Source organism: Sphaerodactylus townsendi, linkage group LG01, assembly GCF_021028975.2.
Source record: "Sphaerodactylus townsendi isolate TG3544 linkage group LG01, MPM_Stown_v2.3, whole genome shotgun sequence".
NCBI classification, from domain to species: domain Eukaryota; kingdom Metazoa; phylum Chordata; class Lepidosauria; order Squamata; family Sphaerodactylidae; genus Sphaerodactylus; species Sphaerodactylus townsendi.
The window spans coordinates 136,830,304-137,407,019 of record NC_059425.1 but is presented as its reverse complement, the minus strand read 5'-3'; the positions used below and the strand labels follow the sequence as shown (position 1 = coordinate 137,407,019).

General features: G+C 43.5%; 7 protein-coding genes and 1 long non-coding RNA gene across 19 annotated transcripts; 4 read left to right on the top strand and 4 right to left on the bottom strand.

Moving 5' to 3' along the window:
• Window positions 1–6,049: 6,049 nt before the first annotated feature.
• On the bottom strand, window positions 6,050–8,757 carry LOC125432064. The gene is made up of 2 exons (XR_007244389.1): window positions 8,596–8,757; window positions 6,050–6,494 (listed from the first exon to the last, which is right to left on the bottom strand). It is a non-coding gene; the product is annotated as an uncharacterized LOC125432064 (long non-coding RNA).
• On the top strand, window positions 8,753–17,522 carry TPBG (trophoblast glycoprotein). Of its 3 annotated transcripts, none has more exons than XM_048495393.1 (3): window positions 8,753–8,941; window positions 10,041–11,454; window positions 17,395–17,522. In XM_048495393.1, exons 2-3 carry the CDS (start codon window positions 10,331–10,333, stop codon window positions 17,396–17,398), a joined length of 1,128 nt encoding a protein of 375 aa, XP_048351350.1. In that variant the 5' UTR covers window positions 8,753–8,941; window positions 10,041–10,330; the 3' UTR covers window positions 17,399–17,522. The 3 variants fall into 3 exon arrangements, with proteins under 3 accessions (XP_048351350.1, XP_048351344.1, XP_048351335.1); XM_048495387.1 differs by having other exon boundaries at window positions 17,392–17,507; XM_048495378.1 differs by lacking the exon at window positions 17,395–17,522 and having other exon boundaries at window positions 8,785–8,941; window positions 10,041–11,894.
• Window positions 17,523–201,131: 183,609 nt separating this feature from the next.
• Window positions 201,132–271,630, bottom strand: UBE3D (ubiquitin protein ligase E3D). 4 transcript variants are annotated; one of them, XR_007244383.1, is made up of 12 exons: window positions 271,435–271,629; window positions 264,654–264,850; window positions 262,607–262,697; window positions 259,543–259,777; window positions 256,932–257,001; window positions 256,259–256,328; window positions 252,810–252,918; window positions 251,858–252,027; window positions 234,412–234,550; window positions 214,169–214,312; window positions 213,957–214,068; window positions 201,132–201,831 (listed from the first exon to the last, which is right to left on the bottom strand). XR_007244383.1 is itself a non-coding variant. In XM_048495355.1 (10 exons), exons 1-10 carry the CDS (start codon window positions 271,557–271,559, stop codon window positions 201,811–201,813), a joined length of 1,227 nt encoding a protein of 408 aa, XP_048351312.1. In that variant the 5' UTR covers window positions 271,560–271,627; the 3' UTR covers window positions 201,132–201,810. The 4 variants fall into 4 exon arrangements, 2 of the variants coding, with proteins under 2 accessions (XP_048351312.1, XP_048351304.1); XR_007244384.1 differs by lacking the exon at window positions 213,957–214,068; XM_048495355.1 differs by lacking the exons at window positions 213,957–214,068; window positions 214,169–214,312 and having other exon boundaries at window positions 271,435–271,627.
• Window positions 271,631–272,462: 832 nt separating this feature from the next.
• On the top strand, window positions 272,463–344,557 carry DOP1A (DOP1 leucine zipper like protein A). Of its 5 annotated transcripts, none has more exons than XM_048495309.1 (38): window positions 272,463–272,550; window positions 285,341–285,529; window positions 288,507–288,688; window positions 290,723–290,893; window positions 293,421–293,610; window positions 294,890–294,988; window positions 297,241–297,340; window positions 299,246–299,355; window positions 301,400–301,508; window positions 303,502–303,622; window positions 304,369–304,488; window positions 307,773–307,884; window positions 308,330–308,359; window positions 309,566–309,796; window positions 314,961–315,594; window positions 317,520–317,794; window positions 318,238–318,390; window positions 319,007–319,107; window positions 320,141–320,400; window positions 321,597–323,604; window positions 323,699–323,810; window positions 325,887–326,069; window positions 326,744–326,869; window positions 328,733–328,867; window positions 329,881–329,936; window positions 330,303–330,407; window positions 331,225–331,291; window positions 332,265–332,409; window positions 334,765–334,844; window positions 336,268–336,377; window positions 336,826–336,975; window positions 337,821–337,882; window positions 338,327–338,479; window positions 339,761–339,897; window positions 340,887–340,942; window positions 342,626–342,790; window positions 343,319–343,448; window positions 343,962–344,557. In XM_048495309.1, exons 2-38 carry the CDS (start codon window positions 285,392–285,394, stop codon window positions 344,265–344,267), a joined length of 7,422 nt encoding a protein of 2,473 aa, XP_048351266.1. In that variant the 5' UTR covers window positions 272,463–272,550; window positions 285,341–285,391; the 3' UTR covers window positions 344,268–344,557. The 5 variants fall into 5 exon arrangements, with proteins under 5 accessions (XP_048351266.1, XP_048351258.1, XP_048351284.1 ...); XM_048495301.1 differs by lacking the exon at window positions 272,463–272,550 and adding an exon at window positions 272,596–272,742; XM_048495318.1 differs by lacking the exon at window positions 272,463–272,550 and adding an exon at window positions 272,891–272,907.
• Window positions 344,558–345,627: 1,070 nt separating this feature from the next.
• On the bottom strand, window positions 345,628–358,579 carry PGM3 (phosphoglucomutase 3). The gene is made up of 12 exons (XM_048495290.1): window positions 358,352–358,579; window positions 357,002–357,186; window positions 354,647–354,714; window positions 354,378–354,511; window positions 353,341–353,536; window positions 353,071–353,228; window positions 351,533–351,616; window positions 350,227–350,325; window positions 349,673–349,789; window positions 348,404–348,526; window positions 346,720–346,893; window positions 345,628–345,828 (listed from the first exon to the last, which is right to left on the bottom strand). Exons 1-12 carry the CDS (start codon window positions 358,553–358,555, stop codon window positions 345,739–345,741), a joined length of 1,632 nt encoding a protein of 543 aa, XP_048351247.1. The 5' UTR covers window positions 358,556–358,579; the 3' UTR covers window positions 345,628–345,738.
• A 1,388-nt stretch (window positions 358,580–359,967) lies between these two features.
• On the top strand, window positions 359,968–365,179 carry RWDD2A (RWD domain containing 2A). 2 transcript variants are annotated; one of them, XM_048495268.1, is made up of 3 exons: window positions 360,195–360,230; window positions 362,663–362,889; window positions 364,485–365,179. In XM_048495268.1, exons 2-3 carry the CDS (start codon window positions 362,689–362,691, stop codon window positions 365,160–365,162), a joined length of 879 nt encoding a protein of 292 aa, XP_048351225.1. In that variant the 5' UTR covers window positions 360,195–360,230; window positions 362,663–362,688; the 3' UTR covers window positions 365,163–365,179. The 2 variants fall into 2 exon arrangements, with proteins under 2 accessions (XP_048351233.1, XP_048351225.1); XM_048495276.1 differs by lacking the exon at window positions 362,663–362,889 and having other exon boundaries at window positions 359,968–360,230.
• A 1,839-nt stretch (window positions 365,180–367,018) lies between these two features.
• On the bottom strand, window positions 367,019–507,718 carry ME1 (malic enzyme 1). 2 transcript variants are annotated; one of them, XM_048495245.1, is made up of 14 exons: window positions 507,514–507,718; window positions 482,776–482,909; window positions 476,700–476,849; window positions 459,085–459,160; window positions 452,441–452,602; window positions 433,224–433,327; window positions 413,006–413,115; window positions 407,558–407,655; window positions 402,976–403,089; window positions 390,368–390,473; window positions 380,132–380,274; window positions 375,611–375,784; window positions 370,121–370,219; window positions 367,019–367,652 (listed from the first exon to the last, which is right to left on the bottom strand). In XM_048495245.1, the coding sequence occupies exons 1-14, from the start codon at window positions 507,613–507,615 to the stop codon at window positions 367,485–367,487; spliced, it is 1,740 nt and encodes a 579-aa protein (XP_048351202.1). In that variant the 5' UTR covers window positions 507,616–507,718; the 3' UTR covers window positions 367,019–367,484. The 2 variants fall into 2 exon arrangements, with proteins under 2 accessions (XP_048351202.1, XP_048351212.1); XM_048495255.1 differs by lacking the exons at window positions 482,776–482,909; window positions 507,514–507,718 and adding an exon at window positions 480,327–480,426.
• Window positions 507,719–558,407: 50,689 nt separating this feature from the next.
• Window positions 558,408–572,853, top strand: PRSS35 (serine protease 35). Its single transcript, XM_048495235.1, has 2 exons — window positions 558,408–558,643; window positions 569,442–572,853. Exon 2 carries the CDS (start codon window positions 569,458–569,460, stop codon window positions 570,700–570,702), a length of 1,245 nt encoding a protein of 414 aa, XP_048351192.1. The 5' UTR covers window positions 558,408–558,643; window positions 569,442–569,457; the 3' UTR covers window positions 570,703–572,853.
• The last annotated feature ends 3,863 nt before the right edge of the window (window positions 572,854–576,716 follow it).

Genomic DNA, 576,716 nt, shown 5'->3' with positions numbered 1-576,716 from the left:
ACTCCAGAATATTCATTCAACAATTGAACATTCTAGGCTACCTCATCAGCACAGCCAGTATCAGAGGCTTCTGCACAGCCAGCACAATCCAAAATAGATAGTGCTCAAAGTTATTGCATAAAGAGAGATATGGAATGTTTTAAAGAATTGTAAATGTCTCCCAGTCTTGTTTGGTACTCCATGAATTCATTCTCAGTGAGACACTTCTTGTGTCAATATCAGAGGTGTAGCTAGGGAAAATGGAGGCCGAGACAGACTCCCAGTTTTCCACCCCTGCACCTCCTCCCGCACCCCACTTATCTTGGCCGGCAGTGTGGAGAGAGAAAAATGGAGACCCTCTCTAGCTTTCCTTGGCCCGCCCCTTGGACAGCAGCCAAGCCGGACGATGGGCCGAGGCCTGCCTGGACGGCACCTGGCTGCACTGCCGCACCTGTGCACACTGTGCTGCAGCTGCCCTGCCCCCTCTGGCTCACCTCAGCCCGCCCCTCGGGCAGCAGCTGTGCTGGCCAAAGCCTGTCCGGGCAGCATCTGGCTCAGCTCTGCGCTGTGCCTGGCTGGCTGGGTGGCTGGCAGTAGTGTGGGGCTGGAAAACTTGGAGGTTCTCCCTGGATGTCCCTGTTACAGCTACGCCTATGGTCAATATTCAAAACATAAAATTAGTTGCAATTTTAGCATTTTACGTGGATAAGATGAAAATAAAAGGAGTTACAATGGTTAAATGAACAAAAAAATCCTCACTTTTCAGTAAAGGAAGACTGGATAGGCTATTACAAAATTCTGAAATCTCACTGCTTTAACTGTTCTTAACAACAGCTGTGAAAACTTTTCTACCTTCAAAAATCAATAGTAAATAGTAGGTTGCTTGTTTGTTGTTCTGAGAGCTAGCATGGTATAGTAATTAAGAGCAGGTGGACTCTAATCTGGAGAACCAGGTTTGACTCCCCACTCCTTCACATGAGAAGCAGAATCTTATCTGATTAAACAGATTTGTTTCCCTGCTGTACATTCCTGCTGGGTGATCTTGCACTACCAAAAAAAAGGGGGGGGAGGGGGGGAACCAAAACCAACCTGAAAAACAGATAGGAATAAAAAAGGTAGAGAAGTCTAAAAACTGTCCCTTTATATATACAGGAGGTGCCCCCATCCCCCATTGTTTCTAATGGGAGCTAATAGATGGAAGCTATACCTTTGAGGGTCCATAACTTTGGACCCCCTGAACCAAACTTTACCAAACCTGGGTGGTATCATCATGAGAGTCTCCTAAAGATACCCTGAAATTTTGGTGCTGCTAGCCTAAAAGGTGCACCCACAGCAGGCAAACAACTGAAAAAACACTAAACATACAAAAAACACAAACATGGGGGGGCGCAAAACTCAGAATTTTGCACCAGGCTCCATTTCCCCTAGCTATGCCTCTGCATCACATCCAGTTGTGATCCTCTCACTGGTCTTCTTTAGCCACACCCCCAGCTCTGTCCCTACAAGATGCTGTAGAAATGTTCCATATAATCCCAGAATCATTGTGAGCCCAGGTTGCGAAAGCATATGCAGAACAATCAGGAAATTCTTTAGCAATCCTAGACATTTTTCAGTTCAGACTGCAAACTGAAATAAGACCTATGCTTAGCTGAAATGATAGAACTGTCTGTACTTCCATGAGTATTATTTTTGGGTAAACAAAATTTTAAAAAATGAGTACAAAGCAATGAAGAGCTGGAGACCAGAACACCCTTCTCACCCAGGCAAACAGCCACAGCAGAGAGATCCAGGGAGGCGGGGGGGAGGGAAACTTTGAACATTGCACTCCCTTCTCAAACAGTAGTCTGTTGCAGGAGATTGGCTGTCAAGGCCCTATACTTTAGTCACTGCTGTCTTCTGTCACTGTCATTAAAATTAATAGCAGAGGTAAAACTGGCAGAAGTCTCTACACGACTCCACCCCCACCCCCTGTCGGCAGCTAGTCCATAGAAGCTGCATCAATTTCACAGAACATCTGATAACTGCAGAAGTAGGAAAGAAGCAAATCAGTCCCGGAGCTTACAGTAGATAAAGCCTTGGTGAAATTCAAGGCTTTTTCTCCCGCCTGTCAGAGTCTGAAAAGCCCCAACAAAAGTGACAAAACTTGCCAGTTTTCTCCAGGCTTCTCTCTCTACTCATACTGAGGTGGATGATAAACCTTTGACAGTTTCATGACTTGTACATAATGCCAGTGGCAAGAAACAGGGAGGTACCACTAGGTCCTCTCTTCACGAACTACTGAATTTACAATGAGCACTTAAACAGGGCTGGTATTAACAAAGCCTTAGTTCTGTTTCTTCTTTTAAAAAACGGATACTGCTGTCTCTAGTATGAGACGTTTACAAGAGTTTTTTTGAAGTCTTTTTGTCCTCTTCAGGCACAAGGGTATTTCTTCCATGAAGTCAATCCTTTTTATAGGCTCTGTGCTTGAAACAAGAAAGCCTCAGAACTGAGATAAAAGAAATCTGGCAGTTTAATGGTAAGAAATTAACACAGAATTCTCTCTTCAAGGAACTAACAGATGAGATAACTGCTGTGCAAAAATAACCCTGTCAGGCACCTGTCCTGTCATCTAGGAGTTGCTCACTGTGCTAAGTTTATAAGACACAACGGAGGATGGCCAGACACTTGCAAAGTTATCACTGCAGACTTTCAACCAAAGGGAGCTCAAAACAATGACAAAATATTTTTAAGACATCTGGATTATGGATAAAATAAGCATACTAATTAATAATATTTACTGCCATCCTACAGTTCCCTTCTGCTCTCTGTGTGTGTGTACCATCAAATCACAGCTGACTTATGGTAACTCCAGGGTTTTCAAGGAAAGATTTCAGAGATGGTTTGCCATTGCTTGCCTCTGTGTCGGTTGGGAGAGTTCTGAGAGAACTGTGATTGGCCCCAGCAGGTTTCATGTGGAGGAATGGGGAATTGAACCCACTTTACCAGATTAGAGTACGCAGCCCTTAACCGCAGTACCATACTGGCTCTCTTCTGCTAAAATGCTATATATTTATATCAGTTAGTTGATTCGATTCAGCTATTTGTGAGTTTTAACTGGTGTAGGTTTACCAACATGGTCATGACAACCAGCTCTAATCCCTCAGATGAAATAATGGATAGAATCTGCTGGAATCGGTCTCTGGAGGTAGTTATATACTGTTTGTTGCTCAGTCAAAGTAAGTCAGAGATGATCATGATGATGGGAAATCCTACCCGGGTTCTGGATAAGGGTGCATGCTCCCTGAACGACTAGTTATGTGGCTTGGGGCTTTGCTGATGGAATGCCTTTTGTCAACTACAGCTAATTCATCAGCTGATGTCACTAATGTAGCAGAAATACCTCCAGTTTAAGGATGATTTTGCACACCGAAATTATCCCTCTGTTGGCACAGGGAATGCCCCAATGAAATCGAGAGTTTTGCACAGTCCCTGGTGCTGCAGCATGGCTGCCATGTTTCTGCTTCGAGGCCGCCCCGCAGCAATGGCTTTGCTCCGTGAATTTCCTGAATTTCAAAGGCTGAGGTCCCTTATTGCCCCTTTGTTGCCCCGGAGGCTTCCACCAGCATGCAAAACTCCTCAGAAGTATAAAAGGGCCCAGTTTTTCCGCCTCACCACTATGGCCCACCCCACCAATGGACAGGCGCTGAGAAGCAGCGCCCTTCCCCCCTTTGCAGTGAAAAAAAGGAGGGAGAAAACTTGGTTTTTATAAAGGAGGGAGAAACCTTGGGCAGAAAAGCGGCATATGCAGGTGCTGCGAAAAGGAGGGTGGTGAATCGCTCGCACACGCAAGGATTTTAGACAGGGGGGCTGAGGGCACCAATTCTCAGTACCTGATTTGTCTTGTAAAACCAACATAGTGAACATGAGGGGAGAATGGGTCAAGAATCAGCCAATCTGAACGCAGGAAACAGAGGTTGCCTGCGCCTGCATGAAAGAGACTACGGAAGAGCTCGAGGTGCTTAAGCGGTGCTTATGGGAAAGCCCCGGGCTTGTGGGGAACCATTCGGGGCTTCCTGCACAGGCCCTGACTCAAGCGAAGGAAAGAGCCAGGCAGCAGTGGGGAACTATAAACAAAGTGAGAAGCCCCGCAGCAGGTATGCTCCCCGGCTCAACCACAGAGCATTTAGAAAGTGCAAAATCATGGTATGTTCTATGCAACTGTGCCACTGAAGACTGTCCACAACCTACCACTGGTCCAAAGCGTTGCCACCCATTTTTCAAATACAGAAGCAAAATCAGAAACTCCTCCCCAGACAAAATATGTGAAGAATTTCAAGGGAAACAAAAGGAATTTGGGTAAGAGTAGCAAAATTGTTATGGGAGGTTTCAAGTTCTTTCAGGATGGAGTAAAACATTAGCAATGGAAGTAGCTTTTTAGTAAGAACACAGTAAGATTTCAACCGAAAGGGAATTAAATGTTTAACTTTGACTGGATCATGTCCATTCGAATAAATCAGATAGAAAACCAAGTCCGCTGGTCTCTCGGTCTTGTTTTGCTGAAAGTAAACATGAGAGATTCAAGTCTAGTAAACGTAATCCAGTTGTAACTCTTTTTCATGATTTGGCTGAAGAAGACAAAGCAACCAGCAGTACAATTACATTGCATTCCAAAGATCCCTTTTCACATTTAGTCTGAAATCTATTTTTACACAGCACCATTTCTGGTAGTAAACACTCTGACTCACACAGATTGTATAAAGTAGCTGATGGTTGTATGAGCTGTCCCTGGTACTCCAGGGTATCCACACATTCCTGCAGTGAGAAAAAAAAATCAGTAGATATTTACTGTGTGCAGTAAAATTAAGTTATTCATAATGAACACTGCAAGGCCCACTAAAATTCTTGTAAATTGTTTTCTGTTTGAACACCATATGCTGACATTTGTTGAATGAATTTAGATACCTACTAAACAACTTTCCATTTGCTCATTAGCTGCCTGAGAAGAAAAATATGCAAGGCCATCAATGTCCAGAGGACAACAAAATACATCCTCGGAACAGACAGAGATCTATGCAAAAACATATAACACAGACACACACACAAAACAAATGGATAGCCATAATAAACGTAGACACCAAATCATTAACGTATTGAAACAGAGCTGGGCCATACCTTTAGTTTACCAGTTCTGAAGACTCCGCATCACATAGACTAGATGATTCTGTCTGTGGTTTAAATTTTATGTCTCAAATACGCAATTCAATAGGTGTGACTTTGCTGACTCTAAATATGTTGGTTGTTTAAATTTCACTCTCAACAAACACAAAGGAAAGACAGGCAGGTAGTTCTTACATGAAGACGCCCTCCTTAAACAGTAAAAAGTTAATAGCTGTCAGATCCTGAAACATTTACATGGGGAACCATCACAAGAGTAAACTAGTTTAAATTCACAACATTATGAAGCATCCTGCACAGTGAACTGATTTGTTGTGTTTAGAGTTCATATTTGTTTGGGCCACAATATAAGATTTGGAAACATTTTAAGGCATTTGCATGAAAACTAAGCCCCAGTTTGCTGTTTGTCTTCTTACTCTTATCCATATACTAGTGGTCAACATACAAGCAGTCCTAAGCTGAACTGAACCCTTCCAACCAGCATTGAAGTTAATGGGTTTAAAAGGGTTTGTTGAGCATCACACTGGTAGTCATAGATACAGTATTCCAACTAGCCAATCTTCTAAAGAAGCAACACTTAGCAGGTTTCCTTTGTGGGGCAATAGTCATGTTTAGAAGGGGCATACCTGCCAAAGGGTCAGGGGATATCCCCTGTTCCTTGGCACCGCCATCAGGTCACGTTGGGGATGCAAAATAGCCTCCCACACACTGAATCCTGCCACGGGCCTACCTGGCAGCAGGGATGTGGGGACGCTTGGAGCAAGTGTTGCCCCTGGGCACAATTTCCCTTCCGATACTTCTCTGATGCTTAGTGCTCAGGGGCTTCAGGTTGAAAAAATGTTTCAACAGGAGCACTTTGTCAAATACAAATACCTTTGCTGGCATGTTAAAAAAATAAGTTAAGATCAACATATAATAGTAGTAGTATTTTATTACAGTCAAAGACCAGAACAAAAACGTATACAAGATTGACATATACTAAAATTACAAGGTTAAAAAAGAAAAAAACTGGTCAACCAATTCCAAGTTCTTAATAGGCCTTCATTTCAGTATCAGTGACAAAAAAATTAGCAACAGAGCCAGTAAGTACTGAGTCTGACAGAAGAAAAGAAAGCTGCTTCTTTTTACTTAAAGATGTTTTGGCTTGTGTTGCTGGGGTGATTAATTTCTCTCACAGGTCATTTTAAAGCTAACTATCACAGAGTACTTTGTCATGCTGCAGAGCCACAGGGAAGAACGTTGCGGAATTTCCTCTTATGCACAAGTCACAGATATCCTGTACTGTAAATTGCCTCTGGCCACCCTTTTCAGGAGTGCTGGTGCAGCTCATACTAGGTTGTTCTCTATTCCTTTGGGTCCTGCAAGAAGAATGATATATTGCATAAAGGCCATGCCCCCAATCTGCCAGCGCAGATGTTCTCTGGCGTCAGTTCTGCATCGGCTACAAAGGCCCTTAGTACGGCACGGTATTCTCAATGGGCCAGAATCCTGACAGAACACCACTAATGGGCTTCTGTGCAACTGGAAATCCAGCCTGTGATTACAGATGGGCAGCCCCCAAATTAGAGATCAGCCCACACTATTGTGTCCCTGCTGGATTCCTCAGAGCGATTCCTTTCCCAGTTGCAAGGCATTACACAGAACTTTCTTGACACTGCTGCCTTGTGACACTACTAAAAAACAACACAATTAGTTTGCTATAAATCTGCAGACAAACCATTTCCAGAAAGTTTCCAGGCAGCAAAAACAATTATATTTAAAATATACAGATGTATTTACAGGGAAGTCCACAGGGCAGACATGTGTATCCAGTGCAGAAATATTTACTTTCCACTCACTCACTATCTATCAAGCCCTTATTCTTATACTTGGATGGGACTGAACTCATGATGGGATATACTCTCTGCTATAACTCTCCCCCCCTCCCCCTTTGTAACCTGCCACTCAAGGATAGTCAGTTTGATTTCTATGCATATCTGAAGAAGTGAGTGGTGACTTATGAAAGCTCATGTTGAAATAAATGTTGTTAGTCTTTAAGATGCCACTGGAATTTTGCTTTATTTTGCTACAACAGACGAACACAGCCATCCCTTTGCAATCATAACAAAGCACAGGATGTCCCTTAACTTTCTTGTAATTTGAGTGTAAAGAGAACTAAGGAATATATCGTGGCTCTTCTTGAAGATTCTGGAAAACCATTCACTGGATCATGAATTGCTTGATTGTCAATAAAGTTTAGAAAGGAGTAGCCACAGAGTTTGCGGTGTGGGGGTGGCACATTTTACTTGACACAAGTACTTTATTCTGATTTCACTACTTCCTTAGTGAAAGCATGATGACTATGAGATCAATGCAAGAGACCTCTATAAGCCTCATCTCCTTCCTGTTTTGTATAGGAATAATCTCTACCTGTCGTCTCTATGCTCACACTTGGGGCTGCCTCATACTAAAACAGACCATTGGTCCATCAGGAACTATTCAGACTGGAGGCTGCTCTCCAGGGACTCAGACAAAAGTGTTTCAAATCACCCATTGTCTGAACCTTTTAACTGGAGGTGACAAGGATTGAACCTGAGTCCTTCTACACGCAAAGCACAGGATCTTCCAATGAGCCACAGTCCCCTTCCCTAACAAACAATGCACATGAAGCTGCCTAACACTGAATCAGATCACCAGTCCATCAGACGAGTAGTACCTCTGCAGTGTCTCAGGTTGTAGCCCCCAAACCACCTACTGACTGGTCCTTTTAAATGGAGACGTCAGGAACTGAACCTGAGACTTTCAGGATGAGAAGCAGAGGTCTTCCACTTCAGTGGACGGAAAAGGGCCTATCTCTGCTTAGGAATATACTGTTGGACCCTCAGCTCATAGGACTGCTTGAAAACAGATGACAATGGAACTAGCAGAAGGCTTAAATAAAACAGGTGTGACACCTTAAAAATGAATTCCAGCATAAACCTGCAAAAGTCAGAATCCACTTCTTCAGACATATAGGGAGGGGTTCGTCAAAGAAAGCATTCACAAAGTTTAAGGAGAGGGCAGTCTTCATGGAAACAGACTTGTTGTGACATCTGATTTTGGATACTGGAGCCACCTCATCACATCCAGAGCAATGTTTCCTTCAGCTAGCAAACAATATAAAAACATACAGTGCAAAGCAGAAGAATCCCAAGGATGCAGGTAGCAGTCTTGACTAACATTTCTATTCAGGGCTCAGCTGTATAGCAGACCATTCCCCATGGCCAACAAGACCCCTTCCCCCCGTTTCCTTATCCAGATCCATCCAGCACCTTAGCGAAGGAGGAAACTTCGGTCCGGATTACGCCCCGAAAGAACAGCATCAGCTGTTACCAATACATGCTAAGGAAGCTATTTCAGACTATCATATGTAGCTCCCATTAACTTGCCAGGCGTTAGGGGAGGGCAGGGCTCAGAGGTCATAAAGTAAAGGGTACCTACGGGCGTACGCAGAGTGCAGGGGGGCTTCCTTTTGCCCAGCGCATTCCCCCTCCGGGGCCAGGACTCTCCGCCGCTCCTCCAAAACTGCTCTCGCCTCCCAAGGCGAGGATGCCACAAACTCTGGGCCGAAGAAGCAAAGCGAGCCGCCTCCGGCTGCCGGGGAGGGCGTGGCGGCTGGATTGGGCGGCTCCCCCAGAGCTGCGGCTGCCATTGGTTTCTCCGGGCCGCGGAGGCTGGGCCAGGCACGGCTGGAGAGCGCGCAGCGGAGAAAGTTGCCGCCCGCCCCGCGGAGTTGTTACTCGGCGTTGGAGTTTGCGCCGGGCTGGTTGCAGCAAGGTGCCGGCAGGTAAGGAGCGGGGGCTGGGCTGGGTTCGGGCGGCACGGCTGCTCTGGATCCCCCCCGATGCAAAGAGAGGGCGGGTTTGCACGCACGTGGCGGGATCTGCAAGTCTGTGCCCAGGAGCACGGGCCAGGCGCTGTGGATGTCTCCTCGGGTGTAAGCCGCACGCGACGGGATTTGGGAGAATCCTAACGGGAGAACTGAAAAGTTGGAAGGGAGGGAAAGAAGAGATTAAGCGAAGGCTTCCCACTTTGGAGCCGGGGGGAGGGGGGGCGCAGCTTTAAAAAGAGACCATAAAAGACCCTTGAACCCTGTCCCCAGACAAGGGGATCGCGGCGTGGTGCCTGGTGCGCCTCAGCTGGGACGGGCGGCAGTCTCGCCTTTGGACTTCAGATTGATGTGCAGTAGAAGCCTATTTCAGGCTGACTAGGAGGATGGTTGAAGTCCTGGGAAGCTGCCTCGGACAGGGATCCTGCTGGCGATGCACTGCTTGAGAGGGATAAGTTGGGGGCTGGGAGATGTCCAATGGGTGTGAGGCAGGAGTGGGGATCTTCTGAGCACAGTAGGTTGTCATGAAAACTCAGATACCAGATATACATTCAGTAATCCTAACTTTTTAAAAAACCCTCCTGTCCATAACCTTTTCAGGGGGCTCGTCTTACATTCAGAGTCGTCCTCCTTTTAGGTAAATTCAGGCACCTGATCCAATATTCTGTTTCTAGTAGGGGCTAGTTCACTGGTGGACTCCCCTCTGTTCCTCCTCCGCATCTGAAATTCAGGTCTGGGCGTGGAAGCTTTTTAAAGCAACGCAAATAAGTAAAAGGAAGGTTTCCTTCAATACCATTTTTGTGAAATGTTGCTTAGGCAGATGGAAACGGTTCTAATAAAACAACTTTTAATTTAATAGTTAATGGGAAGCAAGGTGTGCCTAAACTGCCTGCTACCATCAGGTACCCAGCTGACTTTAAGTGAGCGGATGGGCTTGTTTTGGTGACTTTGCTGGCAGAGAGGTGAGGGGCGGGAGGTGCATGTTGCTCAAGGCTCTGAGAATGGTTCTGTTGAGGCTTTGTTGCTTTCATCTCCTCTCTTTTGCTGCTGCTTTCAGGGGTGGCTGTGCCCGCAAAGGAGGACACTGGAGGACTTGAGTAGCAGCCACAGAAATACAGGAGGGGTGTCCCTGGAACTTGGTGCAGGTCCCCATCTGCACCCAACACTGTTGACACACTAGCAAGCGTACTGACAAGGGGCCAGGGTTGTGTTGTTTGCCAATACCCAGGAGGCTTGTCTTCTCCGGTCCTTGGCTTGCAGCAAGTCCAAGAGGCAAGGTATATACAGCAACGGCGGCAACCAAACAGTGAGAGTGCCGCAAAGGAGCAGCCCCTAGCAGAGGCGGTGATGCTGGGGTGCTCTCTTTGGGGCTCTGCACCCCCCACGCCCGTTGGGGAGAGAAGGAGGAGAGCTGTGTTGCTTGAAGGGCTGCTGCTGGTGGTGGTCTTTCCAATCCAGGTCTCGACTCAGCAGCTCACCCGTTGTCCTGAAGCCTGTAATTGTTCTGAGGTGACCAGGACAGTGACCTGCATCAACCAGAGCCTGACTGAAGTGCCGCGGGACTTGCCCCATTATGTGCGGGACCTCCTCCTTGCAGGCAACTGCATCACCGGGCTCCAGCCTGGCACGTTCTTCTCTGAACCTCCTCTGCAGCTCAGTCACCTCAGCCTAAGCAGCAACTGCTTGGAGTGGGTGGGGGACGATGCTTTGGCTGGCTTGCCTAGCTTGAAGCAGGTGGACCTCAGCCACAATCGTCTTTCGTCGTTCAGCGCAGTGGCCTTTGGCAACAGCAGCAGCCTCATCGAAGAGGTGAACTTGAGTAACTCCCTCTCAAATACAAGCAACGGAACCCTCCTCGCTGAGCTGCTCCCTCCAAGGGCTTTCCCCAACTTGAAGTTCCTGGATCTGTCTGACAACCGTCTGCTTCGCTTGCCTGTGGATATGTTCTCCTCGCTGTTCAACCTGCAGCACCTGAACCTGCAAAACAGCTCCCTGTCAGATTTGTATAAAGTGGACTTCTCAAATCTCCATCAGCTGCAGAGCCTCGACCTCAGTGACAATGCCCTCAAGTGCCTGATGAACAGCACCATCTTTCAGCTCCGCAGCCTTCCCCGCCTCAGTAGTCTTGACCTCAGCCACAACAGTTGGGTCTGTGACTGCCAGATTGAGGTCTTGGTGAACTGGCTTAAGGAAAGTGACCTCGTGGTGGCCAAAGAGACTCTCAAATGCTCTGACTCAAATGAGATGGGGGGCAGGCCCTTGGTGACCCTCGACTTCGCAGACTTGGACTGTCCTGTGCCGACTGATGACCAAACTCAGTTACAGACATCTTACGTCTTCCTTGGGATAGTCTTGGCTCTCATTGGAGCTGTTTTCCTGCTTGTTTTGTACTTGAACCGCAAAGGGATCAAAAAGTGGATGTACAATATCAGGGATGCCTGTAGAGACCACATGGAAGGATATCACTACAGGTATGAGATCAACGCAGATCCCAGACTCACAAACCTCAGCTCCAATTCTGATGTCTGAAGAAGCCTTGTGGGGGAAGCAGGCCGAGCGCACCAATAGCTATGCATGATGGGTAGACTTTAGCTTTATTCCCCTTCCCCATCCTTGCTGCCCCTTTGCACACTCCCTTAGGACTTCACAGACTCAATTGTGCCAAGCAGAGAATGATGCCTACATATATCCACAGTTCCTAACTTTTGTTATTGTTGCTAGTATTGCCCACAGTCAGTTGTGCATGGATTGGGCTGTATGTAGGGACCATGCCTCTCTCTACTGCCTGTTTTGCTTTGCAACTCACAATGTGTTATTGCTTGCCAAGATCTCTTAGCATCTAAACAGAAAAGAGACACTTTGTGTGTTGGGGGGGGGGGAGGTGTTCTTGTGAGAGTATTTTTTTAAACAAGTACCATTTAACAAAGTCTGCCGCAACTTTTGGGAGAAATGTTTTGTCCATTGGTACTTTTTAATGCATCTGACCTGTACATAATTCAATAGACTATATATGCTTAGTTAGAACACTGCTTTCAAAAAAAGGTATCTGTACAAATAAGCAAATAAAACAGTTTAGCATGCATAAACATGATTATTTTACATAGCGGGAAAAACATGAAAACTTTGGTAAGGCTATTGCCGTTTGTTAAGGTACAGGGCTTTTTTAACAGGAAAAAGAATTGGCTATAAACTTTGCATGGAGCTGAGTTGAACTGCTAAATGATTCAATAAATGTTCCTAGAAATAATTTGTTGGGCTGAAGTTTGCTGTTTAATGTTCCAGTCTACAAATGTAGCACAATGTAGAATAAACATAGTTCCTTTGATGGTAAACGTATATTGCCGGTACAAAACAGGGCAAATACTGATTCCTTCAGTTACCATTAAGCTAATTTATGTTTCCTTGGAAGTATCTTCTTCAATGTAGTTTACCTTTTGATGAGATGAGGAATATACAAAGCGATGCTAATTTGCACTTGTTTATTAAAGTCCGCATAAACTATAATATCTTTCATAATATCATGTAATTTTTCATCTCGTGTTTTTAAAAACAATCATGAGGGTGCAGATGTTGGTCTATTAGACTGTCATGGCATTTCTCATTGCTTTGCTTGTGGCAGTCTTTGAAATTAGAAAGCCTGACTTCTGAGGAATGAGTGATCCAGCCAAAGTTTGAAGCACTTGTGTAATCCAGTCCTAGGTTTGCGAACACAAAATCTGTTCCAGTATGTTAAATAGAGCTTATTTCTGAATAAATGAACATAGGATGGGAAACTGAAACTCTCATGAATTTCAGTGGTAGAGAGTTCAAACAAGTGCTTGTATGTGTGTAAAGTGCCATCAAGTCGTAGCCCGACTTATGACTGCCCCTAATTGGTTTTCAGAGCAAGAGACTGAAAAGTGGTTTGCCATCTCCTGCCTCTGCACAGTAACCCTGAATTTTCTAGGTGATTGCCCATGCAAATACTAACCAAGGCTGACCCTGCTTAGCATCTGGGATCTGACAAGATCAGGCTGGGTGATCAGGACCAAACAAGTGCCTTAGTCCCTTCTAAATGAAATCAGTGAAATTTAGAAAATGTGCTTAACTCTAATGCCCAGTGTGTCTAGGTTTGGGGCAGCAATCAGCACAGGTACATTTAACTCCTATGCACATTTACAGAAAATCATGCCAGTTTCAATGGAGCTCATAGGGTTGCATCTTAGGAGGTTAGATCTGTTGAAAGAAGAAGAAGAAGAGTTTGGATTTATATCCCCCCTTTCTCTCCTGCAGGAGACTCAAAGGGGCTTACAATCTCCTTGCCCTTCCCCCCTCACAACAAACACCCTGTGAGGTAGGTGGGGCTGAGAGAGCTCTGAGAAGCTGTGACTAGCCCAAGGTCACCCAGCTGGTGTGTGTGGGAGTGCCCAGGCTAATCTGAATTCCCCAGATAAGCCTCCACAGCTCAGGCGGCAGAGCTGGGGATCAAACCTGGTTCCTCCAGATTAGATACACGAGCTCTTAACCTCCTACGCCACTGCAGTGTAAGCTTTCACAAACAGCAGATAAAATAGTAAATAGTCTGTGATTGAGCTGTATCGCTTCAGACAGTGTTCGAGAGCTGACATAACGGAGTTCTTGTCCCTACAACAAAATTCCCTGCACTTAAAAAACCGGGACATTAGGGCAAGAGGTTCTTAGCTACCTCTGCCCCTGATATCCAGTTTTCTATATGCGAGGATTTTTTAAAAAAATGTCTGCTATGGAGGTGCATTCAGGTAAACATTCCGAAGCAAGAAGTTAGTAAATGAAATGTCAGTTTGAAGGCAATATTGGAGAAAATCAGAAAAATTACCTGGGCCTTGCTTATCTATCCATATTTGCATTTCATGCTTTTGACCTGCACGTGGCTCCAAAACTGTATGTGACTGTTTTATGCATGTTTTTAATGGTAAGATGTCATGGAAATCACATCCAGATTTATTTTGAATATTGTGGACATTGCAGAGCTTCAGGAAACGGGGTGAACAAGGACTTAGGCAGACCAGCTGGCATTGCATTCTGAATGTTCCAGTCCACATATCCAGTGTTAACAGGCTTAGATTGAGCTGAACTACTTATCCATTCTGGATGTTTGAAACTTATGCTGTCAAATTAGACAAATAGGTGCTTGCTTGTAAAGTGAAATTATTTTGATAAGATCTGATGCAATGTGAGTAGCTTGCTGGAGCCACTACCAATAAGATCCTATGCATGTTTGCTCAGAAATAAATATCCATGGCTTCAGTGGCACTTATTCTGAAGTGTGTGCATAGGATATTACCTTATATTCAAAATGCCACAGAACTTAGTTTTACATCAAGATGACTGAACATATGCACAGACTGTAAAACTAAGTTCTGTGGCATTTTGAATATAAGGTAATATTCTATGCACACACTTCAGAATAAGTGCCACTGAAGCCATGGATATTTATTTCTGAGCAAACATATATAGGATCTTATTGGTAGTGGCTTGCTTCAGAATATGAACTTCAGAATATGGACTTGCTTCAGAAAAAGTGCCACTGAATTTATGCATATTTATACAACCCTCTTACTTTTATTGACTTCCAAATTCCCATTTTAAAGACACCACTGCATTGTAGGGATTGAGGGATATTATTATTAATTATTATTTATTATTATTATTTATTATTATTTATTATTATTATATTTATAAACCGCCCTCCCCCGAAGGGCTCAGGGCAGTGAACAAAACATACAGATAGAGCACACAGTAAAAACAATAATTGGGATCCGTGGCATGGGTTTTCCTTTAAAGAAAATCAGCAAAGCTTTTTTTTTACTAATTGTAACTCGCGTGTCATTGGTACAGAATAGAAGTTGCATTTTTACGTACAGCAGGTACTGATTAAAATCATTGTAAGAATAAATACTGAACTCATCAGAAGGGCTATAGAATTTCCAAGTTTGCAATACTTTCTAATAACAAAAGTTGTCTGCTGATTTCAGAAATGCCCTTTCTGTTCTGGCGAGCATATGGTGCTATTGGCCTGAGTGCAGCTGTTTTCTCTCAATTGATATTCCAGTGTAAATTTTTGATTGTCATATGTAAAATGTGGATCAGCCATACAAATGTATGTGTGAGAGGAAGTTAAAAATAAATACAGTAAAATATTAGCTTGTTAAATGAAAGCTTTGAAAACCTATTTATGCCTTAACACTCATACATGGCTTGGGTTGATTTGAATGAAATAGTATTTCATTAAAATTCTAGGCAAATATACACTTTATATTGAATAAAAAATTCTTGTATTGATCTGTCGGACTGAAATAAGAATAGCCATCTGAAATGGGCAGAAATGAATTGTAGTGTTAGTTTAATTAAATAGTTGTTCACATCTGTTTCAAAAGTTCGATCATTTGCTTTCCTATTTGTTAATGTATGACAGCTTAGCTTTTAAAAATATTTTGAAAAGAATATACACCTGGAATTGATTTGCAAATAATAGTGTTAATTCATCAGACTTAGTATCTTTGATATGAAGCAACGGGTCAATCATCTGACTTTAAAACAGGTGAATTCCACATGGGCCAAAAACAGCGGTGTGAAAACAGTGCAAACCTTTTTATAACGTTTTCAACCATTTTACACTGTTTTCACACCACTGTTTTTGACCCATGCGGAATCCGCCATGAGCCCTTTCCGCACATGCAGAATAATGCATTTTCAATCCACTTTAAATGCAATTTGCAGCTGGATTTTACTGTGTGGAATAGCAAAATCCACTTGCAAACAGTTGTGAAAGTGGATTGGAAGTGTATTATTCTGCATGTGCATAAGGGGCCAAACAGTCTAAGGAAGTGATTTTTACAGGAGCAGTTTGGAGAAGTGCTTGTAGTTTTCCCTCTCAAGTACAGTTTGAAGAGATGTATTTATATCTTTTCTGAGAGCTTGTGTGCTTCAGTGCAGTGGCTATTCTACATGTTATAACCTACTGTTTGTGTAATTTAGATGAGAGGGCTTAAAAGGTGTGTAACATCAAATTTTCAAAGGAAGGGCTTTTAAAAAAATAAACTCTTTGAAAATTATTTATTCCTGATGAAGACTCTAACAAAATTCAAACTGCATTTTCCACAATGCTCACAGAAATAAGAGCTATTTGTTTGAAATGGCAAATGCACCCCCTGTCTCTATTGCCCTAGTTGCATTGTGTGAACACAGATTTTCCAATCCCTCTTCTCACATTCTCAGCTTTATTTAGAATCTGCAGTTCCTTGCGGCAACTGGTCCTGGTACCAAATAATTATTTACAGATTTCCAAGTTACATCTGCTCTGTTGTGACCTGACTGCTATCACTCTGGCTTCTGCTACCACAGCAGCTCAAGGGTCATCCTAAATTTTGCAAGGGAGATAAAACTACCTCTCTGTGCCCCAGGTGTCATAAAAATATTGTTACTACCCAAACCCAACAGCACAGAGCTATTCCCTGACAGGGTCCCTTAGTCTTTCTGCTGTGTAAAGAGCCCTGAACTGCTAACCTTCCCAGTCCTGTTTTCAGGGCTTCTGGTATAAAATAAATACCTGAGGAAAAGGGTGTAGATTATCTTCTGTTATCTTGGGTCTTCTTGTTCTAGCAAAGGGAAAAAAAGCTTTCTTGTCCTCCACAAAGCACCCTAGTAGCCACTTGAAAACAGCCTCATTAATTTTCTTTAAACTAAACTTGTCTGGTTCTCTTGGCTCTTCCTTGTGTGGCCTTTGTTTCCAACATTTTCTTATTTTGCTTCCTTGTGATTCTTCTGTGATGTGTTGATTTCCTAAAGAGTATCCAGTTTCATTTGAGTGCTTTTTGAACCCACCTAATTTCTAACTAGATTAGTAGGCTATAGATGCCCAAATTAATACATAATATAATAAATCCAGAAAAAGGCCCATTAAGTACATTCAGAAGTAGTGTGCTCAAACGAATTTCACTTATGAAATCTATTCTACTTAGAAGTTTCCATTAGGAAACTATTTAACGCATTGAAGGAACGCACTTTTATTTCAACCTGGATTTCCCACATTAATTTGCCTCTTAGAAATATAGGAATGGATTCTGTACTCAATTCCAGAGAATTTCTGGGATTTAAAGAGAGTTCTGCTGATCAATCACTGCTTTGTGTGCTGCTGACTTTTGACACCTGCCAAATGTTTCATTGCCACAATAGCAGAGTGCAGGATCCAATCCAAAGCCTTCATGACAGTGCTCCCTCTGAACACTCTTGATTATTTGTTAATACCCACCTCCCAAATTTAGTGGCTTCCTATTGCTAATTACCTGTATGAGCAACTGTCTGCCGTCAGATAAAGCTTGATATTTAAAAAAAAAAACCTCAGCAAAAGCTGGTGGGTTCAAATGCTAACTTACTTTTTTTTTCTTCAGCAGCTGAACAATCACAGGTTGCAACAATAACCCTGTGCATGTGATGAAGGAAGATAAGATTTGGTAAGAGAATGTTTTCAGACCCAAGCTTCCAAGTTAACTTGCATATACCACAAAAGAAAGACTGAGATTTCTTCTTCTTTTTCTTTCTTTCTTTCTTTCTTTCTTTCTTTCTTTCTTTCTTTCTTTCTTTCTTTCTTTCTTTCTTTCTTTCTTTTTGGTTGCTGTGAAGAAGTGTTTGACCATGTCTTTGTCTGCACTGAAGATTACAACAAGCTTGACAGAAACCTTTGTGATTTGCTTGAGACCATATATGTTCTGACATGATAATGGACTTGGCCTACTGAATAGTGGATTAAAGACCTCACGGATGGACTTCTAGTAATATAACCCTGGGCTTTACTAACATGAGTGGAACTGTGGGCTTATCAGTTTCTCTTTCAAGTGGAGACCTGAAAATATTTGTTTAAAGCAAAGGAGGATAACAAAGTACACGCTCCAAGCTGCAATTGGATCAGTGCTGAGGTTGTAGGAAAAGTCAAGTCCCTTTTCCCTGAGAACTGCAGTATTCTCAACATGTAAAATCCAGTCCCTCACTTCAAAGCTCCAGTGCAAACTCAGAGGTGTGACTGTTTGCATGCAATAATGCCTAACCAGCATTCACACATGATAGGCATCAGGCAGTGTGCTAGACCCCATCATTGGTTTAGACTATAGACCCAGAGTCTTCAACTTTTTGAGCCTATGAGCACCTTTGGAATTCTGATATAGCATGGTGGGTACAGCAATAAAATGGCTGCCATAGAATGTCTGACACAGAAGAGGGAGCCAGCCACAAAATGATTGCTACAGCTTAACGTCAGTAACATTGTGTAAATTCTTGTGCTGTGGTAGCAGTAGCTGCCAAAGGAACAGCTAAAAAAACCCCCTGTGCCACCAATTAGAAACCTTTCAGGGCAAAAGTCCTACCTGACCCCACCCACTTCCCAAAAACACTTGATCGGCACCAGAAAAGGTACTGGCGAGTGCCATGGTACCCACATTGGGTACCACATTGGTAATCCCTGCTATAGACCGTTTAAATCAACTGTTCAAATCAACTATAGGCTGCTCAAAAACAGCACTTTTTTTTCATAGCCCTGCAGACTACCGGGAGCCAGGGAGACTATGTAAACCATGCTAATGTCAATTAAGCGAAAGTCTAAGAGAGCATGAATACTATAGTTCCATCAGTTAGTGACCTTCCCCAGTTCTGTCCACTTACCTGAACTTGGCTACTCTTGCTATCTATCGTACAATTTCATGTCTAAATCTAAATGGTCTTTCTTTCTTCCTCCACTGAGAACATTTTTGCTTAATGGAGGTATGTCAGTGGCGTAGCTATAATGGGGACATCTGGGGTCAAATTCCATGGAAAATTGCCCCCCACACCCTCCCCCCACCAAGCCCTGCAGAAGCTTTTCAGTTGAACTAAAGTAAGTGGGCGGGACAGGGCACCACAGGGGGGTGCCCCCCGCACCCTCCCCCTTTGCTCTGCCAGGCCTGGCAGAACCTTTTCAGCCAATTAAAGGTAAGTGGGTGGGGGAGTGGGGCGTCATTTTGTCCCAGCCGCCATTTCCCCCATCTCCTCTGAGATATGCACTATATTTATGTCATGGTTCTATTTTTCTGTGCTGCTTTTTGACCAATTCATTTGTTGCTCTGTATGTTGTGTATGTTGATTTCCACCATTTCCCAGTTCTGGGGTAAACATTAGGAATATATTCAGTAACAGCACCAACGATTCAGTCATCTCTAGTACCACAGTTTTACAGATATTTCTTTTTCCCAGTCAAAAACTTTATCCAAAATGCCACCAGAACTAATTTATTCATTCTTCTTCTTTAGCTTAGTTTAAAATTAAAAAGTAGCTGACTGGTGTGCTACAGAACATTGGTGGTTTCCCTTTTTCACCTGTACAAAGGGTTCTGGGAGTCAAAAAGTAACTAACCAAGGACTGGATAGTTCCAACCCTTCTCCTGGACTACTGGGCAAAAGGTGTGGCCAAGGTAGCTTTTGCATGTCATGCATTTGTTACTGAACTGAATTGTTATATTTTTATATTTTGTATGATTGCACTTTATGGTGCGTGTATTTTACAATTTATACCACTGAGGAAGCCTTGTTGCCTGAAATACACTTGGTTTTAAGAATATTGTTTTAAGAATATTGTTATGATTTATCATGTACTAAAGCTTTGTCTATTTTTTGTATGTAACCCATTGTTATTCTGTCTATTACTAGGACTTTTGTCAACCTATTGTTTCTAAGTTGAAATTTTGTCCTTCAAATATGTGATTTCATGATAGAGAAAGGTTCATTTCTCCATTGTCATTTAAAAGACCATATCTATTTCCTTTGTTACACTTTTCATTTCCTACATTTCTGTGGGGACCTAGCCAATTTTCTCCTACTTGTGACTTTAATGTGTTCTAGCCAATTTAGTATTCCTTCAAGAATCAGACTTGCCAAATTTAAGAGTTAGGTTAAGGTTGCCCATGTTAAAGGCATTGTCTCATTGGCTACAATGAGACGGTCCCTCTTTCTTTTCCTGGCCTGTGATTGTGTTAGAGATGTTGGTTGTTGACTATAACTTTCCGGTTTGTCAATTGCAATATTTTCAGTCCCACCCATACCCAACCCCCATAAATGTTGGGATGGATCCAGTTATCCTCTGAAAAGTGTTTCTCCAACTGAAGAAATGTCCCTTCAATTTAACTGTAAGAGGAAGGTTCATTAGGCTGGAGGAAGTCTTCAAAAAAATTTCTTACCACAGTGGAGTGGTAAGATGTTGAGCATTTCAGCCAATGCATCTTATGTAAAGTGCCTCTATTGCGTTGCTTTGCATTGCTCACACAAAGCAGTAGGAAAATGAAGGGGGAAATTAGATTTTTCATTAGATTCTCATTCATCTTCTGTTTTACAGTTTGTTTCTGTTGTAATGTGGATCATTTGATTCCTTTTCCATTCATGTTTAAAATGAATGCAAACTACTAATTCATGGTGCAGGACTGACTCGGGTCTTTGGGTGTTTCTTTCCATCCACATCCCCCTTTGAGACCAACATTCTGGTATTCCCTTGTTGATGAGTTAGAAGCTGCTCCTTTGGAGAACATGATTCTGTAATGATGCACAAGCATCAGAGTTTCTTGCACTTCCATGGCCAAATGCAGTGAAACAGGTTTTTATAACATCATCTAGTTTAAGTGCAAACCCTGCAAAAGGTCCTTTTGTGGAATTTTCTATAATACCCTAGGTTAGATTCAGATAAAAGTTTCAGCTAGCAGAAGGAAATGTTCTTCCAATTTCTCCTGTTGCAGACCTCCTATTATAAATGTATTGTAAATGTGCAGTCAAATGTATTTCTGAGTTCCCTTGTCTCCAAGGAGCAGCAATTCAGGGAGACCAGTGGGCTTAACTGGGTTGGGAGGGGGGGTGCTCTGTTCTCTTGCCAAATACCTTTCTTCAGCAGAAAGTATGGTCTGGATCCAGCCCTTAAGTTTAATCCAGTAGAACACTTCACCAGTTTTAAAGTTTGGATGCTAATAAATTTACTTGTATAGATAATAGACTGTCCAATATGTTCAGAATTCATGCTTGTATGTTGTACAGTTCAACACAATTCATGCATAATGTATTCAGTGGGCTAATTCCCAGGTAAGAGTGGAAAAAATTGCAGCCTCAGTGTTGAAGGCTAAAATACAAAACATTAATGCACCATTCTTTCCCCCTCCTCCTAACTGTAATGTGATTTACCCCAGCTCTGCCCATCTAATTCTATAGGATAGGACTTGAATGGCATTGGACTCAAGTCCTTTATCTGTGTTCACCTAAGTGTATTCTCCAGACAAATATAAAATCATTTTAATGGATTGGTTTATTATTGGGTGAACAAGGCACAACACATCAGTGATATTTCTTGCACAAGCCATTTTGAAATGGATAACAGTTGTGTGGTGCCAAGTGTGACTGCTGTCGTGGGGTGGGCAGCTGGCAGAACAGGGAACTTACAGTAGACTCAGGAGAGGACAGGCTTCCATGGCCACCACAGAAATGCTCCAGACAAAGGTTGCCAACAAATGCTCCTTTATTGCCCCGTGCCAATACAATGTAGTTGCACCACCCCACAGAAAAATTTCAGCCTCACTTTCCTGTCTTCTTTGCATGTTGGCCATCTCATACCTTCTTCTCCACAAGCTGGCCCATTTGTTCCTCTTCCAGCCACTTCTCTCCCCTCCCCAGCTTCTGTACACTACCTCTTCTGCCCCAATAAATTAGCCTGACCCACCACTCTGGTCTCATGACTCCTTCCACACAAGCCCAGGGCATGCCCTTTCTTCCCTACACCCCTAAGCAGCTGCACCTAATGCTGTGAGTGCCCTGCTATACCTGGCCTCTGGATCTGTCTTCTGAGATGAGCTGTCTTCTGTGTCATTCATCAGTGCTAGACCTGCTCAGGTGAGGCTGCCCTGTCTGCTACCTCACAGTCAGGAGCCTTGCCCCCAAAGAGGGCCCTGCCGCAAATTGCCCAAGAGCATTGATATGCTTGCATGCTGCTTAAATTCATTTCTGTGGCAGATTTCCTGATAGACTATGAGTTCAGTAGGGGTGTATACCATTTTGGGGGTGTATTTTTCGGATTTGGGTTTAATAGACCTGAATCTTTTTTTTTGGAAAATCAGAAAAAAACCAATTCTATGCTAGTATGAAGGTTTGTCGAGTTTTTTTTCCAGATATTCAAAGTTTTTCAATCTATTATACTTTAAGGGGAATTTCTGGGGGGCCTGATTTGAAGGAGAGGCACCAATTTTTCATTGTAGCTGCAGGTGACTTTGCTTAGAAAAGCTTGAGTTTGGTAGAGATTGGGCCAGGGGGTCCAATTTTATGGGTCCTTAAAGAGGGTCCCCATAAAATTGGGCTGCTGACCCAAACTTAATTAAACTGGGAAGTTATTTTAAGGAGAAGTACTCGCAGACAAATGTGTATTTCTAGCTTTAAAAACAGCCCCTTCCCCAGAGGCCCAGACAGATTTCCCAAGACTAACATGGAGCCACTGTCTTTAAAAGTTAACAGAAACAGCTTCATAAGGCGGGGACAGGGAGCCCCAAAAAGCTAAAATTATTTAACTTTTTCCCGCTTTTGGCTTTGTTTCAATGGCAACATTTTCAGTTGAGCACATTGGTAAGTACACCCCTAGAACATAGTCCTTCTTGCATTTCACTAATATGTGGTTGGTTGATTGATGAAGTAGTGAAACAGAGTTTTACATTTGCACTCTTTTAGAAATGATGCATGAAAATTTACATCAACTGTCTGAAAATGCCAAATGCTTAGTGCCTATGTAGTGTGATAAAAAGATTTTAAAGGTTTAAACATGTTCAAGTTTGCATAGCTTTAACTGAGAAAATGTGCATGCCAGGTTCAGTAATAATATTTATTAGGATATTTGGACATGCAGAACAAGAAGCTAATATTTGTGAGAGTAGTCATGATATAAAACATTTTCAGCGAGCTCGCTAATTGCTGTTGTGGTTGACCTTCTTGGTTGAAGCAAGGTAGTTTGTTACACTGGATTGCAGCTTGGAATGAAATGTATTTTCTTTTATCAGTACAATTGTCATCACTACAGTGCATGTTTAAATGTTGCTGACTGTATACAGATCATTGCATGAATTTTTCGAAGTAAATTGGCAAAGGGCCTAATAAATATGGCTTAATTTTTGTTTGTTTTTCTGACTGAGCTTATTTGTTTATGGTGCTTTAAGTCTGAGTCGCTTTTTTGAATCACAGTAACTGAATACGAGCTTCAGTTCTCTAATATCACAGTGCAGCACAGAACGTCTTCCTGCCTGCTGCAAGAGGTCTCTCATAAGTGGCCGTTCCTGTTCACCTCAGTGGTCCTACAGTTCTGCAGATGCCCTCAAGCTCCTGTGCCTTCAAGGAACTGTCAGATTTGAGTAACTAACTGCAGCCCAATAGGGGAGGGGCTATGGTTTACTGCCACAATTTCATTTCCACTTTAAAAGGTAATGTGGAAATCCTCTACCTGAATGCCTGCAGAGCTATTGCCAGTCAACAGCAACGAAACGAAACTTTTAAAAATTGACTTTATATTAAAAAGGATAACAGAATGCAAAACTAAATATAAGAATAGACCTTTTCAGATAGAAATAGTTAAACATTACATCTATATAAAATGAATCTTTCTATTTATTACATTCTAAGTTTTAGAAAGCCTTTCTCATCAATCATCCATTAAACTAATATTGTCTTTTAACCTCCTTTAAAAATACCTACTAATCATTAAATATGACTGCAATGCATACACCATCAAATAATGGAATACTGTAAATTATACTAATTAAAATCTATTACCATCAATATTGGTATAAAATGCTATACCCCACATATTATAGCTATTTTTCTAGTTTACAAAAACATTATTAAGACACATCAGCACAATACATAAACTATAACTTCCACTTCTCATGAAACTCCTGTTTCAGCCAACTGTTTGCAAGGCTTATGTAAGTTCTGCTGTTGAAGTGTGTTCTCTTATCCTCCTTTCCCAATCTGAACAGATTTCTGCTTTCCATCTGTACTCTACTGCAAAGCTGGCTGCTGTTAATAAATACAGGAATAGTTCTTGCAATTTTATTGGTAAGTCTTTGGTGGACTTCCCAATAGCATAGTCTTTGCATCCATTTAAAATTTAATTTTTAATTTTTTTTGTGAGTGTGTATTTCTTTCCAGAATTGAAACTGAATTTGATTGTATAAGGCAACTTTATATGTAAAGGTAAAGCACTGGGTCATTACTGATCCATAGTGTGACATGACATCACAATGTTTAATGTGTAGACTGTTTCCCAGGTTGTTTGCCATTGCCGTTCCTCTACACTTTACCCCCTGCAGAGACGTAGCAAGGGGGGAAAGCACCTGGTGCACTGATACGTCCTCTGCCCCTGCCATGCCTTGGAATGCTCCCGCCACGCCCCAGAACGCCCTCGCCACACCTCCACAGGGGCACGTATCCAGTGTGTCCTGCCCCCCACTCACCCTTGAAGCTACGCCTCTGACCCCCTTTAAGCTGGGTACTCATTTTGCTGACCTCAGAAGGCTACCTGAAACCAAGTTCTGTCAGGATCAAATTCAAGTCATGAGCAGAGCTTGGACTGCAGTACTGCAACTTACCACTGTGCACTGAAGAATATGTATTCATGTATTCATATGTATTCATAAAAAAATACAAAGTGGGTTTTGTACATTCTGCAGAGGTTTCAACAAATATTAGCTACTCATTCCTATACTGCAAACGATTTAGATGTTTAATTCTCTGAGTTGTGTGGGGAGAATCCCCACAGTGTGTTTGCCAGCAGTAAGTTTGCATTCATGCAGGGACAAATTAGATTGCAGCCATTACATAAAGGCATGTATTTTTTTTACATCAGTATTTAATATTGTGGTGCCAGATTTACAATTGAAATTCTGATTCTTTTGTTTAGCTGCTTGTAATTAGTTCTTTCATTTATCCAAAATTTTGAATCCCCAGGGATTAATTTCTACTGGTCTATATACAACATGAAAGGAACTTGCCGCTAGCTCATTGATAAATTCTTCATCTGTAACCAATTTAATTCAGCAATTTTTTTCTCAACCGAATGAATCAAGATGTGAAGTGTAATATATATGCCTAGGTTCATTGTTCTGCCTATACTGAAGACCCCTGCAGCTCTTCGGTTATTTCCTGAATATCAGTTTAGTTGGGATATGCAAATCATTTTAATGATGGCCACAGCTGAGACTCTTACAAATCAGAATATCATTACAGTCATTTATAATGTCTTTACTGAACATTAAAAAAAAACCCAGGAGGTAGTCGATCAACTTTATTACAATGGCTGATTCAGCACAGGGCAAATATAATGGGTGTAGGACGCTATGTAAACCATTTTTTTGCTGGGGACTTCACAGAGATCCCAGTCCCAAAACGAGTCTGCCCTGTTTTATTTCTCTCAACCCGGGATTTTTAAAAATCGCTAAATCAGCAATCCTTTTGAAAAATCCAGGGTTGCAGCCACTCCTGTGTGAATAGCAGGCAGGAGGTGCTTTATTTCCCTCCCTTCCACCACACCATCCATGGTCAGGGAGAATACGCCTGCCAGTGCCATGCCATTCCAGAGAGGCTCCCTTTTTCTTTTCTTTTGCGTGTTGCACCTGTGTGGATATGCAAGTGCAGCTGATCTCATTGGGGGATGATTGACATGGCTGTGGGGGTTCATTCCTGCATGCCTGCTTAGCTACCCATGTGTAGCAGGATTTTTTTTAAAAGAAAAATGTCTCCGTGCAAAGGCGCGAAAGCAACCTAGATTGTAACTATGGGCTCCAGTTGCTGTCTGCACAGCACACATGTGAACTGGAAAAAGGGAAATGGGTTCCTTTATAACTACTGTAACCCAGTAACTGGGTGCGCAGAATTGACCAATGACTTGCAGATGGAATTCAATTCTTAGGTTGCACTACTCATTCCTCTGGATCTGTAGAGTGTTAACTTTGACCTCTATGGGAGCCTTTGTTCATGAATGTACAGAGAGTTACCTGTCCTTGTCCTCCTTCCCTGCTTTCTGCTGCACACAGCATGATTGATAGCACTGACTCATTATGCTAGCTAGATTCCTGAATTCAATTGCCTTTTGGGGGGGACTGCATGTGCGATTGGTAAGCTTGCTTACTTATTACCAACTGCAAGAGTCCCACCCTCCTCAGTTGATCTGGCCTGCAATTGAGGGAATTACTTGTTTTTTTTACAGGCCCAAATTGAGGAAAGACCTGCAGTACAGCAGCTAAATCAGATGCAGAAGGCCAGATGAGAGAAAGAATCCCTGCTTTATTAACAGTTTGGACTTTCTTTCTATTCATTAATTATTGGGCACTGTTAGTGATGGTAACTGTTCTGAGTGCTTTTTTCTTTAAAAAAAAGCACTGAAGATTTTGTACAATTGAGTTGTGCTGTATGTATATACTCACTGTTTGTTCACTATTATTTATCCTTAAACAATAGAAAGTTTTGTTAAGATTAAAGGTTTGTTAATTTGTTCAAACAATTTCATATTTGTTTGTTACGCCACAGGGTGCTGTCATGTATTATTTCCTAGGTCTCCGATGGAGATTGATGTGGCCAAGGATTAGTAGGTTATACCAGCACTGATAAATCTCAAGCAGTGGCTACCACCATTTTCTCCCTAAGTAATGGCCAGGTTTGGGGCCAGTGGTGGGATCCAAAAATTTTAGTAACAGGTTCCCATGGTGGTGGGATTCAAACTGTGGCGTAGCACCAATGGGGCTGGATGGGGCATGATGGGGGCGTGGCTGGGCATTCTGGGGCGGGGCATTTCTGGGTGGGGCTGTGGCAAGGACGCAGCCACTGCGCCGGTCCTTGGGCGGGAAACGAATGCACGCAGGCGCAGGCTGCCATGCACGCCGGTGCACCTCCTGCTAGACTGCTTCAAGTTCTGCACGCTACTGCTGGGAGGAGGGGCGTAACTGAGGCAAAAATCACGTGGCAAAATCACCAATTAGTAACCCCCTCTCGGCACACACAAATAATTAGTAACCTACTCTCGGGAACCTGTGAGAACCTGCTGGATCCCACCTCTGTTTGGGGCCCCAGGAGACTGCTGTTCAACTCCCTGTTTTTAACCAGCAGCAACTACTCTCCCTGTTTTCTCATCAGCCACCTTACAGTAAAGGGCATCTTCTGCTTCTGAAGGTCTGCTGGGTTTAGCTACTGTTTCCTGTCCCCTCTGACCATCCCCAGGACATCCAGGAGCAGCAGATGTGACACAGCTAGTAGCCTGCGGTATCATTCCCAAGGCTTGAAGCTTGCACTGCTTCATTTCATCCTCCAAAGGTATTATTACTTTTATGAGGGTAGTCCAGTTCAAGGTCAGTCACCTTTGTTAGCATTGTCCAGAGATTTCTTCATTAACAAACACAGCATTTTAACATAAGACGGAGGCCAGAGTATCCATTGAACATCTGAAGGAATTCAAGTGGCAGTTTAATAATGTTTTATGTTTTTAAAACTTTGTGAAAATGTGATGTCTCTTGTTTGACACTTAATTGCCCTGCGGTGTTTACAGTTTTTCATGGAAGTTGTGCCTGTAAACTTGACAATGCATTACAAAGAAGAATAAAGCAGTGGGTTGGATCAGGAAATATGTGTATGTACATTAACTTCGAGGATCCCCAGAAATGATTTATTATCTGTATGCTTATAAAGAAACAGAAGGGTGAGCAATTGTAACTAACAAAATGGGTCCCAAAAGTGAAATTTGACTGAAATAATCTTTTCCTGTGCAAATATATGAATATTTCCCAGGGTGATACTAAGCAAGACAAGCAAGTATGATTATTTGAAATAATATAGTGAAATAGAATACTCTGAAATTAAAGGACAGCATAGAACTCTTTATTTCTCCTGTATCTTCTTTAGTCTAGTTTGCTAATCACCTGTATTCATGATAAACCATTAGGCTGGGAGTCTTAGGACCCTTACTAGGTCACCATCTTCTGTATTTGAGATCATCTTAGGATTAACTTACATTTTATTGAATTTTAATATTCTTAACATTTATGTAAGCTACCCTGAGCCCAGCCTTGGCCTGGAATGGTAGGGTACAAATAAAATAAATGGCTTGACCACCTCTTTTGTACCAACCTTACATGCTTTGTCCGGTTTTATGTCCTGTTTTAACACCCACTCTGTCCTGTATTTTGTTTTATTGCTATGCCGAATAAAGTTCTGTTTAAGTTGAATAAAATAAATGAATATTGAACTAGTTACCTCTGGTGCAAGATCTCCCTGCTAAGTAGTCTCTTGCTTTTTCTTGCTCTATGTTATTTGTACCTTTTAATATCATATAAGGACAAGTGAGAAATCTGCACCTTATTTCCCTCCATATCCCCTTGCCACCTTATTTCCCTTCTCCTCACAGCCCCCATATACACTCCCCTTTTCCTGCTTCCTTCTTCCCAGTCATCAACCTTTATTACCCCTATTTTTCAGCTTTGTTTTTAATTTAATTCATTTATACCCTGCCTTAGTCCCCAATGGGGAACTAAAGCAGTTTGTATCATTCTCTTTCCTTCAATTTTATTCTCACAATAACCCAGTGAGTTAAAAAAAAAAGAAGTGCCCAAGCCAACAGTCCTTCAGGGAGGAAGATAGTTGAGCAGCAGGGTGGGCAGTACACCAGCAAATCCCTATTTTGTCTTGAGGTCTCAGCCTCTGGTACATCAAAATTGGGGCTCTGGGTAACAAAATACCTAGAGCTAGAGAGGCTCAACAGACCACACCCACTCCCCCTTTCCAACCACCAAACTATATTTGCATATATCCAGGCTAGCATTTTTGTTGTTAGGTACCCAGAATCTATGAAATAGAACGGGCTATAGATGTCAAATACATGTATATTTATTGTCTGATTAAACTAATGTTATGTTTTAATAAAAGCATTTACCAGCTGGTGGGAAATAGGGAAAGAATTCCATGACTATAGCAACACCTCTGAGGTGACCCGTCCTTCTGAGACACAGAATGTTGCCTTCAGCAATCATGGTACCTGGCAAGGTTCCTCCTCCTCTTAAAGAAAATAGAGGAATTGATAAGAAGTGGTGCTCCCCCAGGTGTAAAGCCATGTAGGAATCAAAAGTAATGAATACCTGAAGTTTGTGCCTTGGCTTGGGAGGACATAACAGAGATTAGTAATACTATGCATGGGGTGGAGACAATGGATAAATTCATTTTTCTTCTCTCCCAGGGCATCATCAAGTAGATGCAAAAAAAGTTACAAGGCCGGTAAAAGGAAATACTTCTTTCCTCAGTGAGTCATTAGATCATGGAATTCACTGCCAGTGGAGGTACTGAAGGCCACAAGCATACATGTATAAGGTATAAATTTATACAGGTATAAAAGGTTACACAGATTGTGGAAGTGGGATTTATCAATGACTACTAGCCTGGGAGAGTAAAAAGCACCTCCATATTTAGAGGCTGTAAATATCTGAAGCCAAGTGCTGCCAGGAGGCAGCATCAGGCCTCTCTGCCCCATTTGTTTGCCCTCTAGGCCAACACTGCTTAGCAACCTTGTGAAAACAGAATACTGAACAAGATGGACCACTAATTTGACCAGCAGGACTTTCCCAGTGGTGGGATTCAGCAGGTTTGCACCACTTCGGCAGAACCGGTTGTTAAAATGGTGCTTGTAAACAACCAGTTGTTAAATTATTTAAATCCCACCACTGGAACCAGTTGTTAAATTATTTGAATTCCACCACTGGACTTTCCTTATGTTCCCCTATCAATGGCACTAAGTATTCATACTTTGTACTAGCCAGTCACTTGTCTTTCATGCCAGTCCCATTGTATTGTTAACTTTCTGTGAAAACATATATAGTTTATGTTTATGAAACATATATATTGTTTCAAGCAATATTGATTTTAGAGGTTATTGCTCAGTGCACGCTCATTTCACTATGAAATCAACTTTCTCAATACTGCTTTGGTTAGTCTGTGAACATTAAAACAATGTATTTCGAATAAGAACATGGAAGGAAGCGATCCTGACTGCAAAGATTTCCTGTTTAATTCAGTGTACTGGCAAACTGTTTGTAAACAGAGGAATGAAAAGTGTCTTCTACAAAAAATAAGACCCCACATATCCCAACCACCATTCATCAGTAGTGAGCTCTTTGGTTGAAGCACTGGTGTGCTTCAGTAGTGTGCTCAGTAGTGAGCTCCAAGAGTTGAAGCACTGGTGTGAAAAAGAAGTTGAGTGATCTTCAGGATTAGCTCTCCATGCGTGTGTGTGAGGTAAAGGCATTTACTAGTAAAGACTTTTTAAAAGAAATAAATGAAAGGTGTGTATGTCTCTGGGCAATTCACGATCACCAGAGACTCAACTGAAAAGGTTAAGGATTGGAAAAAAGGCAGGGGGAGCCATTTCTTACAGAAGTTGTTTATCCTCCAGTGCTTAATTTTGTTCAAGCTGCAGATAGAGGCCAATTAGATATTTAATTCAGCTCACTTGAAAATATCAATATCAATCTGTTATACCTCTACAATTTATCCCCCAATTCACTCCATGGGGAAAATAACAGCGAGCTCTTTGTAGTTTCACCTCAGGCAGCTGCTGACAATGTTTAACAGTGCGTTTCTCTTTCTCCCTCTTCCCCTGTTCCCTCCCCTTTAACACTAATGCATCCTTCATATAGTCACTATTAGATGTTAGCCTTTTCAAAGATTACTCAGTAGCATTTAAAGGGAGCCCTGTAACCTCTGTCAGGAAGAAATCCTGCATGAAATCTTCTGATGCTCCGAGTTCACAAGGCTATTTCTGTAAGGCAGTTTTATGAGCAAATACATTCCTGCGCAATACCTATGAGGCATTCCTGCATAGGCTGACTGTTTTCTAAGTGAACTCTATCCACACCTACTTTACGGCGATTTAGTTAATGAGAGATGCAAGAATTGCCCAGGGATTCATAACTGACTGCTGAACAGTGTAGAGACTCATTGTGGTAGTATCCAGCTAAAATGTGAAAAAAGAACCCTCTTGAAGTATATTTTTTTTCAGAAGTTGATTAATTCACAGAGGCCACGTACCATCCATGGCAAAGGAATGTCCCTTCTGGTATTGTTTATCTGTCTTTCCAGAAGACTAAATGAGATTAATAAGACTCACTGACACACAATAGGAATTCATCTCAAAGGCTGCGTAGTAGCTGTGCTAATGGCTTTTCTCTTTGGAGCCAGTCTTTTATCCACCGGTGTTGTATTTGGCTATATACTAAAGTGTTAAAAATAAAGGCAAATTTTGCAATGAAGAACTTATTTAATCAAATGCATGAAGAAAAAAAGATGTTTGAAATCTTGGATGCCAGAGGTGAGGGAAGATCTACAAACAATGTGAGATCAAATTATAAAAGAACTCATTGTGGAAGCAAACATGAAAGATGTTTCTAATCCTCTCCTTTCCAGTGAAAATGGCACTGAGGCTTCGGCACAAACTGTAATTTATTACATATCAGAAAAGTCAGCTTTAAGCTACAGGCTCTTACAAAGCAGCAGAGGTATTTTAGAAAAATGACTGTGTGTGATCTTGCTTTTGCTATTTGCGTTACAGGCTAGATAGGAAGTCCTTGACAGCCATACTGAGTTCGGAGACCACCATTTTCCTACCCAGCAACTAAGGCCTTTCTTGCAAGTCAGGCTTCTCCCAAGTACAAATCCAAAGAAATGAATAACAACTTGGTGACTTTTTCATTACCAGCAGAATATCTTGAATCCTACCACCAAGCCTCAGTCTCTGTATCAGCATCTATAACTTGTTAGTATCAGAAACATATAAGCTGGATAAATTGTAAAAAAATTCAGGAATCCTCGTAATTGTCAAAAGTTAGTGCTTAATGGTGACAGTTTGGTCAAGAACAAGTCTTCAAAATGCTGGAATGCAGGGGCATATCTACCATGGGGACATAGGGAGTCAAATGTCCCCGGGCACCCCCCATTTGGTCACGTGAGAACTTTGGACCCCTAAACCAAACTTCACCAAACCTGGGTGGTATCATCAGGAGAGTCTCCTAAAGATACCCTGAAATTTTGGTGCTGCTAGCTTAACAATTGCATCCCTGACAGCAGGCACCCCCCAAATTTCCTCAGATTCTCCTTTTAAATCCACCCCCTTCAGCATGGATTTAAAGGGAGAATCTGAGGTCCCCAGTTTAAACATTGAAAGTTTTCAGGGTGGGGGAGAATTCATCCTCAAACAGCATCACTTTCAATGGTGTTTAAACTAGGGACCCCAGATTCTCCCTTTAAGGTGGGCGCCACAGGTCGAGGGAGGGCACTGACATTCCAGAGCCAGAGCCCATGCCAGCATGCCGACTCAACCCCTTCGGGCCTGCCAGCAGTAGACCTGGGCCCCTTCCAGCCTTCCCAAGCAGTAGACCTGGGCCCCTTGCTGCCTGCCCAGCGGTAGACCTGGGCACTCCTCCATGAGATTGGCAGATGGCTTGATTTCTCTCCCCCCCCCTCCCCTGTATCTAGGGAAAATGGAGCAGGGGGGCAGTGGAAAACTCAGATTATGCCCCAGGCTCCACTTTCCCTAGATATGCTTCTGCTCCACCCTACCCAGATCCATGCAGTCAGGCTTCTGCCCTCCCCAGGCCCTGGGGAGAGCAGGAGCTGGCAGCAGGGATGCACAGGGGGCGGGACTACACGACCCGCAGGGGGCGCCCAGAGGACGTTTTGTCCCCGGGCTCCACTTCCCCCCTGCCCCATATGCCTCTGCATAAGATTGTTCTGGGGGAATGGGAACCATGTCTGCTGGACTGTATTAAGAGTGATGTGTAAGGTTGCTGCTAAGCTGAAGTCCAACAGTGTGTTGGTCTTTTCCTGTTTTGTAAGCAGTTTGGTAAGAATAGTCAAGGGAGCAGGGCATTACTTTTCTGGACAGAAATTGATCTCAACCAGCATTGTACAAACAATAATTGCTAATTGGGTATCCACTGTAGGTGATGAGGACTGCAGCCAGCAGAAAACACTAGCCATACAACATTTTTGCATGGTGGCAACTGAAATTTCCTCTGTTCCCATTGCTTGTTTCAACTGGTCTCTGATAAAGATGGGAATTCCTTTCATGTCTTGGTTAGTGCCAGCTAGTGCTTTCTAATACTGAACTGTTTCACTATCTGAAGTGTTTTGTCATTTAGCCTAATCCTGAATCCCTCCTAAATAATGCAATGAAACAGTGTGAAGAAATCATTATTAAGGCGGGTGATTAAGGCATTCCCCCCCTTTTTTGGACAATTAAGCACACTCAAACAAGCATTACATCTCAGTGCTTAACCCTGTTTCTATATAGCAACTGTAGACTATGAACTGATGCCATTTACCATGTTTCTCCGAAAATAAGACAGTGTCTTATATTAATTTTTGCTCCCAAAGATGCGCTATGCCTTATTTTCAAGGGATGTCTTATTTTTCCGCTCCACAGCTGCATGTTCTGGTGTTCTGTTCGACGGACATGCTTCCAAACAAAACGTTTGCTACATCTTACTTTCAGGGGATTTTATATTTATATTTTATATTTAGCACTTCAGCAAAACCTCTACTATGTCTTATTCTCAGGGGATGTCTTATTTTCGGGGAAACGGGGTATACTGAGGTAAAAGCAAACACTTTTCCAGTATGCAGTTCTATTGTATGTACACACTAGAGGCACATACTGCTGTCATCTGGTTATCCTTCATGTATTGTATTTGCATAAAAACAAAGAATGGTTCAGTCCTGATCTCAGTGATAAACTTGTCCAAAGTGAATGAGATCCAATTAAACCATAGTATATTTGGATATCACTCGCTTTTAAAATGTGACAGTTGCACACAAAAAATAGGAATCTGAGTAACCAACTGAGCAGGTCTTCTATGGACATTGGTCAAATTGCTATGATGTCACAAGATCTTGAAAGTACCAGAGCTCTTTTTTGAAAATGGGGCGAAACGAAACAAACATAATGAGTCTGAGGGTTAGGAATGGGTAATGAAAAATTGTGGATAATGGGAAAATCAAAAGGAGAATGAAGTTAAATGGTCCTTAGAAGAGGGGCCAGGGGAAGCAATTGGAAGAAGGGGAAACACAGAAAATCTCCAAACAATGGTGGAAAAGCATTCTATACACTGGCGTTCCTGCCTAGGGACATGGGGTACCCCTTGTCCCCGGGTGCATCGATTGAGGTCATGTGGGGGGCGCCAAAACATCTTCCTACACAGGGAGGGATTGAGCAAGCCCTAGAAAGCAGGCACTGAAGCAGCCGACTGCTCCCAGTGCCTGTCGTAGCCCCGCCCACTCTGTACGGTGGCCTGGAGTGTCCAGGGGGCGGGGGAGAAGTCCCACTGGGCTCCCAGGAGCAGGACTGGGGAGCTCCGCTTCCCCTCCCTCTAACCCAGCATGCCGGCAGCCAGGCGCCGGCAGGCACAGGAAAAGGCAAGCTGAGCAGGGAGCCCAGAAGCAGCAGCAGAACTGAAGATGATGCTGACATTTGCTTGGTAAACCTTCAGATGGGGGGTGACTTGTGAGAGATTTACATGCTTAAAAGTTAATTCCCCTTGCACTGGCTTGGAGCTGTTTCTCAGGCTAGCAGCCTACCTCACAGGGTTGGTGTGAGGACACAATTAGAAAAGTGGTGGGGAGAGAGTCATGCCTGTTTTGCTGGGGGTAGGAGGTGATTTGTGAGAGAGGATGCTGATGTTTGCTTGGTAAACCTTCAGATGGGGGGTGACTTGTGAGAGATTTACATGCTTAAAAGTTAATTCCCCTTGCACTGGTTTGGAGCTGTTTCTCAGGCTAGCAGCCTATCTCACAGGGTTGGTGTGAGGACACAATTAGGAAAGTGGTGGGGAGAGAGTCATGCCTGTTTTGCTGGGGGTAGGAGGTGATTTGTGAGAGAGGATGCTGATGTTTGCTTGGTAAACCTTCAGATAGGGGGTGACTTGTGAGAGATTTACATGCTTAAAAGTTAATTCCCACTTGCACTGGTTTGGAGCTGTTTCTCAGGCTAACAACCTACCTCATAGGGTTGGTGTGAGGACACAATTAGGAAAGAGAGTTGGTGGGGAGAAAGCCATGTATGTTTTGCTGGTGGTGGGAGGTGTTTTGTGAGCTGGTGCAAAAAATCATTGTTTGGTCATTGTGGGGGAGGGTGGTCGTCCATACCTGGGGTGGTGGGGTGGTGGTGGGGGGGCACCAAACTCAGATTTTGTCCCCGGGCTCCAGTTTGCCTAGATTCGCCCCTGATTCTATACAACAATCATTATTAGGCATCTGGCTTTCTGGAAGTGGCAATGGGAAGAAGCAATAATAGATGGTGTTAGCAAAACAAAGCTGGTAAACAGAAGCTGGTGCACATCCAGTTTGGGACTGGGGTTGACAGAGAACTGGAAGAAGGAGCACACCAGGCAGCAGACCGTAAAATGGGAGACGATGCCAGATACTCTGTCTCCAGTGAGGCAATTTGTTGCCAGAGGACCTTGGGACAGGAAAGTGAGACTTTTTATAGCCTAGAACTGAGACAGTGTATGTACCTTCTAGCCACTTAAAACAGCAACTGATGCTTAGCAACAGACACAGTGGCCCTCTCATTATGCAACTCCTACTGGTCCTGTGCTGGCTTATATTTACACGAGCAGGGAGCATAGAACCAGAGGTGTATTAGGGGGAAATGGTGCATGGGGTAACTCCTTCTCCGGGTGCCTCACCCCTGCCCCCTGCCCAGGGGGGCGTGGCTTGGGGGCATGGCTCAGAGGTGCTGAGCCACACCCACTCCACCCAATTTTGAAAGCTGTCCTGAAAGCAGGGCATTCAAAGTTTGGCTCAACCACCCTGACTTTGAAGTGGGGAGACCATTTCTCTTTCCACTTAGGACCTCTAAGCCTTAGATGAGGCAGGGAGCAGGAAGTGGCTGCCCCCGAGAAACTTCTGACAGGTCAGTGGCGCCTTTCCTCCCCACCAGCACAACCCTGTCCCCCCCACCACTCCCCTGGGGGAGAAGAGGAGCCTGCCAAGCCATGCATGGAGTCTTGAGGGTGGAAGGGGCTCCTTCCTCCACAGCACCTCACCCACCTGCTGCATCCCGCTGGCACTTTGCTGGCATCCAGCTCCTGGCTGCTGCAGTGGCTCCAGCCAGAGAGGCCAGAGGCATGGGAGGCCATGCCCCATTGGCACTCCACTTGGCATCCAGCTCCTGGTGCCAGCTGCTCCAGCCAGAGAGGCCAGAGGCGCAGGGGGCACGTCGGTGTGTGATGGAGAGCTACTGCTTGGCCCGCACCACAATTCTGGTGCCCTCGACTTGCTTTGCTGACTGGGGGTGGTGCCAACATGCCTCTTCCGGTAAGCCTCGGCCTCTTCCTCTGGCAGCAAGATGATGTGGACAGGGCCAAGGGTGGCCAAAGATGAGGCAGTAGAACGATGTGGGCTGGGTTGAGGGAGGCCGAAGATGAGGCAGCATGAGGCAGTCAGCCACCAGCACCAATGGAGGCTGAGTGGTGTGTGGAAGGCTTCAGTCTGGGGGTGCAATTTTGCACCCCCACGTGACCAGATTAGTTGCTCCCAGGGACATGGGTGACCCCATGTCCCCAGGCAGTTACGCCACTGCATAGAACTTCACATTGTGCTTGCTTCTGAATGAACATTCAGATGAATATGCTCTTTCCTTAAATACTACATTTTTTCCCATGATGGTATACCAATCCATTGCCAAGCAGATTGGGAGCAGAGGCAGGGTTGGTGAGTGCAAAAGTGATACATAAATATATGAAATAATACGATATATTCATGGCTGAGGAAAATGACCAGAAAAGTGATCTCTTATTCTTCTTATTCAAATACATATTCACATACAATTAATTTCCTATTAGAACCATTGTTTTAAAATATTTGAATGAGGCTCAGGTATCCATGCATTATAAAAGGACTTTTCCCATAATTCATCTTGAGATTGTAGTATAAGACCAATTATAATTATTAGAAATTTATCTCTTTCAAAGAAGGCCTGTATCATTGTCAAATTTGAGCACTGACCATGCTGCTGGGGTTATAAAATGCCCCGCATTGGTCTTGCAAAACCCATTTAAAAGAAGTTCTCAGTGTGCATCGCCTGGCTTTCCAGCTCCGCATGGTCAACAAATACTATTTTATTATATTCTTTCTCTTTAGGTTGATTTTTTATGATTAAATTGTTTTCAACTTGTTACTTTTTATTTTCAGTAGTATATTTTTGAAGTTCATTATTGTACAGTGTTCTACTTTGATGAGTCCCTGAAAAAATCTGTTAAATAAATGAACCTGTGTTGCTTGAGAAGAGATTAACAGTAGCTGACCACAGTGGGGGATCACAGACTTGCATACTGAAATGAAAAATCCAGGTCTCTGTGTTATGCATTGCTTCATGAATGTGCTGGCATTGTAACTGTACTTACCAGACACATCTTTTAAATGTACAAACCTTCTCTAGAGGTTAGAGATGGATTGGCCACAGTGTGACAAACAAGCTGTGCAGAATGAAAGGAGAGCTTAACTGTTACTTTATCTGGAACTTGTCAATGCCTCTGCTTAGATTACCCAGAGAGGATTCTTAGAGGGGAACATGCATAAACCTTATGCCTTCACTCTTTCCACCAACAGCCCTTAATTTTGAGACAGGCTTGAGCAAACTTCCCATTTATTTACCTTTTACTTCTGAAAAAGGGTTACAGTAGCAATCCTGACCTATTAACCAGTAATAACAGGATATTTAAGGATTCATTTCCTAGTTTCGCATAGGATATATTTCATCAGGGCATCTGTTAAAAGAAACCTCAGAGGTGCAATATATTATTACATGTGAAGTATATGGATTCAGGAGTAATCACTTGAGTTGTTAAACTGCAAAACGATTAGAAAACTTTCAAAAAGAAATATTATGCACTTCTTCACATTATCCATTCTTAGCAAAAGAATGGATAAAACCGCCAGAAAAATATTGGTTCTAGAAAAATAAGCATAGGTACTGGAGGACCTGTTCCATATTAAGTGTCTCTATTACTTTTATTGATAGCATGAAGAATGTTTAGTGAATGAAGGTGAAACAACAAATAAGTAACACAGGACACTTTGAAAATCAGGTACTGCATCAGGTTTTAAGAACATAAGAACATAAGAACAAGCCAGCTGGATCAGACCAGAGTCCATCTAGTCCAGCTCTCTGCTACTCGCAGTGGCCCACCAGGTGCCTTTGGGAGTTCACATGTAGGATGTGAAAGCAATGGCCTTCTGTGGCTGTTGCTCCCGAGCACCTGGACTGTTAAGGCATTTGCAATCTCAGATCAAAGAGGATCAAGATTGGTAGCCATAAATCGACTTCTCCTCCATAAATCTGTCCAAGCCCCTTTTAAAGCTATCCAGCTAGTGGCCATCACCACCTCCCTGTGGCAGCATATTCCAAACACCAATCACACGTTGCGTGAAGAAGTGTTTCCTTTTATTAGTTCTAATTCTTCCCCCCAGCATTTTCAATGAATGCCCTGGTTCTAGTATTGTGAGAAAGAGAGAAAAATGTCTCTCTGTCAACATTTTCTACCCCATGCATAATTTTATAGACTTCAATCATATCCCCTCAGACGTCTCCTCTCCAAACTAAAGAGTCCCAAACGCTGTGGTGCCTTGCCTCATAAGGAAGGTGCTGCAGTCCCTCAATCATCTCCTCGTCAGCCTTCTCTCTGCACTTTTCTATCTCTCTTCAATATCCTTTTGAGATGTAGCTACCAGAACTGAACATTAGTACTCCAAGTGGTCGCACCACAGCTTTATATAAGGGCATGACAATCCTTGCAAGTTTTATTCTCAATTCCTTTCCTACTTATCCCCAGCATAGAGTTTGCCTTTTTCACAGCTGCCATGCATTGAGTTGACATTCCCATGGAACTAGCAACTAAGACACCCAAATCCCCTTCCTGGTCTGTGACTGATAGCAATTGACCCCCACTGTAGCATGTTAATGTGAAGTTTGGATTTTTTTGGCTCTATGTGCCAATCACTTTTGCATTTTGCTACATTGAACTGTGCTTCTGCCATTTCTTAGCTCCACTCACCTAATTTATCAAAGGTCCGCTTTGAGTTCTTTCACAGAATCCTGTGTGGTTCTCCTCACCACCCTACATAATTTGGTATCATCTGCAAACTTGGCCACTGCACGCTACCCACCCCTACTTCCAGGTCATTTTATGAATAGGTTAAAGAGCACTGGTCCCAATAATGAGGATCCTTAAGGGGACACCACTCCCTACATCTCTCCATTGTGAGAATTCTCCTATTTTACACCCACTCTTTGCTTCCCGTTTCTCAACCAGTTTTTTAATCCATGGGAGGACTTCCCTCTTATTCCTTCATTGCTGAGTTTTTCTCAATATTAGTCTCTGGTGAGGAACTTTGTCAAAGCCTTTTAGGGAAATCCAAGTAGACAATGTCCACTGGTTTCCCTTCTTATCCACACATGGTTGTTTACATCCTCAAAGAACTCCTAAAGTAAGTTTGTAAGACAGGATTTGCCTCTGCAAAAAAGCCATGTTGACTCTTCTTTCTCAGCAGGTCTTGCTTTTCTACATGTTTTATAATTTTTTATCTTTAATGACAGATTCTACCACTTGGCTAGGAACAGATGTCAAACTGACTATTCTGTAATTTCCGAGTCCCCTAGATCCTTTCTTAAAAGATTGGTGTGACATTGGCCATCTTCCAGTCTTCAGGGATGGAGCCTGATTTCAAGGATAAAGTTGCATATTAAAAGGTAGAAGGAAGATCAGCAATTTCATTAGCTTGAGCTCTTTAAGAACTCTTGGAGTGAATGCAATCTGGGCCAGGGGATTTGGCAATTGTAGGATTTATCAATGGCTGCCAAGAACTTCTTCCTTTGTCTACCACTATCTCTTTGTTAGTTCCCTGATTCAGCCTCCTAAGAAGCTTCTAATTCAGGAGTGCAGGGAATTTTCCTCCACCTCCTCTTAGGCGAAGACAGATGCAAAGAATTCATTCAGCTTTTCTGCAATCTCCCTGTCATCTTTTTAGCACACCCTTTGTTCCTTTGTCATCCTAACTGGCTCACAGCTTTCCCTTGCTGGTTTTCCTGCTTTTTTGATGTACTTGAAGGAACTGTTTGTTGTTGGTTTTGATGTTCACAGCCATGTGTCCCTCATATAACCTTTTTTTGCCTCCCTTACAGCTAACTTGCTTCTCTTTTGCCACCATTTGTGTTCTCTCTGGTATTCTTTATCAGTTAAGTTGGACTTCCATTTTCTAAAAGACATCTTTTTTTTCCTAATAATTTCCTCAACGTCCCTTGTTAACCATGGTGGCTTTCTTTTGGATTAAGAAACAAATTGTGTGACCACAAGCCAGCATTGGTGAAGAACAGTTGCTTCCTGCTGTACCATCTTCGTTGTCGCAATGGTGAGTTAGAGATGTAGATTCTAATTGGCAGTTTCCTATGGAGCGAAAATTCTTGCCAGGGACAGTCCTTTACAGCAGGCTGGGCAGTGGATCATGGACCAATTTCCAGTGGACAATTCTACACTTGCTGGTTGTGTGGGATTTGTACATAAAATTACAGACAGGGTTAAGCACAATTTGATTTGTCAAGGCACATCTTATTGAACACAGTAAAAATTAGTCTTCCCAAGAAGTAAATTGCAAAAAAGTAAAACTTACATTTATTCAAGTAGATTCTGTTCACACTTTTGTTGCAGTTGAAAAAAGATAGACATCCTAATCTAAATAATACACTTTCCTATACAAGTGGCCAGCTATTCCGGCATCATGTGAGTGTTGAATGCGAGTATGGAATATTTGCTTCTACAGCAAAGACCCAAATAAGCATCTGACTCCATAGAGGTGTATGTGGAAAGTGAAACAAAAAAAAATGGCTACTGAGAAAGGAGGAGAAGGGGTTAGAAGGCAGCTCCCAGGTACAGACAAAGAGAAACATCCCACCAAGAGATTACATACACGTAGTATCCCCTAATGTCTAGGCATGCTGAGTTGCTCTCACTCCAGCAGTAATGTCTGTCTTGCAACAGTTTTCCAGCATCTCAGACAGGAAAAGGTCATTTTCAACAGTTGCTACTTGAGATTCTGCTCCCAAGGAAGACTTGAACTTATGAAGGTACTTAATACCGTTGATGTTATGCAGCAAAGTGAGAGGGAACCTGTACAGTGGTGGGATTCAGCAGGTTCTTACCACTTCAGCAGAACCGGTTGTTAAAATGGTGCTTGTAAATAACCATTTGTTAAATTATTTGAATCCCACCACCAGAACCAGTTGTTAAATTATTTCAATCCCACCACTGATCCTGTACTTTTAACTTTCCCCACTCACCTTTGCCCGAGGTTTGCTGCGGGCAATTCCCGGCGCGCGCAATTCACCTGCAAAGCCCTTGCGCCCTGGCTTCCCCACAACCCCACGCTCTGTGCGGGGTCGTCAAAAGGCGCCATTTCAAAAGGCACCAGGAATTCCGCGCGTCGAGGGGGCGGGAGAGAGGCAGCGTCGGGGCGGCTGCGTTCTCGCTGCCCCTGAAGTGGGGAAGGGAGCTGGACCCCGCGCTACTTGAGGAGAGTAGCGCGGGGCTTAAGGAAAGTGGGGAAAGGGCCAGGGTTATACTTAAGGTGTTTCAACAGGTTCTTTTTTCAATTCCTAGCCCTGCCCATCTGCGCGCATCAAAAGCCACTGCTTTACATCTAGACACTCTATTATGCAAAAAGCTATGGAAATTAATAAATAATGAAACTATTTTCAGTTGACTGCAACGTAGTGATTCCACAGCATGGAGCAGAATAACCTTTCATCTTTTTGTACATAAACAGTCAGTATTATTAATTTGATTAACCAGCAGACACAGAATTGATTTCCTTGTCAGCCAGAAGAGAATCTGACTGTGAAATTTCACTTGTGACTAATGAAACTGGGGAAGGCTGGTTCAGGCACGTTATCATTACCCACAATTCCACACCTGCCACCAGTTTACCTGCAACCTCCCTGGTGACCGAATGTTCATCATTCTCAAGTGCATCTGGGCTTCCTGAGGTTACAGCAAGGAGAAGCTAAACCACAAGTTGTCTTAAGTCTCTTCCCAGAAATCATTTTTAATGAGCACATCCATTCCTTTCAGGGCAATCCTTGCACATTTACTTTGCTCCGAGCAAGAACACCTGGGATTCTTCACTGAGGCTGTGTGCTGAAAGCACACCAAAAATAGGGCTGCAAAGGAACCCATGATGAATTGCTAGTTTGTGTGAGTCACCTTTGAAGCATCAACTGGTGCACATGGTGATCTTGCCTACATCTTTAGGGATGAGAAAGCGCAGCAAATGGAACCACAAATGTTTGCAACGTTCGAATGTGACAGACTAAAAAGGGATCATTCATCTTTCTTTCTCTAAAATACAGCCAAGTGTACAGGGAAAAATAGGGTCATTACCACAGTAAACATGCATATAGTGGCTTTTGAATACAACTTGGTTTGCATCAGTATTTTTTTTAATATTGCTAGTCAGAAGTGGCTTGAAAGAAGAAGAGTTGAGATTTATATTCCCCCTTTCTCTCCTGTAAGGAGACTCAAGGGGCTTACAATCTCCTTCCTCCACCCCTCACCAAACAGCCTGAAAGGAGACACTGGACAAAAAACTGTTATAGTAGGTACAGTGTGCTGCTGGAGACTACCATGCCAACACCACTTTAGATCCAAAATAGCAGAATATGAGCAAATTGCACCATTTAGGGATGGCTGGATGAGTAAAGTGTCCCACAGATGTCAACATGCAAGGAGGAACAAACTACACATTATGATTTGAGTACACTTGCAATCCCTAGTGCAGGGGTCTGCAACCTGCAACTCCAGAGCCGCATGCGGCTCTTTCAGCCTTATACTGTGGCTTCATGTGGCCTGGAGGTTGGAGAGCAGCGCTGGAAGGAAAGGTGAGTGGAGGAGCCAAACCGGAGGTGGTTCTGTGCATGAGGGCGCCGCTTTTCAAGTCCCCTCCACTCACCTCTCCTTCCAGCATTGCTCTGAAGGGCTGGAGGAACACGCCCATGCTGCCGTCCGACCACTGGAGGTTGAAGGATACCGTGGGCGCGTCCCTCCAGAGCAGCTGCCATCCCCCCCTCTGCCATCCCCGCAGCCATCATTCCCCCCTGCCCCACGGAGCAGGTGGCTGCCTGCTCCATTGGGCAGAGGGGATTTCCCTGCCCAGCGGCGCTGCCTCCCACATTGCAAGAGGGGGTGGCACCGGGCAGGCCGTAGCCGCCATCCCCCCTCTGCCCCATGGAGCAAGCAGGCAGAGGGGGTTTCCCTGCCTGGCACCGCTGCCTCTTGCAGCATGAGAGGCAGTGGCACCAGGCAGGCCGCAGACTCCATCCCCCCCTCTGCCCCACGGAGCAGGCAGCTGCCTGCTCTGAAGGGGAGAGGGGGTTTCCCTGTCGGGCGCCTCTGCCTCCCAGCGCTGGAAGGAAAGATGAGTGGAGGGGCCGAACCGGAGGCGGCTCCGTAGATCTTCAGGGCCATGGAAAATGGGTCCAAATGGCTCTTTGGGTGGTAAAGGTTGCCGACCCCTGCCCTAGTGGGACCAATAGCAGCCCTGAAGCCATTTGAAGAGGGAAAATGGTGCAGCAAGAAGGAGAAACCACTTATCCCTCAATGCTACAGCCCCAATCTCAGTCAGGACCCCTTGTGCTTGGGAAATGTGTTCCCTTTCACTTGAGAGCCAGTATGGTGTACTGGTTAGGAGTGGCAGACTCTAATCTGGAGAACCAGGTTTGATTCCCCACTCCTCCACATGAGCAGCAGACTCTAATCTGGTGAACTGGATTTGTTTCCCTCCTCCTTCACATGAAGCCTGCTGGGTGAGGAGAAATGCCAATGGGCAGCTAGGGCTTCCATTGAAACTGTTCTTAATGGTTGCTGTCTCACGGGACTGAGTTACATTGGAATCCAGTTGATCTGAAATGGAGCCAGCAGAACTACATTGTTTTTTACACAGAAACAACCACAAAAAAATTGAGGGTGGAGGGCAATCTGAGTCAAAGGCAATCTGAGCCATCCATAACGTTTCCCATTCATGGAATAATGTGCATAATGGTAAATATGAATACAGCATTAGCAGAAAATGTGGGCAAAGCTTGGAGAGTATGGAGAGTTCGACAGAAAGCTGGCTGCAAACTTGAAGATCAACCACAGGCATAATCAAAAGCAAAGGCAGCATGCACAACAGGCATCAAATGTACCTTGAGCAAGGTAATTGAGTGAGTGGTTACTGGCCAACTTCAGAGGTTTCTGCCTGAAGAGGACTATTGGGTTCCATTCTAATTGATTTTCAAGCCTGGTCATGGAATGTAAATAGCCTTGGTCACCCTGGTGAATTACTTGTGCCAGAAGATGGATGGAGAGATTCTCCTTGACCTGGGCAGCTTTTGATACCATTGATCATGACTTCCCTCTGGACTGCTTCTTGTAGTTGGGATTGAAAGGCACTGTTCCATGATGGTCTTGAAATGTAATCCTGGGAGATCATTGCTCCATGCCATGGTTTCTGGTCCTTGAAATCCCACCAGTTTCTATCTTCTCCTCCATGTTTTCGCTATCTACATAAAGCTGCTGGCTGAAGTCATCCAAAGGTTAGACATGAGTTGCCATCAATATACGGATGGCACTCTATGTTATCTCATCATCAGGGCAGCTGTGTAAACCATGAGCAGGTAACTGGAGCCAACATGGGATGGAAAAGGACTAACAAGCTGAAACTTTATCCCCCCAAAAAACAGAAAGTTGACCCAGAACTTGGGATATATATCTCCTTTTCTGAATGGGGTTGCACTCCTCCTAAAGAAAGAGAGCTTGTAGCTTGAGATTTGGACCTTCCTGGTAGATAAACAGGTGACAGTGGTGGCCACAGGTGTCTTTCAATGTTGGGGTGTGTCAGCGGACCCAGTAGAGCCTCAGAAAGTGCACAGGAATGCCTGCGCCATCTGTCCCCTCCTGGGCTCACACGCACACCCATCACAAGACCCCTCTGACTCACGGGTCACAAGATGCCCCAGACAAAGGGTCACAAGACCCCCAAGTGTGGATTCGACCCAGATAGGAACGTTTCCTCCGGCACGTACGCAGCCCCCAATGAGTCATGAATTGCTCAACCTTCTCCCGCTCTCCCGCCTTCCCAAACCCTTAATAAAAGGTGCCAGGGACTCCAGCTCGGCAGATTAGCCAGATCCATGGATCACGCTAGATCGCCACTGGCTTCTCTCCACCGGATCCTGATATCACTGCGTCTCATCTCTTCATTGTGTCGTCCGTAACGACTTCATTTCACTAAGTTCAGTTGGTGAGCCAGCTGCTGCCCTTTGTGGGTGGGAAAGATCCTGAAACTTTGGAACATACTCTAGTAATATCTAGATTAGAGTATTGCAATTTGGTCTACATAGTTATGCCCATAGCGAGTGACTGGATGCTGCAGTTGGTACTGAACAATGTAGCCAGAATGTTGACTGGAGTAGATCGTAGGGACCATATCATTTCAGTCTTGTTCTACTTGCACTGGGTTTCAGTTTGCTTCCTGTTTCAATTCAGGATGCAGCTACTGACTTTAAAGCCTTATATATCTTGGAGCCAGCATACCTGAAGGACCACTTTCTCCCATATGAACCTACCCATCCACTCAGATCATCTTCAGAGGTCTTGGTTCAGGCACCCTGCCTTCTGAGGCTAGATGGACAGCAACCTAAGAAAGGGCCTCCTAGGTTGAGGTGCTGAAATTCTGAAATTCTTCTCCATGGGAATTCATCTTTCTCTATCATTGTCTTATGCTATTTAAGTGAAATCTGTTTTGTTTTGTTTAGCATACCACTTCAATAATTTATTGGCTCCCTTCCATGGTTGTGCTGTTATGTGTGTTGATTTAAGTTTATTGAATTAAGTATTTAATATATTTTCTTTCAAATGCTGCTTTAATTTGTTGAAACATTTTAATGTTTTGATGTTCACTATTTTGGGTATCCTAACTGGATGGAAAGGTGGCATAGAAATCTTTTAATTGATTGATTGATTGATTGATTGATTGATTGATTGATTGATTGATTGATTGATTGATTAAAACAGGTGGGAATAGTCACTGGTGCCTTGTATTCTATTTTGTTGATGCACAGTTTCTTGGTTGTAATCTGGCAAACACTGGGCTGACAGGCACTGAAGGTACAAAACTGTAGGAGTACTCTGTAAGACATCTTATGGAAAACTGCAAGGCTCTTCTCCCTGAAACAGCAACAAGTAAGGATTGGTGGTGTTGGGAAGGGCCACAGAACTACAGCTTGACATATGGTGACCCTGAAGGGTTTTCAAGGCAAGAGGCATTAGGTGTGGTTTGCCCTTGTTGGCTTTTGTGTTGGAACCTAGACCTCCTTTGTAGTCTCCCATCCAAATACTAATCAGGTCTGACCTTGCTTAGCTTCTGAGATTTGATGAGATAACGCTTCCCTGGTCCATCCAGGGCAGAGCCAAATAAGGGTTTCACAGATACAACATGGCACTAGGGAATATCCCTGGCAAAAGAGATAACATACAGGATTTATCCTTATGCATATTTAACGGAGGGGGGCAGGGAGGAAATAGAGAAGAGCACACACTTTCTAGCACAATTGGCCATACTGAACCCAATTCCATCTCTTCTTCTGCGCTTTTAGGAAAGGAGAAATAGTTATCCGTAAGCATTTAAGAGTGCCACATCTGAAACAACCTACATAACCTGAATGATCTCCAAGAAGAACTGAACAGACTAAGGCATAGGTTTCTGAAAAGTCAGGCTAATCCCCAGGTTTCAAGAAAAATATGCAAAGTTAAGAAAGGAAGGATTTAAAAAGAGCAGCTCAACATGGAAGTCGGGGTCTCACAAGGTAGCTTTGCAAGATCGAGGCAGTTGGAGACTTTATCAGGGGATTCTAACAGAATGGTTTGCTCCATCTCACTTGAGATTGGTGGTTACATGTTGCTCCAGAGGTTGAAATTTACACTTACTCATTCTGCAGTATAGTATATGTTATAATGTATCAACATCACCTGTCTGTACATAGGACAAATTGATCAGTCCCTATTTAAAAGACAAGTTCAACAAAAATCTGACATTAAAAGTGACATTGTTGAAAAATTCAAAGAGAATTTCCAGAATGTTGAATGAGTATTTATCTCCCAAGGGTTTAACAAGGACTTAGGACTTATCAGGCATTACAGGTGTTTTCTTGATTACGTTTGAACTTTTTATAATATCAACTCATCTTTTTTTCCTGGCATTCCATGAACCCTTTTTTCTGATGCTGGCAACCTTTTTTGTTCATAAATATGCATGTATTATACATCTAATTCTAAACTTGGCCTTACTATAGGGCCACCTAGGCATTTGATATTTGTGTGGGGGTATATTCAGGGGGTTAAAACCCTGGACAGCAATAGTAACATCTGAACACATAAAAAGCTATGAAAAAAATGGGGATAGGAACTCGGTGATGGGAGAGGAAAAGACCTGAGAGGACAGATGGGAATCCCATGATGGGATGGTCCAGAGAAGGGAAATTTGGAGGGAAATTTCACAATGAGAAATTTGGGCAGAGGACATAGCAAGAGAAAGGAAGCAGAGGTGATCTTCACTCCTACACAACCCTTTGTGATACACACACTTGTGTGTGCCTGTGTGTGTGTGAGGGAGGACAACTATATGATGAAATAGAATCTGATCCAAAGTTTATGCTAGAATAAAACCTTGTTGGCCTTTAAGGTGACACAGGACTTTAATAATATTATTGTTTTACATGACAAATACAGGCATCAAAATCAGCATTCCAGACAGCAAGGCTTATTTACAGCAGTTATTTTGGCAACGCTTACATCAGCAGTGGGGTGTGTCAGTTCTATTGCTGTTTTTCCCAGTGGAAGAAGGCAAGATGAGAAAATACATGCTCAGGAACAATAAAACACAGATGAGATACTGGCAGAACTGCACAGCTGAAGGATAATATTCTTCAAGCTCTTTTCAGTTTGGGAAATAATTGCCTTTGTAGTTTGTTTGTTTTTAAAGAAAATGGAGAATCCAAGAACACTTAGGCAGATGCTATCACAAAGAAAGAAACTCACTGTAGTCTGATGTATTATTTTAATAAAACACAAAAACAGTGAGAACATTATGAGAGTCCACAGAGGAGAGCCACAACAGGGTACTAAATGTGCTAACTCAGGGTTTCTCTTGTTGAAAGAAAGGGAAGGATATATTCACAAAACCGCTCTCTAAAGCAATTACAGACACTTGACCTCCAGTGAGGGACTATGCAAAAAAATCCGTAGTGCTATAGAAGTAACATGGCTTTACTTTGCTGTTAATATGCACTCATTAAGCTTTGGAATTGATAAGAGATATGAAACAGTGAAGAAACTGCTTGATTCTCTGGCCTGAATTTTATTCTGCCTTAAAATAAACAGAGTCTGAGCATGCCACTGCTTTCTTTGGTTTTCAGTTAGAGATCTATGCTTGGCTTGTAGTTGGGCACTCCGTTGCCTGGTCTTGTATTTCTGATCAGAGCCATCTTCTCCTCTGCTCTAGTGGCTTTGGTGAGCCCTCCAGAGATGCTAATTTGTGGCTGGGCTTCAGGCATAGCTGGATCCCCAAGCTGCAGACACGGTGAGGCCTCCTCTGCCTGTGGCTGCTCCTGTTTTCTCACACTGACTTCTGCCTCTTCATCTGAGGACGTCTCAGCAAACTAACCCATGGTAGGTATCAGTGACTAAGCCCCAAACATGCAAAAAATGAAAAACGTGGAAATGTGCTAAATGTAAAATGTAATCAAGTTGTGCCAGATTATTGTATCCTTTTGCCAATAAATGTTGAGCTAAAAGAAAGATGAGTGATCTTGAGTGAGTGTGAGGTGTTTATGGGATGGGCATATCTGCAGGATATTCTCAGGTCACCAATTTCCTCGTTGTGGTCACAGGCATGCAGGAAGTCAACGATGCAGCAATCTGAAAACCTTTGACAGTAATGTTCTTTTTGATCATAAACATAATGATCCAATAAATAATGCTTGCCATGTAAATTTGAATTTATTGAAGGTCTATACTTTCCTCCCCCACCAAGACAGGCTTAGAGCAGTTTACAGGGTCATGTAACAATGCACAGATCATATGTTAATTAATAAGACCTTAATATATATCAAAATACAACACAATACAATAAAATCAATACAAAATAAAGTATCCAGACAACACACTATAATTGTCCCCCATGACTGTACTATGAACTCTTAGAAGTGATAATATTACATGAAAAATTTATCCGTGTGTTGCCAAGCTTCAAGGTGCTCTGACTAAGATTCCTCTCTTGTGCAGTTTTCAGACTGTAGAAGCCCTTCTTCCATGCACAATATGCTCAAAGTGTGTCAGTAAAGGTCAATACAATATTTTAAAATTAGAATAAACTACTGGGCATGAGATGAATATGTCCCAAATGGCTTCTCAAGTTCTTTAACAATGACAGATACCCTTTGTAGATAATTCTAGAGTTATAGGATAAACATTAATGAAGATGCTGCTCTGCACCATTATCAAGCTAAGCAGGATTTATTTGGGACATTGGTTATTGAGGCTGTGAGACTGGGCAATTTATTTCTTCCTTGAATTGTTCCTGGAAGTTAACTGACAGCCCCTGCAGTGTTATGTATCTTTGCCTTAACAGGAAGTGACTAGCAGCACCCAGTGCGAAGTGCAGCTTCTGCACAATTGTAAAGGGTATTCCCAAAACAGAGCACTTTGCCATAGTCGCCCAGCACAAGACACTGTCATTTTCTGCCCTATATGTGACCAATCTTATGTTACAAGACTGAAGAGAATGGAACAGTCTATTTGTGTTCTTTCTTTACCAGCAGATGGAATAATAAATAATTAGGGTGAATCTTTGGGAAACCTTGTTTCTCACTATGTTCTATGAATGACTGCCATGAGGAGGTTATCTTTGACCTGGAGCCAGTGGCAATATAATTTAGCAGAGGACCTCTCTCATCCAAGAGTGCCGTTCCATAGAGAGCTGTTTGATATTTCTCAGCTAGTGCCTGTTTCACGGGACAGGGATGCTGTCCTCTGAGGAGCTTTCAACCGCCTCTCAAGGGAAGGATGGGTTTACCTTTGCACTGCAGCAGCAGCCTCACTTTCCAGTCTCTTGGGAACAAGGAGTTCTCATGTGATTCTTGCCTGCAGCTCAACTACAGAGAGGATGTGAGTGACACACTTATTACCACGTTAATGCTCCAAACCTCTGGAAAAGAGCCACAGAAACTCTTGGAAATGACAAATGAGGTACTCTGCAGAGCAAAATGGAAAAAATGATCAATCATATACTCTGTCAGGGTTCTGTACACAGTGGAAATCATGCCTGCCTGTCCATTTTAACATGATCAATTCCACTTTGTTTTGTTTTTTTAAAATAAATTCTACAGACTGGAGTTTTCTTTTCCTTGCTTTGGTCCCAATCCAGAGATCTCTACAAGCAGCACAGCACTTGGTATTTCACACAAGGACCTCTCTCTCTGTGAAATAGACTACACCTGCTCTCTGTTTTGACCCTGTCAATAAGCTATTTGAAGGAAAGGGGAATGGAGATGCTTAGAATTATCCTCTGGGTCATAGGAAGGAGTTGCTTATCCTGACCCCCAAATTTAGGAAACTGGAACTGATCGACCCACCAGGATGAACAAAGCAGCAAATAGGACTTTGGAGACCTTGTATACCATTCAACCAGGGGAATACAAATCTAGCTGTGGTTTCAAAATGTTATGAGAACCTTTGTGAGCTATGGACACTCACAATAAGTTAACTTCTATTGCTCTCTATTCCTTGGAATGTGAACCCTCTTGTTCGGCAGTGTATGTGACTTCACAACCACAGTGCACATAACCTTAACTTGTGATCATATAGAAATCTGCTTCTGTTTCTTGTCTGGATTGGCTTCATGTGCATGTCTTAATATGTAATACGATTTCTCTTAGCAATCTGTAAATAAAACTCTAAGGAAAAAGATATTAGGTAGAGGCTAAATACTGCTGTGAATCATAGGAAGAACAGAAGCAGAATAGTTTTTAATGGTATACCAGTTTCATTAGGTTATTACTGAAAAACAGATCAATTTTTCCTTTTCAGAAGTCTTATTTGTAACTATCAGGCTGCCACACTGTAGTATTCACAATTGGTGATCTGCCCTATCTAGGGATATTCCATCACATCTGCAAATATTTCATAATGCTTGCACTTAGAGACTCTACTCCTCAAGGCTATTTTGGAGTACACAGTTGTTAGTGTCATGTAGGGAAGTTTGCAAGGTACCCATGTAGCTTTTTAAAAAAAACTACAACAATCCATATTGTTAATTTACTATATAGTTAGACTTTTGACTTTTTAAGCAATGTTACTTTGATCTGTGCTCAAGTTTCAATCTTGAGTTGTACCAGCTGGGATAGAACATAAGAACATAAGAACTAGCCTGCTGGATCAGACCAGAGTCCATCTAGTCCAGCACTCTGCTACTCGCAGTGGCCCACCAGGTGCCTTTGGGAGCTCATGAGCAGGATGTGAAAGCAATGGCCTTCTGCTGCTGCTGCTCCTGAGCACCTGGTCTGCTAAGGCATTTGCAATCTGAGATCAAGGAGGATCAAGATTGGTAGCCATAGATCGACTTTTCCTCCATAAATCTGTCCAAGCCCTTTTTAAAGCTATCCAGGTTAGTGGCCATCACCACCTCCTGTGGCAGCATATTCCAAACACCAATCACACCGTTGTGTGAAGAAGTGTTTCCTTTTATTAGTCCTAATTCTTCCCCCCAGCATTTTCAATGAATGCCCCCTGGTTCTAGTATTGTGAGAATGAGAGAAAAACACATTAACCACCATGTCAGTGTTGCATCATCATGTCCTAATTTTGCATTAACATTGTGAATATATTCATTAAAACAATGTGATGAGGGGTCCACAATAGAATAAGCAGCTATTGTTATCAAATTCAGCATCATGCAAGGCTGTTGTGCAGTGCAGAGATGCCAATGGTTTATTTAGGAAGCTAGATCCTCATAATGAAAATGATCAGTTTCTCCTATTGCTTATACCAACATCAGATATTCAAAGGTATTTTTTTTGCAATACAGAATGTCCATTAAGGTATTAACAACAGCCCTCGGATAGGTCCATCCTCCCTGAATATTACTAAGCATTTAAGGTATTGCCTCTAACAGCACAAAGTTACATGACTTATAAACTGTATCATTTGTAAAGCCCTGCTCAGTTTGCTAAGTCCTTGATTGTTTGCTCCCACACAAACCTGCCAATGAACTCAGCTCTTCCGAATGACTCCATCATTATAAATAAGGTGAGCAGCTACTTGTGGTGTTTTCTTTGGAAAGCTCTCCTTTGTGTTGAATACCTGGCATGTTTTTTTTTTTCATTTTAGGCACCTGGCTCTAACCTTTTTGTATACTATATGATTTTTCTTTGGGAGGGGAGTTTCTCATTGTGATAATGTGGCTGGATTTTATAATGTAACACTAAAGTGAGCACACAATACTAACTACATGAAATCCCAGTTTGTTTCCAGTTAAAGTGCTGAGTTTGATCTTTAAAGCCCTCAGCAGCTGGTCTAAAGTACTACCTCTCCCTGTACAAAACAGCCTGAGTTCTATTATCAGCTGGAACTAGGAGGCATTGATAGAGGGGCTCTTGCTTTTGGAGATCCAGTTAGCAGGTATCTGTGGGATATAACTATCTAGTAATAATTGTCAAATCAGTTGGTATAATATTAATAAAGGTATGATGGTGATATTTATAGGACAATGTGTTCAGGAATACATTTTTATTATTGAACTGGAGCATTCCAATTATTGAATTGGAATGCTGCAGATGCTTTGCCAATTCTACAATTCACATCAGCTTCATCATCTCCATCACAGGCCAGTGTGGTACCATGGTTAAGTAAATCATTTTACTTCTGCAATATGTTGTTGACTGACCAAAAGAGGTATGTTCATGGAGGCATTTCCAATCTGTATAACCTTTGTCTTGTCACCAATGATCCTGAGACCAGCCTTCTCAGCCTCCCTTTTCAGGTTAGTAGCCATTCTGGAGGCATTCCTTGGTGTCAGCCAGCAGGGCGATGTCATTGGTGAAGTCCAGGTCAGTGAGCAGAGATTGATCTTTCCACTGAAGGCCAGAGTTCATTCAATTCATTGCTTTCTTCATGACAAAGTCCACAACGAGAAGGAACAAAAATGATGAGAGGATGCAACCTTGTCTTAATCCAGTCTCAATGTGGAAAAAAATCAGTGGTGCCATTGTCAGTCCTCATGCAGCAGCTGGAGTTAAGGTATAGGTTTTAGAAAATGTTGATGTAGTGATGGGGGATGCCATACCTTCTTGCAATGTTCCACAGTAATTCCCTGTGCACACTGTCAAATGCCTTCTTGAAATCAATGAAGTTAATAGACAGTGGTTGTTGAAATTCACGGTTCTGTTCAATTATGTTGCACAGGGTGAAGATACTTGCCCGGTTCTTCCTACAGTGGATGTATATTATGTAAGAAAAAATTATCACGTAAGAATAAATAATCTTCCAGTAGAGCATGTAAAGCACATGAGATGTTATACAATAAGATGTAGCCTATATAATGAAATATTGGTTTTCAACATTTTAGGTTTTAATTACAATGTACAATATCACTACAAAAATTAAAAGGGGTCCTGGTCCATCTACCTCTATGACAAAGCCCCATTAAACAGTAACTCCTCCAACTAATTGCAGCTGAATCAGGGATGAATCAATGCTCAGCTGGTATAGAATTCCTTCCAGTAGTACCTTTCTGCTAATGTATGAGTTTCAGGAGTATTTCTGACTCACTGTAGTAAGTATGGTTATCATTAGAATTTAATAATGAGATTCAGTTCATGACTTAGTTTGTCATGGTATGCATATAAGGCAAAACATTTTTTTAAAAAAATGGGAACAGATAATATTTTTGACAGCATCCAAGCTGCAGAGCTGTTACAAAAAGAAAATGAGGAGAAACAAAACCTTTTTTCCAGTGTTTTGGTTCTGCGAGTAATGAGGCATCATTTTCATTACTCGTCTCCGGTTATCTAGCTAAAGACACTGTATTACTGATCTACTGGGAATTAACAAGCAAATTCCAAGTTTAGACTGAAACTCAGCTCAGTTTTCAGATTTCCCCTCAAGGGCTGCTTGTCATTTATTACAGAGTACAATATATTTAAAATTACAAGTTTTGAATTGTTGGGAAATGATCTCAGCTGTCTGAAATCTGCATTGTGTGCAGCACTTGACCATAGAATGTGCTAACAGTACTGGGAAACACATCCCCAAGGATTGGCTCCAATGGGCTGCACAATTCAAAGGGGGCAGCTGCATACGACAAGGGATGGCTCAGCAATGGCATAGCTGAACTGCCTCTTAAGCAGTTCGCTGCACGGTAGTTAGATCCCAAATGACAGAGAAAAAAAACAGCCCATGGACCTGGAATAGAGGTGCAGCAGTTCCAGTGTGGAGGGAGCGGAACAGGGGCCCTGATGCTGCCATCATCAGGGGGAAGAGGAATGGGGGAAGAGGGAGGCAGCGAAGTCAGCCCAGGTGCAAGAGTAGGTAGATGAGCCCCACACTCTTTGCTGAAGGCTCCCACCCTCCCAGATGATGTGGGCATGCCCACACCAAAGAAACATGGGGCATTCCAGCATTCACATGTGAAGGGGTTCCCCAAAAAGGGGAAGGTGCAGCAGTGCTTTCTAAGTTTTGAATTCCTGCTTCTCATGAGAATATTTCGGGTCATCACTACATCATCATATATAGTCCAATGCACCTATCTCAAACATTGCAAAGAAACCAGCCATCCAGGTTGGTCCTGGGAATTACACATCTGATCAGATGGCGATTTTCTCGACCGTGCAGGTCCCAGGTCCCATTTCCTGATAGTGGGACTTCCAAGCTCAGATGACATGTGCAGCCCAAGCACGCCCTGAGCCTCTAGCCTGGTGCATTCCCACACAAAGCTGGTCCGAACAATGTCCTGGATGGTTCTTCCAGTCAGGGTGGCTAGACTGATGAGGATGTTAGCATAGGTCGTCACATGCCACCATGGCAATACTGGCCACCTTTAGCCATTCTGACCACCTCAGCCCTTCCTTGGTAGTCCATCAGCATATGTCAAGAGGCACACAAGGGAGGATTCTACCTGGTAGGGGCCCACCCTTGGCAGTCATTCCATCTGTTGGCCCCTGGCATGGAAATGCAGCCACTGCAGTGGAGTGTAGGCTTGTCCATGGAACTATCTTGTCTAGAGGACTGTACCACCGCCATAGGTGTAGCTATAACGTGGACATCTGGGGACAACTGCCCTAGGTGGCCCCAATTGAGTCCCAAGGGGCAGACCAAGGTGAGCCAGAGGGAGCGAGGTGCCCACCGCGCAGTTTGCACAGATGCGGCGCAGCCAGGTGCCGTCCAGGCAGGCCTCGGCCCATCGTCCAGCTTGGCTACTGCCTGAGGGGCGGGCTGAGGCAAGCCAGACATGGCCTCCACTTTTTTTCTCCCCACCACTGGCCAAGATAAGTGGGGCGCGGGGGGCAGGGCGGGGCACGGGGGTGGCACAGGGGCCCATGGGGGGGGCAAAAAACTGGGAGTCCGCCCTGAGCTCCATTTTTCCTAGCTACGCCACTGACCACTGATCTCCCCAAATGCTGGCATTTGCCTATTGATATTTTAAACCACTCACACGATACTTCTAGCAACCTCTCCTTGTGCCACTATCATATTCTTTTAAAAACAAATATGCCTTCTAAATAAAAATTTTAAAGGGATATCTTGACTGGTGGCATGTTTCAGTGCAGGATAATATTTCAGAGTTGTTGGTATACGTAAGCCTATCGGCTTAGTCACGGAGCATGGTCTGAAGGCCTTTGATACTGGCAACAGAGCCTGAAGGTTCAGGGGGCAGGGCCCTGGCTCAGTAGTTGATGAGCAGCTTTGCGTGCAGAAAGTAAAGTAGGCAGTAAATGGAGAGTAAGTAAGAGATGTGGAATTTCTCTTGCTGAAGTCCTGGAGAGCTTCTGTCAGTCAGAGCAGACAATACTGGACTGGAAAGGCTTCAGATCTTATTTAGTATAGGGCAGTTCCATTGGTAATGTGCTTTGTGTTATCCTGAAAGCCCAGGATACACATTTCAGAAATAAGACAAAATGCTTCATTTTATGATCTGTGACATTGTGTGAAAGAGGTATGATCAGCAGGGGCAAAGGGGTTGTGCCATTCCCAGAAAACTTCCGTTTGAGGTTGTATCTTCCTCTATTATTTGTTTGTATATTTGTAATATTAGTATTTCTTCCATTGTTCCATTTATGACAGAATATTCCCTGGGTATTTTCCCCCTGCACAAAGGTGTCATCTCAGGGTGTTTCTGTTCGTTCGTTCGTTCTTTCTTTCTTTCTTTCTTTCTTTCTTTCTTTCTTTCTTTCTTTCTTTCTTTCTTTCTTTCTTTCTTTCTTTCTTTCTTTCTTTCTTTCTTTCATTTATACCCCACCTTTCTTCCTAGTGGGGACCTAAAGTGCCTTACCTCATTTCCTCTCCCCCAGTTTATGCTCACAACAATCCTGTGAGGTAGTCTAGGCTGAGAGATTATAACTGGATCGGGGGGGTGTATGAGTGAATGCTGTCAAGTCATTTCTGACTTATGGCAGCTTTATGAATTAATGTATTGTCAAAGGCTTTCACGGCCGGATTCAACTAGTTGTTGTGGGTTTTCCAGGCTGTGTGGCTGTGGTCTGGTGGATCTTGTTCCTAACGTTTTGCCTGCATCTGTGGCTGGCATATTCAGAGGTGTATCACAGAGGGAAGTCTGTTACACATTGTGTCCCTCTGTGATACACACTTCCTTCTGTGATACACCTCTGAAGATGCCAGCCACAGATGCAGGTGAAACGTTAGGAACAAGATTCACCAGACCACAGCCCGGAAAACCCACCACAACCAGTTTATGAATTAACTTTATCTTGTTTCATTTTGGATTGTCTCTTTAGATTGCAAGGGGGATGGCCAAAAACATAGTGTATTTTAGGTACATTGTGATGACTTCTTAATCATAAAACCAGAAATATAGAGATGTCCCTTTGGAATATGACTTGTGTTTTGGAAGACAATAAGAGAGGGAAGACATAACTGAAGCTGCCCCTGCCTATGCTAGATGGCGCACTTGCCCAGGACTGTTGAGGGCTTTCTTTTTTTCCTGCTCTGCTCCTTTCACGTCTGGGAGCCAGTACGGGCCACAGGAATGGTTCCTTATTTATTTATTTATTTATTTATTTATTTATTTATTTATTTATTTATTTATTTATTTATTTTGAAGCAGTGGCAAGCAGGGAGAAGTTTGGCAGGCACATCTTTGCCAGGCTTGTCTGGGGGAACCACCTACCAATTTCTTTATGTGGTGCTGTTAGGTAAACATAGGGCCTTTCCCCACTTACCGTAAGCCCCGCGCTACTTGAGGAGAGTAGCGCGGGGTTCCTCCTCCGTCCCCACGGCAGGGGCGGACCACCAAGCGCAGCCAGCAACCCGGCAGCTGCGGCTGTAGGTGCCCCCTTGGCCCAGCGGCATCCCAGGCTCTCTTCTGAGCGAAGCCTTTTGGCGGTACGCACAGGCTGAAGTGCATTAAGGAGTTCCTGGTAGCGCACCTGGGATGCCGTGGCGGCTGGGCTTTAACAGCAGCGACATGGGGCATAGGGGGGATGGAAGGGAGTGGGGGAAGGCCCATAGAGATGCCTGATGTACATTAGAGTCTTATCTATTCTATTAGTATTTTATCTACTGTACCTATATGCTCCATCCCTGCGATATTCTGCTAGGAGGACTCAAAGAAGCTTTCATAGTTCTACTCTCCTCTGTTTTTATCTTCACAACAAGCCTGCCAGGTGTTTTTGGCAGAGAGTATGTTACTGGACCACATTCACCCAGCAGCTGTAGCAGCTTGTAGATTTGAACAGGAGTCTCTCAGATCTTCTTCTAACACTATACCACGCTGGTTGTCTTACACCTTTATCAAAACATAATTCCCCTGGCAGTCACTTTCCATCTAACAGTCATTCTTTTACACTTTGATCACACTGTATATTTTGTATATACATTTTAGAAACTTTAGTTGTACACCTGATATCATAATGTGTGAAATACCCTAATGCTGTTGCCGTGATTCTGCAAAATAGAATTTTTTTCACTGAATTCTGAGTGTATTCTAATGTTTCTGATATATCTGTTTGACCTTACAGCTACACTCTTGTCCATACTTATTTGGATTTGGATTTAAGACCCATTGAAGGGTGACTTACTTCCTCACAAATGCATACAGGCTGCATATGTGCCCATACCAGGCATGATACAGGGTAAAATCCTGGTAAGCCCTCCTCCATCATTTTTACAGTTTCTTTCAGTTAATGTATCACAGCTCCTTTCATCAGATGGCCAGTAGTCTATTATTTCAAAGAAACATTAAATCAACAGCAATGAAACTCTTATCCCAAGAGATACTCATCAGATCATTAGTTTTTCCTTGAATTTGCTGGACTGAGCCTGTAAATGCATGCGAGATTGTTCGACTGTGCTCATCAGGACAGAAATATTTTGATTAAAAATATTCACCTTATTAAATATTTCCAGCATAATATGGCTTTTCAGAATCAAGCATCAAAAGAAGATAATACAATAGTTTGCTGCTGATCAAACATTGCCATAGCGTGGCTTCCTGGGCTCAGGGGTGAATTGATATTTTTGCTTAATTCTATATCAAAGTCATTCCAACATTTCAAAGAAACAACATCCAGATGACTTCAACAGAACAGATTTATTTTTTAAAAATTGTGAATAACATATTAATGATAATCATATTGACATACTTTGCCTAGTCCCTGATGATTACCATGAAGTTTTAATATACTCAATTTACAGGCAGCGTTTCCCAGACACAGAGAGCCCGGGCTAGCCTAATCTTGTCAGACTCAGAAGCTAAACTGGATTGGTCTTGATTAGAATTTAGATGGCAGGTTGCCGAGGGAGAGCAGTGTTGCCAAGCAAAGGAAAAGGAAGGTATTGGCAAACCACCTCCGAATTTCTCTTGTCTTGAAAATTCTGTGGTCTTTCAAGTGTAAATTCTCTAAATAAAAAAGGAAGGAGCTGAGGTAAAAAAATGCGAATTCTACTATAAATCTTCCAAATGTAAATTCTCTATGCAACTGGCTAGGACACAGTTAGCAGTTAGCAGGACTGAGCCTGGAGAGTGTCTTAAGATGTCCTTATCCTTTCCTAATTTTTCTAATCCTAGATCTATTGCATTGCTTATTAGATACCTTGTGCTGTTCCATTACATTGCTTTATACTATGTGTGCACCTTGTGTCTTAAGTACAAAATTGGTAAACAACAAAGCAGAAATAAATAAATAAAATAATTATGGGTTGACCACCACTGTATTCATTTGCCCTGCCCCCCTCCCCCTGCCCAATGAAAATTTTCTGGCTAAGGACCTGGGCCCCAGGATCTTCAAGACTGCCCCTAGTTTCATCACCAGTTATCTAAACATACTCCAAGTATGCGATCAAAATTCAGCATTCTGTCTTGCTTTAATCATTAACTCTTTTTGACTGCTGTGCAATCATCAAAAGAGAAGAAAAGGTACGAATGAGTGAGTGAGAAGCTACTCTAGAGGGCATGCATTAAATTATTCTTTCTGCTTCAAATAGCAATTCCAAAATACTTCCTGATTCACTGAGAGAAGGTGGGCTGTATGAGCAATAGCATATGTTTCTTACACTGTACTTAGATGTGTCAGTCTAAATGTTCCTGAGTAAGATCACTTAATTATTGGGAACTTTAGTTACAAAAAGAAAAAAAGGAAAGGCACATTTTGGAGTCAGAATGAGCCAGTGAACCTGATTTGGAATGGAAAGTTTCCCAAACAATTGTTGTATGTATCACCTAGCAATCTTATATACACAGTATAAAAATAGCTGAATAAGCAATGTGTTGTATTTTATGGACAGAAAAACCAGCAGGTTTATGGTTTAGACTCAATATCTTGCATCCTGTAACACTGAAAAGCAAAACTGAAGAATCAATATCTATTGCATATGAGATGACAATTTTGAATTTACGGAATGGAACGGATGGAGTTTACGGAATGGGACGGATGGAGCAATTTTAAAAGTACCATAAAATAAACTCACATTGGAAAAAATGGCTCAACATGGGTTCCACAGATATTGGTTTAATTATGGGCAAATCACGACAACATAGTAATGTGAAACATCTACCAGTTGAATTGTTGGGCTTTTGAGTCTCAAGATGAAACCAGGTAGGGTAGCACAGCCAGGAGAATTTGGAGGGATTGGAGCATGGGGGCGGGGGGGAGGGGGGCAGGGGTGGGGAGAGACAGAGACAGAAAGTAGTGGCTGGCAGAAATGATGGCATGCAACATCATGATGCCACCCAGAAGTGAAGCACCCAGAAGTGAAGTCTCAGCATTGTGAGCAGTCAAATCCAACCACTCCCCTTATTCCTGCTGCTCCATTGAGGAAGGGCAGGGGCCAGAGTTTGGGGGGGGGAGAGGTTTTTTCTATTTTGAGAGCCACTTACAATCTTATCTGCCCCTGTCCCTTCAGTTTCTACCCCAAAATATTTCCTTGGAGCTAATAAAGAACTGGTGCCAACCACACATCATTCCCTGCTTTTTGATTTTGCATGCCTCCTATGCTGTTATTCCAACTTCCTTTCTGTCACCAGAAAGACCATTAGTACAAGTGCCCATTTTATGTCTTCTAAGTAGGTCAGTACCGCTATTAATGTCATACTGGCCTATTGATAAACCCTTTGTGTGGGCAAGAAGGAACTGTCCGGGTGTTACTGTTTCAAAATCTGTTCTTCAGTGATAACATGAATTTAGCTTGTGTTAAAATAGTGGCCTGTTTTAATTAATCATGTTAATTAATTCTCAGTGAGGAAAACATAAAAGCTGCCTAAAGGACAAGGTCCTTTGGAAGTGCAACCTGCTTTCACCCACACAAAACTTTCCAAAATGCCCTGCTTAAAACAAATGCAGTTTCTTCATTTACAGTCTTTGCTCTGCACATCATTTACTTTAGAGTAGTTCTAACTAACTTAATTGAAGGATTCTGAGAAAGAAATGGTTTGTGGTTTGCAGCTTAAGCCCAGTAAATGTAGTTAGGTCATTAATTTTTAATGAAGTTTCAACTAGTACATCCAGCCAGTGGTGGGATTCAGCTGGTTCGCACCACTTCAGCAGAACTGGTTGTTAAAATAGTGCTTGTAAACAACCAGGTGTTAAATTATTTGAATTCCACCACTGGAATCAGTTGTTAAATTATTTGAACCCCACCACTGCATCTAGCCAAATTAAATGGTAAAGCTTTTTCTGGATTGCATGACTTCAAACTTGAGTCAAGGACAACAGTGCAATTTAATGATTAGAATGTCAGATTAGGGTATGGGGGATCTAGTCTCAAATCCACACTTTGCCATGGAAGCTCACTGGTGTCACCGGGCCAATCACACATTCTCAGGCTAAGCTACATCACAGGTTGTTTCAGAGTTGGCAGAGGAAAGTGTATGCAAGTATCTGGCAATAGGTTCAGTACATCAGTGCACCTGGCACACTTGCTATTCTTTATTGTAGAGTGCATATGGGAGACTGAGGTTATGTCTGCATTGTAGACAAAATATATCAACCCAAGAAGTAAAATAAAGTTTCCAGAAATCAAATTAGAAATATTTCCAGATGATGTATTCTGTAACAACATTGTCTCTCCAAAATGATTTCATTGGTACACTGTAATGTGTAAAAACATGTTAAGGTATCTTATTATCTCAGTAATGTGTTATACATATGTTTAAAAAACAATTGAGGTGTAGATTCTTACAAACTGGGGTCTGCATGAAAATATAGGGGGAGGAATCCCATTGTAGTCTCCAAAATCTCACCCTCAGCTCTCAGGGAGTTGAGCAGCATGGTTTCTCTTCTTTTCCCCTTTCTCTTATTTATTTGCTGCATGCAACATTTTGTCTCTTCTGGAGCATTTTCAACTCTCATAAAGCTGGGGGTTTTTTGCAAGTTTCTTTTTCCTCTTGGTTAATTAACAAAGCCATATTTTCCTACATATCAGGGGAGTTGGCCAATCAGGAGAAACTACTGCCTTGTCTGTGGGTGGCCCTGTTGTACAGTGTTCATTATCCAAATAGAAGTCAGCCAGTTTGCTATTAGATATAGGGATAATGAGCTACACTAAAATTTCCAGAGAATCACTGTGGAGCCAGTGGAACAGTGTGTAATATATTATGTAAAAATTACTTATATAGATATAGACAATCAGACCAGTACTTCACGAGTTCCAGGTATTTAGATTTGTTTCTCAAAGACGGGCATGACAACCTCACCAATTCTAGTGATAAATTGCTAGGATGTCCATAGTGACACAATGCATCTCATTGGCTATAAACTTCTTTGATTTATGTATTAAGACATGTACATTAGGTCAAATTGTGCTTATGTGCCCTAGTATATGTGAACAACTCAAGTATCTCCCCATTTTTGTTAAATTCACATTCAAAATACACTGAGTAAAAGCTCTGTTCATAAACTCAAGGGTGATATATTCTTATTCATTTATTAGTTCAATTTATATCTTGCTGTTGTCACCAGGAGCATTCCAAGTATGCTGAGCTTAGAATGTTAAAACAAAGAAACTCTAGAAGGTTGATGACTCTTTGATGGCTTGACAGGAAGTTTAAGCTTAAATTAACATTTGGGTGAAAGGGTTCAGGTGATCTAGCCATTCTGATGATAGAATCAGGGTGTGGGCATTTACAAGCTCCTTGTGAGGTTGGAGACCGGTGTGCCTTTTCAAGGCTACACTGTTGTTATCCAGATTCAAGTGACTGAGCCTTCAGGGAAGGCATTGCGTGCTGCTGTGAATGCTTGGGTTGGGAGAGGGAAAGCATGTGCCATACAAGCTCTCTTGATATCAAAGCTCTTGAATTAAGATTGATGTCCATCTTAGTCTGGGCTTGCTATGATACCAATAAATGACAGGCAGAGCATTGTAAATGGCTCCCCATCCGGAATGCCTACAACCTCACAAGGTATCTGTCTTGGGAAGGGAAAGAGAAGGCGACTATAAGCTGCTTTGAGACTCCATAAAGTTAGAGAAAAACAGGGCATAAAAGTCACCTCTTCTTATTCAAGAGGCTGCAAAATTGCAAGCTAGGCTTCAGCAACCAGTTGAAGTGGGGGGGATGGGACAATGAAATAGGCATCCCACCAGTGCCATAACATACCTTCTGGTAACATAAACCTGGAAGAGATGTCACGGCATTAGTGAAGTGCTGTATATTTCACCTGATCAGCAGTGATAGTGGAAGAGCCCAAGGGTGGGAGTTCTCCCACTGGCCTCCCTAGAAGGGGATGAAATCACCCATTTTCTCAGTAATACAACATATGACATATTGTACTTTCGAAGCTAACAGGGAATGATGTTTCTTATTTGTTTTTCAGAATCAGCAGCACTCATGGCAGAATGATTTCTGCTAAAACTTATGAGCCCCACCAGCTTTACAGTGGCACTGTGAGTCAGTAGAATTCACACTCCATTCAGGTAGAACAATTCAAGGACTCAGAAGGAAAACTGAAATAAGATAATTTATTTTATTGAACACGGATAGATCTTATTCTGGTTCTCATCTTCCAGATAGTTTTTTATATAGAACATGGTTAAAAACATCAAGATACCAGCTTGTGTCTGTTGTTCCCTCAACACAAAAGGGAAATCACAGGAAATCAGTTCCTTGGAATCTATTGAAACAATGGATTAATCAGGATCTAGCACAGGTCACCTTATTCTTTGATGTAAGTGTTACCCACTGCCAGGGGTAACTAGAAAGTGATTTCAGAGTGATTTCAGCTTTGTCAGCAATGAGCGATAGTGATTTCAGAGTGATTTCAGCTTTGGCAGCAGTGAGTGGATGCAGAGGCAGGCTGCCTTCAGAGCAGAGGTTCTTTATTGTGATTTCAAGCTCTTTCCAGGCCAGACTGCCCAGTACAGAACGAAACACAGCCCTTTTAATGCAGTTTTTCACCCAATCAGAGGAGGAAGGGGGCAGGCCCCTGCCACATAATACAGACAATTTAAAACAAAGAGGAGGAAGACAGTCTTTTGTTTTTGCTGATGGGATTAAGTCCCAGAAGAAAAGGCTGCCAATGAATCTTGAGATCCTAGAAGTGGAAACTTCAATAGTCCAATGGGTCTTGAGATCCTAAAAGTGAAAATTCAAATAGTCCAATGGGAAGTAGGGTGATGTCCTCCAAACGGCCAAGGCACTCCTTGTAAGTCCAAAAAGGTCTTTTGTTGAGGTTGACAAACTTATCAGATTGTAAGAAGTTGTCCTTACTTTGCATTTTCTGACCTACTTCCTTGTACTACTAAACTACTAAAATCCTAAGAGGCACAACCTATTAATACCAATAAAGTAAAGGAAGAATGTTTCTAATCCAGAACATGGCTACTTGTCTATGGCTTAATGTAACTCTATAGGGAATGTAAACCTTATAACAAAGAATCCTCAATACAGTACCAGCCCATATAAACTGCTATATAAGCAGAAGAGATGCCTAAATTAACAGTAACAAAACCCATGACAACTGGAGGAGCTAAGCTAAAGTACCGTCCTAAACATTTGTGGAAATAATAAAATCCCAACACTGAGGGGCTTACATTAAACCTTAAAGGGGAAAAAGGCAAGAAGGAAACCATGTGAAATATCAGCACATTTGTATATACATGTTCTTTCCAGGACTTGTGGAGGCTTTTGGACAACACTGGTCTCTTTGCTCTGATCCTTAGCCAGTGTAGTTCGGTGGCAGGCTCAGGAAAATATTTTTCCTATTTTCCTGCTGGTAACATAAGTGGACATAGCAAGTCCTAATATTTCAAAACTCCTAGATGTATAAATGTAAATAGTGTATTGGATCCACTCAGCTTTTTCATCACCTCATCTAGTTCCCTAGTTCCCATCCCATCTGGCTTTTCTCCATCCAGATCCCTGATCAGGAGCACAACCTTTTTGGTGGAAAATGGATCCCTTTATTCCTTGTTCACCAATGGAAAAAGTTGTTTGGATCCAAAGCCATATCTTGCTGGGAAGTTGAATAGATCAAAAAGCACTGTATTCGTTTTTAATTTTTAAAAGGTTGGAGCTTGTGACAAAATATAAGATAACATGTTGAAACCTGCAAAGAACTTGCAGGAAGGGGGCACCTTTTCCCTGTCAATGTCCTCCACTCTCTCTTTATGCCCCCACCCCTTATCAATTAGTTTTTCATCACTCACTTTCTATCCTCAACTCTTTACCCTTTTTCTTCCCCATCCCTTCTCTGGGAATCTTCTCTCTCCTCTCCTTTCTCTCTTCACCCCTTGTATATCAATCTCCCTCTTCTTTCCCCCCACCCTTCTCAATCTCCCCGTCTTTCTCCCCCAACCCCTTCTCAGATAGTTCCCCCTGCTTTCTTCCCACTGAAAGAGCCATAGTGGCTGTGGCAAAGCCCCTGCAAGCTTCTGTACTGATTGCAAGGACTCTGGAGCAGCATGTAGAGTATTCTGAACTCGTGTCAGCCCAAAATTATGTAAATAATTCCGTGTCTGGGCTACTTCACCAGCTGGAGCTGTTTCACCTTCTGAAAATGGGAGTGGGAGGAAGTGGTCCTTGCTCCACATTGCAGTTCCAAGTTGAAAAGGATTCTCTGATCTTTTCAAGGACATTCCCCTCAGTTGCTGTGTGGCTGCAGGGAAAGCACTCTCAACTCACCAAAAAACATAATCTCTAGTTTGATCCTTAAAAGTCCTACCATATTAGAACTGTGTCTACCATCGACATATGGTACATTTAAAAAAAAGTTCTATGTTGGAATGTAGCACTAGTTTCTGGCTTCTGTTGATTTACGGGGACATATGGGGTCATATGTCCCTGGACGGCCGCCAATTGGTCATGTGAGGGGGTGGAAAATTGCCCCTCCCCACTCCCCAGGAAGTGCCTTCTGCTCCTCTGCCCCAATCCAGCCAGCTAGGCGTGGCAGCCTTGCTCTTCCCTTCCTTGCCTGTTGGGGTGGGGGGATCGCTGTGCTGGTCCAGTCCCCCGAGGGCCAGGTCTGCCTGGGGAATTGCCTGCCCCATTGGAGCCTGGGTGCTGAAGCAGCTGGCAGTGCAGGCGGAGGAGGTGGTGAGCCAAGCCCAGAGCCCCTGATGGATGGGGTGAGTGGGCAGGCCGACAGGTTGGTCAAATGGAGGGCAGGCCGAGCAGCAAGTGAGCCAGATGGGTGGGTAGAGGCTGGAGGGTGGGGGTGGGTCAAGAGAAAGAGAAGTGTTTGGAGACACAATGGGTGGATGGGGGGAATGGCTGGTCTCCCAGTTGTCCAGAGGAGGGTGAGGGAATGGCCTGCGGTGGTCCCATGATGGTGTGCAGTAGCCCTGTCGTGAGCAGGAGAGCCGAGTCCCGCCCTCCAATGCTGGCAACCTCCATGAACTACAAGCCTGTGGGGGGGGGGGAAGCAGAGGGGCCGGCAATGGAGCCCCAATGGAGCTGCACCTAAGTGAGCGGTGAGAAGCAGGGCAACTCAGCCTGGGCCATCCCCACGAATGTAGGAGGGGGTGGGGCACAGATTGAGTTGAGGGGATGAGGCAGCTAAAGAGGAAGCAGGAGGAGGATTTAAGGGAAGGAAGGAATGGCACTCAGGCAGATGTGGGATCCAACAGGTTCTCACCACTTCTCTAGAAGTGGTTACTAATTTTTTCTGAGTGCTGAGAAGGGGTTACTAAAGCAACCTCCCTGCCCAATAGGGACTGGAGGTGCGCGTGTGCAGCGGCGCCACTGTTTGAATCCCACCACCATCGGAACCTGTTATTAAAATTTTTGGATCCCACCACTGCCCTGGTCTTAATTTCATCAACACAGCCCAAAACTCTTCAAGAGGCTTTTTCCACAGCATGGTCTGAGCCTAAGAAGGGAATTTTGCTTGACCTTAGAAAGACTGCCTTTCTTATCATTGCCAGGGGGTCAGTTTTGTCTATAAATAGACCCCATAAAATCCATGGTAAATTGCACTTGGATGTCCTCCTTGAGCCCATGAGCAGAGCTGGCACTGTCTCTCATTCCCCTAGGACCTCTTCATTTCTGGAATGGTAAATACTGTCCTTCCCTCAACACACTGTTCTATTCCATGTTTCAATCACATCTCTTTATATCCTAGACTTCTCAAAATGCTGTGCATGTGTATTTGCAACTTGCATGTGTATATTTATCATTCAATAAATCCTTCAATAAAATTGTAACCCTTCTCCTCAATTCTGTTTTTTGTGCGAATTTCTAAGGGAAGTGACCTCTGTATAAAGAAGTGTAGCTCTCATTACGCAGCCTCTTGCATTGCAGGTCTGTTCCCAACTAATTCTCCAACAAGAACAGAACAGACAAGACTAATTCAGGTAACAAGGTAGGAGTTTATTATGAGTCCAAAGTAGTTGTGGATGCACATATTCTCCATAAGTATTGCACATACCTTCTCACTTCCTAAAAATCTGTCAATGGCAGCGTCCTCTGAACGGCTTTACAGAAAGGCTCCAGACTGGTAGCTACTACGAACAAGGCTTTCTCTCTGATTTCCTAGCAAGAGCTTCCTTCCCTGGAGTCCTTGCTACACTCAGCTCAACACAAAGAATGAAGTGCGGTCCTGCGTCCTTAGGCAGCAGTGCAGCAGCTTTTCCCCCTGCTGCAAATACTGCCAGTTCTCTGTTCAAGTCAGAGAATCGTATTTAAATGCTGCTTGTGTCAAACCATTATTGCCAGCACTGGTAAATATTCATGTTTGTTAAAAAGAGCTCCCCTTTTTGTAAAGTTGTGCCCGCCATTTTGTTTTCCACACCATTTTGTTTCTGACGCGAAGAGAGAATCGGAAGGGGGGACAGTGGGCACTAGGACCTGGCAAAACATTCAACATAAAGAAGATCCAGGAAGATTGGGGGTGGGGTTATCCACACATGTCCTTTGTTCTTTATGTCATTTGTCAGTTTTAAGAGTCACATCAACCCTTTATGTATTCTGCTAGGCTTTTATGTTACACCTCAAGGTCCTTGTTTATCCCAGACTTCTTGATTTATGCCCCCCCCCCTTTTGATAGTTTTGCCACATGGCTTTCAACCTGCGTGTTTTACTTTATTATTTTATGAAGTCAAGTTCACAATACTATTACTAAAATTGTTTTATACTATTTCATAGATTTTAATGGTGAATTTCTTTTAATGCTTGTTGTATACCTATTTAAGTATTCTATATACAATTCAACACTTTTTAATGCCAGTAAATTCCATTAAACATGCTGCAGAAAGTATTCTGGGGATCAGGAGTCAGGTGATAAAGTCACAGGAATCAAATTAGTCTTATTGCCCATCCTTATTTTAAATGTTACGGGGGGGGGGGGAGGTGGATTGTTAAGTGTCTCTTCATCACCTGTGTTCTGACAATGTTTTGATGCAGAAAAAAAACAAAATTTGCTCTGAAATGAAGGAATGAAGCATGCCAGGTAATCTAAAATATTTGACAGCTCTAAGCCTCAATTTGATATATTTTCATAAATATATTCCTTTAAAAATGTTAACAGCAGATAAGTACAGGTTATGAAAAAATGCTTCAGTTCAGAGTTTGACAATACTGAAATAACTTCATTGGATAAATTTTTTATCCTTTGAATAAAGGGTATCTAATGAAAAGAGACGATTTACATTTTATATGATGCTGCTGCTTAATGAAGAAATTCTAAAAATAAGGGGAAAAGATTAATCAAATTCACAGTACTTTAATTGTCTGCTGTTACCCTCATTTAGAATCTTTCCTCTTTTCTAGCACACCTCACTTTGAATCCAAAGGTGAACATTCTGCACTGCTCATCCATTATTTTAATAGCCTATTTTTCAAATGCACACTTAAAATATAACAAGACCTGGTTTCTCTGGTAATAAGCTTACTATTCCCAAGTGGTCGAATGATGGATAGAACTTCTTGATGGACTTAACAATATCCTGTTGAGTACAATCATCAACAATTACGCTTTCACGTATAAGAAGAATTGATAAAGAAATGCTGTAGGTGGCTGAGATACAGGTAAAGAAGAACATCCCATAAATCTAACCTGTAGGCAAAATTCAGTGCAGCAATTAAATTATTTCCCAAGCGTGTTGGAAATGATCGCTCAGTCTGATGCACTAATGAATCACAGTCTCCAAATGAATGCCATCTCAGGATTTATGGATTGATTGTGAGTCCTGATTTAAAAAGATATTTGTAAAGGGGAATAAAAGGGTGGGGCTTCATTGGGAAAAGCTACGTTTCTAAATGTGTCTTTCCACTAACAGTTTTAATATAATCTGTCCCATTTATACATGAAAGAAGCTAGCCATTTTGCCATTCTCCTTTTGTTTCTGTGAATATTGCTGGCTTGAACAGTCATCTGATATTGGAGGGGGGGGGGAGTTTTTGCAGCATATTGAGTAAAATGAAAGTTCTCTGCATTAGTATCCAGTGAGGATTGAACTATGACAATTGGATATTCCCCCCGCCCCTTTATTATACTTTACTTTCAGTTGGAGCCTTACAGGGCCTCAATTCGGATAAGAAGAAGGTTAACTTGCCCCTCACAATAATTTTTTCCCAATCTGAATTCTGAAGCTATTTGCTTTGAAGAGGGAAATATACAAATATTAGATATTGTGATTAAGAGGCTGCAGAGGATGGATGGAGGGTTTTATTTGAGGGTGATGAAAGATATGACACAAAGAAGGAGTTGACAGGGGCTTCTCATCTGTTGGCCATATTGCATTATGAGAACAACACAAACATTTCTGGGAATTAGCAAGTATTTATTTACCCCATCCACCCAAGAAAACAATCTGGAAGATCGGGGGGTGGTAGTTTACCGTGTGCAAACAACTGTAAAACTGTGGAACTGGCTCTCTTGAGGGAAGCAGGCTTTGTCTTTGATGGAAGGAAAAAAGAGTTAGCATGCTAGGGAGAAATAGAGAAAACCTGAGGAGAAAGTGATTCGTTCTGTGCAATGAACAACAGAGCTAATTGAGGAACGTATGAGAAATCTCCAGAGATCTACAGCATCACCACAAAAGGCCAGACAACCTTCTGAACAGACTATGGCCTATTCAACACAAAAAAACCAATTTTACACAGCTTTTCCCTCAAAATGTTTGGAAGACATTTTATTTTCCTTCAAAACGCTAAATATCATCCCCCCCCCCCCCCGATGTTTTCAAAACATTTTCTGCTGGCTGTGCAGAAGGTAGGAAAAAATTTATTTTTCCCACCTGACTTACCAGCTTCCACTTTCATTTTCTCCACAGCTCGTTCCTGCCATTTTGTGCTGCTGCACAGACTCTCCATGCCACCAGCAATTTGCTGAAGGTTTCTCAAAGAGGTTTCTACTGCTTCCAGCTCATCCGCCAACAATTTCACTGTGTAAAGTACATTAATAAAGTTAGTTTGGATTGGTGATCCTGCGCACATGACATTTTTGTTTATTTTTGTTTTTAATTAGACATCTTTGAAGCTATGACATTTCGAAATATGTACACATTGCAGATTCTAATACTGAGTTTCATTGGAAAAAAAGGAATAATGACACATACATGGGACCACCTGTCCAAATTAATTTTATTCATGTACTTTATACAGTGACATTGTGGGTGGATGACCTGCAAGCAGGGGAAACCTCCTTAGGAAACCTTCAACAAAAGAGCGGCTGGGAATCATCATGGCTGCAGTTGCTGCCCGGGAAGGGCAGGAGGAAGTCCCTGGCATCCGCCCTAGTAAGGGTGGATGGGGGCCTCCCCACCATGCCCCTTAAGGGCAAGTGTGGCATCACCCAGGGGAGACCGACCAGAGCACACAAAAGGCTGGGCCAGCCTTTGTGCTGACCATGTGCTCCAGTCAGCCAGCCAGCAGCTTGCCCACCCACCTCTCACCTTTATGCTTTGATGCTGTGTTAATGCATGCTTCTTTGTCTTAGCCATTCAGCGGTTTGGTGTATGGGAATTGATCTGAGGTGCTGGGGTGCTCCCCCCTCCCCCGTTTTGGTATGGAATGCTATAGCAAGAGGCCAACCGCCCAGCTGAGCATCACAGCGAAGCTCCAGTAAGAGGCCAACCGCCTGCTGGAACCCTGTGGCAGTGGCAAGGGCATCTGCTCAGCCACCAGAGCGGCGGGAAGAGCAGCTTGCCCGGGAGGCACCCCTGAGGAGGGGTTGCCCAGTGATACAAATCAGATCAAAATCCTATGCTGCGCCTCACGCCTCTTACTGCGCAATAAACAGTTGGCTATGGCCAAGTAATTTACCTCAACCATGAGTGTGATGTGGTTATTGGGTCAAGGGGCTCCAGGAAGGAGTGGTCCCATCCTCAGGCGGCAAATGACTAGCAGCACAGAGAATCTCTGCAGCAGCACAAAATGGCAGGTGCAACAAAATGAAACTGAGAAGTTTTGTCAGGAGACGGGAAGGGAAAAAGAACTGTTTTGGCCTGAAATTCTTTATTTTCCCATGCTGCGCAGGAGAAAAAAGCCAAAAGTTCTTTTTAAACTGTCTGCAAGATCTTTTAAATGTTCTATACGGAATGAACCTATGAGAGGCTTTCAAACAGCACAATAGTCACCCCCACACAGAGAGAGACAGAGAAAGAGGGAAGGTGTGTAAACCTGTTTCTATCTTTGAGTCTTCTTCCATCTTTAATCCTGTAGCCCGAGTTGAAGTGTTTATATATGGATTTTCTGAATTTCATTTCTCATCCTTCTTTATTGAATAAACCCGCTTTTATTTTAGGTCGTACTTGTGAAGGTTAAACTTTATAGAAGAGTCTGTGGGTTTGCTTTAATTTTTTTTTCTTTTACCTACTGGTAATTTTCACCTCTGGCTAGGAGAAGTGGAAGCCGGTGAACTGGAGGCACTGCCATTTCTCATTTTCATCCCTCCTTCCTTTAAACAACCTAAACTATAATTTCTTCCCGCAGCTGGGGCTGGCATGAAGATTAACCAATCACAATACTACAGCTCCTTAAAAAAAACCCCAGTAATATAGAATAGGCTCAGGGTTTGCAGCTGAAGTAATGAACATGACATACCAATAAACCAAATGCTGACTTGACTGACAGTCTTGCCCTCCCCCATCACAGACATATTGTTCTGAAGAAGAAGAAGAGGAGTAGTAGTTTGGAAATATACCCTACTTTTCTCAACAGTAAGGAGTCTCAAAGCAGTTTTCAAATTCCTTCTCTTGCTCTCTCCACAACAGGTGGGGCTGAGAGAATTCTGAGAAAACTGTAATGAGTCCAAGGTCACCCAGCAGGCTTCATGCAGAGTAGTGGGGAAACAAACCTAGTTCACCAGATTAGAATCTACCAATCTTCACCACTATACCACGCTGATTCTCTGGTAGGCAATCTCCTTTATATTATGTCCACTGGAGTAGGAAAAGTTCTCTTTATGAGCAGGAAGTAACTGGGACCACAGGCTGGTTATATGTCAGGTAAGAGCCAATGCTCAGGAGCCAGTTTGTTGAAGCAACTGAACCAGCAAGAATACTAACTGCTGAGCTTCAGCCAAGTGCTACGGTTCCCCCAATCTTAGCCTGACCAACTTCCTAGGGGCGTAGCTGTGTGCGATGACGCCCCCTCCCACAACTGCACCCTGTCTTTGACCTCCCTATCATGAAATCAACAATAGAGTTTGGGATGGGGGAGCAGTTGAACACTAGCCAGTGGGGCTCACTATGGCCTCGAATTCCATATGGGGTCCAGGAGTGCTGCAGACCTGTTTGATGCTGGCCTCAGGTCACTTGGGTCAAGCATTAAACTGCAGGCTGCAGTTTAAAGCTTGACTCAGGCCTCACTGAGACCAGGATCAAACTGAGCAGCTGGGGCTGACTGGTTCCAGCTTTATACTGTTGGCTCCACCCCCAGGCTCCACCTGACCAGAGGTACATTTGTGGGTTCTCCTCAGTTCCCATTTGCATGAAACTTGATTCATATAGCAGCTGTGGCATACATGGAGAAGTGGTTTTAGTCTTCCCACACCAGTTTATTTTTCCCACCCAGTCGCCTGACATTCATTCACGCTGCCACTCAAAAACAACAGCCAATCAGAACGTGGGACACCAGGCATGCTCAGATATTCTTCCAAAGTAAATACAGAAGTCCTAGGCTCGTGCAAAAGAAATTGGAGTATTTCCTTCCGGTTTTCAATGGATTCCTTCAAAAAGTGGGCAGCCGTGTGAATGGATACCCTGGAATAAAATAGACCCAACGTCTCAAAAACACGTATAATTTTGCCATGCGGAAACGACCTGTGTTTCAATTTCCCATTCTGAAATTTCCCATTCAGTTCTCAAGGAAACTGACACATTTTTATGAGAATATCTGAGAGAATCTGTTCCTCTACAAGTCAGAAATATGACTGTGAAAAAAATATTTTTTCAGGGAATAACTGTTACCACACCAAGTGCTTCAGAGAGATGTTTGCTTGTTGTGTCCTGTGAGCCAGCTAAAAACATCCTATTCTTGAAGTTTTCTCAAGGAATTAATTTATTCAGCTTCCCCATTCCAGTTCTACGTTTGGACTAGCAATAAAGCTGTAGAAAACTGTTGTTGCAAAGTTGGGGGAAAGAGCCAGCAGGGTGCCTGAGAAGATGGAGAGTTTTCCCCATCTCCACAGGAACACTCCCCCATTTGCAAAGCTGGATTCCATCTGCAAAGCTGGGACAAGCCAGTAGGGTTCCTGTGGCCTTTGTGAAGATGCCTTTGCAGTATGCCTGACCCTAACCCTCACCCTCACCCCCCCCCCCACATTAGGAAAGCACCTATGAAGGCTGCACATGCAGCTGCTTTCCAAAGAGGAGAGGGAGCCATTCCCACTGACAACAGCACCCCCTCCTCTTTGGAAAGTGCCTGCACGAAGGCAGCAGTGTTCCCTACAGTGGTAGCTTTTGCAATGGTGCTGGGAAGTGTAGTCTTGCCCCCCAAAGAAGATCAGGAATCTGGGCTCTCCATGGTTGAGGACTACACTTCCCAACAGCCCTTGCTTTTTCTGGTCCATCATTGGGGAACATTTTGCTCAATTATATAGTAAGATAGCAAGCTGGAGAATTTCCCCCTTCCTCACCACTGAGCATTTGAAGGTTGGTTAAATCCTCTTCAAACTAACCGTCTCAAAGAAGAAAGTGAATCAAAATTAATTCTGGCAAACCCAGCTGTCACCAAGCAATAGACATATGTATCTGTCTATCAGGGAAAGTACTGAAATACAATCTTTTTATTTCAGTTTGCTGAATCCTAATAAATCAGGCTGTCCTTTACATTCGCTAAGAAGAGTCCAACATGTTGAGCATATATAATTACAATAACAATAACTAAATCAGCTGTTTGTGCAAAAAAAATCAGTGGCAAAAGTCTGGATTTTGCAGCAATTTAACAGCCACAACAGTTGCCACAGGATAAATTCTTCAGCACAGATACAACTGTGGCCATTTCTTTTCCTTGCTTGTTTGACTGACAGTACTGCCAGAGACACCTCACAACTCTGCAGTCTATCTACTGGTCTAGGACTTGAATTCCAACTAAAAAAATGGAACAATACTTTTGCCCAAGAGAATTGTATGACAAACTGCCTATAAGTCCTGAGGTTGGGTGGGTTGTACCTGTTTGAAGACTTCCAAAGCCAATCAGACATCTCTCAAGAAATAAGAAACAACTTATTTTCTCTCACAAGTTACTCATGCACAAATATCTGTGAGAACAACAGAATTAATGGGCACATACTTGTTGGTGAGGTTGACATCACAGTTAAGAACACCTTCCTGATATTTAACCTAAATCCACCTCATGGTAGTCTAAAGCAATCACTTCTTGTTGTAGTGTAATTGGTCATCGCTCATTGTCAGCCTAGGTGTGTCACTATTGTTATTTATTGCTGGGAGGTCTCTTTAGACAACCCTAAAATGCTGCTTAACTAACCCTATGTCTTCCCATAACAAGAATAACCACTCACCTATGTCCGGTTATTTTTGAAGACCAACACTTGATGTACTTTGTCAAGGTTTATGCTCTGTCCTAATGCATAGTTGCACAGACATACAAAAATGAACCCCCACAGTCATGCCGACCATCCCACAATACAATCGGCTGCACCTGTGTAGCTGCGCATGTGCAACACAAAAAAAATAGAAAGAAAAGGAAAAAGGGACCTAAAGAAAAAAGTAGGACAAAAGGTTTTAAACTGGATATGAGGAAGAGAGAAAAAGGCAAACTCTATGCTGGGGATCATTAGAAAAGGAATTGATAATAAAACTGCAAAGATTGTCATGCCCTTATATAAAGCAGTGGTGCGACCGCACTTGGAGTACTGTGTCCAGTTCTGGTCGCCGCATCTCAAAAAGGATATTGAGGAGATAGAAAAAGTGCAGAGAAGGGCAACAAGGATGATTGAGGGACTGGAGCACCTTCCCTATGAGGAGAGGCTGCAGCGTTTGGGACTCTTTAGTTTGGAGAGGAGGCGGCTGAGGGGAGATATGATTGAAGTCTACAAAATTATGCATGGGGTAGAAAATGTTGACAGAGAGAAATTTTTCTCTCTTTCTCACAATACTAGAACCAGGGGGCATTCATTGAAAATGCTGGGGCGAAGAATTAGGACTAATAAAAGGAAACACTTCTTCACGCAATGTGTGATTGGTGTTTGGAATATGCTGCCACAGGAGGTGGTGATGGCCACTAACCTGGATAGCTTTAAAAGGGACTTGGACAGATTTATGGAGGAGAAGTCGATTTATGGCTACCAATCTTGATCCTCTTTGATCTGAGATTGCAAATGCCTTAACAGACCAGGTGATCGGGAGCAACAGCCGCAGAAGGCCATTGCGTTCACATCCTACATGTGAGCTCCCAAAGGCACCTGGTGGGCCACTGCGAGTAGCAGAGAGCTGGACTAGATGGACTTTGGTCTGATCCAGCTGGCTTGTTCTTATGTTCTTATGTTCTTAGATTAGAGTTATTAACAGAATATTGTAAGACAACAAATTGGTTAAATATTTACTCTTTTGCTAATTTGCCATAGATCCAATTACAAACATGCCCATATAGTAAACAGGCAGATCTGTAGGGAGGATAGAGGTTGAGGTGCAGGTCTAGTTCCATCCTTGGTAACAGGCAGTTATCTTATCCTATGGAATGAGAGGGTATAGAGTGGAGGAGACTTGTCTCTGTGTGACAGTAAAAAGAAGCATTCTCTTAAACGACTGCTAGTAGTGATTACAAAGGGGCAGGTCATATTTATTTATTTGTTTTGTTCCATTTATGAGACACTTTTCATCTAAGAGCTCAGGGCATCATACAACATAAATAATTACATTAAGATACAATAAAATCCAGTCAAATCCTTAGTCAATATTATAATAGTGCCTGTAAATCCTACTGAGGGAGGATAACAAAAATTTAAACTCATCCTAATTGAACTCTTTCATACTGAAAGGTAAGAAAGGGAAAAGGAAGGGGGAAAGGGGAAAGAGGAGGCCAGCAGATGGAAACCCATCACTGTCTTCAACCATAAGCCTCCCTCAACCCTATGGCAGAGAACTGCTGATTTCATGATCTGAAATGTCTTCGATATCTTCATTGTATTTAAAATCAGACATAAGGGAGCCTACCTCTTGTGTCTGAATTGGGTGGGGATGTTGTTGTTTTTAAAGCATACTGGAGTACACGGGAAGGGACAGCTAACTCTGCTTTCCATTCTACCCTTTCTCACTGTTTTCTTCTGTTTGAACTTTATTCCCATTAATATTCCATATAATGTTCCAGCAAGTCTCGAAGAAACAAGTTCAAAGAAACAATATCTAGCAATGCTAGATATAAGAGAGGGCAGAGTTTAGTTCCCCTCAGTTATGCATTCCATTTTGATTAAAAATAATAACCTGGCACACACACACACCCCACACACACTTACAGACCAGTCTGGATTGTTTCATATTTTTTAGTTTCATGTATCCTATTCGTATTTACTCTGTTTTGATGTGTATTGTTTTGCTATGTTGTTAGCTGCCCTGAGCCCTGAGGGGATAGGGCAGGGTATAAATCAAAATACAAATACAAAAATTGGTGGAAGTGGGAGATAATGGGCTCTTGGAGCCAGGGTGGGATTGCACTGGCATGTTTGCCCATTCCACCTGGAGGTTGGCACCCCTAATTTGAATGTCTCAGTACATGAGAAATGTATTCAAGTCTTTTCAAGCCCAGACACCTTCAATGGTGCTGCACATGCCATGAAACGAGAAGGAGCAATACAGACATGGCATTGAGCTGTATTCATGCCCATCAAGGACGAAGTTCTGTTTGTTATGATGAGATCTGCATGCAGCCTTAGGTTCAGCTCCCTGCTCAACTGTAAGGCCAATGACAGCCTTTCTGTTTTGCCTGGCAATTTCTAACTTACCCTCCTTTCTCTTTACGTTTTTTAAATAACCTTTGTAGTTATCTATGTATGGTTTAAGGGTTTTTTTTAACTGTTCACTGCCTCAGAGTAGAAAAGTGGTGTAAAACTGTTCAAAATAAAATAATGATGAATAAAATCTGGCTCTACCTTTTGGCTTAATCTATCATTTCTACTGCAAGGTGCAGTGGGGCACCAAGTCCTAAGCCTATGGCTGATGTGAGAGTTGAATCCATCATTTCCTGGTCATAAGCCAACCCTTTGGCTGCTGGACTACACTGGCACATATTACGGAAACTCTTGCCTGTCTCTGATTTCTTGGACACTGTTTACGTTACCTGTGGTAATAACACAGCCCTGTTAAGGGAAAAAGTTGTGAATATAATGCTCTGGGGAACACAAGCCCCAGCTATATGCTTATTTTGTGACCCTTATGTAGAGCTGCACTAGATCCAGTAATTGTACCTTTCCATAGCTGCCATAGAGGGTTCAATCCATTTCCAAACAACAGCTGGCTTGCAGCAGGTTTCTGTTATCGAATCACTTCTTCTCTTTCAACATCATTGATAATTGACCTAATAAGGAAACAAATCCCTTGAAGTCCTTTATAACTCTATCCAGATTTTGTAGCTTGGGTGGCACTGATATATTCCACCAGGCTCAGCATTTCAGAAGCCTGCCAGCACATTTCATGTTGGATAACTTGAGGCCACTTAAGCTGGCCTCATCTAGGACTGTATTCTGAAGAGAATTTCAGACACAGAAAGCAGCATGAGTGCTGGGTCGTGACTGGAGACAACTGAACTGAAACACCCATAGAGTCATAGAGTTCACTCGGTGACATTAGGGCCGCCACTCTATCTCAGCCTAACCTACACCACAGAACCACTGAGAGGATGCAACTGTCTTGAGCTCCTTGGAGAAAGGGAGAAATAAAAATTTAACATTAAAGCATGAAAGGATTTTAGGAAATCAGCTGTTCTAATACAAATTATGCTTATTCTCATTGCATTGCATTATTTGGTTAAGTTATCAAACCATAACCTCAGAGAAGCTTTCATGTACTTGTGCTTCAATACAAAGCCATCGGCGTATTGGTTGGTCACTATAATCATATACCAAAGGACAAACATTTCTGTATTTGCAGTTTGCCAGTCCTGGAGAATTTTCTCCATTATGTTTTTGACTGCATGCTTTGTGTGCAACCCAGGGCTAAATTTCTTGCCAGAGTGTTAGCTGGTTTAAATTTACATTCTGTCATAGATGTTTCTGATAATTTTATATCTTCCAGAATGTCAGTGTATGCCCCAACAGCAAGAAAGATAGGGGGCAATTTAGTGCCTATGAAACCAGTTTCCCAAAAGTGATTTTATTGGTTGTTTGGTCACCCTGACTGTTTTATTGTTCTTTGTCATTTGAAGACTGTTTATACTGCTGCAATTCTAATTTTAATATTTGTATGTATTTTATAAAGTGTTAAATTAGTTTACAATGTTTTGTAAAGGCCTATGGCCATATGCAAATAAACACCATTCATTACATTGCATTGCATGATCGGTTACACAACTATGCTGACAAACATGACTATGAAAACACAGAAGAAATCATAGAAATGCCAGTGTTCAGAATGAGTATGAGTATCATATAAGTATCATTCCATATTTCAGGAAGGATGAGCAATTTCATTGGAAAGAGGCAAGATTTTCATCAAGGTCTTAAAATATATTTAATGTTAACATTTTAAAAGAATATATTGTAAGAATATTTGTTATATTCACTGTTTTTTGTACGTTCAATGATAAAAACTGTGTTAACAACACAGGTCAGAAAGCCACTCTCTTTTCAATCAAAAGAGCTTTATGCTTCCAGCATGCATACTTTTGTAGTGCACAAGCCCATTTAATTGTTTATTGTCAGTCACTGAGTACTAGTGGAATACCAGGGGACAAAACAAACATGATGCTGGGGGATTTACACATGGAATTGCCTGACATTTTTTAAGTTGCAGCCAAGGAGGAACTTAAGTTTGAACTAAGTTTCAGTTTTTCCTGCTGAGCAGTTTTGCCAACTAAAACCACCTCTGGGGTGCTATGATGAACTCTGGATAGGAGAAAATACAGGCAAAGAGATACTCAGCCCCATCCAAGCAGCCAGGTGCCTGGACACAGCACCACAGCCATGCCGCCCAGCTGTTTCCAAGGGGGCTTTCTGGCGGCAGGGGGAGGCCAAAAATGCAAAAAAGTCTCCCCGCTGCCAGAGGCCTCCATTGACCTTAATGGACTTACGCCAAAAAGGTGGCATAAATCCAAAGCCTCGGTTGCCGGTGTTAACGGGGGCAGTGGTTGTGTGGAAGCTGATTAGTGTCGGCTGGTCTCCTGGCCACACCTCCGGATTGCCACCACCACCAGCAGCAGCGGTGGAACAGGGTCACTGGAGCGCCTTCAGCACCATGGAGGGCTGCAATGGCTGCCCATCAGTAGATCTGCCCCTCTGCCAGGGCAAGTGCCCCAGGGAGGGCAAATCTGCTGGCACAGCCCTGCACTGCATCCAATGGCAAATTTGCCCCTCTTCCTTTGGATGGGGCTAGCTGCCTTTTTTTTCTTGTTTAACCTTTCCAGGGCTAATAGGCCCAGGGTAGGCATAGGTAAGGTCTAAGTCTACAAGAGAGTTTAAACCCTGACCTTTCTATGATCTGCAGTGAGGATCCCCATGACTATACATTTCTGTAGGTGAGCAGATTCATTCATGGATCTCCTACTGTCTTAATTTAACTGAACCATTTTATGTCACCTGAAATGCAGAGGATTTGATGGCTTTATTTTCTCTCTCTCTAAATGGTACCCCTGGCAGCAACCACACAGGTTCAAAGTATACATGATGGGTTCTCATGTCCACCATGGAGAACCACTGTCATTAAAAAAAATTATTTCAAAATGCTCCAAGGACCTGATCCTCTCTTCTACTTTCCTTTCCCCACTGAGCATCGAGGCATGCCAAGACTTCCAGGTCAAGGCTCCCCCCTGCAGCCTCGCAGCCCCATGCATTCCCTTCTTTTCCTTCCATGGCCCCTCCCCCCTTGCTTCAAGATCTCCCAGAATGACAACTTATTTTTAGACTGCAGAGATGAGTTCCCTTCGTTCAGAGCTTGTTTCCTGGTTGATGCTTGCAGAGATACAATGGCCAGCCTTTCAAAGGAAATGTATTTTACTCCAGGTCTACATCGACTGTGGGTTGAGGATGGGAACTTTGTGGGGTTGGAGTTGCATCTTAACACTACATAATTTCAAGCAAAAACCTGGTAGTGATGAACAGTAATTCTACCAATTTCTAGAAACACTTTCCTGAGTTTCCTAGAGCTACCCTAAATCATTTCCATGGGGAAAGGGAAGTTGGTGCTATTTTTTTTAAATGTCCTTTTTCCATTGATAGAAGGAGTGGCAGGCAGCTAGGGCTTCTGGCAGTTACCCATAGCTCTATACCAGGAGTGATTGAATGTTGTGATCATGATACTTTCGAAGTTGCAGCAAAATTACTCCTAAAAGAAGAGTGTGAGGCCAGTACCCTGACTCATTCAGGAGCACAGGGGCCTTTGTCATTGGATCATCTGGGCTCACAGGAGCCGTTACTTTGTCCTCAGAGTGCATTAACTTGACCTGGCAGTGTGGGGCAATTGGGAAGTTTCTAGAAATTTCTCCCTATTGTCATTTAGCAGTCATGATACTTCTATCTCATTCTCCCCTGGCCAAACCAGAGATTTAGCACGGCATCTTGGGCAAAGGGTTGACTAGCTTTTAAATTCATCCTGCGGCCTGGCAAAATGGAATCCAAAAGCATCTACAGTTTTGGAAACAGTTTTGGCCTTCAACTTTTCTACTTTCATTCAGAATTGGAGGATGGTATATTATTAGCATCTTTAGAGAGATAAATCATGTAATATATACCTGCCCTCATCTGCTCACCAGCCTGCAGCTTCTTTATGAATTAGGCATAAAAAGAAATCCTGCAACATAAGGCAAATCTTGCACATTTTATTACCATCTGTCGAACACATGTCTTTTGCAAAGCAGGAGTTTCTTTTTTAAATTCTCAGGCTAGCAGGGCACATTTTCATCTCTCAAATTATTTACATTTCAAAACAAAAAGAAGACTATCCATCACTGACATATCCAGTTACCATTAGAAGGAACTGTGGAAGGAAGATTAGATATAGATTTTCAGTCAAACTGCAAGAAGAAAATAAACAAAAAAGAAGAGAAACAAAAGTATTCTAAAGGGGGTCCACCTAAAACAAATTGTAAGCATAACTACAATCACAAACAAATCACATCCAGCAATCATAATTTCAATTCATTGAATGTCTTCACTTATAACATTTTTCATTTTCAATAACCTTTCAGTTTCCTTCCACAAATATAAGAATCATTTCCCTCAAGCATTAGCTAACAAGTTATCTTCAGGATCATGTTCCCAGCCATTAAGATTCAGTGAATTTTGCCACAGGGTTTTGTCAGTACTGTGTAAGAATTTCAGCGGAATTTCAATAAAATAGTATTATTGTCATTTGCAAATTTAAAAAACCCAACTCTTTCAAATTCATAAACAAATGGCAATGTTGGTATTTCCCCATCATTATTTATTTTATTAACTCCTTTTCTCCAAAAAAATAATCCAACTGCATACAATCAGCAAATTTAACATGGACAAACTCTATATGCAGAGACTAGGCTTCATTTAAACTTCCATTTCTAAGATGTATTCATATGTGGAATTCCTGCTTATTTCTTTATGTATTTACATTTCAAAATACAAAACAATTGGTAGGAGACTGTGGGTCAAACTGGACATGATGGTATCCTTGTCACCCCATGGGACACCGCCATCTTAAAGTGGTTTAAGAACAGCACGCGTGCCCAACTGGGCATGCAGTGCAGCGGGCTGAGGGGCTCTTGTTCCGCCACATGACTGAAATGGCCACCCCCACTGCTGTTTCAGTCCTTGGGAAAATGCTGAGGTAAGGAGTGTATTGTCCGGACAGCCCCGCGTGTCGGACAGCCCCAGCGTCGGACAGCTCCCCGCGTGTCGGACATCCCCTTTCGAACAGCCCCCCCCGCGTGTCGGTTGGCAGCGTATCTGAAACGGCCTGTGACCCGGACAGCCTCTGCGTGTCCGGACCTTCCGTGTGTCGGAGAAGGCCCCGTGTGACCCGGACATCGGCGTGTCCAGACAGTCCCCGGCGATGTCCGAGGAAAGGCCCGTATATGGGTTACCCCCTGCATGTCTGGACGGCCCCCCTGCGTGACCGGACAGCCCCTCTGCGTGTCCGGACATCCCCCTGCGTATCTGGACAGCCCCTCGCATATCTGGATGGCCCACCTGCGTGACCGGACAGCCCCTCTGCGTGTCCGGACGGCCCCCCTGCATGTCCGGAGAGCCCCCCTGCATGTCCGGACGGCCCCCCTGGGTGACCGGACAGCCCCTCTGCGTGTCTGGACGCCCCCCCATGCGTGTCGGGACACCCCCTGCATTTCTGCACGGCCCCCTGCGTGTCCTGAAGCCCCCTTCATATCCAGATGCCCTCTGCATGTCTGGACAGCCCCCCCGCATGTCCGGACAGCCCCTCTGCGTGTCCAGACGCCCCCATGCATGTCAGGACACCCTCCCGCATGTCTGGAGGGGCCCCCCGCATGTCCGGATTGCCCCTCCGCAGGTCCGGACAGCCCCCCGCATGTCTGGACGGCCCCCCTGCGTGACCGGACAACCGCTCTGCGTGTCCAGACGCCCCCATGCAAGTCAGGGCACCCTCCCGCACGTCTGGACGCCCCCCGCATGTACGGACAGCCCCTCCGCATGTCCGCACAGCCCCTCTGCGTGTCCAGATGCCCCCCATGCATGTCAGGACACCCTCCCGCATGTCTGGACGCCCCCCGCATGTCTGGACACCCCCCGCATATCCGGACAGCCCCCCACGTGTCCGGACAGCACCCCGCGTGTCCGGGCGGCCCCCCGCGTGTTGGGACACCCCCTGCATGTCTGGACAGCCCCCCGCGTGTCCGGACGGCCCCTCCGCGTGTCCGGACACCCCCTGCATGTCTGGACAGCCCCCGCGTGTCCGGACGGCCCCTCCGCGTGTCTGGACATCCCCCCGCGTGTCTGGACAGCCCCCCAAGTGTCCGGACGGCCCCTCCGCGTGTCCGGGCAACCCCCCTGCGTGTCGGGAAATCCCCTGCATTTCTGCACGCCCCCCGCGTGTCTGGACAGCCCCCACATGTCCGGACAGCCCCCCGCGTGTCCGGGCGGCCCCCCGCACGTCCGGACATCCCCTGGGGGGGGGGGGGGGTGGGGGTGGGGGGGGGTGGGGGGGGGATCTCCGGGGCTGTTGGGGGGGGGGGGGGGGGGGGGGGGGGTGGGGTGGGGGGGGGGGGGGGTGGGGGGGGGGGGGGGTGGGGGGGGGGGGGGGTGGGGGGGGGGGGGGGTGGGGGGGGGGGGGGGTGGGGGGGGGGGGGGGTGGGGGGGGGGGGGGGTGGGGGGGGGGGGGGGTGGGGGGGGGGGGGGGTGGGGGGGGGGGGGGGTGGGGGGGGGGGGGGGTGGGGGGGGGGGGGGGTGGGGGGGGGGGGGGGTGGGGGGGGGGGGGGGTGGGGGGGGGGGGGGGTGGGGGGGGGGGGGGGTGGGGGGGGGGGGGGGTGGGGGGGGGGGGGGGTGGGGGGGGGGGGGGGTGGGGGGGGGGGGGGGTGGGGGGGGGGGGGGGTGGGGGGGGGGGGGGGTGGGGGGGGGGGGGGGTGGGGGGGGGGGGGGGTGGGGGGGGGGGGGGGTGGGGGGGGGGGGGGGTGGGGGGGGGGGGGGGTGGGGGGGGGGGGGGGTGGGGGGGGGGGGGGGTGGGGGGGGGGGGGGGTGGGGGGGGGGGGGGGTGGGGGGGGGGGGGGGTGGGGGGGGGGGGGGGTGGGGGGGGGGGGGGGTGGGGGGGGGGGGGGGTGGGGGGGGGGGGGGGTGGGGGGGGGGGGGGGTGGGGGGGGGGGGGGGTGGGGGGGGGGGGGGGTGGGGGGGGGGGGGGGTGGGGGGGGGGGGGGGTGGGGGGGGGGGGGGGTGGGGGGGGGGGGGGGTGGGGGGGGGGGGGGGTGGGGGGGGGGGGGGGTGGGGGGGGGGGGGGGTGGGGGGGGGGGGGGGTGGGGGGGGGGGGGGGTGGGGGGGGGGGGGGGTGGGGGGGGGGGGGGGTGGGGGGGGGGGGGGGTGGGGGGGGGGGGGGGTGGGGGGGGGGGGGGGTGGGGGGGGGGGGGGGTGGGGGGGGGGGGGGGTGGGGGGGGGGGGGGGTGGGGGGGGGGGGGGGTGGGGGGGGGGGGGGGTGGGGGGGGGGGGGGGTGGGGGGGGGGGGGGGTGGGGGGGGGGGGGGGTGGGGGGGGGGGGGGGTGGGGGGGGGGGGGGGTGGGGGGGGGGGGGGGTGGGGGGGGGGGGGGGTGGGGGGGGGGGGGGGTGGGGGGGGGGGGGGGTGGGGGGGGGGGGGGGTGGGGGGGGGGGGGGGTGGGGGGGGGGGGGGGTGGGGGGGGGGGGGGGTGGGGGGGGGGGGGGGTGGGGGGGGGGGGGGGTGGGGGGGGGGGGGGGTGGGGGGGGGGGGGGGTGGGGGGGGGGGGGGGTGGGGGGGGGGGGGGGTGGGGGGGGGGGGGGGTGGGGGGGGGGGGGGGTGGGGGGGGGGGGGGGTGGGGGGGGGGGGGGGTGGGGGGGGGGGGGGGTGGGGGGGGGGGGGGGTGGGGGGGGGGGGGGGTGGGGGGGGGGGGGGGTGGGGGGGGGGGGGGGTGGGGGGGGGGGGGGGTGGGGGGGGGGGGGGGTGGGGGGGGGGGGGGGTGGGGGGGGGGGGGGGTGGGGGGGGGGGGGGGTGGGGGGGGGGGGGGGTGGGGGGGGGGGGGGGTGGGGGGGGGGGGGGGTGGGGGGGGGGGGGGGTGGGGGGGGGGGGGGGTGGGGGGGGGGGGGGGTGGGGGGGGGGGGGGGTGGGGGGGGGGGGGGGTGGGGGGGGGGGGGGGTGGGGGGGGGGGGGGGTGGGGGGGGGGGGGGGTGGGGGGGGGGGGGGGTGGGGGGGGGGGGGGGTGGGGGGGGGGGGGGGTGGGGGGGGGGGGGGGTGGGGGGGGGGGGGGGTGGGGGGGGGGGGGGGTGGGGGGGGGGGGGGGTGGGGGGGGGGGGGGGTGGGGGGGGGGGGGGGTGGGGGGGGGGGGGGGTGGGGGGGGGGGGGGGTGGGGGGGGGGGGGGGTGGGGGGGGGGGGGGGTGGGGGGGGGGGGGGGTGGGGGGGGGGGGGGGTGGGGGGGGGGGGGGGTGGGGGGGGGGGGGGGTGGGGGGGGGGGGGGGTGGGGGGGGGGGGGGGTGGGGGGGGGGGGGGGTGGGGGGGGGGGGGGGTGGGGGGGGGGGGGGGTGGGGGGGGGGGGGGGTGGGGGGGGGGGGGGGTGGGGGGGGGGGGGGGTGGGGGGGGGGGGGGGTGGGGGGGGGGGGGGGTGGGGGGGGGGGGGGGTGGGGGGGGGGGGGGGTGGGGGGGGGGGGGGGTGGGGGGGGGGGGGGGTGGGGGGGGGGGGGGGTGGGGGGGGGGGGGGGTGGGGGGGGGGGGGGGTGGGGGGGGGGGGGGGTGGGGGGGGGGGGGGGTGGGGGGGGGGGGGGGTGGGGGGGGGGGGGGGTGGGGGGGGGGGGGGGTGGGGGGGGGGGGGGGTGGGGGGGGGGGGGGGTGGGGGGGGGGGGGGGTGGGGGGGGGGGGGGGTGGGGGGGGGGGGGGGTGGGGGGGGGGGGGGGTGGGGGGGGGGGGGGGTGGGGGGGGGGGGGGGTGGGGGGGGGGGGGGGTGGGGGGGGGGGGGGGTGGGGGGGGGGGGGGGTGGGGGGGGGGGGGGGTGGGGGGGGGGGGGGGTGGGGGGGGGGGGGGGTGGGGGGGGGGGGGGGTGGGGGGGGGGGGGGGTGGGGGGGGGGGGGGGTGGGGGGGGGGGGGGGTGGGGGGGGGGGGGGGTGGGGGGGGGGGGGGGTGGGGGGGGGGGGGGGTGGGGGGGGGGGGGGGTGGGGGGGGGGGGGGGTGGGGGGGGGGGGGGGTGGGGGGGGGGGGGGGTGGGGGGGGGGGGGGGTGGGGGGGGGGGGGGGTGGGGGGGGGGGGGGGTGGGGGGGGGGGGGGGTGGGGGGGGGGGGGGGTGGGGGGGGGGGGGGGTGGGGGGGGGGGGGGGTGGGGGGGGGGGGGGGTGGGGGGGGGGGGGGGTGGGGGGGGGGGGGGGTGGGGGGGGGGGGGGGTGGGGGGGGGGGGGGGTGGGGGGGGGGGGGGGTGGGGGGGGGGGGGGGTGGGGGGGGGGGGGGGTGGGGGGGGGGGGGGGTGGGGGGGGGGGGGGGTGGGGGGGGGGGGGGGTGGGGGGGGGGGGGGGTGGGGGGGGGGGGGGGTGGGGGGGGGGGGGGGTGGGGGGGGGGGGGGGTGGGGGGGGGGGGGGGTGGGGGGGGGGGGGGGTGGGGGGGGGGGGGGGTGGGGGGGGGGGGGGGTGGGGGGGGGGGGGGGTGGGGGGGGGGGGGGGTGGGGGGGGGGGGGGGTGGGGGGGGGGGGGGGTGGGGGGGGGGGGGGGTGGGGGGGGGGGGGGGTGGGGGGGGGGGGGGGTGGGGGGGGGGGGGGGTGGGGGGGGGGGGGGGTGGGGGGGGGGGGGGGTGGGGGGGGGGGGGGGTGGGGGGGGGGGGGGGTGGGGGGGGGGGGGGGTGGGGGGGGGGGGGGGTGGGGGGGGGGGGGGGTGGGGGGGGGGGGGGGTGGGGGGGGGGGGGGGTGGGGGGGGGGGGGGGTGGGGGGGGGGGGGGGTGGGGGGGGGGGGGGGTGGGGGGGGGGGGGGGTGGGGGGGGGGGGGGGTGGGGGGGGGGGGGGGTGGGGGGGGGGGGGGGTGGGGGGGGGGGGGGGTGGGGGGGGGGGGGGGTGGGGGGGGGGGGGGGTGGGGGGGGGGGGGGGTGGGGGGGGGGGGGGGTGGGGGGGGGGGGGGGTGGGGGGGGGGGGGGGTGGGGGGGGGGGGGGGTGGGGGGGGGGGGGGGTGGGGGGGGGGGGGGGTGGGGGGGGGGGGGGGTGGGGGGGGGGGGGGGTGGGGGGGGGGGGGGGTGGGGGGGGGGGGGGGTGGGGGGGGGGGGGGGTGGGGGGGGGGGGGGGTGGGGGGGGGGGGGGGTGGGGGGGGGGGGGGGTGGGGGGGGGGGGGGGTGGGGGGGGGGGGGGGTGGGGGGGGGGGGGGGTGGGGGGGGGGGGGGGTGGGGGGGGGGGGGGGTGGGGGGGGGGGGGGGTGGGGGGGGGGGGGGGTGGGGGGGGGGGGGGGTGGGGGGGGGGGGGGGTGGGGGGGGGGGGGGGTGGGGGGGGGGGGGGGTGGGGGGGGGGGGGGGTGGGGGGGGGGGGGGGTGGGGGGGGGGGGGGGTGGGGGGGGGGGGGGGTGGGGGGGGGGGGGGGTGGGGGGGGGGGGGGGTGGGGGGGGGGGGGGGTGGGGGGGGGGGGGGGTGGGGGGGGGGGGGGGTGGGGGGGGGGGGGGGTGGGGGGGGGGGGGGGTGGGGGGGGGGGGGGGTGGGGGGGGGGGGGGGTGGGGGGGGGGGGGGGTGGGGGGGGGGGGGGGTGGGGGGGGGGGGGGGTGGGGGGGGGGGGGGGTGGGGGGGGGGGGGGGTGGGGGGGGGGGGGGGTGGGGGGGGGGGGGGGTGGGGGGGGGGGGGGGTGGGGGGGGGGGGGGGTGGGGGGGGGGGGGGGTGGGGGGGGGGGGGGGTGGGGGGGGGGGGGGGTGGGGGGGGGGGGGGGTGGGGGGGGGGGGGGGTGGGGGGGGGGGGGGGTGGGGGGGGGGGGGGGTGGGGGGGGGGGGGGGTGGGGGGGGGGGGGGGTGGGGGGGGGGGGGGGTGGGGGGGGGGGGGGGTGGGGGGGGGGGGGGGTGGGGGGGGGGGGGGGTGGGGGGGGGGGGGGGTGGGGGGGGGGGGGGGTGGGGGGGGGGGGGGGTGGGGGGGGGGGGGGGTGGGGGGGGGGGGGGGTGGGGGGGGGGGGGGGTGGGGGGGGGGGGGGGTGGGGGGGGGGGGGGGTGGGGGGGGGGGGGGGTGGGGGGGGGGGGGGGTGGGGGGGGGGGGGGGTGGGGGGGGGGGGGGGTGGGGGGGGGGGGGGGTGGGGGGGGGGGGGGGTGGGGGGGGGGGGGGGTGGGGGGGGGGGGGGGTGGGGGGGGGGGGGGGTGGGGGGGGGGGGGGGTGGGGGGGGGGGGGGGTGGGGGGGGGGGGGGGTGGGGGGGGGGGGGGGTGGGGGGGGGGGGGGGTGGGGGGGGGGGGGGGTGGGGGGGGGGGGGGGTGGGGGGGGGGGGGGGTGGGGGGGGGGGGGGGTGGGGGGGGGGGGGGGTGGGGGGGGGGGGGGGTGGGGGGGGGGGGGGGTGGGGGGGGGGGGGGGTGGGGGGGGGGGGGGGTGGGGGGGGGGGGGGGTGGGGGGGGGGGGGGGTGGGGGGGGGGGGGGGTGGGGGGGGGGGGGGGTGGGGGGGGGGGGGGGTGGGGGGGGGGGGGGGTGGGGGGGGGGGGGGGTGGGGGGGGGGGGGGGTGGGGGGGGGGGGGGGTGGGGGGGGGGGGGGGTGGGGGGGGGGGGGGGTGGGGGGGGGGGGGGGTGGGGGGGGGGGGGGGTGGGGGGGGGGGGGGGTGGGGGGGGGGGGGGGTGGGGGGGGGGGGGGGTGGGGGGGGGGGGGGGTGGGGGGGGGGGGGGGTGGGGGGGGGGGGGGGTGGGGGGGGGGGGGGGTGGGGGGGGGGGGGGGTGGGGGGGGGGGGGGGTGGGGGGGGGGGGGGGTGGGGGGGGGGGGGGGTGGGGGGGGGGGGGGGTGGGGGGGGGGGGGGGTGGGGGGGGGGGGGGGTGGGGGGGGGGGGGGGTGGGGGGGGGGGGGGGTGGGGGGGGGGGGGGGTGGGGGGGGGGGGGGGTGGGGGGGGGGGGGGGTGGGGGGGGGGGGGGGTGGGGGGGGGGGGGGGTGGGGGGGGGGGGGGGTGGGGGGGGGGGGGGGTGGGGGGGGGGGGGGGTGGGGGGGGGGGGGGGTGGGGGGGGGGGGGGGTGGGGGGGGGGGGGGGTGGGGGGGGGGGGGGGTGGGGGGGGGGGGGGGTGGGGGGGGGGGGGGGTGGGGGGGGGGGGGGGTGGGGGGGGGGGGGGGTGGGGGGGGGGGGGGGTGGGGGGGGGGGGGGGTGGGGGGGGGGGGGGGTGGGGGGGGGGGGGGGTGGGGGGGGGGGGGGGTGGGGGGGGGGGGGGGTGGGGGGGGGGGGGGGTGGGGGGGGGGGGGGGTGGGGGGGGGGGGGGGTGGGGGGGGGGGGGGGTGGGGGGGGGGGGGGGTGGGGGGGGGGGGGGGTGGGGGGGGGGGGGGGTGGGGGGGGGGGGGGGTGGGGGGGGGGGGGGGTGGGGGGGGGGGGGGGTGGGGGGGGGGGGGGGTGGGGGGGGGGGGGGGTGGGGGGGGGGGGGGGTGGGGGGGGGGGGGGGTGGGGGGGGGGGGGGGTGGGGGGGGGGGGGGGTGGGGGGGGGGGGGGGTGGGGGGGGGGGGGGGTGGGGGGGGGGGGGGGTGGGGGGGGGGGGGGGTGGGGGGGGGGGGGGGTGGGGGGGGGGGGGGGTGGGGGGGGGGGGGGGTGGGGGGGGGGGGGGGTGGGGGGGGGGGGGGGTGGGGGGGGGGGGGGGTGGGGGGGGGGGGGGGTGGGGGGGGGGGGGGGTGGGGGGGGGGGGGGGTGGGGGGGGGGGGGGGTGGGGGGGGGGGGGGGTGGGGGGGGGGGGGGGTGGGGGGGGGGGGGGGTGGGGGGGGGGGGGGGTGGGGGGGGGGGGGGGTGGGGGGGGGGGGGGGTGGGGGGGGGGGGGGGTGGGGGGGGGGGGGGGTGGGGGGGGGGGGGGGTGGGGGGGGGGGGGGGTGGGGGGGGGGGGGGGTGGGGGGGGGGGGGGGTGGGGGGGGGGGGGGGTGGGGGGGGGGGGGGGTGGGGGGGGGGGGGGGTGGGGGGGGGGGGGGGTGGGGGGGGGGGGGGGTGGGGGGGGGGGGGGGTGGGGGGGGGGGGGGGTGGGGGGGGGGGGGGGTGGGGGGGGGGGGGGGTGGGGGGGGGGGGGGGTGGGGGGGGGGGGGGGTGGGGGGGGGGGGGGGTGGGGGGGGGGGGGGGTGGGGGGGGGGGGGGGTGGGGGGGGGGGGGGGTGGGGGGGGGGGGGGGTGGGGGGGGGGGGGGGTGGGGGGGGGGGGGGGTGGGGGGGGGGGGGGGTGGGGGGGGGGGGGGGTGGGGGGGGGGGGGGGTGGGGGGGGGGGGGGGTGGGGGGGGGGGGGGGTGGGGGGGGGGGGGGGTGGGGGGGGGGGGGGGTGGGGGGGGGGGGGGGTGGGGGGGGGGGGGGGTGGGGGGGGGGGGGGGTGGGGGGGGGGGGGGGTGGGGGGGGGGGGGGGTGGGGGGGGGGGGGGGTGGGGGGGGGGGGGGGTGGGGGGGGGGGGGGGTGGGGGGGGGGGGGGGTGGGGGGGGGGGGGGGTGGGGGGGGGGGGGGGTGGGGGGGGGGGGGGGTGGGGGGGGGGGGGGGTGGGGGGGGGGGGGGGTGGGGGGGGGGGGGGGTGGGGGGGGGGGGGGGTGGGGGGGGGGGGGGGTGGGGGGGGGGGGGGGTGGGGGGGGGGGGGGGTGGGGGGGGGGGGGGGTGGGGGGGGGGGGGGGTGGGGGGGGGGGGGGGTGGGGGGGGGGGGGGGTGGGGGGGGGGGGGGGTGGGGGGGGGGGGGGGTGGGGGGGGGGGGGGGTGGGGGGGGGGGGGGGTGGGGGGGGGGGGGGGTGGGGGGGGGGGGGGGTGGGGGGGGGGGGGGGTGGGGGGGGGGGGGGGTGGGGGGGGGGGGGGGTGGGGGGGGGGGGGGGTGGGGGGGGGGGGGGGTGGGGGGGGGGGGGGGTGGGGGGGGGGGGGGGTGGGGGGGGGGGGGGGTGGGGGGGGGGGGGGGTGGGGGGGGGGGGGGGTGGGGGGGGGGGGGGGTGGGGGGGGGGGGGGGTGGGGGGGGGGGGGGGTGGGGGGGGGGGGGGGTGGGGGGGGGGGGGGGTGGGGGGGGGGGGGGGTGGGGGGGGGGGGGGGTGGGGGGGGGGGGGGGTGGGGGGGGGGGGGGGTGGGGGGGGGGGGGGGTGGGGGGGGGGGGGGGTGGGGGGGGGGGGGGGTGGGGGGGGGGGGGGGTGGGGGGGGGGGGGGGTGGGGGGGGGGGGGGGTGGGGGGGGGGGGGGGTGGGGGGGGGGGGGGGTGGGGGGGGGGGGGGGTGGGGGGGGGGGGGGGTGGGGGGGGGGGGGGGTGGGGGGGGGGGGGGGTGGGGGGGGGGGGGGGTGGGGGGGGGGGGGGGTGGGGGGGGGGGGGGGTGGGGGGGGGGGGGGGTGGGGGGGGGGGGGGGTGGGGGGGGGGGGGGGTGGGGGGGGGGGGGGGTGGGGGGGGGGGGGGGTGGGGGGGGGGGGGGGTGGGGGGGGGGGGGGGTGGGGGGGGGGGGGGGTGGGGGGGGGGGGGGGTGGGGGGGGGGGGGGGTGGGGGGGGGGGGGGGTGGGGGGGGGGGGGGGTGGGGGGGGGGGGGGGTGGGGGGGGGGGGGGGTGGGGGGGGGGGGGGGTGGGGGGGGGGGGGGGTGGGGGGGGGGGGGGGTGGGGGGGGGGGGGGGTGGGGGGGGGGGGGGGTGGGGGGGGGGGGGGGTGGGGGGGGGGGGGGGTGGGGGGGGGGGGGGGTGGGGGGGGGGGGGGGTGGGGGGGGGGGGGGGTGGGGGGGGGGGGGGGTGGGGGGGGGGGGGGGTGGGGGGGGGGGGGGGTGGGGGGGGGGGGGGGTGGGGGGGGGGGGGGGTGGGGGGGGGGGGGGGTGGGGGGGGGGGGGGGTGGGGGGGGGGGGGGGTGGGGGGGGGGGGGGGTGGGGGGGGGGGGGGGTGGGGGGGGGGGGGGGTGGGGGGGGGGGGGGGTGGGGGGGGGGGGGGGTGGGGGGGGGGGGGGGTGGGGGGGGGGGGGGGTGGGGGGGGGGGGGGGTGGGGGGGGGGGGGGGTGGGGGGGGGGGGGGGTGGGGGGGGGGGGGGGTGGGGGGGGGGGGGGGTGGGGGGGGGGGGGGGTGGGGGGGGGGGGGGGTGGGGGGGGGGGGGGGTGGGGGGGGGGGGGGGTGGGGGGGGGGGGGGGTGGGGGGGGGGGGGGGTGGGGGGGGGGGGGGGTGGGGGGGGGGGGGGGTGGGGGGGGGGGGGGGTGGGGGGGGGGGGGGGTGGGGGGGGGGGGGGGTGGGGGGGGGGGGGGGTGGGGGGGGGGGGGGGTGGGGGGGGGGGGGGGTGGGGGGGGGGGGGGGTGGGGGGGGGGGGGGGTGGGGGGGGGGGGGGGTGGGGGGGGGGGGGGGTGGGGGGGGGGGGGGGTGGGGGGGGGGGGGGGTGGGGGGGGGGGGGGGTGGGGGGGGGGGGGGGTGGGGGGGGGGGGGGGTGGGGGGGGGGGGGGGTGGGGGGGGGGGGGGGTGGGGGGGGGGGGGGGTGGGGGGGGGGGGGGGTGGGGGGGGGGGGGGGTGGGGGGGGGGGGGGGTGGGGGGGGGGGGGGGTGGGGGGGGGGGGGGGTGGGGGGGGGGGGGGGTGGGGGGGGGGGGGGGTGGGGGGGGGGGGGGGTGGGGGGGGGGGGGGGTGGGGGGGGGGGGGGGTGGGGGGGGGGGGGGGTGGGGGGGGGGGGGGGTGGGGGGGGGGGGGGGTGGGGGGGGGGGGGGGTGGGGGGGGGGGGGGGTGGGGGGGGGGGGGGGTGGGGGGGGGGGGGGGTGGGGGGGGGGGGGGGTGGGGGGGGGGGGGGGTGGGGGGGGGGGGGGGTGGGGGGGGGGGGGGGTGGGGGGGGGGGGGGGTGGGGGGGGGGGGGGGTGGGGGGGGGGGGGGGTGGGGGGGGGGGGGGGTGGGGGGGGGGGGGGGTGGGGGGGGGGGGGGGTGGGGGGGGGGGGGGGTGGGGGGGGGGGGGGGTGGGGGGGGGGGGGGGTGGGGGGGGGGGGGGGTGGGGGGGGGGGGGGGTGGGGGGGGGGGGGGGTGGGGGGGGGGGGGGGTGGGGGGGGGGGGGGGTGGGGGGGGGGGGGGGTGGGGGGGGGGGGGGGTGGGGGGGGGGGGGGGTGGGGGGGGGGGGGGGTGGGGGGGGGGGGGGGTGGGGGGGGGGGGGGGGGGGGGGGGGGGGGGGTGGGGGGGGGGGGGGGTGGGGGGGGGGGGGGGGGGGGGGGGGGGGGGGTGGGGGGGGAGGGGGGCGGGGGGGGGGGGGGGCCAGGGGGGGGGGGGGCGGGGGGGGGGGGCGGGGTGTGGGGGGGGGGGGGCGGGGGGGGGGGGGGGGGCCGGGGGGGGGGGGGGGCGGGGGGCGGGGGGGGCCGGGGGGGGGGGGGGGGGGGGGTGGGGTGGTTGGGGGGGGGGGGGGGTGGGGGGGGGGGGGGGGGGGGGGGGGGCCCCCCCCGTGTGTCCGGATGCACCCTGAGTGTCTGAACTGCCCCCTGCATATACGGACACCCCCCTGCGTGTCCTGAAGCCCCCTTCATATCCAGATGCCCTCTGCATGTCCGGACGGCTCCTCTGCATGTCCGGACGCCCCCCCCATGTGTCCGGATGCACCCTGAGTGTCTGAACTGCCTCCCTCCATATCCGGACACCCCCCTACATGTCCAGACGGCTCCCTTGCCTGTCCGGACACCCTCCTGCGTGTCCTGACGGGCCCCCTGCGTGTCTGGATGGCCACCCTGCGTGTCCGGATGCCCCCCTGCATGTCCAGACGCCCCCCATGCGTGTCCTGACGGCCCCCCCTGCATGTCCGGACACCCTCCTGCATGTCTGGATGGCCCCCATGCGTGTTCAGATGCCCCCCATTCATGTCCGGATGCCCCCCTTCATGACCAGATGCCTCCTGCGTGTAATAGGATTGTAACCGATTACTGAAACCTTCGATTATTACAGATTTTTACCAACTACTGAAACCGATTATTACCGATTACTGAAACCTACTATTACCAATTACCAAACCTACTATTACTTTTATCAATTACTGGAACTGATTATTACCGATTACTGGAACCGATTACTACACGCCCCCATGCATGTCAGGACACCCTCCTGCGTGTCAGGACGGGCCCCCTGCGTGTCTGGAAGCCCCCTGCATATCCTGATGCCCCCTGCATGTCCAGACAGCTCCTCGGTGTGTCAGGACGGCCCCCCTGCATGTTCGGAAGCCCCCCATGCATGTCCGGACACTGTGGCTGAGGGCTTGAGGTGTGCTGTGATGGTGGTTTGGGGTGGCTTGGTGCAGAAATCACGGGACCCCTTAAATATCCCTGATTTTAAACATGTTTTTGCGCCACTGATGCGCCAGGAAGCATGTGATGCGTGATTGTTTTAGTGCTGCCTGTAAAGTAGGACATGCTTTATAGATTCATGGTTATTTCATTTCAATTCAATTCAAAAATCATATGAAATCAGGAGAATCCCTGTGGATCCTCATTTTACCCAGGCCCGAGATTGATGTGGCCAAGGATAAGTAGGTTACACATACACATACATTCTGTGTACAGAGTACTCTTCATTTTCTCTCTGTGTGTTCAGTAATTCTCATGTTAAGTTCAACACATGAAAGTGTGATTGAAATGCAAGTTTGTCCAGGTACTGAAGAGATAACATGGGCTGGCTGCTTCATAGCTTCTTGAGTAAAGACAATATTTAGCTGGTATATAAGCTCAGTACTTGTAAAGTGTTTGTATTTGTAAAGTATTTGTCAGTATTTGTAAAGTGAACACATGTTGACTTTTTCTTTCAAAGAGATGTATTTATATTCTTGCAGCATGTACCTGTGATGCTATAAATTGTGAACAGGTGTACAGAGATAGTTGAATGTGGAATGGGTTCCAGATCAAAACACCCTTTCCCTCCAAACTGGCTCTAGATTCAAAATGTACTAGTTTTGTCGCCCTTCGGGGGAGGGCGGTTTATAAATATAATAAATAATAATAATAATAATCACCAAATCAGGAGTGAACAAATCTGGATATGAGGCTTTTTTGGCTGGAAGTTGAGTATGGCAGAAATGGTACTTCCATCACCGCAGAACCACTAATGACCTCCCAGTTGAGGGGTACAAGCCACAATGGGAGGAATCACCCACCAACATAATATGAAAAGTATCTTATACCACATCCTAACCTGCTGAGTGTTTCCTTTAAAAACTGAGGGGGGACATTAATAGTCAGCAGGTTATGGCCAAAATATTCTTTTTGCTGGATGATCCTAGATAGCCTCTTTGAAACTCAAAAGTACCTTCCAGTTTGCAACATGATTACAGCTTAAAATGGAACCTCTGTTTCCATAGCTAAAAACAATCCTTTTCTCCTGTCCCCAAAGCCCCTTTCTTCCTTTTTTTTCACATGCAGCTTCTACTTTAGAGAAATTACCCCCGTGTTTTTGTGTCCCTTTAGAGAGAACAAGATGCTACCAACTTAAAGAAACGGGCTGTACTGTGGTAATACTTTTTCAAAATATCTTCTGATATGTTCCTTTTCAAAAGTACTTGTATACGTAGAAGTAGCATAGTCTCATCTTCATAATTACATAGCAAAGAAGTGTAGGTGAAAATGTCCAAGTGAACATAGTTCCCTCCTTTCCAAACACAACAAAACTGGCATATAAAGCCTCAGAGTAAGGTCTTCTGAGAATTTTATCTATTACAACAATGGCTTAGTTCTGCTGCTATGTTTCCAAAAACCTCAGGAGGCTATTCTCTGATAACATTATGCATACCCTAAACTAATTACAGAGAGAGCAACAATTAAATTTATGTCAAGGAAATTTCATGGATACCATATACAAATATAAAACTAAGCCTGCTGCTGCGGAATAGCTGCCTTTTTCAGTGTACTCTGAAATACAGTTTTGAAAAGCATATCCTTATATCTTTCTCATGGCATAATTTACCTCTACCATGAAAATAGTTAGGATAGCATTGTGCCCCATTTGTGTATGAATTCTTTCTCTTCTTTACAGAAATCTCTTGGTATTCTGTGAGCCTCTGGGCCAAACCAGAAATTCAATACAATAAAGAGACCTGACATCAGGAAAATGTAATATATATGGTGCAATCCTAAGTAGAGTTTTAATCTTTTAAGTCCACTGAGTATAACTCTGGTTAGGACTGCACTGTTAGATCCAGATCATGTCACTGGAGTTAGTAACCTTTCAAAGTTAGCTTGGGAATCAATATGTGTACTGGACTAGGATAGGGGAGGCCAATATTAAAATCCATGCTCAGCAGTAAAGCTCATTAGATGACCCAGGGCTAGTCATAGGTCATTATTCAAGAGATGCTTTAAAAACAATGTATTGGATTTAATACCCTGCCCTCCCCAGTCAAAGCCAGGCTCTGGGTGGCTTACATATATTTCAAGCACAGTCACAAAACAATTCCCAATCTATCAATTAAACATTAAAAACATTACAATTTTAAAAACATTCACAGATGGCGATTAAGATGTCAATAGCCCCCAAGGCAATATCCTTTGAAAAAAGGTTTCCCTGCCTCTTCATATGCAGAGCTGAAAAGCGTCCATCCGAACCACCATCCACCAATCTTTTTCTGTCCCTGCAGGTTTCCACAAAACGACTTCAAAAAAGTAACAACAAGGTTCTGGGGTATGGGAAGAAGGGAAGACAGCAGAAGTGTTGAGGGGGTTGCCTGTTTTGGTGTTCATTAGTTCTAGTGCTGCAGAGTTTGAGGAGGTACTGTGGTGTTGACTGGGGCAGAGGTGTATTGGGGTGGGGAATGACGCCTGGGGACAACACTTGCTCTGGGCGCCCCCTGAGCCCCCTTCAAGCTTAGGGGCAAGGCTCAGGAGGGGGGCTTGTGGGGACAGCAGTGCCCATCTGAGGACCCCCTGCCTCCCTGCCGTGGCGTGCCCAGCCTCTCCCACGTCACACGAGGCCTCTTCCCCATTGGGGGATCATACTGCCCTGACATTTTGTGTGCAGCTTAAGCGTGCCCTGACATTTTGTGTGCAGCTTAAGGGATTCTCCCTGCTGCTATTTGCTGAAGGTTGCCCCAGGATGTTTGCTCTACAGCACAGGTGTCAAACTCACGGCCCTCCAGATGATGGGAACTGTAGTCCATAACATCTGGAGGACCGAGAGTTTGACACCCATGCTCTGCTCCTGGGCCCTTTTCAGAAGCTCTGGGCCTTTTCAGAAGCTCTGATCCGGGGCCCTTTTCAGAAGCTCTCTTCAAAGATACCCAGGCACACATAAGAGGATCTTAGCTGCTTGAACGACTCTCATTAAAAAACATTGGGACAGCAGAGAGCAGGTCTACGGCCCATTGAGAAGCAATAGGAGTCCTTCGAGCAGTGAAGATTCTCTTATGCATGTCTGCGTATCTTCAAACATAGGTCCTCCAAAATTAAAAAAAGAAAGGAAAACTACATATTGGCAGAATTGGCAGGACCAGCTGAGTACAACTATGTACTTTTCAGGATGAAATAACCCCTAAATGTTTTCAGCACAAAAATGGGCTGAAAAACTCGACTTATACACGAGTATATACGGTAGTCACATTGATCTTCATGAGACAATAGTCAAAGATGGACTACTATTTGCATTTCCAGATGTACAGATGACATTCCATATTTTTCTAACACTGATAACTAGTAACTTGCCATGTTGAATGTTCTTTTTCTCAGCTGAAAATAATTTTTTAAAACTCTCAAAGGGCAACAGTTTGTTGGGACAGATTGGATTCAGTATACCTGCTGTGTATGGAAGCCGACATACTTCGCTGAATCATCTTCAATGAACTTTTCCAAAATTTTGCAATCAGAAACTCTTGAAAGAGGCTATTTTAATTTCAACATACATGTAAGTTTTGAGTATTTTTTTGCAAAATAAAACTTTATTTTATGGTTTACAATTGTTTTTATTGTTAATTGCGTATGGGCAATCAGCATAATTTTTTCCGTTATCCAGCTCTTGTTCTTTCCAATAACGCAAGAGAAATTTGCATAACTGAAAGCGTTTAACTGAAGGAACATGTAGATAGCTGACAGAACAAAATCATGTGATGAAACCCAACGTGTATAGATTTTAACTACAATACCAAATTAACACTGTTTGGTAGTTGTACAAATTATCACACATCCCCCCTCTACTTATTCTGCATATCCAAGCTGGTATTTTTTGTTAGCATGTAGTAATGTTGGTTGTTGTGTGCCTAGGGTTCATTCAGCTGAATATGGAAAGAAAAACTGGCATAAGAATATTAAATGAATTTTTATACATTAAAAAGAGGAGAAAAAAGGGGAAGGAAGATATTGTTCAAATTTTGCTCCTGGAGCTCTGGCTTATGTACAAGTCTAGAAATTTGGCAACTGCATCATTTACATTGCTGCTAGGATTGTCTCATAAAAAGATAATCTTTTGTAAATTAGGTACTTGCCTTTTTTTAATTAGCAGGGTTGATAAATATTTGGTTCTGGGTACGGTGTAAAGGGGGCAGTAGAGTGGGATATAGTCTATGGCAGTGGTTCTCAACCTTCCTAATGCCACGGCCCTTTAATACAGTTCCTCATGTTGTGGTGACCCCCAACCCTAACATTTATCCATTTTACAGATGGAGAACACTGATGCAGAGAGTCTTAGGCAACCCCTGTGAAAGGGTCGTTCGACCCCCAAAGGGGTCTCGACCCCCAGGTTGAGAACCACTGGTCTATGGAGTCTACACAATTTCCATTGCATGTACATAACCTTTGATGATAGGGAGTTTTGGTGAATCTCCCTGTTAATACAGCTGACAGAAGAGCATTGCAACGGGCCAACATCATTGCTCTTTGTAATCTGGGCACAATTAGTTGATGAAGGTATTGGGCCCCCTTATTTTCAATATAAGAAATGCCCAAGGCAAGAGGACAGCAAGACCTGGAGGCCAGTAACGTTGGTATATAATCATTATGCAATGTCAAAGACACAATAATATCTCTAGAGCAATAATTTCCAAAAGATACATTGGTATTCCTGTGTGGATCCCATGAGTTCTGTTTGTGAGTCACCATGATCCTAGTAGTTCATGGTGTTGTTGACAAAATAATACAAGGGTCTCAAAATAGGGTTTCCATGTGCTATAATAACAGCCTTGTCTGCAACTCTATAAAAGCTGTAATCTTAAATTACGGTGGGCTGTACAAGTATGGGTGCCTAGTATGACATTCAAGGTCTTTCAGACTAGAAATCTCTTTTCCACATTTAGTTATTAGGGTGGTCTGATGTGACAATAATGTACTATTGCCGGCTTCTCATTCCATTTAGTAACTTATTTTCATTACCTGGCTATGAGCAAAAGTACTGAAGAGTGACTCCTCCCATATACTAAAATATCACTCAAGAGGGGAAGAGGAAGGAATTTTCATACATCAAATTCCTGAATCATGTAGAAAAGTAGGATATGATGGATATCTTAACTAGAAGTCCCAATCTAAAAATTTTTTAAAATCACTCTGAATGTAATTATATAGAGCATGTCTCAGACTTCAGGAAGCCAGTTGAAAACTGATACAAAGAAATTATTTTCTGATTTCTAAATTTAGCAGAACAAAGCACGGTTTCAGTAGCCTGTCTCAACCCCTCGCTATCAGGTATGCTAATTTCCCACTTAATGCAGTCTCTGCCAACCCTCTGATTTACACAGGGATTTGCAGTTAGGCTTCCTGGAGGAGGCTGGGAAAATTCGCCCTGAAAAATCTTTCCGCTCCACAAATGGAAATTACTCATCCATTCCTGTGGGAGGAAGTCAGTCCTTCAGTAGGAATCTCAAACTCCTGCTGTTGAAACCAAGGTCACTTTACACACATTCTCTAAACATTAGAAGGGTATGAACCTTTCCGCATGAAATGCAAGCTACACAATGGAAACAGTCTATAACTGTCACTGGAGAAAGCGAACACGCTTTCTCCCTCAGACTTTATGCAGCAACAAAAATTACCTTGGCTGGACACTGAAGTACCCATGGGATTTACAGGCCTTATGCCACAACATTCAAGTTGAAAATGCAGTTAACTGGCCTTGGGAATGTGGGAAGCCTTCAGATGACAATACAGTTCGATCTGCAGTATTACAGCATTACAATGGCATCCTAAACCAGGATTGCCAGCTCCAAACTGGGAAATTCCTGGAGATTTGGGTGTGGAAACTGCGGATGGCAGGATTTGGGGAAGGGTGGGAGCTCAGCAGGAATTTGATGCCATAGAATCCACCTTCCAATGGAGCCATTTTCTCCAGCAGAACTGAGTTATGTTGTCTGGGGATCAGTAGTGATTCTTTTTTTTTTTAATATCTTTATTGAGTATAAATTAAAAAAATAGTTGTACATTTACGTTTATCAGTTGATTGTAAACAATCACACATTGTCAATCGTTAAGTACATGTACAGCTTAAAAAGGAGCAATTAAATAGCTTCTCCACTTCAGCTTAATAAGAAATATAACCAGTTGCTCCTTCCCCCCCTTATCCCACCCCATCTTACCCCACCCTCCCCCTATCTTTATCCCCTTGACTTCCCCTCAGTTTCTTAGTTATCTATCAGTAACTTGACGACTCTGATTCCATTTTATATATATCAACTTAAACAAACTTCAGAAGGAAAAGAAAACTTAACCAATAACTTTTCACTATAGACCTGATTTCCTTCAAATTTAAAAAAGAAGAGATACAGATACAATCAATATTCTATTGGGGAGAATTTGATGTTATGGTTCTTTGACTGATACAGCGTCCATGGTATCCAGGTTTGTAGGTAATCCTCCGCAGGTCAGCATCCTTTTATCTGAAAAGGGAAAGTCTGTCCATTACATATAATGTTTGCACCTTCTCCCTCCATTCCTCCGATCTTGGGTAACTGTTCTGATTTCCAGTGCCTCAAGCTATTACTAACTCCTCTCTGCTGCAAATAGAATTGAAGAATAACAGATGTTTATATTGTACAGAAATTCTTTCATTCATGAACGATGGGCCCAACAGGTAAGTAATTGGATCTTTTTTTTATATTCATCTTTAAGATTTTTCTTATTTCTCTATGTATTGCATTCCAAATTTTTTTTATTTTTTTGCAGGTCCACCAGGCGTGAAAAGAATGTACCAACCTCTTTTTTTTACATTTCCAACATCTGGAAGAGTTGATGCTTATTCATTTTAGCTAGCTAGCGGATGGTGTAAGGTAAGTTCTGTAATACATTTTAATTGAATTCCTCCCCATAGATCAGCACCATTGGAGTAGAATTCTATAAATTTCCTTATAAAAAAATTTTTTCCCATTTTTCTAGAGTTAGTTACCTTCTGTGATTTTTCGCCCATTTAATCATATTATTTTTACTATTTCCGTCTTCTGTTTTTGTTGCAATAGAAGCTTATAAAATTCACTAATATTCCTTGCGTCTGGGTTAATAAATATCTTATCCATTTCGTTATATTCCCTTTTGTATCCCCAGTTTTTTTATTATCTGTTTTAAAATTACTAAGTAATTGGGCATACGTAAACCATTGGCACCTGCCTTCTTCCCAGTTTATTCCATCTCTCTGCTTCATAATTGGGACATTTTGGTTCCAGAGTAAGATATCTTTATATCTCGATAATTATCTTTCTCATTAATATCCCTAATTTGTTGTGCCCCCATTCTTGAAATCCACTGTGGGATCTTAGTATAGAGATATTCTTCTTCTGTATTTTTGACCATATCTTTTAATGTAAATTATTCCTTATCAGGTGATTTTTTAAGAATTTTTTATCTATGTATTGTTTTTTTCCTCCTGGATCGGCCATAAGTAGGCATGCCCACCCTTTTTGTAAAGTTATAATCCTTCTAAATTTAATAATGACTTGTCCATTAAAGTAACCCATTCTTTAATCCATGCAAGGGCCCCGGCGTCATGGTATGTTCGTAATTCCGGAAGTGCCATACCTCCCTCAGTTTTATTTTGTGTTAAGTGTTTATATCTTACTCTAGGCTTCCTTCCTTCCCATATAAACTTTGTTATTGCTTTTTTCCACTCATCAAAAATTTTATTGGCTGTTATTATTGGGATAGTTTGGAAGAGGTGCATAACTTGGGGAGGGTTGTAATTTTTATTGCACCCTTAATCTTCCTAATAGTGATATTAGGTTTTTTATTGGACCAATTCTTGAAGTCTCTCCCTGAATTTTAATTCCCATTTTTTCATATAATTATTTTTTATTAAGGTTCTTGTTGCATTGTCTTCTAATAATATGCCCAAATATTTTACTCTTTTTTTTCGATTGTTTAATACATTGAAGTCATCTATAATTCTCTCTTTTTCCTGTTTTGTCATATTCCACAAAAACATTTTGGTTTTATTGTAGTTTATTTTTAGCCCTGCCACTTTCCTTCGTAATTAGTTATTATTTCTTTTGTAAATGTTCAAATTTAGTTTGTTGGTTCAGATCCAAAAAAAATAACTACATCATCAGCATATGCCATTAGCTTATACTGAGTATCCTTTACTTTAACACCTTTAATCTTTTGATCTTCTATTACATGTTTTTTTTAGGGTAATGTTTCAATTACTAAAATGAAAAGGAGGGGCGATAGAGGACACCCTTGCCTAGTTCCTTTGGTTATTGAAAATCGTTCAGAATACTCATTGTTTGTTATTTTTTGATTTTTTTGTGTTTTGGAGTCGGTATAAGTTTTTTTTTGATTGCATTATAGCAAGTTCCCATTTATATACCCACGATTCTACACAAAACTCCTTAAAAGCATAAACTCCCAGTTTACCCTATCAAACTGCTTGCTTGTCTGCGTCCAAGAAAATTGCTGCCAGCTGTGGTAAATCTGGTTTGTCCATTGATATATTCAATTATATTTATAACTATTCTAATGAAATTTGCGTTTTTAATTGTCTTCCTGGAAGGAAACCAGATTGTTCTTCCTGAATAATATATCTAATTAAAGATTTTTTTAAGCCTTTGTGCCAATATTGTTGTGAAAATTTTGTAATCGACATTGAGTAAGGATATCGGCCGAAATTCATTTACTTCTGGTATTTCTGTTTTAGTTTTAGGAATCAATGAAATCGTTGCCTGTTTCCAGGAATCCGGTAAGTTTCCATCTGTAAATACTTTGTTTATTAGTGATACTAATTGATTGATGACCTCTTCTTTAAAAATCTTATAGTATGTTGCTGGTAGGGTTATCCTCGCCTGGTGTTTTATTTTTTAATCCTCTAATTATTTTATCCACCTCCTCCAAAAGTTCACGGGTTTTATTCAATTCCTCTCTTTTTCTTTCTCACTTATTTTTTAATATTTTCTGATTGTCCAAATACTTGTTGTATACTTTTTGTGAAGTCGGAATTGGGTCAGCTTGCTTATATATAAATGACTATAAAACTTCTTGAAAAGCTTTTTTTTAATTTGGATTATTATCAGTTATTATTTTTGAGCCCACCTTAATTTTGTTAATTTTATTTAAATTCTGCTGTTTCCTTAGTTTATTTTGCTAACCACTTTCCGTTTTATTATCTAAGGTATAGTATTTGTTTCATATGGAGAATATTCCTGGCTATTTGATCTGTTTTGTAGTGCATCTAATTTGTTCCTTCAATATCTTAATTTGGTTTTTTATCTGTTTGCAAATTATGGTTATCCAATAATAATTTCTTTTCCAGATTTTTTTTAACTGTGTCTCTAACTCCCCTAAATTTGGCTTTTTTTTTTTCCCTTTTCAGATTTATTTCTGCCATCTTCAAATAACCACGCCACTGCTCTTATGTGCATCCCACAAAGATTGCCTCCTCACTTCACCCGATCCTGTATTTGAAATTCCCAAATATTCCAATAAATTTTTCGCAATGAATATTCTGTTTTGACAGTTTTGTTATTTAAAACCCAATCTTTTATTTTCCAGATTTGATTTCAGAGTTTTTTTTAATGGTGTCAATAACTCCACATATATTGGGTTATGGTCCGATAAAAATTCTCCGGTTTTGTTTCCAATTTTTTTAATTTCTTGCACATTAAAGACACTCGAGGCCCACACCATATGTCCCTGATTCTAGATAAGGGTATTGTGCCTATGTTGAGTGGTAGGTAAAGCTTTTTTCATTACCTCTTTTTAGCCGCCAGACATCCTGCAAACATGAATTCATTTTACAAGTTCAAAAAACACCTTAGGCAATTCTATTGTCTTTTCTCAACTTATTCTTTTCCTTTTAATACCGGTCTTGTAAATCCAATTTATCTTAGGGAGTGGCTTCCAATCACCCCGTTATAGGTCCCCCATTATTATCCATTTCTCATTTGGATATTCTGTTAGTTTTTTCCCTTTAACTGACTGTAAAAATCAGTTCTTTTCTCATTTTGGGCCATAAATCCCTATTATCAGAATTTTGAATTATTTATCGATTACTTCCACTTCTACAGATATCTTTTCCATCTTTATCTACTAATATCTGTTTGGGTTGCAAGTCACTTTTAATGTATAATGCCACCCCTCTTTTTTTCTTTTTACACCCTCGCGTGGAAAAGGATCCCCAATTTTGGATAATTAATATGTTTCTCATCCCCTTTTTTGATGATGGAGTCTCTTTGCAGACAAAATTACTGCCAAAGATTTTCTTTTGGTAAAGTTGAGAGAAGACAATGCCTCCCTTTTTCTGGGGTTGTTTAAGCCCATTTATGTTGCACGTTACAAATTTATTTTTTATCCATGTCCCGTCCCATCCAAGAACCCTTTACCCTTTTTTTTTTTTTTTCTTACTCTCTTCCTCCTTTTTCTTGGATGGCTTTTTCTCAAGCTTTTTTGGAGTGGTAATCTCCCATGCTCTTTGTAAATCCCGTAACAATGTTCAGTCTTTTCCCATTCCAGGCGAAGGGATATTCCCTTCGGGAATAATCCAGCGGTATATGATGCTGTTTTTTTTCTGAGAGGGTGTCCGTCAGGCATTTGAGTAGTCCTTTTCGCCCGTCTCTGAATGCGACTGTGGGATTTCTTTCATAATGATCAGTGTTTTCCCATCCACTTTAAAGGGGTTGTCTTGAAATTGATACCTTAAGATTTCATCTTTTTAAAAGGCTTTTTTTCTTACGCCCAGTGCATAATTATGTCTCTTGGCAGGTTTCCTGTCAAAGGCAGCTCTTGAATTTACCCTATAGAGTTGGATCGATTTCCTGATCAAGGGCGTCCTCTTCTTCTAAAGGTCCCCAGGACTTCTTTGGACGCATCGGGCATACCAGAATTAAGCTTGGATAATATTTCTCACCTTTCAAGTTCTGCATAGTCCTCTTGTTTATTCTCAAGAGTGTTTTCCTTCTGAGAAGGCGTACTCCAATAATGCCACCGCGTCTTCTTGCCTCAAAATAATTATCTTTTAAATTTTCCATTGAGTCCCTCAATGTCCGAAATTCGGTTTTCATGATCTTTTTAATCCGTCGCTTTTAATAAGTTATATTTTAGCGTCTTTCCGTCGATTTTCTTTAAAGTTGGCTCCATTTCTTTTTTGATGTTGAGCAACTCTAACTCCAGCCTGGCCATCCTCTCCTTTGATTCCTGCTGAAAAGCGGCCGTATCTTTTAGTGAGTTTGTAGTAATTTCAATCAGATGTTCCAGTCTGCAAAGCCCCATATTCGGGGTATCTCTCTGGTGTGGCCGGGTCTCTGATTAAGGGCCTTTTACTGCACTTTCTGCGTTCGCTACATAAAGGTCCCCTTCTGAGTCGCCATGTTCGTTTTAGTACCGATAACAGTTAGAGTTGCGTTGGTACCCTCTTTTCTTTTAACTTAGCAGCGTTAGATCTGGGTTTGCTTTCTTTAAGCCAGCTTTCCTTGCCAGCCTGCTGTCAGCCTGCCGCCCGGCTGTTTTCTAGTTTCGAATATGTTGATATGCTGCTCTAGTGTCGAAATTTGAATTTAAGGTACGGCTCCTTTCACACCAATGTAAATTTTAAAGACCCCTCAAGTTTGCTGTTCTTTTTTGTTGGCTTTCTCTTCCTGTTTTAAGTCCGTCCAATGAGCTTCCGGGTTGCAGCATAAAGGGATTGTGGGTCGATTTTTTACATCACCATGTCCCTTACACCGGAAGCCATTCTTTGTTTGTTTACAGCCGGCTGTATTTCCTTTTCCGCTTCTAGCAGCTTATTCTTCTTAAAGCTATCGTCTAAAACTGGCTTCCACCGCCAGCCTGGACCACCTAGTCCAGGAAGGGAGTTTTTTTTAAGAAATGATTTTTCCGTACTCACTTTATTGCGAGCCTGTGGATACCACGGCAACAGTTTCCCGCGATGTTTTATCGGAGCGCGGAGCCGTTCGGGGCGATCAAGCGCCTCCTTCCGTCGTTCTCCACTCGCTACTCCGTTCTCCCTCTTCTCCTCCTCTCCCCGATTATTATTATTTGGTCTACCGTCTCGGCTAGATGCGTAATTTCAGTCACTCACTGAGGTCGTTAAATACCAGCTCTCTTATTTTTTTTTCAATGCGTATATTTTGGGGCTGTTAGGGGGTGGCATCGCCTCCTTCCTCTGGGTTCGTCGTTTTGCCCCTCTCGTGCCCTTCCTGGCCGTTGTTCAAGCCAGCGGTCTGTCTGCTGTCTGCGTGCTTATGCTTTCGAAGTCGCTTTCGTGCAGCATCCTCAGACTCTATCCGTACTTCTTCTCTAGGCAAATCCCCTCTTTCCAATAATAAGAGTGGGATACCCGATGATTCTCGAGGGATTAAAAGGGATTTTTCGTGCAGATGTCTCTCCCTCAGTAGCAGGTTTGAAGTGACCCCCTTCCGGAGCGGCCATTTCCCTAACCGGAAGTCTCAGTAGTGATTCTTGGGGAACTTCAGATCTCACCTGGTGGTTGGTAACCCTATGTTAAGCAGAGGATATTTGCTTTACTCAAAGACTAATTAAATTGTGGAATTAACTGCTGGTGTACGTACTGATGACTGCTAGCAAAAATGGCTTTAAGGGCAGATTAGAAAGATGCAAAGAAAGGTCCATCAATGGCTGCTACTCATGGTAAGTGAAGGGAACCTCCATGCAGTGGCGTACCTGCCTATGGACAGGGGGTACCCTATGTCCCCGGGCGCCCCCCCATTTGGTCACGTGGCCAACATTTCAGGGTCGTTTGTGTGTTTTGAAAATTATTTAGTGTTTTTTACGTTTCGGCCTGCAGGGGCGCATTTTTAAGGCTAGTGGCACCAAAATGTCAGGGTACCATCCAGATACTGTTCTGATGACACCACCCAAATTTGGTGATGTTTGGTTCAGGGACAACAAAGTTATGGACCCCCAAAGGGGGTGCCCCATCCCCATTATTTTCAATGGGAGCTAACAGGAGATGGGGGCTACCCATTTGAGGGATCATAACATTGGTCCCCCTGAACATAACTTCATCAAACTTGGGTGGCATCATAAGAATAGTTACCAGATGATACCCTGAAATTTTGGTGTCACAAGCTTTCCAGGCACCCCAAGATTCTTTGTTTTGCAGTGACTTTGCTCCATTGTAGCCAATGGGGAATTTCTGAGTGTGAAGGCAGGCTGCACATTTTTGGAGACACCAGACTTTCAGGGTGGCTCCAGGAGGGACTCCTGGTACTAGCATCCAGGTTTGGAGACCTTTGCTTCTGGGGGTTCAATTTTATGGGTCACCCAAAGGCTTATTTTGTTTCCTCGCTCCTGCACATGAAGCCTGATGGCTAGGAGCCGGGAGCAAGGGGGGCAGCAGCGGGGGGCGGCAGCCAGGTGCTTTCCACCCTGCCCATGTCGATGACAACTGGGGGGGTCAAGGGCGCCTGAAGATGACAACCATCTTCCTGGGCATGTGGGGGGGGGGCGATTTTGTGCCCCCCACATGACCAGATTAGTGGTGCCTTGTCCTTAGGCAAATACACCACTGCCTGTTGATATTGTCCTCAGTGACTTGTTCTTCTTCTCCCAGAGCCTAGTGAGGGTTACTAGACTCTGTTCATTGGACCATTCTGTTCAAAGATAAGGTAGTATAACCCTTCCCCCACAAATCCCTCCAGTTTTCCAAACTTATCCACACAACTCTCTCTCTCTCTCTCTCTCTCCCCCCCCCCAGGACTGTCTCTCTCCTAGGACTGTGTGTGAGTTCTGCTGCTTTGATCATTGTGTGCTTGTATGCTTATTATTTTTATCTTTTTAAATAAAATCGATAAACTTAATTTTGCTTTCCTGCGAAATTCTTGCAAAAGCAAGAAAAAAAAACTCCATAAACTTTAGCAACCAAGATTCTGAACTAGCCCAACCTCTCATTAAACAAGGTCTGCCTTTTGCTAATTCCCCACCCCAAAAGGGGCAGAGCCCAGCATTTTGGGTAACAATGGGTATAACACTACTGAGTCTACCTTCCAAAGCAGCTGTCACCTGGAGATCAGTTGTAATAGCAGGAGATCTCCAGCCACTACCTGGATGTTAGCATGAAAGCATTAAAAACTCTACCAAAAATAAATCTAATAACCAGCTCTTCTCTTGAGTCTTATTATTATAAAATCAATAAATTTATATGTACATAATCATCATAATTAATGTTTTATAATAGCTCAACTCAACCTGCTTTATCGAACAATAGCTGAATGCAGATATTATCCACAGATCCACTTAAATGTTAACAGTCAGTGTATTGCCTATAGAGCAGGGGTAGGGAACCTTTAACACTCAAAGAGCCATTTGGACCCGTTTTCCACGGGAAAAGAAAACACTTGGAGCCACAAATAATTTTTGACATTTAAAATAAAGATAACACTGTATATATTGGGGGTTTTTTTACCTTTTACTCCGCTCATTCTGAGAAGCTTTGCACATGGATAAGCGTCCTCACCTGCTACTACTGCAGGGCGGGCAAAGAATAAGGGGCCAGCAGCTCAGCCTCGCTGTAGCGGCCGCCGGAAAGCACCAGCCCAGCTCCAACGGTAGGCGGGCGAGAAGCTCCAGCGGTTGTGGCCAGCCGGCCGTGGGCAATTGGTGTGCCCGCCCTGCTTCCTGCAGGGCAGGCAAGGATGAAGCTGGTGGCTCGGCCTCGCCAGCCTCCGGGAAAGCGCCTGCCCCGCTTCAACAGGGCGACGGGGCGAGGAGTGGGAAGCTCGACGGCGCCAGCCTTCCAGCCCGGCCCGGATGTAAGGCAGTTGAGTCGCGCCCTGCCCTTGCTGCCTGCAGGAAGCTGAGGCAAGGATGGGAGGCCAGTGGTTCGCTTGTGAAGCCGCAGTGCAAAGAGCAGGAAAAGGCAGCGCGCATCGCGTGCTCTGCGAGTCGCCAGGAGTTCCACTACCCCCAGAGCTATAGAGGCTACAAAAATGGAAAGTCAAGGTATAAACAGTATATCACAATGATAACACTTCCATATTAAAGATTATCTATCTACTCACTTCCATATGATCTTACAATGATAACACTTCCATATGACTCATGCCATTAAAGATTACCTATCTACCCACTTCCATATGATCTTATATTACAATGATAAAACTTACTCGTGACCTAACAAGCTCATCAGTCTCTATCCAATTTCTCTTTGCAGCTCCCACATAGCCCTTCATCATACATTATTTCTGTTTCATTGGCCACATCACAGAGGAACTCAAGAGACAAAGAACTCAAAAGCATTGGACAGCAAGCCTTGCCTCTTAGTAAGGGGTTGCAAAATATTTTTTGAAGTCTCGGAATACATCCTTCTCCTGTCATCAAGTTCCACGTGTCTAATTGACATGGTGTGAAAAAGGAAATGCACATATAATTAGAACTGCTATCACAGGATTGATCCACAACACCAAAATGCAAACAAGATTGGTGTAGAATTTGTATTGGGAACAGCAGCGACAGGTCAAATTTAGCCCTGCCAGTCACCAACCATGAAAAAGGAGCAGGGAAAAAGCTGCATCTGTAGCATCAGGACTTGCCAGCTAACCAATCAGGAGGGTTCAGACTGAGGTCTAACCTCACTTTCCCTGCCTCTTTTAAACATGGTTTCCAGCCTAGCTATCTGCTCACCAAGAAGCACACTTTGTATGCAGAAAAGTAAACAGGGCACAAAGGGGCATCAAGCACTGTGGATGATAGGGTTGCTCCATCTGCCTTTAATCCTCAGTACTATGGCCACAAGGTAAGTGCAAGCACTAAGCACTCAAAACATTTCTCTCTAAATCCAGTCTAAGCAGGCTGCCTAGTGCCTTCCTGCTCTGTTGACACCAGCCTTTCAGACGCTGGGGATTGCTGCTGTTATTTACATGCATGGTAGGCAGGGCCTAAAGGTCTTGATCAGACTCACTGGGCTGGTCCTTCTGAATGCCTGGAACAAAAATACAGTTTCTGCTTCACAGGCTTCAATGCTTAGGCTCAGTGATCCCAAATATTAATTTCAAATTGGCTGAGAACATCCATGATTGTGTACGCTGTAGCTGTAAGCAAAGAAAATGTGATTGGAGAGGGGAAAAAAAAGACAGCTGCCCACTTAAACAGCAAAAGGGCTAGTTAAACAAATCATCACTGCTTTTTCGGTTTACATTATCCTTTCACCAGCTTTAAATGAATTCTTCCCTTTAACCGTGCATGTATTTTATCATCACATATGTGTAGCAAAAAGTACTTTCACAAATTCCCAGGGCTGATTTTGCCATCCTAAGCTTAGCATATATATGCTAAGGATATACATGTATAACTCTTCTTAGGATGTAATGTAGTTTTCTCTAAAGTCATCCAGTAAACCCATAGCAGAAATTTGAACTGGAATATTCCATGATTACAGCTCAGTTTCTTAGGCACTATGGCACACTAAACTTTAGACTTTCTTACCATCACTTGTGACAGTATCCTGAATTCCACAATTTATATCCAAATATTTTAGTCAATATCCCTTTTCTGTTTTACCTTACATATGGGAACAACGTAGTGCATGCAACTTGCCCAGTACGCAAGATCAATATTTTGTTTGCAAAGGACAAAATGCATATTTTCATCTTATCGAGCATGTTTAAGGGCCTTTCCCCACTTACCTTAAGCCCCGCGCTACTCTCCTCAAGTAGCGTGGGATCCTGGGGCACTCCCCACGACACTGGCGGCGATAGTGCAGCTGCCCCGACACTGACGCTGACGCGCCCCCTCAGCGTGCAGCATCCCTGCCACTCTTGTAAAGGACGCCTGGGCGCACGCCAGGGATGCCGTGCACCGAGAGCTGCGCGCGGCATAGGGGGGATCGGGGTGAGTGAGGAAACGCCCTAAGTTGAAAAAACATGTTGCCCCTTTCAGACAAATGCTGATTGTGTGTACTGGGAGAATAACATGTAGCACATTCTTTTCATATGCATGGTAAAATGTAACCACACCAACCCCCACAATAGTCTTTTATTTTCCACTTAACCATCACTTTGGCAATCAGCATGTTAATATTTGTTCAGCAAATTTTACTTTAAAAGTAAACAATTGGGGTTATTGGTTTAAGTAGTTTGCGATGAAATTTATGCTGCTTAATGGGCTGTTAAAAATGGTATAATGAGTAATATGTTTGCTATAACTCTTTAGAAATTGTCTGGCTAAAAACAAATAATATGTGGCTTATTTAAGTTCTTAGTGGCATATGATTGAAATAAACTTAATGGGCAGCATCGATCATTCAAGCTTGGCTCTCATTTATCAAAAAATGAAGAAAATGGGGTGCTGTGTAGTTTCCAGGCTGTATGTAGCAGCATTCTCTCCTAACGTTTCGCCAGCCACAGATGCAGGCGAAACGTCAGGAGAGAATGCTGCTAGAACACGGCCATACAGCCCGGAAACCACACAGCACCCCAGTGATTCCGGCCATGAAAGCCTTCGACAATACAATGAAGATAATGTTGAATGAGCAAAGGGGAAAATTTAGGCACATCTGAATTGCTCAGGAGTATGACATACAGAGAGAAAGAGGAGAAGCAAATAGACTTTGCTGGAAAAGTTATTTTATTATGTTGGAATTAATAAACTAACTTGGTATTTGTGAACACATTTTTCAATTGCAGTCTTGAACAGAAGTTTCTGCAATGAGAGATCATAGCAATATGGAGTATTAATTCTCTGCCAACATGATTTGCTGAAGGTATGTTTGTATGGTCACATTTTCCTCACTTGTAAGTTCCTGTTTGTAAGTTCCTCTGGGAGGAAGGTGTCTGCTCCACATCTTTTTGCTCCCTCTAGTGGTCAATTAGATATTACACAGATGTATGTCTGAAATAAGAACCTGCAGTTTAAATCTACAGGGAGATATATTAGAAATAAACCTGTGTAATATTGACCATTAGGTGGAGTAAAACACATGAGGAAGAGACCCCCCCTCCATGCCAAGAAACAGGAACTTACAAGTGAGGAAAATAAGAATGCAGGAAAGTCCATATCCTAATGATAGCGCATCACTTGCACCACTGTGGTAATATGAGAAGCAATGTACTCATGTTATTTGGAAATATCTATGCTAGTTATCATGGAAGTTTAATACCTATCCCATTTCTCCACCTGCAGAAGAATAGGAGAGCCACACACTAGGAGATGTCACCAGTCTGTAAGAGATAAAGTTCACTAGGATAGATCACAAGCAAAGCATCAAGTATGACATGATAGCAAATGCAAACAGGAAGAGTGCTACAACAGGTATCAGTCCAGGTGCCAGGTTACAGGTAGGCGAGGTCACAGGTAGGCACAGGTAGATGAATAAAAGCCCAGTGATAAAGAAGCAGAAGTTTGATTGTGCCAATTTAAGTACCAATGAGTCAGCAAAAAACCCTTATCTTTGTTTCTTTCTTTCCTTGTGAGATATTGCTTCATATTAAAAACCAAGGGGAGACTGCTGCTCAGTTGCTTTGGTAATTATGTGAGGTTCCAGTTTGGTGCCTTATTGATCTTGCAGTTCAGCAGGGAGGTGGGAGGAGAATGAGTTAGGACACTGGGGAAAGATGCGAGGCACGATTAGGAAAATACCCTGCTTCTGTGCAGGGGCTGATTAAATTGACAGGTGAAGAGTCTGGACTACTAGGTGTGGAACTAGGATGATGCTTTGGCTTGGGGAAGAATCCCTGGAAATCCCCACTGTGGAATTGGGATCTATACAAATTCAAACATCTGCCTTATTGTAGGCACTTGCTAGCTGGTCATATTTTAACACGAGAGGCCCAGAATCAGAACTGCTCCTTTAGAACAGTCCCCTTCCTTTCCAGAGACTTATACCTGGTCTTGCAGCTCTTAAGAGCACTGTTGGTCTCCTCAGTTCAGTTCTCCAGAGTCATTTGTCATTACCTACTTTCCTCAAGTTCCTCCATGAGAGCTTCAGTCATTTGTTGAGGTTTAACATTCCCAGCCTTACCAAGAGATAAACATGGATTCCAATAACAATGATTAAAACACATGTTTCCCATCACAATCACATCATTGTCCTAAGTTTACAATTCTTTCGAGAGCTTACTAATGAAGTGATAGTGGTTATTCTCCAAACAAATTATAGTCCTTAGCAGACAAATTAGAGCCTCTCAACTGGCACACTATGTAAAATGGACCCTCCAAAATTATACACAAATGTAAGGTATCCCTTATTTTTCTTGATAGCTCACCTGGGGGGAAAAACACTCTTCCTTTTGGGTAAATACAGTAAATTGGATTTTGTTGAGGAGATTGTTTTCCCCCAGGAAGATACTAGAACACAAAGGTTGGAAGGCCATATCTTGTGGACATTTACTTTGTTATTGAAACTGTCGAGGTGTTTGGTTGCAGCTGGTTTTCAGGAAGGAGATATCATCAGTGAGGACAAAATGAGTTTGTTCTTTTACCACATGTCTGGATTGCTGCCTGGAAATAAAAAACTCAAACTTCCTCCCAGTGAAATATACTGTGCAAGGTGTTTACTGAATGTAGTGGGGAAATGGGGCGGCAGGGTAATCACACTTACAGTCTATTAGCACATTTCAAGTGCATGCTTACCTTACTTTGGTAATACTTAAAGCAACCCTGAAAATGTGTTCCCCCCTGTACAATGCAGGTGCTGTGATAATGATGGCTACCCAAAGGTCAAGCAAAACATTCTGAGAGATTGCTGCCTTACGGATTCTCTGATTCAGCAGGGTGAAAAATGCATAGAGATCGTAAGTGATAAATTAAAAAAAAATTCCCACTACACCATTCTCTGCTGTGACTAATCAAAGGCGAGGTGAGATTTGAACTAGGGATTTTAAGTTCACACAGTTTGTCTGTACTGGAGGTGCAGCAAACTTCACAGCAAACATCTTCAGCAAGCGAGCATACTATTTTCAAAAGCTGCAATCATTCCTGAGCTTCATTTTGGTTAGCCTTCCCTCATTGTTGCAAATACAACACAGTAGCTGTGGTGTTTGTTTCATTTCCTTTTGCCTTTAAACAGTTTTTGCACTGCTACGGAAGGTGAACTCAGTGATTGCTGGGGACATGGATGCACAGGTTAAGTAATTAAATGCCGCGGGGATTACAGTTCCCATAAAGCTTTGAGAAAATACACCTGAGTGAAATAGAATTGATAAAATGGACCTATGAGTATGTGCAAAGTGCCATCAAGTTGCAGGTAACTTATGGTGATCCTGCAAGGTTTTCAAGGCAAGAGACCCAAAGGTGGTTTCCCATTGCCTTTCCCTTCAATAGCAACCCTGGTATTCCTTGATGGTCACCAATCCAAATACTAACCCTGTTTAGCTTCCAAGATCTGAAAGATCAGGCTAGCTCAAGCCATTCAAATCAGGGCAACGTAAAACTGAATGACTATAAAAAGCACAAGGAGAGAGATTATTACTATTTGGCTGACTTGTGTACTCATTCTTTGTTTAAGCAAGCTGCTGGCTGGTGGCATGAGGAGACTAGACTGGGCTGTGTGAGAATCTGCCCACATGAACTGCTTGCCAATTGCACTTCACTGTACTGAATGACAAGAGAGATAAAAAACCTGCTGAACAGACTCAAGTTGCTCACAAACAGTCAAATGAAAAAATGGCTCCCTGCTCCCAACCAGTGAGCAGAATGTCAGCCAAACCAGCAGGTGTTCATGCATCCCTGATCTCTATATAATAACATCTCTGTGTGACAAACAATAGTTTCTCCCTAAAAAGAGGTTTCAGGCAGCAGATGTGAATGTGAATAAAAGAAATTACTAAAAAGCACCTTCCTTTGATTAGAAAAAAACACTTTGTTTATTAAAGCCTGTACTCATCCTTCTCTTTGTTTCATCAAGACTCTGAATTTAACAACCTTGATCAGGGCCTGTGTGGGGTGGGTGGATCTGCTGGGTTTTATTTCTGAGCTGTATCCCTTGGGTGTTATTTGGGGAAGGTTTTTTCATCCCTTCTTTCTTCTTTCTTAAAAAACACTTGTCTCCTGGTGTGGGATGGGAAGAAGGCAAGCCCAAAATCCTTGTGAGTCCTGGAAACTGGTTGGTTGCATGGTTCTTGTGTCTTCACAGTTCAGTTAGTTGTTTGCAGCAGGGCGGGGGTGGGTGGGTGGGTGGGTTGTGTGTATATTTTCTTGCCCTTGTTTGGGAGGCTCTGGTATTTGCAGAGATCATTCATTTGGCTTTGTGTGTGTGCTGTTTTTTTGGTGTGGGGGGGGGACTTTTTGTGGATTTCTTTCTCTGGGTTTGGGGGTTTGGGCAGGAAGGAGGGAGGGAGGGAAAATCATTCAGGGGGGGGTTAGTTGATTGATTCTCCCACTGCTCCATTTCAGTTTTTGGTGCTTGCTTCTCTGTGGCCGTTTCCGCACGAAGGCGGAAGCGGCCGGGTCGGCGTTTACGACGCCGACCCGACGACGCTGGGACCGTCCGCACGGACGGTCCTGGAAACAGCTGGGCAGCCAGCGCCGCAGAGCGCCGGCGCCCGGCCAACCTGGCATGTCCCCGGGCCTCCAGCGTGTCGCCGAGGCCTGGGGACATGCCCCCCTGGCCCTGCGCGCCTGCTCCTGCTTCCAAGCGCTCTGGGGAAACGCCGGGTTTGCGAAGGGCGGGCGGCATGAGGGCGGCGCGGCTGCGATGCAGCTGCGCCCCCTGTGCGAATGGCGGCCTGGAGACGGCGTTTTTACCGTCTCCAGGCCGCCATTAATTGCCCGTGCGGAAACGGCCTGTGTGAGGTATTTTGGTAGGCCAGGCTTCTTTTTCCTTCATTTGTTTAGAGGTGTGGGGTGGGGGTCTGTTCATTGTTGCTCTGTTGGGTTCCAGAAAGGGATAATGCAAGATCTTGTAGTCTGTGTATGCCAGAGAAGTTCTTGATAATGATACCCCAAACTAAAATTACAAGGAGATCAAGAGAAAGTGATTGTAAACACACACAAATGATGTTACAAGCAGCGGTGGGATTCAAATAAATTAACAACCGGTTCTGGTTGTGGGATTCAAATAATTTAACAACTGGTTGTTTACAAGCACCATTTTAACAACCGGTTCTGCCGAAGTGGTGCGAACCTGCTGAATCCCATCACTGCTTATATGTAGATGAGAGATGTCTACATTGGTCCAGAATAGAATCTGAAGCCAGCCAAGGATCTCCAGACCTCTAGCCACATCTAAATTGGCGGGGAGGTCCCGGGGAAGTGACAAAATCTTATTCATAAGGAAGTTTGCTAATGCCTCACAGCTAAGGTCCATATTTCTAGTAATGAGACTTCCCAAGTTTCAGATTGCCTGGCACTTAGACTGGAGAAGGGGGTGCCTATTAAAACAACTAAATCCAAAATAAAAAGGGGACCCTACTATCTTCTAAGGTGTCTCAGCTGAAGGAGGGAGTGGGGTCCTTACACAGTCCTTACACAACATTTGATTATTGACATGAACAACCAAATTCAAATGAAAAACCATTCCTAAACAGGGCAAATTATCTTCCTTTTCCATTCCATGTTGTCCCAGGATCTTAAACACATTTTCTCCACTGGGAACAGCATTGGAAAACGTTATTAACAAGTCAGAGAGCTTTTGACAACAGAGTGTTTCTTTTGTTTGGCTCAAATATGACAGAGAATTAGTCTTTTAAAAAAAAGATTATATTGTCCAGCTATGTGTGATTTATTACTTCCTTGCCTTGGTTGGAAAATGAACTTACAAAAGTAAGAGTGTAATGATTTAAATACTTTCAAGACTATCATAGAATTGACAAATAATGGTGGTCAAGTCCTTCTGGGGTTGTTGCCGTATTCCATATAAACTGGGGTTGTTGCCGTATTTCACATAATAGAGTCTTTGAGGTTCAACACACCCTCAGGCCCCATAGTCGAGACAGCTGCATCTTTTCTGGTTTCCATATTTATTTGCTTGTTCATTTTATCACACATGTATCACACACCCTTTTTATCCCACATGTATCACACATTTTATCACACATGTATCACACACCCTTTCTTCAAGGAGCTCAGAAAGAAACCCATGGATTTTCCCATTTTGTCATCATAATATTCCTATGAGGTTGAAAGATATAGTGCTGACTGGGTGGAAAGGTAGCTTTAAAATGTTTTAAATAAACAAATAAGTTCTGGAGCACCATGCTAAATATTCACATATAGTATACACTAGATTTCATTCCCAGCACTCTAACACTTTTCAGTTTATACACAGATGTGAACTGGGAGTTTAGCAACTACATATATCAGGACTGCATGCTTTTCATATTGCTCCCAATATGTGTGATATGCATTATCTTGGCATTATCAATAGACTGTAAATATAAGGACTTGGAATTGAATTGAAACTTGAACAGGACCTTGAAGTGTTATATTAACTGTTAATGTTTAATAAGTGTCACATGTTAAGGAAAAGTAAACCATTTTGTTTTAAAATTAGTTGTTGCAAACCCCTTTTAAGTTCTGCCCCACAGAACCCACAAACAGAGATTACATGTGCATATTTGGAGGATCTATATGTGGTAGGAGTAGGGATATTGTATTTGGATAATCCTCAGCAGCAGTAACAATTGCGCATTACTGCAGCTCTAATTTGACCAAAAATGCTGCACAGGGCCCACCCCACCTTGATTTTCCACCCCCCATGGCTTATGCTTGGGACATGTGACCCCCACATGTCCCTGTGGGGGCTATGCCTCTGCCTCTACCAGGTGTTCCCAGCTTCTCCTGGAAGGGGCTTTCTCCCTCTCTAGGGTAACTGCTGCCACCACCTGATTTTTGCAGGAATTTCCGACTGGGGAGGGTCAGGGCCCCCCAGCTTCCTTTCCAACTCTGAGGCCTAGCCTCTGTATCTCCTAGTTCCCCTCTCCTGGGTACCACAGAGATGGCTTATGGCCTGTTGCGCCTCTGGACAAACAGCTGCTTGCCAACTGCCAGCCTTCCTCCTGCTGTCCTCCTTTTAAAATAGCATGTCTGAGACACTGGAGGTCTGTGTGGTACAGAGAACTGCTACCAGCATCCAACATTAAAAGCTATTTATGAAAAAGAAAATGTTTACAAGCATGCTTTTAGCACAGCACCAGATTGAGCAAGGGGTTCAAAAGAAATCAGGCTAAATGCAATTCCTCTGTCTCTTTCTCTGGCTTGGGTTCACTGGAGCATTACCAGACCAAAGGATTTTCCCCATGGAGCATTCCTCCATCATCTGCCGCCCAAAATTGCCCCAGAAAGACTTCTCCCAGGAGACAGTTTCAGCAGCATTTGTCGATATCCAGCTGCATGGCAGTTCCAGGATCAGTTTTTTCCTCTTATAGCACTTAATACCTATCTTCCATTTTCATTGGGTGGTTTGAAAATAACCTTAGCAGCCAATAATTTTTCCTTACAGTCACAACTGCTGTGCCTTGACTTTAAAAAATAGTTCTCCATTTTGTCGTTTTTAAAAATTAAAATAATTGGATTGCGGGTTTGATGTTCTGGATTAAAAATTCTGTGGAATTAATTGTATAATAGATCATCTAATATGTGCAACTGAGAGTGTGATTTTTTATAAATTTGATTATAAGAAAAGGATTAGTTTTCCTGAAGCAACAAAGAACATTAAATCCCTTTCTGGCAATGAATCTTAAACAAAAGAGGAAGGACAGGAAGAATAATTATTAGCCTTATTTCTTTATGATTAGAAAAATTCCAATATCTCAGCCATACTAACATTAATTAGAAAAGAATTAGTAACAGAAAAATGCGACAACTTTTTAGTTATCTGATCATTGCTATAGCTTGGAATCATGCCAAGGAGAAAGACAGAATCTTGAAATCATGGGAAGGAAGGGGAAGGAAGGAAGGAAGGAAGGAAGGAAGGAAGGAAGGAAGGAAGGAAGGAAGGAAGGAAGGAAGGAAGGAAGGAAGGAAGGAAGGAAGGAAGGAAGGAAGGAAGGAAGGAAGGAAGGAAGGAAGGAAGGAAGGAAGGTAGGTTTTTAATCACAATTAAAACATGTATTTTATAATCAAATTTAAATTATTTGATTTTTATTCTTTTTTACTACAAGTAGAAAAAAGAGAGAACTGAAGTCAACATAGCAGGAAACTACTTAAGTTATCTACTGTGTCGCTTGGTTAGGCAAGGAGACAACAAAAGGCAAGATTCTCAATAGAAGGCTTTATTTTTCTGTCCTCCTTTATTTTTCTGTCCTCCCTTTGCTCTACTTTCCCCCTCATCTTTCTTTCCCCTTCCTACTCTGCTCTTTACCATTCAGTATTGAGGGGTTTGGTGTGCCCAACAACAGACTACTGTCTCTCCAATGGGACAAACTTCTAACCATCGACAGTGAAACAGGCTACCACTATTAAACAATAGCACTATTGTTATTAAATATTTGCCACAATCAGGGTTGCCAACTCTGGGTTAGAGAATTCCTGGACATTTGGGGGCAAAACTTCAGAACAGCAGGCTTTGAGAAGGGGAGAGACCTCAGCAGGGTATACCACCATAGAGACCATCCTCCACAGCATCTATGTTCTCCAGGCATGCTGATGTCTGTATTCTGGCAATGAGCTATAATTCCAGAGAATCCTCAGGCTCCACCTAGAGGCTGTTATCCCTGTCAGTCCTTGACATTTTGTGGTTTGCTTCCTGTGGCAGTCACTTTGAAGTTGTGCTCACCTGTGTCAGAATTCCAAATGTGCCTGCACACATGAAAAAGCTGGAGGCTCCTGCCATAAGCTAACATTTTAAAATATTTATTATTCAGTGCAACTCCTGTGAAGTAAGAGGCTTGATAGCTGCCTTATATTGACTCAAACAGTTGCTCCCTCTGTCTTTAGCACTATCTTCTATGACTGGCAGCCATTCCCCAGCATCTCAGGCAGGTACTTCTCAGCAGCTGCTGAGCTTCTTTGAGCTTCTTTAACTAGAAATGCCAGAGACTGGCCCTGTGGAAGTTCTGTTTGCACTGTGGAAGTCCTGTTTGCACTGGAAAAGTGCCTCAAAAATTACATGCATCAGCAGTAGTCCAGTTGTAGGATGGTGGCTGATTTAATGCCTTAGATGTCCTGCAAACCCATCACAGGTTCCCATATTTGAAGAGCCTATTTACAATTTCCGTCGTGAACTAAAAGCTCAAGAGTTTAACTGGCAAAATATTTGCATAGCATCATATGTTGTGAGTAGTTTACAGGCATTGGTTTGAATTTCCAGAAACGATATGTCAGTGCAATCAAGAGGGAGTGGTGATGATCTGCTTGCATGTCTTATGACAAAGCCCACTATACAAGCAAATACATGTACAGCACACTATTACCACTATGGTTGCACAACGAGTGCATTTGGTCCATTTTAAGCCTAGTCCTTTTTGTACTAATTGGAAAAGACAAATCTGAATCAGCTTTATTTTTTCCTGTTTCAGTGCAGAGTTGCAAGCAGCTTTAGGCTGTCTTGAGAGTTTAGGGGTAGGCAGCATGGCTATGTTGTATGCTCTTCAACGGCCTTTAGTTAGCAAGGTGATTTTTAAAAACCTGACATTTAAATGACACTGGAGTGAGCAGGACTGGCCTCCCCTCTTTAGCTGCTGTTTCTGGGCAGGAAATCAACAAACAATCAGACAAAAGGAGGGAAGGAGATTTTGGTTTCACGTTGCTGCTCGAGGAGAGGAGAGAAAGGCTGAGAGCCCACAGGAAGACACAGGACAACAATTTTGTGGAAGAAAACTGGCCACAGCCTGTTAATTGATTTTGCTGGCCGAGGAAGCAGAGTCTTATCATAGGGGATGGATCCAATCACTGGGCAGCACCCTTGCAGCCCCTCATGACACTCTTCCCCCAGGCCCAAGTGCTGGGGGAACCAGGAACAGCAAGACAATGGGAGCCATCTGGGCACTGACCTCTAAATTAAACTTCCCTTGGTGTCTGGGGATGAAAGCCACCACCCGGGCATGTGGTACGCTCCACCCCCAAGGGCCCTAATGGGGGTCCCCATAAATGGGGAGGGCCAGCATGCAGTCTCCTTCTCCCCGAGATGGATCAGTGACCATTGCCAACTTGCCAACCAGCAAAAAAATAAGCCCTAACAATAAAAATAGATAACAAGCAGAAAAAAGAGGGTGGGTGGGTGGGTGGGTGGGTGGGAAGTGCTGGCAAGCTACAGAGCCTCTTCTGCCCAGCCTTAAATGGCCAGGCCACCATAGCTCTGTCCCTGGTCAGCTCACCCACCTGTACTGGCATAACCTCTAGTGACCGGTTTGGAGGCTGACCTTCGACACAACCTCCCTGCTCCTGGGCAGCAACTGTGGCCCCCAGTAAGTACCAGACTGCCCTTTTCTAATGGCTAGTTCAATGTTCTGAATTTATTTTTATTCCCATCCCAGTAATATGCTTTGAATATCAACCGACTTTAAACCTTTTAGAAGAAACAAAGTTAGTAGTTGCTAGTTTTTGCTTTGTTTCCCCTTCCTGGCCCCCCCCCCCCCCCCCCCCCCCAAGCTGGCTCATTTTGTCAGGATCTCATTTATCATCCCAATAATACTAGCCTTGTTTTTGAATTTACAGTCTGGGAGGGGGGAACTTAAGCGAATGTCTGCCAGCATAAAGAGAACTGAAGGTCAGCACATGCCATCTTTTTGGTGGACACCTTTCCTCCTCCTCTGATCTTTACTGCTGTTGTCAGCAGCTCTTGCATCATAAAGACGACAGCTTTGAAGACTGTACTGCAAGGACTTGCAGGTCAACCCAACCGGTATAGAAGCAAAAACTGCATGAGGAAAAGAACTGTCTTTCATTGATTTGAAAGCCCCACAAAAGAGGACTCGTTCCAGATGGGTGGCGGTGTTTCACTGCAAAAGCAAAACAAAAAAGAAATCCAATGGTACCTTAAAAGAACTTGTTCCAGAAGAAGTTTCCATGAGTCAGAGATCATGTTCCGTTAGCACTGATGATGATCCGGTCCTGTAATTTCCCATTTATGGTAATTAATAGCAATATATTAGCTATATGTTTTCTGTACATTTCGGAGAGCTTTCTTAAGCTATATCACATATGAACAATAATGGCTGATAATCCATAATAAAGAACTTGTACATCTCCCATTTATGATAGCCCAGACTAGCCCAATCATGTCAGATCTTGGTCAGCCCTGGGTAGTACTTGGATGTTAGCTCCCAGCAGACCTTTATAAATTAGGTGAGTGGGCTAAGAAATGGCAAATTCAGTTCAGTGTAGCAAAATGTAAAGTGATGCACATAGGGGCAAAAAAACCAAACTTCACATACACGCTACAGGGGTCAGTGCTATCAGTCACAGACCAGGAAAGGGATTTAGGCGTCTTAGTTGATAGTTCTATGGGAATGTCAACTCAATGCATGGCATTAACAAGGAGTTAAGTCAGAACTGCTTGTGATTGGCTGGCTGCAAAAGGCAGAATTCTTAAGGTTGTGTGAGGAGCTTTTGTAGGGGGAATTCTGAACAGAGAGCCAGAGTGAATGGTCTCTGTCCTAAATTGGTTAAGCTACTCTGTTTGAAGGAGCGGAGGGTCAGATTAAAAGGAGAATCTGTACTACGTCCCTGGAGTTAACAAAAACAGTGCCCAAAATAAATGCACGGGTTGCTGGTTCATTTTAACTCTGAGGAAAACCCCACTCAGATATAAAGCAGGGAAGTGTATGAGAGTGGAGATAGAGATAAAGAGAGGAATTGGCTTCTTGAGAGTTAGCTGGAAATTCCTGCTCTGTTAATCAATGTGTGGGGACTTGACATATCTAGTAGAAAGGATTGTCTAGAATATAGTGCTCTTAAGGGATTGTTTTTTAAATACTTAACTGAGAGTAAAAGAAAAGTCTTTCCAAACGAACAGTAAGAACAACTGAATATAGTGTCACCTAAATAGATGTATTTATATATGTTGAAATACAATCGAATATAACATTTGAAGGCAGTGAGCTAATTACCTGAGTCAAACTTGTAGCATTTATGATGGGTGATACTGTAACATCTTGCATATAGTAATCATTCAATACCTGCTTCTTGTTTATTAATATCTTGTTCCAATCAGTTTTCTTGTTCCATTGTTTTTATTTTAAATAGTTTCTGGTGCCTGCTTTTCTTTGTTGTTGTTGTTGTTGTTGTAAATTTCACAGCTGCCAGATCTTTAGCTGGTTGTTGGCCTTCATTACAATTTCAGCCTCACCCAGAGGCCTAGGAAGTTGTAATATATCAGCGTAGTATTCATGCGGATCCCAGCAGGGATGCCTTCTGAATTTGACATATGTTAATTTTGTCAATTCGAAGATGTTTCAAGTGCTGCCCTAGTGTTTTTGGGATGGCACCCAGCGTGCTGATTGCCACTGGGACGACCTCAGCTGGTTTGTGCCATAGACGCTGAAGCTCGATTTTCAAATCGCGGTATCTAGTGACCTTCTCGTGTTTTTTTTCAATTACCCTGCTGTCACCGGGGACTGCTATGTCAATGATGGTCACTTTCTTGTCCTCGATCACGGTGATGTCTGGTGTATTGTGTTTCAACACTTTGTCCGTTTGGATTTGAAAGTCCCACAGGATCTTGACCTTCTCATTTTCCATTACTTTCTCTGGACAATGTTCCCACCAGTTCTTAGCTGTTCTTATGTTGTTGTTGTTGTTGTTGTTGTTGTTGTTGTTGTTGTTACTACGACTACTTTTTGACAGAAGGAAAAGCGGTTATTTTTGTGTTCCCTCAGAGTGGTTTCTCTGCCGGACTTCAAGGTGCCTAGCAGAGCAGCTGAAGAACATTTTAACTGTTTATTATAAATATAAAGGTGGGATAAACACAAAGTGAAAAGAAATAAAGTAAAACCACCATATTCACACTACTGCATCAGAATATCTTAACAGACCACAGGTCTGCTCAGGCAAAGCAGAGTGACAGTTGAAACTTTTGGAGGGGAAATCTCTTCAGGGCACTACTGAGCAGAGGGAAGCCAGTTGGGGGTGTGCTACATCCTGCATAGTGTTCTTCCCTATATATTGGCAGCTGCAAGAATTGTATCTAGCTTGATTGAAATAAATGGGTCATAACTAATGGTGTTTTGAAATTACGTGTATAGATCTCAGTTGAAACTGAAATATGAATGAATCGTATATCTTGTTTGTATTAAATATCATTTCTGTACCCATTGGCTGATGTTATAAATGTACAGCAATGTGATTTCCCATGTACATTTTAAATGAGATTTTAAAACAGCAAACTAAACCAAAACATGTCAAAATGTATACAACAAATGAAACTTCAATAGTAAACAATCAGGAAAGAAGAGAGGGTGGGAGAAAGGAAATTAATATATATGTTCTGAAGTAATTAACCAACAAGGTGAATTCAGAAGGAGGAATCTTAACTGTTTTTATTCAGAGTAAATTTGAAAGAGATACAGTCAACCTAATAAAAAGATTGTCAGTGATCAGGAAACGATATTAGGATGACTTTGTAACTTATGAACCTAACTCAGTACTGTATCCTGCAAACCACAACAAAATTCACATAATGGGATTGTGTGGCATTTTAACTGAATTTACTAAACTTTGATGTTTCCTTTTCCCTAAAATATATATAGTCCAAATGTTGGTTAAGTCCTAAGTGTCAAATGAGACAGGAACACATATAACTTAAAAAAGTCAGCCATAAATGAGTGAACACCATCAAGGGCAGAGTGGTATAAATCATCTAGATAAGAATTTGACTCAGCATAATTCATGCTGGTGGAGCCACGGGACCATTTGCACGGGACTCTGTGGGCGGCCCCGAAGCCACTCCGGTCTGTGTTGTTTGCTTACCTTTTCTTCCCTCCAAGGCTCTGGAGGAAGGGACATGCTCACACTGCCTTCTGACCCCCGGGGGTCGGAGGGCAGTGTGGGCGTGTCTCTTCTCCCTCCGGAGCCTTGGAGGGAAGAAAAGCTAAGCAAACTACACGAACAGGCAGCGCCTAAAAGCAGCGCCCTCACACTGGTGCCCTTCGCATGGCACTGGCTGGAAGACGCTGCTTTCCAAATAACTCGCTCATTGAGCAAGTTAGGAAAGGAGCATTTTCCCGCCATTTTATGGGGGGAGCACAGCCCAGGGATGGTGTTTTTACTGTCCCTAGGGCACTGTTTTCGGCCCATGCAGAAATGGCCTCAGTCACAAGTGCTGCTTCAATGAACCTGTGGTTGCCTCTTGCAAAAGGAACAAGAACTGGAAGCTACTTGTTCTATTTTTGCAGTTAAAAGGTATGTGATCAATCTCTAGTATCCTGTAAAACAGTGGTTCTCAACCTGGGGGTCGGGACCCCTTTGGGGGTCGAATGACCCTTTCACAGGGGTCGCCTAAGACTCTCTGCATCTGTGTTCTCCATCTGTAAAATGGATAAATGTTAGGGTTGGGGGTCACCACAACATGGGAAACTGTATTAAAGGATCACAGCATTAGGAAGGTTGAGAACCACTGCTGTAAAACATCAATGCAACTCTCAAATACTTGGCAGGGACTTGGTAGTCCCCTGGACTGGCTCTGTGTTTAGTGCATATTCCATGACTTTTTATCACATGGATCCTTTAGCTCTAATCCAGCCCCCTTAAGATATTGAGGAGCGGAATAAAAAATGCCTAGGAAAATGGCCTCTGTAGAGTGTAACCCATGGGTTACAACAAATCCTCCCCAAACACCATCCTCAAACTCTCCCAGTATTTGCCGAGGCAGTTCTAGCAACCCCATGAGTCTCCTGTTCCTCAGTACAACCCTTTTTGAAACTCTTAAGTGGCTGGCAGGGGACAGGGAGTGGTGGGAATATTTGCCCTGCTTTGCTGTTGTCCCACACAAAGAACTTACACAATTTATTTTGTTGGCTGTTGTGAGTTTTCCGGGCTTCATGGTCATGGTCTGGTAGTTGTAGTTCCTAATGTTTCACCTGCATCTATGGCTGGCATCTTCAGAGGCAGGTCATGATGTGGTTCACAGGGTACTATGGAGAGAAATACATCTTACCATGACATGCCGCTGAAGATGCCAGGCATAGATGCAAGCAAAACATTAGGAGCGAAAGCTACCAGACCACGGCCATATAGTCTGGAAAACCCACAATAGCCAGTAGATTCTAGCTGTGAAAGCCTTTAACAATACAATGTTTGTGTGTCAAGACTTTGTAATTAGATACAGTGATTTAGCATTTTTACAAACCTGCATAAGCAGAAAAATTACAGATCAATGCAATTATAAGATAAATTAAAGAACGAGAGAAATGAATTCCCAAGTCATTATAGCATAACCCAATAACAGCTTTCAAATAGAGGGAAATTGAAAGTGATATAAATAGCAATAGCAAGTGGTATAAATAGCAATATTATTAAAAATTAGTTATCAATGAACACAAATCAAGGAGTGACCTACTTCCCTCTTCAGCTTCTCTTCCTGCTTCTCCTTTTGTTCCTTTATAATTCTGAGTTACAATTAGACATGCAGGAGTTTTGTGTATACTGGGGGTAACCCCTCCATATGCAGAACCTAGCCTTCCCTTTCTACCCAACAGTTTTTGCTAACATGGAGGTCATGATTTTGCAATTAAACATAGGTCATTTCTGCATGGCAAAATTACACCTGTGTATCACCATTTTTTTTCACCTGGGTCTATTTTATCCTGGGGTGTCCATCCACAGAGCTGCCCATTTTTTGAAGAAATCCAGTGAAGACTGGGAGGAAATACTCCAGCTCGTTTTGTATGAGCCCAGGACTTCTGTATTTACTTTGGAAGCATATCTGAGCATGCCCGGTGTCCCGAGTTCTGAATGCTTGTTTTTGAGTGGCAGCTTGAATGAATGTCAGGTGGGGAGATCAGGCGGCTGGGTGGGGAAAATAAACCGGTCCCAGTCCTGATTGGTTTTTGCTCGGTAGCAGGCTCACCCCGGTGTTTTTTTTTTAAGAACATCCAATTTGGCAGTTTGTTATCTATATGGTTTAGCAATGAGCTAAATTTTCAAAGCAACAAGAGAATTGTAAACCAAGGAGCAATAAATGGACATTCTTCCCACCGAAAGGATGAAAAGGTGCCACGAGATGCCGCAGAGGTCACCTCGAGGACCAGTTGTATTCAAATATTCACTGACAGCCTAGATGTTGGAGTAAACACATTACTGAAATTTGCAGATAGCATTGTGTGGAAGAAGATAAAAAGCAGCTAGGGCTGAATGGTAATGCAAAGAGCTGTACTGAGATCAGAAACATGAGCAAAAAGTAATAAAATGAGATCAGCTTGGAAAACACTATAGGCTCCATGAAAGCAGTTGTATTTTTGAGGTTCCAGAAACCAGTGGCACGAGATGAACAACCATGGGTAATACTTGGTAAAATGTTCTAAATGCTGTTGGAAGTAGTTGGCAGACTCTATTAAATGTGCATAACTAATTCAGGCCAGCTGACAGGTACTCCTGTGAACGATCTGTTAGCATGTTGGATACTATCAGTCATTGGCTGTAAATGCAAAGCTACTGGATGACAAAAATGCAAAGGCTGAGTAACAAACGTTCAAGGCTGAGTAACAAACAAAAAACTGTACAATACATAGATTTTTTGCCATGTAAACTCATAGATGAAAATTTGGAGTGCTGAATATATTTTGTTTCTAGTGCAATACAAAATGAGAAAGACAGCCATTTTTGGATATATGCAACTGATGTGGTATATATTGGAGGGGGTGTTGTGGCTCAGCAGTAGATCATCTGCTTGGCATGCAGCAGATGCCAAGTTCAATCCTTACCATCTCCAGTTAAAGGATCCAGTTAAAGGGGTTGTGAAAAACCTTCACCCATGACCCTGGATAGCTACTGGCAATCTGAACAGATAGTACTCTGATGGTCCTCTAGTATATGAAAGTTTCATATGTTCATATTTATTACATTTAAGGAAATACATTTCAGTCCAACAACAGAGTTGCACATATGGAAGTACTCTTCCATGTGTATCACTAATACGACATCCATGTGTCCCATTCTGGATGTACCACCCCATTTTTCAGCTGACCTTGAACAAGGTGGTAAACCATCCTAAATAGGTCCCATTTGATTCAATGGGGCTTGCTCTGCCACATGAGTAGAAACTGTGAACGGTTTTTTCAGTCGTTTTAAAATATTTTGTAGAGTTGGATAATTATTGATCAGCTGTCAGCAGCTAACACCAAAATCTGAAGGGAGTATGATATGCAACACGAATCTGCAAACTCACAGCATCCCAGCTATGCCCAGGAATTGGAGTTGTAAGGCTATCTTCATGCCTGTAGTCCAAGTCAGCTTAAATCACCTACTTTGTGGGAGGGTAGAGCTGACAACAAGGTGATTAACCACAAATTTTAGGAATCACTAATAATATAACAGTCTTTCCACTGAAATATATTTGTTCAAGAACATTCAGAGTACTGAAACAATGAATAATGCTACAAACTTCAAACATGCACTTAGTGCACTGGCAGCCATAAATTTTGGGATGCATTGTGTTTCCCAGCATTAATGAACGTTTGGAATAGTTGTGCGGTTTAATATACAATCCAAAAGTTAATTCACCAGTGTTTAAAAAGTAAAGCCTCATTCTCTCTTCACAGCAAATGGCACAGCCCTGGAAATCTATAGAAAGTCTCTGACACCTTTATTTCTTCCTCGACATCTTTCAAAACTGTGTCAGGCAGTTCAAATATCAAGAGCAGGATAATATACAACAATTACATTCCTTGCCAGTGCTGTAATAATTAAGTGATCTACCCTGTGATTTATATGAAAGGATTTTTGAGTTTTCAGTTAGTAAACACTGGGTTTACGACAGAAGCCTTTGAAGTTTTATGGATAGGGAAAAATTACACCACACTCACCTAACAGCACAGCATCTTAAAAGGGTAATAGACTTTTATAGAACTGCCCATGAGAAAAGATAAGAGCTGACAGATTTAATTGGCAGATGAATCTACCCAAACATTTGGTGATTAAGGAGTAAGGCCCAGTTTTAACATACGAGAACTGAGCTGACATTGCACATTTATTCTGTAGGCTATTTTGTTTTCAATGTGTGCTACATGACTGTATAGAACAGGTAGGCATAGGCTGGAGAGAGCAGAGGCACTCAGCAGGCTGGGCACTAGGCATGGTTCCATTCCCCCCAGAAGCACTCAGATTAATCTCCTACCAGTTCTACACCCCATTAACAATTGCATCAGAATGATTACACACATTGTTGCCCAGGCCATTGTAGAGTTACTTCATTCTATATTCTTGTTCCACCACCTCAGGCTCCTGAGTTCTCTTCACTCCCCTGAGTTCCATCATCTCCAGCTGCCTGCCAACTGATCTGCACCACAAGCTTAGGTGCTCTCCTAAGTAACTGGCCTTGCTCCTTGTCCCCAGGTGTTCCAACTGTGACCTTGGCTCTCCTCAGTCCCTTCTCCTGTAACCATTATCACATGGATCAGCCATCCTTTTCCAGCTGTTGGCAGCCCTGATATCATGCGCCCAGAGAAGCTCTTATTGTTTTCTTATTACGTCTAAGTTTCCCTATAGCTTGTATGGGTTTAGTTCCTTGTATAGTGTTCTAAGGGAGGGACCTATACTGACAGAAAGGAGATTTTAGGGGGGAAAGTTCTTACAAAATGATAGTGTGTGTGTGAAGTGCCCTCACATTGCAGCTAAGTTATGGCAACCCAGAAGGGTTTTCAAAGCAAGGGACTTACAGGCATAATTTGCCATTGCTGTCCTGTTCCTAACAATTGTGGTACTGGTAAAAAAAAAACACACCCTTCCTTGTTCGCCACTGATTTGCTGTTAATGAAGAGAGTGGGGAATGTGTGAGTGTATTTTCCCTTGGCTTTGGTGACAGCTTAGCATCCATCACCATAAAGTAATAAAGTTGCCATTCTCCTTTTTACTGCGGAATGAAGTTTGTAGTGTGAAACAAAAAAAACCCCCACAATTATTTCACAGCAGTGGTGGGCCTCATCATGTGCCCCAACCCACTCACTGCTGACACTTGTGCTGCCCCTAAATAATAAAAACAGCATCTTTAGCTTTTACGAAATTAATGCTCCCAGTAGCCATTGTTAGACAACCACAATGGAACTGTCAACCTATCAGTCTTGGTTTCTGTCAGCGAAGGTACTGGGAACTGGCAGGGACTTTTCCAGGGCTATTTTGGACTTTGAGGGAGGACTTGTTAGGGTTAGGCCCAGCAGCAACCAGTGGCAAGTCCAGTTGCTTACTGTTATTTAACACCAGCCATCACACAAATGCCAGTGGAGTACAGTGGTTAGAATTTCACACTAGAATCCAGGAGACCTAGGTTCAAATCCACACTCTGCCATGGAAGCTCACTATGTGGCTGTGAGCTAGTCAAAGACTCCCTACTAAACTACCTCAGAGGTTGATTTAAAGTAAAATGGAGAATGATTTAAATATATCAGTGCACCTATTTCGTTCTTTCAGATACTTTGAGGGAGAAAGAGGAGGTCATGCAAGTCTGCTATTTTCAGCAGCAGCTACATGCAGTGGTGGGATTCAAACATTTTAACAACAGGTTCCGATGGTGGTGGGATTCAAATAATGACTGTTTAAAAGTATTTTAAAATATTTTTAATATCACTTTTTTATTTTAAGTATTAAAAATATTAATACTTAATAAAATATTTTAAGTATTAAAAAAGTGATATTTTAAATTTTAACAACAGGTTCTACAGAACCTTCGGAACCCCCTGAATCCCACCTCTGGCTACATAAGAACATAAGATCTAGCCTGCTGGATCAGACCAGAGTCCATCTAGTCCAGCACTCTGCTACTCGCAGTGGCCCACCAGGTGCCTTTGGGAGCTCACGTGCAGGATGTGAAAGCAATGACCTGCTGCTGCTGCTCCTGAGCACCTGGTCAGGAGTACATGTTCCCCATGATGCCTAAACAAGCCTACACTGGCATGCCACTCAAGCACCAGTTACATTTCTGAAGTCGACAACTTTCACTTCTGAAGTCAAGATCTGTCTATCAGATTTTAATCCCACACTTTCTCCAAGGAGTTCACATTAAAAACATTTCCTTCTAGGTACTACAGTAGAAATATAAATCAAAACCATTCATATTTTTAAAAAATAATGAAGCTACAATATATTATGCTAACTTTTCTCCAGCCATTACCAGGTCCATTTTTCCATCATAAAAAATGATCAGGACACTGTGCACACTTTCAGTGTAAGTACATTAATATTAAAAATGCTACTGTCAGCAAGACAAATGCCATTTCCAAATATAAGGCTCTTGCCTTTAATCTACAGTCACATGAAGAATAAATTTCATATTTGACAAATTTTATTGCTGGGTTTGTGGTTCAACAGAGGCATGTTATCAGAAAGTAGACTGCATCTGTCTCCAGCAAAAAAACCCTGCAGACTTTTTGCTTTCCTTACACAAAAGTGATACTTTCTTGACCCCCTCCCAAATAAGGTCATTTCCAGATGGCTGCTTTCCCAGTGACAGCAGCAATAAAGTAGGTGGAGGTGGACGTATCAAACAGGAGCACATGGCCAGAGGATTTACTATGGTCCACTTTGCAGTACCATTGCTGTGCAATGTATATCGATTCTGAGCACATATTTACATATTTCCTGGTTTACAGTATAGTGCTATGCATCTTCACGTAGAAATAAGTTCCACTTCATTCAACAGGACATAGTGCCATGGAAAAGTCCATGTGATTGCAATTTTACACTGCAGTTCTATGCAGTTGCTAAGGTCTTAAACCATAATGAATCTGCATATAATTGACAGTTTTGTTCAACAGTCTCCTTTGGATGCTCTGTAATACTGGTGCATGCTACTATAGGGCTATGAAAGCGATTGTCACCTTGCTGTTTCACTAAACTATGATACCTTACAAGACTCCAAGACAGTTTTAATTATTCACTCAATTATTTAAGGCTGAATTGGATCAAAGCATTTATACCAAAAAAAATTATTTAAGGCTGAGTACAGCCTGAAGCACAAGAGCAGATCAAGCCACACCCACAGTAGGAAGGCTTGTGTAAGTATTTATTTATTTGTCTTATTGTATTTGTACCCTGCCCATTCCCAACCACAGTCACGCTCAGATAGCAGATACAGGTAGCAGCATCACAAGGCATCCTTTTCCCCCACCCCTTCTTTCAGTCACTTCCTCCACCTCTTGTTCTGTCGCTCCCTCGTTCTCTCTCTCTTGCTTCCTCCTCATTCCTTTCTTTCTCACTTTTTCTTCTCCATCCCCATCTCAGTCCTTCTTCCCCACCCCTTTTCTGTCATCCCTCCTCTGTCATTCTTTTTGTCTCTTTTCCCCCTACCTAGGGTTGCCACCTCTAGGTTGGGAAACTCCTGGACATCTGGCGATGGAGCTGGTGATTGCAGGGCTTGGAGAGGGGAGGAACCTCAGTGAGATATAATGCCATGGACTCCACTCTTCAAGGCAGCCATTTTCTCAAAGGAAATGGATCTCTGTAGTTTGAGTATCAGTTGTAGGTGATCTCCAAGCCCTACAGGGAGGCTGACAACTCTATGCCCACCCCTAACCCCTACCGCATCCTTCCTCTGTCACTCTTTCTACGCCACATCTTCTATATCACTCTGTTTCCTCCAGCTTCTGCTGTGCTCTTTCGTTCTCTTTCTCTAGCAGCTCTTTTCTCTCAACCTTTTTCTATCACTCCATATTTCCCCGTTCTCATCCCTGTCCCTCTTTCTGCCCCCATCCCATTGCTGTCATCCCTTCTCTGTCACTGTTTCTCTCCTTTTTTATCACTCTTTCTTCCTCCCCATGAGGCTTGTGGAATGTGGTGTGTTCACCTGCCCTGTCCCTGGTGCTGTACCTGCTTGTTTGCTTTTCCATCCTCTCCCATACACTGCTTGATTGTCTCTCACACTGTTCTACTTAGCAGCCCAGTCATCTGGCTCATACTGAAGGGTGGCAGCCAAGGTGGGAAACATTGGGTAAGATGGTCCTGCTCCTACTAACCCACCTACTGAGGCTCAATCATCCCCTCCCTCCTTGTTTCACTCTCTGCCCTGCTGTTCCCCTCTCCACTGCCCTGACCACCTAAGTTATGGAGGTGGCACCACCTACCAAGGCAGTAGGCTGGCAATGAAGGGGCACCGTGGGAGGCTCAGCAGAAGTTCCCAGTCCTTCTCACGCATTGTCCAAGGTGGCAGTGGAGGTAGATGAGTTATCAGAGGGTTTGGACACGGGTGGGGTGGTAGCAGAGGTTCCTGGTTCTCTTCACCCGCCCACCACATTGTTAGTTTGGAGGCAATTGTTTGTATGAGCACAAAAAACTGCTTCTGCGGCGGGGGGGGGGGAAGGTATGGCTTGAGGGTTTTCTTATAGTTGCCAAAAATTTGATTTTCAGTAAACCACTTCTAGCCCAATCATATGAATATGAGAAAAGGTTCATTCAGGTCATAGCAGTGGTGATTTTTGTAAACAATGTGCTCATGCACAGAAACATATATTTGGAGAAGGGTTGGTCCCATAAATAAAACAGTGGCAAAAAGCACACTATAAAGAATACATAACACTATTATTGCTATTTTATCGCAGCAGCATGCCATCTATTGTCATTTTAACAAGCTAGCTATAACTTTTCTTATTTTGCTTCCCGTCCTGAAGGCAAAAGTGCAGTTATAAGCACTTGGGCCTTGGGCCTGAGGGAAGGTTGTCACTGTGGGGCAGCAAGGGTATTGCACAGTGTCCGGATCTGTCCTCTATGCTGTGCCTCTGCTTTCTCTGCCAGCAAATCAATAAACAAGCTGTGGCCAGTTTCTATTCCACAAAACAGTTGTCCTGAATATTCTTGTGGGCCCTCAAACTTTATCTCCCCTCCTCAGGCAGCAAAGCCAGATATTGAACCTGAGATCTTTACATGAAAAGCAGATGATCCACTACTGATCCATGGCCCCAGCAATAAATACCATTGATTTAAATGGATTTAGAGTGCAGCGACTGCATAGGATAGCATTGCAACTCTGGCATGTCCTCTGTATTACTTTAATGGAAAAATGCATTAGGGCTAATCTCATAATTACTGATTTACTACTGCCTGCTAATGACAGTCTCAGGAGAATAAAGGCCATTCAAAAGTTCTTTTTCACATGGATTTGCTTCAAAGTTTTCTGCATCTAGTTTGATGCATCTAGTGCATTTAGTTTAGTGCAGCTGGTTTATTCCCAGTAGGCACATTTTCTTGCTTTGCTTTGTGTCTCCCCAAAACCTTAAGGCACACGATCAGTTAACACTTTCAAAAGATCTTTCTCTGTTTTGTAACCACACTAGCATTTGCTTCTCAGATTCCAAGAGCAACAGTTAAGATTTATTGAGTACCATCTGGTTAATTAAATGTCTATTTCCTCCAGTGTGTGTAAAGAGATCATAATGTAGAAAGTCAACATTGAGGAGAGTAATTAAAGTGCACCTAAAGAACAGAACTAACCTTGTAGTTAGCTGTAATTAGAAACAGAATGGGGAAAATATGTCCAGAGATTTGCCTTCTTTATTAGGTTGCCATCCACAGAAACCTGCCTGTGCATTTGTAAGCTCATTTGCCAGGTCTCTAACTTATCATTACCCGTCTGTGCACAGTGTGGGCTATTCCCTTTGGAGTAAGAAATAATCAGTTCAGTCTTCTGGACATATGTCAGTTCAGATGATCTAGGTCTGCTCAGGATTACAGAATATGTTGGCAAGGACCAAATCAGCCTCAGGACCCACAGATCAGGAAAACTGGAAAATTAATATTTGCCTGGCTTCTTTTGATTAGACCCCTTTCAAAACTCATTGAAAAACAATGCAACATCTTTTAAATATAGTAGCTGGGTTCAGTCCTAATCAGTGTTTTTTGGCTGATGGATCACAGGCTCTAGGTTTACAATTTCTGCTTAGAGACACACATGAAGTTGCCTTATAGTGAATCAGACCTGTAGTATATCAAGATCAGTATCGCCTGCTCTGGCTTGCAGCAGTTCTCCAGTAAAAGCCTCCGTATCACCTACAAGGTCAGTATTGTCTGCTCTGGTTAGCAGAAGCTCTCCAGTAAAAGACTCGATATCACCTACACTGGAGACGCTAGGGCTTTGGCAGAAACAGGATAACTTCCTCCTGCCTCAACATAGCCCAAGACTGAATGAATTCCAAGAGAAAGGCCAGTGAAGGTTCAGGAGGCTTCCTGCCCACACTTCAGTTTTAAATGAATCCCAGGAGGGATGCTGGCAAACTGATGCTCCTGTTGTAAATGGCTGGGTGGGGTGGGGTGGGGGTGTTGCCAGCAAGAGTTGCAGTGAATCCCACGTGGCAGACAGAAAAACGGGTGTTTCATTGCAGCTTCCTAACTGGTCATAGGAATTTATGTCATTGGTAGCAGCCAAAAGATATTAAAAACAATCAAAGAAATAGCTTTTAACTTTAAATGCACACTGAGGTAACAAGCTTTGTTAACAGCTAAACAAAAGACAGGAGAAAAGGATGTCTCATCGGTTAATGACAAGATCTCAGTGGTAATTGCAATTTTTCACTGGGAAGAACAGCCCAGCTATAAAAAAAAAAATACTGCTCTTTCCAACAGCTTTTCACTGACAGGGACCTGACCTATAAAACTTGAAATTGCACTCCTTAGATATGGTATATTGATAGTGCTAGCTGAAAGGATAGTGCTAGCTAGATATGGTATATTGATAGCTACAAAATGAACATTTAACCTATTGTATTTATTTTTCAAAGTGAAACCATGCTATACATATTCACTAACATTAGCAAATTCTTCCTAATATTTCACTTAAATCTGTTTTTCTGGTTTATGTTCATCATTTCTTGGTCTGGCATGGTGTTTACTAGTTTGCCATACAAGGAGAATATGAACTCCAACTGTTCCTATTTAACTAAGGGGAGTCCCTGCTTTCTGGTTCCTGTCCATAGTAAGGTGATATTCCTATTTTTGTCTTCAGATATTACCATATAAAAAGTTTGTCAGGATTGCTTTCGAGTCTTAACATTGAGCTGCTTTGCTTTAAAAAAAAATTCCTGCAACACATGCATAGCTGTGCAGGCATACAAAAACGAACGCTCGCAGCCATGCTGGTTGTCCCACAATCCAATCAGCTGCACCTGCATATCTGCAAATGTGCAACACACACACACAAAGCAAAAGAAACCTCCCTGTAATGGCCAGGCAATAATGAATGAGTTGCTGCAGATCTATATGGCAGGCATACTCACTGCCAAGAGGAGAAAACGTGGTTGGGGGACTTTGTACACTATCAGGCATTCAGAGAATCTGCCCACAAGATGCTGGGCAATGCGCACAGAATGGTGGGCTGGTGGATTCTCCCTGACAGTGGATGGCATGGAACCTATAGTGAACAGGTGAAAGGGAGGGGAATAAATCGTCTCATGCCTGTTGTGTTCGCATGGGAGCGCCTCCAACCCAGGATTCTGCAAAAGGACTGCTGGTTTAGTGATTTTTGAAAATCTTGGGTTGAGAGGAATAAAATGGGCCAAACTCATTTTGGGAACAGGACAAGTGTGAAGTCCCCTCCCCCCAAAACGATTTATATACAATCCTACACCCATTATATTTGGCCTGTGTGGAATCCACCACAGTTTATTTGCTCTGTGTTTTAAAGGCCACTTCGAAGATGCTCCTAAATTTGGGAGGTATCAGATATTGTAATGGATTACGCTGCAAATTATTTTGGTTTGGGAGGAATTCGGTATTGTAATTTATTGCCTAAAACTCATTTCAAATCATTTGGTTTGGGATCAAAGTGCCCTTATATTATTTCAAGTGATCATTTACAATTAAGTGTCTTGGCAAATGAATGTGTATAACTATGCTGGCAATATAAGACGTACATGTTGTATTTATCTATATATATATATAAATCTATCAGTGTGTTTTTCTGCTGACAGGTAATCTCCCAAACTACTGGACCGATTGCTTTGAAATTTTCACACACCGTCGCATTCGCTTGCGGCCAGATTTCCATACTGTTTCCACACCTCCTGTTGTGTACATGTCACAACTGTGGCAGTTATTGTGTGCATGCCACACCTGTGACAGTTGGAACCATAGTTCTGTTCCACAACAGCGCCATCTGCTGGCCGTCAAAGCAACACCCTCTGATACAAGGGAACTAACCATGCCTTCCTTGAAAACCACTGCCTTATAGAGTGAAAGGGATGGGGCGGGCCATCTCCCCATGGCCCACCCACCCTAGTGGAGGAAGGGGAAGGTGAAGGGGGTCCAGGGGTTTGCTGGACCAAACGCTCTGAAATTTGAACACAAATTTGAACTCATGCCTCCCAGCGTGTTTTACGCTAGATAATTCGCCTGCAAGGGAAGGGAGTGAAAGGGACAGGACCAGCCACCCTAGCAGAGGAAGGGGAACGTTAGGGAGGGACCAGCCGGGTTGCCATGCAAGGGAATGGGAGAGAGGGAGGAGAGCGAGGGGCCCCTTGCCCCTCCCCTCCCTTGCAATCATTGTGCAATGACACATGTTTGAACCATTTGCTTCCCCTTTTCTTTCTTTTCCACTTCACCAGACTCAGCCACAGCAACACGTGGCCGGGCCTGCTAGATCTATTATAATTGTTGTATTTGTAGGTTAGGCTTCTGTACAAACCATCACTCTTTAAACTTGCCAGAATAGTTTGCTCCCAGGGGATTTGCTTGTGATGAAGCACTTCTCTTGGAAAGGTGAGACATTTTCCATTTACTCAAATCAAACAAAGGTGAAAAAAAGCAGAGTACATCAAGAAGAAGGTATGTAGCTGGTGCTTGTAGATAATGAAGGATACCAAGAGGCAATTTTCCATCTGCCAAAACAGGATAGTGGAAAATCCTGTCTGTGGAATGGCAATCTTTTGCAAATCTGTTTTACAAAATGCATTTCATCACTTTTTGTCTTTCCTTGTAAAGGCACACACCAAGTGCTTTGTGTGAGGAGGTCCTACTTACAGTTATGCTGCTTCTTGCAAGAGTGAAGTTTTTATAAGTGGCACCCGACATCAATCAATCTTCATTACAGTCATAGACGAGCATAAGGCCCTGACTTCAGTCCTTAAAAAGAAAAACAAACATATTAACTATGTTCAGATCCTCTGAAGATGCCAGCCACAGATGCAGGCGAAATGTCAGGAGAGAATGCTGCTAGAACACGGCCATACAGCCCGGAAACCACACAGCACCCCAAACGTATTAACTATTAACTGACTTTCCAAGATTTTCTTATCAGTTATACATACAATGTTGTATTTTGCATGAACTTGGACAACATATTAAAAATCTTGGATTTTTATAGCACCTTTTATGTTATTATCCTATAAAAATCTCATAGCATCTTTTTATGATGAAATCTTTATGCTTTAGAGATATTCCTGTTTGTGCTATGCAAGAGTAAAACTCATTATTATAATCCATAAATTTGAGCCTTTGTGTGCATTAAAAAGACACTGCAAAATATATGCACAGCACAACATGCTTCCAGTGATTCTGACTTCTTGTCATACCCTCTATGTAGTTATGTCAGGTCTGCATAAATCTGGATTTAGCCCATGCAGTTTGACCTGTGCCTATTTACTCATTTTGTTCTCATGCCAGACATTAAATGGTCCCTTTGTACATTACATGTGGGGACGCTCCAGAAAGACTCTGTTAAAAGCTACACCGTGAAGCCTAGTAATTTTGGCTTGGCTTGGTAACAGGATTTTCATAACAAGAGAATGTCCAGCAATTCCCCTTGTTCCCCACCAGTGAGTAATAGGCTGGCAGGGGGTAAATGGAAGGAAATGGGGTTATTATGTCACTTTGAAGCGGGGAACTTGTGTCATTACACCAGGCAATGCTCTACGATTCACCCACAACTTCATGGTTTTACTGTAGTGAAAGATTTATAATGCAAAATGGTTAAGTTCTACTAGCTTGTTGGTGTCACAGTTAAATCAAGTCATGTTGTGCAGAATAATTCAGCTACCTATATATAGTGACAGCTAGCTATATACAGATTGCTGCTACAGATGGGCTGTATCTGATTGACCTTTCTGTGTGCCTTGCTCATGACATAACTTGAGCTGAGTTCATAGGAGCATGATCTTCACTTCTCTTCCAATCTTTAGGGCTGATTTTTTTAAAAAAATCTGTGACTTCAATTGACATTGCATTTGAAATTACTTTTCTCTGAACCTCAGGGGAAAATAAAAATTAAAGCCAACTTCCCAGGAGCACCAAATCTTACACTGCCAGTGAAATTGCTGTTCTCTTGTACAGCAAGGTTAATATTGATTCTTTTCCTTTCCTCTTTTCAATCAGAAGACAGTTTCCATATGCTAACAAGAAGAACCCTAGACAAGGCAGTTTGTTGGGAATGCTGAACCCAAAATTCTGGACTGCCAGAGAAAGCTGGTTTGATTTTAGCTAGACCCTACAAAGACATACTAAAGGAACTATACAAATGACATCAAAAATGGTAATGTTCAGAAAATCATGGGACAAGTTTTCAACTTACCAAAATGTAGGTCCATTATATTATAAAATGTAAGCCCCTTCAATCAGCCTTTTGCTTCAGATCAGATTTTTAATTATGCAGAAGCATACCATTTTGCAGTGGTATGCCACTTCTTCTGGCCCTTTCGCTCTCTATTAGTTGCTCTCTGTCTATCCGTGTTTTCTCCTCTCTCCCTCCTTCCTCCCCCTGTAGCTCAGTCCCCTTTTCCTTTTTCTCTCCTCTCCCTTTTCTTCCTGACCCCAGGGATTCCCACCCCAACACATATTGGACTTCAGGATGTCGGTCAGGCTCTGCCATGGTTCTGGATGACCATCTGACATGTGGCACCGTCCTGCCTTTTAAGGATGGGGAAGTTGGTCACACCTTGCTCCAGCAGACAGAACTGCTGAGTGGTGGCCGGGCATGCAACTGCAGGGAGGGAGGCTGGCCTGGATGGGGAAGGCCTCTACATCACTGCCCACAGTATGTCTGGGTGCCACCTGCTCTTGCCAGCCACTCGGCCAAATATGGAGTGCTTCCTCCCCCAGCCACATGCCTGAGCTGGCCACTTTCCCTGCCCAGGACATGTGACTAGGGAGGAGGGGTGAACTTTGTCCCTCCTGCAAAGAGCAGGAGTGAATTTGGCTTCTCTGATAGCTGAGCTTTGTTGAGGCCTACAGAGCTGTCTGCGAACAGCTTTGGCTAGTTTTTCTAGTTTTTTCTTTGTTTTTCTTTCCTTCAATTAGTAAAGGATTACTTACTGAGGGTGTGCCACTTCATGTTAGAAATGAAACAAGATGACACCTGTTAGAAAATGCCTCTCTTGCAGCCCATCACTGGCAGTGAATGACAGCCACACCAAGTGTGTGCTCTTTTGGGGGTAGAGCTACGTTCTGAGTTCCTGCTTAGCATGCTTGAAACTCTCCAACAAGGCATACAAACAGCTAGCAGACCAACTGAAGGCTGCTCTCTGTGCCACTTCACTGCACCTGGAAATCCAGAAGGACCTCCTGACCAAGGGCGAAGGTTATTCCACTTCTACAGTGTCCCAGTAGCCTGGGTCCCCCAAGAAGGCAAAATGCAAGACTATGCACATGGAACCAGCAGCCACTACTGAAAGCATATCCCTGTTACTTGCATGATGACATTTTCCTCCAAGGACCTGGGACTCCCCCAAGAGTCAGCTGGCCTCATCCACCCTTCTGTTTCCTCCTCACCGGTAGGTGTCTCCCCAAAGAAAGATTCTCCTATCGGTTACTCTCCCCAGAGAAAACTCAACCAGCATGGGCTAAAAGGGGGCACATGCCAGGGCAGCAAAACCATTATTCCTCTCTGTGCACAGTGTGTGATGCTTCCCCTCCCAGGAGAAGGAGCGCCGATGTTCACCACTCTCCGACTCCATCTCTGTGGTATATAGGGAGAGGGAAGCACTCCATATTAGGCAAAAGCTCTTAATTTGCTATCATAATTCTTCACAGTTGGCCTTGCGCAAGCTCAGTCCCACATGGGGCTGTACAGAGGCCATGTCCCCATTATTCAATTCATGGAAAAGCATTTATTCAAATTATCTGAGCAAATGACAGGCCTATTTAAAAAATGAGTATACACATGCAGAGGAAGTGGGGGAGTAGAGGTACCCTGACAAGAAAAGTCATTCTCACACTAGGTTAGAAATGAATGATAATTCTAAAGAAATATTTGTTAGAATGTCATTATTACTTTTAAATCCACACCAAAATAATGTGATTTATTCTACTTTGTGGAAACTTTTTCTTTTCCTTTTGAAAACCCTATATAATACAACTCTGAGGATATGAAATATTTGTACAACAAAGAAATGCTGACAACAGAAGGTGATGTAAATCATATTTTGGAATAACAGTGGCTTAAGGAATATCCTGCATATTAAACAATATAACTGTAGGATATGATGCATTTTGTTTATTTCGATGTTTTAGCTTCCTCCATCTCACAATCTTTTTTTACGGTTTTCAATACATTTCACTTCATATATTATTCATCTATTCAAACTGCAATCCTCTCTTTGACCTACAGATCCCCATCCAGTGACTGGAATGGTTTCTGGTTATATATGCAGCATTTATTCATTTGGCTTACTCATTCAGTTGCATTTCTGCCCTATCCCTGGATGAAAACAAGTGCAATTAAATTGCTTGCTTGCTTAAAGCAGGATGACAGCACAAAGAAGAAAGTTCTACATCAGTTCTAGAAAGTTTAAAGACACTGTTGGAGTTGTGCAGTTAGGGGGAGGCCCAAGTAGCATTTACAAGCCCATGCTGTTTGAGCATGACACACACCTAATGGAGCCAAGGAAGCTGACCTTAATGGTTATGACGGTGCAGTGGTCTCTGACATTTGCTCTATGTTTGTTGAACATGCTTTATCATGAAAACAACATTTTGCTTGATGCCCAGAAGATAATGTGGAAATGTGGGATTATTGCTGCAATGCATTTTAGCCAGGAGCTTGTCTATGCATTTTTCAAAGAATAAAAGGTTGGAGACAGTGCTCTTGGGATCATAGAGCACACTAATAATCTAACCCTGAGGTTTCAAAAATATGAATGACTGTTGATTGAATAGGAAGGGCTGCAGTTTCTGAAAGGCACACACAGCCATCATTGGATGTTAAGCATGTAGACTGTGCTGTGGAAACTGGAGCTGCAAGAGAGGCAGAGAGACCAAGAAAGACTGAGAACTCATTTTGATGTATGAATCTTCACAAAGCACCTGCATGATAGTTGTGTGTCTCTTCTAAGTTGATGCTGTTATTAATTTCATTTATAGCCTACATTCCTTTAATCATGAGTTACAGGAAGTTATACACATGATTTCCATTACGTTTTTCTTTAGATACTGGCTCTGACCTATAATTTCTGCAAACAGAAGTATTTCCATCCATAGAAGCACAATTTCCCTGCTTTTCTTTTTTCATAGCAGCCCACAATACCCGTATTATACATGTAAGCGGTATTATGATTTTTGCCTTTAAAAACAATAAAAATCCTTACATGGATAACCAATTCTGCACCCAGCTTTAGTTTACACTAGGCTGGTAAACAGTCTAGGCTATAAATATATCTGCCAAGTACTTTTCTCCCCAGCTTTGAGGAATTCCACCGTGAAGAAAAGGTGTGTTTTGCAGAACTATTTACAGGATTTGCTTGCTCACCAGGCCAAAACATGTTTTCAGTTCTGTTTCTATTAGATGGATTTGTACTGGAGCTACCATTGTCACTCATCATCAAATTCAACAGCTGACATGTCCAATATCAATGCAAAGCTGGAGTTTCTAGTATATAATTCTCCAGAGGATGTACAGCAGTAGCATACTCACATATTAGGTACATCTCCCTCTGACACCGAATGGGTTCTCTGATAAGTGGTCATTTCTAAAATCTTCTTATCTGGCATTGTTGCTATTGCAGTAATTATTTGGATTCTTCATTTCCGGATTATTCTTAAAGAAGCATAGCTGTCACTGAAAGGCTCTCTAAAGACCTTGGGAGAAATGGGTATCCATGAGAGTAAAAAAAAAAAATTCTTCTCAAAGTTCTTGGGAAGGCTGCCTTTCAATTTCTCTGTTTCAGCCTTTTCTTCTGTTGTGGTCACCTCCTCCATAGATCTTTCTATAATGAGGAGCATCAAATCGTGGGAGCACTCATTAAGCACTGTTAACCAACAATCCCTGAATTAATCTTCTTCCATAAATAAAGCAGGGGCTTTCTGAATTTGTAAGTCTGTGGGAATCCTACTGTTAGAAATATACTAATTGCGAGTAACTGCATATAGGTGATAGTGGTGATGTTCCTCTTAAGAGAGATGACTGTAGACCAATCACCATCCGTGTCTCCAAGGGTTTTATGATTCTTTGAAACACTTCTCAAAATCTGTCAAATGAAAAATAGAGCACACTTGCTAAAGCGGGATTTTCACAAGCACAGGAGATCAAGAGGCAAAAACAAAATCTAGTAATTAATAAATATTCTAAAACACTCCTGATCAAATCAGGGTACTTTATTGATACTATTGTTGATTTTCCTTATGTATGATTACTGTGAGAAAGGGTGGAACTTAGCCCCTATTTTAGACTGGTGGTTGTAACAGAAGATCAGCTGCAGGGTGTGTGTTTTTGTCTTGTTTTGTGTGTCGTCCCCCCTCCCTGCTTCCGCTGATCTTGTGTTTCCATGCTGCAGAAAGGGCTGGGAAAGGAGGGCTTCATGCAGGTTGCTGCTTGTTGTGATAGGCATTATTTACATGCACAAATCACTGTGCTTGGAACCTGATCTCCTACAATCCAGGCTGGAGGTTTGCAACCATCCAGGGCTGGAGTGCCAAGGAAGAGAGGGGGAGAGGTCAGGTTGGCATGAGTCTGAGCGCCCGGAGCTGTGTGTGGCTGAGAAGGCTGGAGGTGCTGGCTGCAGAGGGTTCCTCCGGCAAGCCCCGTCCCATCTTGCCCATGTGATGGTTGCGAGTGCTTTACTCCATCATTCCGCATACAACCCTCCATGTAACTTCCAGAGATGGCTCGGGAAGGGGGGAACTCCTCAAGAGTGTAGTGACTTTAATTTGATAGGAGGTAAGAAGCGTTTTTGGTCCTTCCACAGCAAGTCAGTATGCTGTTAGCAAAGTATATTATGGGGGAGGGAGTAAGAGAGAGACTTTTTGCAGCTCTGCTCCTCTTTTCAAAAATGGATTTAACCTTTATCCAGGAAGACAACTGTTTTTGTTGCTGTGGAATACCATTTGACAGTTCTGTGTGGATCTCCATGTGTGGTTTAGTGCACAGTCATGGAGATGTTGCGGCAGAGGCTATTTATAGGCATTGGCTGTGTGCGCGCGTGCGCTTGTATGCAACACACTCCAAACATGGTTTACAGTGAGTTGTGCAATACTGTGCTTATTGCCCCCTCCCTCCCTGCCAGTTCAGGGAATCTGTGACTAGGGCTTATTTTTGGAGTAGGGCTTATTCTTTAAGCATACTCCAACAAAATCATTCTAGGACTTATTTTTGGGGTAGGACTTATTTTTGGGGAAACACGGTAGAATACCTACTGCAACAAAGGTATCCCTTCCAGGGCAGAGGCAAAATGACAGAAAAGGTGTTGTCTATATAGGATTTTCACTAGATTGGTTGCATCAGTGATTACATTTCAAAGCATTCCTAAGCTGGTCAGAAGTGTGCAATAAGTAGTTATTTACAGCAAGGTTGGTCCTGTCTCTCACCATGTGCAGATGCTCTTGGGGTGTTACACTCTGCACATCACAGGGACACAGTATTTGGATACCAGAGGCTGAGTGATATGTGGCCAGAGTCTTTGAACAAGGAGTTAACAGATACCATCTTTATTGTAGATAACAGGAATGGGAGACTCATTCACACCGTCCCAGGGAGTGAACCTTAATTTCAGTATGCAAATGGTCTGTTATGAGTTCTGTTGTGTTAACATGAGAGGCCTCTTGTTATCATAAGGCCAAACCAGTCAGGCAGGAAGGGCAGGGCAGGAAGAAAGTGTCACAAACTTCTGGCTCAGGCAGACCTTTCTAATATAAAGCAGAATAAAAAACTCCTAATACCGTAACACACGTGACAGATACAATATATTGAGGACAGAGAGTATATAAGTCATAGCCTAGTCTAATATATAAGAAACTAACAAGCATAATACTTTGTGGTACAAAGATGTGTAAACTCATGCAAAACTTGGAATACAAGGAAGCTTAAAATCTAATCATGGGGTGACACTAGACTTTGGGTGCAATTTTTGTTTGTTTGGGGTTACCTGTTGCATCTACCCACTTATCTACTATGCTGGTGCAAAATGTAGCAGTGAGCTTGTCCATTATCTGGGTGTAGCCAACAGAACTGTATCATGTCATTTCTACTCTGAGGTCCTTTCACTGACTGATGATTAGTTTCTGGGTCCAATTCAACATCTTGGTGTTCATTTTTAAAGCCTTTAATGACCTCGGGTTCACATATGTAAAGGATTATGTTTCCCTGCATGTTCCATGTGTCAGCTCCACTATTCCCACCAAGCTCTATTAGCAGTTCCTTTGTTTTCTAAGGCTCATTCTGCCATAGTGTGGGGTCAGGCTTTTTTAGTAGCTATTTAACGTCTCAGGAAAATTCTCCCAGAAGAGGCCAGGGTGGCTCCTACCTTCTGTTCCTTCTAGCAAATTTGTAAACACAAGCTGATCTGGAGAACTTTTGGGGCACCTTGAAGCAGGCCAAAGGGGAAATACCCTATCCTTTGGGGGTTTATGTTTTTTGGTCTTATTTTTAACATTTTGTTTTAGTGTTTGTTTTATTAAATTGTTATGTATTCTTTTCATATTGTTGTTACCAGGCTTTGGTCTTAGGATGCATGGGGGAAAGCTAGGTAAATAAAAAGGATAAATGCAATCCCCAGTGCAAGCACCAGCTCGATACTGACCCATGAGGTGACATCATATCACAACATTTGCTAGGCAGGCTTTGTTATTTATGGGGTGGGTTGCCACTTCCTTCCCCAGTCATTTACCTCAGCAAGCTGGATCAATACATATTAAGATAAAAACAGTAAAAAAAATTAAAGCATTAAACAGTAACAAGCAGGGGACCCGCAATGTGGGGCATCTCATATTTTTCCTTCCAATGGTATTTCTTCTTTCCTTTTCCTGGCAGTCCCCACAGTCTCTCCCCTTTTTCTGCCACTTCCACTCCAGCCACCCTCCCTTTTTCTGCCCCCTGTTTTCAGTTTTCCTTTTTGCACTTCCCCTAGCAGTCTGTACCCAGGAGCTATGGCCCAGTTGCACAACACTTGCCACCAGTCAGGTCCAGCTGAGTAACATGAAATTTGTGAGGGGCATATCGTTTGTCTCTGTATCCCTTTCCTCACACTATTTCCTCTTTCTCTACCTACATGCCATATCTGTTTCCTCCTTTTGTTCCCACCACCCATGGGGACGGGGGGGGGGGGTGTCAAATGACCCTGAGCGCAACAGCAGGGGCGCAAAATTGCCCTCACCTCCCTCCTCCCCCATGCTGACCCAGCACAAAGGGAGGCGCCTAAAGAAAGAGCCGCCTTGCAGTGAGGCAGGGGGGTGGGGTTGGCAGCATGCAGCCCTGGAGCCAGACTGCTGCTGTGGTGCCCATCCAAACTGCCTCTGCCCCCAAGCCATGCTCCCGAGTGGGGGGGGGGCACCTGGAGAAGGTGTTGTTCCCAGGCACCATTTCCTCCTGATACGCCTCTGCCACCCACTTCCTGTTTTCTGCCCCCAGCTTCAACTGCATTATTTACTTTATTTATACAACACCCTGATCCATGAAATAGATCCACAACAGCTTACATCTGTCCTCCATTTTATCTTCACAACAATCGTGTGAGGTAAGCTTGGCCGAGAATGTGTAATTAGCCCAAGGCCACACAGTGAGCTTTTCCATGGCAGAGTGGGCATTTGAGTCTTGGTCTTCCACATCATAGTCTGAAATTCTAACCACTGCACCACTCACTTTCATGTTCAAGCAATAGCAAGCAGCCAATCCTGAGTAAGTCATGCAAGCTGAATATTTTCAAAATGCCTGGTAGTTGCTGGCAGAACTGGTCCTGGTATGCCTTCCCTCAAATGTCAAAATAAGGGCCCTTCCAATTCCCCCTGACTGGCAATTTTGAATCTGTTTTATAGAACTTGATGATTATATTAAAATCCTCCACGCTTTCCATGAAGGCATAACACTCTGAACAAATAGTTTTTCACATTTGTATTGAGAAGCATTGTATCTTCTTCCATTTTCCTTGTGAAAATTGAGTCTTGTAATCTCACCATTTTTCATTTTAAGTCTCTATTTATTTACAATATTTATAGCCTTGCCTTTCTCTTGAGCTTTTCAGTATGATCTACTCTGGAAAATGCACATGGAAAAATAAGGCGTTTATGAAGGTCTAAGCCTTGGGCCAAAAACCATACTGTAATATGAAATGTGTTTATAAATACACATACAAATGAATCCATGCTGCTTTGCACAAATTAACAGACATCTCAGATACCATTTTAATGTTTTCTGCAGTATCAAGCTTTTCTTACATCTTTCCTCTGTTAGATCTATGAATGCACTATTCTTTATTGTATCATCACTGTGATTAAAAAGTACATTCAGATACTCAGATATCTGCAGATAAATTCCTGTGGGAACACATGGTCTTACAAACATATCCACCATTCCTAAGTATTTTTGCTTAGGACAGAGCAGTCTTTGATTCCTCAAAACAGTTATACACTGCTCAAATTCTGAAGAGCAGATTTGTTAGTTCTCTTAATCAAGCACTATTCCTGCAATATTCCCATTCTCACAGACCACAAGATGCTTGTCTGATACTTTTATTGACACATTGGTGTGTTTAGGAATTCAAGCTACTTCCAGTCAGGATCACTTCTTATCTGTTCTTCCTTTAATCAAGAGACTTTTCTTTAACTTTTAAACAGATGAATTTCTGCTCATTCCTGGTATTGTAAAGCCAGAGATCTACAAAATCAAATATGCATATCCACACACATATGATTTATTAAGGCCCTGAAATTTTAAGGATGTCCTCCTGTATCTCTGATCTTGTAAGTATAAAGTGCAATCAAATCTCAACCAACTTATGGTGACCCCAGCAAGGGACTTGCAAAACACTTGAAAAGCAGAGGTGGTTTTGCCTACTTTTGCAAAGCCTTTCTTGTTAGTCTCCTTTCCAAGTACTTACCCTGCTTAGCTTCCATGATCTGATCAGATCAGGCTATATCATGCATGCTACCAGTGGTGGGATCCAAAAATTTTAATAACAGGTTCCCATGGTGGCGTAGCGCCAATGGGGCTGGGTGGAGCACGACAGGGGTGTGACCAGGCATTCCGGGGGCGGGGCATTGCTGGGCAGGGCTGTGGCAAGGACGCAGTCGCTGCGCTGGTCCTTGGGCGGGAAACGAATGCACGCAGGCGCAGGCTGCCATTCACGCCGGTGCACCTCCTGCTAGACTGCTTCAAGTTCTGCGCACTACTGCTGAGGAGCAGAGGAGGGGCATAACTAAGGCAAAAATCACGTGGCAAAATCACCAATTAGTAACCTACTCTTGGGAACCTGTGAGAACCTGCTGGATCCCACCTCTGCATGCTACCTTCCCTCCCACCTCTGGTCTTAGCAAAAACCAAAGGTTCTTGTGGGTGCACTCCTTTACTGGCCTCATTGGGGCTAGAAAGTTGTACAACAGGCTGCAAGAGCTGACCAGGGCTCTTGGCAGTCCCTATCTATGATATTCTTTTGATTTTTTGGATGTTGATCTTGCATCCTCCCCCCACCCCTTTGACCAGTACAAGAATATATCCAGAATCTTTAGAGCAGCACTAGGAAGTTCTGTGCACTCTGGGTTAATTGGTTTCCTTGTTAAAAAGCAGATTATGCTCAAAAATAAAGACTCCTAAAATATTAGACAGGTGGTTCATACTTATTAATAAATGTGCTGAAAAAAAAATAAAGCATCATCTGGGTTTCATGTGTCATTTTTCCACTCTACAGATCTAATTTAGATTTAGAAGAAAAATGGAAAAGGTATAAAGAATATGACATTGTCTTCAGAATAAAGATCACCACAGGAAAAAACATCACTTTTCATCTCACAATTTTTATTCTGTGACAAAACAATGGAATATCGTGTCCTTTAACTAATTGAATAAGTCCCCCAGATTAGTTTACATGTAGAAAAGTTAGAACAAACTTTATGTAAAATAAAGGTCATACCCAGGAATTTGTATTTTTGAGACTGCTGCACAACTACAAATGCAATTTCCCGTGTCTTTAGGTCTCAGAAGGACAAACCTCTGTTTAGTGCTATAACAGAACTCTTAAGGATAGGTTCTTTATAGGGTCCAGTATGGACACTATTGCTTCTCCAATAGTAAAGCACAGCTAGAGAATTGTCAGGATAATCTTAAATCTGTGTATTGTCGAAGGCTTTCATAGACGTATTCAACTGGTGGGTTTTCCGGGCTGTGTGGCCGTGGTCTGGTGGATCTTGTTCCTAACATTTCGCCTGCATCTGTGGTTGGCATCTTCAGAGGTTTATCACAGAGGGAAGTCTGTTACACACTGTGTCCAGAGAGAAGGAAATGTTTGGGATATATATTGTCCATGTCCCAGGGTAAGGAACCAATCAGTAAGTGTTTGGGTGGAACTTGTTATGCAATGATGTGGTTGATAGTATTGTATTGCGGGTGGGGCTTATCAGTCTAGGGAGTGATTCACATTTTCATACCCTGCAGCAGCAGTAGTATTGGTGAATGCAAATCCTGTGTTTGGGTGGAGTCCATTGTTATGAATTTAGCATGCCCTTGGGGTTTGCTTTTGGTGTTTTTAAGTACTGGTAGGCAAGCTTTGCTAATTTTCAAAGTCTCTTCTTTCCTGTTGAAATTGTCTTGGTGTTTGTGAATTTCAATGGCCTCCCTGTGCAGTCTGACATAGTAATCTTCTGAATTGTCCAGAATCTCAGTGTTTTCAAATAAAATGTTATGTCCAGTTTTGTTTAAGACATGTTCTGCAACTGCAGATTTTTCAGGATGGTTAAGCCAACAGTGTCTTTCGTGCTCCTTAATACGAGTTTGAATGCTGCGTTTTGTGGTTCCTATATAGACCTTTCCACAGCTGCAGGGTATGCGATAGACTCCTGCAGAAGTGAGGGGGGTCTCTCTTGTCCTTTGCTGAGCGTAGCATCTGCTGTATTTTCCTGGTAGGTTTGAAGATAGTTTGTAGGTTATGTTTCTTCATCAGAAGGCAAGAAAAATGGTGCTGATGTGAGCAGGAGTTGCAAAAATATGGATTTTTCCATCCACACAATGTACGAAGGCTGTGAACTTTCCCAAAATATTACACCAAACAAGGCTGGAGAAAGATAGCATCATTCAGGAAAAACATGGGAAGTGGATGATAGAGGATGACATCTGGACATCTGGATGATAGAAGATGACATCTGAAAAATCCAAAAATGCCTGCTTCAGTTAAGGAATGAAAACAGAGCAACACTTCTGAGTGGCAGCAGACTTGCTCATGTAATTCATCTCCACATTATTACTTGTATCCCCCTGGGAGGGGTAAATTTAGATTGAGAAAGTGGCACAGGGCAAAAGGATTGAACGCATCCACTCACCTTTCCCAGTGGCTTTTCCCTGATCAAATAACCAGCCTTCCTGAATATAAGTGAAGCTACAGTGGGCTGGTCTGCTACTGTGATTAGCTAAAATCTAAGCTCCCTGGTTTCCAATTACAGTTTTTCCTTGGATTTCTTACTTGGGAACTACTGCTCTTTGCTATGGATTTCCTTTAACCAAGTAAGCTATAAATGCCTACCTATTGTGTCATCTAGGAGGGCAAGAATGAAAATAGAAATAACATTTTGCCTTTTTATTGCTTTGACTACATTTTATGTTCCTTCCATGATAATAAACCAGACTTCCTGGTTTGGTAACCTGCATGTTCTGACCTGACAGGATACTATTTAGCTCATCTCCCTCCCTATTTAATGTGTTGCTCTTTTCAAGACAACTTGCTAAGAAAACATATGGTAACTCTTTGAAAGAGCTGGGTAGTCAGAGATTGGTCGATTAACCATGTTTGACGTCTTAACTGAAGAACTTCCTCTTGATAGTGAGAGTTTTTAGTGCTCATTTGATGGATGGTGGGAACCACTGATATATAGTTCTTTAGAGTGAATTCAAAACAGCACTAAAGTTGAACTAAAAAGCTATCTATTCCAGTCTGCTGACTGCCAAGTAAGAAGAGTAAAAGCCCTCCGAAAAGTTCCAGGGATGTCGCAGTTGTACTTTGCTAAGAACCTAAGAGGAACCCTGTGGGATCCTATCCAAGGTTTGTCTAGTTCAGAGTCACAGTTTCCAACAGGAACCATCCAAATTCCTGGCAGTGGGGAGATAGAGATCAACACTTCTAAGCAAATGACATTCAGACGTATGCTGTCTCTGAACATGGAAGTTCACCCTAATCCTAATGCGTCCCCTAAAATGCAATGAAATGCTTACCCGAATCTGAACCTCTACCCCACCCTTAACCCTAACCCTAACTTTGTTTTTTTATAAAATTATTCCGTGATAAATTGTGACACTAAAACTTTCCCAAAATCTGAAACTCACCATAGCCCTAGTCCTAGTACTTGCCCCAGAGCTCAGCCTAACCCGAACTGGAGCCCGAGTTCCTGCCCTAGTCTTCACCCTAACTTATGTTTTTGGGAAAAAATTCAGTCAAAAATTGCCACCTGAACCCTAACTCTGATCCAAAACCTTAAACAGACAATAGCCCTAGTCCTAGTACATCCCCTAGAACACAATGAGACCCTAATCTGATACCCTGTCCTAATCTTAACCCTAACCCTAACTTATGTTTTTGGAAAAAAAATATTCAGTCATAAATTGTCACCCAAACCCTAACTCTGACCCAAAACCTAACAATGACTGTGGCCCTAATCCAAGTCTGCACCCTAGAACTCAATGTAACTCTAATCCAAATCTGAGCCCCTGCCACATGCTTAACCCTAACCTTAACTTGGTTTTTAAAAAGAATTTATTCAGTCATAAATTGTCACCCGAACCTTAACTTTGACCCAAAACCTGGCTATGGTCCATGTCAGGTTTTTGGTCAGAGTTAGGGTTTAGGTGGCAGTTTATGACTGAATAAATTCTTTGTAAAAACAAAGTTAGGGTTAGGGTTAAGGCTAGGGAAGGAACTCGGGCTACGGTGCTGGGACTAGGGCTATGGTCAGATCCAAATTTCAGGTTAGTGTTAGTGTCACAATTTATCAAGGAATGCTTTTAAAAAATTAAGTTAGGGTTAGGGTTAAGCCTACAGGAGGGGATTGGATTCAGTTTAGGGTCACATTGCATTCTAGGGCAAGGTTATGGTCCTAACGAACTCAGGCTACTTTAAGTGGGCAGGATGCAGGGATCTTATGAACTCAACCCAGTGCTGAAAGATCTGCCCTGACTGCCACTCTTTTACCAAACACAATCCCCTTTAAAGTCCTAAATGACTTTGGACTAGGATATCTGAAGGACTCCTTCCTTCCGTGTCATCCAGCCTGCTAGTTAATGTTCTCACATCAAGCATTATTCCTGTTATCTCTACCCAGAGGTGAGACAGGTGGGGAACTAGTCATGGGGCCTTCTTGGACCCCTGTAGTGAAAATGAGGGTATGTGAAAATCTCCCCCTTTTCCACTAGCCAGATAGTCCTTTTGTCAACCTTGGAGCCAGCCAACCATTCCTGGGTTGGCTGCTGAACTTCTGGAAAACAAACCCAAGTTAAAAACAAACCGAAACCACCTTAGCTTGTCAAAACAAGGTATAAGAAGGCCAGTTCTGCTAACATACAAAGGCCTGGCCTCTGGCAAATGTCTAGAGAAAGACAATCGCATGGTGGTGAGTCAGCAATCAAGAATACCTCTTTAGTTTCTAGCCCACAGTACATAACCACTCCATGCATTGTTGACTGATCTCATGGGGTGGGAAAACAGGGTTATTTGCACAGTGTAAATGAGTGGAGGAAAACTTTGTATATATGCTCCTACCCTGTGGTAAGAGATGATGTTTTCCAAATATCACAAGGACGGAGTATATGTATCAATACTTCCTCCATAGACAGACACTGTGCTCATGAGCTGGGGATCATGTGGCGGCAGGGAGCAAAGCCAGCATGCTCATGCCCCTCTCCCTCTCTATGTTATCAGTTGACAAGTAGAGTTTTGTATATCCTGGGTTTCAGTCTGGAAAGGATTCATAAGAGGCATGATTAGGAAGACACTCTTAGTTGACCACAATGGTCTGCCAAGCAGGATATAGAAGGGATGGTACTTTAAACACTGAAACATCACCTTGCATTGCATCCTGAAGACATCTGGAACACTTTACAGTCAATAAAAAGTGACATCACATTATTTCAGTGAAATACATATAAACTCAACATCAAGAAGCAGCCCAATACTTTCTATATTGTTCAACTTTATGAACAATCAGAAGGAAAATCCTGTGGAGAACACTTTTATCTAGCCTTGAGGTGACAGTACATGATAAGTCTGAATTTAGTAGGTATATTCTTAGACTTTATTCTGTATAGAATAGATGAAAAGGTCTCTGGAAAATCAGAAAAATACCTTAAAGTAACCAATATGCCTTTAGCAGCAGGTTGTGTAAGGGGAAACACATTTTGGAACATCCTAAGAATCTCAAAAAGCAGATCACAAGTGATTCTCCCATGCATGTCACATAATTCCTATACCAATGTAAATAAATGCTTTAAAAAAGGAGGAAGTATGGGTAACAAACCCAGGAATACGGCATGAAATACTGCATCATCATTGGGTTATTTATTCACTCATTAAATGTATAGCAATATTCTATCAAATTGGGATACAGTAATTTTTACAAGCACACATATTTGTATTCCCAAAGGGCCCCTAGACTAGGCAATTCAAAGAAAGATAATGGATTTTTAAATGGTATTTTAATAGCAGTGCTCAAACACCCACCCATTCAGCTCACATCCTGATCACCAGTTGTGAACAAGGAGGTCATTTTTCATTTACTCAGTTGTTCGTTGACCCATTCCTGGCTCTTTCGCAAGTTGCTTCACTGAATTACTTCCTAACCACATAGTACGCCTCTACCGGCTTTTCACACACGCATATTCTCACACAACCCACTTGAGCTCAACTTCCACCATATTCTTGCTTTTTAATTTCATCAGTCAGCCAGCAATTGTTTAAATTGATAGTTACATCAATCACAGGTCATATAAATCAGTCATTAATAAACATCCAGTGCAGTCCTTCTGCCTTCTGCCATCGTGTCCCCACCTGGCTGGGTTTCCCCAAGCCTCAGAAAAGGGCAGGAAGGACAAGGATTGCAGCAGCCCAGGTCCACTCTCCTGTCTTCACACTAGACTCACCTTCTCTCTTCCTCAGCCAGATTATGGAGCCCTCTTTAATACTTCTCCCAAAACTCTGGTTCTGCCACTTTGGTTCTACCTGGACTGATTCCCACCCACCCACCCCCCCACCCCTGAAGTGGAACATTTTAATGCATAGGGGGCCTCAGCTAATGTTGGTGAGAAGTTATGCATGCTACACAGGACACCTGGGCCCCCCTTGGTAGGCTCAGATCTAATAGACCTGCAAACTATAAGAGTACAGGTCATTCAGAACAGAACTTCATTCATGTTAGAATTAATTCCCTCATCTCTTCATTCTCAGCTTTTAACCATTCTCAAGCACCAGTTCAGAACATTTTGACAATATGGACTAAAAATTAAATTCAGGGAAGGGAAAAAAACCTCTCTATTCACAGGTGACAAAAATTATAAACTGACTTTCTTGAATGGCCAGCAGTAATTTGAAAAATTTAATACATGCTCTTAAAACAGCACATAGTGACAGTGGGAGAGAGACTTCCACTGAGAGAAATGAGTCAAAGGTGCTTTAAATAGCAAGTGTGAAACCTGTCTCAATGAAACATTTCCAGGGTTCCCTTCTGAGTAGAACTACTCACCCCTTTTGGCTGAGAACAACCCTAGTCTCTAGGCTTGCTGCATAGCACAACACAGGGTGAAAACTTTCCCTTCCGGTTCTTTTTGACCACCAATTTATTGTTGGTCTGAGTGCAAGCCCTCAGGTTTGTGAACAACTTCTGTTGTTCTTGTTTAGTTCATGTTTTCATCCCTACTATCCTTGAAGGCAGAGAATCTGTCAGACCAGTTCAAGAGTACAGCTGTTTGTTATTTATCTATCACAGGTATTTATAGATCTGCAGTCACTTTAATGTTTAGGTTCTATATCTCCCAGCAAATGGGAGAGGGGGGATAACAGTGCCACCCTAAGCAGAGTTACAGCCTTCTAAGCCTATTGGCTTCAACAGACTCAGAAAGGTATAATTCTGTTTAGGATGGCACTGTAAACCTTTTAGCCAGTAGCAGATTAAGTATTCATTATCTGCAGTTGTGGTGGGTTTGGATTCCATGCAGCCATTTTTAAAGTTTAATTGTCAGTAGAATGATCAGAATGAACCACTGAGCAGTGGGTGAGATTTTATGAGCTCAATTCAGAAGAGGTTTGCCTAACATTAGCCAATTTGGATTCAGCTATGATTTGGTTTGAAGTAGTTCATAACAAACCTGGTCCCCCTTCTGTTTTCCAGATCACATCGCATTCCCATCTGGATAACAACATGTTCTGGGGGTCCTCCTTTCCTGCCTCCATTACTTTGCAAGACCCTCCCCCAACTAGAAAGGACAATAAGGCATGGAGACCTCACCAGAAACTGTACTACCCCTTTTCTTTCTCCAAAAAAAACTTGCCCATCAACAGTGGCAACAGTGAGGAGGGCTGGTGCTGTAATAATCTTCATTGGGCTGCAGCAGCCATATGGGTGTCATGATTGAGAAATGCTAACACCTCTGTCCAGTTACTTGGTCTATATTTGTTTTCTGTAATTTCCAAATAGTGTCTCTTGCTTTCCACATTCACTATCTCAACTTTGTGGCTTCCCAACAAACTTCCTTAATTTTATTATTTTTCTTCACTATCTTCTTTTTTGTTATAGCTGGTAGTTGTTTGGTTTGCTTTTTGTACAATAGTATAACAGTTCCTGTGGAAAGGGGGCACTGTTCCTTGATACAGTACACAAGTTATTTTAAAAGTCCAGTGATATTTAGAAGGTCTGATGCATCTCTGACTATCTTCTGTTATTTTCACCAAAACAGTGTAGTTTATGAAAATCATACATTACTTCCAAGCAGTTTAATATAGATATTAAAAGATATTGGAAATAAAATGCAGCAGTCTGCAAGAAATCCCCATGAAGTCAACAGCATGTAGGGACAATTTTGTATAACCTAACAAAATGCAAATATATGAGTAGGTATTATTCTCAAACCAAGCTGCTGACAATGTAGATTAAAATTATCTAGTTTTAGTAGTTCTAAATCAATGTGTATTTTTAAAACTTTCACATTCTGCACTAATCTTAAGTCCCCATATATGTTTTTTTCTGTGCAGCACAAATAAAACGTCTTGCAAACATTATAAAAAGAACCATTTTGGCTTTTTTGCCCACCTAGTGTGGGAAAATAAAGCGTTTCCACAAACAACAGTTTTTTCCTCTTTTTTATTATCTGTAAGGTATCTATGAAGGTATGAAGGCACAAAATCTGTGCATATTGCTGATTTTCACGTCTCCATGGCTTCAAAGATAGCTCACTAGTGTAACTAGCAGGCTACACTAAGCTTATTCATGTGGTTAAATCACAGAAATGACAGGCAGCCATGATGCCAACTGAGGAAATGTTCATGAGAAACATTCAGCAAATGGTGGACAGCATGGAGAATCCTGAAGCAGCAGAAAATGAATGGTGGACAGCATGGAGAATCCTGAAGCAGCAGGCACAAGCAGTGGAGAAAACAAAAGTGAGAACTGTAAACTCAAGTGGGAAAAGTAAAACATTTCCTGCTCTCCACACAGCAAGCAAAGAACGTCTTGAAACTGTCTGGGCGAAAAATCTCACTAGTTTAGTGTTTTAAAAAAACAAGTCTTGGTCTGAAATAGACCATTTTCAAAACATTTTGGTTGAAAAGCTGTGCATAGTTCATCCCCAAAATGCTTTTTTTACATCCTGAAAACATTTTATTTGTGCTGTGCAGAAAAAAAGCCTATCTCAAGGCAAGAGAGATTCAGAGGTGGTTTGCCATTACCTGCCTCTATGTCATGACCCTGGTATTCCTTGACAGTCTCCCATTCAAGTATTAGTCATGGTCAGGGCTGAGAATGTGTGACTGACCCAAGGTCACCTAGCAACCTTCCTAGGCACGTATGTAGAGATTTCAACCTGGTTTTCCTAGAACCTTGTCCAACACTTCAACCACTATTCCACGATGGGTCCCATCTCCATATTATACTGAACAGTGAGATGGTAAAAAGGTATAGAAGAGAATTTTTATTTCAAAACAACATATACATTTTTATCCCAGCCTTCCTCCAAGAAGTACATGCCTCTTATTTCCCTTTTTGTCCTCAAATAAGCTTGAGAGGTAGGTTCACTTGAGAGTGTGTGAATGGCTCAAGATCACTACAACAGATGGGCAAAGATGGGCAACAGATGGGCAAAGGTGCTGCCCCTTTAACTTAGTCATAAATCCCCTGTAGAACTATCTGGTGTGATGCAGAACAGTCAACAACCAATCACAGCCCTTGGAAACGGAAGGACCAGATGTGGGGGTAGGGTGAAAGAGAATAATCTATTACAGTATCAGATAGGATCTGATCCTTCAGAGAGACCAAAGAGCCTGGCTTATATTTGTATGTAGTTTCAGGCTTTTTTCACTGAATAGTCTTATTCCATCCAAGAAAGTTATTAAAGATTTTGTTTTTTCCTGTTCACTTCAAGTCTGATCTGAAATAATAACTACATTTAGAAGCCAGTGGGGTTCAGTTTGTCAGGGGGAAGCTGGGTAGAAACTGGGTAGAAGGTTAAACTTCACATCAAGCTATTTATTCTTAAATGTCATTTAAGACCCCAATCATCAGCAAGTGAGCTTTAGGGATCTGAAATCCTCATCCATTCAAACCACTATGCTACGCTGGTCCTCAATGCACTAGTAAGCTCTCTTAGCAAGTAATTCTCAAAGGCGGTTTCATACGCATCGTTGCCGTCGATCGTACCTCCACGCCCGGCAAGAATTCTGGGCCGTGGGTGTGTGGAGCCGAGGAGGGCGTATCGACGCGCATACCCAGACGTGAAGGCCGGCTCTCAGGAGAGGCCGGACGGACGGCAGCATGGCTCCGCGATGTGGAGCAGCCTCTGCCCCCCCTTCCCTGTCCTGACTCAGCATGTCCCGTCGTGGGCCTGCTGGCCGTCGAGAAGCCCATCGCCCAGCGCTGCCCATCCGACCTCCACGGTGGAGTCCGGATCGGGGAAGAAACAGCGTGATTCCACCGGCGGGTGCTGTTTGCACCTGGCGCTGCGGGAACACGCTTGTTATGGAGAAAACAAACCCTTTAAAGGCGTTGTTTTTCAGGGCGACCTCGGACGCTGCCCCTGGAGGGAGGGGGAGCGGCGCCAGGTCGGGCGCTTGCTGCTTGAAGCAGCAGCGCCGCCTTGGTCTGTCGGCTCCCCTGGGAGCGAAGGCGTTTTACCGTTCCCAGGGCGCCATAAAAAGGCCGTGCGGAAACGGCCTAACAGAAGGATAGAAAATCACAAATTACAAAAATCACACATAGTTTCATCTCTGGTTCAAAAAAATTAAGTAAGCATGACATCCAAATAAATGCTCTCAAATATGCACTGAGGAAGAATAAACAATGCTGCCTTTATTTCAGAGAATAGTTGACAAGGTGAGCAACCTGCCTGTCAAATTTTTGAGGTGTTGGCCTTGGGCTTCTTCCAGAAGGAGCCAGAGGCTAGCCTTCAGGAGATATACTGAAACTAGGACAGCTGCTACAAGAATAAAATGTATTTCCATGTACCCTCACATGTCAGCCCTTTGTTTGAAACCAACCCAGTCACAGATTTTTTTAAGGAAGGAAGGAAGGAAGGAAGGAAGGAAGGAAGGAAGGAAGGAAGGAAGGAAGGAAGGAAGGAAGGAAGGAAGGAAGGAAGGAAGGAAGGAAGGAAAATCAAAGAAAATGTGGCAGTTAATTCAAATCTATCTCTCTTGTGAAACAATCCAAAACTTCTTTACAGTAAGTATGTTCTAGCCAATCATTAAACAGCTTTATATCACATTAAGTAAAACAGCATAGTTAGCTTTAAAGGCTGAAATTCATCTTGGCCTTTAGTAATGACCCAGCTCTGCAGGATAATAAGCAAAGATCTCAGAATCTAGCTGACAATGTAAACTACCCTGAAATTCAATCAAAAGCCCAGGAAGAGCCACTATTCCCTTTACTGGCCTTTGTCAGCAGGTTTGAGTCATGCCCACACTGTTGGGATTCAAATAATTTAACAACTGGTTCTGATAGTGGGATTTAAATAATTTAACAAGCGGTTGTTTACAGGCACCATTTTAACAACCCGTTCTGCCGAAGTGGTGCGAACCTGCTGAATCCCACCACTGCACGCCCACCACCCAAGTTAATCAGCTGCTCCCTTCCCCATACCATTCTACCATAGAAAGTGAGGACTGTGAGAACTTGGATTTTGATCCTTGCACCAGTGGTGCTTGGCAGGACAACCCACATTTCAACAATGGGAGCCAAATCCCAAAGCTTTGGCCCAGTGCCATCACAGATCCTTGTTCTGCACTAAATTCAGCTAGCAGTTCTCTTCCCCTATCCATATCAAAATAAATCCAGGGACCGAAGAAGGCAATGTCAAGTCCGCCATTCTTTTAGTTGTTTTTGCTCAATTTCATTGTCTTGATTACCACCATTGCTTCCTTCCTTTCTTTCTATTTTGCACCCTTATTAAAATAATAATATTTGCCTTTCTTTTTCTTTGGGAGAATTATTGCAGCAAACTGGCAGCTACAGATACAACGAATAAAGGGTCCCTAACCCAGGAACTCATGTTGTAATTAATTCTACATACGTAGAATTATACACTAGTTTTCACTAGCCTCCTCTGACACAGGGATCAACTTTGTGATGCTACAGTCCCTAAGATATATTGTGACCATATTTCTTCATGTGGCCTGATGACATGGAACCATGCTGATAACTGAGGATCAAAAATCCGACATACAGAATTACTGCAGTAGAAACATGGCAGATACTGAATTCTAATTTACTTCTGCTTGCTTTACCCATCGCAGTCCTGATTTTGATACATATCTTCATGTGAATCAGAACTGTATACGTTCAAGTGAATTAGAACTGTAAGCCTAAATCATGGTACGCTAGTCCAACATACATAATTATTGCTGTAGAAACAAGGCAGATACTGAATTCTAATTTACTTTTGCTTGCTTTAGCCATTGCAGTCCTGATTTTGATATTTAGAAATATGCATTCATGTGAATTAGAACTGTAAACCTAAATCATGGTACACTAGTGAGCTGTACTCACAAATGATTTGTACCAACAGTGGCCCAATTACCCTACTGGGTAAATACTGGATAATTAAACAGATATTTAATACATTGGGGGGAAGGAAAGATAGCTAGGGATACTGGAGTACTTTTGTGAAACTAAAGCACAAACACAGATAGCACCAGCACCCACCTAAAGATTAATTTTCATTGATGTTAATGAGGAGGATGCCTCACAGAGGAGTTAAATATGTATGTACCCAGAGTGCATAAACTGTAATTTACTGAAAAATAAATCAGAATCCAACCTTATTTGTTTTTCACTAGCTATTGGGCCCCATTTTATACTGAGTGAATTTTATCAGCACTAAGGCTCTTGAGATCTCCTGGCCATATAAATGCATGCAAAGTATTTGCTTTTTTACTTCTGTGTGAGGTAATAACTGAATACATCAATACAATAAAACTGATAAGACCTCTTCAGTGAGTAAAATGATCCACCCCTGGGATAGTTTATGTTTTAGTTCTTGAATTATTTATGTTGTTTCTAAACTTCAGAGTCCAAAGAATAGTTTTTCCCCTACATATTTTGTTCATGTGGCCTTGCAAAAATACTACTTCTGTATATTCTCTAATTTGTTTAAAAACATTTTATTCATATCTGTGAAAGTAAACAATAGGTCAGTTTTGTTCCTGGCAGCCCGCAGAACTGTAACCAACACTATAGAGGTCAAAGTAGAAAGCCCACAATGCTATGAGGAAATCAACAGAAATTGCCGCTGTCTTTTCTGCAGACAGAAATGCCTTTCCATCAGAGAAACTATTTGATTAGAAACATGCCACTATCACTATGTATAGGTAAACAACATGCAATTCCTGTCAAAAAATATACTGCACCAGCCAATTGTTACCAGATTTTTTATTTTAAAAAGTTATATAAACCTATAAGCAGCACAAACAAGTCAGCCTTGAGTCTAACCATTATATTCCAGAATGCCCTCAAATAAGATCTAAGTTACTGTACTAATATGGAGATCAGCAAAAAGCATCTACTATTTCATGTAAGAAAAACATGTGTCTGTTTCATTAAACCATGTGCCAAACAGTCTCTTGTTTTTAACCTCTAGAAAGGATAGTGACTCTCTATGGTGTCTCACAAGCCTATTTTCATATCCTCACAAGTGACAAGCAAGCATATTTGTGGTCCACGGGAGGTAAGAGAGGGGACTGTTGCTGAATAGATCTTGGCAGGAGGAGAAAGATATGAAAAATATCTTGCTTTTCCAGAGGTGTTAAAAGCAACAGGCATAGTCCACAGGTTTTAAATTAGCAAGCCTAATTTAATTCGATTTCATTCAGCACATGGAACAATGCATTCATCAAACAGAATGCACAAATGTGATACACTACTGTGGACTTCGTTGACTTTAATCGCTACAAACCATGAAGCAATAAAGAATCTACAAACTATGCAACCACCTGTGGTTTACATGCAAGTATAAGCACATAGGCCAATTTTACAGTATATTTGGGGGCATTTTCATTAATAAAATGGTGTGTTTTAATAGTTCATTTGCATTATCTTTGGATTAAAGGCATTTTACCCAATTATCATCTCTTTTAAAACTAACTACAATAATTGCATATTATTGTATAATTCTTTTAAATCTTTTCAGTGTAAGTACTTTATTTAGCATATAATTCCATTTGCAGCTGCTAATTAAAATGTTGCATCAAATACACTCCCTGATGATTTCAGCTCTTTTAAAAAAAGAATTTCAATTTACTATTTCCAATATATCTGCATCAAAAACTGATTTGCTTATTTTGCACGATAGTGCATCATTAATAGCCACAATGAATGTTCTTGATATATTTTCACAATTAACTGCTGCCATCTGTTGAACAGCATCATAATTTCTCAGCCATCTAACACGTTCTTCTGCATCTTTCCAGATTTATTCAGTTTTCTATGTATTGTTAATGGGAGGGATATATCGTCTTTCAACACAACCTACAAGGGGGGGGGGGTGCTGAGGAGGTGGTGTGACCCTAAAGCCAGGGTAAATGCCACTTGCACAAGCATAAGGGACATCGACAACAGCACCAGGGCCCTTACAGAGATGCTGGGAAGTGGCACAACAGCACCATGCTTGGGTGTCAGTGCAGCTATGGTGGCCACATATGCTGGCACACCTCTGGCGCAGGGGCTCATGACAATGCCAAAGAAGGTTGCCTGAGAGCAGGGCTGGCATGTCATCTTCCTGAGCTCTTTTGGTATGGGAATGCCTACATTTGCACATGCAAACTTATGCTGACAAAAACATAGGTACAGCCAGTGGTAGGATACAAATAATTTAACAATCGGTCCGGTGGTGGGATTCAAATAATGTAACAACTGGTTGATTACAAGCACCATTTTAACAACCGGTTCTGCCGAAGTGGTGCGAACTGCTGAATCCCACCACTGGGTACAGCCCATGAAGTTGTATACAGCAGTTTAATGGGAGTTGAGGGAGCATTGCTGTCGGGTTATTGGCTACAATGCAGTAGGGCAGCTTGGCTGCACTTGGCAGTCCCAGCCACAGCACAGCACAGCCACACACACACCCACACCCAGATTGCGCTGCCCATTTCTAAAATAATTTGTTTTTGTTTTTATGGAACAGATCAAATTATCAGCCACATATGAAATGTGGCATTAAATAATCCATACAGCACCAGTTTCAAACCTAAAACTTTAGTAATAAGGCCCTCCTAAGAACATTATCAAGGAAGTGAGGGTCATTTAATAGACATGAGTGAGATTTTGTTTAGGATTGCTAGCGCAATGTTGAATTTTTGGGTTAGCTCAAGACATGATATTAAAACATAGTACATAACAGACAGTACTTGACCCAGCCAAAGTAAAGCTTGTTTAGATAAGGGTGGTATGCATTCAATTAACTCGATCCTACTGAAGTCAGTGAGATGGAAAAGTATAACCAATTGTGGGATTTAAATAATTTAACAACCGGTTCCGATGGTGGGATTAAAATAATTTAACAACTGGTTGTTTACAAACACCATTTTAACAACCGTTTCTGCCGAAGTGGTGCAAACCTGCTAAATCCTACCACTGAGTGTAACCATTTACACCTAGATAGCCATGAGATGGAAAAGTATAAGCATTTGACTGAATCATGTCCATAATTCACAAAAACACAATTTAACAGAGCCCTTCGGGGATAGGGCGGTATATAAGACTAAACAATAAATAAATAAATAAATAAATAAATAAATAACATAAAGTCAACAGTCATCCGATTCGACTTCAATATAGTATTAATGCATACAATTTAGTGTACATTGGCTATATTTATGTATCACAACAACCCATTGTTTGTTTACAATGGGACAAAACACAGGTTTCTGTCACATTTACACCCTCTCCCTTCCCGCCTGCACGAAATTCAACTGAAACCTTCATGGTTTGGAAAGTTTTCAAACAAACTCCAATTTTCTGTGACATCAGAATTCCTGGGCATACTGGAGTCTGCTTCCTGAACATTACCAGAATGCTAAACGAGGATGAAGTCATGGTTTGGAAACAAGCTGTGAATCATGCCCTTCATGGACAGTGGTGATGTTTGAGAGTGGTCAATGTATACACCCTACACATCTAGTAAATTGAAGGGCTACTTCAGACCTTTGAGAGCTTTTATTTATTTGCACAATACTGGACCACAAGGACCAAAGCTGTAATTCATTGTAAGGAAGATTCATTGTATACCTTCCTTAATAGAATGGAGTCACTTGCAATAAACCAATAGATATCATGAGCTGAAGCAAAATATAAAGGAAGAAATATCGTATTCCCCAAGAAATGTACAATCTGGAAAGTTATACTGCAAATAAATGTGGTCCTTTATGCCAAGCTACCAGGCATTGTTATATTGCATTACATTTCTCAAAGTTGAGCCTATTTTTATAAGAACTGTACATCACTAACAGTGATTCTGTCATTTAGACTTTGCATCCTAATTATACAGTTATCTAGGGAGATGACCAGGTACAAGCAAAGTGGGCCTGGAGGAAGGTCCAATCTGTCATACTGTCCTTCGAGATATTCTACTTATAGCTTTGAACTGGGATTGAAGATCAGGTACAAACACATACAAGAAGTTCACCTTTGGTGATTTCATAATTAGCCACTGAACAGATATTAATATGAAACTTAGACTAAATGGTTTATATCTTCTGATTATGAGCAAGGTATCGAGCTGATAAATAGTAAATGTGTTATTGTCAGAACCACCATGAACCAAACAATTGAAACTGCCGTGATGAACAATGATTTCTTTATTGTAGGTCGGACGAATCCTGAACACGGTCCAAGACGTTACTGGCTTGTTCAGCCAGAATGCCCGGATCATACACTCAAACAGTACCCCCTCCCCGCCCCCCAACCAGATTTCCAGCGGCATTACTAAGACCCAAACCGTTAGATTGTTTGGCCTTCACTAGGAGCGAGAAGAGATAAGCAGAGAGAGACTGAGAGTAGCAGGAACATAGTTTCACACAGGAAAAGCACAGCAGACAGAAATACCACTCCCCACAAATCAGCCAACCTGACACTTATGAATCACCAAGGAAGAAGAAATGGTCACTTGAAAAATACCTTTATGCTTCAAAAAAATTCAAAGGTATCTTCAGTATAGTAAGAAAACAGATCATATTATAATTTATAATGATCTCACTAGCATTAGCAAAGAACAAGTCCCCAGCATGCTATGCAAAGGCTAAATTAAATGAAATAGTTCACTTACCTAATCCCACAACGAGATGGGTACAAGGACTAAGAATGCAACACTGTTTTCTCTGATTATTAAATGAAAGCAGAGGACTTTTTAAAATGTTGCTACAAGGATTTTTATAACGAATGTGTTGATAGTACTAATACTCAAACTTAAAGTGGCATTTTTAAATGGTAGTTCTTCAAGGTTATTTGTTCTGGTCCGGAGATTTGGAGCACTGCCTCACCTACCATTGTTGTACTGCAAAGCGCAAGCTTTTTTTCCATATCTCTGGGAGATAGGCATAGCGTACATAATGTTAAGTTTTTGTTTTGAAGACTTTGTGAAAGGATGACAAGCCACAACTGAACATTATCTTAAGAACTGTAACATTTTACATATGTTATAGTACATCTCCACAACTTGGTAAACATTGATATGAAGTCTGACAATACCAGATGAATTTCATTAATATTTGAATAGATATTTCCACACCTTTTGAGCATGCAATTGTGAATGATGACAGTTACAATCAGGTGATTGTCAGTATCCACTGGTATAGCTTTGAGTTTTTTTGGCTTCACCAGCTGAATCTGAAACCACTGGAACATTGCGATCAAAAATGCTTATACCATAGCCTCAGTAAGGGGTCAAATACATCTGAGATCATCTAGAACAGAGGTGGTGAACCTATGATACTTCTGTCAAAGGTGACATGCAACAACATTTTGGGTGACATACCAGCATTCACCAACACCCAGTGGGCCCAGCAAGATTCTTGTTGAATCAGTGTGCTTCTACACTGAGATGTTAAGGGGGAAGTAGACTGGGAGAGGTGGTGCCATCAGTTTGTGGTCCAGGCAGAGGCGGAGCTCCCAGGGGGCCAGGGAGTGCACATTGCACTGGGCGTGTGCCTGGGGGGGCGAAAAATCGTCCCCGCACCTTGCTGCACCTCCCCCATTTTCCCCCCACACTTACCTTTGTGAAACAGTGCAGGCTGGAGAAGCAGCCTGTTCCCTTCAGGCTGAAATCAGCCTTGTGGGAACTACACTTCCCAGGAGACCTTGCGAGCCCCAGGTTCTCATGGGAAGTATAGTTCCCACCAGGCCATTTTCAGCCTGAAGGGAACAGGCCGCTTCTCCAGCCTTCACTAAGGTAGGGGGACGGGGCCCCCCAGAAAACACAGAGTGCGCACTGGGTGCACTCTGACCTAGCTGCACCTCTGGGTCCAGGGATGCCATCCCAGCATACCTCGACTCTGATAACTTCTGCCAGGTCAGAAGTGCCATTTGTGCTCCCATGCAGAACCAATCAAGGCCTGGAATTCATTTTGTTTAAAATAGCAGGCCAAACTGAAAATATTTTAGATTTTTCGAAGCAGAACTCCTTCAAATAAAAGGGTTGCATTAACAGGAAGGATTGCAGAAGGAAGGAAGCCAACATAAATGTGGGAAGCTGGGAAACTGCTGAGTGCGAAAAGGCTGCGGAGCCAGGATGAAGGATCAGAGAAGGCAGTGTACACAGTGGCCTTAGAAGTAGGAAGCTGTGAGGAAGACAGAGAAAGAATAGATAAAAGCTGGCAGTTCGTGAATGTTGGGCCTGGTGAGAAAGGGGGCGCTGAAAAAAAGAGCACACAGTACTGGGTGACACTGGAGTGAAGACATGAAACAAGATAAGAAATTCAGGACAGCAAGTGGGTGGACTGTTTAGTTTCTAATACCGGTTTGATATAAGAATCAAAATAACTGGAAGCAGGTCACTGGTGACTTCTCTCTGAACTTCCAGAGGAGTAGCAATGTTGTTCCCAAAAGAACCAAAATCCTTGTGGAACTATCACCTTAAAGCCTGATTAATGTACTGGGATATGAACATTCATAAGTCAGAGAATTTCATGAGGATTATACTAACGGTTTGAACAGAATAGATTTCAGGTCAACAAATGAGATGTTAATGTTTTTTCTTCTCCAAGGGGTAATGATCAAAAAATTATTTTCTAACCATAACAACCTATGCTTGGCAATAAATGTCACTGCCTCCAACGAAATGTACTTTTAAGAACCACGCTGATGATTGCAGTTATAATATGTAGAGTGAAACGTTTGGAAACCCTGTATTAGAAGGCCATCACAAGGTTTCAAGTTTCACCATGACCCTGTTTTCATGGGTGAATTTCACCCTTATTTAGTTGTTGATAGGAAGAGCCTAGAAAACATTTCATCCTCAGTTAGCTGTGACAAAAGTCAGTTCTTTGAACTGTGCTCCGAGTCCTTTTTTGGATAGGTTTCTCTTGCCCCAGGGAAAACAATAGATCTATAAAGCAAAGCTAAAATTAAACATTTCTTCCAAACAGGCCAGCATATCTCCAGAAGACTGTTCATATGGGTTGCCCTCTAACTTCCTGAGGAGACTGGATAAAAGCAGAAGACATGAACATACACTGAGCAAAGTCCAGAGAAAGTTTGTGTTTTTTTAACTAGCCCAATTAGTAAAACTCCTATTTGGAGAAGAGAACAGGTGGAAATTACCCTCCTCTCCTGTGCCAGTAGAAATCTCCTTCCATGAATAAAAAGCAGCCACTATATATAAGAATGGGGAACGGAGAGAAGGAAAAGTATGCGGTTCATATTTCTTTCAGCAGGATTTTCCGGGTTTTGTGCTTTCTCTTTCTCTTGTCTGGCTAGTTTATTCCTTCTGTGCATTTTTCATCAAAGCCAAATGTTGAATCTTTCTGAAGTACCCAATCAGTTTTCTGAGATCTGCAGAAAGAGGGACAGTCTTGTTTTTCTACATGATGGAAGAAGTTTCACCAAATACTGCAGCATCTCTTAGTATCTGAAAGAATGCAGAAAAGTGGTATTGTCAGTTGTTGGAAATCATTGTGGCGAGAAAAGCTTAGATGTTGGACTCTCGTTGGCTTCATCTGACTGCAGCCAGTTCTTAACTTATGGATTCTATGACATCCCTGATCAATAATAAAGGCTTGCCAACAGAAAAAGGGTCAAAAACTTAATCTCAATACCAGAGGAAAGAACCAAAGGGTTAGGAAAAAGTTGGGCCTTTTAAATTGCTATGTAGCAAAAATACAAATATATTTATTCAAATGAAAATGAAAATATCATAGTAAAAGGGCCCAAATAGGCTCCCAAACATACACCAGTGAAAATCACAACATGATAACACATAAAGTCTTATGCTATACTTTTAGACCCAAATGTGTTTTGGCCCATTGGCCTTCTTCAGTGGTCAAAAATAATGTTACAAAATATTACTATCTGACAAAATGTTACAATATTGAGAAATAGTGCCTTATACATTACTGAAGTTAAGTATTGAAAAGTTTAGCACCATTTAAACCCAAGTCTTCAATATGGAACCATTATTCATTCAGAAGGTATGAAATGGTGTGCCAGTATTTTTGATCAGGCTCAATTCTGGTAGAATGGTGTCTTATACTGCCTCAGTCATGTAGAGTTTCAAGTCAAAAGTAATAAATGTAGGTCAATTATTATGGGGAGAGAATTAAATAGTGCTAAACTCAGAATTATAAATTTAACAGAGTTGTCACATGCTCATGCTGGTTTAAAGGGTTTAAAGCATTCACTCATTTTCCTTCAAACTGTTGTACATGTTTAATTTGAATAGTTCCATCAACAGTGTCTGGACATAAACCCTCTTCTTTGTAGGCTTTTGACGAATAAGAACATCAGCAGTGGAATGAAAATGAAGTTGCTTCCATAACATATCATGTGTACTTGGAGAATGACTATATTGTAAAAGGTATGACAGGCCTGGCACTTATTTATGCTAACGGTGTACTTGAAGATAGAAGGGAGATTTCTGAAAGCAGAAAAGCCATAAATAAAGTTAGGGTCTATTTTTATTCTACTTCTGGGTAAGCTGCTGCTTGTTTGTGCTCTCAGTGACATATGTGAAAGCAGCTTTGAGAGCACATGCAACCTCTACACGTATTATTCGTATTGTGCCTTTAAACTCACAATGGCATGACTAGTTGAAGGATTAGTGCTTTCTGAGAATGTGTAGGAAGCTGAGAGAGCTTTAATTCTTTAATATTGTGTCTCATACAGATGCTTGACTTGCACTATACATGGCGCCTTTCTGGGGTAACCAGTTTTTGCTGAAGTCACATTGGCTTGGGTTTGTGAGAAGGCTGTTTCAGCCTCCACCAAGGGCCAGATCTAGCACTGGTGATGGGGGCAGATGCCTTGGGTGGCAGGCAGAGAGGGAGCAGTGACAAGGAGGGGGAGGCTCAATTGCTCGGCAGAGATAGTTTGTTCTGCAGCGCACGTGCCCATTCTCCCAATTAGGCTGCCACTAGGAGGAGGGTTGACTGCCCAGCAAAGATGGCTGTTTCTACAGCACACACACACACACCTCATTCCCCAATTAGGTCTGGTGTAACACCTTGGACAAGGGAGGGGGACAAGAATGGAGGTCCTGTTCACATGTGTTATATGCCATCAAGTCATTTCTGACTTATTAATCAATGACCTCCAAAATATCATCTCATTAACAGCCTGGTTCAGGTCATGCAAACTGAGTGCTGTGGATTCCTTTATCAAGTCAATCTATCTCATTATGGGGCTTCCTGTTATCCTACTATCTTTAGTTTCCTAGCATTACTGTCTTTTCCCGTAAGTCTTTCCTGTGACTAAAGTATAGTAGCTTCAATTTAGTAATTTTAGCTTCTGGCACTATAATTATAAGATAAAGCTTTTCTTGGACTGTATTTTATCAGGCTGCGAAGGAGTATGAGGTGTTTGGTTTGAGCAGAAGTGGAGCTACCAGGGGGAGAGGGGATGTGTGTTGCACCGGGCGCATGTCTGGGACAGAAAATCGCCCCCCACCCCCTATGGCACCCCCCTCCTGCCTCCCTGCAGCACCCCCACACACATTTACCTTAGTGAAATAGTGCAGGCTGTAGAAGCGGCCTGTTCCCTTCAGGCTGAAAATGGCCAGGTGGGAACTACACTTCTCAGGAGACCTTGCGAGCCCCAGGGTATCATGGGAAGTGTAGTTCCCACCAGGCAGTTTTCAGCCTGAAGGAAACAGGCCGCTTTTCCAGGTTGAACTAAGGTAGAGGGGGTGGGGGCGGCAGGGCACCGGGGATATGTGCGGAAAACATAAAGTGTGCACCGGGTGCACTCTGGCCCAGCTACGCCTCTGGGTTTGAGGTTGAAATTACAGTTTCTGCATTTTTACAGATGTCTGGTGAAAAACTAGGCTAAAAAAGGTCCCCTTGGGTTCGGTTTTTATGTGTGCATTTTATGTGGGTTGAGGAAATATTCAGACATTATAGAGAAAACAATGTAAAAGTGCAGTTATTCATTCACACTTCATAGAGATCAACATATTGTATCATTTTAAAGAACTGTTGGTTATATATGTTAATTATACAGGTGAAAAGCTCTAGGAAAAAATGTAAAAGGTTTGTCTCATTTAGCAGGCTTACATGCTTAACTTTCAGGATTTCCATGCAACAAATCTCAGTGGAATTGGCTTTATGTAATATCTTGTTTTACAAGAGATATCTTGCAATTACTGTGAACCTTTTGTGAGAAACACTGGAAATGTTACACTCTCAATGAACCATTAACATCTGTGACGTCCTGTGGAGTTCTGAGGTTAAAATCTATTAGTGGTAACCAGGACTCCTTGCAGTGGCCTTTCACGCAGAATAAATGTGCTAGAATTTGATATGAAAAAATTGATATATTTGGGAAAGCATCCATAATGCATTCCTTCCCCTCTCCCCAGCACCATTATCTTGAATTAGGCCTGTACTGCTAACTAATCAATTCACCAAGGCATCCGTTCTTAGTCAAATCTGTACGTGTTGTTTTTACACAAATTTTTGAAACCTACATGATTAACTGAATAATTTACTGTTATGGTTCCTGTTTCCCAATGTCCATGCACCACTAGAATCACCTGAGCTTTAAGCAATACAAATCAAAGAGGATGCAGCTGTTTTTGTGCGGGAGAGAAATCTGTCATATATATTAAAATAATAACTCCTATTCAGAAGTGTAGTATTTTGTGTTTATCAAGGTGCAGTAAAATTACTGTATGGCATCACAGTGGAAGTACAGTAGGGTGGATACAATGAAGTGCCAGCCCAAGATGTTTTTGAAGGTGGGTCCTTCCTGTCTATTGTTTCCCTAAACAGTTCCACTCATGATTTCCAAAAAGGCCCTATGGGCTAAAATTTGGCTTGGTGTGGGGAAAGGACTGCTGAGAGAAAGTGGGAAATCAGCTCTCAGCTAATACAAAGAGAAAGGCTCTCTGTGGTAGGCAAAAAAAACCCTCTGGCAATAGCAAGATCCACACATCTAGGATGTGAATGATTACAATTGTACAGCATCCAACAATCCATGGGGTGTGTCTCAGCTGGTGTGGAAGGAACTTACTGTGTTGGGAAGATCTTAATGGCCAGGCTGAGCACTAGTTTCCTGATTCCATCTATCATATTTTTTATCTCCTGGCATTCAAGGTGGCATGTATAATTCTCCTTTCCTCCATTTTATCCTCACAACAATGGAATGAAGTAGATCAGGCTAAAACTGAGAGAGACTAGCACAATGTCATTCAGCGGACAGGAATTTCAACATGGGCAGAATTTTCACCATGGGTCTCCACATAATTTGTTAATAATTTGGCCAATAGCCGTGAGGTATTTTTGAGCTCCTTCATAGATAAAATCTTGTTACTCTGCCACAATCTCCCTGCTACTTGTGATACAATTAGTGCACTAGATTTCATTTCATTTGATTTATTCAACTTTTAGGCCACCCTTCCCCAATGGGCTCAGGGAGATTTACAATAAACAAAATTAAAACAATAATACGGTGCAATATTCTCTGGCCCCATATATTCCCTCTGGGGGATAAAATATTTCTAATAAAATATCATTCCCTCAGCCAGGACTATCATACATTCAGAAGGGGGCAGAAAGAAAGGGGGGGGGGAGGAAACAGGGGAAGCAGCCAGACTGCTTAAGACCTGTTGTTGACCTATGCCATAGGCCTGGCAGAACAGCTCTGTCTTACAGGCCCTGCAAAATTGTAATAGATCCTGCAGGACCCAGATCTCTCTTGACAGAGTGTTCCACCATGCCTAGTTGAGGACAGCTGGACTGTCTTCAGGCCAGGGATCACCAGAAAGTTGTCATTTGCCAAACATAGGGCTCTCTGAGGGACATACTAGGAGAGACTGTCCCAAAGGTACTTTGAACCTGAACTGGTGCTCTACCCAGAGCCAATGCAACTGGTGAAGTGCTGGTTGGATGTGTGCTCACCAGGGAGTCCCTTTTAGGGCTTGCGCAGCTGCATTCTGCAGCTGGAGCTTCCAGACCAGCTCAAGGGCAGCCTTGCATATAGCTGTTAGATTTCGTTTAGAGTCATGGAAATGCCCAGTAGTGTGTGTGTGACTGCAGTTTATAGAAACTTCTCCAGAGACATAAATGTAAAAGGTAAAACTTACATTTATTCAATCATCTTCAGTTCACAACTTTGTTCCAAGAAAAGGTAGATAGAAAGAACCCTAGTCTAAAGAGATTACTTTCCCTACAACAAGTGGGCACAACTAACGCGCCATCACGTGTGTGGAGGTGAGAGGATGCTGCAGTGGCAAAGGCCCCACTGAGCAGGCTGCCATTGACCATGCGCTCGGTTCAAAGGCTAGAGCAGAAGTGAAGCTAGCATGGGGAAGAAAGGAAGTTAGTGGGTGGTCTCCTGGCCCAGACAAGGAGGGCAAACAAGAGAGGCAACATCACAGAGTGAGATACACAGCACCCCCCAGTGTCCAGGCATGCAGAAGTCGCTTATTCCAACAATAGCAAGTTGCAGTAATCCAATCTGAAGTTGACCACTGCATGGATTGCTGTGGCTATGTCAGACTGAGACAGGTAAGGCACCAATTGCCTCACCTGGCATGTATGGTAAAATACTCGGCAGACAGTATTCATAACCTGGGCCTCCATGCATAAGGAGGTATCCAGGATAACTTCCATGCTTTTGACGGTCAGCGCAGGTGTAAACTGCACCTTGTCAAGAGCCAGGAGCTGGACTTCCCCCCTGTCCCCAGTCTGCCTCAGCCACAGGATGTTCCTCTTTGATGGATTTAACTTAAGTCAGCTCTGTTAGAACCATTTCACCACAGCTCCTAAACAACTGGCCAATATATCTGGGGTGCTATCTGTCTCGCTGTCCATTAACAGAGACAGCTGGGTGACATCAGCATACTGGTGAACAGCCAGCCCAAAATTCCTGGTCAAGTTGGTGAGGAGTTGCATGTAGATGTTAAACAACATCAGAGAGAGAATTGCCCCTTGTGAGACCTTTACCCCAAAGAATGGAGGTTCTGTAACTGGATCAGGAAGGCTTGGGTCAGGAGGTTCAGCTAGAGCCAGTTTCCTCTTCAAAGAGCTTGATTCTGGATGCCTCACTTTCTTTGGAGTCCCAGGTCATGCAGACAGCCAGGTCAGCATTTTAAATCTCTGACAGGTTCCACAGCTGACCCCCTGTCTAGCCCATTCCAGCCTAGCCATAGTGATCCATTTAATGGTCACTTCTAAATTAGGCTACTGCAACTCATGCTATGCAGGGCTACCCCTGAGACTGCTATGGAAACTGTGGGGGAGGGGTGCCTTTCCATTCCCCCCCCCCCAAGGAATGCGGGCACACACATCACTGACATCGCACAGTATCAGGCTGCGTCTTTGCATGAGCACGCACTGCTGGCCTCTGCAATTGATTTGCTGCTACTGTTCCTTTCCCATTTCACCACAATAAGCCACAGCAAAGCGTGGCTGGGCCCCACTAGTTTTAAATAAAATGTTTAACTGAAGGTTATCAAAAACATTTTGACACTGTAGTATAAAGGTGTGGATTGGTTGGTCGGTTGGTTGGTTCAGTGATTAAACAAACACTTGGGTGCTGTTTTGTGCACAAACCATTGTGTGCAACCTTAGTGAGAGCAGAATTAATAGGCTCAAACTAGAAGCATACCAGAGTCCTTTTCATAGTGAGTGACATTGGAACGCATAAAACTATCACCAGAAACATCTAAAAGATGACATGATTGATATAAGTATATTACAAAGACTAGCCAAGGACTTTCCCACTTGTGTAATTTCTAAGTAAGAAAGTATCACTCTTGTTATGACAGCAGTCACAGGCAAGCACTTAAAAGACATAAGTGGGCAATCATTTAAGTTTGCTGTTTAAGAGACATTCCTCTAGTGTTTCCATCAAAAATGTTTGTCACAGCTTAGAGGTTACTAGTTATCCAACATTATATAATTTATCTTGCAGAAAAATAACTAAACAATGTCAGGCTGTCGCTAGAGAGACAGTTACAAAATGGCTGCAGATAGTGCTTTCTACTAGTTTTGGGCAGCATTATGAAGCCTTATTGACTATTTATTAACCTTATTAACTATTTATTTTATGTCTATTGATAAACTTCCCACCACTGAGAACAACTATACTGATAACAGTTTTGCTAACAAAATTAAATTGTTAGTAAAAATTAAATATATATATTAGCAGAATGGAACAGAAGAGACAGATTCTCAGTTGCTTTTTATAAATGAGGGAGGGTTACATGGAGATAAAATAAGAAATCCTTTCCTGTTATACATCTACATTACTGTATGTTTTGTTACATCTTGTTACCTTTCTGCTGTTTCATGCTTGTGGTGGTGGTGGTGGTGTCGTGTCTGCTCAAACAAAGAAACAGAGTTAACTTTGTAAATTCAGATGCATGTTCTCACTAACATGTATGCAATGGCTATCTGACTGACCAATAGCTAATCAATAGATTAGGTCATAAACAGTGACTTCAGAGACTTGTTTACATACAAATAGTTAACCCTTTTATAACTGAGTTGTGAATGACACTTGCAAAATCCCAACACCCCTCCCTCTAGGGTGGATGTGCCACGACCAAATTACAGACCCCTTCCGCCTCCCTCCCCCACCACCCTTCCCCCCAGGGTGGGTGGGCTTTAAGCAGATGACAGATCCACTCCCCCCCCCTCTCTCTCCCCCTAGGATGGCTGAGCCATGACCAGATGCCGGACCCCCTTCCCCCAGGATGTCTGGGCCACAACCAGATGCCGGACCCCCTTCACCACCCTAACCCCTTCACCTCCCCCAGAATTGGTGGACCATGATCAGATGATGGGACCCCTCCACTTCCTCCCCAGGGTAGGTGGGCTATGAGTTCTTTGCTGAAACTGAATCAGAGACTTATTGATAAAAGAAAGTTTAAATTTCATATAAAAGCATAACAACAGCAGTGAAGGTAATAAGGAATGGTGCAGGCAAAGCAGCCAGAGAACATTACGCTCCTAGCATTTAAAAAAACAATGATAGAGGCAAGAGAAAAAATCTGGTTACCACCATAGTGCAAGGTGGGAGCCATCAACTCAAAGAAGGATAAGTTGTCTTTCAGGCCCTGTGGAACTGAGGATGCTCCCACAGAGCCCTGGTGCCTTTGGTTAGAGTTCTCCCAGAGGCCGCAGCTGAAAAGACTTTGGCCCTCATTGTGAACAAATGGACTGAATTAGAGCCAAGAATCATCAAGAGATTTTGAGTACTAGATTGTAATGCTCTCAGGGGGGTGTATTGGGTGAGGGTTGCTAGGTACCTGTTTGCAGTGAGCAAACTTCTACATCCACCCTCTGCTGTCCTTGCATGACCCAGAGATCTGTGGGTAGGGGAGTGAAGAGAAAACAACATTGCTGATGCTATGACATCACTTCTGGGGCAGAATTAGCAATGTTTCCCCAAAGCTCCTGTATTGTGAGCATAGGCCTGGCAGCCCTAATAAAACATGGGGCTTAACAAATTTATATTTTAGAAAGCAGAAAATTCAAAGCACACAGCATTCAACATTCCAGTGAAATAAAAGTATAAATGGAATGTGCAAGATTCTGCTGGATTTCTGTTGTAACATATTATTAGAAATAAATAACAAATCCACAATGGTGTAGTGCCAGGCTAGGGCTGAGGAGTCTTCGAAACAAATTCCCATTCAGTGGGAGAGAGAAGCCATGTATACAGCTCTGAGCTTCTTTGACAAAGGGTAGAACAATCATTAAATAGATAGAATGTATATTGAATGAACTCAAGTGTTTTTGAAGAAAGCCTGTTCACTGTACTGAGTGTATTTTAAATATTGGAAGCTGTCCTGAGCCCTCAGGGGGAAGCATAGCATATAAAATAAACAAATAAATTAATATATTGAAAATCATAATTAATAATAATTTATGTTATCTGTAAAACAGAGGTGTGAATCCATACACTAGATGTGTTCTTCACAGCAGTCCTTGCTTCCCATTCTGTCTTCAAATAGCATATTCTCGAGCTTCTGCTATCATGGTTACAGCCTGACAGATTTATGTTCTCACACTCAATCCAATCTATGTTTCAAATGGCCTTGAAACGGTTCAGCTTTTTTAGTTTCTTGGACATTCTTTATATGTTACCAAAAGAGGGCTGGTCGATAAATCTTTCCAACAAAGTAGACCAATATGCATTTATTGATAGCATGCAGCAGAACAACTGTTGAAGAGGACAATGTAAATCATTTGTTGTATCTGATCTGCAGTTATTTTGAAATGTGAGTTCAGTATTATGAACAGAACTGGTTGAGATAAATTCATTGTAATATATATTTTAATTCAGTATTTTTTTTGTACTGCTATCTTGCATTTTGACTTGGACTTGAAATAAGTTGAAAACTAGAGGTAAAAATACACAGATCACATAAGCATTCAGTAGAATCCCTGTAAACCTCTTACTCTATACGCTTATTTGCTTTCTCTGCAACTGCAGTTTGTAATAGTTAGTGATAACAACCTAGAAGTGACAAAGGAAAGCTTTAGAAATCACCAGAAACTTTATTCTTGGACCTTTTGTCACTTCTGACTTGTATCCGGAAGTGATGTAGCAACGTCAGTGATGTTGCTGTTTTTTTAAAATTATTATTATTTAATTTCTCCCACAACCTCTCAGAGTTGCAGTGGGCAATGAGCTTGCCAGAAATGCCTACATACAGCACACGTTTCAGGCTAAATTAGATTAGATGGTTCTGGTTTTTAATTGGGCTAACAAAATTGTCTACAATCTGTGCCTGAGGTTAGGTTTGTTAATTTTTAAATGAAACCTGAGCTTTACCCGTCTTTCCAGCCACAGATATGATAATTTTAATTTTAGATACTCTCATTAAAAAAAGTTCTAATCGTTATGCTCAATTTACTTTGCACCCAAATTCAGATAAAGTCCACTTTAGTATTTAAAAGTGTGTGCCCTTGGAATGCTCCATTTCCTGTGTTTCCTTCAAAGCTTAGTTCTACGTTTCTGATGCAGACAATGTGAAACTGACAGTAGAGCTGACAGTTCTATTAGCGGTAGAAACAGGACAGGTCAATAAAGGGATCTTGCACCTATGGATAATGAGCTCAGCTTCTCCACACTGCCCTGATTCTGGTAGGAGAAGCAGTGACATGACAGGGTAGTTGTGGCTGACGAAACTCTATAGCCTGACAAATATTCATTAGAAGTATCAGGCTGACACTTGCAGCCCTACTTATTTCTGACTAAGCCTCCACGGGATCATAATGCATTCCTACTGGCCTTCCGGATTTAAAAAAAATAAGTTTGTTTATGATAAATGCTTACATCCTTTTGAAATCTGCTTCAATATCTATTTTCATTTCTCTTTTCCCCCTAGATGTCTGTCTGCTTTTTGCAAGTTCATCTCAACTTCAGGGCTGAGAGGTGGACAATATTAATTTCACCCATATTTCAATGCATGAATACGTTTATTGGAAGAAGAGTTTGGACTTATACCCCACTTTTCTCAACCTTAAGGAGTCATAAAGTGGCTTACAATCTCCTTCCTTTCCTCTCCCCGCAACAGGCACCTTGTGAGGTAGGTGAGGCTGAGAGAATTCTGAGAGAACTGTAACTGTCCCAGGGGCAGAGCAAGGGGGAACTGTGCCCCTGCCGTGGCACCACCTGCCCCTGCCCCAGAATACCCCCGCCAGGCCCCTGCCACAGCGCCACCCATGGCATTGCATTGGCGCTATGCCACTGACCTGTCCCAAGGTCACCCAGCAGGCTCAATGTAGAGGAGTGGGGAAACAAACCTGGTTCACCAGGTTAGTCTGCTGCTCATGTGGAAGAGTGAGGAATCAAACCCAGTTCTCCAGATTAGAATTTACCTGCTATTAACCACTACACTACTTAGCAACCTCCCTTAGTAGCTACCGAAGCAGCTCATGAAAATGTAGAAAGACTGTTAGGATATTTTAGATATCCTGTGGCAGACTTTTTTTTTTTGCAGATCTTACTTAAACTTATGACACTTCCTTTCTGGTTTGTGAGATGCGTTATTTACAGCGTAGTCTTGTGCAAATATACCAGACTCTAAACGTTTTCAGCTTTCCTGTAAACCTCAGGCTTCCTTTATGTTGAAAAAAAAAATCTCCCCTGACTTTCCTTGGCTTCTCTGTGTGAAATTTGTTTTTATCCAGACTCTAGGGCCCCATTCAGAATTAGATATAAGATTGTTCTAATAGCCATGTCAGCTCTGATATATTTCAAAGGCAGTTCCCATCTGCACTTATAGACAACTGTCATCATGACTGGTCATTTGCAGAATCCACTGCAAATGAACAAATAAAACATAGGCAGTTATGCTATATGGATTATGCTATATGGCTGTAAGATGTAACCCAGTACCAACTTCTCTGCAAAAATCTGATCAGTGTTACAGCTGACACTCACAAGACTGGAAAACATATAGGCTGATTCCGCATGGGCCAAAAACAGTGGTGTGAAAATGGTGTGAAAACAGTATAAACCCTTTTACACCATTTTAAACCCTTTTATACCATTTTCACACCGTTTTCACACTGCTTGTTTTTGGCCCATGCGGAATCAGCCATAGATTTTCTTTGTCAGCCTGAGTTGCACCACAACATTTGGGAGTTATCTGGGAAGATTAACAAACCTCTTACTCTTCCTTGGGATGTTACAACTTATTAAGCAGTGATACAACTGCAGTACATTTGTACATTAGCACTGAGATACTATCAGTGGAATCCTCATAGTGAAATCCTGATCAATCCAGGATATAACTGTGTTTGGGATTGCACTATAAATAACTTAGTGCTATAGTAATCAAATCAGGGGAAGTTGAATGCAGTGTTTTATAATCCTTAAATCAAAAACACAGCATAGTTTTACTTCTGCAGTTTAATCTGAAGAATGATTATACCTCAACCAGATAACCTTCACATCAGATAAACTATGAAAATATCCTCTGTGTGCTAGGTGGGAAAGATCAAGGTATGCTCACAAATTTGAAATTTGTCTTTCAGTGAGACAGGAATGTATACATGAGTTAAGTTAGTCAGTGACATGTGCAATGGACTATGAGTAAGATGTTATGGCAAAGGTAGGCATCGTTTTGTTTGGCAATCCCAGCCAGTTCTCTGTGCCAGGGACTAAGGCAATCCCTAAAAGGTTGACAGAGTTCAGTTTGTTCCCCATTTGTCTGACCAGGCACACCCTAATCTCTTTTTCCCCCAGTTGTTTGCTGGCACTTCAGCATCTTCATAGATAGATATTGCCAGTTCTTTAGATCTTGTCTACTTCATTTTAGGTTCCAGACAATTATGCTACCACAGTCACCATCAGAAAATTTTCCCCCTCTTCTGCAAACAGAAATGTCATTCAGTTGTAGGAACTGCTATTACACTGACAGAACAGCAGCTTAAGACCCAAGCTACTGTACTGAATAAAAGTTAAGAAGTGATTAAATCCAAGAGCTTTTCCAACTGTTGGAGTAGCTAAACACTGCAGATAAACCTTTAAAAACTAGCATTTGAAGGTCACAGCACTATATAGCTATACTATAGGACTAAAACTACACTGAACTGCACCTATACTAAATTAGACCTTTTCCGCATGAATTGAGATAAGGTATGCATGTAGTTTCCACAGAGTTTAAGGGCCAATGTTTAGAAGTTTTATGTACATAATACACACTGTGTACACATTAGTGGATCAGTTTACCTCAGTGTCTTGATGTCACTGAATTAGGTTCAGGATGATTCAGTTTACGGGGATTATGTTGTAAATGTTTTGGTCAATGTTATTGTTAGAGTAGATTCTGATCTGTCTTTATCCTTATATTCATATATTCCAAGTGTGTTCAAAGTAGTTTGAACACCCACTGTCTGCTCTGACAAGAACTGAATTCAAATGCAATATTCTGACCATTTAAATTAACTTTTAAAATGCTTGCCTTCACTGAAAGCAGTTGTGCCAATCTGAATGTATTTCGCTCTGGCAATACTGGCATATAATCTCTCTCTTGAAGAAATGTTGCTATATAATCACTCCCTTGAACAGCCTGGAATGGATTGAGATTCTGAATGTTTTCTTGGATCAATCTATCCCCTCTTCAATTTCTGTTTGCCTATGCAACTTTCAAAGACCTTGTCTCATTTTAGGAAAAAAAATTATGTTCGCTGAACTCTTGATTAAGAAAATGTTGATGTATAATATATACAAATACAATCTATCTGCTATATCAATATACAAAAATATAATAAATGTTAAATAATCTATCCAACTGCTAGAAAAAATATCAACATTTGATTGAATTTGTTTTATTTAGTTTCTGTTCTATTTAAAAAAAATTATATACATTATTTTGGTGTATATTACCGGGTAAACCTTTTATAAGTACAGTACTAGTTTTGGGGTGGTATCTTTTCTTTAAGGGCTGTCTGTTGAATTTTCTTTTCATTCTTTCATATATGGATACCTCAAAGTTCTCTGTCAATTCTATTTTACTTCAGCATTAATAACCAACAAGTTCAGGGAAATGAATATGGCATGGAGAGTGGGATAAAGTTAATTAAATAAATAACATAGTTCTTTCCTCTTCTGTTTCTTCCTCATGACAATGCTGTGAACTAGGCCAGTGGTGGCGAACCTTTGGCACTCCAGATTTTATAACATCTGGAGTGCCAAAGGTTCGCCACCATGGAACTAGGCCAAGCTGAGAGATAAATGACGGGCCCAAGGTTACCTTTAATCTCTACAGCTTCATCTCTACAAGTCTTCCTTCGGTTCCTACATCACTGGCCATTTCCGCACAAAACACTTAAAACATTTGAGAGACGTTTTTAAAATAACCTTTTTAAAAATCTGCATAGAACAGAAAATAAAGCATTTCAAAAGAAAATGGTTCTTTCTTCCTGCCTACCACCCGACTTTAAAACTGTCAGTTTCGTTTTGTTGCACCTGCCGTTCTGTGCTGCTTGTGATTTTCTGTGCTACCCCCATTTTGCAGATGCCTCACTGAAATGTTTTTTTAAAGGGAAAGCGACACACTCCTGAAATTCACTCCGGGAACTTAGACGTCTAGAGCGAGTGTGGAGGAAAACTCGTGACGAAGCTGCGCGAACATCTTATAGGACGCTTATGAAAGCCTATGAGGTGGCGACGAAGGAAGTGAAGAGGGCTTTCTTCTCCTCCTCCCTCGCATCCGCTAGCTCCCGCCCAGCACAATTGTTTCGCATAATTCGGTCATTGACCTCCTTATCGGAGAGATCTTCAAATTCCCAATTGAGCATCAGCTGTGAGGCATTTATGAGCTTTTTTGCGGATAAGATTGCATCGCTCCGCCACGACCTTCCGTCCACATTGGCTACAATTAGTGAACTGGAGACTCCCTTGCCGTCTTCAGGCCCTCGTTTGGCCCAGTTTTCCCTGCTCTCTGAAGCCGCTGTCGACAGAGCCTTAGCTACTGTTAGACCTACTACCTGTCCTCTGGATCCGTGCCCGTCCTGGCTTGTGAAAACCTGCCGGGCGGAGCTACGACCCCATCTGTTGAGCATAATCAATGGTTCCCTTGAGCAAGGAACCTTCCCGGATGGGTTGAAGGAGGCAGTGGTCCACCCACTCTTAAAAAGACCATCGTTAGATCCGAGTGATCTGGCCAATTACCGCCCCGTCTCGAATCTTTCGTTTCTGGGGAAGGTAATTGAGAGAGTGGTGTTGGAGCAGCTTCAAGGTTTTCTGGATGATGCATCGGCTTTCGACCCTTTCCAGTCTGGCTTCCCTGCTGGGCATGGGACGGAGACTGTTCTTGTCGCCATCACAGACACACTCCGTATTCAGCTAGACCGAGGCGGATTGGCGCTGCTGGTGTTGTTAGATCTCACCGCAGCGTTTGACGTAGTCGACCACGACCTTTTGACCCACCGCCTGGCTGCCTCTGGAGTGCGAGGCATTGTCCTTCAATGGATTGTCTCGTTTCTCCGGGGCCGGAGTCAGCAAGTGAGGTGCAGGGATCAAGCCTCCCGGAAGTGCCCGCTTCAATGCGGTGTACCCCAGGGGGCACTATTATCCCCGCTGGTATTTAATATCTATATGCGACCCCTTGCTCAGCTGGTACGGAGTTTCGGGCTGATCTGTCATCAGTATGCAGATGACACACAGCTCGTTCTGTTGATGGAGGGGGGAGCAACCGCCGCCCCTGTGGCTCTACAGCACTGTTTGGAGGCGGTCGCTGGTTGGTTGCGGCAGAGCAGGTTAAAACTGAATCCATCGAAGACGGAGATCCTCTGGCTCGGCCGTGAAGGGGGGGGTCTTTCCAGCTGGATATGTGCCCAGGGGGTCACTTTGGCGTCGACCCCCTCCGTTCGCAGCCTGGGGGTCCACCTGGATTTGTCTCTGTCAATGGAGACCCAGGTGGCCCATACAACCCGGGCTGCTTTTTTCCACCTTCGTCAGGCCCGATGGCTGGCGCCCTTCCTCTCCCAAGCGGACCTAGCCACTGTGATCCATGCAACGGTCATCTCCAGATTAGACTATTGTAACTCGCTCTACGTGGGCCTTCCCTTGCGTTTGATCCGGAGACTAAAACTGGTCCAGCATGCAGCGGCGCGCTTGCTTGCAGGTAGCGCCACCTGGGCACATATCCAGCCTATATTGCGCCAGCTGCACTGGCTTCCGGTGGAATTCCGGATCATCTTCAAGGTGCTGGTACTGACCTTTAAGGCCTTATGCGGCCTGGGACCATCGTATCTTTGAGACCGCATCACCCCATACGTCCCTGTACGGCCTCTTCGATCAGTTGAGGCCAATCTACTGGTGGTCCCTGGCTCCTCGGTGATACGGCTGGCCTCCACACGGGCCAGAGCCTTTATGGCTCTGGCCCCGGCCTGGTGGAACGCTCTTCCTCCAACTGTCCGGGCCCTGCGAGACCTCGGTGAGTTCCGCAGGGCCTGTAAGACGGAGCTGTTCCGCCGGGCCTTTGGAGGAACCGGCCGTTGATGGTGCCCCCTTCCCCCGCCCTGACACCGGGGCCAGCTGTCATCTCAGACTCGCCACTCCTCCCTTTTGGAAGGGGGAGGGAATTTTTAGATTGGAACATGGGATGCTGAACGCCATCTATTTTACTGTAACTTATTATAGTTATTGGAAATATTTTTACGGTTGTCGCTGCTTTTAAATGTTTTAATTGCTATATTGTTTCCTTTTATGTTGTACACCGCCCAGAGCCCCTCGGGGATGGGGCGGTATAAAAGCTCAAAAAATAAATAAATAAAAATAAATTGACAGGCAAAGCTGTGTTGATTCATGTGCTTAGATCAATGAGATGTCACCCAGCAGCAATGCCAGCATTGGAAAAACTGGGAAAAACTCTGCAAATGGTGGGTGGCATGGAAAATCATAAGCAGCACAAAATGGTGGGTGCAACAAAATGAAACGGACAGCTTTAAAGTCAGACAGGAAGATTAAAATGTTTGCTGCTCTCTGCAGAGTGAGCAGGAAATGTTTTCAAAATGTTGTCGGGGGAAAGTCACTAGTTTAGCATTTTTGGAATAAAACATTTTGTGGAAAAATAAACCATTTCCCAAATGTTTTGAACAAAAATCTGTGCAGAATTCCTGCAGGAAACATTTTATTTCATGACCAGAAAACATTTATTTGTACTGTGCCGAAAGAGCTACTGACTTTCTAGATTTTTTTCCACAGCATTATTTTTACAACTAAATTTCTTTCTTTAGAAAATGTATGCATTACCTCTGTTTGAACTAAAACAAAACAAAAACAGCCGAGGCAATTAAAAAATTAATAAAAGCAAATAATGCCAATAAAAACAATTTTTAAAAGCCTAACTAGTGGGCCAAACAGCAAAGAAATTACAGTGATAATGATCAGCCGTGCATTCTGAGTGTTACCTTCATTGTGTATATGTCATTTTAGCATTCCTAAAGACTTAGGAGAGTTGTTTTTTATACCCTGCTTTTCTCTCCCGTAAGGAGGCCTAATTGCCTTCCCCCACAACAGGCACCTAGTGAAGTAGGCAGAATTGAGAGAATTCTAGGAGAATTGTGACTAGCCCAAGATTTTCCAGCAGGCTTCATGTGGAACAGTGGGGAATCAAACCTGGTTCTCCAGTTTACAGCGTGCCTTTCATGTGGCAGAACGGGGAATCAAACCTGGTTCTCCAGATTATAACCCATTGCTCTTAACCACTACACTTATGTCACTCTTAGAGCTAAATGTAAGTTGTTGATAGTCATAATGAACATAAGTCGCTGCAATGGTCTGCAATAGGAAGGGGATATTATAAGAAAACCTTGTTTAAGTGGAAGAACATATTGCATGAATGGAAGAAATCTAATAATGTGGATCTAATTTAATGTGTTCTTGCAGGCAAATAGCCACTCTGGGGCTGCATCTGAATTTGCGATGAGAGGCACCGAGGAAAAGAGTAAGCCTCTCACTCCAAGTGAAACCAGTCAGTGCTCTTTACCAAAAAACAGTGTGGGTTCACACTTAGATCTTCTAACGCCTTATCTATCTCATGTTTGTTTAGAGATAAAGGTAGCAAAACTGATCCATCAGCTATGATTGCATTTGTAGCTATACACTGATATGACTTTTCTTTCTTTTCTTTTAAAAAGAACAGGGCAGGGGGAGAACAAAGGGAGGGGAAATTCAAAAATATTACAGGAGTGGCATATTTACACATAAGTAAGTACATGTGTACATAAGTACACATAAAAGGTTCCAATATCTAAAAATAAATCCATAAGCAGTTGTTGTCTTTATGCCAAGCATCCAAATACTGATAAAGTCCTAAGATCCTCAGTCTATCGATTTACCTGTAGTGGGCATATATCTTTCCAATCCTGTTGTTGTAAGGGCACAGAAGACCATGGAACATGAAACTGGAAAACTAAGCTGGCCTTCCAAATCTTTTAGCTGTCAGTACCATACTCAAAGCTTCACCCAATCAGTTGTCTTCCATTCTTCTCTCTAGTTAAACCAATGTCCCCTCTACTAGTGAATGAGTGCTATAGTATTCTTCAGTTCAAAACAAGCAAAAATAAAGGAACATACGTTATAAACAAGCTTCTCACATTTAGTATTATTAAATTAAATGTTAATAAAACAGATTGTTTGAGTTGTTATTTAATCACCAGACTTTTGATAGCATTAAACATCAAATCTTCATGATAAACAAACAAATCTGGATAGGTTTGCAGCTCCCATTTGCTTTGAATACCAGATGGTTCCCTTGTGATCAGAAACAGAAGAAACTGTTATCGATCCTCCTAAAGGTCACACAAAAAAGCTCAGAGTGAGCTGCTGAACAGCTGCCTATTTTGTCAAAGAATTTAGATACATCAGTGTAGTCGTGCCCGCGGAGTCACCGTAAGGACGAGACGAGACGCGGAGATATCATCTGGTGGAGAGAGCCAGCAGCGGGAGCGCGGGGTCCGTGATCCTGGCAACTCTGCCGCGTGCTAGTTCCTGGCACCTTTTATTAGGGTTTCTCTGGGGGCGGGCAAAGGGGTGGATCGGCAGGAGGCTGGGAGAGCGGGAGAACGAGAGACCGGGAGATCATCAGGTGATGCATGATCTCATCAGGCTGGTACGTGCAGGAGGAAGCGTCTGTGTCTGGGCCTAATCCACACCTGGGGGCAAGGGCCCCATTATCCCTTTGTCTGGGACACCTGGTGGCTGTGAGCCAGGTAGTTCATGACCTGTGACTCACCGGGGGGTGGGGGATGGGGGAGCGGGTGCGACCAGAAGGCCGTAGTTGGGCCGGCATGCCAAGCACTCTGCCTACGGTTCTGCTGGGTCAGCGGCTCATCCCTACATCTCCTCCTTTTTTACGTTTTAGGAAGGAAGCCGAATTGGTTGGGATGACACAAGGGGACGCTCACCTCCTCAGCACTCTGCCCAAGCTGGTCGAGCTGCTTGTGCAACATGAGAACTTGGTTGCGACGTAAGGGGAAGTCAAAGGGTTTCTTACACACATTACAGGCAATACTAGAAATACATTGAATAAGGCAAGATCCGACGATAAGGCACACAATCAAACCAATGCAGAACTGTACAATAATACTTAACCATCCCCCTGGCAGCCAACTCCAAAGGGCTGACCACCAGTGGGGCAATATATCATATTTCAGATTAGACACAACGTCTTGCAACTCACGCACTTTCATATGAATTAAATGGGAATTATCAGAGAGATTAAAACAACACATATTATGTACATTCTCACAACCTTGGTGATGCAGTAACAGCAAATAATCAATAGCGGCACGATTATCTAAAGTCGCTTGGCGAAGTTCCTGTTGCTCGGAGGCCAGGGCATCCAGAGCGGTGGAGGTGGAATTAATGGACTTCGCAAGGGCGCAGGCCAGTCGGCCAATAGTCTTAGCGTTATAAGAAGCAAGTCCAGGGACTGCCACTAGGGAAGCCGCGAGGGAGACGAACTCTGCCTCGGAGAGGGCGACCGCGTCGCTCTGGCAAGAGGGGTCGAAGGAGAGAGCGGAGCGGCGGCGGCGCCTGGGCTCCCGGGGTGGAGCCTGAGGCAGGACGATGGTGAGACGGCTGAGACAGCAAAGGGTTCCGGCAGAGAGTCGAGAAGGGATGTAGTTGAAGGTTCTTTCCCCGCAAGTCCAGAACCAGCCTTGGGGGAGCAGGATGTTCCCGTACACGGGGGGAATGTCCTCCACATACGTGCAGTTCCAGCCAGCCGAGCCGGTGAATGGGCTCGGGCCGACCTCTCGTCCCGCCACGCCGGCAATGCGGGCACAGGTGTTGGACTTGTGGTTGGCGACCGTCTTGGTGAGGAGGGAGAGAGCGCCGGCCGAGAGGGTTTGAACGATGGGTCCCCAGTCAGCGCTCATGGAGTACTTGATGGACGAGGTGTTCATAAAGGGGCTCAGGCCAGATTCCTCTAGGAAATCTCCAGGGGCTTTGCAAACGGGGAGCAGGCAGGAGCTTAGCAAACTTCCTACTCCTAGGTACTGGCCCAGGCAGAAGGTTGAGACGTTGGCAGCGGCAGCGAATCGTTCCCAGATGTTGGTCTGACCAAGGCTCGTCAGGGGGTGACCGATTGTCACCGGCAGGAGGCAGTAGAACAGGCAGAGGATGGTGACTGCAGAATTGGCAGTGATGATCGCAAAGATGGCAGCACAGAGATCCTCGGGTGTCTCGGGGGTAGCCTCGCTGTTGTAGCAACTCTCGAGCTTGGCTGGTGGTCACCTTGACATCCCCCCAGGTCATCTGGGTCTTTGGACCGTCCAGGCGCTGGCGGCGGTTCCGTCGAGGCCGCAGGACAGGATCCTCCAAAGAGATCCGCTCCATCTCCGGGATAGGGTTGGTTTCTTCCTGGCGCCATTCCATGGGCTGGCCGGACATGGCGAGTCGAAATCCACAAGGGACCTGTAGGAAGAGGGACTGAAGAACACCCCCTTCCCCAGGTTATGGGAGGGGCCGGGTCCCGCCAGGCTCGGTCTTGGAGCTGGCGGCGAGGGGCCTGAGCATGTGGGTGAGGTCTCGCCCGCTTGATGGGCGGCCAAGTTCAGGTTTGATTGATCAAATTTAAGTGATTGTTAATATCAAGTTTGCTCAAGTTTTGCCGCCTGCGTGAATGGCGCAGGGGGCCACCTACTCCTCTTTCTTTAATTTTTTTTGACAGGGAGGGCAAGGGGTAGGTGATCCTGATGGGAGGTCGGCCTCAAAATGTCATCAGGGCACGTCAAGGTGAAGGTCCGAGCCCCGGAGGAGGGGGGGGCGAGCAGACCATTAGGGAATTGTGGGTATGCATACTTAATTTGCAGTACAAAAGGACTTTGAGAGCGCTGTTGGAGTACGGAATGCATCAGGGGGATGAAACGATCAGGCACTTAGGAGTAAAATTTCAGCACAAAGGGGAGGGGGGATTTCCTTGCAAGGGGGAATGCACTTACCGTGACCTTGGTGGTTGGCTTACAAGGGCTGTAGGGGTGCTAGATTGTGATTAGTTTACCTTGGGGAAATGCCGCCCGCCGAAACCACTCCTTAAGGGGCGGTTTCGGCTAAGCGCCTGGCCTTTAACATGGTATTGGTAGAGTTGCCAGGCGCTGAATAAGACGCCATGCACCGGGCGATCACAACCCAAACGGGTTGTGAGTAGGTGCAGACGGCGGCGGCCTCCCCTTAACCTGGGGCCTGTCCTGGCAGTGCTGCGGTACCAGGATGGGCCCAGATTTTAATCCAGGGAGGGCCAGTCAGTCAATTGGCCCTCCCGCCTTTGCTGGTTGAAAATTAGAAGGAGTAGGGGGGGAGAGAAACAGCTCCTGGGCAGAAGTCAGGAGACGGAGTTAGGAAACACAGTCGGGACCAATGATCTACATGATGGGGAAAGGCGGCGGGGGTGGATTTATCCATCCCAGACCAAGGTTGTCTTGACCTGGCTCATGAGGTCTCTTCCCCAAAGGTTAATGTGGATGTCCAAGACGATGGGGCGGACTGTGAGCTGTCGCTCGAGTCCCGGGCTGCAAACCGTGAGCGGGCGGATGCTCCGTCTCGCGGTTTGTTTTCCCCCCACCCCCCAGATGCGCGGGCAAGCTTCTGTTGGCCACTGATCAGGCCACTCGGCTGCTCTGATGACGGTTACGTCAGCGCCAGTGTCCACCAGTCCCTTGAACGGGCACCCTTCTATGGTGAGCTCCAGGTATGGGCGGGAGCTTCCGATGGGTGTTTCCACCGCTGCTATGGTGGTGTTGGCTGTGCCCTGGTAGCTGCTTGGGCTCGTGGCCTTTATTGAATCGATGGCGGGCAGCGCATGGGGCAGGAGGATCAGCTGTGCGCAGCTGGTTCCGCTGGGCAACTCTTGCGGGATGTTTGTCCATACCAGGATGTGGATGGATCCCTGGTGCGTGGAGTCTATGACCCCTGGGATGATGAACAATCCCTGCTCAGCGGCGGACGCCTTTGGCAACACCAGCCCAATGGTCCCCGTGGGGATGGGATCGCTATACTGGGTCAGGGCAACGAGAATCTCGTGGGGGAACTTAAAGGAGATAGGCTGGGTGCAGGCGAGCGAGATGCCACGAGAAGGAGGTGGTTTGGATGTGGACTTCGGTGTTTGGGGCTGTCCTAGTAATCTCCTCCTTGGTCCTGGGCTGGGGAGATGCCCGGGCGCGAGTTTCCCGACGGGCATTCGCTTCTCCAGTGGAAGCCTCTCTGGCACAGGGGGCATTTGGTTCTAGGCTGTCTTGGGGGTCTTCGCCTCCTGGGGGGAGACCCCCCTCCGTCGGGGTTGTAGGCCCCCCCGCCGGGCAGCCTACATTCCCTCCGGAAGTGCCCTGGCTTGCCGCAATTGAAGCACTCATCCTGGGGCTGTCCCCTGGTAGTAGAGAGTGCTGCGGCTAGGAGGCTGGCTTGGTGGGCGGAGGACCCAATGTCCTGGCAAGCCTTAAGCATGTCTGCCAGTTCGGGGTCCCTCCCTAGGCCTGTGATCGCTCTGCGGCACTCAGTGGAGGCGTTCTCTTTGGCGAGGCGTAAGAGGAGCTCGTTCTGGGCCACCTCGCTATCTACCTGCCTCTTGAGGGCCTCTTGGAGCCTGTTCACAAATTCAGCATAGGGCTCTTGAGGTTTTTGTTGGATGCTAGAGAAACTTTGGGTTGGCTGTCCGGCATTGGGGACCTTCACAAAAGCCTTATAGGCGCATTCAGAGGCGATCGTAAGGGTGGCCTCCGGCAGGACGATCTGATCATTGGGGTTGGCGAAAGCTTCGCAGCCGTAAAGCTGCGCGGCGGTGTAGGCGCCGCCAGAGGCTGCTCCTCTGCTTATGCACTGCTGGCGGTACTCGCTTTCCCAGACCACATACTGTGCGGGGTTAAAGAGCATCGCGAAAGGTGGTTTTCCAGTTCCTCGGAACCATTAGGTGATTCCTCGCGACTGCTTCCAACATGCCTCTCACATAGGGGCTGGTGATTCCCTACGTCCTGCATTGCTTTGGCGGAGTTCAGTGAGAATGTTGTAACCTAGGGGCGGTACTCGACAACTCGCCCGAACGATGCCATCTTTCCCTTCATGATCAGTGTAATGGGCCGGGGCACACGGCGGAATGTCGGCATCGTCTTCCGTCCAGGGTTTCCTTTTTTGCAGATCGTGGCTATCGGCTCTGCTAGGGTTTTGAAACCAGCGCCATTACGTGGGCGCTGACGGAGTCGCGGTGGCTTCAGAAAATGAAGGCGGGCGAAGGGAGGAGGCGGCCGAGCCACGGGAGGATTTGAAGGAGGCGGGGAAGCAAGGGAGGCAGAAGGAGGACAGGCGTCCAATTTAGCGGATAGAGAAAGTTCCGGGGGTGAAATTGAAGCTGAAGGGTCAAAAGGAGGGCGATCTATGGCAAGAGAGCCATAGACCTGCAGGCTGATGGCGACATAGCATTGCCTCCACGTCAGTAGCAGTGACATCGGGCGCTGAGGCTCTCTGTGCAGAGTGCGCCCGATGTTTTCCCAATCCTTAAGATTCAATGTCCCCCTTTCTGGGTACCATGGACATTGAGCTTCAATCTCCTCAACCAATTTGCGCAGCTCCCCTCTCTTTACGGAGACCCTGCCGCTTTTCGCTAGCGCTTTCAATTCGCTAACGTGCTTGTCATAAGCCCTGCTTTTGCAAGCCCCCATACTTACCATTGTTTCGTCGGACGAGAGAGTGTCCTAGAACTCGGGTCCCTGGATGCGCCAATCCAGCGGACGGGCGGTACCGAGGAGTGGGTCCCTGGATGCGCCGATCCAGCGGGATCGTCGGGTACCGCGGCCCTTTCCCAGGCGCACGGTAAGCAGGGTGGAGGTTCGAGGATTCCCGGGTTTCGGCACCAGTTGTAGTCGTGCCCGCGGAGTCACCGTAAGGACGAGACGAGACGCGGAGATATCATCTGGTGGAGAGAGCCAGCAGCGGGAGCGCGGGGTCCGTGATCCTGGCAACTCTGCCGCGTGCTAGTTCCTGGCACCTTTTATTAGGGTTTCTCTGGGGGCGGGCAAAGGGGTGGATCGGCGGGAGGCCGGGAGAGCGGGAGAGCGGGAGATCATCAGGTGATGCATGATCTCATCGGGCTGGTACGTGCAGGAGGAAGCGTCTGTGTCTGGGCCTAATCCACACCTGGGGGCAAGGGCCCCATTATCCCTTTGTCTGGGACACCTGGTGGCTGTGAGCCAGGTAATTCATGACCTGTGACTCACCGGGGGGTGGGGGATGGGGGAGTGGGTGCGACCAGAAGGCCGTAGTTGGGCCGGCATGCCAAGCACTCTGCCTACGGTTCTGCTGGGTCAGCGGCTCATCCCTACACATCAGAATAATTAATTAATCCACACACCCATGGATTGCTAAAGTATCTTCTTTTTAAAAACTTGCCAAGGGCTACAAAATGGAAGAATGAACTACAGAGCAGCAGGCCTGATGAACAAAACTCCTGAGAAAGAGGCCATGGCACAGCAAAAGAGTTGTCGTCTGGCAGTGCCACCTGCCACCTCAGTAAGGCAGTGAGGAGAGCCAGCCTTGCCTATTTTTGAATGACCAATGCCCACCATCTCCTGCCTGCCACAAAAATAGGCAAGGCAAGGAGGATGCAGGCCTGTGGTGTGGGAGCCAGGATGGCAGCAGCACTGGAAGCCAGAGTAGCAGCCTCACAGCAGGCAGGCCCAACAGCACCTCCAGATACATGGTCTGGAGCAACTGCCCCAGTTGCCTCATACTTAGGACCACCCACATGCCTCTCCAAATGGGTCAACTGCTTTAAACATCCTGTTTTGGGGGGGGGGGGAGGAGAATAAAATATGGGGAAAATAAAATTTGCTACGATTCAATGGGTTATATAAGGCACAAGAAGAACAACCAAAAAAACCAAAGCTGCAGTTGTAATGGATGAGGAGAAAAACATGTTTGGATATAATCTGACAGGAAACAAGTGTTCATGGATGAGAATTAGGGATGTTCGTGGCAAGTAACACTCCCTGAGTGTACAGGGCACACCTGAATGTAGGTGACTGCTGACTGCCGGTGCAATGCGAACTATCCTGCCCATATTTAATGATGCCAAATCAGTTTTCAGCTGACAGCGATCATTTTTCACTACAGCTCTGTTTTCTGCAAGCCCTTGCCAAACAGCTTTAACTTTTTCAATGCAGTTGGGAACATTTTCTGAAACAGCTTTTTGATAGACAGAGGGAGCTGAGGGGAGGTAATTCTAAAAAATATATTTTTTTTCTTTTAAAAAAATAAAGAAGTAACCAGCTAGTGCAGATGGTCTTAATTTTTCTAATAAAGCACCCCAGTGTACTGCTTTATGCCTAAGTTCCATACATGTCACGCTAAAATGAAACAATTAATGAGCTTTGTGCCGTGCGCATTTATTTCTGAGCTGCATAATAAATACAAAGAATGTAGAATTTTGTTTTGTTAGCAACAAATAACTTTTTAATAACTACAGGACAGTTAATCAGGTCAAAAAATTTTTCCTTCCTTATGAATCATGAAAGAAATCAAGTATGGCAGCAACTGTGGAACAGAAGGTTGAAATACCACTTTAAATGGGTCAGCTGGGTTTTTAAATAGCTGCTGAAAGTAAACTAAACTGCAGCACAGACTGGGTACAGATGAAGCCTCCCTACTCGCCAAGATCATCCCTGGATATACACTGAAAGTGAATACTTGATTGCTACCCAGTGGTGGGATCCAAAAATGTTAGTAATAGGTTCCCATGGTGGTGGGATTCAAACAGTGGCGTAGCGCAAATGGGAATGGGCGGGGCACGACCAGGGCGTGGCTGGGCATTCCGGGGGCGGGGCATTAAAAACTCTTACTGTAAAAAAAAGTTCCTAATTTCCAGCTGGTATCTTTCTGTCCATAATTTAAACTCATTATAGCAAGTCCTATCGTCTACTGCCAACAGAAACAACTACTTCTTCTCTAATTGACTGCCTGTCAAATACTTAATACTTTCAAATACTTAATTTTGTTTCTAGAAATCAAAAGAAGGATACTTTCCTTAAACAAGGAACTTTACCATATTTCTAAAACATGTTTTTAAAACAGCCCAACAGGGAGAATTATCCCGTTTTCGACCTTCGCTAACCAGCCACATAGGAAACAACAGGACTTTATGATGTTTGGACCTAATGGAATTTCTAACGGAAAAACAGACCCAATTAGTAACTCCCTCTCGGCACACACAAATAATTAGTAACCCACTCTCGGGAACTGGTGAGAACCTGCTGGATCCCACCTCTGTTGCTACCACTTGTTAAGGGGAAGCAGTAACGGTAAAACACAGAGTCTTCATGCAGACAATCCCCAGTTCATTGCCTGCAATCTCAATGTACAGCAACTCAGGCTCGTTGATTGAGAGTCTACAGCATAGGTGTCACACTCGCGGCCCTCCAGATGTTATGGTCTACAGTTCCCATCATCCCCTGCCAGCATCATGCATCATGCTGGCAGGAGATGATGGGAACAGTAGTCCATAACATCTGGAGGGCCGCAAGTGTGACACCTGTGCTCTACAGGATCTGACTCAGTTACAAAAGACAATACTGAGCTTGATGAACCAAAGATCTAATTCAGTATGAGTAAGTCACCTTCATACATTCATCTAATTATGCTCTTTCTCATGCAAGAACATAGGAAGGTCCTATGTACAAATGCATGCCAGACTAGAGGAGATATTCTTCTTCTCCACCAACTGTAGTCCCAATTTCCCAAATATGGGGTATCTAATATAATACAAGCTTCATTCTTTGCTTGGACAAAAATATTGAACCTCTTAGCCACAGGCATGAAGAATGGATAAAAGATCCATAATGAAAATCACAGCAACAAGAGGAATATGTCGGGACCATCTTACCCCATATGTCCCTAATAGACCGCTACGTTACACGTCAGCAGAGCTGCTGGAAGTCCCCGGCCCTTCGATGATGCAGCTGGCCTTTACAGCCCTGGCCTTTGCCTGGTGGAACGCTCTTCCTCCAACTATCCGGGCCCTGCAGGAACTTGGCGTGTTCCGCAGGGCCTGTAAGACCGAGCTGTTCCACCGGGCTTTTGGTGAGGCCAGCCGTGGATTGGCTGTCCCCTTGTGAGGCTCTGTCAAAGTGTCATCTCTGGCAGTGCCCTATATTAGTTCCATCTGGGGCACTGCCAGTCCCTCCCAGCCTTAAGATCGGGTGCTGCTAATATGGGTTGCTATGCTGCATACTGATTTTAATATTTTTAGAGGAATTTAAGTAATTTATTGGTCGTTATTTTGTCTTTGTGTTGTGAACTGCCTAGAGCCCTCTGGGGATGAGGCGGTCTATGAAATGAATGAATGAATGAATGAATGAATGAATGAATGAATGAATGAATGAATGAATGAATGAATGTATTGTCGCAGGCTTTCATGGTTGGATTCAACTGGTTCTGGTAGGCTTTCCAGGCAGTGCGGCCATGGTCTGGTGGATATTGTTCCTAATGTTTCGCCTGCATCTGTGACTGGCATCTTCAGAAGTGTATCACACAGTATATCACACGGTGTGTAACAGGCCACAAGAGGAATATGCTTACTTGAATGGAAGCACTTATAATTCTTGGAGAAATCAATGAGAGATTTGTCCAAGAAATATCCATTAGCAGAGGTACATCTTTATGGATCATTTTCTTATATATTTTCTTCGAAGTAAGCGTTGTTGTCGGTACTGTCCCAACACTATGGACTCAGTTCCTCATATCCTGCTTTACTGTTCAAGGTATAAGGATATTGGAACCGATCTGGGAGCTTTACTACCTCTAGAATTTATGTTTTTCTCAGACAAACTAAAAATGTCTAAGCTATTGAACAGCCCTAATGTAGAAATTTCTGAAGCAGTTGCCATATTTTTAAGCTGTGTTCTATGTGTAACAATGATCCTGTTATTGTACTTGGAATGTATGGTAATTCTGGTTTTATGCCTAATAAAGGTTTTTGGATTGAATTGGATATATTTTCTTATATATACACAAATACATTCACATTCAATCAGATGGAGTGAACAGAAAACATTAGGATACAACTGTTCTTCTTCCTAGAGCAGTGGTTCTCAACCTTCCTAGTGCTGTGACCCTTTAGTACAGTTCCTCATGTTGTGGTGATCCCCAACCTTAACATTTATCCATTATCCAAATGGAGAACACTGATGCAGAGAGTTCTAGGCGACCCCTGTGAAAGGGTCGTTTGACCCCCAAAGGGGTCCTGACCCCCAGGTTGAGAACCACTGTCCTAGAGCATCATGGTGCTCTAGGTGCTTTCAATCACCTTCTGGGGATTTCCTGGGGTTTCACTGGTTGTCTCAAACTTGAGTTTTATTTTTAATCAGTCCTAGAATATTGATACACAGATATAACAATATATGTACCAGGTTCTTTGAATTCCTACCTTTCATTTTTTTTAAAAGTAAGGTTCTATCTTCCATTGCAAAGAGATAACAGGAAAGGTGTCTCTGCAATGAAAGGAGCTAGATAATTACTTTTTAAAAAACCCAGAAAGCTGGGAATTCAGAGAACTTGGTGTACATATTATATCTCTATAACAATATTTTAGGGACTTTTTTTAAAATTGCAAAAGCCCTGGTGGTCCAAGGGACGGTTGTTGCTGGGGGACTGGAACAGGGAAATGTGGGGAAACCTGCATGTGGAAGCTACTGTGCTTTATCAGCCGCCACAACAGCAACAGGGGAACCATGCTACTCACCAATGCAGTGCAATGCTGAATTACTCCCATTGAATGGACTTGAGCAGGATTCTGTCAATGTATATTCCATACTACTTTTTTGTTTGGCTTGGTTTTCTAACTGTATCAGTTCCACCACCACCCTTCCTCCATGCAAGCGTCCACATATTCACACTGTTGCCAGTGGGAGGAATGCATTTCTTGTGCAGAGGTTCCCCCAGTCTTTGCACTTCCCTGTGGTATATGGCATGGTCATGCTAGAACCAGAGGGTAGCGATGCTCACTGCCATCCACAACAAACACCCTGTGAAGTGGGTGAGGCTGAGACAGCTCCGAAAAGCTGTGACTAGCCCAAGGTCACCCAGCTGGCGTGTGTGGGGGTGCACAGGCTAATCTGAATTCCCCAGATAAGCCTCCACAGCTCAAGCGGCAGAGCGGGGAATCAAACCCGGTTCCTCTGGATTAGAATATGATTCCACTCCTCCTTTTGGAATTCAACATGGGTGTTGGACTCTCCCTCTTTGGACCTTATCTTTTTCTGGAAAGCTAACTATCACCCTTCGTGCAACAATCTACATTATTCCAAATCTATCCTTCCCCTCTTTTAAAATTTTAGATCTCTTGCAAATTCTCTTTCTCTGTGTATTTGCTACTTGTGTATGAAACTTTATTGTTTTGCTTTTTCAACAAATTGTTAAAAACTCTTAATTCTCGTCTCCTGCAGTTTCTTAGGGAAGAAAGGCCCCTGTAAACTTTGGTGGGAAGGATTCCAGTTAGCCCACTCTAGAAGTACAAGGTTTGTCCCCTGCTTATTCCCCCAACTAAATGGGAACAGACCCCTCCAGCTTGGGTAATACAGGCAGTGATGGAAGTGCTTGGTGTTTAGGCTATGCTGCGTATGATTCCACCCATCATAACCTTGAAACTGGATTATAATCACTAATTAAGAAAGGAGCTATAACAACAGCATGAGTAACCCTTTTCAGATGCCCTTTTTTTTGGTGAACTATGAATTTTATTGCAATTTTACCAGAGCCATATTTCCTCAGCCATTTGGCAAAAGACCTTCTTTACAGCTTAGCATGGGCTATAAATTGTTCCATATCTGCTTTCTCTTCAACACTTAAATAAAGGCTGTTGCCTGCTCTGCTCTCATTAAGACTACATAAATCAAAGTCTGTTAAAGGGCAAGTCTGGTAATCGGAGAAAACAGACAGCATTGACTGTGCAGTAGAACTGCTGTGTGTTCCCTTTGTGCTGGACTCAATAAAGCCCAACTTTGGGAGGGAAAAATCCATGGAATTTTCTGCCAAGCGCTAAGACACAGTTTTGTACATTCAAACTGCCATCTTACTTGAACGTTACACTCTGTACACGTTTACAAGCAACCGGTGGAATGATTTATATAACTAATCGCATACTTCTTCCATTTCTGTAAATGCACTGGCACATCTGCCTGGTTGAGTTGCAGTTGGCTGGGCAGCTTGATTGCACAGTAGCGTCAAAACACAACTGATACGAAAGACCCATACACTTCCTTATCAGATATGGTGGTGCTTCTAGTGCCTACATGTTTCCAGGACTTGTGTTGCCATTGAATTGTGCAACAATACACCCACTAGACATAGTCAAATGCCTTGCAATTCTTTGTCAGACATGGCTTCAATTTTTTTGTTTGTACAACAGGTGTGGGTGAATGGGTGTTAATAGTGGCTTGTAACCAAAGTGCTCCAAACAGAAGTGTTCACAGAAAGATCTTTCCCCTGCTTTCTCCAAACACTCTTTAAGGTTGGGAGACTATCCATCACAGTATGAGATGTGCCATGGAGGTTTATGGGGGGGGGGACCACACACCTCCCCACTATGGAAGTGGGGGGGGGGGCACTGATGACCTACACATCCGCATCACATTTCTAAGAGTGTTTGGGGGAACAAAGAGTGTTTGGGGGAACAAATATCAAAGTGTTTGGGGGAACAAATATTGGAGAAAGAAGGGAATGGCAACCCTTCTTTTGCTGGCTCTGAGGAGGACAGGGTTACTCGTCCATGAATAAATATGCTGCACAACATTCTTGTGGTATGAAATTTGGCCACACCTTGGTTTTTATTGATTATTGGTATAGGAAACTGAGGCACAGCATGGGGTGGATCCTACTGAACCCAACACACATCATTCCCCAAGCCTGGTGTGGGGGGAATTAGAGCAGCAATCTGCTGGAAGCTGGCTGCTAGATGGATCTCCCCTTGCGGCCTACGGGTGTGGACCCACCAGCAGCCAACCCCCTGGCCATGCAGCATTGAGGTATGCCTCACCCCCAAGGCACCCCCAAGTAATGGGAGGCCAGCACGCAGGCTCAATCTCTCCCAATGTGCCATGTGCCAAAGAGCAAGGGGCACCCTCCTGACCCTGCTTCCACCAAAGCTTCCTAAGCCCACAACCAAACACACAGTGCTTGCTGCATATTGTAAAACCAAGTGTCCATGCCCCCATATGGAGAGGTGTACTCCATCAGGCCAATAAGAGGCCGCCACCTGGAACAACATATCAAGATGCTGTATCATTAAGCCACTCAGCACCTGAGATGACTCCTGATCACTGGGCAGCATGCAAGCTGAGTCCAGCCAGAATGAGATGAGGAAAGCCAAGCTGAACGGACACGAGACAAGCCAAGCAGCAACGCAGGCAGCCGAAGACCATTGGGGTGAGACCCAGAGAGAGGTTAGAAGCCCTATAGGACCATGCATCTCCTGGCCCTGCTCACTCCACATAGCTCCAATGGGGCGGGGGCATTTTCCCCCTTGCTACACCTCTGCCTATGTTGACCTGGAAAAACATAGCCCGGCCCACATGGAGCCCAGCTACAGGCACAGGAGGACAGACCAGTCTCCCACCTCCCCAAGACAGCAAAGACAACCCAGGGTGAGTCCTGTCCTGTTCTTTCTGCTGCTTTTTGAAAAAAAACCTGCTGCTAGTTTGCATGTTTTGAGAGCAAGAGGGTGATATCTTCTGCCTCTCTTTACATGCAAGAGAAGCAGAAGGTTGGCAAGGCAAGGTCACTCAGCGGTGGAAGAGAGTCTTTCATAGCGTTGGCCCCTTGATTGTTCCTCATGATGGTACACTTCCTATTGCTTGACTTGTGTTTTCTGTCTCCAGCTGTCCTCTCTGCTACCCACTGTCCAAGTCTTAACACTGTGAGGTCATAACTCTTTCTACCATGTGACTCTAATGTCACAACCTGCAACTTGGCATGGCCCTATGCTGACTCCCATGGTTTAAAGATGGGTCTCAAGTATGAGAAGGTTAGAGAACACTCTTCTAAAGTGCTCAAGGTGGTTTACAGCCATCCCACCCTCCAACTTCTCACAGCAAACTTGTGAGGTTAGTAAACTAGCCCAAGGATACCTAATCCAGGATATTAATCCAGGTATATTAATGGTATATTAATCCATGATATTAATCCAGATCTAAAATTTTATCTTATATCCTGTGTCTCAACTAAAGCTATGACATTTACAGAGTCAGAAGTTACACTGAACTTATGAAATCTATAATAACTGGCATTAAAATCTTCCACTCTTTTCAGTTTGCTCTTGCAAGGCAAAGACGGAGAAGCCCTGGCAGGCAGAGCTTGTACAAACAGTACCACATAAAATTAATTGCATCTGGAGTGATAATTTGTTTCAGTATGTTTGTGAAAAAGAAAAGTGCTAAAATATGGAAAATTCAGACTCTTTTAGAAAAATATTTTTATTTTATTTCTGCCTATATTGTAAGCAACTGATGGAATATAATAGCTTCGTGCGCAGCCATGCAGCTGCAGTATATATTATAAAAATACACATGTAGGTGGACCTGTGTATAATTCACATAATAAATCTTCCCTCTGGAAAGAAAAACAATACACTCTAATGCAAAACCATAGTAAAAATTAAAGCTAAAACATACAAGATTCTTCTATGCATTGGAGTTCACAGTCCAAGAATATATTTCACTTCAAACTGCAGTATCGAATGCTCATTCTTGATTGCCTGCTTATTTCCCAGAAAGGACAAACTGGCTGCTATCTGCTCCTTCTTTGTAAAGCTGAAGTTGCTGTGGAAGATAACTGACCTCTCAGGAGAATTAGTAGGGCATTATTTACAATGAGCTCAGCCCAAATTAAGTCACTCTCTGAACAGCTTTGCAACATTAACCTCTTGGCTTGACTAACTGGCCTCTGTCACTTTTCTTGTGCTTTTTAAACCTCCAAAGTCAACAAACATCAACTTAAAAATACAGTTAATCTCGTCTTTTGTTTTGGAGTCTCAGCATCATTTCTGGAACGCAGCCTTACTGGAGATGTTATCCCTGCAACCCTCCACAACTGAAGGTTAACTTGAGAAGCACTGGAAAAAATCAGGCTAGAATTCTTTACATCTTCAAAAACGCAACCTGTGAAGGAAACAAAATGTTAACAGAATGTTAGCCTCAGCACAGCAGGTTCTAAACAAACCCCGCCCCCCCCCCCCCGACCAACACACTAAATAAAAAAATACCAACACTGCATTTCCCTAAGCTTATGGGAAAGCAAATAGTTCGCAAAAACTCTCTTATCACACACAAGGAGAAAATGACCCCAACTGATCTATGACCTTCAGAAATTAGTCTTTCCTCCCTTTATCTACTTTGACTATTCCAGTGAATCATAAAGCCAGTAAACTTCAATGTAAAATGCTCTAAAAATAAATCGGATTGAGACATTTTCATTTCATATACAACCCCTATAAACTGAGCGAAGATAGACTCTACACATTTAGCAAGATGCATTTGCCACCAAATTGACACTCAACAGAGAGTAGCCAATCATGACTCTCCAATTATATTTGTTTGATATATGGTCCCAGTATCCATTACAAATAGTACCTTGTTTTGATCTAGCAAAAGTTGTACCTTAATAAGAACAAAAGTTGGTTCTTAATGAGAACCAAAGGAGCTAAGAAACTGAAATATCTGCTATTTGATCTTACCAATGTAATAAAAAGCAAATTTTGGGTATATACAGCCCCAATTTTGGGTATATACAGCAAAGAGGTTTTTAAGGGGTGGGTTTTCACAGGTTGTTAATTATAATGATTTCATGGTGTTTTTATGTTTCTGTTTGAGAGCTGTCTCGAGTAGGTCTTTGGAAAAGTGGCACAAAAACATTCTGAGAAATAGATGTGTGTGTTAAATGCAATCAAGTCACTTCCTATCCTATGAACTGACGTCCTCCGAAATATCAGGCAGCTAACAATCACAATCACAATAACCTTTATTGGCATAGAGTATAAAAATGTGGTTATACAGTTGTTAAAGTTAAAAGAGATCATATATGCCATCTATGGGTTTTACATTCCAGTGTGATAGTTGGTTTGTAAAAAATATAAAATAGATTATTAGGCTTTAACTGTTCGGTTATAAGATATATTTATAAAACAGTTGCGATACAGCTATGTTTAAAATCCAAAATCAGGTTATATCTAGCTCTTCTCTATTCGGTGATGTTTACTACAAGATATATCCTTTCCCCATGGTCTATAGAATGATATTTACTAATTAAAACTCCAGGATAATTAGATTTCCATCATATTAGAATAGATAACAATAAGCATTTTACGTACACATTTTATAATAAACACATTTTATAATAAACCAGGAGTGCCAAGGATTAAGAATCTTACACCTTTCAATATTAGCATAATAACTGGTTTCATTCAACTTTGCATTCAGTATCTTTTGGCAGGAATAGATTACATCGTCATTGACTTCGGTACAGAAAATTTCATCAATAATGTTACATGACTCTTATAGACATAACCTTCAACAAATAGTTGGCTATTCTCCCAAGAATGTCAGGATCATTACTATTTAGTGATTTTACCATTGTTGTTTTCCACAGTATTTTAACCATTGTCGAAGGTAGTAAGGCTTCCCTATGTAAATTGTATTTTGGGCAATAATATAAAATGTACTCCAATGATTCCACAATGGTGGGACAGAATGGACAAACTCTATGTAATAGGGGCCGCTTCTTGATCCTGCCTTGCAAGAGAGCAGGTGAAAAAACGTTACATCTGGCTCGGGTCAATATCCATCGTTGTGTGGAATTTGTAATTTGTAATAAATAGCTGGCCATCTTACCGGCTTCAGGATTTATACCAAAATATAGTGGGGAGCATGTAGTTGTTGCATGATTGATTAAGTGTTGAAACTCCTGATCATCTATATCAGGGGTCAGGAACCTTTTACACTCAAAGAGCCATTTGGACCCATTTTACCCGGAAAAGAAAACTCATGGAGCCGCAGATACTTTTTGACATTTTAAATGAAGATAGCACTGTGTATTTTGGTTTTTTTTAAAAAAACCTGTCATCCTACGAAGAAGGAAGGGGCAGCCACAACTAGAGCAGTCCCCCCCGCCCCGCCTGCTCGGCCCCAAGCCGGGAGCAGTCTCCCACTTTGCACGCTGGCCTCCCGGGCGCTTCCAAGGCCACGGGAGGAGGCAGCCAGGGGCGCCCCGTTCGCTCGCCCCCCCCCCCCCACCTCACCGGGCCAAAAGCAGGGAGCAGGGTCTCCCTCCCGCCGGCTTGTTTGGCTGCACGCTGGCCTCCCGGGCGCTTCCAAGGCCACGGGAGGAGGCAGCCAGCGCCTTCCCCCCCACCTCACCGGGCCAAAAGCAGGGAGCAGGGTCTCCCTCCCGCCGGCTTGTTTGGCTGCACGCTGGCCTCCCGGGCGCTTCCAAGGCCACGGGAGGAGCCAGCCAGGCGCCCCATTCGCCTCCCATCTCACGCCTCCCAACACGGCCTCACGGCCAAAGCAGGGAGGAGCAGGGTTCTCCCCCCCGCCAGCTGCACGCTGGCTCCCTCCCGCCGTTGCTGGGCGCTTCAAGGCCACGGGAGGCGGCAGCCAGGCGCCCCATTCGCCCACCCCCCCCACCTCACCGGGCCAAAAGCAGGGAGCAGGGTCTCCCTCCCGGCCCGGCTGCACGCTGGCCTCCCGGGCGCTTCCCAAGGCCACGGGAGGAGCCAGCCAGGCCCCATTCGGCCCCCCCCACCTCACCGGGCCAAAAGCAGGAGCAGGGGTCTCCCTCCCGCCGGCTTGTTTGGCTGCACGCTGGCCTCCCGGCGCTCTAAGGCCACGGGAGGAGGCAGCCAGGCTCTATCTCAGCCCACCCTCCCCCACCTCACCGGGCCAAAAGCAGGGGAGCAGGGTCTCCCTCCCGCTGCCGGCTGGCCTCCCGCTGGCGCTTCCAAGGCCACGGGAGGAGAGGCAGCCAGGCGCCCCCATTACCCACCCCCCCCAACCTCACCTGGCCAAAAGCAGGGAGCAGGGTCTCCCTCCCGCCGGCTTGTTTGGCTGCACGCTGGCCTCCCGGGCGCTTCCAAGGCCACGGGAGGAGGCAGCCAGGCGCCCCATTCGCCCCCCCCCCCCCACCTCACCTGGCCAAAAGCAGGGAGCAGGGTCTCCCTCCCGCCGGCTTGTTTGGCTGCACGCTGGCCTCCGGGCGCTTCCAAGGCCACGGGAGGAGGCAGCCAGGCGCCACCCAGCCCCCAACCTCACCTGGCCAAAAGTAGGAGCAGGGTCTCCCTCCCTTGCCTTGTTTGCACGCTGGCCTCCCGGCGCCTAAGGCCACGGGAGGGAGGCAGCCAGGCACCCCATTCGCCCCCCAACCTCACCGGGCCAAAAGCAGGGAGCAGGGTCTCCCTCCCACCCGGCTTGTTTGGCTGCTGGCACGCTGGCCTCCCGAGGCGCTTCCAAGGCCACGGGAGGCAGGCAGCCAGGCTCGGCCTCAGCTGACCTCACCGAGCTTCCAAAGCAGGAGGAGGGTCTCCCCTCCCGCCCGGGCTTTGTTTGGCTGCATGCTGGCCTCCCCGGCGCTTCTGAGCTCACCCTTCCCGTCAAGCTCACTCACTCACCTCGTCTTGGCTGAAAGTTCCTCTCTGCTTTAGTTTAAATTGGCGCCGCTCATTCCGGGGCGGGGACTTCCGGCTGCTCCCAGACAAGCCAATGGGAGCTGGAAAGCCACACCAGGAGCCATCTCCCCGCCCACCGCCTTGCCTTGCCTCTGTTTACATTGCCTCCCCGGCGGCCCGGCTTTGCTGTTAACTCCCGGCCGCCCCGGCAAGCCAACGGGAGCTCGCAAAGCTCCAGGAAGGGACAGCCACGTGGGGAGCCGCACAACGGGCAGGGGAGAGCCGCATGCGGCTCGGGAGCCGCGGGTTCCCGACCCCTGATCTATATATATAAAATCTATCAGTGCATTTTTCTGCTGACAGGTAATCTCCCAAACTACTGGACTGACTGCTTTGAAATTTTCACACAACGTCGCATTCGCGTGCGGCCAGGTTTCCATACTGTTTCCACAGCTCCTGTTGTGTACATGTCACAACTGTGCCAGTTATTGTGTACATGCCACACCTGTGACAGATGGAACCACAGTTCTGTTCCGCAACAGCGCCATCTGCTGGCCGTCAAAGCAACACCCTCTGATACAAGGGGAACAACCATGCCTTCCTTGAAAACCACTGCCATCTGGAGTGAAAGGGATGGGGCAGGCCATATGCACATGGCCCACCCACCCTAGCAGAGGAAGGGGAAGGTGAGGCAGGGTCCAGGGGTTTTCTGGACCAAACGCTCTGAAATTTGAACACAACGTAGCTCATGCCTCCCAGCGTGTTTTAAGCTAGATAATTTGCCTGCAAGGGAAGGGAGTGAAAGGGACAGCACCAGCCATCTGCCCATGGCCCACCCACCCTAGCAGAGGAAGGGGAACGTTAGGGAGGGACCAGCCGGGTTGCCATGCAAGGGAATGGGAGAGAGGGGAGAGTGAGGGGCCCCTTGCCCCTCCCCTCCTTTGCAAGCATTGTGCAATGACACATGTTCAAACCATTCGCTTCCCCTTTTCTTTCTTTTCCACTTCACCAGACTCAGTCACAGCAATATGTGGCCGGGCCAGCTAGTATAATCTAAGTTTGATTAGACTGTATATTTGTTGAGGGTCCTTCATTGCCAACTCCTCTAAAGAGAAAGAGAAACCCAACAGGATAAGGAACAGGCTTGCTGAGGTTTTGCAGACTGAGAGCCGTGGCTTCCTTTACAGAGTTAATCTGTCTCATGTTGGGTCTTCCTCTTTTCTGGATGCTTCAATTTATTGTTAGATAGAAAGCATTTAATTCTCCAAACACTGTAAGATTTTGCCCACTGGCACCCCCTCACCCCCAACACACACTTTTACTAACCCTGGAAAGAAAAACATCCATAAACACTGTCATAACTGCTGATCCAGGCCTTTCACTTTTTAATATTTATTTTATATTACCTTACTTTGTATTACCTTATAATCTTACCTCCCCCACACAGTGGTGGGATTCAAATAATTTAGCAACTGGTTGTTTACAAGAATCATTTTAACAACCGGTTCTGCCAAAGTGGTGCGAACCTGCTGAATCCCACCACTCCCCACACACCTTTATATACCAGAATGTCTACCTTCCACTACAACTGTATAAAGCAAAATGGATTTCTCCTTATTTCTGTTTTAATCCTTAAATTGGGAGAAAATGATATCAATTAGGACCCCTTTTCTCTAGATGCTATAGTTTGCCCTGGGCAATATAGGCTGATGAAAAAACAGGAGTCAACTTTAAGTTTGCTTTAGGCTGATCCTGCACTGAATAAGGGCTTGGACTAGATGGCCTGTATGGCTCCTTCCAACTCTATTTTTCTATGATTATAACTAACACACACAATTTTATTAAACTAATGTGACTATTACTGCCTTTCCGCTTCATAAGAAAGATGCCACAAGTTACCAGAGCTGGGTGCTTTAAGCTTAATGGTTACAAAGTATTTGCTATCAGATTCTCATATTTAGAAACAATAATAAGACATGCTTCAACACTCCACCATTCGTTATAGTAACAATGCCAAAACCCTGCTTGGACTTTTCCCTTCCAAAATTTAAATCTCTCTCTCTTTCCGCCCCCGCCCCCTGCCCCAATTTGTTCTTGGTTGTTTTTCCCCACACATCAGTATTCCATTCAAATGTGATTGGACTAAATTGAATGAAGGGCAGAATTTTCTCCTGCTCATCACAGACATGTGCGTGCCTTTCCCCATGTCGAGGGCTAATAGGAAAAAATCATACAGGGATAGAAGGGATTAAACTCCCTTTCTCTCCCTGGTGGCCCCAATCCAAGCATTTGCAACCTGAGATATTGATTTTAAAAGAGTATAGACTAATTCTGATTTCTATCTCGTCCGGTTTGAATCTGCCATGGAGAAGGTGAACTGCTATATTGAAGTAAACAGTGCAGAAGAAGCCTCCTTAAGTAAACCGAGGAGACAATTTAACCATCATATAGAAAGCATGGTAACATGAAGAATTTTCATATTTTGGCTTTTAAAACAAATTGAAGATTATTAACTGAGTAACTGCAAATCTTTGTCCAATTTTCCAAGCAGGGCAATCCATTCCAAGTGCATACATACTGAGCCGGGCCACAAACCCCTTGAAAATTGTTCATTTGGTGCAAAAGGAGGCCGTGTGCCCAACAAGAAGACTGGGCTCCTTTCAAAAGTATCAGAAGATCTGGGTTGGTTTTAAGAGCTTAATCCAGGAGTATCCAGCTATGGCACTTCAGATGTTCATGGACTACAATTCCCATCATGCCAGAAGGGGCTGATGGGAATTGTAGTCCATGAACATCTGAAGCACCAGAGTTGGACACCCCTGGCTTAATCTAATAAAGGAAGGGAAAATTGTAAAATATTTTAATGGGATAGACTTTCATTCTGGTTCAGTACAGGGTTTATGCAGGGGTTTAGGAATCTTCTGAATAGGATGAACAATAAATCTACATAGATAAATAATGGCAGATAAGGGCTACATCATGCTTATTTTAAGGTGACTAAAAGTATAGGGAAAAAATAGTTCTAGGACTGAAGCAGCACAGCAGGAAAGCCCTCATTACATGGAGCCTGACCTTCATGATCTTTAGAACAGTGATGTGTCATCTACATAAGCAATTACAGCACTCTTACTGCCCTGCATTGCTGAAAGTTTATAGCACCTATGCCAATGTTATTCTAATTGCCATAGAGGCATGCTGGGAAGCTTCACACATCCCTGGCTTTATTAAGTGGCTCCATAAATCGTGCAAAACAGCAAAGATAGGTCACATACAGAGAAGTCCAGAAAGTTTGTCTAGTTGATGGTATTACTGGCAAATTACTGAAATAACCGGCTCTCAACAGTCATCTGTGAGATCGCTCCCCGCTGCCTTCTTTGCACCCATATCAAACTAGCCCTCTGGTATAACCCTGAGCTAAGACAACCAGAGCAAAGTTGGTGACAGACTCGTGTCAAAATGGTAGGAATATTTTATACGATGCTCATGAAAGCCTATGAAATGGCGGTGAAAGATGCAAAAAAAGATTATTTCACAGCAAACGTCATATTTGCAAAGTCTCACCCAGCGCAATTATTCAGGGTGATTTGGCAACTGACAGTCCTACCGGAGGGGGTTCAAAATGGCCCTTGGCTGTGAGGCATTTCGGAGTTTTTTTGTGGATAAGGTCCTATCGCTTCACCAAGACCTTGCTGCCAAATTTGATGCAGTTAATGGACAAGAGGCCGCTTGGCCATCTTCAGGTCCTACATTGAACCATTTTGATCCTCTCTCCCAGGATGAAGTTGACAGGGCCCTGAGTGCTGTGAAACCCACTGAACTTTTCAGAAAATGGGGGAAGAAATTGCAAGGCAGTATTTGTTATTTGGTGCCCTCATTCAAACAGAAGAGTTTTCCATGGCTTCCACAGCAGCTGCAGCCGCTGAATGGTCAGGAGGACTGGCAAGCCTTCCTTAGCGTGTGGTTTCATTTTCCCTCAGACTTTCCTTCTTTTTATTCACCTTTCTCTTTCTCTCATCCTTTTGGTCCCCACCCCAGCTGTTCTGTGCTGCTGCTTCTTCTTTTGCAAAGGGAGGAGGGAGGCATTGCATTTGGCTCTGCCTCCTGCAATGGTCATTTTGGGTTTGGGTTTTGGGTTTCTCAAAGCAGCCATGTTGGGATGATGCTCACCATTCACTGTCAAAATTCCAAAGATGGCCACAGGCGCAAAAGGGTTGGGAACCCCTGTCATAGGGCTAAAGCATTGGGTTAGAAATAGGAAAAAGGAGTCTCACTTTTCTTACTTTTACCTTTTGAATTTTAAGTTATAACACATTCACAACAACAGGCTGTCTGAAATAAAGAAACAGGGCCTACTATAAGAAGACAGGGATCTTTTGGGAAATACTAACCAAAAGGCTAGAAGTAGTGAACAGGTCACACAAGTTAAATTTTTAGAGGATACAGAGATTACTTCCAATAAAAATGCAGTTCTGAAAATATCTTCATACTTTTTTCTCATTTATTGTGCTTTTCTCTCTTTCAGGCTTATATTTTGTAGTTGTGCGATAAGATCATTTACTATGGATTGTTTTTCTGCAGGATTCATTACATGTTGCTGATTCTTAATGATTGCAGTGGGTATAATGTGTAGCCTAAACACATATGAATGAAGAAAGCTGCTTAACGTGAGTCAAATCACTGTTCTGTCTAACTCAATATTATCTGCCAGAGAGTGAATCTGGAAATTTTAACTGGAAATGCTAGGGACTGAACGTGGAGTTTTCAGCATGCAAAGTATATGCTCTATCACTTCTTTCTTAATCTGAATTTTTAAATAAATCTATAGGCCTCAGTTGCTGGCTGCTTCCATCATTGGTGTTCACTGCTCCGTAGCTCTTGGGATGTTTGGCACTGCTATCACATGTGATGCAAAATAGGTACGGAAGTCATTAAGAGAGTATCTCTGGTTGGGCTTCCCATAAGAGTTACAGTATTGGATTTATGGTCTCCAGGTTCAGAATACTGATCATCCAGCAAGAACCATTCATAACCTGTTTGATCAATAAGAGAAATACACATATATTTAAATGCTGCTGGATAATGGCAGTTATTAGCCATTTTTTCAGCAAACCACATTATGCAGAGACTTGGGGAGAACAAAGGACATTTCTAAAAAGAAATTGGTTTTAATCCCAACCAGCAGGACTTTGCAAACTGAAAGCCATTGTAGCTTACATGGCAGAAAAAAAACAGAAAACAAATGTTTACATTCAACAGGCAATGTGTTTTAAGGAAAGAAATGACTCTAGTTGAACATATAAAAACTATGTTGTTGAGTTGGCAATAGAGATTCTTAGATATACAGAATGAATGAGATGAAGAGAAAGGCACAAAATCAAAAAAGAAAGGGCAAAGTTTTGGTGGCAAATAGAACATCTGACTTGAACAAGATAAAAGAAATGGATTTATTTTTTAACAGAACCTTCTTGCCTAGCAATTCAGAATGGGAACTATTCTTGAAAACCCAATCCCCTCCCCCCATGTGGAATGAAAACAATCATGTTTACAAGGCAGCATATGAATAGTTAGCTACAAAAGTCACTTTTGAACAGCAGCCAAATATATCCTTACTTCCAAGTGAGACTAGCTTGGTTCATTGTTAGACACTCATATTACTATTTTTTTCTACAAATACAGAAATGTATTCTCTCATGAAATGTATTCAACAGCATTACCTGAGGCAGCTGACATGAAATAGAAGCAAATGTAAAACTGAAAAAGGTATTCCTTTAAAAGATCAATGGCTTTACAAGTTTAACTTTAAACTGCCTTTTTATCTCTTACAAAAATAAACCCCCAAGATCCAATCAAGCTTTAGAAGAGCAAGTAGGGATACTATCCAAATACAAATTGTTGTTGTCTTTAATTCTCAAACTGGATGGCAGAAATTCTTCAACATATTTTGAAAGGAATTCCTAAAACTATGTATGATCTGCTCTATTATTTCCATAGAGTAGTCTTCTCTATGGCCTCATATATCCATAGGAACTCCACCAAATTAGACACCCCTATATTTTAAACTCGGGTAAAACTTGATGTGCATTCAAATGAGCATTCAAATGCAGATGTTGACTTCTTACTTCATTGATTTCAACAGAATGGATATTTGAATGAATGCACAGATTCTTAACAAGATGAGGCTGTGAATCCTACTGATCTTGCAAGTTTCAATCCTTGTGTGGTTTAAATCTGAATTTTTACAATAATAATGTGTGTATTTTAATCCATTTTGATTTTATTAATGGGACTATTATTTATATGCTAGCAACTCGGCTGAAATATTATCCTCCACTTTTAGTTAGATGGGATAAAAAGATTTTAAATAAATACTGTTACTTTTCTCAAATTAAATTGTGCAAGAATCTTGCTCATCTGACCACTGATAAGCTTTGTCCCAATAGACACAAATCCCACAGAATCAGACATAAAAGGGCTCAGGATAATTAACAATGGTAGGCTCACAAATCAAACCCAGTGGATTCCTTCAGAATACCTAATTTAAAGCTTGTGTATTTTATGGGAAAGGGTTATTGTTAATGACTGTGTGTGTTTCTCGCTCTTATGGTCAACTCACAAGCTTTTCCTCTTTTTCTTGGAGCACAAGCGAGAAAGACTCACAAGGAGTACATACAAGCCTACCTCAAGCCAGTCTTACCCATTCAATTAGAGTGAAGAAAGGGGCATATTCCCACCTCCATTTTCCATCTCTGTGTAGCTTTCTTTAAATGAGCAGCAGAGTGCAATTTTTTATTTTTCATCTCAGATGCCAAAATGTCTAAGGCTTATCACCTAGGACTGGCTCTTGACAGACACCACAGCTAGACAGGCCAATCTTAGTATCAGTATTTATAGTGATTGATTATTCCTTTTAAAAGCAGACTTCAAAAGTCCCCTACAGAATCCCTAGTCAATACCAGCTGCTGTTTGCTTTTCACTATGGCTATTACCACAAATAACTGCAAGCCTCAGCTAATGAAGCAAAAGTAGCAGCACATATTTTCTATGTGAAGCTATGCAAACAGCAGTCAACCAGCAGAAAAGCCCGCCATATGAATGTGAGCAGTATGGGAAAAACATTACAGTGATCTATAAACTGTTGTTCATTGAGTGGTCTTCTGTGCAAGCACACATGGAACTGTGCATGTACAGCTCTGCCATGGAGAAGAGTATCAAGCTTTTCATCAGGCATTCCTGTAGCCACAGAGTACTCCCTCCCCCTCAGAGCTGTAGGCAGGAAGATTTCCCACTGAAATGGTCATAAGGTCAGACGGGGAAGGAGCAATCCTGTCCATTCTCCAATCACTGCAATTGACATGTTACCTTGAGAGATAAGTGAACCCCTACAGGTAAATGTTAAGAGTGGTGAAGGAACAGTGAGGAAGGAGAAAGTCATGTATGCCTGCACAAAAGACCACTTGATGAACTACAGTTACGGGGAACTGCAACATTGTTTTTCATCTTGGTGGTCTTATGTACGGTCCCAGAAGGGAGAGTAGCAAGCTAACCGTCTTGAAGGTGGGGTGAGACTGTAAAAGAAGCCACTCTCATTGTAAACACAGAACCTGTGCTGGTATAACAATCAACAAGAACTTCCACAGACTCTGCACTACTGCTCTCCCAGTTAAACAGATCGAGCAAGAAAAAAGAGGGTGAACTGAACCTCACTCAACTGAACACATACCACGTAGCATGTCAAGAAACAACAATAGTTTATTACCCTATTTGTTTCAACAGGATTTGTAGCACTGCTCTTCCAACAGTTGCATGACCTCTGGAGTCAACATCATGTCAGATTAACATTAATGGAGTGGGCCATGGCACTGCTCGGCAGATATCTCCGTTATCAACATGTGAAGTGAACACAGCTGAGGATGCACACCCCACATGGAGTGTGCACACACAACAATTGGGCAGTCAACTTGAGCTACAGCATACGCCTTGCAGATAGCCTTGGATACCCATTTTGATAATGACTGGGTAGAGACAGTGTGGTCCTTATGGGGTCCAATGAAGCAAACAAATAAATGTTGAGCTACACAAAAGTCTTTGGTCCTTTCTAAGTAAAAGAAGGAGGACTCATATTTCTGGCACTGCAGGGTGTGTTCTGCATTTGAGGAGAGATGGGGAAAAAACACTGGGAGGACAATGTCCTGGTTTAGATGGAAAGCTGAAACCACCTTGGGCAGATGCTCCATGCTTGGACAAAGCACCATCCTATCTCAGTAGATTTTATTAAAGGCACTCAAAGACACTCAAATTCCCAACCCTCCTAGCTGACGTGATGGCTACTAGAAAGGCCACCTTGTACGAGTGGTCAGCCAGCTCACAGGATGACATTGGTTTGAAAGACTTACTGGTCAAATAGGGGAGTACTAGAGAAAATCTTCATTGGGCCACTAGGTGTCTTTGGGGAGGGTAGAGATTAGTGAGGCCCTTGAGAAACCTCTTGCAATAAGGGTAGTAAAGAAACGCAGACTCTGATCCAAATGAAAGGCAGAAATGGCTGCTAGATGCACTTTTATGTAGGTATTAGTAAGCTAGCTTCTTTTAATATTACTAAATAATTAAAAATCAAAGGCAGCTTACATGAATGAAGGTCAACATCTTCCCACCTACAGCTGTTGCCTTAAGAATGCTTGAAGGAAAGCTTCATGCTCTTCTCCATGGCAGGCCTGCATCCGCACAGTCTCATGGAGAACTGCACAGAAGACCACAAAGATGAAGATACAATTAACTAATGCTCCTTTGAATCCCCTCCCCCCATTACCACCTTGCCTGCTTTTTCACTCATATGTTACCTTCTGTTCTGGCTGCCTTAGGAGAGGATGACAAAGCAGAAAGGCTTTTCTGAGGCCCTTTTCCAACCTGACATGTTGATATACAGAGCTCAGAGCCGTGGAACAACACGTGCAGAAAGGGGAAGGAGTGGAAGTCTAAAGAAACTGATTTACAGAAAGAGATGAGATGTAGGACCATCATTCCCAAAATCAAACAAAACAGGCAGTAAATTTATTCTTCAGCCCTGGAAGGCATTATTTTGTCAGCTGAGATGAACACATCAACAATTTTTTTTAAAGAACTCCTTTAAAATTTTCCACATGTTCTCTTAAGCAATGACTTGGGAAAGCCAAATTCACAGGCATAGAAAATTCAGCTCCTCCACATTGGCCTAGCCCAAAAGAGACCCCTTACCTTGATATGATTGATCTGGCCATCAGGATCCATATCATAGTAGCATCAAGACTTGACTACTGTAACGCACTGTACATTGGTCTTCTGTCAACATACAGAAACTCCAATTGAACATCACAGCTTGACTATTATCAGTAGCTAGATGGAGCATACATATCACTCCCTTACTACACTCACTCCATTGGCTGCACATCTGTTACAAGACGCAATTTAAGATATTGGTCTTTGGAAATGTCAAATCATGTCTCCAGCAATTAAAACACTGCGACTTTCACACCTACAGTTTTACATTTGTAAAAGCTCAACTGATCAAGAACATACGGTATGAATAGACAAGTACACATCTGGAGAGAGAGAGAAATTAAGATAAACAGACAGACAATTTTGATCGTTTTGTTAATATAACAAAAAAAAATAAGCCTTTTCGGAGCCCATAAAATTGAATTTCCAGAAGCAAAGTTCACCAAGGCTGGATGCTATTACCAGGAGGGCCACCTTGCAAGTCTGGTCTAATCCTCTTCAAAAATGTGCAGCCTGCTTACCCTTGTTAAGGGTATCTCACAGGGAAATGCTTAAGAATCGAAGCAGTTTTTTACAAGGTCCATGTCGCAGATATGGCCAGAAGTTAAAAAATAATTAGCCAAGAATGTGTGCCCTTATCAAGTGGGACAGCTAGCTATTGTTAAGAGATTATTTTAAAAACCTATAAATTTGCAAGCTGAATTAATTGGGAGCTCCTTAAAAGAGGGCCCTTGCTTGTGACTTCTTTATCTTTGGATAAGATTTTTTTTGGACTCATGAAATTGCTCTCCTATTTCTCTATGTAGTAGAAATAGATGACATCTTTCTGCTGTAAGTCAATATTATATAAGCAGAATAATTAATCTGTTCTAAAATATTAAAATAGAAGCAAAGATTCTCAAATAGTATCACTTCTGTACTATACCCAACATAAAACTAAAATGTTATAAAGGTGTCCCTCTTGCTAGGAGTTAAATGATCTAATATAAGAAAACTTAACTAGGCACCCATGACTTCTTATGTATAAGCTTATATTTGAATCAGCTTGACCAAAGTCATTCAGAATACCTAAAGAAAATTGATGCTAGTATAATGTTTTTGCGAGTTATGACTGTGCTCTGCTGGTTAATGATTTACTGTTTAATTAATTAGGTTTACTACAATCATTAACTCTGATGGTAAATTAAAAATGTCTATAGCTCAAGTCAAAGAGAAAAGACAATTTTAACATAAAATCTTAACAGATTTATATCCACTCTAGCCATGGAAGCTGGCTGGTGACCTTGTGCCAGTTATACACTCTCAGTCCTGACACTGACTAGTATTTGGATGGGAGACCTTCAAGGAATACCAGGAACGTGATGCAGAGACAGGTAATAACAAACCACCTCTGAAGGTCTCATTTCCTGAAAACCCTGCGGGGCTGCCATATGTCAGCAGTGACTTGGTAGGAAAAAAAATGGGCAATAGTACTGGCTCTGAGTTTTCGTGTGGATTTAAGAATTAAGTTTTAAGAATTAAGTTTTTATTTTTAACGTGGAAAACTGAAATGAACAGTCCACAGAAGGGTTAGATGCAAATTTTAAAAAGCAAATAAAGTCAGTGTTGATGTACAGCCACCATTCAGTAAGTGCTTAAAATTTCCTTCAAACTCATTCCAAGGCCTCCAAGCCAATATTGCATGTCACTGGCTGTGTATTTTAATCCACATGCCAGTCTGATCAGAATGGAGGCTACAAGGTGATCAGATGGAAAAAATGCAACTAGGGAAAAGTTTTTGTGGTTCATTTTATCATTAGGTCACTGATTATGAGCAATATCAGGAAATGCTAAAATGAGATATTTTTTAATTGATATTGCTAAATAACTTTTTGCGTATACACATTAAGAACATAAGAACATAAGAACTAGCCTGCTGGATCAGACCAGAGTCCATCTAGTCCAGCATTCTGCTACTTGCAGTTGCAATTGCTCACCAGATACCTTTGGGAACTCACATGCAGGATGTGAAAGCAATGGCCTTCTGCTGCTGCTCCTGAGCACCTAGTCTGCTAAGGCATTTGCAATCTCAGATCAAGGAGAATCAAGATTGGTAGCCATAGATCGACTTCTCCTCCATAAATCTATCCAAGCCCCTTTTAAAGCTATCCAGGTTAGCGGCCATCACCACCTCCTGTGGCAACATATTCCAAACACCAATCCCGCGTTGCGTGAAGAAATGTTTTCTTTTATTAGTCCTAATTCTTCACCCCAGCATTTTCAATGTATGTCCCCTGGTTCTAGTATTGTGAGAAACAGAGAAAAATGTCTCTCTGTTAGCATTTTCTACCCCATGCATAATTTTATAGACTTCAGTCATATCCCCCCTCAGACGTCTCCTCTCCAAACTAAAGAGTCCCAAACGCTGCAGCCTCTCCTCATAAGGAAGGTGCTCCAATCCCTCAATCATCCTCATTGCCCTTCTCTGCACTTTTTCTATCTCTTCGATATCCTTTTTGAGATGTGGTGACCAGAACTGAACACAGTACTCCAAGTACGGTCGCACCACTGCTTTATATAAGGGCATGACAATCTTTGCAGTTTTATTATTAGTTCCTTTCCTAATTATCCCCAGCATAGAGTTTGCCTTTTTCACAGATGCCATGCATTGAGTTGACATTCCCATGGAACTGAACTAAGACGCCCAAATCCCTTTCCTGGTCTGTGACTGATAGCACTGACCCCTGTAGCATGTATGTGAAGTTTGGATTTTTTGCCCCTATGTGCATCACTTTACATTTTGCTACATTGAATAGCATTTGCCATTTCTTAGCCCACTCACCTAATTTATCAAGGTCTGCTTGCAGCTCTTCGCAGTCCTTTGCGCTTCTAGCCACCCTACATAATTTCGTATCATCTGCAAACTTGGCCATCACGCTACCCACACCTACTTCTAGGTCATTTTGCACATGTGGTTTCTTGATATGGGGAGATGCAGTCAGTTTGAGGCAACCAAATGATTCTCCTCCTTCACTCTGTGTACAGTGAGCATCATTGAATCCTTGTGCCATGATTGGCTGCTTGCATGAGCTCCATATTTCCAAGTACGAGTCACCTTGTGGAACTTCAGCAGCATGGACAACTGCATTTATAATAAGCTAATGTCAATTTCAATCAGAACAATTTCACTAAGACTAAGTAAAGAGTTAAAGTAATCATCTTGCTTAGTCTGATGAATGCTGATCATGCAGAAGCAAAAACAGCACACAAGCTTGAAGTACATCTCATTTTTAATTGCAAACAGAATCACAACATCAGGGGACTCACTTATGAAAGGATATTACAAGCAGGGCGAAACCATACTTTGAAACTTAGCAGCAAGCAATCTCTAGCCCACAATGGTGTCTCATGGGATCAAAACCATTACTAAAATTATTTTGCTATTAGAAATGTTCCAGTTTCTACAAGCTAAATCTTAGTACACTGTGATTCCACCACTATTCTGACTCAGAGTACTGTGTGGCTCTCCAGAGGCTGGTTATTGATGTCTCACCATAGCCAAGTGAATGGGAAGGTGAAGCCTACGCCTCCAATACAACAAATGAGTTGTGTCTCCACCAGCTCTATAAAAGGCAATCTGGCTTGGCTCAAGGTGAGGGGTGGAAGAACAACCTTCTGGGGGATGGAGTGCTCTGAACAGTAAATTTTAGAGATTTCTGCAAGTGAACCTACTGGAAGAGAGTCAGAGATACTGGAGGAGGCCCTCTCCTAACTAATGGAGGATTAGACATTATACTTCCATTGCTCTCTACTGAAGGGCAAGTCCAAGATAAACCTTCTAAGCAGTGGGTAATTGGTAGGTGTGATAATAAATATCCGATGCTTTAATCCTAGGGAACGTGAGGGTTAGGCTGCTGAGCTGACAACATTCTGTAAACTCTGAGGCCTTTGTTGTTAAAAAAAGAAGTGAGGACTCCCACTGAAAAGCATTGGGATGGTTCCAATGCTTTCCAATGGGAGTCCACCGAGCGGCTAAGAGGCGTGTCTGTGTATCTTCAAAGACAGCTCCTCAAAAATTAAAAAAGGAAACTATATCTTGTCGGAATTGGCAGGACTAGCTGAGTTCAACTATGTAATTTTCAGACTGAAAAGGTGCCCAGGATCAGAGCCTGGCAAGAAAACATCCTGGGGCAACCACCAGCAAATGAAAGCAGGCAGAAGTTTGGTTCAGGGGGTCCAAAGTTATGGACCCTCAAAGGGGTAGCCCCAATCTCCTGTTAGCTCCCATTGGAAACAATGGGGGATGGAGTACCCCCTTTGGGGGTCTATAACTTCCCTCCAAAACCAAATCTCACCAAACTCAGGTGGTATCATCAGGACAGTCTCCAGATGATACCCTGAAATGTTGGTGCCTGTAGCTTTAAAACTGTGCCCTCTCCAGGCTGAAATGCAAAACCACCGAAAAATACCCTCCAAAAGCCCGAATACCTTGCGTTCGGATTCGTTCATATTTGAGCAGGACACATTCCGCAGATTTTGGCCCAAATATGCCCGAATTCACCCAGAGTTAGGCCGAATCTGGCATTTGTTGCACCCAAATCTCAAAGTCAAGAACTGATCAGTCAAGAAGTGATCTAGAGAAGAGACACCTTCCCTGAAGCCTGCTTGTTTTATTCCAGTTAACTTTTCCTGTTTGAACCAAATAGAAAATTTATCCAAAAGATGTTTAGCATACAATTTACTAGAAATATTTAGCAGACTAATTGGCCTATTGTTTGAGGGCTCATCTCTACTTCCTTTTTTTTTTTTTTAAAGTGACTATAATAGCTGTCTCCCAGCTCTTGACGGTCTGTCCAGTTGAATCTATTAAAGTAAATAAGCAAGCTAGGAATGGTGTCTACCACTTAGAATTGTTCTTTACAAAATTTAGAGGGATGCCATCAAGTCTGGAGGTTTTAGAATTTCTTGGTTGGTTAATAGGTAACCTTAGCAAGGCAGACAGGGGGCCACTCTGTCAAGTCCTTAGTTGATATTATATTAGGAGACCTTTAGGGGTCTTCATAAAGCCGTTGGAAATGCAAAACTCATTAATGTAGAGATATACAGGAGTCCAAAGCAGATCTATTACTGGATAGTTTCCTGGAAAGGGAGGTATTTTTTAATCAATAATTGAATAAGAGTCCTCCCAAGGTCTCTCCTATGTTGTTTGTTTTTGTTAGTTTTAAGATGTCTGTAAGTTTTCTTGAGACTTGCAAGTAGCGTGAAGGCTGTCTGTCTTTCTTCTGTATCAGCTGCAATGTACACATTGTAGGCAGAGGTCATGGCAATCTAAGCTTGGAGGCACTCCTTCCCAACCCAAGGCTTACTAAATTTGCCCGCCTTATGGCCTCTAAGATTGGACATGTGAAATAGAATTGGTTTTGAACTATGTACAAAAGCATCATACACAGTTAACAATTCTTGTATAGAATCAGGTTCTAGGAGAGCTATGCAATAGCTAGGAATGTCATTATTTTATCATATCATTTCTTCACACAAAAACTGCATGCTGAGATTCTCTTTACCCTCAAATAGAATTCGTTCAACCACTTCCTGGTTGCATATGAAAAGACTTATCTGGTTTTTAAGAGGGAAATGGTTATTTTAAAAGAGACCTATAATTAGCAAGAATTAAAGCAGCCCAGAGAGAAATATACAGACATTGTTGAGATTAATTAATACTCATTCCATTAGGGCTTCTACACCAAGACACTTCCCCAAATCTGCTCTGTCACAAAGGGATGGCCAAATCATTTTTCATGCCTGGTGAAGTAGGTCACAGGAAGCATCCCCCCACACCCCGCAAAAAGGAAAAGAGATGGATTTGGAGGACATATTCTCCTTTTCTATAGCACCATAATTGCTCTCAATATTTTTGTATCATTTCCTCTCATAACTCAAAACAAGGCTGATATCTCTAATGGTTAACGGATTCACACTCACAGTAGCAAATTCTAGAGCACTGTTCTTCAGCAAAAACAGAAAGAGGTCTCTTTGTGGCAATGGGGGTCAAAGAGCACTGAAATGCAAGAAATGCATCTGCTTGCAAAGCCTAAATACACACAAGATGAGCACAGCGCCCATTCCCAGCAACAATAATCAGTGACAGCACTACTGCTGTGGGGTCATCTTGTTAGAGATATCATTGTCTGCATGTCTTCACGGCTTACAATTATTTTTCCTATGTCAATGTAGATATAGCCGCCCATGAAGACACAATGCTTATAGTACAATAAATCTGCCAGTCTTTAAAAGGCCACGGGGTTGTTCATTGTTTTTGCAAGGTTGCTTTTATTCCTCATTTCAGGACAACGAACAGAGGTTTGTGAGACATCTCATGACTATTCAATAATTCAATTACACTAAGCGGCACTGGACACAAGGCCCTCTAACACAGGTTCAACTCCTTTGTTTTCATTGTCTGCATTTGTCCCTTCTCATTCTGTGAGAGAAGATATGGAAAACTAGGAAAAAGTAGAACACAAACGTTGCCATAGAAAATAAAGCTTAGGCCAGCCCACATTCACTGCATTTATCATTAAGGTAATCAAGGAACAGTACTACACTTCAATGGACTTAGAAAAGTGTGACTGCTTGGAATGGTACTGTCACTTGGCTAAGGCCACACAAAGTTGAACTGGCAAAGAAGAAACTGGAGCTTTGCTTCATCACTTCTTCCTTTACTACTGACAGATATGAGAATCAACTAATTTCAATAGGAGGGTTAATGTTAATTCTTCCTCAGTTGAAATCAACAGAACTATAAATGCATGCCCTCGTAGTGTGTTTAGGAAACAACTGATGAGACAGCAATAGATCTGAGATATTAGGGAAGTGGGGAAAACTAAACTATCAACGGCATTCAGTATGGTCAATCATGACCTGTTGCCCTTGGAATTTAGGGGGTTGCTTTATAATGGCTCTCCTCCTTTCTCCAAGGCCAGGGATAAAAGGTGGAGTTAGCTGAAAAGGTATCAGCCAGAAACACTCTTGAATGTAGCATACCGCAGGGAGCGATCCATTCTCCAGTGTTATTTAATGTTTATATGTGTTCCCTTGCTCAACTGGTCAGGAGTTTTGGGTTGGATTGTCACCAATATGCAGATGACACCCAGCTCTACAAATGCCATCTGGGGCCAAAATCATGGTCTGTTGTCTGGAGGTCAGCTGAAATTAAATCCATCTAAGAGGTCCTGTGGCTTGGCTGTTCCAGAAAAGTGTAGGGGTCTAAACCCCCAGCTCTTGATGGGACACAATTAATACCAACCTCATCCATCAAGAGTCTGGGTGTTGTCCTAGAAGACACCCTCACTATAGAAAGGCAAGTATCCAACGTGATTAGGAAAGCATTTTATCATCTATGCCAGATTAGGCAACTGACTCCTTACCTGTCCCGCTCTAACCTAGCTACAGTGATTTACATAACAGTTGCCTTCAAACTAGATTACTGCAACTAGTTCTATATAGGGTTGCCCTTGAAGTTGCTTCGGAGGCTTCAACTGGCACTAGATGCAGTTGTGCATGTCCTAACAGGGACACCTTGGAGGATTGTTAAATTAAGATCCAATGGAGAAAAGTGAAACTGTTTTCACTTTTGATGCTAAAGGTTTCGTTTCATTTTGATGCTTAATGGCCAAATGCTGACACTGTAGGGATTAAGAGTTAATATTTGATGCGGAAGAAACTGGAAGTCTATATGAAATAAGTACATTAAAATTTGGTCAATTTCTATCTCTGTAAATGTTTTTTACTTTGATTTTGGAGTAAAAATTTTGAAACCGAGAATGCGTATCTAGTCAGTCCCCTGCCAGCTGCATCAGCTCCAAATCAGCTTCTGAATCAAATTCAAGGTGCCGATGCTACCCTTTACAACCCTTAATGGTCTGGGGCTTCATTCCTGTGGGACCACCTCCTCTGATATATCCCCATGAGATCTTTGGTACAATCCAACGTTTGAAGAGCTGATCTTTTAAATGTGGCAGCATCTGCACCATTAGAAGACTTAAGATTTATTAGGGTTTTAGATTTATATTATTATATTATTTAAGCTGCTGTCTTTTATATTTGCTGGTAGCCATCCTGAGTCCCACTATGGTGGTGGCGGGGATATAAATCAAAAGAATAAATAAATTTTAAAAACTGGAGTAGTGGACAACCGAGCAAACCTAAGCAGAGTTACATTCTAACAACATGGGGAGTAGTTTAGGACTGCACCACAAATGAGGCAGGGATGCAATTGACTAAGCATCTGAGCAAAGAGATTGGAAGTTAAATGGAAGAGGGGAGGTTGGCAAATGGATTCTTGATCATTATACTTGAGGCCTTTTTCATGTTCAGGCATTTTTAATGAACTTAAGAAGGACAGCGATGACCAAATTTTTAAGAACCACAACTGAGCTTGCTTAGCCTTTGTTTTTCCTAAGTTGACTAAAATATATTCCTCACTCTGCTGTGCACATTGTCACCAAGAAGTACTTAGCTCAACAGTATATATACAGATACTTAGAGATGCATAATTTCCTTCATGTTTATTGAGAATGTTGATCAGTGGTAGTATAAAAACCGGGGAAGGGGGAAGAAAGGCTCTCACAGACCTTGAGCAGCAGGAGTGAAATTAAATTAGTTCATTGCTGGAAGCATGAAGCATTAATGAAATGCAACTGGAGAATTTTCTCCAACATTTATTCAGTGTAATTAAATTCTTTTACTCAAAATCTATACTTAGCCAAGCATGAAATATTGCACCATCATAATAACTGCAGAGGGTAATCAAGAACTGAACTATAAGCATCTTATTCCTTTTCATAGCAGGCTGAAGGTGTTAAATCACTTACGCGGTTTGAAGTGTATTCAAAGGACACATGAAAAAGGGCCCGCTTTTACCAGCGACTACAGTTCCTGATACGTTTTTCTTTCTCTCTTTTATGAAAGCCACCAGAGACCAGTTCTCACTGAGCTTGCAAAGTCAGAAAGCTCTCATTTGATGCCTTTAAGTTAGTCTGTTAACTATCATCTTAGTACTGTCTCACATTGACAGGAGACCTAAGATTTTATATGGCCACTGTCAAATGAAACAGGTGCTACTACATTTCAGGAAATAACCGTAGCTCAAAAGGTGGACAATAACAAATTCTGCATGTATAGAAGACCCAGGCCCCCTCCTCTGACCCTTCCAATTAAAAGGTGTTCCAGTTAAAAGGGGTGATAGATCCCAAACGCTGAAAAGCTGCTGGCACTTTTATAAAGGCAGTAGGGCTGTGAAAGTAACAGAATGTGTCAGGAAAGTGCTTGTATAAAGGGAATCAGGACTGCAGTTCCACTGTTTATAGTATGTATTATCTGTATATTATGTGCTATCCTTCTCTTAATATGTTGTTTTACTTCAGTAATTCAATGCTTTGCTTTGTTGAACATATGGTTTTATTGTATATATGCTGAAATTGTTTTAATTGTTTATATTGTTATTATGTTTACAGTTTTGTTTTCTTCTGTTGTTCACCGCCTTGAGCCCTTAGGGGGAGGGCGGGTTATAAATTTAACAACAACAACAACAACAACAACATGTCTGAAACTTTTTTACATTCTTTCTAATTTTACAATCCTAATCCTGTTGTGCTGCTTATTAGATTCCTCATACTATTTAATAGAAATATTTTAAGCTGTGTAATCGAGTTTCAGTGAGAAAGAAGGGCATAAACAAAGAAACAAACAGTGCAGCTCTACACTGACATAAATCCTTATAGAACTTCAGGCTCAACCAGCCTAGTCCACACATGCAACTGCTTAACATTATATGTAACTTCAGATGGGGGTTTTAACTGGTGGTTCCACTGCCCTGGACTATAAGTGCATTTGAAAGACTATTCCCTTAAATCAGCATGTCTGGGATCTTGGAACATGATGCTGACTTAAACTATGCCCAATTCAAATATGAAAAAATATGATATATCCACACTAATTTACTTTCAACATTATGGCATGCCTTAAATTTTTTCTGTTTGCAGTTTTTCTGTTTGCATCGTTCTCTGATTCTATAATCCTATTGTGTTGCATTGGATATCTTCTGCTGTCTGACTGAATTGTTCTTTACATTTTGAAACCTGCCTTCAGTTCTTAGTGAGGAAGGTGGGTGACAAATGAATTTTTTTAAAGATTCCCCCAATTCTGTGAAACACAACCAAAATAACCTGCTAATGACAAAGACATGTACATATGAAACTGCGTCAGCACAATCTGTATGCCATGAATGAAGTCAGAAAGTCAGGAAATGCCATATGCCACAGGAATCTGCGCAAATCTAGTAACTAACATTCAATTACCAGCAGGTGTAAGCACATGGAGACACAGAAGAGCGCACACACATACATAAGCTATTTTATCAGAAAAGGAGGAAACTCCTTCCCATCCACCCACATCGCTAATCCTGCAGAAAGGTCCCCTCCCTTTTAATTGCTCTGTATTTGTAAATATACAGCCAATACATGCCAATGCCTCCACGGTATTCACAATCATGTGTTTGCATCACGCTTGATGGGCACCAACTGGTGCAATCATCAGAGTGTTGCAGGCAAGCACACAGGCTGTACTGGACCCAATTCAGTACTTTATGTCTTACAAACACCAGTTTCCACTCCTTATTCCTTTCCATATTTTATACAAATGAATTTTATGACATAGAACAGGACCCATTACTAAGAAATTAACAAAAAAATGTAATTTCTGTAATTGATATACACACATATACATATGTCTGTGGCTTCAGAGGCAGACACCTAGATCTGCAAATCAGGGCCATACTTACCCCAAACATAATCGCCAGTGGTGGATTTGGGAGATGCAGCGAGCCCAGTAGATGAGGCTGGGAGCTGTGTGGGGCTCACTGGAGCTGCACTAGGCTTGTCAGCAGAGTAGGTCATGTGGGGGGTGGGGAGGGGAGAGACATAGCTGGTCTGGTGGCAAAGGCTGGATGCTGCACTGGGCTTGCTGGGGGGAGCGGGAGCTGCAGTGGGCTGATTGGCACTAGAAGGATAAGGGGAACAGAAAATGTGGCGAGCATAGCAGTGGAAATACAGAGCCACGCCAGGCTCACTGGGGGCAGAGGCCATGGGGGGGGGGGGTAATGGGAGCTCTGGCAAGATCTCTGGGAACACCAGCAAAGGTGGTGAGGACTACTGAGAAGGAACCCCCCTCCCCGCTCCTGAGTATCACTGGTTCCCACTTGTGTGTGTGTGTGAGTGTGTGTGTGCGCGTGCATAAAAACAGGAGAAATAACTCCCAAGATAATATATCCCCAGGACACCCAGAAGGAGTAGGAAACTGTGATTAATTTAAGCAGTCACTATGTAATGCTTTGGGAAAAATACAGCTGATGGTGCATTTACTAACTGTGACAATAAAAAATGTGACTTAGAGCAAAAGTTTTGTTTTAGTGTGTTCAGCAGGTCTCTTTAACTTAACTTTCTGAATGCATCATTGATTTCAGTTATACAGAAAAGGAACCACATTCTTATTGTTACTTATGTTAGCCACGATTTAGAAGGAAAAAGCAAGATCTTCACCCCTGACCCACATGAGTAATTGGAGTATAATCAAAGTCGGGCAGCTCCATCCAGATTGGAGGGGGGTGTCAGGGAATGTTATCTGTGTGATTAAGATGCGTTCCCAATTCTATGTAACTGCCTAAAATAACAAACAATGCTGCTCAAAAGATATATGTAACTAGTCTGTATATGTAATCACTGCCATCTGTGCATTCTTTCCTTGATCCCTACTTCATGGCTTCACATGCTTTGTAGGAAACCATGCTTCCCCTGGCACCTCTGTCCCATGTGGAAAGAATTACATCTGTTGTCCCACGGGGCAGGAAGCCAGGTGGCTCCCTCACTATTGGCCGCCGACCTTGGGGCGCCTCAGCTCCAAAAACTGTTTTTCACAAATTCTTGGGAAACCGGGAAGGGGACTTTCAGCAGGGAATAAACGGAACTGTGAATGCCAGGTTTGTCAGAAATGGTGCTTCAATATCTCATCAAGTATGGTGCTTCAATATCTCATCAACAAATGTGGCTGCTGATCAATTCCTGAGTCCGTTTATTGGCTTAAGGTTCTGAGACCTAACAGGATGACACACTCATAGGGAGCGGAAGAGTGCCATGCTGACGTTTTTTCCTGCTTCCACCATGTAAAGAGCAATCCTGCTGGAGAAGGGAGCAAACATGTCAACAGTTGGCCGCCCCTCAGCTCCACAGTGGACGAAACTGGAAGTCCAGTCGCCACAGAGCTACGCTGGCATCCGTATTGGGTGCCAGCATGGGGAGGAGAGTTACAGACTGGGGCGTTCCCAGGGGTGGAGTTGATATTAGCTGGCTTCCACCCTGGGTTTGTGGCAGTTGCACTATGTCCCTGGCCCTTGGACGTACGCCACCCTTTTGGTTGGCATTAGGCCTTGTGGAGGGCTTTCCAGTGGTGGATTTTTTTTTCATTGTTCTCCCACCCCTTTCTGCAGAAAAGCCCTTTGAAAACGGTGTGGCACCACCTTTGCTGCACTGCCTCCAGCCACCGCAATGCAGCCCGAGGATCTGAACTGCAATGTTAGTAAGATCCTTTCCTGAGTTCTTTGGCTATGATGACAAATTATATATTAAGCTTGCCTTGTTCCAGCTTCTATTTTTTAAACAATTTTATTCATTGCCATTTTTTCTGCAATTCGTTTCATTGGTTATTTGGAATGGAAACCATCCTGGTCACCCTGACTGACAAGCCGCACTAGAATGACAGGGAATCGCATCTTTGTTGATTCTCAAGGACTCTTAGCAGTTTTTGACACAGTTGACCATGGTATTCTTCCAGAAAGGCTGGCTGCGTTGTGAGTGGCTTTCCAATGTTCTGATGGTTTTGCTCTGACTCAGCTGACCAATTCCAGAAGGTGATGATGGGAGAGTGTTGCTCAGCCTAGTGGCATTAACGCTAGGGAGTTCTTTAGGGAGCCATTTTGCTTCCCGTTCACTCCCCCTGAGGGAGCAAGATCATCGGATGGGGTGCTGCTGATTCCTGGCCTACAGTTGGAGGATCAGGTTTCTTCTGTGGCAGTAGCACTTTTGATAAGCTTTAGCAGATAACATCAGCTATAGCCCTTCTTTAAACAGCATGGTTTGGCCACAGAGATCCATGCTTTGATTATATTCAGGTTGGATTACTGTAATGCACTTTAAGTGGAGCTGTCCTTGAAAATTGTTCAAAAACCTCAGCTGGTCCATTGTTCAAAATGCTGCAGCTAGGCTATTGTCAGGGTGGGATCTCACCCATTCTGAAAGACCTGCTCATATCGTTCCGGGCACAATTCAATGTTGGTTCTTATCTTTAAATCCCTAAATGGTTTGGGGCCAGAGAATGTGAAGGATGGCCTCCACCTGTACTGTTCAGTCTGCCAGTTTAGAAACCCCGCTTTCTGCGTCCCTGCCTTCAGAGCTGAGGTAGGTAGCAACTAGAGAGGGGCCTTTTTCAGTAGTGACCCCTTCTCCTTGGGATGCCCTTTCCCATGAAACTTCCCTGGTGGTTATCTTGGTTTAGTTTAGAAGTCAAGCAAAACATTCCTTTTTACCTTTTAACAAATGGTGTTTTTTCCCCTCTTAAATGTTTTCTGGTTCGCTTCTGGCCCGAGGATCTTTTTCTCTAAACATTTTAGGCTGATCAGTGTGTATGCTGTTATGACATAGATTGCTTCAATGGTGTCACCTCATTCTTAGCAGTTTCTATAGCCGTTTTGTTTTGAATGGCTGTGTTTGACTAGTGCTGTTTTATATACAATTTCTAAATAAATAAAATTTAACTACAAAGGGAAACCAAAATGGACTGTGGAGACGCATAAAGGAGGCAGCAACAAGCCACCTTCTTCCTTCTCTGCCAGCTTTCTCTGAATACCGTTTGGGAAGCTGATAAAGGCACAATTCAGACATCACATAAAATTATGACATTTTCCTTTTAAGGTGGAATCTAGCAATAAATTCTACCAAAGGAAGGGAAAAAGCCAAATTCGACCACTTCTGCGGTCTCTTTACAAGCCCCTCTTCTTTTCTTTATGGCCCTTCACAGGTGTCACTCGCGCCCCTCCAGATGTTATGGATGATGCTGGCAGGGGATGATGGGAACTGTAGCCCATAACATCTGGAGGGCCACGAATTTGACACCTGTGCACAGGAGCATTCTGGCATGCATCAGGATGGGGGTGGGGGAGGAGTCCCATTCACTTGGTAGAAATTCATTCTGCTTACAGAAAATATTGCTGGATCCAGGCCATCATTAGTCTGTGAAACCAGAATTCCACTAGTAGATGATCATACAAAATACTGGTTTGCCTCAACAAATTGACTTCATCCTTTTCTCTAAGAACAAAGACTAATTTGGTATCCCAGCTTGTACGGGGATGAGAGCAGGGCCAGAGAACAAAATGGGTCCTGATTCTATTCAGTAGTGTGGCCCTTGTTTGGACAATCACGCTAACCACATTAAATAAGCCATGGTCTCCTGTGATCCTAGACAGCTCTGTATATATGATAACCCCGCAATCTCCTTAATCTCATGTGTGTAAAGGATTCAGTGGTGTTGATGGTGAAGTAACCTTGAGTGCATTCCACAGCCCGGGCGATGGGCCAGATGCATCGGCGGAGACTTTATCTTTGCGCGGGAGATGAAGACTCCGTTCCCATGGGAAGCAGGAAGGGGGGATGGGGTGAATGGTGTTATAACCTGTGCTTCTGGCGGGAAGCGCCATTCCTGCCACTGCGTGTACTTGAGCTTTCTAAGATGTCTTAATAAATGGACTTTTACTCCCAAAAGCCTTTTATTTCTGCTTCTATGGAATTCCTTACAATGTGAGAGCCTCAGGGAGAGTTGATGGGAGTTTGACTCCTCTCCCTCCCCAAACACCAGCTCCACAAAATCTGTCTGATCTCTAGCAGCACACAGAATGCATTTCATCCTCAGATGCTGCAGCAGGACTATTTTCAGTTATTTCGTCTTGGGATGTAATCAACCTCCACCCTGACTCAAGCGATAATTAGTTAAAATGTGGGGGTCTGCCAGGAACATCATATTTGCTGGAGACACAGTGAAATGAAGGCCCTAATTTCACGGAGCACAGTCAATTTATATTGCAGCTGACTAGAGACATCACTTTGAGAAGCTGAAGAAAAGGCCATGGCACACTCAAACACACCTCTCGGACAAGCTTAATAAAACTCTCTTCTCTACCGTAGTACACTTCATCACATACAAATTGCTTTTCTGTTTCACAACTACATCTTGTAAAGTGCTCTGAGCTTGGTTTGATTTTGTACTTTTCCTCTTTTCAGGGATGTCAGTGCCACTTGGCGTCCCTGAAACCAGATCTTCCTTTGACCTTGCTTTGAGTGGGCTGTCAAGCAAGGCTGGTGATAAACTAAAGTAGCTTCATCTGTTAACAAAACAGTTCTGAGAGGGAGAGTCATGCCCCCTCTTACAAAATCCTTAAGAACTTTCAAGAGTATCTGTCCAACTGTGACATACTGTTACAGTCCAATAAAACTGTAAATGACTACGTCTCATGCATGGATATAGAAGATGCAGCTCTTTACAGAACCTCTCTTGTTTCAGACTCTTGCCAAATAATAATATATATTGGGTTGGATACTACAAAAATGCAAGAGTAAAGAACAAGTAAAGGCCAGCCTCAAGAATAAATGTCCTTCAAGGCCTTGCATGGCAAAACTACTGAGGAATTTTGCAACACCCAGAAAAAGAATACAAGATGGCTCTCGAGACTTCAGTGTATAATAATGTCATCCATGGTCAGAATACCATGTTTGGTCCTAGCAAAGTGCAAGCAGACACAGCCTGTGGAAACAGGTCTTGTTATGCCTTCCCTTATGCACCTAAAAAATAGTTTACTGAGGGCCGGGAGATCCTCATAAACAAAACCACAGAATGAGAGTTGTGAAGAGGGGGAATTAGGCAAAAATCATGCCCCCCTCCACTGGCCAAAGAAGCTAAGCCAAGAGCATCTCCTGAGCTGCTGCTTTTCAAGGCGGACCAGGACACTGCAGCTGAGGGTGCACAGAAATCTTTCTGTCTATGGAAATTATAGTTGGAATCATTTACTTTTAAAATGTTTGCATATCCATGTGTACAAACATTCTAAAACAAAACATTCTAGAAACAATTCACCAGTCACATGAGACATACTTATCAAACCACTCAGTTTTTCATCACAAGAAGGTGGTTCCAAAACAGCTGAGTTTTTGGGTTTACAGCACAATGTTGTTAATAAAAAGGGATGCTTTAAAGTGACATGCAATCTCCACTAGTGTGTCACTAACCTTATCTTGACTTCTTTATATCTAGCAACATAGAAGGCAAGAAAAAACTCTACAAAACATCTTAGTTATGGAAGCTTTACGATTATAGTTTAGACAATTTAGCACATTTCTCTCTGTAGTTCTGGTATGGAAAAAGCAAGCATGTCGTTGTAATGTCTTTTAGCCACAAACTTTTAAGGTTTCTAAGTGAAACAGGGGTTACGAAGTTAAGTGGACCGTAATTATTTTCTTTTACAGGTGCATCAGATTGAGGTGGGGGAAGGGGAGAAAGCTTGGTTCTCAAGGCTATCATTTTCCTTTTTGTTTAAGTCAGTATCACCGTGAACGTACATGCATGTCAGCGCCTTCAGGCAAGAAATAGGAAGTTCAGGCAGTTGAAGGGGAACTCTAATCTATATTAGATTATAGCCAACAGTGTTGCTGCCAGAGCAACTAGTGAGTCAAAAGTACATTGTACTGCTTTCTATCTTTAAGGTATGCAACTCAAGGTAATAGAAGTGGGGGAGAAGGCAAAAAGCTGTGGACCTATTTATTTACTTAGACGGCGCATAAGCTATTCAAGCCAGTTTATAAATTATAACTCAGTAAAAACATAAACACCATAAATTTTGCAACAATTGACAAACTATTGAAAACCCAGGAAAGCATAAAACAGGCTAAAGACATATCTCACATTAAAACAAGTCTCATAAAACACTTCTCAATGTAGAAGTAGATTATACAAACAAGTGTAAGAGATTCAGAAGGTAAAAGTAGTCTCCTGTGCAAGCACCAGATCATTATTGACCCATGGGGTGATGTCACATCATGACGTCTACTAGGCAGATTATGTTTACAGGGTGCCTTCTCCTATTGCCTTCCCCCGTTGTCTAAACTTTACCCCCAGAGACCTGGACACTCATTTTAATGACTTTGGAAGGATGGAACGCTGAGTCAACCTTAAGTCAGTTACCTGAAACCAACTTCCATTGGGACTGAATCCAGGTTGTGAGCAGAGCTTTGATTATAGTCTGCAGCTTACCACTCTGTGCCATGGGGCTCCCCTCAAGAGATTAAACCTTTCATTAAAAGCCTGGATTGAAATGCTCAAACAAATAATAGGGTAAGATGCCAGGTGAGTCCTCAATGGAAAAGACATTCCACAAGTAAGGTGCCACCACTGGAAAAAACCTGTCTCTGTTTGCCACCCATCTCATCTCTGAAGGCAGGGACACAGGAGGTTGGACTTATACGGAGGATCTTAAATGATTACTGGTTCTCTTTCTCCTTCTTGCCAGTCAGTGCTCCAAACATTGGAGGTGACCTAAAAGCTTTATCTGCACTAACAAAGATGTATCTGGGGACAGTAGAGAACAAACACCTCTGCATAGCTAAGTGATTGCTTACAACTTTCTGTATTTAACAAAAAATGGCACAAGATGTGTAGTTCCACAACACACAGTGCCCATGCCTACTAACTTGATTACTAGCAACTAGAAATGTAACAGCCCAGGAGAGTGGGGTGCGGTGGGAAGCACAATAAAATTGGGAATTTTTTTCACTGGTGCACTGGCCAAAACATATTAATTAAAAAATAATAATAAAAGCACAACACCAAAACTAGAAGACTGAAGATTATCCACTAAAAATAACTTAGCAGTAGATAGCATCAGGAAGAAAAGTTCTCTTGGGTCACATCAGTCTACTGGTTTAAGTTCTTTCTAATATCCTTCTTTATATTCAGATAAGGCCAAAAGAAATGGACTTTTACCAAGCGCTATTGCATACACAAGTCAGATTTTATTCACACAGTTTCTTCATTCCCAACAGATTAGGGAGTTATTATCTTTTGCTTGTAATATTAAACACATTCATCCCATATCAAATAATCAGAATGTTCCTCATCATCATTTTTTGTTGCAAGTAGAACACAGAGCAGGTCCTGGCTATGTTATAAGGTGATCTTATTTGCTAGCAAGCAATTTTTGTCTCAGACTCATTATTCAGAAAAGTACAGTCCAGAAACAATCATTTTTATATCTATGTCCACATCAAACAACTTTGCTTAAAGACAGAACAAAGACTGCTACCTGCTTGAAAACATCCAGTGGTGTACAGGTGGGCAAGAGTGCAATTGAAAGAGGTCACTTTTTGAGACTACTCTTAGCTTTTCAAATCATGAAGGAAAGCCTCCTGAAAACCACGATCAGAAAGAGCACTGCAGGACTACTGAGAGTTACACCAGCATCTCTGGAGCTCTGAGTAATCCAACCAAACTACGGAGGTAATCTGACTCCAGGAAAGTGTGCTGCACCAAAGGTAAAGAGGAAGGGCAAATGGAGGCAACCACTCAAATTTGCCCTGCATGTAAGGAACAGGGATGTTTATAATGCTAATACATTAGGTCTTTTAAATTTCAGAGGCACTCTATCTCTTCTGAGCTCCACCACTTCATTATAGATGCTTCCCAATCACAAGCAGAACAAATAATTTTACTACTGATTGTGGATATATGAACCTCTGTAATCCCAGTGCATTTACCTTTTGTATTTCTAGCAATGCTTTGTAAAACATTTTAAATCACATTAAAGAAAATTTTCTCTTTATTTCTGCTTCAGTTTGGATATCAAAGTTCTTTTAAAAATCTGCTTGAGTAACTGTCATTTGTAGGAATATGTCAATAAAATGTTCATTAAATCATTCGTCTTTTTGATCATACTACATCTTTCTCTTAAAACCTCAATTTGTTTTCAGCTTCACTTTAAGGTGGTGCTTCTTACCTTAAAACTGCCTCAGATCACACATACCCAAAGGATCATCTTTCTCAATAAGACCATGTGGTGGACACTAATCTGGAGAACTGGGTTTGATTTCCCCCATCCGTCCACATGAGTGGCAGGCTCTTATCTGGTGAACCAGTTTGTTTCCCCACTCTTGCATTCCTGCTGGGTGACCCTGGGCTAGTCACAGTTCACTGAGAACTCTCTCAGTCCCACCTACCTCTCAAGATGTCTCTTCTGGGGAAAGGAGTCAGTAAGTGCTTTTGAGTCTCCTTACAGGAGAGAAAGGAGAGGTATAAATCCAAACTCCTCCTCCTATAAGGAAGTGGGAAATGTGGGAGGGAACTATTTAAATCAATCAGTCAGTATTTCACACAGAGCTTTACTTTTTTTTCTTTCAGATGCTTTCTAAAGTCTATTCTTATATTACTCTGATTTCTAATATATACATTATTACAAAAAAGGTTGCATTGTTTATTGTTAACAAAGCCAACTAAGATTTACAAGCACAGAGTGAAACAATGATTTGGTTTCTTATTATCATCATGTCATACAGTGCGCTGTTCCAGTGTTTTGGTAATATTTTGTATTTTCATTCATTTTGAAACTTCTCATAATTTTAAATTTTGGACAATAAACTGGTTTTTAAAACCACCCCTTTTACAGTTACCTGCATTATGTGAAAGATGCTAATTTCTTTACCTCAAAAGAGTTCATGCAACGAAGGGAAGGTGGTAGAGCAGCATTACTCTGAGCCATTATCAGCAGCAGTTCCAAACAGGTTTTGGTTGGAAATGTTAGAGGATGTACTCCAAAGTCATTTTCCCATGCGTCAACAAGCCTGTGGAAAAAAGTGCTGTTATTTAATTATTACATACAGGAAGTTCAATGTTTCCAATAAACAAAGTACTGTAATTTGTATATCGTTAATTTGTCTGGCACGAATGAAATTTATATAAGTTATATCACTGAATATCTCCTAATAGTTGCCCTGCTGGAACAGATCAAAAGTCTACCTAGTCCAGCATTGTTTTTTCTAACAGTGGCTAATCTAGACAGATGCCTCTTGTAAACCCAGAAGCATTGTCACTTCCTAATATCTGTCCATTTCACTCCAGGATAGAACTGAACAGGCCACTGTACCAGGAAAGTTGAAAATCTAGAGTTCAAACTTGTATGAAATTTACTATCTGCCAGTTTATTCCAATTCAAACAATTTTGGAAAGGATAACCTTACATACAGTACCTTGAAGCAAGATACTGAAGTGATAACTATCAGTGTGTGTGTGTGTGTGTGTGCGTGTGCGTGCGTGCGCACACGCACGTGCATATGAGTAGAGAGCCATGAAGTCACAGCTGACTGATGGTGACCCCAGCAAGGAGCTTTCAAGGGAAGTTAGAAGCAGAGGTGGTTTCCCATTGCCTTCCTTTGCAGAGCGGTCTTTCTTTCAAATACTGACCTTCCTTAGCTTCCAAGATCTTCCAAGATTAGATCAGGTTATCCCATGCTGCCTTCCCTCCCTGTCAATACCCCCAGGCTTGTCTTGAGTGTGTTGCCTAAGAGGTTCATTGTAATGCACTTCTACTAGGATAATGGTTGTGGTTTGCAAATGGCAGTAACAGTTTTTATTATCATCGCTTTGTTTATGGTTTTTTGCTTATAAGTAGTCCCAAGGGTGGTCAGACACTGGACATAGATTTTAAATAAAATTATGATACAGAGACATTTTCCTTGTTAATACTGAATCAAGATGTTAATACTGAATCAAAATCGCCATTATCCCCCTCCCCTTAGTCTTGAGAGTGCCATTCTGTTTGTTCCTGCAATGGTTTTAGGGGGAAGAGATCAACAAAAGAAAAATTCAACCAAAAAGCAACTGAAAAGCCCAAGAAGTTGAGGTAAACACAACAAAAAATAGAAAATAATAGGAATATATTCAGTATGCATTGACTGAGGATTAAAAACAGAGAGCCTGAGAAATAGGTTTCATTAAAATTATTACAGACCTCAGTCCTGCTGAGATAAAAACCCATATCATGCAAAGTTGGTGAAACACAAACCTCACAATAAACTATAAAAAACCAAATGTGTTTTGGTCCCTTAGACCACATCCCAGTAGCATAAATTATAACGCATTTCAGAAATTCTGACCAGGTGGTTGTTTACTTCCTATTATGTGCAGCTTAATATGGATTTCAAAAAGAAACTCTGGGTCTTGTATTTCAGTATTGTCACACGAATAGTGCAATGTTGTATACAGCTTGGCACAGGTTTTACAATTCTTGTAGGATGTGGTATCATCAACCAGAAATGTTTCTAGGAAGAAGAGAATATTATTGCTCATATTTTACAAAGGGACAACACAGTCACATAAGTCAACTTCCCCAAGAACTCAACTCAACTTTACCTTATTGGCATTGAGACAAATAATATAAGGTGTTCAGGTAAAAACATCAAAAGAGATTTAAAAACTGTGTGCCTAGGCCAGATAATCAGGAAATGCTACATTTTGCTGTAAGTTAGAGCAATGTGGCTGCTAAAATTTTTGCCACAATATCAGTTGTAAATGAGTCTGTCTCTCAGAAGACGTTTTATTAATTTATCTTCTTTCAGACTTTTGAGGCCCTTCTCATTTATATATTGTTACAGTGGCAAATGTTCACATAAAAACTGTTTGCAATTGAGCAATAAATGTAATAAGGAATATGAAGTATTGCAGCCAAATAAGCATAATCGCTGCAGGAATGATATCTGTATCTTCCACTTGTAGTATTTAATGGAAAAACATTGAGTTGGGCTAGCAGAAATACTCATTGATGGAGTGGGTTGTCTAGAGAAGCTAGGTAAGGAATTGAGCGCTTGTATGAATAGGTTAGACCAAAAAAGTGGGGAGCACTGATTTTTAGTAGAGCCTGTGGAAGTTTGTCTCTTATGGTCTGAAGAAGTTCTTCAAGACAAATTTATGCCATCAAGAAGTACACGAGTCACTCAATAAGCTGAACAAGAGGCTTATTGGTTGAAAATGAAAATGAGTTCTTAACTCCCTTCGGGGGAAGGCGGAAAATAAATCTAAAGTATAAATAAATACATAAATAAAATGTTGAGGTCTGTGTCTTCATCTCTAACCTTTGTTGACTCTAACCTGAACAGATTGCGGTGTTTCTTACTTTATTAGGTATACCCAAGAGATTTCGAAATAGATCAAGATTGTAGATTTTCCATCTCTATTGAATTAATTTTGAGCACAGCTGGTATCTATTGGTTTCCTCTGAGGTGGTAAAAGTGATTCAGAGAGGGAAGAGTGGCTTTTGATGATTTTATGGTTTTAACACAGGTATTATTAAGTGAGCAACCCAGCTTTTATTAAAGCTGAAGGTGATTCCTAAGTATTTATGCCAAGTTTTGGCAAAAACTATAACGTTGGTCTTCTCGGTATTGATGGTTAAATGGTTCTTAATGCAATAATGATGAAAGGCATTGATGTAACACTGAAGACCATTTCTTGTTCCAGATAGAATTACTGTGTCATCAGCAAAAAGTAGAAGTGGAATAGGGGAAGCTGTAAGCCTTGGAGGAGGACCATCCACTAAGTTTGAAGTAAATGTAAGATCATGCAAAAAGAGGTTAAATAAATGTGGAGCTAGGGTGTAGCCTTGTTTGACTCCCTTTGAAATAGGAAATTTTTGTTGTTAAGTTGCCTTTTTGAAAACATTTTATTTAACATATGTTCTTAGTATGTAATTTTACAAGCAAATATAACAGCCTATGTTCAATTCCTGGGTCATAAAGTTTTTTTCCATAAAAGATCACATTCAATAGCATCAAAGGCTGCTTTTAGATTGAAAAAGGCCACAAATAGCTTACTCCTTGGCAGTTTAGTGATTTTTTCACTTAAAAATAAGACTGCACAAGATGATGAACCTGTTTTAAAGCCAATCTGCTCAGGTCTAGAATATTATTTGCTGCAGTCCAGTTGATAAGTCTAATGGCAAGGTGTTTTGCATACAATTTACCAACAACTGGTAGTTAGTTTATGGGTCAATAATTACACAGCAGGTCAATATTGCCTTATTTTGTAAATGGGAGTTAACATAATTTTTAACCAAGTTGTAGAAAGGTTCCCTGTTTGGTCTATGAAAGTGAAAAGGTTTGCCTGTATATCCACATGCCAGCCTTGTCAACTCTTGGCCAGTTAGGAAGATTGTTTAGTGATAATCTGGCGTTAAATGAATTTATGTAATGATTGGCTGCAAATAGCTGGGAAAAATAATTTTCCCATGTGGAAGGGAAGGTGTGATCCGCAAAAGCTTAGAAGACTGGTTTTCATGAAAAGTATTTGCAATTATATTCCAAAAAGACGTTGAGTTTGGAAGTTTCAGAGCCCCGAATAGTGATATTCCCATCTCTTTAAGTAAAAGTTCATTTTTAAAACCTTTACCAGTTCGTGGGAGTCTTTTTTCCCATTTATACAATTTTTGTAATCATTATTTGAATTTGATCTTGCGCGACTGTAGGAATTTCGCAGAGTAGCCTTGAATAGTCTATAATCTTTATCAAACCATGAGGTGTCAGTTCGATTTGAAGACAGGTCGGTTTTGCCAAGGGAAGAAAAAAGTCTATCAGAGTTTGATCGTTGTTTAGAATGTTTGAAGATGTTTGGTTTATTAAATCTGAAGTCAACTGTTGAATTTGTGGTAAGGTCAGAACTTTTCCTTGAACTGAGGTTGTCCAGTTTTTTTTGTAAACATGAATTTGGCTTAATTGTTGTGAGAGTAAATAAGGATTGGTCTTTAATTTCTCTAGTTGCAGCTGAAGTTTGAATGAGAGGGGCAGATGATCACTTTCTGAGCAAGATACGACAGAAAAGTTTTCAGTATAGTTATAAAGGTCAGCCAAAATATTAATATAATCAATGACACTATTGCCCTGGGAAGAGATACAAGTGTAATCTCCTGGGTGTAATGGGGCTGACCATTTAAAACGATTAAATTAAATATACTACAGACTTCTATGAAGTGTGAATTCCTTAAGAACATCCTGCAAGTACTGGGTGAACAAACATTTCAGCCTTCGCACATACAAATCATGCATTCAGCTGAAGAACTGCACCCCACCACCCCAACAAAAACACGAAAATAAAAAGACCACTTTCAAACAATAGCCGCACAATTTTTAACACACAAATAAGATACAATTTTTAAATCTTTTACTCATAAAAGTGATTCCCACAAAAGGGATGGAGTGCTTTTAATGTTTTTAAATGGTATTTGATAGGCTTTTAAAATACTGTGACAAACTAAAACAGTTACTAATACTATACATATCAACGAATATCTCTCCCTTCTTTTAGCTGCATGGTTCCAGTCTCTTCCTCCTCTCAATCCTTGCTTGTACCAGTAAGAGCATCCTCTTCATCCTTTTCTAGAATCTTGCAGCACCTGACAATGCTTAGCCCACAAGCAACTTCTGCCAGTACCATCCCAGCATGGCAGGTGATAGGCACTCCCACAGTGATCACTGGAGAAGGCTAAGAAGAATGGAGGAAGTAGAAACCACCACCTGCTCCCTCTCTGTGATGCTGGTGCTAGAAAGCTAAGGGAAGACCAGCAGCAGCTACAGGAGGGAGAGGTGGTGGCGGCTACAGCAGCAGCAGGGTTTACTTCCGGACCAGGAGGGCACATATCTTCTACAAGATGTGGCACAGGATCCCACCCAAGTACTACACAGTACAGAAGGTATTTCTTCTTTCTTTTGAGCTTAGAGCTCAAAAGGAACATGGTCGATTGTCCCTGATTTTGAACTGTACTTCAGCTTCACTTACAGCTAAAATTCAGGATGATTTCACAGAAACGAGGAGATATTTTATGCCAAGGCCAGACGAAAACTGCAGGTCCCTTATGTAGCACGTGGGTGAAGAATAGGCACCTATTTCATTAAAAATTTATCCCAAGGTTAAGGAAGCAGTGACGTAGGTATAGATTTTTAAAGGGGTGGGTTCAAGGGGCCACCCATCCCTGGGGGCGTAACCATGCCTCCCCAAGTCCCGCCCCGGCCTCAGTGCTTATAAAAGCAGCTCTCCGAGGCCAGGGACAGCAGACTCCCCTGCCCTGCTTGCCCCTCCCCCCCAATGTCTGGGCTCCTAGCTGGCAGCCCCTTCTGCCCTCCCCTCTGAGCAGAGGCGTTGCTGGGGGAAATGGAGCTCGGTGCAAAATCTGAGTTTTGCGCCCCCCCCCCAGTGGACACCTGCTGTGTTGCTGGAATCCACCCCAAACAGCATCACTTTCAATGGTGTTTAAACAAGGGAGCCCAGATTCTTCTTTTAAATCCACCTTAAAGGGAGAATCTGTGTCTCCAGTTAAAATAACATTGAAAGTGATGCTGTTTTGGGGTGGATTATCCCCCACCCTGAAACAGCATCACTTTCAATGTTTAAACTGGGGACCTCACATTCTCCCTTTAAATCCATGCTGAAGGGGGTGGATTTAAAAGGAGAATCTGGGGAAATTTGGAGGTGCCTGCTGTCATGGGTGTAATTTTTAAGCTAGCAGCACCAAACTTTCAGGGTATCTTTAGGAGACTCTCCTAACAATACCACCCAGGTTTGGTGAAGTTTGGTTCAGGGGGTCCAAAGTTATGGACCGTCAAAGGTGTAGCCCCCATCTTCTATTAGCTCCCATTGGAAACAATGGGAGATGAGGGCACCCCCTTTGGGAGTCCATAACTTTGGACCCCCTGAACCAGTCCTCACCAAACCTGGATGATATCACCAGAGTGGATGATATCATCAGAGTCTCCAAACAAATCCCTGAAATTGTGGTGCTGCTAATCTAAAAACTGCGCCCCCTGCAGGCCAAAAACTGGGGAAAAAACACAAATGGGGCGAAGCTTCGGACATGTAATGGGGGGTTGAACCTGGGAACCCCCCCTTACGTACGTCCTTGTAAAGGAAGGGTCTTAACTCAGCTCACTCAAACCCAGTGGTTCATGCAGACTCCCAAAGAAAGAATTCATTATCAACCCCAACGCCATCTGCCATTTGCCAAAATAGCCTAGGATGACTCAGTATTCTATATGCAGATAGAAGATACAAAGAAAATCAGTTTGAGATATGAGGAAACAAGGAAGAGCACTGTCTTTAATCACCTCTGAGCAATGCAAGCTAAAAAAAATCACAATGACCAAGTAAAGATGGAGCTGTTTTCAGAGTCATCCATTCAAGTCTGTCCATGCAAAGCTTTAAGGGGCTAGCCTTAAGGAATGTATCTATTCATAATTCTGCATCCCTTGCTTTCTCTCCCCCTCCGCCTCACACCTGCCCATTTAGATATAATATTACATTTTGTTCTCTCTCCTATATGGATTCTTTAGGGAAAGAAAGTGCAGAGGTACCTCACCCGCTGAGATCTGCCTTAACTGGTTGTGCTCGCTCATTAATTCCATGCGATAGTTACTTATACAGATCCAGAACACAATGTAATCTACCACATTCTTAGCAGTGAGTCAGAATGCCTCTCATTAGACAAGACCCAAATAGCTCCATGAAAAATGGCTTGCATGGCGCTTTCAAATTGTTTTCTTTCACTCTAATTGCTCTGTTCATTGAACAAAGGCCAGGGCTGTTGCATTTAAACTCCAGATTTCCGGAACTTATGTTTTAAGGAGAGGCTGGAGGACGGCAAAGAGTGATTATTGTACATTACTGGAAATTAAGCACTGGAAAATAATGAAAGAACAAGTAGAAAGCTTTTCATCAATTGCTACTTGAGCAGTGGCAGGTGAGCTCGAAGTGCCGCTCAGTTTATTAAAGCAGCCTATGTGACAGTAGTGGAGGGTGTTTGGCAACAGTTTGTAACCCTTACAACTTCCACTTTACCAGACATCACATATATCACTAAAGCACTACTATAACCATTTAGATAAGATGGACATAACACTGCAGTTAATTACCACCCTAGTGACTACTATATTATGAGCCTAGAACTCTCTCAATATAAGCTCATTCAATTCGTAGTTTCTAGCAAGACACTGGCTTGTATTTGATAAACTGCCAATGGAAGGGGGAATTTCCCCTGTATTTCCCTCTCCCCATCCCACGCACATTACCTTTTAACCCCCAGAAAGACTATTCTTTGGTTCATGGCATCAGCACGTGGGCTGAAAAAGTTGCAGTGAAGAGGGCAAAGGGGTTGAAATCACCTCCCCCTCCCACAAAAATCACCTCCCCACCCTGCGTATGTTTCATGTATTTCTGCCCACTCCCCAACGCACATAGCTGTTCATCCATACAGATCCTGCAACTTTAGGAATAATCTTTCCAGAGATTGAAAGAAAATGCTGGGGCAGGGAGGGGTTGGGGGGACTGCAGGGAAAATGTGAATTCTAATGACCATTTGTTGTCTATATGCCACTATTTGCCAACCTTAGCTCTTAACAGTAATGCACAAAAACACTAGCTTTCCCTACAGGGCTGATTCAAGGAAGCCACCTATGCAATTGTAAAGTGCCTGACCACACAGGAATACTGCTACGTAAACACTCAACAACCAACTATCCCTAACTGTTCTAGTAAGTGCTGGGTGACAGTAACTTCAAACACAGGATCAAACTTCAAATTTCAAACCGCCATGGCAGGCCCAACTAACACATACATACCACAGTCTTGCAGGATGATGAACAGGGTTGCATAAGTTAAAATGGTAATTGGCTAGTGACCATGCTGCTACACATCTCTTCCTGTCTATAAAAATGGCCATAAAGAGATGCTGCTATCGCTGCTGCATGGATACTTTACCTTACAGTCTCTGGGATTAAGCAACCTTTCAGCAGGATCCTTCTGTGACAGCTGGCTTTTTGGAGAAAATGGCAACAATTCTCATGCAGTGATGTAACTTTATAAAAGGAAAGAGGCTTTCATGGATTTCTAAGCCACTTGTGCTTCAATAAAATCTAGAAGGTTGTATGGGGTTATGTGTCACAATATCTATCTATCTATCTGTCTATATATATCTATACTTCTACTCCTCCTATTCTGACAGTGTGTGCTTCTGACCTGCATATATAGTCCCTACAGAGAGATCTATGATGAAGAATAGCCTTTCTTTCAACACAAGCTCATTATATAGCCTTTTGGAGCATGAGACATGGAAATTCTGACAAATGGAGATCCATTACAGTTGAGATACTGAAAAAAGAACACACCAGCACAGGTTGAAAATAAGCTAACGCTGACTTTATAAAATTCAGCTCTTTTGGAGAAAATTATAACCCAAACAGATTTCTACCAATAGTACAGATTTATGGATTTTTTTTATTTTTCCTGCTAAGCAGAAAATTTCAGCTATAGATCAAAGCAATTATTTACCAATGTATGCTCTCGCAAATGAAATCTATCCACTTAAGCAAATGGCAATATCAGAGGTTTAAAAAAAATAAGTACATCATTTTTTTGAAGTCCCAGAAACTGTGAATGATGGTTTGGTGAAGGAAAATTTTATGTTAGCTTGAAAATATTCTGAGGGGACAATGACCCTATTATCCTCAGATAGGCAGAAAAAGCAGTGTAAGGTGCGAATATAATATAGTTTGAACACACAGTGAAAATTCTGACTGACAAATACCAACATATCACAATGATAATGCTACATATCACAATGCTACAAATGCAACAGAACAGAAAGCACAGCCAAATGATACTAAACCAAACTGTGTTGGTGTTGGTCTCACAGTACAATCTCACGTAGAGCTGATCCAGCCTGCATTGCAAAAGAATGGACTACCAAGATAGATGTCTGGAACTCACATATGTTTTACATGGGGCCTGAATTAAGCAAACTTCAAGGGAGCATTTCCTCATACACATCTAACCTGCACTTTCTAAAATCTTCCAGCAAAACCTTTATCTGGGTTCTATCTAAGCATAAGATGAGAAATAAAAGGAGTGGAGTAAGGGCTTCTTAGAGTTTCATCCCAAAGAATACCCACTTGAGCCTAACAAACAGCTTTCAAAAAATGAAGATTTTAGCAAGTTTTCAAGAGGTAACATGGTACAAGTTTTTCACCTCTGGGGTTTTTTAAATGTTTGTGGTAGGTTTTATAATGTGTTATTATGCGGCAAATAGGGAGTAACTTTACATTTTGTTCTTTGTTCAGTTTAGATATTCTTACTATTTTATGTAAGCCACAAATCTTGTGACAGAAGGTTAAACAAATAAATGTGTTTCTGCAGTGGACAATCCATCTATCAGGACTATATTGAAATCAACAATATGTCATATTAGGAAAGAGATGAAATTATGAGGCTAATTCAAGAGACTCAAAGGTTACAATTGCCTTGCACAAATCAAAAGAGAAGAAGAAACATTTGGATTTATACCCCTCCTTTCTCTCCTATAAGGAGACTCAAGGTGACTTACAAGCTCCTTTTCTTTCCTCTCGCAACAACAGACACCATATGAGGTAGGTGGGGCTGAGAGAGTTCAAAGAACCGTGACTAGCTCAAGGTCACCCAGCAGGAATGTAGGAGTGCGGAAACACATCTGGTTCACCAGATAAGCCTCTGCCACTCAGGTGGAGGAGTGGGGAATCAAACCCGGTTCTCCAGATTAGAATCTACCTTCTCTTAACCACTACATCATGCTGGCTCTCAAGTGTCTAGAGACAACACAGGTATAGCAGGATTGCAATCACTAACTCTATTCTATTTAGACATCCAACTGACTAGTCCCACCCCTCGCCTTTTTGAGTGCAGCCCCATCTTGGTATAAAGCCTACATGTATATATTCTCCCACTTTCTTATTTCATGAACTTACAATGAATTAAATACTCTGAGTTTTGGCAAACTAAATCACAAAATTTTGGTTTATGTTTGCTGTGGTTTGTAACCTTTATTCAAAGGGCAACTATAGCAGATTATGATTTCCAAAGCCCACAAATGAACTTGGGGTCACAAAGGTAGAAGGGAATGCAGAATTCTAAGGCTCTCCTTGTTGGGCCTGATGGCTAAGACAAACTTGATCTCTTGGACGTCTACCCATCCTTGAGAATCCTTACAGCATTTTCCTTGTACATTTGTAAGTTTTACTATATCCTTTCTGATATGGCATGATCTGAATTGAACCCAGAACTCAATGACAATAGCTTTATATGCTGAGTTTAGTATAATTTCTTTATCTCTTTCACTCCTCTTGTTGAAGAAAATATAATTTTTAATATACATACATACATACATACATACATACATGTGTGTGTGTGTGTGTGTGTGTGTGTGTGTGTGTGTGTGTGTGTATGTGACTCTGTGTGTGTGTGTATGTATTCCAGCAGCATTGTGACATGACTTTTTCAGGACAACTATCATGGCTTGACCATTATTTTCCTGAGTGGTAGCAACTGCTTCAAAACCCAATATTGCAGGAGCTTAATGGAGATCATTTTTCCTCAAAGAGCATCACTTTTCTTTCACTAGAATATGCTACTTTTTGGAAGGAAAAAATAACAGTTGGCTGTCCTAAACTTCTTTAATCTAGAGAAATGGCCTCAGAATTCTGGGATATGTTGTGCCCATTAGTGCTTATCTTGGCAAAATACACTCAGCAGAGAAAAAGGAAAAAAAATAGTCCTCTTGATTCCCTTGATAGGAAAAAATAGTCCTCTTGATACTCCTGAACTAGTTACAGTCTCTGAAAAATAAGCTTTATTTTACTTGGATAAACATTGGGGGAGGGGGGTTGCTTTGTGTCTTTAATAAGAGCTAAATATAAATAATTCCAAATCCCAGTGGGTCTTGTTAAAGTCGCCTCATAAAATTTTTACCCTTGCATGTGAGTTTGAAGGGAAGAAAAATGTCGACCTGGCAATTTGAGCTCATACTGACTAATGTAGCCTGAGGGAAGAGACTGTCAAAATTCATGTGCTTAGATATTTGAAATGGGTGAAAAGCATACCATTAGGATAAATCACTATAGAATATGGCTAATGATAGATTGTTTTCAGACACAATAATCTCATTTTTAAGTAAACAAATTTATGAATGCAATAGCCTACAATCAGGGAATTTTCCTTAGGTGAATTGCAACCATATCTCTATGGCCCCTTCCACACATGCAGAATAATGCACGTTCAATCCACTTTCACAATTGTTTGAAAGTGGATTTTGCTATTCCGCACAGTAAAATCCAGCTTCAAAGTGGATTGAAAGTGTATTATTCTGCATGTGCAGAAGGGGACTAAGTAATTAAACCCTAATACACTTTTATAATCTGGGGGGTATAAATGTAGACCTCCCATTTTGAAGCACTGAGTCTGATGACCATGTGCCAGAAGATGATTTATTTATTTATTTATTTATTATTGCATTTTTATACCGCCCTCCCCCGGTGCGCATTCTAAAATGCAACAGTTTAAGCTGCAGGTGAGGGAATTTTTCCACCACCAAATCCTTGCATGAAGAAAACCAGCACATCATGGATATGCATTCAGCTTAGTTTTCTATTTCTTTGCTGCTACTTTTTAATGCTGTGAAATGTCATCTATGACCTTTCAAAAGTGTACCTGCTCCTTTCACTGCAAGTAAGAAAATATTTGCTTCTGACTACATGACTAAAGAGCACACTATATAATTGAGCAGTGTGTTCCTGACATTGAACCAGAAAAAGCAAAGGACTCTGGGAGATGCAGTCCAGAGGGTGCCATTTCTCACGTACAGAGGGGCTGATGAGACTACAATTCCCAGACTTTTTTCACTCAGTTGGTAACATTTCTTAAAGCTCTGGGGTCCTTGCACAGCTGTCCTATTCCTGCCTGAGCCAACTCTTGAGTAAAGTGAGCCTGGTGCCAGCAGCCAGGACTGAACAGACCACCTGGACCCTAGCTGGGGTTTTTTTGGAGGGGGGAGGGGAGCATTGCTGCAGCCAGAACGGCTCCTATTGAGGTGGTGAGAGCGGGGCTGTGGTGGGAGACACCGCACCATGCCCACCCAGAGCACTCCAGGCAAACTACCAAGAATTGGGAGGGAGGGGGGTAGAGAGAAAGAAAGAGTTTGAGTAGGGTCAGAAAGAAAGAGAAAGGGTAGATGACCAGAAGAGAGAATGGAAGCTGGGGAAGGGTGGCAGAAACATAGAGATGGTGTAGGATTTGAGATCTGGAATAAGTGAACAAGACAGAGCTGGGGCAGCAGGGAAAAAAGCAAGAGAAAGAGAGAGCTGGTGTAGCAGGGCAGAAAGAGAAACATGGGGTAAGAGGCTAGAAAGAAAGTTGGAGTAGTGGGGAGGGGGGAAGAGTGATTAAGAGAAGGGGTGATAGGATGGATAGTAAGAAGAAGAAAGGGGAGAACAGAAGAAAAATGTGGTGGTCATGTCCTCTCGAGTCCCTGCTTGCAAGCTGCCACTTCCTAGACCCTGTTGTATTTTTTCACACAATAGGTTCTCCATCTTCACAGCCACTCTGCTGTCTTTCCCCTTTGCAAAGCCAGGAGCCAGTTTTGCAAATGGGGAGGGAGTGCCTTTGAAGATGGGGAGAACTCTGCCCATCTTCACAGGGACCCTGTAGCCCCTCCTTGGTGAAGATGGGATGTTTGCAGTGGGGGTGATTTTCAGTGTTTGTGATGCACCATTTCCTGTATTGCCTCATCCACATCTCTTGCCCTGGAATGATGAGTTTTCTAGAGCCCATTGTATTTTTTTCACACAACGGGCTTTATTGCTAGTAGTGTTAATAGATCCAAAATGGCACTGGAGAAAAATGCTTGATGATACTTACATCAACTCAGAAAAAAAAAAGAATGTTATACTGAGCATGGACTAAAGTGAAAACTTGCTCAGACTTCATAGGCTCTGCAATTAATCCCTAACACTGGTCACTGAACTCCTGTTCAGCTTACTGTCCATTGTTACAAATCTCCTTCCCACCAACCTAAATGTCCTGCTATTCCTTTTATGCTTCGCTTCCCAGAAACATTTGGGTGATCAAAGCCACAAACAGAAGGGTGAATTGATGGGCCTGTGATCTGAACTAGGTAGGCATTTTAGGGGCTGATATCATTAAAAAAAAAGAGTTTATACTCCAGATATACACTACACCATTTCTTAAACAGTCAGATAACTCAGGCTAATAGCCATAGCCACTCTGGCTTTCTACTGCTGCTTCTGGATAGGGAAGCTCAGGTGTGTGCATGACTGTGGAGAATTCAGCATGGGAGGAAGCAATAGTGGGAAGAAAGAAGCAAATAAGGATGCATGCAAGGAGAAGCAGGACTGGCAGGCTGTAATACTTGACAGACAGTTCCACTGTAAAGGCTCAGAGAGCCCTGTTTTTGGATGATGTCAGCTGTCAACCTTATGTTCTCAAGTACTGGAGGACCAGCCAACAACCCCTGACAAGATTAGCTGCTTTTCCTCACTACCTTTCCTTGCCAAGGTGAGAAGAAGAGTTTGGATTTATATCCCCCCTTTCTCTTCTGTAGGAGATTCAAAAGAATTTACAATCTCCTTGCCCTTCCCCCCTAACAACAAACACCCTGTGAAGTGGGTGGGGCTGAGAGAGCTCCAAAAAGCTGTGACTAGCCCAAGGTCACTCAGCTGACTTGTGTTGGAGTGCACAGGCTAATCTGAATTCCCCAGATAAGCCTCCACAGCTCAAGCAGCAGAGTGGGGAATCAAGCCCGGTTCCTCCAGATTAGAGTGCACTTGCTCTTAACCACTACGCCACTGCTGCTCCTAAGCGGGATCACAACAAGGGAGTAATTTCTGGAGAGTCGAGTTTACAGTTCCAGATAGACTTACAATTGACCTGACTCAGCCAGAAGTGAGCAGATGGATAAGAAAGGAAGGAAATGACTGAAATACCCTTGAATCCTTCATTCATTTAGGTTGGTGTTATTGTTACACAATAACCGTGAATAGACATTGAATTCTGATAGTATAAAAAAGCCTGAGACATTTGAGTCATTTTAAAACTATTCTTGTACGCAGGATCAATTTTTTTTAGTAATTTATCATTTTGCAAAAACACTTTAGAATTATTTTTAAAGATAGTTGATTGCCCAACTTAATTGATAATTTTTGAAAACACACAGTGAAAAGTGTTGTCTAGTTGCAACCAACTTACGATAATCCTGTAGGGTTTCCAAGGCAAGAAACAACTCAGGTGATTTAACATTTCCTGCCTCTGAGTAGCAAATCTGGACTTCCTTGGTAGTGTCTCATCCAAAGTACTAACCAGGGCAGACCCAACTTAGCTTCTGAGATCAGGCTAGCCCGGGCTATCTACATCAGGCCTTCGGGAGATGGTAGCGGTGGGTGGGTTGAATTTGTTCAAGGGCTAGCTTTCAGCTGTATTGAAATAACTAGTCTCCTAACTGCAATACCACTGGACAGCTGCATGCGTATCAAACTCTGACAGCCAACTTAACTTCTAATTGTCCTTGTATACTCAAACAGCATGCTCATCCAATCATTATATCCTAAGTCTGTCTTTGCTGGCACAACATTTGCAAAGGAAATTGAAATGATTTTGATTTCTGGCTGCTCCATTATTGAGGGATTTATTATTCCACTGATACTCAAGAGACATCCTGTCATGCTGTTCCTTCTGCAGGAGCCTTTCTGACAATATGAAAAGTGTAATTTGACAACACTGAACTGTACTGCAGAAGCAAGCAGAATGTGAAGCATCACAACTCCCATTAGAGAATCTAATACGGTCTTTTGAATAGATAGTGTTTTGGGAGATCAGTAATGCCTTTCAGTGGATTAATGAACTTGATATCGAAATCCACATAATATCTTTTTATATTACAAAAATACTTTCTAATTGCTGAGAGATTTACAAACACCAAGAAAACAATCCCTTCTTAATTAAAAATATGCAGTTAATGTGACATTTGTCATTAAGTTTCATGGTAGTGCAAAAATAGCTCTGTGGAAGAACCATTATTATGGGCAAAAACTGGTTTAGTGAAAAAATTAACTCTGCTTCAATTAGCAGGCCTTGTTTCCTTCTTTATGCAGATATACCCTGCTTCTATGCCAGAGATCTTATCAACTATACACGCGCAGAGTGTGAGCACTGAAAGTCGTTTGTGTACTACCGTAAGAGGTTAACTAGACACAAGCATAAGGGTACTGCTTTTCTGTACATTTCATAGATTGCTCTCACAAGATAAGCAAGAGAAGGAAGGAATGTTCAGGGTTTGAATTGCCTAGGGGAAAAATGGCAGCGAAGATGGGGTCAACGTGATTTCTTACACTGCAATTATATAAGCAGGACCACAGACTTAGTAGTACTACAGTGGGGTAGCCGTGTAGTCATGTTAGTTGGTCTGTAGCAGCAGAAAAGAGCAAGAGTCTAATAGCACCTTAAAAGACTAAACATTTTGGGCAGGGTTTGAGCTTTTGAGTCACATCTCGCTTCTTCAGATCTAGCTAGAATGTGAGTTCATCTATCACATACAGCTCACAACTCAAACTAGTCTTGACATATTATTAATGACCTATAACCAATGCTGAATTATGACACTCTACTTGCTAAGGCACTGGCAGGGGGACTTTCTTACAGAAAGTCAGCTAACTTAAACAACAACTCACAGATTTATGGAGGAAAAGTCAATCTATGGCTACCAATCTTGATCCTCCTTGATCTGAGATTGCAAATGCCTTAGCAGACCAGGTGCTCAGGAGCAGCAGCAGTAGAAAACCATTGCTTTCGCATCCTGCATGTGAGCTCCCAAAGGCACCTGGTTGGCCACTGCGAGTAGCAGAGTGCTGGACTAGATGGACTCTGGTCTGATCCAGCAGGCTCTTTCTTATGTTCTTATTGGTGGCAAATGTTATTTACACAGAAGAAGTAGCAAGAAACCTTAAGAGCTTGCTACAAATAAGCAGTCCCAAATGGGCTTACACCTTGCTTTAAGGTAAGATTATTTACCGATCACAGTAAAATCTGCCTGGGGAAGTCAAAGAACAAAGAAAGAACAAAAACACAGGTAAATTCTCTCTCACTCACCTATGCAAATACATTCTATGTATGATTGAAAGAAACAGTGTTCTAAAAGATTCTTGAGAGATACAGAACAGGCTGAAGATTAATTTGAGCTTTTCGTCTAGGCGACAAGGTCACAAACCAATTGAGAACCAACTGACAATTCAAGTTCACTGACTGTACCTGAGGACTAACATACATTTTTTTCTGCTTAGATTTGAGTATTTCCCAAAGCAGCTGACAGCAATGGCATCAAGACACCAAAGGAAAAGCTTCTAAAAAGCATCAGAAAGTAGTGGTTGGTTAAATTTTGTGCTATTTGTACTCTGAGTCTTGTTCAAATAAAAGTAAAAAAAGTAAATGTTGAAAACTGTATTTATTACACATTTTCCTAAAGAGTTAATGACCTTGAAGCTGAATAATGAGATTTATTACCCTCACGGTGACACTATGAGGTAGACCACAATAGATTTCTGTGTGAATGTCATGATTTAACCACTCTGATGAACCAAAAATACCCGTACACTGTTAATGCAGCAAGAAAAACATGAATTATTTTCAAAAATGCAAAAAAGCAAAGTTTAAGGAAAACAACATTTTCCACATCAAATATATGTTGGAGATGTGAAGGTCAAGGGGGCTCATTTATTCATATCTGGCCGCAGTGCACAATGAAATAAGTCTTTTGGAATAAGGTATTTAAATCATTGAGAGAAACTGTACATACATAAATACAAAAAGACTCTGGTGTAAATCTTTTAAACATTATGCCCAGAAGAATTTCAACTAATAAGATACATTTAAAAGGAAATGCATTCACCACAGTCACAATGTTAATAGCTGAGACATGGAGATGGAAAAGCACCAGATATTGAGAAATGGATAAGAAAAGTATATTGTATTATACTAATGGGGAAAATATGTGTAAATAGAAAGTTCTACATGGAGATGGATATGTACAAAATAGATTTGTACAAGTTTGGTGTCCCTCCATTGTTTTTTCAGAACAGAAGTAAGTTTAAAGTATCAATCAAAAAGAGATACTGAGCCTTGTTTAGATTGTTACACCTTATCTCATGGACATAGTGTTATATGTGCTATATTATGTAGTGGCAATATAGAATAAAGCCCACTATTTAAAAATATGTGTATTAAAAAAGATGGCAAATACTTACTCCTTATTTCTGCTTTTAAGGCAGGGATGATAAAGAACTTTGATGGCATTCCTAATATCTGAAGACTTTAAATTGGATGCCACACCGTCTTCAAAGAATGTAAAATTATTACTGGAGGCTGAGTTTCCAGAAGTTTCCACCAATAATGTGTCAGAATTAAGAAGCCACACCTGTGGATAAAAGACAACTGTACAAGTTACATTTTCAAAGAATACAGTCCACTTTATATAAGTCCTCTTTAGCAGCGAAAATCAGAGAACGTTTAACTGATGTTCAAAACATATAAGCTAAATTGTAATAAAGGTGGTTAGAAAACCTTTATAATTACAATCAGATTCTGCTATGAGTAAATATATGATACTTGCTTCGGTAACTTAACACTATTAGAACTGTAATGCTTCTACACTCTAATACTTGAAAAAATCCTCACAATGTGTTTTATATTTTTGTAAACTTTGGGGAGTAGGGCTTTGGTTGAAGTATCTGTTTATGTGTGTATGGCCTATGGCTAATAAACACTGAATTGAATAGAATATAAGTCCTCTCTCTATGCACCGACATGTTAATACATGCAGACATGCTCCCACAGTTTAAGAGACCCCCACTTTATGGGGTCTATCTAAAGCATAATCCCCCTGATTATGCTTTGGATAGACCCCACAAAATGGTCTGCAATTTCATGCAAGATAATCCAGAGCAAAATAATAGAAAACCATGACTTCACTTGCCATTAGGAGCATGAGGATGGTTTCAAGAACATTTTGAAATGTAACAAATCTAAATACTGTTTCATCTTTTTAATCCTAGTTACTGGGGTAGAGGACTACAGCTATCCATCAGAGTAGAGGGTATGGAATTTAGGTCACTAGCAAGCAGGGAACATATTTCATAGTACGTGGGCATAGGATTGTAGTCTGGATACCTTTGAACAAAAGTGGGAATCAAATCTTACCAAGATATAGACAGTGCCCTCAGTTCCTTGTATGCTGAACCTAAATGTGCTTCTGGACGAAGAAAGCTCTACAAGGCATTGGGCTATAATGCTCTGTATGAAGAGAGATCTGTAAAAAGAGAAGAGACATTTTTATAAAAGGTATCTGCACGTGCCACTGATTGTATAATGGATGAGTACAAACAAGAAAATCCCAGAACAAACCCTTGTTGGGAGAAGACATTTGCATTTCCTAGTCTCTCCCTGCCCTTCACCTCCAAGCCAGTAAAGCTATTTAATAAGGCAACAGTGAAAGAAAGCAAAAAAGTCAGAGAGAGGGGAAAACAAAGGCCCTTTCCGCACGGGCCAATAACGACGCCCTGGGGACGGCAAAAACACCGTCCCCAGGGAGCCGTTCACACAGGTGGCGCTGCCAAAACGCAGCAGCACCGACCTGGCTCCCTTCCCCCTCCTCCAGGGCGGCCTCAGGCCGCCTCCAAAAACCTCCCTCCTGGAGGGAGGTTTTATAATAACTAGCCGCGATTCCCAGCTGACACTTGGTGCGCTTAACGGCACCACCACAGGAATGCGCTTGTTTTTCCCGATGGCCCTCCTCCCACTCACCTCGTCTCCTCCATTGCCCTGCTGGCCTCCGAAGGCCCTCCCTTGCTGTCCTCCGACCCCTGGAGGTTGGAGGGCAGCGTGGGCGGGTCTACGGAGGCCAGCAGGGCCCCAACCGGAGGCGACGGGAGAGGGACAGGGAAGAGGCGGAGTCGGCAGGGCGACCAGCGCTGCTGCGGCGCTGTTGTCCCAGTGCCGGTTCTGGAGACCGCGTCCCAGTGCGGACGTGTCCCAGCATCGAGATCGGGCTGGCCAGCCGTGATTACGCTGGATTCTCCAACCCCTTCCGCCTCCGTGCAGAAGGGGCCAGTGTGAGGTACATAGCAGCAGCAGCAGCAGCTCTGTGTAGCAGTTAGAATGTAAAGATGAGGTCTGTGGACAGTCCAGTTACTGCCTCTCTCTTCTGTCTAACTTAACTAACAGGGTCGTTGTGAGGGTAAAACTTCAGGGGGCCAGTTTGACCTCTGTGGATGAACTAGAAAATGAACAAATTATGTAGTGCCCGTGGTTCCTGAAGGAGACACACATACAAAGATGTGCCCCCAAGGCAGGTTAGTCAGGAAAAACAGTCCTGTGGAAATAATTCATTCTACCTTAATACAACACTATTACTATGCTATTACTATAGAAATAGCTGTGTCTCAAGACAAATGCTTCCAATCAACAAAAACAAAACTGGTAACCATATTATGGTATCCAGGTGCGCGTGAGCAAGCATTTATGTGCATGTGCATGCATACCAGGCCCATAATCTACAGTGTTTGTGCTCCCCATTCAGCAAAAACTTTGCCAGATGTCTTAAATATAAATATTAAGAATGAACTTTCAGTGTACCCTTATTCTATCTCAAAACTGATAGTGACATGATTGGCAGAGTTACACCTAATGGGCTTAGAACACTGTGACTCAGTCTAGGATGGTACTGCAAATTTCCTTAGTCTATGAACAACAAAATCTGTTCACTTCCATAAAAGAAAAAAATAATTTGTTGCACAATAGTGACACAAGGTGTTCACAGCAGGCTGTATGCCATGGTAATCACAACATATGTACATTTTCAAACTAGACTGTCCAAAACGTTTTATTGTAGAACAGGGGTAGGGAACCTTTAACACTCAAAGAGCCATTTGGACCCGTTTTCCACGGGAAAAGAAAACACTTGGAGCCGCAAATAATTTTTGGCATTTAAAATAAAGATAACACTATATATATAGGGTTTTTTTAACCTTTTACTCCGCTCATTCTGAGAAGCCGCGATGGATGCGCGCCGTCTGGCCACACTTTGCAGGGCGCAGCAACGGAATGAAGCCGGTAGCTTGGCCTCTCCGGCCGCCCGGGAAAGCCGCTTCCTCGGCCCCGCCCAACGGGGCGGGCGAGAGGGAGAAAGCAAGCGGCGCGGCTCCAGCCGCACTCATATGGGCAGTTAGTGCGCCTCTCGCCCTCGCTGCCTGCAGAGGCGGAGCAAGCGATGGGGACCAGTGGCTCGGCTCATTGGAGCCACAGTGCAAGGCGGCAGAAAGAGCCGCTATCGCGACTCTCTCTGCAAGCCTGTTTAGGTTCCCTACCCCTGTTGTAGAACCACCTTTCAATTAAAAAGAAATAGAAAATTTTAACTGAGTCTGAGACTGTACATGCTAAAAAAAAAGATAACCGTTTGTAATTGGCAATTATATTATTCATCACAGAAATTAATTAAAGCAACATTGGGTTTTGCATAATTTGCCACTGATTAACCCTAAGACTTGCTACAACAGCAAATGAACATTCAAGTTGGGGATTATGAACACTGTTGTCAGCAAATCACCAACACTGAACTTAGAAGGACATTACAAGGGTGATAAAGTGGCTTTCAAGGACAGGGGTATCTGAGAGGCTGCTCCGGAAACAAAGCAGGATTGGTTCAAATAAGACTGGGGAAAAATTGCCTTGCAAATTGAATAATGTGAAGGAATGACTGCCAAAGGATGGCTGTGGGATAAAATGCTACCGGGTTCCATTCCCACAGTGATTAATCACCTGGATAAAGCAGGAGAAAGTATGCACAAAAGAATGTTGTATGGATCTTCCTGTGAGCCAAAAGGCCTGTCTGAGCGGCAGGGTACTTTTTTCATGCTGTTCGGAATATATGCAATATCACCTATTCTGGAACTTCAACAACATAAGAGCTCTGCCAGGTGAGGCCAGACCTAGTTCAGCATCCCGCTTCACATATTGGTCAACAAATTAACTTGGAGGGGCAACAAACACAGCATGTAAGCCATGCCCTTCCCCACCACTGATATTCAGAGATTTCAAAGTCGTGTATGTTTGTAGCCTTTGGACACCACAGAAAATGCGTCCCTTCATCACACATATGCGTCATCTAATTTACAGTTCAAAGTGACCTTTTGAGTTCAGAAATTCTATTCACTAATGTTATGGTCAAATTGCATAAATATGATGGAGATCACACAGAGCAACACACACTAAACAGTCAGGTATGGCCAGTGTCGTGTGGCCGTCAGAGGAGTGTCAAGCTAGGATCTTGGGAGAACCAGGGGGAGAGGCCAGAGGGGCAGCCTTGGGCCAGTCACTCTTGCTCAGCCAAACTTACTTCACAGGCTTGTTATAAGAATAAATGGGGTTGGTGGGAGAACAGTGAATCCCACCCTGAGCTCCTTGGATGGGGCCGGCAAAAATGCATTTAATAATAAATAACTAATTAAAATGGATTAATAAACACATTCAAATCAGGCTTAACATATAATGTTTATGTCCTGAAACTGGTAGAGGAAAAAAGCAACAAGGATTGAGGTATCGAGCGGCACCATTGCAGTACTCAAAACGTTATACAGTTTTAGCTTTCACACCTTGGTATTGCCTCGAACTGCTTTTCAGATGGCCGAACAAGCAATTCAGTGAAGTAATATTTTGTAACACCTACAAGTTAAAAAAAAAAGAAAAACAATTTCAGACTCTCCATACTACATTCAATAAATGCATACTAAAGCAGATAAAGCTTGATAGTGCCATATAAATGGGTCAGGGGACCAATCATAAACAAGAACTGGACTTAAAGGACCCCCTTTTCTTTTGCCTACATGCCAGTAACTGGAAGGTGAAACAGTAGATTTCAGATGCTGGACATCCATGGCCCAAAAGAGCAGTTGTGGATCCCCTAGCTTTCCTCATCTCTCCCTGTAACAAAATGCAGACTGTGATGCTCCAAGGACGAGGGCTTTGATGCCTTTCTCTCACCTTCTGGTGGGGAAACACCCAATGATATGACATCACAACATGCACTTTGTTTTAATAAACACTGACGAAAAATAGTAAATGCTTATTTGCCCCATCCTTGTCTAAAGAAATCAATTGTGCCTTTTCAAGCAGGTAAGTGGAGGAGAAAATCGTCAGCTACAACATTTCTGTTGAAGACGATTTTGAAGGCACAAGAACAGCTCAATAACAAAAAGATGGGAAACTGTTTAACTTATGTGAGTACCTAAGTAAGCCTCAGAAAGGTTTTGTTTGTATATTCCATACCTGTGGACAGAGCCTCTCCCAACAGTGTCTTGCAGCGCTTGCAAATTACCCTGCTATTTGCCTTTGAATTCTGTAGGGCAAAGAAATGTCATTGAAATGCCTCATCTCTGCAGAAAAGTCATGCAAAACTTCACTTTGCTACTTTAAATAACTCAGGCCATTGTCTAAATAGGGAATCAAATCCTATGGACAATTTTATTAACACTTCGCTCCCAGCTCACTTCCTTAACTCAGAACAAATGGCTTTGTCCCTATTTCCAACTATACAATTTCCACATCAAAGATGATTACCCATTGCCAAATCAGTCATACCAGTCAGACTTTAGAAATTACTGTACTTGGTCCTGGCCATTATAATTTGTGACAGATAATTCACAAATACAGAACATTAGTGTTTTATTGTGAAATGAATGGCATCAGATACAAGATTATTCACAGGAAAAAAATAATCAACAGATGAGAAGGGTCCCCTCTGTGTTCAAGACCAATGATATCAAATTCATCATGACAGCCAAATATGGACAAGTTCTTGCTACTGGAAAAATAATACCCTGGGATTCTTAACCAGGATTAACTTGTGGCTAAAGGTCAGAACCACATTTCTATCATCAATCTGGGCGCGCTGTCCAAAGGGAGGAGAGTATGAACTTGGCAATTGATCTGGGTCATGCACATCATGAATAAACTCTGGTTTGCTTGCAATCATTAAATCAAGCTTTATGGCAGAACTGTAAGGCAGACTAACATCTTTATTCCCGCACTGCAGATAGAGAGAGAAAGGAGTGGAATCTATAACTTGCCCAGAAGTTTGTCATCATGGTGAGATATGAACCTGAAACTTTCTGGGATACAAAAAGGTTAAGAAAAGGTGCTGCAGTATCGCACAGCTCCACAGCATGACAGCATCAGAATTGTGTAAGTATTCATTTTTCTTTGCACAAGCAAAATGATATGGCAAGGAAATTAAAACGAGTCTTTAAGTAGGGCAGAGATGGACAGTGGCAGCATGCTTGCTTTTTGCTTTACATGAAGAAGAGCTTTTCGCTTTTGTAGTGCACCAGGTAAAGTGCTACATAGGATTGGTCTTCCCCACTTTCCTACAAGGTAACCCTGCAAGGTTTTATGGTGGAAGGGAGATCTTATCTGGATCACACAGATCTTAGATCAGCACTCTAACCGCCATACCACAATGGCTCGCATCACAACCTACATTCAATGAGCTTCATTGAAATGAAATTTGCTCCTGCTGAGAACCATATTGAAGACTGTTTGCTTTATTTGGAACGTTAGTTTCTAACAAACCAATATCTGGAGCCTATACATGCATCTGTTTCCATTCCTTATAAAGCACTGCAGTGAAAACTGCTACCTAAATACATTTTGCCCATATTTCAGTGTACAAGTAATGGCAAAAGAGTCAGTATTTTCACAAGTTTGAACAAAAATGGCAATACTTTTTGGCTACACAAATTAAATCAATGTATCTTATGTGACAACTTTTAGCTGCTGGCAGTCTGGCACTGTTCCTATCTTTTTGTGCTTCTACCACAAAAGGTCAACAATATTGTCTTGAGCAAAATATTTACCCCTAGAGAAAACTGCTAGAATGCTGTAGGACTTTGGGTCATTTGAACATTGTGTTGTGTGTTGATTCGGAGTGCAGTTGCCATTGTTGGTACCAGACACATGAAGTAATATCAATGACCTGAGGGGTAAATTCACTACAAATAGAACAATGTCACTCAATAGCTCAAGATTCAGTGACTTATCACTCAACAGTTCTCAGCAAAATGCGTAAACTTTGATTACAAAGCACTGTTTAAGACAATATGGAAGAATTGCTCTTCCACACATCAAGTTGTAACCTAATGTTGTAATTCCCAAGCAATGAAAATATTTGTCAGTTCCTCTTAAGAGTACTGAAGGTAAAAATGTCACCATCTAAGAAGAAGACGAGTTTGGATTTATATCCCCCCTTCTCTCCTGTAAAAAGACTTGGAGGGGCTTACAAACTCCTTTCCCTCCCCCCTCACAACAAACACCCTGTGAGCTGGGTGGGGCTGAGAGAGCTCCGTAGAGCTGTGACTAGCCCAAGGTCACCCAGCTGGCATGTGTGGGAGTGAACAGGCTAATCTGAATTCCCCAGATAAGCCTCCACAGCTCAAGCGGCAGAGTGGGGAATCAAACCTCCAGATTACAATGCACCTGCTCTTAACCACTACACCACTGCTAAGTTAGAAATAGATATAAAATCAGACTTATTCTTGGCTGACCTTGTTTCTCTTGCCTTTCCCATATTTTCATGTCCTCTATCAGGCTTCCTCTAGATTGTTTTAGTCTGATTTTAGTTCAGATCTACATCCAATCTTAACATTCCGCATCAACCAAACAAACATAGATCCACTCAAAAGATCCACTCAGGGGTCAAAGCATGGTATTACCAACTACTTTTGCACACAGGCATATATATATAAAGCTACCTTATATTGAAAGCCAGACGAATGGCCCCACAAAAGGCCAGCATTGATTGCCAGTGACTTTTCAGAAACACAAACAGAAGTTTTTCTCGTTCTTTTCATTGTTCCTGCTCATTCACATCCAGCAGACTCACCAAGGTAGAACCGCTGTTTCCAGAAACTGCCCCCTGAGACTGTGAAGGAAGCAGTTCAGGTGATGACACAGTTGACTCACTCCCTAAATTCACTAGGAAATAATTGTGTCCTAGAAAACAATCATCAGTTCGAGGCTGAAGCAAGCTGCTGTTGAAAGGGTTCGGATGGCAGCACCAGTCCTCCACCAAATCGCTCCAGTTTTCCCCAGGAAGGGAAAGAACTCTCAGAAACGTCCTAAGGAAGATGGAAAATAATGTTGGTTGCTACATTACTCACGTTTGCAATCACTTCCACCAACCAACCTCATTCTTGACACTGCCATGGTACTAACCAGGATCTTTTACAGAGCTGACAATTGTACAGTTATGGGGGTGGGGCAGGTGGAATGAGATCCCTTTTTCTTGTTTCCCACTTCCAATCAAAGCTCCAGTAAATCAGAAGAGTGGCAAGAGAAATAAATGACTTTTTGTCAAGTCCAATTCACTGCTAAGACAATTTTGAAAAGAAAAGGAAGAGGTTGTACTGATCATGCTGGGGTAGGAGAACACTCTGTCCAGGAAGACTCACAGATGCTGCAAACTAAGAAGGAGTTCGACAATACATTAAGAAGGAGTTCTTGAGATGGCAGGATACTGGGGGAGGCAGAAGATTTGCATTTTTTTTCTTTTTGAGGGAGCCATATAATACCTCACCCTGACCTGGATGGCCCAGATCAGCCTGATCTTGTCAGATCTCAGATGCTAACCAGGGTCAGCTACAAAGCATGTGAGCACTGAGAGGCAGTAACCACTTTCACACCTTAAAGGTGAAAATACTAAAAGACTCAACATGACCTCCAGCAGCACTAGAGCAAATTCTTAGCTGCATTATTTAGGGAGAAAGGAAGGCTTATCTAAGCTATACTTTGAATTAATAAGGAGTCACCAGAAGGACATACCTCAGGGGAGCTCTTACCATGATTTCATTTGGTCAAGAATTAAATGGCCTCAGAACATCTAATCCAGTGGTTCTCAACCTTCCTAATGCCGCGACCCTTTAATACAGTTCCTCATGTTTTGGTGACCCCCAACCCTAACATTTATCCATGTTACAGATGGAGAACACTGATGCAGAGAGTCTTAGGCGACCCCTGTGAAAGGGCCGTTCGACCCCCAAAGGGGTCCCAACCCACAGGTTGAGAACCACTGATCTAATATCTCTGCCAGCTCCAGAACATCCCCCCCAAGTTCTGTTCTCCTGGTCATGGCTGTGGGTGGAGGGGGGGGGGAGGGGGAGGAACCAAAAGCTTCTTAGCCGATAGCTCAAAACTTTAGCTTTGAATGAGGGAGCCCGCTGGATCCAGGACTGGCCAACAAGCTATTCCTTATTTTGTTTGTCTACATTGTATGTTTGATGGTTGTAAATTAATAGCTGCCAACAGCTTGGAGAAAAAAGTATCCTGCCCCATAAATAAAGGCTTATGTGGCATTTTAAGCATTTTTAAAGGGAGGTAAACAACATCATTTGGTTAAAAAAAGTCCCATTAACCTTTCTATTAGAAGGGCAGGCCTTTTCCCCCTTCAAATAGTTAACCACCAGACATAAGCCACTCCGGGTCCCCGTCAAGGAGACAAGTAGGGTATAAATACCTAATAAATAACATGATGAACTCACAGCAGTTAATGCATTAATATTACAAATTCATAACATTTGTTTTAAAAGCTGGCATTTATACCTGGAAATTATTTAGCTTACTGTAATTGCCCCAGTACTCTACTTTTATGCCCACCCTCCACATTGTTATATATAGGACATACATAAATCAGTTTTCATGCTAATACGAAAAAAATATCTTTAGTTCTGCTAACATCTGGTGTTTTTAATTGGTCACAGAGTCTTCTGTTTATGCTAGGAAAGTAACACTTAACCCAAATTGTAATGCCTAAGCACAAAAACTGAAGCCTAAACCAACAACGACGTCTGCGTTTTCATTTTCAATGTACCTAGAAAGCAAATGTGCAGTGATATTTTGGATTAATGGGAAGGGTCACTGCCAGAAAACTTAGTAAAGGAAAATTAATTTAAATGCCACTCTGCTCAGGTTTCTGAAAGCTACTGAATGGCAAGAGCAACACCGTGAAAAAGCTTTCCACACGTGCTGGACGTTAAAGAAGCTGGTGCAGCAAACCAGGCATTATAAGCCAGATATGACCAGTGTCTCAAGTGCTCAATAACCACACTGACTTTGCAACCCAATGCTAGCACTGAGAGAGGGCTTGTCAACCCCCTGGTCAGCTGCCAAACCACTAGAAAGTCTGCAGCTTCAAATACTACAGTAATCAGACCCAAAAATATAGAAGAAGGATGGATACAGGCCTTCTGTCCTACCAAAAAACCAGAAAATCCATGAAAATACGCAGGGAGCAAACAAGCAGTAGAAACATCCTTGTTTGTCCTTTTGGAGAGAAAAAAGGGGGAAACAGGAAAAGGATTGTAATATTTGTATGTGTGTCTTCAAATCACAGCTGACTCATGGTGATACTGTAGGGTTATTCAAGGCAACAAAAATGTTCAGAGGTGGCTTGTGGTTGCTGGCCTCCACATGGGCTTAGGGAGTTCTGATGAGAGACTATGGCTGGCCCAAGGTCACCAGCAAGCTTCATGTGGAGGAGTGGGGAAACAAACCTAGTTCTCCAATTAGAGTCTGCCACTCTTAACCACACTCTTAACCTCTTAACCACTATACCACACTGTCTCATATATTATTATTATTATTATCATCATCATCATCATCATCATCATCATCATTATTATCATTATCATTATTATTATTATTATTATGAACAAATAAAAATAAAATTGAGCTAGTTTTTTTGAACCACAAAACGAATTCATGGTTGAACAGGTAAAAAAATCTCTAATGCTCCACCAGAAAGTATAATGCCATCATCCAATACTGTATATGATTATTACTGCTACTTATGAGGCCTTTTGCTAACATCCTGGGGAGCTTATTCTTCCCACTTAGAGCAACAGGCAAATATATTCATCCACAGAGATGATGTACCAGGATGTAACACTTACCGGTCTTTTATGATAATCTCGCCACAAGTTTGGCAATAAAACGTACAACTTTTTTTGGATTTAAGGCTGTCTTCCAGAGCTGAAATTGATTCTGAAAGGATATTACAAGAATAAACTCAAAAACAGAGCCCACAAACCCGTAAACATTATAAAACAAGCAATACTTTCATCACCTTTTCACCAAAAGATATTCTACATACATGGGAAAAAATGATAAATTACATACGTAAAGCTTACACTGTTTCAGGGATGACACAACGGTCTTGTAAAGTAGGCTGCAATTATTTTGTCCAGTATATGCAGGTTAAGCTGAGATGAACAGAAGTGTAATTTACATAACAATTTACAGCGTAATCCTAAACATAGTTAAACCCTTCTAACCCCACTTAAATAAATGGGCTTAGAAGTGTGCAACTCAATTTAGAATTGTACTAATGATGAGTTCACAGCTGCTGTGAGATTTGAGACAGTGACATTCTGGCATGCAGCTCACACGCGTAGCCACTACCCTATCCCAGCTCACATTGGAAAAGGATGGTGCATGGGACACTATCAAACCTTTAGAAGGAAATCTACCAGTATGTGTGTGGGGGCGGGGGTATCTGAAAGAATTGTGGGGACAGTGTAAGGATGTCATGAGTATCCTGCATGCTGGCACAAGGGGCAAATATGCTGGTGGAGGGGCACCAACAAGGAAGCAGCTGCTGTGTTGGCACCGTTCTGTTACAGGAGCCCATGCTAATACTGGTGGGGGTGTCCCAGGGGCATTCCTGGGGAGTGGTCAACTTTAGTCAGTTTGCTATGGCCTTTTGCCCTGGGAACTCCCCTCTAGCTGGCATACACTTATGCCAGCTAAAAGTGTGGCACACTGGATTCAAGTCATCTTGTTAAAACACAATCCTGTTAAAATCCATTCACTTAATATACAACTGAGAACAATAGCTCCAGAAATAACCCATTACAACAATATACACATATAGACATAATACTGGAGTTAGAAACCACGTTATTATGTAACAAAATCATATTTGCTGGAAAAGTATCATGAGTTCAACTCACCAGTGCACCACAGATATAGAAGATACACACACACACACACACACACACACACACACACACACGTGGCCAGGTATCACATGACCCCTGGCACACGCCATTTGCTCATATGCGCTCGCCCTCTCCTGTGGCCCGGCGACCTGGCCAGCGCCTGGTGGCTCCCTCCAAGCTGGCGTGCTGCTCATCAGCCGAGCCACCTGCCACAGCCACAGGCTAGCTCCTGCCCTCCCCGGCTTCCCTGCTGACAGGGAGGCTGGCCGGAGAGGGCACGAACGGGCCTGCGGCCGTGGCACCTACCTAAGCCACTGAGCCTGGGTGGGAGCCTGCCGTGGGCCCACTGGGCACCCCTTGGCCCAGGCCCACCAGGCCCGGCCCCGCCAGGCTGCCTGGGATTGCCACAACCCTCCCCCACCAGCTGAGGTAAGTGGGGCATGGAGGGGAGCACGGTGGAGGGGTGCCCTGAGCAGGTGTTGCCCCGGGTGCCATTTTCCCCTGGTACGCCTCTGCATGTGGCTGACCCATGTAACCCTGGACACTATTTCATGCGAAATTTGCTAATGTGGAATAAAATGATGGGCATTCTTGTAAACTGACAAACTGAATACCACTGTTTCAAAAACTTTTAAGACAACCACACAATAAGTTGCAAATTAAATATCAACAACTAAGCAAACTATTATGGATCTCCTGTTTTTTCTGCATCATGGTACTAATTGCCTTGTGCTCATTTTGATTTTCAAGAAACATAACAACTTTTGTTTTCAAATAGATAGAATGCAGGATGCAAATCTGAATGAATCCAAGATGGATTAAGTGAAGCTTTAGAGTTAGGGAAGGAAGGAACTTTACCACAACTGGAGGTTCATTTAGTTAAACCCTCCACAAGTCTACACATTTGGGTTAAACTGCTAAAACATATACACATCACTTGGTCTGCATTCTTTCCATGCAGCTAACTTATGGTACATAGTTAACAAAGATTTACTCTTACTTGTACTTAAACCTGCCTGAACTAGCAGCCTCACATGTAAGCCATCTCCAGGCACGTACTGCAGTCCCCGACAGGAGGAAGGAACAATCCTGACCTCTGGTGGAAGGCTGAGCGTCCGACAGTCATCACCCTTTTTTACTTCGACTGAGGATGGATTCACTGTAATATCCATGGTCCAGTTTTTGGGTTTTGATGCACTAAGATATTTTAAAAATAGATTTTTACCTTTCTTTTCTTTTATAATTTTTTAAAAAAACTTTATTGAAAATGTAAGAAAGTACATAAATTAATATAACAGGAAAATAGAAAGGGTTTACAAACATATAAGAGTATCTCTCAAGACAAATTAAATGCAAATCTTAACATCAAAAATCTAATTATCTAATAAACCACCTCTATTCTCATATGGCTCATGTGGAAGAAGAAGAATTTAAAAAGTGATATTTAAAATAAGAGTTTTTCACCTTTCACTGGACAAAACAGCCTTACAGATATAACATTAAGAACGGGGACAGTCTGACAGTAACAAAGGACAAAGCAACCACTTACAGCTAAGTTATAGAAATCTCAACACCCTCTTGCAATTGTGCTATATGCAGAAGTGTGATACACATTCAGTTTCAGAAATGGTTACAAACTAATCATCAACTCTACACTATTTCCCAAGGAGACCCCCCCCCCTCATCTGCAGATATCTAAATCCATGGATTGAGGTCACAACTACACTAAACAGGTGTTCCTGACAAGCTTGGGGGACCTCCTAGGTTTGCAGAAATAACTGACAATGGGGAGTTAAATCCCCCCCAAAAAGTATTTGATGCGCAATTGCATATATTGCACCCAGCTCACACAGCACAGAGCAACAGCCACGCTGCATCCGGCGAAGGGGAGGGGTAGGATTCCCTCTTCTGCAAACCATGCAGCAGCACCACCCCACACACACACTGGAGAAGCAGGTTTGATTCCCCACTCCTCCACCTGAGTGGTGAGGCTTATCTGGTGAACCAGATGTGTTTCCACCCTCCTGGGTGACCTTGGACTAGTCACAGTTTTTTGGAACACTCTCAGCTCCACCTGCCTCTCAAAGTGTCTGTTGTGGGGAGAGGAAAGGAAAGGAGTTTGAAAGCCACCTTGAGTCTCCTTACAGGACAGAAAGGTGGGGTATAAATCCAAACTCTTTTTCTTCTTCTAAAAAACCCACTGTCCATCTGCTGGATGATAAGGGAAAGCAGCAAGGGTGGGAGGTGAATGGAGTATCAAGAGTAGAGGGGTAGGTAGGGAGAGTTGCAAACGTGGGGGTGAGTGAAGTGCTAAGGATGTCAGGTAGATGGGAAGAACTGCAAGGGTAAGTTAGATTCATGGAGAAAAGGTAGGGAAGCAAAAGAGATTGGATGCAGGTTGACAGATAAGGGGGTTGGAAGAAAGAGGGGAAATCTGGGGTAGATTGATGGTGAAGAGGTTGGGACAAAAGAGATGGTGGTAGACTGACAGATAAGGGGAGGGGAGAAAGATGAGGAAGACTGCTACAAAAGGGGAAAGAGTGAAAGAAGCAAAAGGAAGGGGAAAGGATACATCATCTCCTCAAGTTTCTTGTGGGTCCCCACTAGTCTGTATACTAATAGTAAAGTTGGGCTAATGTAAAGATACTTAAATCCAGTGACTGGAGCTGCAAATGCACAAGATAAATGTTTCTACAAACCAGAAGAGGAACCCAGGTTGTGGGGTAACGTGAAATCTCCCCACCCCCCACAAAAGAAATAACACTGAGAAGGGAGTTAAAAACACAAAAATTGTGGTTATAGGCATTTTCAAGAAAGGAGAAGAAGAAATAGCAGAAGAGGAAGTAATGAGATGCCTCTTGCAAGTTCTTGCGGGTTCCCACTTTTATATTCTCATAATAGCCGAATCTGAAAATACTTAAATCAGTGACTGGTGTTGTAAATGGACAAAACACATCTCTCCTCAAACCTAAAAGACAACCCAGGTTTGCAGAAAAATCTAAAACAAAAAAAATTAAAAAACACTCAACTAACAAAAGGAACATCTGTACCTTTAAAAAATGAAGGACCTTAGTGGCAGTTGCTAGGCAACCACAGCATTCTGGGCTTCATTTCTGTCAGCAAAAGGCAGGGGAAGAGGCAAGACCCTTTCCAGGGCTTCTTTTCTCCTTTGAGGAACAACTCATTGGGGCCGGGACTTGAAGCAACCACTGGATTCCTTGATACCAACAAACTGCAGTGACTGTATGACTGTCACAACCACTGTATGACTGCAGTGACAAAGCTGCAATGGGGCGGGAGCAGAGGTGGGATCCAGCAGGTTCTCACAGGTTCCTGAGAGTAGGTTACTAATTATTTGTGTGTGCCAAGAGGGGGTTACTAATTGGTGATTTTGCCATGTGATTTTTGCCTTAGTTACGCCCCTCCTCTCAGCAGTAGTACACAGAACTTGAAGCAGTCTAGCAGGAGGTGCACTGGCGTGCGTGGCAGCCTGCGCTTGTGTGCATTCGTTTCCTGCCCAAGGACCGGTACAGCAGCTGCATCCTTGCCACAGCCTCGCCCAGGAATGCTCCGCCCAGGAATGCCCAGCCATGCCCCCGTCGTGCCCCACCCAACCCCACTGGCGCTACGCCATAGGTTGAATCCCACAACCATGGGAACCTGTTACTAAAATTTTTGGATCCCACCACTGGGCGGGAGGACACACCCTGGGCACATGCCATTGGCATCATGTGGGGGCGGAAAATCATCCCCCAGATCCCACTCCGCAGGGAGGGGGTGAAGCAGGGTGGGGACGATCGAGGTGGGGTGTGGGCAGGGGGCATGCAGGGAGGTCATGCCCCGGGTGCAGTTCCCTCTCCCTCTGTCCCTGCATGACTGACCTAAGCCTCACTGCCTGCTACTCTTCAACAGCAGCCACCATACTAAAGCATGTGAGCTTTAGTGGTTAGAGCTTCAGAACAGGGCCTGGGACTTCCAGGTTCAAATCATCACTCTGCCATGGAAGCTTACTAGGCAATGTTGTGCCAGTCACATACTTTCAGACAAACCTACCTAGCGGGGTCATCGTAAAGATAAAAAGGTGATAACGGACATGATGCAAGCTGCTTTGGTCCCTACTGTGGAGAAAAAAGGGCATAACTTATGTAAATAAATAATAAATATAATTGATGATGGGAATAATTTGATTGTTTCCTAGGCAGAGGCTGCTGGGGCTGGGAAAAGTTGAAGACAGAGGGGCAAATAAAGATAGGTTGGCAGCTCGCTGGGAAGGAGAGAAGGAAACAGAAGAGGCTATAGGAGCTTTCAGGAAAGGAAAAGATTAATTGGGGGGGGGAGTTCCCCCACAGGTCTCTGCGGGTTCCTGTTTGCCCTATTATATTTCTATTCTGCTTTTCCTACATAGTAATCAAGGTAATATTTCCCTGTTTCCGCTGATCATGGCAGTGGTTTGTGTTATAACAGTGTCAATATGGTTTAGCATTTTAAAAGCAAAACGAGCAGCATGAAAAGATAAATCCTCTCAAATAGTGATCAACCCTTCCAAGATATTTAATTTATTTTTTAACTAGCAGGAAGCCCAACTTCAGATTGCAATTAAATGGGTTCTAGCTAGGGGTTCTAGCCTTCCCTGCCCTCCACCCCAACCACTCTCCTTCCAGCGGCAATGGCCATGGCACATCTAGAGCAGTGGTGGTGAATCTATGGCACGGAACCTAGGGCTCTCTCTGTGGGCACGCGCAAACAGAGTTTGTCGTGTGTGGGGGGATTGCCCACCCCCCCATAAACACACATCTAGGCTGGCCTGGGCAGCTGGGCTCGATTATTAGCATTAAACCTAAGACCTAGCTTTGGGGAAGCCGTGTAGGTAACCCTGTTAAATACTGTTAAACCCCACTGATTTTCATGCAAAGAACTAAAGCACGATCCTTTACCTGAGAATAAGCTTGGTTGCTGGAAATGGGGCTTGCTTCTGTGTAAACCCTCCTAGGGTCGTGATCCACACCCGTTCAAAGAGTTGCATGGTTGCTTCAAAGCAAAGCCACCAAGCTTTCTCCCGAGTAACGCATGCCTCGCAGCCAACCATTTTTTCTAACCTAAAACCTCAGTATTCAGGTTAAATTGCCATGTTGGCACCCTGCGATAAATAAGTGGGTTTTGGGTTGCAATTTGGGCACTCGGTCTCAAAAAGGTTCACCATCACTGATCTAGCGTGAGAGGGATGCAGCTCTCCTTTCAGCCACACTGCCCTGAAGGGAAGCAATCATTCTTCCCCTGCTTGGTTTGTGTTAATTGAGAAAGAGAGGGAGGGAGCTGCACTGGTCTCTTTCTGATGCAGAAGGAGATCCCAGGGCATGGAGAAGGGAGGGGGAAGGGGAAGACAAACCCTCAACAATGGGAGTACAGGATAGTTGCGTGCACCCATTGGCTGAGGGTTCATACACCGTGAGTGCCTATTTGTTGAGTGTTCGTACACTTTGCATGTTAGTCAATTATATAGGGTATAGGAAAGGTAAGAGGAAGATAAGATATGTGTTTGCCACAGGTTCCCAATAACATCAAAACCACTCTGATAATATATGAAAAAGCATTAATGCCAATTAAACACGAAAAAAAGCAGCATATAAAAATGGGGGCACAAACAGAAAAGGAATTAAGAGTATGATTCTGCTATTATAAAGGGCTTCACCAGACATGGATGAGTAACAAGCCAAGAACCACTGAACCATTGTAGAACCAGCATTCCACAATTAAGGCCCCAATCCTCTTAACTCAGAAGGTACAGGACACATAGAAGAAGACCTCCGACACTTAATCCAGTGCCAGGCAGGCTCTTATAGGATACTAAACAGAGACAATCTCAAAGTAAACATCTGTGCTGCCAATGCCGCTTTTACATATGTAATATATTACCATCTACAGTATTAGCTAGCATGTTAGAACGGGGTCAGAAAGATCAAGTTTCAAATTCCTGCCTGCCAAGAAATGTTGAGCCAGTTACTCTTTGGGACCTTATCCTACTTCACAGGATTGTTATGAAGAAAAAGCTGAGGAAGAGGAGCCACATATGCCACCCTTAGCCCCTGGGTGAAAGAACAGGTTAAGAATGAACCAGATACGTAACCAGAGACTTGATATGTCCAAACACATTTACACGTTTTATTAAATTTATATTACACCTTGATATAAGTCCAAACGCAAGAAGTTGAGCTGATGTTAAATGCAGACATAAAATGAACGAACTACTGATTAATAATTTTGTTATAAATTTGTACAGCTGCATATTTATGAAAAGGGAGGCTCACACAGACCAATGTGGACAAAAGGCATATGGATGGGGGTTGTAGTAATAAGCAAACCAAGTGAGACTGAATGAAAAAGTTGGCCAGATTCAACCTACAGCATGAAAAGCAACAGCAGTTGAGTGCACCATGGAATAGCAACCAAAGAATAGAGTTCTTTAAAAGACTCTACACTACCAAGCTATACAAGTAGATTACAAACATTCCAGATAACCATTTCCAGAAGTTTACAACTTGATTTTTCTTACAAGCGCATGAGAAATTCCATAGCAGCTGCTGAGATACAGTGTCATTCTAAACAGAGTAAGACAAGGCTATTGCACATAAAAGGCTATAATGCTGCATAAAATGGCATGGTAAATTTCTCGCAGATTAATGTGACTAGTCTTTTTGACCAGAATGACTTTTTTCCTTAGGTACAGGAAACAAGAAAAAATGTTAAGAGAGGAGAATAACTCTAATGGGATACTTGGAAGGAGGATTTATTCATTGTTGAGGTGCGCTGCTTATTATTAGTATTTTCCATAAATAATGTTCAGGTTGAAACTTCAAATGTTGCTGGCTTACCTGAGTGAACATAACAATGGCGTTTGTGATAAATTTTAAGCTAGTTTGTTATAGTAACTCAACACAATCCTAATTATGTAGAACAAAAAGAAAACACTGTGGTCTGTGCAGAGTGCTTTCTTCATATTACCTGATATCTGGCAATAGAGAGAACATATATTAAATCCAAGGGCTTACACCTTCCAATTTTAGAAACTATATTTTTAAGAAAATTATTTTCTTGACTGAGAAAAAACTCAGCTCTTTTCTCCCCTCCATTACATTTCCATTTCTGACGGCTTTCTAGGCAGAGTAAAAGGTTTAATGTCCCCTTTATTGACTCCACGCATTCTCCCTCGGTGTGCCGAAGAGTGCAGTTCCGCACGTCATCTCCTGCCCTACAGATCCGTCTGAAAAAACTACTTTTCTGGCTTTTTAAAATCCCCACTCCCATCTCTAACCAAAACAAATTGCGTCGTTCCCTGTCCTTCTCTCGTCTTTCTCTTCCTTTCCTCGATATCATGCGCAATACGGCCTCTTTCGCACATGCAGAATAATACACTTTCAACGCATTTTCACAATTGTTTGTGATTTTGCTATTCCGGACAGTAAAATTCAGCTGCAAAGGGCACTGAAAGTGGGTTGAAAGTGCATTATTCTGCATGTGCAGAAGGGGGCTATGCTTCTTGGAAGCAGGATCATATAATTCCGGATACTTCCTAACGCTATAACAACAAGCAGTTAATAATTCGGATTCCTGGTATGCTTTCATCGCAGATTTCCCTCCTGCCAACCGAAATCCACGCCACGGATCCTCAGACAATCCCTTGCGTTCTGGTAGCCCAGATGGGATCTTGCAGGAAGCTGAGAAAGAGAAAACTCTGGCCACTGGCCAGTCTACCCAGACGGGGAAAAAGAGTTGCAAATCAATACCGGATTATCAACAGCCCGCTCTGCATCCTCTGCCTAATCTCCAGGAAGATGGCCGTGGCCATTGAAGCTGCGCCCAGAAGGTTGATCCCTCCTGGAGCAAAAAACGGAGCGATCGCAGGACACATTCAGATCTGCCCGGGGAATGAACGCACGTGAGAAGGAGCCAGGCTAAGCTCAGCCCCGGAAGTCTTGAACCCGCTGGTATTTGTCGATCCAAGGAGAAGTCCCTGCTGCTTCGCCGCCTCTGTCACAGCGCCCTTGTTATCAAGCGTTCGTGGTTGTAAATTAGCTCGCGGGTTTAACTATAGTTTTTAGTTTTTATAGTTTAGTCCAAACTGACAGAAGTGTTGGCAACTTCTGCTGTATGTTTTAAAAATCACATTTCACTCAATCGCATCTCATCCGCAAGTGCCTGGATTTGTAACCTGTGGATTCTACCGTTGAGAACTCTTTGGCTTTATAATCTCATATGCACCTAACGAAGACCAGGACGTTTCTTTGAGGCAATGAGATCTCGTCTACGAAAGATCCCAACTTGTTTTCTTGCAGCACACTGGCAGGTGGCAAGACAATCCTGCGCAGAGTCACTTCTGTCTAATTCCACAGACCGTGTTTAGGATTTCACTGTGATACAGACTTCTCTAGAATCAGGGCTCTGCCTAGGCGAAATAATGCAGCGTCTTTAAAAACCAACAACGGCTCATTCCGCACAGCAGGTGTATAACGAGTTGCAACTCGTTATACATCTGTTGTGTGGAATCCACCAACCTTTTACTAAGCTTCCGTGGGCAGCCCGCTTCTTAAATAAAAATAAAACATCTCCATCGTTCAGACATTTTATATACCGTGTTCCTCGAAAATAGGAAAAAATGGGCAGGTCGAGGGGACTTGAAAAGCAAATACCGGATAAATGTACGTACACTTCGAAACAAAAAAGCAAACCCATGGCCGGAAGAAACTGCGTTATTCGACCACGGCCCAGCAGGGGTCGCTGCAGCGCCTAACGAGACTCGCTCCGCCAGAAGGAAGGACGCGAGCCGCGGTGCAGGCCGGGAGCTGTCAGTGCCCTGTCCGGGGTGTTTAGGTGGCGGGGCTCTTCCGGCTCGGGAGGCCAAGGTAACCCCGTTTCCTCTGCGCCCCCCTCCTCCTCCCTCGTCCCTGTTCCTCCGAGCCTTGGTTCTTGGCTTTGGCTGGGGGAGGGTATAACCCCTGCAAGGAGATCTCTCCCTCCTCCAAGGAGATAGCCTCCTTCGGGGGCGAGAGGAAGAGGGAGAGCCTCTTAACATTTATGCATCCGAAGTGGCTCAGGTATCATCCCTCTTTCTGCTCTCTGTGCTTTCTCTTTCTCATTTACCTTTGAGACTGTTTTCCTTCTTCCCCGTCAGACATGCTGATAGACTGGAAGTGTTAGGAGTGCGAAGCAGGAAAGCTTTGGGGTTGTTGTGTGGTGCCCCCTCTCTCTTCCCTCACCTGGTACTTTTTCAAGATGTACCTAGTAATTAATTGTTGGTTTATTTTATTCGTAGCCATTCTTTTTTCATAAATAGTGCAGTCCCTCCATTTCTGTTTATGAAATGTTGTTGTGGGAAGATATAGTGAGAAGTTAAAATTGTCTGAGGCATCTAAAATATTATGCTTCTGCTCTGTACCCTAGTTGATTTTTAATAACTTCTAGCTTTGGTTTTGGATGTACAAGCCCAGAAGCACATCCTGAAAGGGTTAATAAAGCTGTCCTTATAGCAAAGTTCTGATTAGTTGAGAGTACCATGCAATGGTTAAATGCTTTTCTGGGTTTACTAATCCAGCCTATGAAATTTTGACAGTGCACTTTATAAATATTTTTCAAATCCTTGTCTTTGTTCCATGTTGTTTTGTCTCACTTCTAATTATGCAGTGTTGTTAAGTGCCATTTTGCATTCTGTTTACAGTTGCTCATTCACATGTCTCTTCTTTCGTGATCTCTGTGATCTTTTTCAAATTTCAGTCTTCTCCAATAAAGTGCCGTTTGCTTCACTAACTTTATTCTTGACAACCCAGTCATGACAACCCAGTCATGATTAGAGTGTCACATTAGGATCTGGGAGAACAGGATCAAATTCCTATAAAGCCTGCTGGATGATCTTGGGCCAATCATTCTCTCTCACTGTAACCTGCCTTACAGGATTGTTATGAGGCTAAAACAGGATAGGAAGAATGATATATACCAACCTGAGCTGTTTGGAGGAAGGCCAAGATAAAAATTTGTGGGTTTTCTGTTTTTGTTTTGCATGTTTTTCTGGATTGTTTATTAGTAATTATGCCTTTTGAAACAGGTTTCAGTTATTGTTTACATGTTAACTTGCCAATACTGTGATGTAGGTGCTTGAAATGAGACAGTCCTAGTTCTGGTTGTTGTCTTACTATATAGTCCGTGTGTTTCTGTGCTGAAATTGGAGGAAAACTTTTATATCTCTTTTGTAGACCCTTCCTAAATGTAAACCTGCTATGTCCTTATTCCCACATGTGCTTGGAATTGCAGCTTTTGTTTGTGCTTATGCATAACTTGGCTTTTCCAGAAGGGAGGATCTTAAAAAGAACACCCTCTTTGCCAAATTTCCAGTTGTTAAGCAGCACTTTCTCCTTGGATCATATAGTATAGTGAAACGTTTGTTTGTGGTGGGTCTTTTCCTGCATATGGTGGTGGTTCTTCTTGTTGTTTTGTGAGGAGGGGAACAGTGAGGTTCTTTCTTAATTTAGTCAATTCAGTTGAAACTATTGGGCAATAATAATGAACTTTGAGCTTAGTGGAGTGCTTAATAAATAAAGCAGTAGGATTCATTAGAGGAAAGCCAATACAGGAAACACCCTAGTTGGAGAGGAAATAATTCTGCATCTTCTAGATTTTTTTAAACTATAGAAATATTAAGGTTAAAGAGTCATTCTCCAGGGAGAAGGTTAAAGAGTCATTCTCCAGGGAGACTGGAAAGTTCACTGTCTGATTGTTGTGAACTGCTATTTAAAGGCTGCTAATCTGGTGCATACTTATCTTGGCAAAAGTACCACTGAGCTCCATGGAGATGTCTTCTAAATAAAGTTCTTTAGGATAACATCCCATGTCGGATTTCTTTCATGTATGTAAAGACAATCCTGCTTGGGTCTTGAAAAATATTTAAATTGTTGGCAAGTGATATCGGCTGATTTTTCACCCATTTCAAAAAGCTGGGGGAAACATACTTTGTGATGGGTTTGTATACTTTTGTGAATGACCAGCTGACAGATTTCTCGGTATCATTCCAAAAATAGGAATAAATTACTGTCAGGGAAGTGGGATAAGGATTTCAAGCTTCTCTACACATTAAAAGTACTAGGTAAGTTTACTGTAGAGACAGCGCGGTACCACCAAACTGCATGACAGTCACAGTGCACTCAGGCAAGCCACCTCTGAACATCACTTCTCTTGAAATCCCCATGAGGTTGCTATAAGTCAGCTGTGACTTGATGATATTTTCCACCGCCAAGTTAACTGTAGTAATTCTTATCGCTGGTTAGAATTCAGAATAGATAAACTATTTCTTAGAAGCTGAAGAGATGATATAACTATGATAGTCAGTAATCAGAGTTATGGTGCAACTCACTTGTGAATAATTATTCCTCAAAGTTATGTGTATCTTTGGCTTTCCTTTGTACATGAAGAAATTTGCCTCCAATCCCATGTTCACTCAGAATTAAGTCCTGCTGAGTTTAATAGGACTTTCTGTTATTATAGATCAGCGCCAACACATTTATGAGCAAGTATAATGTGTTGCTAGTTATGTCTGAGCTAAGTTGTAATCCTCTGCACATTAATTTAGGAATAAATCCCACCAGTGAAATATGCAGTGCAGTTCTGTCATGTTTACGCAGAAGCCACTCGTGTTGGTTTCAGGGGCTCTTACTCTCAAGTAAGAATGCTTAGGATTGCAATGTAAAATATAATGTGCTTTCCATTTAAGCATATCATGTAAATTCATATTAGAATTTTTCTAGTTATCTTTCACAAAACCTGTGAATCAGTGCTCTTGGCTTTTCATATCAGCTACTGTGAAAACTGATAACTTATGAAGAGCTGGCAGGCTCCCTTCTCATAGCAGTTGTTTGCAGGTATGCCAGTCAAAAAGTTTTATCTATATCACTTTTACTGATTATTCTACCACTATTAATTTTTTTATTTGTTTGTTTATTTAAAGAGAGAATATATTCAGCCTAGTTCTGCTTTCTGCTAAGTAAATATATTGAGGCTTGAGGGTTTGCTTTGGGCTTGTGGGGTCCCGCGCCCGAAATCAAAGAGGCAAAGCAGTTCCCTGGACCACACTCATGTAATACACACAAACATTCAGTGATGTTCCTGACTAATTAACAGTTAGAGAGAATGTGGTTTTAGTTAATAATATTAGTTAACCTAATAATAGTTTCAATAGTTACTGTAGAAAAGGTATCGAAGACATAGAAAAAGTGCAGAGAAAGGCAACGAGGATGATTGAAGGATTGGAGCACCTTCCTTATGAGGAGAGGCTGCAGCGTTTGGGACTCTTTATTTTGGAAGGAGACGGCTGAGGGGGGATATGATTGAAGTCTATAAAATTATGCATGGAGTAGAAAATGTTGACAGAGAGATTTTTTTCTCTCTTTCTCACAATACTAGAACCAGGGGGCATTCATTGAAAATGCTGGGGGGAAGAATTAGGACTAATAAAAGGAAACACTTCTTCACACAACGTGTGATTGGTGTTTGGAATATGCTGCCACAGGAGGTGGTGATGGCCACTAACCTGGATAGCTTTAAAAAGGGCTTGGACAGATTTATGGAGGAGAAGTCAATCTCTGGCTACCAATCTTGATCCTCTTTGATCTGAGATTGCAAATGCCTTAGCAGACCAGGTGATCAGGAGCAGCAGAAGCAGAAGGCCATTGCTTTCACATCCTGCACGTGAGCTCCCAAAGGCACCTGGTGGGCCACTGTGAGTAGCAGAGTGCTGGACTAGATGGACTCTGGTCTGATCCAGCAGGCTAGTTCTTATGTTCTTATGTATGTAATATTAGTAATGAGTCCATGAAATGACCCGCTATAAATCACGGGCACAACATAAGAATAACAGTACATTCTGTACATCTTGATAGTGCAAGTGGTTTGTAGGTCAATATGCAAAGGATCTCATCAACAACGTATTAAATTATGCTTCAATATTTTCTTCTGTAATCAGTAGTGGAGGTTGTTTTCTCCCTACTATGTAAAAAAAAGCCTGTTGTGAATAAATAATGGTTGGGTTGTAAGTGGTAAACAGTGGATATAGGAAACATTGTGGCATTTTTTTCACAATCTTTGCTTAAGTGTGAATGGAGGTTACACAACACTCATGGCACTTACTAGACATCAAAGAGAAGGCACAAGCTGGCTACAAAAGAGCAATGTTGTGGGATATAGTGCAAAATTAGAGTTTTGAGTCTGTTATGAAAATTCCACCCCGTCAAAGTTCTTTGTTGCTAAGCAAAACCAGAAAAAAGGAAAATTAGAGAAAAAAATGCGACTTGTTCTTCATGTTGCTTGTCAGTTGTAGTAAATATGTGATATATGAGGAACTTCCAAACTGCTGAAGAGACCAAACAATCTGAACCAAATACTAAAAGGTTCTTACTGTAGCAGGATGCCTGGAAAAGGGAAAGCAAAGAAAGGGAGTGGCTTCCAAAAAACCCCATGTTTATTGTTGAATCGCTTCTTCTGGTTTAATGATCCAATTCTGATAGTATTGAAAAGGGAGGTCATGTTGAGAGCCAGTGTAAAGTTAATGCACCACTGATGGTGTCCTTGTCTGAACTGAGTAAAGGCTGCATGGCCAGCCATACAGGGGCTCTTTCAGCAGCTCTTCCCCTTGGCTCCGGCCTAGGACGTAGGTAAGGGGGGGTGTTTCTCGGGTTCAACCCCCCCCATTCATGTCCGAAGCTCCGCCCCTCCGTTTGTGGGTTTTTAAAACATTTTAGTGTTTTTTCTGTTTTTGGCCTGCAGGGGGCGCATTGTTTGGGCTAGCAGCACCAAACTTTCAGGGGTTGTTTGGGGGACTCTCCTGATGATAATACCTGGGTTTGGTGAGGTTTGGTTCAGGGGGTCCAAAGTTATGGACTCCCAAAGGGGGTGCCCCATCCTCCATTGTTTCCAATGGGAGCTAATAGAAGATGGGGGCTGCACCTTTGAGGGTCCATAACTGTCATGCCCTGAACCAAACTTCACCAAACCTGGGAGGTATCATCAGGAGAGTCTCTTACTGATACCACCCAGGTTTTGTGACGTTTGGTCCAGGGGGTCCAATGCTATGGACTCCCAAAGGGCTACACATGAACCAAACTTCACCAAACCCGGGTGGTATTATTAGGAGAGTCTCCTAAAGATACCCTGAAAGTTTGGTGCTTCTAGCTTGATAATTGCACCCCTGACAGCAGGCACTCACCAAATTTCCCCAGATTCTCCTTTCAAATCCACCCCTTCGGCTTGGATTTAAAGGGAGAATCTGAGGTCCTCAGTTCAGAAGAAGAAGAAGAGTTTGGATCTTTATCCCCCCCCCCCCTTTCTCTCCAGTAGGAGATCAAAGGAGTTTACAATCTCCTTGCCCTTCCCCCCTCACAACAAACACCCTGTGAGGTGGGTGGGACTGAGAGAGCATTGAAAAGCTGTGACTAGCCCAAGGTCACCCAGCTGGCATGTGTAGGAGTGCACAGGCTAATCTGAATTCCCCAGATAAGCCTCCACAGCTCAAGTGGCAGAGCAGGGAATCAAACCCGGTTCCTCCAGATTAGAATGCGGCTGCCCGGGGGGTGGGGGGACTCAGATTTTGCACCAGGCTCCATTTTCCCTCTATGCCTCTGCACAGAGGGGAGGGCAGAAGGAACTGCCGGCTGCTGGCTGGGAGCCCAGCTGGTGCGGGGCAGGGGAGGACAGGGCAGGGCAGGAGAGTCTGCCATCCCCAGCCTCGGAGACCTGCTTTTATAAGCGCTAGGCCAGGGGCGGGGCTTGTGGAGGCGTGGCCATGCCTTAGAGGTGGGTGGGGGCATGGCTCCTCCCCTAAGCCCCCCTCATAAAAATCTATACCTACTTCCCTGACTCCAGCCTAATCCTTCCTACATGCATTTCACCTTCTTTTCTTTGCCTTATCTTCGGCTCCATCACAGGGAATGAACAGACACTCTCTGCCTTGCTGATGGCTCTTTTGTGGCAGAGGATACTGGAGTCTTTCTTTGCTAGAAACCAGAATTTAATGTTGGGCCTGACTGTTTACTTGATTGATTGATTGATTGATTGATTGATTGATTGATTGATTGATTGATTGGGCTTGATATACCACCCACCTCCAGAGGCCTTGAAACTGATGTGCCCTGATCTTGTACTACTGGTCGCTGACTGTAAATAAAATGACTTATGAACTTATGAACATCCCCAGAGGGCTCTGGGCAGTGTACAAAATAAATTACCATAAAACACTGTAAACCCCCAACAAATATCAATATATAAATTTAAAATAGAATTTTTAGTACAGAATTTGCTCTTGCAGATTTTTTTTTCAAAGGATACAAAAAGCAGTGTTTACTGAAGGTGGTAATATTCTTCAAAATGATACTGTAACAAAGGTCTTTGTCTTGGTTCTTCACTATGTATTGCTTTTTGGCAAAAGTGTTTTTAAAGCAGTTTCTTTACACTGAGAAAAAATAAACCATTCTAAAACATAAAAGGTATTTTTGAATATAGGTGGTTACAGTGCAATGGAGGAGTGCTTGGTTTCTTTCTCTCTTTCAGATTGGTAGCGGGAAACTGGACAGGGAGTTGAGGAGAGCTTATGATAAACGGTGCCTGTCTTCTGCCTTCCCCTCCCTCTCAAGGGATCAGCTGTGACAACTGGAAGTTGGAGGGAGGAGTCCTTCACTGCAGCTACGTCCACCCATGATAGAGGAGAGACTGATTCCTCACAGTCCCTCTGCTCTCAGGAAAGGCAAGCTGTACTTGTAGTCCTGATAAACACTAGCACAATAGCAGTCAGAATAGTCCTTAAGATGTAAGTGTAAGAAAACATGCATCATTTCTGTTATGAATCATGAGTTCTCACAATCTGCAAGTGTGAATATTTCCAGACTTGCAGAAATAGCTGCATTTCTGCAGGCCACAAGAAGGTTTGGGAAAATTAATTACACAGACCACCATTACTCTATTATTATTATTATTATTATTATTATTATTATTATTATTATTATTATTATTTATTTATTTATTTATTTATTTATTTATTTATTTATTTATTTAATTTGTATACCGCCCGATCCCCGAAGGGCTCCGGGTGGTGAACAACATTCACTACAACATCAACAGGAGCGGTCGTACAAATATAAACACATAGGCTCCATCCCATAAAATAGCTTAAAACTCATAAAACAGCAAAAAACCATAATACATAATAAAAGGCGTCCGACCCCAATTTAAAACCTACCCCCATGGGGGGGGATGGCAGGACCCCTCAATATGAGGGGACCCTGATGTAACTGCCCTAGGGGCAGGGCAGTAATTATTGGTGGTTAGAATAAGTGAGTGGTGAGTGGAATAAGTGAGTGGTATCATTATTGGTGGTTAGAATAAGTGAGTATATTTAAAAGCTGCAAGTTTCAATGGTTTCAAACAGTCAGCCGCAAAGCAAACAGGCATTCTTGTCTGTAGAGGTTAATGTAATGTGATTTTGTCTATTTTTATGCAGAGTTCAGAGAAAAAAGGTTGTGGCATAGAAGGTGCATTGTTTGGAATAATTTCCTTTTGTCTGCGTAATTGTCCTATATGTATTCTTTTAAAGACTATGCCATTGATGAAAGTAAGAAGAGTGGTGACCACACCATTGTTTTGGTCAAGAATCAGAACTTCCTGCTGTAGAATAGAATTTGAGCAAATGGACATTCTAAATGGCTAGTAATGGCTCACTGAACTGAAGTATTTCACTGGAAGAGAGCTCTATTGAATTTAGTGGGACTTAACATAGAGTTGTATCGTACTAAAAAATTGAATCTTCAAATCTAATGCTGACTTAGGCAGTCTCTCTCATCCTTTCTTCTGTAACAGGGGAAGTGTAATTGTACATCATTGTGTAATTGTGTAATTGTGTAATTGTGTAATTGTGTAATTGTGCATCATTGTAAGGATTATTGTAATGATTTATGTGAAATACTTTGAATGCTCAAAGGATACTATTCCGAGCCTTCTTATTTTACTGCAAGTCCACTACTTGTAGACAATACTGATGTCACAAAGTCTTTTGGAAGTCCGGATCAGCCAGATACTTTGAAGTTCACTTCTTGGCTGACTTTTCTGTATCATGTTTGTCAGAACAAAGGGTTAAGTGGCATTCTAGTGTATTTGATACCGAAGAAGTTCATGGCTTTATAGAAGACTGCCATGACCTATGGAAAAAGAATTAGAAAGTGAAACCCATAGTATTAGGCAGTGGGAGTTTGTACATAGGCAGAATAGCAGAGATAGCATCTTCTCTGAAGTCTGAACCTTCTTGGTGCTTTCTTGCAGAATTTGGTATGGGTATATATATTTTATCAGGAGTAATTCCATCAGCTGTAGTCTGAGCCTGATAACACTTTGATCACAAGCAGAAGAGTTCCAAAACTAGAGTTAATCTGACAGGAGACTTTTTTGCCAGAATGATGGGGGTGTAGGAGGTGCCCAAAGATCAAAACCAATTGGCCATGGTGGCAGTGGCTGATGGGAATTGTAGTCCATGAACATCTGGAGAGCTGCAGGTTTCAGACCCCTGCAAGCAGAGTGACCCTTTCTGAGGCTTAGAAGGAGGTTACTCTGCATAGGATTCCACTGAATGGGACTTCTAAGACGTACTCTGTTCACCAAGAGAAGATTGTGTTGGATGCTCTTTCTGTTTGAAAACTTCATGCAGGGAAGCAAACTGCTTTCAAGCTGATTGATCAGTCCTAGGCCTTGAGGACACTGCAATGTGCTTTACAGAAAGAAAACTGGATTTTTAGTCTAGCATTGAAGCAACAGGCAGAAAAATTAATTTTCCAATGCCTTTGATAAGGCAACAGTGAAAACATTTTCCTGCTGACAGCCTGTGAAGAGTACTGTGAAGTTTATCTTCCATACTCAAAATGTGAAGAACGGTACAGGGACATTATTATTTTTTAATCCTCTAAAGGAGCTTTCTTCTTCTGTTGGAAGTTTTTTTCTGTAAATACTGAGAGGAAATCTGGAAGAACAGCTTCTGTCTGAGAGGATTTTGGTTCCAGGGTATGGTACATGCTACTTTTTAAAAAGCTGTGCTTTTAGAATCATAGAGACCCCAAAGACCATCAAGTCCAACCCCCTGCAATGCAGGAACACACAATCAAAGCATCCTGACAGATGGCCATCAAGCCTATCCTTAAAAACCTCCAAAGAAGGATACTGGTAGTTCATTCCACTGTTGAACAGCCGTTACTGTCAGGAAGTTTTTCCTGATGTTTAGGTGGAATCTCTTTTCCTTCACCTTGAACCCATTACTCCTGGTCCTAGTCTCTGGAGCAGCAGAAAACAAGCTTGCTCCCTCACCTACATAACATCCCTTCAAATATCTAAACATGGCTATCATGCCACCTCTTAACCTTCTCTTCACCAAACTGAAGAGAAACATGCCACCTCTTAACCTTCTCTTCACCATACCCAGCTCCCCAAGTCTCTCACTCTAGAATCAGGAATCATTTTGGCACTCCAGAAGAATGCCTTCCCATTTTGGCACTCCTGAAGAATGCCTTTGCTTTCTCCCTTATGAGTGAGTTATATAATTTTTTCTTACTATAAAGCATTGCACCCAAGGCAGGCATGACTATTAAGATTTAGATTAGATATTTAATTTATACGCCGCCCTCCCCCGGAGGGCTCAGGGAAGTGCACAACATAATAAATAAACAATAACATAATAATACAATAGGATTAATAATACAATAGGACTAAGCAAAATAACAGAACCAATTACACTAGCCCCACAATGGGCCAACAATTCAACAAATACTTAACAATTCTATATCAGGTTAACAGACTAATAGGTTAATGAGCCACAACTACATCAGCAGACAAAGACGTAATATTTCATAACAACAATAAGGTAGCACAGTAGCACAATGGTATAGCATTCCAGTAATACCATAGCAATATCCAGCATAGCACAAAATTTCATAGCAACAATAACATAGCATAATAGCATAACATTCCATAACAATATAACAATACAATAATAGTCAGTATAATATCCTAGCAGCAAATATTGCAGCAATCTAAATCCACAATAAACACCATTTCATAGCAGATAAATCATAACCAACCAAAACTAAATAGGCTCTTATTTAACCTGATATAATATAGAAAGACTTCCTAACAATGGCTTAGTCCAAGAAACAACTTAACTATAACAATGCTACCTACCTACCCACATTACTAAAAATCCAATTTAGTGCACAAATATTAACTGTATTTTAAGAGTTTTAGCATTTAAGGGTATTGGAGCCTATATTATTTTTCTATAATTTGTATTTTGTTTATGTTCTCCATTGGATTTATTGTCATGTTCTGTTGTACACCTCCCAGAGCCCTTCAGGGGAAGGGCGGTATATAAAATTAATAATTAATAAACAAACTCAGTCTACAGCAACTCAGTTCTCATTACACAATAAAAAATTCATCCACTAACTAAACTCTATTTTCCAACAACCCACAATTTACCTGTAAACGTAATCTCCATATTGTCTTAAATTATTTTTATTTAATTTCAGCCACTTGCCCATGGCTTCTAGATACAGGTGTAGGGGAATTATGATCCCAGTTGCCTAAATGAAGAAATACAGAGCTAGATATGATCAGCATGTTGATGACGTCCAACTAGGAAGTTCCAGACACTCTCTCTCAGTGACTTCATGCAGATGTAACAGTATCAGGGACAGGACATTTTTCTTCAGGCCATTTGGCAACCGTAGTCCAGACATGACTCATCCAGTGAGCTGGAACACAGAATGAAAATGGTCCAGAGTCAATGCATCATCTAGAAATGACGGGAGTTTCTCTGTCACTATACATTCAATCAGCTTTCCTAAATAGGAAATATTGGTCTAAAATCAGGTAGCTTATTTACATAATAATAGCCTTTAAAATGAGTGCTGCTGCTTAAGCAGCATTTTTAAAAACCTGCACATCTCTAAAGCCAATTGGAAGCCTTGCTCAGCAAAAGCCCTCTTGGCCCTGCCCATGTTCTAAGAACACTTGGTGAGTGCCAAGTAAGGGGTTGGCAGGCAGGCACCTTAGCACCCATATGTACCATACTGGGGTCCCTTAGGTTTGGGGTTTTTTTCCGCTTGAACCATCTTTGTGTTCTTGCTGGTGTCCTGCTGCAGAAAACTAAGAGATAACACTTGGAGTTATCACAGTGAATTATTTAGGCATCTAGTTCTTCCTGGCCATTCACACCCATCGATTTCCACTTCATACATGTTGGAACAGGCCTGCAATCCCTTCTTCTTCCTCTAGCCTTTCTGTCACTTTATAAAGAAAATGAATAAAACGAAGTGTGTGTGAGGAGGGAAGAACATGGCACCGAAGCTGATACAGCTGCCACATTCTGATGCCTCCACCCACAGTGAAAAGCACATTTGTAAACGCATGAATTGGGCCATAGGAGCTATGCTGAAAGTTTTTTAATTAATGCTCCTTCTCTGCCTCCTTGCTTGTTAGGAAAATGTTGGGGGAACATGTGTAGCACAGAGAAAGAGTCAGACAAATCAGCTTCTTTGCTTTCAGGGGAATAGTTTGTCCAGTTTTAGGTTTAGTAAGTAACATGGAAATGATCATTTTATGAATCTCTAGTGTCCTTGCTCTCATTAGAAGGCTCCATGCTCTATTGGTTAAAAGCATTTTCAGCTTTAGTTTTTCCCCTGAAATGAATCTAGTAATCATCTGTTGTGTGGCACATTGAAGGCTTTTTCAGACAAGGTTATTCTCAAAATGCGTAGTATGAGTTTTTAAAAAAATGTAAGACAGTCTACAGCAGTAGATAATAATTGCTCTGTATACTGTTGAGATGTTCAGCATATTTTCAAGAAAATGTTTATTGTTTAAATGGTAGTTTTGGTAATAGTTAATATGTTATATGTTTAATGATAATACATTATCGGAGAATTCAGTGTTACAGGATTTAACTTAATATCCAAACATGTGGGCAGTCCAAAGTATATTTTCCAACTTGTCTGAAGCCAAAATTAAGAGGCATGTGATAGAGTAACATAGGTGCAGTAGTCTGTATCTCTCTGTCAAAAACTGGGTATATATCTGCATTATTTCTTATAGAAAACAAATACATTTATGCCATTTGAATCCATAACTGTTAGAAATATGACAATTATATATTCACTAAATTACAAATGATGCATTTTATGTTGTTACATCAGTAAAATGAAGTTAGGTTTGATAGAAAAGAGGTATTGCTTATATATCAATTTTTCCTCAAATTTATGTTTGTTTCATTTATTCCTCATGCCTTGAAAATGTCCAGAAATATTTTGTATGAAGGCAAGCTACAGTTCCTGGCTGGAAGGTATTGTTTACCTTAGTGAGTACCAATGTAGATATAACATTTTACGAAATGATAATATTGTCAAGGAAATTCAGTCTTTTGCATTGTACTATTTAATATCCAACAAGATGTTGCAAGAGCTTTTCCACAGCAAAATGAAGGTTCTTTCCAGAAATAGTAATCTGATCAAAGATTTCCAGACTTCCAGCTTCTTGTGTGTACTGTCACTGTAATCTCTTGACTTGGCATTATAAAGCTAGGAGATTGTGATTTTGGGGAAATTCAAACCACTGTTCCCTCTTTTTCAGCTCATGACTACATGAAATGTAATCTGGTCTGTAGTGGAACTCTGCGGGAGAATGAATGCAGAGGAGCTGGAGCTATTGGGTGACTCCAAGTACAGAAACTACGTGGCAGCTGTTGACAAAGCCCTGAAAAGCTTTGAGTACTCCAGTGAGTGGGCTGATTTAATCTCATCACTTGGAAAGCTAAACAAGGTATAACGGAGATGCCCTCAGAAGTATAAGAAAGACTGGGTGAAATACATCTAAAACTTTGAGAAGAGATCAAAAAATGATTTAATTATAAAAGTTTATAAGGTCTGGATATTTTCCCCAGAATTATTTGAAGAGTGGTCTGGCAACTTAGTTAAAGGTCCAGTTCTTGCTTAGCACAGTCATGGTCAAAATTCTGAGGGGTTCATTTTTTATGTTAAAGAAAAGAATATTCATGAAGCTGCCTTAGGAGTCGGGTCATTGGTCTATCAAGGTCAGTATTGTGTAGTCCGACTGCCCTTGGCTCTCCAGAGTCTCAAAAAAAGATTTTGTCACTATTTTGTCTTAAGTCACTATTGATCCTTTAAACTAGAGATGCCGAAGTTACAACCAGGACCTTCTGCATGCCAAGGGCCGTTTCTGCACGGCCACCTCTATGCGCTACGCCTTGGCGAGAGTTTAAGCCCGGCGATGGGGGTGGGAGCTCTGCTCGCCTGGAAGTGTCGCGAAAGCAGGCAACGAAAGACGGCAGAAGGCAGGCGGCTCCTTACCGCAGAACCGCCTCTACCTCCCAGCCCCGCGATGTCCTCCTGCGTCATTAGCCTGCGAGGCGTGTAGCCCGCCCATGCGCTGCCCTCCGACCCCTGGAGGTGAGGAGGGACGAATATTAGGCGAACTCTGGCGACTACCCAGGCGGCAGGCGGTAAAGATGAAATGGCGAGGCGTCTTCCCTGCGGCGGTTCGCACCCGGTTAGCGCAGCACAGGAAGGCGATCCCTCTAACAACAACCCACTTTAAAGGGTTACATGTTGTTTGCAGAAGCTTGACAGCGCCCGCCCTGGGGAGGGAAGGAGCCTGCCTCGGAGTGCGCCGCTGCTGCATTGCAGCAGCGGCATTATGCTGAAGCGGCGGCCTGGGAGAGCCTTTTTTGGCGCCCCCAGGCGTTAGTTAAAAGCGGCCCGATGTCAGAATGCGGCCAAGGAGACACTCTACTACTGAGCCAAAACCTAGGATGGCCAACTTCCAGGTGCTGTTTGAAGATTTCCTGCCATTACAACTGATCCACAGACAACAGAGAGCAGTTCTGGGGTGGGTGGGGGGTGCTGCTGCTTTGGAGGGTGGACTCTATGGCATTATATACTAGTGAGGTCCCTTCCCCAGGCTCCATCCTGGACACAACACCAAGTAATTACAAAAAAAATGCCAAAACTACATAGCAGACAAGCAAAACAGAATAACAGAACTGTTTCCCATACTTAACAATTTACAGTTGCAAAGGAGACGAACAGCCCAATCACAAGCCCCTGGCGGCTGGGGATGATTCCCCTGCCACACCACCTATAGAGAGCTTTCAGTAGGTGTGGGGGGAGGGGAGCACTGAAACACACACCCCAGTCCTCCATAGGGCTAAAATGGAGTAACACCACCCTTTTAGGTGGCGTAAGTCCCATGCCCTGGCTGTGGCATACCTGGCTTGAAAGTCTAGGTGGAAGCCAAGTACAGTCAGCTCTACCCCCAGGAAACCCTGGTCTGCTCTCTCCTTCAGTGGCATTTGCTTGGATGCCAGCGTAGCTCTGCAGTGGCACACACATTCAGGTTTCACTGCTGCAGAGCTGTGTGGTGCCCAGGCACTGACATTCTTGCCTCTTCTGCCGGTGGGGGTGCCCCTAACACTGGTGGAGGGGGCAGATGTTCTGGCGTGGCCCCATGTTGCATCCAAGTGGTAATCTCCCCTGGATTGGACCATAAGGAAATTTTCAAACGTAACTTTTTTGAAAAACATGTATCTTAGATGTTGTGAATGCAAACAAGTGTTTGAAAACTTATTCAGTAGAGAGCCGCTGCTGGCAAGAACCTCCCATTCAGTGTAGACTCAACAACAAGTGCCGGGTTCTGGGATGTGGGTGAAATGGATTCCAGTCCAAAGGAGTTCTTTCTCTACTGCCTTTCCTCCAAGGCATGAAAGTATGAAAGCTCATGTGCACATTATATAATTTGCTGACCAATTTTCTTTATAATCATTAAAAATAACGTGCGTGAATGTTTAATAAAGTCAAATGTGTAGTTGAGAGAGGTGAGTGAGACTGTGGTAGGACTGCCAACTCTGGTTTGGGAAATACCTGGAGATTTTGGAGTCAGGTGGCTTCTACTGACAATCTGTTATTCTGCCCTGTGACCAGGCAGCTTCTTTAAGCCCACCTAATTAAGGGGAAATGGTACACGTATATTTTACATGAATGAATATGTTCAGAAGACTGTTTCTCCTATGAGAAAGTTACAGGTAAGATTGCCAGCTTCCCTCTGGGGGCGGCGGATGATTGTTGTCCACCATCGCTCAACTGGATGGCAGGAGGAAATGCCTGGACAAAATGGTGTGTGTGTGTGTGTGTGTGTGTGTGTGATTGGTGTTCTTTGTGCACCAGTGTCACTTCTGGTGGGACCTGGAAGTGATGTTGTCACATTGCGTGACACTTCATCATTAGCACAAAATGTGGCGGTTAAACCGTAGCGTTTGGGGGGAGATGTTAGAGCATCACACACACATCCTGACACGGTGATGTCACTTCTGTGCCATGTCAGGAGCGACGCCAGCTTCACTCCCCCTACAGTGCTGAAGTCCCCACCTCGCCCTTCTCCCACCAGTTGTGAGTCTGTGTCAGGCAACTGTAGTTGCAGCCCTGCTTATTCTGATAATTGGAGTGTTATTTTATGACAGACTTTTTTTCAGTATATACTACTCTTATGTTCATATGTTCCTTGGCCTACTGTGAATGAATTGTATAATCTTGTTTGCTTTCTGTGCCTTAGAGAACAAGGCAGCTTAATAATCAGGGATGTATTTGACTGAGTTGTAATAAATCATTAATCTTTATCATTTTCCTGAAGTGTATTTGTGTGAAGCTAGATACATTTTAAGTTTCTTTCTTTTTAAAACTGGTTATTGGAATGCTTAAAATGAATGGATTTTTCCCCCCGTTAGGTTCTACATAACAATGCAAAGTATCAAGTAGTACCAAAAAAGCTGACTGTGGGAAAGCGCCTTGCACAATGCCTTCATCCTGCCTTGCCAGGCGGGGTGCACCGGAAGGCACTTGAGACGTATGAGATTATCTTCAAAATCATTGGGCCCAAGCGTCTGGCCAAAGATCTCTTCCTGTACAGGTAAAAGCTCTGACAGAGTCATTGTATTTTGAATGTTAATCTTAATTGTTTGCTTGTTCATTCTAAATTAATATTGTTAGAACCTTTTATAGGTACCACAGAAAATTCCATATCTTTCAGGGTCTCCAAGTGGCAACCTCAGCAGACATATGTGTGATCACATATGTGGCTACTGGTTTGCAACGTGTACAGCCTGGTGTGCATGAATCTCTCACTGTTTGTGGTTTTGTGCACCTGATTGCGCGAAGGAATTTAGCAGTAAGACTGTCACTAATATAGCAAAAAATGAAATCACAGATTTCTTCTGTAGAGAGATAGATGCAAATGGATTCGAAGGCATAGCTGTTTTGAAACTGTGTTCAAGATGTTTTGTAGTTGTGTACAGTAGCTAAAGACAATGGACTTTTGCATAAAAATGTAAAAACTACTTTGAAATGAAGAGTGATAGCAGAAGTCAAAAGCTGAGCACAGGATATTCTTCCGCAGTGCTGAAAACGAGTCCTTTTTCCATATCTAACCTTAATGGTTGTTGTAATCCAGGAATGGGCATTGGTATTACCATTCTTCTGGCTGTGTGGCTGTTATTAGTTTAGTATGCCATTATGACATAAAAGAGGATCTCAGAATAGAATAACCACTTCCTTACCTGCTATGATTTTTTTAAATTAAATCTTTTCTACTGTTACTTTCATTAGCTTTTGATGGGTGGATATTCCTATGGTTTTCTTTGCCATTTTGTAACAGCAAAATCTTAGCTGGCTTTTAGATACGAGGGCACATGAAATGCTGTGGCTTAGTGCAGTTTTGTTGCATAACTCACCCTAAGGGCAGCCTTCTTGCAAGAGGAAGTAATCTTGCGAGAGTTCAGGAGTTCAGGAAGCCTATAGGGTAAGCAAGTCTTACCACAGTCTTTTTAAAGATAGCAGAGTTGATAAAGAGGGCTCCTGGGCCAGTAGCCCCAAGGCAAAGCATAGCGAGACAGTGGTGCCTAGAGCTACCACTGGTGATATTCTGATGTAACAGTTACAGTAAAAATTTTGGACTAATGTATATCCCAGGCAACACTTATTTTTAACCTGCAGCTCTTTAAAGAAAGCTGTGGTTTCTTCATTACCAAACATAACCCCGTCTCAATAATGTTCAGCTTCCTGAGGGATTTGCAGTTAATAAGTGTGAACAGTATTTCACTCAAGTGTCTACATCCAGGCAATGGAGAAGTGGAGAAGTGTTAGTAGCACCTTTCCCCACACAGTTCATTTGCCTTGCTCAGAGGGCTAGAGTATCCGGTTCTATGCCAACTAGGCCTGAGTGCTGATAAACGTTATTGATAAATTTCAGGGGTTTTTTCTTTAATCAGTTGGCTTTATTTGGCTTTACAGAAAATGTTTAGGTTAAAAAAAGCCAAAGAGAGCCCCATGCCTCGCTGAGCCTGCCCAGTGCAGCACAGAGTTCTGTCTACCTGCTGAGGCAGGGGTTTAGAAAGCCTCGGTGGAGGACAGAGAGCTCTACATACTGCGTTGAGACTGCCCAGCATGGCAAGAAGATCTCTGTCTCCCCCCCGCCCTCCCCCCCCGCCCTCCGCCGCCCGCTAGCTCTAAAGTCCATGTGGGCTTGGAAAATGGCGGCCAGGGTGGGGTTTAAAAAGCCGAAAAAGCCGGATGTTATTCGGTTTCTTCATCTCCAGATATATTCAGACTTTTGAATACACCTAGCTTTTTTAATCAGTAAAAGACCCCCCCCATCCCCCCAAAAAGCTGAAATGGCTTTTTTATAGTTTTTCTGTAATTTGGATGTGCTGAATCACCAAGCTAATGCCAACTGCATGCTCTGTTTGTGTGTGTATGAATGACCGTGCAATCCTAAGCAAAATTAAACCCTCTAAACACACTGACTGCAGGGGACCTGGAAGGTTAGCAGCTGCGCTTAGGATGTACTGCTAGAGAGGCGCCTTTTTGTAATTATTTCTATGTGGCAAAAATTATAATATGAAGCAAGCCCATATTAACCTCATGTGTCTGCTTTTTATTTTCATAGTTCTGGGTTGTTTCCTCTCCTTGCCAATGCTGCTATGTCTGTCAAACCAGCATTACTCAGCCTGTACGAAGTCTATTATCTTCCTTTGGGCAAAACACTGAAACCCGGCCTGCAGGGTTTGTTAACGGGGATCCTTCCTGGCTTGGAAGAGGGCTCAGAGTATTATGAGAGGTAAGGCAGTAGATGATTGCAACATTAGTATTATTTGAAAAACTTGCTAACTGGAATTTTCTAGAGAGCTAGTGCTGTATAGTAATTAAAGTGCCAGGTCTCTGCTTGGTCATGGGACTCTGTGGGTAATGTTGGACCAGTTCCTCTCTATTCTGATGCACGGTATTCCTCAACCAGTGCCTAAACACCAGCAGCCTGTTGTGACGGTTTTGCTGTTTTTAACAGTGCACTAGAGGATACTCAATAAATATATTCACTTAATAAATTCTTGTCCTATGGAGAAGGTAAAAACCCCAGAGCCCATCAGCCAATTAGCTCTGCGTAAAATTCCTTCCTGGCCCTGTTGACCAGCAACCTCCTGTAGTCATTGCAAAGGATTAGCAGTCACACAGAAATCACAGGCATGGGGTTTGGTCTTTGCTCAGGAAGAGTTGCTGAATGCCAAGCATCTCATCAGCCTGCTTCTCTCAGTTTGAGCTGGGTACCGGAGAGATGTCTACAGCCTGCAGGTCTGTGTGCCTCACCCATCCTGTGGTGGACTCACCTCCAGGGCAGCCCCCAGAAAGCTGCTTGAGAGCTGACTGAGTGACAGCCAGTGCTGAGCCCAGTTGCCTAAAGTCGTCCTTGTCCCTCCCCTGCCAATGATGTCCCAGCTGATGCCAAAAACTACTGTACTTTTCCCAGCTCTGCAATATCCTTTTTGAGATACAGTGACCAGAACTGTGTACAGTATCCCAAAGGAGGTCATGCTACAGATCTTACAGTGGTATTATAATATTGGCCATTTTCTTTTCAATCCCCTTTTCTGATCATCTCCAACATAAAGTTTGACTCTGGGTTGATACTTTCCTTGGGTTACCTGCTAATGACCCAAAAATCTCTTTCTTTCTCAATCACAGCAAGTTCAGACCCCATTATCATGTACGTTAAGCTGGAATTTTTTGTTCCGATGTGCATTACCTTATACTTATTGATATTTCATTTGCTGGATTGTCGCTCGCATTGTGGAGATCCTCCTGAAGCTCTTTTTGGGCATCCTTGGTTTTCACCCCCCTGAATAATTTTGGGACATCCCAATACTTGGCTATTACACTGCTCACCCATGCCCCAGAACACTTATGAACAAATTAAATGAGAGCGAGACCATGTGATGGATGTCAAAATCATCATGTGGCACTTTTGGCGATGATCTTTGGTTTGAAACAGTTACAAGCAGTAAAGTGGTTACGAAGCTCCTTTCAGTTTCACAGGACAGGTTCTGGTGTGTTATGGCAGTCAGCAGCTCCAAGACAAAAAGCTCAGTATTCAAAAGGGCTGGTATGAACAGCAGTGAGCAGCAGTGGCATAGTGGCTAAGAGCAGGTGCACTCTGATCTAGAGGAACTGGGTTTGATTCCCAGCTCTGCCACTTGAATTGTGGAGGCTTATCTGGGGAATTCAGATTAGCCTGTGCATTCCCACACATGCCAGCTGGGTGACCTTGGGCAAGTCGCAGCTTTTCGGAGCTCTCTCAGCCCCACCTACCTCACAGGGTGTTTGTTGTGAGGGGGGAAGGGCCAGGAGATTGTAAGCCCCTTTGAGTCTCCTACAGGAGAGAAAGGGGGGATATAAATCAAAACTCTTCTTCTTCTCTTCTAGGAAATTCTTGGATGTGTGCTTGTGTTCTGTATCATCAAGTTGCTCTCATCTTATGGCAGCCCAATGAATGAATGGCCTCCACAACATCCTAACATTACGAACCTTGCTTAGGTCTTGCAAACTGAAGCCATGGCTTCCTTTATTGAAGCAGACCATCTCATGTTGGGTCTTCCTCTTTCCTGGCACTATTGGCTTTTCCATTGAGTCATCTTTTCATGGTGTGACCAAAGTATGATAGCCTCAGTTAGCCATGTTAATTTCTAGAATTCAGGCTGGATTTGATCTACAACCCACTTATTTGTCTTTTGTCTATCATGCACAGGTGTCAAACTCAGGCCCTTCAGGTGTTCATGGACTAAAATTCCCATCAGCCCATGCCAGCAGGACCAATTGGCCATGCTAGCAGGGGCTGCTGGGAATTGTAGTCCATGAACACCTGGAGGGCCTGAGTTTGACACCTCTAGATGGTGTCCATAAAACTCTCTCAGCTCTCTCTCTCTCTCAGCCCTACCCACCTCACAGGGTGTTTGTTGTGAGGGGGGAAGGGAAAGGAGTGTGTCAGCCCCTTTGAGTCTCCTATAGAAGAGAAAGGGGGATATAAATCCAACTCTTCTTCTTCTCCTCCCACACTCCATTTCAGATGAATCAATTTTCTTCCTGTTAGCTTTCTTCACTGTTCAGTTTTCACACATGTACGTAGTAATGAGGAGCAGATGGCAGGCCCGTGTCGAGAAGTTTTCTCTTCTTCCTGGTAACAAATTGATGTTGCTTTTTTCTTTGTTTTTTTAATTGTGAAAATAAAAGCCAGTTTGTGTGAGAATGGGATTGCCCTGTTCCCCTCTGACCTGTTCATTTTTCTGCTCACTTCTCATCCCTTGGGCTTCATGCAGAACCAACACTTTGCTGGAGAAAGTAGCTGCTGTGGTGGACCAATCAGCTTTCTACAGTGCGCTCTGGGGTAGTCTTTTGACTAGCCCTGCTGTTCGGCTGCCCGGAATCACTTACGTCCTCTCCCATCTGAACAGGAAGCTTTCCATGGAAGACCAGCTTTACATCATAGGCAGTGACATTGAATTGATGGTAAGAGCCAGTAAAGATGAATGCAGCGCAATTCCCTAGTCCCAGTCACTTGTCTTCATAATCTCTTGAAGTCCTTGTCCTATAAAGAAATCATTCTGGTGCATTTCATAGCAACAGCTGAATTGCCGGATTTTGAATATTAGATCCCCCCCCCTTGAAAACAAGATACATTCCGTAAACAGCAAAATCTGAGAATACTTGAATAGTTTCATGATTCATCAGGCTAAATCACAGACACCACCCCCCTCCACCCCCGTTTAGGTTTTTATGTACTGTATTATTCATTTAGTATTTGCTTAAATATTCCTGATGGAAATCGGCGAACTCAACTTTCTTTCTTTTACTTCCTTTAAACCCCCCCTCTTTTTTACTTGAAGGGGACCCCAAGAGCTTTACAATATTCTCCCCACCTCAGTTTTATTCTCTGTGAGATAGGTGAAGGTGAGTCTGTGCAGCTGGCCTAGGGTCACCCAGCAAGATTGCAGTGCAGAATGGGGATTCAAATCGGGGCTTCCCAAATTCTAGTCCAGCACTCTAACTACTACACCACGCTGTGCTTAACTTTGGTTGGTTGCCGCTGAAAAGTAACTTATTCCATTGTTTAGTGTTTGAGCTGAGATATTAAGGGCAAGGTGTTGGATCCTACTGTCCACAGACAATCTTCCCTAGGGGCTCCCCTGAAAACTCTCAATGCTGAGAGTTGGAAGATCCTCATGGTCAAAATGCTGTGCCATAGTAAGGAAGATGACTTGGGTGAAAGTGCCCCCACTATGTCATTGCAAGAGTTTCTTCTGATCCCCCCCCCCCCTTTCCTTGACAATTTGTTCAGGATGGAGAGGGAAGATGGGGAACGTCTGTCTCCATTAGCCCCTTCTGCTTGTGGATAATAAGGTCTTTTATTATGTAATTTGATACTAGTTTGCTACATATTTTTCAGTTCTTTTTGTTTAAACATTTCTTTTTTATAATAACACGTATACCTTTAATACACCCACGCATGAAACTGCATTATACTGAGTCAGCCCGCTGGTCTGTCAGGGCCCGTGTTACCTACTCTGGCAGCAGCAGTCTAGAGTCTCAGACAGAGTGTCTTTCTTACTATCTGGCGCTTTCCCTAGAGGGTAGATTGAATCTGGGATGTTCTGCATGCAAAGCGGATGCTCTGCCAGTGATCTGTGGCTCCTCTCCAACACTGGAAAAATCAATATGTTTGACTGCGTGCGTTTGAGAACAAGTAAAACTGCATTGCTGCTTATATTTGTATATAATTTTATTTCAGGTAGAAGCAGTAAGCACTTCAGTGCAGGATTCTAGTGTCTTAGTTCAAAGAAGTACGCTGGACCTAATACTCTTCTGTTTCCCATTCCACATGAGTCAGGTAAAATAAATAAATGTTCAGATAATTACTCTGTGTAAGTATATATGTGTGTGTTCGTACACTAGTCATGTGTGCAAATTTCAGCCACACTTTTTAAAGATTTCCCCACTTGAGAATAACATAATCCAATGAATAAACCCACGCCCAGGCTCTGTTTTTCTGAAACATTTCCTTACCCTGAAATACCTCTTCTGAGGTCCAAAGGGTGTCTTAAGGAGTGTCTTAAGCTTCTGTAGGAAAGCACTTTCACACGCACTGAATGAGGCATTTTCAGTGCACTTTGCAACTGGATTTTACTGTGTGGGATGGCAAAATCCACTTGCAAATGATTTCTAAAGTGTGTTGAGAGTGAATTGAAAATGCATGAGTCAGTGCATGTTATAGCTCCCAAAGAGCCAATTTCCCCTTTCCATTAAAGTGAAAGATGACCTGCTGGATCATCTGGTGCTGAGTGGATGCAAGAAAGTTGGAAATTGAAGTGTCTGCAGCCCTTTGGGTCTAAGTCCTGCTTTTTAGCCAGTTAGTGACTTCAAGTATAAACATAATAAAGTATCACCTGAAGTTTCCTGTCAGCATTACAAACGATCCTGGAAATCTGCAAATTTACTTCATAGCTGATTTGAAAACAGCTGAATTTTTTTTTACATGATATATCTTGATCCAATACAGTGGGCTTGCCAAAAAAAACAAATACAAGGCTTCTTCCTTTGTTGAATGGAGAAGTTTTGTACATGCATAAGCTTTCCTGCTTCAGGCAGACATTGCTGGGTCATGCATATAAAGTTGAGGTAATGCATTAATTTTCATAGCACCTGCTATGTTCTGTTTAGGTATCCATTGAACATTTGGTAATAAGTAATATTGGATTTATATACTAGGCTCTATATACTAGGCTCTTTTTTCCCCCTTTCACCTTCTTGACCATTTTCTTGCGGTGCTGCTATTACTGCTCATTTGAACTTTGGGTTATAGGACAATTTAAATAATGTTGTGAGTGGATGTTCACTGACTTTTGTTCCATTTTACTGGGTTTTTGCATGGTACTTCACTATGAAACAGTGCATAATATTTTATGAAATAAAATAATGTCACAAATTTTATCATTTATCAGATGAAAGAATGGGAGGAAGAGAACTAACACAAGCAAGTAGTACCACATTAGTGCAGTCTTAACCAGAACGACTCTCTTCTCAGCCCATTGACTTCAGTGAATGTAGAAGGACATAATTCTGTTTAGGATTACACTGTGAGATGTACAAGTTGCACTTCATAATTTCCTCCTTCAACACAGCTTACATAACAGTAGGATGATCTGTCATTAAGGGGCATTAATTCTTTGTTGTCAAATAGGAAGTAATTTTATCTTTCAAAAAATGCTGGTTACACTGACTAATTTTGGACATTCATATAACTGACTGTATATCAAGGCTACGCCCAGAAATTCTTAGACTTTTAAAAATACATAGATTTGCCATTTGGGTTGAGTACATTTTAATTAATACAAAAAAGCGTGTGATCAGACTATATATTGTACCTGGTTAATAATAATTTGAGATTCAGGGACTATGGCATAAACCAGCTGATGTCATTCCAATGATAATCAGCACTCTGGACACCATTCTGAAAACACTAGGGTTGCACTTAAAGTATCTTCAAATCACCAAAATCAACATCTGTCAGATTCAGACAGCAGTCCTTCTGGAATCCACACGAATACTCTGCTGATATATTACAACATCCTAGGCCTCTGGGTGAGGCTCAAATTGTAATGAAAGGCCAACAACCAGCTAAAACTGGCAGCTGTGATATTAAACAAAATTTAATAATAATAATAATAATAATAATAATAATAATAATAATAATTGTATTTATACCCTGTCTTTCTCAAGACAAGCCAGACTGATTTATTCTTCAGCATTTAACTTTTTTTGTAATTCAGTTCATAAGAAAATGTTAGGGTCTTTGTTACCAGTGATTATGTATATTGTGTTGTAGTTAGGGCTTGCTTCTAGTACTTATTTTAGTTAAATTGTATATAAGAAGGAGGTGGGCTGGAGGTCGAGATTTTGTGAACATCAGCTGATGTCTGCTGAAGAAAGAGCCTGCTTCCCAGAAGACTGATACAAATAGAAAACCTTTTTCATTGGGCTCCAGATGTGAGGTTCGGGGAGTGAATTCTTTCTGTGCCACCCAAGTCTTCAGTGTGATACCATTTTTTATTTGATGTTTAACTGTGATGTTCCCAATTCTAGGCAACGCGGCCAGACATGGTCAGAATTCTGTCAGCATCTCTTCATGTAGTTCTGCGCAGGGACATGTCACTCAATCGAAGGCTTTATGCCTGGCTTCTAGGTAAGACCAGGATTTGTTTTCATAACCATTAATTATTTGAAAATGTACGATCAACTTTGGAATTAGTAAGAAAGCAGAATGAATAAGTGAATTTAACAATACAGTCTAAAAATAACAACAGTAATTAATTGTTAAGTGAATCAGTAGATTTACTCAGTAATTCAGCATGGCTTAATGGTTAGTGGGTTTGACTCTCCTCCACATGAAACCTGCTGGGTGACTTTGGACCAGTCACAAGTTTCTCAGAACTTTCTCAGCCCCACCTACCTCACAAGGTGCTGTTGGGAGGGTGGGGAGGTGACTGTAAGCCACTTTGAAACTCTTTAAAGATGGAGAAAAAGTGCGCTATAAAAGCCAAATCTTCTTCTTCAACTAGCAGGGAAAATGTAGCCTTAATCAACTCCCATCATCTCCTAAGTACTATTATTTCAGCACTGACCTAAATAAATAACATTTTAGCAGCATGCCTAAACAGGGCAAGCTTTGAGGCCTGCTGAATTTCAGAGTCCATTGATTTGGGGCCATGATAGTATATGTGCTGTTCTCTGCTATGGAGGTGGCCTCTGCTGTCTAGCTGTCTCTAAAAATAATTGTATTTAAATGAATTATCTTACATTAAAAAAAACACTGAGCAGTATGAAGTTTGTAGTATATTACTATCTTTCTGTTCTCTTCCTGCTGCCACCCACTGTTCCCTCTGAAATTATTTTTCCAGACCCACACAAAATGTCTGTATGCACGTGCAGCCTTACAATGCACAGATAATACTGCCCCAGACCATTTTGAGTCAGGGAAGGTTGTTGTAATGCCCCCCCCCTCCACCACCACCATAGTCCTCATTTAAATTGGGATTCTGTGGTGCTTCAGAATGGGGTTTCCACAGGAAACTCACACCTGCAGTGTGACTGTCAGTCTCCATGGTGGTTACATGTTAAATGTCACGACTAGTTTTAGCCTCTAGTTTTAGCAGTCCCATACAGAGTTACACCTTTCCAAGCTCATATTCTTCAGTCGACTTAGAAGGGTATAACTTGTTTAAGATGGCATTGATGATGCTTATTCCAATCCTGAATTAGCACCTACTGAATCCTACTGAGACCTTTTGTTGATGCTTATTCCAAGGTAGGTCTTTTTAGAATGGCCCTGCAAGCTATGATCGCAGAAGTACTTGCTTCAAATGTTTCGTTAGCTATGAGTTCATTTGATAGTATTGGGCAAACCAGTATGTCTTAGCTCCTCACTTGCAATCTTACCATATAATTGAGCAGCGTGTTTCTGATGACGAACCAGAAAAAGTGAACGACTCTGGGAGATGTAGTACCATTTCTCATGTACAGAGGGACTGACAGGAATACAACTCCCTGACTCCTTCTCATTCAGCTGGCAACATTTCTTAAAGCTCTGGGATCCTTGTGGGGCTGTCCTATTGCTTGCCTGAGCTATTTCCTGTAGATATGTTCTGTCCACTTCTCTTGCAATGGAAGGATTTGTTTTCTAGAGTCTGCTGTATTTTTTGGACAAGGGCTTTGTTGCTAGTATGGAAAGAATGATACTATTTTACAGGATTTTTATAAGAGTTACTGCAAATGTTATTCTTGATGTAGTTTAAGTTTGATCTTAATTCCTTTGAAGCCTTTTCTTTTTGGCTCGCAAAAATGTCTGTACTATTTGTCTGCATTTACAGCAAGCAGATTTCCTATAAAAGTGAACGCAGCTTGATGTTTTGCTCTTAATGCGACTAGTTGCCTTTGTAAAAATTTTAATTTAAAAATGGTCTTTCCTCTTGCCAACAATATTTGGACTGCAAAAATGGTAAGTTGGTAGAATCAAGCTGTTGTTCTCCCTGTTTGTCCTTTACCAGTTTATTTAAGCATGGTATTAACCGGACATTTTCTTTGCTTGAAGGTTTTGATAACAACGGTGCCATTATAGGGCCTAGAAGCACAAGACACAGCAATCCCGAAGAACATGCTACCTATTACTTCAATACGTTCTCTAAGGATATGTTAGTTCAGGTAGTCATGCTTTTCATATATTGTTTATGTGATCTTTTCCGTGTTCTGTGTTTCAGTGGGGGTGAGGGCCGAGTTGGTGCTGAGCTGCTTATGGTCATCTGTTGTGATCAAGAATGGGAACTTCAGTTTGTGCAGCGCTACATAACTCACACATTGCCGTTCTACAAATATGCCAGACTCTGGTTTATTGGGCAAGAAAACAAAGAGCTGTGTTCTGTATTCTTTCAAGTTTTTTTGTGGAAATTGGTATTTTATTAGAATTGTTGTGTGCAGAAATCATCATTAAAAATAACTTATTGTCACTGGAATAAGCCCTTCAAAAGGATCGTCAGTACCTTCTGTTCTTCCTTATTTCTTTTTCCATTCCATTATCACTAGGCTTTGGGCTTCCTTGCAATTGTGTATTAAACTAATTGATCCCTGTTAAATGATGATAATGCTGTCTACAGAACGTAGGTTTTTGTCATTACTGAGGGCTTCTTTCTTCCAAACCCCCTGTTCTTAGACTGAAGTCTTGGACAATAAAACTTAAATAAGACCCATATGTAAAAACACCTCCCTTCGACTCTTCTCTGAAGCCTCTAAGAAATGAGCACAACAAAGGGACGGGTGCCAAATAAGATAATGTAAACCAGAAACCACATCCCACAAAGTAGAATTATACCCATCAATTATCATCAATTTCATTTGAAGCATATTAGATCAATATTTAGGATGCATAACAAGAAAATTCACAAAATACACATGAAAATGGACGTCTGTATGGTAACCCCCACTGTTAATGAAATCCTTTCAGTGAGTTCCATTTGAAGTGAGTTCAAAGATCAGTTATGGTTGACTGGCACTAAAGACCATTTTAAATTAAAATAAAATGGGCTCAAGAAGCGGGGAGGGCAGGGGAACCCCTCCCCCTTTCTCCTCCTTCTCTTCCATCCAGGAGAGTAGCCTACATTGTTTGGGACAGGGGAGGCTCCTGGTGGGGGAATCTGGGTGGGGACGGGATGGAATGTCCTGAGTCCTGCGCACCCATTGTCTGGGGGTTATTTATCGAACATTCCATCCCTTCGGCAATTATGTATAAGGATGTTAGATATCTGTGTAACATTGAAGTCCTTTCCCCATGGATTATTTAAACAAGGAAATTTCAGTCTAAAATAAAACAAAACCAAGCTTTCAAGGACTTGTTATGAATGATGTTATGCATTCCACATTATCTTAAGTAGTATTTTAAAATAAACACCTGCTTTATTTGTTGAGAATGTGGACTTTAAGAACAAGAGGATGGCTATTAATAAATGCACCCAAGATTTAATGATATTAATTACTGAATGCTCCTGTTTAAAATAAAACAGAAATACTCTGTACGTTGAATTTTTTTGTAGTTTGACCTATTCTTCTCTGAGTCACAAAGCACAGTGGCACCTCAAAAATCGCCGATAATCCGTCCGGAGATTATTGGCGATTTTCGAAAACAGCGTAGTTAGAGGTACGCCGTTTGCGCATGCGCATTGCCGTTTGCATACGCGCAATTGCGTTTCCATACCCTTGGTGGCCGCTGAAAATCAAGGTGGCTGACGATTTTAGAGGTTGGAAATCGGTGGCTGGCAATCATCGATTTCTGAAATCAACGATTGTCGAAGGCACTGATTTTCGAGGTGCCACTGTATTATATTTTCCAGACCAATAATTATATTTTTCTAGCCCCATAATTGTGACCTTCCATTACCCTCGCCCATTTCCCATGGCTGAAACAGAAGTCCAGTGATCAAAACACCACATCTTAAATTATGCATGTGTCAGTAGTTTGCACAGGGGAGGGGGCGCTGATCTATGGTCTTCAAAACAATTATTTATCTTTTATTGATAGGAACAAAAGGTTATATGCCAACAGCATATCCTCTCGGTGTTGGAACCAGTTAAAGCCCAGTGGCTAGAACATGTTCAGAACTCCTAGCTCAGTCTGAAAAATGGATCACATTAGCTTGTGTAGCTTTTCAATGTTGCCTATTCATCATTTTTTATTCTAAAAGGTCATCTTTTACAGGCAATGGTGGGAATTTTGCAAATCAATGGACATGGAGAAGAAAGCACATTGATGCAGGACCTAAAGCCTTTCCGGATTCTAATCAGTTTACTGGACAAACCTGAGCTAGGTAACTATACTGATGTTCATATATGCTTCTCCTTTCTACTACATTCTCCCAAAATATATGCCTGTGGTCAGGAAGTCCCCAAGAGTGCTACTAAGTACATGGCGAGGGTTTGTAGAGGGCGAAGTGCCCTTCTGTTGGTAGAAAACGATGCCTTCATTTAACTCAGTGTTAACAGTGAAAAAGCCAGGCATGTAAACCACCTATTTGATCAAACTCCAATGTTTTTAGTCTAAGAATGTTCTGCTTATCTCTTGTGGCCAGCCTTGTGCTGCAACAGCTAAAATAGCATTCTGTCCCAGCCAGTCACCCCAAATCACATTACTGTTTGAATCTGATGACACAGTGTTGGCCCATATGGAGTCCAAGGTTGATTTCCTCTGCTGACTTCTAGTGTGCAGATCAAGTTTCCAGAACAAAGAAAGACTGTGTTTATAAAACAGTGCAGGATATAGCACGCTGGTATTGCAAGGATGTGAATACAATATTAGATGTTTTGGTGAACATGTCAAAATCACAGACTCAGTAAAATATCCCCCAGGGAAAAATGAGCAATTAAAAAAACAAAAAAACATTTTTCTTACCCCTGGGCTATTTTGTTTATATTCAGTTTTCAACACATTTTTGGTGGTTAAAGTGGCTTGTAGCATAGATGAATCACATTAAATACCGGTATATTAAAAACATGAAAACCAAGACTTATAATAGTCAGTATGGTATACATGTTAGAGTTATTGGACTAGGATCTGGGGAACCCAGGTTCAAATCCCCGCTCTGCCATGGAAGCTTTTTGGGTGGCCTTGCACCAGTCGCATACTTTCAATCTCACTTACTGTCACAACCCCTGTTCCAGTCCTTTCTCTTGTTATATTTTATACCTCTTTATTAGTTGCAAGTGCCTCGGGCTTGGAAAATTGTGCTCTACCTCACCACGCACACACATACACACATATACCCGGTTTATATTTAATATCAGGTTTTGTTTTCTTTAGCTCGACTGCTTTGACACATACACACAGAGAGAGGATTCCATAATCCTAAAATAGAGAGTACATCAATGATAAATCGAGACTCCATTTCCCTGGGTCCTAAAGAGAATGTAGCAGAAATAGCAAAACAAATAATTGTATTTAGTTAGTAGTATATTGTATAATTCCTTCCTACTCCAGCCTGCAAGCTGACACAGTACAAGAAATGGGAGGTGCATTATACAGTGTTTATTCTCTCAGCTGTTTTTAATATAAACACAGTAACCAAACAACCCAAACAAGCCCACTTATTTTATCTCACTGTTTTACCCAAGCCCCACCTGTCAAAATGAATTGCTACAGTCCTTTCTGGGTAGCCTGCGCTATCCCCATTAGGGCTTTTCATATTTTGTATATAATCTGTAGTAATGCTGTATGTTCTCTTTCTGCAGTACTGGAGCACAACAATTAGGACTAAATTATAATCCATTTGTAATTGGGGATAACCCTGTCCTTGGACCTGCTTTTTCCCTCAACCTGGGGCTCAGTTGGTTCTAATATATCTGGTATTAAGAAAATCATTTTTTTAATTGTTCAGTAAGGTTTGTTCCTTGCCTGGTTCTCTCTGCAGCAACATTCAAATAGGCGGACTTTTCCAAGAACATACACTGACCAGATTTTCTCCTCATTTAACTTATATTCTTATTGTTTGTATTTCAACAAAAGCGGAAAAGGGATCATCCTTACTGAGATGAAACACTCAAAATACTGTCAGTAGCTATCCTTTATATTCATAGACAATAACTGTGTGTTCAAATTGCATTTTGAAAGTACAGGTCTGGGAATCTATAGCTTTTCCATAGTTAATTGTGATAAGCATGCAAAAGAAGATTGCAAATGAGCCTTTTGTTGTATTCTGTCTAATTACATAATGGCTTAAATTGTAGGCATTAATGATCTGGGTCCAATCCTGACAGTAGTGAATAATTCTTTCAAATCAGTATGATTCTCCCTCTTTCTCTCTGTAGGGCCTGTAATATTAGAGGATGTTCTTATTGAAGTATTTAGGACATTATATACACAGTGCAAAGCAGAGCTGGATCTTCAAGTGGAATCTTCCTTCAGCAAGGACCATGCACAGCTAAGCAGGTGACTAGATGTAGCAGTGGGAAAGTGAAATCGTAGTTTCTATTCACATAATTCCATGTACCCAAAGATGGTCTGGATGTGGTGTTTCTTGAGAAGTGGGGCCTTTCATTCTGCATGACAAAAGAATTCTGAAAAAAACGGAGAGTTTTTTGTTTCAAGACAGGACAAGCATTTCTTTGGATGAATACAGGACCTTTCGCTAGCAAATGCTGAGTTGTATTGGCACAACAAAGTCTTTCCCATTGTTGGCCATGTAAAAAAGGCTTTTGCACAAAAGCTATTCTACTTCAGAGCCTTCAATAGACCCTATTTTCACTTGTATGGCTCTCTAGCTTACAGCCTGTAACAGGTTGTTTTTTTAACCTAGTGTGCCTTTTCCAATGTTTGTGTAGTCCCTTCAAAGCAGCTGTTAGCTGCTAAACTGCACCTATAAAAAGCTGAATGATTTTTCTGCTCTGAGAAACTTTGTGATAGTTAGCTGAGAAGCAATAAATATCCCTCTTTCATACACTAAACACCTCAGAATTAACGACACAGAGTAATTTCCTATGCGTGTATGCAGAATGCTAAAGAAAAGTGGGTGATGGAGAGGTGGACAAAGAAAATTGGTGTGTGGAAAGTAGAAGAAATATACTTAGAGTGCAAAGTAGTACTCACTTCAGCAGCATATGTACTAAAAATTGAAAATTAGTGTCCAAAATACAAAATATTTTTTCTTAAATCTTGTTATATATTTTTTCTTTCAGCAAATTAAGGGAAAATAAGAAAACAGCAGAGTTAATTAAAACTGCCAATCTTCTGTTTAATTCCTTTGAGCCATACTATATGTGGGATTATATTGCCCGCTGGTTTGAAGAATGCTGTAGGTAAGTTATATCTCATAAATGGTCTTTCCATTTTACCAAGTCCTGTTGGAGAAGCAAAACAGACTTGATTAACTGTTAAAAGCTGCTGAATAATTTAAGGTCTCGGTGTGAGTGGTAATCTGACCTTTGAATAGAGGGATTTTACAGAATGTATAGCAAAATAAATTGGGTCCTTTTTAAGATGACAAGACATTTGTATTTATTTTAAAATTATTATTATTTACTAATTTTATAGTCTGCCTTTCATAGCAGCTCTTCTGGAATTTTGCATAGCTTGTCAGGGAAGCAGTGTTGTCAGGGAAGCAGTGTTGTCAGGGAAGCAGTGTTGGGAACCCTGTAGAGAGTCCTCCCCACTGCCTTTTACTGACAGAAACCAAGATTTGAAGGCTGGAAATGTAGTTTTGGTTGCTTAGCAACTCCCACAGTGACTACTGAGATTTCAGAGGGCATCCATTTCTCAAAGGCAGAGACACTGCTTCTATTATTAAAGATGATACACACAGTAAACATTGCAAGAGACTGTAATTATATTTTCTTATAAAAGCCTAAGCCGATCCTGAGTTGCTTCATTATATTGCATTCGGAACCTTTTATAAAAGTTATCACACACACGAAAATATACCGTAGAAATGTGTAACCAAGAATGGAGGAGTGAAATCTCCTTTCCTGCAAGGAATGGCTCAAGAGTTGGGGTCTTTTCAGGTTAGGAAAAAGCACAAGGACCCCTCAAGGACTTGCAGAAGGTGTCTCATTCCCCATCCCTGCTATTTCCTCACCCCTCTCCCGAAAGCCCTGTCAACCTCTCCCCTTCTCCTATTACTTGCTGTTCTTGGCTCCTTGCAGCTTCTCCCCTGCAAAAACTGGGAAGTTCCATATCCTCAGTTCTGAACCTTCTCTTTCCCACCCACCCACTTTTCATCTGTCCCCATCTTCAGCCATAATTATTAAAGGGAGAATCTGAGGTCTTTAGTTTAAACATTGAAAGTGATGCTGTTTCAAGGTGGGGGATAATCCACCCCAAAACAGCATCACTTTCAATGTTGTTTTAACTGGGGACCCAAGATTCTCCCTTTAAGGTTCATTGGGGTAGATTCCAGCATCACAGCGGCTGCCCACGGGGGCGGGGGGGGCCCCCAAAACAGTCAGATTTTGCACCGGGCTCCATTTTCCCTAGCTATACCTCTGCCTGGAGGGGAGGGCAGAAGGGACTGTCAGCTGCCTGCTGGGAGCCCAGCCAGTGGGGGGGGGGTAGGGGAGTCAGCCATCCCTGGCCTCAGAGAGCTGCTTTTATAAGCACTGAGGCTGGGGGTAGGGCTTGGAGAGGCGTGGCCTCACCCCCAGGGGCGGGTGGTGTGCCCCCCCAAATCCCCCCCTTAAAAATCTATATCTACGTCCCTGCTAGTCTGAAATTTTGACTGTTACCCTACACTGGTTTTAGTTCAGTGGCTGCTGAGACAGCAGCCAATCCTGGGTGAGTCATGCAAGTTGTGTGGTCAACTGGTGGTTGCTGATCCTGATGAGTCCTCCCTCAAAGAATAAAAACCATCCTGAAAAGGACCCTGTCCCCTCCTCTGTCTTTTACTGACAGAAACCAAGATTTGAAGGCTGGCAGTACTGTTACAGTTTTCTACCAACAGACACTGAGAACATTTATTTCTTAATGTTACAGGCACTGCCTCTGTTATTGGAGAGGGGTTAACCAAGTGTATTTTTGGTTTAACTCAAGATTTTTTAAAAAATTGTGCAAACCTGGGTTTTTTTACAGATTTATAGGAAGATCAGTTTTATATATTCATAGCCTCAGTCTCTGGATTTAAGTGTCCATAGATGTGGTCAGTTTGAGAACTGAATATATTGATACTAATAGGGTTGTGATAGAGGGTTACAACATTATGTAGGGGATGCAAAAACTGGATAGACAGAACGTTTTTTCCTCCCCCCCCACACACACAATATTAAGAGTTCAAGAACATTCCATAATAGGCAAAGGATGCAGGACAGACAGAAAGAAGTACTTCATTCAACAAATAATGAAATTACAGAATTCTCTGCCAGTTGGCATAGTGATGGCCCCTAGCACAGAAAGTTTTCAAAGGGGATTAGACAGATTCATGGAGAATAGGGTCCATCAGTGGCTACTACTGCATATTTGTCAAGCTCGCGGCCCTCCAGATGTCATAGACTATAGCTCCCATCATCCCCTGCCAGCATGATGCTGGCAGGGGATGATGGGAACTGTAGTCCATAACATCTGGAGGGCCATGAGTTTGACACCTGTGAGCTAAAGGAAACCCTGTCCAGAGGCAGCAGAGCTCTGAATACCTGTGGTAGAAGACAACCCCAAGAAGTTCCTGGGCTTCTGGGCTCCATTGGTCTTCCACAGGAACTGCTTGGCTGCTGTGCGAAACAAGGAACTGCAGCAGGTGGATCACTGATCTGATCCAGCAGGGTTCTTCTTATATATGAACTGACTCTAATGAAGAGAGGTCTGAATTCTGAGCACTTCAAGCAGGACTGTGTTCACAAAGCACTTTCCCACCTCTCCCTGTTGCTGAACTCCCAAAAATGCAGCTCTTGGGAGCCCTCAGTAATAGTGTGGGATGCAGTAAGGGGTCTGCAGTATGAGAAGGGAATCAGTGGAAATCTTCCTTGAACTGAATGATACTTATTTGTGTTGGAAGACATGGAAGGGATACGAAAGATTGGTGAGTCTGTGATGGTCCATTTATATATGTCAATCATCATTTGAGCCTGTAGTACCACTTTCTGTATTGTAGCATATCTCGGTAAGTGCAATAACAATTTAAAGGAAACCCTGATCTTTCTCTTTCTTGATATTTTTCAGATTTTATAATGTAAAAAAAATCTGTAAAGTGTATTGTTGAAGGCTTTCATGGCCAGATTCAACTGGTTCTGGTGGGTTTTCCGGACTGTGTGACCGTGGTCTGGTGGATCTTGTTCCTAACATTTCGCCTGCATCTGTGGCTAGCATCTTCAGAGGTGGATCACAGAGGGAAGCGTATCACAGTGTGTAACAGACTTCCCTCTGTGATACACCTGTGAAGATGCCAGCCACAGATGCAGGCGAAACATTAGGAACAAGATCCACCAGACCACGGCTACACAGCCCAGAAAACCCACCAGAGCCAATCTGTAAAGTGTTCCCATCATTCAGGACATAGTTAGCTCCAGAAGTTCTTCAGTCAGATAACTTTTAGCGCATACTAAATTACACAACTTGTTTTTATAAACTTGTAATGCTGCTGCCAAATTCTTCTTTGTAGGAGGACACTGCATGCCCGACTACAGACTCTGCCGGGTGGTAGCGAGCCTATTGAACTCCCCCTGACCAATTTCTGCCTACTGGTTGATTTTTTGTTGGATATAGTCTCTTTGGTAAGGTCGCTCATTCAGTGCAGACATACTAAGTTGCTACCCTTCTATTTAATAACACAGACACTTCACTGAGAGGGGAAAGAGAAAAGATATTTTTTTCCTTTAGTTTAATGAGCTGTACATTTATAGTGCTAAGATGTAAAATGGTGTTTTTATTACGCAGGTCAAAGTTTTTCTTTGGATGCAGGAGTTTATCAGTGGATTTTTGTTACAGCTCTTTCTGATTTGTAACTATTTTGTTATTTGATAATATGATGTACTTCTGTATATATTTCTTTTGTGAAACATACTAAGTACCAGTAGTTCTTTATATTGTCATAAAATATGTAATTCTCGTACGATAAATATAATGTGAACATTACCTGTTCTTAAGGCACGCTTACAAATGCTTTTCCCCCCCTGTAACCTGTCTTTTCTTCAAATTCTTTGCTTTCTCATTTCAAAGCCTACTAGAAGTATGAGAGTGCTTTGTCAGGTATGACATTCAGACTGTTTTCCATTTTTAATTGTGCTTTTTGGTGAAATTCTAAGCACAGATATATTACTAGCCATTGCATTATTCTGCTGTGCTTTTCATCCATTTGTTCTAGAACGTGTTCAGATAACCTTTGTTATGCTTCTGTGGTAACTCTATCACATTATCCCAGCATTCAGATGATGGTTTGCATAATGTAATTCTCCAAATGCATTAACTGCTATTAGAATTACTGAGTGGAATTTAGGCTCCAGACCTAGATGAATTTGTTTCATTTATATCCTGCCTGTCTTCTATTATTGAACTCAAGGCACACTGTACACAGTTCTGAGTAGGTCTGGAGCAAACCTAAATAATTTAAGGATGCACTATTATGTGATCCCAAATCATAGATTAGGATTTTTGGAATACCCTATGGTCTGCGCTCCCTAAATTGCTTAGAAATTGTCCCTCTTAGTAGCATAATTTCTTGTCCCTGTCCCCTCTGGGATATATTCCTACAGTATGGCTATTCATCGAATCACATTTTCTCCAGTTTTTCAACTCTCAGTTGGCGTAGTAGGTTAAGAGCAGGTGCATTCTAATCTGGAGGAACTGGGTTTTGATTCCCCGCTCTGCTGCCTGAGCTACGGAGGCTTATCTGTGGAATTCAGATTAGCCTGTGAACTCCATAACATGCCAGCTGGGTGACCTTGGGCTAGTCACAGTCCTTCTGAGCTCTCCCAGCACCATCTACCTCATAGGGTGTTTGTTGTGAGGGGGGAAGGGCCAGGAGATTGTAAGCCCCTTTGCATCTCCTACAGGAGAGAACGAGGGAATATAAATCCAAACTCTTCTTCTTCTTCCATATTGGTGACCTTTGGGAGTAACATGGTGTGTGTGGTGGTGGAGGGGATATCACTGAAAATCTTTTTCCCCATAAGATATTTTATTTAATATGGTTTTTCAATAAAGAAAATTGATACATTATACAATAATGATCAGATCAGTTAAGAAAATGAAGGCCCATTTACTGGAAATCCTGTAGGGAGTGGAGATGTTCTTTACACTATTGGAAAGGTACTTAGGCTCAAATCCTATATTTTTAATTTTGACTTTCTACTGTTTGTCATATTGGTTTTGAATAAAATTATTCCAAAGCTATAATCTATTGCAAGCGCAAATTATAGACAGTATCTCAATTATATTTGTTTATGTATTTACTAGGAGACCTATATTGAAATACAAACTGAACATCTGCCTCAGCTGTTGCTCAGAATGGTCTCTGCATTGACAAGCCACCTGCAGACGTTGCACCTCTCTGAACTAACAGACTCCTTGAGACTCTGCTCCAAGATACTGAGCAAAGTTCAGCCTCCCTTGTTATCTGCTGGGACTGATGGTGCTCTGCAATTTCTAAGCAGACACAGCAGCATCAAGGAATGGGAAGAGAAAAAGGTAAGCCTATATCTTTCTTTCTGTTTGACAGTAACAGATTCATTTCTGAACAGCTTCTAGGAACTTGAAATCTTAGTTTAAAGAATGGCTAGAATGGTGCACAAGTAACTCCAATTCCAATTCCTAAAACCTTTAATGGCATAAAACAATTTAATAATTTACAGGATGAAATTGGTTAATTTAAAACTAGTGCATAAAATTCCCCCTGGAACCAAGGATCTTGTATAGAAATCTGGCAACTGTCTCTGTGATACGTGGGTGGGAATCACTGAGGGGGAATCACTGAGGAATCACTGATTTCACTATAGCCTTTTCCTTCCTGATGGCTTCAAGAAAAATGGGGCGATGGCGGTCAGATTCATTGCATTTAAGGAGAACATGTTCTGTCGATTCCAGAGAACCTTTGCTGCAGGAACATACTCTGTTTTCCTGTGGCGTGTTATTGTATCTTCCTCTTGTTTGTGCAGTTGGGAGAGTATGCAATCGTGCCATCATGAAGAATCTGCGTAGATGAGAAGTGATTGATCAGATTGCTCATGTATTTTGGTATAAAGCCAAGTAAAGGAGGTGAAATGTCATAGGACGTGGGGGAACAAATTCTCTGGGCGCCTGCAAGAAGCAGCTGCCCATCAATATCGAGGGTTCTTTGTTTTAAGATCGGGAATGCTTGGCTTTCATCTAACTGAAGAAGTTGATCAAACAGTATTCCTATTTTGTGAATTTGGCTAAGGATTGTATTTTGCCAAGTATAATTGGATAGCTCACTTAAGAGAAGCTGAGTCAGGCTACTCGGGGAAGCTCTGGAGACGAAGCCAGAATTTGAACATTACAAGCCAAACCTGAGCAGATAGTGTATGGACTCCTGTTTCTAAGCAGAGGACTTGATATGAAACAGAGTTAGGAAGACCCAATAGGCGGCAGATGAGCAATGATTGAGTGCTCTCTAGTTTGGCTACAGTTTTCGCTCCCCAGATAGGTGCTCCGTAGAGTAACTGAGGCAGTAATTTAAGTTGAAATACCTTCAACGCAGCTGGAAAGAACTGACCCCCTTGCATGTAGAAAAATCTTGTTATTGCCTGAACTTTGCTTTTTGTTGTATTAATAGCCGCTTGGATATGAGTAGTCCAGGACAGGGAATTATGGTAAGTGATTCCTAAGTATCTAAAGAAGTGAACCTGTTCGATTTGCATGCCATTTACCTTCCAAGTGTTAAGTTTTGTTGAGTTGGAGAAAACTAGCACTTGGATTTATTACAATTTAGTGACAAGGTGTTGTTCGTGCAGTAGGTGGCAAAAGCTTGGAGGAGACTTCGTAGGCCCACTTTGGACTGAGACAACAGGGCCGCATCGTCCGTGTATAGAAGCACTTGAATGGGACTTTGCCCCCAAATCGGTGTGTGATTGTCTATTGATGACAGGTGGGGGGCTAGATCGTTTTAAGTAGAGGTTGAACAGGGAGGGAGCAAGGATGCATCCCTGTTTGACTCCTTTGTTGAAAATTATCGGTGGTGTTAGGTGACTGTCTTGATCATATCATACCTGACAGGTAGTAGCAGAATAGAGTTGACGGACTAGGAACGATAGTCTTTGGTCAATTTCCATCGATGACAGTTAGTCCCAAAGACGTTCTCTGGGGACAGAGTCAAAAGTGCATTTTAGGTCTAAAAAGGCTGTGAAGAATTTCCCTCCTTTGTGCCTACTGTATTTCTCTGCCAGGTAGCGAAGGATCAGATAATGATCGAGAGTTGATTTGACGAAGGCAAAACCATCCAGTTCCGGATCCAACACTGATGAAAACCAAGCTGTTAGCCGCATCATTAAGGTCTTTGCATAAAGCTTCCTGGCCATGGATAGTAGGCTAATGGGCCGGTAATTTGATGGATTAAATAGGTCACCCTTCTTGAATAGGGGGACTATAATGGTCATAGTGCAAGTCTCTGAGATGTTTCCATTGTTATTTATGAGAGTAAATAGTTTGGCTAAGATGGGAGCCCAAAAATCGGAGTGTTTCTTGAAAAGTTCTGATGGTAGCCCACCAGGGCCTGCTGCTTTCCCTTGTTTTAATTTAGATATGAGGATGGCCACCTCATTGCAGCTAATTGGATGCCAAACAGGCAAATCTTTCACTACTGGATTTAAATTGGAGGATTCCAGGAGCATTGGATCGCAAAAGATAGTTCTAAAAGGAGCAGCAGTGGCGTAGGAGGTTAAGAGCTCATGTATCTAATCTGGAGGAACCGGGTTTGATTCCCAGCTCTGACCCCTGAGCTGTGGAGGCTTATCTGGGGAATTCAGATTAGCCTGTACGCTCCCACACCCACCAGCTGGGTGACCTTGGGCTAGTCACAGCTTCTCGGAGCTCTCTCAGCCCCCCCCCCCCCTACTTCACAGGGTGTTTGTTGTGAGGGGGGAAGTGCAAGGAGATTGTAAGCCCCTTTGAGTCTCCTGCAGGAGAGAAAGGGGGGATATAAATCCAAACTCTTCTTCTTCTATAGTGGGCCTTCCAAGTTTCTGCTGAGATTTGAGGACCAAGGATTGTATGAGGTTTACCAATGACTTGAACTAATATGCCAGAAGCTTCTTCTATCTGTTGTGTTAAAAGTTTGGTAGAGGGATTTCCAAGTTTTCGTTAGATGTACTTTCCTTTTGGCTTCAAGAAGATCTTGGTATGTTTTCCTAGCTGTTAAATACTCTTTGGATAAGGCCCCATTTCTCCTAGATTCGTGATGATCTAGCAACATTCTTAGCTGTCACTTCTTCAGTATACATTCGTTGTCGAACCAAGCAGAAAGGTTAGATGATCGTAAGGTTCTGTACGCTGGTTGTTCTTCTGTGCAATGAGTCATGAAGTAGGAAACCAGATCATTGTAAAATTGGCAGGCATCCTCTGCTTTTTTGACTTTTAGCAAATTTTCAGAGAGAGCTGGAACATCTGCACTCCTGCTTTGAGTTGGATGACGTGTAATTCCATTTCATGAGTCCGACAAAGATGGCGAGAGAGCCCTTTTTCATGGGCTGGCTTCCTTAAATTAAGGTTATTAGTTAAGTTTAAATAGCAGGGGAGAATGCTCACTTTCAGTGCAGTCCATTACTAGAAAGTCTTCAATTCTGTTCATCAGACCTGCCAAGACTATTAGGTAGTTGATGACACTTGCCCCTCGAGCAGATCTAAAAGTGAACTTCCCCGGGCAGTCAAAAGGGGGCAGTCCATTTAAACTAATCCTGTTTGCTGGGAGGAAAAGGTTGATCAGGAGGGACGCCGCTTGATTCAGGGTGTGATCATTTGACCTCCTACTATGAGACAGGGTGTCCGAGTCAGCTTCCTCAATGTTTAGACCACATTTTTTACACAAAGCTAAATCATTTTTACCAATCCTGGCATTGAAGTTGCCCACTATAATAGCGGGCATCAGAGGGTGTGCCTACTCAAGCAAGGATACGTAATGATAGAGTAGTGACCATTTTTCTTCCAATTGGCTTTTCAGTAGGAGGTAAGTAGACATTCACTAGTGGGAATTTCAGCTCAGCTTGTGTGACCAATAAAGCTTGTGCCAGAGGCGGGCATGGATTAAAAACTTGTGAGGTGATCCCCAAATTTAATGCAACTAGCATGCAGATACCTGCTCTCATTCGCCCCTTAGTTTTGATCTTAAAGGCTGGGATTGAAAAAGTGGAGAAACCTGCGAGGTAGATATCACCACTTGTCCAGGTCTCTTGTAAGAGAGTGATGTTAAAATTGGATAGGAATTTTATTAAATCAGAGTCATTTGTACGGTTATACCAGCCTGATATATTCATTAGAAGGTGTTCCCATATTTAGAAAACGGCTGTTCTGGGAAGGATAACCGAGATAGGGGGAATTTGTAACAGTTAGCACCTTATATTATTCCTATTTAGGTTTATGTTATGGCAGTCTTCGCCAGGGCTTCCACTAGTCTCATGTTTCCCTTCCTTGCAGGGGCCAGATACAGCGTTTTTACGTGCTTTACCTTGTTCATTCATGATGGATATCCGGCCTTCTTTTATAGATGTCTCAGTTAGAGTTGCATCTTGTACTCTTGTAGCTTTGACTAAGGGGACCAAAGTGATTTTTACTGCTAGACTGTCCACGCAAGGAGCAAAGCTCCCAAAAGTTGACAATGGGGGTGAATTAAAGCTGGACTCATCCAGTTTCTCTTCAGATCTTTTGTTGCCACATTATTCATTTATAACATAATTCTTGTCTGGCCCTGGACTCTTATTAATTCTAGCCTCCAAAAAATTGGGAATGCTCAAAATCTTCTGAGGTGCATGCCTCTGAGCTACCATCCTTCTGTTCTTCCCCCTCTCCGTGTTGCATATGGACAATGATTGAATAATCGAGTAGGGAAAATGCCCTGCGCAAGTAACTCAGGGGCTTTTACATTGTAGAAAATAACTCAGAGTATCCCAGTAGGCCAGGTGCCCTTGGAGAAAGAATGGCTTAACAGGATGCCCATGCCCATACACATTTGCCTATTGTCTTTTCTTCGGCACTGGCCAGAGGGTGGGATGAAGAAATGAATCACTTGCTAGTCTTTGAACAGGAGTACCCCATTTCCCTCCAGCTGAAGGTAGTTTACCGAGTTGCACTGTGCAAGTAGCTTGTTCCTTCTTGCTAAGCCCCCTTGAACTTCCTAGAAAGTGGCTCCTGGATCTCTGTGTGTGGGGTGCTGCTTGGCACTTAGCACCGGAACGGGGAAACCACAACAATCTCAGCACCCTTCTTGCATGGAGTGGTGTTTTCTGCATGGACAAGCACATGGCACGCATGGTCAGCATAATATGCCATCTACATGTAACTGTAACATCATGGTAATAGTGTTAATTTGGGTGGATTGAACCAGTCTCATTCGATTTAACTCATACTGTGGTATCAGGCCTCTTCAAATATAAGGCCTATATGATTCCCTTTAAACAGTAGTGGCAAAAACTGTGAGATAGGAAACCTGGCAATTCTGGATCTGTTGCTAAACTAAAAGGAGAAAGGAAATTCAATATGATATGTTTCTGGTAGAAGCATGTGGAAATAATGTTTGAAATGCCCAGAATTGATCTCTACACTTTGTATTTCCAGTAAATCTTTCATTTAGTATTTAGTATAGATTTAGTATTTTAATAATTTTTAAAAATTATTTCTTCTGTAGATGCCACTGGTTCCTGTGGAACTTCCCAATGAGGTGTTTGAAGATGGCGAAAATCCTCCAAGCAGTCGATCATCAGAAAGCGGCTTCACTGAGTTTGTCCAGTACCAGGCGGACACAGCAGATGACATTGACAGGATATTGAGTGGCGGTCCTGGAGCAGTTGGCCTTGCCATCATAGGCAGTGCCTCCTCAGAGACCGAGACGGCCTCTACGGTGGGTTCTGAGGAAACCATCGTGCAGCCTCCTTCCAGAATGACACAGGGGACCGGATCTCGAGGTGGGAAGACGACAACAGTTCAAAAGACTGCAATGCAGTGCTGCTTGGAATATGTCCAACAGTTTTTAACCAGATTTATCAACCTGTATATCATTCCAAGCAATTCCTTGTCTCGGCCTTTGGCAGCAGAGCTTCAGGAGGACCTTCCTAGAGGGAAGGGAGAGGCTGCACAGTGCAAAAGAGAATCTCAAGGAGATGCAGCTAAAGGGAAGAAATCAAATAAGAAGACCACACCAAAAGAATACCTCTCTGCCTTTACTGCTGCTTGCCAGCTCTTCCTTGAATGTTCAAGTTTCCCTGTTTACATTGCAGAGGGAAACCATACCTCAGAAATACATGCCGAAAAGACAGACATTGGTGAGTTCTGTTCTCTTTTTTATCTCCTTCCCTCCAAGATTGCACTGTGAATTTTGTGAAGCAGGAGTTTTGCCTGTAACTTTTTCATTTCCCACCCCCACCCCTGATGAGGCACAAATGGTAGACTATTTGCTAGCAAAAAGGGTTTGTGGAAAGAGATGCTGAGGCTCGATTTGACTAATCTGTTAGAAGGGCTCTGCTCCAAAATGATGAATGTAGTAACATTTATATTAATAATCAGAGTTATATTTATCAACCACACATCTTCCAGTGTATTTTTAGACTACTTAAATGACTTGCCATCCAGGCAGTTTCTGTGACTCTTGGTGAAATGCCAGTACCGGCTTGTTGTGAAGAAGCCCTTGTATTTTGTGTGTTTCACAGCGATGAGGTCCTTGATGTGCAGCAAACATGGGATTCTAGTGCCTTCACTCAGCAGTGGGGGGTGATGTTCATTTTGTGCTTTTATTTGGTCTCATAGCACAAGTGTTTGTTCCCTGTGGGTGCATTTGTTACATTTGCTTTCTGATTACCTGCCCTACAGATTTCTTCACAAATTAGGAACTGCAGTTTCTTCTCCGGCGTCGTGTTGCGTACCATCCAGATTCTTTCCCAAGATTTCATTCCTTATTTTAAGGGATTGCACCTGAATCACTACTCTAATTCGGCTCGTGCATTCTGGCAGCCAGTGAAATAGACCAAAACCTGAAATAAATCAATTCCAGACACATCAATAGCTTAAGCCTGTCTTCCTTCAGGACATCATCCTGTGATCGTTTGGAAAATTTTGCCATTCCACTCCACTTGTTTCTTGATGTTGATTGCAATTTTGATCCATGGGAATGGGGAGTCAGAGCACCCCAGTGTCTCACATAAATAAGGAAATTGGACTAGAAAGGAAGGTTTGAGTTACATGCTTTATTCATAGCTTCGTTTCATTCCAGTGCAATAAATTCTCACAGACTTGGAAAGTGCGCAGACCTCCCTGTCTAAACGCCTGCAAGAAAGGCTGCTCTGTTCTTTCGAGGAACCAGCTGATCAATATGCACATTCAGATCTGCTCCCTCAATTGATAGAAACTGATCTGCTCCCTCAATTGATAGAAACTGAGCAGCCCATTCATATAGTTTATGTGAATTGGAGTAGGGTTTTTTAATGGCTGCTCCCCTTATTCCTTTCTGTCATTTTGAACTTGTGAGCCATGATTTTTCTTCACTTATCATTCTGTATTCCATATTGTTGTTTGTCCTCGTTCCCCAGGGCAGGACAGATAGATTACACTAGTCATGATCCAAGGGCCTGAGTTTAGGCTGCCCAGATGCCTGGGGTGTTCCCAGCTGGGCTCTTCACATTTTCCGTTTGTGAAACTGCATTCCATTCCATATCACAAACTGCTTTTGAAGACTGAGTTTCAAAAACAAATTTCCTTGGCCGTTGGGGTGCCTCATTGATTGCTGGGGTTTTTTTTAAATGGTAAATCAAGACCTTTTCCTGACTTGGTATGAAACAGAGTTAGGGAGACCCAATAGGCGGCAGATGAGCAATGATTGAGTGCTCTCTAGTTTGGCTGCAGTTTTCACTCCCCAGATAGGTGCTCCATAGAGTAACTGAGGCAGTAATTTATTTTCTGATTAGTATTTTGGGTATTCAGGCCATCTAACTATTTTGTTAATGTTTTACCAGAATTGAAAAATGACACTCAGTGGCTTGAATGTTACTAGAAACAAAATAAATAAGTAATAGTGCAAAGTATAATTAAACTACAAGGTGCAGCAGGTATTCCAAATTATGGGGTGACAGGTGGGAATAATATATTTCTGATGCTGCCTAATAAAGTTTGAAAAAAAATTAAATATTTCTGATGCCAATTGAAATTGCATTCATCGGAACATCTGTGCCCCCCCCCTCCCCGCTTTCTGTTTCAGATTGTGAACAAGAGCAGCCTCCCTTGTGGCTCCAGACTCTCATGAGCGCTTGCAGGCAAACAAAGGATTTTAGAATCCCAGGTGTCACTATTTCTCTAATAATGGACTTGGTTGGTTTGACTCAGTCAGTTGCTGTTGTCACGGGAGAAAATCTAAACAGCATTGAAACCACACCACCTCTTAGTCCAAGCCAGGGAAGAGTGGCTGTTGTCATTAGACCGCCACTTACTCAAGGCAACCTGCGATACATGGCTGAAAAGACAGACTTTTTCAAGGTACAGTGAAACATTTAAAGATGTTCCTGCCCCTCCCTTGCATGCCATCCCCCCTCCCTCACTCTCCTTCCCTTGCATGCCACCCTCCCTCCCTTCCCTCGGCTAGGGTAGGTGGGTCATGTCCAGATGCTGGCCCCCTCCCTCCCCTCCCCTGCATGCCACCCCTCACTCCCTCACTCCCTTCCCTTGCATAGCACTTCCACTTATTAATTTTCTTTGGGGGCTTTGCAAAGTGTTTTGGCAACTTTCCCACCAGTTTGGTCCATGTTAGCAATCTGGCATCATTGTCCTAGCTGCCACCCTGATGCCGTGTCTACTTTCAGAATGTATACCAATAATAACTTTTTAAAAATAACTTTATTCTTTTGAGAAGTTCATTTATACTTCTTGTTTATTTTCTCGTTTCTTGTTCAATTGTGTTTTCTTTTGTCTCTTTCCTAAAGCACGTGGCTTTAACCCTGTGGGACCAGTTGGGTGATGGAACCCCTCAGCATCACCAGAAGAGCGTGGAGCTTTTTTTCCAGTTGCACAATTTAGTCCCATCATCTAGCATTTGTGAAGATGTCATAAGTCAGCAGTTGACACACAGGGACAAGGTAAATCTCTTCATACTGACTGTGCTGTTTTTAGAGGTGTGTACGTTATCAGTGAAAAACCTATGGCCAGAGGCGGGGGTGCGATGCACTGGGCGTGCATTCCTGTGGGGGTGTGGCGAGGGTGTTCTGGGGGAGTGGGGGCGTTCCGGGGTGGGATGGGGCGGAGGACGCACTGGTGCACCGGCGCTTTTCCCCCTTGCCACGCCTCTGTCCATGGCGCAGAGTGGTAAGCTGCAGTACTGCAGTCAAATCTCTGCTCACAACCTGAGTTTGATTTTGATAGAAGTCATTTTCAGGTAGCTGGCTCAAGGTTGATTCAGCTTTCCATCCTTCTGATGTTGATAAAATGAGTACCCAGCTTGCTGGGGGTAAAGCGTAGATAACTGGGGAGGCAATGGCAGACCACCCCGTAAACATAATCTGCTTAGTAAACACCGTGATCATTTTGAGTCCAACTCCCATCTGTGGTTTCTTTTTTATGATTTAAACTCATTAACATTTACACGTTTTCATTCGTTATTGCTGTGACATAGGCCTCTTGGTTGTTGCTGTTCTTTTAAATCTGCTTTCCCACAGGAATATCACATATTAATTCATCTCTCCTCTTATTCTGTAGAAAATCAGGATGGAAGCACATGCAAAGTTTGCAGTACTTTGGCATCTCACCCGAGACCTGCATATTAACAAGTCATCTTCTTATGGTCGTTCATTTGACAGGTTGGTTAATTACATCTGCTGTAACACCACACAAATGTTATAAGGTTCAGGTGTTCCTTTTTTTCCTGTATCAGTGCTTTAGGTAGCTCAGACAGGGTGTCTTAAAGATTGCAAGAGTGATCCAAAAGTGCTTTTCCATTCACAGGAGGATTCCTTCAGTAATGTAAGGGTCACCCCAGTTTCTCTGTAGTGTGCAGTTACTGTGTTTGAATTCATTTAGCATTTGTTGCAAAAGTTTCTGTGTGATTGATTGGGCTGTAATATGTGGAGTGCAGGAAAAATAAAATGGCGTAATTCTATAGTGCTTCACTGGAAAGAGCCTATGAGCACATCCAACTTGTTTCATGCATTCAGGGTGACAAAGTTGGGAAGAAAGATGTAATGGTGCATGCAGACGTTGTCCTATTTTAGTGCTGAAGCCACTCTGGCAGCACACTGACAATATCACAAACAAATCACACTCGCTACAGAGTCAAGCTCAAGAAAGTGTTGTTGTGTAAATGTGCAAAAGCAGAAAACAGCGGTGCGTCGTGCTGATTGTGAGCCAGGGTGAGCAAGGAATTTAAGATGGCTATGGAACAAGCCATGCAGAATGGCTCTTATCCGAAAACAAGCCAGCACTGCAGTACCAGTCAGGAGTACCAGCAATGGCTGTCGGCTCAGCTGTTGTCTCCGCCTGCAAACTGGTTGCCCCAGAGGACAAGGCAGTTGGTGAGCTAGTGCTGGTCATTGCCGCCACCAAAGAGCCTCAGCTGTGTGGCTGCAGAATGGCCGCAGAATGGCTAGGGCTTTACTGTAGTTGCTCTTGGCTGCCAGTGGCCTTTTGACCCTTCTTTTGATGTAGGATCCGTGTGTTCACTAGACGTGGTTGGAACATCACTGCTGGGGAACATGTCAACCCTGAGTTGTTTGGCAACTCCTACAAATGGAAGAAATTGTCCCGTGTTGCTTTAAATAAACAAAGGTAAAAGTGATTGTTGCTTTTGTGTTCTTACAGAGCTAAAATTCTAGTATGTTTGTTTTTCCTCTTCAGGTCCTTGTTTATTATGCTTGACAGCCTGAACAGCTTAGACAGCTCGACCTGGACAGTGGGCCAAGCCTGGCTGAATCAAGTGCTCCAAAGGCACGACATTGCCAGGGTCCTGGAGCCTTTGCTGCTGCTCCTTCTGCATCCCAAAACACAGCGTGTTTCTGTTCAGCGGGTGCAAGCAGAGTGCTGCTGGAACAGATCTCCCCATTGCCTTGAAGATGAAAGTGAGAAACAGTTTATGCAAAAACTTAACTGTACTGGAGGTAAGTGCTGTGTTTAGAACACTCGTTCACATTTTGACTTGATAACTCACAGACCTTTGTAATAGTTTAATATACTCCCAAATGAAGACTTGTCACAAAATTATCCTTATAAGAAACATGTTTCATTTGGGTGATTGTCATGCTTGCAGTTTCTAGCCTTGAAAGGAAGTTGTCTAGAATCTGGAACGATATGATGGAAAATAGAATGCTGTATTGCAGGTGGGGGTTTTTCATTCCAGGGAGTGATTCACATTTGCATTCCCTGTACCAGCAGCAGTATTGGTGAATGCAAATTCTGTGCTTGGGTGGAGTCTATTGTCCATGAACTTAGCATGCCCTTGGCCTTTGATTCTGGTGTTTTTAATTAACAAAGTTTGGCTACCGTACTTTAAAACACCAGAAGCAAAGGCCAAGGGCATGCTAAGTTCATGGACAGTGGACTCCACCCAAACACAGGATTTGCATTCACCAATACTGCTGTTGATGCAGGGAATGCAAATGTGAATCACTCCCTGGAATGAAAACCCCCACCTGCAATACAATACTATCAACCACACCTTTGCATATCAAGTTCCACCCAAACACTTACTGATTGGTTCCCCACCCTGGGACATGGACAGTATATACCCCACTAAAACATTCCCTTCTCACTGGACACAGTGTGTAACAGACTTCCCTCTGTGATACACCTCTGAAGATGCCAGCCGCAGATGCAGGCGAAACGTTAGGAACAAGATGTCCCAGACCACACAGCCCGGAAAACCCACCACAACCCGTTGAATCTGGCTGTGAAATCCTTTGACAATACATTGTCGTTTTATTGATTTTAGATTATTATCAGACTCTAGGGCACATGGAACCCCTTTGTAAGCATGGCATTCCCATTCATTCATGAGTTGTCACAAGTAGCTCTTGCATTTGAAACATATTGGATTGGGTCTCATACTGGGTTGAAACATACTGGATTGGGGAACCATCCTTTGCCTGATAAACATTCTGCTGACACAAGAGGCTTTTCTGTTGGCAGATGAGTCTCTTAATCAGGTTCCAGTTAATATGTAATTTAGCTGGATCAGTATACTCTGATTTGGAGGAAGGGGATGTTGCATTGCTTAAGTTGGTAATATCTTTCGTTGGAGCATGTTCAAGTAAGAAGAGATTCATATCTGTCATTTTTTCCCATCTTCTGTGTTCAGCATTTGTCCACATGCCCGAAAGACAAGAACAAGGTATTTCAGTTAAAGAAAACAACGAAAAGCCACTTACCATGGATGAAATGGAGAACTTCAGTCTCACAGTCAACCCTTTGAGTGACAGGATTTCCTTACTAAGTACAAGCAGTGAAACCATTCCTATGGCATCATCTGATTTTGACCTTCCTGACCATCAAATAGAAATCCTGCAGAGTTCAGATTCTGGCTGTTCCCAGTCATCTGTTGGGGATAACCTGAGCTATGATGTGGAGACAGAAGGCATGGCCCCACCAGATGATTCTCAGCATATGGGAGGAGAGTCACCGGATGAGATTGTACAGCAGGTGGTCATCGACTTGATATGCAAGGTTGTGAGTGGACTTGGTGAAGATGCTGAACCAGTTGAGCATTACCTGTATTCAGAAGACATGCCTGATAAATTAAGCCCACTGGATCCCTCAGAGGAGGGGAACAAATCTGAGGATCAAAATATTCAGGATGGTCAGACCAGTTCTCTCAACGATAACAGCCCTCAGTTGTTGTCTGTCTCGACCGAGGCAGGCCTTGAAAGCACTTCCAATGAAATCTCCAGGAACAATTCGTCACCTTGCATCTCAGTTAGCCAGCAGAGTCTCAGTGACTCGACTTTCATAGCGGCAGAAGCAAAGTCTAGGCAGAGAAGTCACAGTAGCATCCAGTTCAACTTCAAAGGGAAATTGCCTGAGAAAGTATCAGAGAAGGAAACCATCGTGAAAGAGTCTGGTAAGCAGCCAGGGGCGAAGCCCAAAGTCAAAATAGCCAAAAGGAAGGACGAAGAGAAGAAGAAAGCACAAGCAGAGAAGCTTAAACAAAGCAGCGTTTTCTTCAGTGACGGCCTGGACTTGGAAAACTGGTACAGCTGTGGGGAGGGAGAAATCTCGGAAATCGAGAGCGATGCAGGATCACCGGGTCTGCGAAAGTCACCCCATTTTAATATCCATCCTTTATACCAGCATGTGTTGTTATACCTGCAGGTGTATGACTCCTCAAGGACTTTCTATGCTTTTTCTGCCATTAAAGCCATTTTGAAAACTAACCCTTCTGCTTTTGTGAACGCCATCTCTACCACCAGCATCAACAACGCCTATACTCCCCAGCTGTCCTTGCTTCAGAACCTTCTGGCCAGGCATCGCATATCTGTCATGGGCAAAGACTTCTACAGCTACATCCCAGTGGACTCAAACCATAACTTTCGAAGCTCCATGTACATTGAGATCCTTATTTCTTTGTGTTTATACTACATGCGCAGCCACTATCCAACTCACGTAAAAGTCTCCCCGCAAGACCTGATTGGGAACCGCAACATGCAGATGATGAGCATTGAAATCTTGACTCTCCTCTTTGCCGAGCTGGCAAAAGTGGTGGAAAGTTCTACGAAAGGCTTCCCGAGCTTCATTTCGGATATGCTGTCCAAATGCAAAGTTCAGAAAGTGATTCTGCACTGTTTGCTGTCCTCCATTTTTAGCGCCCAGAAGTGGCATAGTGAGAAAGGAGCTGGTAGAAACATAGTGGCCATTGAGGAAGGGTTCTCAGAAGACAGCCTCATCAACTTCTCTGAGGATGAATTTGACAATGGCAGCACCCTCCAGTCACAGCTCTTAAAAGTCCTTCAGCGGCTAATTGTTCTGGAGCATCGAGTGATGACTGTGCCGGAGGAGAATGAAGCAGGCTATGACTTTGTCATAACCGACTTGGAGCACATCAATCCCCAGCAGCCAATGACTTCCCTTCAGTATTTACACTCCCAACCAATAACCTCTCAAGGCATGTTTCTCTGTGCCGTGATAAGGGCGCTACACCAGCCCTGTGCCTGTAAAATGCACCCCCAGTGGATCGGCCTCATCACTGCTTCTCTGCCTTACATGGGGAAAGTCCTCCAAAGGGTAGTGGTTTCTGTGACCCTCCAACTTTGCAGGAATCTGGATAATTTGATTCAGCAGTACAAATACGAAACAGGATTGTCTGACAGTAGGCACGTCTCTCTTTTCTTCTGTCTGGCAGTTTTAATTTTTAATCTTTCATTTATTTATTGGGAAATCGTAACCCATTTGATGTTTGTCTTTTAGACCCATTTGGATGGCATCAGTTACTCCGCCAGATATGGTGCTGACCCTTTTGGAAGGCATTACAACAGTGATTCACTACTGCTTACTTGATCCAACTGCGCAGTATCATCAGGTAACTATGTTTATGGGTTTGCCCATGTCCTTGTCAAAGTATGGAAGATGTTTTTTCCAAATTTATTTGCTTTTCTGGTAAGAAAGACATTGCTTCCTATGTAGACCTCAATTATATTTTTAAATATTGAAATTAAATAATGGCATTTGTGATTCATTATGAGGACAGATCAGGAGACTGTTATTGAAACCAGTCATTTGGGGTTGTTTTCCCCATTTTTGGTTTATAATTATGTTAATTTTGGATATACTTCTGTTTATTATTTTTAAAGACTTTATTATAACAGTACACAGTACCAACTAGTAAAGTTAGCATCTATATATGCAGAACTTATTACATACATTTCTAATATTTTGTTTCTGTAATAGGTTTCATTACAGTGCTTTCCCAATAGCTCTTAATCTTATTTTAACCTGGTTTCTCTTTAGATTGTATAAATCTTTTGCATTTTACTATTTATTATTGAAGTTGGTAGTCAAGCGCTAAATGATATTAATGAAGCAGACTTTTGCATTTATTATCTTCCACAATCACAAAGAAGATTGGTGTATGGAAATAAACTTGCTGTAATCCCCCAAATTGGCTTGTGTGGCGGGTACACCACGCCACTGGCCACCAAGTATAGCTGATTGGCCAGAGAAAAGGGATTCCTGGTTGTTGTTTTTCAGGAACTCTCCTTTATTTTACTTTCGCTGCCGCCATTTACTTAAGGAGATCTAGAAAACCCCACACTGCTTCTAGCCACCAGTATTTTCAAGGATTCCCACCTCCCAGTCACTCTTGTTTGAGGGGAAGTTCCTAAGGGTCCCTTAATTAATAATTTTGGAGGGAACTCACGATGGCTGGGGTTTCTAGTCAGTCACCTACGTTATCAATCACACACTCACAGACATGTACTGGCACGAGGGAATTTGAACAAAATTAATAAAAGTTTATTTTTGAAATAAAAGAATCTCCTTTAACTGGCTCAGAAATAACCTTCAAATAAGCTTTTGATATTTGATGGTTCTTCAGACTTAACACGCACAGACACACGCAGGTGTCTTTCAATAAACTAATTAGCTTTAATATGATTTCTATACTTTTCTCCACAGACACACCCCTTGACCTTTTATTCTTGCACTACTCCACTGTTTCACACACACCTCAGTGATCCCTGGCCCTGTGGAGTTTCAGGTGGCATTACACAGCCTCCTCACTCTCACTCACTCACACACACCACAAAACCTTCTCTGCCTAGGGAGGCTTGGGGCCCTCTCCAGACTGGTATGGTACAGGGCTGGACAGACTCCTAGGTCCAGTCAGCTGCCCACTGACAAGCTCCTCTGACCGGGCACCTGCAGGCTCTGCACCAAAAAAGCCAGGGCCTTCCTTGGCTCCTCGCTGACAAGCTTCCTCCGGCTTTGAAGAGAGTTACCAGAATTCTGTCAGCTAATTTGAGCTGGATCAGAATCCCTCTTCACAAGAGTCAGAACTGAGAGACTCCACCCTTCAGATCTGCTCTCAAATTGAACACAAGCTGTTCTCAAACTGATCTGTTCAGATCTGATCTGTACTGAGCAGAACTCCAAGCTGTTCACTTCAGCACACACAAGACTGTTCTGCTGTCTCCTTCTCTTCTGACAGGCTCTGCTCTGTCTATCTTGTCAGCACCACATTGCCCCCTAACATTAGCCATGGGCAACTGTGCCTCCCAACGACCAATCACTGTGCTTCTATATAAATTGGGGCCCGCTGCATTACTTTAAGTGTCACCCAGGCCTCTATAAGCAGGACTGTTTCACACCAACCCTTCAAGGTGGGGCAAGTCCATTACAGCATGCATCATGATTAGTTTTCAACCAGGGTTTGAAGCAGTAGTTGACTAAAAGAAGTTAAAGGTTTAAATTCAGATGACTGCAGACACAATGCGAGCTGTAGCTTCTAAACACGGGGGGAGCTAGAATGTGTGAGTCCTAAGAGGGTATTTTGGGTCTTTACATCCTGGTCGAGAGATTGGAAAGTATTGTATGTACACCAAGCCATCATTTGTGTAAGTACATGAGAGACTGATTTTTACTTCTTTACTTGCACCAGCTCCTGGCTGCTGTAGATCAGAAGCACATGTTTGAGGCACGCAGTGGCATCTTGTCTATCCTTCATATGATCATGTCGTCTGTGACTCTTCTGTGGAGCATCCTGCACCAGGCAGATTCTTCAGAGAAAACCACTACAGCCGCTGCGGCTTCTGTCACCACTATTAATCTTGGATCAACAAAGGTTAGGATATCAGAAGATCATAGTGTGGGTGTGTGAGAGAGAAATAAAATCACTCTCTAGACCAGGGGTAGGGAACCTGCGGCTCTCCAGATGTTCAGGAGCTACAATTCCCATCAGCCTCTGTCAGCATGGCCAATTGGCCATGCTGGTAGGGGCTGATGGGAATTGTAGTTCCTGAACATCTGGAGAGCCGCAGGTTCCCTACCCCTGCTCTAGACTGAACTTCATGTCATGTCGTTAAATAAACCAAAAATAGATTAATTAGTTTCTCAGGAATGACCACCTAGAAAATGCTGTGGTATGTTGGCAGGAAGGCTTTTTAAAAAGTGACATTTCTAGCATTTTCTGCTGGCCAGCAACATGCTGTGGAGACCCAGTTGTCGTGGTTAAGATGTTGGACTAGGACCTAGGAAACCCAGGTTCAAATTCCCACTCACACCTTGGAAGTTGGCTGGGTGGTGAACTTGGGCCAATTGTACACACTCAGCCTCAGCCCTGGGAAGCATTTTGATGGGAGATCTCCAGGACACAGCAGGGTCGTGACATGGGGGTAGGCAATCGCAAACCAGCTCCAGATGTCTCTTGCCTTGAAAACCCTGTGGAGGTCACCATAATAGCAGAAACAAAATGCATTACATGTGCTGAAAACAGACATATTCTTTTATGTGTTTCAGAACCTGAGACAGCAAATCCTTGAATTACTGGGCCCAATCTCGATGAATCATGGTGTTCATTTTATGGCAGCTATTGCATTTGTATGGAATGAAAGGAGGCAGAACAAAAATTCTGCAAGGACCAAGGTATGTCAGACAAGGCAGACATTTGAGTGTTGTTCAGTTTAGTGTTAAAAGTGCTTAAAATTATTGATTTGCAAACTGGTAGTTTCTGGAGCCCAATAAAACAGATGTTTTGTACTTCTGAGCAAGAAAGCAGGGAGATTTTCATCCAAGCGAGTTGCTTTGGGTAGATCTTCTAGGAACTCTGATATAACTTGAATCTATGTGAATGACTTGGTAGACTGGTCACCATCATATTTTGCCCGTTCCAAGGTACCCCACATGCTGAAACTACCAGAGAAGAAACTGTTCACTCTTAATCTCTTTACAAGGAATAATTCATTCAGGCAGCTGCTGGAAAGTGCATTGCCTGGATGCGATACCTTTATATTTTCCAGTGTCAGTCCTAGAGAGCCCTTCTTCCTGTATGTCTTGCGTTATTGTGGTTTTAAATTGTTATTGTGCTCTATCTATATGTGTTCACTGCCCTGAGCCCTCCGGGGGAGGGCTGTCTATAAACCCAATAAATAAATAAAATAAATAAATAATTGAAATAGGAAACATGTCCTTGATTATTCTTTTTTGGATTGAGTCCATTCAGTTTGGAGAACATGCATGTTTGCAGCATAATGTTAAATGAGGCTCAGCATAGACATCACTAACTAGTAAGGGAGAGAGATGTTAATATTCTGCCTTACACGAGCCCTCCCTCCAACCCCCTTCCCCATTTAGTCATTAAATCTCAATGCTAGGATTGTTTCTTTACTAGTAACTGAGATCTTAACCGTGGTTTAATCCCGGTTTAGAATCCCAATACCTGAGAAAGACACAGGCCTCAGTTAGTGAAGGTGTCCACATTTGGACAGCATGGCTACCTGAAGTAATTAGATTTCATCTCTTTTCAGCCTCAGCATGTGTGAGGCAAAAAAATCCCCCAACAACACCCAGTTTTGTATCTGTGTGGACTGAGTTTTTTGCAGTGCGTTCGAGTTTTCCCAAGCTTGGTGCAGCCACTGAATGATTTTCCTGATGACCAATTTTCTCATGAACTCTGTCTTTCCCACTCCCTGCCCACCTCCCAGTGACACCCAACCAGTGAATTCAGTGATCATTTTATGCTTCTGCAGCTTGTGAAATTTCATTTTGGAAGCTTTTGCATAATTACAGAGGTGAACGCAGAATCCTTTTAAAGAGAAATACTACAAACTTGCACACATAGCTTGGACAGCTTCCTAGAAGTCCGCACTCAGACATTTTTGCTGTTTATCAGCAGAAAGTGACCTATTGAGTCTAGGAGCTAGGACAGCAGTAAAGAATCCGTGGTCTATTGAAATAATTCAGCTGACGGGCCAAGGAGATGATTTGCAAAGTAATTGTACTGGACTAGTCCCAAAGGTTACCCAGGATGCTCTTGTGGTCTGGGTTGTCAATTTGATTAAGGGGTGGCCTGTTTCAGCCAACTGTGGGTGCCTTTTCACTGTGCCCTTGCAAAGGGTATCTGTGTTGCTGAATACATTGCTACTGATATCTTTGCGAGGCATCCATAAGCTGCAGAAAATATCAGCAGTGGCTTGTATCTCACTGCTGTGCTCAGCTAAATGTAGAGCCTTCCTCTGGAGAAAGATATTCTTGCCCCAGAGGAAAGCTTCGCTCTTAGCTGAATGGAGTAATAGACACAAGCAAAAAGGTGGCAGTAAACACAGTTTAAAGTTGAACTATTTGGCTCCCACCAGGGATTCATTCAATTTGGTAAACTGTCATTTTTCTGTTATGAACAGCACAGGCCTATGGTTTTAGAGAGGCCACAAAAGCAGAGGGAGGTTTGTTTCCTGACAGATGATAATGCAGGAGTTGCCTCTAAAAGCATAGTATGATGTCATTTTCCAGGTCATTCCTACTGCCAGTGAAGAACAGCTCCTGCTGGTAGAATTAGTTCGTTCAATCAGTGTTATGAGAACTGAAACCGTTATGCAAACAGTGAAAGAAGTTTTAAAACAACCACCAGCAATTGCTAAGGACAAGGTATGGAAACAGTGGCATTGCTGTGAGTGTGAAGCGATCATTTAATTTCTCAGAGAATTTTCTTGAGGACGAAGGCCATGATGTGCTGGAAACTGGTAAAAACTTTCTTCTGTTTAAGTCTAGGATAACTTATTTAATCTAGTGTAGCTGAGTGACGTACATTGGGGGTGTAAACTGAACTAAATTCTGTCTTATCTGTTTGTAGTATAGGATTTCTATTACTTGGATGATTTAAAATCCATCAATCCATGTTGATTCCTCATGTTTACACTGAGGAGCCAATTGTGGCTGTCCAAAAGTGAAACTGGAAAGCTTGTTGAAGTGCAATGATATTTTTGGTAGCTCTGAATTTAAGGACTCTAAAATATTACTTATTTAATTGATTTATACTGTGTCCAATAAAACAGCCTTTCTATTGGTTGCTATTGCAGGGCGAGGGGGGACTTTATTCTGCCCTGTTTTCAGAAAATGCCAAGAATAACAGCAACCTTTCTGTAAATGGATTTAATTGCAAGAGTAGCTCCTGTAACTTTTTGTACTTGGCTATTCAGCCTTCACCTCAAGGCACAGACTAAGTTCAAATATTTCATTAAAACCCTGAAAGATAAGCATGACTCGTGACTACAAAGGTAAAGTTAAAGTTTCCCCTTCAGTTGTGTCCGACCCTGGGGTACCACAGCAAGCAGTGATTTCATAGTCAAGCCATTTTTGTGAGGTAGTTTGCCATTGCTTTCCCCGGCTATTCTTTACCCCCTAGCTATGAGCTAGGTACTCATTTACCAACCAAGGAATGGATGGATGGCTGAGTTGACCAGCTACCAGGATATCTGACCCACAGGGGGCTCGAACTCCTGACCGTGTGAGTGGCAGTGCAAGCACTTAACCACTACACCACGCGGCTCCTGTCAAGTAATCTATCCAATTTCAATAGTTATATATATTATTATTTTGTTTCCTGAATTGGTGCTCATCTTTGGTGTTTAATATTTGTCTTTTCCTTTAAATATTTCCAGAAGCATCTCTCACTGGAAGTCTGCATGTTGCAGTTTTTCTTTGCATACATTCAGAGGTAAGGCAGTGAGGTTCTGAATATTTTTAAAATCTCCTTCAGTGTCACTAAATCCAATACAAAATTAATGAAGCTGAGCAGCTTTGTACACCATGTCCAGCAGGGAGGAGGAGCTGAAATCTAATTCTAGATGTTGAAAACTCACTTTCAACAATTAAATTAGACTTTCATGGTAGCTTGGAACTCAGCAGGATTTTTTCCATGGCATAAATTCCATATGTTGGGACATTAAGTGTTAAAACATAAATTTGCTAATCTGATGTTATACTGTTTGTTTGACAGCTCCTCAAGATGAAAAAGTGCTATAATGGCAGGCTTCTGTGATGTGTGTCAGATGTCCTTTTATGACCCTCTGTTTTCTTGCAGGATCCCCGTGTCCAACATAGTAGACAGTTGGGCCTCGCTTCTGCTTCTTCTCAAGGATTCCATTCAACTCGGCCTTCCAGCTCCAGGACAATTCCTTATACTTGGGTAGGTGAGCCATTCTATTTGCATAGCCCTGCATTCCTTGGAATCACAGCTGAACGTTATATGGGAAATGGTGTGATAGATCCTGTGAATTAGTTCCACAAGTGGTGGAGCCTTCTGCAAATGGCAGACACCTGTACTTCCAGGGGATTTGTAGGATGTGACCCAGTCCATCTTGAAATACTCTTATGAGAAAGTAATGCTCATGATATTGGAAGAAAAGTGGATTTCTGGCTGTACCACTTCACATTTTGAAAGCTTTTGATATTCCTTAATCATCTGTTCTCAGAAACTGAAATCACAGATGTCTTAAATGTCTCCCATTGAAATTCAAGATGTAAAAGTACTTAGCTTGGCCTTATTTGTGGCCTTTTTGCATTTCAATGTTAAATATGAGTATTTATGGTGGTATCTTCGCTGGATGATTCTTTTCCCCAATGAACAGTATGTTTTGGGAGTAGTCTGAACATTAGTTATATATATATATTAGCCATGGTATTTCAAACTGATTTTGAGTTAACTTTTCTTACTGCATTTAAGTATCATCAGTTCTTAAATCAGTAAGTACATGGAAAGGGGTCCAAAAACTAAATATAGACCATTTCTTTGGAGAGATGTCCCTACACCATTCCCAAAGTTGGACTAACCCAATAGAGTATCCTGCAATAGAACATGAGAAGTGTCAGTCAAAACAGGGAATTAGACAAATTCTGACATGCCTATAGTAATTTTTAGGTGTATTTGTGATCCCCTTTTCAATCTTTGTGACTGCTTTCCTTTTTTGTGCAACATATTATATAAAAGTTTCCTTTTTTTAAAGTGTTTTAAATGAATTTATCATGAAAAACCCTACTCTGGATAATAAGAAAGACCAAAGAGATCTTCAGGTAAGAAATTATATTCTTTCTTTCTTTCTTTCTTTCTTTCTTTCTTTCTTTCTTTCTTTCTTTCTTTCTTTCTTACTTACTTACTTACTTACTTACTTACTTACTTACTTACTTACTTACTTACTTACTTACTTAATGTTGGATTTATATACCGCCCTCCCCCAAAGGACTCAGTTATGCTCTCTTTTAAAAATTGAAATCACTAACCTGGCTGTCATGTTGTGTTGAGCAATATTGTTTCTGCTATGGAAACTCTTATACACAGAATCTGTGGTTTGTTAAGAGAAATTGGGGGTGGGTGGGTTAATGCTAATCAAGCACTAGTGTGATTCATTGTAAATTAGACGATATTCCAGAAAAGATAACCAGTTATGCCGGAGGGATATTCTCACCCGTCCCTTCCTCTGTTGCTGCTGTTTCAAGGAGGAGGGACAGACTCTCCCTTAGAGCCTCATCCTCACTCCTTTTCTCCCTAGTTAGGATTCACATCTTTTCATCCATCGCTTTACTGTATCCATTTGGAAGGATTTCGAATACCACTAACTTTTTGCGAGTATGTTACAAGTGCCTGCTTCATTTACTCAAGCGGGAATTAACTATTGAAGTCACATGACTAAAATCACATGAGCTTCTGGAAAGAGCTCTCTGTTTCTTCTTCCAGAAAAAGAAGAGAAATAGACACAGATAGAATGAGCACTTGCATAGAGTTGGCTGTTCTAATATTTAGTGTAACTTTATTTCTTTATTTCGTGAAGTTCTACAAATCAGCTCACTCACATCTCTGCCCTATTGTTTACTCTGCTGATTCACTGCAATACAACACCTTTGCAACAGTCCATTCAGTGCCTTTGCTCATGTGATTCATTGTGCTCGTAGAAATTTTTTCAGCAGATATTGCAAGGAAAAAAAAACAATTTCCACTTCTCTTTTAAGCTTGGATCTTTGCGTGATTTATGGTGTTTTCTTCCATCAGGATGTAACCCACAAGATAGTGGATGCCATTGGGGCAATTGCTGGATCATCCTTGGAACAGACAACATGGCTAAGGCGAAATTTAGAAGTTAAGCCTTCCCCCAAGATAATGGTTGATGGAAACAATTTGGAGTCCGATGTTGAAGGTGACTTCCCCCTCCATCCAGCATTAAAAATATTTTGCTTGATTTTTGCTGTTTAGTAGGAATCCTCTTATTTAACTTTACTTCAACAGTTCAGCTAAAGCTGTACATGTTTGAGTGCAGATCCCTAATCGGATGTCAAATGGATCCTGCATGCTCCATTTTCCTCCCTGATTCCGCATCTGGTCCCATTTTTCACTGAGGCATGATCCAACAAGAAGAATAAAGTTGTAGTTAGGGATGTGCCTCTTCAGACTCTGAGTGAAAGATAACACTTTTGAATGCTTACTGCATCTAGAACTCTAGCCAGGAGGGAGATGACGAGACTTGAACCTCTTCTCCTTAGTGCATGCATGTTGTTAACAGGTAGGTGCTATTCTTGAGTATTCGCAGCCTAAGAAATTAACAGCTGTTCTTCTGCTCTGTGTGTATCTCATATCCAAGTGAGCTCTAAAAAGTTCCCTTCCTTGTCCAGCAGCAGATTAGCAGGACTTCTCAAAATTCTGATATAGCTGTTCCACGTGTACAGTGTTGGGGCTATGGACAAATTATGTTTCTCTGACATTCCTGGTTGGTTTTATACTAACTATAAAGGTGATTTATATTTATGAAAATTTGAACGAATGTGTTGTCTTTCTGTTTATGGAAAGGTGGGACTGTGAACTTGCTTATCCAGTGATGATGATGTACCATTTTTATATTGTACATGCTTTTGTGTATGTTACTGTTATGGCAATGGATAACACCATAAAGGTTTTATGTATGTTTTAACTGAGCTATAAATATACATTGCTGGTAAAAAACCACTCTTCATCTGAAGCCCACTCCACATAGGCCCAGAGGCATGGGTTTAGAATGGCAAAAAAAGACTTTTTGGGGGGGAGGGGACTTTGCACAGATCCCACCCCTAAAACAAGTCTGCCCTGTGTTGTTTTCCCCAAACCGGGTTTTTTTGAGAATTGCGTTATTTGCAAGTCTTTTAAAAAATCCTTGGTTGCAGCCGCTCACGAATGAATGACCAGGCAGTAAGCGCTTTATTCACCTCTGTTTTCCTTTTTTTTAAATTTCGCGGCTTACATCTGCTTAGCTATGCAGATGTTTGTAGAGGAGAGGCTGCAGCGTTTGAGACTCTTTAGTTTGGAGAGGAGACGTCTGAGGGGGGATATGATTGAAGTCTATAAAATTATGCATGGGGTAGAAAATGTTGACAGAGAGAAATTTTTCTCTCTTTCTCACAATACTAAAACCACGGGGCATCCATTGAAAATGCTGGGGGGAAGAATTAGGACTAATAAAAGGGAACATTTCTTCACACAACACGTGATTGGTGTTTGGAATATACTGCCACAGGAGGTGGTGATGGCCACTAACCTGGATAGCTTTAAAAGGGGCTTGGACAGATTTATGGAGGAGAAGTCGATCTATGGCTACCAATCTTGATCCTCTTTGATCTCAGATTGCAAATGCCTTAGCAGACCAGGTGCTCAGGAGCAGCAGCAGCAGAAGGCCATTGCTTTCACCTCCTGCATGTGAGCTCCCAAAGGCATCTGGTGGGCCACTGCGAGTAGCAGAGTGCTGGACTAGATGGACTCTGGTCTGATCCAACAGGCTTGTTCTTATGTTCTTATGTTCGTATTGTGAGATATCAGTATGGCTGTGTGGGTTCATTTGTGCATGCTTGCATAGCTACGCATTGGTGGGAGGTAAATTAAAAAAAGAGATGTGTGCCTGTGCAAAAAGGGGCAACAGCAATCTGGATTGTTTCTGTGGGCTCCAATTGCAGCCTGCATGGATGCATGTGAACGCAAAAACAGAAAAATTGGTTACTTTATCCCAACTGCAACCTGCTATACATTTGCTGTGTGGAAGGGGCATTAGAGTTGTTTTTTGCTTCAGATTAACATTCTGTGGGATAATACATTATATAATCAAATACGAATACTGTCATGCTTTTATATGTAGTGTCATGGATTGGGGAGACCCAAGTTCAACTCTGCGCTCTTCCACAAATCTCTCTGGGTGACACTAGGGCCAGTCACTCACACACTCACCCTAACCTGCTTCACTGGGTTGCTTTAACAATCAAATGGAGGAGAGGAGAAATCTGTGTACCACTCTAAGCTGTTTGGAGAAAACATGAAAAATGGATGAGATGAATTAGGCAATGTTCTGTTGATTAAATATGGCAGGAATTTGGATATCTGTGATAAAATTTGGTCTTGAATGCTGGCTTATTTGATGCATTGCAAATTTTTGAAATGTGCAGTTTTTAAAATATGGCATAACAGATGTTGTCTAAAAGTATACAAGTTCTAGATATATTTTTCCTCTTCGTTTTTTGTAATTTCATTTTTTTAGATATGTTGTCTCCAGCTGTGGAAACCTCAAGTATAACTCCTTCTGTGTACAGTGTTCATGCCCTAACACTTCTTTCTGAGGTAAACTTTCTTTAAGCAGCTTTGAAACGCAAAGGTATCCTTTATTTTTCTATGTATCCTTATATGTTATAATATAGCAATACCTATTTTACTTTAGTGTTTTGTTAGCAAATGCGTATTGAGAACCAAAGTTGTCTCCTGCTGATGAGCCCTAACCTATACGTACATTCATTGCTGAAGTTTATACATTGCTTGATGGATTTTGCTTTTTCTCTTCTTCGTTTTGTTTGGCTGTTTCCGCACTGGCGGAAAACAGCACCCTAGGGACAGTTAAAACACCATCCCTGGGGTGCTGTTCGCACAGCAGGCGCTGCTGCGATGCTGGGCCTGCCCAAGCGGTGCGAAGAAGCTGCTTTTAAACCTTGCTCCCTGCGTGAGGTTTTTTAAAAGTGCCGTCTTCCTGCCGGCGCGGTACAAACCGCACCAGCGTGAGGCCGGCACTTTTTGCCCCTCCAGTATCTGCGAGGGACTTACCTTGCCTTCCTCTGCAGCTCCGGGTGACTGGAAAGACATGCCCACCCTGCCCTTTGACCCCTGAGAGTCAAAGGGCAGCGTGGGCGTGTCTTTCCAGCTGCCTGGAGCTGCAGAGGAAGGCAAGGCGAGTCCCTCGCAGACACCCTGGGCGGCTCAGTGCGGAGTCACCCCTGCGGGCAGCAGCAGTGTCAGGACTGGCCGCATGGGACCATGTGAACAGTCCCGATGCTCCACCGGCTTCATTTATGCCGGTGGGAAGCCGCTGCCTCTGGCTGTGCGGAAACAGTCCTTGATTTGACTTGCTCTGAGATGAGAGATGGTCTTGTAATGTAAGCCCTTCAAACAGATGGAGAGTATATGCCTGAAAAAGATGTGGAAACTAAGTGCTGGGGGGGATTTCCTTTGGCTTGCATGAAATAATACTATTGAGTGGAGACTGTTATAGTTCATTTTTCTTCAAAGACACTCATTACATTTGAAGGGCAATGAACTCCATTTGAAGGACAATGAACTACGGATAAAGGTTTAGGAAAGGATTTAGTGTTTCTGTTCTGCTAATGGCGGAGTCTTCCACTAATGAAGTGGTGGGAAGGTTTAAATGGTTAGTGGATCACACATGTTGAAAGCAGCTTCACTGGAGATCAGACCTAATGCCATGTGCATTCAGAAGGTTTGCAGCTGTTGTTGACTGCCATTGACAGGAAAATAAACAGAATCATCCTCATCATCTGTTATAGGCCTAGACTTTGTCAAATTAAAACAGTCTTTCCTTTTAGGTAAGAGGTAGATATTTGAAAGAGTCAGTTAGAAATTAAGCATTATTCAACATAGGTAAGATCTGGGGCACTTTTAAATATGATCTTTTAAAATATTTGCAAATGCTTTAAATAACATTCCTGGGCTGCCACTTCAGTTTATATAGGATTTTTTCTTTTTTGTTCTTTTTCAGGTTTTGGCACATCTTTTGGATATGGTTTTCTACAGTGATGAGAAGGAAAGAGTTATTCCACTCCTTGTAAATATAATGCACTACGTTGTGCCTTACCTTCGTAATCACAGGTACCCCCTATGTTTCATCTTTGGTGCAGAGCTTACTTCACTTAGAATATACTGCCTGGTCGGTTTGCAAAGTTAAAGGCCTGAGTTAAAGGAAACAGTGCAATTAGAAAAGCACGTCTTACAATTACTGCATCTTGATGGTTGTCCTTGTTAACAGTCCTAATGGAATCCACCTGCTCTTAACCACTACATCACGCCGGCATTACACCACACTAGTGTAATTTCTCATCAACAATCTTTGTTGTAAAAAATGTTCAGCGCCTGCTGAGCCTCATAAACCTTTTAACAGACATATTCAAATGGATACGGTACATGCCAGGCAGAGTAGAGTCTAAATGCATCCCCTAACCCCTCAGCCATCAGAAGCTTGCCATCTTTGCCGCTTTTGGGGGCAAGAATTGTAACAGTTCATTTTTTAAAAAATTCAAGTTTGGTTTCTGTTTTTCAGTGCCCACAATGCTCCCAGTTACCGAGCCTGTGTTCAGCTCTTGAGCAGTCTGAGTGGCTATCAATACACAAGGAGAGCATGGAAGAAGGAAGCGTTTGACCTTTTTATGGACCCCAGCTTCTTTCAAATGGATGCCTCCTGTGTTAATCAGTAAGGTTTCTGGTTACTTTTCTTTGCTGTTGGTACCTAGCAGACAGGATGACAGTTTCTACTATGACATCTCATCTAAAAATTCAGTAACTTCCACTGTCTTAACGTCATGATGCTGCCATTGATTCATCCCACCGTCTGGCTGCAGCATTGCCCCTATTCTGGATTCAGCCACCGCTCCAAAGTCTGCCCTTCATCCATCTGTCTTCTCATAGCCTAATCTCTTTGTCAAACTTGTCCTTCCTCATCCTTCACGCACCTGTCTTCTAGGTGGTGATTGGTAGTTTGGATGGTGTAGTTGTGGGATTCTAGATTGGGTCATGAGGAATTGATTCATGCGTGCAAGAAGGGAAGTAATTTTCCCCCTGCCATGGCAGACCTTCAGCTCTCTTCTCAGGCTGCTCCTGGAGGTTCCTCATCACCTAGGAGCAGCATTTGGTGGGGCATTTCAGGCTGCAGTGGAGGGGGGGGGCGTGTCACACTTCCATGCATGGGGTTTAGATGGGATCTAACCCACCAAGTCCAAAATCAGGGTGGCTCCTACAAAGGGCAAATGACTGTGACTAAGCCAAGCCATCATTTTCTCTTCCTTGCCCTGCCAAGCTCCACCCCCAGCTTCTGTAGTCACTGAGTTCTTAAAGAGTAGCAGCATACATATTGTGGTTGCTTTTTCTGGCACAAGGCAAAGCACACCTCAGCAGCTGCCATTTGCAACTTTGGCTCTCTGTGATGTTAGTTCAGGCTGCAATCTAAAGGTGACTTGGCTCGTGAAAAATAATTTAGGTTAAATGATAGCTCAAACGGCGTGCTTTTCTTATGACAGCGATTTCTTCGTTCCCTTTCAGTTGGAGAGCAATTATGGATAATCTGATGACGCATGACAAAACCACATTTAGGGATTTGATGAGTGAGTGCTGACTTTTACTTTATGACTTTTACCTTAAAATGTTACATGCATTTTTTAAAAAAAATCAGGGTGGATTCTCCAGAAGAACCGGCAAATGCATTCAACTGTTAAAAGTTATTAAACTAATTGATTCTTGTACAGTCATTGTAATGTACATATATTGGATTTACATGCATTCAGTGATGATAGAACCTGGCCACTGACTAAGTGCTTGATCCTCCCCTCTGTTCAGTTAAGTACTGAGTCCTCCTCCAATGTGAGATGTCTTTCTCCAAAGGAAAGGTGCCTTCTTCGAGAGGAAGATACTTTGCAGGGGAGGAAAGCTTGTACTTAAGTGACTGAAATGGTAGGATTCTCTTTAATAAAACTGCCTGAAAAGTACTCTTGTTCAAGAAACCTCTCTTCACTTAAAAAAGTTCATTATTGCATGATTGCTCCTTCTAGCACGTGTGGCCGTAGCTCAGAGCAGCTCACTCAACCTGTTTGCAAATCGAGACGTGGAGTTGGAACAGCGAGCCATGCTCCTCAAGAGGCTGGCCTTTGCCATTTTTAGCAGCGAAGTGGATCAATACCAGAAGTATCTGCCAGATATACAAGGTAAGTAAGGACTTGATCACTGCAACAGAGCAAACTTTGCACTGCATGGCACAGAATTATGTATGAGCCCACTAGAGGTGAATTCGGGTGTTTGTCTGTTAGATCCATATATGATCAGCAAAAGAAAGAAGACAGCATTTCCTGCTGTTGTCTTGGTAATAACTCTGACTGCTATAGTTTTATCCCTTGATCCATGCTATGGATTGCTTACTAGAAATCCTAGTGCAACATCTGGAGATAGGGGTATAAGTCTTTAAAACAAGTAAACATATGTAACTTGTCTATACACGTGGAGGGCTTTAAAAGTTAACGCCAATACCTTGAATTGGATTTGGAAACTAACTGGTATCCAGCACAGCTGTTGCAAAATTGGGGTCATATATGCTGACCACATTATTTCAGTCAACAGCCTGGTAGCTGCATTCTGGACCACTTGCAGTTTTCAAAATGGTTTCAAGAATAGTCCTTCGTAATTGCAGTAGTCCAGTCTGGATGAGACCATTGAATAGATCAAAACTAAAGACTGACTGACTCACCTCCTAAAAGCTACTCTACTACAGCTTGCAAGGGCCTCTGGAACTGTGCTGCTTCAGAAATTGAAGATTTCCTCTTGAGGAAAACACTAGCCCCTGTCTTTCTCATGCCCAATCTTGTCTGGGGGGTGGGCATGGCATGTTTGACAAATAGCAGCAAGGGTCCATTAGGACTGTTAACAAGGACAACCATCAAGATGCAGTAATTGTAAGACGTGCTTTTCTAATTGCACTGGTTCCTTTAACTCAGGCCTGTCCTGTGGGTTTCAATAATTAGGAGGTGCCCATATCAGTGTAATAGACCAGAGGAAAATTGGGGAGGGGCATAGAATGGCAAGTTTTCCACTGCACCAGGCAGATTCATTCAGCTGGGTTTTGGGGGTTTTTTTGCAAGTTATTGGACTTTATTTTGTGAAGCTGGGTAGCTCATTCCTTTTTACAACTTGCTATGTATGTGTTAATTCTGTATCTGACCCATCTGTTGTTTGGAAGGAGAAAGAGGGAGGTTCCCCAGAATTTACTGTCTTTGAAAGTAATTCTTTTAATACACTGATGTGGTAAATAGCCATTTGCTATTCAATTTTGCCCTTAAAAATCAAACATCCATTAACTTCTGGCATCTTATTATTCTGATGTTTCATATGTAAGTCTCTGGGAATCTTCCTCTTTAAACAAATGCTGTGTGGGAGATGCCACACTCATGAGAAGTGCTTTTGACTGAGAGCTCCCTCTTGACTTTCTGTTTCAGAAAGGCTGGTAGAAAGCCTCCGCTTGCCACAGGTGCCCACTCTTCACTCCCAAGTGTTCCTGTTTTTCAGAGTCTTACTTTTAAGAATGTCTCCACAGCATCTTACCTCACTTTGGCCAACCATGATCACAGAATTGGTGAGTGGCCATCTACATGCATGATTCTGAACACTTAGAAATGGCAATTGCATGCAACCAAGTCTATCGTCAAATTACAAAAAAACGGAAATGTCATGATAATTTTATTAGGGCCAGTCACAGCATCACAAAACACCTTCTTGTACAAGTCGTCATGAGCATTCTGTCAGTTATGAGTTCCCAAAACTGTATGAAAATTCACTGATTGCATGAAGAAGGCTGGAGAAAGAGAGGTGGTTCATGCAGATGTCTCAAAGTAGCCCCAGTCACTGTTTGTGTCAAATAAAATTTGGATGTGGGCTTTATATTGGGGTCTTTCCTTTTGTATCCAAGAAGAAAAAGAGTTTGGATTTATATCCCCCCTTTCTCTCTTATAGGAGACTCAAAGGGGCTTACAATCTCCTTGCCCTTCCCCCCTCACAACAAACACCCTGTGAGGTAGGTGGGGCTGAGAGAGCTCTGAAAAGCTGTGACTAGCCCAAGGTCACCCAGCTGGCATGTGTGGGAGTGTACAGGCTAATCTGAATTCCCCAGATAAGCCTCCACAACTCAAGCGGCAGAGCTGGGAATCAAACCGGGTTCCTCCAGATCAGAGTGCACCTGCTCTTAGCCACTACACCACTACTGCTCCACTTGCCTTCATGAGATAGGGAGATGGGTTGAGGTAGTTGGCAGATATCTTTGCTGAGTAATAAACACTTCACAGTAACTAGGACAGCAGATATTGTAGCCATGTCTAACAAACATCTCTGGGTATTCCTAAGTGAAGGCCTTAACCTAGACGTGGATACCTGCCCTGGATCCTGATGAACCACTAGGTGGCCCCCTCAGTTCTTTCCTGCTCTACCAAAGTAGACATTGATGGAAAAGTGAATTTTCAATAGACTGGCTTTAGCTGTATTCCCTTTCCCCTTGGGAACAAAATAAGGATTGACAATTAGACCCATTTTTGAACAATATTTTTTTTAATATAATGCTTTCACCTTCAGGTTCAGGTATTTTTACTGATGGAACAGGAACTCACAGCTGATGAAGATATCTCCAGGTAAAGACAATTTTCATTTACTTGTTCACATATTTGTCCAGTAGCTGCTGGCTTGAGGTACAGATTCCTTTTCTCTGAGGCTGTTTACCTCTGCAGCTCTCAATATTACTTTCCTGCACTCCTGTATGTCCCCACTCAGTGGCTTACCAGGCCTAAATGGCACCGGGGCATGACCGCCTCCCAGTGCTCCGTTCCCAACTCCCCACCCCCGCCCCCATGCCCCACTTACGGGAGCCAGTAGGGAGGCCAGCGGAGGGCGGGGCTCGGAGGGTGACTGCGACGGGCTTTGCAGTGGCAGGCTGGCTCCTGGAGTGGCCTGAGCTGCAGTGCCTGCCTAAGGCACCTGCATCAGCACCCCGTCCTCCTGCAGGTTGGCTTCAGGCAGGAACCAACCTGCAGGGTGGCTGGGAGGGCGGGGCACTGCTGCAGGCGGCCCAGGCAGATGCGGCCCACCCCCAGCATCCCTGCAGACCGGCTCCTGCCCAAACCCAACCTTCGGGGAGGCTGGGGGGTGGCGTAGCAGTTGGTGGCCCAGGCGAGTGCCACACCGCTGAGCCTCCCCCCCCCCCGCCTCCTTGCAGGCTGGCTTCTCCTTGCAGGGCCTAGGGAAGGCAGAAGCCAGCCTGCAGGGAGGCTGGGGGAGGGCTCAGTGGCGGGGGGACCCGCAATGCACGCTGTTTCATTACATGACGAAATGGCGTGCACCTGGGGAAATGGGATATCCCATGTCCCCATTAGCGGTACGCCACTGCCCCCACTGATGCTTTTGAAATATGATTGACTTTCAAGCTGTTTCGCAGATTATACTCAAGCTAACACCTATAGCTTCATGTGTTAACTCTAGTGCTTATAAACTTCAGAAATGATTATTTCTCCTAACTCACTTTCCCTTCAGACTCCTCAAACTCCAGTACTGCCTCACTGTGTTTGAAGTCAATCCTTCTAGGGACAAGAATTTTTCTCCTGCACACAGTGTAAATTCCCCTTCTGACTAGAAATGGTTCCTTTCTGACACAAACTCTTCTTGAAGTCAGTTCTCTCAATTCCACCCAATCTGTCCAAAAGATGAATTATCTGTACTCTTAGATCCTAGGCTAGGAATTCTTCTCTCCCAAGAAGTAAATTGCCTTCCTTGGCTAGAGTGGGATCCCTCTTTCCCCAGTACCATCTTTCCACCGACACTATACATCTTTCACAGACACTGAACACATCTGTGCTCTCTGGAACTCATACTTTGCCTCCCTCAAATCTTGTCTAAAGCTCTGACTCCTCTGCCCACTTGTACACTCAGACGCAGTGAGGGATTAAACTTTACATTCAGGCTCTTCTGCCTCTGCATGCTGCTTAGATCTGTCACAACAGGAATAGACCATGTGGGATGTGCTGAGATGTTGTGGGTCTGAGAGGAAAGAGGATGCCAAGCAGGTGATCTAAATTTGCCAGTCCTGTTCAAGCAAAACTACCCAGAATTCTAGAGTTACTAGAGATTTACTAATGTTAAGTACTTCTGCAGAATGCTTAGGAGGATAGTGTAAAATACTTCATTATGCATAGATAGTTTTACAGAAGAAGAAAACTTCTCCAAGCAGTTCTGCATTGATTCATGAAGTGTGGGTCTGACTGTTAAGTCGGTAAAAATAAAATGATCTATCTGTAAGAATAACCTGCAAATTCTAATTGTAGAACTTCAGGCCCATCTGTGGCTGGTCTGGAAACCACGTACACAGGAGGCAACGGATTCTCAACATCCTATAATAGCCAGAGGTGGTTAAACCTTTATTTATCAGCTTGTAAATTTCTGGATTTAGCCCTGGCATTGCCCTCGGAACATCTTCCTCAGTTTCAGATGTAAGTAATTTGTTCTAGCTAAAGTGTTCTAGCTAAATATGCTGTAGATACCCTTCATTGTAATAGCACTGCCATATTTGCTGTGATGCTGTTCTTTGGTGGCCGGGGGGTGGGGGGGATCTCTGTGGGTATTCTAGCAACATGGAGGCACAGCCCCCACCCTCATCTGGCTGTTGCATAGCAAAATAGAAATAACAAGCGTATTGTGACAGGAAACAGGAGAGAGTGCAGAGTTGCTCAAGTGAGGCGGTTTATAAATCGAAAAAATAAATAAATAAATAAAAATATTTAGTTTACTAGGCCACAAACTTTCCTAGGTTTTGGCTGTTGCAGATTAATTATTGAGCATTTTATTATCTGCATGTTAGAGACATACATACTTAGATTTCTTCAAAATGCGCATCAGTTTTGTTTACATATCCCCGGGCCACTTAGAATGGGTCTTTCTGTCAAAGCTAGTTGCTGAGGATAGGAGGTCTCAGCTGTAGTGAACTTGCCCTGTTTCGTTTTTTTTAAAAAAAAAAACAGGTATCGTTGGGCATTTATTCCAGAAGCATCAGATGATTCAGGCTTGGAGGTTCGAAGGCAAGGCACCCACCAAAGGGAATTTAAACCATACGTGGTGCGATTAGCAAAACTGCTGCGGAAAAGGGCAAAGGTACTGCAAATAGTTCTCTCTCTGTGGAATTGCATTCAGTATAGTTTACATCTGCGATTCACTTTGGCTCTGATCTAGCGGGGGGGGCGGAAATGTGTGTGTGAATGAGCACTGTTGTTTCCTGGGGTTGTAATTTCACGAAGCTGAATTTGAATAGCAAGTTAGGTGCTGCTTCCCTGGTAATGGGCATTGAAGAGTTCATTGCCTTTTAATTCCATTCTGTTGTGGAATTCTACTGTTGCTGGCTTGCGGTGGTTTCTGTACAAAGGTTAGCAGCTATCGGAACAACCAGGAGAAAAGCTTGCTGCAAGTCCTGTTAAGAAAAACAGGTTTAAGGGAGTAAGTTTAATCCTATTAAGTTTTAATTTTTCTTCCAGTTGTTGCATTGCTGGATGGTTAGTTGTATCTGGCTGTCTAGATTTTCTAAACTTTTGGCAAGTATGCTAATCCTCAGATGGCCAAATGTAGCAGTGCTGAGTCTTGTAATGTGCCTTTTCCTTGTGCTTATCACAGAAGAACCCAGAAGAGGACAGCTCAGGGAAAACACTCCATTGGGACCCTGGTCACTTACTTGTGACCACCTGTGCCATCCGCAGCATCGAGCAGCTTTTGCCTTTCTTCAATGTCCTGAGCCAAGTTTTTAACAGCAAAGTCACCAGCAGGAGGGCTGGACATTTGGGGAGCCCCATGCTTCACTCAACCTCATTCCCCAACAAGGACATCAAAATGGAGAACCAAAAGACATTTTCCAGTAAAGTGAGACAAAAAATTGAAGAGATGGTAGAGAAGGACTTTCTGGAAGGTGTCATAAAGACATAAGGCGTCAAAGACAAAGCGTTCATCTTAAATGTGAGGTATTTTCAGCTGAAACCACTCCATCCTTCCAGAGTGTATAGTTTCCTTTTTTCATACTTTGTATGTAATGTAAACTTCAGGATGTATTTAATTTAAATATCTGTAAATAAGTTCTGGATGTGGCCTGAATCAAGTTCAAATATCATTGGCGCCTGTTGATTATGGTGCCTAATATTTATGGTACATTTTGTTTTTGTCATCTTGAGTTCTGTCGTTCAGAAAAATCGACAATACAAGTTGCACACTTTTTTGAAGCTGTGTCAAGCCTTCTTTGTTGCGTTCTGTAGACCATCACTTTTCTTACACAGGGCCTGAGGGAGCAGTGTGTTGTGTTCATTCATGAACTCCTATCGTCCTTCCGGATGCAGAAGCTTAAATCCCACTTTTGTTGGGTCTAGTGCCCAGAGGCCAAAACGCTCATGCGACCACTCTTGCCATGGCCACCCACATCCGTAAACCACAAGCTTATTGGGCATGATGCAGATACAGCTTCAGTGCAATGCCTGAGGGATTCCAAAGGGGACTCATTAACCTCTTTCGCCTCCATTTCCCCTACCTGTGCACAAGCGGCAGTAAATGGGGCCATTAGGGAAAATGGGAGGCTTGTACACTCGATATATTCTACACAGCATTGTAGGACAAATTGTACATGTTCCACAGCTTTTGGACAGCAAAGGAGAGCTGGATAGCGCAATATGGAAATAGACATGTCAGGGGGGACCAACTCCTAAATCATCAGTTCTCATCCTGCTGAGTCCTAAACATGCACCAGAGGCCAAACCCCAAATATGCTACTTTTGCTCCCTAGTAACATAATTTTTTAAAAAAATTAAAAGTATAACCCATCGAACTGAAGAATGTTAAAAGTACAGCAATAATATTTTTTTGTCTATTACCCACCCACCCACCCCCCCCCCGATGCATTAAATAATGTAAGCACCGCATCAGCTAAACATGAGTTGTTATAACTAGCACTCATAGTTTCTGGTAAGTCATCCTTGGTTTGGACTTGGTTCTGCTAGTGAAAAAGGAGGAAGGGAAGCCAGGTAGGACAGGTTGTTATGCAAGGGGTGGGCACTGGCCATGGCTCAGTGAAAAAGCCAGCTGTGCGGGTTGGCTCAAATTGAAGCTTTCTACAGGCAACAGTAGTTAATGTCTGAGTTAAAAGTAGCACAGGCAGTCACAAAGATTTACTGCAGCATTTTTCTAAACCCACTTCAAATTGGAAGAAAGTCAGCCTTTGTACTAGAGCAAATATCTGCATTTTCACTGAATCGCCATCTTTTGTCCACACGTTTGGTATAAAATGCACCTGAGACTAAAATCAAATTATTTGAGTTTTATTGTGTAATAGGTGTGCTATGACAAAGATATAGAAATAAGGAAAATTAAAGAGAGCATAGTTTACAATCCATCTTGAAGAACAGTGGTGCCTTCAGCCTATAGGTTTGGGTTCCTCTCCAACTCCCCCAGCTAAATGATAAACAGCCAGGCTGACTTCATGTGCAAGGTTATCAGCATTCTCCTGCAAGTGAAAACAATTAAAATAGAATGAAGAAGTTTTATTTGTCCCAAATCCTCAGGGTCATTATAGCAACTTCTGGAAAGCAACAGACACGTTCCTGAAAGACTGAATAGGTAGAGTGACTTCATCTGTAACCAGAAATTAACTAGATGCAAGGTGGTTATTCCATTTTCACATACTATCTTTATGATGGAGCTGGCTACAGCAGAAGTTACATTAACAACACAGAGAGGAAGAATCCACAAAGAACTTTTTTACTTGGAGATCATGGGAGATTTTCTGCATCAGGGTACACAGAGACATTTTACCTCTGTTGCTTACATTTCAGAAATCCCACATGTCCTGCTGCATGATGACTACACATGCAGGAAGAGAGATGTTAATGTCTATCACACTTGGTATATATGCCCAGTACACATACAACAAAGAGACACTTATGAAGCCTTCCATGTCTTGGTCAACTATTAATCTTCCTTGAAGACCACAGATGAGTGAGTTGACAAATGAAAGGAGACAAGCCCCTCCCCTCACGTGCATGCAGACATGTTTATCAGAAGGGAACACAAAGAGACCTTTTCCTCAGTCACTTGTCTCTCCCACCTCCCCCTTAACTTGCCAAACTCTTGAGGAAAGACAGAATTCTCCAAGAACATAAGTGTCAGAATTATCTTCACGACCTAAGCCAAGAGGTCCAGGAGAAAAAAAAACGGGGTGGTAATGGTCAAAGGAAGGTGCAGATGACAGGACTGAGCCTACCAGTTGTTGAGCTTAAGGGGATATAAACTGAATGAGAGTTGAAAAAGGGCAAAACTACATAGGAGACTGCTGCAGACATTCAACATTTTTCCTAAGAACAGTGCCCTAAAGGAGACAAAGAGCTCCCATTCTGACCTGTGTGTCTGCTTCAGCATACACTCTGACCACATCTTCTGTTCCAGAAGGGCGAACAAAAGCTCGAGCCTGTTTAATCTTCTTCACAAGGGCATTGATTTTCTCTTGCAGCCCTGGGGGTGTCACTGCCTGTCTTTCAGCATCTGTCGTGTCAATCGCTCGTCTGTCAGCAACCTACAAGACAAGGCAAAGCAAGGAAATCAAGACAACTTGATTCATTACAGCTGTAGAGAACACCTGGAGATTTTCAGCCACTCCAGCAGAAAAAAGAAAAGGGCTCTATTTTAAGAAGCAGAATCATTCAGCTCTGAAGGAGGATTCAGGTGTAGAAATCTCTTGGCAAAACTGCTGGAGATTATCAAACCTTGCAGGACTTTTTGGTAATGACACTGTGTGATCTTTGTCAGCTGCCTCTTCTAACGCTTTAGCCCTAAACAAATATTTTCCATGTCTCCAATGCCTTTGCAGGAACAAGGAGGTTATTCCTCTGATCTTGTTCATCTGCTATTCTCCTGACCAAGCTCTCACAATTGAGCCTGTACAGCAACACAGTGTTTATTTATGGGAATATCCCAGACCTATTCTGAACTTCCAGGAGCTCCAGACAAGTAGTTACATACCTGCAAAGGTAATCAAACAGTACAGGAAAAAAATCTGTAAGCTACTTTTCAAGCAAAAGCAGAAAAGGTGATACACAAGTGGGGGGGTGAGGCAGCAAGGAAAAGCACAGGAAGGGCATCCACAGTACCTTCAGTGGCCAAATTAGTAATTTCTATAACAATCAAATGTAGACCCTTCATCCTAACAGTTGTTTTTGGAGGTCTAGAAGTGTTCAGGATGTCTGGCTCCAGAGCTTGTTGCTGTCAATGTTCATGATGAAAAGTGTAAAAAAGAAAAAACTGATATGCTAAGCCACTTGCCCAGACATTAGGACAAGACACCCCCATGCCAGCTAAGGCATTCTAGGTCGCTGGCTGAGCCTTTCAAAGACACAGAGCTATGAACAACAAAGCGAGATCGCAGCCAAATAATAAGGCATCTACTACTGAACAGTAAGTCACGGAGAGCAAAAGTCCCTATTTGTATCAGGGCAGATGTGAGCTGCCAGACAGCTAGAACAGGGACAAGGATCACAGGTCGCCATCATTTTGTAAAGACAGCAGTCATAATACAGACTTGCTCAGCAAATCTGTGGGCTGCCTCTCTGGATACCAGTTTGGGGCCACGTGAGGATCCAGCATGAACCCTGTTCAGTTTTGCTAACCGAAACCACATTCTTTACACCACTAACATTTTTCAAAGGAAAAACAGACAGGTTTTTAAAAGATGTAGCTAGCAGCAGAGTAATTGTAGTTTCAATTAGCATGACTGAGCAGACAGATAAAGGATTAATTCCATTTATTATGTATAGTTGCAATCTAAAAGAAGCCTCTACTTGTATGTAATTTTACCTTTTACAGGCTGACAGAGATCCATAATCTTTATCCTGCCCCTTTTGGCCCTAAAGTCAATGTGGGTTCTGCCCACCTCCCGGGAACAGAAAATGCTCCAGCGTTTCAGCTGCTGGCCAACAAACAAGGTGCAGTTACACAGCCCAGAAATCTAGCAAGTCAGCAGTAAATGCCTGAGACGACTCTGTACTGTAACTGAAGGCACTCCTGAGCCCCACCAGCCTCTTGCTCACCTTCACTTTGAGCTGCCGGTTTGGAAGATCTGTGTACAGAGCATCCCACTGTTGTACTGTCCAGCCCTTCAAAGCCAAGATGGCTTCAATCAGCAGCAGGTCTGAGATGGCATCTCCAACTGTCTAGTACATAAAATAAAAGTAGGGAGGAGGAGTAGTAAGATACATGTAGCACCAACATCAGCTGCTTCAGCACCAACATCAGCCATTGCGGTCAACAGGTTCACAAGTTGCCTCTTCATAGGGTTATCGTTCCATGTGTAAGCCTATCGGCAACTTTTTTTAGCAATGGATTCTGCTTCTGTATAGCTATATACCAAAGTGAGGTGGAATCTAAGCATCACTTCACATGAATAGGTGGGCTATTTCAGAACTACCTGACAACTGGAAGAGATGCTGCAGCATCTAAATGTTAGGTGCTACTTTTGCAAAAGAAGCTGAACCAGAATATATTCTACACAGGGGTATGTGGCCTTGGTTTAAGAAGTCAATCCCCAAACTCCTAGATTTCCATTAAAAACTCTGCAGTTTCAGTGGTGAAAACCACGTGCCCGCCTCTGCGCTACAATTTTCAAAGGAATAAGTTTCAGGCAAATGCATTACATACGGCAGGCTCACTTGAAGCAGCCAGCTGTGCACTCTCTCCAGCCATCACTGAGCACAGTTTGCAAAGGCCGTTTGGTTGAAACGCGTGCACGTTATCTCAAATCTTGAGTGACGGAGCAACTTTGCCCATGCACATAGAGATGTCATTAGGACAAGAGCTACTTGGGTTCTTAGAAATTAAATTCTCATAACGAAATGAATGCCCTGAGTAGGCAATATCAGCCTTGAAGGACCCAAGGTTCTGATTCAGTATAAGGTTGCTTCATTTGTTTACTAAAACTCAAAACAGTTTTCCGACCGTCTCTTTACTCTCCATCCAAGAAAAGCTATTTTATTTAAGCAATTGCTGATCAGTGACAAGTCCATCATGCATGCAAACTACACATATCATTATGTTGCTGAAAACTATGGAATACCAAATCTCTAGCACCGTACCTACCCAACTTGCTGAAATTCACCTGGCTCAACATTCACCACCTTTTCCAGTTCGATATATTACACAACGCAGATGGTTTGTGGATCATTAAATCATATCAGAAGTGTAATCCACCAAATCTTCCAACTGCTGCTTCCAATTCAACACAGAGACACTTGGCAACCCCTCTGAAAGGCTTAGTGTTGGGAGCCTGAATGCAAAACTTGCAGTTTCCCTGAAGTTCTTACCTGATTTATCAAATCAATGGTGTTTTCAAGCATTTTTGCAGCTTCTCTTTTTCGGTTGTCTTTCTCATTTTCTGCCTGATGTCTTATTTTGTCTTCTGCGGCTTTACTGAATAACACCTAAAGTAAAGCAGCAGCATAGAAGGTGTCTTGAAGAACTGAAACATGCTGTTACTAGTACTTGTACTTCATAAAAAGAAACAAAACCCACCCCTTAATAACACCCCTGCTATCAGTTAAATGCTCTTGCATCCTAGTCAAAACCTGATAGTCTAGGATTACCAACGTTCTTCTTACTCGCTCCAATCTCCTAGCCACCTTTTAAATTAGCAAAAAAAATTAACTAGTTCTAGGGCTAACCCAAGCAACCATGTATTAAGAAGTGATAACCTGAATACACTCTCTTAAAAGAAAAGACCGGGAAACAAGATATACGGGCGCAATGTACAAGAAAAGTGACGCTTCTTGTTAATAAATATATTTATGAAGTACCCAGTGTAGGAATGAAATTGGCAGCAAAGGCCAAAAGACAAGACCATATGAGCCCCAATACCTACAGTGCCATGACCATTTGCTTCAAAGTAAATGCCAACGTCAAACTCCTTGGCCTTGTGATGCAAATGCTTCACTCCAGTTTTAGCACACTGGACAGGCACCTGGAATAGAAAGATGGAATAAACAATCCACAGCAGGGCGCAGCCTAGTAATTCTGCATCAATGTACATATTTCATGCGATCAGTCCAGGATGAGAGGCAACACTGCCATTCCAGCCGAGGAAGCCCTTTTTGGGAGGGATGAAAGGAGACTTGCTAAGCTAGTAGGCTAACCTACTAAACAGCAATGGCTAGTACAGAGGAGAACTCTAAACACTGTGACTGCTTAGAAAAGGCACCACATTTTTTAAAAATGGGAGAGGAGATAAAACAAAAAGAAAAATTCATTTGGGTGACAGAGCCACAATAATGTTTCTGCAGGACATACATGTATAGTGAAAAATGTTAAAAATGTCTTGTATTTACCAATGTTCTAATGCACAGATGTCAAACTTGCGGCCCTCCAGATGTTATGGACTACAGACTGTAGTCCATAACATCTGGAGGGCTGCAAGTTTGACACCTATGTTCTAATGGAATGTTCTAATAGAATGGTCTTCTGATTACTAGGGAACTTTGACACAGTCCCATTATATCTGGCTGGTGGGCTGAAGAACAGCCCCTTAAGTTGTCCAGTAAGGACCCACTTCTATACACCAACATTCCTGGCACTGGGGGCAGATGACTAGACCTCACCTTGTATTAATGGTAGAACCTTATTCCCGACCATCCAGCTGTGGCCTCCGGACAGCCAACAGAGCATCAGCTTCAAAAACTTTATATCTACAGGGCTGGTTATTTGCAAAATGAAAATAATCCTAAGCAGCAAAACATGCGTGTGTGCATCTGTTAAGTGCCACCAAGTCGCTTCTGATCCATGGCAATCCTATGAATTAGTGTCCACCAAAACTTCCTACCTTTAACATCCTAGCTCAGGTCTTGCAAACTGAGGGCTGCGGCTTCTGTAATTGACTCCATCTATTTCATGTTGGGTCTTCCTCCTTTCTTGCGTCCTTTCAACTATTACTAGCATTACTGTCTAATCATAATGTGAGCAAAACATGAGAGCTGGGGACAATTATGATTTAAAAAGCTGAACTATTAATTTAGAAAAGCTAAATTTAGTAGACCGTCTATGACATTTGGTCACCAGAAGTATCACCTGAGCCATTAAGGTTTTGTAAATTATTTTTCCCTCTGTAGGATTAGGGTTGGGTTGTTTTTCACTGTGATTTTCAGTGAGGCGGCATACAATATTTAAACAAGTACCTTCATGGTTTCTTCCAAGTAATGTGTGGAACTCCCATTGGCATACGCTGTTTGTATTACTGCCAATGTTAAAGTTTGCCCGGTCTGAAAGAATGGAGGCAGACAATTTTCTTATTAGCACAAGAACAAAATAGCTGTGATTTTGGAATTTATACATCCCAGTTTACAGAAACAAACATTTCCCATTGAGGAAAACTGTTCTTCACCTAAATTTCTAGACTTATTGGAAAACAGGAAAATAGCAGTAAAAGCAAAGGCCAACAAAACAACTGTTATTGTCAACTGTTATCCTACTTTTCACTGTTGCAAAAAAACCCCAAGGAACAGGCACATTTCCTCCTCTCCCATCAACTTCATCTTGTAGCCACGGTCAAGACTGTGTCAGGGCAAGGGGAGAATGATCTCATCAGTGGCAGAGAAGGGTGGGAAAGGAGAACCATGCTCCTGGTGTTCCATCTAGTTCTGCTGCATCAATTTCCAATGCTGAAGAGCCAAGTTTCTCTCAAATCCTGTATAGGACTGCTTGTTCAGTTGCTGCAGCTGTAGCTGCACCATTCTCCCCATGAACCCAGATCATCTTTTAATCCCATCCAGCAGAAGATCAGGAGAGCCCTCTGGCTGGAGGTCCTGATTTTACCTTCCAATATGGTTACCAGTACTGCCTTATCAGGCCCTAGGGATGTGGCTCAGTGGTAAAGCATCTGCTTTGCTTGCAGAAGGCACCAGGTTCAATCCCTGACACCACCTTTTAAAAAGGATCTGGTGGTATGATGATAGGAAAAGTCTGCACCCTGAAGATCGACTGCCAGTCAGAGTAGACAATACTGATGTTGAAAAACCACTGGTCTAACTCAATAAAAGGCAATTTCCTGTGGGGGGCAAATGAAAATACAACTCACACAGCACCTGGAAAAAGCATTTCCTATTGAACACTTTGCCAATTTAATAGATGCTTTTACCATTTTGCTTCCACAACAGATATAAGCTTGAATCCATTTAGATTTCCTTGGGGGCAAGAGGGGGATGATTTTCACTAATCCCCCCTCCTATGGCAGACCCCTGATCCCCCCATTATACTTGGGGGTCCCAAGAACAGTATTTAAGGGAGAACTTCAGGTTTCTGAAAGCAAAGGAGGTAATTGGCAAGCTCCCCTTCTAGTCATGGGACAATGTTAAACCATAACTGAAAACGAACATAAACCCAACCAATTCTCATTGTGGAATTCTGTCGGCAACTCTTTCTCTGTATAAGAAGAAGAGGAAGAAGAGTTTGGATTTATACCCCCTTTCTCTCCTGTAAGGAGACTCAAGGTGGCTCACAAGTTCCTTTCCCTTCCTCTCCCCCCAACAGACACCTTGTGAGGTAGGTGGGGCTGAGAGAGTTCCAAAGAACTGTGACTAGCCCAAGATCACCCAGCAGGAATGTAGGAGTGCGGAAACACCAGATAAGCCTCTGCCACTAAGGTGGCACCACAGGTGCCTCACAATACATCAGTCAACATTTACCCTTTAACCACAAAATAGTCAAGAGTAATTACCTTCACCAGAAGTTCTTTAAGGAAAGTGCTGATTAGAGTTGCTATTTTATCTCCATCCAAAAGATGAAAACGGCCAGCAGCATCGTTGTAGTAGTAAACTATTCGGTCAGCATCACCATCAAATGAAGAGCATTTCTCATTGATCTTCATTTCCAGGTCTTACAAGCAGGGAGACAAAACAGAATTATTCAGAACTGAGAACTATGCTCTAAAAGTTCTGCAAAAGTACACAAGTTGGAAGAATTACAATAGACACTTTTAACTGCATACCCACAGGAGGTTTTTGATGCACTTTCACAAAATCAGCTCCACACAAGTGGTTGAGTTTTCCCTTCGATCCATCATTGTCTATGTATATTCTAAGGCATTTTGGAAGGTAGTGTTCCATTTCTTTGAGTTTCAGAGCCCCTATGCCATTGGCACAATCAACCTTCAAGCACAGGTGACCATCTCTTTCAGTGACAGCCTACAGGGGGGGAAAGCACAAGCAATGAACTTAGGGCAGCTCCATCCATCTAAACCCCTCCCAGCTGCTCACAAGCAATGCTGTCAGCTTTCTGAAACAAAGAGGCCCATGCCATAAAGTTCTGAGTCCATGTGGTTAGGTTGGATGCGTTGGCAACTGATTGGTCCAAACCATGTTTATACAGGGACAAAGTCCCATCGTCTTCAACTGGACTTGTATTCCATTTTTCTTTACAAAACCAGGGCAGCTTCCCACAGTATATATACATAAGATACAAGGAAGGTGTCACAGTTTTTCAGATCAAGACATAATGGGCTGGATCTAGAACAGCATTTCTGCAGTTGCAAGGACTTCTGCCCACATAGAACAACTCTGAGCTCCATTTCCCATGGCAGGCCAAATTAAACTGAACATCCTGTGCTTGGGGAACCCAGGACCCCAGGACCAGCATGAAAGGAGAGCGAGAGGTTTGCTGCTAAAGGGGGAATCAGGAGAAACAAATGCCTTCCTGCCAGAACCATAAGCAGAAATTTCCAGGGATCCAACTCCTTCAGAAAAGCTAGTTAAAGCAAAAGCTTGTTTAAACAAAAATATTTAGCTTATACCCTAAAGCATAAGCAATGGATACGTCTTCATCAGGAAAATCTGAATCAATCAATCCTCATGCCTATTAAGGCATCAGTCCCATTTTGTTCTGTTGTAAGTTCACATGGACCTGGCATTAGAAGCAGAACTGTCATGAGGGAGGGAGATCACATGGGTAGACAAGGCATTCTATAAAGGCTTCCAAGTACATGTCCAGTTGCAACCCCAAAACATCTAAAACACACGGTTCTTTCACCTGTTTCATGAGCGCCATAAAAGCCTTGGATAGCTTTTGGTAGTAGCCTTCCACTGTTGCTCTCCCATAGTTCCCATTAGTATTTCGACAGCAGACCATGTAATGTAGCTGTGGTGTTGTTACTAAGCCATAGTCTAGTAAAATAAAGCCACAGTGTCAAAGCTGACACTATTCCATGTCAGAGACACAATGTGTTTCAAAACAATACATATAAAAAAAGAACTTTCATCAACACTGAAGTTCTTTTTAGCTGAGCATCTAGAACGTACCTTGTAACTGTCCTCCAAGGGCAGACACACCATCAATTACTGATTGAGAAAGCTCCTTGCTGCTAGATCTGGGAGAAAGAAATGAGGTTATTTTTCAACTAATTTGACATGTGAATCCACAAACAAAAAATCCTCACATAAACCATAATTTTCAACCTGTTGGAGGAAACGAAAAAGAAAAACTCCCCTCCAGAGAAAAAGAATGGCAGCAAAGAGCTGGAAAAGTACTAAGCAACTAGTGTTTTTCTGCTAAGGTGACTTCATATGTAAATAAATAAGGCCCTTCCGAAACAAACACAAAAATATTTGATATATGATACCAAACATAACTTCCTGACCAAGATGGCCTAGGCTAGCCTGATCTCATCAGATCTTGGAAGCAAAGCAGAATCAGCCTTAGTCTGTCAGGATGGGAGACCACCCAGGAATACCAGGGCAGAGGAAGGCAATGGCAAACAATCTCTGTTAGTCTCTTGCCTTGAAAACCCTACTGGGCCTCCATACGTCAGCACTTTACAAAGATAACACAGAATTCTCTAACAGAGGTTCTGAAGGAATATATTTGAAAGCCCCTCCTTTCCTAGTGGTTAGCCTCCAGGATGTTGGAAAAACACACAGCCATCCCAATTCTAGGTTTACCATCATTGCCCCTTCCACTTGCTCCCCGGGTGAGGGGGGGGGCAGGGGCAAGGACAAAATGAGTATCCACCCATTGCCATCTGAGACTTATTCCTGCCAGGTAGAGTCATACTCTATACTGGCATTGCTACTTAAAGGCTCTGCCTATTGTTGCACTCCACAAGTTATCATGATAATCTATCATTACTGTACAAGTTTGAGCTATTGTGCTCTGGGGTGGTGAGCTTCTTCACTGCCCGTTACCACACTTTACATAGCAAGACTGAACAAGCATGGGGTTTTTCCCCCCAGAAATCAGATTCAGAGCATTTAAAATATCAGGAAGTTTAATAAATGAATACAATAGTGCACATGTTGTTCAAGCATTTCAGACTGAAAAAAGGGAACGAAGGAAAAGTGAAATCACATTTTCCCTTTTTCCTACACTAGGTACTTCCTAAATAAAATTTATATAGGGTAGGCTAGCTTTACTTGAAATTACAGTAGTTTAAAGTTCAGTATTATCTTAGATCTTGTGGTTGAAACTTCTCTCCATTCTCTTGCTGTATGAACAAGTTGGTGTTGCTGGGTAAAAGTACAGTTCTGTATGGCATGCACCCATTCGAAGGGCTTCCCTGAAATGGAAGGTTTCCTCCATGTGTCATGAAAATTTATGACCTACCTTGGGGAGTCTGTCCCACCTCCAGGGTCACTTGGACTGTCCTGTCTCAAAAGGAAGAGTTTACTTCCTAGTTATGGCTAGTAACAATCTCTGTCCCTTTCAGGTGTGACTTGCTCAGGTGGGGGGGGGGGGGTAGGTCTTCAACCAGGCCTATCAGTGCTCATTAGACTGTGATGCTCCTTTCTTCAAGCCCCGTTTTTCTGTCAACTACCAGTCTGCAGCTGAGCAGCCCTAATAGATTAGATTAGCTGGATCTCTACAGAGCTCAGAAGCAAGGCAGTACTTGGATTGGAGGCCCCCAAGAAAGAGTGGGACTGGTTTGCAGAGGAAGGCAATGGCAAACTACCTTTGCTCATTTCTTGCCCTGAAAACCCAATGAGGTAGAATTTCATGTAATTGTCATGAGTCAACCCCAGAGGCGGAGCTACCAGGGGGTGAGGGGAAACATTACATCGGGGAGGCACCTGAGGGGGCGGAAAATCGCCCCCGCCCCTCCCCTTAAACTTACCTTAGTTCAACCAGAAAGTGGAGGCTGGAAAAGTGGCCTGTTCACTTGAGGCTGAAAACTGCCTGGTGGGAACTACACTTCCCAAGAGACCTTGTGAGCCCCAAGGTATCCTAGCAAATGTAGTTCTCACTAGGTCGTTTTCAGCCTCAAGTGAACAGGCAACTTTTTCCAGCTTCCACTTTCAGGCTGAACTAAGGTAAGTGTGTGTGTGTTGAGAATGGGGCCCCAGGGGGAAAACGCAGAGTGCGCACTGGGCACAGTATGGGCCAGCTACGCCCCTGGTCAACTCTGACTCAACAACTCACTTTATTTGCTTACTGTGCAGCTGTTCTCCTGTTCATGGAGACCAAGAAGTTATAATAACTGAAATAGTGTGATGAATTCTTGGGTGAAGGGTAATCCTCCATAGACGTATATGGAAGAACAAATGCATATGTGAAGCCTGCAGAATGTTTCATAAAATAAAGGCCTTTCTGGCAAGGATAGACACTACCCAATTTTTACCTTACCTATTTCCCCACAAAATGTTTACCAGATTTATAGCTACCTAGTATCTCTGCCAATAACCACAAAGGCACTGTGCTGAAGATCTACTTTTTCCTTCTGGCAGATATCAGACAGCACAGTCTGCAGTTCAGGTTCTTCTGCATTGGCCAAACATGTTGCATATTCCTCCCAGGCAGGTGCCAACATTTCACCCAAAGGATCAATCAACTTCACGCCATTGTCTTCCTTGGGAGAAGAGAAGAAGTTATTGCCATATTTGGGTCTGTGTTTAATATCAGCTTGTCACCTTGCATCATAAAGTTGACCTATTCTCAACATGGCCGTAATCTGAAACACAGTCCTGTTATTCAGTAGGAATCTAGAAATTTGAAACTGGTGTCAACAGGCAAAGAAATGTCACACATTAAGATCCCTGGGTCAAAGCACAGTTACTATACATTTTAAGGTCCAGGCAGAAAACACCAACCAACTGGAAAAACACTTGAGTGTTTGTGTCATAGTATGGGACAGGTCTGGAAGAAATGTCTGTTATTCAAACTGATCTTACCAGTACATTGTTAATAAACAACCCTTTCTTCACAATCACAATTAACACCTGTGGTGGGTGAACTTAAAAAAATATAACTTTCTCCGTAGATTTAGAGGGGGAAGGTGGAGTAAGGAACCATATAGGGGGCAAAGCTGCAGGAGCTGAGAATGCAAAGCCCATGAAAATCTGTTGACGGTTTACAAATAATTAAGAGGAATCTAAAAGAAGAGATAAAAAGCTTCATCCTTCAGCAGAGAAAATGTAGGATTTCGATAGCACACTAGAAAAAAACCTTCTGGGCACACTCAGGAGATATTGAAATTATAGGATTTAAGACCCTGTGTGATTAACATTGCAGCCCTATACCAGATTAAATCAGCCTAAATCGATTGATTTCAATAATTTTAGACTGAAATTACTTGGCATAGGATTACATGGGAATCTAAACTTCTCTTGATCCTGAGATATTATCTCAGTTCAGTCATAAAATAAGATGCCTCAAGAGGTTCCACAGACTTAAACTTTAGAAGCACTGATGCAAACAGTGGCTTTATGCACAGCTCAACTAGCTGAAAATGAAGGATAACTCCCCTTCCGGTTGTATGAATCTCAAAAAAGGCCACAGTATAGTTGGAGATCCCCCTTTGGCCTCCTTTTCCCATTAATGAATACCTTTACCTCTATCCAGTGGTGGGATTCAGCAGGTTCGCACCACTTCGGCAGAACTGGTTGTTAAAATGGCGCTTGTAAAAAAACCAGTTGTTAAATTATTTGAATCCTACCACCGGAACCGGATGTTAAACTATCTGAATTCCACCACTGCCTCTATCTGTTCTCCATCTGCACTCTTAGTTCACTTACTTCAGGGTTGTGGGAGGCTGTCACCATTACTCCAATTGTGGATGTTGTCTGCTTGGACCTCAACACCGCCAGTAAGCCCATGCGAAACACAGTATGATCAAGGTTCTCTGCCTTGGTACGGAATCCAGCTGTTCCATATTGAGAGGAAAGCCCAGGAGGTTTAGCATGGAGTGCTGAGTACTTTGCAACAGTATCAAAGTCCATTTCTGAAAAGGGAAAACAGTAGCAATCCTGACAGCATTCAAGATGGACGTGTTGTAAATAACACTGAAACCTCAAAGGAGAAGTACACAACTTCACTTATACCAAAATCAGTTCTTTAAATTACATAGGGCACAAAATAATTTAACACTAGCAGCTGAAGGGGGTTGCATGTATTTGTTTACTAAACTGGACTCAATTAATCTCAGACTATAGTTTAAAAAAGCACTTAAGACAAGTCTTTATAACAAGATGGATGAAATTATGGGGCTCTGTAGGCTGCCATTTCCATTTTTTACTCTTCTCTCTTTACTGCCAACAGTATATTCAGCTCACTGGCATTCTCACTTGTATAATGGCCACAATTCCACCAAAATTGAAATACTGCAATATTGCATCTTTTTAGTTTCCAACTCATAATTTATGCTTTAAAAGTTGCTGCTCTGTACTCCATGAAGTGAGAGGCAGTGTGGTGTGGTCTCACAAGATCCAAAACAGCTGGGTTTGAATCTCCACCCTGCTGTGAAAAAACAATATATGACGTTGGGCCAGTCACACACTCTAGACCTAGCCTACCTCACCGGGTTGTTGCAAGGATAAAATGGAGAAGAGGGGAATGATGAAAGTCACTCTGTGTCCCCCCCCTGGAGAAAAAGCAGAGTATAAAAGAAGTAAATAAACCAACCACAGCAAGAAAAGGGTCAAATTCCACTGAGTGGTATTTACAACGCCAGACACCCTACACAACAAACTCCAAGATACCATCAGCTAACTCACAACAAGGCGCTTCAGCTCTGTTAGCAAATGTAGGGAAGCCTGGAGGGCCCCCCCCCCCGCATTCTCACACACATGCACTCACACACCCTCCTCCGGCTGAATCTCGCCCCCAACCAGATCCAGATGCATCTCTGGCGCAAAACTGAAAGGGCTCCTTCCCCACTGTGGTCAGCCTCCCCCCAAGACAGCCCACTTTGTGGGAGACTCCCCCAGGAGACCCCGGCCAGCACCACCCCCCTTTCTCCCCATTGTTCCTGCCTCTGGATCGCCCCCTCACCCCGTAGTGCTGGGCGCTTCCTCTCAGCCCTTGATGGGGGCGGCAGCAGCAGGGCTGGCAAACAAGAACCAGGGTGCTGTGGGAGCCGCTCGAGGAGTCTGGAGCCATTAAAAAAAGTCCTGGGAGGCGGGCGGAGGCGGCAGACACAGGAGGAGAAGGGAGGTGGTGGGAGCAGAGGGGGAGCGGCGGAGAAGGGTCGCCATGGCTAGGGCGAGCTCGCTGGCTCCCACAGGGAAAGTGGAGCCCAGGCAAGAAATGCTTGCGGGCGGGGCAGCGACGCAGGGACAGCCTGCGGCTGGTGAGAGAAGCAGGAAGTGGTCACTGCTGCTGCTCGTTGGCTGTCTCCCTCTTTCGCCCACCCCCAGCCGGCTGCCTGGAGGGGAGGCGGGGAGAGCACTCCCTCGGCTGGAAGCCAAAAGGCGCAGGCCTCCTCTCCGGCATCGTGCAGTCAAACCGAGCCACGCCCCTCCTCCTTCCCGGAAGTGTGCAGGGAATTTTTCCGCCCCCCACGTGACCTTGCAAGCCTGCGCCTGGGACAAGCCGCCCCGGATGTCCCCGTTGGCGCTTCGCCACTGCAAAGCGGACTGGGGGACTGGTGGTTCCGACGCTGCTGTTGGCGAACAGGTGAGAGCGGCCTGTGGCTTTATGCCAGGTACGTCGGTCCTGGCAACCATTTGGACAGGATACCTGCCTCCAAGGAATGGTTATGGCAAACCTCCGAACGCCTTTTGCATTGAAAGCTCCACCAGGGGGCGCCACACATCAGCTGTGACAGGAGGCTCTTTCCATCACTACCAAGCTACTGTAGGGGGATAGAGAGTAATCATAGAGCTCTTGGGGCCAGTAAGAATCTGTTCACTCAGTCCCCCATGAAAGAGTCAGTCACCTCTGACTGCAATCACTGCCCCTTCACCCTCCCATCTCCCACTTATAAACATCTGGCTTCAGTGTCTAAAAGGGTAAATAAGTTGCGGCCTGCCTTAGCTGGTTCTGAGGCACTGGAACCTTGGTGACAATACAACATGTGGATGGCCTATCTCACCCAAAAGTTGAGATGTGTAAATTAATCCATCACATATTCCTGGACTTCTTTGTATATATTAATCCATCACATCTTTGCTCCAGACAGCCATTAGCAAGACTTGCCTTTCTGTAAAATTGTGCCCATCATGGAACAAAATGGCGGGCACAACTTTACAGAAAGTCAAGTCTTTCTAATAGCCATCCGGAACAATATAAATGCTCTTTAACCAAAGTTTGATGTTTGATACTGGTTGAATAATGATTTTGACGAAGCGCTTAAATAAGATTCTTTAACACTGAAAGAGAATCTGTTCTATTTTAAAATGTGAAATATTCTACTCTAGCTTCTGCCGGAGCATGCACGACTGCACTTAGATCTTTCCCTGAGGCAGAGTATTGCTAGTGCAAAAAGATCAGTTCCTCCCTACCCAATTCTAGTTATTTTCCTGTATTCTTTTGCCTGGACATCATTTGATTTCTCTGCCCTCAGGCCCAGTCAACAAATGCAATAAAATGAGATGATGGAAGTGGTAGAACTGACTACAGCATTATAGAGGGATGCAATTTTCAGATGCCGCACTATGTAAAAATCTCTCCACAGATGTATTATCTAGCACAGTCACAAAAGTTTCCAGCACATTCTTCTGTGCTGATTTTCTGCTTGCAGGATGCTTTTATTTTAAATACAGGAGATCATTTAAAAACTGTGATTTCCCTCCTTTTTCAGTGGTTCAGGCCATTCTACCATAGATATCAGCCACCTGATTGTTTTTCTGCAGGACTTACTCTCAGAGTAGTTGGACGTACTGACTCTCCTGGAAAGGATCATATGCCAGAGTACATGACATTTTTTGTCAGAAGTGCTGTACCTGAGATGTTTCATTAACACATAGAAAAGCCAGCACTAAATGTTGCAGTCAAGTGGTGCACTAGTATTTGTGAATTTTTTTAAGCAAACTATATATATAAATATAGATATATGAAGTCTTCATGACAAAGATAACACATGTGCCTGTGGTATGCAGGCGCAAATTGTTGCATTCTGGACTGCCCTGAAAGTCATGTTGGAATATATGTGATCACAACAGTGCTTTTCTTCTTTTGTGGTAATCACTGGTGGAATATTGGGGTTGCACCTATGGCCTGTTTGTTGCATTCTCTGTGTAGACAGTCTACCAGGACAATGCTCACTGTGTGAGAATTTTTAGAAATTGAAATTGTGTCACCATATTGATTTACTAAGATAACTTAAGTTTTGGAATATTTAGTTTTGTATTGGTTTGATGTTATATGTGTTTGTTACCAGATTACTATGTTGGTAACCACCCCGAGTCCAAAAGGGGAGGGGCAATCTAGAAATTTTAATAATATAATAAGCCATTCTGAGAACACTAGGGCGGAACTTGAAACATCTTCAAATCGACAAAATCAACATCTGTCAGATTCAGAAGGCAGCCCTGCTGGGATCCACAAAATACTACACTGATACATTACAACTTCCTAGGCCTCTGAGTAAGGCTCAAATTGCAATGAAATGCCAACAACCAGCTAAAGAACGGGCAGGTGTGATATTAAACAAAATTAAATAATAATAATGTTTTGCCTTGGTCCCATTTTGGAATTAATCTGTCCCGTTTTTATTATCAGTGTAAACAGTCACCCCAGGTATATAAGTTCATGCTCAGAGCAAGGAACATGTGAATAACAGCGGCACCAGGCCCTCAGTTACTTTCATATTTGGCTTGGTGGGATTTTCCATATTCACCACAACATATTCATATATTTCTTAGCATTTATGCCTGGAATTGATTTTCATTTCTCTTTGAACTTCTTAGAATAAAAATTAGTTGAAGATTACAGGCTCTCTTCATTTTTTAAAAAAACCTAAAATCTGAAGGGGCATTTCATTTGGACAAAACTATTCCATTCTTTACACTAAGAGCTTTATCCATATTGTGTATGAGCATGTGTATCTTTCATACAGAATGAAGCACAATGTCAGTGTTATTGATTTTATTTTCTCCTGTCTCCAGATGATTGTGACTTCATATGGGTAACGATGACTAGGCCAGAAAAAGAAAACATCGAGCTTCAGATGTCAGAACTAGAAATGCTTTTTTCCATGTTCCCTAATAAAGGAGAAATTACCTTGCAGGATGATAACACTTTTCTTAAAGTTCAGCAGTACTTGAGCAATGCTAGTGAAGCTCTGCCACATAAGATCGAGTATACAGTTGCTGTTGCCATTGATGAATCAAAGGTGAGGAGGCCGTGTTTTCTGGTTTGTATTGCTCAAGGGGTTTTCTTTTACTTTGATAGCTTTGCCTTATTTACTCCTGAAGAATTTTAGCAACTCTGTAGCTTCATCCTAAACATTCGTGCCAGAATGGCCATCTGCAGGCAGAGATGAACTTGAGCCAGCCGCCTAAATTGCACCCACAATCAGGCCACATTCTGTATTCTTCCAGATGTAGATATTTAAAATGTACTTGTAAGGACACTTTAGGTTTGTGGTTCTCAAACTGTGGGATGGGTGTTACTTGCAGATAGGTCACAAGGCCAGGAGGAACAGCGTGAGCTGGATGAGGAGATTCTGGGAGCATTAATGGCAAATTTCAGGCTTCACAATGTGTGAAGTGGCCATGAAATACAGCTGGTCACTTAACATTGCTATATATTTATAAAGGTGAACTATAAAAATAAAAACTTGTGCAGAGCTAATGAATGGGCGATTCCTACTTTTCATATTCAGAGCAGAACAATATGGAGTAAGAAAGTACAAGAAACAGAGAAAAGCAAAGTTACTAGAACCTTCTGCATGCCAAGACCTGGAACCTTCTGCGTGCCAAGAAGAAGCTAGCACTGGTCAACCGTGCCCCACCCTTTTTGTGTTTTTATGGGTGATGAAACAAAACTCAAACTTATTTGGCTTAGTGGGATGACACTTATTCATAGTGTCAGCTATTGTCAATTATGTTTTGGCTCTCATTAGGTGCCAATATAGGCGCATTTTTGGGTTCGTGTAGTACATTCACCATGTGGCTCCTGTCTAAAGTGACTATGGCCGAATCCCCACCAGGAAATTCAATCTAGATCAAACCAAGTTTGAAAATAAACTGCACCTTTTCGAGGTTTCGACCTCCCCACCACAGCATGTTTCCAGTGAAGACATCTAGGCCTATCTCGGATTCAAGAAATGTAACAATCCCCACTACCACACGATCGGCTTGGCGAGTCTCTTCTGATTGGCTGTCGTGCCAGGTTGGGGCAGGACATTTTTTTGTTCTTCCACAAAAACATGCTGACGTCAGAATGTCAGCATGTCTCCCTGCCCAAGTTTCTGGTTGGTTCTCGTGCTTTCACGAGAACAGCACCGCGCACACTGATTGGTTGTAAGGCATTTGCATCACGCTCCATGGTGGGAAATTTGAACAAAGATTAGACCCCCCAATCCTCCCCTCCAAACTGCATCGAAGATGTGTTTTTTGAAAAAGCAGTACTTTCAAGCAGGTTTGGCAAAGATCCGGGATAAGGGGGAGAATGAGCGCCAGAACCAGGATGAACCCTTGTTCATCAATCAGGCAATGGGGAGTTCTTCCTGAATCCTTGATATTTCACATGACTATCCTGCAATTAATTGACCGTGGGGAATCAGCCTTTTTGACAGCTGTTGACAACTGGGTGAACTGGTCCTAACGCTCATTGATATAAATGCAGGGCTTTCAAGCAGTGTATTTAGGATTGGGTATCAATCATTCCTTTGGTGTTCAATTTTATGAATGTTTCTGAAAACTATTACTAATAAATACTGCACAGCTGCTGGAAATTTTGTGAAGTTTTTATCTTCTGTTTCAGGAGAGAGTAAATTTGCAGGTGATCTTGCCTTATGACTATCCTCATGCAGCACCACAGCTTTTTGCAAGATCAGATGCTCTAGATAGGCAGCAACAATTGCAGCTCAATAAGGATCTAGCTTCTTACATTGCTTCTTTGGAGTTAGGTGAACTCTGCATATGGACAGCTGTGCAGTGGCTGCAAGGAAACAGTTCACCCTACTTAGAAAACAACAAATTGCCCTCTGCAGGAGAATCAGAAGAAAAAGTAGTAAAAACGTTCTTTAATCGAATGTGGATTTACAGCCATCACATATACAGACAAGAATTAAGGAAAAAGATCTTTGACTGTGCAAAGAAATTGAATCTGACCGGTTTCTGTTTAACTGGAAAACCTGGGATCATTTGTGTGGAAGGCATAAAAGGAAACTGTGAAGAATTCTGGCATCTTATTAGATACCCCAACTGGAAACATATTTCCTGCAAGCATGTTGAAAGTGCAGAGGCTCACGGAAATGAAGATCACCTGCGTCGCTTTCATAGCTTTGAAGATTTACAGTTTCAAGCGCATGGTGATTATGGGCTGAGAAATGACTATCACATGGATCTCGGTCAGTTCCGGGAATTCCTGAAGGAGCATCACAGCGAGCATGTATTTCAGATCTTATTCGGAATTGAAGGGAAATCTTACGATAACTAATAAAGTTTGTGCATTTATGTTTGTGTATTTAATTAAGCACATCCAGGAATTTATCACAGTAGTGAATGTTGGATGTGTGACAAAAACCTGGAGCATGCATACATACAAAATAACTGAGTTTGAAGCAAAACTTTTCAAATTGGATTTCGTGGCAAACAAAAGCATAAGGAACTGACTTGTAACGAGCTAGACCACTGGTCTGTCTAATCCAGTATGACTAATCCAGATAAAGAGTGCACCTCAAATCACATCAGCAAATAAAATACTGTAAAGTAAAAACTGAAAGAATGCAAACTGCCCTAAGATTTTCAGAGTATAAAATATAGTGGATCCTCCCTGTATCCTCCCAACTTAACCATTGGAGCCACCAAAGTTGGTGGAAGACTCCTTGGAGGATGGCTGGCTCCACACCAGTGATATTAGAGAGCCAGTGTGATGTTGTGGTTAAGAGCAGGTGCCCTCTAATCTGGAGTACTGGGTTTGATTCCCTGCTGTGTCACTTGAGCTGTGGAGGCTTATCGATTGAACCAGATAACTTGCCAGCTGGGTGACCTTGGGCTAGTCACAGTTCTTCAGAGCTCTCTCAGCCCCACCCACCTCACAGGGTGTTTGTTGGGGGTGGGGGGGTGGGAAGGGAAGGGAAAGGAGATTGTAAGCCCCTTTCGATTCTCCTTACAGGAGAGAAAGGGGGGAGGATACAAATCCAAACTCTTCTTCTTCTCTTTGCCCCAAATTAAACAAAGTCTGTAGGAGATGACCCAAGGCCTATTTAGGATGATAGACTGGAAGCACTGAGATTGGGTGCGTGATTCATTCATGCATCCATTTTCCACCAAAGATGTCTCTCTTCATGGCCTTATAGTATGTGTTTGGCACACAGATGACACTCAGTGGGGTGCTCAGAGTTTATCACAGTGTGGGTGAAGACGTAAGGGTGAAGGCACTCTTTAATTAGGCTCAAGCTACTTAAGACTCCAGTGATCAAAACTTTGGATTTTGCTTAGAAATGGATAAGGAGCATCCCATATGCCACATCTCATGAATTCTGTGCCATTTTCAGCTCCTGAAAGTGTAATCCTAAATAGGTTTACTCAGAAGTAAATTCCATTAAGTTCAGTAGGCATTGTTTCCAAGCGAGTGTGTGACAAGATGGCAGCCTGAAAGTGCAAAACTACATCATAATGACCAGAGCAAGCTAGAACCAACTACAGTAGCATCATCCTTTCTTTTCCCTGTACAATTCCACAAAGGTGTATGTGTGGATAACATGGACGTGCTGGTGGGCGTGCATACCAAGCAGCCTTTATGTCTTGTGCAAAACTATATGTTGTGTAAAGATCAAGACTAGTTATATAAACTCTGTTGGTCACATCAACTAGATCACATCTGCAAAACATGCTGGCCCTTAGATGCATGCAAACATAACAGGATTTAATGATCCTAGAAAAATATACCATTTTGGTCAGTGATGATCAAATTTTCTAGCTGAAAGGAACAGTTTTCCACCTGCTTGCCTGCTGTGGATTTTTAGGGCACTAGCTAAGGTTATGCAAGGCACTCCCCAGACTTCTTGGATGTAATTAATGACCTAATTCCGCCAAATTCTTATTCTAGTAAAATATATATTTTCTAATAGAACAACATTTCCTGTTTTACTCAAAAAACACTGATTTGTGACAAACCTCGGGGGTTTTAAACTAAAATAGAATTGGTTATCAGGATGCATCTACAGCCCTTCCTTACCTTTCTTTTTCCAATATTATCTTGGAAAGAACACACACACTCCTAAATGAAGCAATTTTCTTGGTTACATTCTGCAAAGAACCCAAACTGAAAGCATTCTTCCTGACATCAGAGGACTTCTAATCTGAGATATTTATTCAGCTTTTTAACCCTCCTATTTCTCCATATCCTCCTTTATGAAAATAGTCAAAAGAAATAGCCAAATCACATTTTAAATGATGATGATGTATTGCTTTATCACTTGGATGTAATATTGCTTCGCTTGAAAATGGCAAACATGTAATGAATACCCAAAATGTCACAGAGATATCCAAGTTTATGAAAAGTATAGTACCACCCATGCAGTATTCTTAACCTTTAAAAAGAAATAGCCCCAAACATGCCTTATATTAATTTGATGTTATTGTAGCCTGCTGAATTAGCTTATAGAGAAATAAGCATGAGATTACTTATCTTGCTTCTTTAAAAAAGATAAAAAACAATACATCCTGGGTTTTGACAGAACTGGTCAATTTTAAGAAAGAAATACAATTAGCAGATATGTGAGTGTTTCCAAGATCATTGCAGTGCAGTTTTCTGTTAAAAGGTTATACTCTGTATTTTCATTGCTTCTTTGGGCCAGGAGTAGGAGTCTGTCAGAAAGCTTTCATAATCAGTGGAGTAAACCTGGGAGCGGATGAATGCTTCCTTGTCTTCTGGCTCAGGGTAAAAAGTGGCTGTGTTGTTTCTGTAGGCGTCCTCTACAATCTAAGAGAACACAGACAAGCCCCTCATTGTTAGAATTCTGCATCAGTCTGAAGGATGGTGTGGCATATAATGATGAAAGTCCAAAATTTAATATCAGCTACCAGATCAGAATCCAGTAGCACCTTAGACCAACAAAATTTTCAGCGTGTGACCTTTCAAGAGTCAAAACTCCCTTCATCAGATATAGGGCACTGTATTTCACAAAGGGAACTTTGACTCTCTAAAGCTCATACCCCAAAAATCCTGTAGGTCTCTAAGGGGCTACTGGATTCAGATTTAGCTGTTCTACTGCATACTGACACAGCTACTGTCTGGAGCCATCAGCCACCAGAGACACATTGAATCTATGATCTGGGCACAAAAATATTTTTTTAAAGTAGTGAATTTTCTGAAAGAAATCTTCATGTACATGTTAAAATTAACTGCCACTAACTACCAGGCTCAATTTAAGGTATTAGTTACCACATACAGGCTATTTATGCATGCACTACTTGTCCCACAGTTGATACTCCAACTTTGCTTCACATTAGGGGTTTCCTGTGATTTCTGTTTACACAGGTTACCCTCCTGCAACATGTCCCTAGCCAAGCCCATCCGCCATTTTGCCCGCCCATCCTTGTTTGCATGGAACCTCCATTTGACGAGGTGGCCTTTTGCCTTTTTGTTGTTGTTGCCATCTTTGGCCTAGCATCACTTCACTAGACACGTCTTGGCAATTTCACTGGGTTCACTGCTCTAGTGGTAGACCCGCAAATTTAAAATTAAAAAGCTCTTCTGATCATTCTGAAAGAGTGGCCTGAAGAGTGAGGAGGAATTACTGTGGTGCAGGTGGGAAAAGGCAGGGAGGGGCAAGAATCCCAAGGAAAGCTAAACATTCTGTCATCTTAGTTTTCCCTACGAAAGGAGAGAAAAAGTGGGGCAAATGCCAAAGAGGGGGAAATGTGTACATAACTAAGAATCAAACCCAAAGAGAATGTATGCTCAAAGCGTAGAGGCCGCACGTGCAAAAATGGCCTCAAAGCCCTTCATGACCCTTGTATCAGTGAGACTGCAATCCCCATGCTCCGCCAATGACAGATTTGCTCATGGGGGAGGCGGTGGTGGAGAAGCAGCCCCAGGCTGGCTACGTGCTCTCAGAGGCCAGGGAACATCAGCCTGCTTACCCGCCCACCTCCCTCTTTTCTCCCCACTACACCCATGCACAATTCTCTTTTGCGTGCCATGCATCTAGCCCAGCTTGGACCTAGCTAGTTCACTCCCAGAGCTTAGTCATCACCCCACTGCCAACTGAGTCATCAAGGGGGCCACTGCTGGTGATGGAGCAATGCACGACCGGGTGGGAAGGAAGGACAGCAGGAAAAACTGCTTACTTTTTCACCCACAGTATTGGAAACCCTGGGCTCTTATTTATACAGAGAGAGCCCTGTGTGTTTAGACTCTGTAAAGTCTAAACCCTGTAAAGTCTAAACCGTCTGTATTGGAACCCACAGTATTGGACAGTAACCCACAGTATTGGAAACCCTGGGCTCTTATTTATACAGAGAGAGCCCTGTGTGTTTAGACTCTGTAAAGTCTAAACTCTGTAAAGTCTAAACCCTCTGTAAAGTCTAACCCTTCCATACCTGGTGGGGCAGAACTTGTTATCAGAACTCCCCGCTATGCTCCTTCCATGTACTTTGAATGTGTGAAGATCTTTTTTTGTTTTTCCTACAAGTTTGATTTCTGGGAACCATTTTCTTTTCATCTTCTAAGAGCCTGTCAGTTCACACTTTTATCTTTGAGCAGGCCAGGGATACAAAGAGTGAATAAGACTAACCCACTTGCTCTTTTGGAGAACATTTTCAGAACTATAAAAAAAAGGAGGAGGAGGAGGAGGAAGAGGAAGAAGAAGCAGCAGAAAAAAATTGGATTTATTCCCTTTCTTTCCTGTTAGGAGACTCAAGGTGGCTTACAAACTCCTTTCCCCCCTTCTCTCCACAACAGACACCTTGTGAGGTAGGTGGGGTTGAGAGAGTTCCAAAGAACTGTGACTGGCGCAAGGTCACCCAGCAGGAAGGTAGGAGTGAGTAAACAAATGTGGTTCACCAGATAAGACTCCACCTGCTCTTAACCACTACACCATGCTGGCTCTCATAGGCTCCATCTTTGCCTGAAATTCTAATTAGGTTTGTCTTGGGGAAAGACCTTTTTCAAAAGGGAAAACTCTTTTGCCAGTTCGAAATACTGTTAAGAATGGAGACAAAATCAAACAAATTTTATGAAAGCAGCCAGCAGGTGGCAAAACACAACCGGCAAACTGACAGTGGTCTTGTCACCACACAGCATATTATGTTGCTATAGTTGGAGCATGTTTGTATATTTAGAAGTACACAAGATTAGAGATCAAAGCAATCTCCAGAAAGTTGCTAATATGTACCAGTAAAACAGACTAAGCCTTGTCTTAATCAGGAATTGCACAATGAACTTACTTTTACAGCAATTTTCAGAGATACATCATGAATCGTAGTTAAAGGTGGGTACAAACGCCCTTCTTCTAAATGTTGCTTTGAAACCTGCTGAGCTATAACCTAGGAAGAAAATGCACAACATTTAGTTTGAGTCCTTCATGTTATAGAATACTATGTTTATAAAATGGCTTCTGAAGATTAATAGTGGATTTGTGTGACCATTGCTCTATGACAAGCTGGCCATTTGCTCTCAGAACTCCTAAATCAACCTCTACATTTGTCAAGTTGTCCTCCAATGACAGAATGGAACATAGGGTAAACCAAGCAGACACTATGGGTTGGATCTCAAGACCTCTTCTGCAAACAGACCACCACCACTTCTTGTACAAGTGGAGTGGGATCAATGTTCACTGATTCGCCCTTTCCAATGCAGATGTCAAGTCATGCCTCACACTGTTCCTGACGGACTTTTGACCCACCTTGAAGCAACTTTTTGAATACTACTATAGGAAGGCATGGAACTAGGGACATCTGATTGGTTGTTCTTACAATGACTAAACTGTATATTTAACTGCAGAGGTGACAACTAGAAATGCCTTTAGTGATAAACGCATCCCATTCTCTGTTGTTGCAATCTGTCCACTCCCCTATGCCCACAGGTTCTCCCAGCTCCTGTTGTTACTTCTTTACTTCCCTAAATCCAGCTGAATAAGATTTGGGAGGGGGGAAATCTCATTTTTCTAGATAGGGACAACTGCCTCTCTGGGTTGCACACATAGTTTTCCGCAGGTTGGATGTTAAGTCTCCTCTTCCTCCTCCTCACAAATAAACCACACGAATGCCCGCCCAAGGGTCTAAACAGTTTGTGCTGGCCCATTTTCTGTTCCTCGCTCTTTCAGATGGTCCACCAAATTATTCAAAATCCATGTTCCAGGAGGCACAGTGGGCTTCAGCCAGAAGGACAAATTGGATAGATTCAGTGTCTCACATTTATAATCATGTCCCCAGTTATGAGTTTCTGATTCTATAGACAGGCATACCAAGTACATTATGTTGTCCAGAATACTAGTTTTATCCTGTAACTGATCTGTGAGGTAGTTTAGGCTGAGTGTATATGACTGGCAAGGTCACCTAGCAAGCGTCCACAACAGAGTGAAGATTTAAACACGGGTCTTCCAGACCTTGATCCAATACTGTAACTACTACTCCACACTGGCTTTCATTGATATACTGGTAAAATCACTCACAGACGAAACCAGTTTTTGCTGACTTCTCAAGCGTGGCATCCGGAAAGGTTCACCGTCCAACAGATGGTCCACTTTTCATTTAAGAAGTTTTTCGAACATTTATGAGCTATATATAAACCACTTCACCAAAACAAAACCAACCAGTTCTAGAATATTTTTTTAAAGCATCTGTTTTAAAATAGACAGCAGCTTAGGACAGTGAATGAAGAATGTCATAGCCAACTTAAATTACAGGGCAAAAATTTAGCAAGGAGGATAAAATTAACCGATGGTTTAGTGCCAGTTTTGGTTTAGCGCCCGTTTTGGATGGCTAAGGACAGCAAGAAAGTCTAGGCACATTGGAAGGCTGGGATGCTCCCCTCAGGAAGGCAAATTGCAAACACCCGTTTAATAAAACTGGTGGTAGAATTTCAACTGATAAAGGACAGAGGTAATTGTTTTTTTGAAGAAACAGAACTTCTCTAGATGCAGTTCAGTGTGCTTAATGATTTCAAATTTTGGCTGTGTTGGAACATTAGCTTCTTTGTGAATCAATGTTATATGGGCTTCTTGCCACAAGGGCAATACTTTCTATTTACTTATTTCATTCATGACTTTTTGTACTGGTAATATTACCCGAAGGGCTCTGGGCAATGTACAGTATTGTTTAAAACACTTTAAAAAACTTCAATAAATAAAATAAATTTAAAATAATAATCTATACAAATTACTAAAAAAATAGTAGCATACAGATGGCAACTATAGAAAAGACATCGTCATATAAACTCCATATAAAATTGTGTTGTACTGGTAATATTAAGTTCTCTTCCAAGCACTTGTAATACACTGTCATAAGTCCACTGGGCCTGGTGCGTTGTCTTTTTCCAGTTTCTTTACAGCTTGCAATATTTCTGGAATCTTTAGTGGTTTAAGTCAATATATCTTTAGGTTCCAATGTGAACTTCTCAGTATTCTTTCCAATTATATACTTATCCATTCCAACTTCTGTTGTAAGACTTTTTCTATATAATTCCAAAAAAAAGAGAGAGGAAACTGTTCCTGTATTTCCTTTTCTACATGCTTAGTTCAATCTCTCTTCTTCTGCAATGATTCTTCTTTCATTTCTTTCCTTAAATGATATGCCAGGTATCTTCCAGGTTTATTTCCATGTTCAAAATGCTTCCACTACAGAAATTTTAGTTCCATCTGTATTTCTTCAAGTTCAAGCATATCTAATTGGCTCCTTTATTGCCTAGTCTCAATTAGAGTTGCTTTATCAAGGCAGTTGTCCTAAAATCTTCTGAAATTCCTCTAAATTGTAGATTGTCAGTTCTGTATTTCACTTCTAAGATTTCAGTTCTTTATTCCACATTTTGCATCCACAAATGTGCTTCTCTGCCTTTCTTCAATTTTCATGATTTCTTGTATATGTTCTTACACACTTTTAATATCAGATAATCCTGTTGAAATCTCCTGCCTCACACTTTGCACTTCCTTTTAAAATCTTCTCTCGTGTATTCTGCTTGACTAATTTTTGTGTGTGCATTCTCTTCATCTTGTCTGATTATTTCTTGAGTTTTCTCTTCTGATTGCTTAATTTGATTTGTCTATATTTGCTGTATCAACATTTCTGAAAATTTATCCATCTCCTGATGAGCATATTGTTCCTCATCTTCCCTTATCTGCTTAGTGTTGTTGTGGGCCAGTTGCCATTATCTTTTTAATTTTTCTTCTTCTTTTCTCAATTATTTTATTCCATCTTTCCCTTTACTATCACATTAACTAGGTACTCAACGCTATCCAGAAAAATCTTATGCTATCATTTTCTCCACCTATTCCAAATATACTACAGTGATTTCAATTAATCAATTGACTCAGACATTACAGTCCATTAACTACTTCATACATCAGATAGTTCAGACATTTCAGTCAATACAGATAAACCACCAATTAATGAACTGTGAACTCTCTTAGTTTTCTGATGTAAATATCATTCATGTCTCGGGCAGCCCAATTGAGATGAAGGGCTGAATCCCTCTCTGGATGCAACGCAAGCTTCCGCCAGCAGAAATGCCCTCCCTGGGGCACTTACCCCAGCATAGGGGCAAATCTGCCAGTGCCTGGCCAGTGTGGGGCCACGGCACCCAGCACTCTGTCAGAGTTTCTCTGACAACCCCAGTTGCAATGGTGTGGCAGGGGCATTCAAGGGCATTTCTGGGAGTGGAGTCAATCTTAGTCAGCTTCCACTGATAAATTTAGCTCCCTTATGCCGGCGAAGCAGGATTCAGACATATGCCACAATTTTTGCAGCGTATCTCCACTTCCCCCTATGGGGGTTGTGAAAGTAAGGGGTTATTTTTTCTACTTTTTGGGCTTCTCGCACCATGAGAAAGTCCTTTGGACCAGGCAGAAAGGCACCATCCCCACCCATGTGTCTGGATTGGACTGTTAGTCTTCTCAGTTACGAAAATTTAAAATTATATAGAACAAAATTAAATCCACGAAATCTTAATCTTGTTATAAGGTCACAATTTATACAGAACAATTATATAATCAGAGATGATTAAGTAATTTGGAAACTACACAAAAAAGAATCAGCCCACCAGTAATGTTTCCTATAGAGGCTTATTATGATAAGAATTTGAGGGAAAACAATGATTTTATAACATATGGAGATATGACAAATACTGAAGGAGAAATTAAGTCTGGACAAAAAAATAGAAGGTTATATCAAAAAAATACAATGGCTATTATATTTTAAACTAGTTTCAAGATTAAGAAAGGAAATTAATACAGCAAGAAGTGTAATAAGAGAGCTGCCAGACTCGAAAAAGGCAATCGTGCAGCAAAAAGAACATTTATTAGGATACATTTATAAATTTTTACTTCAAATTGACACAAAAACAGAACAAGTAAAAACATGCATAGTTAAATGCATGCAAAATTTAGAGAAAGAAATATATTTTCAACAATGGGAAGTGGGTGAAAGGTTTTAAATTTACAGCCAGTCAAAGATTAAGAGAAAATTGTTACAAGATATTTTATTGGTGGGACATCATTCCAAAAAATATGGAGATGATGGACAAGAATTACAAAGGAAAATGTTGAAAATGTAAAGAAGTGGATGGTTTTTTATACCATATGTGATAGATTTGCAGTAAAGTAAAAAAACAACAGATCTACAGATTCCCCATGTGTGACACTATCAGAAGAAAAAGCTCCTTCTAATACTACTACTGAGCATATATCAATTTGTTTTATATATACCTTCTGTAGTAGGTGATGCATTAGAATATTATTCTCTTTCTGTGGTGTGCTTAAGAAAAGCAAATCAGTAGTTCTGTATAGACCCCTTTCAAAAAGGTCAATATGGTTTGCTATGTTCACATCGTAGGAGCAAACTGCCCTTGTTAAAAGCCTACACTTTCATATTCAGCAAGAAACAGAATTACTAAGATTAGACTTTTGATGGCACTTAGGCTATTTACAAACACTGTTCTTCAATGTTACCACCAACCTTTCTCCTCCCTGGCTGGTGGATCCTTCCTCTACTTATCCATGTGCTACCATACCATGCCTATTTGTCCCAGCTGTACCCAATTCCCTCTTTGTCCTTGCCAATGTCTTGCTCTTTCCCTTCATCTGGCTCTTACTCTTCCTCCCCCTCCACCATTGGCTTTCCCCAACAATCACTCCTCCCTGCCTTGCCTCCTCTTGAGCTCAAGCCATTTCCCAGTCCCTGACTTCCTGCTGTAGGCTACTCCTGGGTAGCCTCCAGTCCCAGCTCCCTCGGAGACAGGAGTTGCCACTCCCTGTGGTTGACAGGCCCTTGGTCCTGCTGCCTTCTCCTCCCCTGCCCCAGCCCTTGCCCCATGATCCCCTGAGCTTGGAGTTGAAGCAGCTGCCCCTGACTTCAGCTGTTCAGTGCAGGGAGGGGAGAGCTGATGGGGATGTGCTATTTCTGGCCTCTTGAAGGCCCAAGGTAAGGGAGGGTACTGGGAGGGTGTGGGAAATATCCAATGTTGGCTCCACAACCGGACAGTATTGCATTATCCCGGGTTGATTTTTAAGATGTAAGTTTGAAAAAGCAGAGTTGATGCTGTTCTATAACCAAAATGTCTACTTGACTCACAAGTCAGATTTGAGATAACTGCAAAATTGGCTGAGCTATCACTGTGTAATGATCAGTGAGCAACAGTTGTCAGCAGGGCAAAAGGATCTCTATGTTTACTGTAACCTATTCATTTAGTTATACTCATGTAGGTATATAAATAATGACTCATACCTCTGCAGTAGTGTGGAAAATCTCTTCACTTATATGCCTCATTCCACATGAAACAATTCCAAGGGCAACTCCTGGGAACACATAGACATTGTTACCCTGTCCAGGAAAAAATGTGCGGCCATCTGAAAGCTTGACGGGATCGAAAGGGCTCCCACTTGCAAAAATGGCACGGCCCTGCAACAGAGAGAAAAAGTCTTGAAAATGCTGTTAACGAAAAGAAGACTTGGATAATTAGATCATGCAACAGTACTTTCAGAGAGAGAACACAACACTGGAATGACTGGAAGAGTCACCACGTCATGTGATAAATATGGTCATATTCAAACCATGTGTTGTGAAATAAACATTGAAGTAGAATTCCAAATACTCCACAAGGAAACCAGTGTGAACCCACAAGCATGGAGCCTGCTAGTTTGTATTCAACATATTAGGTATAATAATAAGAAAGAACTATGAAAGTGTTTCCTATAAATTCTGTCCTCTTATTTATCTTTTGGGGGGGGGGCAGGGAGGAGAGACTGAAATTTATATCCTCAACGAGAACCGGCTTCTGCTATGAACACACAAATAAGCTCAGAATAAGTCTCCCGTGTATAGTTAAGAATTCCCTTTCCATTAGTAGAGACTGTAAGTAGTGCAAAGACAGCATGTAAAATGTCTAGTGCTATTTATGTCTTTGCAGTAATTTGCACCTGCTGAACTAAAAGTTTTAAAAAATGAAATAAAATGGAAAAAATGGCGGAAAAAAATACAAATCCAATAGTCTTCCTTCTTTATCTGGTGTGTTTTGGAAATCCCTGCACCAAAGCAAAAACCTACACAGCTTGCTAGTTATTTTTTACTGTAATAGAAAGGATTCTTGTTAACGCAGAGTACTTCAAATACACATATTTATAATATACGAACACCCAAACCCTCCAGTTGTTCAAACAAATATGCTATAAATTGGTGTCATGCAAAATTATAATGGTTTACTTCATACATTTTGATGGGTAATCACATAGTTTAGTGTATTTTTAGCTCTGGGTACCAGATGTAATTCCTCTTATAACCATAATGTTCAAAATATTTGCATTCCTGTTTCACTCCTGCATTGCACTCCGATGTGGACTTTTCAGTAGGCAAAAAGGACATGCTACATTTTTGTTGCTATTTATTAAGTTATAAAACTATACTGTATCACAAGAGAAATTCAAGAGACCATGTGCAAGCCATCAAATAAACTAAACAGTCTGCAATTCATAGACAGCAGTTTCTAATGTTTTGATTATATGATTTTTTTAAATTCCCACCACTAGCTTCAAACCAATAGATGCCATAGCCAGATTGCCCTCACATCTGTCAAACCAATAAACCAGTTTTTAAAAACCAGTTTTAAAAATTAAACTATTTTCTTAGATTATTTTCAATTTTGATACCTGTCAGTTATAAATAATTCTACTAGAACATTAGAATTGGGAACCTATTCAATAAAAATTCATACTGACAACTGTCTAACCATAATTAGCTATTACTATTCATTGACTATTCCTGTTCTAATGTGGGGCATAAAAACCCAACTCTACGTAGTATCTTTTTCCGCAAAATGATAAAAAAACCCAGGTTGATACTTTCCAGTCCTTGCAACTTGATCTTAAGGATAGCAACACTACAAGCATACCGGCAGTCCATATATGAGCAGCCTGCTCGTAAATTCCTACATATCTGTCATTTGCAACCACTTGCTCTTCAGTTGCACTGCAACTTCTCACTTTGGCATGCCTCATCAAAAATCCAATAATCTTCAATGAACTGTTCAAATCATCTTACAACTCCTGTTTTTGTAGGCCAAGGTATAGACACTTCTGGGAGTCGGGTTGCCAGCCTCCAGGTGGGGGGAGGAGATCTCCTGCCATTACAACAGATTGCCAGACCATAGAGATCAGTTCCCCTGAAGAAAATGGATGCTTTGAAGGAAGCATTCAATGACTGAGGTCCCTGCTCTCCCCAAATCCCACTTTCCCCAGGTTTCACCCCCAGAATCTTGTGATATTTCCTAACCCAGAGCTGGCAACTTTATGTCACCTTTTTCTATTGCACCCATTTTGTACTAAAAGGTAGCACCCCTCTTTCTCAAGAGTATCAAGAGATAATGAACTCCACAGATTCAAGGATATCTTGACATGAGAATAGCTTTTTGGCTGCTTAGGGTTACATTCTAAACCACGTAACAATCACCAAGCCTTCTTTCCCCCAACCAGAGGTGGAATTCAGACGGTTTGCAACGGTTCACTAGAACCTGTAGCTATTTTTTTTCTAGTTCGTAGAACCAGTTGTTATCAGCCTGGCCTCTCTGCCCCTCCCTTAGAACCCAGGCTCTTAAAGGGAAAGGACCTTTCCCTTTAAGAGCCCTAAGAAAGGGATTGAGGCCAGGCTGGAAAGTGGAGCTTACCAGGCGGGAGGGTGAGGGAGACTTGCAGGCCCTGCAGGCTGCCTGAAACTGAAGCAGAGCCTCCAGAAGTGAGTGGGGGTGGTGGCGTGACCCAGGCCATTGGGGGCCCTTTCCCCCCAATCACCCCAAAAGGCCAGCTGGGCCCTTGGGGGACCAGCAAAAGCCTTCCCTCTCTCCCAACCACCTCAAAAGGCAAGCTGGGCCCTGGGGGGGGGGGGTGGAAGAAGCCTTCCCCCTTGCCCCCCAAAGGCCAGCTGGACCCTTGGGGGGTTGGCAGAAACCTTCCCTCTCCCTCAACCAACTCAAAAGGCCAGCGGGGCCTTGGGGGACGGCAGAAGCTTCCCCTTTCCCCCCTTCGTGACCGTCTCACCCCAAATGGCCCAAGTAGGCCTCTGCGATCTGAAGAGGCCAATCTACTGGTGGCCCCTGGCCCCTCCATGATGCGACTGGCCTCTACTCCCGGAACCAGGGGCTTTACAGCCCTGGCTCCTCAACGCACCCAGTGATGAACCACCATCTCCATCAGAATCAATGCTGAGCCTCATGTGGACCTTTGGAGAATTCCTCGCAGGGCCTGTAGTAGTTTTTTAGAACTTCACGGTTTTGTTCCACCGGGCCTTTGGTGAGAGGCCGTCAGTGAGAGACTCGGCTCCTCCGATGCTCCTATGTTACGCGGCTACATTCCATCATTGGCACGCCTAATATAGTGCATCTCAGAAAATCTACACTCACACTTCCGCCTGGCTCTGGGTTCAAACCTTCATCACTTCCATACCTCTTATAATCTTACTGAGTATATATCATTGTATTGATGCTGCTTTATTTTATGAATTTTGTAAATTGTTTTAACTTGTTTTAACTTTATTTACTCTGTGTATTATTAAGTTGTTTGGCCACCCGTATATATGATACTGTGTCTGTCTTCCTGTGTACACTGTACTTCAGATTCTTCGGGATGGGCCAGTTTATAAATGCGACAAACAAACAAGCAAGCAAACAAACAAACAAACAAATACTCCCTCCCAAAAGGCCAGCTGGGTCCTTGGAGGACTGGCAGAAGCCTTCTCTCTCCCCCCACTCCCCCCCCAAAGCCAGCTGGGCCCTTGGGGGCCCGACAGAAGCCTTCCCTCTCCCCCCAACCACTTCAAAAGGGGCGCCAGCTTTGGGCTCCTAGGGGGTCTGAGCAGTGCCTTCCCTCCTCCGGGCCCACCCCATTTCCCACTCCTAGCCTCCCCTTGCCTCCCTCCCCGCCCCCACTTGCTCAGCTGCCATTGTTCCGAGAGATGGTGATTTTGGGGTCAGTTAGTGCAAAAACCATGACGATCCGTGTGGAACTGTGTTTTCCAAACAGGTTTTTGTGCCACTGCCATGCCACGGAGCATGGGATGTGTGATTGTTGTGTTCAGGCACATTGCCAGGGGCATGGGCTGTGATGTGCTGGTGATTTTTGGGTGACCAAATGGAAAAATCATGAGGATCCATGTTTTACGAGCAGGTTTTGAAGCCACTGCAGCAGCACGAGAAGCCGGGATGTGTGATTATTGTGTCTGTCGAACATAGCTGGCTAGACGTGACTGGAGTTATTATGTGCTGGTGATTTTTGGGATGACTTAGTGCAAAAATCTCATGAGGATCCGTGGTTTTCAAGCAGGCTTTTTCATTAATATTTTTAAAAACTCTTTCTCTTATAACATAATCTAGTTTTTTGCACCTCTTTTGTTCTTTATTTAAAGTATTGTATGAAATAATAAACTCACCTTTGAGGTATATCTTTTTTTTAATACTTAAAAGGTCATTAAGGGCAGTAAACTAGGTCATTAAATTCATATTTTGAATCTCACCACTTTGGAAGTTCGAACCAGTTGTTAAAGAGTATTTGAATCCCACTAATTTGCCCCTAAATCCCCCCCCCAAAATATTGGTCATCCACAATGACATTTGAGGCACTCACAAAGTTCTATTTTCAAAATCTTAACTGAAAAACACAAGAATTTGCAAACGTCCTTTAAAAGATTACAAACCAAATATCTGGTTATTCTACTTGACTGCTGAAATAAAACAAACAAGATGCATTAATTTTCATTCCTTACCTCAGTTAGATTATAGCAGTCCTCAGCGGAGCATTCTGCTTTGTTGGTTGGGTTACTAAGAGCAAAAATAATTGGCCGCTTGTTGAAGGAAGCCATGTCTTTGAGAATTTGTTTTGTAAATGCTCCACCAACAGCAGCAACCCCTAAGCAAAACAGAAGTATAACAGATTGTTGTGGGAAATGAAATAATTCACCTTCCCTGATTTCTGAATTCATCCGCCATTACTCCCTGGACCTTCTTTGTTCGGCAATGCTCCACTTCAATCCTAGTGCCCAGCAGGGGCATATCTACTTAAAACAGCACCAAGCTCTCTCCTGTCCCCATGGAAGAGCGGGTACCAAGGAAAACGTAATGAGTGTCAGGTACTTTATAGCCATGCTTCTCACGGTCCAGCAGTTTAACAGAAAGCTCTTTTTTTAACCAATCCATAGATTAGGGGGGCGGAGGGCATGAAAAAGATCCCAAGGGGAGAAGTGCCCACCTGGACACACCCGCAAGCAATGGCCCAGGTGTACCTCCAGCAAGCTGTGGAGCAGTGGCAGAGACAAGTTTGTGTTTCACGTCTCTGCACGCTCCACCTGAATTGTAGGGAGGCTGGCTGTAATATAACCTTCCTCTGAACAGTTTGCCAAGGCGGAAGGCAGGTAGGTGAGTGGCCAGATGGCTGGAGCCCATCTGAGGCTCTAAAATAAAATTTAAAAACTAAGGCAATAATGGGGAAGCTGGAATGAAGAAAACAAAGGGTTGGTGATTAGTGTTTCCCTTCAGCAGTGCCCACAGGATGTGTGGTAGAAAGAGCAAGTGAAGGAGGCTGGTCAGAGGTGTGCTCCTTCCATTGGGCAAAGTGGAGCAGTTGCCTAGGTTTCACCTGCAATGGTAAACAAACAAACTTGGCAGGGATTTGTTTGTGGGGATTTTGTATTTTCAGTGTTTTTTCTGTTTTTGGCCTGCAGGCTGGTGGAGGGAGACAGTGAGCCAGTGAGGAGGAAGAGAACTTGGGAAGGGGGAGAGGAGGCAAAGCTGCAGCCCGATGCTGGGCTTGGTTCAGTTTGCTGGCTGCCTGGAGACTGAGTTGAGAGGCAGTGGGTGAGCAGCAGAAACAAAGGCAGGAGAGCAAGCAGTAAGTTGGGAGGACCATCACCAGCCCTCCCCCCCCATGCCCCCTCCAACTCAACCCCCAAGGGAATATTTTTTTTACTGTGGAAGCACACTACTTCTGTCAAACAACTACCAACAGCACTTGGATCTTTCTGTGAGATAGACTACAATTGAACGTAGAAAAGAACACATGTAGGAACATAATATAACGTGTAGCCCAAGAACAGTTCCCACTCATGTCCAGCCAAATACATGGAACAGAAATAGGTAAACACACAAGAGGATAAGGCCACACACAGGTAAGTAGAAAAGTGCAGTATAGCAGAAAAAGGGTAGGGCATTTTTATCAAATGTATTGCCAAAGTAAGAATATAAAAGCTGGTACTATATCATGCAATTCCAACCTAAGAATATAATATGGTTCAGGCTAGTCATCTCATCAGATTGGAAGCTAAGGAGAGTAGGCCCTGGAGACCAAGGAAGTCTGGAGTTACGACTCAGGAGTAATGCAATGGCAAACCACTTCTGAATATCTCTTACCTTGAAAACCTTATGGGTTGCCATACATTGGCTGTGGCTTGATGGCACTTTCCACCACCACCACCATAACATATAGTGTCATTATACAAATTTTGCCAACAAAAGCAAAAACATAGTGGTAATGGGCAATTTTAACTATCCCCAGATAAACTGGAAAAATGCATGTTCAGGTCATAGTAAGGAGAGAGCATTCCTGGATATGCTAAATGACTGTGGCTTAGGAGCAGATGGTTGTGGAACTAACCAACCAGGGAGAGGTGATCCTAGATCTAATTCCTGTGGGACTATGGACCCACCAGGGATCTGGAAAAGGGAAGTCCAGTGCTATTGTTGAGCTGATAGGGAACAGCGACCACAATTCTGTCAGATTCAGTATCTCTGCATGCGAACAAGTGACAACTACTAGATACCGTATATACTCGTGTATAAGTCGAATTTTTCAGCACATTTTTAATGCTGAAAAAGCTCCCCTCGACTTATATGCGTCCATTAAAATTTTGTGTGTGTTTTACTTTGCCGGGCCAGAAGGGGGTGCTGTTTTATGCTAGAGGCAATTAAATTCCCTCATAGGGTACCCTCACCAGAAGAGACTCTCCTGATGATACTACAGCCAGAAGTTTGGTAAAAGTTTGGTTCCAGGGGGGGGGGGGGTCCAAAAGTTATGCCAGACCCCCAAAGGAGGTGCCCCCATTCCCCACTGTTTTCAATAATGGGAGCTATTAGCTTAGATGGGTTGCTACCCTCTTTGAGGGGGTCCATCCTCAACTTTGGACCTTCTGAACTGAACTGTTCGAAACCCGGCTGGTCTCATCAGGAGAGTCTACTTAGTGATACCAGCCAGGCTTGGTGTAGGATTTGGGTCCAGGGGATCCAAAGTTGGCAATGATTCCTCAAAGGGGATGCCCCATCCCCCATCGTTTACAATGGAAGCTAATAGATTTTTCATTTCTGATAATATCCCTCTTAAAATCTAAGTTAGGTTACATTTGGACATACAGATGATGATGAGGAATCCAGTTTTTGAAGGATTTTTAACTCTCTTGTGTTTTTTTTTAAGCCTTGCTGCTGGTTGGAGCTAAGGTTTTTGTAATTCTTTTTAAAGTTATTGTTGATACCATATTGTTCTTGTTGACCCTCTTTTTCACTTACAGAGCCAGTTTACTAAGAACATAAGAACATAAGAACAAGCCAGCTGGATCAGACCAGAGTCCATCTAGTCCAGCTCTCTGCTACTCGCAGTGGCCCACCAGGTGCCTTTGGGAGTTCACATGTAGGATGTGAAAGCAATGGCCTTCCTCTACTGGCCATGTTGCCCTTTGCTAATCTGGACTGTTGAGCAGGCATTTGCAATCTCAGATCAAAGAGGGATCAAGATTGGTGTAGCCATAAATTGACTTCCTCCTCCATAAATCTGTCTCAAGCCCCCTTTTTAAAGCTTATCCCAGGTTAGTGGCCATCACCACCTCCTGTGGCAGCATATTCCAAACACCAATCACACGCTATGCGTGAAGAAGTGTTTCCTTTTATTAGATTCTAATTCTTCCCCAGCATTTTCAAGCAATGAATGCCCTCTTGGTTCAGGGTGTAGTATAGCAGAGAAAGAGAGAAAAATTCTCTCCTGTCAAACATTTTCCTACCCCATGCATAATTTTATAGACTTCAATCATATCCCCCTCAGACGTGCCTCCTCTCCAAACTAGGAAGAGTCCCAAACTGGCTGCAGCCTTTCCTCATAGGAAAGGTGCCTCCAGTCACCTCAATCATCCCTCGCTAGTTGCCCTTCTCTCTTGCACTTCTTTTTTCTATCTCTTCAATATCCTTTTTTGAGATGTGGTGACCAGAACTGAACACAGTACTTCCAAGTGTGGTGCAGCACTAATTGCTTTGTATATATAAGGGCATGACAATCTTTGCAGTTTTATTCTCAATTCCTTTCCTGATTATCCCCAGCATAGAGTTTGCCTTTTTCACAGCTGCCATACATTGAGTTGACATTCCCATGGAACTGTTTTTCTTTGAAATAAATATATTTTATTTATTTCTTTGAAAATATAAATATATTTTCTTTGAAATAAATAAATAATACTGTTTTTCTTTGAAATAAATATTCAAAAACATTTAACCTACTGATGCCTCAATTGATGCTGCATTTCCCACTCCTCGATTCTCCCATATAATGAGTCAATAAGTTTTCCCAGTTTTTTTGTGGTAAAATTAGGGTGCCTCTGCATTTCTTTATATGCGCGGTCGAATTAGAGCTTATACACGAGTATATACAGTAGATATTTGATAGGGATATCAGTGTTTTCTCCAGATGCCTGGTCCATACCTTATCAGTTTCACCAGCATGGCCAATTGGCCATGCTGGTAGGGGCTGATGGAATCAGTTCCTGAACATCTGAGAGCCCAGGTTCCTACCCCGACATAGATCGGGGTAGGAACCTGCAAAACCACTCCAGATGTTCAGGAACTACAATTCCATCAGCTAGCATGGCCAATTGGCCATGCTGGTGAAGGCTTTGATGAAACCAATTCCCTGAACATCTGGAAAACCTGGGACTATTTATTATGTTATGCGGCCCTTTACCAGCCATTAATAAGTGGTTAAAAAATCAGAGTACATGTGAATACATAGCACTCCAATTTATACAAAAAATATAATATAAAATTAAAATCCATTATAAAATCTATTAATAAATAACATTAGCTTCAGGCATTATTACAGTCCCTCATCACACAGTGCTGCTCTTTTGTTTTAATAATAAGGAACTACGCATTGTTGTGTACCAATATACAAAATTTAGCTACCTTCTGTAGAAATGGCAGAAAACACGATCTTCTAATAATAATATTCTTACAGAATTCGCTTCTGAGTTATCTATGAATGGATATACATGACGAGAGTTAACAATGGTTGGATCAACAGCTTCCTTTCACCGCTTCATGTAACTTCTGCAATGCAGTAAGATATGTGACATTGAGTCTACTTCCCCTGAGCTGCACACACACACAGGTTCTCCTGTGCCTTGGAATATTTTTTGGAATCAGTCCCATCAAGATTAGCTGACAGCGGGGAAGGCACTCAGGCGAGTTAGCCCTAGAAAAAGCCCATCGGCTTCTTGGTTGGATGTTATTACAGATAGGATAAGGTGCGAAAGCTGAAATACTACTATCCATGATTTTAGGTGGTTTTATATAGAACAGGCAGCCGGGAAAATCTGTTTGCATCTCAATGTCAGTAAGGCGTCACAGGTGGACCATACCTATTGCTCTGCTACTTCCAATCTCCAAAAGTTGCACTGGATCAAGACCACACTGTCTAAGTTTTTGATATAATCTTTTCTAGCCATCCAGGGTCAGGGTGTTGCTGCCAATAATGAAGCGGCATTAATCCCTGGGGACAGGAAAAAAGCACTTTTAAAGCCAGTATTTGGATGGATTTAATTTCCAAAAGATAGTCTCAACTTTGGCCATCCCTAAGCTTCTTGCCTCATCACCACATTGGCTGTGTACATTTCGATTGTATTAAACAAGTATCTCAGAAAAATCGGATAGGGACTCCCTCTCCAATGGTTAATACAAAATCTGGAAATCTCATTGCCAATCTGAGCACCATAGGTCAATTGGGCTATGTTTTACCTCAAACAGTCTAACTGCACTTGGGATGAACTGTTCCCCCTGTGAGCGAAAAAACCTCAAGATTGCCTGTGAACTTCTTTGAGCCGATTGAATAACTGATTGTACACGGGCTGTGGGCTTCCCATTGTATTGGTACACCACTCCTAGATATTTGGAAACATTTTGTTTGCTCTATCTGTTGCTCCTTTCAGCTGCCATTTAGATCTCTTGAGTTTAGTGTTGAAGTGCACTATCTTCGTCTTGGTATAATTGATGTTTAACAGTTCTTCTGTGCACTTCTGGTCAAAAAAAAATCCTCAGTGCTCTCTTTCAGTCCCACCCTTGTAAGAGATAATACCACTGCATCATCTCGCTATGACATACATAAGAACTCTGCATGCGAACAAGTGACAACTACTAATGTAGTTACATTCAGCTTCTCTCAGAAAGGGAAATTCTCTCTCCAAAGATGAGGGGAGGAAAGTCGCGAGGGGAAGCTGAAAGGGAAAATCAAAGAGAGTCAAAACTATCCAAGATGCTTGGAGGTTATTTAAAAAACACCACAGTCATAAAAAAGCTCAGCTGGAATGTATGTTCGCATAGGTTAGGGAAAAGGAAGTGCCCAGTCCAAAAGAAAGCCACCATGGTTAACAAGAGAGGTTGAGGAAATTATCAGAAAAAAGAAGCTATCTTTTAGAAAATGGAAGTCCAACTTGACTGGGGAGGAATACCAGAGGGTACACAAATGGTGGCAAAAGAGAAGAAAGTTAGCTGTGTAAGGGGAGGCAAAAAAAAGTGATTATGTGAGGAACGCATGGCTATTGTGGAACATCAAGACCAGCAACAAACAGAAGTTCTTGAAGTACATTAAAAGTAGGGAAGCCAGCTAGAGTTTTTAGCAGTAGGTCTGCTTAAAATGACAAAGGAACAAAAGGTGTGCTAAAAAGATGACAGGGAGATGGTGGTAGAGTAAGCTAAGTGAATCTCTTTGCATTCATCTTCACTCCAAGAGGAGGAGGAGAAAGGAGAAAATTCCTGCACTCCAAAACCAAAGCTTCCTAGGAGGCTTAATCCGAGAAACTAGTGAAGATAGTGTGGTGCAGACAAGGAAGAAGTTCTGGCAGCCATTGACAGTTCAAATGCTACCAAATCCTCTGGCTCCAGACTGTTTTCACCTAAGAGGTTCTTAAAGAGGCTTAAGAGATGAAATTGCTGATCTTCTCACTTTAATATGCAACTTATCCCTGAAATCAGCCATTTCATCCTGAAGACTGGAAGTGATGGCCACGTCACATCAATATTTAAGCAAGGGATCTAGGGGGACTCCAGGGAAATTACAGGCCAGTCAGGGTTTGACATCTGTTCCTGGTAAATTAGTAGAATCTATCATTAAAGATAAAATTATAAAACATGTAGAAAAGCAAAACCTGCTGAGGAAGAGAGTCAGCATGGCTTTTGAAGAGGCAAGTCCCAGCCTCCTACAAACTTACTTCAGAGAGTTCTTTGGAGGGTGTAAACAGGCATATGGATAAGGGGGGAATCAGTGGACATTGTCTACTTTGGATTTCCAAAGGCTTTTGACAAAAGGATTCCCCACCAAAGACTATTGGAGAAAAACTCAGCAATGAAGGAATAAGAAGGGAAGTCCTCTATAGATTTAAAAAACTTGGTTGAGGAACAGGAAACAAAGGTGTAAGTATGTAAATGGGAAGTTCTTTGCAATGGAGAGATGTAGGAGTGGGTGGTTTTGGGGACCAGTGCTCTTTAACCTATTCATAGGATCAGAAGGATCCAGCTCTTGGGACCAGTGCTCTTTAACCTATTCATAAATGACCTGGACATAAGGGGTGGGTAAGCGTAGTGGGCTAAGATTTCTAGAGTAGATGATACCAAATTATGTAGGGTGGTGAGAACCACGAAAGGATTGCTATAAGAGCTTCTCCAAGGCGGACGCTTGATAAATTAGGTGAGTGATAAACAATGCCCGCCAAATGCAGTTCAATGTAGCAAAATGTAAAGTGATGCACATAGGGGCAAAAAAAATCCAAACTTCACATACACACTACCTGCCAGGTCCAGTGCTAAGCACAGTCACAGACCAGGAGAGGGACTTGAGCATCTTAGGTGAGGGCTAAGAAACATGGGAATGTCAACTCAGTGCATAGCAAATGAAAAAAGGCAAGCTCCATGCTGCAGGGGATAATTAGGAAAGGAATTGATAATAGAGCACCCAAGATTGTCGTATCATTATATAAAGCAGTGGTAGGCTGACCGCATTCTGGGTGTTCAGTTCTAGTCACCACATCTCAGGAAAGGATTTATTTATTTATTTATTTATATTTCCACTGGGAAGGCCTCTTCCGAGAATGGCCTCGAGAGGCCCGACTCCCAACTATAGCTGTTTCCAACAGCAACTCAAAAACAATATAACTTAACAAATTTAAAATTCCAGCAGCAATCAGACATAATTTAAAACAGCTCAACAATATAACTTTGTTCAAACACTTCTAAGCGGTTCAAACCGCACGATACAACAGTTTTAAAACAGTTCAACTCAGTTTAAAACAGCTGTAAAACAGGCTAAAGGCAAAGGCTAAGCTGGGAAAAAGATAATTAGTAAAGGAATTGATAGGAAGAACTGCAACAGATTGTCATGTCCAATTTATATGGAAATAGGGCAGTGGTGCTGACCGCGACTTGGAGTGTTGACAGAAGATGAAAAAATTACGGCCCCTAGTCACTTCACATCTGCAAAATTTCCCGGATATATCTGGCTTTTAAATATGTTAACCACTGCTTCTGACATTGTCCTAAAATCTAGGCAGGCATAACAGCCCAATTGTTCCTTTGTCAGCACTGAAGTGCTTAGAATGGAATATGTGAAAGACTAGACCACTGTCAGGGGGAGCGAGTTGCTTGACTAACTCATCAATAAACGCTGCTGATTTCTACTTCAGAGTCTGTTTATTGGTTTAATGTCCCAAGACCTAACAACTTCATCCAAGTCTACCAGGGCTTCCCTTGTACATGGTGCACTAATAATGCATTTTTGTGTTATTAACGTTATTTTAAATGGAGCAAGTGCAGGAGACATGTCCAGTGATGTATCTGAGAACCAGGAGTTTCAGGATCTGAAATGGTTGAAGTTCTCACTCAAATTGTGAGGAAAAGCTGAAGTTCCAAAGACTCAACAAAATTGTCATCAGTCTGAATGCATTATTTTCCTTTAATTTTTGCTCCAAACTCATATCCCTCAATAAGAATGTTCAAATGTTAGCATCTGCATTTTTAACTGGTCCCAACATAAGGTATTGTGTCACTAGCTTTTTCAACTGCTGACATAAATTTAGCTTCTAGACCAGGGGTAGGCAACCTGCGGCTCTCCAGATGTTCAGGAACTACAATTCCCATCAGCCCCTACCAGCATGGCCAATGTCAAAAACGACGGCCTGGGGGCGGTAAAAACGCCACCCCTTGCGCTTTCACCGGGTTTCAGACAGGCTGCTGCAGCAGCGCCGACCTGACAGCTTCACTACGGGCCAGGTCGCCTGCAAACAAACAAACTTTAGGGGTTGTTGTTAGTAGCGTCTTTCCCGTGGCGCGTGCGAATCACGCTGGAACAGGTTACTTCGTTGCCGCCAATAAGTCTACCATTTTCGTCCTCCCACCCCTGGAGGCCTGAGGCGCCGGGCAGGGCTCCGCCAGCAGGCGACGACGGGGACAAGGTGAGTGGACGGGCTGAGAAGAGGCACCCGCGGAGCCCGCCGCTTGTCGTTCTGCTAGGCCACTGCATGCATGCTGGTGCCTTCGCCTCCACGCCGGCGGAATTCTCGCCGGCGGGGAGGCGACAGGGAGGCCGTGCGGAAACGGCCTTAGTTACCTTTCACACAGCCAATCTAAACAGGTTGTTATCTGTTGTTGGCTTGATTCCAAGTAAAGTAATATTGGGACATAGGTTTCATACAGTGCATTTAAATATATTTATGAATTGTATCTGAAGTGCTCTGCCCATTTCAAACTGTGCTGCTTTGCTTCCCATTCTTTTTGCAGTGTGTTTTATTTCAGCTTTAAAAAAATCTAACTTTTGTGCTACAGTGCTATATTGCCAGCATTCAGCAAGCATCTGAATGCTGGCAATATATTTATTTATTTATTTATATTTATTTATTTATATTTTAGATTTATAGGCCGCCTCTTCCCCGAAGGCATTAAATTGCTATATTGGTCTAGCGCTATATCATAAAAGTTAACATTTTTTTTTAAAGCTGAAAAAATGCCACAAAAAGAGGTGGGGGTAGGCGGGATTGAAGGCTCTTTTAAAAAGATTAATGTACCTTCATAGGTTTTTTTGTTGATAACAACTTGAAAAATAATTCTTCTCAGAGGCCGTTTCCGCACGAAGGCGGAAACGGCCGGGTCGGCGTTTATGACGCCGACCCGACGACGCTGGGACCGTCCGCATGGACGGTCCTGGGAACAGCCGGGCAGCCGGCGCCACGGAGCGCCCGGCCGACTGGAATCCTCGGTTTGCACGTCAGCCGGTGTCGACATGCCCTGGTTCTGCGCTGGCCTGCTCCAGCGCGAGGGAGGGCGGTCTCAGGCCTCGGGCGACGCCGGAGGCCCGGGAACAAGGTGAGTGCCGTAGGCGGCGCGGAAGCCGCCGCTCGCTTCTCGGCATCACTCGCGCGCTTTCCCCAAAAAGAGCGCTGGGAAGCGCTCTGGGGAAACGCCAGCTTCAGGCCGGGAGGGCGGTGCGAGGGCAGCACAGCTGCGTTGCAGCTGCGCCCCCCATGCGAATGGCGGCCTGGAGACGGCGTTTTTACCATCTCCAGGTCGCCATTCATTGCCCGTGCGGAAACGGCCAGAGACATTTGAAACCCACATTTTTTGCACACTGAATATGTATCTTCAGTGTCATCCATCAGGTAATAAAAATGAAACAGTAAAACTAGATAAACAGCTGTGGCTATAGATGTTACCTATAAGTGCAGTTGGCTTCAGTTTTCTGACAATATCTTCTAAATTTTTCATCTCCTCATGTTGATGGGCATATTGTTGCTTCTCAGAAGTCAGTGAGGCACGGCCCTAAGGAAAGAAGAGTTTCTATGTTAAAAATAGAATTCTCATTCATTCTGAAAAGACTCAATTTTTTCCTCAAAAACAAAAACATCTCATCTTACCTGAAGTTAACTGATTGGATTTTGTCTGCCACAGGTCAAATATATAACAACTATTATTCAAAAGTATATTTGGCTGAAACCAGTTACCAGGAATCAAACAGAAAGGTTTCAAACAAGTATTTTCGTCCTTTTTTGGCTGAACATTCAGGATGCCACCCTCTTCCCTACTTCCAGAAAACTTTCTCATATGGGCAGAGGCATCACTGTAACCACCTCCAATATTTACTAGGTGAAAAGTCACTAAAATTTCTAAATATAGAAGAGGGGGAGCACCCTTCTTTTACAAAATCCATTTTTTACTTCCAAGCAGTGTGAAAAAATATTTTGAAATAACATATATAAATACATCACTTGCTTGGCATTAATGGAACAAAAATGTCTTATGAATGTTTACAAACTATTGGCAAAGAGATGAAGCAACCTGTTCTAAATTGCACTGATTGTTATGTTGGAGCCCTGGCCTCCTAAACTCTGTCAGCGCTGTCAACAATCTATATATGCCCTACTGTGCCCCCTATATGTGGATAGTGAGGTTGAAGTTGAAGGAGCCTTCCCTCTCCCCCCAACCACCTCAAGCAGAAGGTCCAAATTCGAAATACCCTAGGTTCCACATTCCAATGAAGTTGAGCTAGCAATAAGACACATGAGTGCGTGAGCCTTGTATCGAATCAGATTCTTGGTCGTTCAACATCAGTCTTGTCTACTTAAGCGGACAGCTGCTCGCCAGGGCCTCAGGCCGAGGTCTTTCTCACAACCTACAACCTAGTCCTTACTGGAGATGCCAGGGATTGAACCAAGGACTTTCTTCATGCCAAGCAGAAGCACTTCCACTGAGCCATGCCCCCACTCCAGAATGGAAAGTGGATATGTTGCAAAAAGAAGACAGCGCTGGCTGTATCCACATATGGCTGGTCTTTATCAAACCAGGATCAGAAACCATGCTTTGAAGTTGTTTTATTAACTAGTCTTAACAATGTTTCATGTGATATATAAATGTACACAGACTGGCTTAATAACAGCTTTTTACCTATTTGTTTACTTCATTTATAAAGGAATGTCCCTTTAGGTCCCAGTGAGGACCTAAAGCAGCTTGCACCATTGTCCTCTCCTCCATTTTATCTTCTCAAAACCCTGTGAAGGAGGTGAGGTTGAGGGAGCATGACTAGCCCCAGGTCACCCAAAAAGCTTCCATGACAAGCTTGGAGATTTGATCTCCCCAGATGGTAGTACAAACTCTAACCACTACACAACACTGTCTCTTCCCCAGCAGTACCCTCATACACTCTTCAGCTTACAATTCCCTGGCTAATGTAAAACAAAGTTGTATTTGCCTGTAACTGCTGTTCATCAAGTGTCTTCTGTGCAGGCATGAACAAGCCAGTCACAGAGGATGATCAGAAGGCTTCTAGAACAGTGGTTCTCAACATGGGGGTTGGGACCCCTTTGGGGGTCGAGCGACCCTTTCACAGGGGTCGCCTAAGACTCTCTGCATCAGTGTTCTCCATCTGTAAAATGGATAAATGTTAGGGTTGGGGGTCACCACAACATGAGGAACTGTATTAAAGGGTCGTGACATTAGGAAAATTGAGAACCACTGTTCTAGAAGCTTTACAGCACTTGGAGTGCTCTCCTCCCTCCCACCTGGAGTCAACAGTGAGCTGGTTTCCCACATAAATGGTCATGTGGCGGAGGTGGGGAGACCGCTCCTCCCTCAGTTCTTTTTTCACCACCATGGAGAGGTAACAAGCTTTAGCTGAGTGCTTCAATTTTTACCTCAGAAATCTTCTTCATCAAAATGGTGTTATTCAAGAAATGTTCCAAGTGTGAAACAAAGATGGCTGGAAAAGATGAGCATAAGGAATGTCTTTTCTGTCTCTGAGAGACTAATGTTTCTAATACATGCTTGTTCTGCTGCCTCTACATCAAAGACAAGATATGAGCAGACCTCAAGACTTAAGGCTGCACTGTGGGAAAAGTCTGTCACTTCAGTGGATACTCCAGTGTTAAAATCTTCAAAAAGACCTTGTATGTTTCAGTCGCTTCAATTCCTACGGTTCCATCTGACTGATTCTTGACTTGGCTTTGGTGGCCAAATGGGCTACTTCGGAGAGCCAGTTAGGAAAGCCAAACAAAGGTTAAAAATACTTCTCAGTCCAAGCCATTGTCTCCTTGATGCTGAGTCTCATCACCTATTTGTGCAGGACTAGAATCCCTGGTTTGTCCACCAGAGGTCTCCTCTCGCTGCTGATAATCATCATCTCCAGGACTTCAAGGCTCCAACCTGTCTCCAACCCAGTGGTGGGATTCAAATAATTTAACAGCCGCTTCCAGTGGTGAGATTCAAATAATTTAACAACTGATTGTTTACAAGCACCATTTTAACTCTGCCGAAGACATGCTGCAGCTCCATGAGGAATTCTCAAATGTACAGGTATATTCCCCATGGTCACACCGGTACAATTTTGCCATGAAAAACCAGCCATGTCAGTGTCTAGGAGTCACTCAATGTCAAAGCTCCCACTCTCTTCACCATTATTAGTCATGGTCTCCTTTCATGGACCCTGCCGTCTCTTCCAGTCCAGACATTCTCTGTCACCCAGGATGCCTACACTGATGTTCAGCAGACACTTTTCTCCTTCTTCAGAGAATGATGACTTCAAGGCTCCCCTGCTTTGTTCAAATCCGGGCAAGTGTTCAATGTTAAGGCATCATTTCTCCTGTCAGCAGCAGGGTTTCCTGAAGGAATGATGATGCAGCAGCATTTGTCTAGATCAGGGGTAGGGAACCTGCGGCTCTCCAGATGTTCAGGAAATACAATTCCCATCAGCCCAATTGGCCATGCTGACAGAGGCTGATGGGAATTGTAGTTCCTGAACATCTGGAGAGCAGCAGGTTCCCTACCCCTGGTCTAGATGGTATGAGTTGTCCTCTACAAGTCAATCCCAGATTCATAAATGAACCATAGTTCGTTTAGTTCATGTACTGGTGGTGACATCATGATGTTGCCCAATGGCATTTTTAAATTTCTCCCTGCCCCCCACCTGCTAGTAGCCAGAGCAGAGCAAGAAACAGGAGCTGAAGACTGGAGATTACCCACCCCCAGTGGCAACTTGGTAACCCTGCCTCCATGCAGTGGCGTAACTAGGCAAACTGGAGCCTTGGGGAAAACCTGAGCTTGATGCCCCCCCAGGCGCGTGCCCAATGCAACGCGCACACCCCTATTGTAGCTACGCCAAGTGGCGTATCTAGGCAAACTGGAGTTTGGCGCCACCGATGGGCAGCCACCCTCCCCCACTGTGACCAAGTAATGATTTTTTACACCAGGTTGTTTCAAAGTCACCATCACATTATAGAACATGCCCCAACTCACAAATCTGAGCACAGCAATAAGCCATGCCACACAGCAGAAATAATTTTTGAAAACATTTTTAAAATGCTTTCAAAATGTTTTATTACTGCTATGAAAACATTTTATGGTGTTGTATCCAGTACCCCCAATTGGGGGAAACAGCATAACTTTCAATGTTTCAAAAGGGAATCTGGGCTCCCTAGCTTAAACAAGTGATGCTGGAATCCACCCCCAAACAGCATCATTTTCAATGGTGTTTAAATTAGGGAGCCCAGATTCTCCTTTTAAATCTACCTTAAAGGGAGAATCTGGGGTTCCCAGTTTAAACAACATTGGAAGTGGTGCTATTTTGGGGTTGATTCTCCCCCACCCTGAAACAGTATCACTTGCAATGTTTAAACTGGGGACTTCAGATTCTCCCTTTAAATCCATGTCAAAGGCGGGGGGATTTAAAAGGAAAATCTGGGGAAATTTGGGAGGTGCCTGCTGGCAGGGGTGCAATTGTTAAGATAGCAGCACCAAACTTTTAGGGTATCTTTAGGAGACTCCCCTAATGATACCACCCAGGTTTGGTGAAGTTTGGTTCAGGGGGTCCAAAGTTATGGACCCTCAAAGGTGTAGCCCCCATCTTCTGTTAGCTCCCATTGGAAACAATGGATGATGGGGCACCCCCTTTGGGAGTCCATAGCTTTGGACCCCCTGGACCAAACTTCACAAAACCTGGGTGGTATCAGTAAAAGATTCTCTTGATGATACCTCCCAGGTTTGGTGAAGTTTGGTTCAGGGGGTCCAAAGTTATCGACCCTCAAAGGTGTAGCCTCATCTCCTATTAGCTCCCATTGGAAACAATGTGGGATGGAGCACCCCCTTTGGGAGTCCATAACGTTGGACTCCCTGAACCAAACCTCACCAAACCTGGGTGATAGCATCAGGAGAGTCTCCCAAAACATCCCTGAAATTTTGGTGCTGCTAGCCTAAAATCTGCACCCTCTGCAGGCCAAAAATGGAAAAACACTGAAAATACAAAAAATCCCACAAACAAACCTGCGCCCCCCACAGGGCTGCGCCCAGGGCAACTGCCCACTTTGCCCAATGGGAGGAACGCCTCTGCCTCCATAGCTTTGAACCTTGATTTGTTCCTCAATACACAATATGTCCAAGTGCTAGGTTTAGGTTTCCTGTCCCCATTTCTCCTGTCCTTCAACCCAGTGAGGCTACAACTTTGTCAATTCTTCCTCCAGTTTTTTACTCTTAACATCACGTAACTCCAATGTCATATGCTTACAGTTCAGTTTCTGCATTCAGTGGATTCCAGGACTGGAAAAGTTGATGAGCATTTCTTTAAGAGATGTTTGCTCAATTAAGCAGCTCATAAACTAAAATTGGTATGGCTTCAAGCAATGCCTTAGTAAAATTTCATAGGGCAGATTGCTCTGTTTGCCCCTTTTTTCATTCTCTACAGCTTAGATGTCTAAATGAGCCAATGTATCTTGTCTTTAAATGCATCTGTGACGGATTGCACAGATAAATAAGAGAGGATTAATCTCTCTGAGATGGGAAAGAAAGGACACTTTTGGATTTGGATTACTGTGTGTTAACATCAAGTTCTTAGTTGTGTGTGAAAATCTACCCTGAGAGGATTTCAGTCTGACAGTGAATCTGATCTGAAATATGATAGCATATGCTGAAAGCAGAAATATGCTGATGAAAGAACTAGAAGTTTATTTATTGATCAAAGTAGAGGTGAAATTGTAAAGAGAGGCCTTTTACAGTGACCATACATAAAAGGAGTGGAGAATACATCTTCTGGGAGATAGAAGAATTCATAAGCCAGTTAAAAGGGAATTGTACTCAAAGGAGTATTCCTGGTCTGGTGCATTAGTAATCTGATTAAGTCACCTCACAAGGGAGATTTCAGTAGACTGGGAGTCCAACAGCGGAGAGACTGTGTGTACTGAGAGAAAGGGTGCCAGTCAGTGGTGGGATTCAAATAATTTAACAACCGATTCTGGTGGTGGGATTCAAATAATTTAACAACTAGTTATTTACAAGCACCATTTTAACAACTGGTTCTGCTGAAGTGGTGCAAACCTGCTGAATCCCACTACTGGTGCCAGCCTGTTAAAATGCAGAGTCATTTTGAATCCATAAGTCAGTAACGCCTAAGAGTAATTCAAGACAAAACTGCACCTTCATAAAACATATAACATCTAAAAAACTGAAAAACCTAGAAAGCTTAACAAAACTCTGTGCCTATGACAGAAACCTAAGACTCTACAGAGGTTATTCCTGCTTGATTTCCAACTGCTGATTTTCTTCATAATTCCCACTTCATTGGTTCAATACATTTTCCTTTTAATTTAAAATTCCTCAGTTCTCCAGTGCCTTTTTAAGGGAATTGGTTTGAAAAGGGTTCAACACCCTAGGGACAATGTTAGAACTACAAAGTGGGACGATGTTAGAACTATAGCCTGAAGCTATCACACTCTACCAGAGAGACTACTCAATCCCAAGGAACCCAAAAAGAAAAAGGCAGAAATCTGCCTCATAGTGATAAACAGGTACAGAGGGGTGGTGGGGTGGCCATAGCATCCAACATGAACTATGAAGTACAGCTGGCTATTTCACATATTGTGGCTGCTGAACTATATTTTGAATTAGTGATAACTTATTATATTGGACAAATATGTTCCCTAACATAATTTTACCCAGAACAAGCTTCTTGGGTTTTAAGCCTGTGAAGGATACAATATGCTATTTGCTATCCCCTTTGCACAACAAGATGACCTTTATCCTCCCTACAGGATGCACTGCTTCTTTGCCACCCCCGCCCCCCATGGAAAACTGACAAGGTCTTCCAGACACTGACTCGAAGAGGTTCCATTTAGATCCTCAAGCCTGAAAAGTAGAGGAAGTTGAATCTACTCCAGCAGTGGCTACAGCTGTGCAGAAGTACCCAACTGGCTGACAGGGAGAACTTCTTGGAAGAGGAGAGCCCCTGTGCAGCTAGCCCACGGTTGGCAGCAGATGACCAGTAGGGAGATGAGGCACTCCCAGAGGTGCAGACAACCGTTAGCTCAGAGGCACCTCCAACACCTGACTGAGGCAGTCAGGGCAGACCAGCCTCCCAACTGTCCAGGTTCACCAGACCCCCTGAAAGCCTGTAGAAAGAGACTGAGGTCAGAACTGCAGGTGCGAAGATAAATGTGCATCTGGCTGCTCAGTACAAGCTGCAGGTTGACAGCAAAGATGAGTTTTCACAGGATGACTCCTGAGAGGCAGACTGTATGTGCGAGCTTTTGCAGGACGGCTCCTGAGGGGCAGACTGATTGCACGAGTTCCTTGTGAGTAACTTCAAAGGCTTCTGGGAAAGGATTGCTGGACATGGATGAAATCCCAGTTCAACTACCTGCTGACACTCTCCTAATTGACTCCTGGAATTTTGGATTGTATTGCTGGCTTCTCCGGCTTCCCCGGACTGGACTGTTTGAAAATGATTGTGGAATTCCCTCTGACTGCTGCTATTTGAGAAATGAGAGAGGGGCACTGCAACCTAATACCAACAGGTGGCAGGCAGCCAAGGAAAGCCAAAACATGTTTTATGTGTTTTCAAAAGTAAACAGAGCTTCATACTTAACCCAACAAATTGCTAAGGTCCTTTCTGAAAGGTAGGAAGCTGCCTTGCTCCATCATGATTCAAGTCAGACAAGATGCTAGGTCAGTGACTAGCATATATTGGCAAATAGCAGCAAAACAGGAAGGTGATGTTGTACAGTTTTCATCTAATCTCCTCATCCAGTAGCATGAACCATTGTTCACAAAGGTCCCCCAATCTTCAGAGAAGATTTTGGGGACAAACAGAAACCTACCTCTCCATCCGCTTTGTTTTTACAAGCTTTACTGAAGGATCCAACACTACATGTTCTCATTCCGCATAGGACAAATAACAGCTAGCAGGTCATCAGGTGTCCAAATGCGGGGGGTGGGGATTAAATCACCTCTTCCCTAATCAATCCAAACTGCCATACACACTGCAAAACCACTGACGCGTCTTTTAGTATATCACCTTATTATGTCTAGGAAATATTCAATGGCACATAGGAACACAGTTCAAAATGCTTAATACCAAAACTCTTAATTGGGAAATGGTGTGCATGTGTTTGATGGATACACTGTATTTTCCCTTTAATACAGGAACATTACACAGTGTTTCGTATGTAGCGCTGAATAACTCTATTAAAAATGGGCTTTTTAAAATGTGGCTAACACAAATACCTGTTAAATCTATGGTGAGTGCACATACATATGCTAGTTACCAAGTTGTGCTAGTTGCCAAGTTGCCAATGATGCAAGTTACCGCATTGCATTTGTTTTGTTACTGCCTTTTTCCATCTCTGAAAGTAACTACAAGTTTTGGTATTTATATAATAGAAGGCAATATATCATCAGAAGCAGCAAACAGTTCCAAGAGGACCACAAGATGCTGTGTGGGTCTGTCACATGGACAGCAATAAATACAAAGTTATATGCTACAGTTTGCCAGCTTCTCTTAACTCACACTTGATTTATCTCTTTCCTCTGCAGATTTCTTTAGATACTGAATTACTAGGTTTTAAAATGGATGGGAAGATATCCTCGTGTACTTAAATGCCATTTAAGCTGTTTCTTAGAACTGTTACCACAGAAGTGATGTAATAAACTTGTGTTGGGTTTTCCCTAAGTCTATACACACACACACACGCACAGAGAGAGAGAGAGAGAGAGAGAGGGAGAGGGAGAGAGAGAGAAGGGGAGAGAGAGAGAGAGAGAGAGAGACTGAGACTGACTGGGGTACTTTCTGGCATGCTCATATTGACTAATTTCAATTTAAAGGGCCTGGGTGTTTTTTTTTAAATGGCAGTTTTCAAATACACCAGTAGGTGTCACTGAAATTGTAAGTCTGAGGAAAAACATTAAACCATTGTACAATTTCTCCAGAATCCAAAACCCTTTATAATTTCTCCTGAAGTAGTGTGTCCAAGCTTTAAAGCAGTTTCGAAAGGCTACGTGATCCTGAGGAAATTACTAGTGTGGGATTTCAGGTTACATTTAACAAATTAAAGTTTTATTTAAATATGTTCTTAAGCTTAAAGGTTTCAAGAAATAATTTACAATAAAACCATTTGGCGAATTACTTCTGCTGAGGTGACTTTCACTTCACATCAATCTACTCTCTCCTTTACATCTCTGAGGCTCATTCCATACAGGCCAATAAGCACACGTATAGGAAAGTTAAAAAAAACTGTTTTGGGAGGGGGGGGACTTCACACACTCCTAAAACGAGTCTGCCCCATGCTATTTCCCCCAAACCGGGTTTTTTTGAGAATCGCGCTGCTAGCAAGTCTTCATAGCTATGCAAGTGCAAAAAGGTGCAACTGCAACCCGGATTGTTTCCGTGGGCTCCAATCGCTGCCTGCACAGATGCTTGTGAACACGAAAACAGGAAAACGGGTTACTTTATCCCTACTGCAACCCATTGTATATTTGCAGTGTGGAAGGGGCCTGAGACAAAATTAGGATTTGACTCCTTTTCTAGTCTCCCAAGGTTTCTACTATTTCTTTAAAAATTCTACACTTCACTAGGTCTAGCACAGACTGGGTCTCAGTTCAGCACAGACTCTTCACTGTCACTCTCCAGCATCAACCAATCACCTTGCCCTCCCATCCTCCATTCACCCCCTCCTTCTACAACTTTCCTCTCATTGTTACACTGTCCTTCTCACCTACCAGACAACCTACCTATATCTGCCCTCCTGTCTTCAGCTTTCCCTTCGTTCCTTCCAGGGCAATCCCTCCTGCAGAAAACTCTAGCTGAAGTACAAGATGCTAGCCACCAGACTAAGCCAGGCCCAGCCCAAGTGTGTGATGGGCAACCTGCAAGGATTTCTGGGGGGGTGGTCTTGTTTTCCCTTCTATCTTCCCCACACTATCTCCACTTTTCCTTCCCCTGGCAGCCCCCATATCCACTCAGCAGCAGTTATGATGGAAACCCCTGGTGAGTGACTTGCAGTCTCTACATTTGGGTCACTGGAAAAAACTAGCAGACTGTATGAATGGTGCTTAACAAAGTGTGAGGATTCATTAATGCATCTAAGCTTTTCGTCCCATGCACTAAAACATCATAAAAATTCTGAAAGAAAGCAGTATGTTGAAATTGAAATGAATTACCCTAATTTGGGAGGGTTAATTTTAAGTAGTTCAACACTATAAAATAAATTACCATCTTTTAAAAACATGTAGCTTTCTTTATGTTGGCACTTGAAATGTATGCATTTCTTTCCTGATTCTGGTCAGTGGAAGAAATGAGGTAAGAATGACTGACAAAGTCTCTTAGCAGCTTTGAATATCTAACCATCTCTGATATCATGGCAAACCACAGCATGTGGGACATAGTCTCCTGTTTATCACTATAGAATAAAATTATTTAAGGCACTCACCTGAAATTTGTGTAGATGCAGAGGCGTAGCTCTAAGGGAGTTGGGGGGACACAACGCACCAGACGCGCACCCCTGTGGGGGTGTGGCGGGGGCACTCCGGGGCGAGGCGGGGGTGGAGGACGCACCAGTGCACCAGGCGCTTTCCCCCCTTGCTACACCTCTGTATAGACGTTTGGCATATATGAAGGAAACCATCAGTAAATTAAGTTTTATATCAATATTTCTTTTTCCTTTATACTGGAAGCTTATAAATAACTGGAAATGTTTAACACACTTGCACACAGTATTTGTATTTTAAGCATTTATTTTCAGGCCACACTAGATAAAATTATGAAACATCCATGATCAACTCTCCTACTGCATTTTAAAATACCAAAAGTCACGGCAGGGGATTGGATTCAGACTGCGAAACAAGGGTGACAAGGTTGAACCCACCCCCTTCATGCTGTTTTCTCATTTTAAATCACTACCCCTTCCCAAAGCTGCTATTTACTCTATGGGGAAAGGGATACAGGACATCATGTCTTGCACCATATCATCTAACTCTTGTCATTATTCTTTATTTTAAATAAGTCATGTTTTAAAAAGTCCAAGTAATACACAAAAAAATGCAAGTAGTTGACTTCTCCAACTAGCCCATAATTTCTAAGGGGAATTACAACAATCACAAGTAAGGACCACAAGAAACTTGGGGAAAGGGTGCATCCCACTCCCCTTTGCTTTCTTCCCTCTCTCCCTTCTATAACAAATTTCCTCCCTTTTCCCCTCCCCCACTTCTCTATCAATTTATGCCCCCTCTATGCCCCCTCTCTATGTCTTCCCCTTCTCAGACTATCCCCCCTTTCCCCCTTTCTCTACTTAACAACCTACCCCTATCTCTTTTACCCCAACCCTTCTCTGTCAATCCACCTCCCTTTTTAGTTCTCCCCCTTTCTTGATTTCCCCTTGTCTGCTAACCTTCCTTCATCCCTTTTGCCCCACCTCTTCTCTATGAACCACCCCTTCCCCTCTCTATCAAACTGCTCCCTATCAATGTTTCCCCTTTCTTTCTACCTCTTTCCCCTTCTCTCTCTCCCCTCCTTATCTTAACAGCCATGACTGGGCCCAGGGCAGCTTCCTTATTGTCAAAACGATCACAATGATTTCATATCTAATCAAGAGGAAACACTGGGTTGGAAGAATGGAAAAATAGAGGAGGGGGAGGCTACAATGATGGAAACAACCATAGCTGCCTCAAAAACCACGTGTCTGGCAGAAGAGCTCTGTCTTATAGATCCAGTGGAACCGCCTCAGATCCCGCAGGATTCTGGCCTCACTAGACCAAGCATTCCACCAGCTGAGGGCCAGAACCGAAAAAGCCCTGGCCCTGGTGTAGGCAAGCTGGACCTCTCTCAGGCCAGGGATCAACAGCAGATTTTTCTTCGATGATCACAGTGATATTCACAGGACTTACCAGGAGAGATGGTCCCATAGGTAGCGGTCCCAGACCATTTAGGGCTTTGAAGGTTAGTACCAAAACCTTGAACTTGATCCAGTACTCCACCTGCAGCCAATGAAACTGGCAAAGCACTAGTTGAATGTGTGCCCGCCACAGGGTCCCTGTGAGGACTCATGCTACTGCATTTTGCACCAGATGGAGTTTTTGGAACAGGCCCAGCTATTATATGCGGCAGCAGTTTGAATTAGTGTGGACACATTTGGTATAGACTGCCCACTCTTATACTTTCTTCATAGTATTCTGGGCCTAGCCGGTGTGGTATTGAGTGCTGAAGTAGAACAGTTATTGCAGATTCAAGCCTGGCTAAGAACTTTTAAGCTAAAGGTAAAGATCATGAGGTATGTTTTGCTGCCAGGTCTTTTGAGTTTAGTTAAAAGTGACAGTTTTAAATCTGACTGGGACAGGCTATTGGAATATAAATTGGCTTGTCTTAAGGTTACTGCTGATGTATTAAACAGATTAGAGAGTTAGGATTTACATCAACTGATTGAAAGACATTTGAAAGAGCTAGATTATAACAGTATTGTTAAAAGATCCTGCATAGTTTGTTCATCTCTGGCTACTAAAATATGCCTCCCCCCTCCCCCCCGCCCCAACTGCTGATCCCAGAGTATTTTCAGACTTTGCCTTTACTAAACTACAGAAGGCTTTGGCCCATCTGAATGCCTTTCCTTTAGCAGTTGTGACAGGAAGGCACTTAAGTATATCATTCTCTGACAGATTATGTGCCTGTGGATGAGAGAATATTGATACTATTAATCATATTGTCTTTGAATGCCATTGGTTTTTAGATATTAGAAATGTGCTGATATTTCCTTTGATTGGGAAAAAACTTGTTTCTGTGGAACTCAATATTTTGTGGTTGCTGAGTGGCAAAGGACAACAAATGGCATTGCAGGTCACTAAATATCTAATTGCTGTGATAACTCATCAGACCACCAAATCCCATTAGTATGTTAGTTGTGTTTCCTGTTCAATACATTGGTTGAATAAACAGTAGTGCAAATAAGTAAATCATTCATTGCACACAATAAACAGAACACCTAAAATATGTATTGTTACAGTAAGAATAAATCTGCATTACCTTTACTATTAATCCCTTAGAATCCACCATCCATATCTTTTTGATGGCTTCCTCTTTCCGCGTCCCTTCCTTTTCCATAGCCATAACAGCAAGATTGGCTATCCCCAGAGCTGCCTTAATGAGAACAGAAAAAAATAATTAATAGTTTAAAACACCAGATAATAAAGTTTATGCTCCAGACCCCTTTGTAATCAATTGATCGCTGCAGAGGTTAAAGATATTATGAAATATGAAATAAAAATATGAAATAAAAAACTGATATTATTGATTATTTATAATACTGTACTGAAAAGGGAATAATAAGAAAGTGTGGGTGTTTGCACAAGGATTTCCCTAGTGCGTCAGAACAATTCCTAAGAACCTCCCATCTACTACAGTGTTATATGCAAACAGTGTTCCTCAGCATGGTACAGCATTTAAGAGCAAGGTACTCTAACCTGGAGAACTGGGTATGATTTCCCACTTCTCCACATGAGCAGCAGAGTCTTATCTGGTGAACCAGATTTGTTTCCCCAATCCTGCATTCCTTCTGGGGGACCTTGGGTTAGTGACAGTTGTTCAGAACCCTCTCAGCCCCACCTACCTCACAAGATGTCTGTTGTGGGGAGAAGAATGGAAAGGAGTTTGTAAGCCACCTTCAGTCTCCTAACAGGAGAGAAAGGTGGAGTATAAATCCAAACTCTTCTTCTTCTCCTTCTCCTCCTCCCTTGCCACATTTGAACAGGGATAATATCTTAAAGACAGAGAGCTAATACTGCAGTAGTTCTTGCTATTATAGGAAACAAGTGGGAGGCCCACAAGACTTGCAGAGGGCAGAAAGGGGGGGGGGATTCCATCTCTTCCTATCACAGTTCCAGGCCTTATCACCGACCTTAAGCTGCGCTCTGGTCCTGGCTGTCTCAGCAGAGGATGCTGGGAGTCACTCTATGCTCAAAGTTGCTCCTGGCATCCAATGCCATCACTGCCAGGACCAAAGTGGCTTCCAGCATCCTCCACAGCTGTGTCCAAAGAAGCTCCTGGTGTCAAGCCTAGCTGGGTGTCATTACATTCCTGGTGTCTGCTGCCTTCGCAGCCAGTCTTGGAGTTACTCCCAGTGTCCTCTGACATGGTGACCCAGCCCAGAGAGGATCCCTGTGAAGACAGTTGCTGCCAGTTCAAGAGGTAAGAGGATTGCACATGTGCACATGTGCAGACAATCATATTTTTAAAATGGGAGAATTTAAACTCCCATTTTTTTACTTTTCAGATTTTTCTGCAAATGTGGGGAGTTCCCCAAGTTTGCAGAAAGTCAGTCTAGCATCTGTGTGACCCCAGTCCATGGATTTCAGTATTCACAGCTGGAGATCACACAGCCCTATAACATATATCAACCTGGTTAAGTCTCTTCCACTCTGCCCTCAGGCCCAGTGCCACTAGGAATTTCAACTATACTTTACATTTAACAAAATCACAAGAAAGTGAGAATTGTTAGTCAGATTGTTAGCAAAGTCAGCAATGGACTGAACACACTGATGTGCACATTTAGTGAAGCCATAATCACACATAATGTGTCAGCTACTACCATGGCCCACACACTGCTGTGTTGAGATTTCTGTGGATTTGATCACAGAGCCTGGCTACTCTATGGCATCAAATTAGATGATACTGCTATTGTTTTCAAACCAAAATTATCCAATTACTTAGTAATCAAATTTTACATTTCCACTATTCCTGTCCTAACTTCAGTAAACAGTGCTTCATCTGATAATACTTCAGCACAGTCATTATTTCAATCTGAGCTCCCCAAAAGATACAAACGATTATTCTGATATTCCTCTGAACGTGTGACTGCAAACTTTTCCTCAAAAGTACTGAATTCAACACATTCCTCCCAGAAATATGTTCATATTTGAAATCTTGAAATGTGTGTGTGTGTATGTACACACACACACACACACACACACACAGAGAGAGTCAAGTTGCAGTCGTCTTATGGTGACCCTGTTGGTATTTCTCCAATAATAACTGTTCTTCATCAGAGTATCTATCTCACATTCTTAAATGATTTCTGCAAATTGGATCAAGAAATTTCTTCTCCACTATCCTGTCATCTAGCCAAAGATAAGGAATACAGTGTTTCAGAAAGTTTATCCCACGCCTCTCTAAAATACGTGATTGATCAACTGAACATGACCAGACAGACTAAGGTTCAAAAAAGCAAACTTTCTCATTACATTATGCTTTTTCTTATACAGAGAGCAGGTTGTGTTATCTTGGTCCAATCTTTTACATTATGCTGCTTTATTTAATTTGGATCTCTGGAAGAATAGCTTTTAATGTTGCTGTTTAGTTTAATTTTGCATCTCTTATTGTACAGTTTCTGTTTTTACTGTGATTGTTGGAAGCTGAGAATGTGGGCTATAAGTAAGTGTTTTAATCACAAAATAAATATCTACCACAGTAAGGGCCAAATTCACACTGCATGTTTCATACATGTGTAAATTTAAAGTTGTACTGTGTGTATAGCTAAAAACATGGCATACAAATGAAAGAACACATGTTTGTGGCAAAGATATATTTGAAAAGACATCAAGGAGTCCCGATGGGATGGAGCTGCTTGATGAATGAGTACACTGAGCAGCAAATCCAAATCTGTCCACTTAGCTCTTCCATCACTCTAGTTCCGTGGTGGCGAACCATTGGCACTCCAGATTTTATGGACTACAATTCCCATCAGCCCCTGGTGGCAGGGGCTGATGGGAATTGTAGTCTGTAACATCTGGAGTGCCAAAGGTTCGCCACCACTGCTCTAGTTTGTAACAGACTTTGCTGCATAAGAAAGTGGTTTTAGCCTAATTTCACTATGAATTTTCACTTTAGATGTATAAGGAGTCCTTTGGCCAGCCAAAGCTCAAATAGAGTATCAGTTCTGCCAGCATCTGTCACTATTGACTTTTTATATTTCCTATATGACCCTAAAACAACTGCTGATCTTGAAGTTTTCCCTGTGGGTTCATTTCATGTCCTTTGGTAAAAAAGTCTGCTTAGTATTCTTGTATGACTTTGTATTTTTCAAATATTGACAGTCTCAAGACAGACATGGAACGCATCATACACCAATTCTTTGCTGTGAACCTTCCTATAATTCTTGGGAAATGTTTCCAGTAGCTGCAGCCAAAGAAGCTGTTGGCTGAAGTAGCCGTCATGGAACCAAACGGTAGTGCCAAATTGGGTGGTAGATCTGCAACTGGCTCCACCAATGTTTACTTTTTAAAAAATGAAATGCTGTAGCAAGGTCTGCCAAATTGCCTTTCTTTTGCAGCTCCTGCTTAAAATAATTGGGAGCCCCAAAAGGCTGCATTTCATGTAAAAAAGAAAACATCACGAGATTCAGTCATGGATTTCCCATGTGATGTAACGTTTCATCTTTTTTGTAGGGTGAAATAAAATTAAACGAAGCCAGCCACTAACTGAGGGCACTTTGTAAGTGCCAGTTCAGTACTGGAACCAGCTTTCCTGCCTGATGCTCTCCAGTCACATGGTTTTAGAATGACAATGCAAAACCCTATTAACAACACTTAAAATGTATTGGGGTTTAGAGTGCTGGAAACAGCACTGCTGCAAATTAATCACCTATATCACCAACCTTATATTGTTATACTGAGGTACTAGGCAGAGACGTCATTCCTCTACACAATTATCTGCAGTAACTTTAGAATCAGTGGTGGGATTCAGCAGGTTTGCTCCCCTTCAGCAGAACCGGTTGTTAAAATGGTGCTGGTAAACAACCAGTTGTTAGTTGGTTGTGGTGGTTTTTCCGGGCTGTGTGGCAGTGGTCTGGCCACACAGCCCGGAAAATCCACCACAAACAGTTGAATCCAGCCGTGAAGGCCTTCGACAACCAGTTGTTAAATTATTTGAATCCCACCACTGTATAGAACCATTAGCAATATTGATAAGGAACAATTTTAAAATAACTGAAATGATTACTGATAGAGAATATGAAATTAATCCAAATACTGTTGACTGATAAGTGGATAGTTGTGGATAATTATAATTATGTCTGTTCTCCCTACTAGTATATTCTCCACTTATGTCGTAAAATTTTATAGTAGTGGGGAAAGTTACACTGGAACACAGTTAGTATGGAATAGAAATAAGGTAGAGATAGTTTAAAATTTAAATTCAAGGAATTTCTCTAAATATTAGAATAATTTTTAAATGAAAATAAAGCTTCACTACAGAACAGGTGATATGGTAGAGTTTATGAAGTGCTGGTCATGAACCGGAAGACAAGAATTTGAATCCCCACTTGGGCCATGAAGATTCCTGGTTGATCATTCACTCTCTCCCAGCCTAGTGCTTTCTTATTATCATCACAACAATGCTGTTGTGATGAAAAAATTGAAAACATCACTAGAGCTCCTTGGAATAAAGGTGGGGATATAATTAGCAAATGAACAGTTTATCAGTAGTTGAATGCATAAGGAAATTTACAGACAGTGTAAACAGGCTCCACATACTGGCCAAATATATATCTTCATTCAAAAATAAAATAAGAGGAAGGAAAGCAATTGTGTAACAGATGTTATCAATGCTTTACCTCTCCTGCCCCCTGGAACAGTATTTTGTGATCTGACAGCTTGTTGCCAGTGATGCGAAGAGCTGCAAGCAGACCTGCAAGAGCCACTGAAGCTGTTCCTGAAATAGAAAAAGAAATCTGATGAATGCTGAAATACTGTCGAAGGCTTTCACAGGTGATCTGAAGATGCCAATCACAGATGCAGGTGAACCGTCAGGAGAAAATACTGCTGGAACACAGCCACACCACCTAATGCTGAAATACTGCTGTAATGTCAGAAAAGATGAACCAGAACCCTGATCCCATTCTATTCCTTTGCACATTCATTTTCTCAGCTTTTGAACTGCAATGCCTAACAGCTCACACTCCACTAGTTAAAAATACATTCAAAAGAAACACACATATTCACCTACACCACAAATACTCCCCATCATTTTAAGAAATATACAGAATATTCTGATGCTCTGTGGCAAAATAGGCTTTCCCCGTTTTATGAGTTTTAAAAGAATAAAAACAGCAAAAAGAGAAGGACATTTTCTAAACTTCATTAAAACGAAACTTGAGAACATACAACATTTTTGGTTACAGCTCACTTTAACCCTAAAAATTCTCAAGAGCTCAATCCAGATGGAGGGGGGAAATGGCTTCTAGGAGTGGTGGAAGCTTACGCTGGTGTGTTTGCTCACGCTGCTGGCATAAGGGGCACCTACTTCGGCAGAGAGAGTAAAGAAACCAGTGTGTGGCCACCGAACAGTTCCGCATCACCCAAACCTGGAAGTGCCTGCCACCTGGGAGATACACTAGCATCTAAGCAGATCCCAGTACAGCAGGGGGAGGGCTGGGTGCGTTCCTAGGGGTGGGACCAAGTTTAGCTGTCTTCCAGTTCAGGAACACTCCCTCTGCAACAGCAGACTTAAACCACTGGAAAGCATAGGTAAATCTGTTTAGCCTATGGCGCTATTTGGGTGGCAGGAGGGTTTTTCAATTTTTTTTCCTTTCTGCGCCACCTGAAGTCCCTTGGAGGTGGCCCAAAGGTGCTTTCGCTGTGCTTTCCCCAGCTGCCACAGAGTTCCTGTCCCCTCTGAACTGGGCTGCCAAACTCTTATTCTGCTTTGAAGTTTGCTTAAGAGCATTAGTATTCCTTCAGTATAATAACAATCTGAAATCCTATGTTCTGTATTATTCTCTTTTGAAAAGACCTGCTCTATCGATTTAAATAGCACATCTGTTGAAATCAGAAGAGGTTTCCATTGGTTATGGTACATGCAGAAGTCATACAAAGGCTATGGAATTACTGTATTGGCATTAAAATGTTGATTCAGTGCCTACTGTGTGGGAAAATATTACTTTTGAGAACATACTGGAATATAAGGAATGTAGGGGGTAAGTATAATGGAAATATACTTGGAAACTACTGAAGAAATAGTTTCAATATGACCAGACCCATAAAATAACTTCAGTTCCACTGTAAAACAATATATTATTATTAAAACAACGGGGAACACACTGTTATGAGAACAATTAAAGGATGAAATAATTTGTAATTCAATACAAATGACCTTACAATAAGCACTCTAAAAAAAACCTGTCATTCAATACCCCCACACAGCTTCTACACATTAAATCATCCCCTTCCGTCTTCTGCACAGGGGAAACAGAAAGAAGGAGATAAAGGTCTTATTATTATTATTATTTATTCAATTTGGTAAACCGCCCTACCCCCAAAGGGCTCAGGGCGGTGCACAACAAACAACAATACAATAAAACAAATCCAATAACCCCAGTTAAAATACAAAGCCTTAAAACTATAAAACTACGGCAGCAGTAGTAGCCTTCAATAAATAATTTGATTAATAATAGAAGACGTCTGGCACCCAACCCCAGTGATCGAACCCTGGGAAGGGAGGGGATTAGCAGATGGTCCAATAGATAGCCAGTGTGCAGGACAACACGAGGGGCGGGCTCAGCAGCCGGCTCCCTCAAAAGCCCGGTGGAACAGCACCGTTTTGCAGGCCCTGCGGAACTCTCCAAGGTCCCGCAGGGCCCTAACTGCTGGAGGAAGGGCATTCCACCAGGCAGGGGCCAGGGCAGTAAACGCCCTGGCCCGTGTGGAGGCCAGCCGCATCATGGAGGGGCCGGGAACCACCAGTAAATTCGCCTACGCAGAGTGGAGGGCACGACTTGGGACGTAAGGGGTGAGACGGTCCCGTAGGTATGAGGGCCCTAGGCCGTAAAGGGCCTTAAAGGTCAGAACCAACACCTTGAAGACGATCCGGAATTCCACTGGGAGCCAATGCAGGCGGCACAACACGGGGGTGATGTGATCTCTGACTGAGGCCCCCGTGAGAAGACGAGCCGCTGCATTTTGGACCAGCTTCAGTTTCCGGATCAACCGCAAGGGAAGGTCCATTTGACAACATTAGAGAGCTATCTTCGTATTTGTTGGTGAAAGAGCAGCTTTTTATGACTTGAGTTCACAAAGCTGGAATTCTCTGACTGCTCATTTGAAAGCAGCTAAAAATAATTGGACATGCTCTAGAAATAAGTACCTTAATCACTACACCCTACTAGCTTTTACTATATCACTGTTAATACCTTACAATGCATTCAGCCAATTTTTATAGAAATCATTACTGCAAGTAACTATTATTGTCAATGCTGTAGGCAAACAATTTTCAGATTTTGAAAGACAGATGCAAGAAATTCTAAAATGAGTTATGAGACAAGAATCTGGGAAACAGAAAACCAGTTCAGCAAACAAGCCAAAAATGTATTAAGCACAGTAAAACTTCTGCTGGGGTATACAGAATCCAGATGACTTAATTGTGCTATCTATTCATAGTAATTTTCATTAATACACACATAAAACTGTCGGCTCTGTTTTCAAGTTCATTTCTGAAAGTCAAATCTCATAGATCACATGCAAGAAAAAAATCTGTCAACAAGCATTATAGGAGTCAGTAAAAATAGGAACAATCATTACTGCTTGTCTCTCTATCCAGCTGACTGTTGGTCTCTTTAGACGAAATGAAATTATAGCCAGTAATTCTAGAAATCATTTACAAAACAGACTAATAATAGCACATACACTTAAAATTACTCATGCCTTTAAAGTGTAATTGTATCTTTGTTGCCAGAAACAATCAGACATTCTCATTCAACACATAATGAATAACAGAAGGAGGAAAACAGCCATCTTAACTATTGTTGAGAGATCAACAGGCTGTCACATTTACGTTACAGGAAAATTGGGACAGCTCTGCAACCCCTCAAAATGCAAGCAAATTGGAGAAAGCTGCCACTACCAATGTTTCTTCTATTAATGATATTCATATCATCCTGAACCTACGTATTTAATAGGTAGACATTCTTTATTTCTCTTTTCCATGGCACTTTTCAGAATTGCTGAACTCTCATTTCATCTCATTTATTTATGTCATTTATAGTCTGCCTTTCTCACTGGAACTCAAGGCAAATTACACACCATGGCACTATTACATCAACAGAGATGGGGCATCCAAAAATGAATGCAAAGGACTTGAGTTGCAAAAATTTGAAAACATAGCTAAACCAAGCTAGGGATGCCAGCCTCCACATGGGACCTAGGAATCCCCCATAATTACAGCTCATAGGCATTAGTTTCCATGGAGAACATGAATGTTTGGAGGGTGGACTCCATGGCATCATACCCCAATGAGGTTCCTGTCCTTCCCAGGCTCCATCCCCAAATCTCCACGTGTTTCTTAACCTGTATCTGGCAACCCAGTGGTATAGCTACAATGGGAACATCCAAAGACAAATGACCCAGGCGATCCCCCGTTGAGTCACATGGGGGGGGCGGAAAATCGTGGCACAGTGTAAACACGGTGCCAATTACCACTATTATCATTATTACTTATTAGATTTCTATACCACCCCTGGGCTTGAGGGTGGGAGCAGTTCTTCAAGATCTCTGCCTTCCCAACTAGCACTATTACTGTCTTGTTGAAGTTTAGTTTTAATTTGCCCACTTTTTAATTTTTGCTAAAAGTTCAATCTAAATATAATACCACTATATAGATATAGCTTTTTACCTAATACAAAATAAGGGACATACCATAAACATACTTATAAATAAAATTCCCATAAAATTCCCAAACATTTCACATAAATTCAAATACATCTCAGGATTTCATTTCTTACACTTTCATTACTTAATTTTGTTCCATTGTGCTGTTCTCTCACCATCTGAAGGATGAAGCTTACATGCCACCTCCTGAGTTGGGCATAACAAAGACAGCTCCACCCACCAGACCCCTTAGGGCAGGGGTCTTCAAACTATGGCCCTCCAGATGTTCATAGACTACAAATCCCATGAGTCCTACCACTTTGGCCATGCTGGCTGGGGCTGATGGGAATTGTAGTCCATGAACATCTGGAGGGCCATAGTTTGAAGACCCCTGCCTCAGGGGGTCCCTAGACCAAGCCAGACAGATCTACTAGCTCAGTCTCCCCAATTCAGATCTGGCCTGATACCTTAAACCACCCCCAAGGCTGCAACAAGGCATGAAACATCACCCATACACCAAGCACCTGCAAACTACTAAAACGAGGGACAGTGGGTAGGGAAAGCATACAGCAAATCACTCCTGCTGTGTCCCACCAAACAAAGTTGAGGAGGGACAGTATATACCAGGGGTAGGGAACCTGCGGCTCTCCAGATGTTCAGGAACTACAATTCCCATCAGCCTCTGTCAGCATGGCCAATTGGCCATGCTGGTAGGGGCTGATGGGAATTGTAGTTCCTGAACATCTGGAGAGCCGCAGGTTCCCTACCCCTGGTATATACCATTCTGGCTTCCAGGCCATCCTGCAGTCCCCACCCATCCTTCACATGAGACACCAGATTGGCTACCAGGGCTGTGATGACGCCAACACCCCGGCCCTGCCCCCAGCAACTTGGAGGGGACATTCCTTCCCTCATCTTGCTCCTCAGCACCATAGCCACAAAGGAGGCCATGAGTAAGTTCAGGACCACCGCTTGCTGGTTGACTAAATAGTTCTGTCTTACTTTTTATTAGTCTTGAGTCTAACTGAGGAAGTCTTTAAATTAAAATAAATGAACGCATTTTAAAGAAGCCAAACCAAATTGCAGCCAAAGGTTTCACGTAAGCATGGCTTTCAGTAATAAAATGTATCATTAACAAGACAACTCCGACATTTGCTGCACCAACACATACCTTCTTAGAATGAAATGCAACAGAAAATGTTTTATATTGACATTACCATAGTATTAAGCCTACAAAATGCCACTAGCATAAAACCAAACATTGGATTCTCAGAACTCCCGATATTATATGGTATCTTCCACATAGTTCCTGAAATATTGTTGGCTAGCCTAAGGGGAAATATAATTTTTGTCTTTATGTACAACATATTTGAAGTGGCCGTTTATTCTCTCTAAGGAGTCCCACAGGTATATTTCCTTACCTTGAATGTCATCATTGAAAGTGCAGTATTTGTTGCGATATTTCTCCAGGAGGCGGAATGCATTTGTATTAGCAAAATCCTCAAACTGAATGAGGCAGTTTCTGCCATATCTAAGGGTACAAAAGAATATGTACATGTAAAGAAACAATGTTGGGTACATTATATATGACACTAGTCTTCTGTGTTATAGGCTGTGTATTTTTCCATTCACACATGGAAAAGCTCTTGTTTGAAGTACCACAACATTCTCCACTGAATTACATGATACAGAAGCAAGTAGATCTGGACTAATTAGTTAAGAAAAAGATGATACAAAGAGTGGCATGCAAAGTACCATAAACAGACCTCTGTGGAATATGAATTTCACCCAACTGCACTGCACTAAGCCCCTAAAAATTCTGCCCCTAGGAATCAGGAAACCTTAAAGAGCACTGGGGGGGGGGTATGATGTGGGGATCTGCAGTGGCAAAACGAAGTGGTAACTATCGATTCCCCACTAATGGGAAAGCCCTTCCACTGGCAAAAATTAGCACTAGTTCCCAAAGAAACTGAACAAAGACATCTTCAGACATCAGATATACTTTCAACTGAAATGCTGGTTGCTCTTGATTTTTACTGTAATTTGGCAAAAATTTTCATCCCAGTGTATTTAAACTTCCATATGATAAAAAGCATATTAGAAACAGTTAAAATTTAAAACCAGTTACTGTAGTCTTCCTAACATTAATGTCTCTGGAAACAATTGGGATCAAGTCTAGAAGCATAAACTTTAAAATAAGCAGGAAAGAGACAGTAGGCCTAAGCAGATTAACATACGATAACATAGAAGACAAATCAACTGCCTCTCAGCCAACAACAAATTTTCACATTGAAACAGTTTTTGAGAATATATCTCCCTCATACCACATCCATAACAGTTTGGGGGATCTGAAATCCTCTGCATCCATCAGGCATTCAAGAAATATTCCCAATCTGTAACTCCACACACACACAGCAAGACTTTGGCAGAATGAAGGGTGAACATCCACCTGTGGTAGAACACAGCACCTCCCACAAGCTGTTCTCCAGATTACGGTAGGCTGAACAGCCGTCTCGCTTTTGGCGGGACCGTCACACCTTTAAACAATTTGTCCGGTGTCCCGCGGGTTCTGCAAATTGTCCCGATCTTTTGGGAGGCTGATGCACTGCCTTCTGGGGCGCAAGGCAATGCAGCAGCCTCCCGTGCGCCCGGCCGCAGGAGCGCACGGCCTTCTGGGGCTTGCCGTTTGCCACCCTGTGACAGGGCGGCAAACGGCAAGCCCCAGAAGCCCATGCGTTCATGCGGCTGCGCGTGTGCGTGCGTGCGGCCGCTTCCCCCATCCTGGATCACAAAGGTGACCATCTGGTCACCTTAGATTATGGACCTTTGGGAATAGCATGGGATGCAGCAAAGAGGAAGGCAGCTAGAGAGGGCAAACCATGTCAATAGCAGAGCAAAGTGAATGGAAGAGCCTCTTTCTTGCGCAGACAGCATTTACGAAGCACTGTGGTGTGCCATCTCTCCAGTTAAAGTGTGGGTGGGGAGGTGGGAAAGTGCCAGAAAGAGGAGGAACTATAGATTAAGACAGGTGGGCATACAAGATTTCATAGAAGAACACAAGGAAGCTGAAAATTTATTTATATAAAAGATTGAAAAACTCCTTGCTACAAGGATGAATTAAGATCAAGAGTGTTTTTATGCTCAATTGGCTAAAGAAAATAGTCATCAGATAGTGTAACCCTGTCATGAAATTATGCATCTAAAAGAATTTAATAATAACTTTCCTGTATGAAATATATTTCTAATGCTGCTACTTAAAAGGCTCTAATACTTTCTTCTCACACCTATCTGCTCCTGCAAAAAAGGAAAAATAATGATATACCATGTCTCCCTGAAAATAAGACAGGGTCTTATATTAATTTTTGCACCAAAAGATGCATTAGGGCTTATTTTCAAGGTAGGGTTTATTTTAGGGGAAATACGATACCTTCACAATTAATTAAGGTGGGCTCTCAGCAGCCCCGTTGCTTCCCTGTCACATGTAATGCAAGCATGCTGCATCCTCATTGGCAGGGAGCACCCTGCTGGATCACACCATCCTAATCTGTAACTTCCGGTAGGGCTTATTTTTGGAGTAGGCCTTATATTTTAAGCCTCCTCCAAAAATCCTGAAAAATCATGATGGGGCTTATTTTGGGGGTAGGTCTTATTTTTGGAATAATGGATCCCTGATAGGTCTGATAGGTCTACTTGAAAATCACTGGACAAATCCTACCTACCGCTATTGACACTGACAGGTCTAAAAGAATTATTAATTGTTAATCAACTACATTGTGTATTTTCCCCTATGGAGAAATTACTTAGACTGGGGCTGAGGTCATACCTAAAGTGACCTCTGCAGAGGTTGGTGGAGGAGCACAAACATTTGCACATTCCACCTATGCCTGTGATATACTGTGTGGTGGAGCTGTGAGAAAGATAAGAAGTATGGAAAAATAGTACCAATTTAGTCGAAATTCACAGAAATAGCTTGGAGCCCTAGATACAAGCCTGCACTCCCTGCTAGGCAGGAACAATACTGGGGATCTAAGATGGAGTCCAACCAATCCACAGGAAGTGACATCGTTTAGCCCTGCCTCCCTGAGTATAGGTTGGAAATCACCCACATCCAAGATGCCCGAAATCGCCTCCAGGAGAATGACCATTCATCTAATCCAGTGGTTCTCAACCTTCCTAATGCCGCAACCCTTTAATACAGTTCCTCATGTTGTGGTGACCCCCAACCCTAACATTCATCCATTTTACAGATGGAGAACACTGATGCAGAGAGTCTTTGGCGACCCCTGTGAAAGGGTCATTTGACCCCCAGGTTGAGAACCACTGATCTAATCCCTCCTGGGTCCAAATCCTAACCCAAAAGAAGCCAGAAATAAGATAAAGCCACGACCCATCAAAATAGGCAAGCCTGACCTTGATAGATCAATGATCTGGTTCAGCACAACACAGCGTCATGCCAGGAAAGAAAGCAGAGAAAGGTACAGGACTGTGGAACAGCATAGGCTTGGTGTGCAGGAACTAGCTACTAAGCCAGAGGTGGGGAACCTATGGCATGGGTGCCAGAGGTGGAACTCAGAGCCCTTTCTGTGGGCACACGTGCACAGAGTTGATCATGTGGGGGGTGGGAATATCACCCCCCCACACACACACACCTAACCTGGCCCGGGCATGATCATTTACCTGGGAGTAAGCTCTGTTGCTGGCAATGGGGCTTGCTTCTGAGTAAACCCTCCTAGGGTCATGATTCACCCATTCAAAGCGTTGCACGATTGCTTCACCAAGCTTACTCCCAAGTAACATGCGCCTCGGAGTCAACTGTTTTTTCTAAACTAAAACCTAAGTATTCAGGTTAAATTGCTGTGTTGGCACTTGGTGATAAATAAGTGGGTTTTGGGTTGCAATGTGGGCACTCAGTCTCGAAAAGGTTCACCATCACTGTACTAGGCTGCTCTGGAAAGAGTGCCAGGCACAGCTGTGCTATCAACCCCATGCTGATTGGTTGCCCAGCAGTAGCAATGTTATTTCCCCAAACTTGAATGGGGATTTGCCAGTGTTCATCAGAGCAAGTTCTCTTTTGTCCACTAACAGTACAAGTGGTACCTCTCCCCTGTAGCTAAATGTGGGAACTAGAAGTACAGTCTAACTTCAGTACAGTTAACTTTAAAAAATTATTTAATCTTTAGCAATATTTCAGCATGTCTTCTAGGGCTTTAAGTTAATATTTTTGTGAGTTTGCGCTCACCTTGTTTTTTAATTATTTGGTTATTTCAACCATGCAGAATATTCTCACTTAGTTTTCCATTAAATAATATGTTGCCATCAGATAATGATGTTAACATGAAGCCTGGAGCAGTACATCTGCATTTTCCAGTACATACTCCCACTATAATTGAGGGATGGATATATTTCAGTGACCACTTTCACCTTGACTGTTGCAATTTCACAGGAATGGCTTTTGAAATGGTCAAACCAAAAGGTATTCAACGCTCACAAATGTACTCTTTAAAATGGACTATTATTTCAGGATGTTGGGAGGAAAAATATTGAATTATTTTCTAAATGCTATCTTCAATGGTGTTTTAGTAGTTAGTGAAGTACACTGTCAAAACACCTAGAAAATTAAATAACAATGAATTGTTATTTTACAATTTACATAACTATGAATTGTTAATTTTTTGTAGTAAAAAAAAACAAGGTAGCATGAAAAGGATTAAAGGCATAAATATTTGTATTTTTTCACATACACTTGGTTTCTGCTTTGTCATATACTACGACCCTAGATTAACGAGAGTAGTTATTTTATTTACTACATTTATTATATCCCCCCATTCTCCACAATAGAGACTCAAAGCGAATTATACTGTGCTCCTATACTCCATTTTATCTTCACAATAACCCTGAGAGATGGGCTAGGTCAGAAGAGTGTTTGATTGGACCAAGACCACCCAGCAAGCTTCCACTGCAGAATGCGGAAATCAAATTTGGATCCCCTAGATTCTGCTCTACCCATGTACATGTAACATGGAGTGTCTTCTGGTACTCAGCTTTTCCTGAGGTAGTTTGAGGTAATATATTATTTCACTGTGCCATATATGATAATGACTGAACTTCAATACCACCACCAGGAAACAAGGTCAGGGGGCAGACTTTGTCATCTATGACTTGTTAGCTGGCTCTTTAGTGCAACTGGTTGGCCACTACATGATACTGATCTGGTCCAGCAGGGCTACACAGACTGGGCTGGATGCATTGGATAGAAAAACTCGGAAGCTTACCCAGCACAAAACAGAAGCACAACCCAGTGGCCAAGATGATCCACTGGAATTTATGCAAGAATTACAACATCAGATCAGCTAAAAACTGGTGGGAACATTGTCCAGAGAAAGTAAAGGAAATGAGAAGGTCAAGATCCTGTGGGACTTTCGAATCCAAACAAAGTATTAAAACATAATACACCAGACATCACTGTGATCTAGGACAAGAAAGTGACCATCATTGACATAGCAGTCCCTGGTGACAGCAGGGTCATTGAAAAAGAACATGAGGAGATCACTAAATACCATGATTTGAAAATCGAGCTTCAGCGTCTATGGCACAAACCAGCTGAGGTCGTCCCGGTGGTAATTGGCACACTGGGTGCCATTCCAAAAACACTGGGACAGCACTTGAAACATCTTCAAATGGACAAAATTAACATCCGTCAAATTCAGAAGGCATCCCTGCTGGGATCCACACAACTACTACGCCAATACATTACAACTTCCTATGCCTCTGGGTTCATTACAACTTCCTAGGCCTCTGGCCAACAACCAGCTAAAGATATGGCAGCTGTGAAATCTACAATAATAGTCGATGCTCGATGCTCGATGCTCGATGCTCTAGGAGGAATCCCAAGAAACCTTGAAAAGCATCTGAAAAGCCTAAACCTGGACAGGACATCAGTCCACATGCTGCAGAAAGCAGCACTTCTAGAACTGCACACATTCTACGCAAATACCGCTAATATCTTAGGTCCTTGGGAAGGACTTGATATTCAGATATGAATTCCAGACACTTATGCTGTGTTGTTATGTATAACAACAACAACAACAACAATAATTGGACGGCACTTAAAAACAATAGGCCCTGACAAAATCACCATATGTCATCTGCAAAAGGCCACCCTACTCGGCTCTGCATGCATTATTTGTTGATACATCACACAGTCTTAGAACCTTGGAAAGTGTCCGACATATGATTTAATACAAAATCCAGCATAGTGATCTTGTTTTCTGTGTATTACTGTTTTTGTATCAATAAAATCATCATCATCATCATCATCATCATCATCATCATCATCATCATATCAGCACGCTGGACACCATTCCGAAAACACTAGGGCAGCACTTGACACAACCTTTGGTTGTTGTGGTGTTCCAACTCCGCCCACTGGGTATGAAGGTTTTTTTGCCATTATTGAGACTGAGCAGTCTTTCAGGCAGCATGTGAGGATTTTTAGTTTAAGTTCTAATATTTCCCCCACACTAGCAGATATTTCAGTGGCTGATCTGCTCAACCCAAGGAATTCCTGAAAGGTGAAGAGAGCCTTTTTTATTTAAAAAAAACCCTTTTAAGGCACTAGTGAACTGAGGCAGGTTTAACATACGGTATATATAAAAGATATAAATAGAAGATATTTCAATGTATGGAAATCAGGCAGGAGTAAACCACATACAGATCTTTAGTTTCTGTTATAGGCTTAGAGATTGTGAAAACTTTTTTGATCTCAGTTTCTTAGATGTTATAAGAGAGGTTCTTTTCCAATGATGCTACGAATATGTCTTCAGTTACTAAGATGTTTCGCAAAGTTTTTGGGTTCTTGCAGGCTTGGACCCTTTCACTCAATGCACACAGTCTCTTCACTGTTAGATATCCACGTTACAGAATTTTCCCTCAAGAGATAAGCAGAACACTAATACATCAGATAGAGAATCCTCTTTGAATATAAATTGCTTTCTAAATGGCTTAGGAATTATTCTTCTATCTACCATAAGATATATTCCCCTCATTCTTTATTTATGGTCACTGTAGAAAATCTCTCTCTACTATTACACCTCAACCTTGATCAAAATAAACTTCCAGTTCTATTGTCTGTGTATCTCTGCTCACAGCATACACTAACTCATAATACATTTCAGGTCAATACACTCTCTGAAGGTAATTCCATCAAGGGACTGATGTTTAGGGTCTTTCCCCCAGCAACCACTTGTACAACCATAAAAAAACCCTCTGCTGTTGAAGATCAGAAGACTCTTCAAATTAACATTCTACACAGTAAGGAGGCTGCAGCAAGAAGGGGGAAATCACACACACACACACACACACACACCACTACTCTTGCACAAGGAAACATGCTCCATGAATGCTCCAAAAGCTGCAGGCACTTGTACTTTATGGCATATTGTTCTGTAACAAGACATAACGGAGACAGTAATATTTTATAATGTGCCTAATAATGTGCATGTAATTTTGGGACTTGCATACCAATATAGATCTAGCCACCTCAGTAATTTATGGTTGCCAGACCTCAGCCTAAAATCCCCAGGAGTACATAGGGAAGCAGCACTGATATAATGCTGGCACACAATGTCACTCCGGGGTATCATGATGTTCAGGAGAGTATTCTAAGATAAGCAAACCATAGATTATGGAAAATCCTACACCCCCCCCCCCCCGGTCATGATAAAAGCCAGGGGAAAACATGGATATCATGGCAAAACATGGAAGTGACCCTCCTCCAATCTTCTGCCAATTCCCCCCCCCCAAAAAAAATTTTTCTTGAAGTGCTGACAGGCAATATTAGGATTTGCTGGGAGGCTTCCCACACACGGGAGACCTGGCAAGCCTACAGCAATTATACCTATTTTCTCTTTGTGCTATGAAAAAAGAAATAAAAGCAAGCTTGTAAATTTCATGTTATTAACATTTTGATCTGGCAGTGCCATTTTTAAGAACATTGCCATCTTGCCTCTCTTTGTGGCTGCATAACTTTGTCCAGACCTGTTTAAAATATACATTTGTCTGATATTTAATTGCTGTGTGACAAGAAAGGCAATACTTGTCAAAGGACAGTGCTTTGGGGACATCCAAAATCATCACTTACACTTGGCAAGTACTACCGTCTCCCCTTTTCATTAGAAATCTACCTTAATATTACTGTGGCTTAGTTAATTTGCTTGTTGTTAGTAACTCGAACTGAGCCTTGTGGCAGAGTGGTAAGCTGCAGTACTGCAATAAAAGCTCTGTTCATGACCTGACTTTGATCCCAATGGAAATCAGTTTCACATAGCCAGCTCAAGGTTAATTCAGCCTTCCATCCTTCCAAGGTCAGTAAAACAAGTACCCAGCTTGCTGTGGGTAAAGTGTAGACCACCGGGGAAGACAATGGCACAGTCTGCCTAGAAAATGTCACGATGGGTCAGTAATGACATTTACCTATACCAGTAAAGCACCTTTTAATTGCTCACTTTTAATTGCTCACCTGATTGAAAGAAAACTAAGCCATATAAGTTCAAATTCAACATTTTGAACCATGCAGGCAAACATGCCTGACCGGTGTCCAGTAGCAGCAACAGTAGAAAGAACAAATAGTAGCTACATAAAGATGAGGAGACCTGACACTAGAAGGAAGATAAGTAGATAGGTTAATTGATCGGGGAGGGGGGAAACACACACGTGGAATACTGCAAGACATCTCTGCCACTCATACATATAAAGTTATCTGAACTTTTAAGAGATCTAGCATAGCAATGTTACCGTGTTTCCCCGAAAATAAGACAGTGTCTTATATTAATTTTTGCTCCCAAAGATACGCTATGTCTTATTTTCAAGGGATGTCTTATTTTTCTGTGTTCTGTTTGTCGGGTATGCTTCCAAACAAAAACTTTGCTACGTCTTACTTTCGGGGGATGCCTTATATTTCGCACTTCAGCAAAACCTCTACTATGTCTTATTTTCAGGGGATGTCTTATATTCGGGGAAACAGGGTAGCATAGCAATATAATCCAAACTGTAGAAACTCTCTGCAATTTTTAATTGAATGCTTTCTGTTGGTAGCTTTTATGAATACAATAACTTACCAATTGAACATGAGACATTGATTGGAATGACATCAGCAGAATTAATAATAGCTCAGGAGCAGTCTTTGGGACACCAGGATATGTGGCTACAGATCTGAGTCAGAACCATCATACATTTTTGTGAGCTACTCTGCAGTATTTAAATTATTAGCAGATGTCAGTGGAAAGAAGTCTGGTTTCTCTCTTACATGTGATTTATTAATTACTATACCCTAAAATAAACTAAAAAAGATAGCATCTTGCTGAGACCTTCATATTCTGCTCATTATGCTTTTCATTTCTGCATAATTCTGGGGTCAGTTCAACTGAGCTCTAAAAACAAAGGTTTCAATTAAGTGCAAATGTTCTGAAAGGAGTTAGCTTTGCTCTGACATGTCTGCTTTGTACAATCTTCATTTTAAAATATTGGAACACAGGGTACAATACCAAGTCAGTTTCCAGGACCGACTACAACATACTGGCTTACCTTCTACAGTATTAGCTAGTTTGAAAGGAAGGGCAAGTGTGCTGGTTTTTCCCTCTGAAACCGAGGTAGATTCTGCTCAGCACATGTATGACAGGTTGCAGTCGTGATAAAGGAACCCTGTTTTGCCGTTCACATGCCAACAATTGGAGACCATGGAAACAATCTGGGTTGCTTTCACGCTTTTGCACAAAGACACCTCTCTTTTTAAAAAATTTCCAGCAATATGTGCATAGCTACGCAGGCATGCAGAAATGTACCCCCACAGCCATGCTGATCATACCATGACACAACTGGCTGCACCTGCGTAACTATGCAGATGTAGCCTGCAATTTTAAAAAAGAAAAAGAGGCCTCCCTGCAATGGCCAGGCAATGGCAAGCAGATTCTCCCTGACTGTAGATGGTCAGGTAGAATGGAGGGAAATGAAGCCCCTCCTGCTTGGCTGTCCGCATAGCAGTGGTTCCATGTTGGGATTGTGCAAGTGACTGTCACAACTCATTTATAAAAGGGTTAACTGTTTAGATGTAAACAAGTTGCTGAAGTCACTGTTTATGACCTGATCTATTGATTAGCAATTGGTCAGTCAGATAGCCATTGCTTACATGTTAGTGAGCATGTACATCTGAAGTTATAAAGTTAACTCTTGTTTCTTTGTTTGAGCAGACACAACATCAACATCACCACGATCATGAGCTCGAGACAGTAGATAGGTATCAAGATGTAATAAAATGTACAGTAATGTAGCTGTGTAACAGGAAAGAAAGGATTTATTTTATCTCCATGTAACCCTCCTTTTATAGCTAGTAAACTCATATATAAAAAGCAACTGAGAATCTGTCTCTTCTGTTCTACTCTGCTAATACCCAACACTCCAACCCAAGATTTTTCAAAAGGACTGCTAATTAGTGATTTTCAAAAAACCCAGGTTGGGGGAAATAAAACAGGGAAGGCTCGTTTTGGGGGCAGAACCTATGAGAAGCCCCCCCCCCCCCCCAGGGTTATATAGCATCCTGTGCCTGTTATATTTGCCTGTGTGGAATCAACCCAAGTTTCTATTTTTTCTGAGGTCCTTTTTGCACAGCACAAATATAATGTCTTGAGAAAGTTATAAAAAGCATTTGGAGGAGAAACTCCATACAGGTTTCTTCTTCAAGACGTCTTCAGGTCAGGTTATTTCTCCCAACCAAGTTTTTTCAAAAATCGCCAAACTAGTGATCTGTTTTCCCTAGACGAGTTGAAGAAATTTTTTTTCAACAGCTGTGTGGAGAGCAGCCCAGTTTATTTTTCTCGCCCAACAGCTCTTCTTGCCAATTTCGGCAAGTTTTCTCATCCTCTAAAATTAAAAAAGTCCTCACACTCTCAAATAATTAAAAAACCAGCAAAACTATATATTTCCTAAATGGCAAGAAGACTTCAATCATGTATTTTATTCAATAAAAATCCAGGCAGCCATGATGCCTTCAGAGCAAACGTCCCAGGAGATCTTTACAAAATGGGAGATGCAATGAAGCAGGCAAGCAGCAAATTGATGGCCAGGGAAAATGAAAGGTAAAAGATTTTAGTTGGGCAGGAAAAATAACACACTGGTGGGGGGGGGGGGGAGTCAGCTGTCTTCTCAAATGCTTTATTTTTGTCCATGCTGTGTGGACAAAAAATGAGGTGACAGGTTTGTTAAAGGTGTCCCTGGTTCAGCAGAAAGGACACGACTCTCCTCTCTTGTGGAAATGAATAGTTTCCAAGGTTTCAGGGCTCCCAGTCACAACACCACTGCAACCAATATCAGTACTAATATAATACATACATAAAACATTTATTAGGCATAATACCAATATAACAACCAGCATTATCCAGGCAAATGTTCCATACATATAACCATCACAGGTATTATTCCAAAGTTCCTAAAAGGAACCTAGCTACAGAATTTAAAATCACAGAAGAAGAGTTGTTTAGTAGGAATGCAACCTTCCCAGGAACAAAGTATTCGTTAAAGTTAGCAGGAAGAAGAGTGAAAAGCCTGGTCCCAGCTTCTTCGTATTTGGGGCAATTAAGCATTATATGTTCCATAGATTGCACCACTATAGAACAGTGGGGGCATTTCCGCTCTTGCGAGTCAATTTTAAGAAACCTCCCTTGGAGTACAGAACAAGGGAAGGAATACTAATATAATACTAAACTATAAGTAATTCTGCAACGTGCACGAAGACAGAAGGCAGACGACTACTGAGAAGCAATGAAAGCCCTGCATGGCTCCCTCAGGAAGATCAAGTATCCTTCTTAGTGCAGAAACGCATCTTGCATTTAAGAGCTGTATATGTCCACAGCAAGCCCACCTTGTCTTCAAAAGCACATTATTCATTCATAAAGAGAAAATATGTTATAAGAGTTTTTTCAGTACTCCCCCAAATTTACAATTTTTCGATGGGAAAAAATGGAAAAATAAAGGCCTTTGGGAGAAAAAAACAAGGCATGGAGCTTTTTTTGTTCCAAATTCTTCCAGTTGAAAGATACAGTGTTTAGCTATATTAATCTGATGGTGAGATCATTAACTAAATTGAATTTGTAACAAATACTTGACAGGGAATTAAACAAATTAAAAGAAAGCTGTTTCCTTCACCAGTTACTTCCTGAGCCTGGAATGTAAACAGCAATCATGTTTCAAACTTGATTGGCTTATTTTCTTCTTATTTAAGTGAAAGCCAACATTTGTCCTTTCCAGATATTGCCTTGCAAATGAAAGAGCAAGTTATAGGTTATGTATAAAGCCACTGTTACAGAACTAAGGTTGAAAGTAAAGTTGATGTAGGGCATACACTGGCTGATTTATATGTTTCTCTTGTACATTAGACTAAAGATGAATGTTGACGGGAAAATAATAATTTAAAGCCAAAATGAAGTTCACCCCATGGAAATCCCCACACAGGTCTGGGGCAAGAACTTTCTTGCCCCTGAGGCATGTTACAAGTACTCTTTATATACATTACATAGTTTGCTGTTCTGTGCTGCATAAGGAGAAAATAAAATCTAATCCCATTATCAGAAAAGAAATGAACAGCATTCAGCTCAGAATAAAGCTTTAATCTTGAATTGGTTTTCAAATAATCTTGGTTTATTATAATATTGGAGGCAAACAAAAGGAATATATAACATTGAAGATAAATATTCATGTGCTGTTTTTGCACTTTATCACTTTAACCGAATAAGGTAAATATTAGAATATTACTAACATATATTATTGCTGGCCGTTGGGTTATTTGATTACAAGCTCTCTAGTGTTTAAGAAGCCTACCACACTTTCCACAGGAATAATTCTGAAAAGCTCTAAAGATCAGTCTGCAAAATACTACAGATCTTAGGTGGGAAGCACCAATTGAACATAAGGCTGAACTACTTGATTTTTCACAAGTCACTCCTTAAGTGTATGGGTCACTCCTTGGTCCTTCCTGAATTCTGTTTTTTGTTTACTTAAAAGAAGGCTCGATTCTGTCTGTATTCTTGCATTACATACATTATTCTTCTTTGAACATGAAAGCACAAAGAATCCTGCCTCAAAGTCATAGGCTAGACTAAATGATCCTCAGCATTTTAGAAGTTCTGGGATTCTTTACTAAGTCAACCAATACCGTCTTCCATATTCTATGCTCCATGTAATAGACGTGATCAATGTACATTGATGGCTGATTACATGCAAGGCATCTGCTGTACAATGGAGGCAAACATGCACCGCTGCAAGATTGCTTGTATAAATGCATTTCCTCAAGCCCTGCTTTCACTTTTTATTCTCCCCGCGACAAGCGAGATCACTTCTAGTGTGAATTTAATTTTGCTTCGCAGCCAGAGCAAACAAGAGTTGCCAGTGAGCACATCTTTGCCCTGGACCTCTTCCCTCTGCCCTCAGCCAGCCTGCCTAGTCTCACGTTCCCATTCCCTCGTGCTGCTTTGCACACTTCCCACTTTGCCTCTCTAAATACTTCTACTGATACATCAATAGCAACAACACAAGCAGAGGCTTCACCCCACCTCAACTGCTCTGCTTGGGAGGCCTTTTTTAGAACTTTCTTTCAGACAAGACTGTATTTTAAAACAATGTTCCTGGCTGCAACAACAGCAGGAAGAGAGAGAGAGAGAGAGAAACAATGTGTTTGTGTGTGTGTGCACGCGCGCACTTGCGCATGCGCACACACGCGCTCGCAGAGGAAGGGAGGGGGATCTAGCACATGGTCTCCTTCTTCAGCAGTGTATAGTCCAGAGGCTTTGCCTCTTTCTTTTTGGAGGGGTGGGGGTTATGTTGGGAAAGATGCTACAATATCAGTATACTTGCTATCACAGGTATATAGATATCAATACAATTTAAAGGGTTTTAACAAAGGACTTTAACAATTTAAAGGGATTTTTGCAATTACAGGTCTGATTAGATCTGTGCCTTTAAGAGGAGTTGATGGGCAGAATTAAGAGAACCAGCAAAAGCTGCAGGGGCCCATTTAGACGAGCAAGGTAGCTTCGGAACAGGCAGAGAATGGCTCCTTATGTGTAAACAGAAAAGCATGAAGATACCCCTTTGCAAGCCCACTGAGCATTGAAGAGACTCTGAAGAGCCCCAAGGTAAGTGTTTTATGCATAATGTGCCAATGAGTCTATAAGCCATACGTGTTACTGAGAGGAATGACATAGCTAATCAGGTAAGACATTTAGGAAAATGGGAAGTGGGCATTGCAATGTAACCTGTAATCCCAAAGGAGCACCTTTACAATAAGGTATCATCATTTTTGTATCAGAACACTTATTTACGCTCCATTATGAAAACAACATAAAGTATAACTTACCACTGACTCCAGACTAATGCACAATGTCCCCAACATATAACAAGTTAGGAAGTCAGTTTAGGACTTTTGACATTACATCAGTATGTCAGCTAATTGCAAAATGCAAGCAGATGGATCATATTTTAAAATCTGATTTGGAAAATATAGCAAACCAGCTGTACTTAGCAAATTTAGTCTGTGAATACTGTCCTTTAAAATATTTTCCATCTATAATTTACAGCAGCTTCTGTGGTCTCCTGGCAAGCTCTTAAAAAAAAGTTCAATGCTGAGTAGTCAGTTTGGCTGAAGACCAGAAGATGCTAAACTTCTGCCAGTATGACAACTCTAATGTTGCTCTGGAAAGTGACTTGGAAGCACCAAACACTGCTGTGAGAAAACAGCCTTGGATCGTTTCATATATTTCAAAGAATGGCTCATTCGGCAATTAACTCGCTTTTTAAAAACCTAATGCTATCACACAGTCTTGCAATCTACCATGGATGACCTTGCCTGATAGAACCTGTATAAGGTAAACAATTATTCCTGGTGTGATGGGCACAAGCGGGAGAAATTTTCCCAGCATCCAGTACTAAGTTAGGCCGAAAAAATATATGCACAAATAACAATATGTTTTAGATGATTTGTGCGGAAAGGGCCTATGTGAACTTTGGAAGCGTAAGCAGAGTTCATCAGGGCCAAACCTTCTACACCAGACATATTTATCAAGAAGTGAAATGTAAGGTCGATGATACACCAAACTGATTAAGATTATCTCTTACTTGGTCAATGTATACAAAATAAGGCTGCAGACATCCACTATCAGGGTCCGCCACAGGGCTACAGTCTACCAGCAGGACCCACATTAGTTTTTCTTTTTTTAAAAAGGATCACTTCCATTAACTTTGTGGTATTGGCTGCCATGATTCAACTTTAACAAAGCCATTTTTTGATCACAGGCACAGAAGATATACTGTAATAATACAGTATTTAAATTTTCTTTTTTAAAAATGCTCCAAGGAGTTTTGTGCGGCATACCTAGTTATCCCCTATCAATGTTATCCTAATAGCCATCCTGTGAATTAGGTTGTGGTACTTCCGGCCAATCTCTGCATTCTCAGCCCAGTAAGCTTCGTGTCAGAGAGGGGATCAGAATCTGGGAGTTTTGGGTCCTATTCCAGCAAGCACTCTGATCATTATTCCACCGTGGCTCTCCAGTCTCTCTGATCAGTTTTTTGAAAGGAATGTAACTCATTTTTCCAGACTGATTTACTTTGCCAAGTACTTCCATATGCCCTCCAGCATAATTGCTTGCTTTCTTACTGAAAACTGCCTAGATGATTTTTTTAAGAACTAGGTAGCACTCGCTTTTCAATTGCTACAAAAAGTGTGATAAAATTGGCAAAGGAAAGTGAGAATAAATTTGAAGTTATAATCCACCGGTGATGAAATAAATGCAGGCAATTTCATCTATGACTATTTCCAAAGACCAAAGTCTAAGTAAGTGCCATTTTTAACTAAATACGATACTGTGCGGGAGACAGAATTATAATTGAATTTCTCTCTGATTGAGCTAATGAAATGATAGCAGTGGAAATTACCCTAATTGCTAAATGGAATCTTGGATTTCAAATGAAAATGGAATTGATATAAAATGTCTCTTCATCATCATCAAACCAAAATTATTTTGAAATGAGAACTCAAGTCAACCATGTCTTCTAGCTCTCGTGTTCACTTACTGTAATTCCAACTGTGTTAAGCTAAAATGCTAAAAGATGTCATACTTACGCATGACCCAAACCAAAGTCATGCTGCAATTTCTTACCTGCTGGGAGTGGGACTACCTAGGCCAGTGATGGTGAACCTTTTTGAGACCGAGTGCCCAAATTGCAACCCAAAACCCACTTATTTATTGCAAAGTGCCAACACGGCAATTTAACCTGAATACTGAAGTTTTAGTTTAGAAAAAACGGTTGGCTCTGATGGGTGCGTTACTCAGAAGTAAGCTTGGTGGTAGTCGGTGGCTTTGCTTTGAAGCAACCGTGCATCTCTTCCAATGGGTGAATCACGACCTTAGGAGGGTTTACTCAGAAGCAAGCCCCATTGCCAGCAACCGAGCTTACTCCCAGGTAAAGGATTGTGCTTTTGTTCTTTGCATGAAAATCAGTGGGGTTTAACAGTGCTTAACAGGGTTACCTACACTGCTTCCCCAAAACTTGGTCTTAGGTTTAATGCTAATAATTGAGCCCAGCAGCCCAGGCCAGCCTAGATGTGTGCCCACAGAGAGGGCTCTGAGTGCCACCTCTGGCACCCGTGCCATAGGTTTGCCACCACTGACCTAGGCTTAGGTAATTGCTCTCCACTCGTTTATGGTGTGAATTCCATCCTTCCTTCCCTAGTCAGCTTTAACCATGGTTCAACATTTCAACTGTACTAAAAGTCATCGTGGTTAATGATAGACAAGTTCCCTCTAGGATTCAGAAACCTGCTTCAAAGCCTGGTTTGAAATCCCAGTTAAAACACAACTCTTGTAGATTACTCAAGAGAGAATCTGTACTTTGCCCATATAATTATGTTATTTAGACATTTTAGAGGATTTTGATTGAAAAATTTAGATCCTTTAATGTAATCTAGTTCATTATTAAGGAATTAGAAGGCTTGTTCGTGATTTATTAACTATATAAGATAGATCCAGCATGAGGGTATAATACGGACTGAATTTAGAGCAGGAGTACCCAATCTTTTTGCGCTTGCAGGAACATTTGCAATTCTGACATGGCACGGTGGGTGCAACAATAAAATGGTTGCTGCAAGAGGCAAGGCCAACCACAAAATGATTGTTACAGCTAATTTCAGTAATACGGTATAGATCTTTGTGATGTGATGGCAACTGCTGCCAAAGTAATACTTTTTAAAAACCTGCATAGCCAATCAAATCTACAGCAGTAAATCAGAAGCCTTGTGGGGCAACAGCCTTATCTTGCCAAACCCACTTCCTTAAAGACAGTTGGTTTGAACCAGAAAAAGTGTCAGTGGGCACCAGGGCATCCACGGGCAGAGGTATAGCTGGGCCAAACTGCGCCTGGTGCAGTGTCTATATTTCCCCCCCCCACTCCCTCCCCCGTGGCGCCTCCCCTTCCCCCACTTACCTTAGTTCCTTTCCTTTTCCTAGAACTTTTTCAGGCTGAAAAAAAGGCCTATTCACAGTTCAGGCTTAAAAACGACCTACTGGGAACTATACTTCCCAGGAGACCTTGTGAGCCCCAAGGTCTCCGGGGAACTGTAGTTCCTCAGGCCATTTTTAGCCTGTACTGTAAAAAAGTTCTAGGAAAAGGAACAAACTAAGGTAAGTGTGGGAAGGGGGGTGGTGGGGCGCCACAGGGGAGCGCCATGGAGGAGCACCACGGGGGAGGGGCCTGTTTTAGGGCTAACTGGTTTAGCCTGGTTTAGAGCTAACTTCATATGGTCGCCAAACTCCAGATTGGCGACCCGATCTCCAGTCTACAAAGTCCAATCTCCAGACTACTAAGGTAGTTCCCCCGCAGAAAATGGTTGTTAGATCCAACTGAGGTGTCTCCCCTACTCAAGCCCTGCCTTCCCAGTCCCTCCCCCCCCCACACACACACACAAAAGTCCACGAATTCCCCAAGTTGGGCCTGGCATCCGTAACTTTGCATGATAAAGTATCAGTTAAACAGCTCTGTACAGTATAGTACAGAATATAATGTAGCACACGTGACCATTCGTTTTCTAGAACTTCAGGTCTAATTTTCTTTATAGTCCTGCATAAATCACAGCAATTATGAGTTCAGAAGCATAGATTGATGTGTGGTTTTCCAAGAAATGTCATCAATGTTACTGATGCCAATACTACCAAAGATAAGTCAGTCAAGTAATTAAATTCTCTTTGCATTTCAGAAATGACTGTCTCTTCTCAGCCAAGCAAATCTCAGCCAAGCAAATCTCAGTATAATGCTAGGACTGCCATAAGACCGAATTTAAATCAGCCTGGTAAATACTTATTTTTTAAACTAATTTATAAACCTAATATTTTATATTACTGTGTATTTAAATATACTATAACGTGCAAAAAGTAATGAATTAGATCCAAGATATAATAAAGGTATAGAAAGTAAAATGGAGTTTGTAGAACACCATTTTAATATCTCACACGACAGACCAAAAAGTTCAGCCTAACTCCCTATTTCCAGCAGGGACTCTCACACAGCATGGGAGGACATCAAGGTTACCAACTCTGGATTAGCTTTGGAGGGGGCGGGGAGCCATTGGCGGGGGCATCTGCAGCAGGAAGAGTGGGATCCATGGAGGGAGGGTCTGCAGTGGGAAGGGTGAAAGGTGAAACTCGCCCTTCCTATACCAACAGAAGAGCTGCTCTACTGACATTTATTTAAGATATTTCTATGCTACCTCTTCACATCACTATATTAAAAACAAGTTATTCAAATAAGTCATTGGACAAAACGGGAAAAAAACTCTATCCATAAAACAGAAGCAGACTATGAAAAAGCTTACAACTTAAAATCCCTAACTAAAAGCCTGGGTAACAAGCAGGGCTGGAGCGAGGGGGAACTGCGCCAGGGGCACGCATGCCCCTGCCATATCCCCACCCCTCCATGCACCAGCCACACCCCTACACCAGCGTGCACCCAGTGTGTCGCGCCCTCCGCCGTCCCCTTGGCGCTACGCCACTGGCAACAAGGTATGTTTTGGCATAAGTACTGTCAGGCCAGCAGAACAGCACCTTTAGATCCAGCCCATTATCTGGTTTGACTCCCCTACCCCCCCCCATGAGATATGGCAATGCTACCCACTACTCCAAGTCCCCCCCCCAAAAAAATCTGAGACCCTTCACCCTTGCATAGCAAGATGACTCTGCCAAAACCTTCTCTGCCATGCAACTCTTTAAATACACAGAAGCTGAACTTCCATACTATCTTCAGTTTTTCTTAATGTATTTAAAGAGTTGCATGGCAACTGGAAAATCTCTAAGTTACCCAGACATTCAGTTCTTTGTCAATAAGTATTTCATTCTGCATTTTAAAAACCACTCTTCTAATAGCATGCTAGGCACCACAAAAGTACATATAAAATTATTAAGTTTGTGGATGTTTGACATACTAGGAAATGTGTCATGTAGTTCTTGTCATGCTTTTATGATATATGTCTTTCTTAGTTACATACAGATTAAAATAACAAATAACTCAGTTCAGATTCTAGATCACAAACTAAAATCTCCAGTTCTGGAAGGCGGAAATAATAAAGTGATATGTTGCAGCTGCTCTGCTAGCAAACTTTATAAACACCCTTGTACATGCTCAGTTCAGAGGGCAACAATTTTTCACAAAGTGAAAGTATTATTGTTAATCTAACAATACTTTTCTCCTTAAACATGGCCAAATTCTCATACCGGTACTATCTTTTGATCTAATAAAGATGCCATGAGGTGATTTTACTACATCAGTTCCATACAGTAAATAATTTATTCAACAAAAACAATAAATGCTGAGTTCAAACAATATTCTAGCTAGTCAAATGGGCAGTGAGGAACATGGTTTACTTTTTTGACCCTCCCCTAAGAACAGCTACCATCCATTTGGTTGTCTTATATTTAGATGGAATTCAACATGTGTAATTGTTACGTCAGGCAAAATTATGCAAAAGGTCCAGAGGATCAATGTGTGGTGATTGTGGGGATATATGCACCTGCTGTTTTTGATACTGAAACTGTTACTGGCCATGATTTCCTTCTCAGTACAGGTGTATCACATTTCTGCTCAGTTAAAAAAAATGAAAAGGACAACTATTACCATATGGGCTTCCCTACAATTCCTGTAAAAATAGTGATTATTACACACTAATTTTGCAACATATGAAATGGTTCTTATTTGCTGGGTCTGGCCATTACACATAATGAGCAAGTTTCCAAGAATTTAGCAGAGGAATTCACCATAATGGCTGTCTGATCATATTCTGTTTTTCTTCAATGTAAATTGTTTTTAGCAGAAATTTTCCTAATATAAAAAGAACCGCTATGTTTCCGAGGACATATTGTTGCTCGACGTAAGCCCATTCATGACAGGACAGCACTATAAATATATAAGCTCTATGCATCAGATGCATTTTATAAAGTTTTAAAGAACTGAAAAAAGAAATACATCAGACCTCTTAGCTGCTAAACTTTTGTTCCTGAGAAAGCCGGAATTAAATGCCATTATAGTGTAAACATAAGTATAAGAAGTTACCGGTTAGTCACAGCTTGCATAAATTCATCTAGAAGTTCATCATAAGCTTGGCCTCTGATTCGTTTATGTTTCAGTCCAATATACAAAGGATCATTTAGTAACACCTGTTAAATGAGAAAGAATAAAGTAAGATAAACTGAGCACATTATCATTTTTGTCTCGCTCTAAATCAAGAGCATGTCTGTAGAAATATGAGCTGGTTTATAACATTTCATTTCTACAAAAGAGCAGAATATATAGGTGAAAATTAGACGACCCATTTTGCTTATAGGAAATAGAGAGCCCTGGACTCAGGATGAATATGGCTTCCTGCATTTACCCCTTGGGCCAAATAAACAGTGACAGATATGGGGGCAGCAGCTAACCAGTTCTCAAACCCACAACCTGATGGAATTATAGCCTGGAGCTCAGCTGTAATTCCAGGAGATCTCCAGGTTTCTCCTGGAGGCTGATAATACTACCTATTCATTTTCTAAAATAATTAACAATAGAAATAAAGTGTCAGAAATCAGAATTACAAAATGCTACACTACAACTAGAATACAAGCATAGTACAAGTACCATATATACTCGAGTGTAAACTGACTTTTTCAGCACATTTTAATGCTGAAAAAGCCCCCCTCGGCTTGCACTAGAGTCCCACTTACCTGTTCTCTGGTGCCTCATCAGGGAGAGCAGCTCCTTATCTAGGCTTTGCTAAGTTGCTCTTAATTTACCTTTTTTCCTTACCTTACCTCATCTGAATTAACTCCTTCCCTCGCTCCCCCCCACCATCCTCTCCTCCTCTTCACCTCCCTCCCCTCCATGGCTGATTTACCCAGCGGGGGCCCCAGGACCTAAGCAGCCTCAAATGGCCACCAAATCCTTCTCACCAGACAAGGAAGCATTTGTCCGCTGGCTGGCAAGGGCGCGGACCAGGATAAACCGTCCGCACCCAGAAGAAGGCCAGCAGAACAGGCAAGCAAGTCCCGATCGAGACGTATCATCCAGAGCCGTATTTTAAAAAGCCGCAGCTGCAACAACAGGAGGGAGAAGCGAAAAGCAAACGGGCGGACGCCGTCAGCCCCAGCAGGGACGGGTCACACAGCCAGTCAGGAACGCTAAGCCAAGGAAGGAGGAACAAGAACCACACTGGTGAATGAAGACGGCCCCAAAATTGGCTGCTGCATTTCCCACCCTAGGCTTATACTCGAGTCAATAAGTTTTCCCAGTTTTTTGTGGTAAAATTAGGTGTCTCGGCTTATATTTGGGTTGGCTTATACTCGAGTATATATGATAACTAAATTTTCTTAACTATTTTTGCATTCTTTGTTTTAGCTTTTTTAATCATTTTGGGGGTGGGTTTTGTTTTTCCTTTGCTTTGTTCTGCCATCAAGTAACAGCTGACTTACAGTGACCCTATAGGATTTTCAAAGCTTTGTTTTGCCATCAAGTAACAGCTGACTTACAGTGACCCTATAGGATTTTCAAAGCTTTGTTTTGCCATGAAGTAACAGCTGACTTACAGTGACCCTATATGATTTTCAAGGCAAGAGATGTTCAGAGGTGGCTTGCCATTGCCTGCCTCCACATCATGAACTTGGTATTCTTTGCAGGTTTCCCATCTAAATACTAGCCAGGGTCAGGGCTGAGAGTATGTGATTGGTCCAAAGTCATTCAGCAAGCTTTCCTGGTACATGTGGGGATCTGAACCTAGTCTGACATCATAACTAGCATACCAATTCGAGTATAAGGTTTCCAGGTGCCTCAAGTTACAAATGAACCATTACAACATAGGAGCTGCACTAGCCAAGCAGGTATAGTTCTAACACAGCAAAGTGCTTCCTAGAGGCTGCAGAAAAGTCACAGATGAACAAACATTATATTCCGCATAAGGGGGAGGGTAGAAATGCCTCTCCCTGCCCTTATAGCAGCTGCAAACTTGCACAGCACTTTTTCAAACTTGAGGACAGGAAAGCATTTTCAGTATAGTATTCTATGGCACCAAACCAAAGCGGGACCTCCTGTGTCTAGTCTTAACCACTACTGTGCCACTAAAGGGGATTCATAAATTCAGGCCATAAATATAGTACAGCTCTCTCATCCACTTCCCTATTAGAGATCGTTTGTCTGTAACTACTAAGATGAAGACACAAACTTGGATTTATGGACTACATACAACTGCTTCAAACAGCATAATAAAGCTGATATACTATTCACTGGAGCCAGGCAGCGATGAAATTTTCTTCCATCAGAAAGCAAATCCAAGTTATTAGTATTTGAGAAGTCCTTCTGCTGCATATGAAGATATGTCTATTCCAGCTGTTAGGATGTGTACTTTATTTTGTGAGCCTTTATTGACTTCACGTTAATTTAAATTATTTTGAGTAATACTGTGAACTTTCATAAATGGCAAATATTGCTATATATTGTGTTCATGTCAAAACACTGAAAATGCTATAAAACATAGACTTACATATTTCATCTTGTTTTCCTTCACAATTTTACAATTTTATGAAATTTTGATTATTTTATGGATTATAATGATTAAACAAGCAGAACATTTTTTAAAAATACATGCTGCCATTCCCAAGTTAGCTCAGCAGGCTAAGCAACACAGTGAATTTTCTGTTTTTAAATACAAACGTCTAACTCCAGCTGAGCCTATAGATCACCTTTTGGTTCAAAAGCTCACTGAAGCAACAAAGCACTGAAATTTATCTAATTCTGAACTTGGCTCCAGACAGCATTTTTTAAAAAATCTGCACAATGGGATCAGGTACAACTCTCACTAACATCCTAGCCAAATGGTCTAGTAGAGCGATTTTAAAGCATATATTTAAAAACCCAGTGCTTCCACAAATTAGTTGCAGTCACACAATCACCAAAAGATGGTTTTCACAGGAAATGTGTGCATTTTCTAACATTATAATCAACTAAAACTATCTTCTGAAAGGTTTTACAGACAATTAACTATTTGGTTCTACAGTGCTAAAAGTCAAAATAATTCATTCATTCATTCATTCATTCATTCATTCATTCATTCATTCATTCATTCATTCATTCATTCATTCATTCAACTTATATACCGCCCAATCCCCGAAGGGCTCTGGGCGGTGAACAACATGACATTCAAATACAGATAAACATAAAATCAAATATAAGTTAATCTCTAAATAATATAAATTTAAATGCAGCAATTAATACATAACATAACAATGCCCGCAATATCCCTCTTAAACCCTCCCGAGAGGAGAAAAGAAAGGGTGGACGAGGGTCTTTTTGTTGTTCCTACTGGATTTATCAGCTGCCTTTGATATCATGGACCATTCCATCTTGAAAAGAAAGTTGGAGGTAGAAGTAGGTATCAGAGAAGGGGATGTTTTTTGGATTGGATTGGTTTAAACAGTTTCTTATGGATCAGCTTCAGTTGTTCTTTGTGACAAACTGCCATCAGAGCGGGATTTGTCCTGTGGGATCCCATAAGGCTCAGTTCCATTCCCCATATTATTTAAGGTCTGTATAAAGAAAGCCCTATCAACATAAGAGAGCTTTACACCTCCCTGAGAGAGCTTTACACTCTTCAGAAAACACCTTAATGGTAGTTTCCCTGGCCCCAGAGATATCTGGCTGCCCTCCACCAAGGCCAGGGCCTTCTTGGCTCTGGCCCCAGCCTGGGGGAACTCTCCATCCAATGAGACTAATGCCCTGCAGGACTCAGCTCAGTTCTGAAGGGTCTGTAAAAAACAGATACGTACCACCAGGCATTCAGTTGAGGCCACAATGTTTCTGCATATCAGGTGGCTTCCCTCTCCCCTGTCCTTTCCCCCTTCTCCCTTCCTTCACTGTTCACTCCCTTCATATCTCCCTTCAGATAAAGGCCAAGAAAAATGAAATACCTAGAAGGCTAATTATTTGCAGCATTATTAAGCAGAAGTTCAGTAACTCTATAAAGACAAGCAAAATGTACTCCAGCATAAGATTCTGTGAAGATTCCTTAGATGCACAGAGTGTCCATCCAGAGCATCTGAAAGTCTATTCAGAACAGCTAGCCATTTATGGCATGTATCACTCAAGGAAGCCCCACAGCCTGTCACTGATCCATGATAATACTCTAAGCAAAGAGACCTTTTAAATCTATGGGAATACATTGGAAATCAGAAAGTGGATCTAATTCGAAACGCTACATACATGATATCTCATATTCAGCCACATGTAATGACATATATACTTGTGTCCAGGTATGTGTACAATCACAGTTTCTTCCTGCTTAAGCAGAACCATCTCAGTTTATAGGTTTGTGAGGTTAAACGAGAATCATTATTGTTTCCCTAACTCTGGCCCTTTCCGCACGGGCCAAAAACAGTGTCCTAGGGACGGCAAAAACGCCGTCCCTAAGGAGCTGTTCGCATAGGAGGCACTGCTGCATCGCAGCAGCTCCCCCCAGTGGCGCAAAGCCGCCATTTTCCCACCTCGCTCCATGAGCGAGGTTGTTGAGAAGGGACGGCTTCCCGTTGGCACGGTGCGAACTGCACTGCAGGGAAGCCACCCCTTTCCCCGTCGCTCCCACTCACCTGCCTCTCCAGCGTCGTTCTGGAGGACTGCAGGGACCCACCCACGCTGTCCTCTGACCTCCAGGGGTCAGAGGGCAGCGTGGGCAGGTCCCTGCAGTCCTCCAGAACAACGTTGGAGAGGCAGGTGAGTGGGGGAGGGCGACCGAGAGGCGGCTCCGTGTGGAGCCGCCTCTCTGGCTAGGGAGGGAGCCGGGACTGTTCATGCGAGCAGTTCCCACACCTCCACTGGCAGAAATTATGCAGGTGGAGAAGCCCTGCCGCCGCCGTGCGGAAAGGGCCTTTGTTTCCTTGGGAGAGGAATCATAGGTATTTCTTATAGGAAACGATGAAATCGCCATCTTTTTAAATGTAGCCTACAGATTTGAGGCTCTTGAGTCCAGTTCTACAAGTCCAAGAGCTCAGGAGCTATTTATAAAAGCCAGAGCAGAACTTCAGCATTTCAGCTAACATGACAAAAGGAGATTTCTCTAGGATGAAGTATTTATAACGAACTAGCGTGGCCCGGCCACGCGTTGCTGTGGCTTATTGTGGTGAAATGGGAAAGGAACAGTAGCAGCAAATCAATTGCAGAGGCCAGCAGTACATGCTCATGCAAACATGCAGCCTGATACTGTGCGATGTCAGTGATGTGTGTGCCCGCATTCCTTGGGGGGGGGGGGAATGGAAAGGCACCCCTCCCACACATCTAGGCTGGCTGGTCATGATCCTTTACCTGGGAGTAAATTTGGTTGGTGGCAATGGGTGTCGCTTCTGAGGAAACCCTCTGACGGGTGCGACGCAGCCATTCAAAGTATGTCATGGTTGCTGTACTGAGCTTACTCCTGAGTAATCATGCCTGGTTTTCTTTAACTGTAACTGCAGTATTCAGGGAATCTAGGGTGCCCTGGCCCCTCCCTCCCGGCCCCTTGCAAGTCAGCCTCCTCACTCTCTTCTCCTCCTCCCTTCTCTTCCTTTGCATGCCACCCTCCCCTCCCTCCCTTCCTCTTTCTCTCCGCCTAGGGTGGGTGGGTCATATCAAGATGCTGGGCCCCCTGCCTCCCTCCCCTTGCATGCAACCCTCACTGTCTCCCTCCCTCACTTCTCTTCCCCTTGCATGCCACCCCTCCCTCCCTCCCCTTCCCTTTCCTCCGCTTGGGTGGGGGGGTGCTATCAAGATGCTGCGCCCTGCCTCCCCTCCCTTGCATGCCACCCCTCACTCTCTTCCCTCCCTCACTTCTCTTCCCTTGCATGCCACCCCTCCCTTTGCATGCCACCCCTCCCTCCCTTCCCTTTCCGTCCGCTAGGGTGGGTGGGTCATATCAAGATGTAGGGCCCCCTGCCTCCCTCCCTTGCATGCCACAGCTCACTGTCTCTCTCTCACTTCTTCCCTTTGCATGCCTCCCCCCCACCGCCCCTCTCCCTCCCTCTCTTCCTTTGCATGCCACCCAGTGGTGGTATCCCAAAATTTTAGTAACAGGTTCCCATGGTGGCAGGATTCAAACTGTGGCTGTAGCCAATGGGCTGGGCTGGGTAATGACGGGGCGGGCCGGGCCATTCCAGGGGCGGGCATTACTGGGCTGGCTGTGACAAGGAGACGCAGCTGTGCCGGGTCCTTGGGTGGAAATGAATGCACGCAGGCTTAGGCTGGTGCACCTCCTGCTAGACTGCTTCAAGTTCTATGACTACTGCTGAGAGGTGAGGGGCGAATTCAAGGCAAAAATCATGTGACAAAATCACCAATTAGTAACCCTCTCTTGGCACACACAAATAATTAGTAACCTACTCGAACCTGTGAGAAACTGCTGGATCCCATCTCTGATGCCACCCTCCCTCCTCAGTGGCAGTGGAGGTTAAGAGCTCTGTATCTAATCTGAAGGAACCGGTTTGGATTCTCCTGCTCTGTCAGCCTGAGCTGTGGAGGCTTATCTGGGGAATTCAGAGTAGCCTGTACACTCCCACACACGCCTAGCTGGGTGACCTTGGGCTAGTCACAGCCTGGAGCTCTCTCTCACTCCCACCTACCTCACAGGGTGGTTGTTGTGAGGGGGGAAGGGCAAGGAGATGGCCAGCCCCTTTGAGTCTCCTACGGGAGAGAAAGGGGGGATATAAATCCAAACTCCTCCTCCTCCCTCCTCCCTCCTCCTCTCCCTCCCTCTCCTCCTCCCTCTCCCTCAGTGGGTGTATGTGTGTGTATGTGTTTCACTTCCACTGGAGTTACTGCCTATGTGCTGTTTCCACTGCTCATCTTTGGCCATCTGAGTGAACATTCTAAGGGCACGAACATTCTAAGGGTGACAGTTACACACAGGCCCCTCCCTATCCTTCACCAGGGAGCGCCAGGAAAAAGGCGTTTTTACCTGGGCCAGGTATGAAATTTCAGGTATGTGAACATCTGAAAACACTCTCGCCTGACTGACTATAGTGGCTGGGAATTTTCAGAGGAATTGGCCCAGCAGTTACTGAGGTACCCTGTCATCAACACATACACGATTAGCTTTTTATATATATAGATAACCAATATAGCTACTTAACATTGTTACTAAATATGTGAATAAATCCAAAGACTGGAGCAATGAATAGACAAGACTAACCCCCTCCCCCAGGTTTGTTTAAATAAATAAATAAATAAATAAATAAATAAATAAATAAATAAATAAATAAAATCTTTTTTAAAAACCTGGCAGATTTTTTAAAAAAAACCACCCGCCCCGTGTCTCTGTCCAAGGTAGAAGCAGAACCTGGAACAGACAAGACAAAAACACACTCCAGGGTTGAAAAAAATAAAATGAAACCCAAACCCTGAAATCTTTTTTACAAAAAAGAATTGGTGGATTAACTGCCTCTCCCCAAAGGTGGAAGCAGAATCTGAAGCTTTAAAGAACAATTGCCGCAGTGAAATAAATAAATAATATAGCTGAAAATCAAGGCAGATAAAAGATAGTTTAGTTGGTGGCTGGGAACAAGAGAAGGAACCAGGGAAGTATGAAAGTATAAGAGTTGACAGGAGGAAGGAAAAAGGAATAGTGTAAAGGAAGTGGCACAAGAAAAATGAGGTGCCTTCCCTCAAGTTCCCACCATACAACTGGAACAGCTTGGTGGCCAGCACTGGTCAAATAGGCCATAGTTTTCCCAAGTAGAAGCTTGCTTTGTATAAGCAATGGGACTATGTAAGTGTTTTTTTAGGAGGGATAATTTACCATCCAACTGAAGGTCCCGCCAGGTATAAGTACTTTGATAAGTACTTGGCCTTTAATTTAGTAGTTCCAGCTTCCAACATTCACTATATGTTGCCTGTAAAGTATTGCCAAAGTAATTTAAGCAATATGAGTACTCTTGTTGTTTCTGTGGAAAACCTGAGAACAGAAGTTCCCTTTGAGCACTCGCATGAAAGCTGCCAATATGTTTCAGCGTAGTGCTGATGTGAAGCTAATTTTCAGTCCAACACCCATTTCTAAGCTGTGATACAGTGTAGGCACAACTCCCTAGTTTCTACATGCAAACATACACCCACACACTCAATTATACATCACCATTCATAAACTGAATCTTTAATCTAGGGTCACTTCTTAAATGTAATGTTCTAGTGTGCTGAAACAGTAATCCCAAATAGTTGTCTAGTTTATCAAAATAAAATTGAAAAACATTTCAAGCGATATCCCATGGCCCCTGAATGTACATGTTTCATTCACAGTCACATATCAGTTCATCTCAATGCAAGGATTCATGCATTTATTGGGAGTACTTAGAGTGAAGCAAGAATATGGAACTGTACCCAGTTTTCTGCAGAATTTGTGGCTTGCACTGAATCAAGTAAGGATTCGCAAACATATCCAGTGGAATCATTTAGTGCGGTTATCTACTGGGGTCAGTGAAGATGCTCCCATCAATACCACATAGCACAACCTCTGTGTATTTGTGTAATTTTAATGGTTTTTAAGACGTGTTGCTACTATGTATGTTTTTTTTAATCTGTTCACCATTCTGTGGCCTTGATGAGAACAGAAAGGTAAGGTAGACTTTTTATAAAAACACATACACACACACACACACACACCTGACATCAGCACCAGGTGGTTCCACACAAACACAGACTTCACTCAGATTTATGCTTCCCTACCCAGCAGTTTAGGCCTTTTCCTCTATTGCATGATGGCTCATTGAGGCTTCTCATAGAGGCCTCCAAGATCAGTCTGTGCAGAATACCTGGGTACCAGCACAGGCTGATGATCTCACCAGCTCACTGAGGTTGGAACACCAATTTAGACTGCTCACTTTGTCCATATGAACAGATTATTGATAGGGATTTAATACTCAGATCAAAGATTGGACAAGCCATATGAGCACATATTTTCAGTCCAACACCCATTTCTAAGCTGTGATCCAGTGTAGGCTCAACTCCCTAGTTTCTACATGCAAACATACACTCACACACTCAATTATACACCATTCATAAACTGAATCTTTAATCTAGGGTCACTTCTTAAATGTAATGTTCTAGTGTGCTTCCTGTTTTCTAATCTAATCAATTTCAAATACATTTTAAAACTCTGAAATCACTTCCCAGTTCATTTCTTGCTTTTTTGTTTTATCTTCTCATAATTTAAAAGATAACTTGTCTATGGTTCAGTAGAGCATTTTTGTTTCTAGAAAATAAAAGATGATGTCACAATTTGCATTTTTATGTAAGGAAAGCTTTGATGTCTGGAAAAAACACAACAGCCTACCAATATTAGTCATTTATTAGCAGCCAGTACTATTTATTCTCCTCAAAGAACAACCCTAAAGTAAAAGACCCAATTCACCCAAAGCAACTCAAGGCACTCTATGACACACTGGAAAACTGAAACTGAGGTCCTTTCTGCGACGTGGTCGCATAGCTTCTAGGGACGGCAAAAACGGGCGCCCCTAGGGAGCTGCCTGCAGATAGGGCGAAGGCTTCGCAGCCGCTGTCACCGCCGCTTCCCCAGCCGGGCAACGAAACCGCCATTTTCCCACCTTGCTCCCTGAGTGAGGTTTTTGGAAAACGGCAGCTTCCAGCCGCTGCCATGCAAACGGCAGCAGCTGGAAGGCGCCATCCCCCCCTTTTCCAATCGACTTACCTTCCCTGCGACCTTCTGGCGCATCGCCGAGGCCTGGGGACACGCCCCCCCTGCCCTGCAACTCTGGAGCGGTCACGCAGGGCAGGGGGCGTGTCCCCTGGCCTTGGCGACATGCTGGAAGGTCACAGGGAAGGTAAGTCGACAATGCATTAAAGCAGCACGGGCGCCTATCTTCTCTCAGCCGCTACCGGACCGCTCGCGGTGAACGGGTCTCCGGGGTTGGCTCATGTAATGTAATCCAATCCCCAGCGTACGTGGTGGAAGCGGCCCGAATTCCCTGCATCCTAACGGTACTTTAGCTACTGTGCCAAGCCATGTTTCATCGTTTTGTACCACACAATGAACAGGTTCACCAATCTAAAATTATAACTTTAAAAAAAATGTATGTAAGTTCTAGGAACACACATCTCCTGTGCACAAAGAAAAAGCAGCATAGAACAGTGGAATTTCACTCTTAGAAGAAATTTGAATAGCAGATCAAGAAACATATGGGAAAACTGAGTTGCCAAAAGTTAGATTCCGTCTGAAACACATTTGGCAAAATTAAACAGGAAGTGTGGTTTTGAAACAAAATACAGCATTTTAAAAAAACTATAGCACAATAAAAAAAAGTTATATCTAGTCTTTGTCTTTCTAGAAATATTTTTTGTTAATCATGTAGAACCAGAAAGTTTGGAAAACCCAGGATACATTAAATTCAGGTTTACTGTATTTAATCTTAAACAGTTTCTATTCCCCAAAATACACATTCCTACACAATGTTAGCTGTTATTGCTGTTCATGGAAGTAAACAGAACTGCTTCTTGGAAGAATTTAAGATGATGCATTCTAAGATGCTGGATCAGAGCAAGAAATCATCTAATCCACTATCCTGTTTCTAACAGCAGTCAAAAAGATGTTGTGGGATTGCCACAAACATATTATGAAGGGGTCTTCTGCTACTGACAAAGTCAGCCATACATAGTAAACACTTTGTTATTGTAAGGGGTTTTTAAGCCGGTCATCAATCGAGACTCAAGATTTCAAGAGTTTTATTGGAACCATGTCATCCCAAGGCACAGGTAGCCAAAACTGAAGTTTGACTCCCTGCCCTTGGCATATACCCGTGGTGGCGAACCTTTGGCACTCCAGATGTTATGGACTACAATTCCCATCAGCCCCTGCCAGCATGCCCAATTGACCATGCTGGCAGGGGCTGATGGGAATTGTAGTCCATGACATCTGGAGTGCCAAAGGTTTGCCATCACGGGTATATACCTAGGAGTTACAGAAAGGTTCAGCCCATAATCCCCCACCCTTGAATTCCCATAATATCAGCATTTAAAAGGACGATGGGAATAGTTGCATTGTTTGGGACAGGCAGTTCTAAGAAGGCGGATAAGAATGAATGGGAAGTTCTATTGACTAGGTTTGCATAAACAGGGGGAGGCCTCCGAAGCCTGGGGCAATTATAGTGGCAAAGACATCTGTGGCCTTGGGGTGGACATGCGAGCTGCCAGGCTGAGAATGGCTCGGGCCTGACAGTTATGTACTACATGATTATCCAGAATATTCAGTTCACCAGCTTTTCCCAGAGGGCTTCTCTCCCTCATACCCTGCATACACACCCAACTCCCACCTCTCCATCTGACCAATTTGATGTCATTGGCTGTTTTTGGACTTTTGACAGCCAGTATTCCCAGGTGACTTCATCTTTGGATACTCCTTCCCTCTTCAGGTGTCAGAAGCCAGCTATGCCGGAAGACTCCCAAGCAGTTGGCACATCTTGCTTGCCTGCTGTATAGGATGGCTCTTTGCATTGGAAGCGTGAGAGTGGGGAGGTGAAAAAGGGTTCAGTCAGGTATGGGGACTATTACAATGGTATTCCCTACAGGCTGGGCAACCATCTCCCTCTGCCATCATCCTTTTGTTAACTCATAGCCCCAAAGCAATTTTTGGTTTAAAATATTCTGGGAGAAAAGGAACATGACTATTCTTTGGCCCTGAATTAATAATCCATGGATAGTATTATTTGTCTCCTGCTGCTGGACCATGGAGATGGAAGAAAACTTCAAAGGCATAAAACAAAACAACAATTAGCACAAGCCACAGTTTAGTAATATGATGCCTGAACTGAGACATAGTTGGCTGGTCCAACTAGCTTCCATTATAACTACTTCAACAAAAACTCACACACACTTTGTGTAGGGAAAGGTGACATAGACATTTTAAAATAAAGAAATAAGTATGAAGCTGAGTGAGCTCATTATACTTATTTATTTACCTTATTTATAGTTCACCTTTCTCTCAGAACTATCTACTGTGATGGCAGAGGCAGAGAAATGTCATTCTCAATTGCTGCATTTGAAAGCATTTTACAGATGCCAGGCCTTTTAACTAGGTACTACTTTATTATCCTCTCTCTCTCTCTCTCTCTCTCTCTCTCTCTCTCTCTCTCTCGGCTCTCTCTCTCTCACACACACACACACTCACACACACAGCCCGAGACCCCTATCAGGCTAACTGAACCTGTCTGCTTGGCTTACCCTCCTCTGTGTTGTCTTTACTCCTCACTATTGCAGCTGCTTCAAATCTGAAGTCATCAGAAGCAGATAGTGGCTGTTCCATGTAAGGGATGTAGGAGTGGTAAGCAGTCCATTACATGGGCCCCTTCTGCACAGGTCGAAAACAGTAGTTTAAAATGGTAAAAACACCATTTTGGGAGAGCACTTTGCACAGCCACCATTGCTGCAACAAAGCTGCAATACTCTATTTCCCCCCAAATGGTGTATTGCTGAATCGCTAAATTAGCAATTCTTTCCAAAAACAACGCTCTGCAACCAGCACCGAGTGAATAGCCGGGCAAGATGCGCTTCTGCTCCGGCCACGCTTTTGTTTTTTTAAACTGCCGGTTCACGTCTGCGTAGCTACACAGGGCACAATGTCGTATTGGGGTCTCACGGTATGTCAACGTGGCTGTGGGGGTACATGGGTGCATTCCTGCATAGCTACGCAGAAATGAGTGGCCAACCAAAAAAAAGCCCCACCGCCATGCGAAATCTTGCGGCTCTGCCGATGCGCTTGCTGTCAACAGGAGGGCCAGCTCTGCGAACAGATCAGGGCGACACCAGTGTTAATTACACCGTTTGCACAGTGATGTATTTGACTCATGCAGAAGGGGCCATGAATGCTCTCAACTGCAGATATGGCTCCATGGTAAGCCTTTGGGGAGAGGGGCGGGGGTCTTTCCATCATTCTAATATTTTTAAATATGAGCTTTGTACTCTATGTTGAAAATGTAAACTGCTTTAGGCTAACATTGTTTTCATTGGCCAGTCTTGTTACTATCTGATTCTCCCATTTCATCCAGAGATCTGCAGTTTCAGTTATTTGCCCTTTTCTTTTTGATTCTTTTTCATATGTTTTAGCAACAGCAAACTTTAACTTACAGTAGTTGAGAAGTTGAAAGCTATAAATTCATTGGGTAGACTTTGATCCTTTAAAAAAAGGCAAGCCAGAACTTCGTCAAAGGCTGTTTTCAGTGCTACATTTTTACTAATAAAAGACTTGCTGTTATGCTGGAGTTAACAGGGAACTGATATATGCTTGTGTTGTTTAATCTAGATTTACCACTGAACTTCTAAGTTCCTAATACCCCTGAGTGAAAAGACAGAAATAACCTTTTACTACTTTACAGTCAGGAATGCTTGAGTGCACATCCAAAAAATGGTAGCAAGTTCACACTAAGAAATTAATAACCAGGAAGAATGTGTAAAAATCTGGTTACTGCTGCAAAATTATTAGCACAAGCAAATCAGCAAAAAGTCTTATTTATTTTTTATTTTATTTACATTATTTATAGTACCCCTTTCTCACTGGGATTGAAAGCAGTTTACACAAAGTGAGTCAATATAATCAACAGGATGGGATATTCAATAAACAGTGCAATAGGACTGGTATTATAGCACCAACAAGAAATCTAAAAACAAAGCAAAGTGTAAGTATTAACGTGATACATTGAATGATGCAATGATACATTGAATGATGCAAAATTAATAGTATGATTCTAAATACAGCAAGCTATACACAGTAGTATAGACCACAGTTCCCAATTATTTATCGAAGATACTTGGTGAATCATTTTGTGCTGTCAATCCTATTGCCAGCAGAAAAAAAACCTTGAATAATTCAGTTTTACATAGCTTGTGGAAAGTCAGGAGACTAGGAAACTTCCTGACCTTCTCAGCCAGGCCATTTCATAAGGTGGAGGCCATAACGGAAAAGGTATGTGTATGGGAAGTTGTTGATTTTGCCCATTCGCAGGTTAACACATGCAGAAGGACCTGCTCAGATGAGTGATACTGCAATGTCAGAGCAGAGAGAGAGAGGCAGTCTTGTCAATATGAGAGCCCAAGACTATGAAGGGCTCTGTATGATAGCCAATACTTTAAATTGAGCCAAGTAACTGATGTGTTGTGAAGTGAAGCCAATAAAGTGCCTACAGGTTGTGAGTAATATGCATACTCCATCTAAGTGCTGATAACAGCCAAGCTGCAGCATTCTGCACTGACTGGAGTTTCTGAGCTCATTTTGAGGAGAGACCAATACAACAAACAGTGCTTTACAATAGCCTAGTCTTGATGCTACAGTGGTGTTTATCCAGGTGGCCAAATCAGCCATATCAAGGTAAGGGGCCATCTTACATGCCAGACTGAGCTGGTATAAAGCCATTATTGCTTCTCCAGCAATAATGTTGGGTCCATTATAATCCCAAGGTTCTTAACTGAGCCAGCAAGGATCAGCTGAATTCCATCAATGTCCTTTAAGATCTCTACCATCCAAACCAGCATTATCTCTGTCTTTTCAGGGCTTCATCTCAATCGGTTCACTCTTAGCCAATTTAATACAGCAGCCAGAATGTCTACTGCATCAGCAGGAGATTTGGATAAGAATACATAGAGCTGGGTATCATCCGCATACTGATAGCAACCAACCTCCAAACTGAAGAAACCTGTAGCACATGCAGTAATCTAGCAATCTGAGATTCCCCAAGCCATACATCATTGACTTCTGTGGAGTAGTGTACCCCATTGAGTCCATAAAGGCAACCTTGCTTGTGGGAAAGTCCTAAGTGCTCAATCACCTCGACCCATGAGAGTTGTGGAATGCTAGGTGCCTCTTTAGTTTGCTCCTTTCAATCTGAGCTGTGGACCAAAGAGAAGCCTGCAGCCCACAAGTCTGCATGGCCCACCCATCCTGTGATGGCCTGACCTTTGGGCGAAGGCTGCAGGAAGCTGCTTGAGAGCTACCTAGCTGGCCACCAGTGCTGGACCCAATTGTCCAATTGTCTTTGTTCCCCCTCCTCAGCCACAAATGATGCCTCAGGTCTTTGCTGAAGCTATAGTTTGATTGGGGTTTTTTTTGTTTTTTTATTTCTATGTGCTGGAATATTTGCTCTGCTCATGTGGGAATGTCATTTTTTTTAAAAAATAGCAGGAAAAAAGCAATGACTGTAACTTTGAAACTTGCAAAGGATAACTAAGGTGGTAACAGTACACTGAACAAGGCAGAAAAACAGAAGCTGACTGTGTCTGCTTCTTCATTTTGGACAGGTTCCTACTCCCCATCCTCACAAGTTTATAGCATTTGGTTGTGGAAATGGTCCAGTGACACCTCATACTCCTGTAGCCTTCTGCCATTTGTCAGGCAGTCACATCCAATAACTCAGTCAAGCTACAGTGCTGGGTTTGAACTAATTAACAGTCCTATCTGAAGACTTGTGGCACACAGAAATAAATGCTCAGGGGACAGTACCCATTCACAGATCACCACCACTTTTTTGCAAAATGTTACTTCTTCATTGTTGAGTCCAGAAATGAGATTACAAGTAGTTGGGTTCAGAGAACCAATACCGTAACAGAAAAGCCTAGGCCTAAAGAATGTGTATTAATATGCAATTAATTTTCCTCCCTTCAGAGCATGGGATAAGCACCTGTAGATGCTTAATAAATATCAACTTGTATAAACAAAAATTAAACACAGTGGAAGAAACTGTGTGCCAAGAGGAAAACAAACACTACAAATCGAAAACACAGCAGGAAATCATTTCAACTCAAGATTTCCCGGCTGTACAAATCTGTAATAAAACACATTACAGCTGATACGTGGGCTGATGTGCCCATGTGTTATAGCACTCAATACAGTCTCACACAGTTGGATCACACTCTTTGTAACTCTATATCTGTTCAAAATTATTTTTTCTGGAAAGATTCTTAGCTTTATGAACTAAATTCAGTGTAAAATATCTGTGTGAGCATACATGGCACAAAATATACATTTCGTTAACGTTTCTAAAAATATGTGAGAATCATCTTAAATTATACATTAAGAAAACAATAGATGCCCAGATCACCAGATTTATCCACTCCAAAGAGTGGGACTTGAGAACACCAGTGCTTTTTTTTTTTTTGCAAAAAGGAAAAAAGCACTGGGACAAAAGGGAGGTTTGGAGAAGAGAATGGAGAGGAGAACAAGATACTTAACTCAATCATTGCCTGATGGTTTGCTGCTCCATATCACAGGCAAACACACCTTTTGAACGGGAATCGGGGAGGAGCACATTTTAGTGACAACACAGAGCAATAAAAGAGGCAAACTGAGAAAGAGTTAAGCACCTCCTTTCTTCCCCATCTCTCATCCTTCCCCATTCCCCATTCTTAAAGCTGTTTTCCTAAAAAATAGAAAAATGCATATTTTACCTAGTCTGAACTTAGCTTAGCCCAAATGTAAAGCAGATAAAAACTATGCCTTTCATTCATGCAGATCTCTTCAATACAAATACCTCTAGTATTAGCTTCCTTTTTTTAGTGACATAGTAGAGTATGGTCAACAGTTCTCACAGTAGCCATTGACTGAAAATCTCTAGGTCCTGAGTTAAATTGTAACTGTCAATAAAGCAAAATGAGGCCTCTGGTTATTTTTAAACGTATTTGCTTGTGATTTAGAGACTATCACTTATTGAGTGAGGACAGTGGCCCAATTACATGGTCCCAGCAACCAAGCCCACTTGCATTGTGAGGAATCAGCAAGGACTTGCAGAGAGGAACTTTCACCCCTTCCCCATACTACTTCTCTTTCTCATCTCCTGGCAATACCCATATTCTCATATTTCCAGTGGGAACATGGGAACATGAAACAGCTTTCATCATTCTCCTCTCCAACATTTTATCCTAACAACCTGTGAGGTAACTTAGACTCAGAATGTGTAACTAACCCAAGGTCATCCAGAGAGGTTCTACAATAAGAGTAGTAATTTGAATCTGAGTCTTCTAGATCCTAATCTGAAATACTAATCATTACCTCACACTGGCTGTGGAAAGGTGGCAGCTATTAAACAGGAGCATAGGTGACTCATGCATCTCATGGTTGCAAGTTACCCAGTGGTTGTTAGTAAGTCTGTCCTGAATGATTCCTCCCTGAAAAACCAAAACAGCCCTAAAAGGATCCTAGGCCATTTTCCCCAGTCTTTTACTGACAGAAACCAATGTCTGAAGGCTAGTAATACGGTGTGGTTGCCTAGCAATACCCACTTAGGACATTAGTTTCTTAAAGCTACAGGAATTGTCTCAATTATTTTGGGAACTTTAAACCTATTTATTTATTTACTAATTTATTTATTTGTCAAAGTAGAAGAATTCTATCATTTCCACATCTGACCTCCATTATAAGGTTTTGAGAATGCACTTTTAAAAGCTTTCAATGCTTTCACCAGGAACTTAAAGAGTTCCCATGATGGCCTTCCATATGGTCCCATCTGCCCGCCCCCCCCAAAAAAGATCACAGCATACCCATTTCAGTGAAACCCTGCATTTTGATTAAAATAGTTTCCACCAATTCCCAACTAGCCTTAATAGATTTACCCTCTTCTGAGAATGTCTGTTTCACTTTATAGGAAGCAAACATACTCTACTGATCTGTTCTCTTGCTTTCATAGTGAACTCCAGGATTCTCCACATTGTGCTGACTGATAAACCCACACTGCATGTAACTGTGTATTACTTTTCAATTTCTGGAACAATCCCAGTAAATGGGCATATCTGCTTACAAAAATATGTGATGTTCTTGTATTTTTTGTCACTACATAGTTTTAAACCATCCAAAATTATTTAATCAATCTCCCATTTCACTAAATTCTCGCTGTATTGCTCAGTATATTCAAATAACCTTATACAAATCATTTCCATTGCAGTAATGTGCACCCTTCCTCACTTCATAATTTAGAGAGAAACTGCCATGTGCTCAGACATTCCTGTTATTAATGGGCCAAGATGTTTCATATTTATTTTATGAAACGTATGTTTTTAAATAGTTTTGCATAGACTTTTCCGTTGGAGCCCATTTAATAAAGCTGTGAACCCTTAAACAATAAAAATACACCATCTTTCCTAATGTAATTTTAAGCTTACACTGTTAATACGAGTAATGGTAACAAGATGTATTGTCATTATAGGAACCCACTCCCATGCACTGCTATGAAAACTACAAGATCATTGAATTTACTCTGCTATACATTTCTGTTGTTCTTCCTCATAGACTGGTATTATAACAAATGGTGGCTACTTTTTCAGCCATGCGTTTTTTCCAACAGACATTACATATACAGTGAGAGAGAGCTGCTATTCGCCACAGAAGGAGAAAAGGCAAGTACAATATTTGTCTTCCCCTCCAACCCCGCACTATGAGTCATAGCTGCTCAGATAGGTAGGAAAGGCTGATTTTTTAATAAGGAAAATAGGATAGGAGTAAAGGGACCAAAATGTCCAGTGACTGTTTTTTAAATTTAAAAATAATCAAAATTGCATCAGAGATTGCACTGTATCAAAGGTTGTATCAAAGAAGCTTCCTGTCAGGATGGGTGCCATGGGGGATGGGAGGCTGCTGGGGTATTGCTGTGTTCTGCTGTGCTTGTGCTGTTAAGAACATAAGAACATAAGAACAAGCCAGCTGGATCAGACCAGAGTCCATCTAGTCCAGCTCTCTGCTACTCGCAGTGGCCCACCAGGTGCCTTTGGGAGTTCACATGTAGGATGTGAAAGCAATGGCCTTCTGCGGCTGTTGCTCCCGAGCACCTGTTGCTTCCCACAGGTGTTTTATCTACCTCGGCCTGCCTATGTAACCTTGGCAGTGAGTTACAGAGAATGTCGTGCTTTAGATATTCTCACGTGGGGGGAGGGGGGCACCCACTGAAGTATATTATCTTCTGTTCTGAGAGTGTTCCTCAGAACAGACCTTTGCCTTCTTTCTGCCTGTAGCAATAAAACTCTTTGAACTGTCAATTGTTTCATTGTCTCTGCAGAGGAGTTCTGACACTTCCCTTGTGTTCAGTCATACTTTACACACTTGGCTCTGCCTCTGTACTTGAATCACCACAGCATCTACCGGGGATTACTACAATCTACCCATCGGATCTATCAACATAAACCAAATTTTTTTTTCCTAGGGAGAACGTTAAACATTTTAGTTCAACAGGAAAAGAGCACTGCAACATTGCGTATGTTTTTCCTTTGACATATCTCAAATATTCATAACAGCATAGCACAGCATTTACCTCATTGTCAGTTCCCACATCAAGCATAACTGGCAGACACTCCTGGGGCTTCATTCCTCCACATGCTGTGTAAAGTGCAAGTTTACCCACTGGGATGCCCATTCCATGACAACCAAGGTCTCCGAGGCCAAGAATACGTTCTCCATCAGTCACCACAATAGCCTAGGGGGGAAGTATGACAAGCACTGTAAAACTGTCAACAGATCCTATGCTCTTGTTATGACAATTTTTAAACAAGTTGCTCATATTTTACAAAAATTATAGTAGTTGATAATTTTGTTTTAGTGTGCTACATTTTTCACTGAGATGCTGGAATCATTAATTATTTTATTAGATCAGCTTCTAGGAATGAAACACAATAGAAACTTGGTACCCAGATCCTCCATGCTTGAATCAACGTAACACATCTGAATTATACATTCTTGTAACAGCCCAGCAGAGCGATTACATTGTGCTTTCCAAGGAACTCATAGTTTCCAGCTTAAAGATATTTGTCGACAAGCAGAGTCTTGAGATCAGGTTAAAGGTCTTCAAGATTCCTAGTTCAAACTGAAAACTATACAATGTGGCACAAACAATGAAAACTGATTAAATCTCAGTCAAGCCATATTATGCAATCACGTAAACAAGTCAGTTGATGTCCAGTAGGCAATGCAGGTAACACCCAGCTACATATTACCTCAGATATGCCACCAGTGGCAGCTGTTTCTGTCTTGGCCCAGCGTCTGAACAAGGTGTTCATGTAGCTGAGGCAGAACAAGCTGCAGCAGCAGATTAAATAGAGTTGATGCTAGTTGGAAGGACTACAGCTTTGAATAAGATTGTGTGACCTACAACAATGAAATGCAGCTGTTGCTGAAAGACTGTGGCTGATTATGCACTGGTGCTCTGCCCCACACTGAAGGGAGATTCTCTTCGAGGCAGAGCTTCAGTTACAGATGCCCTTCCCCCTCAAAATCACTGTACCACAGGTACCATAATCTCAGCTGTTTGTGAGAATGAGCAAAAAGCTACCTTTTCTCCTGCTTTGCAGGGAAGATAGAACAAATAGCCCTGAGTTATTCTTTCTTTGGACTTTTTTGTTCCACCCTGCCTCCCTCACTCTATTTCTGCCCTCCCTAATTGTCAGGAGGTCTTTTAAAAACTTTACTTCAACTTCAAGCTTTTATTCCATATTGGATCTATCAAAATAATGATAGCCCCAATACAGGAATATTGAAATACTAAGGAATATTAAAATAACAAGCCTCCACTGGCAGCAGCAGAAGATTGTGTGTGTGTGTGCGCGCACGCACGCACGCACAAGCGCACATGCGTTTATGTGAAGAGGAGAAAATATCAGTTCTAGCATATGGTCCCCTTTTTCAGCAGAGTGTGGCTCAGGGAATTGCTTTGCCTCTTTCATGGGGAAAAGGGGGAATTATTTTTGGAAAGGGACTTCAATATTGCTATAACTGCAATGACAGCAATATCAATAAAAAAGTAGAGGGCTTTAACAGAGTCAGCAACCTTGCAACTGCGTGCCTTTAAAAGTGAGCTGATGTGCAAAGTTAAGAGAACCAGGAAAAGCAGACCTGGGAGAACCAGGAAAAGTAGACCCACAGGAGGCAATTGGGTGCCTCCTTGAATGTAAATAGAAAAATGTGAGGTAACTCCACTACAACTCCACTGCACAGTGAAGAGCCCTGAGGTAAGTGTTCCATGCATAATGATCTTGGGAATCTTGCTGAATCCTGGTTTCCTGTTGGAAATGCTTTGTTCCAGGTACATCTGATTAGGAAGCTGGTTTCCTATTTGCAAGTGCCTGATCCGGCCACACTGATCAACTTTTCAGTAACTTGAAGGACAGATTACTGTAACATGTTCGACATAGGGCTGTCCTTACAAACATCCAGAAACGGCAGCTAGTGCAAAACACAGCAGCCTGCATGTTATCTGCTGCTAGCTAGTGGGACCATATTAATCTGTTCAGAGGTCCTTTTGCTGGCTGCCAATTTGTTTCCGGGCCAAGTTGCTGGTGCTAATTGTTAAAGCCCTGAGGCCTACATACTTGAAAAATCATATTTCCTTACACATTCCTATCAGCAGCTTTACTCTTCCCAGCAAAGTCTACTGTGAGTGTACCTCCCTCCACCATACATTCAGCATGGCTAGGATTAAACCTCTTCAGCAGCCACCCTATTCCTCTGGAACAGCATCCCAGAAGAAGTCACTGGAGTTCCTACCGTCCTGGCTTTTCCAGACAGCCGTCAAAATAGATGTTCTGGAAAGCTTCTGAGGACAGTCTGAGCCTGCACAGAGGGGGATACCCACAGGTGGGAGGCATACAGTTATTTTAGACTGTTTTTCATGCTTGTTATATAAAAGTACTTTTACATTGCTATAACTTGTCATGGAAGATGAGAAGAAAGGCATATACATATTTAAGTAAATAAACAAGCTTTCATTACATTAGGTCTTGATAGCTGACATATTTTAAGCAGAAGGAGACCTATGAGCATATCAAGGCTTGAGGAGTCAATGTCTTTGGTTTAGAAAAGATGTGTGAACTTTAACTTTATTAATCAGTTATTTATTTAGGCTCACAAGGAAAAGCATGTTTCTCAGCTGGATTTCAGTGAGTTAGTGAAAAAAGTTTTATGTTCTAGTAAATAAATTTGGCCCTCACCCCCTTCCAATAAAACTGCCATAAAACATTAGTATGACCTGCATTTTAAAATTTGATATTTTTTCTGACATGTATTTTTGATGTTTTACATTCACAGTTTCCAACCCTTGGGCTGAAAGGTGGCATATAAAAACATATAAAATAAAAACAATCATGGGGATAATTTGATATGCATGCAAACACATTTTGAAATACTGATTTGCCCACACGAAGGAAAGATCCCAAAAGAAAGAAGGGATAATGTTGTGTCTGTTCAATCTGTACACTACCATAAGGCAATGTTTTTCAACCTTTCCATAGGTCGCACTAAGCTGAATGCATTTGTTAGCAAGAAACCCAACCTTAAAGTCGCATGATAGGAAGAGGACCCCGCTGATGTCAAGGTTAGAACTGTGGGCAGCAGACTGGTTCAGCCAAAAATATGAAGTACAAGCCAGAAATTACGCTGTAGTAGGAAATAAGCCAGGACTTAGAGCTATGAAGGAATCTTCTTCACTAAACCACTTGTATATTTGTAAATAAAACAAATACCACCACCACCACCGCCGCCCCAATCCAGAAAGACAGGCTGGAACTTACCATTAAGGAGTCTTCTCTTCAGTGGGGCTCCATCATTCACCGATGGTTAGGTCACACCCCCTACTGTCCAGGCAGAGTTATGGAAATTTCTGTTCCCTCCTGGAAAGACAGGGGGCTGTCCTTCCTCTTGCCTCCAGGAGTAACAAGCTCTGCTCCACTTGAAAATATAGTCTTTCTACTCCTAATATACATCCATATGGGAAAAAAAGTGAATGATGTAGCTCCATTGAAGAGAAGACACCTTTACAGTAAGTTCCAACCTGTCTTCTCCTTCAGTGGGGCTCCATCACTCACTGACGGTTAGATGCCCAAGCTAAGAACCAGGCTGGGAAATAAACAACAGTATTATAGCAAGCAACCTTAACAATTTTAACCACCTCAGAGTTCCTGATGAACCACTTGCTGCAGAATTCTACAATCAAAGGCTGCGTCAGCTGAAGCCTGAAAGTCTCATCTGTAGTGACGCACAAATATCAAAAAAAGATGACCCAGTTGCAGCTCGGCAGATCTCATCAACAGGAACTCTGGTTGCAAAGGCAGCTGAGGTTGTCACTGCTCTAGTCGAATAAGTGGTGACATTCCTCGTGGACTGTAGTCCATGGGCCTCATATGCCAACTTTATGCATTAGGTAACCCACTGAGCAACTGAAGCCTTAGATACTTTTTTGCCCTTATTTCTCCTTCCACAGAGAACAGAGTATCTGTATTTCTGAAGGAGCCAGTTCTTGCCAACTCTACAAAGCCACAGAGCCACAGAGAATAAACAGAGTATCTGTATTTCTGATGGAGTCAGCTCTTGCCAAGTTCTACAAATGTCTAAGGTGTGCCATTCTGTTTCCTTAGTGTGAACTGGTTTGGGGCAGAATGAAGGAACCACCACAAGTTGGTTTAAATGAAATTCTGAATTTATTTTAGGAACAAAGGAAGGGGCCAGTTCCAGGATAACAGAGTCCTCTGTGAAGGTACATAATTCCTTTGGTGTGGATAGGATCCCCAGTTCAGAGACCCTTCTTGGAGAGGTGATAAGAAAGACAACGTTCCAAGTCGATAAGAGAGGCTCTATGGCACAAAACACAAAACAGGAACCTCTTAAGTGCTGCTGGGTCTACATCAGGTTCCTTTGCAAGGTTGTCTGTTCAGATGACAGAGGACTCTCACAAAGCTAGAGAGAACCCCCAAGGCTCTGACAGTCAGCGATGCCACTTTAAATGGGTTGATTTCTAACTTGGTAGTTTAGAGTGGTCATTTAGGTGTTGGTAATGCTCACTAGAAAAAAGTTTTGATGTTTAGTTTGAGATTCTTCTCATCTCCAGACCATTCCCCATCATCTCTACCTGAGACAAAAGTTTCAGGTCTGCCAGAGAAAGAGTCCTGCAAATCCATCTCACTCTCAGAACAAGGGAGATGATGGGTTTTGTGAAGGGCTTTCCTGCCTCTGCAGGGAAATGGGGAGAAAGAAACAGAACAAATCGATTCTTCTTCCTCCCCTTCAGTGGCACAGTTCCATAGTCATAGGGGAAGGGGATCACCTCTTCCTCTTGGCTGGGGGTTTGCATGGCTTTCCTCAGGTATGCCCCATTGATCCTCTGATGCCTGAGACTCCCAGAGAGTTGCAAGGACAAGTTGGGCAGCCTCCACAAGTTGTGGAGTTTTGTGTTCCCAAGCTTTCTGTCCCCTCTGCACCCATCTTTGCTTCCCACTGCAGCTGCTGCATCAGTAGCAGTTGAGCTAGCATCCACAGGAGCATTACCATCCAATCTGTAGTTTGCACAGGAACTGGAACAGCAGAAAATGGTCCCAGGTTTTGAGGGCCCCACACCTAGCCTACTGCATTAGAGGTTATCCTGATCATGGAAGGCCTCAAAATCAGTGGCCCTGGAAGGTCGCATGACACTCCCACCAGTCCCAGTGCAGAGGCAGCAGAGGGTTGGAGCAGTTCCAGAAGAGCAGGACACCCAGTCCCCATCACCTCAGCTGAGCAGCCTTCAAGCCCTTAGATTTCTCGGGGTGAGGTGACTTCTCCTTCGTCCCTTTTTTCTTTTTGTCTCTGCAGCCATGGAGAAGGATGACTTTGATTTGTCTTTGGCCATACTGAGAGTCCTAACTGTAGAGCTACTCCAAAAAGTGTCCTGACTGAGGACAGCCCCTTGTCTTTCCAGGAGGGAACTGACGTTTCCATAGCCCATAGTCTGGACAGCAGGGAGCACGACCTAACCATAAGTGAATGATGGAGCCCACTGAAGGAGAAGTGTCTCCTCCAAGGAGAACCACCCTAGGTAAGAACTATGCCTCAGCTCAGAGGTGGGGGTGTATGTAATAAAATGATATTTTTCAAACCATAAGGCATTTCAAATTTCTCTTGAGGTTTATTCTTTAAATGTATAACTTACAAATGGTAACCTTTGTTAAGGCCACAAAAAAAATCAAGAAAATATTTCAAGTACAGCAAATATTTTCTGGGTACTTTTAGCATTTGTTTTTTCAAAGAAAACTGAAGATGTTATAAGAGTGTTCAACCTATACAATGTATTATAAATGTACTACAGAAGCTCTAATATAGGCATTTGTTAAAATATGTTGAAAAACAACATCAGTAGCCAAGAGAACACCGCAAAATGATCATTGTCCATCAGTGTGTTAAAGGTAAAGGTAGTGTCCTGTGCAAGCACTGGGTCAGTACTGACATCACATTACAAAGTTTACTAGAGAGACTATGTTTATGGGGTGGTTTGCCATTTCCTTCCCCAGTCGCCTATACTTGGTGATACTGGATTATCACAGCTGGTTATTTGGTGGCATAGTGCCCTGCAAGATTGAACCAACAGGAAAGTATCATTTTATAATTTATATTCAAAACTAATTGAATTTACAAACGGCAAAAGAAAAAAAAAACACTTCCTGAGCAATAAGGAATGTGTCTCAGCAGGTACTACTGAAATGTCAGAGGTACCTCTTATAATTAAGAATGAGACTATTACTGATGGAAGAAAATGTGGCATTATTTTACAGTTTTTTCTTATTTTATACTACTTTTGTTGCAGGCATTGTCAGAAGTATCAAGTGAACCACCCTTGGTAGGCTTTTCCATTGCAAAATGCTGATGGGAAATCATATATTTGGATATTTTCTGATAGTTTATAACTAGCATGTTAATAGAAAGGGATTGTGAGTTCACATGGCTCTCCAATGTGCCATTTTTTCATCTATTGGGAGTTTTTTGTCTGTGTTTCCTCAAACCACTGTCAACAATGGTACAATTCAGTTGATCCAGGTAATGCTGTTGCTCAACTAACTTCTCTGGGTCCATCTGAATTCTAAATAGCCCTTCTGTGTTTAACTCGAGTTAAGTCAGAGAGCCATGATGGCAAACAGGTATTGCAGGTAAAGGACCACATACCTTGATGACAGATGCAGGCCATGATTTAAGCAATGTTGCAACATGTCCTCGGTCATGGGGCGTAATGAAAAGTCCCCTATAGGAAAATTAAATTATGAAATTAGCCTTTTAAACATTGAGTAGTTATATTGATATACTACTTATATATATTGTTATATATAGTTATCAGCACAGGGAGCCATCTACTAACCAATATAGTTATATTGATATACTACTTATATATACTACTTATATATACTACTGATATACATAAATAAAACAAATAAAGCATAATGGCAGACAACATAAAAAAGCAAATAGGAGCACTTTTCACGAACAATTCTGATGAGATCACTGGGGAAAGCAACAGGGTTTATGAATTTTGGATTGGGATAGATGGAAAAAGAACTACTTTGCAATTTTTCAAAAATATCATTCACCACTCTACCATTTTTGCCCCTCACAAGAACTATCCTGTGAGGTAGGCTAAGAGCAATTGACTGGTTTAAAGTTTACATAGTAAAATAGAGTTTCAGCCGTGGGTCTGCCAGATCCTTCAATGAAACTCTACCTGAGGGGAACTGGTTTATTACTACTGACAATCTAGCAAAACATGCGTTGGGTGGGAAGGGTCTCTATTTTTAACATTTGTTGTTGTTATGGGGATGGTTGTTCTATTTCTTAGCGCAGATTTAATGGTGGATGTGGTCTTTGTATATGCCAGAAATGATCACAATGTTCTGGATATACCAGAAATGATCACAAAATATAAAGAGATGTTTGAAAATTTGTTTGGAAAATCATAACTATATACTTTTAATTAATCAAAGTACATTTTTAATTGGCATTGGGCTAAAGTCCAGATGCTGAACGTTTTCAAATGTTACCAAGTAATTTCATCCAGATTTATTTAAAGTTTCCACAGCAACTTTTTGACAACTCTCTATTAGGCTAATAATTCACTAATCTATTGAATTATATCATAGTTAAAATAACAACATAAAAATCAACAATAAAATCAACTCATAATATATTCTGTTTCTATGGTTTTCTTCTTAGTCTCTCTATAAATGCACGGTATATAACAGAAATTCTGTGGAGAGACCAGAACCATGAAATATTTTACTAATATCACCAGCTGATCACGCCATATTGAACACTTTTATTTTTAAAATGCCTGTGAAGTAGAAGAAGAAGAGTTTGGATTTATATCCCCCCTTTCTCTCCTGCAGGAGACTCAAGTAGGTGGTTAGTAGATGGCTCCCTGTGCTGATTTAGCTATTTTATGACAGACTTGAGAAATGAACTACATTCTGAAACTTTCGGAAATACCATAAGAATGCAAATACAAACAAAACCTTTATTATATATCTATCAGTCATAGATACTTGTCATAATGCATCTGTCTGTCACGTTGACCAACAGCCATGGCTGAAAGTATTTATTATTGCCTCAGAGTTCGCTGGTAGCCCTATTCTAGAGAAAGCACAATTGCAGAATGGGCTCTTTACAACTGTCCTTTTCTATGGCACTTGGGCAGCCCAATTCAGATGGGGCGGGAGAAGACTGAACAGCCACTGGAGTTGGCGGAGCTCGCAGCAACATGTTTGCCTCTCATCTGAAGTAAGTGGCACTTATGTTGGCCGGGAGGGCAAACAGGGAGGTGGGCAGGTGACAGAGAGCTATACTGAGCTTTGCAAAAGCCAACTGGATTCCAGACACCACTTCCAGAGTTGTGTCGACCTAATGTGGAAACCGATGTAACCGTTATTAGTCAGCTCTCATCAGGCTTTGGCCCTGGGAACACTGGCAGTGGGGAAGATGGACTTAGCTAGCCTTTTTGCCGGTGTAATTCCATTTTTCCCTATGGAGGGCTTTCAGGTGGCCAGGGATTCTCCAGCTTCTCCTGCCTCCCTGCGTCACCTGGAAACCCTCTGGAAGTGCCAGGATGGTTTAGCAGCAGTACTGTCCCCAGCCGCCTCCATGAACTGGGTTGGGCTGTAAATTTGTACAGTATTTTACATTTTTAGTCTATTAATTGGTTTGGTGGCCAAAATTATTAATATATTTCTTTAAAACATTTATATCCCACCTTTTGAAAGACCTGCTCAAGGTGGTGCACAAAACAAAAGATAAAATCATACTCCCAAGTCAATAAAAACCCAAAGTATAAAGCAGAAGAAAAAAACCAAAGCGTAAAACCTCTCCTCCTCAGGTCAGAAGCAGATTGTAAAATCTGGGATATGAAATCTTCAGTTTTCCTACTGAGTCTGCAGATTTTCTCCAGATGTGGCTTTGTATCTCTTATCTAAACTGTCCACTAGAATAAAAGTTCCTACCACTCTATACAACCATTCAAGTGATTACAGGCTTGAATCTAATGAGGTTTGACAAAGTGTATGGAAAAAAATCACAGCAAGAGAAATTTCTCATTCATGGTTTTCAAGTTCAGGCTGAGGTACAGCTGCATTGAAAAGAGCCCCAATTAAAGCCAGCCGAGACTTTCACTTTTGTGGGTGACTAATTTTTTTTTTACATCAACCTCCCTAATATAGACTTATGCCGTGTGCCACAGCATGCATATTATTTCCCTCTATGTACTCGGTCACTCAAATTTATTTATCAACCTTTTTTGTAGGTAAAGCTTTGAGCTAAGCAGGTACTTAAAAATATAGTTTAACTTGTGGCACTGCAAGTAGATCAGCTGAAATCATTGGAGGTTTCGTAAGGCAATTCAAGATAGACATGTTTGTATACTTTTAAGTCTGAAACCTGCAAGAGGTTTTTTCAAAAAACCCAAGAACTAACTAATGTCTCTTGAGTTCCCATGTGATTGACTAAACATACATTGTTTTAATTGCCATTATCACAGGAGTGCATTCACTAATCCAGGGGTCTGCAACTCTGGGAGCTTTCAGCTCATGGATCGGTACCTCATACCTCCACTGTGACCCTGCCAGCATGACCAATTGGCCCTGCTGGCAGGGGCTGATGGGAATTGTAGTCCATGAACATCTGGAGAGCCGCAGGTTGCAGACCCATGCACTAATCTCTTGGTTTGCCATATAACCTGCTTCTATAGCAGTTTTTTGTACATATTGATGCTCCAGCTTTCCAGCCACTATAGAGTTCAGAGGAATGCCTTTTGTGAGTTATTTTCTGCAATAAAATTACTTTCTGCTATTCTACCTCCACTTTCTCATATGCCTGTAGAAGCCTTCTGTCTCCCCATTCGGCCTTCTGACAGTGTCCCTAGCTTCCAAGATTATCCTCTTAAAGTCCACAGCAGCACACAAAATTCTAGATTCAGCTGTCAACACATTCGCAGACCCTCACTCCAGGGGTTGCCCCAGGTTCTCAGTGGTTTGGACTATTTCCAATGAGGCTGCAGAGCAAGAGGAAGGTCTTAATATTCTGGGCCCAACTCCAAACCTTGTCAGCGGTCAGCACAGGTTCTTGCAGCCTATCTTACTAGCCTCCTTCCTGGGAAAGCAAGCGTCAGGACTCCTTAGAGGCAAACATTTTTCCACCATTAGCTTAAGTCAGTATAGTCTAATGTGGCCTTTGCCTCTCCTTCTGACTGTGGTTTCCTGGTTTCCTCTCTCTGACAGCAATCAGCTTTGGTTTTTAGACTGCAATTGGGAGCTCGTATTTTAATACCCATCAATTTTAAAAGAGGTTATCCCAGCCTAACAAACGCTGAAGGGCTATGAATCCATTATTTCTGCTGTTTTCTGTATTCATTTCAGTACTGAACTCAACAGTTTGCAACAGACTGAGCTTTCCAAATATTACTACTGAGAATTTAAATACTTAGTGAGTCCGTCTTGCTTACTGCTGCTAAAGCACAAGTAAAAAGAACAGACTGTTCTAACCCTCCCTATAATGGTACTGCATAGCATTATTTAGAAGCAGTATACAAAATTAATTAAGTACAGAGCGTTTGTTTGCCTTATATCCAAAGCTGATATTATTAATCTGATGCGATGATGTAAAGCAACGATTGGGCCAAAAGCTACCATATGTGTTTTAGTCTTGGACCTCAAGTTGTATTTCTAACAACAGTAAATAATACTTGAACATTTTAGAGTGGTCTGTTTTGTTTGGTTCCTTATACCATATTTCATTGGCAGACTAATCCTAGATTGTGAACCATTTTCAAAATGATGCCATGACAATGCAAATATCATTTATTCCACCACCACTACCCTAGCAAGCTTTAATTTGGAATACATTTTTCCTGCTTCACTGATGGTCAGCCAAATGTTATGCTGTTTCTGCACGATAGAAAACAGTGCCGTAGGGATGGTCAAAATGTCCCTGGGGCACTGTTTGCACAGCTGGCCCCCCTCAAGCGGCGCGAAAACGCTGCTTTCAAAACTCGCACAACGAGCAAGTTTTTTGAAAAGCAGCGTCTTCCACCTGCTGCCGTATGAACAGCAGCGGGTGGAAGGCGGCGTTTTCCCCACGCCACTTTTTCCCCCTCTTACCTCCTCTCGGCTGCTGTCACCGTAGAAAAGCCAGGGGACACACCTCCTGACCTCTGTCCTTAGCAGCGTCACTATGGCTATAGGGGTGTGTCCCCTGGCCTCTCTAAAGCGACAGCAGCCGAGAGGAGGTAATGGGGGGGGGGGGAAGATGCCCCATACAAAGATGGCCCCGCAGGCCGCTGGGACACCGGGGCCGTTTGCAGAATGATGTGCAAATGGGCCCGGGGGTGCACCAACTGCAACTATGTTGGTGCACCCTCGCTCGCTTGCCCGTGCGGAAACAGCCTTAGATAATGCTGACTATTTCTATATTGCAAATGTATCTGTCCTGCTGCTCATACTATGACCAAAGTCATCTTCAGGACATAAGGATGCCCCGCTCTTACTGCTCCTGCCAACTTTCTGCACAATGGAAAGCAGGATTGTATGCTTCCTAGCTAGTTGCCGAGGATGGTCTTGGATCATTTCGTAGTTCAGTCTTAGACATCTTAACTCAGGAATTAATCCCACTGAATTCAGTGGAACTTGTTTCCTTGTAAATATCTACAAGACAGCAGCCCAACCGCCCCTTCCTAAGTGCATTTACTATCAAAAAGCCGGTTAAGTCACTTGAGTGGGTTTCTGAGGACTGTTTCATTGCTTTCTGATCTGTCACAGAAACTGCTTATAAATGATCAGGTTGCAAACCACACTGGGAAAGCCTGTCTACAGAATCCACGAGGAAGGTGTGGATGACAGAAACACCACTTCCCTCGTAATGAATGAATCAGCCTTGAGTTATGTGGGAATCAAATATTTTAAAGAAACATAAGCAGCACTGATCTCCTCCTCCTTCTTAAAGCCATTTTTTAAAATTTCCTATTGCCTTTTTGTCTTGGCAAGCCAACTGTGTAAGGACTATACCTAAACTGACAAGTGCAATTATCATTCATATCAGGCCAGGAATTTTTCTCCTTTTTGTAAAGTGAGTTAATCATAATGATTAATTGTAACAACCATATCATAATTTTATTACTATCACTTAGGAATTTTATTAATGGCTGGAACAAAATGGTCAATTAGAAATTAAATTTAAGACAAAAGCAGACTCTGGAAAACGAGGAACAAGTTTGCGTAAAACTATCACCACCTTTCACAAGAACTGTAATTTTTTTAAAAAGTCAATTTGCTTATGTTGAAAAACCTCCACGACTGAAAGGGCTCCTCTTAAGTGGTTACTTATTTGTAGAGAAACTACACATTGCTTTCAAGACCAACCCAAGGTAAAACTTTCCACAAATCACTTGGAATTCTCAGATTTTTCAATAATGACAACATTTTGGGGGTTTTTATTCAAAGACCAGAACAATAGTGTAAAAGTATCTATACTAGAGTAAAAGAGAATATTGTTCTAAAAACAGTGTTTTTAACAAATTCACATTAATGTATTAGTAATTGTAAACTAGGTAGCTGCATTAAAAATGAAATTTTAATAATGTTATTTTTAAGCCATCTCAAGCAACTTCTTTGGAAGGGTGGCACACAAAACTTCTAAATAAGTAAATAAAAAAATTATTCTACGTATAAAGTGGAGCAGTACATTCCTGAGAACACTTTCCTGGGAGTAAGAACCACTGAACAGACCTTAATAGTAGGACTGTTTAAGATTGCTCTGCGTGACACCTATTAAAACATCCAGCCATACAAGCATCAGAAGCTAGCAGGTAATTTATATCTCTGGCCCTTTCCACACCGCAACGGTGTGGGGGTGCATTGGCATAAACAATGCTGACGCACCCCCCAGGACCGTTCATGCGAACGGTCCCGGGAGGGTGGCAGGCGGCGGTGCAGCCTTCACACAAGCTGCGCCATTGCCGAATGCCTACCTTGTCTCCTGGCTTCCAGCTCGTCGCAGAAGCTCTGAAGTTGCAGCAGCTGGAAGGCGCCATTTGCAACAAGCCGGAAGCCAGGAAGACAAGGTAGGCATTCGGGAAAGGGGAGGGGAATGGCGCCTTCCAGCTGCTGCCGTTCGCATGGCAGCGGTTTGAAGCCGCTGTTTCCGAAACAGCGGCTTCGCTCCGCTCGGGGGTTGTGATGCGGCGGCGGCGGCCGTGCGAACCCCTCCCCAGGGATGCTGTTTTTAGCGTCCCTGGGACGCTGTATTCCACCTGTGCGGAAACAGCCTCTGTGCTAGAGTAAGAAATTGTGAGATGTGCTAAAAGTAGCAGTTGAAGCTCTTTACTGTGCTGCAGTAATCATGTTTACATACATATACTGTTTCATAACTCTCTTACATTTCCCCTCATAATTGAAGGCAGCTGATCCCCTATTTCCCATGTGCATAAATCCTATCATATATTTGCCTAGTGGATGCAATTACTTGTCAGAATACTAGTTTAGCTGAAGTTATTATCTTTTCTGTCATGCTACAGCCATTCCTTTGTATTTTCTGGCAACATAAATTAGGTAACTTTTGTTCAACAGGTTTTTAAAGTTGAGGAAAGATTTCCAAAGTTGAAAACTTGGTATTTTGTTGTAAAATTAGTCTCGTGTATAGCTAAATTTATAGTTTGACTCACAGAATATGTTGCCAGTAATAACACAAGGCGTAGTTATTCTTGCAAGTTCTGTTTGCCAAACTGGTTCACAATGTACATTTTAAAAAACTTTAACGTATTAAAATCATGGAGCCTGGCCTTTAAAAGGTATCTCATATGTAGCTAAGACCTTGTCAAATTTGAGTATGGGGAAGAACACTCCTAGTTCTTTCACCAGACTTATCCCTTCCAGATATACATCCCACCACCGATACATCACTGACAGCAACACTGAGGGCAGCAGTAAGGTCAGGGTTGCCATTCCAAACTTTTCCTGATTTTGATGCTCCATTTTGCCTCCTTCCCACTCCAAAATCCAGTTCCTTTCACTGAGGAGGGGAGCAGCGTTGAAATTCCTAGAGCTACCTTCAAAATGCAGAGGAATGGTGATAAGGTTTCCGCCCATCATAATGTTGTCCAAAGGACACTTTTTCCTGCAGAAATCAATGACACTGTGTGTGCGTGTGTGCGTGTGCATATGTGTGAGGTGATGTCAAGTGTCAGTGGACCTATGGCAATCCTGTAGGATTTTCAAGGCAAGAGATGAACAGAGGTGGTTCATCACTGTCTGCCTCTGAATAGCAACCCTAGTAATTACTGAATATTAATGACATTATTAATAACCCTTTACATAAAAAGCAGATTGTTTATGCACACACAAGCCTGATTCAAAACAGAACACAAAGAATGAATTTAACTGCAAAAAAAATCAGTGGGGCTTTCCGCACTGACAGAATTGTACCTCGGTTTCATTCTAGGGTCTTCACCTCAGTAAACCGGCACCCCAACTCGAGCTCAACGCTGTTTCTTATCTCAGTCCCCGTCAGAACTGCGACATCCCTGTCGCAGTTATGAACTGCACCTTTCTGCTGGAACAAGGTTGATACCACTTCGAAGCTTCGAAGTGTGGACGCATCGAAACGACACCTCATCCGTTCAACCAATCAGGAGCCGCTTTTGTGGCATATGCAGAACGGGAGAGTCATGGCGGGCATGTAACTGTAAACTGTAAAAAAAAGAACGCTCCCGTTTCCCAGGTAACACAAGCTCTAAACGCCATCGAGGAGCCGGTAAATAGGCACCAGTGATGATCCTGCCCACTTAGCTCGGTTCCAGGGGGGGGGCCAAGTAAGTTGCTGTGCGGACAGCCTGGAATCGCCCCCCACTGAAGGGAACCGAGTCGACCTTAGCTCCCTTCTGTAGTGCGGAAAGCCCCAGTATGTTTGGATTGGGGTATTTTAGACACCTCCTCCCCCAAAACAATTGGTATTCCCAGTATTCCAATACTGATATGGCATGGGAATTTGTGGGTGGGGGTGGGGGAGGGGATCTGAATGTTTTGGATCCATTATTCCCTATGGGAAAATTTCTGGGTAATTAGGCATTTTTAAAGTTACAGGCACCAAAATTGTAGGGGAACTGCTAGTGTCTGTCCTTTAAATAACCCCCACATTTCATGTATATTGGAACAAGGTTTCCAATTCTATGGGCTCCTGAACAGGGTGCCTCCAGCCACCCTCTATCATTTCCTATGAAGGGGGTAACCCACCAAGCTGGTTTCGGTGGGTTTATGCCTGCAACCAGCAATCACTGGTCAAATGTCTGTTATGGAGGAACCGTGTTTTTAATGGGATTAAATATGCATGTTAGCAGCCCTGAGTCCAACTTCGGCCAGGGAGGGGGGAATATAAATAACATTAACTAAATTAATAAAACCAACACAGCAAGTTCAACAGAGCCATTGCAGAACACAGTGATACCACAAGCCAACGTGACAAGCCAAGCAGAACAAAAATCAACCGGTGAATTTCTACAGTAGCAACTGAAGATGAGGCGGCACTTACGCAAGCCCTTCAGAACAAATGCCCATGTACAGAATGCCCAGCAGCACTCTGGCAGTGCAAACACAACAGGACTTCTGAATCCACAGTAGAACAATGCAAGCACTGAGCAGTGAGCAACATTGTGAAAACTGCAAAGGGAACCCATTGCATATCCAGCACAGAAACACCTCTTGAAACTGCCACAGACACTTGAGACTGACAGAAGCCTACAGACACCCCCCCCCCAAGCAAAAACAAAGTGGGGGGAAGAATAAGAAAAACCAGTCCCTAGAAGCCTACAAATGCTGGCTCCCAATTTTCCCGGTAAACCCCAAATATTTCCAGGATATTTCAGGATTACTTTTTCAGATTCCTGAAAAATTCCCAGATATATCTGGGAGGCCAAATATGCCAGATGTATGTTCTCGGCTCAGGTGTATCCAAATGCACACACCCGGATTTAACTTTTCAATGTTTACTAAGTTTCACTTATGGAAACTGGACTCCTCTTGCTATTAAGGAGGATGACTTTTTTGGGTTAAAGACATACCTTTCTTAATGTTACAAGTGCTGAAAACAGGACAGGAAAATGTTTTTGAACAGCAAGAACAAAAATGAAAGCTGAAGCTTTCGCAGAACAACATTATTTCACTTCCAGGTTTCCCCCAGAGATGACATTAGGTCATCAGCAGGATGTTGATTTCTGCTCCTCCCTCGCCCCCCATCCCCACCCCCTTTGCTGGTCTACTGGATGGCAAGGGAAGACCTCTTGCTACAGCAGGAGACCTGGCAACTATTATTCCTATGATTCTGTTCTTGCCTGATAAATCCTATATTCTGTTACAGAACAGAATAAAAAGGTTGTGATGCCTTTTTCAGCTTCCACAACCCTTTTTCAGCTTCCACAAAAGTATTTCAACAGCATGGAAGGACCTTCAGCCAATATCACACACATACCGGTACTTGCTTCTACAGTGGCCTCTTGCATAGCACAGTAACTGGGAAAAACAGGGGAACCAACAGGCCAGTGGCTGGTGTTCTAACACAATGCAACAAGTCTGTCCCTCATTCTGATACTATGGCAATTACACAGTGGTTCAAGGGCTGGTAATAAATTATGTTAGCATGTGATTATGTATTCAAATAGCTACTTCTGCCATCTGGAATACTTTTTTGAAGCACAAAATGCTAAAAGATTGAATTTTTAAGAGGAAAATTATCCAGTGCTTTTTTCAGAAAAAGAAACTAATTTGCTTTCTTAGAAATCATATTCTATTTTCAGTAAACAACAACAACAACAACAACAACAACAACAACAACAACAACAACAACAACAACCCATTTCAAGTATCAGATAACTGCCCCTGGGATTCTCTGTACCTTGATGTCATCATTTGGAAAACTAGCAGCAAAATACATTTTTAAAACCATGCCACTGTCATTAGGCCTTTCAGGACACAGGATCTTCTGTTCTAGCCTATTATCAAGAATTAATTCCAAATATTTCTCTAGGTTGAGTTCTTGCAAATGGTTTGAAGTTGCTTTCTCTATTACACATGGAAATGCAATCCTAACATTTCAGGCTTCTCACTTTTCTGCATTTTCCAACACTTTGTGATGGAACAGTTGGCCAGGCTTTTCCCTCATTTTCTACACACTGAGCTTGTTAATAAACCTGAGACACCTGGGTGTTCCATAGACTTTGCACAGAAGTTATTTTTGGCATTGTACCTAGAATTCCCACTGAAATTTCCCACACCTAAATTTGCAGCCTTAAAAAAAAAAGTATCTGAAATAGCTATTACTTTACAGGGGATTCCCTTTGCAAAAGAGAAATAAAGAATTCTCCCTTGCATCTTGATGTTATTTCTTAAATTAAGACACTTTGTTTTTAGAAAAGTCACTTACAATAGCATTTTTACCGTTTCTGATCAAGATCCTGACTAGCCTAGTTCTTACTATACTTGGCCATTTTGCTGTAGCTGCCAATTCCGGGGAAGAAATAGGCAGTGGGAGTTGACATGCCAGCAGCTCACCTCATTTCCAGTTCAAAAAAACAACAACTAGTCTTCCTTTGTACCTATCTAAGTACAAACTTTAGCCAACCCTGCTTAGTTCCTGAGAACTGATGAGATCAGGTTAGCCTGGGCTATCCAGGTCACAATAGTACATTTAGGTATGAAAATAATGTTCCATATTCTCATAATCTAATTATTAACATGGGGGCCACAGAGGATTCCCAACAGAGTGCTAGACATTATCTTACAGCAGTTAAGCTTGTTAAAAGCTCTTTGTCTAAAACAGACATACAGTAATAAGCAAGGAGAAATAAAAGGGCCACATTAAGAAGAAGAAGAAGAAGAGTCTGGATTTATATCCCCCTTTCTCTCCTGTAGGAGACTCAAAGGGGTTTACTAACTGCTCGCCCTTCCCCCCTCACAACAAACACCCTGTCAGTAGGGTGGGGTTGAGAGAGCTCAGAAGAACTGTGACTAGCCCAAGGTCACCCAGCTGGCATGTGTTGGAGTGCACAGGTTAATCTGAATTCCCCAGATAAGCCTCCACAGCTCAAGCGGAAGGGCTGGGAATCAAACCCGGTTCCTCCAGATTAGTATGCACCTGCTCTTAATCACTATGCCACTGCTGCTCCTAGGGGATTAGTCACTAGGAGACAGCTGAGGCCAATAGTGCAGAATAAACTGAAACTTTAGCTTTAATGTTAACTTTATTTTGCACCATTACACACTTATACACACACACACGTGTGTGTGTGTGTACACACATGCATGCACACGCACAGACACATATATGAACTAGTCTTCAGCCACACAAAGATCTAATTTCTCCCATGTAAGGGAAATCACCTGCAGAAGCTCAGTATTACAGAAGTTTTACTCTCTACTGTGACCTTTGCAAAACAAGATGCTTTGAACAAAATGCTACAGCAGTGGTGGCAAACCTATGGCACAGGTGCCAGAGGTGGCACTCAAGAGCCCTCTCTATGGGCATGCGCAAACAGAACTCATCATGTGGGGGGATCGCCCCCCCCCCCACACACACACACATCTAGGCTGGCCTGGGCCACTGGGCTCGATTATTAACATTGATTAAACCTAAGACCTAGTTTTGGGGAAGCAGTGTAGGTCACCCTGTTAAGCGCTGTTAAACCTCACTGATTTTCATGCAAAGAACTAAAGCACGATCCCTTACCTGGGAATAAGCTTGGTTGCTGGAAATGGGGCTTGCTTCTGAGTAAACCCTCCTAGGGTCATGATTGACCTGTTCGAAGAGTTGCATGGTTGCTTCAAAGCAAAGCCACCGACTACCACCAAGCTTACTCTCGAGTAATGCATGCCTCAGAGCCAACCGTTTTTTTCTAAATGAAAACCTCAGTATTCAGGTTAAATTGCCGTGTTGGCACTTTGCGATAAATAAATGGGTTTGGGGTTGCAATTTGGGCACTCGGTCTCAAAAAGGTTCACCATCACTGTGCTACAGGAATCTTTTAAAAATTATTCTGCAGGATATTAATTTAGGTATAAATTTTGACATAATCAAACAAAGCAAAAAAAATAACATCTCCTGGAGAGGAGAAACTGGGCCTATATTTCTCATAAGTGAAAGATTTCAAAATTGGACAGTTGATATAATCATTAAGTAATACATCCAAAGAATATGTTGTTTGACAGGGGCTCAGTAACAATTTGCCAATTTATCTGGCTTTAATCTTTAATCTTTTTTCACTTGAACCATGTACAACTTTAATTGGAAGAAAAACAGTTAGTGTTGATTAAGAGACATCAGGTTGTTACACAAAGGATCAAGTTCAGAACTGAGAAAGAGTTCATGAGATTTCAAGAGGTACTAAGGTAACTTGTAACTAGAGAACAGGTCCTCCCCACCACCCCAGTCATGGTATTACTGACAATCAAGATGCTGACATCAACAGCTGCAAGATGTATATATGACAGACCACACACAGAGAAACAGAGGCAGTGCATTGTGTACTGAAAACACATAGGTTGCATGGTTGAACTTGTGAGTCATTAAAAATTTTGAGGAAGCTGACCTGTTGCAGTATCATGTGATACCAACTTAGTGGCTATCAATGGGGGCTTTCACATCAAAGATGCCTTTTAAGGTAAAAAGTCAACAAAATAAAACTAAACATGCATCAATTCATGATCACAGAAAATGTTTGTTTTTTAAAATGTATTTCTGTGTTACTGTGACAGGACTTTTCTGCCAACTGAGTGGACCCTCTTATCATTTGGGGGAACCAGGTTTGTTTTAAGCTGTAAACCATCCGCTCAGCTACAATATATTCTTGGGGTGGCAAGGATAAAGGCTTTGGGTTCACACCATGAGGTAAGATTGTGGTAAATAAAGCACAGGTATAACTGAGGCAGAAGTTGAATATAAAATAACAAAAAATTATTTATTTACAGGCTGGAATTAAAGAACAGATCAGCAACACGGGTCTTCGCATATATTTTGATAATGTCTGACGGGTTAAACATATCTATCTTTCCAGCTCCAACACTCCATGATAAAATTATCACTGTTATCATAGTTTATTCTAAAAACAGTTTTGCACTGTACAATAGTAATTTGAACCCTAGTCACGCACTTATAATTAAAGAATTAAACCATTAATAGTTTGGGTTTAGCTCTGGTTCAGCAGGGTTTTTTTTAATATACTAATTGAGCGAGCCTGGTGTTGTGGTTAGAATGTCAGACTAGGATCTGGGAGACCAGGTTCAAACCCACACTTCATGCACAAGAATGTTATTCAAGTATACACACTATCAATAGAGTTGCTGGGTCCCTGCTGGCAACCAGTGGGAGCTTTTGGGAGGCAGGTCCAGGGGCCATGACCACTTAACACACCATGACAACTAGACACAAACACCACCACAAAGCATAGGAATCCTGTACATGCCAATCTTACTCCCATCCAGAATGCATTTCCATTTATCAAGGAACCCAAGCTCTGAACTTTCTTGTTCAAGCAGAGGAAATAAAAGGGAGATGTTGGATGGATGGGCATAAGTCAGAAGGGAGGCAGGCACAGAACTACTGTTCTTTTCAATGTGCACCCATGTGTTGAAGGAGGAAAGAAGGGGCCGTTATGGCCAATGGGAATGTCTCAATGCGTGGAGTTCTGCCGATGCACAGATAGATAGTACCCTGGGAGTGTTAAAATCATTTCTTACTTATCAATTTTTTCATGGCTCAGACCTATGTGTCATCCTTGCCAGGTCTCATATTAACTATGACCCACAACATCAAAATGAGAAAGAAATTGCTAATATCTTATTACTCTAAATATTTTTTTAAATACAGCTTAGGGAATATGGAAAGGTAAAATAATGAAAGTCTTGTGTAATTTTACACCTGTATTTATCATCCCTTATGAGTTACTGGATCTGGTTGAGCTAACTCAACCGCAGTGCAAGTTATATAGTGTCTCAATAACTGTAATTATACACAGATAAAAAATACCTAAGTTTATTACTGACATTTGGACATAATCATTTTTAAATTAAATGCAGAGAAAGAAGAAATTAATCAGTCTATCAGATATGTTACCAAAGCAAAGATTTATAAAGCTTTATGAATCTGCTGAGATTCTGGTACTAATATCTGAAATACCCGTTACACAATAGGGTCTGGCTGCATTACAGGGCTATTCCGTTATACTGTGCTTTTAAAATGCCAATACTGAGAAAAGCGTCCTGCATTCCAGTTTCAGGATTATAGTATGTTTTCTCCTTACAAAAATATTTTCTTGGAAATATCTTTACACCATAGGAAGAAATTAGATAACTATGACATCAATATGACGTTGATTTTCCCTTTCCTAGGTTACTCTGGTAATGCTAGGCAAGGGGCTTCAAGCTTGCTGCAGTTTATATTGTTAAAGTTAGATGGCTGAACAGCATCATTAGCAAAACCAAAATAATATTTCTAATCCTTGCAGCATTAGAGTAAATGCTGAATACAGACTATATGGTATCACAAACTGCCAACGAAACTGGCTGTTTATTAAACTTGGAACAATTGTATATCTTTCAGTTGGGCATTATATATGCACCTTCATAAGTATTCCTGTAATAGCACTGTTAACTGCACCACTAACATTCGAGGAGACAAATGTTGCCTTCAACGTTTCCTTGCATTATTTTCCGGTGACTCTTGTCATCACATAATGTGTCCAAAGTACAATAGCCTCAGGTCTGGAGCCTCCCTCTGTACTTACCTGGGATGGAGTAAGAGAGGAGACAAGCTGGGAGCAACCTCCCAAAGATGGGGCTGGTCCCCTGTCGCCCCTTCTCAGGCCCTTTCCGCATGGGCTAGGGGACGCGGGGTGCAGCCAGAATAATTGATCCTGGTGTGGCCCCGGTGTCATTTGCACACTCCCGTGCGTGCGATCCCACGGCTGCCGCAGCTTGCGGTAAGTCCTTTTTTTGTATAACTTACCTTCTTCTCTACACAGCCCTGCAGGGACAAGGGGGCAAGCCCCTGCAGCTGTGGCTGACGCCTCAGGCGCTAGAGGGCCGGTCACCATCTCCTACAGAGCTGTGCAGGAGAAATGGTAAGTTGGGCCCTTCACATGGGTGTGGCAGCAACCCGGGATATTCAAAAAGAATCATGCATAGCACTATTCTCAAATATCCCAGGTTCTGCCATTTAATCTGACGCTGGGCCGATTTAGGGACAGGAGCCATGTGAAGTTCCCGCCCCCAACGGTTTTTATCCTGGCCCTGACCTGGTTTAAATGGCCAGTGCAGAAAGGGCCTTGGAAGTATTACTCCAATAATTACTTTGTGCATGACAATAAGAAATGAAAAAGACAATTTAAAAAAAAGAAATGGGAACTTCCAATAACTACTGAGCCAGAATCTGATTTAAAAGGAGAAAATAAGTTCTTCGTATGTTTAGACACAAAAGCTGGCTCTTTAATGAAGTTCACATGAGCTTCTCAGCATAGCACATCTTTAATCTGAAAGAGGTACGAAATGCTTGAAAGCCAATTTCAGGCAGGGATCCAAGAACGCTCTCACACCTTCCTCAACCAATCTACTTTATACTATTCCTATCACCAAGAACACAAGTTTAACCAGCAAAGATTCAGGTATACAATTAACGCCATAATTTTTGATATCTGTGGAATTTAATGGATTTGGGATACCAGTGATAAGAAGTAGAACAAAAAGTTTGCTTTGTATATTGGCTCGCGCAACTTCCTACACACACAATAATTACTTTTCAAAGCAATTTATGTTCCAAGGATAGAATTCTTGCTGTTTTAAGTCATTGTAGATTCACTGATTTAACAGGCAAATAATGATTTAGACCAGCAGCATATTTTTTCCCTTTAAGCTGACATATAAAAATGTTCACATTAGCATTTTAATAACTGTTTCAGAGAGTAGCCGTGTTGGTTTGCAGTAGAACAGCTAGATTCGAGTCCAGTAGCACCTTAGAGACTAAGATTTTTGAAGTACAAGTTTTTAAGAGTCAATGTTCCCTTCATCAGATACCAGCTGGAATGGAGAGCTCTGAGTCTTTACATCCCAAATGGGACAAGTGTCGCAAAGAAGGAACTACATCCTTAGCCCTTTCTTTACAAACACACACACACACACCAACAATTTTCTGACTGGGATATAAGGACTCAGAGGGATATAAGGACTCCTGATGAAGTATCTGATGAAGGGGGGTTGACTCTTAAAATCTTATGCCCTGAAAACCTTGTTGGCCTCTAAGGTGCTACTGGGCTCAAATCTAGCTATTTTAATAATGGTGTGGATCGAACATTTCAATAATGTACTTCATGGCCTCTGAAAAGAGAACCATGGGAATCACTGTAAACACAGATACTATACTGATGCTCTGTGAGAAAGTTCTGATAAAATAAAGTATTAGCTGGCAATTTAAACAACTGAAAGAAAAACAAATGTGAACTATAGCAGCTGCCTGATGTTACTAAGGGGAATAGCAACATCTTAACAGTTATTTATAAAGTTCTATTCCAACATATTTACAGAGAGAGTACTTATTACAAATCAAAATTATATTATTTTTCATTTCCAACTTAAAATCACTTTCCCCATTGCTATTTGGTTGGGTGGGGGTGGGGGGAGTGAAGTCAAATTGTTAAATTTGGCTTCCAGGGGAGTGGGGGAGGAGGCGGTGGAGAGGACCTCTATCTCTATTATCTTCTACCATCTGTTTTTATCATGTGGTTGTACTGAAAGGTTTATTGTTTTAAATTGGATTGTTATTTATATTTAAATGTTTTAGAGATTGTATAATGATTTTATGCTGTGACCCACCCTTCTATCTATATATTTTATACCCACCCATACGGGGACATAAGCTAGCTAGCTAGCTAGCTAGAGAGAGGGGGGGGAGGGAGGGAGGGGTTGGGCAGTATCTTTGCTTTGCTTTAATGCTATGAGCACATGGTCTTGGTTCTTCAAGCAAGACCAGTTCAATCAAGAAAGATTAAAAATTTATCAGTGTTTCAGACACTAAAGGTACCTGTTTATTTTTGCACTGCAATACAAATTACAGTTTAATTAAACTAACATTGTACTTAATGTAGTTTGAATTACCCTAATTATTCCCGGTTTGGGTTTTGTTCAACTATGTTGCGGGGGGCAGAGGGGAGCTCAGCAGAAACCTGCCAAAGTTAAGAAAGATACTATTACTTGTACATGAAGTGTAGCTTTACATACCTTGGCCTCCGAAATGCTATACCATATTGTTGGCATGCCAGACCCACGGTGGGAGTGTAAACAATAGGCATAAATCTTCCAATGTCAGAAGTCAGCACTTTATAGAAAAGTTTTTCATTTCGATCCTGAAGATCCATTAACAGAATGTATCTGTGAAAAGCAAATTACATTTAAAAGTTACCCATATGGAAACCTAAAGTGAATTGAATATAACGGAATAATTTCTTTTAATTAAAACTCTTTGTATCCATGGGAAGGCTCTTTCAGCTCCAGTGCACTTAATCCCCACCATATCACCACTAGATTTCAAGAAATAAAAAAGAGGTTAAAGGAAATGCCACACCAAATGTGATATATATTCAACATATGCAATATAATTTTACTGTGATTCATCATGTATTCTTTGGTGACGAGAGACCAGATAAATAATATGCATAAATAATCTTCAGAAATTGAAACAAACACTTTGGATTGTGTGAAATTATAATGCATTTTTATCAATTAACCAAGAAATTGTACATGCCTGTTTATTTCATTAATGTGGAACAGTGATAAGCTTAAAGTTTTCTTTGTTCAACTTTGATGTGTATTATTGTTTTTACCATCTTCCTTTGGAACTCTTTCAGTCTAAGTAAAACTGATGTAATTTATCATTATTTAAAGCACTTCCAGCCCACCTTTTCACCATTTCAGATCCACGAGTCATTTACAATCAACATAAATATTGTATTTTTCTTACTGTTTAACAACAAATCAATTAATGCAACATTAAGACTTAAATCCAACTGTCATTATGATATTGGCTAATACTCTAAACTAGAAACAGCATCTCTGTAATTTAGTAGAAGAGATTTAAGAGAAACAATAAATTAAAGATGCGTTTCAAAGGCCTTTCCCATTATGAGCTGACTAAAGGTGTGCACAAGCTCTGGGAATTCATAGGAAGTATATTTGCAACTCTTCCAATGATTTTTAAAAAGCTAAAGGCAGAGCTACAAGGGGGCCGGGGTGTATGCGTTGCACCGGGCGCATGCCTGGGGGCGGAAAATTGCCCCCCATGGCACCCCACTCCCCCGCCCTTCCATGCCCCCACCCTGCTTACCTTATGGAATCCAGTGCAGGCTGGAGAAGCGGCCTGTTCCCTTCAGGCTGAAAATGGCCTGGCGGGAACTACATTTCTCAGGAGACCTTGCGAGCCCCAAGTGTAGTTCCCACCAGGCCATTTTCAGCCTGAAAGAATAGTGAGTCATGCTTTCAAACTAAAAATGGAGTAAAAGATGAAGTTAGAGGGAGGCAGGGAGCAGGTCACCCTGTGAGGAGGGTGGAAAAACTTACAGGAGAATGCACACCGGGCGCACTCTGGCCCAGCTACGCCTCTGCTCCCCCCACCATCTCTTTCATCACAATGTTTCAGAAAGAAGTTCTTGAGGGAAAGTTAACAAGGAAGTAATCATGTATTTTCCAATCATCCAATCACAAGTACTCAAACAGTGCAATGCTTTCCATGAGGCTGCCACAATTCGTTTGTTTCTATCACAGCTCCACATGCAGCATCAAACATTGTTTCCCATGGTGCACCAGAATTCTGGGAGCAGCATGTCAGTAGCGCTGAGAGGCTAAAGCTGGGGAGAGGCATCTCCAGAGCCCCACCGCATGTGCAGAAAACACATGGGATCCTGACCAATGAGTCAGATAATAAAATATATAACTGCAGTATATTATTTGAGAAAATGTCGCATATTTATTCTCTCATGATATTTTCAGAACTGTAAGTCAGAGGTATGGTGTTTTGTGTCCAAATAATACTTTTACATCTCACCGCTCTATCTCTGCCCTTTCAGGTTTAGACCCTCAAATTTCAGGAGCGGTTTCCTCCTCAAATGTAACCAGCTTCATAGTCTTTGCTTTGGAATGATATACAATTTTGCTGGTGTGAGCCTTTTTCTGAAGTGCACATTTCATTTTCATAGGAAAATGACAGGTGGGGAATGTATTATGCATAATCTAATGTAGCCAGTGCCAGACAGCTCAAGCATGCATGCATGGTAGCCAGAGGACTGAAACGCAGTCTTTTCTGAACAGTTGCCCACTTTCTTTTTATTTCTTCATTCTCCACAACCAGCTGCTTTTATTTAAACCCAAAATGATATTTTCATACTTCTGTCCATTTATTCGATGCAACATATTTCACTGCAGATTCTGCAAAAGTGATTTTCTGGACAAGGAATGTGGAAAAGACTCCTGAAGGATCTTTGAAGGAAACTACTTAGGTTGCCTATATTTTAATTGGGATACTGGATACATCGTAATCACCCACAAACGTTAATTTAATTTGTGTTTAAAATAGAGTAAAACATTACCCTAATTGTTTGGGTATTGTAAACCTGTTATGCTCCCTATTAATAAAACGAGTGTCAAGTAAAAAGGAAAAGAAAACTTCAGCTATGAAGAGCATCTTTTTCTAAGAAACAGCCTCGGGCTGTGTATTTGCACTGCCCTTCATACTGCCACTAAACACTGCAGCAGACAACTGGGTAGAAATGTAAGCACAATATTGGTGAAGGCTAGCAGTTAGCCTGAAGGGAAGCAAGGGGCCTAGTGCATGCTTTTGACTTCCTCCATTTCAGGGATACGGTGGGGTAGACAGGTGCAATCTGCCCTCTCCATAAAGTTAAACCCAGTATAAATAGGATCTACATCCAAAGGCACATCCCAGTTTACTAAGAAATCAGCTTACATAAAGTCTAGAATGCATGTCTGACCACCCTTGGCATCCCCTTTCCACTGTATAACAAACTCCTAGAGTCACTCCCACCTACAGATCCTACACTTTCACCCCATTAACCAGGTCATCATTGTTGATTAGGAACATAAACAAGCTGATCCCTTTGTTGCCTCTTCCATCTTCTGGACCATGAAACTGTCTACAAGGAAAGTGAGGTATTTGTTGGCAGAGTTTGTCTCCCAAAAAATATCAGGACAATTGAAATTTCCCATTATTACTACTTCAATCCTTTCTGAAAGTTGGGTCATCTGTTCCAGGAAGGTATCATCCAACTCTTGAATCTGGCTATGACCTATGTTGACATATCACCAAGTACCCTGGAGGAGACAACTGAGAGAGTTAACTCCTCCCCCTCCCCTAGTCAAGTCTCAGTGTACATGCAAGGTCAGTCCTCTCATCCAGGATTAAACTCTGGATGGCTGCTATGTTTCTTGACACTGATCTGGCATTTAGCCACAGGATTTTATAGTCTGGCAAGTTGTGGATATGGTTAGCAACATCATTTCTACCAGAAGAAGAGCCAGAAGGAACAATAACATACAGTAGTCTGCTGTCCCTTACCCTTACCCAGCCTGCTCTTCTCCCACCACCATATCTCCCCCTAGCATACATGCTATGAAGCACAATGCTATCTCTTCATCCCAAGCATATCTCTCCCAGCATCAGCAAAGGAAGAAAAATAATACACACCAAGGCTTAATATACAGTTCTGCCTCTCATCAGAGTCTTGGAGACATAAAACATAAAGGAAACATAAACCCAGACCTACCTCTCACCTGGATCTGAGTATCACTCACTCACTCACTCACTCACTCACTCCCCTTTCGTCTCCCAGCTCTCACCTGGTTAAAAGCAAACAAACAGCAGCACACCCTTGCCCTCCTTCCTCCCAGGACAAGAGATCAGAGAACACAGTCTTCTCTTTGAGTACCTCTCTCTGCCTTATACAATCAGAAAGGGACCAAGGAGTGCTGGAACAACACTTCCTCCTGTTACACCCAGGATTTTGGATCTTCCAGGCAGCTGAGCCACAGGCTGCTACACCAGCTGGCCAAGGGCCCTTTGGCTCTTAATTCAGCTCATTTCCCCAGGAACCAGCCCTGGTCTAACTAGAATATCTGTAGTAAAAAAATCCCAATGACTCAGCAGAAATGGTCATAGAGCAGCTAGTGTCTTCACGCTGACTAACAAGCTCAGAAGCTGCCCTCTGCTTCCACCTCGCCCATTAACTCAACTAATGTTCACTAGACTTTTTCTCTGTTATTGACAATAAGCAGTGGCTACCATCATTGCTGGACTGGCAACTAAAAAGAGTGGCAAAAAGCTGCTGACCTCAACCACAACAGGGCATAAAGGAACAGAATCAGGGTGAGACAATGCATTGTCTGAATGCCACTACCATGATTAGGACCTCAAAACGTTTCCTTCACAGTCCAGATATTCTTTTAACCCATGGTCATTAAATGTCATAAGAATTAGTAGACTTATCATGATGGTTCCAGATGACAACAAACATGATTTTTTTTCGTTAGTGTGAATTAAAAGATGTCCCATTGTTGCAGAATCGCATAATGTTAACAAACATGTTGTGATCTGGTTGTTTTCTGGGTTGTTCCCAAAAATAGATCTTGTTCTTTAAAGCAAAGGGGAGGTGGAAAAACTGTTATTGGCCATGATGGAAAAGCCAGTATTTTCAGAATCACTAGCAATGATATAGTGATTACAGGGCTGGAGTATGGCCCCTTCTGAACATGCAGAATAATGCTTTTAAACCATTTTCAATGCACTTTGCAGCTGGATTTTACTGTGCAATATAGCAAAATCCACTTGCAAACAATTGTGAAAGTGTATTGAAAGTGCTTTATTCTGCATGTGCACAAGGGGCCTAAGACTGACGAGAGCTGGTTTCAAATCCTGACTTGGCAAGAAATCTACTGGTGACCTTGGCCACTACTTTCTGTACTTTCCAGTACTTCCCACTTTTCATGACAATTTTCATGGATCTACATGTGGCTAGATTAACAAAAACACAATACCTTCACACATACTGCTACATTCAAATTACACGACAATTATGTAGTTTGGAAAATAAAGTACTACTTGTATTTTGAATTTTTGACATGAATATTAAGCACTTCTATCAATTACTTATCAAAGCTCAGGCTTATCTATGTTTATTGGCTACCATCTGGGCTGAAGGACTCCTTTTGTACGTGTTCAAAGGGGCCCTCCTAGTCAGATAGAAGTATTCAGTGTGTTCATTAGGAGATTCCAGTGTGTACAAAATCATCCATCTCTAAATTGGGTCTATTATCTTTTCATGTCACACTGCATTCATTCTTTCTCATTTCAAATTCCTCATTAACAGGCCTTTGTACTAAATGATTACATAATTATTAAGCAAGAACACTGGTCTTTGTGATCTCAAATAAAATCTCTGAATGTGGAGCTCACAAAAGCTGTGATCACATGTAAGTCTATTCCTGTGTGTGCTTAAGTATTAAAATGGATGCCCAAGAAAGGTTATCAGACCTAGTCCAGTTATGTTGGCAGAAGCAAGATCACCTTTGTGTCTGCGCTGTGGAAAAAGCAAATATGTCCTTTGATCAATCTTGCCCATCTATCATATCCAGCACCTGCACAAGAGGGCAATTCCCCCCCCCAAAAAAAACCCCTTCCCTGATGAAAAGGAAAAATAGATATTGAACCTGAAATATTTAATAGGAATAACTGGATTTTCTTGCCAAGCAGAGGGAAGTATAGACCAAGAAAGCAGAAACTGAGTTAAAAATGTTGCAGACAGCTAGACAGAGGCGTAACTAGACCAGAGTGTGCCCGGTGCACACTCTGGCGGAGCGCCGCGGGGGGGCACGGAGGGAGAGGGAGGGGGAGGAGAGGGGGAGGGGAGGGGGATTTTTCCACCCCCCACGTGACTAGAAATGGTGCGCCCAGTGCAACGCGCACACACCCCACGTCCCCTGGTGGCTTTGCCACTGCAGCTAGACACTAAAAGGTACTCCATGATGCTCCAAACAATGAGGGAGGATCCCGGTGCAAACACAGGACAAACACAGGACATGAGTTTACTGCTTCATGGGACAGTCTCTGGATAAAGATCAAAGTATGCAACAATGGTTTTTAAAACTGTGATCTCACCTCTTATTAAGGATCTTAGCCTACTTGTCTCACTCATTAATAATTGCAGCAAAGTTACAATTCATTCAATTAGGAGCATCCCTGAAGTACATTACATTTTTTAAAAATCTGGAGAAGTACATGAAAGGTTTTTACCTGTCCAGGTCAGTTGTCTGTCTGTCAAAGTTTTTAAGAATCCTTAACACTTGCACATCTTGAGTGAGAAAACAAGGAGGTAGCAATCCCTGAATATTCAGCTGTTGCCTCTCTTCCAGTGTGAAAGCTAGGCCCTGTAAGAAGAAATATTAAAAGAGGTTCAGTGAAACAAACTATATTTAAAATTCTGCAATACCTCAGTGCTGTACAATATTACTGCAAGACATATGAATAAATGGCATGTTACAAAAGGTAATATGTTGAAAAAATAAGAGTATGCAAACTTTTCATTTATACATGATTAATTTGATTCTTGTCCTGCTGCCCATGTTTTTCCTCACAATCCTGTGAGGTAGGTTAGGATGAGAAACAGCAAGTGGGCCTGTGGTTTCATCATGGGAGAGCAGGGATTTGAACTGGGGCATTCCCCAGAGATGGGATCCTACTCAAGAGATGGGAAAGTAGTTAATTGTTACATATACCTCTTACTATAAGAAGTACTTCTGGTAGTCTCTGCAGACAGATAGTGCCTTAATATTAAAAAACCTAAATTGGACTGCACACCCCATCCAGCTGAATTAATCAAAAGCAAGCCCTTTCCACACTACTATGAGTACTTTATGAGGAAAAGTCAGATTTTAGAATTACTTATTGATAGAACACATGCATTGAAGAAATCTGGACATTGAAAAGTTAAACCCCCTGCCCCTTCCCACATTGCCCTAATCCAAATCAGGGGTTACAACATATTTTGCAGATTGCCTCTCAGAGACAAATGAAGATCCACAGAATGTCCATTTAGACCTTCAGTCCTACCTGGAATATGTTTCAGTTAATAATCATAAGATTTGGCCTCATTTTAGAAACAATATTCTAACTCAAACTGCATTACAGAAGTTCACACTACAGGCAGCCAAATAGAGTTATTAAGAAATATTTGCCTCACAGGTTTATTTTCCACATCTAGAATTCATATGTTGTTAATTTCTTTTGGACAGCCCTGCAAAAAGGCCTTAAAATTCACATACTTCATATGGCATGGGAGCACCTTATGGCATAGCCTACACATTCTTTCCTCTCACACCCTGACTTTTTATATAAATGTGCAGAATTTATGAAACATTTAATTCCTTTTGTTTCTAAGATTTTATATTGCCTACATGTGGATTATAAATGTATATTACGTATTTTTGATATATGATGAAACTATTGTTTTCCTGATTACTAAACAATAGGCAATCATATCAAGAACAGTTCTATTCTATGGAGTTGGTCTAAAATAACATACTTTAGGGAAATCAGAGCACATGACAAAGGAATGGTAATGCTTCTCAATAATTGTAGATCTCTTTTCAATATGACTTCATTGTTGGGAAATGGCCCTGGCCAGGAACCCATCAGGGCCTGGAATAAGGTTGCCAGGTACCTTATTTTTAAAATGTCAGACATTTGCAGGGATGCTATGGTATTTGGGCAAAACTCTAAACTAAAAGCATTTTCTACCATATAGTTTTTGCCAAAATATCAGAGCATCCCATTTGATTGTCGGTGACATGATGATGTCAGTTCCAAAAGTGATGGTGCATTGGCACCAGCTGCTGGCTGGCTGAACAGTGCTGGGAGGAGGGGGCTTGGAGAGATGGTTCCCCGCTCTACCGGCAGGAGAACAGCAATCCTAGTTAGAAGTAAGTTAATCCCACCCCCCAGCTGAAAGGAAGGGGCACAGATAGGTTGAGGGGGGCAGTATTTCCCTCATATGATATGGGTAAAGCATCGCTGTTCAAGAAATATGCTCACTGAGAAAGAGGCATATTTTTAATCTGAATCTAATAACCCTAGGAGCTTCTCACCCACAGAACAATTCCATCCCTCTGGGGCTTAGAATCAGCAACAGATATATTCAAACAACAATTTCTGTTTCCACACAGGACACACTGCGTAAACACAACTTATCAGTTTATCTAAAACAGCACCTGCTTTAACCATCAGGCTGTGAACTCATTTATAAAGTCTTCTCAGAGATGATTCCTTCATAGCCTGCCACAGCACAAAAACCCTTCTCTGCACTGTCAGATCCATATCTAACTGAGCAGGTTCTGCTGCTTTACTTAGAATAGTGATCTCAAACATGGCAGCTGCCACAGTTTTTCCTGATCCCTTTGTGCTTCTTGGGGATAAAATCCAAAGAGCTTTGGACAGAAAATATCAGGGAATGTTTGGGTCATACCCAACCACCTGGCTGACCTCATCATTGGTAACATGACAAATCTGTACCCTTGGTTCACCTCAGACTTTCTTATGTACTTGGGCTTACCAGATGCTCCCAGTGCAATAGCAAACAGCAAGCCCTCACCTTTGAAAACTGAAACAAAACAGCATCTCTTGCTCAAAGCAAAGAGGTGATCCAAGCCGTTCATTCCCTCCTTAGTGTAGGAGGTACTTCAAAAGAGTTGAAGAGGTAATGCCTTTGCATCTGCAGAGATCACCCATTTGGAAAAGGCTGCATTCAATGGTCAACAAGAGAAGTTACTACCACCACCACCACACCGCCCACATAGAATTCATAGAACCTAATACTTATCCCCCCCCCCCATTCCCAATAGCTTTTAAAATAGCATTTTGTGATCATCCTTGCTCCAGTTGCAGCCATTTTGCAGTGGCATATTTATCCTTTCTCAAAATTTTAGAGGCACCCACAGACTCAGTGAGTTTTGGGACCCATGTTGAGCGATCACTTGGACAAGGAAGAGCAGGGAAAGCTCAATCAAAACAGTCTTCTCAGAGCACACAGATAAGCATGATGAGATTGTCCCTCTTCCCATTCTTGTCTGTACCCCAGTAGGGCCAAGCTGCCTTCATACTGATTGTTTAAGTGTTTACATAGCTGCTTGCAAGAGATTTGATATGCACTAACAAGATGCTGGTAAAATGCTTTCACATAAACCTCTAGACAGACTGCAAGGAACTGTGTTGTTTTCTGATCATTCCAAACATTCTTAAAGACCAGAAGGTCAAAGTCAGCTAGCTAAAAATTTATATCAGTCTAAGGATCCCATTCTCCAGGTGGGACCTGCAGATCCTTTGGAATTACACCTCCTCACCAAATTACAGAGACTAGTTCCCCTGGAGAAAATTGATGCTTTGGAGAATAGCCTCTATGGCTTTCTATCCCACTGAGGCCCCTGTCCTCATCAGTTTCCATCACCAAACCAGAGGTGGGATCCAGCAGGCTCTCACAGGTTCCCGAGAGTAGGTTACTAATTATTTGTGTGTGCCGAGAGGGGGTTACTAATTGGTGATTTTGCCACGTGATTTTTGCCTTTGTTACGCCCTCCTCTCAGCAGTAGCACGCAGAACTTGAAACAGTCTAGCAGGAGGTGCTCCGGCGTGCGTGGCAGCCTGCGTGCATTCGTTTCCTGCCCAAGGACCGGCGCAGCGGCTGCGTCCTTGCCACAGCCCCACCCAGGAATGCCCCGCCCCCAGAATGCCCGGCCACGCCCCCGTTGTGCCCCACCCAGCCACATTGGTGCTACGCCACAGCTTGAATCCAACCACCATGGGAACCTGTTACTAAAAATGTTGGATCCCACCACTGCACCAAACCTCCAGTTTCCTAACCTAGATCTAGCAACCCTACCCCCTACCTGCCAGTGGCCAGGGGGACCTTGCAATCCTATTTTAGCCCCATCCGAATGACCAATTATTTCTTGTCAGGCAACATGTCTTTTTGCATCTTGAAAGCAGGGACAATCTTGGTGTTTCTGAGACCCTGAGCAAAAGTCCAGGATCAGAAGGTGAGGCCTCAGAATCACTGCCACCACCACCATCCCTGCTGTTCCACATGTTAGGGCCAGGCAAGGAGTGGTTCTTACCCCATGCAGGATAGGTGGGATGCTCAGGCCCAGATTGGGCAGGTGCAAGTGGTAGCAAGAGTCTTTTGCTTCTTATTCCTCACCTTTGAAGGGGTGGGGCTAGCTAGAAGCTAACAAAAGCCTTTATTTTAGTGGCAAAGAAATGTTTCCTGTTCTCAGGTCAAGAACTTGATAAATTTGATAAACAGTAAACTTGTACATGAAATTTATTTTTTCCTCACAATAGTTTAAATGATCAATTTTCATCTTAAACATTAAAAATAATGGGTAATTTATCTTCCATCTACAAGCTAGCTGCTGATATTTTGTTTTATTTCGCAGATAACTTCTGGAATGAATATACAGAGTAGTGGCATAAGACTGACTGATAGTTTTGAGGCAGAAGTAGCTGGGGCAAGGGCTTTTACTAGTGTGGATTTAAACAGTCAATTACAACTGGCAGATGAAATATTTTATTGTCTATAGCACTGTATTCTGTTTTAAAGTGTGATATGGAAAGGAAGTATATGAAATACTGAATGCACAATTTGATCATAACAAAATTCCTAAAACTATTGCTATATTTGCCTAACATCAAATGCTTGTTTCATCTTTTTTTAAATCACAAGTTATGATTTTATCATGGACGTAACTAATCCAAATATTTTTGGAAAGAACAAATCTTAAAAAGTAGAAATCTTCGGTCCGCTCAAAAGGTAACAAAATAAATTAAATTCCCCGTCTTCTGCTTCTCATGTCTCATCTGGCTAGTAAACATTCAATTCAGCACATTTGGTGAGAGAAAACTTTATCTGTAGTCATCCCTTAGGATCTCTTTGTGGACCTGTTCCAGATCTCTTTTTAAAGCCAAATCTGTTTCATGTTTCCTTGTACACACTAATATTTTCCATGTGCAGTGTTTTAAAGCTGAAGCCAGTCATCTCATTCATTATGAAGCTCCTTCACAATGGTCACATGAATGTCTTTTCTTAAAATGACTTAATCACCAGAAACCCAGTCCTAGATTAATAGTGCATTTAGGAGTTTGTTACTAAGACTACACTGCAAAGGTATCAGAATTGTCAACATTTGGAGCAAAGCCTATCACATTAATTTCTAAGCATATTGTAAATTACTAGGAATGCAGTTATTACATCAAAGCTTTTGAAACATCCAAAAATATCTGGCCAGTTTAATGTAACCACCTTTGGAGGGGGAAGCTAGTTTTTTAAAAAGAAGATTGAATGAGCGGCTTCTATGTGAACCACAGAAAGGAAACTCAGAGGTCTTCTCTCCTACCATAACTGACAGCATATGACAGAGGTAGCTTCTTTCTCTTGCTTTGTAAGCCTTTATTAACAAAGGTCGAATCCCCACTTGAAATGTGCACGCAGATCCAAACCTGTTCGTTGTGAAACTGTGTCCTCTTCATCAGATTTTCTCCCTCCCCACTGCAACGAGCACACAGCAGACACACCCAGTTGCAGAAGTCTTAGCAATCCCCACTACCAGGTGAGCTCGCTTTGCTGGTCTTCCATGATTGGCTGGCGTGCCTTGATGGGGCGGGACCTTTCCCCACTGCGGAAAAGTACATTGTAGGGGCGTGATCAAAAAAACCAGTGTGTAAAAGTTTAACGTTTAACTGTTTAACTGTGCAAACAGTCAATTGTTACCTATGTAAACTATTAACGATTCAAAGTTACACATTTGACTGTTTAACATTTGCATCCCCTTCTATGGCCAATTGCAAAAGCGGAAACGAAACCAAGGAAAGGCTGCATGCGCATCGCAGAGCTGATTGGTTAGCCCGAATTCCACGTCACACTCCAGGGTGGGAAACAAGTCAGGGTTTCAACCCTCATCCCTCCCCTCGGATCAGCTCTGAACTGCGTTAATGGGGTCTATGCCACTTGCAACCAGGTCCTGCCGGAACGCGGATTAATGGGGAGAACGAGCGCCAGAAACTGAATCTGCCACGCAAGCAATGGGGAGGTCGTCCCTCAAACCTGGTTAGTTTGTGTTCTGAAACCTGGCTAAGACAGTAGTGGGGATTCAACCAAAGACTGCCGCTTGTGTAGAAACCCAAGAGTTGCCAGATAACTTCCAGGGAACTTGCCAAAGATGGGAGGGATAAAATTCCTGGAGATTTGGGGATGACCTCTGGGAACAACTGGGACCTCAATGGATACAATACCATAGAGTCCACCCTCCAAAGCATCCATATTCTCCAGGGGAACTGATCTCTGTAGTCTGGAGATCAGTTGTGATTCCATGGGATCCTCAGGTCCCCCCTGGAGTCTGTCATTCCTAGTTCAAAGTATGGCAGGAAGCTCTGCTCACAAACTTATTGGTGGATACTGATATACTTCATGGACCTTTGGGACTCTGCAGAACCTAGAATGAAGACACTGCTATGGGGCTCATAATAGCTGCTTCAACACTGTACAGAAAAGTCATGTGAAGACATGAAAACTGACACAACTGCTAAAAGACACCTATAGATGACCAGTGCCAAGTGTTTTCAGCATTTAGAAGTCAAAAAACAAATTTATTTGTTTATCTGTTTGTTTGTTTATTGGATTTATATCCCGCCCAATCCCCAAAGGGATCTGGGCAGGTTACAACAAGCTTAGAACATTAAAATATGGCACTCAGCTCAAACTGAGTGAAAACATCATTAACAACCAGTGACCCATGCTGGAAAATGATGCTCTTCTCACAGTCAATGGGAGGCAAACCTTTTCTGGCCCAAAGACAGTCTCCAACCAGGGCCTGCAACAAACCAAGATCTGTCCTCATACTCATTCACTTGTTCATTTGCCAACGTTATACATGCCCTTCAATGTCAGCAGTGCTTTATGTTTATCATTTATTGTAACATTTAACCATGATCTGTTTTCATTTAACCATGATTAAGCATTACATCTGGATACCTAAACTATGTTCAAGGATTGCTTGCAAAGCATGGTTCGTTTTAAGCACTACACCCAGGGACGTAGGTATAGATTTTTATGGGGGGGGTCAGGGGGGCCACACCCCCACCCGCCCCAGGGCATGGCCACGTCTCCCCAAGCCCCGCCCCTGGCCTAGCGCTTATAAAAGCAGAGGCATAGAGGGAAAATGGCGCCTGGTGCAAAAATTTCACCCCCCCCCCCCCCCGGGCAGCCGCTGTGATGCTGGAATCCACTCCCAAACAGCATCACTGTCAATGGTATTTAAACTAGAGAACCCAAATTCTCCTTTTAAATCCACCTTAAAGGGAGAATCTGGGGTCCCTAGTTAAACAACATTGAAAGTGATGCTGTTTTGGGGTGGATTATCCCCCACCCTGAAACAGCATCACTTTCAATGTGGTGTAGTGGTTAAGAGCAGGTGCATTCTAATCTGGAGGAACCGGGTTTGATTCCCTGCTCTGCCACTTGAGCTGTGGAGGCTTATCTGGGGAATTTAGATTAGCCTGTGCACTCCCACACACGCCAGCTGGGTGACCTTGGGCTAGTCACAGCTTTTTGGAGCTCTCTCAGCCCCACCCACCTCACAGGGTGTTTGTTGTGAGGGAGGAAGGGCAAAGAGATTGTAAGCCCCTTTGAGTCTCCTACAGGAGAGAAAGGGGGAATATAAATCCAAACTCTTCTTCTTCTAAACTGAGGACCTCAGATTCTCCCTTTAAATCCATACCGAAGGGGGTGGATTTAAAAGGAGAATCTGGGGAAATTTGGGGAATGCCTGCTGTCAGGGGTGCAATTGTTAAGCTAGAAGCACCAAACTTTCAGAGTATCTTTAGGAGTCTCTCCTAATGATACCAGCCAGGTTTTGTGAAGTTTGGTTCATTGGTCCAAAGTTATAGACCCTCAAAGATGTAGCCTTCATCTTCTATTAGCTCCCATTGAAAACAATGGAGGATGGGGCACTCCCTTTGGGAGTCCATAGCTTTGAACCCCTGGACCAAACTTCACAAAACCTGGGTGCTATCAATAAGACACTCTCCTGATAATACATCCCAGGTTTAGTGAAGTTTGGTTCAGGGGGTCCAAAGATATGGACCCTCAAAAGTGTAGCCCCCATCTTCTATTAGCTCCCATTGGAAACAATGGAGGATGGGGCACCCCCTTTGGGAGTCCATAACTTTGGACCCCCTGAACCAAACCGCACCAAACCTGGGTAGTATCATCAGGAGAGTCCCCCAAACAATCCCTGAAAGTTTGGTGCTGCTAGTCCAAACAGGCCAAAAACCAAAAAGCACTAAAATGTTTTAAAAACCCACAAACGGAGGGGCAGAGCTTCGGACATGAATGGGGGGGGTTTCAAACCTGAGAACCCCCCCCTACCTACGTCCATGACTACACCTATACTGAGTAAACCATGGTTAAGGCCATTTCCACCTGCAAGGTGACAAACAAGACTCACTAGTAACTCCAGAGAAGGGCTTAGCTCAATGATTTTACTGTACACTGCGAATCCTAAACTTAAAGTATGTAAACTATGTTCAAACTTTATTTCTGCCACAGTGAACCTCCTTTCCTGTTTAACTCCATGTTATCTGCTGCTTGCTTCACATTAATAAATGTAGGATCTTCATATTAATAAATTTACACACACACATTTTAAAAGACAGTTAGGACAACAAAGCATTCTGCATTTGAAGTTCTTAAAAGCACACTGCAGCAAACAGGCAAGGCATTTTTAGACATGTCTAACCTGAAAGAAAGGTACTAATTGGATCTGTGATCTGTGGTTTTAGATCAGATTAAAATCTTAACAGCATTTTCCCAATACCTTCTAGTAACAGAACACAAAGTACTGAACTCATCCTACAAGCACCGCCAAAATTTCAAGAGCACACATAGCACATCAAAGCATTACATTTGTGACAATAGGTAGTTGTGCTATACTTTGTGGAGATCTTATCATGATTCCTAAGGAAAAATAAAAATATCAATCTTTTGCACAGGCCTTTAGCATTTTGAACTGCAAGGGTTCCAAAAATCAACATGGGTGAACTGGAATCATTCAGGGGGAAACCAGCTTCCCCCATATATATGAGATTTTATATCTGAATGTTGAATTGGCTTTTTAGATACTCCACCATAACCACTCTGCTTAGAAAAGCAACAGACAAATAAGGCTGACTTGGTCCCTTTCCACACGGGTCAATAAACCTGGCCTAACCACGGGATGAAACCCGGGTTGGGGGGGGGGACTTCGCACGGATCCCACTTCTAATGCGAGTCTGCATTACAGTGTTCCCCCACCCCACCCCGTTTTTTCAAGAATCGCAATTTGTGTGATTCTTTTGTTTTAAAGTGCCGCAGCCAAGAAAACAGCCAGGCAGGAGGCACATTATGTGGCTGCGCTTTCCTCTTTTCTTTTTAACTCTCGGCTCCCATCTGTGGAGCCATGCAGGCACTTCTGGGGACATGAGGCATCAGTAAGGCTCTGGGGGTTCTTGTGTGCCTGCTTGCGTAGCTGCAAATCGATGGGAGGTAAGTTAAAAAAAAACATGGCTCCGTGCAAAAGCATACACCCCAGCTGATGTGCTGGCTGACCACAGGATGGGCAGCCATGTGAATGGCCCAGGGCGAGGACGGATTCATCCCACCTGCAACCCGCTTTAAATTTGCTGTGCGGAAAGGGCCTTGGTTCCTTTCTTCTCTGCACTGGTTTTCCTCTTCGCTTCGACCTCTTTTTTTTTCACCTACATAAACCATTAGGAAAAACAGGAAGCAGCCCATCTCCCATGCTAACAGGTCTGTTTCTATTATATTTTTTGAGAGTCATTGGTCCACACAACACAAATAAGACGTCCTGGGGACAAACACACAAAAAGGCATCCTGGGGAAGAACTCCACACAGCTTTTTCCCCAAGACGTCCTCAGCATGCCTTATTTAACCTCAAGTAATCTTTTTTTGATGATGCTAAAATGTGCACCTTTTTTCCTGAAGTAGTCTGCAAGTCAACTCTTGACTTGGGTGCTGTGTGGTTTCCGGGCTGTATGGCCATGTTCTAGCAGCATTCTCTCCTGACGTTTCGCCTGCATCTGTGGCTGGCATCTTCAGAGCCACAGATGCAGGTGAAACGTCAGGAGAGAATGCTGCTAGAACACAGCCATACAGCCCGGAAACCACACAGCACCCAAGTGATTCCGGCCGTGAAAGCCTTCGACAACTCTTGACTGTCTGTGTGAGGCGTCTTATTTTTCCCACCAGGCTGTTAAGTTCTCTGATCAGTTTCACCCTCAGCTTGCACCTGGCATTTTGTGTGCTGCTGAAGGGATTCTCCCTGCCTCCATTTGCTGAAGCTTGCCCCAGGATGTTTGCTCTGCAGGCTTCAATCCTAGGCACCTTTTGAGTCCAAAGAGTACATAGTTGTACTTAGTTCTTCCTGCTAATTTCGGCAATATATAGGGGTGTGTTGTTGGGGTTTTTTTTTTTTTTGGAGGAGCTGTATTCGAAGATACGCAGACATGCACAAGAGAATTGGCTGCAATTCTCATATGCATGTCTGCGTATCTTAAAATACAGCTCCTACAATTTTTTTTAAAAAAAATGGAAAACTATATATTGCTGAAATCGGCAGGAAGAGCCGAGTACAACTATGTACTCTTTGGGCTGAAAAGTTTCCTAGGATTAGAGCCTGCAGAGCAAACGTCCTGGGACAGCCTTCAGCAAATGGAGGCAGGGAAAATCCCTTCAGCAGGACACAAAATGTCAGGCGCAAGCTGAGTGTGAAACTGACCAGACATCAAAACGGTTGGGTAGGAAACATAAGATGCCTCCTGAGTTCTACATTCCTCACTGCCAGGCAGCAGATGTCTTGCAGGTGGCTGAGGGGGGAAGGGGGCACTGTAAAGCATTTTTATTTTATTTGTGCTATTCAGAATTTAAAAAAAGAAGTCACCTCTTTTTAAAACGTCCCCTAGATGTCTTATTTGTGCTGTGCAGAATGGATTTCTAAAAGGATTTTAACTCCCCACACTAAATTAATGAAGCTAATTCAGATCAACTGACAGCTGGGTTCATAAAACGACAGAAATTCTATATAAATACAATGAGTAGCTTTAAAAATTATGCTTTTAGTTCCTGTAGAGTGAAGTAATCAGGTGCTTGTCATATGAATAAGAATGGTCAACCAGGCTTTAACAATCAGAAACAATAACACAGGCTTGACAGTTGAATCCAAAATGCACAGCCATTTTTAATATTTAGTGAAAACATAATTTTTGTATCCTTGTAGAAGTACTAAATGGGATTATTCAAACAGTATAAACCAAGAGTTTGGGAAATGTCCAACAACTTTGACAACAACTGAAAACTTGGAATAAATCTTCGTCTAATTTTTTTTCCCCATGTTGTTTAAAACAATATTACTAAAGTGGCCAGGAATGTGTTCATGTGATTGTGGGCTGACCTAGATTCCAGATGGTTGCATCTCAAACAGCGTTCAGGCTCCTGAAGTAGCTCAATTCTCAGTACAATCTTGACACGGTTCTTAAATGCCACTTGGGTCTTCACTATGCTACTGTAAATCACACAAACTCAACCAGCTTATTCTATCATCTAACAATTAATATAATTCTTGATAGATTATTCTGAATAATGAATGATCTGCTCAGTTTAATAGCTTCGTTAATTTAAGCATAGGGAGATATAATCCTGTCAATGACTCACAACGAATATCATAGAAACTGACCTGCCAGGTTTGAAAAGTGATCTCTTTGCAATTACACTCACCCCTTATACACATTTTTCAAATGGGCAAAATGGAGTATTCACATCCAGACTTCCAAAGATGCAGAAGTGCCGTTCACAACAGGCCAAAGTCAGCAAAATAAAGCAGGGGCGTAACGAGGCAGCCCTGGGCAAACTGTAGCCCTGGGCAAAACCTGAGTTGGATGCCCCATGGGCGGCCACTCCACCACAACCAAATTTCTTTTTGCACCAGGACATATGCCCGTAGGGGATGTATTTTTAGATTATATCAGCACTATTGGTTTTCAGCATATCATCAGGAGACTGTCTCTATAGTGATTCTGTTTGGTGAGGTTTGGTTCAAGGAGTCCAAAGTTATAGACTCCCAAAGGGGGTGCCCCATCCCCCATTGTTTCCAATGGAAGCTAATAGGAGATGGGACCTACAGTTTTGAGGGTCCATAACTTTGCCCCCCCTGAACTAAACTGCACCAAACATTGGGGGTGCCATCATGACAGTCTCCAGATGATACCCTGAAATTTTGGTACTGATACATCCAAGAATGCCCTCCCTGCAAGAACATCCCGAAATTTGCCCAAGAATCTTTGTTCTGCATTGAGTTTTCTGCATTGCTGTCAATGGGGGTTGCAGGCTGTGGGGGGCACATTTCTGAAGGCACAGTCTCAAAACTTTCAGGGTCTCATCAGGAGACTGCCCTAATGATACCCCCCAAGTTTGGTGAGGTTTGGTTCAGGGAGTCCAAAGTTATGGACTCCCAAAACTGTAGCCCCCATCTCCTATTAGCTCCCATTGGAAACAATGGGGGATAGGGGCACCCCCTTTGGGAGTCCATAACTTTGGACTCCCTGAACCAAACCTCACCAAACTTGGGGAGTAGCATAAGGACAGTCCCCTGATGATACGCTGAAATTATGGTGCCGCTAGCCTAAAAACTGCGCCCCCTGCAGGCCACAAATGGAAAACCACTAAAATACCCAAAAACGAATCCAGCATTTTGATGCCCCCCACAAGGTGATGCCCTGGGCAGCTGCCCATCTTGACCAATGGGCATTACGCCAGTGAAATAAAGACTAGTCTTTTGGATAATGCACACTCAGGAGTAGTGATTGTTGTGTATAATTTTATAGCTTGATATTGTTATTGTATATAATGAGGGCCAATTGGATCTGCAGTTGTGTTTTTTTAATGCCGTTAAAGGTTTCTGATTCTGAACAGGTTGAAGTTTTAGAGGGGAACATAAACAAATGCAGATTAATGAGGTTTGAATAAGAAAAACTGTTCTATTATTAATACCTGAATTGCTTATTAAATATATTAAAGAACATTCTTCTTTCCTGAACCCCAAGCTGGAGCTAGAGCATAAAAAGAGTGTCACATTGGTGAAGAGCCACAGGTAGTGTATTAAAAAGCCATACATGGCTCCTGAGCCACTTATGGAATGGCCTGCTACCCAGAAAACCCAGAGAAAAGCAGCAGGGTGGTCACGGGAGGACACTCATTGGTAAAGAGAGTTCCTCTATAACTCTGATCCTCTGGAACTCAAGTGTCATCCATACCCTGTTTCAAGCAGGTTTCTAATTCTGCTGCACAGCTGGCAGAGAAGAAGAGTCAGGGGTAGAGAAAGCAGAAAAGCTTGCCATCCATCAATATCAAGTGCAAAAGTTGATTCCTAATGAAATAGTACACTTGCAGTTATTTCCTAGAATGCATGGTGTTTGTTGGTTTTAGATGCCAAAGGGATTGGTACATAGACACTCAGCTATATAGCTATTAGGCACAGAGGTTAAACTATGAAATGCCTTTGATTAACAAAATGCACAAACTGCTTCAAAGGAGCAGCAGTGGCGTAGTGGTTAAGAGAAGGGAGCCTTGAATCTGGAGGCACCGGGTTTGATTCCCCACTCTGCCACCTGAGCTGTAGAGGCTTATCTGGGGAATTCAGATTAGCCTGTACACTCCAACATAACGCCAGCTGGGTGACCTTAGGCTAGTCACAGTTCTTTTGAGCACTCTCAGCCCCACCTACTTCACAGGGTGCTTGTTGTGAGGGGGGAATGGAAAGGAGTTTGTAAGCCCCTTTGAATTCCCTACAGGAGAGAAAGGGGGATATAAATCCACTTCTTCTTCTTCTTCAGCTATATATAGCTTTTGGCTACTGGTAGCAACTATTACCATCCCCATACTGTTAAAGAAGTGTTTGGATTTACACCCCATCTTTCTCTCCTGTAAAGAGACTCAAAGGGATTTATAACTCTTCTCCCTTCCTCTTTCCACAGCAGACACCATGTGAGGTAGGTGAAGCGAGAGAGTTCTGAGAGAACCATGACTAGTCCAAGGTCGCCCAGCAGGAATGTAGGAGTGGGGAAACAAATCTGGTTCATCAGATAAGACACCGCTGCTCATGTGGTGGAGTGGGGAAATCAAACCTGGTTCTCCAGATTGGAGTCCACCTGCTCTCAACCACTACACCACACTGGCTCTTTCGTTATGAAGAGAAAATTCAAAACAACAAATATAAATGTTAAAAGTTAAATAACTGTGATGTGCGGGAGGCCTATGTACTCACTACCTGTAGAACACCTAGAAACTGAAGGGAAAGTTTATAGTTCAAAATGAATCTAGATCCCAAAAATCTGAGGATGTTGTGTGTGTCCCCTCAGTAGGGAAAAAAGGCTCGTCACAACAACCTTTACAGAAGTTTCATCATCAGGACCAATATTGTCTACTTCGAGCTGTACTTTGCAGTTCTTACTAGTACTATTAAATAATTTTTTAAAAAAATCACTCAAAAGTATTTTGAAATTGATAGGAAACTTTTGTTAAAAAATAATGGTCTTCCACAAACTCTTTAGTTGTTTCTGATCTCACAGAAGACATTATCGGCTGAGGAGGGTTGCTCAGTAACATGTTCCAGATGCCTTTCTTCTCTTGCAATGTCTGACTGAGCATAGCTGGATTGGGAGATTTAGAAGAATCACACAGTTGGAATAGATTCAAGGGGCACTTATGGGATGCAAAAATGGACTGTACTGACAGTAGCTGAGTTTAATGGGCTATACCAAAGTAAAGGTCTGGGAATTCTAGAATGAAGGATTGCAAGACTTTTTTAAAAAGCCTCTAAAATACAGAGCAGCGGAAAGAGAAGGAATGATCAAACACAAGCAAAAACTAGAAATAAAAACTGAAGTTACTAGTAATAAGAACTGACTATAATTAGAAATTCTTAAGAAGCAGTACTAACAGAAGGCCAAGCAGTCAGACAGCCATATATATTAGAAGTTAAAAATAAGATGTGTGCAGTGCCTTATATCTGAAACTGTTGTTCTTAAGACGGATGGGTGTTGTAACAGATTTTCAGGACAAAAAAACAAACAGCCCATATACAGTGCATCTCAACGGAAAACAGGAAGCTACAATTCTGCTTCAACAGCATTTAATTAAAATAGAATTCATTTCCTTTTCTGTTCCAGCAAGAAATTCAAATTATATTCAGATCTGTTCCACATCATTTTGTGTTTTTCATTGGAACCTCGTTTCTTTTCATTTTCTGAGTGTTAAAATAAAAATAGAAAAATATTAAATTAAGCCATCTAACACTCCCTTCATACATGGTTACTTCTTTTTTTGATAAGCGTAGAGCTCTATCCACAATTTAGATTTTTCCTGTAAAAGCACATATTTTACAAAGAGGTTAAGAAGATTAGGTCCACTCTGCAGAGCTTTCAGTTTACATATCAACATTCTGTCTAGACCTGGGATTGCCAGACTCAATAAACCTTCCCAGATTTAAAAAAGAAAAGCTGTGTTCAACAAAGTCCTGCAGCTCACATTACCTTTAAGACACAGATATACATAACTGTATCTTAAATTGTGGATTGATGAAATATTTCCTTCTAAAGTTATGTTTACACACCACGTGATAAGGACATATCCATCCTTCACCTTAAAGAAGTAAAAAAGAGAAGCAATCTTCCACAGGAACAGTTTGCCTGCTCATACTCAGCTTGCAGTGCAACAAGATAAAAACAAAACAGAGAGAGCGAAGGTACCTGAATACACATGGTGCTTTGTTATGGGACTGTCAACTTTCAGCTGTGGTGTGGGAAACCCCCGGAATTACAGCTGATCTCCAATCTACAGACATTGGTTCCCCTGGGAAAAAAATGGCTGTGTTGCAGGTTCACTGGCAAAAGTCCTGCCAAAGGCCCCTCCCGAGGTTCCTCACCAGATCTCCAACAATTTCCCAACCGGGAAATAAGAAGTAGATATTAGCATTTTTTAAAAAAAGAAAAAAGAAACAAAGTTACACTACAATTTCTGATAATTATATTATATCAAGGCCAACATAGCCATATGTAACACAAGCCTAGAGTCACTAGATCTAGGCTGGGAAACTCCTGGAGATGTGGGGATGGAACCTGAGGAAGACCTTAGTGGGTTCAGTGCACACAGCTCATCCTTCAAAGCATCCATTTTCTCCAGAGAACTGGTCTCTTCAGTCTGGAGATGAGCTGTAATTCCAGGTGATCCCCAGGTTTCACCCAGAGGCTGGTAGCCCTAATCAAGCTACATTTCTGTGGCAAAATGGAGAAATGAAACCACCATTGCTTAAAACAGAGATACAGTACTTTTACCCACTCAAAGTCTGGGACACAGATATGTGTTTACCACAATACAGGTCAAGATCATTTTTTAATGGAAAAACACCCATTCCCTTCACTTCACCATTGCAAACTGCTCCCTCCCAAGTCCACTTTGCAGAAGGCTAACATGTCACATGGAAGTTTTGCTGACCCTAAGATTGGGCACCTAACAACTGCAATAAAACAGATGGCCCTCTGATTCATGGTCCGGCTGAAAGCTACTTCATACGGTACCTGGAATTGGCAGCAATTGGATTGGGTGAATCATTTCTCTCCACTGATGAAACATTTGAAAGATAAACTTTTACATCCCCTCAGGGCAAGATGTACAAGTTCAGATACGTGCATGCATGGCAGCATAACTCATGGAAAAGAAATGCACACACTCTTCAACAAGAAGCAGATATGTGCAGGTTAGTCATGCTTCCACTTCCTCACTGTAAGATTGGTTTTGGATACTACATTAGCTGCACACCTAAGAAAATCAGGAAAGACTTGTCACTTTTCAGGTTTTTTTGGATGTCTCAATATGGGACACGCTCGTACCATCAGTTTACAGGAAAAGTAATGGCAAAGCTTATCCTGCTCAGGAAATTCCAGTGGTGTTACACTAAGGTTCATTATGCATGGAACGCTTACCTTGGGGCTCTTCACTGCACTGTGGCCTTGTAGTGGGGTTTCCTTGTGTTTCTCTATTTATATGCGAGGAGCCACTCACTCCTTGCCACATAGTTTGCTGAATTCTCCAGGGTCTCTGATTCTCCAGGTTCTCTAAACTCCACCCACCAATTCAGTTTTAAAAGCACGGATCTCATCACACCAGGTAGAGCCAAGATTCCTGGCTTTGTCAAAGCTTTAAGATTATTGTAGTTAAATCCATATTGTAGTTTTTCCCAAAATAATTCCTCTCCCCACATGAAAGAGGCAAAGAAATTCCTTGGACCACATACTGCTGAAGAAGGGTACAATGCCCTAGAGCTGATATTCTGTCCCCCTCCCCTCCATACACACACATACACACTTCATGTTGCTGCTACTGCCATGGGAGAAGATTGTTTTAAAATAAAGGTTTGTTTGAAATAAAAAAAATTTAAAGCCCTCCCAATCATTGTGGAGGGGGGGAAGGGTTTAGCAGGGGAGGGGAGGGAGAGCCAAAAGGAGACTCTGCTCTTTGGAAAAGCCAACTCTCTGTTATTATATCATCAATATCACAATATGAGCATTTAGAGAAGCAGGAAGGAGCCTGCAACATTGAAAGGAGAGTTAAGGGGAAGGCGTGGACAGCAATGTGAAGGAGTGGGATGAGTGGATTTAAGTAGGCTGGCTGTGGATGGAGGGAAAATGTCCAGGACGAAGCCACACTCACTGGCAAATCTTCCCACACTGGCAGCAAAACAAATTAAAACTCACACTAGAAGTGGTCTGGCTTGCCACAGAGAGAATGAAAGCGAAAGCAGGGCTCCAGAAAATACTTCTGTACAAGAAATCTTGTTGCAATGGACATTCACCCCCACTGCACAGCAGACACCTTGTGCATAATCTGCCTACAATACTGCAAGAATAATGCTTCCAATGGGTTGTCAAAGTTCCTAGATACTTTCGTACCATTATAGGAAATAACTTTTATTGCATTTATGTTATGCAAATCAGTGTCCTTCTATGACTGGAGCTATAGACAGGTTTATATTATATAAAAAGTCAGTTTTGATGTGCCATTTGAAATTCAGAATGTTTCTTTTTCATTTTCAGAATGTTATCCTGTTTCCCCGAAAATAAGACCTACCCCGAAAATAAGCCCTAGCATGATTTTTCGGGATTTTTTGAGGATGCTTGAAATATAAGTCCTACTCCAAAAATAAGCCCTAGTTACAGATTCCCCAGCGCAGCTGATCTGGTCACGTGAGAAGTGCAAAATCATGGGGGAAAAAAATACATCCCCTGAAAATAAGCCCTAACGCATCTTTTCGAGCAAAAATTAATATAAGACCCTGTCTTATTTTCGGGGAAACACGGTATATGTCTAGTCTTTTGTGAACAAACCATGAAAAAAACAGGAAGGCCTGCCCTTAATTTAGATACATAGCATGTTTTTATATGTATGTTTATATGTTCACATGCACACATATGCATATGTTAAGTATGACACAAAACATTTCTACAAATTGATGTGAAATTTTGTCCTGGAGCTTCATTCATTATCTTCCATCTGGCATAGAAACTCGGCAGGAGATCAGGAGTGATGTTTTACAACTGGTTGGGTAAAATCCAGGAAATTGTTTTTTTTCATACAGTGGCTACTTTTATTATACTTCAAAGCAGTTCAACTTCATTTTACTGTATATCCAAAAGCAAAAGATTTCATACTTTGGAAGTGGATGTGGTTTTTATCAGCTCTCTACTGATCGGGGGGGGGGGGGGGGTTTCCACCTGCACCTAACTTTAGAAATGCTCATTCAAGATCAAACTATGTTTCTCAAGCATAACAAATAGGGTTCTCAGAAGAAAAAAACCTGCAGAGTGGCTTTGGAAAAACACTTTAAAAAAATTAAGTGCACAGAAGGTAAGCTAGTTCTGCAGATTTTTATCTGTATTTGTTCTTGGTATAGGAGCTATCAGCCTCTGGAAAAGACTTCTTGCTATGCCTTCCAAAGTTCTTCTTACACTGCATTTTGCTAAAGAAATATGACCAAGCAGAAAATAAGAACTATAACAGCATACAGCTCAACAGAATCCACAGTGCAATCCTAAACAGATTTGCACCTTTTTAAGTCCATAGACGTCAATCATGTGGAAAGGTGCAACTCTGCTAAGCACTGCGCTTTAGGAAAACTACCAACACAGGTACAAGAAAGCAAACACTATGCAACAAGCAGAAAGGAAGTACACACATCACTTCCAGATGACTAAGTAGCCAAGCCACATACTGCAGGAAAGGGCAAAAAGTACTCACAGACACTAGTGTAATGGATCTAAAAAATAATTTCATTCTTATTCCACATACTGCAGCCATGGCCTGTGAAACAATTAAAACTTTTCCAAAACTTAAAAGTTATAGCTATAGCATCAGAATAAAAACCAGAAAATCCCCTTCAAAAACATCCAGGGGTCATGAACCCAGTGGTGTACAGGGGAGGAGGGGGGCGCTGGGATCATTTGACCCAGGTGGCATTAGCCTGGGTCACACGGGAAGCATTTTTGCCCCCAGCCCCCCCCCCCCCTTCTTCCTGTGCCCAGGCCCTGGCCAAAGTCCTAGTCGCTCTTTTTTTGCATTGGAGCTGGTGTGCACGCTTCTCCCCTAGACGCACTCCCAGCTCCCTTGCCAGCTCCTCCCTGCTCAAACTTTCAGGGCAACTTTCCAAAGGTATGCGTCCCGTTGCACCCGTGTTTCCCTGGCTGGAGGAGGAGGCAAATTAATGACATCAACCTCCTCATTACTCAAAAATTCAAGGAGACTGTCTGCCATCAAAAATGTTTGTTAATGCAGCATACAGATTTATTCAAGAGAATGTTTATTGACTGTTTTTTTTAAATCCATTTTTATAAAGTTGCTATATATTCAGGAATGGAGAAGAGGGTATTTACAGGTGCCAACTAACAAGTGCTGTACAGTACAGGTGTCAGTTTCTCCTGCAAGTCAGCAGGACCAATTGTCTCCAAGTTCAATTGTGAAAAACAAAATAGTAAATGCACTTCTCAATGCATTTTCCTCTAATTATATATAATTGTAAACAGCCTAAGTGAAGCAGCTTCCCACCTGCTACTGTGTCATGTGTGTACAGTGCCATAATATCCTTTTCCAGTCACTCTCCTTAGAGGGTAAACAGGTCAGTTTGATTAAAATCTGTATTCATAAGCAAAGTTCTCATTTTATTTAAAGACGCTAACGACTGTTGTTTTTTCACTTGAAATGCATAAGCTAGACTACTTCGCCTTGGAAACATTTCCCTGTTTTTGATTTAGCTGGTGTGACTATGCCAAAGCCTTGTAAAAAACCACCAATAATGACGTATTACTTGGTATACAAAGCACTTTACCTAATACACCAAAATATTCCATTTGCTTTCTCTCAGACACAACACAGTTACTGTTTATATTTACCACAGATAGTTCATTATTTTTTAATTTTTTTCTGTCAAGTCACAATCAACTAGGGGTTTTCAAAGGCAAGAGACTAACAGAGATGGTTTGCCACTGCATGCTTCTGCATTGCACCCCGGTATTCCTTGAGATTTTCCCATCCAAATACTAACCAGAGCTAACCCCAATTAGCTTTTGAATAGTCTGGGCTATCCAGGTCATGACATATCCAGGTCATTCATATTAGCAACTAATTAATCCACAGTGAATAACCAAACTAGCAGTTGCCTGTCCCAAAACACAGGAACTTTCCAGACAACAAAAGCCTGGTTTTGATTTAACAACCAGCTCCAATCAGTGCCAGTAGTGTGATATTCACATAGTGCACTATGGCCCCTTCCACACATGTAAAATAATGCGTTTTCAAACCACTTTCACAACTGTTTGCAAGTGGATTTTGCCATTCCGCACAGCTTCAAAGAGAATTGAAAGCAGTTTGAAAGTGCATTATTCTGCACGTGCGGAATGAGCCTATGATTCAGATAAGCCTTTCTAGAAGGACATATGCTCTAAGTCTAATTTACCTCACACAATTGTTGTGAAAATAAAATGGAATACAATAATATAAATTGTGTTGGGTCCCTACTATGGAAAATGCAGGGTCTAAATGATTTTTTAAAAATAGCTGACATTAGAGACAGCTAAAAGCTCGGTAGCTCCTCCACATGAGCAATGGACTCAAATTTGGTGGACCAGGTTTGTCCCCCCACTCCTAGATGTGAAGCCTCCTGGGTTACCTTGGACTAGTCACAGTTCTCTCAGAACTTTCCCAGCCCCACCTACCTAACAGAGCATATGTTGTGGGAGTGGAAGGGAAGAAATATGTAAGTCGCTTTGAGACTCCTTACAGTTGAAAAAAGCAGGGTGACTCTTCTTCTTAGGTAGATAAGTAGGTGGGTGAGTGGGTGAGAAGGAGAGAATGAAGCAATGAAAGGTGAGGATATGAAGGCTGCCAGGAGAAAGAAAAGAGGAAATAATGTAGGGAGGGGAACACAGAGGAAAGTGAGGTGGCTCCAGCAATTCCTTGCAGGTTGCCTACTGTGCAACAAGGCCTGGCGGCACCCAGCACAATACAGACTGCCAGGGAGAGAGGAGGGGAAGCTGAAACCAGGGGGCTGACAAAGGCAGGTTGTCTGATGCCTGGGAAGGAGAGAAGAAAGCAGGAGAAGGGGAGAGGCTTTCAGGGAAGGGAAAGAGAAAATGGTGGGGGTCCCCCCCTTCATGCAATATTCTCATCAATGTAAACTCTTAATGTATTCAACAGGTAAAGCATGTGTAAGCATGGGTCATTACTGACCCATAGGATGACTTCACAATGTTTCTAAGCAGACAATGTTTGCAGGGTGGTTTGCCATTGTCTTCCCAGTCATCTACACTTTACCCCCAGCAAGCTGGTACTCATTTTACCAAGCTTGGAAGGATGGAAGGCTCAGTTGTGAGCAGAGCTTTGACTGCAGTATTGCAGCTTACTGCTCAGGGCCATGGGCCTCCTTAATGTATTACTGTGAACAAATTTCATAGACTTAACTCTACCTCCCAACTATTTAGGGTTTCTACTAATTCTCAGATTTATATAGCACTTACAAGATTCAAAGCACTTCATACAACCTTGTCTTGCTGTAATCATTATAACTATCCTCACAATGTAGGCTAATATTATATCTATATTGTACAGCAGGCTGAGATAAAGTAGCTAGCTGAACTCCTAGTGAGTTCAGAGTACAGGCAAAATTTGAACCAGAGATCTTCTGGATGAGCCAGACCATCTTGCTAATTAAAACATTGCTTAAACTCTCCAGAACTCAATCTCCAGGGTACTCAAGTTCTATTCAGCTTGAAAATTTCTACTCTTTTGTGAGTATGAAGAGTCATCAGGTCATAACCAGTCTATGGAAACTCCATAGGGTTTTCAAGACAAGAGAGTAACAGAAGTGGTTTGCCAGTGCCTTCCTCTACACAGAGACCCTGGAATTCCTTGGTAGTCTCCCATCCAAATACTAACAAGGGCTGCTGGCCCTGCTTGATTCCAAAATCTGACAAGATCAGGCAATCCTGGGCCATTCAAGGAACAGCAGAAGCGGAGCAAGAGGAAATTGCACCTGGGGCACGCGTGTGCCCCTGCTGCAGCGGCGCCCACCCCGGAACGCCCCCTCTACGGCCCGGCCATGCCTCCACCATGGCTCCGCAGTCCCCCCCCCAGTCCCATGGGCGCTACGCCATTGGGTAACACCTCTCTTCTTTTACCCATCCCTAACTGCATATATGTTGATGCCCATCTTTTCCTGCTTAATAATTTCCCATGCAGTACCATTCTAACACGTCATGAAAATCCAAATAGATTTTTCCTTCATCCAAGAAAAAAAGGCACGATTAGGATAGCATAATCTATCCTTGAATTCATGCGGTCTCCCAATTCAGTTCATTATCTTTCAAAAATAACTTCATATTTTAGTTTCCTTAGAGTTTTGGTGGGTTCTGCACAGCACAAATATAATGTATTTAGGATGCTACCCTGTTTCTCCAAAAATAAGACATCCCCTGAGAATAAGACGTAGTAGAAGTTTTGCTGAAATGCTAAATATAACATATCCCCCGAAAGTAAGATGTAGCAAAGTTTTTATTTGGAAGCATGCCCATCGAACAGAACACCAGAGCATGCAGCTGTGGAGCGGAAAAATAAGACATCCCCTGAAAATAAGACATAGCGCATCTTTGGGAACAAAAATTAATATAAGACACTGTCTTATTTTCGGAGAAACAAAGTATAAAAGCGTTATGGGGAAGAACTTCATACTCTTTCCCAAAACAAGTTCAGCCAATTATAATTTTCTCAACCCGTTTTTTTTTCCAAAAATCGCTAAACTAGCAATCCCCGCCCCCCAATCCAGGTTGAAGACAATTCCTAACTGTTGAGCAAACACCAGCAGGCAAGAAACACTTTATTTCTCCCGCCCAAACCTTACTTTTGTTTCCATTGCTCACGCCCGCCATTTTGTGTGCTGCAGGAGATTCTCTGTGGAGATTCCCCACTAAGGTTTCCTCTGCTTGCTGCTCACCCATTTGCTATTTCACTGTCAAAAGTAGATGAATAAAGTTTTGGTTAGCCTAGAGATCCCATGCACGTGTTGTTTTTCCTTTTTGATTGTTTGTTTTGAGGGGGATGTCTGTGAAGCTACAGTAATACAATTAGAAAAGCTGCAATATCTGCATAGTTGTGTTGACGCAGCTTCACAGACATCCCCCTCAAAACAAAAAAGGAAAAACAACATATGCATGGGATCGCTAGGCCAAACAAACTTTATTCATCTACTTTTATTTATTCATTCATTCATTCAATTTTATAGGCCTCCTCATCCCCAAAGGCCAGTGAAATAGCAAATGGAAGAGCTGCAAGCAGAAGAAACCTCCATGGGGAATCTCCACGGAGAATCTCTTGCAGTACACAAAATGGTGGGCGCCACTATAAAACCAACAACAGCTCCATGCAGCAGGCAGAGGAAAAGAAAAGGTCTGTTTTTGGCTGGCCACACTTGTGTTCTCCCATGCTGCAGGAACACAAAATCCCAAAAATGGATCTTTTAATAACATCCTAAAGTTGATATATTTATGCTGTGCAGAATCCATCTCTATCGGCCAGCTATGACTGTTTATATCCAAAAGTCTGCTGGGGAGTGGAGACCGCTTGTGGAAGATGTTGCTTGGCAGAAGGTTAGAAAGTGCAGTGAGGGCTCTGTTAAGTAGCTGGCACCGGGAAGGCAATCGCATGAGTCCAACATGACAGAGGCACTCTCTAGTTATGCTGAAAGCTCCCGGTTCGCGTGCCAAAAACCAAGGGCTGATCAGAGCCAAGCTGTTGCTCGCCCTGAGAAGATCACGCCGTGATCAGTACTAGCCGCAGGGTCCTGGAGTTTGGGGGAGAAGCGGGGCGGGGTGTGCACGTGGGGACGAGGTGTTCAGCCGGCCGACTACCCTGCCTGTCTGTCACAATTTACATGTTCCCCCACCCCACCCCCCAGTCCCCGTATGTCGTGTGTGGTGTAGTTTGTGGGGTGTTGAGTGTGGGACAGAAAAAACAACGAGGGGCGTCTGTTTCACCAATAGACCCGAAGAACTCAGCCTCGGTTTGAACTCCCATGAAAGGCGTGGAGCGCTTGTTTTGTTTGTGTTTTTCTCCTTTCCGGGCGAGCTGGGGCGGAGCAGAAAATGCCGCCCGGCTTAGCGTTCAGTGCAAAAGGGAAACCTCCCAGCAGAGTGATAATAACAACGCCGCCACCGAGGCGTTTACTTCTGAGCAAAACTCGAGTTGGGACAGTTTACTGGAGCCCGTTCAGTCCCAAGCAGACCCACCTCCCAGCCTCGCATCTTGGCCCCAAACAGTCCCGCCACTTACCCATTACCTTATTTAACTGCGGGTGGCGGAGCAGGTCGTAGCCCTTCCGCGAGGTCCATAAGAGGGACTGGGGGGCGTTGACAGCGGCTCCCATCGGCGGGGTCGGCATCGGCGGGGTCAGCGGCGAAGGCAAAAGGCTGGCGAGTCTCAAAGAGCCGTTGACGTCTCTCGCGGAATGCCGGCTGCTCCTGCCGTGGCCGCCTCTTGGGAATAAGGCGGAGGAGGAGGAGGAGGAGGAAGAAGCGCCCTGACAAGGCGCCTCCTTGCACGGCAGGGGTCAGCAGGGCAACCAGAGCCGCTGAGTCACTCCCCGGGAGGCGCTGAAGCAGCAGCGGGAGGGGCGAGGAAGGCAGGGGTCAGGCGTGGCTGGGTGGACCGGGTAGAGGTGGGTCACGGGGCAGACACACTTTTCCAGGACCAGGAATTGGGACTGCGGGGTGGGAAGGCTATGAGACAAGTGTGTAGTCTCAGGTGCGCACATCAGCACCTGGGCATGAGGGAAAATCCTAATAACTTGGCAGCATACCATTCATCCCTCTCCTTCTCTGCCCTCCAATGTGATATTCAGGCAGGAGTTTGTCACATTTCCCACATATGAGGTGGACTAGGGGGAGGGAGAGAAACTGCCCTAAAGTCAGTTAGAAATTAGTCCAAAAATGAGACCCACAAAATTTTCAGGGTTTAAGTCTTCCAGAGTGGAAGCTCCCTTTGTCAGATTCCTTCATAGTGTCTGACAAAGAAAGCTTTGGCTCTGGAAAGCTTGTTGGTTTCAGAGATGCTACTGGATCTGAATCTAGCTGTTTGCTGCAGCCCACAGATCTACCCTCCAAAATTCCCTAAAATCAAGCCATGATCTTGCCTGAGCAGCAAATGAAGAAGAAGAAGAAGAGTTTGGATTTATATCCCCCCTTTCTCTCCTGCATGAGACTCAAAGGGGCTTACAATCTCCTTCCCCCCTCACAACAAACATCCTGTGAAGTAGGTGGGGCTGAGAGAGCTCCGAGAAGCTGTGACTAGCCCAAGGTCACCCAGCTGGCGTGTGTGGGAGTGTACAGGCTAATCTGAATTCCCCAGATAAGCCTCCACAGCTCAGGCGGCAGAGCTGGGAATCAAACCCGGTTCCTCCAGATTAGATACACAAGCTCTTAACCTCCTACGCCACTGCTGCTCTCAATCTTCCTGTAAAGGAGACAGCTATTTCTGAATAGGGGTTCTCTGCAAACCTTATAGGGTCTTTTTACATCTACCTTAATCAAAGATGAAGAAAAGCCAAATATACCTTATGTTCTGGGAGAAGAAGGACGCTAGGCCAAGAAGCACATTGGTGGGCACTGTGAAACTCACATGATGGGAAGGATCCCTGCTCTGAACACTGCACCATATTGGCATTCACAATAGTTGCTAGGTAGCCTCTATGAGTTGTCCAAGTGGGAGATGTTAAGCAAAAGCTGTTCAGGAGTGTGGGGTTTACCTGGGCCTTCGGAAGATTTATACATTCATGCTTTCAAGGTTTAATCTGAGCTGTCTAAGATTCTGTGAATATACTGTTATTGTCTCAGGCCATGTGAAATATTAATTTTTGTTTAAAGAGTGCTTTTGAGCATCCATAACATGTCAGTCATTACATCATCATATTGTCAAAGGCTTTCACAGCCGGAATCACTGGGGTGTTGAGTGGTTTCCGGGCTGTATGGCCGTGTTCTAGTAGCGATTTCTCCTGACGTTTCGCCTGCATCTGTGGCTGGAATCTTCAGAGGATCCTGCTACTAGATGCTACTAAAATGCTACTAGAACACGGCCATACAGCCCGGAAACCACTCAACACCCCATTACATCATCCCCTGAAGTAGAGTGATAGATAAGTGTGAATTTTGGGGGCAAAAACTTTGGTGGGGAGCTAAAATGATCTGGAGAAAGGATGCTTTGTGGGTAGGGTTGCCAGCTTCCATTTGAGGCCTCCTGTTCCCTAGAATTTCAGCTGATTTCCAGAGTCTAGAATTCTCCTAGAAGAAATGGCAGACTCTACACTACAGCATCACATCCCCATTGAGCTCCTTCCAGTCTCCAAACTGCTCTCTCCCCAGATGCTGCCCCCAAATCTCCAGGAATTTCCCAAACTGGAATTGATAACCCTTTCTATAAAATGGATGAGGCAGACAAGGGGGCCCTTCTATCCCCCCACTATGGTTGCTCCTTCCTATCCCACCCTTCAGCCCTTGAAGCAGCAGCTGCCGCTATGGTCGTTGGGAAGAGTAGGTGAAACTTAATAGCACCGATCAAGCAGATGACCAGGTGTTTCACCCATTCTGTCAGAAATGGCAGATAGGGAAAGAAAGAAATTAGTAATGCTAGTAAGGATTCCCCCCTCCCCTTTTTTTCTTCCATACAGAAAGAAATGGAGGGGAATTGAAATATGTATTCTATGGGGGGACAATAAAAGGATTTTAAGTGGTATATGTGAAATTATCAAGGTGATGGAAAAAGCTTCAATTTTCACACTACTGACAATGGAGGGTGTTTTTTTTTTACTATTTAGATCAGGGGTCCCCAAACTACGGCCCGGGGGCCAAATGTGGCCCCCTGAAGGCATTTATCCGGCCTGCCAGGCATGGCGGCAATTGCTCCATTCATGTGCAGTGGGGGCTCGAGGGAGAGGAGGAACCAGCCCCAAGCGGCTGTTGCCAGATGTGGGGCTGGGTCATGGCTTGGCGCCCAGGGAGTGGTTTCCCGCTGGGTTGTTGTTGCCTGCAGTCGCTTGTCTGCCCTTCAGGCCCCCCCACAACCCTAGGAGAATGGGGAGATACCCACCTCTGCCCCTGCCAACAAGGCTACAGCTGAAAGCAAACAGGGTGATCCCCACCCCACCCTGTGGGACTCGGGCTGGTAGGGCCGGAGGGAATGGAGTCTCCAGTGGGCTTCGACTGTTGGGTCTGCTGGAGGGAGAAACAGAGCTCTGGATATACCCGCTGACCTTCGGGGTCTGCCAGATCGGAAACTCCCTTGGGCTCCTGGGCTCCCTTTCTCTCCCTATGCAACAAGGCAATGCCCACAGGTCTGCTCTTTTCTGTGACTGGAGTTGGGCTGCTTTCTAAACATTGCTGGATCACTAAGGCAGGGAGACATATTTGTGGGATACTACCTCTATGTAAGAGTAGCCAACCTCTAGGGGAGGCCTGAGAGATATCCCAGAATTACAGCTGACCTCCAGGGGGTGATGCATTGGTGAGATCAATTCCTAGAGAAAATGACTACTTTGGGCGGTGGGCTCCCTCACTCCCAAACCCTGCCTTTCTCTGTAAATTGCACCCCCCAAATCATCCATGAATTTCTTTCTGACCCAGAGTTGGAAACCTTTACATGTGCAGCAACACCTGCTCCGTCTACCTTCCCTCTCGGCTACTCCATAGTGTTTTGCTCTCAGGCTTGTCTGTTCCGCCTCACTCCCATTGGCATCAGCACCAGGCTGGTGAATGGCTCGCTGGCTGTTAGGGCGGAAAGAACCCAGGAAGATACCTAATCCTGGGTTAGATGGAATGCTTCCTTGTGAAAGTTCTGCTTTTTTTTTTTACAGGGGAAGGTATTTCACAGCCTCCCCAACAATATTTGGAGCCCACCCTGTACTTGACATACTTTGGTCACTGTTCTAAAAATAGACCATGACAGAAAGGCTGAAAGGTGAAATCAAGCATTTTACAATCATTTGTGCATAGGAATTTGTTCATAGTTTTTTTTAGTCCGGCCCTCCAACAGTCTGAGGGACAGTGAACTGGCCCCCTGTTTAAAAAGTTTGGGGACCCCTGATTTAGATTATAGATTATGTGCCACAGTTCATCATTTGGGTCTGCTGTTCCTCTGCCATTTTGCCTAAGTAGAATCATCAGTATCCCTGAGTGACTTGCCTGTTGGAAAGCACCCTGCTATATTTCCAAACAGTGATGAGGAAAGAGGACTCTTGTCCCAGCACTAGAGTTTCATGATCCCACACCATCACACCACACCTTATGTAAGAGGTCACCAGTTGACAGGCTAGCTAGTTATTGCTGGGTATAATTATATGACTGAAGCAGATTAAGTTCAAGTACATCATGGACAGATACGTTTGTTGTACGGGGGAGGGAATATACTTACATACTTTACCTATACTATGTTCAGTTCATTATATTTACCTCCAATTAGTTCACTAATTGTCCTCTTCCAGTAAATATGACTGGATATCTATTTGTATGGGTGTGACTTTTTTTTCCAGGTCAACATAATTTTGTTGTCATGTTATAGTGACAAACAAAACACAAACACTTCACTGGCCCCATACCTGTGTCTTGAACAGAAGTCTAAAATGCAGAAAATAAATGGGTAAAACTTTTCTACTCTTTTTCATGCCATAGAAACGGAGTAAAAGCTCAAGTTCTTTAGGTACAAGAGAGGCGCTTGTAAGAAAGTTGGTGATTTTCCCAAACAGGGTACATGCGAGTTTTTCTTAACAGGCCAAATATCACTGCTCCAAACCATTTCAGGTTGGGAAAATGGTACAGGAGAAGGAGGCCCAACCTGTGCATTCCATAACATCAGTGCAACAGGATTTCAGTTGGCATAAGATTGGGTGATAAGTTTAATGCAGTGTTGAATGTCTGAGATCTTCCATCCCTGACCTGTTTTCTTTTCTCCCTGCTTATCCTGTTTTTTCCTTACTTCCTTTTCAAGTTTATTGAACATTGATAAAAGGATCACACCTGAGCACTAGAAATATTAACTTTAGCCTTATTTGGATATGATTCTGACATTATGGGGCTTATTTACCAAGAAATGTGATAAGGCCGGTTGCTTTTTGAAGTGACAGGTGAGCTGAACCAATCTGGCAAATCCATTGGCAATAAAAGCAATTTCTGTGCTTGTTTGTATGTCTTGTATTGGCAGAATTGCCTCCAAACCCAGCCTTAAACTTTCAAATCAAAGGTGACTGACATCACATGACCATGTAAGATTGTTATACAGAGTTGCTTATATATTGCAGTAAATGCACTTCATGTGAACACCAGATAAACGTTAACTTTTGAAAGCATAATAAAAGCAATATCTTTTACACAGCTTATATGACAGACAATATTGCTTTCAGTCTTACACAAATACATCTGTACGGTCAGACCTTTGTTGTCTATGAGCCATCCTTTCTGTGCTGACATCTGAAAAGGTCCAGGCATTTGCCGCCCAAGGAGGGGAGGAAATGGTCCAAGGGTGCAGAAGAAGACACAGAAAACCACGTAGTGTGGGTAAAATTTGGCCACAGCCATTTTGTTGGTGTGCTGGAAAAAGGAAGCAGAGGCGCAGCAGAGGAGATGGATCCAGCACTAGGCAGCCTCTTGCTGTCCCCCAGTAATAGCTTTCCCCCAGTCCAATGCATGAGGGAAAACACCAACAAGCAGCAAGATAGTGGGAGCCATCTGGGCAGAGGTGTAGATAGGCCAGAGTGCGCCTGGTGCACACTCTGGCTCCCCCCCCCCTGCAGCATCCCGCAGCCCCCCGCACCCTCCGCGCACCCCCCCCCCTCGCAGAACTTCATTCCACTTACTTTTAGGAAAGGAGCAGGCCGAAGAAGTCTGCCTGCGTTGCCTGGGCCTGGTGGGAACTACATTTCCCAGGGGCTCCTGGGAAATGTAGTTCTCATCAGGCCCAGGCAACGCAGGCAGGCTTCTTCTCTGGGATGTTCCATTCCTAAAAGTAAGTGGGGGGGTGTGCCGCGGGGGGGTGTGCCGCGGGGGGCGGGGGTTTTTCCACCCCCCACGTGACCAGAATCGATGTGCCCGATGCGTTGTGCACCCCCCTCATCCCCTGGTGGCTTCACCACTGCATCTGGGCGATGGCCTCTGGATGAACTCCCCTTGCTGCCAGGGAAAGCAAGCTATCAGCAGCCCAATGGACAATGGGCATGTCTTTCAAAGGCTCGGTCCACCCCCCAGGCCTCTTGAGAAGGTCCTACCAAATGGGGAGGGCCATTACACAGGCTCCTTCTCCCCTGAATGGATCAGTCGCCATATGTAACCCACCAAAGAGCGAGGCCACCTCGCTCCTGCCAAAGCTTCCTAAGCCAACAACCAATCATACAGAGCAGATCTGATGCTGTGCAGCCAAAGTTCCTTACCCCATTCTGACAGATGGATGCCATCATTCTGATACAGCACCAGAAAGCAAAACAAAATGTCTAAGTGGGCGATGCACCTGCCCCCCAGAGATTGCACAAGGCGTGCTACTTTCTTATTGGTTCTGCGTCTGGACAGGTCCACTTTCTCCAAAGTCAATGCCCCATGCCATACTTGATGCTCCAATAGGAATGACCAGAAAATAGTAGTCCCTGGCAACCAGTGAGTCATGTATTCCAAGTCCAGCACCATGCAGCGAGCCAGCAACATGCTCTTTTCTGCAGGCAGATAATTCTCTCCCAGCTGGATGATCAAGGTGCGAGGTGGTCCGTCCCTTGCAACTGTTCCATCCAGTATTGGCAGTAAGGCCTCCCAACACATCCCTCTCTGTCCCATCAAAATCATGGTTACGTGGCTGGTGAGAACAAGGTCTCTCCCCCAACCAGAAGATGAGCATACTTGGCAGTCCAATGGACAATGCTGTGGCCAACAATCCAGATAGTCCTGCGATGGCATGAAAGGACTGAAAGATGAGAAACATTAGTTCTCAAGCCAGGGGTGAACATATAAGAACATAAGAAAGAGCCTGCTGGATCATATCCCTTGTATGTCAGGGAGCACCAGTGCCCATGGGGCAGATCTGCTCCTCGGACAAACCCAGGTGTGCTGCAGTGGTAGTGGCACCAATACATTAAGAGTGGGGGCAAAACACTGATGCTGGGACCCCCATGTGGCCCAAACAAGTCTGAAGAATGCTGGTAAATTGGAAGCATGGTAAGCACGTGCCATCAGAATGTATAAGGAAGGGGCCCTGGGTCGGTGGCTGGATGGAAAGGTAGTCAGCTATGTCTCTGACTGGACAGGGCAATCCTGAAGGAGCACCATGGACCACCCAAGGACCACCATGGTCCCACGTGCATGCTGATCTGTCTTGGACTGGCGAAGTCGGATGTGCACTTCAAAGCCACCCACCCACAGGTCTGATAGCATAATGGCCCTGCTGCTACCATTATCCCAATACGCAGGCACCAATTAGCTGCAGCGAAAAGCCCTAAAGAAGGCCAAGAAAAAGGCTGCCTGGAACAGCTTTTATTTGAGCTAGGATGAGCAGATACTCGACAGCTGACTGCAGAGCGCCCCTTGGATGCAAAAGGCTTGGTCCTGTTTCGAGCTGGGCGGGCTCCTCCATCCCCACTAGATGATAGAGGAGGCCCTGAGACTGCACGCAGCGCAGCCATCACTCGGTCAGTTGTACTTCTGCCACCCTTGGTGCCGCTGATTGCCCGTGCTCTTAAGGTGCCTGGTGCTGCCTGCGACGTGGAAGGGCACTCACCTGTGTTGCCCCTACCACCCATGCTGTTCCCTCCTGCCATTGGCGTTCCTTCCCCCCTCTGGGGCTTCTCTGTTCTTTTCCCTGCCTGATCTTCAAAACGAAAAGGGGGGAATCCCTGTTACTGCAGGGCCTACTGCAGCAGGTCCCTTGTTGTCCTCCCTCACGTGCCCCTCGAGGTTGCACTGCAATCTACCAATTTCCAGTCGCTCGCTGCTGCAAGTCTGCTGCTGCTATCTTACTCAATTCAGGCTTCCTTCCATTGCCTAGCGCAGTAGTTCTCAACCTTCCTAATGCCACTACCAGAGGTGGGATCCAGCAGGTTCTCACAGATTCCTGAGAGTAGGTTACTAATTATTTGTGTGTGCCAAGAGGGGCTTACTAATTGGTGATTTTGCCATGTGATTTTTTGCCTTAGTTACACCCCTCCTCTCAGCAGTAGTGCACAGAACTTGAAGCAGTCTAGCAGGAGGTGCACCGGTGTGTGTGGCAGCCTGCGCCTGCGTACATTTGTTTCCCGCCCAAGGACCGGCGCAGCGGCTGCGTCCTTGCCACAGCCCTGCCCAGGAATGCCCCGCCCCCACCACTGGCCACTACCCTTTAATACAGTTCCTCATGTTGTGGTGACCCCCAGCCCTAACATTTATCCATTTTACAGATGGAGAACACTGATTCAGAAAGTCTTAGGCGACCCCTGTGAAAGGGTTGTTCGACCCCCAAAGGGGTCCCGACCCCCAGGTTGAGAACCACTAGCCTAGCAGCACTAAGCTAAAAAGTCATTTCCTGGCTGCTCCAGGTGGCCTGATAAACAGCTGCCAGGTGACGTGAGGGAGAGAGAAGAAAAGCCATCAGCGCTCAGATGAGAAGAACCGTGGGATGGCCCAGCCTGCCCATATAAGGTCATGGCCCTGTCCAGAGACGTAGCTGGGCCAAACTGCGCCCGGTGTGCAGTCTATATTTCCCGCCCCCCATGGCCCCCCCATGGTGCACTCTCTCCCCATGGCGCACCCCCCGCAATGCCCCCCCTTCCCCTTCCCACACTTAGTTCCTTTCCTTTTCCTAGAACTTTTTCAGGCTGAATAAAAGGCCTATTCGCAGTTCAGGCTTAAAAATGGACTGATGGGAACCATACTTCCCAGGAGACCTTGTGAGCCCCAAGGTCTCCAGGGAACTGTAGTTCCTCAGGCCGTTTTTACCCTGTACTGTGAACAGTCTTTTTTTTTTCAGCCTGAACAAGTTCTAGGAAAAGGAAAGGAACTAAGCAGCAGTGGCGTAGGAGGTTAAGAGCTTGTGTATCTAATCTGGAGGAACCGGGTTTGATTCCCAGCTCTGCCACCTGAGCTGTGGAGGCTGATCTGGGAAATTCAGATTAGCCTGTACACTCCCACACACGCCAGCTGGGTGACCTTGGGCTAGTCACAGTTCTACTGAGCTCTCTCAGCCCCACCCACCTCACAGGGTGTTTGTTGTGGGGGGGAAGGGGAAGGAGATTGTAAGCCCCTTTGAGTCTCCTGCAAGAGAGAAAGGGGGGATATAAATCCAAACTCTTCTTCTTCTTCTTAAGGTAAGTATGGGAAGGGGTGGGGGGCGCCGCAAGGGGGCGCCACGGGGGATGGGGGAGGAGGAGGGGCCTGGGGCGATTTTCCACCCCCTGCCCCTTGTAGCTCCGCCACTGGCCCCGCCTCCTCCAGGCACATCACTCGCTTGCTCTGGCAGCTGGGCAGCCCAGGATCATGCTGGGCTGGATGCCAGCACTGAGCCTGCCCCTCTCCCTGCCCCGGGTGGCAACAGAGGCCAAAGAAAAATTATTATTATTATTATTATTATTATTATTATTATTATTATTATTATTATTATTATTACTACTACTACTACTACTACTACTACTACTACTACTACTACTGCTGCTACTGCTGCTACTACTGCTACTACTACTACTATTATACCACCCTACCCCCAAAGGGCTCAGCTGCTCTTTATCTGCATATTTTAAATTTGAAGAACTGTCACCTAGAATATTAATTTCACAGAGTCAGTTCCAATATATAACAGCTGTAAAAGCTCACCTTCCCCAGGAGACCTATTGCTAACAAGTGGGGCTGCCCTGCATTGTGCGATTTGACATTAATATAGAACAAGTTTCCAATGGAATTAAAATATAACTGGCTCCTGCTAATTGTTCCAGAGACAAAGTGCCATGAAAGAGCAAGACTAATTCTATCTTCTTAAATATATAAAATATCCTTTAAAATATTGCCCCAGGAAGATTAAAAAGCTGTCTATTAGGATCAGTGATATTTAAAGGGAAATATTTATCTACTTTTACGTATAAATATCACCAATGTCAACTGTATGTAACAATTTTTCATTTACCAGGTATTTTACCAACTCCCACACAGCACATTAGATTGGTGTTATTCCTATTTTGGGATAAGAAACAAAGTCACACAAAATAAATCTGTGACAGACGTGATCCGCACCTTTTGTAGATATTGGTCCATACCTTTCAGGTGATTCTGGTTCGTCATAACAATTACAATAATCACTGGACTGCTTCTGTTAAAATAGGACATGATAAGAACCCTGTTAGGCGAGATGGTTCTGGCAAGCCTTCCTTTTCTGCTTCTCTCCCAGTCACTAAACAAGTATAAGCCAAGGGCAAATACTTTTTGAGCAAAGTTTCAGGTGAATCATGGCTGGCCCCTCCAAGCTGTTTTTTTAAAATGAGACAGATTATATCTAGATCAGTTTCAATTGCGATTCAGAACTAGGTTTGGGACTGAAGCTTGGCTACTCTAATGTATGACCTTCTCCAGCAAAAGGGTGGTAGTTATATCCCTGTTGATTCACCTAGATCTCTTGGTATTTTTGATACTATCAGCTATGGTATCCTTCTGGACAGTCTGGCAGCAAAGATACTGAAGTCACCATGAACTACTCTTATTTTGTCAGACCAGTACCAGAATGTGGTGCTGGAGGATATATGTTTGAGCATGTGTCATTTGTATTACAAAAACCAACAATATTCCATCTTCTTTCAGCATCTGCATGAAGCCCCTGGCTGAGGTGCTCTGGAGATTTGCAGTGAAGTACTATGAATATGCAGATGACACCCAACTCTTATTTCTCCCTTTCATCGGATTGAGATGAGGTGTGGGGAGGGGGAGTTCTTAACCCCTGTCTGGATAAAGGGCAACAAACTGAAAGTACATTAAGATAAAGTGGAGGTGCTGCTGATCAACATTATGACCAGTGAAAGCCTGAGGAACCAGTCTGTCCTGGGCAGAGTCGTACTTCCCCTGAAAAGCAGGTTCATAGTTTGGAATAGTTCTCTACCCACTTTCTCCATGCTATGCATAATTTTCTAAATCTGTCTGGTCCCTAAATCATCATTCTTTTTCTGAAAACTTAAAAGCCTTAAAGGAACCCCTGTGGCACAGAATGATAAGCTGCAGTACTGCAGTTGAAGCTCTGCTCACAACCTGAGTTCGATCCTGACAGAGGTCGGTTTCAGGTAGCTGGCTGAAGATTGGCTCAGCATTGGTTGGTGAAATGAGTACCCAGTTTCCTGGGGATAAAGTGTAGATGACAGGGGAAAGTAATGGCAAACCACCCTGTAAACATAGTCTGCCTAGTAAATGTTGTGATGTGACATCATCTCATGGGTCAGTAATGACCTGATTCTTGCAGAGAAGACTACTTTTACCTAAAATGTTCCAAACATATTAGCTTTTCCTTGCAGAGAAGGTGATGTAGCCCCTTAAATTAAGGGCCTTAATCATTTTTGTGTCCATTGAGTTCATAAAAACATTTAACCTATATGGAAACCATCTTAGTCTGAGTGAAATGGCCCTAGTTATGAACTATGAACATGGCAGTAGTAGAAATGAATAGTCAGGCCCCAAGACTGACCAACTTTAGGAGACTTTTAAAAATGTTATTGTAATTGTCAGGATAGTAGATTAGAATTACCCAGTCTCATTTTGATCCCACTTTTGTTATACCCAGTAAGAAGAGATTTCTGTTAAAAGGCTTTTGCAGGGAACTTAAGTGACGTTCTGTGTGACTGTACTGCCTCCATGAGATTATTTGCCCCCTCCAATCTGAATTGGGCCATAAACATTACAAAAAGTAAGGTTTCACTGAAGGCTGTGATAGGATTCCTGTCCTTTTAAAACCTGCAGAACCAAACAAGTGAACTTTTTCCAGCATCAAGGTTCATATGTAGGATCAGCTTCACCAGGTAATTTGTATAGAATAAAGGATTGCTGAACTTAGAAAGGCTGTATCGGTTGAAATTTCTTCCTCTGAAAAAGGCTGCAGGAGTTCTGTCTTGTATTCTCACTCTACCTGTTGTGCTGTTCTCAGCAGTAATCGCACTAGCAAAAAATCAACTCATGCAGGATCAGGCAACGTGAGAACAATTGTGAGTATAGATAGAAAAGTTCATGTAACTGACATCACAAACTAGATAGACATGCTAAATACGGAGTTTTCACAACTTAGAGAATTTTATCAGGTGAGTTTTTATTATGAGATACCTTTCTTTTCTTTTCTTTTTACTAAACCTGCTTCTGTATCTTTAATAGATGCTATAAAAAGTTTCATTTCCTAAATTTCTGGATCTGTAATCAAGTCATATGACTAGTATAAAAAATGATAATTCCAGTGCTGACAGTTTCCTGACCTCTAATCTCAATGTCATAAACATTTGCAAAAGAGTACTATAGTTATTTCCGCCCCCCGCCCCCCCACCCAGTTTTTTCTTGTGGGACCCGCTAATGTGAGAAGTTTTTAACTGTCGAATGCTGCTTTTGGGTTGTTAATATTTAAGGGAAAAAATCCAAATGAATTGTTGTGCGTAAGTAGTACTTCCCATTAAATTCACATGTATGAACTGAACCGCCATAGATGGATACCATCAGAGCCAAGTGTGGTAAATTTAAGCAAAAAAGGTTAATGAAATGATTTCAAGAAAATTGGTGTGAGCGTAGAGGCAGAACATATATAACAGTGGAGAAAATTTCGTTCAGTAATACTATCCTGGCTGGCGGTTGATTCCAAAGTTTGTGACGATTCAAGGGTAATTTATCCAATGCTAATGACAACTTTTCATGTGATAATTTGGAGGATGAATTCATGTGTGTTAAATATTATATTATATTTTGCATGATATAATATTGATTGTCATACTACTTTCAAGACAAAAGATAGGTGGCTGTACAACAATTCTAATTACTTCATATGATACAGCTAAATGAACCAATGCAACAAGCTTCACCCAGGCTTAGAGTCTCAGATACTTCATGGTTTTGCTGTATATCATACGTCTTTACTGCTGAAGGCCTTAAAATAACCATACTATTCCCTAATGTGGAAGGGAATCTTGGAAAAAATCAGAAGCACAGTGCTGCTAATATATAATACAGGCTGACTAGCAACACCAGTTTAAACCTCATGGTGGCTGTCATGGATTGGATGAGGGTCAATGAATTGAAATTGAATCCCGATAAGAGAGAGGGGGTATGTGTGCTAGGCTCTCGAGTCAGGAGAATTGAGGAACACCTGGTGCTGGAAGGGGTGGTTCTATCCCAGAAAGACCAGGTGTGGGATCTTGGGATCATCCTGGAAGTGGTGCTATCTCTGTAAACTCAAGTGACAGTGACTACCAGGAGGGTCCATCAACATCTCTGGCTGGTGCACCAGCTCTGCTTTTTCCTGCACCAGGATGACTTGGCCACAGTTATCCATGCTCTGGCAATCACCAGACTGTATTATTGTAACGCATTATATGTGGGTCTGACTTTGAGGACAGTCCAGAAGCTGAAGCTTGTGCAGAATACAGCAGCTTGTCCGCTGACTAGTGATTTGCACCAGGATCACATCACCCCTATTCTGAGGAGTCTGCACTGGCTTCCAATGTGCTATCAGGCTTGATTCAAAGTGTTGGTGCAAACCTAAAAAGCCCTATATGGCTTTGATCCTGGGTACTTGAGAGAGCACATCCACCCATATATATTCCTGCCCAGGCCCTGAGATCACAGGGGGAGGCCTGTTTGACTGTACCACCCCCTTCAGTGGGGTGGGGGTGGGGGTGGGGGTGGGCAAACCAGAGGGCCTTCTCTACAGTGGTCCCTACACTGTGGAATGCCCTCCCTCTAGAGGTTCACCAGGCGCCTAATGTCTTGGGGTTTCAGCACCTGGCAAAGATTGCCCTCTTCACCCAGGCACTTGGCTGACTTCCCCCAACAAGGAGGGTGGCCTACTGGTGTTTGTACATCCCTTCTTTTTTTGTGGAGGGGATGGGGTGGGTATTGAGAGTTTAGATTGTTTTAAGGTTTTAGGATGTTTTAGGGTTTAGGGGTTTTGTTGGATGAGATTTTGGATGAGATTTTCATTCTTGGATGAGATTTTCTATGGTTTTTACTATAACCCCACCCTGAGACTGTGGAAAAGGGTATGGAATAAATATAAATAATAAATGCAAACTTCCTCTCCCTTTGAACCGTCTCCCTCCTTCTCCCCACATTTTCTTCATTGTTATACAACTAAATTAAAACTGAGTTACTTATACAAAGTGTGACATGCACATGAAACAAACAAATCCCACAATTTTATCTGTGGTTCCCATGAATGCAGCCTGAAAACCCCCACAAGACTACAAGAGTGACACATTTAATCTGCTGAAAATCTCCAGATCCAGGAAATAATTGATCTTTTTTGCTGTAAAAAGTAAACAAAGGAATAGTATGTCAAATGCCTGAACAAAGGTTCTGCCAATTGGATTCTTAATGCGATGGGATCAGAAGGTGAATTCTAAATGTTCAGTGAATCATTTCTACAGAGTTCAACATAATTTACTCTAAATTAAGTGTTTAAATGTACTAGGATTGCTAACTTTTTTCTGGCCCTTAGTCCTGTACTTTTTAATAGATCATTAACATATAATGATACTTATTTTCAGCTGCGGAAAAAAACCCACTTCATCTGCTGATTTCTGAATTTCAATCTCTTGTTAAAGTCACAGAAGCTGGGCCAATAGACAAGCCTTCTGGGTATTCCAGAACAATGTTCTTCAGCCTTCCAAAGCTTGGGACCTATTGTAAATCCCCATACAGCGGTGTGGGACCAACCAAGTATGAGCACATGCCATTATAGTCACAAAAAGCAGGGGGGAGAAGCCAGAGGCGTAGCTCCAAGGGGATAGGGGGGTGCACAATGCACCGGGCGTGTGCCCCTGTGGGGGTGTGGTGAGGGTGTTCTGGGGGTGTGGTGGGGCGTTCTGGGGTGGGGGCGTTCCGGGGCAGAGGACACACTGGGTGCTTTCCCCCTTACTACACCTCCGGGAGAAGCAATAGTTATGGTCATTGGTGTCAAGACTGGGACAGTGGACAGCAGACTGAGAAAGTCAGGTACTCTCATCTTTCTCTCTGAAGTCATGTTGCAGCTCCCTCCAAACACATCTACCTATCTGCTATCTTCTTCACTGGCGGTTCAGTGTGATTAAGAGAAAGAAATGGGGAAGTGTTTTTACTGGTCTGGTTGCTGCTTGCTGTTGATTCCATATGGTTAAAAACTGCTTGTGTTAGATGGCAGAAAGTTATGTATAAACCTAGGTTACATAATTATGGTTTTATTTTAAATGTTTGAAGAGGGCCTTTGCAACATAAAGCAACACTGAACTGAATTGAGAAAGCTGGCTTTGTTGTAGAGTTAAGAAACGTAAATGGGTGACATTCAAGAATGATGTAAGACCTCACCAGAACACAGCTTGCTATTGCATCACGGCATTGTAAGGTGAAGCATTTCACAAACATGAATTATCCTTTGTGGGTATGATTTCCTGAATGCTTCATTTTATGTCTTGGAGGCATCTCATACCATTCAAATCATGTTTAGCTCTTCCTGGTGCTGTGGGTGCACACCCAGTATTACAGAGAGCAGTTGCCAGATGACTGGGTGTAAGCCACAGAAACACATGCTTGCGCCATGTAGTCAAAATGCTTTCAGCTGTTGTGTATACAGGCCTGTAGTCGATCCCTTATCTCCATTTTAAACTGCATTTAAAGAGAAATGTGGGCCAAGAGCTGCTAGTCAAGATACCGCTTCCAGACATATGCAGTGTTTTAGAAGCACACATTCTACTTGGCTGCTTTTGTGTTGATGCATCATGCAAATCTTGAATTCAAGGAACTGTAAGGTATCCTGGGGAGGGTTAATAGGACTGCCCTTGAAAAATATAGCCTGATAATTTTTTGCATGCTTCTAAATAGTACCTTGTATCTTCAGGGCAGTTTCTTTTATACAGGGAGTTGCCATGGTCCCTTCGTGTGTCAGCAGTCACAGGGAACCTTCTTCCAGCTCTAACAGAAATCGCTGTAGCCAGGTATCACCACGTTTACACTAATATCTCCCTATGCATATTTGTGCATGGATTATGCTAATACTGTTATTGTATAGAGAAGCTGTCTATGCAGTATTTTAACATCCCATTATTGTAGCTCAAGGTTCCAGTGCAGACAAGCATCAGTCATATGTTCACCTGCCTTGCCTTCAAGGAGCTCAGGGCAGTGTATACAGTTCTCCCTTTCTGCAGTTTGTCCTCATGGCAACCTTTATGAGGTTTGTTGGGGTGAATGTCCCCAAAGTTGCCCTGTGAACTGTATGCCTGAGTGAGAATTAACTCTTTATTAAATCTTGTCAAGATAATTCCCAATTCTAGGTGGTTCAAGGAAGTGTTCCCAATTCTGGAGCAACTACTTGTGGAGATCTGCCCATGAGTAGTGGCCAGGTAGGGGTGGGGGAAGACAAACATGCCAGAGAGAATCAGCCACAATTTTATTGATTACAGGTTCTTCCGGCATTGGTGCAGCATAGGCTGGAAACAGGAGGTGTGGTTGACAGCCCAGTTGCAGTAACTTCCCTAGCCTGCCTGTTGGGGTAACCAAGGGCAGAGGACTGTTACTGAGATAGAAAACTGTGCAAGCTGTTATTTCTTGCCACCAACATCCTCTGAGGTTGGCTGTCTTGTGCCCTGTCCCGAGTCTCTTATGGGGACTCACATTTTTGGTCATGCAGAGAACCCACCCTGCATATCATATACTATGCTCCCCAGCCAGTGCCTGAACGCCAGCAGCCAGTTGTGATGATCAGAGGATTCCCCACATGATACGTGAAAATCACGGTTTAAGCAAGAACTCCCCACAACTTAAGTGCTGAACACGGCTTCATCCCAGTTCTGGCACGTGTCCCCCCCCCCATCATGCATTTTTTCAGAACCTGCATTGAAGTGCACCTTTTTTTCAATCACGCGCTGAAGCCGGTTCAGTGGGGAGAAACAGAGGACAGACGTGGCTTATTGTTCCTGCCCTGCAAACCTTCCAGCCAATCATTTTTTGTGCCGTGGCTGCATGCGTGGGCTTTCACGAAGAAACGTAGAATAGGTGGCTTCACAGAACAATGGGATTCCGATAAAATCTGCTTTATGCATGAAGCTACGTTCGAGAGCGATTAAAAACGAGAATAAGAATAACATGAATTTTCAATTGGGGTAGAGTAGTGTTCCCGCTCCAACACAATAGCCAATCAGAAGAGGGGAAATTCTGCCTGCACATCTACGTAGCGACATAGCTGTGCGAAAAAAAGTTTTTTAAAAGTTCACAACACAACAGCCAATCAGAACGAGGAAGAACAGACCCCCTGAACAGATCTCATGTTCATGGAAAGTGTTACATTGTTTGAAACCATGATAGACATCAAAGTCTTCATTAGACACACGCTGCAGTGGGGAGGGAGAAACCGTGATTAAAAAGGTACTGTTTATTTTGGAACCAGGCATCCCCCCCGGCTTGCCTGCATGGAGGCAGGGCTCGGGGCAGGGGGTCCCACCCCTGAGGCCTGCCCCCTGTTCTGCATGGAGGTTCTTTTAGCAGGCCTAGTCCTGCCTTAGACTATCTTTTCCAGTTATGGTGAGCATTTCAACAACATACCTGATGAGTGCAGAGCAGCTTGCTCTTAAAAATGCAGAGACAGGGGCCCATAAAAAGTTGGCAATCCTACTATTAAGATGTTCAAGGGTAGGGCTGGTACTACCAAGGCTAGTGCTACAAGTGGCCTCTGCTGGCACCAGAAGCCCAGGATTTCCAAGCAAACTCTGGCTTGCCCCATCATCTGCTGCACTTACTAATCAACAGTTTCAGCTAACTGCAGTTAATCATGACATCTGAATACAGCCTATTTCACTGTTGTTTGTAGCTCAGATAAACCTCTCCCAAAATGTGGTCTCTATTAATTTTCACGTGTTTTCCTGTATTCCCATTTTGAATGTGTAATTGTCAAACACTGCACCTCAGTATAAAATTCTTAAAAGAGCAGTAAAAAATAAAAACGACATGTGTTTGCCCTCCACGAAGTTGTCTTAAATGTGATCCCCATATAAATAGATATGGGAATGCTAGATAGTATGATGGAAAGAATAATGATGTTCCCATAACAGATCTGAAAGTAATAATAGGTAACTTGTTCCACATTGAAGATCCAACCACATTTAATCCAGCCATGTAGACTATGACAATACAGCCCATCACACTGTAAAATCTAAAATTGGAAGCATTTCCTATGTTAAAAACGATGGTTGTAAGGCAAACACAAGCTGACCCCATTTTCAAATCTGCTTCAGTAGGATTGCTAGAGCATAGCACAAATAACAATGCCTGTGTTTGAAAAGTGCTTCCCTAGCCAATGTAAATCCATTCTTTAGGTTAACTGCATGTGCAGCAGTTTAAACAGCAGGTTATGAGAACAGACAATCTCATTTACAGCCTTTGGCTGCAATGCATTCCAGAGCTTAGAAGCTTTTTCACAAAAGACGTATTATAAAGGTTTTTAGGGGCAAGTTCAGCTTTCGTAATGTGTCTACATAAGTTCCAATAAAATCAGTGGCAACTACAAACACACAACCTGAATTTCACCTTCATGCTTTTTTTTTGTACATTGAGACCAAAATATTTTTCTTCAAATGGCATAACGTACGCCCCATTTCTAAAGTTTAAGGTGTAAAAAGATGGCAGAGATTCATCCTAGCATTAGCTCCAGTGCAAACCAAGGGCTAATTTAAACATAATGTAGGGAGTCAAAAGAACTGGAACCAAAAGAAAGGGAATAATTGAAACAAATGACATAGAAGAAGAAGAAGAAGAAGAAGAAGAAGAAGAAGAAGAAGAAGAAGAAGAAGAAGAAGAAGAAGAAGAAGAAGAAGAAGAAGAAGAAGAAGAAGAAGAATTGGATTTATTTCCCCCCTTTCTCTCCTGTAGGGAGACTCAAAGGGGCTTACAAACTCTTTTCCCTTCCTCCCCTCACAACAAATACCCTGTGAGGTAGGTGGGGCTGAGAGAGCTCAGAAGAACTGTGACTAGCCCAAGGTCACCCAGCTGGCATGTGTTGGAGCGTACAGGCTAATCTGAATTCCCCAGATAAGCCTCCACAGCTCAAGCGGCAGAGCGGGGAATCAAACCTGGTTCCTCCAGATTAGAGTACACCTGCTCTTAACCACTACGCCACTGCTGCTATAAAAGGTGTATTTTATATGTGTCATAAGTTTGTAAATGTTATAAAAACATTTGTTTAAAATATACTCCTAGTGTTTTTGGTGGATGTAAATATTTTAGGGTGTTTTAAGTTGTGTTGATACACAACATATATACATATACATATTCCTGGAACTTTTTGCTTTTAGGATTCAAAAAAATCTTATTGCTCAGTTATTTCACTTAAACTGAATGTCTGTCCATGCGAAGTAGCTATGTATGCTTCATTAGCATGCCAGGGACTGGAAATCCTAGTGGGTATTGTGCTGGCATGCTAACTAAGCACATGTAGCGGCTTTGCACAAGCTGCCTCACCACTGTCATGTTTAAAGAAATTCTCAGTCAGATCAGTGACAGCCTAATTACAGGCTCTAAGTACATGTCTTATGTTCTATACGTGTCCTCTATGAGGACTTTTAGTCAAATGTTAGCTGTGAGTTCTTAGTTGAAAATTCACAAGCCAGGCCCCTCATTTAGATGAAGAGTGTGGCTAAAGAGAGAGGAACCTTTTCCCACTCAAAAAGTCTCAGGGTGGGCACCAATGGAGCAAACAAAGTTTTCCTGGCTGTTTCAGGTTGGGAAAGTGGGGACAGGCTGAAACCCTTTCTTCTCATCTGAGTGAGGAATCCCCATCTTAGTTGGTGCCTCTGTGTTTGAGAACTGAGTTCCCAGTAGGAAACTCACAACTGATACCTGACGGGCAGCTCAATCCAGAGGGGGCGGGGTGAGGGCAGCATGGGCTTTTGCTGGAAGAAATGCCCTCCCCAGGGTACTTATTCTGGTGGAGGGGCAAATATGCTGGTGTCTGGTCCCTGCAGCACCCTGCAATGGCTGGCCGCAGCACCCAGCCTTGTGTTGGCATGGTGTGGGGCATGGTGGGGCTGACCTTAGTCGACCTCCAGAACCTTATCGGCCCCCATGCACTGGCAGAGTCTCAAGTAGAGATATGCCACAATTTTTGTGGCATATCCTCTGTCCCTATGGGGACTTTGAGGTGAGTTTTTGGATTTTTACATTTTCGGGTTTCCCTTGCCACAGGAAACCCTTTGGAGCGGGTGGAATGGGCCCAAATCAGCGCCATCCCCGCTCACCCGTCAGCTCTGGACTGGGCTATAAAAGACTCCAAGGAGAACAAGGGGAAAATGTAACATGGACACCTCTATGGTGTTGACCAATAAGATAACAAAATGCCTTTGGTCTGATCAAAAACCTCTGTTTTCAAGATTCCAATCTTATCTTCACATTTAAATCAAGGCAACCACAGCACACACACACAAACGGCACAGCACAGACTGAATTTATGTTTATATGAGGTAAATTTCAAAGCAGATATGCTTAGGATTTCAACTCTGAGCAATGTTTTACCAATAGCATGTTGCATTTCTTCAATTTGACAGCACAAAGATACATCATTATTTTTACAGAGCTTAGCATGTGATTATACCTTATTTTAAAACAAAACATTACAAATTGCTACCATGTAACTCATTTCTGGATCATGACATAACTTTTTCTAAAGTGTTTTTAGAATAAAGAATAGCTTATATTCATACACTGGGTACAAAATATGCCATAGATTCTATCATTCTTCTCTAATTAGAACTGAATTCCAAAGACCTGATTCAGTTATTAATTGAAAATGTAGACTGAAAGTTCAGTTCAAGGTGGCAACCTTCCAAGTCCATGCTTGGCATTGTTGCTTTCTGAAATAAGTGTAGATAAGAAACTAACTCCCTTCAGATGCAGCAAAACAAAGGATCAACTCTTCCTTTTTGGGGTACTTGCTGAACTTCTTCTTGGCATCCACTTAACACAAGACATTGTTAACTGGACAATTCCATGAAGTTCAAGAGCCCAGGTCAAGATCAGTGCAGGACTTAGCTGACTCCAAACTCTTAGTTATTTTTGTGTCCTCCAGGAAATATAGTTTTAGATTACTGTGCATATGAAAGGAACAAAAATATTAGAGACAGTTTGTGAGAAGAAGCCTAGATATATCAGATCTGCTGTTGCTCGGGGGTAGATCATAGGAAGCCGAGAATGATGCTTGTCAGTCAAGATGCAGAGATGGGTGTTATTGTGTAGGGCACAGGCTGTGGCCGGGAGCATTCCAATCTGTGGGTTCTTTGTGTCATCACCTTCTCTATGTAGGATCTGGGAGTAGGCGCTTCAGATGGGAAATTAGATTCATACTTATCAGCTCCCCAACAGCATGGCCAATTGGCCATGCTGACAGAGGCCGATGGGAATCGTAGTTCCGAACATCTGGAGAGCCGCAGGTTCCCTACCCCTGATCTATAGAGCATAGGTAGAGAACCTCTTGACTCTCCAGATGTTCAGGATCTGCAATTCCCATCAGCTACCAGCATGGCCAATTGGCCGGCGGCAAGTGATGGGAATTTAGTTCCTGAACATCAGGCTTTGATCAAGCAGAAATGACAGATTATGAGGGCTTTTAGATAGCAGATTGCAGCAGTCTCTGGCTGTTAGTACAAAGTAAATGAAAACATCAATACATTATTACAATAGCTGAGTAGCACAATATACAACAGTGGCTTCTTCTGTGCAGGCCGATAAACCTGGGCTATGGACAGTAAAAAAACCCCGTTTCAGTGGGGAGCTTTGCATGGATCTCGCCCCTAAAGCGAGACTGCCACGTGTTATGTCCCCCAAACTGGGTATTTTGAGAATCGCAGTCAGAGGCATAGCTGGGCCAAACTGTGCTCGGTGTGCAGTGTGTTTTTTCTGCCCCCACCCATGGGCCCCGGCGGCACCCCACCCCCCTTCCCACACTTACCTTAGTTCCTTTTCTTTTTCTAGTATTTTTTCAGGCTGAAAAAAGCAGCCTCTTCACAGTTCAAGCTAAAAACTGCCTGAGGAACTATACTTCCCAGGAGACCTTGTGAGCTCCAAGGTCTCCTGGGAACTGTAGTTCCTGAGGCCATTTTGGAGCCTGAACTGTAAATAGGCCACTTTTTCCAATCTGAAAAAGTACTAGAAAAAGAAAAGGAGCTAGGGTAAGTATGGGAAGGGGGCAGGGGGCACCTAGCGCGAGCAGAAAAGAGGGGAGGGACAGGTGGTGATTTTCCATTAATAATCTCTGCGGCTGCAGCCTGGTGCACAACACACCCTCCTTCCCCTTGCCGCTTCGCCACTGATTGCAGTATCTGTGATTCTTTTTTTTAAAACCTGGGTTGCAGCTGCTCTCAAGTGAACAGCTGGGAAGGAGGTGGTTTAATTGGCTGTGCTCTCCTTTCCCCCCCCCCTTCCCACCTCGCAGCTACATAGCCACACAGGGTCACAGGGATGTCTCGTGGCCTCGCAAGACACCAGCATGGCTGTGGGGATCCATTCGTGCCTGCTGACGTAGCTACGCAGTAGATGGAGGTAAACAGAAACAAAAGATGTGCCTCTGTGTGGATGTGCAACAGCAACCCACATTGTTTCCACGGGCTTCAGTCGCTGCCTGCACAGATGTATGAGAACACAAAAACAGCAGAGCGGGTTACTTTATCCCGACTGCAACCCGCTCTGCCTGTGCTGTGTGGAAGGGACCAGTGTGTGACACCAATGTGCATAGTTTGGCCACTTGTGCTGGAAGATGTGGCACACGTACATCCTACGTTGTCTAGTCCTTTTGTTGCACAAAATTGCTGTTGCAATTGCTGTGGAAATTCTAGAGGGAACTTAATGGAATCCACTATGACCTTTTCCAAACACTGGAGTCACTACTGATTTTTGGGGAGTTGATCCACAAGTATTAGAAACAGTAAGGGAAGGGCCTCCCTGTGCATTTTTACAGTTGTGGAATCAGTTTATTTTCTTCAGCACATGGCTTAAATAATGAGGATTTTTAAGGGAGGGTGCTGACATCATTGGTGTCATTATCAGTGGCATCAGAACACCCCCTTATTTTTTTAAATAGCCCTAAAACAGCAATATAACACTGCAGTGTTACATTGATAGTTTAAGCAGGTTCTCTGAATTCCCAGATTTCATTTTTTAAAGTAAATCCCTAGCTCCTTCTCGTGTGGAGATATATATGGAAAAAGATATATATCTTAGCAAGGGAAAGGGATAGACACTTTCTTTTTTAAAAAAATATGAAAGCCTGGAATTTATAGAACCTGCTTAAACTATCATTGTAACATTGCAGTATTATATTGCTGTTTTTTTTAAAAAGGAAATCACTCATCTAATGAGGGCAACAGTATGATAGTTGAAAAATGGGACCAAGAAAACCAATAGAAACATTATGCACAAGAAAAAATAGGGTCAAGATCAGCTTCCAGGAAAAAAAAGGGGTGGTCTCAAAAGAGCTGGGAAAACCGGGGGGAGGGGAGGGAGTGGAAATTAACAGCACAAAAAACATAAAGAAATTAGGGATTACACCAAAAGTCAGCAAAAAAACCCTTGCCGAAAATCCTTGTGTGTGCCCACTAGCTATTCAAATAACATCAATCCCCTGGCTAGACTCAATTTTATACATAAAACACAACCTTGCAATGATGATTTTAAAAAATCTGTTATCTGCGTTTGTCTATTTTAAAAAAAGGCAACTAAAATAAATACCTTGATAAGGGTCAATCAATAATTGCAATATAAAATTAGTATAGAAATATTTTCATGTGTCATTTTTGAGGACTGGGTTGTCTTGGCTGTAAAAATTGGACATTTGAGGATTTATAGTTTATAACACATTATAGATAAGTCACTTGATGTGACTTAGATGACGTATTGCAAACTACAGCTGTTTCTGTTCAGAAGTACAGCCTGTCTAGAATAAAATAACATTCATCTACATTCTAACCTGAAATTGATAAATGTGTGTTTTTTTCCTTCTAGATTCTAGTATAATACAGGATTTAGGTTGTTTGCCTTGGCAGTAATTTTAACAAAGCAGTTTTCCAGGAAACACCTGCCAAGTGTTTTAACTTTCTAATGATACTTCTTTATCAACATAATTTCCCATTAAAAGGTGTAACACTGTGACCATAAAGACAGATATTGTTCCAGTAATTAATAGTAGTCTGTGGTCTGATTACATAGAATTATGCCTTGATATTTCAGCTTTGCAGAAACCTGATCCCCTAGATCAGTGGTGGCGAACCTTTGGCACTCCAGATGTTATGGACTACAATTCCCATCAGCCCCTGCCATGCATGCCAATTGGCCATGCTGGCAGGGGAGCTGTCTTTCGAATCCATAACCTCTGAGTCTGGGTACTCTGCAACCTAGATAGTCACAATGTTTTGATGTGTTCTTGTATTCCACCCCGTTAAATATTTCACACATAGTTTTCACTTACATAGTTAGAGAAATTCCAGCTCTGATACTTTTTTTTTTTTTGGCAGACTAGTTAGGCAATTTAGTGAAACGTCTAGATTTTATGAAGGGGCTGCTTGGCTGCCTGACAAAGCAAAGCCACATGAAGAAATGCAAAAAAATGCCTGCATTACTACACCATGTTGATGCTTCCATTTAAATCATTCTCATTATTCTCACTAACTTCTGAGGGAGCATCTAGGATCTATTTCATTTGGGCAGTAGTTTAATACCGGTAAACTGTTATGCCTGGAAAACTCAAGAACAGTGGTTTTCAACCTGGGGGTCAGGACCCCTTTGGGGGTCGAACGGCCCTTTCACAGGGGTCGCCTAAGACTCTCTGCATCAGTGTTCTCCATCTGTAAAATGGATAAATGTTAGGGTTGGGGGTCACCACAACATGAGGAACTGTATTAAAGGGTCGCAGCATTAGGAAGGTTGAGAACCACTGGTAAAGAATATGCCACTTAATAAAAATATGCAAAATATCCAGTTGCTTATGAAGTTTCATCTGTGGAGTAAACACTGGCATGGCTAGCATAAACATGCCTGGAGCACAACCTCTGTGTTCACAGCATCAGTGTGACTAGTGACACTGTCTCTTGTTGAAACATTGCCCCACCACAGAATTTAAATGCATCACAGTCTTCTTAAGGTAGAGGTGTGGCAATTTTACTGTGGAAGCAGGAAGTCATATACAAAACCTGCCATTGAAGATAACTTGCTTTCAAATGTTGTTTTGTTTACATTATTTATAGTCCACCTTTCTCACTTGGTCTCGAGGAGGAGAGTGAATCAAAACAATCGACACATGAGAATTTCTATAAACCATGTAATAAAAGCATAATTGTTAATATGACACATTAAAAGCTGCAAAATTCCAGAAAGTCAAAGCAACAGAAGAAAATTCACAGAAGTTGGATTTTGTGTAGAAGCCAAGGTGTGTTTTCTTACTGATCATCTATGTTTTTGTAGGTTGGTAGGTATCTAGAGAAACTGGACTATGTCATATGTTTAGAAGTGATTTGAATATTGAGTTACATTGAATGGAAAAATATTCATGTGACACTGTCAATTATGAACAGCATGCATACATTTAAATGGTTATATTTTATTGCAATAAAAATAAGAGACAATCAGGAAAACACTACCCCATATCTTTCCATGATTCGGTGGTGGGGAAACCCCTTCCCCTCCATCCCCTCCCTTGCATGCCACCCCTCCCTCCCCTCGGGTAGTTGGGCCAGGGCCAGATGCCAGGCCCCCTCCCCTCCCTTGCATGCCACCCCTCCCTCCCTCCTCTTCCCTTACATGCCACCCCTCCCCCTCTCTCCACTAGGGTTGGTGGGCCATGTCCAGATGATGGGTCCCTTTCCCCTCCCTCCCTCCCCTTCCCTTGCATGCCACCCCTCCCTCCCCTTCCCCTCCCTCCACTAGGGTGGGTGGGCCATGTCCAGATGCTGGGCCTCCTTCCCCTCCCTCCCCTCCCTTGCATGCCTCCGCTTCCTCCCCTTCCCCTCCCTCTGCTAGGTTTTTGGCATATATTTTACCAAATAAATGTACACATCAGTGTGATGCACAGGGATGTTGAAGAAGAATGAACCGTGTTATAGGCCTTCTTGTAGCTAAAGCAGAAAGTTTCAAAGCAAGATTACAGCAGAACAAGACAAAAGTAATGTCTTCTGAGGAATTATCCAAGTTTAATGGTGCTCATGAAGAAACTGAAGTTGTTAAAGACTTTCTATCCCTTGGCTCCATCATCAACCCAAAGGAAGGCAGCAGCCAAGAAGAAGGAAATTGAGTTTGAGAAGGGGAGCCATGAAGGAGGGAGAAAGATCCTTAAGGATAAGAATGCGTCACTGGTGACCAAAATCAGGATAATTCATACAATAGTATTCTCCATATATGAATGTGAAAGTTGGACAATGAAGAAAACTGACAAGAAGGAAGTTGATTTATTTGAAATGTGGTGTTGGGGGAGAATTGTATGAATCCCATAGACTGCCAACAAGACAAATAAGTGGGTTGTAGACCAATTCAAGGCTGAACTCTCCCTAAAAGCTAAAATTACTAACCAAAGGCTGTAGTCGACCCACGTGGTCAGCGTAAGAACGAGACGAGACGCGGAGATAACATCTGGTGGAGATCGCCAGCAGCGGGAGCCCGGAGGTCCGTGTTCCTAGCGAGTCTCCCGCGTGCTGGTTCCTGGCACCTTTTATTGTTATTCTATGGTGTAGGAGGGAGGACAGGGAGTTCGGGGAGGCCCGGGGCCGAGGAGGTGAGGAGGAGATCATCGTAGCGATGCATGATCTCACCTGGCTACGTCTTGGAGGAGGAAGCGTAAAGCGTCTGACCTAATCCTCACCTGGGGGGCAAGACCATTGTCCCTGCGTAGCCAGTGACTGAGCAGACAGTTCATGACCCGTGACTCATGGGGGGATGAGGAGTGGGGAGTGTAGTGCGACCAGAGGCCGTAGGTCCCGTTGGCGTGCTTGTTCCTACTGCGGTGCTGCTGGAGTCAACAGTGCATTATCTCCCTCGCACACATTTTAGAGAGGACCCGAGGAAATGCCCCAGGGTGATTTAGGGGCCAGCTTGTCTCCTCCGCCGTCTAGTCCAAGCTGGCCAGGCACTTGTGTAACATTAGAACTTGGTTTAGGGTGAAAGAGTCCGAGGGGAGCTTCTTACATGGAGTTACAGGCAATGTGGAGCATACATTGAGCGAAACAAGATCCGATAGCAGAGGGCATACAATTAAACCAATGCAGAGCTGTACAATAGCACTCAACCATCCCTCCGGCAGCCAGCTCCGGAGGGCCGACCAGATGAATCTTTCCTTATGAATCAATTAGGAATTATCAGAGATTAAAGCAACACATTATCCGTACATTCTCACAGCCAATTACAACAACAATAAGAAGTAATCCAATGGCGACACGATTATCTAGGAGTCGCTTGTGAGAGTTCCTGCTGCTCGGAGGCCAGGGCATCCAGGCGGTGGAAGTGAGGATTATTAACATGGGGCACAGGCCGACGGCCGATAGTCTTAGTGTTACATGAAACAAGTCCGGGGACTCCCACAAGGGGGGGTATGAGGCTATACTCCATGTAGCTAGAGAGCAGCTCGTCATCTCCCGACAAGGAGTCGAGAGGCTGAGCGGCACGGTGCCCAGGCTCCCGAGGTGAAACCCTGATGCAAGCAATGAGTGTGAGGCGGCGGTAAGAGGTCCCGGCTTGAGCAGATGGCGGGAATGCAACAGCAACAAATACGACCTTCTAAAATTAAGGCCACAGTAGCTAATAATCAGTCGGGTCCTTGGTACTCAACAATATTCCCTTGGAGGTGGCTCCAATGGGCATAAAGAGACAAGACATCAGACATTCGTTAGCAACAATATATACAAGACATGCATGTTTGTAGATAAGCGACATCATATAAATGAAAACAATAAACATAGCTAAACAATTTACATAGGCTAGATGTAAGGAAGGAAGGCAACCATTGGTTGCATAATTGTCAATGCATGGCTCTTGCTGTTTGACTACCAAAGAAACCTGGAAGCGATGGCGTTAGAGTCCATGGGTTTTCTCAAGGCGTGGAGAGCTACTGATAGTCTTTAGCATTGCAGGTTCGAGTGACTCTCACGAGAGAGCAAGGTTGTGAAGAGAAGTGTTCCAACAATTATTCAATGACTGAAACAGCGAGGAGGTTCCAAGGTTGAGAAATCTATCAGGGAATGTTCCTGGCTGCAATTCAAGTTTCAGCCAAGGAGGCTGACAGAAGGGGTTCACGATCTCATTGGAAGAATGGAGTGTACTGGTTCCCAGGAGGTCCCTCCCATCTTGGCCCAGGCTGGGGGGGGTGTCGGGCTCTCAACAGGGCAGCCGAAGTGCGGCTCCTCAGGAGGCCCGCTCCATCTCGAGGATGGGGACACAGCCTGGCATGGCGAGCTGGACTCCTGTATAGAAGAGAGAGAAAAAAACAAGCGGCGCTTTTCCCCCAGGGGTTTTGCTGGAGTGCTGGCTGAGTTAGTTCTTGTAGATGACAATATTGGAAAGTCCGAACCCCTGAGTGCAAGGGGCAGGCAATTTTGATAGAATAGAAATTACTTTGGATATGGTCTGCTGGATGAGACCTTGATTGGGTCAATGGGGAACTACTCCCCTGCTTCGTTTGTTTTGTAGAAACTTTCTTAGGTGCAGTTGGTATTCCGGCAGCCGATCACTTGCAACCATAGGCATTACCACAAGGCAGCGAATTGCGAGGCTTAGGAAAGGAGAGGTCACAGCATAGGTGCGACAGCAACTAATTCACAATTATAGTCATATCATTAATATAGCATTCATAGGAAAGATTTAGAAGATGCAAAGGAACAGTTCCTGGGCGAGGTTTGATCAAACAATTTGAGAGGGGTTTGCAAGAAAAACCTTTGTCAGATCCCAGATCTAGAGGTGGGGTGCGTCAATACATGAGAGAGAAGAAGGAGGTGTGCAGAAAGAGAGGCAGGGGTTTGGAAGTCAGCTCTACAACACCTCTGTAGGAGACTTGGCAGGACGACTCGCTTCCTGCCTTCACAGCAAGCGGAGGCTGTGTAAGATAGGTGTGGCTGGAGACCCCGGCACGTGACCTTCGCCAGAGCTCAGCCAGAAATGTGGGAGCATGAAAATAATTCTGGCGCCCGCGCCAATGTGATGTAGGCTCAGATGGGCCCGAAGGAAAAAAGGTTCTCAAGGAGAGGTTTGAAGAAAGAGTTTTGAGAGTTTAAACTAAGATGGAAGTGACTTGAAGCAGGTCCCCGCCCGGTATCCTAGGGAACCTTGCAGAGCTGTGTCCCGTTTAAAGTGAGATGCTGTAATGAAGTGAGCCTGAAGGCATTGCTTCCTGTCAGAAGGAAAAACTTTAGTGAAGCACAAGAGCATAGCTTAGAAGCAATGGAAAATCTCTTAGCAGGGGAAACTTTAAGGGGTCTCTTGAAGGGGGCAGAGACCCATACAGGGCATACATAGGCATACAGGCACATATAAAGTGCTTGAGGAGGTTAAGCGACTCTGGTTTGAGATCTTACTCTCTCTGAGGGGTACTGAGGCAATTTTGCTGCCACTGGGAGCTTTGAGCTTGGGAGCTTTGCACAGGCTCAGGAGCTGAGATGGTTGGAACACCTGGCTAAGGAGGGCCAAAGGGGGGCTTCTTCTTATGAGGGACTTTTGGCAGGAAGGCATTGTGCGAGCATCACTTCCCTTTTCATGCCTCATTGTCCCTGTAAGATTGCTTTATAGGGGCATTCTGAGAGGAGCTCAAAGCGGCGGTCCTCTTCCGTCAGCATTTCTTTCTATTTGCAATTCAGTGACTGTGGACTCTGCAGAGATTTTGAAATCGCGTGCCATTCTAGAGGAGCACTGGTGGAGGCATGGTGACTTTGGAAGTAGAAAGGGGTTATCAGAGCAGGAAGTATAGGCGTAGAGGGGGGAGCAAGCTAGCAGGAACCAGCCCAATGATACTCCGATGGGGATGGGGATCACTGCCATACTGAGCTAGGTGTGAAGATCTCATGAAACTCAGGGGTTTGGTAGGTCTTGAACAAGGCTGAGAGAAATGCCCGGCGCCGAGCTAGAGCATGAGAAGCCGATTACTGGCTTTCCAGGGGTGCCAAGCTGGGAGGAAGGCCTACCGTCCAGGAGTTGTAGAGCCCCCGCCCAGGGCAACCCTACAATTCCCTCCCGGAAATGTCCTAGCTTGCATTGAACCTCGTCTCAGGGCTGTCTCCTTGGCAGCCCAGGAGAGAGAGGCGGCAGCTAGAAGGCTGTGATGGCCCGAAAGACCCGATATCCTGGCAAACTTTGAGCATATCGGCCAGCTTCGAGTTCCTTCCTAGGCCTGCAATTAAGCTTTTGACACTCAGAAAGCAGGAGGAGGCATTCTCCTTAACAGGCAGGAGTTAAGCCTAAGGCCTCCCGTTGTCAACCTGCCACCTCTTGAGGGCCTCTGGAGCCCTGTTCACAAACTGCAGCATAGGAGCTCTTGAGGCTTCTGCAGGTGCTAGAAAAAAGGCTTTGGGTTGGCTGTCGGTATTGGGGACTTTCAAAAGCGCCTTGTAGAAGAAGAGCATTCAGAAGAGCGACCCGTGGGGTGGCCACCCGACAGGCGACTTATTGTGCATTGGGGCTAGCGAAGCCGCTGGCCATAAAGCTGTAGCGGTGGTGTAGGTGCATGAAGCTGACTGCCCTGCTAAAGCATTGCTGGTGAGGACTTCGCTCTCCCAGATCACAAATTGTGCAGGCTCAGGAGGCATCTGGAAGGTGGTCTTCAGTCGTCGGAACCATTAAGTGATTCCTGTGATTGCCTCTAGCATTACTTACTCTCCGCGTAGGGGCTAGTGATTCCCTACGTCACCGCTTCGCTCGCAGACTCAGTGAGGATGTTATAGCTTAAAGGCGATTTTCGACAATAGAACAATGCCACCTTCCTGGTATCTGTGATAAGATGGGGCTGAAATGCGAGAATATAGGCATGAGTCTTCCCGTCCAGGGTTTCTTTCTTTTGCAGATGGAAACAATAAACTGCGGTTTTGAAACCAGCGCCATTACGTGGGCTGGCCCAGTTCCGCAGTGGCTTCGAGAAAATGAAGAGACAAGGGGAGGCTGACTGAGCGGGAGAGTTGAAATGGGCGGAGGGCAAGGGGCAGAAGGAGGATTGAAGCGTCCAATTTGGTGGATAGAAAATTCCGGGGTTGAAATTGAAGGTGAAAGATCGAAGGTGACCCACCTACAACAAAGGGAGCCATAGGTCGCAGGCTGATGGCGACATAACGGTATCTCCGCGTCGGTAGCAGTGACATCGGCGAGGCTCTGTATGCGAAGAGTCGCCCGATGTTTTCAGTCAACAAGATTCCAATGTCCCCCTCTGGGTACCATGGACACTGAGCTTCAATCTCCTCAACCAATTTGCGCAGCTCCAACCTGCTAAGGACCCTGCGCATTTCGCTAGCAGCTTTCAGTTAGATCAAGTGCTTGTCATAAGCCCTGCTTTTGCAAGCTCCCCATACTCACCGGTGTTCCGTCGGACGGTATCCTAGAATAGCCGATGATATGGATCGCGCCGATCCAGAGGACAGAAGCGATACGAAATAATTGAGTCCCCTGGATCGCCGATCCAGCCGGACTTGATTATCAGGCCTTTCCCAGGCGGCGGTAGGCAGGGTAGGTTCGAGATTCCGGGTTTTACGGCACCAGCTTGTAGTGGAGCCACGTGGTCAAAGCGTAAGAGCGAGCGAGACGGAGATAACATCTAATTGGAGATCGCCAGCAGCGGAGCCAGTCGTGTTCCTAAGCGAGTCTCCAGCGTGCTGGTTCCTAGCACCTTTATTGTTATTCTGCTCGAGCGTGTAGGAGAGGAGGACGGGGAGTTCAGCGGAGGCGGGAGGTCCGAGTCATCATGTGATGCATGATCTCCACCTGGCTACGTCGGAAGGCGTAAGCGTCAGGCTAATCCTCACCTGAGACGAATATACATTGTCCCCTGCGCCCGGTATTCAAACCAGACAGTTCATGACCGTGACTCATAGGGGATGAGGTGAAGTGCGGTGCGACCAGAAGGCCGTAGGTCCGTTGGCGTCCCAACGTTCTACCACGGTGCTGCTGGGTCAGCAGTGCATTACTACAAAAGGCCATCATACTTTGGTCACATTTTGAAAAAGAATATAAAGCTAGGAAAAGTTGAAGGCCTCAGGAAAACAGGCAGACCCAGTATGAGATGGATGGATTCTGTCAAGGAAGGCACAGTCCCGGAGAGGCACAGATTATTGCTGGAAGGCAACAGGCACCACCTCCAGGACTCAGCAGAGGCAGAGCTACCAGGGGATGTGTGCGTGTGCATTACACCGGGTGCACGCTGGGGGGTGGAAAATTGCCCCCCATGGAGCTACTTACCTTAGTTCAGCCCTGAAAGTGCGAACTTTTAAAATGAAACCTGTTCGCTTGGGGCTGAGAAAGGGTAACCCTGGTGGGAACTACACTTCCCAGGAAACCTTGCTAGCCCCAAGGTCTCCTGGGAAGTGTAGTTCCCACAAGGCCATTTTCAGCCTCAAGTGAACAGGCCGCTTTTTCCAGCCTGCACTTTCAGGATGAACTAAGGTAAGTGTGTGTGTGTGGTGGGGGGTGGTGGAAAATGCAGAGTGCGCACTGGGTGCAGTATGGTCCAGCTACACCTCTGGGACTCAGCAAGCAAAGAGGCAATTTGTGTTCTTTCCCTGGGATAACAAAATATCCTAAACCAACACTGTAGACACGCAATATGTTAATGACACCCAATACAGATTCAAAGTGTAAATGACTGGGGAAGGCAATGGCAAACCACCTGTAAAAAGTCTGCCTAGTAAATGTTGTGACGTGGCATCACCTCAAGGGTTAATAGTGACCCAATGCTTGCACTTTTACTGATTCCAAAGCATCTTTGCAGCATGGCTTTCTCATATGCACTGTAAATAGCAGTAAATACCAGATACACCTAAAGAGACTGAAAAGCATAATGCAAAATAATAATCATAACATGTCATCTATATATATATAAAAAGCTAACAGTGTTAGTCAATCCCTAACGCCGAAATGGCTGGATGGATCGCCCCCAAATTTTCACAAGACGTTCCTCCCTGTTGCAGGCAGGTAATCGGACCTTCAAATCGCTGAAAGTCCATACCTGAGCCAGGTAAAATGTCTTTTTCCTGGCGCACCAGGCCATGAAGCTGTTTGTGTTTAACTGTCACCCTTAGAATGTTCGTGCAGCCTGTCTGTCTGTGGCCTGAGGCCTTGGTATGAGGGCTTTGAATGTTCACGCAGATGGGCAGAGATGAGCATTGAAAACAGTAAATAGGTAACACGACTGGAAGTGAAACACATACACACTTTGCTGTGTGAGACACCAGGTGGGGTGTCCCCCCCTCACATGCAGGTAACTTTCACTCTCTGTGCCTCACCCACTACTACCACATAACACACATACTTTCATACACATCCAGCTCATCCTCACACACCTCACTCTGCCCTCCCTCAAATCCAACTACCACTTACCCACTTCCTCACCCATAATTGCCACAGCTCTCTTTTACTAAAAGTGAGCTGGAGTTTGCCTTTTTCTTCTAAGAAAATCTGTGGGGTGGGGGTGAACCAACACTACTGCCTCCGCTTCTTCTGCACATGGCCCTTTAAGAACCCAGGGAGCTGGCCTCGATCTGAGCGCCTCACCACCCTGCCTCTGCTGCCTGACTGGGATAGCCTCCTTGAAGTTCACCTGCCTTGCCCAAACCAGGACTGTCTTTGTTTCAGCCAACCCTCCTTGGACAGCCGAGTTTGCACTCTGGACAGTTCCGTTGTGGAATGGAAAGGGTTACCTTATACTAAAAAAAAAAGACACCACCATATTACAATGTGAATTGAAAAGGGAAAGAGGGATTCCATTTGACCACCCCAAAAGGCTATGCTGCAGATCATTGGACCTGCATGGACATCTGTGTGGGTTGCAGACTGTGATGAGAAGGACAATTTCCACAGCAACGCATTGCTGGGCCCCGCTAGTTGGTTAAAAAGTAGCTAAAGAATAGCTCACTGTGTAACAGAAATGAAGAATCACATTTTTTTTGTCCACATAAAAATTGAGTTTGCAAACCAACTGTTTTACATAGTGTTGATCAAGTGCATGTGAATGCTGCTAAATGGACTGGTTACCCTGGACTCTAAAATCTGCATGGAAAATCCTTCCAGTTACTTGAAGCTATACAACTAGCTGCAAGACGCATGTCAGTGGAAAGGGAGAAGAGAAGCTGTACTGAACAGGCCCATGTGATCCAAGTGCTTTCAGCGATAGAGAACTGCATTCAAAGTGTCCTTCCAGGGGCTCTATCAGAACATTTACTGGGTTCTTTAAGAGGCTTTTTAAATTAAATGCAAAATATGTTCAATTTGGTATTGGAGAGGTGGAATGGAATGTTTGTAATTTTCTGAACATGCTTCATTAGTCAGCGCAGTTAGGACTCAGGTAGCCCCCACCCTCCCCAAGGAAAGGAACAGAAAGGAAAAGGAGCTCTCCTCAGTTCTTGCACTCAGATCAGAGTCTGTGCTCTAATGCAAAACCTCAAGAGGGCATATCTAAAATTCTTTTCTAAGCAATAATTGTAGATTCCTCAAAGTATGAGAAAAGAGGCAGCAATGTAATTTATTCAGCAGAGATAGGATATATGAAAATTTGATATATGAAAATTTGAAAATTTATAAAATATGAAAATTTGATTGCAACTTTCCTAAGTACTAAACAACTATAAGAACTAGTGTCCAATTAAAGAAAATGTTTTTCCTTGGAATTTCATTCTGTTAACTATGTGCGGATCTACTTTATATAGTCCATACTCCCTCCCTCCAGACTTACTGTGTGGACAATAAAAATACATACATGCAAATTAATTCTTCTGCCCCTCTAGTCTATATTTTGATTATGTAAATGCAAGAGCTTTAATCCAGTGACTGCCATCTGGGCACAGAAATGGCATCTTTTTCATGTCTTTTCCATATCAGGACCCAAGAAACTGCAGAATAAGAAGGAGGACCCAAAAGAAAACAAGCAAGCAAGCAGCTGAGCCCCTCAGCACAACTGTCATGAGAGATGCTGATTTGGTAGTCCCTTGCCATAGCAGAAGGGTCGTGTCTCAGGCTTCTGAATGAAAATATACAAAACACCAATCAGATGTCTCAGAAAGGGTGGAAGTAGAAGTTTCCTGTATCACTGCAAACACTCTCTTTTCTCCCCTTCATAACAAATAATGGGTGTGTGAAAGTATCATGTAGAATCTTTGATAAAGAACCAGCTAACCATGGAAGCAGAGGCTCCAAGGTGGCGGGGGGAACGCACCGGGTGTGCGCCCCTGTGGGAGTGTGGAAAGGGCAGTCTGGGCCCATGACGGGGGCATTGTGGGACGGTACGGGGGTGGAGGACGCACCAGTGCACCGGGCACTTTCGCCCCTCGCTGCGCCTCTGCATGGAAGGCAGGAGAAATAAGGAGGCACTTGAACTAAACTGTTGAAGCAGCTTATGGATATAAAAGCAGCTTCTAATTCTACTCTTTGTATATTGCTTAGAACTTTTTTTGGGGAAAACCAATCAATACCTCACAACGAATATATCATGTGAGATCATTTGTAACATGAAGCCACCTGTGTTCTGCTGCATTTCTGCAGTCTTTCAGTAATGGTGGCCATGAACCTGTTAAACTAGAGTGACTGGAATTATGCTGCTTTAATTCCATCAACTGTAGTCTTTCTGTCTACATAGCTTTGTGGAAACTAGCTCACAATTGGGATATTTTTCATTTTGCAAGTGGGAGACAAAAGAATGTGTGCAAATAACTTCGTTTATGTACTGGAATTTATGTCTGTGCTGCCTAATTCAGAACTATTAGAGAGTAAAGAGGCAAATTCTAAAAATTAATAAACCTAATATGAAACACTGATTAAAAATTAATAAACCTAATATGAAACACTACATATGCGGTGGTCTACCAACATGGGTCTGAAACATTCCTATTCAACTTTAATATAAGACTGACCCTTCTCAATTTACACTGAAACTCCCAATGAAATCAAGGCAATTGTTTTACTTTTGTATGAAAGCCACTTGTATTGGAACCTTTGCATGACTTCAGTAGTGTTTGTACCAGCTTCAGCATGTTTGTACCAGCTTTTTTCTCCCCTGAGATATCTTCCAAAGTATAACTGGGAACAAATAGCACAGTCTTTACCTGAACACAGGTGAAGGCATGGATTGAGTTCTGTTTCTGGGTATTTTTTTGTGAATATTAATAACCATGTTAGAGAGAGATTTTTTCTCAATTTCTTTCACATGAGAAGAAGAGTTGTATTTATATGCCCCCTTTCTCTCCTGTAAGGAGACTCAAAGGGGCTTACAAACTCCTTTCCATTTTCACCTCACAACAAACACCCTGTGAGGTAGGTGGGGCTGAGAGAGCTCAGAAGAACTGTGACTAGCCCAAGCTCACAGTGCACAGGCTAATCTGAATTCCCCAGATAAGCCTCCACAGCTTAAGCAGCAGAGCAGGGAATCAAACCTGGTTCCTCCAGATTAGTGTACACCTGCTGTTAACCATTACACCACTGCTGCATAGTGGGCAGACATGGGGAGAACTGGTACTTCTGAAATGTACAGCAATTTTATTTAAGGCAGCAAATTGACAACCTATTCTAGAGAGAGGTTGCACAGGAAAACTATGCGGAGGAAGAAGTCAGGCATTTTCTCAGTAACAGGATGCATGGTTTGTATTCAGAAGGCCCCAAGTCTAACCTCCAGCATCTCTAGTTAAAAGGACCTTGAGAACCAAGTACCCAATATGATGTTTCTGAGTCCAGCCAATGCCATGGATACATACTCCAGAGACAGATGGGAACTTTTCTGGGAGAAAACTTGATCCCTGGGCATACATGGGCCCAGTTCAGATTGAGACCATGCCATGCAAGGCAAGGCGGCTTAAGCCTTCTCTGTGCTCCATTTTGCTGACATAAAATGGCGCTGTGAAGTCACTGTTTGGAAAAGCTTACACGTAATCCATTGATATGCATGTAGTCCCTATTGGGGCCAACAGCCACTCATGGCAGCTGCTTCAAGTGAGTAAAACAGGTCAGGCGGAAGGCATAAGCTCCTTCCCACAGTGCCATACTGAATCAGGCCCCAACTTAGTTTGATATCACATTTCACCAGGAAACTTCTCATTCGTGTCTGACAGTCCCTTTGGATAGATCTGTAGGCTTGGTTATTAAGTAAACTCAAATCACAAAAAAGCTTTTACTGATTTTAAAAAAAAAATCTAGGTGTATTTGAAAAGCCAAATATACCTGGGGCTGGAAAAGCCACATAATATCCAGCTTTTCCAATCTCCCTCCCCATTGTTGCCATATTAAAAGCCCAGATGGGCTTGGGATCCAGAGAAATGGGGGAGGGAGAGATCTCCATGCAGTGCTAAACAAGCTTGAAAAGCATACCCGAGGAAGTGTCGGCCAGATCCTCCAGGGCACATGCAAGATCTGTTCCCCACCAGTGCTTCTCAAGCCTTGCGTGGAAGTGTCGGTGGGAGAAGGGTCAGGTCACATGCAGGATCTGTCCCCTGCTGATGGTTTCCAAGCCTTCCTCGGAAAGCACTGGTGGGCACAGTGGTTTCCCAGATTAGAATCCACCTGCTCTTAACCACTACACCATGCTGGCTCTCAAGAACTGATCTTCAGATGTCATCGCTTAATTGGGGAAGGCTACTGCCTATGTACATATTTTAATTTTTAACATCTACCCTAGACCTGAGTGACCTCACAGTGGATATTTTGATCCACATGGTCCACATGAATTCGATACAGGATTTATTGCATTTTCACTTTGACCTAGCTTTCAAAAAACTCATGTACCAATGATGAGGATATCACATTTACAACCTGTGTAGTAGGCTGGGCTGAGGCACAGTAACTTGACTAAAATCACATAATGTATAAGCAGAGATTTGAACCCAGGTCTTCCCATTACAATAATGATCACTTACCAAGATTGGAAAGATTGCTATTCTACACCTCAGTCACATAATGAACCATGAAAGTAATGTACTAAATGAACAATAGTTCTTTATATTCCATCACCATGGAAAATATGAGGTATTTTGAAGAAAGCTCGTGGAACAGATTTATTCTTGCAGACCTTGGGAGCAAACCCTGCAACAAACCTAGATGCCAATCTTATAATCTTATACCTCCAGGCAATTCTATGACAGAAACTCTCTTGGGCTCATCCATTTGTTCATCCTCCAACATGATATATGCTGTCACGTGTCTACAGTGTCCTTCTACTACCATCTCAAGTTAAGAAATGCCTGGCTCTTTTCTTCTGCCCCCCAAATTACAAACTGCTAAAACTTATTTTTAGCTATTTCTCAGTAACTTATAGACTTTTTACAGGTATACATAGTCAATGTGTATAAGACTAAAAGGATACAGCCCACTGGTCCCTGTCCTGATGCAAGTTTGGCATAACTTCAGAGACTGCCTACACATGTGCTAACTGTATGCAGAACTCTACAAAAAAATATCGCTGTACTTGTTTTGCTCCAAGACTCTGATGTATGGAGACTTAAAATGTATTAGGCAGGATTCTCATAGCACAATGTTTATTTTTGTAGCCTGCTTATCCTTGGAGGGGAGGAGGGGGTGCGATGGGGAATAGAGAGAGAGATCCAAAAGCAGCTAAACAGGAGATCTGTGCCAAACAGAGTGACTTTGCAGAGTAGTTCTACATGTGCTGTAGTACCTGTATTTTTAGAAGTGTAGAGTGCCTGAAGCTGCTGCTCTGACAGGCCTAGTGCTGTAAAGGAGTCACTACTGCTACATTTTAGATGTCTCATGATTAAGTTTTGTACAACATACCAAGAGCACTGGAAACCATGCCATCAAACTGTATTTCGATCGTTTGAGAATAGAAACATAGCAGAAAATGAAATAGAAATCTCTTGTCTGGCCACAAGACAAACACAGGAAAATGATATAAAGAAGAGAATTACAATAAGGCAGAACAGCTAGATCTGAGTCAGATATCTGACAAAGGGAGCTTTGACTCCTGAAAGCTCACACCCCCAAAATTTGGTTGGTCTTGAAGATACTTCTGGACTCAAATCTGACTGTTATACTGCAGATTAACCTAGCTATCCTCTGAACAAGGAACAAAACAAAGATAGGTCTGATTTATTGCTGAAATCTTCTTCCATTTCTAAACCATCTTAGACTATCTTTCAATGAATGGTCTCTTGCCTGCAGAGGTGTAGCTTCAGGGGGGAGGGGGCGACGCACCGGGCACACATCCCTGTGGGGGTGTGGCGAGGGTGTGGGGGGGGCGTTCCAGGGCACAATGGTGGGAGAGGACAAACCAGTGCACCGGGTGCTTTTCCCCCTTGCTACGCCTCTGCTTGCCTGTTATGATCTTCCTTGGATCTCAGCTTCAGATTCTGTCTTTCCATTGTGTTAAATTAGGATAGATGTGAAGCAGGATATTATAAGGCTGCCCTAAACAAAATTTCTTTGGGAACAATGTGTAACACTGGACCTCTTCCATACATACAATCTCATGAGTAATGAATGGAAAAATATTTCTAAAATGCCATAAACAGATCACATCATAGTAATAGAGCTGTAACCCAGGCAACCCTCCTTTAGATTCCCTAGCCCCCTTTCTCCCCATATTGAGCCTCATCTATTTATTATTGTTGTTGTTTGTTGTTGTTGTTGTTGTTTTCATATGCCGCCCTTCCCCTTGTGGCTCTCAACAATTTATAAATACAGTAAAACAATTAAAACGGTTAAAAACTTAATCTAAATCAGATGATAACTAAATCATAGTAACGAAAATACAAGAGGGAAATAAAGGTGGGTGGGAAGAAGGGAAGCCAAAAGTCTCAAACATATGCCTGGTGGAACAACTCTGTCTTACAGGCCCTGAGGAATTGCAATAAATCCCACAGGACCTGGGCCTAACTAGACAGAGCGTTCCACCAGATTGATACCAGGACAGAAAATGCCCCGTCCCTGACTGAGGCTAGCCAGACCTCTTTGGGGCCAGTGATCACCAATGGATTTTCATTTGCTGACTGCAACAATCTTCAGGGGATGCACGGGAAGGCACAGTTCTTTAGATATGTGGCCCCCAGACCATTAAGATATTTGAAGGTTAATAACAAATCTTTTAACTTGATCTAGTACTCCACCTGGAGCCAATGCAGCTGGTGGAACACAAGTTGAACATGTGCCCACATGTGGTCCCAGTAAGGACCCACACTGCTGCATTCTTCATCATCTGGAGTTTCTAGAGCAGGCCCAACGGTAGCCCTGCATAGAACGAGTTTTAATAGTCTAGGCTAGAGGATCACTGTGGCAAAAACAGACTGGCACAGGTATGGTGCCAGCTGTCCCACCTGGCAAAGATGGTAAAAAACCAGGTAAGTCATCTGTGCAACCTGTGAGGCCATTGATAGGGAGGCGTCAAGAAGCACACCAAGATTCCTGGTGGACGATGCAAGAATTAGCTGCACGCTATTGGGAACTGGCAACTGGCAACTCCTGTCCATGCCACCCTGATCCAGCCACAGGATCTCCGTTTCAGCTGGATTTAGCTTCAGTCATCTCTCTTTCAATCACTCCACCACAGCTTCTAAACAGCTGGCCAGCTGGGGTGGCATCCAAATGACTGTCCATCAACAGATAAAGCTGGGGTGGCATCAGCATATTGATGACAACCCAGTCCAAACCCCTGGACTAACCCAGCAAGAGGGAGCATATAGATGTTGAATAGTATCAGGGACAGAACTGCCCCTTGCAGAACTGCCACACCAATGAATGGCATGTGGAAGTTCTCTCACTAATTGCTACCTTCTGACCCAGACCCTAGAAAAATGAGCAAATCCCAGCAGCAGCAAGATGGTTGGTTAAGATGTCATGGTTGACCAAATCGAACACTGCTGTGAGATTTAACAGTATCAGCAATGCCAACCCACTACTGTCCAGGTGTCACCAGAGGTCATCCATGAGGGTGGTCAGAGCTGTTTTCATCCTATGGCCAGCACAGAAACCAGATTGAAATGGATCCAAGACAGTTATTTGCTCCAGAAAAACTTGGAGCTGTTTCACAGCTACTCTCTCAACTACCTTACCCAGAAAAGAAAGATGGGATACTGAACATTGAGGATCAAAAGATGACTTTTTCAAGAATAGCCTCACAACAGCCTCTTTCAACCTTCCGGAAAGGTCCCACTACTTCAGGAAAGGTTTGGGATATTACCTAAGGGGGTCTGTATGGCATTTCCAATGGGTATGGATCCAAGAGGCATGTGGTGAACTTCACCGCTCTCAGGACTCTGTCAACATCTTTATAAAAGCCTATTACGCTTGAAGTATTTCAGCCACATTTGAGGTATTTCATCCATAACATATTATGTCTGAAGGTTTGCTGTTCTTTGTGCGTGACTGAACTTTTAACTTTTAAAACTATTTTTAGATTTTTTTAAAAAAAATAACATTGGGTTATTTACTCTTGTCAAGTGACTGGTAGAATATTGTTTTTATTTATTTGTTTATTTATTTAATTAGGCTTTTATACCGCCCCATCCCCGAAGGGCTCTGGGCGGTGTACAGCACATAAACAAAAAAATTTACAAAGTTTTCAGTGAGATTTTGTTATGCAGGTGTGACACATAAAATTATACTGTAGATTGTAAATGATATGGGAGTCATTACTCTCATAGTATTAAAAACAAAACTTTTATGTATTAATTAAGTATGCAAGCCAAATCTTCACACATTCATTGACACCCTGCACTATAGCACATTGTGGTTTTCTTTGCTGTTCTATGACAAATTTTAACAAATGCTCAAGCAGATTCCGAATAATAAACAAATATCGAAAAAAATATCACAGCTTTTGGAGTGAGTGCATTCATAATTTCATTTTGTATAAATTCACTACAAAGTAAATGTCTGTGATGTCAGATCAGTTTCAGGGAGCAAGTTAAAATAGCACAAGGGTTCATTCAATTTCTAGTAAGATAAAATTACTTTTGAAGGATTGAGTTTGGCTACTGGAAGGACTCCAGCTGCAATTAGCTATTTATAGCAATACTGTATGTTGTACATTGTGTATTCCTGAAGGACCAGAAACCTAATGAGCAGAGCAGCATGCCCTGTGTGTGATAGCTATTCAAGGCCCAATAAGAGGCATGGAGCCGGAAGCAGTGACAATAGACCCTCAGGTTCCAGTAAAGGGTGGAGTAAAAATATTTTCTCACCTAAGGAAAGTTCTGTTAGATTAGCTGCATAGTGCCGTTTTTCAGACATGACATTTTACCACGCATATGGGGAGCATATATTATTATACACGATTCGCCCAATACGCACATTTGTCTGAAAGGGGAAATGTATGTATTTTCAGCATCAGTACACCCTAGGTTCTGGTTTGCATGCACAGAAGCTGGAAACATAGGCTTAGCCCCTTTCAAACGGCAATTACATAAATAAGGGCACTATACATTATGTATCAATAAGCATTCCCTATATCTTCCCTTCCTTTGTCCACAGTAGGGGCTTTGTGAGGTAGGTGGGGCTGAGAGAGTTCTGAGAGAGAATTGTGACTGACCCAAAGTCACCCAGCAGACTTCGAGTGTAGGAACAGGGAAACCAATCCAGTTCACCAGATAAGAGTCCGCTGCTCATGTGGAGGAGTGGAGAATCAAATCTGGTTCTCCAGATTAGAGTCCACTGCTCTTAACAACTAACCACTATGCTGGCTATCTTCACCAAACTATCCACCCCCTTCAGCATCTGCCCCACTCCATCAAAGTAAGGCATGGTAATTTTCTAGGTCTTAGGGGTGGTTGGTCTCTATAGTTCTTAGATAGTTCATGGACTACAATTCCCATCAGCCCCTGCCAACATGGCCAATTGGCCATGCTGACAGGGGCTGATAGGAATTGTAGTCCATGAACATCTGGAGTGCCATAGGTTGGCCACCCCTGCCCTATTCCAACATCACCCTATTCAGAACATTACTCTTCAGCTTCAGAGAATATTGTCAGTTTGCAATCTGATGTTGGTTCCAACTTTCCTCAGATCTGTCCGTGAATGAAGCAGTTTAGTGACAAAGGCCTCATTTGTCTGAATGAGGATTTAAGATTATAATCTAACATGTATATTTTCTATTTTAATGTATTGCACCCGCCCCTAAACATCTCAGTTTTGCCAAGGAGGGGCAAAAGGGTGCCTGTGAAGATGGGGGCAGACCTCCCCATCTTCACAGCCTCCCCCACAATTTGCATAGCTGGATCTTGGCTTTGCAAAGGCAGGGAGCCAGCAGGGTGCCTGTGAAGATGGGGAGAGTTCTCACCATCCCCATCTTTGTAAAGCTGGATTCTGGCTTTGCAAAGTGTGTGTGTGTGGGGGGGGGGAGGGAGCCAGCAGAGTGTCTGTGAAGTTGGGGAGGTTCTCCCCATCTCTATAGGCACACACGGAGCCCCCTCCATTTGCAAAGCTGGATCCTGGCTTTGCAAAGGGGTGGGGGGAGCCAGAAAGGTGGCTGTGAGGGTGGGGAGCCTGTTGTGTGAAAATATACAATGGGCTCTAGCAAGTGGGAACCTGCATGTGGGAACTTAAGAAGACATTACCAATTACCAACACTTTTTTTCTTCTGTTCTCCACCTTCTTCTCTGCCTCTCACTCTCCATCCCACCACCCATTCTCTTAATTGTCTCTATTTTTGCCCTGCCACCCCAACTCTCTTTCTGGTTCCCTACCCCAGGACTGTTTTGTCCTGACCTCCTCCAACCATGGTACTGAAGCAGCTGCTAATGACTCAGATAGAGAGGAGGAGGAAGCCTCTAATACATAGGTGTCAAACTCACGGCCCTCCAGATGTTATGGACTACAGTTCCCATCATCCCCTGCCAGCATCATGGTGGCAGGGGATGATGGGAACTATAGTCTGTAACATCTGGAGGGCCGTGAGTTTGACACCTGTGCTCTAATGAGACATTAGTGCCAGCTGCTGACCCTGGTGCTGTTGACAGAGCTGAAATTCAGCTCAGCTGAGGTTCCTGAATTCACCTGAAGCAGCCAAGCAACAAGCTTGATTGGCTCATGCTTCCAGTCCTTGCAACCTTGACCTGCCTACTTGCCTGACCCTGGACTGATTGTGTCCTTGGACTGTGACCTTGAACTCAGTGGTGGGATTAAAATAATTTAACAACCAGCTCCGGTGGTGGGATTAAAATAATTTAACAACTGGTTGTTTACAAACACCATTTTAACAACCGGTTCTGCCGAAGTGGTGCGAACCTACTGAATCCCACCACTGCTTGGACTGCACTCTCTTGGACAATGCTCCAGTTTGGACTCTCTCTGTCTTCCTGGTTCCCTTACTTACTTTAACTGTTTTGACTACTTGCTTGAAAACCCTTCAGCTTGGGCTTTCACTTTCTATTTCTTTGACTGGCTGGACTATATTACCATGCCTTGGACCTGACCCTATTGCTGAGATCAAGCATTGGGAGCATGGCCCATGAAAAGAAGGGACTGCCCTGCTACCCTAGCTCTCTCTTTCTCAGTCTTTCTGCCCTGCTTCCCAGCTCTCTTTCTGCCATCCATCCCAGCTCTTTCTATTCCAACTCTATTCTCTATGTTTCTGCTACCTTATCCCTGCACTCATTTTCTTTCTGCCTCTACTCCAACTCTCTCTACCCCCACCCCAGCCCAATTCTTGGTAGCTTGCCTGGAGAGCTCTGGGTGGCCGTGGTGAAACCTCTCCCCACACAGCCCCACTATCTCCACCTCAGCGACACATTCTGGGTCTGGCAAGGCCTTCTTCTTCCCCCTGAACAGCCTGGGGTAGAGTGGCTTGTTCAGCCCCGGCCATTGGTGCTGACCTAACTGCTGACTTACTTGAGTGTTGGCTCGAGCAAGGAATAAAACAACTGTGTGAGAACCTCTACTGGATAGTTGGCTCAAGGAAAGAACAGAACAGTCCTGTGAGGACTCCGGACCTTTAAAAAATGTTACAGGCTGAATGAGGAGTCTGGGAGTTGCAGTCCTGTCTGCCCCCTTGTACATGACAAATGGCACCCTCTGGACTACATCTTCTAGAGTCCTTTGCTTTTTCTGGTTCGTCATCAGAAACATTTATTTATTCATTTATATCAGTTTTGCTATACCGCCCACCCCCAAAGGGCTCTGGGCGGTGTACAACCAAAGATAAAACATATAAAACTCCAATAAATAGGAAATTTAAAACAACAAAACAAACCAATCCATAAAATTCTTACAGGACATATAGATGGCGAACTACAGAACTTCAACTCTACCCTCCTGAGGGGAAAATCAGGCATCAGGTATCAATCAGATGTTGTAATATGAAGGACAGCTCAACAGCAGCTGGCCTACCCAAACGCCCTGTGGAAAAGCTTGGTTTTGCAGGTCTTGTGGAACTGCTCCAGGTCCCGCAGGGTCCTGATGGCTGGGGGCAGAGAATTCCACCAAGCAAGGGTGAGGGTGGTAAAGGCCCTGGCCCGAGTTGAGGCCAGCCGCACTATAGAGAGGCCAGGGGCCGTCTTATATAGTAAGATTGTAATTACATGTTAAAATCCCTGTATAGGACTATTTTAATCTGGAGGAATTATACTCTGAATGGATGCTGTGCAAATGGACATGTTCTCATCAAATCCAGAGTTTAAGAAGATGATCTTAAGTGCCTTCTACTTTGAAACACCAATGGCAGTAGCCTTACCAATGCTGGAAGATTTTCTTGATGAGTTTTTGGGAAAAATAGTCATCAATACCTGTGACATAATGCAAAATAGAAAATATGGGTCAAGTGAATAGGACAATTGCATTTTCTTTTTAATCCTCCACTTTCATCTTTATTTGTCACAGAAGAGGTCCAGGTCCATGTGCGACAAAGTGCACTTTCTATAAACAGAGTGCACTTTCTGCTTAAGCAAGTTCGGATGGAAGGAGAATGGACTACATTGGGTACAAGGCAGAGGTGTACCTAGGGAAAATGAAGCCCGGTGCAAAATCTGAGTTTTGTGCCCCCCCCTCCCATGAGCGGTCGCTGTGATGCTGGAATCCACCCCCCAAAAGCATCACTTTCAATGGTTTTTAAACTATGGAGCCCAGATTCTTCTTTTAAATCCACCTTAAAGGGAGAATCTGGGGTCCCTGGTTAAAACAACATTGAAAGTGATGCTGTTTTGGGGTGGATTATCCCCCACCCTGAAACAGCATCACTTTCAATGTTTAAACTGGGGACCTCAGATTCTCCCTTTACATCCATGCCAAAGGGGGTGGATTTACAAGGACAATCTGGGGAAATTTGGGGGGTGCTTGCTGTCAGGGGTGCAATTGTTAAGCTAGCAGCACCAAACTTTCAGGGTATCTTTAGGAGACTCTCCTGAAGATACTGCCCAGGTTTGGTGAAGTTTGGTCCGGGGGGTCCAAAGTTATGGACCCTCAAAGGTGTAGCCCCCATCTCCTATTAGCTCCCATTGGAAACAATGGGGGATGGGGCACCCAGTTTGGGAGTCCATAACTTTGGACCCCCTGAACCAAACCTCACCAAACCTGGGTAATATAATCAGGAGAGTCTCCCGAAAGGTCCCTGAAATTTTGGTGCTGCTAGCCTAAAAACTGCATCCCCTGCAGGCCAAAAACGAAAAAAAAACACTAAAAATACAAAAAAACACAAATGGACCTGCATTCCCCCCCCCCCCCACACACACACACACAAGAGGGCAACCAGGGACATTTGACTCCCCATGTCTCCATTGCAGGTATGTCACTGGTGCAAGATGTAATATGCTGGAGTACTGATTTTGTGCATTGCAAATTAAAAGGTCATAATGAAAGCCTACCAACTTTTCCTGTGGGAGTGCAAGATGGCTTACACTGACCTGCTTCTAGAGGACAAATATTCTCAAGTGTCTGCTTCAGGCTGAAGTGACTAAGTTGTCTAAATAGCAAATGAATGCGGGGAGATGTGATGAAGACAACTAGGCCCAGTACATGGCCTTAGTTATCACCCTGCCTGGTTGAAGTCCACTGCACTGCCCTCAGATAAAAGCTAAGGTCAAGAAGTCAGCCTTTGAGGGAAATTCTCTGTTTTCAGCAAAAACTAATGATACCTGAGCAAAACAAACAAACTGCAAAATCTCTAGAAGTCACCAGTTCTATCTTGGTGCTATATAAGCAGCACTCTCAACCACACCATCACTCCCAGCAGAGCCAGTTGAAATACCCTAAGAATTTCCAATAATTCTACCCTTCCACTATTCTGTATTAACCACATCACTATCAGAAGTGTTGGGCATGTAAATCTTGGCAAAAGCCATCCCATCCACGGTCCCTGAAGGAGGCTCACCCCTCTATCAAAGCCTGTCCTTTTGCATCCCTGAAGTTTGCTGAAAGGCCCTCCCCTTTTTCTGTGCGTGGGGAAAAAATCAACCGATCCCTGGTCCTTTCCATCATTTGAGATGGTTACACAACACAGCTTTGTCACCAACCCCTACTGGGTCCATTACCTTCTGTTCATAGTTTAACTTGTCCAGAACAGTTGTTCCAAGCCGCATTGGATGTTGTTGATAAGGTCTAACTCATACCTATTGAGGGTTTAAAACATTTTTTAAGTATTACCTTGTCTCCAAGAGGGATGGCGGCTTCAGGCCCATTATGAATCTCTGTTTGTTGAACAAGTTTTTGCTCATTAGAAAGTTTTGTATTATTTCCTTATTGTTAGTATTACAACTGTTGGAATTAAACATTTGGTTTAAAGTTCTTGAGTTTAAAAGATACCTATTTTCGTGTGGCAATCTATCCAGAACACAGGAGATATCTGTTTCCATTGTAAAGGACCCTGTTTTTAGAACGGGGCCCCACTTTTGGGCCTCACCACGAGTATTTATTAAATGTATGGCCATTGTGATCACTTCTTTGAGAGAAAAGGCTGTACTATATTTCCTGAACTGGCAATTGACTGATGGTGGTCTCTTTGGTCAAGCCTTTACAGATGCATCTTAGGTTGACCATCTCTACAGTCTGGTAATCTCAATCTGACCATCAACTGAGAAAAGTCTAAATTTTCCCCATCAAATTGAATTTACTGGGGCAGTGTTAAGACTTGAAGGTAGGGGGTGCCAAACACTGACACTTCAAACTGTGATTCACAAATTTCAGTGGCAAAGGTTCCAATCTGTGTTTATGATACAAAAATTACTGGGTTTAATGGCTTTTACGACTGCTGTTATGCCCTTTGCTAGGTTGAGGTTGTTGTGACCTCTCCAGAATTGGTTCTTGTGATCATCAGAATTCTAAACTATCTGTCTCTAGGAGTGTTATATTATCCCTGCTTTGATGGACTGCAGAGACGAGTTTGCCAAAGGACATTCTATCTGGGGTTCAATTACATACAATTGCCATAACCACCGACACCTCCCTTAGGAGCGGGGGCACATTGTTTCTATTCAGAGTTTTTAAAAACTGGCAATTGCTAAGCTTTAGTATTATACCATTAATATGATCTATGGCAATAATTGGCTAGCTCCTCTACATTCTTAATTTTTCATTTTTTAAGATAAGCCTTTAGTTCTTTCTATTGTGGAGATATAAAGGGAAAGGGCATTTCAGCAAGAAAAAAAGCAATGAAATCTGCTAAGTAGATTGCTGCAATAGATTATGATGACATCACAATCTAGGCATTGCCTTTAAAATCACAGCAAAGAAAATGGCAGTCGGAAGGGGCTGAGGAAGAGGGTTTTTTTATAATGTCTTCCTTTGGATAGTAACTCAAGTTATGAGGCAGAAATTATCTCTGCATTATTTTAAAAGATAGTGTCTGATTGCGATTTGATGTTATACAGCTGAATATACAATCCACGAGGGGATTCCACTTTCTGTATTTTGTTTCAATGTATACCTTAGCTGTATAATACAGATTTTGCTGACTCATACAGTTCTTAAAGTTGGGGCATCTTAGCTGGAGCTGAATTATTTATAGGGATGACAGCCTCCAGGTGGGACCGGGGATTCCCCGCAATTAAAACTCATCTCCAGATTACAGAAATCATTTCTCCTTCGGAAAATGGATGCTTTGGAAGGTGGACTGTATGGCATTGTACCCCATTGGGGTGACTGTCCTCCCCAGGTTCTATCCCCAAATCTGCTGGAGTTTTCGAATCTGAATCTGACAAACCTATCCCCCATCCCCCTCTGGTGGCCAGGGTGGAATTTGGAAAACTTAATTTCCTTCCTTCCTTCCTTCCTTCCTTCCTTCCTTCCTTCCTTCCTTCCTTCCTTCCTTCCTTCCTTCCTTCCTTCCTTCCTTCCTTCCTTCCTTCCTTCGGAAGAAAACTTTAATTGAAAAACTTCAGCGACCACAGGTGTCATAACAAAACATAACATACTTCTGAAATGCAACAACTTGTTTCACATTATCTTTTCTCTTCCTGTTTACCTTATAAACTCTTTAGAATGAAAATATTGTTGATTGATGCTTTGTATATTCTATCACATATATAAAACACAACTAGGAATGTCTGTGTCTTGTTCCTGCTGTACTTCTGATCTGTGTGTAGCAAATACAGCCAACTGTCTCATGTAAGGGAGCCCCTGGCTTTATTTCTGCTTGCCGGAATTAAACTAACCTAGGGAATACGATTACCAACCTTAAGGTGAAGCCTGGAGATCTCCTGGAATAAAAAGTGATCTCCAGACTACAGATATCTGCTCTGCTGGAAGAAATGGCAGCTTCAGAGGGTCAACTCTATGGCATCATATCCCCACTGAGTTCCGTCCCCTTCCCAGACTCTGTCATCGTCCCCCTTCCCAGACTCTGCCAAGCTTATAAAAGCAAAGGCCTTAGCACGAAGCCTTCCAGTTGCTTCTGTCCTCCCCAGAGGGAGGGTAGAAGGGACTGCCAGCTGCAGGGAGGGGGCAGGGCTCGGGGGTGGGCCCTGCCCCGGCGTAGCAGGGGGCACCCGGAGACATCTCCGGGCACCATTTTCCCCCGGTACGCCTCTGCCATAGTGTCGCTATGGCACAAAACCATAGATGCAAGGCATGGATCTGATTTTTTAAAAATAAAGAATCACCTGAAAAACACTCTTAAGCAAAAATTACATCCATGTGCACAGAAAGCAGTATAAAAATAAATACCCTGTGTTTGGCAGTGCTAAAGGGCAAAATCATGGATCCAAGGCACTGATCATCACAAGTGTTCAAAATTATTTTACACAAAATAGACTGAAAGTCTGCATATAAACCACATCCACAGGCTGCCCAATAAAAAGTCTAGTGTTCTGCGCAGTGCCAATAAAACCTGGGTTCAAATCGATTTTCATGACTTCGTACGACTTTTGCACTGAAACAACACAAAATCCACTATTGCAACACATCTCATATCATGATCCACAGACATTTTTAAGATCATGTATCCAGAGCATCATGGTGCCACCACAGCACCAAAATAAGTCCTGGTGATTCTTTATTATTCTTACATTTACTCTCCCCAAATTCACCATCAAAATACATATCGCAGCTATGACTACAAAGTGAATAACAGTATGGGGTGTGTGTATGTTGTGGGTGTCAAATCCCTCTTGAATTTTCAGAAATCCTGCCATGCACCTTCCCCTTCAAAATGGCACCCCCCGCTGCTCAGTGGACGCGCCCCCCTACAGCAAGAGCCTTCTTTTCTTGGACTGGACAGGCGCTTCGAGGCTCCCCACGCCCTTCGCGCCCTTCCCTGTTTAGAGGCACTCGAGGAATGTGCCCTTCGCGGAAAGACTCGCCGGCTGCCTCCTGAGGGGATGCTGCAAGGCCCGCGTGCTCTTGGCGCCGTCTCGCGCGCTCTCTGCCTCGCGGCAGCATTTCTTTCCCCTCCTTTGGCGCTTCCCTTCCCCGCCCACCCGGAGGGAAAGACCCGGGCGACTCCTTCTCGGCTTGCTGCAGTAGCCTCCGCCAATCCTCCGAGGTTGCTGTCGCTTCTGTCTCTTCCAAAGTTGAACGGGGGTGCGCGACTCCATCAGTGGACATCTGGTTTCCCCTCCTTTTACAAATAAAAAAGGGATTGTTCATGTCGAACCGATTCAGCCTTGGTCGCGCTGTGCACAGTCGCGGCAAGGGACTTCGGAAGCAGTGGATCAATTGAAGGAGGTACAGGTCTAACCTGCAAGGATGCCTTGCTCATTTATTGTCTAAAAATCAACAGGGAGTTGCTTGTTGAGGATCAAATGGCATGTCTGGTTTCTGCTGAAGTTGCAGTCCTTGACAAACTTACCTGCGGAGTAGGTCCTCTTGGATCAAATTAAGGTTATTTTGGAAGTAAACGAGTTTAGGATTCCACAGTTTCTTACTCCTGCATGCATGTTGTTTCTATTGACTAATGGCATTTTTAATGGCTGTGGATGTTACTGATGTTTTATTGGATGTGGATGTTTTTTATTTTTTAGAAACTTGTCTTGATTTCTGGGGATGAGAAATGCACCGTGCAGTTTGCAAATCTGCAAACTACTTGGGTTGCAATCCCATGTACGCTGACTTGGAAGTCTCATTGAACCCAATTAAACTTACTACTGAATAAATGTATGGGAGTGGGGGGGGGGGGAAGCTGGTATAAAGTCCTATAAAAGTAACAGGATCGTTTCGAGTTCTGGTCTGGGTTTGAAATGACAGTAGTTTGAAGAGTTTACAAAATGTGAGCAACTATTCTGAGCCGGACATCCTTAGATGCACCTAAGAGCATCTTTTGTGGCCCTTAAGACAGGAATTGGAGAGACCAACATGAGAAACATTTGCATTTAAGCTGGAGAAAGCCTGGAACTATTAATATATGGAGAGAGATCTACTTTGAAGTAGGGATACTGCAGGTTTGGGGAAAGGGAGGAAGTGTTTCATAATTACTATCCTTTGTTTTGCACAATTGGCATAAGAGTCTTGGGTATTTTGTACAATTTTGTCTATGAAAAAGATATTTTACTTTTAAATTCAGAACCAGCCACAGAGTTTCTGCTCTGCTATGTCTTTGGTTTTTGGAAAACTGACACTAATTCTATCCAGATTGCCTCAGTAAAACTGACAAACTGTGTGCTGGAATCACAAAAGTCTCTTTACTAAGGTTACTTATTTGATTTTCAGCCTCAGAAGCCTTATTCAAATAAATGAAATAAGCTCAATAGAAAGAAGCAGAAAAGTTGAAAGGAGAGGCAGTAAACCCCAAAGAATGGTTATATTTAAATAAAAATGAAAGAGTTTGATTAGTTTGTAACAGAGTGCAAATTTGTGGCAAGATATCTCCTCCCATTCTTTGGTTTGAAAGAGTTTGATGTGCTTTTTTTCTGTTACACTCTCCTGAGGCTATGAATTTAGAAGGATGTAATTCAGTTAGAATTGCCCTGGACTTTTTAGGGCTCTGTAGAAAGAAAACAGATTTTTCTCTACCTTGATTCAAAGGTGTTTTTTTTTAAAAAAAAAGATGAAACCCACTAGTGAAAATTTGTCTCTCTAGGAGCCAATTGTCAGTTGATTCTGAGCCCAAATTCTCCTCTCCTCCAATCTCTAGGAAACATTCTTCCATATCTTTGAATGGGACCTCGTACATATGGGACCACATGCATATATGGCTACAAAAGATCCTGGAAACTTTAAAAACCAGATATTTAGATACAGGCTGAAGCATTTAATGTGTTTTTCCTATTGGACCATAATCAAGCAATCCTTGTACGCATTTAAGTGGAAGAAACTAAGTTGGATTTGGATTGTGGGAGTTGGACTGGAACAGCAGTTTAAGGTTTAGGTTATTCTCTTGCATTTAATTAAGTCCTATAACCTGTGTAAACTGGGCAGGTTGTTCTGAATGAAGCAAGTTATGAATTGAAATGGTATAAGGTGATGCTGTACTGTAGGTGGAGTTATCTGCCAAGTTTGTCAGGCTGATAATGTCTTTATCAGTTGACTGACTTTTAAAAGATCCATTCTATCAAAATTTATCTTTTCATGTGGTAATTACAGTTCTGGAGCACACATCACAGATTCTTCATGCCAGTTATTTGGTAGCCATTTTAAGATGGGGAGGCAATGAGAGAGGGCTGGGAATTTCTGGATTAGAAAGCGTGTGTGTTAGTTGAGAGCCAAGAATTGGCCCTAATGGATAATAAGGAGAATCTGAAGTATGTTGGCTTTGGTAGTATTGGGGTGGGTTGGAAATTCAAATGTGTGACACTTTTGAGCCACACTTTTGTGTGAAGAGTATATCTAAGTTGTGGGTATGATTATAAGGAAGGAGGAGCCCTCTAGTGGTAGAATTAAAATAAGGAGTTCAGTGTAATTCAGATTGGGATCTTCCAGGACAAGTTCATCCACATTGTGCAATACCATCCTGGACTCTTGGAATTTTACATCAATTGTTTTAAATAAAGATTTATATATCTCCCTCTCCTTTATACTCTGCCAAAGCTCCTTAGAATCACTGAGGATTTCCTTGTTATGGTATCTGTTCATCCATTCAGAATATCAAGAACATTTGAGAAAGAACTCCCAATTGTGGTTCCCAAAGGGTCCTCTTTGAATTTTTATACAATTGCTATGGTCTGATTGCCTGTTAAAACTTTTTAAACATGATTTTAGTGGCCAGTGATCAGAGGAAAGTAACTTCTGTTATTATTATTTTTAAATAATTGTGAACTAGCTTTATTGGTGCTATCTCTGCTTTGTATACAAACTACACTGAGACCCTTTATTGACAACGTAGTTGTCCAGGCATAGTACTGAATCAATTAGGGCCCTAGTGCAACTTATACTAAAGCACATTCAAATCCCAATGAAATAAGTGTGTAAAATGCATGTATGACTCTTGTCTGTATAACTGCAAACTGCAGTCACAAAACTCTTCCCCACTAAATTTTCCAGTTCTAATAGAAAAGAGAAGTAAATCCTTTGACTGAAGGAAGGACTCCTTCTAATAGGCTAACAGTGCAGGTCTTTACAGTAAGTGAACACAATGCACATTATGCAAAGGAATCTCTCTTCTTCCTGTCTCACTACTGTGTGCAGAATTCCTTTGCTTGCTGAATTGAGGAGATTAAAATACAAAATTAATACTGGAACTATACTCTTGGGGTGGCCTTGTATTGGTTTTGTGAGCCCGATGTTGACTGCTCTGACAGGCAACAGTTTTCCAAGATGGCAGGCAGCAATCTTTCCCAGCCTTATTGTCAGTGGAAGTGTCTGGCCTTGAATATGTGCCTTCTAATCCTATGGCATATTACCATTAGCCCTACTCCAACTTACATGTTAATAATACTGTACTCAAACTTTAATACAATTTGATTCATAAAAATATAGGAAGATCTAAGGACTGCATAAAGTATATTCATAGATTTCTTTTAGCTGTCAAGTCACAGTTGACTTATGCAAAGATAAGATTTTTCTGCCATCTAGTGGATCCTTCACAAGTGCATTTTGCTTGATATTTAATACAGCTGTATATAAACAAAGTTTTGTTATTTATTTACTTTAATGCCCAAGACATCTGCCCTTCAGAATGGATCAAAACTGATAGGTTAAACATAAAAGGTATCAGATTTAAAATCCGTTTTAAACAGCTTCAAATTCTAATCACCTTAACTTCATTCCATTCCAAAATCTATAGAAAAGTCTTGCAGTGCTTCAAAATTATTATTAGATTCTGAGAAGAGCAAGTTCCACAGATGTGTTTGGCAATAGTAAACAACTGAATATTTATGAAGATTCCAGCCTCTGATTTGGTTCAAGTGGGACATTTTAATAGGAGTTCCTTATGATCACCATCACATTGTGTATACCAAATAGCGAAAGTTAATTATGAACTGCCTTTCTTGGACTGCCCTAAATAACATGTATTTAACTGGCCAAAATACAATGCAAGAAACTGATGTGGGTTTGTGGCTGTGTTAGGGGTGGTTTTAAAGAGCCACAGCACAGTGCCTTGATTTATTGTAGAAATCCCTTTTGGTGAGGCAAGTTGTTTATAATAGCTAGAGTCATAAGGATCTTTCTTACTGAAAAAACATAGGGCTGACAGAGAAGTTCCGCAGATCATTCCAGGTGGAATACCCTGACCAGTGCTAGAAGGTACAATCAGACAGAGGAAGGAACTTGTGCTCTGGCATCTTCTAAGCTCTGCTGCTGCTTGTGGGTGGCGGTTTGCATAATGGTGCACATGTTTCAACCACAAATTGCTTTTTTAGAGAACGACAATATCCAAGGGCAGATGTTACTTATTCCACGTGGCACAGCTGTGGCATTGGGATGGCTGCGCTGCTGGTTGTCTGTCCATTTGGAAGTACTTCAGTTCTCCCATAGAAGCAGAACCAAGAGGAACACTGTTCAAAACTTGCCAAAAATTACTCATACCTCTTTTTATTTCCTATTTGTTAGGAAATTTTATATCCTTTCTCCATTGTCTTTTGAGCAACCTGATAATCATCAAAGTCATAAAAGTACTATAACCAGTAACAGAAAATGAATAAGAGGAGGAAGCAGGAAGAGCAGGAAGCAGGTCTTTTTAAAAATGCAAAAGGTACCACCATGTAAAATATGCTCAAGTCATCTAAAATATGTGTCACCTAAGAAAAGATAATACTTACAAATCAAAAGAAGGCCAAGGACTTGAAGGCTTCAGCAAGAGTATAGCAGAAATAACAAGGGCTTATCCTGGAGAATGCAGGGTAGGTTGGGATAGGGGCTCTCTGCCTGAATTCTGGAAGTCTGTTGCAAACAGTATATACCATTACAGAAAATGCATCTGAGAGCAGATGGATCTCTCTAATGAAGGTCATTTAAAGCAAGGTTCTTTGAGTATGCAGGTCTTTGACATTGAGGAGTTTATTTATTCATGTATTTTCCTGATTTTTAACCCACCCTTTCCTGACCAAGCTGGACTCGGGGTGGCTTACCACAAAAATTCACAATGATTAAAATTACACAAGTTAACATCAATAAATAATACCTCTTAATGGCATCCTAACCATATATAGAAATGGGGGAGCCAGTCAGTGGCCGGGGGGTGAGGGGGTGGAGAGGGAAAGCAACAACTAAAAACTCTAAATAACAAGCAAGAATAAAGAACAGGTATTTTAATATCAGGAAAGGGGATGGAGACCAGCTTATTGAAAACTATTGCTTCATTAAAGCCAGCATCTTGATTTGTTCCCAGAAACCTAGGTTACAAGATTGATGTTCCACACAAACATCATGCAACTCTTCATTTTTCTCTAGCTGCAATAATTCTCAAGTGCAGCCCCATGTGCAACATATTACAGTAATCCAGTATGGAGGTTACAGAAGCATGGGTCAACATTGTTAGGTTGGTACAATCTGGGGGTGGGGAGGGGGGAGTTTTTAAATGAGTGTGAATGGAGGTAAGTTATAGAAATGCTCTCATTGCAACTACTTCAATTTGATTGTTAAGTAGAGAAGCACCCAGTCCTCCTTCTAAACCTTTTTGCTTGATCCAACAGGGGCAGATTGACCCCATTGAGACTCAGTGGGTCTCACCCTTCAAGGGCATCTACCTAACTGGGTTCATTGCTGGCTTTCTTATCAAGTGATTGCCTTCACTTTCCTCCTTGTTTGCACCACACTGATAGTTTTTGTGGCTCTTCAGGGATAGATTCTTTCCATCTTCTCCATTATTTCCTTGAAGTATGGGACTCCCAAAGTGGTACCCTAGCAATTGTCTTCTCTGTATTTCCTATAAATTTCTTTTCCATATATAATCAACTGTCGTGCTATTGATGATTTGCAGTTTCGACTGACACCCACTTCTAAACTGATATGCTCACAAGCAGTGACAAGAGAAAGGGGTTACCTGGACTGAAGTGAAGCAGACTGTTCATCATACTGTCTCCTTTCAACTAAATAAGTAACTGGTATTCTAAAGGCTTCAGTTGGAGATGACCCAAAGTGGTATGTCCAGTGCAGAAGTAGATGGAGTAGGGGGCATCCATTCCATCCATATGACCTGTTAGTCTTACTCCTGTGCTGCTTAACCATTGAAAGGTCTTCATATGTCCAAGGTACTGGGACAGCTCCTTCCTTCCAACAGCTGTATAGATTTACATGCAAGTTGCTGAACACAGGATCCCCCCACTCCCAGTACACACGCAAAGGAGCTAGTTGTGTCTGAACTGCAGGAACTGCAGATCTACCTGTAGAACTGTAGAACTGCAGATCTACCTGTAGAAACCTGGCTTCCCAAGTGACGCACTGTTTACAGTTGTGTCATGTATGTTTGAAAGTTGTGAAGAGCCTAACTGAGAAATGTCTTCCTTCACCAATGAACTTTCCCCCTTCTACCCCCCTTCCCCCAAACAATCACTTCCTGATCTTGTGCTGGTATTGCACTGATGTCACTGGTGGGTAGTTTGTTTAATAGCAACAAGCTTCAGAAGTTATCCCCATCTTCACTGAATCATTGTCATTATAATTTTTGCCTTTGAATATGAGACAGTTGTTTTTATTTTGCAGCTGTTGTACCTTTCCTTAGTCTTTAATTCCAACTTTACAATAAGTTTTTAATGTAATGTAGACTTCAGCACTTTTTGAACTCCAAAATATAATACCAAGAAAAACATTTTATCCTGAGCTGCACTTTAATTACAATATACATCCCATAGAATCTAACCATATGCATGTTCTTAAATGTCTAGCTTTGATGGTATAATTAGAGGTACTGTCATTTCAACACACATCTAAGGTTTCCAGACAGCTGAGTTATAAAGTGGAGGAGAAAAACAACCTCAGCTCTTCAAATAGCAACAACCAAGATTTTGGAAATATTTTTTAAACATCAGATTTAATTGGCGATCCGGGTTACAGTTTAGTAGGATTCAAAGCTCATTGCTTAGTTGATTTGTGGCGGATTTGTCATAGAATGTTGAAAAAGTCACATCACTTTTCAGCAGCTCACCTGTCACATTTCTCAAATAGATAAGCTTGCAAGTTGTCACTTGCCTGATAAAATACCTGTAGTACGGATTTTATGAGCATTGATTCTGTAAAATACATTCTAGTGGAAGGGGCAGGTTTGAGCAAATGCTTTGAAAGAGAATGAAAGAGCCAGCATACTAGTCAGTATGGGAGGCTCTGGCTCAGATCCCCTCCTGGTCATTAGTGTTGCAATCCTAAACCTGTGTAAAGCCATTGAGATTACTCTGTTTATCAATTTAGATGGCCGGGTGTAGTCTCTTTATCTTTGCCAAACCTATCTCACAGTATTGTTATAAAGGTAAAATTGAAGAGGGGAAGACTAATGCAACCATGCAGTCCTTATATAAAAGACAGGAGAAGGGTTCATCCTGGCACAGGGAATTTAACACTCTCCCAGTGAGCCATTTATCTGATCAAAACCACCTCAGCTGTTTTTCTTCCTGCAAGTGAAAAGATACTGTCTCAGCTTCTTTTGCTTTGGCATGGAGAAAAATATCCTGTTCTTTTTATTAATGACCTACCATGTGCAAATGGTGCTGTTGAAGCTTTTCAGGAATAACAACCTATTAAGTCTCTGTTAGACAGGATATTTTTCTTGAAGCCAATTGACCTTACTTACAAAGAATGAAATGGTGGGAGAGGGAGAGATTTTCATCAGGAAATCAGTTCTGTGGAGTTTAACCAATACCATGACTCTTATCACATATGAAGCCCTTTTCAGTTTCATTGAAGTTTTTAAAAAGCCTGTCAGGAGACACTTCACATTTTCTCTGTTTCATGCCTAGTTTGGGCTGTCTGCTGTTGCCAAAACTCAGAATGCAAAGCACACAATGATAAAAGAAATACATCATCTAGAATTGAAATATTAAATGAACCAAATAAAGTGAAATTAAATTCAGCTTCAATGTTGCAGGATAATTTTCACATTAATATGAATAAAGGAAGGGAGTTTCTTGGAATAACAAGGCCAAGTTATTTTATAAACGGAGCACTGGAGAATAGCAGGGTAGTTACTGATACTTTCCTATGCTTTTACACTGAACAACAATGTTTTAACTGGAAGTTTGAGGGCCTTGAAAACTTTAATTGCATACATTGTTTTGGGCAAAAATGAATTGAAAGTAAGGAAGCAATTAAGTAGATTGAATCTGTACTCTAACAAGTACATATTCTGCAAAACTGGGGGCAGGGAACAGTTACCCAGTTGTTACTCCTGCTTGGGAAATGTGACAGCATCTCTCTCCTCCACAGCTTCCAGCTTTTCTTCTGCCTGCCTCCTCTCCCTTCTCGCCTTATCCACTCGCAGCCATCAAGAGGGTAACCTCATTACCAGCATGGGGACAATACCATTCTCCCGTGCCTCCACTGGCTGACCACTCATTGGCCAGCCTTTTGGCTGTGGCACGGCTGTGGCACGGCCACCACCCACCTAGCTGATATGGCAGTGGCAGGGCAGACAGAAGGCTTCTGCTCCCCCCCCCCTCATCTGCCTGTGATGGATGGGAGACAGCTCTTGCTCCCTTCCCCACTCATGGTGAGCGTACATTGTGCAGAAAACATTCCTCTTTTTGGGGGAGAGTTTAACCTCTCTGTCCTTTTTATATTTTTACTTTTTTTCTGAAAACCAGGGGAAAATGTTTCCCCTCTAAACCTAGCCCGGTTCACCAGCTCCATCAATCTCCACTGAGTCTGGGTTCCAAACCGAATATATGACTAGATTGTAGACAAATATTTACCAAAAAATATATGCTGCCTTTTTGCCTAGAACATTCAAAGTATTTAGAATTAATAAAGCAGAAGCAATATAAAACAGTATAAAGCAATATAAAACAGTATAAAGAGCAGAAACACAGTATCATAAAACAAGGAGACACAAGGGTCTGTTCCATCTTGGGCAGCCAATGCTTTAAGTTTTTAATTTCAAGTGGAACTTTTGGAGTAAAGTCCAGAATGGGTCTTGGAGCAGAGCCCTTAATTAGGGCCTCCCTTAAAAGCATTCTGTTCATCAAATGTTTATAGTTAAACAAACATTCAGATAGAGTTGGGATGACTTGACCCCCTCATTTTTGACAATTGGCCTGAAATAAAAAAAGTCAGACAGTTCCATCCATTCATTCGAGTTAAACTAGATGTCTTTGTGGTTTAGAGTGATATTTGTGTGTGCATTTACCCAGCTACGTGCACATGCGTAAATTGGGGGGAGGCGCAGTTTAGCAGATATAAGGGAGGGTAACTAAAGCCTGTACCCCCTCCTTAGTTCACTGTGCTCAGTTTTTGAAGGATTTTTCTCCCAGCCCAGCTCTGATGCTGGAAATGAGCAATGCTGGAAGAAAAATGTTTCAAGAAGCAGAGTACAGTGAGGTAAGATAGGGGAGGGCAAAATTTGGGTCCAGAAACCAGATTTTCTGGTTTGGGTTGGTTAGCTTCAAAAAGGAGACGGCACCCACACTGTTCACATGAATCTCCCAGACGTACATCAGTTGGCCTTTAAGCAGCCAAGCGCAAACTGGCTGCCAGTGTGGGCAGGTTCAAAAGCAGATGTCTTCCTATAATGGAGGCAGCTGCTTCTGAATGGATACTCTTTGCATTGTCTTCTGGGCTGTTCTAAAGCATTCCTATGATACTGCAATGGGTGACAGGTGGAATCATCTGTTTGTTTTGGGGAAGAGATGCTGCTTTGTTTCAGTGTCCAAAGAAAGGGGAGAATTTGCTCCTTGCACAGTCACAGGCAGAGGTTTCCAAGCCCAGAGAGATAACAGAGGCTTCATCCACACATCGTTGGATGCCACACAGTCAGTAGACTGCATCAATCATTTGCAAGTGGATTACCATCTCCTCACAAGATAATTCCCTTGTGAACTTATTCTAGTGCAGTGATGGTGAACCTTTTCGAGACCGAGTGCCCAGATTGCAACCCAAAACCCGTTTATTTATCGCAAAGTGCCAACACGGCAATTTAACCTGAATACTGAGGTTTTAGTTTAGAAAAAAAACAGTTGGCTCTGAGGCGTGCGTTACTCGGGAGTAAGCTTGATGGTAGCCAGTGGCTTTGCTTTGAAGCAACTGTGCAACTCTTCCAAAGGGTCAATCACAACCCTAGGAGGGTTTACTCAGAAGCAAGCCCCATTGCCAGCAACCGAGCTTACTCCCAGGTAAAGGATCGCGCTTTAGTTCTTCGCATGAAAATCAGTGGGGTTTAACAGCACTTAACAGGGTTACCTACACTGCTTCCCCAAAACTAGGTCTTAGGTTTAATGCTAATAATTGAGCCCAGCAGTCCAGGCCAGCTTAGATGTGTTTGGGGGGGTGGACTCGGTTTGCGTGTGCCCACAGAGAGGGCTCTGAGTGCCACCTCTGGCACCCGTGCCATAGGTTCGCCACCATTGTTCTAGTGCAATATCCAGTGCCGTCGATGCATCAAAAGTCTGTGTCTAAAGCCAAGTTATATGTATGATTGAGTTTATCCCTTTGCTGACTTTTCAACCGTTAAGTAGAGACCCAGAGCCACCTGATTGTTTCTGTTCCAGTCAAAACTCTTTGGATTTTATCCCCAAGACTCAGGCAGCAAGCGGGCTCCAGGAAACATACTGGCAGGCGCCCTGTTGAGGATCACGGATGTATTCCGTCTAATCCCAGGATCCTCATAGCTCCAAAAGCAGGCTGCCAGACGGTTCAAAGCAAAGTGAAAAGAAAGAAAAATATTTTCACGAATCCTTCTGACTTTTCACAGCCAAATGAATAATTAAATATTTATATAATTAAATGCAGAATAAAATCGCAAAATGCTATGAATAGATATTGTTACCAATGGCTGCTTGAGGGGTTTTTTCTGTTCTGTTACTTTTCTTTCTATCGGTCCTACTGATGTTTTTAATATCTTAGTAATGATGCAAAAGTAAACAACAGACACCAGTCTTTCTGTCTAAAGGCTTGCTTTAATTAGTGGTAGTTAAATACTTTTGCCTTTTTGTTGTTTTTTTTACAGAAGACCGAGAGACAAGATGGGTTGCATTCTGCTATTACTGCTACTTTCTGCTCCTGTCCTGAGCCTCATTAATGGAATAAACGAAGAACAAAATTTGAGCTGGCGGTTAACAAAAGTGCCACAGATGGTGAAAGGGAAAACTTTGTCCCTGGAAAGCCCTAAATTTGAAGCCAGTGCCAAATTGGAGCTGAGTGGAGTATGTGGGATTGAGTGTCAGCGGAGACTCCCAGGGCCACATTTGTCTGACCTAAACGAGCTGTTCTCCTATGAAACCGTCTTTGAGAATGGCACACGGACTTTGACAGAGGTGAACATCCTGGCAGCAGAACTTAATCCAGTTCCAAATGCCACCACAGAGGTATTATCAAGACGCAAGAGGCAAGTGTACGGCACTGACAGCCGGTTCAGTATTTCAGACACACGGTTTCTGACCAATTTCCCTTTCAATACGGCTGTAAAGCTCTCCACGGGCTGCAGCGGCATTCTGATTTCCCCAAAGCATGTGCTGACTGCTGCTCACTGCGTGCATGACGGTGAAGACTACATCAGAGGCAGCAAAAAGCTGAGAGTGGGTCTGCTGAAGCTGAAGTCCAAAGGCAGTAGCAAGAAGCGCAAAGGTTCCAGAAGGAGTAAAAGGGAGGAACTGGATCTCAAGGCCTACCACACAGATGCCAAACAGTCAAGGCGGGGAGCCAGCAGGAGAGCTGGCAGAAGACAAAAGGCACCTGGGTTGAGTGAGAAGAAATCTGAGCGTCAGCCCTCCTTCCAGTGGACAAGAGTGAAAAGTACACAGATCCCCCAAGGCTGGTTGAGAGGCGTGGCAGGAGACGTTGCAGTCGATTACGATTACGCGGTGCTGGAGCTCAAGCGCCCCCACAAGAAGAAATACATGGATCTGGGTATCAGTCCAGATAGCAAGACGATGCCTGGAAGCATGATCCACTTCTCTGGGTTTGATGCTGACCGATCTGGCCAGCTGGTCTATCGATTTTGCAGTGTGTCTGATGAATCTAGTGATCTTTTCTACCAGCACTGTGATGCTGAGTCTGGCTCCACAGGATCTGGAATCTACCTCCGCCTTAAAGAGGGAAACAAAAAGAAATGGAAGCGCAAAATCATTGCCATTTACTCTGGCCATCAGTGGGTGGATGTCAATGGAGAGCAGCAGGATTACAATGTGGCAGTTCGAATCACTCCCCTCAAATATGCCCAGATTTGCCTCTGGATACACGGGACTGATGAGAATTGTGTACAGGGCTGAAGGCAGCTAACCCGTTGCCTAATTGTGTGACGGAGTGAGGACCCGTAACAATAATTGTTGAACATACATTGAGTTAGGTCTGATTTAACTGGAACTTGAAATCAGCAGTTACCTTCTTCTGATATACTGAAGAGTCAAAACAAATATACAGCATTTAGTAGTATTTTCCAACTGGGTTAAATAGAAATGACGTGCACTTAATTGTATTACAGTATTTATTGTTTTATTTTTGTGGGAAATTTGAGTCATTCATATTAAAAAAAACTAATGGCTCCTTATGTTTGCTTGCATTTTTAGAGAAGGATCTTCTCTTACAACTGGTACTAGTAAAATATGTGATTGTTTCATGTTCAGTTTTCTTATTTTTCTCAGGGCACTGCTCCATTTAGCATTTTTTGGGAGACAGGTTTCATGTTATAAGTGCATCATGTCTGAAGGGCAATCAAAATTAGGATGTGCCAAGAAAAGACAACTTGACATAACTGCAAACCCTAATTTGTTTGGGAGATCCTTGGCTCATATGCTCAATCTCTCTCCAATACAGTGATCTAATGAACGATTATTCCTTGCATGATAAACTGTAGTTGGCCATTACTCCCAAACTGTAACCTGTGGTTGATGCTTTTTCCTAAAAGCTGGGATTCCAAACCTGTATTAAACCATGGTTTGCCATTATGTCTGAAGGATGTCAATATCTCTTCATACTTAAGATGTTTTGGATAAGTAAGCTTAGCTGAAATCATATTATAAAACTCACAAATTCTATTGCATTGCATTCTTAACAACAGTGAAGCTTAATGATTGTAACATGCCCTCTATTTGGGAAAAAGGAAGAACCCTACGAGTATTATGTAAGTCTAGTTTGACATCGTAATTAAAACCAGGGAATATTATATGTGTACTTGTTTAACCAGCCACTATTTTAATAGCTCCCTGCCTTTTTTTTTATTGCAGTCATTGTACTTTTGTCACGAGACAAAGGTGACAACTACTATTTTATGCTTTAAAAACCATGCAACATATTACCAGTTGTCTTAATTGGAGAGGGACATAGGAACTGTTCTGCAATTAGAACTGGGAGATCAGAGTTGGGCCAGCCCAGGTTGCCCCATTAGCACTGGTGGAGAAGAAGACAGTTCTGCTCTTTCAAAAGGAAATGCTGTTCTGTTGAAGTAGGAAGGGAAGCCTTTGCAACTATGAGGGCAAATTCACTGGTTAAGACAAGAGGATTTCCAAAGCATATTGCAGCTTGCCTTCAGATGAATGCATGGAACAGTATGAACCCTTCAATCTCAGTGCAAAAAAAGTAAATCAAACAGCTGTTCCTTTACTAAATCATGTTGTTATAACTACAGTGCAATACAAACATATTAGGTATGCTATATGCAATACAACAAGGGTAGGATCATTACAGAGTCTAAACCTCGGTTTTAACAAACAAGATTTCAAAATGAGCATGAATACTTCAAAATTTACACATTTTCACTTGCTTTTAACATTTATTTTGCCCAACTTCCTGCTTCAGATGTAGTCTAGTATTTAAAATCCCTTTATAAGAAAACAAGATTATTGGGGTGCTATTTTGTATTTAGCATTAATATGCACCAGATGCATATTCCAGCTTCTGAGAAGTGGTAGTGTTATGTGATTGGATGTTGTTAATATGACAGTAATTTAGTGTTTGACATGCATAGATCAAAATTCACTTTATCAGTGAGGGAGAAAAAAATAAGAATATAATTACTAAATCTTTTTAAACAACCATTTTGTATGGTTAGTTGAACCATATGTAACTCCATTTTGTATGGTTAGATGAAGATATTAAATCTGTGACTGATTTGAAAAAAAATTGTATTATTTCTGTTACTGAAATATACATTTGAGGACACCCTACAAACTATTAAAATGTATTGTAAAAGCTTATAACACGTGAATATTGATTCTCTCATTTCAAATTGAATTTTTATATAAACATTTAGGTCCTCATTTTGGGGAAAAAGGCAAATGTACAAATGAAGGCAGTTATAAATTTCATTGTTTCAATAAACAAAGGTGAACATTTTAAAGGCACAGCAATAGTTGAGCATCAAACGTATTTATTTTAATGTGAGTCATAAATTATTTCAACATTAAAATCATTTAAAATCCTGAGCTCAGTTAGCTGACTACTTTTCTCATCTTTTCCCCTACACCTAAGTCATAAAGTATTCCTGGAATTAAGTTCCTTAATTAAGTTCATGGAACCTACTTTTAGCACATGGTAGATATAAACTGGTTTAAATTCATATAGCTGTACTCACTTCTCCAAGTAATTATATCTATACATGTATTGAGATGAAAATATGTGTTAATAGCTTCTTTCTATTGGTAACTCTTGTATGCAGAGTTAACAAAACATTTTTTTTCTGAGTCCACATTAATGCCAATAGAAGGAATGTGTGAAAGAAACATCTAACTAGAAAGACTTGTAGCTACTGCAGGCCAAGCAAGTCAGGATAACTCTCACAAGCAGGGTCATAGGGATGAGCAACAACGAATCTGCTAGATTTGCGTGTGATTCTTGCCTGAGGTTTTCATGTTATACATTACAGAAAAAGTATGGAAATCAGATGCACAAACTGTTGTAGCTAGAAGTTGTGACCTATATACATTAAGGTGACATTGTTCACATATAGGTGGAACTGCTGACTGTGCACGCTCTGTTGGAACTGACAACAGTGCAAGGATAGGATTTATGGTCAGTTAATAGGCATCTCCTGTAAAGTGGAAGAAAAATATTTCATAAGCTTAAAGGAACACAGAGACAATCACATTTTCATCCCAGTGTAGGATAAAAAGCATATGGGGCAGTTCTACACTTGAACTATGAGCAAATCCAACAATAGAGTAAGATACTTTAAACACTCACAAGAACGACTGAAGGTCATCTGCTGAGTTGAACTTTCTCACTCTGGACATTTCAGAGATATTTCACAAGGGCAAGTGAATTTCCACACTTAGGCATTCATTCCAAGAAGGTTAGTAGTATGTATGATTGCTGTTGGTGCTATGAGCAAAAGATGTATTAATGTGCTTACCTGCCCAGTGTTGTACTCTTCCTCTAATACTTTTAATGATCACCTTACTTTGGATTGTCATTGTTTCACAGCTGTAATTTTTTCAGCTAACTTCCCCCTTGGAGACACTCCCAGACCTGGATATATCAGGCTGATGTCTCAACTCGTTAGACCAACAACTAGCCATTAAGATTGATGTCTGTCTCTTGTCCTTCCCAAGAAGGGCAGGAAATCCTTTTGTCTAGAGAGATTTAGAATCACTGCATAACCCTGAGGGTCCATTTTTCACTACAAGAAGCCCACTCTCCCAATAGTCAGTGTTCAGTTTCTCTGGACAACTCTCTGTCTATGATATTGTTCCACAACGCTGTTTCTTCCAGAGGTAGGTATGGGTCGCTCAGTTATGTTCCTCGGACAATTCTGTTCCAAGATCAGGTGACTATAACTTTTATTGCTCCTCCCTATTTATTCCTTATCTGTTCCAGATCTATCCCCTCACAACTGTCAATATCCTAGGACTGTGTGTGTGTTCTGCTGTTTTCATTGTGTACTTACGTACCCCCATTTTTATCTCTTAATAAAAATGGTTAAATTTGTAACCACTCTCCTGCAGGTTTCTTACAAAAAGCTGACTCTTGTGTAAATAGGCAGTCAAGACCCTGTGTTTCCTGGCCTTTTGCAATAACAAGAGTTTGATCCAGCTAATTTCCCCACACTAACAGGGAGAGACTTCACATCACTTTGGGTAACACAATTAAGATTCCATGCAAGGTTTATTGTAAATTTTAAACAGGTGCCACAAATACAGAATCATTCAATAAGGCAGCCCATGTCCAGATCATAACTTATCCTTCAACTTCCTGTTTCCTGGTCTATACTATACATCCCTGCATGCTCTGTTGTTTATATACATAGCTATATCTAAGAACACCACCTTCATACTCAAAATGACATCATCAGGTACAATAGATGAGAAGAAAGAGATTGTTGTAAAATTGTGTGTATATCCTGTTTCCCCAGAAATAAGACCTACCCTGAAAATAAGCCCTAGCATGATTTTTTGGAATTTTTGGAGGATGCTTGAAATATAAGCCCTCCTCAAAAAATAACCCCTAGTTATAGATTCCCCAGCTCAGCTAATCTGGTCTTGTGGGGAACGCAAAATCATGGGAAAAAATAAGACATCTCCTGAAAATAATCCCTAACGCATCTTTTGGAGCAAAAATTAATATAAGACCCTGTCTTATTTTCAGGGAAACACGGTATAGAAGTATATATGAGTAAACTAAGATGTATGGAAATGGGATATCTTGCACAAGATTTTGTACAATCACCTCCACAAACACATCTATGCTAAGCAAGTTGGATCCAACCCGCTGTCTCCTTATCCAATTAAAATTGCAGTAAAAGGCAAGAGGAAAAATTACTTGCCTTCTCTTTTGTAAAAGGTAAGCTTAAAGATTCAAGAAAGAATTGCTGTACACACAGTTTGACTGATACTAATTTTCATAACATGTCAATCTGCTAAAAGATAGATGAGCAAATAAAAATTTTAACTTACCAAAATATGAAACACACCTACTTCATGGTAATTAAATAATATACCAGAAACAATAAATACTCATTATTTGTATGTAGCTTCCTTTCTTTTAAAAAAAGAAGATTTCAAAAGACAAGGCGTGGGCTTAAAATATGTTTTGGGAGAGGTAATAGAAAACAAGGGGAGAAAAGGGACAGTGCACTTTGAATTGGTATATACCTACAGACTATATCCACCTTACCATGATTTTTCCTGGGAAAAGGATGGGCTTGCCATAAAACAACAGCATGAAGCTGTATGACCAAGGGAAAAGCACTGGACCCCTGCCTGGTGAGTTAGAGTTAGAGTTCTGATTTCCACATTTATAATTATTTTATAAATAAAATAATTTTCATGTAGAGTGCTTTTATGTAGAGTTATCTAACATTTAACCATAGCAGAAGCCCGAATTCCCGCTTTTCTTTAATTTGTAGCTGTTCGTACATGGAGATACACTCACAAAGAATATACGCCATTTCATGAAAGAGTGAAAGAATTTCACAGAAAATTTGTCATGTCAAAACTGAGTATGGAGGTTCCATGAGGCATGTGGTATGTGAAGAACTATGTGTGTGGTAAAAGGCCAACAGCTGCTTTTCTCTGCTTCCACCCCCACTTCTCCACTCTCCTAATTTTCATTCTATCAAGAACCAGCATGATACATTGGTGACAGCAAAACTTGGAGACCAAGGCTCAAAGCTCCACTCTGCCATAGAAGCTTACAGGGTAACCTTGGACCAGTCACTCTCTCACAGCCTAAACTACCCCACAGAGATGTTGTTGTGAAGAAAAAATGGAAGAGATGTGAATGATGATATAAGCTACTTTGAGTCCCCCTTGGAGAGAAAAGTGAGGAATTGATAAATAAGCTCCAAATATATATGAACATTCCTCTTATGTCCACTTTTCCTTAGAGAGACCCGTCTCATCCAGCACACTCTCTTTTTGAACTGTTACCATCCGGCGGATGATACAGGTCTATCAAAACTAGGACAAAGAGGCTTAGGCCGCTTCCGCACGGAGGCGGAAGCGGCCGGGTCGGTGTAGTCCACCCCGACCCGATGCCACTGGGACCGTTCGCACGAATGGTCCTAGAAAGAACCAGGAAGACAGCGCCGCCACCGGGCCGTCGCCTGGTAGATCTCTACTGCCTTTAGCAAGCATCCAAGCGCCGCTGGGCCTGGGACACGCCTCCCTGCCCCAGCGACTGCTCATGGCGCTGCAGGGCAGGGCGTGTCCCCAGGCTCCCCGCCATCGCTAACCGGGATGGGTCGCAAGTAGGAATGGTAAGTCGCTGGGTGAGGGCGGGAGGGATGGTGCCTTGTAGCCGCTGCCATTTGCACGGCAGCGGCTCCAAGCCGGGCGCTTTCTAGAAAACC

What these genes read in the sequence shown, in the direction of transcription:
- TPBG (XM_048495378.1), top strand. Translation starts at nt 10,331, where the DNA reads ATGCTGGGGTGCTCTCTTTGGGGCTCTGCACCCCCCACGCCCGTTGGG.
- UBE3D (XM_048495347.1), bottom strand. Translation starts at nt 271,559, where the DNA reads ATGTGTCCTGCGATCGCTCCGTTTTTTGCTCCAGGAGGGATCAACCTT. An exon ending in TCAGGCAGGTTTAAGTACAA is followed by an intron (nt 262,698 to 264,653) that starts GTAAGAGTAAAT and finishes ATATCCTTTCAG; the next exon opens with AATCAATTTCAGCTCTGGAA. An exon ending in AGGGCACTGTCTATATCTTG is followed by an intron (nt 252,028 to 252,809) that starts GTAAGATTTGAT and finishes TTTTATCCACAG; the next exon opens with GTGTGGCTTCTTAATTCTGA.
- DOP1A (XM_048495309.1), top strand. Translation starts at nt 285,392, where the DNA reads ATGAATGCAGAGGAGCTGGAGCTATTGGGTGACTCCAAGTACAGAAAC. An exon ending in TCCCATTCCACATGAGTCAG is followed by an intron (nt 294,989 to 297,240) that starts GTAAAATAAATA and finishes TCCCAATTCTAG; the next exon opens with GCAACGCGGCCAGACATGGT. An exon ending in CTAAGGATATGTTAGTTCAG is followed by an intron (nt 299,356 to 301,399) that starts GTAGTCATGCTT and finishes CATCTTTTACAG; the next exon opens with GCAATGGTGGGAATTTTGCA.
- PGM3 (XM_048495290.1), bottom strand. Translation starts at nt 358,555, where the DNA reads ATGGACTTTGATACTGTTGCAAAGTACTCAGCACTCCATGCTAAACCT. An exon ending in CAGCCTCCCACAACCCTGAA is followed by an intron (nt 357,187 to 358,351) that starts GTAAGTGAACTA and finishes TCTTCTCCCAAG; the next exon opens with GAAGACAATGGCGTGAAGTT. An exon ending in AAGCAAATGGTCATGGCACT is followed by an intron (nt 349,790 to 350,226) that starts GTAGGTATTGGG and finishes GCTTTACTTTAG; the next exon opens with GTGTTATTCAGTAAAGCCGC.
- RWDD2A (XM_048495268.1), top strand. Translation starts at nt 362,689, where the DNA reads ATGACTAGGCCAGAAAAAGAAAACATCGAGCTTCAGATGTCAGAACTA. An exon ending in TTGCCATTGATGAATCAAAG is followed by an intron (nt 362,890 to 364,484) that starts GTGAGGAGGCCG and finishes CTTCTGTTTCAG; the next exon opens with GAGAGAGTAAATTTGCAGGT.
- ME1 (XM_048495245.1), bottom strand. Translation starts at nt 507,615, where the DNA reads ATGCCGACCCCGCCGATGGGAGCCGCTGTCAACGCCCCCCAGTCCCTC. An exon ending in CAGACAACTGACCTGGACAG is followed by an intron (nt 476,850 to 482,775) that starts GTAAAAACCTTT and finishes TGCTTTTCACAG; the next exon opens with ATACATTCTGTTAATGGATC. An exon ending in ATGTGGGAACTGACAATGAG is followed by an intron (nt 433,328 to 452,440) that starts GTAAATGCTGTG and finishes CTCATTTAACAG; the next exon opens with GTGTTACTAAATGATCCTTT.
- PRSS35 (XM_048495235.1), top strand. Translation starts at nt 569,458, where the DNA reads ATGGGTTGCATTCTGCTATTACTGCTACTTTCTGCTCCTGTCCTGAGC.